This window comes from Haliotis cracherodii, unplaced genomic scaffold (genome assembly GCF_022045235.1).
Source record: "Haliotis cracherodii isolate W230 unplaced genomic scaffold, xgHalCrac1.p SCAF_34, whole genome shotgun sequence".
NCBI lineage: Eukaryota > Metazoa > Mollusca > Gastropoda > Lepetellida > Haliotidae > Haliotis > Haliotis cracherodii.
Window position 1 is genome coordinate 1812793 of NW_027266291.1, and position 576716 is coordinate 2389508.

Below are 576716 nucleotides of genomic sequence, written 5' to 3' on the forward strand. Positions count from 1 at the left end.
ACTGATCATAGCTAAAATCCAAAAGAACTCTACACTTGGCCTCGGATATTTACATCTGTGTCTTCAGTTCAAGTTCCTCTTCCTTCATCTTTAGGTTTAATTTGGCCATGTCAGGTTTCTGCTTCTCTACATCAACCTTCTGCTTCCCTTTAAGTGCATTTACTTTGGCTTGTAACTCAACCTGTGTATCAGTTGTATTTCAACTTTTTGAATACATTACATTGATTATCGAACAACTGAGGTTGATTATGAACCTGAAATGAATCTTATTGTACTTTCCTAAATTTCTCAAAATGAGATCCTGCAACATAAAATAGCTTTGTTAATTCATCTGCAGCTTCATATATTTTCTCATTTACTAATTTTCTAAGAGTATTTTTGAATAATTGATTATGCTTTATCCAAAGAAAAATGGGAATTAAATTGTTGCTTTCCACCTTCTTCCCAAATATGTCTTGGGATACACGTTATATGTACGTTATCTTTGGGATACTGAGTTATTTGATTTGGACAATAACTAAAATGACATGATATGAGTAAGTGATCACTCGCTGACACGACTATGCACAAACATGTTGTTAATATGAGCAAATATAGTACATGTAGTTGATGCAATAAAATGGTCTATCAAGTTCATTCCATTCTAGTCGATAAATGTAAAACATCCCTCACGGTCTCCAGACTTTCTTCCATTAATTGTATGAATAGCCCAAAGTTTGTAGATGTGATAAACCAAACTTATTTACTTTTTCATCTTTAGAAGTTCTAGGCATACAAAATAAATCAGAGCTATACATTTCACCTAGGTTCAGCAAATCTACATCGTCTTCACTGTCAATAATAAAATCATCCTGCAGTGCAACTCGAGCGTTCAAATCTCCAAATACAGGAGTAGGTCAATGACACTTTCATGTTCGGGCTATTTTATCATCATGATCGTCAATACCATTACCTTTAGGATTTCCATACAATAGGGAATTTTCTGGCAGTATATATATTCCTCCTAAGATAACGGGTTCTCTACAGCCCCAAAAGCTTACAGACACAGATTTTTCCAATTCTGGGTGAATTCTCTTGGAGGAGTGATCATATTTCTTTCATTATGTACAGTGCTACGCCACCAGAAAATTTACCAACTGTACTGATACGTTTTGCTGGGACGGGGAAACACATATAAGCATAAAACAGATAACGGATTTTATCATATAATGGGTAGGTTTCTCGGCAGGATAAATCCAACGGATTAAAACGATATCCGTTGGAGTCATATGCGGATAGAGATGCAAATATCAAAGGTCAAGTAGGGACTACTTTCAGTGTTTATAAACAAACATGGCGTCGCCCTTGTCATTCGGCGATCGAGTCGAATATACTGAAAATCAGTGTCCAACTGTGACGTAGCTAATACATTTTATAAGTTTTGGAAACTTTGGAGATATAAATTTCGAAACAGTTTTGCGAGGGCACTAGGCCTAGCCTAGCGGAATCAGTAGCCATATCTGTGCTTGGCGACCTCTGCGGTTTGAAACCTCTTCCACAAATTAAAATAGTTGGATTTGGCCGAAATATGTTTGAATTGTTACCTTGTTTCGTTTTGTCGCCGTGTGTACATCTGGCAGCACTTAATTAACGTTATGACATGACAGCCCGACTGTCAACGTCTGAACGTGGCCGTGACGTCTCATTGACTTGGGTTAGAGTAGCTTCCCTTTGACAAAGGGCAGTTACTTTAGCGGACAGACCGATGGATTGCCGCGAAAGCAAGTAAAAACAATTGTTGTTTTGTGTATATGTTGCTTCGCCACTGTATAAGAAACAGATTTCAGTTGGAGCGATATTGGCTATAGTCACTGTCCGACTGACACATCACTTACCTTATGACGTAATAAATATTAATGCGCGCATTCCAGGAAAACTCGCTATGTTTCGGTAATGCATGTGAGAGAAGGAAAGCGATTTTGAAGCACAGAATTAAAGAATGACATTATATGATAAAGAGGTTAGGAATAAACACTATGTATTCAGCTCGCCAAGGCTCGCTAAATACAATGTTTATTCCAAATGCAGGATATTTACCATCCCCAAACACACTCGCGTGATAACCTCTATTTATCAACGTCGTACACCATTGTTTCAATTAGGCAAAATATGTCGTACTCTTCAAGGAAACTTTAAAACTTATTATCATTTTTTTTAACAGTCCTAGAACATTCCATGAACATATATGTAGGCATGTTGATATATCTATGAAGCAACTATCAAAGCGAAATTCAGTGTCCACTATGAGTTTGTGGCCCAGCTAGACCACTGCCGATCGAGGCCATAAGTATCTTTCTTGCCCATTGGTCATATTCCCTCTGCCATCATTTAGGGCTTGAACTATGAACGGTATCAGCTCTCATCGAACATTTTTTACCCTCTCAGTGAGATCATTTACAACTCTAAACGATTTATCATCTCGGAGTTTGATTTTGGCTGCATACAAAACACAATGTATTTCTTTCAAAGAAGGTCAACTTAACGATGACTGGTTTTACTTTTGATTTAGTATCCAAGCGATGTGCTCGCTCAACTGAATACTTATCTGCGTCTTTCACCCCAAGCTTCTCACTCATGAAGTCACGGGCTAACTTCTATGTGTCGTCCCACGACTCGCCAACCACATCCCAGAGACCATGGATTATGATGTTGTTCCTTCTTCTCTGAGCATCGTATCTGTCAAACTTTACTTCAAGCCTCTCAAGTTTAGTCTTACGTTGTATTTTTCTTCTGTCTAACGAATTTCTTCGTTCATGTACTCGGAATTCCCTGAAACTCTCAAACTTTGAGTTTAAAGACTGTATTTAATGTCTCTAAACATAGAAACAATGTCGCCTTGCTCGTCATTATCGCTGTCACCATTCGTATGATAAAGGTGTCTCGTTTGTTGTTCAGTTGGTCCCTTCTAGCTGCTCTGAACAGTTACCTTTTGAGGACGTTCTGACATGAGGCCGTTTTGACCCGCTCCCAAAACTTGACTCTGTCAATTCCCCAAGCAGAACAAATAATGAAAGAGTTTTAGAATTTGACACGTTTCAGCCTGGTTTGTGCCTCTAGTTGTAAAATCACCCTTCTATTGTCGTGCCCACGTTTTTGACAAGCAATGTTGTGCTGTTTTGAAGTGATGCCGTTTTCGTCTGATACAGTCGGTAACATTCTCGCTCGAAGGAACTCCCAGTGTTACTATAAATAGCTAAACCGGACAACCGTGTGTTTTAGAAACGCTGCTATGAAACTGCATATTCTGTCATCATTTTATTTTATAAATCACGTACACAGTTACAAATTCCACTGAACATGAACATGAGCATTTCTGGTGGTTTGATGACAATGGTCCTATTTGCAATTTACTCATCAGGAAAACACACGAGCACGAAAACTGTTTCCTTATTTGGCCATAGGAACAGTTTGACATTTCACTTGTGTTGTTTTTCACTGTTTTGTAATAATAACAAACGTGGTGATTTCCTTTACGCTTACTTATTCAACTGAAAGGGCAACGTGAATGTACAGTAAAAGTTATTTATATTTCATAAACTTCTTCTCGTCCGGCTCATGCCCATATCCAACCACTTACTGAGCTAATGTACTACTTGCAGTAGTACTTATTATCAATATAAAAGATCCTTTCCATATCCCTAATAAATCTCTGCTATAAGGACTCTTTATAGGTACATATATACACACAGGCACACACACATTCCATCAGCAATAATTTGTAAGTGTATTTTATTTTCTCTTTTAGTTTATTGTGTGAGATATCCGTGTACGTAATATGAATCTTGGTAATTTCCTGATAATGAATATTTACAAAGAATAACTCAAACATTGATTTAAGTGTAACTACAATTGGTGGTTTTGCTATATCTCCGGAAATAAAATATTCCCCTTCGAATCAAATGTTTCAGTTTGTAAGGTAATTTCCAATATCATCTGTGACACGATGATAAGTGGAAATAAGAAACATATATACCAAGATTTTGGAGTTCATTCTTGATGCGGACATAAGTTTGGTGTCGTTTCAAGATAGGGTGATTCATTTGTTCACAGTGCAACATAAACAAGCACGCCGCTTAACAGCCCTGAACCCATGTTTAATCTCTTAGAGGATGCTGTTATTGAAAAGACAAACAGATTTTAAATAGTCGTATGGGGAATCTTATCAGCAGTGGGATATATATATATAACAGTAATAAACACCAAAGTTGAGTCTGTTCGAAGAGTTCGTTAGTTCCAGTGTTTATTTAATTGACCTAATTGATTACAACAAATATGCCTGTCTTCCATACGAAGACAATAGAGAGCATCTTGGAACCGGTTGCACAACAGGTAAGAAAGAGGGGATTTGGGAAGCTCACTAAGAGAAGTTACATTTATTCCATCCTTGTAGTGTAGTAGGACCGGTACCGGCTGATGATGAATACGGGATGGTCCAAATGCATCCTATTTTGTCACTCCTTCGTCATGTTGTACACCACCAACTGTATGTTCTAGTTCTACTCTTTTGATAAATAGATTTTGGAAGAATACACAAAGTACCGTGCATTCATGTTTTTGACATAGATCGATGTAAATTTAGATGGAATCAATTTAGCCTAATGTAGATCTATTTATTACTTCTCTGAACTTTTCAGTTACTGCAGTAGGGTCAGTGGTTGTTTTAAGGATTTGGGGGATTTAACATCTTTATATACACCAGCAAAGTATGGTCCTCCTCCAACTAATGAGGAACATCAAGATATAATCTTTTGATATGAAGTTTACAGAAAGTACCTGCTTTTCCATTGGAACCACCTAGTGGCCGGTCACATGGTCGCAAAACTGTCAAAGGCGTATGAATGACACATTTTTACATTCGTGAATACATTTTCATGAGACATTATTCTTGAAATGACATAAAAGATCTAGACACTGACAGACTACTTCCACATTCATGGTGTAACCCCTGGGAATTCCCTTGCATGAAAAAATCCAGAAGCATTGTTTCTGATTATATGGACGCTATTCGTTGACTCAGTGATTTAACATACATTGGGAAAAAGTGAGAGAATTTGACTGCATGCCCATGCACGAATATCCTCTCTACCACGCATCCTGGCGAACAATATGAAGAAATGCCCACACAAACTATTGGTTGACAGCAATCAATGAATTTACCTCAGCATCTATTTGACATCTTTATGATTCCCCTTTAATGATCGTCCAATTGATCAATGATGACTGACTCTTGTAATTGCCACAGGTTTATTAACAACTTTGGAAATCTTTCTCTTCCGTTAATCATGTCGGCCATATTGATGTAGTGTACTTAATGTGACTGACTGTCACTGTGACCAACTAACTCATGCAGGTAGTTCTTAGCCTTTTCTATCTAATGATGATAATATTTTAATCTCTTTGTCGTAATCAAACTACAAAAGATGTTACCGTAGGGCAGTTTGAGCATACATATGCTTATGTCACCTCTCCTATTATGGGTAGTGTTTTATTCTGCGATACAGCTGGTTGTTGCATGGCTGTCAGTGTAATCATGATGTCACACACACTAAATGAAATTGTGTGTACATCCTTCAAGGTATACAATACTTAATAGGGTTCAAATCCAGAATAGAACCACACATTTTTCAGTGCTTGAAATGTCACATGAGACTGTAAACAATATCATTTATAGTAAAAGGATATTTATTATAACTGTCGTTGTCGCAAGTAAGATGTACTACTAATGTGAGTTATGGTCACAAGATACTTTACGTTTTAGACATGGACTACAAACAAGCATAGAAAATTAGGAATGTACAATATGACTGGGGTTTCGGTATATTACAATGCAATACAACCCTTGAGTATTGATATTTTCCAATATAGTCACAGAAGAATTAAAATAATACATTAAAATTCCATTTTGATGACATAATAGGTAGTCTTGTTAATCCATACTACCCATCTTGCAGTCTAAAATATATATCATCTGGGCCCCAATATGTATTGCAATAGGTATTGCTATGGAGCTCTCCGTATGGGAGACTACACTTAATAGTTTATTATTGACAGTGTTGAAATTCCTTCAGGGTGGGAGACGAAAAGTAGAGGATCGCTGAACAAAAACTGGTAGAGATATTGTTTGAGAGTAACGGTAATCTAATTTAAAGGACAGTGCTGATGACAGGAAAGAAGGTTTGATGACGTCATAGGAAGTAGAATTATGACGTAAGTGGCGGGAGATTGGAAGAGGAAATGATGTAACGGAGGTAAACAAAGCGGTGCATTATGGTTTCAATAAACCCATTAAATGAGAAGCACTAAATGAAATTATGTTCCTGGAGCCAGAAAAGCACAATCGTATCTTTAGTAACAACAATACTCTGTGACAGTGTTTATTATTTGAAACCATATAGTTATAAATGTATTTGCGCACATATTATGTGACAAACATGTAAAAGCTTTTGAACATGTGAACACGCTTAATGCACAGTTTGATTCACAAAAAAACCCATAGGTATTCAGAAATGGTAACGGGTATTATCAATCCCACTGGAAAGGTAGGGGGCACACATTTAGGCTAAAAAAAGTAATAGTATTGGTTCTCGGGCACCGCCTACGTCATTACAAAGTTCGACACACGTTTTGTTTTTATTTCCATTAATTATTTTTTTTAAAACCTTAAATATTCCAAGTCCAACTGTAAAAAATCTGTATTCCAGTATTTTACTCATCAAGAAGTACTTTTATGTATGAAGGCCCATTCCCAGGTTGATTGTACACAATGGTTGATTGTTGATTTGGTTACATACTAGTTTGAACAACCAAAAAAAAGAGAGAGACTGCCCATCCGCACTACATTTAAAAAACATTGCCTGAGAACCAATCCTTTTATTTTCTTAAGCTTTATATTTACATCTGATTCTAATCTTTCCCTGGTGAAATGACATTAATGAGTTTGATGGTGGATCCAAAATATTCTTCTAGTTGGAACGTTTTTCAATTCCAAAGGGCACACCCAAACACCATTAAGAGTGAGTGCTCTGTGGCACACTTAAAAAGAAATCCATTTCTATGCCTCATTGACATGACTCTGTGTAGAGTTGCGTCCCTTGGGCACATCAGATTCCTATGATCATGGATTTATATCCCTGATTTGATTTGTAGACTTGTCAGCACCATGCTCGAGGTTTCATGAAAGTGGTAAATGTCTTGGACCGGCATCACTTCAGGCTTTGTCCCAACATCAAACTGACGTGCTGTGATATATCTTGAATACTGTTCAAAAGCGTCATTAAAATCAACTCACTCACGCTTACAAATACAAAAACTCTAATACACTACAGTGCCAGAGTATACGCAAAGGATCAGTGATTAGTAGATGATGCCATGGATAGTTAACAGTCTACTGAACATGATGAATTTAAAAAGAAAGTAAACCAAACATGCAGTACTACCTTAGGGAACAGCTTTGAAATGCTAGTACTATTGTACTTTATTGTTTACTAAGTGTAAGACAATTCATAAGTTAACGGCATCTGATCAGCTCAGAGATCACAGGAATGATGTCACTGTCACTGGAAGTGGCGCCACCAGACCTTGAAGTGACGTCAGAGGAGTCAGGTCTTGAAGATTATGTGAGCAGAGGTGGCTATGTATATATTTGGGGGAATTGGACACAAACATATTTTGTTCTTGGCATTATTCCAGAATTGGACCCTTTGAGGTGATGTCAATTACATTCACCTATTATCATGATTATTAGTCAAAATATCTGGAATAATGGTTTACTGCAATAAGCATGATAAGTAACCCCAAAATACTGACTATTTGGAAGAGACCCAATTTTGATGGTTTTGTATTCGTAAGAATGATCAAACAATGGATTCATTGTTAATACTTCAAAGAATACAACCTCCATTACGTCTGGAGTAATGTATGTTCTTGTATTGAATGCAGTGTTGCAATGTAATGTTAGAATACCTCTGTAAATAAGAATTTATAACAAAATCCCTATTTTGAACCAAATAACAATTTACTCCCAATTTTCCTGCCAAGGGAACTTACTTAGGTACATGTTAGTATTTCCAAGATATGCGCCACATATACACAAGCTTTTCCTTTGTTAGACCACATTGGAAACTGTCATGCCATCATGTTTCATGGTGCTTTCTGCATACATTGCAGAGTAATGACAACAGACAACAGGTTTTTGCTTCTACTACTTCTAGTTACAAAAGAACTCCAAATGACTTAGAACTAAATGTTATTTTCAAGCAGGAAAGATGTTGGGATGATTGTCCATGCAAAGTTTTGCCTACCAAATATTCTGATCCAGGAGGACACAGTGTCATACCAATAGATGTTGAAAGATGGAACTTGTTACCCTGCCTGGCTTTTGGCATTAAGGAGACAAAGACTTATCGGCTCGGAATCAATATACTGTGCCTAGTGGGGTATCCATGTTCAACTGCGTCATGATATCTTAGTTTACTAGTACTATAAACTGGCATGTACTTAGCTATCTAAGTGAAATAATCTTGAATGCGATGTTACACTCATTTCTCCTGAAGACTGTTAGATGTATTAGTTCATCATGTTGATGTTTTAGTCTTGTCCACCGACTATATTTGCTCATCCATCCAGGTTTCAAGACTGGTCATCCTCCATGAAGAGGCTGAAGATGGAAATGCCATGCCTGACCTGGCCCATCCTGTACGAGCTGTGAAGGTGGCAGTGGACAACTTAGTGCGGGTAAGCTACTGTACATCAAGTAGAAAATTACCGTAGTTATAATTGATTTATCTGGGTTTGTTTATTTTCGAGTCTTTGGAACTTTCATATATTTCTTTGTGATCTCCATGTCCGGACGCAACACCAGATTTCAAGGCATATGCAAATTTCTATGCTGCACCCAGATTACTGGGTGTTTAGAGGTTTGATTGACATGGGCGAAAAGAACAGTAACACTTCCTTAAAGGGACGTAATATTTTATTGGCACCTTTGCCTTGAGGTTTCAGTGATGCCTTCAAATTACAAGGTATGTTATTATCACACTCAAATCACCCTACATCTCTTAATCATAAGGCAAGGGAGGTAACCCGTGGTGTATTTTCAAAATTGTGACAAGCATAGGAGCACCTAAAACTTTCTACACACATTTTCTCTGTTAAATGCAATAAACTTTAAAAGTGCCAAAATGGAAAGTGTTCTACATTCATTTCTAATGTTATTTCTTGTGTTAAAACGTCTTCCATTTAAAATATGGTTTGTACCTCAAAATTTGAATATGGCAGCCGATGAAATCATTAGCTGGCAAGGTTGATGATTTCATTGGTTTATCTGGATCCTCTAATGTCATATCTCATGAATTGTAAACTAAATTTACTGAAAACAAAACTTTGCTGTATTTTGAAGATATACAAGGTGTTGCATGATGTTCCAAGCCTTCATATCATAATGACACAAAGAGGGTATTGTTCGATATGGCAAATGTCCAGTAATTTAGCGGTGGCACTGAAATTTATGTATGTCTGGTGTTGCATGTGGACCTGGTCACAGGCATGAAAATAGGGGTGTAAGGTTAATTACTGCAACCTACTGGACATTGGCAAATCACCGACTGTTATGTCAGATAAATGTGCTGTGGCTCGTGACATATTTCTGGAAAGTTACTATTGTTACTATTTGAATGAAAGTTTGGACACTATGTTTCATTTGCATAGTCATGTTTAAAGTTTGGACACTATGTTTCATTTGCATAGTCTTGTTTAAAGTTTGGACACTATGTTTCATTTGCATAGTCATGTTTAAAGTTTGGACACTATGTTTCATTTGCATAGTCATGTTTAAAGTTTGGACACTATGTTTCATTTGCATAGTCTTGTTTAAAGTTTGGACACTATGTTTCATTTGCATAGTCATGTTTAAAGTTTGGACACTATGTTTCATCTACAATGTCATGTTTAAAGTTTGGACACTGTATTTCATCTACAATGTCATGTTTAAAGATGATAAAATAGCCCCATTTACACAGGTGCTTCGGTGTTTTGTCAGAAATTGATTTTACATACAATACTTTACATATCATGTATATCTACGTCATAGACAGAGGGAATTTTTATGAGACATTGCACAATTATGTCAAAGTCATTGCCAATGTCATAGCCTGAAAACTATTTGTTTACCAGAAAACCTGAGAAGATAAAGGCAGATCAATGAAGCGTGGATAATTGTAAAGGTCACTGTTAAGGTGACTCATAAAATGTTATAACAGTGCCTTTTCCTGCAGACAGTCTTAAGTCTAATGCAAGTAGTGGTAGCATGATTTGAATCTTTAAATATGACAGATGGTTTTATTTGGATTGCGGATAAACTCAAGCTTCCGAAGAGTACTAAGGCCGAAGATACCATATCATCTTTGTTGTCCCCTCTTAAACTTCACCAAATATTACGCCTCCTCCCAGGCCAGTTTTAATGGATATGGCTATTAACATGATTAATCTGGATAAAGCTTTTGGATCCTTTCACCGGCTACGCAATTGTTTACAGTCTCCTCGCTTTGTGTTGACTGATGCTGGTAGTCATCTTGCGACTTTGGCTCCTGAGATGGACATTGACATAGCGACCTTGGCTCTTAAACGTCAGTTCTCTTGCTCTTCTGTGGACAATAGAGAGCTAGTGCACCTGGACACTACTATTCATAGAAAACTACCCCTTGTCTCCACTATTCACTCGGCGACTGAAGATCCTACCTCAATCATGGATCAAGCTTCTTCTCCCAAAGAAGTTGTTGGTCTTATCCAGGACAAGGTGATGGCCATTTTGTATCTTCTTGCCCATCACGTGGGGTCAATTACTATCCTAAGACAGCGTGGTGTCCTTCAACACTGCTCATGTGATGATCACCTTAAAGATCACCTTTATCATCTGCCATGGTCAACTCCTTCCCTTTTGCTGGGCTTACCCAGGAAATCGCGCAGGAAGTTGAGCATGACTCTTCTCTCCAAGTGACAGTGGATTTGTTCCACTTACAACGATACCCGCTTCAAGAGCAACTGAAGGATTGTAAATGACCAGCTGTCATTCCTACTCTGTCAGACTTCTGGAAGGTGCTTAGTAACAGATCCAGCTCCTTCCCCGACAAGTCAACATGGTGGCAGATCTTCTGCTTCCACTCATTCCTATGATCCCATGACCAGTTGGCAGAAGATTGGTTCTATTCGCAAATAATTGGGCCATCCTGGACTATTCGTTTGTACTACATCTTCTACAAATGGATATCATCTTCCCTTCATTGTGACGCTTCATCCAGACAGGCATCTTCCGGTTCTCACAGATGCTATGGGTTCGTTACAGGCAAAGAACGCCATAGAGTGTCTGGACTCAGCTACGATGACACAAGGTTTCTACTGTCCGATATACCTAGACCCAAAGAAAGACAGCCTTCACCTCCGGCTCATTTTTAACATGAAAATTTTGAACATGTTATTCCTAGAGACACCTCTACACTTCTGGATGATGTCAATCACGTTACTATGTATGATTCTTTGTGATCAGTCTAAATGTACAGGACACACTTCTTCTCCTACATCTCAACTTCATGCAATGCTAATGCCAAAAAATTTGAAATGACTTCAGCTGAACATTTATACAGTTTATCGGAGCCATATTTGACACGTACCTAGGCAAAATGTTTGTGCCCAATGATCTTTGGATGAATGATTCAACACCTTGTTCCACTGGCACTCTCTCTGCATCAGTGGCTACAGATTTAGCCTGATGTAGTACAGGCTATCACTAGGAGAGGACAACTTCACCAATTCAGTGCTTTCTCAAGCCCTATCTCCAGAATGATGACTTTCAGGATCTAATCGCCATGAAAAGTGTATTGTGACTCTATGTTGAAGCCTCAACTATGGGTTGGTGAGCTGATTCTCAGGAAAAACAAGTGGCAGGGCTATGGTCTCTCAAAGACAGCCATCTTCACATCAACAACTTGAGTTCAAAGCAATGATATTGGCAGTGTCGCATTGGGCAACACTTCTTCGTGCCTCCACAGTGTTCCCGTTTACCGGTAATTACCGGGTTTTTACCGGTAAAATTATGCTAGGACAGGTAATTCATATGCCTGCCAGTCCCAGTGGACCCTTCAAAAAGTACCTTATAAATCTTTGTTGTTGAACAAAAGATCGGCGATATTGAATAAAGTATATTTTTCGAACAAAGCCAGCTTGTCTGCTATCAGCAGGGTTTCCCCTGTTGTCTATTTTTAGCGCAAGGAAATAATATTACGTTTTGCTTGGAGGTTAAATATCTATTCCTAGCGACTTAGTCTCGAACTAAAGTGAAATGTCATTTCAAACCCTGTGACCCGAGATTATGTAACATGGCGTCATCAAAGCAGACGAAGCTTTTATTTTTTTCGGTGGCAACCCTGAGAATACCCGCAAACGTACAAATGATGAATTAGAAAAGTCATCCAGTGATAGTACTGATTTTGACGGCGGGATTAAAAAGCCCAAAACTGCTACAAAAGGTAAAACGACAAAAATCAGGAAATTTCACGATGACTGGTTGAATGAATTTAAATGGTTACGCCACGAGTCGGAAACAGAGACGATGTTTTGTTGTATATGTGAGGTAGCAGGGAAGCTGAATGGGTTCAGCAAGGGATGCATTAACATGCAAAAGTCGGCTATAAAAGAGCACAGAGACAGTAACAGTCACCATATGACGCTGTTTTTACTATGTCAAATAAAAAAGTCATGGCTAGCCACATAGCTAAAGAAAAAACGGACGACAACCTAACCGTGATGATGAGAACGGTGTTATATATGGCAAAAGAGAATATTGCTGCAGACAAATTTTCAAGTCTTATTGAACTGCAGAAAAGAAATGGCTGTTCGTCATTGTCGGGGGTTGTATACACCCATGGGGACAGCGTGGAAGAAATGGAAAGCGCAATTACCGAATCAACAATAGAACATTTGAAAAAAACACTTTCAGATAGCAAATATATCAGTTTGATTATTGACGAAACTGTCAACATTACTGTTGAAAAAAACCTGATCATTTTCGCTCGTATGGTAAATGGCGGCAAAGCAGAGACAATATTTCTGGGAAACTATACCGTTCATGGGGGAACGGCAGAAATAATAACTGCAAAGATCAGAGAGGTGATGGAGGAGTGGGGTATGCCAATGAACAAAATAATTGGTTTGGGATCAGACGGGGCGAGCGTCATGACCAGCATCAGGAGTGGTGTTGGTGTGAGACTTAAAACAAGTGATTGTCTGTGCTTAGTGCACGTACACTGCATTGCACATCATGTTGCCCTGGCGTCGCAGGATGCAGCTAAACTATCAAAGTGCATATCAGATTACCGTACAACAATCAATGATGTGTATAAACTGTACCAGTATTCTGCGACACGGTATGACAGATTAAAAGAACTTTCTAAAGTTTTGGACGACACAGAATTCTCCAGTGTCAAACCAAGTCACTATGCAACCATAAGTGGAAGGCTTTTGAAGCCAACTGTTAAGCGTGATATTTTTACACCCCCTACTGCTCCTCTCCATCATATTGCTGAATACCTTCATCTCCGGTGATCACATAAGCTATGGGTTCTACCTTAACTATGTATCTTGCTGCGATCAATTTCATCGCCACTACTACAATGGCCGCAAAGGTCTATATGGTTGCTGAACTGCAATCATTAATTCGCTCTTAGTAGTTTGAGCACCAGTCATCTCGGTTCCGACCACTGACCTGGAATCTTAACATCATACTTTTTCATCAACTTTGGCTAATAATTAACCACTTGCCGAGAAGGAGTTTGAACGAATCATGCTTAAAACTGTCTTTCTTCTGGTTCTTACGACGAGTGAGTGAGATGCATGCATTAGATGTCAACTGAGTTCGTTTCGAACATACTTTGCATGGGAAACTTTTTCTGGGCTTCTGATGAGATTTCATCGCCAAATATTAACTTCCTGGACAACCTGATGGCATATTTACTATCCAGCCTTTGATGTTAATCTTGTATCCTTGGCACGATTCTTTGAGTTTATTGTAAATTTTCAGGTTTTTCCCAGACAGTATACGATCGGAGGATGTATTCTCTCTTCTCTAGAGACTTTGATTTTCACCTGGAAATCGCCATCAGACGCAGACGGATCCCGGTGTCTATATCCTCTATTCCACACACCTCTGCTTTGGGGGCATGTGTTGTTGGATATAGGGTCAATGATTCTTTTGTTGATTTTGTCAATCGTTCCACTTCTCGTCTAAAGCTATCAATTCACTCCTGAGGCGTGACTGGGAAGCGTTACGATGCCAAGCTGGTTTGTGCTATCATTCATGTGAGATAGTGATACCCCAATCTTGTAAAGTCAATTGGCCAAATACCATTTCCATACCATGTGTTTTTCCTCTGTTCACGTATCAGGGTCACAACACACTTTGGGAGTGTTTCATTCCTATCCACGAGCTTTGTCTTATGACTCTAGACAGTGTTACATTTTATGGTTTTGTATCACTGATTAGCTCCAGCTTCCTCTTGTATAACCTATGGTTGTAATCTTTATAGACTAGGGAGTTGTGCCCCACCTTCCAACCTTGGGATAAATGCATAGTGTGAGATAGGATAAGTTTAAACATTACTAAATTTTACGTTATATTGTATATTTATCATACTTATCCTAACTCACTCCTCGCATCACAATTCATTTTGCCTATTAGCTCCAGAAAGTTGGCTGGGAAAATCATGTGTACAATGGGTGTAGGTCGATTGGCATGAAAAGCGTGCATGACCCACATTGCAGGGAGGCTAAGTGTGTTCAGGTGAATTGTTTTTTAGACACTGGAAACTTTTGTTTAGGCCCGTTTCCACTTATGAACGAAAAAAGAATGAGAAAAGCATAGTGTGATATAGGATAAGTATTATGAAGGTACGATTTAGGGTAAAATTTACAATTTTCCTATGTACATGATGTATGCTTTGTTACACATTGGTTTTTCCTTTTGTATGATCTCTGTTTACTGTTTTCAAGATAAACTATCCCCAGCCCTCACTGCACAGAGCCTGTAAACTGAATGTAGTTTGGTAAATTGAACACCACAATTTCTGCAAAGATCAAGGCAAATTCTGACAACTGGAGGTTATAATAGATCCATGAAGTCAATTTCTGAGAAACCATAAACATCTACTCCTCAGAAACCATTGAAACGATGAAGCTGAATCTTCACGTACTTGCCCCCACCAATGATGCCAATCCAATGGCTGCCATATAAAAGAAGAAATGGCCTGATATTTTTGTTCCAAAATTAATGAATGATAATTTGGTATATTTGCATGCTTCTCCTTATCATAATAACATATCTTGTCCTAATGATTAGGATTTCAATACATGTTTAGTATATTCATGCAAAGTATTTTGTTCATTGACTACATATTCAGGTGAGGTACAGTGCCATGGCTCTATATTTTTATAACCTGCCTGAAGTGGAAGGGGAATATAGGAATGGGTGTTGTCTGTCCATCTTTCCGTCCGTCCTTCTGTCCGTCCATCACATTTTGTTTCCGGAGCAGATCTTGAAAACCGTACCATATTTCTTCACCAAACTTGGCACATAATGTCATCTCGCAGCATTGAATACATTTCCTTTCTTGTTTGCTAGTTCTGCATTGCTTGTGTGTATGTTCCTCCAAAAGTGTCATGGACACGGTTGATGCATTCACTGACTAACTTCATGCAGAAATGCAACAGTGTAACTTAACTTAAACCTACTCAACTGTATAAACACTGCCATCTATCCTATACATATTCTTGTCTTGTACTCTGTACTTCACTTGCTTGATAACGGTGTTAGAACCTGCGTCGAAACCATCGCTAATAATTGTTATAAAGAACTTGTTTGTCCATATGTAATTAGGCCATTTACAAAAAGGCCTAGTGAACATAGTTCACAGGAGCTGATGCATTTCACATAACCGGACATGTCATATTGGCGGGGATATGAGTATTTCATGCTTGTTTTGGTAGCTATTGACCTTTTTCACATTTTCGCCATCTTGGATCGAAAACGAGGCTTGGAGAGCATAGCTCCATGCAGCGTGAGTCGCATCAGCTCATAGGGAACAGACAGCATGTTGTGCATTTCACTGATGGACATTTTAAACAAACAAAAAATGGTTTCCCCTGTATCTAATACAGAAGATATTTCACATTTAATCATGAGGTCCAACTAAAATATGCCTGTAATACACTGGAATTAGCATTTTGCTGTCAGGATCCCGGAAGTGAATCAAAAGGGACAGTGTGACAGTACATTCAATGACAGAAGTTTTGTATCGTAAATGAAACGCATAACATGAAACACGTCAGTGTACTTTTGCAAATTTGCTCAGTCAATGCGTGACTTGGCGAACTCGAGATCGTGGATCATGTTTATTTCACGTTTCATAGTGGTGATTGCTGCACAACGCACTATCGTTTTGCCATGGGTCCAGTTGACAAAAGACACTTTTTCTGCTATGATTTTCATCTTAACATATTACGATGTAAATGAAATTAGTGTCAAAATAAATAATCAGAAGGGGCGATAACTCTATTCAGTGTGTACAATGACAGATGATACTTTACTGTTCTTCTAACATCACTTACTTAACTGATTATTGCCGATTGAGATTGCACCATGCACGACAAAAGTAATAATGTGTGAACTGTTTAAAATAAGTTAAACGGAAACTAAAAATTGATAAATATAAATAATGCATGAAATTGAAGAAATATAAGAATTGATACAACCACCAATTTCTTGAACACCCTCACCTAATCCTGTATGATGATAGGTAATTGTATATCAAAAGGAAGCTACTAATACATTTATCCTGAATAGTTTGAAAATGTCTTGATCAGATATGAGTACAGATAAAATAACAAAAGATAAAAAGGAATCAACTTCAATTGGTAATCAAGCCAAGATGAAATATATGTATCGGTGCAAATTATGTTGATGGAATTTCTGGAATCTGGATTTCTCATATTTAATAACAAAAAACCCCCCGAAATTTTCATGTCTTCATTTCTCACAATATAAGTTTTCAAAACTTAACATGGACCAGGTGTCTTTGTCAGTCAAAAGCACCTAATTAAATTCCAGGAGAAAATAATTTTCTTTCTTGTAAACAAATGGTACAATGTGCTTTTTTAGTGTCTGATAAATATTGGCCATGTTGTTTTGTGAGTGAATAAGGCTTTTCACTTCCTCGTCCTATTTAAGTGAAATGTGACAGGAAGCACATTTCGTTATCCTATATTCGTGATACAAATCGGTTCGCCTCATAGTGTATTCGTTGCAGCCCTAGGAAGCACATTTGTTGATTGGCTGATTATGGCTTTTCACTTCCTAGTCCTTTGACAGGACGCACATTGTAACCAGTGTGTTACTGTCAGGAGAAAGCTCCTTCAGACATCCATCACCGGATACTAGTACTTCATTGTGTTGACTCGCTGGCCTGAAATGAATAATTCAATAATATTGCAATAATATTTCTACTTCCATATTTTTTTTTATAAACAATGCATATTCACCTTCTCTCAAAATGTTGCTTATTTAGAAAACAACATTCTTCTGAAATAGAGAAATTTAAGGAAAATTAACCACAGTGTGTAAGATTACATGCTACTTTAGAACAATCTTGAAAGCATCAATTCATCTAATATGTCTAAAACTCAAACAGTATATTCTGTGTAAACAGTAAACGCAACAGATGCATCAATTTAATGACAGTGTACTACAGCTCTTTATATGAATGCCACACAGAAACTCTTGTTTTAATGAAACACGTTTTGATATTTGTATTACTGGTATGTATTTAATCATAAAATACTTTGTTTAGTCTGACCATGCTGAAAGCATACTTTGGCTAGAGTGAAATAAATAAGATTTTTCTTAAAATCAGGTGAAATATCACATTTTGTCACACCTACAGTCAGTCTGCCTCATTGACACTATGGTTTTCTGAGTAAGGTCATGAAGATCATAAAGAAAATATAAGACTTGAATTTATTTTGTCAAATGAAATGTTTATCTCTTCTGGTGGTTTACTAAAGTTGATATCTTGACTTGAAAATATTAACTTTATCAGATCACAAGATGAGATAAATTCATGTTATCATCGTTATTTGACAAGGAAAACAAATTTCTACTATGTATTTATATTTTTTTATATTTCTTGTGATTGATTGATTGAATTATAAAAATTATCACACCACTTGACTTGATTGAAATATACTAAAGTTCTAAAGATTGTTAACAATAGTAACATATAACATCATAACAATATACTTATTGCGAAATGACACAGTAAGCACAACTATATTCTTACATATAAATTGATATGATTAATAATCAATAATACATGGCAATTGCTTGCACAAAAGAAATCATTTTGTTTTAAATGTTTCAAAACATGTTTGTGGACATAAAACCAGATGGGTTTCACAATTAAACAAAGGGAATAAATGAGTAATGATTGCAATACACATGGGAATTAAAAATAATTCTGTTTATACTTTAAGTTTATAGTAATGTCAATATCAATTTATGCATTTGAAATATTTGAATACAAACTGTTAAAGAGTTATCTGTTTCTGTAAATTATATAAAAATCACATGTAGATTGAACATTTACTGGCCATTAATTAGTTGGGTTTTTGTTCATTTCATGACATGATTAATTTGTACAGTAAAGTAAATATCATTTTGGTAGAAATATTGTTTACAAAATTGCAGATCAAACTGTACTTTACTTCAAATATTTACACACCCTTTATGTAATAATTCAATTGAAGTATTACACCTCATGCTATCTAATCTGTCAACATTGACAATCAAAATAACAACTGTTCAAAATCACATCAGCACAAGTAGATCTAGAGGTCAAATATTCTATTGGAATGCATTTGAGTCCATTACAATTTACATCAAATACACAACTGATGCAAAATTCTGATTTGTTACGATTGTAAATTCTCAATAGGTTACAATTTGATACATTATATCAACATATCAATTTAGTTTCTGACATATATCTAGATATGGTCAAAAGGTCAATATTTCAACTTCAAATACAACCCACAAAGTTATTTAAACTCACAATAAATAGTTTGGCTTAATGGTGTGTAAACAATGAATTGTTCTTTACACGATCTCAGTAGCATTTATATTAAGTCTGTTCAGCTACCATAAACTGCATTGGGAGTTACCAGGTGGTCATGGATATTTTGAATTGAAATCACAACAGAACGGCCACACTCATCTTTATATCGGTAAGGAGACCAGATAACAGTAGAATAGTTTGTCAATGATAAGAATAAGAATAATGTTCAATACTTACGATAAATGTACCGGGATAGTTAAATTGTCAAAGTTTGTCTGGATGGGTGCCTTGTTGACATCTCCATGTGTTTCATGTGCTATCCAGCCTTCACCTTCTGCTCTCCAAGCCTGAATTTGGATCAGGAATTTAAAAACAATGTGTGTCCAAAAGTCATCTGTTAGAATCCAATTGGTTAAGCATCGTTCTGGAAGCATTTATGGTTGTAGTTGTCAATAATGTTATGGCACTATGTATTTATGCAGGTTGGGTATGATACGATCAACAGCAGTGAGGATCAGATACTGAAACAAGACATGCCACCTGCCTTAAGTCGTGTTGAACAATCTTCGGTTCTTCTCCTCCAAGCTTCGGAACTCCTCAGAGCTGATCCATACTCAGGACCAGCTCGTAAAAAACTGATTGAAGGATCAAGAGGTAAGAGGATCATGACTAAATTGCACAATGTACGTAAACAGGGTGAATCCACTAACTAAAATAGGTTGATGTAATTTAATTATTATCAACCATTGATCTTGGCAAAGTCATCATGTCAGAAGTACAGTCAGTATTTCTGCAGCCTATTTGTAGTAATAAAACAAATGTTATCTCATTGAAAAAAATTTTGTAAACAGATTTTTGTAAGTGTGTTCATATAAATGAAACTGATTTGCAGGTAAAAACTAATAATATCTTTAGGTATGCATATTTCACGAAACTAAAGGTAACAATGTTTAATATGTGGTGGTACACTACTGCTAAGAAGTTAATTCCCTTTACACGCATGTGACAACAGGTGATCCACAAGCTACACTTGTGAACCTGTTGAACAGGGGGGTGCAATGAGTGACCAACGGGTGGATCATGGGTGTAACACAGGACTGGGTTTCAGTTGAATTCAAGAAATACACATTAAAAAGTGAGATAAAACAAAACAATGAATCTTGAGTGAGCAGCCTTGGACTACATTAAATCGATTTGTGGAATGAGGAAATTTGCCTTTCACTTTTTGGTTGTAAATGGCATTCTAGGTGTTTGCAAATATGACGAAGTTCGTTTACCTAATTGACACTTATGATTGTACAAGTATGAGTGCAGTTACCATGGTTACCAACATGACCAATAGCAATGCCCTATTATCTTATGTAGGAGTATGGATTTGCCCTTGAATGACCTTTATGATCTAAATATTATCTCCTTCAACACCGTAGGCCGGTACACCGTCCAAGAAGCCTCGAGTCCCCAGATACCACAGGCCGGTAGACCCGCCAAGCGATAGTGAGTTAGTGAGTGAGTTGGGTTTAACGCCGCTTTTAACAGTATTTCAGTTATATCACGGCGTGTCAGCTTAATGTAGGAGGAAAGCCCGAAGTGATGCAGGTCTCAGACGTTTACCATTTCGGTGAACCCCACGAACACGGGTATGGTGCTGACAAACCTAGAAAGATAATTAGGCCGAACCGGGATTCCAACCCACAACCATAGGTTTCTGGCATGCCCAAGGGACACAACTCTGCACTTGCCCCCGCCAAGCCATAGTCAAGTCATAGTCAATAGTATATAATTTGATGAACCCACCTGTCATATTATTCATGTATTAAATCTATCATATTTCACAATGTCTGAAATACATATTCCATTTCAATTTATCATTTTTTATTGATAGATTTAAAAATAATTCATTATTTCCCACAATGTTATTGAAAATAAACACACACTTTGACAACGGGTCCACATCAAACATGTCAAACAAGAGCAAAATAAAAATGTTTCAAGCAAATCTTAAAATAAAATATATTATACAAAGTAATAAATTAAAGTAACAAAAATATATCTAAAAGGTGTCAAAGTTATTATTTCAATCTTTTCGTGCGATCGCATATAATGTAAGTGAAATGACATCTTGGCTTTTGTTGCCTCCATTTCTCGTCTCAGACACGATGTTTAATGCCAAAATATATGCATGAAAATAAATATGCATTATATAAATAATGTGATTAACACAAGTTTCATGTTCATAAACAATAGGATTAGACCTTTCAAATGGTGTATAACTTGTATAGTAGCTAAGATGTTTTACAATCAGATATTTTCCTTGATAAATGTTGACTAGTGTTGAAAGAGTTATACAAGTAATCTACAGAGTTTGTAGCTTTATAATTATTTCATTAGGGACTTCCCACACTAAATAAACAACCTCCTGTCTGTAACGTTTTCAATAACCACCCATAATAACCAGGAATACTATCATGGACCCAGAATCTTTGGTTTCTTTTCATTTTAGTTTGGCTTCCTCGACTTGAAATTAGAAAAATATACTCACTAATATACTTACAGCATTTAGCAATAATTCCAGAAAAATCATGGTAATGGACACCAGAAATGGGCTTCACACATTTTACCCAAGTGGGGAATTGAACCTTCGGTGTAACGTGCAAAAACCTAAACACCAGGCTCCCCTATGACCCAAGGTCATAATGACAAGGTTAAAATACGTTTCTGGTGCTATAAGGGCACACTTTGGAGTCTCATTTAGCAATATACATACCTTGTGACAATGTTTATGTGATCCTACTTTTGTCAAGTAAATTTCTTACACTGACGACAAGACATGGAATTAGCACATGGCACTGAATCGAAATTATTTCTTGGATATTCTTTATTTTCATGTATGTTCTCCTTTTCATCCATATGACAGGTATTCTTCAAGGGACATCTGCCCTTCTTCTTGCTTTTGATGAGTCTGAGGTACGCAAGATTATTCGAGTCTGCAAGAACGTTCTTGAATATTTGGCCATCACAGAAGTGGTTGATCGTATGGAAGACTTAGTCACATATGTCAAGGCAAGTATGATTTCATCTTCATGATACTGTTTTGTGTTTATGCAATTTTTTCCTTTAAGCTTAGAACCTTGATACTGTAGATCATGAAGTTGATGCCAGTGCTGACCCCTAGCTATAAATGCATCATGAAATTAGTTTCAGTATCCCTGCTAAACATTAATATATTTTCCCTCGCAGCCACCTGAGCCCCTAAATTCTAATATGTAGTAACCAAGGCCAAAATGTAGAAGCCCAGAAACACACCTGAAAGAAAACCAAGTGAGTTTATATCATGGCCTGTTTGTCTGGCATCCGGGATGTGGCTTAATGAACTCCTCAGAAACCACAGGACCAGTGTAACCAGGTCTCATCGGCGCTGTTCACAGCAGACTCTACGATTTTGCAAGAAATAGCTAGACGTCTGACTCCGAGGGGTTGCCCGGTGGTTACTCATCAGCCATATGCAGCTGTGCATTACCTATCTAGGTACGGCTCTGGACTCATTAGCGGTGTTGGGTCCTCTGGGAGCCTGAGTGATAGCGGCTCAGATTGCCTCTGCAATGTCTCTACCTCCGAACTCCTCAGCACTGCCATCATCTCCGGGAGCCTCAACAATAGTGCACATCCTGACTCCTCAGCGATGGCTGTCCCGTCGGAATACATAGTAATGTTGATTACTCTAGGCGTGTCGACAATCTCTACACCACCGGGCGCCTCAGCGATGCTTGCACCTTAGGGCTAAGCAATAAAGCCTGTGCTAACCTAAAGTCTGAAGTATGAGGCTACCTGCTCTTTCTTGTACCCATTGACGACTGTGCCTTATATGGACAATACTTTTTCCTTATATGTCACAATTGTATCCTGCATTGGTGCCTACCTAACAGCCTGCGACACAGACACTGCTGGCTCCTCATGCATTGCCAGCAACTTTGGCAGTCTCAACGCTAATTACTTCTTTATCCGTGAGCCTGCCTCTGTGGGTTTTTGTCATCGCTTGAGTCTGTGTCCCAATTTGTAATCAAGCCAAGATAAAATGAATGTACCGGTACAGATTATGTTCATGGAACAATCTGGACTTCTTAACAAAGAAAATATTTCTTTATTTCTCACAATATAAGCTTGTTTTTTTCATCCACGTCAGTTATTCAGACTTTTCAAAACTTAACATGGACCGGGAGTCTTTGTCAGTAAAAAGCACCTAATTAAATTCTAGGAGAAAATAATTTTCGGACTTGTAAACAAATGGTACAATGTGCTTTTTTAGTGTCTGATAAATATTGGCCATGTTGTTTACGATTCACTTGTGTATTCGGTGAATCAAACTGTATCCATTCATGAATTGAATTTGTTATTCGTGGCCACTAGAATAGAATATTTATGAACATGCAAGCATGTGCATTTACATAGAAATATCCATAAGAACATATTATATGCATAGATTTCTTCAAAAGGCGACTACGCTTGTCATAAAAGGCAACTAACAGGATCGGGTGGTCAGACTCGCTGACTTAGTTGATGCATGTCATTGTATCCCAATTGCGTGGATCAATGCTCATGATGTCAATCACTTGATTGCCTGGTTCGGACTCGATTATTTACAGACTGCAGTCATATAGCTGGAATATTGCTGAGTGCGGTGTTAAACAACAAACAAACCAAATCAAAAGACAACATTCTTATGTTATTTAATTTGACAGTATTGTGGTCACTGTTCATTGTCGCATTTGAGCAGATACAAGTACCTGGATAAGTGCAGTATATAAATGTATAATATATTCATAATTAACAAACCATGTCAAATAATTTATGTTTATTGTGATTGATTGATTGAATTATAAAAATTATCAAAATTATCACACCACTTGACTTGATTGAAATATACTAAAGTTCTAAAGATTATTAGCAATAGTAAAATATTACATCATAGCAATATAATTATTGAAAAATGACACAGTAAGCACAACTATATTCTTACATATAAATTTATATGATTGATAATCATTAATACATGGCAATTGCTTGCACAAAAGAAATCATTTTGTTTTAAAAGTTTCAAAACATGTTTGTGGACATAAAACCAGATGGGTTTCACAATTAAACAAAGGGAATAAATGAGTAATGATTGCAATACGCATGGGAATTAAAAATAGTTCTGTTTATACTTTAAGTTTATAGTAATGTCAATATCAATTTATGCATTTGAAATATTTGAATACAAACTGTTAAAGAGTTATCTGTTTCTGTAAATTATATAAAGATCACATGTAGATTGAACATTTACTGGCCATTAATTAGTTGGGTTTTTGTTCATTTCATGACATGATTAATTTGTACAGTAAAGTAAATATCATTTTGGTAGAAATATTGTTTACAAAATTGCAGATCAAACTGTACTTTACTTCAAATATTTACACACCCTTTATGTAATAATTCAATTGAAGTATTACACCTCATGCTATCTAATCTGTCAACATTGACAATCAAAATAACAACTGTTCAAAATCACATCAGCACAAGTAGATCTAGAGGTCAAATATTCTATTGGAATGCATTTGAGTCCATTACAATTTACATCAAATACACAACTGATGCAAAATTCCGATTTTTTTATGATTGTAAATTCTCAATAGGTTACAATTTGATACATTATATCAACATATCAATTTTGTTAGTTTCTGACATATATCTAGATATGGTCAAAAGGTCAATATTTCGACTTTGAATACAACCCACAAAGTTATTTAAACTCACAATAATTGGTTTGGCATAATGGTGTGTAAACAATGAATTGTTCTTTACACGATCTCAGTAGCATTTGTATTAAGTCTGTTCAGCTACCATAAACTGCATTGGGAGTTACCAGGTGGTCATGGATATTTTAAATTGAAATAACAACAGAACGGCCAGACTCAATTGCTAAATTTATATCGGTAAGGAGACCAGATAACAGTAGAATAGTTTGTCAATGATAAGAATAAGAATAATGTTCAATATACCTCCATTTTCTGCGAACCAAGCAACACCTATAAGACTGAACCATTACTCCATAATTGGTAGTATTCAACTTGGTGGTGGCAGTTGCGGTAGATCGGATGATGACCAAGGCCCTGGAACTGCAGGCTCCTTAATGCTTCATCCTCCTGAAAAATCCTAGGCCAAGTTTCGCACTCCCGCATTGGGATCTGATTATTGGTACTTGGGTTCTTGCATGCTCCCCTGTTGGAGTCTCTCCATGCTACATCATTTTATAACATTGCCAATAAACAACCCTTGTATGGGCCCTTGCCATGCGGCAAGGGTTAGTGAGCTTCACTCTCTCGACTTTACCTGTGTAAACTTTTAAGTGTGGTCCAGAGCTATTACTTTGGGCTGTCCGGAGTTTTCATTACCAAGATACAACAACCAGAACAGCCTGACCAGTCTTTCACCATCCCGCTATTATCATCATTTATGGGAGCCGTATTCATGGAGAAACTCTTATTGTGCCCTGTGCGTGCACTGTCTGTCCCATGCTCCAAGACTGCTTGGAAATGCCTATTTATTCACATCATCCAGACCTCAATGAATGAAGTCAGCCGCAACACCATATCATCATAGTTGAGTACCATCATCTTTCAGGCCTATGAGATCCTTGATCCTTGAGAGCTAACACACCTCATGTGATCCGGGTGGTTGCCTCTATGATGGCTCTGCACAGCATTTGTACTATTGGAACTGTTAATATGAAAGGATGTTTTTGGAGGCCTGACATGTTCTTCTCATGCCTTACATGAGGAATGTGGCCTTAGAAGATATTGAAGACGTTCATAGTTTTGGCCCTCTGGTCGTAGCCCAGCAGGTCACCAATTCCTGTCGCCATTTAGAAACTCCTCCTGTCCAGAGCCAGCCTTAAGGGGCATTCACACGGTACAACTAGTTGTATACAAGTCGGTCCAACTTTTGACATATGCAACTTGTAGGACATGCTCTATTTTCATGCGACAAGTTGTATGAACGCAGCCAATCAAAACGCGTATGAAAATCATGTGACATTTACACGTCAATTTGTAAACAAAAATGGCAAATCCAAATCACGTCGGTAACTTCTGTTTTTCGGTACACTCAATAAAGGGCCTATGAAAAGAAGGTACTAGAATACCACTGTACCAAATTATATATTTTGACATTTGCATTGGTCTAATTCTCCTGGTTAAACTGTTCATGGTGTTATTTGAAACGACAGGCTATGTGACTGTACACTGTAGTGTAGACCAAGATGAGGTTAGGTCCATAATACGTTTCTAAAACTTAAAATACATCATACACACAAATACACGTCACAGTTTTAGATGCTGTGGGAAAGTATCTATAATATGATGCCATTAACAACTAATTTAGCCAAAGCATATGTATCACTAACGACATTTGAAAATAGTGTACAACGAAAACAATGTCATTTTGGCATTAAACCAATTTACTGTTCTAAATGTGATTATTTATTCAAATAAGGTATAGCTACATGAGAATTACAAGTACAAAACCATTGGATGTCTGCTCTTAACATTTGTAACGAGACTATTATCCCATATTTGGTTATCACGTGACCTCACGTGAAAAGTTTTTTTTAAACTAAAAATTATTTAAAAACAAGACAGATAAAAAAATCACAAATACTAAAATATCGTTGATTGCAATAGTTATTTGAATACTTTTTTTCATGTGTACTTAATTATTGACCATAAACATATATGATATCGATCGTCACAGAAAGCAAAATGGCGTTCAATCAAGATTCAATATATGACTAGCTACTGAAAACAATAAAATCTGCAAATCCTGATTGTATGTCAACCAAGTGAAAGTCATTAGTCACGACTTACAAAATGATCGTCCAGACTTTGAGGGTTTGGCAGATCCGCTCGACTGATCTGCATTGGTTGACTGGCTGTCGTCACGCTTTCGCTTCTTGTCTGAGGTTACATATCATAGCATTGTGAGGATAATGAGGTACATCGATGATGCAAGGTATTTGCACAGTTGTAAACACCTTTCACTCAAATTAACAAGATGTAGTAATTAATCCTCGATTAATCAGTGTCAACTCAGTTTATTGCCTATTACAGTGATTGCCTGGTTGGACTATCATGTATTTACAGCAATCAAAACAAACAAAGCTTGTCAGTGTAGATAATCTTTATTGTGTTACAACTGTAGACAGAAACTGCTCAGTCCTAACTGTTGATCATGTCCGGTCAAAATTAAAGAATGTCCGGACGATACTTCTTAAAATGTTCGGACAGAAAAATTTAAATGTCCGGTAAGCAATATTTTAAACTGGACATTTGAGATTCCCAATCGAACATGTCCGGCGCATATGACGGTTTCCGTACCCCTGGTCTGAACATTAACTCGGCAACCAAGATTCCAGCGATAATGTAGTGAATCACAAGTTTTTTGTCAGAGATCTTGAGTAGTATAGATGATGAGGGTTTTGGACCACTTCCACTGGAGCCAGATTTATATAACTATACCACTACTACAGATGGAATTTTTTATGTGTAAATGCTGATGCGATTCAAGAGGGTGTGTTTTTCTTTCGTGTATATGGCAAAAATATAGCAAAATATAGCAGATCCTATATTTTGCTATATTTTGTTACAAGCATTTGCTTGCTTTTCCTAGGGTACAGGATTCTTGGTGTGTGGAATTTCTATGTATAGGATTCCTATTGGAGACAAGATATTGTAGAATATGTATACGATGCCACAAAAGAAAAGTCTATCCGAAGAAGAGTTGGAAGAAGTTCGTGCCCTTCGTGGAAGCATCTCCGTGGAGGATGCAAAAAGAAAATATATTATTGGGGCTGGGAGGTTGTATAGAATACGGAAAAACTCGGAGAACCCTGTAGAAAGCATGACACAGGTGGAACCATACAACCCTGTAGAGCGTGTGTCTCGTGAAGATATATTGGGAGATATATATAGAGTATTGTTGGATATACGAAACAATATTGCGAAGGAGAAAGAAGATGTAGAAGAAGAATTGGAGTCCTTGGGGAAGGATGTGGAGGATAAAGGAGAAGAAGTAGAGTCCTTAGAAAAGAATGTAGAGAAAGCGCAATGGTTTGCCAAATACACAAATATAGCGGGATATATTCTCCTTCAAATTGTTGTTCTATGGAAACTACGGAGGAAAAAGGAAGCCGGATGCTTTTCGAATGCTATAGATTTTCCTTTTGGATATTTGCTATATAGTATAGAAAAGAAACAACGATGGAATATGTCCAAGAAAATGGTATGCTGAGAAGATTTCGACTAGAAGATTGGAAGAAATAAGATTTTGGAAATGCCAAACATGTATATACTGCAAAAGAATACATGGAGAAAAACAGAAAGCATCCTTGTGAAGAAGGGGGATGGGAAATAGATGGATATCTTGGAGAAGGAGAGGAAGAGAAAGTTTGGGGTAGGGAAAAATATGGTCAAAAGTTGTGTATTGCTACAAATAGAAGAGGGCACTCTAGACTTATTTTGCCTTGTATGTTTGCGTACTAGTGTTTTGCAGATAGATACCAATCTATCTTTCTTCCAATGTATTGTTCTCTTTTCTCTTCCTATTTTGCATAGTATTGGTGATGTATATGTATCCAAGGGATCCAATTTTGCAACTTCTTCTTGCAAAAATGTTCCATACACTGGAATTTCCGATCCACCTGTTGTTTGTAGAAACAGAATAGTCCTTTCCATTCCTCGAAATATACTTTTGGCAAATTTTCTACATGTATGTTCTCCTTCCATATCCAATGCTTCTGTGCATTCTTTCCATGCTGGAGCTTTTTCTATATATTGCATGGAAGAATCTTCCACTTCTTCTTCGAATTTGTCTATCTTTGTATTTGCTGCTAGTAGTTCTTGGTTTTGTGTTTTTTCTACAACTAGTGGATTGTATTCTATTTTTTTGTTCTCGTTGTTGTAGAATGTTTTTGTTTCTTCCACGCTCAAAGACAATTCGTCTCCTTCTACTATTGGGATCCAATACATGGACTTTCCATATCCATTCGGTTTTGTGTGTTGTGCAGCTGTTTCTAGCAATTCTAGTATCTTTCGCAGTCTTTTTGTTTGCCAAATAGCGGGAAAACAATATACATCTACATTTTCGATACATCTAGCTACAACACATTCTCCTTTCCATCCGAGTATAGAAATATTTTTTCCAGAAAATTCGGACATCTTTCTACACCAGCTTCCCGAATTTTGTTCTACAATATTTTTGGTATCTGTTGATGCAATTCTATATTCTTCTATGTTTTTGGTATTTCTTCTATTTCTTTTTCTCTCTTTTTCCTTTCCTCCTTTTCTTTTTGTATTCTTTGTTTGTGTATTTTTGCAATATTTTTTTTCCATAGATTGCTATCCAAACAGTCTTGCAATCTTTGTTCTCTATTGGATCTGGAAAGAGTAGATATTTGTCTTTTCCATTTCTATTGCTTGGAATGCTTCTTTGTTTTTCCGGAATATCCATTCTATGTGTTCTGTGCTTGGGAGAAGCATGGAAGGGTTTGTATCTGCCTTGTATATTTTTGTTGGTTGTTTGGACGGCGCAAGAATAGTTTTGGAATCCTTTGCTTTTGTATAGCATCAAAGTGGTCCAAACTCTACACCTTCCTTTTTGAAAGATAGGATGTCTATACGAAATATTGGAAAAGCGCAAAACCCAAAGTCTAATTTTGCAAATTCTACTTCTCTTTCCCATTTCTTCGGATCTTCAACTGTCTCTTTTTTTGGATGTATATGTACATTCTCCTAGTTTTTGTGTGTGCATGCCATGCTGCAAATATTTTCCCGAGAGGTCTAGAGGCGAGTATACAACATCTATCCAATTTTTTTGCCAAGTTTCCCCATTGGTTTTCTGGTGGTGGTTCTAGAAATAGTGGTTCTTCTTTGGGGGATACCAACTCTAGAATTTCGTCTACAACCCAAGGTCCTATGTCTTCGTCTGGTGCATACACAGATACTTCTATTCGAGAACAACCTCTTTTCTGTACATCTGGATGCAAAAATGTTTTTCGTAGGTGTCTATTTGGACAATCTACTTATTTGCAAAGATGTGCTCCAATTGGATTCCGAACGTCCCAAGCTTTGAAATTGGAAACAACTTTGTTATATATCTTCGCGGAAAATGTTCTATTGTTCCTACTGTATACCCAAGTACATACATGTTCTCCTACAGACGCTGTATTGTCTAGAATTGTTCCTTCTTTTTCTCCACAATCCTATTGTATACCTTGTAGAAAGTATCCCTCGCTTTGTAGGTATTCCACTAGTTTTTTTCCTATCTAGTACACCAGAAAAGTCTCTAGTATAGTCTATGGAATATATCAGAAGGACTATAGTTGCGTGTGTAGTGCATCCAATCCCTTTTGTGTTTCCATTTTTTCTTTGCTTTGTATTCTGTTTGTTTTTGTATTCGTTGTATTGTGTCTCATATTTTGCTTCTGGAGCCTCCGATATAGGAAATTGTATTTGTGATAGTAGCATGCACACGACATCCGTATACTTTCTGTGCTGCTATTTGTATTTCTTGTAGTATACGTTTTGCAGATCCATTTTCTCCAGTTGTACAAGACACAGATCCCCGTAGAGATACTATATCGTTTTCTTCTAGATAGCCAAATACATACATATCGCCTACAAATGTTGGCAGGCCCTCCAAAGGTTCAAGATGTGTTCTACCCAGATTTCCTTCCAAATAGTCTACCTTTGATATATATGGTAGCAAGTTGTCTTTGTATGCATTCTCCACTAGTATATGTTGGAACACAGACATTTCTGCACGTATGCCCATGCTCTCCATAGTTGTATATTTCGCTTCTTCCATTTTTGTTCTAAACTGTATTTGGGCGCAAATGTTCAATTGGAAATTCTTTGGACACAGTTGTATGCTTTGGACACATCCTATTGCTCTAGTGGAAAAAATATTGTAGAGGGGTGCCGAAATCGGGGGTGCCAAACAAGAAAAAGACGCCCTCTTGAAAAATTCCCCCTGTAGTGGTGGTATAGGTATATAAATCTGGCTCCAGTGGAAGTGGTCCAGAACCCTCATCATCTATACTACTTCTCACGAGACCCGAGTTGTATGCAACTCGCCGCCATGTGAATGCCGAGTTGTATACAACTTCAGTTTGTGCAACTAATTGCATGCAACAAGTTGTATACAAAGAGTTTGTATCTTAAGGGTATGCCCACGCTGTACCGTCCGATACAGATGCATTAAGGAGTAATGCAGGATAAGTTTAAATTTTGTATTTGTTTCTGTCAAAAGTAAACTGTTAGTGCGGGATAAGTATACAAATGTCAAAACTATTTAGACTTTACTAATTATTGACTGCTTACAATCACACTTCAGTATTTACTGCTGGATGCTGATACGTGCTAATCTAATGACAGCTGGATGCTGATACGTGCTAATCTAATAACAGTTGGATGCTGATACATGCTAATCTAATGACAGCTGGATGCTGATACGTGCTAATCTAATAACAGTTGGATGCTGATACATGCTAATCTAATAACAGTTGGATGCTGATACATGCTAATCTAACAACAGTTGGATGCTGATATGTGCTAATCTAATGACAGTTGGATACTGTTACATGCTAATCTAATGACAGTTGGATGCTGATACGTGCTAATCTAATGACAGTTGAATGCTGATACATGCTAATCTAATGACAGTTGAATGCTGATCCATGCTAATCTAATGACAGCTGGATGCTGATACATGCTAATCTAATGACAGTTGGATGCTGATACATGCTAATCTAATGACAGTTGGATGCTGATACATGCTAATCTAATGACAGCTGGATGCTGATACATGCTAATCTAATGACAGCTGGATGCTGATACATGCTAATCTAATGACAGTTGGATGCTGATACATGCTAATCTAATGACAGCTGGATGCTGATACGTGCTAATCTAATAACAGTTGAATGCTGATACATGCTAATCTAATAACAGTTGAATGCTGATACAGTCGTGCCTCGTTTATACGGACACTTGCGTCATTTCACAATTCGTCCGTATAAACGAATTTCCGTATAACTGAAACCAGCTTCTTACTGGAAGAGTTACTTCTCTTCAATTATGCAACTCATGACAAAATTCCTTATACATATTGTTTTTATTAATTTCGGCGAAATCGTGTGTGAAGCGATCGGAAGATCGCACAACTCACCGTTATTAACAGCAACCACGGTCAGAATACCGCTATTGACGCCTTGAAACGAACTTTAGTTGACAGAGAATGGATACATATATCATAAATGACATACTTTGACTCGTTAAAAGTCATATTTGTTTTTGTTTGACGATTCTATGTCAACATGAAATTCTCGCGATCACGCGATCACGTGCGCGTGAGCCTTGACGGTGACTGGTCAGACTGGTTCCATGTAAAAAAATAATACCCGAGAATAGCGATCAGCTGCTTCGCTTAGGGTTATTATTATTTTAAATATGTTTATAAAACAATGCCTCGTAATACGTAATGAAGTTCAACTTTGACCTCTGACCTCCACAGACGCCATATTTATCGAAGGGGATTACATGGAAAATAAACAAGCTCGTCTCAAACGTAACTCAGTGTCACTGGTTAATTGACTTCTCACGAATCAAAGATATTACCACCAGCGGAAGTGTACTGTCCGGATAAGTGAGACAATTTTGAGTGCATTTCAGTGTTTTGTGTATGAAAATGACCGTCCGGTTCCGGAAACTGAATTTCCGGATATACGGGTAAATTTATATAGTAATTATTTCGTTTTGAATGAAAATCGTCCGGGAACCGAGGTTTCCGGATATCTGAAGTCCGTATAAGCGGGGCACGACTGTACGTGCTAATCTAATGACAGTTGAATGCTGATACATGCTAATCTAATGACAGTTGGATGCTGATACATGCTAATCTAATGACAGTTGAATGCTGATACATGCTAATCTAATGACAGTTGGATGCTGATACATGCTAATCTAATGACAGTTGGATGCTGATACGTGCTAATCTAATAACAGTTGAATGCTGATACATGCTAATCTAATAACAGCTGGATGCTGATACATGCTAATCTAAAGACAGTTGAATGCTGATACATGCTAATCTAATGACAGTTGAATGCTGATACATGCTAATCTAATGACAGTTGGATGCTGATACATGCTAATCTAATGACAGTTGGATGCTGATACATGCTAATCTAATAACAGTTGAATGCTGATACATGCTAATCTAATGACAGTTGGATGCTGATACATGCTAATCTAATAACAGTTGGATGCTGATACATGCTAATCTATTGACAGCTGGATGCTGATACATGCTAATCTAATGACAGTTGGATGCTGATACATGCTAATCTAATGACAGCTGGATGCTGATACATGCTAATCTAATGACAGCTGGATGCTGATACATGCTAATCTAATAACAGTTGGATGCTGATACATGCTAATCTATTGACAGCTGGATGCTGATACATGCTAATCTAATGACAGTTAGATGCTGATACGTGCTAATCTAATAACAGCTGGATGCTGATATGTGCTAATCTAATGACAGTTGGATACTGTTACATGCTAATCTAATGACAGTTGGATGCTGATACGTGCTAATCTAATGACAGTTGAATGCTGATACATGCTAATCTAATGACAGCTGGATACTGATACGTGCTAATCTAATGACAGTTGGATGCTGATACATGCTAATCTAACGACAGTTGGATGCTGATACATGCTAATCTAATGACAGTTGGATGCTGATACATGCTAATCTAATGACAGTTGAATGCTGATACATGCTAATCTAATGACAGTTGGATACTGATACATGCTAATCTAATGACAGTTGAATGCTGATACGTGCTAATCTAATGACAGCTGGATGCTGATACATGCTAATCTAATGACAGCTGGATGCTGATACATGCTAATCTAATGACAGTTGGATGCTGATACATGCTAATCTAATGACAGCTGGATGCTGATACATGCTAATCTAATGACAGTTGGATGCTGATACATGCTAATCTAATGACAGTTGAATGCTGATACATGCTAATCTAATGACAGTTGGATGCTGATACATGCTAATCTAATGACAGTTGAATGCTGATACGTGCTAATCTAATGACAGTTGGATGCTGATACGTGCTAATCTAATGACAGTTGAAGGCTGATACATGCTAATCTAATGACAGCTGGATGCTGATACATGCTAATCTAATGACAGTTGGATGCTGATACGTGCTAATCTAATGACAGCTGGATGCTGATACATGCTAATCTAATGACAGTTGGATGCTGATACATGCTAATCTAATAACAGTTAGATGCCGATACGTGCTAATCTAATGACAGCTGGATGCTGATACATGCTAATCTAATGACAGCTGGATGCTGATACATGCTAATCTAATGACAGCTGGATGCTGATACATGCTAATCTAATAACAGTTAGATGCCGATACGTGCTAATCTAATAACAGCTGGATGCTGATATGTGCTAATCTAATGACAGTTGGATGCTGATACGTGCTAATCTAATGACAGTTGAATGCTGATACATGCTAATCTAATGACAGCTGGATGCTGATACGTGCTAATCTAATGACAGTTGAATGCTGATACATGCTAATCTAATGACAGCTGGATGCTGATACGTGCTAATCTAATGACAGTTGGATGCTGATACATGCTAATCTAATGACAGTTGGATGCTGATACATGCTAATCTAATGACAGCTGGATGCTGATACGTGCTAATCTAATGACAGTTGAATGCTGATACATGCTAATCTAATGACAGCTGGATGCTGATACGTGCTAATCTAATGACAGTTGGATGCTGATACATGTTTTGATATTACTTCACTTTGTTGTCACTGGGGCTTTTTACCTTTTAGCTGCTTTGTCATTTTGGGTCAGCCATATTAGTAGTGTTTACAAAATCACCTTATACGTAAACCCGTAATGAGACACCAATAACATCACATATATTTCAAAATCAGCAGCGATACCTACATCCTTGAATTCCTCATATATTTTAGAATCAAATGACAAATTGTCTTTGTCACTAATACAAATTGTCTAGATGAAAGCAAAATAAATGAGGTGTGAAAACGAATGCTGTGCTGGAAAAACTGCACATGTTGGAAATGTAAACAAAGCCATTCATCTAGGCTTTTTGTGGAATACATTGGCTCAATATTTTCAGAATATATGTGGGAAGAGAATTGTAGGAAGAATTAGGGAATTAAATATAGATACATTGCAATGATTTGATATTTTCAATAGAAATTCCGTCCTATGTGACGCCATGACTGACGCAAAATCATGCACAACCACAATAGTATATATCAGAATTTCTGACTATTCCCGTTGGTTTCAATGAAAAATATAACAACAAATAACAGTACACAGATTGTCAGAGTGTTTCTGATAACTTACATGTCACATTTATGTATCTACGAACCCTGAATCAACGATAGTCCCGTAGTAAAATCTCGCTCACTGTTGACAGTCAATACGCCATTTTGTAAAATTCTGTCACCGGTAGTGATGTCATACTTCAACATTGTTTTACATATTTAGTAATTTCTTTGAGGTGAAGGTCCTTGAATGAAAGTACACACGATCATTGTATCCTGCAATTTACTGTTTCATGACGTAGATCTTGTATATCTTTTGTACATTTCTTCAAACATTTAATTTCACTTTGGATATGAATCAATATTCTATTTGATATCATACTTAGACATAGGCCACAACATATATGAATCTTTGATAATCTCATGTTTGTTTGAACACTATTTACATATGAAATTGATAAGTTTATATAGTGTCAAGTGTTACAAGATGAAATGTAAATGTAACTGCAACATGTATGTATTTCTAGGGCGTGTAATAGTCAATATCATAAGTTCATATAAACAGTGTCCATGAATAGCCGTTTCATTTTATTTTATAACTAAAACTGAAGATATAACTTAAACTACATGGATATTATTTTTCGTTAAAATATATACACACATTTCAAGAAGAATTGTCTTGGTCTTAGAATTATTTTTCATGCTGTTTGATATACAGAACAGTGATATCTAAGTGATTACCTCGATAATTCTATACCAATAGAGCTTTCTTTGCATCTTTTATTCCATAATTTTGAGACAAGATGATGAGAAATAATTACATAATTATGAACAAATACATGTCTAGTATTGAACATGTTGAATATAATTTTGTTTGTTTTGAAATATTCTTTTGAGTACTTGATTACGTAAAATTGATGTCAAACAGGTGCATGTCCTGTCCAATTAAGATTCACTGTAAACTATCAAATTGTATATCTAGTCAAGACATTATTTACATTGTAAATGCTGTCTTTTTATGTTGTGTTGAAAAAGTTTCAAAAACACTTTTTCCATACCATGAAGATATATTTTAATCAAAATAAAAGTGTTGTCTTTCTCCGACTTTGTCAAAGACATAAAAGCAGCCATGACGTCAAATAGAATGGTGTCATATTTTTAGTAATTCATTACATTTGATGATACGGCTAGTGCTCCATTAATAATGGTGCAACATTAGTCAAATTACACTTTCACAATCAGGAGAATGTTGGAATCTAAGGACTAATTTATGGGTTAGATTGGGCCATCCATTTCGCTGTTACTTAGTTTTTTAAGTACAATTTCATCATTTCTTATGGTTTTTTTTATGCCCAAAGGTATACAGTTTCAATATCGATATTTGTGTTGGAATAGTTTTGTTCCACGTGAACAAAACACCATGAAAATATATTGTCCTTACCCACAGCTTATTCTCACCAAGAGACCTTCGTGACAATAAACTAGTGCTAAGCACAGTGGAGTTATGCCCCCTTTTCTTTGAACGTGTGTAACCTCTTCAGTTTTGACGTCATAGTGGTAAATCAGTTTTCGTCATTTACGGCAGGCTATTTTTTGCATTGAATTTTTGTCATAATACATATGCATATAACTCCATTGCTATATATTTATGTCGTTCAAATATTAGGCAGTATTTTGTCTTAGACCGAATCTTAGCTAAGGAAAATCTTAGAAACTTACGACAAAATTTGTGCTTAGCAAAATTTGAGCTAAGACCACTTTCATGATCCCTGGGCCAGGTCTATCTAGTTCCCAGTACACATAGACCCAATCACACTCATGGCATGCTCCACCCGCTCGTGTGCAAGCATCCGTGAACACTGTTTTTTACCTATCTCAGATCCCAAATAAGACGAGTGTTCATGCCTTCAACAAGAAACTTAGTCCACCATTGCAGATTCACGAGTAACTGGTCTATACTGCACTTGTCATGTGCTTGCCAGAGGGAAGACAGGCAGTTGAATTTAGGCTGGACGTGTAACTGCCCCAAGGAATAACAAGTGATGCGCAACACAACTTGCCAGCAAGGCGTTCCAAATGCCGTCTGGAAGCTCTAGGTTTGACATGAACTCCTGCACAAAATCCACCAAAGCTGTAACCTTTTAAGGGGCCAAGCGTTTATCAATCATATATGTGGGTACGGCATCTCCTGTAAATGTACAGTTAAGACCAATACATGCATAGTTCAAAGGGTGTATCGCCACACTCCTATAAGCTGCTTTTAGGTCAACTTTATCCATCTAATGCTCCTTGCAGTAGTTCTTTCAGCGCATCATGAATTGTCTGGTAAGAAAAGGACTCCTTAGTCACAAAATCATTGACTGACCCTGCTTTGGGTAAGCTGAAATCATGAATCAAACGGATGTCCGTGCTATCCTTTGGCATGGTACTAAGAGCACTCACAATGAGGGGCTTGTATAATACTTTCTCATGATGCCCCAATTTCAATTCTTCGCAAATCCTTTTCTCAACCTTCGGGCGGTTATCCGCTGTAAAACATGACATATGATTGTTTACTTCTGTGGGTACAATTGAAAAGATTTCTCCTGTTGACAATATCAAAACCTTTGCATAACCAGTTTAATATCCATTCACGCTCATTGTCTCTTTGTAGCATTAAATCCCATGAATAGAGGTTTGCCGCAAGCTGAGACAAGGGGGAACTCTGGCACGGCCCTACTGAATAAAAGGTGTAGGTCCCATCGGCAGCGGCGGACGCTGTGGCATCCCCATAGTATCATGCTTACTGCCCTGCTGACTAGTGTTGTTCCCAAAATGAGACTGCATCGCTGGTACTGAGGGATGCTCTATTAACTTGCAAAACATATGCTGCCAACTTGTGAGAAACAGCATGGTGTATACGGACAACTGCCCCTTGAGTTCCATTTAATGCATATTGGTATGTTTGAGTACGGGTTGATTTTGGCCCTTTGGCGAGTTTGACTAAGCCGAGTGTACGTCCTGGCTGGGGTACTGCACTGAGCTTTGGCTGTTTTCTTTTCATAAGCAAGAGCTGCATGCCATAGGAATTGTCCGTGCCCCAAGGGAATTGCAGTTCACACTGTTTCTGTCTGTATTCCCTATCGTACTGTAGTACGCTCTGCCATGCAAAGGGGATATTTTATCCAGGGAGTGTCTTTCGCTCTGTCCAATTTGGCACTTTTATCACACGCCGGTGATGGGAAACTGACGTAATCACAGATATCGCGGAATGTCCCGGAACCCCGGATCACGGAAACATGAGAATGCAAAAATGGATCGAAAGTAAAAATATCTGTACCTGGATTAGTGTCACGATCTTCCAGGGGAAATTCTAGCAAGTTAGCAATGTTCTCAGCAGATCAGCAGTCACTGGTGTGGCTTAAGAGGGATTATAAAGAGCTGGTTTCCTGTTCGGTATGGCAAACGGCAGGATATCATGGGAGTCACCATCTTTGTTGATGACATCACTCAGAGAGCAAACCGGTTGGTCAGTTTTCGGTGTGTCAATTTCCCGCATTTCAGGAGTTAAATTCTTGACTCCCCTCTTCAGCAAAAGTGTTTGTGCCAAGTGTAAACAATCAGAGAAGTGCGCACCAACCAAATCCTTAGTAAGTAGTTGAGAAATGAGACACAGTGTAGAATATCCCTTGGCGGACAGTTCCCCTATGGTAGCGAACGACAGCTCGTTTGCTTCAACCCACTTGGAAAATTCATTTTCCTCAAATTTCTTTCTTCAGTTTGGCCTTTCCGATGGTTTCGGCATGGTGTCCTGTGAGACTTATTCATATCGTCACTGATATTGAGTAAAGAAAAAAAATAATGAAACCCAATTTTTTTAGGCAAAGCTGAAGGCTGCGTGGGCGCCGAAAACTCACTAAGTTCCGGCTGCATACGCAGCCCGGCCGCCCGAAAGTGCAACATATGTAACAATTCAGTTTCTGCTTTCACCAAATACATTCAAAATAAAAATAATCATAAGAGTAGCAAAAATAATCATAAGAGTATCACTTTACTATGTTAACGATTATTTTTTAAATATGAAACTGTGTGACAGCCTCTTACTGAGATCAACAATCGGTGATTGCGACATGAATGCTTTCCATGGTCTTGCCATTTGTTCCGTGAAAACAAATTATTAACATAAAAAGGTCAAACAATAAATAGGACTTTTACGAACCAAACTGTGGCGTTTATGATATATGTATACATTTTCTGGTAACTTAGGTTTGGTTCAAGGTGTCAGCGGTAATCTGATCATGGCTGTTGTATTAATTATTCTATTTAAATAATAGTGAATAAATCCAATTATAAACACACAATGAACACTTTTGACAACCAGATAGTCAAATAACAGGACCAAGTTGCGTACTGGTACTTGCTGTTTGGGATTTCCGTTTCACCTAATTCAAGTGAAGCTGACAGTGCAGTGCAGAGCTGTCAATAACTAACATGATGGTGTTTCTATAAAACAAATGAAAGCTTCGATTTTTATGATTTTTGTTTAATTCGTTGAATTAGTTTTTCACTGTGACTTACCTGTAACGTGAGGGTTTTATCAGGTTCTCAATAACTAAAGAAGTCCTTGTACTGAGATGAAATTTGGTACATTTCATCCTTAGGGTAGGCATTGGGGTGTTAAGGCTTTTGAGCAACCTTAATTAAAGTTCAAGGTCACTGGAATGATAACTTTAGTTTTTCTTCCAGGTGTACTGAACTAACACATGTTTCTGTATGTCATGTTTATAAGAAAAAATAATCAGCATGTGATTGGCTGAATTTGAGGGCCAAGGTTGTCAGACCAAGTCAATAAAACTTACTTATTAAATAATAAAATGTAGCTAGAGGAATGGTACTTTCTGGTTTTTATTTATCTTGAATTAGGCACATGTTAGTTGTTCCCAAGCTGGAAGTGATGTCATTGAAGTGAAAGTGCGCATAACTTATTAAAGTAGTTAGAGACCTGGGACTTTTTGTTTTAAAGGTCCACTTCATATGGCATATTTTTTCTGCAACTGGACGTGATATGATTAATAAGTACATAGCTTTCTTATGAAAGTAGCTGAAGGTAATGGATATTCTGTTTCAATGTTGTACTGCATTAGGTGTTTTGTGTTTCCAAAAAGGACATGATGCAATCAAAGTGATTTGTTCAAGTCAGAATTGTTCATGATATATGTTTCTGGTTGGAAGGTTTGGGGGCATTAAGAAAATGACAGGGATGCTTCATTTTTATCATGTAATGCAAACATGTATGTAGTTCACTTGGCAGTTATGATTACAATATCTGATGATCAATGTCTCACTTGAGTTAGTTTTTATTCATTTTAGAATTTGAGTCCTGTGTTGACCAAGATGACAAAAGAGGTGGATAACCGTGAGAAGGAGCTTACTCATCAGGTTCATCAGGATATGCTTGTGCGATCCCTGGAACAGGTTAAGAACTACACCCCAGTTCTTATAAGTGGTGTGAAAATCTTCATTACAGCAAAACAAACAAGTGAGTGCATACAATAGCAAGTTTGTGTGGTGTTAATTTATCAGCAGATGTTGCCAAATTTGGACCTCAATTAGTTTATATTGAAACAAGATCAGAGAATTTACTGAAGGATGCTACTTTATTGTCGTCTGTTGTAAACATCTTCTCCAAAACCAGTGCACTAATGAAGCTAAAACTTAACATGATTGTTCCCTCCAATGATGACACTTCATTTGAATGAAAAATAATCAACATGATCAATAAAATGTGATAATGGGACCCACATCAACAGAGCATAAAGGAAAATGTAAGGGAGAGAAAGTGCTGTATTATTTTTGCTGGTGTCAATATGGGCATATTTCTCATATGAGGTTGATAGATAAATTATAAGAACACATAGAAGGAATTGCATAAAAGTGAAATCTTTGGTTGTGGACATCACATGATGTCATACTAGAGGTATGTCCACAAAAACCTTTGTCATTTGAGCAAATTGTTTTGCCGTGACAAGTCAGTTAAATAAGCAGGGATCTGTGACCTTTAGAAAATGAACAAATTTAAAGAATGTGCAGTGATCAAATATTTGTAGAAAAATGGCGTAACATGAAAAGCCATCTATGAAAATATGAGTACAAGTAGGGAGGTATGCCCCTTCATATGCCCTTCCTATTCCACTGTAAGGAGGTGGGCAGCAGAGTTTACAGGTAGCAGGGAGAGCCTTGAAAACCACACAGGGTAAGAACTTACTAATGAACCTCTCATATCATGGACATAAAATTCACTCAGACACCACCTTCACTTGCTCAGGCAAGAAACAGGTCTCAGAACTATTGAAGTCTGTCATTACACAGCCTGTTAATTGACCAGACTTCACTCAGTCTTGAAGGATGTTTGTCGGGAGACTAAAGAGGTACAGTAGAACTTCAAGGGAACGGAGAAATTGTTATTTACTTTGTTTGTTATTTATGTTTTCCCTCGGAAACGTCCGCCATCTTGGATAAAATAAAACACAATACACATAATTGCAGCATTGACTTGTATTATCAGTTTTCGGCCTACCTTTAGAATACAGTACCACAAACTTTTCAAACACGTGACAATACCCTATGATGTAATTTGTAGTATTTTGTTGCCACACTGGCGAAACAATTCCCTGTGACGTCAGGGGTCATTGCGTGTGCATAAGCTCCTCCCAGTGACCTATCATCTCTACACGAAATGTCATTGAATACATCAGCGATGAAAAGTTGAAATCTTGCGCCTTTGTGAATGACGTCCTGGACTTTGGTTTAACACGGACCTTACTTACAGAGGAAGGCTGCAGTTACGCCTTATGCAGGTTCAATGAATTGCATATTCCAAGCTAGCAGATGATCCTGATAGAATGGTCCCTTTTTTCCTGAAGTGTTCAGTAGTTAACAATAATCTTCACATTCCTCATCTTCATCTCTGTGATCTTTCTAAAACACAAGCTCCCTGTTTACGTTAGTCCAGTTCCAGATGGATTGCATGATCATATATTCATTGCTCTGGCTGGAGCAAAAGGAGCATTGTATCCCAGACTATTTCCTCTTCTCATGGAAGAACCTCTCAAACTCTGGGAGGTCATGATCTTCCTGACAAACCCAGATCTGATATATTGCACATTCACTCTGTGGATCACTGTGACCCAGATTTTAATTTTCTGTTGATTCCTTTTGTGGCATGCCAAGTATCATTTGCATAAGGCCATCCATTTTTTTTACATGTGTTACTCATCTCCGACCTCAACTAACAATTTCAGAGAGTGAGCGGACAAAATAAAATATAAATTTTTTAACAAAAAATTTTCTTTCAATAATTGTGTAAGTTATTTTGTGGCATATTTTATGAAAATTTAAAACAGTTGGTTCTAGTCTATAAATGTAACAATAGTTATCATTGTGTATTATTCTAAGAATACTACCTCTGTTACATCATAGCCATAAATTCCTGTTTATCCTGAGAATCACACTACAAATTTTAATAAATTTTCAACAGACGTCCTCTTCACTGCCAACATATCTAATAGTTGTGAGCGAAACCCTATCCCTCGCAAGAGACGCCAGGCGGGCAACACCTCACTTCTTTCAACCAATAACCTTCATCAACTAGATGCAGATATTTGGGGAGGTGGGAGGGATTAATTCCTGATGTAATAGAGGTAGTATTCTTAGAATTATACACAATGATTACTATTGTCAGATAATTCTTGTAAATACCTTACCTTTATTACATCAGAGCCAAATACACCAGAGGGACCGGTGGGTTCTGGTATCTAGTATCCCTTAGATAGTTGGCTAATGTGAAGTGGGAATACATGAATTGTTTACAAAAGGGACCAAAACCGAATATGTCTAATAACCTAACTTCAAGGCTGGACATTAATGAATACTAATACCGTATTTTCTTGAGTAAAGTGCACACCCATGTATCATGCGCACCCCCCTCTAGTGGATTCAATATTTTGGAAAAAATGAAATTTGAATATTATGTGCAGAAAAAAATTACACCGTATCCCTTCAGTGAAGTCCGGCAATCGAACGGGTGATGAGAAACTTCGTCAATACAAATTAAAAAATTTGAGATAAAAAATCACCAGACATGTTGATTTACCGTTTAAATTGTATTTTTTGTTCAGCTAGGCATTGTTTTATATCCAGGGATTAAGATTACCTTCTGTATTTTCTCGTAAACTAAGCCGAAAACAGTATTATATACATATATTGAGCCATCAATGTGATACTTAAACATATTATGACATCACTTCCGGTGATGACATCACCTGTAACGTCACTTCTGGTTATCATTTCTATGACTTTGTTTGCGTTTATATATGTCTCATATGACATCATATCACTTCTTATGACTTAATATACAGCTGTGCCCTTTAGGATAGTGATATTTAACATATTTTGACATTAGTCCGGACGTGAGGTCTCCCATGATGTCACTTCCGGTGATAGTACATCATACATCCTAGATTATCATGTAGAAACCATATATGACTTTGTATCCCTTCGATCTGTGATTTCAGTGTTGCCGCTTGACTTGCCTACTATCCAATAGCAAACTAAGTACAAAGGTCAACTTACCTGTTGTATTCTGAAATCTTCTAGAGGAGCCCATGGGGGAAATGCGTAAACGAACATTCCCTCCCAGTCCATAGAAAGAGGGTCTACCTGGAGAGCTAGCGTGTCTGGTACAGGGCTGACGAAGACTGGTAGTTTGTTGTTGAGTGAGTGAATGAGTTTGATTTTACGCCGCTTTTAGCAATACTCAAGCAGTATCACGGCGGGGGACACCAGAAATCGGCTTCACACATTGTACCTATGTCGGGAAACAAACCCGGGTCTTCGGTGTGAAGAACGAACGCTTTAACTACTAGGCTACCTGACTGCCCCAGCATTTTGTTGACACATGTGGCGAGTAGGTCTAGGTTTGGAGTATCCTATAGGGAGGTTATCCACTTGAATATCTTGGGATGTAGTGACCATTCCGTGGGTACGATCTTGTTTTTCCGGGAAAGGTAATGTGCTAGGATATTCAACTTGCCCAGTATGTGTCTTGCTTCGATCCTGCAACTCACTGAGCCTACCAAGGCAAATAAACGTGTAGCCTCCTACAATTAAGGCTGAGACTTTGTGCCCCCCTGGTGCTGTATGTAAGCAACCACGGTCGAGTTGTCTGTAGCAATCTTTACTGACGAGTGGTGCAGACGATCTAGCCATGCTTCCAGAGCTAGATATATCGCTCTCATTTCTAGGCAGTTGTTGTGGAACTCCTTTTCTTGGTGGACCATTTTCCCTGTACTGTAATATCGTCCACATGAGCACCCCAACCCTCTCCTGACGAGTCTGTGTAGAGTTGATGTAGAGGGCATGACATTCTGACGAGTTAGACACCAATGCGGTTCTGAGATTTGAACTGGCGGGGATTGAATTAGTGTTTCTAGCTCTAGGATTTTGGTGGTGTTCATCCAGTTTTGCAGTGGTCGTAGCTGCAGTCTGCTTCTGTAGGTCAGATCTTGGATGGAGGTGAGCGTGCTTAGGCAAGACATCCACCAGCATCTTGATTTGTTGGGCTGGTCAAGTGCGCTTGATACCATGTCTTTGATCCTTGAATATCTGTCCTCTGGAGGGCTACTATACCCGTGTTGAGTAGAAATCTTGCGATTGTGTAGGTGATGTCCTATGTGGGTACTAATTCTGATTTTGATGATGAACCAGGAAACCTAAGTGCGTTAGTAGCTGAATAAGGTACATTGTATTTAATCTGACCTGCGACTTGTCCTGACTTGTCGTCTATATATCCGTGTAATCTTATGAGGTTTAGATGGGAGAAGCCGATGACGGGATCCTGGTGAATAACCATGGGGCAATGGATGTGCCGAATGGAAGTACCCTGAACTGGTATCTCTGACTGTTGACTGTGTAGCGCAGATATCGACGATGACTTGAATGGATGGGGACGTGAAGATAAGCGTCCTGGAGAGCTAGGCTTATCAATCTGCTTGTCTTAAGGCATTCTTCAGCTTCTTTTTCGAGCAGCCATGAGTTGTCTGTGATAGCTTCTCAGTTGTCTACATGCGTACTGCATAAGGCGACCTCCGACTGGTCCCTGAGTAGGAGAGTGCTGTCCCTGAGTAGGAGAGTGCTGAACTTGGGCAGTCTTGGATCGATGTCTATGAGACAGGCTAGTTTGACGGGATTCAATGTGGTTGTAGCATTGATATTCTGAAGTTCTAAATGGTTGTCCAATGGGCAGGCAATGTTGGCAGGGTCTGAAGAAATCTGTTGAGCTCTGGTTTGGTCATTTCCTGTTGTATCAGCCTCGGAAACCTCCTCTGCCTCTACCTCTTCGTGAAGTGGGATGATCATCTTTGGAGATCTTTTTCTTGGGGTGAAACGATCTGTCCTTCCATGTAGAGGCTCCCAAAATACAGAGTTCACATGACGAGATTTAGGATTCTGTTGTTGATGCTGGAAATCTGCAGATTCTGGATCTTGGATGCCAATGAGATTGTTGATTCTTGAAACTTCTGACTAGTCGATGATGCAATAGCTTCTTTCACTGACTTCAGTATGCCGTTGAATATCGATGGAGCTGTAATAGGTTGTGATAGGTTGTGATAGCATGGATCTTCTTAGGGGCTCTGGAATCATATGACGAACTTGCTGCAGCAGATGATTGTTTTTCATGAGTAGGAACTGTGCTGACATCCAAACTAGTGCTGATTGAAGATCTTCCTGTATCTTCAGCATCTGGTCAAATGAGCTGTGAATAAACCCAGCCTGCTGTAGTATCATCTCCATGGGGGGGGGTATCTAGTGGCAGGTCTTCGCTCTGATTGGTCGGAGGCATGACGTAACAAATTCTAGCTGCAGCCCAATTATTGTATTAACTGATGTTAATCATTGTTTATTGATGTTGTAGAAGTCCCTGATTTTGGCCATGTCAACGTGCATCCTGATGTTAGGTTTCTTAACAAGGTCATAAAATTCTTCATCAGTTGTAGGCAGTTGTGCGAAGGGAGCATCGTGTGTCTTTTGAGCATTTTTATTAATAGCAGGTATACCAAGTCTGATATTATGCGCCGATGAAACTTTCAAGGATGTTTCGATTTTCTTCATGATGTCATACATGTATGAGGAACAGGGGAGAGTATGAAATTTGTTAGCTTTACTGACAGGTTCTTCATACCCAGCACGTTCTAACAACGGTTTGGTAGCTGGTTATTTTTGCTATCTGGTTTTAAGGCTGGCATCAGATTATAAAGTTCCACAATGATGACTTTAATTGAATAATTATTTGGTTTGTAATTATCCCCTGCAGTAGAGTCCCAATTGCAGGAAGAAACAGTGTAGACGAAAAAAACGCACCCCTCTCTCAGGCTGCGCTGGGGATAGGATCTGTGGCTAGCGGAGCAGGAATCAGTGTTCTATAACTGTGTGATTGTGATGTAACATAAACTTCGCTTTCCCCGCCCAAATAACTGGACTGTGTAACAGTATGGGATGGAGCATGCTTGGTAAATTTATCATGATGTGCACAAGTTTGTAGTCAACTCGTCTATCATAGTGGCTGGATGGGACTGATGTGTATTTCTGTGCTCACTGCGATGCGATGTCCGTGATCACAATCTACCTTATGACGTACGTGGTTGGGAGGGGATCTATGAGATTCTTGATGTCCTTTTTATCTCTCCTACTGACCCTCTAGTATTCTTTTTATAATCACGGTCATTGAGCCATGCCCAAGAAAGTTTTCCAAACTTCTCTTTGAACATAGGTTTGCAATAACTGCACTGTGATTTTTGTGTGCAAGTGCTTTTGCATGATATGCATCTAGGATGAAGGTCACCAGTGATTTGATGTTGCCCACAACCTGAACAGACGTTGTCTGTTTTTGGGATGAAGTCCTTAATCCCACAACATTTTTTCTAACTAATTACTTACTAGAGACTTCTGCCTTCTCATACCCCCTTGTTCTCTGCTTGTAGAACTGCCCACTGCTTGTCTTTAGTGAAGCTTGAGATGATCTAGTGTGGCTTGTAAGTGTGGAACAGCAATCACGAGTACAGATGTATCAAACAAAATGTTTCCTTGTTGTCATCTGGACACACAGGAAAGGAGTGAGGTGTTGCCCACCTTGCGCATGCGCAGTGGCGTCTCTTGCGGGGGATAGGGTATCCCTCACAACTGTTAGATATGTTGGCAGTGAAGAGGACGTCTGTTGAAAAAAATTATTAAAATTTGTAGTGTGGTTCTCAGCATAAACAGGAATTTATGGCTATGATGTAATAGAGGTAAGGTATTCACAAGAATTATCAATTTATGACGCGAGTCGCTTTGCTTTGGAAACAAATTTTTAATAAACAGCTGAAGAAAGATACAGTTGACCTTGTTCTTTTATGACTGTGCAACGGTAATAGTAATTGGTGCCTTTTGATAGTTTGGGATTTTTAAAAAAGTTATTTTTCGAGTTTCCATGGCACCGACTTTGATTTAGACTGAAAATGGCGATAGTCCTCATTTCCGGAGCAGATCTTGAAAACCATACCATATTTCTTCACCAAACTTGGCACATAGATAGATCTAGTTGTGAACTGGTGCCTTTTGATAGTTTGGGATTTTTAAAAAAGTTATTTTTCGAGTTTCCATGGCACCGACTTTGATTTAGACTGAAAATGGCGATAGTCCTCGTTTCCGGAGCAGATCTTGAAAACTGTACTATATTTCTTCATCAAACTTGGCACATAATGTCATCTCACAGTATTGAATACATTTCCTTTCTTGTTGGTAAGTTCTGCATTGCTTGAGTGTATGTTCCTCCAAAAGTGTCATGGACACAGTTGTTGCATTCACTGACTAACTTCATACAGAAACACAACTCATTACAAATACAACAGTGTAACTGATCTTAAACCTACTCAACTGTATAACAAAATTCCTTCGAAACACCCACCCATGTGATCAGGGTTATGACCTCAGGATGAATTAATAAATTAGTTTTTATTAGTAAACAATTGTTTTCATGAATACTCTTATGAAAGCATGCTGTGAAAGGTATTTTTGGATTGCACTGTGGATTTCTACTTTCTAAAACTTTTTGTTCGCCCCTATTCCCACTCTCTCCTAGCAACCACCCCCCGAGCGCGCATCTGAATTGGATAACTACTTTCGACAACAGTTTACTGTCAAGTACTTTACAAGTTCGCTTGTCTTCAATATGAGCAACAAAACATTTTCATGTGACACTTAATTTGACAGAAGAGTTGTTTGAGATGATCATGGGAACCTCCCAGCAAACAATTCTACGTTGTGACAACGTTGTGACAACGTTGAATTTTCGTTGCTACAATGTTGTGATGTAACGTTGTCACAACGTAAATCTGTAGACTCCCAGATTGGTTGCTACAACGTTGTGCATAAACCAAAATACAACCAAATCAAGACGTTGTCACGACATCCATTTTTACGTTGCTACAACGTTTATCCAAAACGTCGCGACAACGTAGGTATCGCATACATATGGCGACACTACAGCCATTGCAGCACGTTGTTGCAATGTCCATGTAGATTAACGCCTGTCTTATTCCTCAATACCTCCCAGGCAGCTTGAAAAGTTTGTACCAATCTAGTTAAGACATCAGGTACCAATCTAGTTAAGACATCAGGTACCAAGCAATACATTCTGCAAACTGAATTCACTTTAACCCTATCCGTGAAACAGCAAGTCAATGTAATGCACTCTCTTTTGGCAGAGTTTGAAATACGGCCAAGATAAAAATCTAAATGTTTTAAATTACATGTACAATTTGGTTATATAATATTTATTTTCCCAAACAGTTTTCAAGGCTATGTGCAAATTGTTCACAAATGTTTCAACACAATTAAAAGATATTTGATTTTCCCACGAATTTGCAAATTAAAAACCATCAAACAATAAGCCCTGCACAAATTGAAACATTTAAATTTTCTTGGCCTTACCCCATACATTCAGCATTGAGAGCAACACTGTGACAAACAGAATAGTCTATGCATCTGATGTCCTAAGATCCATTTCCCAGCAACGAAATGACAATAGAAGTCTGGTTGAGGTGACCTTTATTTATTTATTAAATGACAAGTCAGAACTTGGGCTGAGTGGCTGAGGAGCCTTTTCAGTCCTCAAATGAAAAGTCACAGGGGTGATCTTCAACTGTATCCATAGTCTCTCCTTAAGCCTTGGTAACTGAATAAAAAATGACACAATATTATAAAATGGCCAGGCAAGGTACATATTTCTGACATAACAAAATAATGGTTGCATTCCCCAAAATAATATTTTGATGTCTGATGTCAGTCTTTAAACAGTGAAAAACTGCTGAAAGTGCAAAGAAGGCGCTGACAGTAATACCATGATGCTCTTGGATCATACATAGGCAGAAAAGCTTTAAGCACTGAATCATTGGTGTAACTTTATACCCCCACCCTTTTAGATTGTGGGTATAATTAAATAAGAATCATCTAAAATTTAATTCTTGAAGATGTTTGTATATATTATTGCATCATACATACCTCTCTGTCAGTGATGTACTTTAAACAAATATGCTCCCACAATACTGTTTTCTCCACCTGAAAGAAAAACAGAAACCACAAAGTATCACATTTTTAAATAAACCAGTACTGTATAGATAAATCACATTTACTTAGAGTATGATGTAACTGGTGGTAGTATTAGCAAATAGTTTTATCAGTCAATAGATCAACTGTAGTTATTCAAAAGCAGTAACTTTACCTTTCTGCTGTACATCACAAACTAGTGATTCAAGTGAATATGTTGGCCAAGTTTCTAAAACCTTATTTGAAAAATATATACATAAATGAAAAATATATATTGCCAAAGAAAATAAATAGTTCCCATATTTGAAGTATGAATGTTGAATATGAATTATGAATAGAAGTGTTAACACTTTGGTGTATTTATCCTGATTAAAATTGTGATTATTCTTTTTAATAATAATCTTAATATTTTCCATTTAACATGCCAGGATATTTATATAGAATCTATGTTCTAATATTTACAAAGATAGAAACATGTGTAAATTAACAAAATGCAATAGCTTATACAATACCAGACGAAGTTGAAACAGCTCTGTAAATATTTATTGAAATTTATTTGTTACTACGTTTATTAACATAATACAGTTCAATATCGTTAAATATAATTCTGTAGACCTAGCATGGTAGCCTACATGGCAACATATGGATAGGAAAACCGAACAAATAGGGTTGCTATCAATTCCATTGTATTTTTCATTGGTGCACATTGGCTACACCTATCTCACCTTAATAATCAACAAACGATGACCAACTCACTGACAATATATGGTGATATTTAACTTTTGACTATTGACTAGCTTATCATCACCAATATGACAATACCGCAAACACCCCGTTATGGCGTGCGACGAGAGACTCGTTTTACTTTTGCTCGTTTTCATTAGAAGGGAGTCAGACATAAGATCTAGTTATCGGAAAATGATGAATTGATTATTTTTTGGAAATAATAAAAATACACCATGATAAGAGCCTTACTAAAATAAAATGTATAGACAGCACCAACAACCTGATGGTCTACATTTAGGCTACTTCAGTCAGTGCTAATTAGGCCTTTTCGGAAACAACAAGTATGTTTCTATCTCTTCCCAAAAATACAATTTTTCATAACATCATTGAGCGCATTAAGACTAAGGCTATAACTAGTAGCCTACAGAGAGTCGATCTGAAAATACTTCCATTGTTTTGATTCCCTCTCTTCGCTGTATAACATAAATCTACTAAACCTTTCTCATGGCCTGAATGAGCCACATTGTTTCACAAAAATCAAAGTCCGAAGATTAGTACAAGTAAACTTTGAATAGTAATGATTTCCGAAATAACACGGAAGATATGGCGATAACTGTCAGTGGTCAGTAGGCCATGCATAAGTTAGGCCTATTTACAGACCTACACGTTAACGATCGAAACCCGAACAAAATATGACGGCCACAAAACGCCGCCAGACTGAATTCTGGTCAAACATATACTGCTTGCCCTTGGTAATTACCTTGGTATCCATAAAATAATAATATGGAAAAAAGTCTTGGGCCTCCTTCACCTCTTTATACATTATGTTCTGTGTATCAAATATTAATATCAACACTGACGCTCAGTGAAAGTGACTGGCAAACTGCATTCTAAACTCTGCCACTGCTGAATAATATGATACATTTAAATCATTTGACGATCTGCATGTACAGAAACATATCAACAAGGGGAGGCTGCTTCTGAAAAATTAACTTACCTCATCCGAATTCACAGATCATCTGTCCAGTTCCAGTTGCTGCATAATCTCTTGGTTGTAGACTTCTAATATGTCTAGAGTGAGCTTGAACTAAGATGGCTGGTGACAACAAATCTTCCGCGACAATGTGACGTCATTCTGACGTCACTTCACGAGGCAACAGGCTAAACTTTTCAGCAGTCGCTCTCACGCCGCAAAAAATGGGCGCTATTGTTGTTAACTGTAATATTGCTTGTGACAACATTTAGTAGACAGATAACTTCGTTATAAATATATATGTTTAAAAAAAATAAGAACAAGAGATGGTAGATCTACAAGTGGTTTCCTAAACATCATTTACAAAAAGTGTTTTAATGTCCAAAGCACAACGTTATCACAACGTTAATTTGCAACGTTGTTGTTATGTTGTGGAATAACGTTGTCATAGAGATACGCAATTACGTTCTGGAAATTTTAGTATTAAGAGATGAAAATTTAAATGCCGAATATATTGAAAGGTAATGCATTACTGCCTTGGTATTCTGACAAATTCATGTTGATTTTGATAAAGCAGTTCTATTCCTTTATGACTATCGAGAAGCAAACTCTATAACGTTTCACCGACGTTTCAGAAACGTAGCTACAAAATGTTGTGTGATGTCCAATGCACAACGTTTTCACAACGTGAATGTGCAACGTTGTTATAACGTTGTGAAATAACGTTGCACGTTGACATTATAACAACGTTGTGACAACGTAATATCACGACGTTACCAATCCACAACCTTTCCACAACGTTGTGACAACGTCGTGTGTTAGCTGGGCTTTGGTCATTTCGATGAGGAAAAAGTCCCAATTCTGGCTGTAAACTCGAATCAACAAGATGGCCCTTACAAGTGCAAAGGAAGACGAGTAGTCCTGAGGTCAGTTTATGCACACAAGAGACTCCAGAGAGGGTGGCCCTGAGGTCAGCTTATGCACACAAGAGACTCCAGAGAGGGTGGCCCTGAGGTCAGCTTATGCACACAAGAGACTCCAGAGAGGGTGGCCCTGAGGCCAGTTTATACACACAAGAGACTCCAGAGAGAGTAGCCCTGAGGCCAGTTTATGCACATGAGACCCTAGAAAGAGTGGCCCTGAGGCCAGCTTATGCACACAAGAGACTCCAGAGAGAGTGGCCCTGAGGCCAGTTTATGCACACAAGAGACTCCAGAGAGAGTAGCCCTGAGGCCAGTTTATGCACATGAGACCCTAGAAAGAGTGGCCCTGAGGCCAGCTTATGCACACAAGAGACTCCAGAGAGAGTGGCCCTGAGGCCAGTTTATGCACACAAGAGACTCCAGAGAGAGTAGCCCTGAGGCCAGTTTATGCACACAAGAGACCCTAAAGAGAGTGGCCCTGAGCCCAGCTTATGCACACAAGAGACCCTAGAGAGTGGCCCTGAGGTCAGTTTATGCACACAAGACACCCTAGAGAGAGTGGACTAGATGTCAGTTTATGCACACAAGAGACTCCAGAGATAGTGGCCCTAAGGCCAGTTTATGCACACAAGAGACCCCAGAGAGAGAGAGGCCCTAAGGTCAGTTTATACACATGAAACCCCGGATAGAGTGGCCCTTAGGCCAGCTTATGCACACAAGACACTCTAGAGACTGGCCCTGAGGTCAGCTCATGAACACAAGAGACCTTAGAGAGAGTGGACTAGATGTCAGTTTATGCACACAAGAGACCCTAGAGAGAGTTGCCCTGAGGTCAGTTTATGCACATGAGACCCTAGAGAGAAGCCCTGAGGTCAGCTTATGCACACAAGAGACTCGAGAGAGAGAGAGAGAGAGAGAGAGAGTGGCCCTGAGGTCACTTTTTGCACACAAGACACCCTAGAGAGAGTAGCCCTTAGGTCATTTTGCACACAAGAGACTCAAGAGAGCGTGGCCCTGAGGTCAGTTTATGCACACAAGAGACTCCAGAGAGAGTGGACTAGATGTCAGTTTATGCACACAAGAGACTCAAGAGAGAGTGGCCCTGAGGTCAGTTTATGCACACAAGAGACTCCAGAGAGAGTAGCCCTGAGGTCAGTTTATGCACACAAGACACCCTAGAGAGAGTGGACTAGATGTCAGTTTATGCACACAAGACACCCCAGAGAGAGTTGTCCTGGGGTCAGTTTATGCACACAAGACACCCTAGAGAGAGTGGACTAGATGTCAGTTTATGCACACAAGAGACCCTAGAGAGAGTGGACTAGATGTCAGTTTATGCACGCAAGAGACCCTAGAGAGAGTGGACTAGATGTCAGTTTATGCACGCAAGAGACCCTAGAGAGAGTAGCCCTGAGGTAAGTTTATGCACACAAGACACCCTGGAGAGTAGCCCTGAGGTCAGTTTTGGTAGGGATCCTGTCAAGAGGAGGGAAGGATTCCTTTCAGATGTAAGGATAAATCCAAGTTAAATTTCCAAAAACATCAGGACTTGTATCCTGGCCAGAGTGAAACATGCAACATATGGACAGGACTGGACAAGAGAGCTATTTTGGAACTGAAGAACACTGACCTCACCAAGGGCTTTTATTTCTGTGTCTTTCAGGTACTGAGGAAAAATGTGACAGACATGCATATGAGAATAGCCTTAAAAGTCTCAGCAAGGAATTTCCAGTTCATCTTCCCAAGTTCCAGAATCTGTAAGGAAACAATGAACTTGTCTGAGGAGGGCAGACTGGTTAGCTTCATGTTCCCAGTTTATCCTGGATTCAAGAAGTACAGTGATCCCTCACTGTAGCACCTATCAAGTTACCACTGATTCGTTTTAAAAGTGGGTTAATCAATAACTCCCATCAATTTTATTATTTTACCACACACATCTTCATGTCATCAGCAATAGCACATCAACAAATCCGTACTAAATTCCACTAGTTTATACTTTGGTTACACAATATGGTAATATAAAGGTGTTCATTTTATGTCTGGACTTGTGACTCATGTTTGTAATATTTTTTTATTTTAGTCACAATTTCATTCAGTAATAATTGTTTAGATTAATTTTGACGAAATTGTGTGTGAAACAGATGGTCACCTCATTCCTTCTGATACACTGACATATTCTGTTTACCCTGTTCCATAGGGTCCACTTTACCACAAACCGTGACAACACCAGCTCTCATTATTCACTGCAACCACGATCATATTACTGCTAGTTACACCTTGAAATGAACCTTAGGTGTCACAGAATGGATACATATATTATAACTGCCATACTAAGTCTTTGAAAGTCATATTTGTTGTAGTTTGGCAATTATATGTCAACATATTATTTTCAAAATCAAAATAGCAATACTGTGGAAAGGCTCAGTGGTGACTTTGAAGTTATATTATTGGGTATTTTTTAACTGAATCACCGGTATATTCGGAAAAAACCTATGGAGTGCTGATTGTTTTTTTGGGCTTTGTTTCCAAGACAAATACACACAGTAATCTCAATCTCTGCTTATAAAACAATGCTTAGCATTACAGGAAATACAATTGAAATGGTAAATCATCATGTGATATTTAGTTACATATTTAACATCTTTGACAATGTTTTACAACGTTTGTTATCTGTTTATTCACCTGAGGCTATACAACATTGTTTTAACTGGGAACAATACACAAAATTGCAATTATAATACTCAAGTGCACACTATGCAACGAAAATACGACATTACCCAAATTTCATTTCATGTTAGCAATAATGAGGGTGTCTGACAGTGACAACATGGGGCGTCATCCATGGACTCTTGAGACCTGCGTTATGGTTAGAGATACCATGACACTGTTGAACATGGATACCACACTCAGATTAAAAATACTGTTTCCTAGTCGACCAATGCTTGTTTTGTCCTCTTAATACCGAGCGCAAGGCAGGCTAACAAGCAGTCACACTTTTTAACTTCTTTTGTTATGACACGGCCATGAACCGAATTCCCCACCTTTTGCTCTCCAGTGAGACACACTTTACACTCATTTGATATGTACTTTGACTGGAAGGGCATATCTGTCTGATCAAGCTACTAAGAGACACAAGACTTGGTTTATACATTAGGAATGTGTTTTCCAAAGCAAGAAATGATGTCATGAGAACTGAAGTGCATTTACCATGCTTATTTTGCTGGCTAGAAGCATGGGACTGTTTTTCATTGTACTGCATTTGGAATATGTTTTATCATCCAAAACTGGCTCCCACAGGAGATATCGCTTTGATGAGATCAAGCATTATCTTCACTGTAGATATCGCTGCATTGAAATTACATCACAAAGCTTTGCAGACCATTGTGACATCACAATCAAATGACATCACTAATGGCTCTGCTACTGAAGCTATGAGCAGTACTTTTTACACTGAAGACACTGCTAATTACTGTCTACAAATTGAAAAAGTTGGAAGAATGATGTTGGATTATAAATAATATCTCACCCTTGTGTCTTTTGACATCAAATATATCAACACTCGTTGATAATAGTGGCAAAAATCCTCAGGAAGCCTTGGAATTTTTCCACTTTTATCAACTCGTGTTGACATATTTGATATCAAAAGACACTCAGGTGAGATTCTCTATTTCTCAAAATTGAAATGTCATTTATCTGGAAGGGAACTGTTTTGGGACATTCAAGAAAAGGTGGTGATTGGGCTGCTTACAAGTATTTCTGCATGTGAACCTTATACAAACATTGTTCATATTCTAAATGTTGTTGTTCTCAGAAAACTGATGTTAATTGAAACAGTGAAATATTCAAATACTCTTTAAATCTTGTGTTTTGCTGTTAACTGGTTATTTTTATGAGTATAAAAAAATGAAACATTAATGTTTTGTGCATCAATTAAAGAACAAATTAAATTATGTAATGATTTTTTTTTTTGTAAATTGTCTAATTTGCATGGTATATTTATTGTAACAGATAGAGAAATGTTGAAATTTATTTTCTTCTTCTATGTTATTTTACTTGCCAGCAGCAAGTTACTCTAAGTTTTGTTTTTGGTTGACATTTTAAGCTGCTCGCTAAGTATTTTTTTTAGAGCGACAAGTGATTTGTGAAATAAGTTGTTTCCACATGACATGTTTGACATGTATATCGGACAGGGGAACCATGATACATTGCAGTTTGTTAACAAGTGAAATTAGTTGCCAGGCAAGTAAGGTTTATTATTCCCTGCCCCAACAATGTTGGCAGGGGATATAGAAATGGGTTGCGTGCGTCCCGAAATAGTTTCCTGAGCATAACTCAGAAACCGTTAAATGTTTCTCTACGAAACTTTGCATGTCTATCAAACTCATACAGAACTGGTGCCATTTGCTATTTAGGAATTTTGGAAATTTATATTTTTTATGTTTCCATGGCAACAAGTTGGACTTAGGTTCTATAAGGGTGGTGTTCGTTTCCGGAGCACAACTCAAAAAACGCTAAATACTTTCTTACAAAACATTGCATGTTTACCAGGCACATACTGAACTGGTACCTTTAGATATTTAGCACTTTTAGAATTTTTTGTTTTTTACGTTTCCATTGCAACAAGTTGGACTTAATTTCTATAAGGGTGGTGTTCGATTCCGGATGAAATTTTCCACATCTATCAGACACATGCTTAATTGTTGCCATTTGCTATTTATGAATTTTAGAAATTTGTATTTCAGGGCATTATTTCCAGAAATATTTCATTGCCAAACATTGCATGTCTATATATAAGCACGTACTGAACAGAACTGGTGCCATTTGATATTAAGGAGTTTTAGAAATGTTTATTTTAGAATTTCCATTGCAGCTATTTTGACATGGGCTAAGAGAAATGTTGGATCAGTTACCTGGTTTGGGACCATAACATGTTAAAATTGGCGGGAGATATTGATAAATTTGTCGACTATACACTTGTGGTGTTTATTTGTGTGTGTTTTTTTGGTTGTTCAAACTAGTATGTAACCAAATAAACAGTTGTGTACAATCAACCTGGTAAAGGGCCTCCCAACATTAATGTATTCCTTGATGAGTAAAATAATGGAATACAGTAATTGATTACTGTTGGACTACCAGTGTGTGCATAATACATGCCTAAAATGAGCTTTGATTTTATTTCACAATGAGAAGATATTATTGTGAGCACAGAACATCACAAGAAGCATGTCAACAAATCCGTACTGAAGTACGCAAGTTCGTCCTGTTATAACATTATCTGGCTAGAAAAGTGTTCATTGTGTATCTGGAATTATATATCACATGTATCCAGAGATTTCATCAAATTTTGTGTACATTAATTTCGGCAAAATCGTGTATGAACTGACTGACAAATCACATCAACTAACCATGCCTTGAAACGAACACTAGTCGTTAGAGATACAAAGTCTTCAGTATTCCTATTACTGTATCGAAATTTCTTTGACATTAAGTATTTTTTAAACTAAGTCACCCACGGAAATTTTATGAGACAAATACACATGTAATCTTAATCTCTGTGTATGAAACATTGTTCGGCATACAGTACACAAATGCCATTGAATTTGTAAATGATCATGTATTGTGATGTTTTATTGTAAATATCATGTTTTCATTGACCACATTTGTAAACTGCAAAACAGCACACAAACTCATTTGCCACCATGACCATTACCTGAGATGTGCAGTAAAGCAGTGTGCATGTAAAGTGAAGTAAATGCATGCTATGTTGGATCGCATTGTTTTTAAATATTGTAGCATTTTTCTGCCGGGGTCGTGTGTTCGAGACATGGAATATTTAAGGAAATAAAGATGAAATGTGAGGTGGTCTTTACAAAGATGCAGACGTTGCCTGAGAACCAAGACTATTAAATTGTTTTTTGTGTTACAGTGACAACTTTACTTGTACACTGATTATACTATTTTCTTTGCAGTGTTGATTGAATGTTTTATATTTTGTTAGGTCAAGGCATTCCTGATGCACAGAGTGGGCGTGACTATATAGTGAAGAAGATGTCAGATGAGATTCATGAGATAATCCGTGTCCTGCAGCTGACAACGTATGACGAAGATGAGTGGGATGCTGATGACCTCACCGTCATGAAGAAGTGTCAGGTAATGCCAATAGTCCTAACTTTACCGGTAAGACGAGGTGGATGTCTTAGTTATTTCCACAGACTTAGATGTAATGGCCAATTAATATTCACTACAGGGTCATTGATGTAGGTGAAATTCCTCAGTGTTTTCAGCTCAATTGTTGTTGAAAGCCATACTGCTGCAAATTGCCAAGCACCATCCCAAAAGCTTTTAGCTCGCCTGACTGAAAATTAAGTGAGAATGTCATATTTCGCCATTACTCAGCCATTAAATTGCAGTTACTGCGTGTTTCATTATGAAATTTAATATTAAAAGGTTTTTGGCATTTGGTATAATGTGTGATACTTTTTTTGGGACGTTTTGATTTTAATCCAGGTACATCCTTAGGCTTTCACAATCCCACTTTCTCTGGTGTCACTGCATTTTCTACATCTACTCGGAAACTACAGGGCCTGTGAAGCTGAACTTTGCTTAAAAGATCAAAGATATGATGTCTATAACAATACGACATCACCATGGCAGTTTTGTTCCATTACTTGCATGTATAATTATGAAACTTGATGTGCAGCAAGTATGTGGTTTTTGGAATAGCATATATAATACAATAGTAGTTCAACTGACTTGAAAGTCCATGGGAGCTTACATTATCGCAAGTCGTCCATTGTTGTCATCCATCAACTTTTTTACATTTCCAACCATTTTCTAAAATGACTTGATGGATAAGAAAAATGTACAACTTTAAGGATAGCTAATTTTGGTTTATTGCATGTAGCTACATTTCGATGTAGTTTCTTACACACTTATCAACCAGAAGTTGTGCATGTATTCCATAAAGTTGTACGTTTCTCTTAATTTTTTGCCAACTTCTGGAATGCCAATCAAACAGTTGACTTGATGGAGTCAGCTGAAATTTTATGTGGATGGTTTGTACTATAAGAAGTTCAAGTTTCTTCAAGGCTTCAAAATTGAAATTTCTATACTTTTGTATTCAAAAACTGAAAAGGCCTGAAACTTCATGAGATTGTTACCTTATGTAGTAGTGTTTGTTCAGGGCATCTTGATTGGAAATCAAATATTTCTGCCAGTGGCCATATCAGAAAATACAGAGTTATTTGTCATAAACATCTTCTCAGATATTGCTGAAATGAAGCTTACTTTTCACATGCTTATTTCATGCAATGATGACACCTAAATTGTTTTAACAGGTTCAAATTCGATTTTTTTAACATAGCTCCCACTGCTAGTTATGCCCCCATTTCTTAGTCATTTGTGTTGAAAATTTGATACAGTTTGATACAAATGTAGATAGTAGTCTGGCTCAACGCATGTGTACCATTTTTTGCTATATTTAGAAATTTCACCTTATTTGACCTTTGTATGTTGACCATGCTCCGAAATTCTCTCAAAATGCATTTCCTTTCACTGTAAACATAATCTTAAAAAACCCTGACTGAACCCTATCTGGATGGGCTGGTCAAAAAGTTCTAAGCCTGACTAACTTTCAACTATGGGCCATGACAAAGTGAAATAATCAAAGTAGTACAGTGTTGGAGTAGTTCATTGCAAGTGTATTTGGTATTTGGTCTGTTGAGGATGTTTGTATATTAGTGACAACCAGTTGAACGTGATAGGGGTCCAAATGGACACAGAAATGGAAAAAATGAGTACTGAGCAGTCATCAGGTTTTTTACTTTAAAGAAAAGTACTCCCCTTAAAATTCATGACCATATGTCACAAGTGTTTAGTGATAAGTGCCCCACCTATTACACTGTTAAATGTTGGGTAGCTATGGTTGAGGCTGGGAGAACAAGTCTTGATCATTGAAGATTCAATCAAGGAGATAGAAAAACTTAAACTGTCAGATAGATGTATTACCATTGCTGAACTTGAGGAAGACACAGGGCTAAGCCATGGATCCATTGAAACTATTATTCCTGAATATTTACAGATGAAAAAGATATCTGCTTGTTTGGTGCCGAAGTTTCTAAATTCAGATGTTAAGGAAAAAAGAACTGACATTACCAATTATTAAGTCAAATCTTCAAGATCAGTGAAGAAAGTAATGGCCACTGTATTCTGGGATGCAAAGGGTGTGATCCTTGATGAGTCAAAAGGTGATTACCGGTGCCTACTATGCTGATTTGGTTCATCGCCTGAGAGATTCTATCAATGAAAAACGTTGAGGAATGCTAACTGCTGGAGTTCTACTACTTCATGACAATGCCTCTTGCAAAGGCTGCGGTGTGACAGTGTGGGTTCAAAGAGCTCCCTCACCCTCCATACTCGCCAGACCTGGCACCAAGTGATTTCCACATGTTGCCCAAACTGAAAGAACACCTTCATGGAAAGTGCTATGAATGCCGTGAATGGGTATTTCAGGGTAGCTTCAGAAAACTAACTGGAATGAAAAGCTTTACTATCGATGTGAGAAGTGAATTGAAAAGCAGTGAGATTATGTTGAAAAATAAAATTAAACACACTTTCACAGTTTTTGGTTTTGTTTGTTAGGTTGTTGCTCAATGTATATTAAGTTAGTTTATAATGGTAAGTTAAACTGCTATGTCGTTATTTTCTCATATCTTCCAAGTTCAAAATGTAGCATACAAGTATATTTTTATGTTGGGATTAATTCCAACAGTGTTTGTTATTGGCACGACATTAATTATATTCCATGGTTTCATTATTAGGTAAACATAAGGCAACATTATAAGCAGAATATAATCTTCTTGCAGTTTATTACCAGATAAGTGTAACACTAACCACCCGGTTATGTATTAATATTACTATAAGAATCTACAGTAAGACAAATTTCAGTAATACATACATGTATCATGTGTGATGCTATTTTATGTAACTGAGATAAGGCAACTTCCCAGCATGCCAAAGTACAAGCATGTGCAGCAGCACTTCAAAGTCAGCCAACTTGTAAAGGTTTCATAAGAATGACAAGCAATTTTGCTCCCGTACGTACAATCGAATAGTATGAATCAAGTGTTCCAGTTTCTCACAGGCGTAAGTCAGTATGGCTCCTAAAACATGTAAGAAGTGAACGTCAAGCAGGATATCCATGCAGGATACTGTGCACAGTGAAGCAGCAAGTATGTACGAGGATACGGACAGTTCGGTTACAACAATCATGGCCGCATCTCAGGGTGCCTCGGCGAAGATACGGTCCAGCGATCCCTCTAAGTACAGTCGATAGTCGCCCATATGAGGTGATGCCATCTACAGAGCCATGTTTACAGGATGCAGAATCACTGCTTTGCCAGTCGTGTGATGACATTGGTCATTCAACGCAGTTTTGTTACATGGTAGATGCCAAGTCCATACATCACCAACCAGGAGAGACTCTTAACCATACTCCCACAACTAGGGACAGAGAATTCACCACAGAACGCAGAGGCATGGATCGCCGGGGAAGGGAAGTTCTCATACACAAAGGTATCCCATTGTACAACAACCTTAATACTGAGAAATGTGTTTGCGGAAATTGTAGATTTAGACATTTGTGCTCTATATGTTGGAAGCCGCACCCTGCTTTGGAATGTTGGCATAACACAGGAGAGACTCAATTCCCAGCAGGCAAGTCGACACCTGTCCAGAACTCTTCCTCTGCCAAAAAGCACCGACAGTGACTACAGGCGACCCCATCTCCTGTTGACGTGGATAAACTGACATGGGCATTACATGTCCACCTACTACTGTCTGCAAGAATCTATTATCTTGCCGGTCCACTCCAAAACTGTTTGATGGCCTGTCTGCAGCAGTGTGTTGGATTGCAAATCATGTGTATGACATTTACAATATATTGCATCCTTTGGATGATTTTTTGACTGTGGATAAGGACTTAGAACAAGGCATTAGTACCATGAACAAACTACAATGCTTATTCTCAGAACTGAATATCCCCTTGTCCCCCCATAAAACGGTTGGATCGGTCACATGTTTGGAGTATCTGGGGAATATTTTCAACACTGATAGGATGGAAGCTCTTCTACCCACTGAGAAAGTGCCAGGAAAGTCACAAAGCAACTACTGCTCAGCATTATTGGTCATCTAAATTTTGCTATGCTGATCATTCCAGTGGGTAGGGCATTCATCAGTTACCTCCTACAACTGGCCCACTCTGTGAAACACCTACGTCATCGGGTCCCTTTGAACAAACAATGTCGTCTAGATTTTGATGTGTGGAGAACATTCTTACACGATTGGAATTTCATGGAAGACCTATAATCGCAGCCCCTCAATTTCATGGCTATGTGCGGGTTTGTGTGGCAGCCCTGTGTGTTACCTCCATTGTCGGAAGATTCATTGTTATTGTTTGTAGCCCACTGCCATCATCCATGGTGTTCAAGGAATCTGCTACGAGTAGAAACAATCATGAAGGCTATCAAGAAAGAACATGGTGTTAATCGAAGTGTGCGACTACCAATTACTGTTGACATTTTAGAGCAGATTTGGATCACCCTAGAGAAAGGACTATTTTCACGTTTCACAGACTTGTTGATGAGGACTGTGTGTTCAGTCACTTTTTGGGGTTTTCTCCGTTGTGGAGAATTTACTTGTGACCATTTTGATACAAAATTTCATTTGTCTCTCAGCTCTGTTGTGTTTCAACCAGATTGTACATCGTTTGATTTGAAACTTAAAATGTCTAAGACAGATCCTTTCGCAGGGGTATAACATTGTCCATCCATGCAGTTCCAATAGCTCGTCAGATAGGTCAAATAGATGTTCACTTCTGGAAGAAAGCATGAAAAATTGTACATAGGGATTATGGAGTATGCAGAATCCGATTTTAATGGGATTCATGCTGGCAAACCAATGGTTCCCACTCAAAATTGAGAAATACAAGATGGCCGCCATTTGTAATACCGTATTACAAATATTGATATATGGCCATAACTTGATCTTGGTGGGAAATCATAGGTTTTCGGGGCCTAGGAATGCAATAAAATAGTTTTAAACACGGTCAAAGATGGCTGCCATCCATTTTACGAATTTCGATATCTCTCCATAACTGTTACTTGATTCCCACTCAGAATTGAGATTGAACATAGAATGTATTAAGTTGAACCATAAAACATAGCTTTTATTCATTTATTTTTTTCTGTCATCAGCACATGTGAATAAAGTTGTTGCAACTATAAGATTTTGAAAATATTTTGTGGGCATGACGACGCTAATACGTGATGCTGCTATACGAGCAACCTATAAACTTAAAAGTTGATGGAGAACAGTCGCTTCCTAGCTTCATTCACTTCTTTGAGCTGTGATGTGCGAGAGTAGAGCAGGACCACATATCTCTCGCGTTCTTTCACGTCGTATCTGGCGTATCTGACAACCGATGAAATATGTCGTTGATTTGAGGATGTGACTTCCATACTTCCCAGACTGTCTTCTTACCGATGGAGCAGAATGACGACACCGTGTCACAGCCTGACAATGCATGCATAAATGGCAAGCCTCTGCAGTAATCATTTCCCATCTCTCTGGCAACAATTTGAGTCCAATTTACAGAAATGGGCACAATGTCTGAAAGCTAACCAAAGTTCACAATCTTCCATGTCGATTGCAGTCACAATGGTAAGAACCAGTACGTCCATGCCAGTGGCATATAACATTATCATTTTCATGCCATGTTTGTATGCATGGAGACAATGGAGCATCATTCAGTAGTCTGACTCTTCGTGTGAGCATGGCTGTAGGTCAGAAGCATCTAGTGGTGTGGATGAGGTTACATTCTGACCCTTGATTGTGATCAGTATCTTCCCTGTTGCTGTTGCTTCAGATTCAATAACTGTGGCTAGAAGCCTGAAGAGTTTAGTCTTGTTGCTGTCGACTCGCAAGAAACTTTTCCAGTTGTGTGGAAGTCGTGTTTTCTCAGACACATGAAGAGCTTCTCCTGTTCCTTGGCCTTCTCTGGTGTGCGCTTTCAGACTGTCAGCCATGTAGGTATCCCATACAACATCTAGCAGTGCAGCATGTACAAGCTGCCTCTGCATCTGATCTCGCACGTGAACAGACAACCACCTCGCATATTGGAAGTGTTCCATGGCAAACATCCATGGCACAATTTTTTCAAGTGTGCCAATGTAGAGCTCAAAGTTTCCTTCATGCTGTGATTGCTTAAAATTGAGGAAGAGAACCTCAAGTTTGAAGGTTTTGTTCCAATACCGAAACTGCGGATGATGCGTCTCCATGCGTGTGCACCAGTATTCGAATGGCATCACAGGCTTCACCTCTGCCTCTGCTTTGTATGAACTGTAGGCTTGGCTACGTAAACAAAACAGTGCAGCAGCCCACTGAGAACGTGCCTTGAATGATCCCTTTCTAAGAGCATCAGCCCTACCATCGGTGGTAACGTTCGCAGTCGTCAGTACAACCAACCCTCCACTGCCATCTAGCCAATCTCCTAGAACTTTCAGGAACGCCATCTCTATATGCAATCCACCCATCATCACCACATACTTGTCTTCGCCATAAGGCAGCTGGCCAGGTCCACTGGATCTTCTTGGCGATGGCATACAGCGGCTGATCAACAGTCAATATTGGGACTTGTCCAGGATGCACATGTTCTGTAGCTTTAGCGATTACATCCATGCCATGCTTTACCATTGCCAAAGAATGTGTGTTATCACGGAATAATGGCATGATCCCAGATATCGCCGGTGGTCTGGGGCAGGAATCTTGTGAAGCTACAAAATGTGCAGACCAAGAGATGTTATCTTCTGATTTCAATTCAGGTTTCTTCAACAGCTTCTCAACCGCCTGTGCCATGAGAGCTGCAGCTCATCTTAGTTGACTGGAGACGTTTGTGGGACCGCTTGTCCCTCTTTCTTGCATGGTATAGGGTTATTGGTTTGGAATGCAGCTGGCGGGACAGTACTGTACGACTCCATGATTGGCTTGATCTTCTTTGTCTTTGGTGTGTCCTTGTCGATGAGAGGTTTGTTCTGGAGCTCTGTGCCTGCACATTCATTCGTAACATGCTGTGTCAGAGAGATGGCAGTTCCATGGAACGCAGTTTGTACTGAAGTGGATGAAGGATTGTGATCTATGTTGTCAAGATTGCCTGTTGTGAAGAGATCTTTTCTCAGCGCTGTAGGGCACACAGCCCCACCATCTTCAAAAGAGGTCAATGCACTGTTTGCTACATCTGTGGCCAGCTGTAGTATTTGGTCATACGATACAGACAATCCCTTCTCGAAAAGAGTGTCAATCAAGTCACGCTTTCTGGTCTTGTTGTGGATCAGCAACCCAAGGTACAAAGGAAGTCTGGTTTCTCGTTCCAGGTTGTGTGGAGTCTGTGAAGCAGTGGCTTCTTTCCTGCTACCTTTCAGAGTGTTGAATGTGAGCAACTCAGCTATTGATATAGTTGCTGTTTTCACAACATGATTGTTTTTCATCTGGTTTTGGATGTTTGTACCTCCAAGAATCACCTGAACCAACGCAATTTGGGAAATTTGATTATCCTCATACTGCTCGTCTATCAATGATCCCGTGAATTTGTAGCATTTCTGAAAGATCTCCTTCCTGATTATGTTTGCAGCTCTCATGAGTGCAACAGCATCACTCTCAGGGTCCTGCTTCTTGGCCTCCAACAAGGTATTTCCGACATCATTATGTCTCCCCCAGAATGGAGGGAGACATATTGTTTTTGGCACGGTTCCCGTCGGCGTCGGCGTTCCCACCGTTTCCGGACCATAACTCAGAAACCGTTTAATATTTTTTCGCGAAACTTTGTATACACATTAACCCAGCACTGAAGTGGTGCCTTTTGCTATTAAGAGATTTTTGACATTTTTATTTTTTCTCGTTTCCATGGAGATAAGTTGAACATAGACTCTGAATGGGGGTAAGCTTGGTTTCCGGACCATAACTCGGAAACCGTTTAATATTTTTTCGCGAAACTTTGTATACACATTAACCCAGCACTGAAGTGGTGCCTTTTGCTATTTAGAGATTTTTGACATTTTTATTTTTTCTCGTTTCCATGGAGATAAGTTGAACATAGGCTCTGAATGGGGGTAAGCTTTGTTTCCTGACCATAACTCAGAAACCGTTTAATATTTTTTCGCGAAACTTTGTATACACATTAACCCAGCACTGAAGTGGTGCCTTTTCCTATTTAGAGATTTTTGACATTTTTATTTTTACTCGTTTCCATGGAGATAAGTTGAACATAGGCTCTGAATGGGGGTAAGCTTTGTTTCCTGACCATAACTCAGAAACCGTTTAATATTTTTTCGCGAAACTTTGTATACACATTAACCCAGCACTGAAGTGGTGCCTTTTGCTATTTAGAGATTTTTAACATTTTTATTTTTACTCGTTTCCATGGAGATAAGTTGAACATAGGCTCTGAATGGGGGTAAGCTTTGTTTCCTGACCATAACTCAGAAACCGTTTAATATTTTTTCGCGAAACTTTGTATACACATTAACCCAGCACTGAAGTGGTGCCTTTTGCTATTTAGAGATTTTTAACATTTTTATTTTTACTCGTTTCCATGGAGATAAGTTGAACATAGGCTCTGAATGGGGGTAAACTTTGTTTCCTGACCATAACTCAGAAACCGTTTAATATTTTTTCGCGAAACTTTGTATACACATTAACCCAGCACTCAAGTGGTGCCCATTAGTTGTTTGAAATTTCTAGGAGTTCTGTTTTTGTCTCTGTTATTTAGTAATGGAGGGTGGGAATGAAGAGATGGGGTTTAACGTGAAGTAAACGAATGAATGGGGGTTAGGGGAGTTGGGGGAGACATATGTTTTTACGAGTAAAAACACTTTCTAGTTCTTAAATGTGAGCATGACCTCATACTTGCTTTTATTTGCTTCCAAGTCAGGAATTCGTGTGAGAAGCTTCTCCTTCAGACGAGTTGAGTTTGTGCGCCCTGACATATCGCTGCCAAGTTGTTCAAGTTGTGATCTGTAGAGTCGTACGAGGCTTGACAGCTTGAATATGTGTTCTGTATGCTCATCCACCTGACGAGTCTCTTCAACGTAGGACACCAATTCTGCGAATGCTAGAGCATCAGGGGCTAGATCTGAATTTTCCTTGATTCCACTTTCCTGATGTGTGCGCGATGTCTATTGCTGTAGTCAGTCAAACACTGTTTGTGGTATATGGCATCTATTGCAGTCATGTCTCCAGAGGACAGCTTTGCTAGTAGTCGGGTATCACGAAGCGCAGTTGCCCTCTTCTGAACATTTATGTCCATTCGTGGTGTGGCTGCTGTATGATAATCATCCTCCACTTTTTCATCGCAAAAGAAGCAGAGATTTTCTTTAGCTTGGCAGTAGGTTCCAGGAAACGCACAACGCAGTCTACCTTTGAGTGGAGAAGTCTCTGCTTTAGGATCCTCTAGTTTGGCAACCTTCTTGCGAGCACGCTCAACTTTATCTTGGTGAAACCTCGTGTAGCAATTTTTGTGCCATCTTGCATTATGTTGAAAGAGGGTTGCAGCGATACCTTGACTGTCATCCAAACGTGACAACTGTATGTTCATCGGCAGGGCACCATGCAAGTGTAGCTCCTGGATGTGCTCAGCTAACAATTCATAGCCTTTGGACTGATTTACATTCTTGCATTGGGACGGGTCTCTCAGGGGTTCAGTTGAACCTTTCTGGCACAGGGCACACAGCGTCCAGTCTGTTTGGGTAAATACTGGGTGATGGGCAGAAGTACTGTCAAGTTTTATTTTCTTGGTCGCCATCGCTCCATATAGCTTGGTTGTATTGGACAAGTCTTCAACGCTCATTCTACAGTCTTATGAACCCTGTTAAAATCTCGATTCCTGAAAGGAATCGTAACATTCGTTAAGTTTGTTTCAATATTTATCAGAAATCCATATCAAAAGTTTCAAATTCTGCAAATTAAGCACATCATTAAATTAATGCTTATGCATGCATTCACCAGGTGTACTATGGATATGATTTTCCTGAAAAATAAATGAAAAGAGATTTATAAATTAATGTTTGGATGGAGTTTTAATTAAAATCATTTACCCTTCAAAAAGGCATATTTGTCATTTACACATGTTGTTACATGGATGGCGGCCATCTTTGATCTTGTTCTGGATGCACTTTACAGTATTTTAAACTATTTCATTGCATTCCTTGGCCCCGAAAACCTATAATTTGCAACCAAGATCATGTTTCTATTTCAAATAGATCCAAAGTTATGGCCATATATCAAAATATTTAATACGGATGGCGGCCATCTTGAATTTCTCAATTTTGAGTAGGAACCATTGGTTTGCCAGCGTGGATCCCATTAAAATCGGATTCTGCATACTCTATAACCTCTATGTACAAATTGTCATGCTTTCTTTAGGAAGTGAACATCTTGGCCTTATATTGTTACATATCTGCCGAGCTACAACATCTTATTGTCCGGTCCATTGTCTACAGGAATTTATTCATCGTAGGAGGGCCATGGAAGCTCCTCAGCATGATACTATTTACCCCTGCAATCATTAGGATGGGATGCTTTGGATGCCTGTTGTCAAAACACAGGTCAGGCTTGACCACCATGGTATTTAGCATCTAATGCATTCTATCTGTAGTGTAGAATGATAGATGTGTAGTTAATTGTCGAAACCATTGTATTCTATGTATCACTCTCGACAATTGATCCCAACAGCTTGGGCCTGACCGATGCTCAGTCAGGTACACACAAGTCAGGTACATGTAGTCGATTCTCCTGTGTTTATACCCAATGCTTGGGAAGGTTGTCAGTTGTGCAAGGTGAATCAATCCCTAGCTGGGCCTGACTGATGCTCAGTCATGTACATGTACCAATAGCTTTTCTAGTCACATGTGTATACAGTAAACTATGGTTATAACGAACACTCTTATAACAAACCGACAGATATAACAAACTTACTTTTTTGTCCCTAAAATTTGCTGTAGTTATGCTGTATATATGCTTATAATGAACTACGGTTATAATGAACCAAAATTAATGGTCCCTTTGAGTTCACTATAACCATTGTTTACTGTAATTTGCAGTGAGAATCCCCTTACGCCAAACTTTGTTAGGTTGTATTATATTGAATGTGTCTCCGGTATTAAATCATTGTTATAAGTTTTGTGTTGAATTGTCATTATAAACTTAAAACGTTTTGACCAGCCCTCATATATAGCAGGGGCGGTCGGGTAGCCTAGTGGTTAAAGCGTTCGCTCGTCACCCCGAAGACCCCGGTTCGATTCCCGACATGGGTACAATGTGTGAAGCCCATTTCTGGTGTACCCCGCCGTGATATTGCTGGAATATTGCTAAAAGCGGCGTAAAACCATACTCACTCACTCACTCACTCATATATAGCATGTTCCCACCAATGATGACACCTGAATCTGTTACAGCAGATAATCTAGACTGATTATTCCCTGGCATTGACATTATATTTTCAAGAGGTTTGGAACTGATTTTCAATTTCAAAACAAATATCATAAATGCCATATACTATGACTTGTTTAAAGTCATATTTGAGCAGCAATGCTGACAGACACCTGTTTTGGTGGTTGTCTCTGTTGACATTATAGGTGAGCTACAGTGCATGACAAGGAAACCGAAAATACTGGTTGTTTGTTATTGTTTATTGACAAGTTATTATTTAACTGTTGTGTATTGCAACAAATTTAACTGTTGTGTATTGCAACAGGTTTCTACAACAGTACATTAATTCTTGCAGATCTTGAAACATGTGAAAAATTTGATACTTGTTTCATGTTTGTAACCACTTTTGAAAATATTTGATAAGCAAAGCTGACAGCAGTTTTCATAAGAGGCTGTTTGCGGTCAATTTAAACTGTTAACTACTTATCCAGGTGAGCTATTGTGCATGGCTCTATTTATGTTAACTCTGATCTATTTTCAGAACGCAATTGAGGGAAAATTGCAGCAGGCAACCGACTGGCTTCAAGATCCAACAGCTCTGATTGGAAGTGCAGGTGTGAATGAGTCAGTGGATGTCACCATGAAAAGTTTCAATTTGCTTATGAATTTTACAATGGATTTCATTGATAACTCATATAGATAAAGGTAGGTGGTTCGATCACCTGATCTCCTCAAACCAAAGGACATTAAAGGATGGTACTTGTTGTTAGCAATTAAAGGGACACTATGCTTAAGATATGTATCATAGTATGTGTGTTGTTACAGGCAATATTGGGTTCAGGCGTATAAACACATGATGCTCTTTATTTCAGGAGACAAAGCTTTGAGACAAATACTTGAAGATTCAAAAAGGATTGCTGACAGATGCACTAATCCTGCAGAGAGAGAAGCCATTCAGAGAAAAATTAGTGATATTGAGTCAATGTCCAATGCCTTGTCTGAACTACGCCAGCAGGGCAAGGTAGTTGACATTCTTATTTAGCAGAACCCTGTTATATGTTTTGCTCAAATTTGAGCTCTGTCGCTGTAGTTGTTTTTCACATGTCTATGATAGGTGTTACACTGAATACCCGATGTTTCTTTATATACCCTGGGGAATCTTAACACATGATTGGATAATATTGAAGGTAAAGGTCACTCAGAAAGTATGAGGCATAAAAAAAGCTGACCATTGTTTTAGTATATCAGATTGGAATCTGATGACACTTTGTACACCTGATTCCTGTGATGATGTTATATTTTGATCCATTTCTAACGACCAATGAAGGTCAAGGCCAACAGAAACCTTATTGCCAAACTTTAAACAATTGATGTTAATTCATGATAATACGAAACAATTTTCAATGATAAATTATGCATGAGCGCTTTGTTCCATCCTTGTTGTCTGAAGTGCTGCAATTTGCTGTGTTGAATTTCTTCACTTAGGCCAGAAACTGTGATTGTGGGTTTGAATACACAGTTCACTGTGATTGTTGCTAGGCTCGTCAGCACCATACCTGTTCTTGTGGGTTTCATCAATGTCTAAGACATACATCACGGAAGTCTTTACTGTGGCATCACCATACCACCCCTGACATGCCATAATGTAACTGAAATACTGTTCAAAGTGTTAAACCCAACTCACTCACTTACTTCTATGCTTGTCATATGACATGGCCATTCACACATTGATAGAGTTTAACAGTATAATTAAGCAGCTCCATGTAAATGTGGATGCTTTTAATATCTGAATTTGACTGCCTCTGTCAACACACTTTGGACATCCAGGGACATACCATGTATATCTCCTTTATGACCAGTCTTGTCGAGGGCAAAGGTCATCCTTGGGGTCTTGGCTTGAAGAAATGTGTGTGTAAACAATTAGTCATAAAGTGTATGTAGTCTGACTCTATATCATCACAGGCTCTATATTATCATGGGCTCTATGTATTATCACGGTAGCATAGTTTCTGGATTGTTTTTGAAGTTGAATTATCCCCTTCCTCCATTTGACATGCAAAGTTTTTGTAATACATATGTTTGAAAAGAACGTTTACTTTATATATTTAACACATTTGTTTTTGTTATGTCTTAACAGGGAAACAGTCCTCAGGCCATCAGTTTAGCTAAGGAAATTCAGAGCAAGCTCAAGGAACTTCAGCAGATGACTCACAATGGCATTATGAATACAGAAAGAAGTGGCATCCGCAAACCTGCGCCAACTGTTGAGGGGAAGGTGGAACAAGCACGCCAGTGGTTAGCTAATCCTGGAATCAGTGACAGTGGACTTGGTATGTGTTCCGTTATGTGCAATGAAAAGACCTTTAAGCTGTTGATGTTATTGATTCATAACACAGGCAGAATACAACATCCAGTTGTCCAGGGACACCCTCCTGACCGCTGTTTAATAAGCTTGTCATTTCACAATCCCACACTGACCGCTGTTTGATCAGCTTGTCATCTCACAATCCCACACTGACCGCTCTTTGATCAGCTTGTCATCTCACAATCCCACACTGACCGCTGTTTGATCAGCTTGTCATCTCACAATCCCACACTGACTGCTGTTTGATCAGCATATCACACTGATGACGACTGAGCAACTTCTCAACACACATGGCTTTGAGGCTTTTGCACAGACCCAGACCCATGAAGATCCAGGGTAGAATAGGTCTTCAGCACCCATGCTTGTCGTAATAGGAAACTAACGAGATCGGTTGTCAGGCTCGCTGATTAATGCATGTGATTGTATACCAATTACGTAGATGATGCTTATGGTGTCAATCACTGGATTGTTTGGTGTGGCGTTTTGGTGAGATCGGTTTTTTTCTGTTCTTGGGAGCACAGCACAGGAGTTTCCACTACTTTTTAGATGAGATAAGCAATTAGTATGAATCAGGATAAGGTAAAATTTGTATTTGTATTCTTGCCCACTCCAAGGGATTCGGAGGTGTCGCACCTGGATGTATCGATCTTGTGCTTGGGTTGTCACCCTTGGTCTTCCTGACCTTGGTCTGTCGTCAACTCTGTTGGTGTTGTTGTATAGGGTCAACAGTGCGGAGATTGTCTGTCTGAATATGCCAAAGTGCCTGGCCACTTCTTGCTGAGTTTCTCCAGCTTGTAATCTCCCAATGGCGTTGGTCCGTTGAGCTGCATTCAGTCTTGGCATTCTGTCACCGGCTCTACTGCCGTTATAAGGACTGTATGAACAGCCATTGATGTGGATTTTTATACCCATTCAGCAGGGGGGCCTGCATGCCTAAATGAAGCGTTTGGATGAAGCTGTACCATTGATCCCCAAACGCTACGTTTATGTGCTTTGCATGTGTTTTTTCGCGAATTATAGACACATCATCTTTCTGTTTGACTTATTTGGTTCTCATTTAATGTAATTATTTTAGATATTTGGCAAAAAGTGGTTTTACATCTATGTCAAGTTTCTTTTTTTGAAGAATATATTTTGATTTATCGATCTGTGACCTTTGATCTTTTACTGCTGTGTTACTGCTTTTTGGACATTTCATTTAAATTTCAAGGCCTATGGATCTGAAATTGTTACAAGTAATCATGTATATGTAACATTAACACTGTCCCATAGCAATATGCACTGTTTATTTCTTGTTCACTTCAGATTTGAAATCTGCATTTTTTAGGTGAAGAGGCAACCAGGATGGTAGTGAGTGAAGGTCGTCGGGTAGCCCAGTGCTGTTCGGGACCTCAGCGACAGGAATTACTGCGTCTGTGTGATGAGACAGAGATCCTTACTAATCAACTGTCGGACTTGTGTAGAAAGGGACAGGTGAATTCTCTTTTTCATCTCACCCTTTTGTCTAGTTTAGAATTTATCCGAAACAATTTACTTCACTGTTGTAGTCGTGTGAGATCATAATTCCCTAAGAAACCTCTGGACCAATGCAGCTGAATCTTCAGGTGCATGTTCCCACCAATGACAACACCTCAATTTGTTCAGAGGTACAAGTCCGAGGGTCAATATGGCCCCTGAAGTACACCATATTGATAAACCTCTTTCTTGCCATGATTCAGATATATCTGGCCTGTCGTCCATAAAGGTTTTACATTTTCGACCAATTCGCAATGAATTGATGGTTTCAGCTAAATTTGGTGTGGGTGTTTGTTACTATAATTTTTTTCAATACATCAATATTAGAATTTCTGTAGTGGTGCTATAGTGTACCAGTATTGTGAACTTTAATTGCAAAAGCGGCAATAGTGCTGCAAATGCAGAAATGTTTCACAAAACTAGGGGAACTGTACTGTTCCATTACATAGCAGTAATATGGTAGTTTTAATTTTTTTGAAGCTTTAAGGAAATGTCAGTAAAGGGGCTACAACTGTTTTGCTTGTATAACACCTCTAGTTGATCATGATTAATACTATGCATGTCTCACTTTGCACCTCATTCAACTAAAGATTAAAACATTTTCTTGCATAAAATTGTATATTCCTAAAAATGGAAAGGTATGTCTTTATTTCAGTGCATTTATTGATATTCACCTATTCGAACATTAAGAATTTCAAAGACTAATGACATGCACAACTCCTAACTGCCACAGTCTTGTTGTTTTTTAAGGGAAATACACCACAAGCAAAGGCTGTGGCAAGGAATCTTTCTGAAAAGCTGGCTTCCCTCAAAGTGAAAATACAAGATGTCCTGGTCAGCCAGGTAAGATTTTGTTACACACGTTACAGACCTCAAGAACATTTCATGTGCTATATGGAACCAAAGTGTGAAGACAAGCTGTTTAATTATGATGTCTTGTTGCCCTGTTTTGAATTCCATTTTGGCATGTTACATTAAATTTTTCTCCATGGAATAATGGCAGGACTTTGTTACTTAATCTAATCACCCACAACTACAGAGATTGACAAAATGAAATAATATTTTTCAGGTTGCTGAAGATTTTATTGACATTTCCACTCCTCTCAAGCAGTTGTCAGAGGCTGCTGTGGTACCACTAGGTAAGTTATTATGGTAATTAAACAGCCCCAACGTCATCTACACGAGATCAAGGTCACATTAAAGGGTGTTTGTAAAGTGCTGTCTTCATTGAACTGTCTTTTTCTGCAGATATTTCCATAGCCTTATACATGTAGTTTTTATATTATTTGAATACTTATGTATCACAATTGATGATCTTGAAGGGATTCAACCTCCCCCATCCCTTTTGAAAATCACATATGAATAGCATCAAATTGTACAGAAAAAGTGTTTACATGTGCCCCAACTAAAAGACAAAATTATAAATGTGAACCACCGACACTTTAAAATATCCTGGATCCACTCCTGCTGAACACAGTTATCTACTTTCAATGAGTAGCATATGCCCTCTTTTCATTGTACGAGGGCTGGCTGAAAAGTTCTAAGTGGAATATCTCAATCGGATTGAAACAAACTTTTGCCACCAACAAATACAATCATTTAATGAATCATAGACATAAGAACTGCAACTGTAGTGTTATTATTGTCTTTGTACCAGACGATCCTTAGAACCTACCCATTGAAATCACCAGAAATGGACAAAACTGGCTATAGGGCAGTCATCAAGTACCTGCAACTGAAAGGGCGAACTCCAACACAGATACATGCTGACATGGTCTCCACTTTAGGGGATGATGCCCCTTCCACCCGATTTGGCCCCGTCAGACTTCCACCTGTTTCCCAAAATGAAAAAGGAACTAGCCGGTCGCCATTTTCCTTGTAATGATCCGCTGTGAATGACTTTTTTAGGGTGGCTGACGAAAATTTCTTCTTGACCGGCATCCAGGCCTTGCAGCATCACTGGCAAAAGTGTGTAAACCTGGAAGGGTACTATGTGGAGAAATAAATGAAAACCATCGACTTGGTACGGGTCTTTCACAGTTAGGCTTAGAACTTTTCATCCAGCCCTCGTACATTGAATTCCATGGAGAGACATCATATTTGGTTTGTGTGCTGGGTAGCTCTTGAAATACTTGCATTTGATCTTGAGGGTCGAATTCACTTTCAAGAACCTATGAAGATGCGGGTTAGAATCAGTCTTCAGCAACCCATGCTCATCGTAACAGGATCGGGTGGTCAGGCTTGCTGACTTGGTTGATCCATGTCATCGTATCTCACTTGCATGGATTGATGCTCATGATATCAATCACTGGATTGTCTGGTCCAGACTCGATTATTTACAGACTGCCCCTCCATTAACCCCTTTGACACCCCAACCAGATCCAACCTCGGGTTTCCAGATCAGCGCTCAGGAGAAGTTTTTCGCTTTACAGCAGGCCTCAATGGAAGAGTTATAAACACCCCTCTAGCAGCCATCACTTCAGAAGTCGATAAACTGAAGAAGTTGCAGGTGCAGAAGTCTTCCCCTGCCAAGAGGCCACACAGGGTTAAGCAGTTGACAGTGCCTAAGTCATCAGCAACAAAGTCCAGCACGCCCAGATCACGACTTCATGACGATCACCAGGGTAGTGGCAAACACGCCTTACCCCCTCAGAGCCAACCAGCCAAGCTGCCGAAGATACCGTACAGCTCGCGCACAGACTGCACTGACTGGATGGGCTGATCTGAAACTTCTGCTACCGTTACTAGAGCAAGCCGGTCACCACGTGACTCCCGCACAGGCTCCCCGGGAGTGGCTAGACAAGCCAACGGTTCATGCACGGATGGCATGAGGACCGAGTTCGGAAGGCATGAGGAGCGAGCTCAGACTTCACGTCACCAGGTCAGCCATCCGGATCCCGTTAGACCTGACCAGATCCCGTTAGACCTGACCATCAGCCAGCGCGTCAACCAATTCGTTGACATCTCATGTCCACCGTACTCTACCGTGGTCAAGCTGTACCAGCAGGATCCTTTATTACATGGATGATATGATGCAGAAGCTCCATCAAGATGAAGGGCTTCCCCTCCCGACTATGAGGAAGAAATCATATCAGACTCATGCATCACCGTTCCCAGAGACACAGCCCCTGGATGACGAGTTCAGCAAACTGGCTAAGACTCCTAACACCAAACTCACTCTCCCGGCTCCCGGCGAGCCGAGTCAAGGATTTATCTACGGTCAACAAGTATTCCATGGACATTGGTATTTATCTGAACTGGTTCATCGCAGGAATTCGACACCTCTACCAAAGTCTTTTGATGATGTTCCAGCAGAAACACCCATGGCCATCCGAATGGACCAAGTGTCTGCTAGATGCGATCGTCCGCATGCAGGAGGACATGTTATCTACACAAGTATGGACTGCCTCCCAGCTCCTATGGATTCAGCGACAACAACTCCTGTTCCAAGTCAGATCAAGGGCTGTTTCCAAGCATGCTAAACAGACAGTTGTGTCATAGCCAGTCACATCATCAACACTCTTTAACAACAAGCTGGGAACGATTTTGGATGAAGTCAGACAGGACACAACAGAGAGATTCCAAGTATCTATCATCAACTTTGCAGTCAAGGCACATGGTTTGCATGCACATTACGACCGACCACTGGATTTTAGACGTTATCCATCATGGGTACAAGCTACATTTTCTCAAGCACAACGAAAAAGATCTCCACAGAAATGAAAATGATCATCGATCTCAAAACACTCAACAAGAAGTACTTGGTCCAGCCTCCAAGATTTCAGATGGAATCGGTTTAGGAAACTACTTGGAACAGGAGATTGGGTCATCAGCCTCGACCATGTGCCAATCCATCGCATGTTACGCAGGTACCTCAGTTTCGCAGTAAATGACCATCGTTACGAATTCCGGGTTTTACTGTTCGGCATATCAATAGCCCCTTGGCTATTCAACAGAATAACGGCTCCAGTCATCAACTTCGCCCATTTACACATGGTATGACTTCATGGATATCTAGACGATTTCATGGCTGACAATCAGGAACACACCAAGCTGCTTCAGGAAGTGACATTCCTCACAAAACTCATGTCTTATCTCGGATTCCTCATCCATCCGACCAAGTCAGAGATTTGTCTGGTACAAGACATAGTCTACATAGGGGCCAGATTTCTTCTAATACACAGGATATCTTTGCCAACCGGAAGACCGGTTTAACAAGTACATCACCATGATCAACTTAGCACAAGACCAACCTACCAGATAGATCAGATGGTGGATGTCTCCCATGGGAAGGCTGACCTCTCTACAGCAGAGGCAGATTACAATTACGCCCGCTGCAGAATAGGATTAATTCCCTACGATCTCAGATCCTGGATACACAGGTACTCATACCTCTCCACCTGCATCAAGATCTGATCTTGTGGTCTCAAAGAGAGTCATGTCATGTCGAGGAATCCGCTCACCCTACCAGCTCCCGAACACCACCTGTTCACAAATGCTTTTGCACTCAGGTTGGGGAGCTCACAAATACAGAGTTTATGGACCGAGACAGAAACACATAAATTGCAGAGATGAAAGCAATCTATTATGCTCTCCAGACTTGGAAAGATCGTCTTATCAAGTCATACTTCATGATTGCCACAGACAACACGACAGTGGTGGCCTTCATTCAGAAACAGGGCAGAACAAAGTCCCGTTCATGGAAACTACTCCGCTATTTGCCTTGGCCAACTCATTCAGCTGCCGGAAGGAAGCGAGACCAAGCAAACCGAGCATACTAGCGGACAGCTTATCCTGGAGAGGGAGGATCGTACACATGGAGTGGACTCCTCAACTGATGTCTTTACCTGGATAATCTCCATTTTGGACATCCCACACCTGGACCTGTCTCAACCATCAACTTTCGGTTTACGTCAGCCCGGTTCCAGATCTGAGAGCTCTCCAGATGGATGCACTATCCATGGATTGGACAGGCCTATTCACCTACGCATTGCCTCCATGGTCTCTCCTAGACGAGGTCATACAGAAGTTGGAAGTGACAGATTGCACACACATGGTGTCCCAGACTACTATCGCTCCTGATGGACGAGCCACTCCCTCTTCCACTTCGCGAAGATCTTTTGTGTCAGCCCAGGTCAGGCCTATTTTACTCCAATCTTCCCAGCCTCCATCTCACCGCCTGGAAAGTATCTCGCAGAGAATGCAGGCTTCCAGGTTCTCTCAAGCAGCCTCCACTGCTGTCACAAGATCATGGAGATTGTCATCCACCCAACTTTATGACAACAGATGGGACAAATTTGTCCAGTGGAGACACAGATGTGGTCTAAATATGTCACAGTGGACATACCCATGGTTGCGAATTTCCTTTTACATATACGACAGGATAATAACTTAGGACATGGAACTATTGAAGGATATAGATCTGCCCTCCATTCCGTACTCCAGCTCGATGGATTGATGATTGGAACCAATCTGGTACAGATGATGCGAGCCGGGAGGAAATTCGCATTCCCAGGATCTTCCAAAAATGGAATTTATCTGTTGTCCTGTCTGCTCTCCTAGCCATTCCATAAGAACCTCTTGGAAACGCTACAATACTCCAAAAATCCTGTAAAGCAGCATTTTTACTAGCTATGGCTACCGCAGCTAGAGTACCTGAACTCCACGCTCGACTATTCCAGTTTCACTCACTGGACCTCCATCACCTTGCGGTCCCTACAAGACTTTATAGCCAAGAATCAGTCCACGGCTACTGGTCCATTGGGTCACGGACATAAAACTATTCCCACTTTGGCACCTACACAGACTCATGCGAGAGGATGTTCATATTCCCATGATCTTCACTATATGGAATTTATTAGCCATCCTGTCTGCTCTACTAACCAACTCCACGCTCTGGACTATTCCAGTCTCTCTCACGATCCCAACTGGACCTCCATTCACCTTGTGGTCCGGACTTTATAGCCAAGAATCAGTCCAGGCTTATTTGTCCATTGGGTCTAGGACATAAAACTATTCCCACCTTGGCACCTACAGTGGATCATCCTGATCGCCTCCTTTGTCATATACGAGCTCTCAAGTTCTACCTGATAACCACTGATCCACATCGCTGATGTCAAAGACGTCTTTTCATCTCATGCAAGACCCACTCGGAAAAAGACATCACTAAAGCAACGGTTGCTGGATGGCTAAAGACTACCATAGCAACAAGTTATCGGCAGGCACAAGTTACTCCTCCTACAATGGGTTCAACTCTGCCCACGAAATCCGGGGTTTGGCAATGAGTCTGGCATCCTGGTCATCCGTGTCCATTGAACAAGTTGTACCGGGATGCCAATGGGCGTCATACAATACTTTCACTAGTTTTTATTTACAAGACATCCAGCCACACTTGACAATGATTCATTCGTTGGAACCTATTGTTGCGGCCCAAGCGATTATATGTCCTTATTTTTTCCTCCTTCCATGAGGAAAAAGGTGTGTGTGTGTGTGTGTGTGTGTGTGTGGAGGATCTAACATCAGCAGCTAGAGAAGGTGAGTACACCTTTTACCTTGATTTACTAGTCTGGTACGTAAGGAATTCAATTGCTACCTGTATATGAACAGCTGATAAACAGATCTACTGGAAGTGACGTCACAATCGGAAGGAATATAGAATGGAAGTGACGTCATAAATGACGGCAAAGGTTCTATAAATGACATCAAAACCAGTCAAAAAGAGGAACTGATGTCATTTAGAACCGGAAGTGACATCATAACCGGAAGTTGATAAACCGGAAGTGACGTCACTCTCATAATCTGAGATAAATGATGAGTTAGAATAGAACTAAAGACATCATTTCATGGTTATCAGCAAATAATAGGGCATTTAAGGTGATTGTATCTCATATTGACTGATATAATCATAATACCCAATTTCAAGTCCTCAAAGAGAGATCCGGGAATATACAAGAACTCATATGACAGTATTGGATTGCTGTCATCTACACAGGGAGTTACTAGAGGCAGATGGTGCCTTATCCCTCTGGAATATTCTGGCTATTTCTGTTGACATGTGTTTCCAAACAGAAGTTTTGTCATTAAACCAGAAGTCCTTTTTTGTACTTTATTTGACGGCACTAGGAATCAAAGATAAATACAGATAGATTATGGTGAGGTTTGCGGTCACCTGATTGATAAAGTCAAAATGGTTTGACGTAATCTGCAGCATTCTCTCTGGTGATCTAGAAGAGAGCAACAAACTTTGCAAAACCTCTCCTGTTGTGGCATCCATGAATAAGGTTACTTCCTCCTTTTGCCAGAGGATGGGGACATCTTGATGATTGAGTCTCATCCATTGCAGTTGGCTCAGACAGGTGATTTGATGCCTCAAATCAAGGCTATGCTGTCTGACCTCATGAACAAGCAGATGGGAGGAGTGTAGTCACTAGGCATGCCCGAAGAATTACCGAAGCATTACCTTTGTCAACTCAAGGACTCAGCAAAGGAGACTGCAACAGCAGATTGCTCAGGCTATTGAAGCTCACAGGAAATTGTTGCTGAAATCAGTTGTCAACTGGGATGAGAAGAGATCTGACCAGTTGACTCTGAGAGTCATTATTCAAGGCTACTATCTTCAGTTCTCTCAGCTCCCTCCATTGACAGTGCACCTCAAGGGCCTCACATGCCATCTTCAGATGTTTCAAGTGCTGGATGATATCCAGGAGAAGGAAGACATGACTCAACTCTTGTGTTTCTACTGGTCACTTTTTCTTGTACCGGAGAAAGTAACTACAGAATTTGTAGATTATTTTAGACTTGAATAATGTTCTAATATACTTCTTGTTTTAGCTTTTGCTTTTTGCTGTATATATTTAAAGTATGAATAAGCATAGCACTTTGGTACATAGCCAGATGTATTGAACAGTTCGATGTGTAACCATTTGAGGCCTCCTGTGGTCTTCGTTGCATATGTTGACATATTATAGTCAAACAACAACAAATATGACTTTTTCAGAGTCAAGTTTGACATTTACAATGTATGTATGTATCCATCCTGTGACAATTAAGGTTCTTTTCAAGGTGTCGGTAGTAGTAATATGATAGTATTTGCTGTAAATAATGGTGATCTCTCCAAGCATGGATGAATTCTGCAAGATCACCTAAATTGGATGCCCTAGTCCAGTTTCTGACAAACCTGATGATGGATCTGAATTGATGGAATTTCCTAGAGAATGTAACGGTCTGACGCATGGATGGGTTGACAGTTCAGGGGAGTTAGCAATTCTCATGAGATGGATCTTTTGACCCAATCTTTGAATCTGGTGGCTACAGATAACACCACCAGAGACAAGGGAGAACCAAATCAAAGATCTGATCGGCTGTCATATTCCCAGGAAATTCAAGTCTTCAAGACAGTCTTCCCTGGAGGAACAGAGTTGTGGCAACAGAATGGTCTCTCAAACCAGAGATATTCAAGAGGATAACGTTGATCCTCAAGTGGATATATTTGTCATTTGCGCCCAGTGTATGTCAGTCCAGTTTCCGTTCCACAAGCCCGGCATGTGGACATATTATACATGAACTGGAGGGGGGCGTTTGCCTATGTGTTCCCTCCATGGTCTAGCGGAAGCTGGAGGACACGGATTGTGTAGGTATTCTCATAGCTCCTGTTTGGCCTAGCAGGGACTTTTTTCCCAGAGTGTTTCCACTTCTCACTGAAGAACCACTCACAGCACCTAGAGTGTTCGATATATATGCGCTAGATTTTTCTGGAATCGCTCACACAGAGGATTGGATCTCCATGTCTATCAGAGTTCTCTGAGATTTGCAGCCAAGAACCAGTTGGTACCACTGTAAAACTGTGGGTCAGCCTGATTGGCTTCTATGTCCAATTTGAGTACTCATGTTTTATCTGGCAGCAATAAAGCTGTAGTCTCCCAGCAGTCTCCATCCTTGTGAAAAAAGTCAGAAGTGGGATTGGGATGCAAATATAAAGTTAGTACAGTGGAAGGCCATGATGTGTTGGCTAATGTCTCTGACATCTTATGGATTAGTCCTTTTAAGGTGATTTAGTTACAGTGTTTACCTGATCTTTGTTTCATCGCCTTTTGACAAACGTTTGGATTTATTGGATACTCACAGACGACTGTTAACATTTAGCCTGCTGAGTTGTTTTCACACTTCATACCCCAGCCTGCTGGATTAGTTTATGCATAAGGGGCTATAAGGAGGGGGGTGATTTCACAGTTGAGGCTTCATTAAAGATGGGACGAATGAACCAATATTTCGCACATTTATTCCTGATAATAAAATACACATTATTATAAAAAAATATCATTTTCAAACATATAGAGGTTAAGATCAAAGCGGACATATAATTTGCAAATTTTCTTGAACTTACCTCAATTACTTGATTGAATGTGGAATTCACATGACCCAGCGGTTTGTTTACGTTTGCAACCAACTCAAAGTTCTAAAAATCTCAAAATGATCAGCAGGTTGTCCTCAGAGTTTTTCAAGGAGTTATTAATTAATGAAAACTTTTAAATATTCAAACACAGATTCATTGATCAATTCTGAAGGAACCAATGTACTGTACAATATTCCTATCCAAACAACTTTGATTCTAGCAGTTGGAATGTGTTCTCACTCTTATAAAAAATTTGTAATTGACACGCCTCTACTGAATATGGGCATGCAATTTTCTAGTGACCTGTGTGACAATTGAGTGACATGCCCTGGCGTACTTGGTTGGCCTGCATGGCTATTGTTGCGACACAGGGATAAATGTCAAAAGATTACTAGATTTCAAAAACCACAAGTCCTGCTGGTATATGCTGGATATTCACAGGAATTATCAAATGATAATTATCATTGTTAATAATTGTACAAATACTACCTCTCTAAAATCAGAAGTAATCACGTCGACCTTCCAAATTATCTGCATCTAGATTGTTTAAGGTTTCCTACCTTGCACATGCACAAGACTCATAGGAAGCAGGATACTGTTTCCCCCTGCACAACTGTATATGGATTGTTGACAGGGAAGAGGACCTCTGTTGAAATCTTTTATATTTTTTAGAGTGATTACAGCTAAATTACAGGATTAATGCCAGTAGTAGTAGTACAGTATTGTAGTAAAGAGGTAGTATTCTTAGAATAATAGCAATGATAACTATTCTTTGGTTATTGTGAGTATTAACACTAGGGGAGTGAAGTGTTACCAGATGTATTGGAGAAGGTATGTTACCATATAAGTCAAGTATTACGGTAATTGTAGTAATCTAACCTTGTTTAAATCATAAATGAATGGCTTAATTTGATCAATGGGGTAACCGATTGAGCATACTTTAGGGGAATAAAAATCAAATGGAAGTGGTAAAAACATTTGAATACTTTTCACATCAGCCTGACCTACTTTCAGTGAGGAGGCATATGCTATTTTTCTGTTGTTACATTGAATTCCACCTTGGGACATTATTTTCAACTAGAAGTAATCAAGCATGTGATCAGCTGAAATTGAGACTGAAAGTCATTATAGTGGAAGTGCATGTAATTTTCTTATTAAGGTAGCTTCAGGCATCCTGTTTTAAGGAGGACTTGCATCAGACTTGCATTTTCCCAAACTGGAAGTGCAGTTATTAAACCGGAAGTGCAGTTATTAAACCGGAAGTGCATGCAACTTTCTTATTAATGTAGCTACAGGCATTGCACTTTTTGTTTTAAAGTCGTAAAGTGTTTGGCAATTATTTTCCCAAGTGATCTCATTCAACTGCATATTACTGTTCCTAACACTGGAAGTGATGTCAAGCCAGAAATGCTTCTGACGTGTTTTAGGTAGCAAGAGGCATCAGACTTTCTGTTTCCAAGTTCTAATGCATTAGGCAAGTCAAAAGTGATGCCATTAAACTCAAGCTAGGCTACAAACTATATGCCAGAGACAAAGGACTAAGTTGTACTGCATTTGACAACACAAGGGATCAAACATGAATATGTGTAGATATTAGTGATGTCAGATGTCACTTGATTTGGACAAGTCAAATTGGTTCCTGATATGTATCTGATGCTTCTGCTGGGAAAGTTTTATGGCATTCAGAAACAGGTGAGGTTACAGCTGATCCTGTTTTTGCATGTAATGCAAACACCTTATCGGTTTTTATCAGCTCACCTGGGACCTTATGTCATAGACCTTATGGGTCAATAAACATTTTACATTTCTTCTCTAAAATGGCTTTATGGATTTTGCTGGAATTTTGTGTGGATGTTTTTCACTAGTAACGTACAAGTCTGTTGAAGACATCAACATTGGAATTTCAATATTGGCAAAAAATAATCATGAAATCTGCTTCTCAAAACTTAAAGATTCAACAACACAAGTTCAGGATCAATTATTAAGAAACCAGGAAATCTGAGCCCTAACAGCTAGTAAAATCGCAGTTCACTTACGCCAAGCAACCAGAGTTCAAGCTCCTGACCAGATGATCAGAACCTTTTCTCATGCATGTAATCTGTATGCTCAGCAACCACTTGCTGTAACACCATTAACAAATCGAGACATTCGAGCTAGACACCAAGTGTTTTCGGATGTTTTCCAGATTCAGTCTGGACTTTCTGGATATGTGTAGATGTGGTTGGAGGCCTCCCATCGAACACCATTCCAACATCAGTGAACATAAGGCAACAAGACAGATCTGGGAGAAGGTCCGTAATGATATAGGGTGGGATTACTATGACTACCAGAACGCCACTGCATATTGTCCATAGAAGGGTCACTGAACAGTGCTACCGAGACAACCTACGGGCAACAATAGTTGTGCCGTTCACACTCCATGTTAGTGTATGATTTGTCTTATAAGAGCCTTTGAAGAATTGACACAGCAAGTCAATTTACATTAAGACCCTCCCTTAATAGGATGCATTGCATGGGCATGAATTCATTTTAAGAGCTTTGCAAGTCAGACTAATTGCATGTTGAGGCTTTATATTTATGCCAATGTTTGATAACTCCGGACAATTTAATTATTTGGACATTTTAATGATATGATGAATGCATTTTATTTTTTTTTCAATTATCATTATGCTATATTAATATTTTCCCCTGGAAATGATATCTTATTTCTCTTGTCACCCTGAAGCGTAGACATTCAGAAGAGGCTTGATGTGCACACTCAAGTGTTGATGTTGGATGGGGGTGAACCATGAGAAAATGTTACACAAAAGGGGGGGGGGGGGGTGGTTGGTGGGTTGTCAGCAAAATATGATACAGACCAATCCCATCGGCCCACCACCCATATGATAAATTACCAGTCCCTTACAAAAAATATTTTCCTTGGGTTTATAAAAAGCTCAGGGTAAATTTTACTATTGCAGATTGCAGTAGTGTTTGAATATATAAAAACATTGTGGAAATTTAGTTTGTTCATACTTTTGTCAGTATTAATGCAGACAATATTTGGATGCAATTCTGACAGCTACTTTTGTTTAGTGGCTGTCATGTTGATGTTTTAAACTGTTGACAACATGTCCAGGTGAGCTACATTGCTGTGGCACTATTTCAGCAGCTGGGCCTTTCTATTTAGAAAATGTATGTTAATCCTATGCTCTCACCACATACATCTGTTTTGTTGTTGTAGGAACTCCAGGAAGAGAAGTAAACTTCAATGACAAGACACGGAATTTTTCTTCTCACTCTACAAAATTGGCTGATACAGCTAACATGGTGGCTACAGCAGGAGGCTGCCGAAGCAAGAAGACAGTCCAGTCCATATTTGATTCCTCAGCTCAGGTGATAAACCATTGTTTCCAAACTACTGCCTTTCACAAGGAAACCTGATACCATTAACATAACATGTACTTAATTCATGAACCCCACCACAAGGTAGTTGGGGCAGGAACAGGCTTCACCTCCATACACAATTCTGTCTTGTCCAACTTCAGTGGAGACAAGCTAAGGACACCAGCATGTCATACACCATTAAAGGAGAACACTCAAAAAACATTTCTTTCATTTGCTGACTTATTTCATAATATTAATTTTGATTAATTCTTTATATGATTCTGATATTTGACCTCCCCACTGAATTTGGTACGACCCATATTTCATGACATTGGCGAAAGGTTTCTAATTAATAGTCCTAAAACATCAGCCGACTAATCGAAATTTAGGTACGGGGCTGGTAAAAAAGTTCTAAGCCTGACTAACTTTCAACTACATAACAAAATGAACTAGTCAGTGTAGAACATTGTTTGAGTATTTCATTGCAAGTGTATTTGGTCTGTTGAGGCCGTTTGTAAATTAGTGACAGCCAGTTGAACATGAAAGGGGTCCAAATTGACACAGAAATGGAAGAGAATGAATACAGAGCAGTCGTCAAGTTTTTTACTTTAGAGAAAAGTACAACCCAAGAAATCCATGACCGCATGTCACAAGTGTATGGATATAGGAGCCCTAGCTATTCCACTGTTAAACATGGGGCAGCTATGTTTAAGGCTGGGATAACAAGCCTTGATGATGACCCTATGTCTGGACATCCCTCAAATTCCATCAATGAAGATTCAATCAAGGAGAAAGAAAAACTATATTGTCAGATAGATGTATTACCATTACTGTACTTGAGGAAGACACAGGTCTAAGCTATGAATCCATTGAAACTATTATTCATGAACATTTAAAGATGAATAAGATATCTGCTCATTTGAGTTCCAAAGTTTCTAGATTCTGATTTTAAGGAGAAAAGAACTGACATTGCCAGAGAAAATTTAGAGCTAATTGAGGAAAAAGAGATTACCAGTAGTAACAGGTGTTGAAACATGGGTCTACCATTATGATCCCGAGTCAAAACGTCAATCCATGGAATGGCACTATTCCACTTCTCTGGCACCAAAAAAATACAATTAAGTTTTCAAGATACTATTTTTCAGTATTCCTAGTGCCCAAAAAGAACATGTCATAGATGCGTATGATTATCGACCTGAAGACTTATCAGTATGTCTACCCTAGTTCCAGATGGAATCCATCAAAGAGCTCAGAACCGGTCTCAGGCCGGACTGGTTATTCAGCTTAGACTTACAGGATGCTTATCTTCATCTCCCCATCCATCATGCATCCTCTCTGTTTTGCCATCAATGGAAAGAGATACAAATTTATTTTTCTCCCAATCGGTGTATCAATAGCAACACATCTGATCGGCTTCACTCATCTTCTTGTGAGATTGCACAATTAGATCGACGATTTCCTCTCTGCCGATCTCGACAAGCAGCAGCTCAAACAGAATACGATCTTCTTAACACAGCTGCTGTTCTACCAAGGATTTCGTGTTCATCAAATCAGGTCAAGAATTCCGGTCCATACAGGACATTGTGTACATTGGGGCCAGATTTCAGTTAAGTTGGTGTATTCTTGGACCCCTAGAGGACTGTTAGAAAACTTGACGAGATCTCTATATCTCAGATTGACTTTGGTGGATGGAGTTACAGTGATGGATGGGACTGGATCAATGTCATGGCAGGCATTCCCCAGACTTTTCCTCCACCAGACTACCACCTCTACACAAACACATCCGGAGATGGATGGGATGCTCAGATGGATGGCGCTTAAGTCCACGGCCCATGGATGATGGGGTATCTCTACATCCCTCAGGCTTAAAGTAGATAAGAACGACTTGGGACATTCGATATTTGTATGTGTCTCAACCACAAACTTCCTGTATATGTCGATGCAGTTCCAGACCCAAATGCTCTCTACTTGGATGCAAATCATGCCCCAAAACTTCATTTCTTTCTTGTCTAGTGTGATTATTCTATTGAATACAATACATGACACCTCCCTATTCTTTATTGCTATGACATAATATCGGCTGAAAGCTGTTGACTCCCTAACTTGAAGCCAACTTGGCACAAATGGCGGACACCAGACCCACACGGAATCGGTGTGTGTCATAAAGCAGCTCTTTGATTGGTCAATATTTTGTGTGTGCTGTCAACTTGTCAATGCAGAGAGTGATTGCAGACTGAGTACATTCAGTGGGGTAAAGAGTTAGAGGGTTAGCTTGGCTATAACACAGTACTCCCATAACGCAGTACTCCAACATTGCAGAACTACCAAAATGCAGACCAGAAAATGATTTCTATTACATAATGCATACTGGTTTTATCTTACTAATGAATAGATCATTCAAAAATTCTAGACACCTAATGAAGTTTAAGTTTCTTGTATTTAGGATATATATATGAAGATGAATGGGTCATTATGTTTTTAACAAGAACTAGAGTAGATGAAGTCAGATGGCTAATCCCTCAACTCTTCTATCAGGTTTAGGGGCAGTCGGGTAGCCCAATGGTTAAAGCGTTAACTCATCAGGAGTTGAAGTTCTCCAGTCTGCAGACAAGATCTACATGGATGACACTTTCGCTATTCAGCCTGTGGAAGACCCATGTGCAGCCTATTCCCAACAGAACTTTCGCCCAAGCATCTATCCAGAAAGATTTTAAAATCACAGCCATCCTAGCCACAGAGATAAAATATCCTATGGCTGAAGTGAAGGGCTCTCTCTTCCACTTTTCTCAGGCAATATGGAGGAAGATCCAGGACTTCAGCCTAGCTGTCTCCCCCCAAGAGAATCCTGACGTCCCGTCAATGGATCTGAAGAGTTGCTGGACTTCCCATCCTTGAAGTCCAAGATGCCTGGTTAGATGCCATCAAATCTACTTCAGATGTTCCCTGAGCTGATGAGACAAATGACTACATGAGTGGAAGATAAGCCCCGCTTTCCATAGTGGCCGAGGAATCACCACTCTGCTGTTTGGCCCAGAACAAATCATAACCTTGAAGGATTATGCATGACGAACAAGACAGAAAAAATCCCTGTTGAAATCACTGATTGCCATGGATGTTTTAATAAATCCTATTCTTAAACTGCAAATATTTCCGACCGTACACCAGTATATTGTATGGTCAGTCATATTAACCTGTCAGATCACTTGTATAAGCTCCACCCACTCAGAGTGTAGTAGTTGTTACAGCAAATGCCCATTTAAGGCGCTGATAAATATAGGTAGTATTCTTGGAATTATCAACAATAATAGTTACTGTTTAATGTCTTGATGAAAAATTCTCATCTTTGTCATGTTTTGACATTTTAGAGCATGTGATTCTGTCAATCAAAGCGTGTAATTAGTTGTGACGTCATATCCAATGGCAGTTGACATGCCGTTGCCGAAGCTGAGTAAACAATTTTTCCCATGCACAGGATTGAAGTAGTGTGAGGCAAATGGAATGATGGATTGTATCTATATGATAATTTGGGGTTGCTTCTGTTTTCATGACCGTCTCTTAGCCATTTTGTTAAAAATATAATGAAATTTGGTATGTTTAGTTAGTTGTGTGATTCAATGCTCTTGAATTCTCTCTGGTGTAGTAAATTACTTCTCTGAAATTGCTCGCCTGAGGAAGTATTTATCAAGACAATATTTGAATATCAATACTGACGGCACCTTCTGTGAAGGAGATGTCTATGTTGTCATTATATACTGTTGACTACCCTTCTGTGGCACCTTATTTTCATATATAATATAACTAATATGTCTATCTCATAATTATTTCTATCTCATGGTTACAGGTTAAAGATCTTACACCTCAAGTCATAAATGCTGCCAGGGTAGTTTTCCAAAATCCAAACAATCCTGCAGCACAGGAACATTATGATCTCCTCAAAAAGCACTGGACAGACAACATGGAACGCCTGCGCGCTCTTGTAGATGAAGCAGTAGATACAACAGCTCTCATAAAGGCTGAAGGTAAATTAATTTTGACTTATTTCCATCAATTATATGTGTTTTGCAGTGGAATGAAAATAAAGTTTTGTAATCACCTTTTATTATCCCACAATTAGTATTTACATACCAAGCAATTAAGGCAAAACACTACACAAATATTGTAGTATTTCCTATTCTAAAGCAGTCCTAATGTGACTGAAGGTTAAACTGTATGTAACCAACGATGTCAGTCTAACTATTTGTTCTAACATATAGCCACCACGATGGTTGGTGCTAGGATCCTTTAAAGCTTTATTAACATGCTTTTATATCAAATATTCATGAAAATCACGTGCATTTCAATGTTCTCCGCGAAGCTGAATGCGTTTTAGAGTTCATTTTCCGAAAACATACAACAGCATACCAAATATCTATATATTGCCACTGCATAGAAATTTGTTTTTTCAAAAGTAATAAAATTTGGTTTCTATGATGCTGCTCTAAAGATATCAGAGACACCAATAGAACTTGATCCTTTTTTAATGTTGATGTCATGATTGTGCTCACCTTTCTCCACCATGGTCTAGCATATCCTTCCTAACATTATCCTTTCATTCCTGTCAATCAAACTTGTGCACATCAATTATAAATCAGTGACATAGTTTCTTTTAATGATGAAGCTTGTAAGATAATGGAATAAATGTATTATTTCCTTGGAAGAAATATGTCAAGAAAAATCATTATTGAAAGTTTGAGGACTTGTTGCTGTAAAGGTGTATTCATTTTACAAACTCAACTTTGATGACATCAATGATGATGTGCTATGCAGCATTCTGTTCTGTGAGGCTGACATGGAGACTCCTTCCTTAATACCTGAAACTGATATTAAACCCTGTCGCTTGTCCCGTGCCAGCAAAATTAACTAGTGTTTAGTTTAGTTAAAACATGTAATGAAACCATTCGAAAGTGGGTATAAAGTGGGCAAACAAAATAATTCTAGGGAATACAAATCCTCTATTACATCAGTGCCAAAAATATTGTATTTTGACTTATCATCATTCTTTGAATTCTTTATATTTTCAACAGAAGTCCTCTTGGCTGTTGCCTATATATAACTAGTTAAGGTACTAATAGTATTGCCCCATCTGAACCCTGCACATGCGCTGTCAGTAACCTTGCATCTTTCTTTGATGTGCTTTATTCAACAGCTTGAAAAAGAAGAAAACATTACATTCTTTTTCTGTGGTTGTACATAGAACTAACTCTGTCATACATCCCCTATTAAATTATGTGTTTCTTAAGGACAGGAGATACACCAAAAATATCATCGTACAAAAACGCTTTAGGCAGTTGAGTGATTTGGTTTGCTTTTGGCATTGTTTTGGGTAAGTATCCATTCGATAGATCAGTTACTGGCAATGTTGGTTTCCAATTTTGATATTGGTAAACATGATCTTATAAGTTTCTAATAGATTCACAAGTGTTATCTTCAATTCATAAACTTGAACTTGGACATGTGTTCAGGAAGTGGAGTTGAGGTTCTGATGTCATTGATATCACAGTTCGTGAGGTCTCAATACACCACACATGATGCTTCTCTCTATTGTTTATAGAGGCTAATGTATTCATATTAAGTCATGTTCATGGTACATGTTTTGGGAAAGTTTGGGGGCATTCAGCAAAAGGTTTCCAAGTTGTAATGCATTATAGGCATGTATTTTACCAGTTATGGGCCAGGAATGCCACATTTGAATATCAGATAGTCCCGGCAAAGCCAAACTCATATTTCAAGGGATTCTGCTTTTGGTACTACGAGCACCACGTCAGTGGATTAGGCATGAAAGCGGTGAACCATGAATGCATACTGTTTTATGATATAAACAAGGCATATGGAATTACATTAATAGAAATATGCTTTATGATATACACGAGTTATTCAGAAATAGTACAAATACCTGAAGTGCATAAAACAAGACTAAAAGTAATTTAGCACAATTTGCAGCTAATTGGGAGTGATCCTGTGCCTGACACAGAAGCGCTTAAGAAGTTCAAAAGTCTGTAGCAAGACCATATTACAAACTTTTCAGGGAAACTTTTCAGAGTCAAGGTTGTCATAAATATATGTAAGAGATCTATCCAGTTGCGATCCTGGAAAGCTGCAGGAGATAAGCCTTCTAAAGGATCCATGTATAGAATTGTAAAAAATGAAATTTTGTGAAAACTATTTAATTAATAGAATGAAAACTTTGGAGAATTTTACTTAAGTTCATGACCTCCAATCACAATACAGAGAAGAAGATGAGTGTATAGATAACAAAAGTAATGTACAAAAGAGAGACTAGTATATGTGTATTAAAGTGTTACCCAAATCTCTTTGTATGACTTATAAACATTTGCACTGCTTTAAAGGTATGTTGATTTTCGATAATGGACAAACATTCATTTCCGTTTAACATCAAACTTAAATCTAATTTAACATTTTTGTTCACTGCATTCTGTAAAATGTCCCGAATTATTATTAACATAGTTTTTCTTTGGTGGACATACAATGGATACTTTAATTAATAATGATATGCATTTTCACATGGATTACCACATTGACATATTAGATCACATTTTATCTCTATATCTCTATTCTGTATAAATCATAATTTAACTGGCTTTTCATGTATCTTAATTGAGTATGATAAATATTCATCTTTCTAACACCATAGGAAAAATATAGAGGTGCAATGACTTGCTCTTTTTGTATGTATAACTTAAATTGGGATGTAGATGTACAATTTCTACCTTCTGCAGGAATAGTGTTCCATAACCTTACAGTTGATGGAATAAAAGAACATGTTGCATGTTTTAATCTAGTATATGGAATCTCAATATTGTCTGAATTTCTTAAATTATAAAATACATTTGAACCTACAGTGGTTGGTACAATGTCTTTAAGATAAGTTGGGGCAATACTACTTTTTATTTTGTAGAACAAACTTAGCTTACATTTCCTCCTTTGTTCTATTAACGTTTCCCATCCTGTTTCATAATACAGATGTGTGTGCAAAGTATACTTTGGGAGCCCAGTAACTACTCTGGCAGCTTCTAGTTGGAGATTTTCTAACTGAGTTGATAATTCTATATTACACCCATCCCGCACTTCACACGCATATTCAAAGTGGGGTCTTATGGAAATTGTATATACTTTATTTAATGTATTTCTGTTCAATATGAATTTTAATTTTGTCATTGAATTCATCATTTTTGATGTTTATTTAATTATGTTATCTACATTACAGGACCATTTTCCGTTTGATGCAAACGTTATACCCAAATGTTTATGACTTTGAACATTCTTAACTTTACATTCATCAAAGTTTTAGGTAATAAGGTCTGATTAATCTTTTAAGGAAAATATAACTGCTTCTGTTTTATCTGGGTTGTATATGGTTTGCCCAGTTACACAGCTTGTACAGATTTAAATTTAGAGTTGATTCAACAAGTTGATTATCTGGTGAAGAAAAGCTGAGTGCTGTATCGTCAGCAAAGAGTCTTGTTATGCAATCTAATTCATCAGCAATGACATTAACAAATACAATGAATAAAAGGGACCGAACACCAACCCCTGTGGAACGCCAGCCTTCAAAATCCTTGGCTTGGATAGAGCCCTGCTTATAAACACTGATTGAGTACGATTGCTTATGTAACTAGACAGCCACTGAAGTAAATTCCCTTTTATACCATACATTTCTATTTTGTACATAAGCCCTCTATGCCAGACACGATCAAATGCTTTTGACACATCACAAAAAACCATGCAATATTTTACTCTATTATCTAAAGATATACAAATTTGGTTATACAATTCAATTAATTGATGGACAGTGGAATGGCCTTTTTGAAAGCCTGACTGGTATTTATATAACAATTTATTGTCATGAAAGTAGTTATAAAGATCGATGCTTAAATACAACTCTCTCAAACACTTTACCAATACAACTAATAAGTGATATTGGTCTGTAATTTGTCACAACTGAATGATCTTTCTTATACAATGGCATAACATGCGCTTTTCCATTCTGGTGGATATGCATTTAAAGCCAATGAATGATTGAACAACATACATAAAACAATACTAATGCTGTTTACTGTTTTCTTTAATAGGTTATTACTTATTCTGTCTGGACCAGATGATTGAATTTGTTTTAACACCATTGTAAAATAAAGCACATTTTTCCTTTGATTTATGATTCATGCTCCTTGTGCTCTAGATCTAGGGGCACTTATATAGACTTGAATGAAGGTTTCATTGGTTTCCTGATGCCTTTGATTCAGAGACAAATAAAGCATGAGCATACTTTTTAAACATGTGTTGACACAACCAGCACAATGAGTCCACAAAAAGTCCCGAAAGGCTGCATGAGATCAACTGCGTCCAGGTGTTTTGTTGTACTGGCTTCTATTAACAAGCCAAGACCTTTTAGTTTATGTGAATATGTATACATATACATCTCTTTCCAGAGGAAGGAATTCTGCGTGACACAGAGAGAATAGAAGATGGAATACGGTCTAATGACTCCCCATTAATTGTTGCCAATGCTTCCAACATAGCACGAAGAGCAAACCGAGTTCTGCAAGTTGCCCATAATGAAGTGGACAATAGTGAGGACCCTGCCTTTGTCGATAGAGTGAACAGCGCTTCAGAAAATCTGAAAGCAAGTAAGTTCTAACTGAAGGCAAGAAGTATTCATTATGATGATAGCTCAACTGATGATAGAGCAGTAACTAGCTGGAAAGTGTGAGCTGCAATTCTCCTCTCGTACAAGGTCACTAAAGTGAAGCCAGTGGTCAGGCTCTGTAACATGTCTCTATGAATGTCATCAAACCCCGATGTCAATCAATGGTTTGTCTGGGCTGGTCTCTATTCCTTACATGCCAACATCATATGGTTGGAATATTGTTTGTGCAACACATGCTGAATTCATAATTGTTAGTAATCACAATATCTATTTGTGACATAGAATTGTTTTAAGAAATATAGCTTTATATGTGGTAATAAGCATAGTTTGACTTTTTCATCAAAAAGATTCCCAGAAATAGTCATTCTCATTGGAGACCGTATATATTAAACTATATTCTTACTTTAGTCTCTCATACACACCCAGAAACAACACTTACCTCACTAGGAAGTCTACATTACTTAATATACAAGACCAGATTAATTCACTTGAAAAATTGACAAATGAACCCACAAATAATATGTAATGTTTTTATTTCAGAGACTTTAGTCAAGTGTTACTTTTTTTTTTCCTTACTTCCCTTTGGAAATTCCTGTGACCAACACGCTGCTTGAGAATGTGCGATATGACTCACCCTGTCAGATATTGATATTTCCATGCTAACTCATACCGTGTGGACAGGCTCCAGTATTTGTTTTATGTTGTGGTGCATTTCATTCTTGAATCTCTTACATTCATACTTGTACAGTGGGACATCAGTAAAAGGCCTTTGGCCATGAAACCTACTTTTGTCAGGGCAACAATGGGTAAGGTGCCTATTTCAGTATTGACTGATAACATGCTTCCAAAGAGGTTAATTGGTCACCTTTTGGAATTGCAGCAATTACACCAATGGTACAGAATGCCAAGGTGGTTTCCATGAATCCACGAGATATGAATGCTGGCAGCAACTGGAGAAAAGCAAATCAATCTGTAAGTGATTATGTTACTTCTCTTTCCTTTACAAACAACCCAATATCCAGAGTAAAGCCACTTTATAAAGTTTGACCAACAGTTATCTAACAGTGGGCTTTGGAAAATAAGGTGCTCAAACTGTCAAGGGTTCTGTTGATTGATTGTAATACTTGTAGGTTAGAGTGACCTCCCTTGTTTGTTTATAGTCCAAACTCACTCCCACGCTTGACACCCTTGTTACCCTCCCAGTATGAAGAGCTCCGCTGTGAGGGGCTCACTTAATGCTTGCTAACAGCGATTCACTTTCGGGACGGACTACATTGTTTGAGACACTTCATGGTAGTAGTGTCTTCCTGACCACAGTGCCTCAACATAACCAGAATAACATCTGAATAAAACAGACTTTTATTACGAGAAATACAGATATACCATTATATTACATGCACTTTATATTACTCCTATATATTACATACAGTATATTACACAGAACTAATCACAAAGCATTGAAAACACAGTCTATTCTGTAAAACAACGCTTACACTATTTTCTAATCCATACACAAGAATAAAAAGATAGAAAGGTTATATATTAGTAAACTAATGTTTACAATGTACAAGCCTAGTTTTTCACATTTACTTAAACAGTTTATACCTGAGATTTAGGTAGTATTAAACACTGTTACCTTACTTAATAGCACAGGTTTCATATACTGCAACATTCAAATGCAATAGCATACAATACAAATATATATAAACAAAGTAAACTAACCTGTGCTGTCAACTTTTGAGAGAGTGTTTGCAGACTGAGTACATGCAGTGAGATGAAAGGTTAACTTAGAGAGGGTTAGCTTGGCCAATCAGTTGGTTTTGTCATGGCTTGGGTAACATGACCGACCCATTCAACTACATTTATATTATCCTAGCTACTAAGCATACATTGAAGTTAAACACAAAATAGCACACACTGAAGAATAACAAAATGAATATGTACAAAGGTCACATCTGCCACACATGTAATTTTACATGTGGAATGATGGTTTGGAGCAATTAGTTGCCCCCAAAATACCGAATTTATAGAAAAAGACCCACTGTGGATGGAGTCTGGAAGCTTGGTTTGTTTTTTTTCATTTACAATTCAGCAGTCTGTTAACTAACCAGTGTATTATTAGATGTGAATATCCACTGATTTCTCAGGTATATTCTGGCACTGATGTAAAAGAGATTTTGTATTCGCAAGAATTATCAAGTAATAATTACCACTACTTGTACAACCTATTATGGATAGTAATTATCAGTGAAGAGGACTTATGTCTTATGGTTTTATAGTGTAATGGCAGCCAAACTACAAGATTTATGGTACTGATGTAATAGAGGTAATATTCTTTAAATTATTAACAATGATAACTATTGTTTGATGTTTTACAGTTATACAGTTCATGTTTTCCAAAACGAGTGTAACCTCTTGTCAAGTTTGAAAGCATTACTGCATGATGCCCTATTGTCATTCAGGTATTTACTTACAAATGAATGGTCTTGCCTGTACATATTTCTACCAATTATGGTCATTGGCTGGCTGAAGCTTATAAAATGAAGTACTTATACACTGTTTATTGTCATTGTTTCCTTACAGCTTATTCATGCTGTTGGTGGCGTGAGGGAGGCCGTGACAGTCAACAAGCCACTAGATGGGTACTATGGACATGCTGATCATTTCCCTCCACCACCTGACATGTCACAGTTGCATATCTCAGGTGAGCCAAATCTAAGCTGTAAGCCAGGTACAACAGCCAACTTATTTTGCAATATTTCACTCTTTCTCTTTCTGGAATCAATAAAAGGGCTTGGAGTTCAAAGCTCTATGTAGGCTCAGTTCAAACATGCTGTGATAATGGGCTCCTGTTTCCCAGTGTTTCCCAAATAGAAGTATCAACCTTAAAATTATGTCAGATATGTACCAGATACAGAGGATTTGGCATATTTAGTAAGGTGTAAAATTTGACATTCATTTAGAGACATGTTGTTGGTTTAGTACTGGCTCAAAAACAAGACCAAAGTTGATTTTGTTTGTCACCTTTCTGATCACAGTTTCCAATTATGTGACTGAATGTTTCAAAACAGCATTGTAGATAAACGAAAATCTTTCTTGAATGACATTTAGACACTAATGTACAAATAAATAACACATGTTTCATATAAGTAAGACATGTTTTATATAAATAGAATATGCATCATAAAAATATGACATGTTTAATATGAAGAAGATATATTTCATATAAAGAGCACATGTGACATAGATATGAAACATGTATCATATAAATAAGATGTATTTTATATGTAAGACATGTTTCACATAAATAAAACATGGTCATGTTAATAAGAAGTTTTCATTGTGGCTTGGATATGAAACATATACAATATACTCGATGTGTAAAATTCTTCAGTGTTTGGAAGATTTTGTCTCATATACTGAAGATAAAGCACCATCTAGTGTCTGTAAAGGATGGACACAATGTACAGTGATGTGCGGAAAATTGATCCAAGATCCCCAGTGTTTCCAAGAGAGGCTCGAACCAAAAGGCCCCCAATCTGACTAAAGGCTAAGGTCATCTAGCAACAGAAGTGACAAATCTAAGTTTCTAAGATATGAACAGAGCACACAGAATGTAATTAGGTTTGACAAATTAACACATATGTCACACAGAATTAGGTTCATTTCACTAAAAATTCAAGTGAAATACTAAATAGCAATCTTCGTTATGGTTAAAAGAACTTCTTAGGCTTGAAAAATTAAAGAATTGGTTCTCAGACAAAAGCTTTCGACAATATAGTGCAGGTGGGCGGTTGTTAAGGCTCCATGCCTAAAAGGTATTGTAATCATTCTGTTTGTTGTTATTATTATTATTTTTATCTATTATTATTTATTATTCAACAGGTTTTATTTCCAATCATAACTCAAAAATCACCAAGGTCCCCAAGAGTCTGAAATTATGTCAACAAAAAAAAAGACTCTAGGCCCAAGGGCTCACAGCAGATATTTCAAAATTAATTAACATAATTCAAGTTTACCAGCTCATATTTCAGAAACATCTGAGAGCTTTCTTGTGCAGCTTCGGAATCGGATGCCCAACAATTTTGCTTCCATGTCTAAAGTCACTAAATGGCTTTGTTTGGCCGTGTTTTCACCATTTTTGTCAGTACTTGTTCCTCAAATGTGCAAACTATCTGCTCATACGCTTCCAAACATTCCATACTTTTTGTCCATGCACCATTCAGCAAAGTTATAAGAAAACATGCTGAGATATGTCTTCCATGGCCACCATATTGAGTCCTACTTCTGGCAAATTGTCTTCACACTTTTGGCAGGACCTCTTTAGGAAATTCTTGCATTGGAAATTTTTCAGGCAAAGAACTTGAAGAACCTCTGTCATATATTGCTTTGGTTGCTTAAAGAGTTCTGTTCTTGGTCATATGTGAAATGTCATGTGATGTGGTGGCCATAGTGGATTGAACATGTTCATAGCAGATTTGTCATTTTTGTTGTTGTCTTCCACAATCGTTTTATCTGCTTGTATCAGCTGCAGACTTTCAAAATTTGCAGATATTGTCTTCATAGTTCAAACGTCAATATATTCTAACCGTTTTGAGATACCTTGATAAGTTAATGACATATTGGAGTTTGCTTCTAAATTTTCTTTGAAAAATCAAATCTTCATTACTTTTTCAAAAAAATGATTGGAAATTAGCGCTATGGAGAAAACATATGGTAAACATGTTCATAGATGAATGTGAAAATGTGATTTGTTTGGCGGCCATGATGGATCTTTGTAGTTTCTATTGAAATTTCTGTGCAAACGATGTATCTACACAGGTTCTTCAGAGAAAGTACTACAAATGGGCATCAGCAGCTGAACATTTCATGCTTTTAGCTGCTTGTCAAGAAATGATTTGTTTGGCAGCCTTTTTACTACCCAATACTACCTCTATTACATCTTTGCCACGAATCCTGTATTTTGGCTCTGGTCACACTAACTAAAATTGTCAGATTTTCAACAGAAGTCCTCTTCACTGTCAATCACACAACTAGTTGTTCCCAATTAGCATCGTAACCAATCCAGCTATGACATATGCAATGGCGGGAACTTCACTTTTTCCTTGTGTGGGCTGGAGTCTACACCTATTATGTAGTTGTAACGATCTAGCGCTTGGTAGTTAGTCACATTTATCTAAGATTATTCAAATAGTTTTCTATAAAACTGGGGGGCACAGGTGGCTCAGTCGACTAAGGCGCCGCGATTCGCTGTCCATAGTTGCGTCCCTTTGGCACGCCAGAAACCTATGATTGGGGGTTCAAATCCCGGTTCGCCCAGATTATGTTTCTAGGTTTGTCAGCACCATACCCGTGCTTGTGGGTTTGACAGAAGTGGTAAACGTCTGAGACTTGCATCACTTCGGGCTTTCCTCCCACATTAAGCTGACACGCCGTGATATAACTGGAATAATGTTAAAAGCAGCGTTAAACCCAACTCACTCACTCACTCACTCACTATAAAACTGACACAGTAAGTAGATATTAATAAGGCTGCTAACTGAACTTGACAATCGCTAGTATGTGAAGCGGCTAAGAAGAAAGTAGAGGTCATCACGGCTACTGACACTGCACCTCCCCAGCGCCTCCTCCCTCTACCCCCAGTCAACCGCTCACAGAACCATCTCCTACACTCTCTATGATGTCTTCCAACAGCAACAAGATATGATGAAGACAATGTTTGAGATGAAGTTATGAAATGGAGAAGATAAGACAGGCAGCTCTGGCTAAGAAGATTCCCTAGACCAAGAGACCTCATGGACAGCCATCTGCTTCTGCAACACATACATCCATAGGGCCTATCCCAGCCGACTGAACCGACCAGACAACTATTCAGCTCACCAACCAGCCAGTACAACGAACCGATCAGCCGTACAGCTGACTGACCACCCAGGTATAAGTCTGCAGGCTTTTCCCTACTGTGATACACAGATAGCTAGATCCTCGCTAGGGTCCAAACAAGGTACCACAAGGCCAAACTCCCCAGCCAAGACACTGTACGGTCGCCACACAGCCCACACGGCACCGTCCAACCAGTCTTCCACACAGCCAACCGTTAAGACAACATACGGCTGCCGCACGAACTCCAGGATAACCCAGGCGGCCGGCCATCCTCCTGACCATTAAGACACCACACGGCTACAGCATGTAGTCGACCATACGGGACTCGTTACTCACAGGCAGCCATCTCAAGCCGCACAGACTTTAATCATACCGGAAGCCTGGACACCGGCATAGGATGAACTGCACAGGGATCGAGTGGCCTACCATGATTATCCACCGCCAACGGAAGCTACCCAAGGTCACCCAGAGGTGGAAGCAGAGTACTATGAAGATATCAATCAGGCTGACGACTCAGCCCAGCAGGATTTTACGGGGGAGATATATGTTTGTAGAACTCATCGAGGATATATATCACTTCATGTCTGTACTGACAGAAAATTTACCACCTGAGATGCCAGAATATGGGGGATGTCATGCTCTGACATCCTCTCAACACATCCACCAGACATTACCTTGGTCGAGTTATGCAGGCAAGGTAGTAGACTAGATGTCTTAAAATCTGCTCAAGCTTAGACATGAGGAACAACTACCCTTACTGCCATTGAAAGGGAAGTTATACAAGACATGTGATGCTCCACTTCCGGATTATCCAAGTTTGGATGAAATTTCTTAAAGCTAGTACGCAACCGTAGTACTAATGTCATGTTACCAGCTTCGCGGATTAAGTATCTGTCATTGGTCTCCAGATATTCTGTGTACATTGGCGCTTATATCAACTGGTTTGTCGCTGGAATCAAACACATCATTCCACCATTACAGATATCTGATGAAGACATAACCTGAGACACGCCTATGACTATAAGAACTGATCAAGTCAGAGTCATTCACAGCCACAATCATATACTATTGTAAGAATGCAGGAAGACTTACTCTCCACCCAAGTCTTGATGTCTTAACAACTCCTAGCTCAGATTCGTTTTAAAGTCGTTTCTAACCAAACCAAGAGGTTGATAATGTCACAACCCATATCAGCTCCCACGACATTCCACAGGAAATTGGGACATGTGATAGACGAAGTCAGACAAGATACAACGGAACGATTCCAAGGATCAACTATCAGCCTAGCTGCCAAGGCTCATGGAGTGTTCCTGGGACCAGAAAGACTTGTCATACAAACAGCCTAAAAAGAAGTTTGTCCCCTCCAGGAAGGATTCCTTCCAACCGAGTTGGGGGTACGACAAGCGCAAATCTTCTCAGGAATCTTTTCGTCATCCAGACTACAAGAAACGAGGATCCCATCGCCATGGAAAATCTGGTGGCAGAGGTGAACGCTGATTCTGACTTCCCTGCCACCCATGCTTATTTTATAGACCTTTTCGACCTGGTTATGTCTATGGATTGCGATTTACGCCTGCCATTTTTCAACGTAATGCCATCCTGGGGACCACTGGGAGGGAGCCATTTGTCATACACGGAAAATTTAGTTATGCCCGACCGCTGGATTCTAGACGTCTTGGCTCACGGATACAAGTTGCACTTCAAGAAACATCTTATCTTGAAGACCCATGCTGTCAGACACAGATTTCATCTAGTTGGAACCAAGCTAGCCGCAGCAGATCAAGCCATCAGGAAGCTACTAAAAAAGCGAGCCATTCGAAGCTAGTGGAGACCAACAACACCAAAGGCTTTTATTCTCCGTAATTCCTAGTCCCAAAGAAGTATACAACCGACATGAGGATGATAGTCGACCTAAAGATTATCAACAAAATATTCCTGTTACCTCCGCCTAGTTTCCAGATGGAATCCGTACAGAAGTTACGGTCGACGTTGAAGACAGGAGACTGGCTTATCAGCCTTGATCTACCGATGCCTATGTTCACGTCACGATACACCCATCGTCACGCAAATATCTACACTTCGCAATCAATGGTTGACATTACGAGTTCCAGGTCTTACCATTCGGGATGTCGATAGCCCTTGGCTATTCACCAGAATTACAGCGCCTGTTATCAAGTTAGCCCATCTTCAGCTAGTTCGAGTCTATAGATACCTGGACTATTTCCTGGCTGCAGACCAAGAGGAAGCTCAGCTACACCAAAACATGATATTCTAAGTTCAACTTAAGACATACCATGGTTTCCTAATCAATCCTTCCAAGTCTGAGACCATTCCGGTTCAAGACATCATATACATCGGAGCAAGAATCCAGCTAAACAAGGGATATCTATGTCGACCAGATGATCATTTTTTTTTTCTTTTCGTCAAGACTTTCACAGTGATTCAATCACTATCAAGTCAACCCAGCAAGTCACTCTTCTAGGAAACTTAATGTGTCTACAGGATATGACCTTCAGAGGAAGGCTGATGCTACATCCTCTACAGACTTGGAGCAAATCACTACGATCCCAGACCCTAGAATTCAAAACTCAGTTACCTACCAACTTATGAGACCTGCTTTGGTGGACTCACAGCGAACATGTGATGAACGGCATCCCTCTGACTTCACCTTTCGAACCAAAATCCAGGAAAGCTTCCTTCCTCCTAGCCACAGCGATAGCAGCTAGAGTTTCATAACTCCATGCCTTGGATTATTCTAGTCTTATTCATGATCAACAATGGACCTCAATCACTCTAGGATCGCTCCCAGACTTTGTAGTCAAGAATCAATCTACCACATTGGGACTGTTAGGTAATACACTTATCCTGCATTGGGACCAACAGTGGATTGCCCATACAGACTTTGATGTCCCATCAGCTCTAAAGTTCCATCTGACGGCTACAGACCCTCATAGACGCCATCAAACGAGGCTTTTATATCTTGAAAGATATCCAACAAAGAAAGACATCACCAAGGCTACAATTGTGGGATGGCTTAAAACCACCGTTACAGAGAGTTAGACACAAGCACAGAATTCCACACCACATTTTGGATCCTGTTCAGCACATGAGATAAGAGCCCTAGCCACTTGTCTCGCTTTATGGACATCAGTCTCAGTAGAACAAGTGGTTTATGGCTGTAAGTGGGCCTCACAGAACACGTTCATCAGCTTTTACTTGTGTGGTGTTCAGCGGGACCATCATACTTTCCCTGGGGCCCATCGTTGCAGCGCAAACTATTGTCCACCAATCCGACACCAGCAGCATCTGAGTGTGGGTACACCCTTGTTTATCCTGTCTATTACATGTAGGATGGATTAGGATCACCTTGAGTTATAACTGCCTCCAGTGACCGGAAGTGACATCATTACCAGAAGTGATGTCAAAACTGTAAGTGATGTCAGCACCAGCAATAGCAGTACAAGGTCACCTAATCAGGAAATGCCGTCTTTGGTAAAAATAGAGAGACGCCATTGTCCAATAAAAGATGTGACGAACCGGAAGTGACTTCAACAAGAAATGACGTCACTGGGTGAAAATAAACCCGAAATCACTGTGAAAGTATAACATATCATATATTTGACTGATTCTTGAGTCTTTTCTGATTTTCAAGTCAAATTATCTGAGTTAGGATTGGAATCAGAGAATAGTCGTTTCCAGAAGAGAATACTCTCAATTACACAGGGAGTTACTAGAGGCAGATCCCACTGGGTCCCTCTGATATATTCTGGCAAAGATGTAATAGAGGTAGAAGTTTCATTAGAATTATCGAACAATATTTATCATTATTAATATTTCTTAGAATACTACCTCTATTACATCGGAAGTAATCCCACCCACCTCCCCAATATCATCTGCTTCTAGTGGTTAGATGTGGGAAGAAGTGACATTCCCACCATTGCATACATCACAGCTTGATTGGTTACGATGCTATTTGGGAACAACTAGTTGTGTGATTGACAGACAAGAAGACGTCTGTTGAAAATCTGAAAATTTTAGTTAGTGTGACTGAAGCCAAAATACAGGGTTTATGACAAAGATCTAATAGAGGTAGTATTCTTAGAATTATTAACAATGATAACCATTGTTCACTATCTGACACTATTAGCCCAATAGCTTCAAGATTTCTCCTGTAACGCTGTCATAAGATGCTGATCATTTTCGATCCGCTGTCAAAATTGAAAAATCAAATCGTTTGGATCCAATCTTTGATTGAAGATGTTTTTCGTCACGTTGCTATGGAAACCAAATTTGATGTTAGAATGAGTTGATTTTCACAGAAGATGTAGATACAGACCATGGGAAGAGCTCTGCAGAGTTCATGAGTAAATAACAAACCAATGTTTTGGTGGACAGACGAGCAGATGGACGTGGACATAGTTTTCGCCAAATTTGACTGAATGGTATGATACAATAGATAGGGGCAAAACATAAACGCCAATCTCTTCAACCTCAGAGGCAAGTACAGCTGCATCATAGCTCACCCAAAAACGTATTTTCTTCTTGTGGCGGGCTACCTAAATTAACTTGACCCATGACCTTGAATGTTTTGAAATGTCTTTAGTCCAGCTGCCCAATCCAGAGGTCAAACTGGCTAAGATTGCTAAAATAACAGACTTTTATTGGGACTCCATTTCTAAAAGGCAAGAGCCCTATTATTCATTTTTATTAGTTCTCTGTATAACCAAAGTGAGATGTTGTGAATCAATTTCCATAAATGTAGACCCAGATCTGCTATTATATTTCAGTATTCCATGGAGCCCGATCATCGTGCTTGCAACTATATATTCTTGTAAATATTTTTTGTTGTTGTTCAAACTGGTATGTATCCAAATAAACAAATGTTTACAATTAACCTGCGAAAGGACCTCCCTACATAAATGTATTCCTTGATGAGTAAAATACTGGAATACAGTATTTGAATATGGTTGGAGTATCGTTTTATTGCACAACGTCAAGACGTTATCATCAGCACACAACCCCTGAAGAAACATGTCAACAAATCCATACTGAAGTATGCAAGTTAGTCCTGTTATTACACTATCTGGTTATAAATGTGTTTATTGTGTAACATGAGCTCAACTTCAAATGAACATTAGTCGTCAGAGGTACGTCTTCGGTCTAACTATCCCTGTTGTGAAATTTCTTTCGAGGTAAGATGTATGGAAATAAAAGCAAAATGTGCGGTGTACTTTATGATGAATAGGGCAGTGCCTGAGAACCAAAATTATTTTTTTTAATCATTACCAGTCAATCATGATATGTGACCAAGGAATAAAGAGGCTGCTGCAACTATGAAAGATGTCTTGCATATATGGCAAATGATTTTTCTGTATACGCAACATCTATGCCATGTTTTATATGATACATGTCTTTTTTTATGATACCTGATATCATTCATATGATTCCTGTGTTATTTATATGAATCATGTCGGAGCATGAACAGCAGTGCATGGTAATAACAAACATGGGTACCGGTATATGAAATACTTCAAAAGTCCTGACTGCTGTACTATATATCACCATATAATAATTATATGAGTAACATATTCTGTATAAAGAATTAACAACTATACCAAGCTAATATTTCTACCCAAAGAGACATAAAACTTAATAGATTTATGTTCTTACTGGAGTAACAAAATACTCAATTTGGTTATATTTTTTGTCCAAACTCACTTTTTGAAATCTTCTAAGTGATGGTCCAACAAGGCTCAATGTATCATGAAACACAATTCTCTTAATATTTGAACTAACATGTTTTGTGTTGGAAGTCCTTGGTGTTGGTGTTTCTCATTAGATTTTTTTAATCTAAAACGTTTGCATTGTAAATGTTTCCAAACGCTTTTAAATTATTGAATAATGATGAAACACTTCATACAGTTTAGTTACCTGATTCTAGTGGGGAGGAATTCCCACTGCTAATATAAAGACAGGGATCATAATAGATTATTAATTATTGGCTGAGAAGATGACAGGGCTCAGGTCGTCTATCGATAATCTGAATTCACAGTCTTGTATTACTGACAATACCATGTCAATGTGGAGAGGCTGTTGGTACAATGGTCCATGCAACATTTCACCATCATACATATTTTGACTCTGGAGAAAGTAGCAAAACAAGTTCAAGCAGACCCAAACTATCCAGGGATGGCGGGCCTGCATTTTGACAAATTTGACTAGTGTGTCAGTTACCCCTTGGCTTTTTAAAGCCAAAAAGCCATTGCTTCTGCAATCGAGGCAAGGGCTAGGGACCTGTGACCTTCATTAATCCGGACACTGTTTGCAGTTGAAAGACTTTTGCACTTATATATCTTTTCTTTTAATGCTTGACATATGAAGCCGAAATTTGACATGCAGGTTCTTTCCTATGAAGCTATCTTAAAATTTCTTCATACGTCTGCTGAGCAATAACCTTTTGGCTCTGTATTTTGTTTTAAAAAATAATGAAATTTTGTATATGTATATATACCGGTAGTAGAACAGAACACAAATTTTCGTATTCTTTGTCTTGCCTTGATTTTACCTTTGCACTTACCATGCACTTAAATTTTCTTTAAATGCATTTACTTTCACCAACAACATCTCCAGACCTGGCAACCAAAACTGTTGCCCATATTCATCTTCTTTTGGTTACATCATATTTTGTGCAAATCTCTAGAATTTATTGTTAGTTTATGGTCCTCGGTATTTTTTCAGGAAATATTTGAATCAATACTGACAACAACTTTTGTTAATGGTCCATCTTTGTTGTCTACATATTTGGATTAAACTGCTTCTCTTGTCTTTATCTTGACCTCCTGAGAGTGTGAGCTTTGGTCAAAGACTTGCTTATGTTCCAAATATTAGAAAAACTTCCAAAGAACCTTGAAAATTGTCATTATTGACACATTTTAGCCTTAACTAGTTTCATTTCAAAATTTACAAGTGCTGACATGAACAAGGTCATATTCTCATTCATATGAGCACATCTGATAATTTCACAACATTTTCTAAATGTTTTCCTCACGTCTTTAATTATGCAGATTCTGTGGGCCAAAATGTGCCTTGTCCTTTCTGCAGTTGTAGAGCTGAAACTGGGTGCAGGTTTTATTATTGCTCCAGGGTTGTCCATTGTACTATAATATTCTGCTCCAGATTATGTGTTCTGTGTTATTGTCCTAATTATTTCTAGCTTCATCGTGTGTAAATCAACTTGCTGTTTCATCGAAGAGATGGCCTTCCAAAGTTCCCCATAAGGAATTTAGCAGCACTATGCATATCCAGCAGCAGCCATTAAGTGCATCTCCCTACACCATAGTAGTTGATAGTGATGCTGGTAGAAGTGTGATGGCTCGAGGTAGATAACTGGGTGCTGTATGTGTGTGAAATCCCAATTCCTGCTGTTCAGTTTCAAAATCATAACCCATTACTTTGCATGGTGCCTGTTATTAATGTGTACCAAGCAAACTATTTCATTTATCTTCTATAATCTATCATCCATCTTCTTATAACCTTACTCTGCTCTTTCATCATAAGATGTTAAGAGCTTAATCTATTGTGGAATTTGATAATTTTTGACATCCCCAATGACACCGAAACCTTGTGTTTTGAACACAGGTAATCAAGTGACTTAGTCAGGATTAATCAGCAAAACTGATTATCAATCAATCAACTTTATTCATTCAGTATTATAGGCCATATGCCCCTGATACATGGTAATACAGATAGGGAGTTGGAGACTCAGGGTGCCAGTTTGTTTCTAATAGACAGTGGTTTATATATGTACAGCAATAGGTTTTTTTATGGTGTTTTCATTAGTGAATAACATTAATACATTAAACTTGTCTTGTAGCATAGGTATAATATGTTGGTGCTATTGATTGGGCTGTAGGATCATCATATGTTTTACACCTCTTTGATGTAGTTCTCTTTACAAATAACACAAATTCTATCTTCTCTCTTTTCTTTTGTAAATCTTCCTGATTCGATTCTTAGGCGATGGGAACTGCATCTAAACTGAGGTTAAATATATACATTGTGTAATCATATGATTTTGTGCTATCAGTTAACGTCCCATGCCATTCCTGAGTGTATGCTAATTTCAATCTTTGAAAGAATTCTGACAAAAATATTGATAAGTTTGGAACTGACTGTTCCCATAGATATCCAAAACCTGAACTTAATAATAGCTGTCTAACTTTAGAGGCCCAGCTTGTTTTACCATTGTGCGCAGTTTTAAGTAACAAAATATAGGATTTTCTAACAAACCTTACAGGCCAACATATGTACAGTTTCAATTTCTTCACATAATTCACGATTTACACCCCATATTTCTGCCCCATAAAGTAAAATTGGACTTATCTTTGTGTCAAATATTTTGAAAAATAAATGAAATGGTAATGGTTTAAGTATTGACCAACATTTAAAAACACTATTTATAATCTTTTTAGCCTTCAAGCAAGCTTCTTTTATGTGTTTGGACCATGATAGACATTTAGTAAACATTAATCCTTAGTATTTATATGAAGGTACACACACAAGCAGTTGCTCATCATACTTCCATTTCTCATGCTGAGATAAAATTCCTCCATTCTTAAAAACGACGTTGGTCTTATCCAAATTAACACACAAATGGTAATTATCACAAAAATGTTTTAAAGCATCGATGCATCTTTGTTGCCCACACACTGTCCCAGACATCAAGATAATATCGTCTGCAAATAATAATAAAAATAACTGTACAAGTTGAGGATGGAACTGGATACCTGGTTTGCAGGAGGCTTCTTCTTCAATTGCTAATTCATTTATGAAAAAAGTGAACAATGGCGGACTTAAAACACAGCCTTGTCCTAGCCCCAAAGGACAATCAAAAGCATGGGAAGTAGTTGTAACACAGGCTTTAACACATTTGATGCAGTGAGAGTTGCATCAAGGTTAAGCAAGCTAGAAGAAAGACTAGGTAACAAAACAGTTTTGAAGAAACTTGAGGTAGGACTATAAGAGACTGAGAATGGAATTAAACAACAGGAACCATATAGCAGGAAAATTAATGTGGTTATCTACAGTTTATCTGAGAATGTGAATGAAAGAATAGCAGAATGTAAACAAATTGTTTGTGATATTTTGAACAGAAAGCAGATGATGTACCTTTAACCATGGACAGAAACAGGTAATAAGGAAAACTGACCACCTCGACCTATGATCGTCAGATTTATTTATGGTGAGGACAAAATTTGGGTTTTGGGCCTGAGACACCAACTAAACTGTCACTTAAGTGAGCTCAGTCATGGTCTGTTAGTCCATAGTCAGTTCTCCGTCATCAGTGATCGCTGGACCAATGAAGCAGCAGCTTCACTTACTTTTTTCCACCAATGATGACACCCGAGTTAGTTAAAGAGATTGAAACTGATGTTCAATATGGCCACCACGGCAGCCATATGGAAAAAGCAGTATATGAAATATGGTACATATGCAGTTAGTAGTGAGGATGAAAACATGTTCCTTGTTTAGTTATATTTAACATTTTCATCTTGATCATTTGTTGACTTGTCCTTTGCACTTTAATCATACTGAAAGCTGAAATTACTTAACCATTACTCAGCCATTTTCTTTCAAATTGGAATGAAATTTGGTATATTGGTACATCATCTCCTCATGATCAATGAACCTGAAACTTCATGTTTGTCCTCACCGATGATGACACCCCAATTCGTTCAAGAACTTTATATGGCCATGCAATGACATTTGGCATATGTTTAGTTAGTTGTGGGATTCAAAACATTTTTTGAAAAGCAGATGTTATTTTTGCCAATTTTGACCATATTTTGTTCATGCTTTTTAATTGTCTTTAAATGTGGTTTTGATAATGAACATCATAAACGTTTTCTTGGTAATTGACATACATCGAAAAAGGTTCAGTTTGGGCTATTTTGGAACTGAACACCACTACACAGAGTACTGCAGAAGTTGAGGGAGAACTGCTTTTGGATGAATTTTATTGGCCTAGAGGACAGGCAGTTCTTTAATCAAATATGATTTTCTTCAGCTCAAGAGAGTGTTAAGATTCAAGGACTTCTTTATTAATCTAGGTCTTAGAGATGCCTACCTTCTCTTACCAATTCATCCCTCATGTCACAAATACTTCAGGTTTATCTTCAATGGGAGGAGATTCCAGTTCTCCAAGTTCTACCATTCTGAATATCTGTAGCACCATGGTTATATCACGAGCCTGATCTCATCTTTCACCCACAGTTGTCAGATCAGGATGAAGGAATTGTTGAACGATACTATATCAGCCAATCAGATACAGGTACGACTTGTCAAAGACTATTCTATTATTCGGTGCCTTGGGATTTCTAGTGCATCCAAAGATGTCACAATTCGTCCTTACTCAGAAGACCTAGTAAATCAGAGCAGTGTCTAATTCTCAACACAACAGCAGTGGATCCTACCCGTCACATTCTGCATAAAACTACAGCATCAATTCAACAATTGATGTCCCTTCTCAGAAAGCTCAGTTTGATGCAGAGCTTAACTCCCAGGGTAAGATTTCATCTCAGGTATATATATATTCATTGCCAACAAATCATAGAGATGCCGATAACTCCATCTGAGGAGGTTTGTCAAGACCTCACTTGGTGGCTGCAACCACAGATTGTGCAGCATGTGTTGATAAAAGCACCTTTTGTCAATTCAAACTACATGCAAATGCATCACAGAAACATTGAGAAGCAAGTGTTAGAAGTCAACATAAAGCAGTTTCACGAGCAAGTAAAGCAACAGATTCGACATTGATCCAGACATACATGACTTACTTCAGAATATTCTTCAGTACAACATCATGCTCTATCTGATACCAGCCAAGACTTGGTATCCTCTTCTCAGAGAGCTTCCGGTAGACCTTCCTCTGAAACTCTTCTGTGTCATCCATTTTGAGACAGATTTCACTGGAATCTTCATCCAACATTTTCATGCTTGGAAATTATCTAGCGATCCTTTACTTCAGAAGGATTTTCAGACCAAGTGTCCCAGGCTGTTGTTAAAGTTCACAGGGAATATACAGCAGCTGCCTACAATTCTCAATTGGACAAAGTTTTATAAGTGGAAAAAGAACAACAGATTCGGACAGCAGGCTTTTTTCTGTCCCCTTGATAACTGATTTATTTCATCATTTGAGAGTTTAAGGAATGCTTTGCTATATTACATAAGTGCCTTTGCATCAGTGTGTGAGTGAGTATGGCTTTTGACCACTTTTAGCAATATTCCAGCAATATCACAATAGGGACGTCAGAAATGTGAGAATTGAAACCGTGGAGACTTTAACCACAAGGCTACCCCACTGTTCAAGCATCAGTATGTGATGTCATGAACCTTGACATTGGCAAGTCAAATTCTCAATGGCAACCATGTTGAAAAAGTCAATGTAACCAAATTTGGTATTTGTTTAGTTTTCTTGTTTCATTACAATGCAAACAATGAAAATAATATAGCACAAGTATTTCTCTGGAACCATCACATTTAGTACTTCAAGTACTGACTATGAGTGTTGAAGGAAACAATTTCTATCACAAGAGTTGCATCTACCACATATCTGTTTTGACAAATGTTGATCAGGAAATCCAGTCAGATAAAAGGATACCCAGTATTGTGTTGTTTATTTGCATTTGATTTGTCGGGAATCTCATTATTTAATTACATAAACAGAGAAATTATTTAGCAGTGTTATTCCTTCTTCAAAACACATTACAATGACATATATTTAGTAAGCTCTACCTCTAACTCTGTGTTACATTATATTGAATAGTACAGAGCAATGAAATTAAAAAAACTTACAGAAACATGAATATGACTTGCTGGATAGAATTTCAGCATTTATCAATCATCAATTAACATCACCATCCTCATTATTTGTAATTATAAAAAAGAAACCTTTCAATATTGTATCTCAATATCTAAAATCTTTGAAGATGAATATAAAGTTTCCAAAAATATGAGAAATATATTTGAAATATGGTTTTCCTGAAGAAGTCCTGTTGCGGAGAGACTTAGCCTCGTAAAACTAATGTTTCTGTGCTATGGGGAACTTTTTACTTGAACTTTCTATTAACTGTCATACAATCAAGACATTTAAAAGTTTTTTTTCGTTGCAGGAATTCTGATATCCTTTTATCAAACATTGGAAGTGCAGTTTTGCTATTTACTTCATCAATTAATGACTGGTTGCTCAGTATCTAGCATGATGCATCAGCTTTCCATGGTTGATCAGTCCCACATTGCTGATGTTTTCATTTTTGCTCTTTCATTGGTCCCACTTGCTCACTCAGTTCCAGATTGCTACAGCTCCACTGGCCCTCAAGGAGCACTTGAAGGTACTGCTTTCCTGGATCCTTCCATCTAACACATGATGATGTATTCTTTATTCTTGTTATTAACATCAGCATTATTTTTCAGTTCTCTGCATCGTGTTTTGTAGATTATATTAGTATAAGTGTTGTTTAGTATTAGATTGGTTTTGACATTGAATGAATGAAACAAAAATTCTGGGTGGTATATCTGATGTAAACTCAAATAATTCCTGCGAATATAAAACCTCTGTTACATTTTGCCATAATTGTGTATTTTGGCTGTCAGCACACTGTAAATAAACATTCAGATTTTCAACAGAAGTCCCCTTTATACTGGCAGATGTTCATTATGCCAGGGAAGTAATCGATTTAAGTTTCTCTTGGCCGTTGGACTTTATATAGATATAAACATGTGTTATATACAACATTATAGTTTTCTGATGAAATATTTTCAGTAAAAGATGTTACAGTTTGAAACTTGATATACTGTTTAAGATACATATTTCTTAGAGCTGAATAACGCTCACATAAAAGCAAAACATGAAATTCATCTTCAATGAAAGATTTTCTATACAATATTTACATAATCGTTCAGTGTATGGGACATTTGTGTATGTCCCCAAGTCAACTGCAAGTTTAAACTTGCTACATCTGAAATGAGTCATAGATATTCTCAGATGTACTGGTATGGGGAGTGTAAGATATTTTTCTACATTCAACAGGGATTTAAAATGTTTATAACAAAAGGTATCAGATATACTATTGATAGAACTACACCATGATTGTTGAAGTTTATCAAATAATCTTTGTTTAAAAAGATGAATAAATATCTTCACATCTTGTGTTAACCACACATATCCAAAACCTAATTTAGACAAAAATATTCTTAATATGAATAGCCCATGTGGTGTGACCAGAATGGTCTAGTGATTTGAGCATTAAATAGCATTGGCGAGGCAGTCGATGCTCGTCCAAACGCAGTAGCCTGCACCAATAGTTGATGGCCCTTTTGGGATTACACAAGTTGGAGAGGGGTTCTACCGCGCTCTCCTAAAACCATTGCATTGTTTGTTGTTTTACCTGTATTTAGAAGCCATTTACTCATTTTATTCTGTACATCTTCAATATGAGATGTCCCATACATCTGCACAGTAACAGACAATAGGAACGATCATAGCATCAAATATCTTAAATAAATCTTGACAGGGTATATTACCAACTTTTTTTTATATATCTATATAATGTCATAATGGCCTTGTTACTCTGTGCAGTAAGAGTATTTAGTGCCTTAGTCCAAACAAGTTTAAGCGTGAACACAATACCCAAATATCTATAAAATGAAACAGTTTCAATATATACACTATTAAATTCCCATTTTTCATAATGTCTAAGGGGTTCGTCATTTCTGATTACCATAACTTTAGTTTTCTTCAAGTTTACCTTACTTGTGAGTGAGTGAGTGATTGAGTGAGTGAGTAAGTTTATTTCAGTAAAGAGGCCACCGTTCCGTTGTACAATTTGGATACAATGGATTACAACAACAGCAGGCGCAAGATAATATAAGTGATATACATAGTGAAACAATTGAATCTTTGCATACATTTGAAAAACTTGTCGTTTCTTGAAAGCAAGAAAAATATATTTAGCTAATTTATGAATAACATGTTCATTTTGGCAAGACAAGAGTGCAAAATTTATGAAATGAAGGTTGTGAATGGCAATACTTAGGTATAAGACTATTTCTCAGATCTGAATAAAATTGACGTTCAATGCAGAAATGATATTCAGTTTCAATTACACGGACTACACAAAATGGACACAAGCGTTCATCTCTAGAAAGACCAATTGTTCTACCTTCTTCAAGCAATAGGTTATGGCTAGAGCAACGGAAAGAATTAAGAGCAAATTGATATACTCTAACAGGTATTGATGTTAAATATCTTTCTAATACAATGAATGGTTTAATTTGTGAGTACATTGTAAGTTTGGCAAATGTTTTTCATTTACTTAACCAAGTTTTCTGATCTATATCTTTACATCTTTGCTTAAATCAAACAAGGGCTTAAGTGGTGCCCTTTGTTATTTAGGAATTTAAATTTTTTTAAACATGAACACAAGCTCCAACATTCATATAGTTTGGCCCTCACTCTATGAAGGTTCATAATCCAATGAATGCTGACTAAGTGAAAGTCAGTTGTTAAATAACTTTCATATTATCAATACCGGTATCATCTATGCATTTCTCTATTTTGAGGAGTATATTTGTGAAGTCTGTATTTGATTGTATTTGCCTGTTTGAATTAATAATGAATTATTATTGCTCCAGGTATAAGTATCTTATCTGAATTTGGAAATATTAAGGCAGAAGGTAATTGAGTGTCTGACACGATAAGACACACTGAAAGCATATGACTTGTTTATTATCATTAGAACAGTTAGTTCAGTCATTGATGTTTTTCTCCCATTGCTTTTAATTTTACCTGTACCTTATTTTGTAATTTTGCTTGTTAACGAGAAGTGTTTCCTGTTGATATTATTTCATGGGTTGAAAATGGATTGCTTATTGAAGATGCCCGCAGATAATGTAACAGAACAGTTTAATTATGGTTACAAATTGAAGCAAGCACTAGTTGAATGAATGCATGCTAAGTGTCAGGTTATGTTTTTTAGCATCTCTACGAGGCAGCCAGCATCAGCCAGCATCAGGATGTCCAGTGACAACCCCACCAGTGCCACCGCCACCACAGGATATGTTCCTGTATTATGACTATGGATCCAGAGGTTATGGATACCAGTTGTAGTTTGTTTCTATTTTCAGGCATGCTATACCCAGCATGAGTGGCTGTTTGTTTCTATTTTCAGGCATGCTATACCCAGCATGAGTGGCTGTTTGTTTCTAACAGTTTTTAGCTCACCTGGATGGAAGGTCCGAGTGAGCTAGTGGCAAAGCATGTCGTCTGTCTATCTGTCTTTTACCTGACTGTATGTTGACTTTGACTTTTTCACTGAAACAGCTGTAGGGATTAGCCGGGAGCTTGGAATATGAACCCTTGATATGTGTAGCAAACCAATGGGATTCAGATTGTTTGTGCTAGGAAAAAAACAGAATACATTTCTATAATGGTAATATTTCGACATTGAAACCCCTTAAGAATCTTTTTTTTATGATGCCCAATACTTAGAGATCTGAAATATTATGAATATGTGTAGGATAAGGCTAGGACACGTGGTTACGGAGTAGGACCTGGGTACCCACAGGTCCACCCAGACCAGTGGTTAGTCATGAGATTTATTATTTTATGACAAAATTATCTAGATCCCCATGGTTACACTACAAGTCACTAATGTTCCCCATGGTTACACTACAAGTCACTAATGTTCCCCATGGTTACACTACAAGTCGCTAATGTTCACCATGGTTACACTACAAGTCACTAATGTTCCCCATGGTTACATTACAAGTCACTAATGTTCCCCATGGTTACACTTGAAGTCACTAATGTTCCCCATGGTTACACTACAAGTCACTAATGTTCCCCATGGTTACACTACAAGTCACTAATGTTCCCCATGGTTAGCCTACAAGTCACTAATGTTCCCCATGGTTACACTACAAGTCACCTAATGTTCCCCATGGTTACACTACAAGTCACTAATGTTCCCCATGGTTACACTCAAGTCACTAATGTTCCCCATGGTTACACTACAAGTCACTAATGTTCCCCATGGTTACACTACAAGTCACTAATGTTCCCCATGGTTAGCCTACAAGTCACTAATGTTCCCCATGGTTACACTACAAGTCACTAATGTTCCCCATGGTTACACTCATGTCACTAATGTTCCCCATGGTTACACTCAAGTCACTAATGTTCCCCATGGTTACACTACAAGTCACTAATGTTCACATTTCTTTTGACTTTTATGTGTTTAAATAAAGATAAAGCTTCAATCAAATTCAGTGTATTTGTGACCAGATTGTTTTATAGTGCACCTTAATACTTTTTGCCAGTGCTCTGCTCAAACAATTTCCAATTGGATAATGACTTGAGACCTACAGCTGGTACCTGGTTAGGGTCAGGAATAGAGGTTGGGTACCTGGGTAGTAAATTTGGACTCGTCCCTAGGGTAGGACCATAATATGATTTTGATTTGTTCATGTGGCATAAGGCTCAGAGAAAGTTTGTGTGGTAGGTATGACTACAATTTAGCACTTAAAGAACTAAGAAACTGCTTTAAATATGATTTGAAACATGAATGTTTGTTTTCATACTGATGTTTTAAAGAATGTTAGATTGGCATTAAATTGTCTTTTCAAGCAGACCAGAAATTACATCCCGGTAATCAATTAACAGCTGCCCTGTCCTTCCTTGATAGCAAAACGATTATGCTGTGTGTAACATTTTGCTCAATATGAATGTACCTGGTGAGCAACAGTTCCTTTCCTTTGGCTATTTGTAACTTAATTGCTCAGCCTGATGTGTCTTCATGGCCGCACTGTTACTTAATTATTATTTGAGTTTAAATTTTAAAAAAAAAAATTTTTCAGCATGTGAATAGGAATAATACTGTAAAGGTCTTCATGATGTCTGAGCTTTTGCATATCTCTCTGCAGAGATGCATCTCTTATCTTTGCCAGACTCCGTTGCTGGCTGGTCATGCTTTCAAATAACAGATTAGCCCCAGTTGTGATCATTTGTGTCAGCACCATACCCATACCCTTTAGTTTTACCAAGGTTGAAATGTCTTCTGCCTGTATACCATTTGGCTTTCCTCACATATTAAGCTAAATTGTAAACCCAAATTGTTCACTTAACATCTTTAGCAAAAATTGTTGCAGAGACCAACACTGTGCTTTGTTGTGTAAGGCAACATTGTATGACAATTTTGTAGAAAACTATGAAATATGGCTGCATATTTCATGTTTGTAATATTTTTTAAGCAATTACGGGTATAACTGTCAAGATATTTGAAAGGCATACACGCTGAGCACAATTAAGTTACTAATATTTTTGTTTCAGGTTTTAGTTGTCCAGCTGAGAACATTGTTACTGACAATTAACACATCCCTTACCATGCAACCCATTATCAATTGTGTTTTTTTTTTCTCATTAAAAATACTCACAATTTAACAGATGATTGTTTTACATGAAGTGAAGGAGTTGTGTTTTCATATCTGTGATGGTGGACTGCTGGTTGAGTTGGACAGCTGCAGCTGGTGACAGATGTTCTCCTTCCATTGGAGACCATCCTTCTTAAAATTTTCGAAATTTTATACTATTTAACATTACTATTAAATGAAAAGATCCACCTTAAGAAAGATGCTCTCAATAATTCACTTGATCGGAAGGTATAAAGCATTTAGAGAAGGACTGTAGTGAAGGTTTTGAATCTACCAAGGTTTGGGGCATTTGTACTCACAAAGTTGAGGATTAACATACTTTTGATTGGTATAATCACATACATGACAGTATTTTTTGTGCGATTTAGATATTTGAAAGCAATATTGATGGCTTTGTCTTCTGGTTACTGCTGACTTTGACCTTGTCCAGATATCCTATGTCTCTGAAATTGATGAAGCTGAAATTTAAGGAGACTGGTTTGGGTGTCCCTTTGGTTTAAATGTGCCTCAACTGGTCATAGTGCCGACTAGTGTTCCCTGCTTGTGCCACAATCTGCTATTCATGGCTTCAAATCTGTGATCCAAGATTTGTAAGCAGCACACCCATGGTCGTGGGTTTTCCCCATGAAATTGATTTATATCTTCGACTGCATCACTCCAGGTCTTCCTCCCAGATTTACTGGTCACGCTATGATATAACTGAAATGCTGTTCAAAGCAACATTTTATACTTTACTCTCTCACATTTCTTCATTTTGAGCTGTTAACCATGTAAGCTACAAGACAGTTGAGCTAAGTGGGGCTATTTTTATCCATCTTTTAACATGTCAAAATAGCATTTCAAAAGAGAGTCTTAATGCTGAACTTTCCTTGCATAGCAAGGTAGCTTTTGAGAATATTTTATATAAAAACCAAAAATATATTAGGCATTATTCTGGACTTGCAAAATTGTGTAATCACTTACTTACATTGACCAGTGTTGTAGAGAAAGGGAGCATCTTGCACTGTTAATTGATGCAATAGGAACTTTGGTAGAATACAAATTGATCAATTAAATGACCTATTAGCTGAAATTATCCTCCATCCACATTGTTACGTTGTGAGATAGATGAGTAACCCATCAGTACCTAAAGTGATAACTTTCATGGAATGGTAAATATTGTTAGGGTCAAAAATAGTAATCATTGCAAAGTAATTCAGTTATCAGTTGTCATTTGATGATATATTGCAAATTCATCTTTTCATGTCTGTTTGTCTTGCATGTTTACTATAGGTTCTGTGTTATCACTACATCACTACATTTCACAAGGGACAGTTTTGTAATACATCATTTCATTCAGATTTAAGTGAATTCTAATAAATGTTGTGCATGTAAGTGTTAGTTTCTAAGTATAATAAGCAGCTTGGTTGATTGAGATTGAAGCACTTGATGTAGGGAAAACCTCTGGGTCTAGGTCAATAGATTACCCAAGCTATTATGATGGCATTTTCATTCAAGTCCTCAGAGGTGTGCTTTATGCCACACCATGTTCATTAATCCTGACACCTTATCAACTTTGTTCCAGAAACGGCTCCACCTCGTCCACCCCTGCCTTACGAGACTGCTCCTCCCCGGCCACCTCCACCAGAGACAGATGATGAGGATGAAACAGCTTTCCCCATTCCTCAGCCTAATCAACCAATTATGGTGATTAACATGTGTAAACTTAATTGGAATGTCTATTTCTAACCTTTACCATCCACAAAAATTACATAGATGTATTCCCTTATGTGTAAAATCCTGATAGATTTGTCCCCTTTAATCCTATTTGAAGCAGCCTTTTGAAGCTTTTGTACTGTTGTTAATCACAGAAGTCAACTTCATTGACTCTTTATGTTATGCAATGTATGCAATCAAGAGCACACAGAAGTTTTCTGTGTTGACCAACCAGTTAGGCGATGCATGTTTTCATGATTACCTTTGCCTTATGTTGTGAAAAGCCAGTGAATTAGTAATAGTTTTCTTAACACTGTTTTACAATCTCACTATAAGACTTGTGATCATGAGAACATCGCTTTTGATATCAAACAGGTATATTGAAGTACAATTACAAAAATAACAGGGTACTCAGGAATATTTGACTCCTGTATTTCCTGCATATAGTGCACCATTTTTTCCCCCAAAAGAACAGATCTGTACAGGGGGATGCGCATAATAAACACATACAATGAGTTTCAATTTTGTTTCCAAATTCAAAGACATTACAGTGATTAAGAAACACTGGAAATGGCATTTCGCAAAATCTGTACTGAAGTATGCAAGTTACTACTCTTGTTACAATGTCTGGCTAAGAAAGTGTTCATTGTGTATCTTGCCTTTTGTTTGTAATCTATTATGTTAATTTTAGTCAGGATTTCATTCAATATTGTTAACATAATTATGTTGCAAAAATGTGTGAAGTGATCAGCAGAATGGACTCACCATTAGAGTAAGCAATCATGATCAGATTGACACTACTGATGTTTTGAAACATAGACTGTCGTCCAGTGGAGAGTTTGTGCAAGACGGGTCACCATTGGACACCACTGAACCATGTACCACACAGGGACCAGCCAGATAACGCCCCCTCGGGATATCGCACAGGGAACAGGGATGACTCAGACCTTGGAAACAATGAAAATATAGATTTTGAGTGGCCCCCTATGGACAACTATGAGCCCGGCTATTTCTTTGTCGAACTACTTGAGGCCAGTTACATGTCTTATTTCGGACCTGTATCCTAAATGTAGAGAAAGAGTCTGCACCTCAAATGCTTAAGTATGCAGCCCATCTACTTCTTCCTACCTTCCCGTGGCCAAGTCATGCAAAGCAATTGATAAATCATACCAATGAAACTTGCCTCTACCTCAGATGAAAAGGCGCATCTACCAAACGTACGATAACACTTTTCCAGACAGTCCAAATTAGTGTGAAATCAGCCAGCTCCCAAGATGTAATTGCCTATGGCCAGGGTCAAGGGGCTTCATCAATAGAGGTTATCACGCGAGTGTGTTTGGGGATGGTAAATATCCTGCATTAGGAATAAACATTGTATTTAGCGAGCCTTGGCGAGCTAAATACATTGTGTTTATTCCTAATACAGGATATTTACCATCCCTAAACACACAAGCGTGATAACCTCTTTATCATATAATGTCATTCTTCAATTCTGTGCTTGAAAATCGCTTACCCTCACTCACAAACATTACCTAAACATTGCGAGTTTTCCTGGAATGCGCGCATTAATATTTATTACGTCACAGGGTAGGTGATGTGTCAGTCGGACAGTGACAGTAGCCAATATAGTTCAAACTGAAATCTGTTTCTTATACAGTGGCGAAGCAACATATACGCAATACAACAATTGTTTTTACTTGCCTTTCGCGACAATCCATCGGTCTGTCCGCTAGAGTAACTGCCCTTTGTCAAAGGGAAGCTACTCTAACCCTAGTCTATGAGACATCACGGCCAGTGAATGTTCACAGTCGGCCTGTTCTGTCATAACGTTAAGAAGTGTAGTCAGATGTATACACAGCGCCAAAACGAAACAAGGTAACAATTCATACATATTTCGCCTAAACCCAACTATTTTTATTTGTGGAAAAGGTTTCAAGCAGCAGAGGTCTACAAGCACAGATATGGCTTCTGATCCCGCTTGGCTAGGCCTAGTGCCCTCGCAAAATTGTTTCGAAATTTATATCTTTAAAGTTGCCCAAATTATAAAATGCCTTAGTTACGTCGCAGTTCGACACTGACTTTCAGTATATAAGACTGTTTTTTTTTTAATAATTGTATCAATTATCCCTGTAGTTTATCCAGATTCACGATGGTTAATTCTGACTCGATCGCCAAATGACAAGTGCGACGCCATGTTTGTTTATAAACACTGAAAGTAGTCCCTACTTGACCTTTGATATTTGCATCTCTATCCGCATATGACCCCAACGGATATCGTTTTTATCCGTTGACTTTATCCTGCCGAGAAACCTACCCATTATATGATAAATAGACATACTATGGAGATTTGGGCGTACATTGAATGGGTCTTGGCAGGAGTATACTATGTCATACCTCCTCTTCATGATTCTTATGAGGGCATTTCAGGCGATGTGCCAGTCACTGTGTGTAGATCATCTGTAGCCTTCATCCATAGCCTCTTGGAGTGAAGATCTCTTGTCTTCCCAAGTTTGGATGTCGAGCCAGCTGTTACGGTCTCAGAGGCAACATCTTATCTCACAAGTCCGGCATAAAGCGGTGACTGAACAAGACAAGAGATCTGTCCTGGCTCAACCTAACAAGAAGCTACATAGGGTCCTTGAAGAAGTGCACCAAGACACCACAAATAGGTTCCAGTATTCAACCATCAATTTGTCAGTTTACGCCCACAGTTCAGATTTTCAATCCAAGAGATCTTGAGAGTCGGCCTTTCGGGATTTTGTTAAGAGAGAGTTTATCCATCAGGGAAGGAATCTTTCCACATAAGCAGATGAAAGGATAGATCTACATGGCCTCTGAACGCCAAAACAAGGGATAGCTTGTGTCATTTTGAGCAGAAACATAGAGCAGTAGGCAGGACCGGTGTAAGGGGAAGAGGTGAATGCCATCTCTGACTGTAACGAAGCGTATAGACCTGGATTTGTTAATTAACTTCAGTTTGTGAACACCAATTCCGAGACCAGTGATGGGATGTTTTGAGTCATTTGACGAAAGTTGGATGCATATCACGACTGACCATTGGATTCTCAAAGTTGTGAAAAGGGATACAAGTTGCATTTCCATCAGGGACCAGTTCTTGGATCTCTGCTTGTCTCCATGTAATTATTTATCCTGGATCCCTGAAGTTTCTCCTCTAAACGACCACTGTTATGAATTTCCATTGCGCATATCGATAGCTCCCTGGCTGTTCATATGGATCACAGCCTGATCATCAGGTTTGCACAAATGTATCTAGTTCAGCTCCAAACAGGAATCAGCTCCAGCAGAACGCGATGTTTCTCATCCAACTGCTGTCGCATCCAGGTTTCCTAGTTTATCCCACCAAGTATGATGTACAGCCAGTTCAGGATATACTAAGCATCTGCGTCAGAGTCCAGCTTCATAAGTCCTTTGGAGGATCAATATCCAAAGACCCTGCGAATGATCATGGTTGTATATGATCGTCCCAATAAGTCACTTTGTTGGTGGATGTCCCAAATTGGACGTCCTGGTCAAGTTCCTTCTAAGAATGATGATAGATCTGAATTAGTGGACTTGTCAAGAGAATGCATTGACAGGAATTCTTTCACTTTTCCCGGCACCTAAAGAACCCCCCCTCTTTCAGACACCTCCATCTAAGGATGGGGAGCACACATGAACAGACTTTTACAGCCATTACTCAGGCTCTGCTATGGACTATACTTCTGTTTCTACATGTTTTTCTGTTATGAGACGTGATGTATTGTTCACATCATTACGTTGAAATTTTTTTCTGTGCATAATATTCAAATTTTTTTCTCCATAATACTGAATCCGTGTCAGAGCAGGTTGCGCATTATTCTTGGGTTCGCACTATACTCAAGACAATTATGGTAGTTGTATGACAAGTAGATGTTAGTTTACATGCTGTGTACTAATATCTTAAACAGCAAATCTTTTGGTTTTAACTTTCTCATAGCATCAAGTATTTTGATACATTCTGTTTTCAGATGGCTGCACATGCTTTACACATGGAGACTAAACAATGGTCCAGCAAAGACAATGAGATTATTTCTGCTGCAAAGAAGATGGCTTTGTTAATGGCAAAACTTAGTCAACTTGTACGGTAAGATAATTTTGAGTATTTTCATTAATGACGACTTCTTCTTCAGCTCAGCTTATGGAATTTAACTATAAGTTTTGTTTGGTAGCTGTTGCAGGGGGCTGCTTTATGTTTTTGCTCAAAATTGGAGACAGATGGTAAAGATATCTCGTACCTGAAATACTTTTAAAGGGAAACAAAGCTTCCAGTCGTCTTGTTGGCGCATCTTAAATTAACCCGCGTAACCACCAGATGCCAATTAGTGTCAACGACCTGACAAACTGGGCTTCGGATCAGCAAGGGGGCAATTGTTGGACCAGGGCCCACTTGCACAAAATGATCTTAGCGCTAATTAAGATGATCGTAACTCACATACTTTAACATTGGCTTACAATAGTCGTAGAACTAAGATCGCTTTGTGCAAGAGGGCCCTGTTATTTTAGATGACACAATGTTTGGTCTGTTGTAACCTGGGATCTGGAAGTTTTTATTTGCTAATCAGACTTTTGTGTTTTGGTCACATACACATGATACTTGACAGTTACTGACACTCACTCTGACTCTGATAAACCTAATTTCACAAGTTCTTGCTACCACTGAGGACGTTCCATTAAAGGTCACATCAGAATCTTTCGCAAACTTTGACCGACCAAAGAAATTACTAACAGGAAGTCGACATTAGCCACTAAGAAAGCTGCTTTCTTAAGCATTGCGGCACGAGTTTCAAATTCACGACTTCCATTCCAGACTATCCTTTAAAAGGTATTTTGAATCAGTCATACAGTTCGTGACAATAGTTTCGCGTTAAACTTTAGAGGTTGCATGATTAGAAAACATATTCCGCTAACAATGTAACACAACAATATGAATATTTCCCTTTTCCTTTTTTTATTACAACATGTTTGAATCGTTATCTATCGTGTAGTCCTCTCATTTTCGATCACGAATATTGATATTACCTAAATTCTTATATCCGACATACTCGTTAATCCGACATAATCATATGCAACCTACAATGTCCAATTAACGGGACTTGACTGTATGCCACTATCCAGTTATAAAAAGTGTACCAAAGTGCTACTCTTATGGTTATTATTATTATTTTAAATATATCACTAAAAACTGGCAATTAAATGATTGTCAATGAAATTGACTGGGTTTATAATAACACAAACTGCTTGAGCGCATTCGTATTACTGTAGTTTGGTAGTCTTGTCACAGGTACATGCATACAAACGTCGTGGGTCCCAGGTAATCACAACTTCAGCACTAGTACTGCGTCACATGAGCAACACAGCTTGTATATACGAAACCCGAATAACATTGTATACAAAGCTTATTTTATATTAACTCAGTTGTGTTCTGTACGTGATATTTATACACAATAACGTCTGTTTATATTTGATATTTCCACTCATGCTCAATAGCAATGTTGTCGGTCGCCATGCCATATGCTTGTTCAGCCGGAAAAAAATATTCTATTTGCGATCAATCCAACACCATCGCCATTATCAAGTGTCGCCACAACCTAAATTTTTATCCATACTAATCATGCCTCCCGACTCGCTGGCAGAAACGTAGCAGGAGACCATCAAGCACCATCACCCGCCATTGCTCCAGTATCAATACTCGCATCCGACCCAATTCTGTATTTCCCAGGAATTGGTCGACAGACGGGATGACTACTTACATCAGCAACACCCTAGGCATTGGACCACCTCAAGGTCTGATGAGGAGACAATATCAGGAATTATATTCCAACAACCTGAACAAAGCGGCAGACAACAGTGGTGACGGTGCCCCGTTGCAGAATTCCCAACCATAGGAATCCGTGTCGAATTTAGGGTCCAATACGGAATAGGGACTATTATCAACATTGGTGTCCAACTCCACACTCACAAGCATACCGGATGTGGAGATCGTCTCACCTACTCTCCGCAAATAGATCTGGGAGGGTAAGCATATAAATCTGGCATTACTTATGATCCCAGACGAAATGTCTACTTCGGCAAGGGCATTCGTGGTCGACAATACACAGATGCTCCTGAAACCACAGGTCAACACCAGGATGACCATGCAATTGACAATTGATATGATCGTCGTGGCATTTGCCAGATATAAAAGTATTATGTGCAACAAGTTGCCATAGCAAGACAAGGAGTAAGACAAGTATGAGCATTGCATCCTGGAGATGCATGCCCAGTATGGCAACCAACTGTTCTACCAGTATCATAGCAAGTTTTCGGCTAAAGCAGCAGCAGTACTCGAGCAACAGGGTTGGAAAGTGGATTGGAGTAAGGTCGACACAGACCTTTACAGGGTGATATTCACAGGCCAGCATGTCAAGGCTTGTCAGCTGTGCCAGGATATAGGTCACATGACAGAATTTTGCTTCATTGTGGTTACCAACCATGCCAACAGGTACACCACCAACCAACAACTGCCGGCACGTGACACGCAAGAGCAGATGACAGGGCCAGTGGAACGCCGATCGATGTGTGCATGCCAGCTGCAAATTCAGGCACATTTGTCTTGTGTGTCACAAGTCACACCCCCAGTTTAAGTGTTACCAGCACAGTGGTTCAGAACACAATGGAACTCGGGACCATCAGCAAGGAAGACCATTCACTGACCTGTGTGAAGGTAGATGATGCTATTGAGATCATCAAGACTACTGGACCCAGGGCGCACGTGTTCAAGTTTGATAATGCAGATGCTTTTAAACTCATTCCCATACACCCTTCTATGTGGCATCTTCATGGAAATCAATGGGACGCACACTTCTATTATTACACAAGGTTTGTCTTTGGATCTCGATCCAGCCCCGAACTCTTTGATCAACTGTCTGAATCAATTTGCTGGATTGCTGAGCATGTGTACAGTGTAACCCATATACTCCACCTGTTGGACGACTTTCTCACAGTTGATGAAACTGTGTGAGTGGGCACAATGCAGAAAATGGTGAACTTATTTGCAGACCTAAATATTCCATTGTCCTTATATAAGACAATCGGCCCCACTCAGTGCTTAGAGTATTTGGGCATTGTGCTAGACTCGGAGATCATGGAAGCCCATCTCCCAGAAGCTATAGTTGTCAGAATTCTGCAGATAATGGAATCGAGTGATGGAAAAAAGAAAATCACAAAGAAAGCTCCTCAGCAACGTACAACTTTGTGTTTAGCGCCGTACATATGCCAGGTTGTGTCAATGTAATAGCAGATGCATCTTCCCGTCTCCAGATGCAGAAGTTCTGTCAGTTAGCTCCCAGGGCTCAACCACACACCACTCCCTGCCTGCAACTCAAAGACCTAACAATGCCTTGACTTAGATCGCCTCTGGTCACAAGCCATCTCGAAGCATGCAAGAACTGTGTACGACTCTGGGTTAAGAGCCTTCCTGTTATTTATGAGTATGTCCGGTGTGGGGTGGTTTCCCCGTGTTCTACCTCAGCTCACAGAACAAATATTGTTAAATTTTGTGTCTCACTGCCATTACAAACTTGGCCTGACATACTCTACAATCAGGGAATATCTGAGCGGGGTTAGGTTTGCCTATCTATGTCATGGGGTACACAATGCCTTGGTGTCATGGTACTGTGTTGCATTTAGAGACCATCATGCGGTCTGTAAAGAAGACATCCGGTGCCAAAAAACAAATACGCTTTCAAGTTACAATTATGGTGCTACAACAATTAGTACTGACCTTGAACCATGGCCTTTTTTTCGCCATACATGGACATCATGCTCAAGGCAGCCTTTTGTCCAGCTTTCTTTGCCTCTTTACGTTTGGGAGGAGTTGACATACAATCAGTTTGATCCTAGAGTGAATCTGTCTGTCGCTTCTGTTAAATTTGCGGTTCACTATTCTAAGTTCGAACTAACACTTAAAACCGCAAAAATAGGCAACTTCTGCAGGGGTGTGACCCTCAGTGTGCATGCAGTAAAACATGTGTTGCCATGTGTGTGCTATGTGCAGTCATGTATCTCAACGGTTAGCGAGCGGTGCTCATCCTCAGGACCCATTATTTGTCATGCTAGATGGTACAGCTTTTACTCGACTTGTTTTTGTTAATTGCCAGCGAGGGGGCAAATGCATGCCTGGTATGTCAAGGATATATATCAATCAGTGGTTTTGTATTTGGCATTTCTCTTTTCGGGGGAAATTATTTAATCTAAGTTTGGGTTATAAATCCAGGTGACATGTGACATTGAACAAATTTCTTTGTACAGCTTCAGATGTGTGGGATATTGTTCGTTAATGTGCATATTGAAGGATACATTCCTCAAACAAGTAAACTGTCTTATACATATACCTTTTGTCTGTTTAATTACAATATTTGGATTTTGTTTTCATTCATTTGCTGCAGCAAGGAAGCAGGATTATTCAAGGATGACTGATTAAATTGTTCCATCCATAACAAATATCCATCAATAGCAATCAGTTGTTCCAAAATGCTATGCTTTTGGTTATTATTATTCTAAATATATACAGTAAAAGCTGCAACAAAAAAGATGGGCTATTGGAATATATTATTTCTGATCAAAATTCTTTAAAGTTTATTAATTGGGTAATTTTTAACCAAATCACCGGTATATTGCTATTTCCAACTTAGTTTACGAGAAAATACACATGGCAATCTTTTTTCGGAATATAAAACAATGCCTAGCAGAATAGAAAATACACTTTGAAAGTTAAATCATCATGTTTAGTGATTAAGTATCTCATGTTTCACATTTTCATTGACCAAGTTTGTTGTCACTTGTTCGTTTACTGAATTCTCTGAAGGGCTACTATGTAGTTTTCTACCATGCATAAAATGATGTTGACCGATAGCGTTCAAGTCTTGTATGCTTTAATAAACAACAAAGACGCATGTCAGCTTGCCTGCAGCTCTTTATTGTATATCCTTTGTCATGCTATGTATGGCTTCCCATTCCTCAGTCCTCCAAGAGAACTCGTTTCGCTTTTTGCAGCGAGAATATCGCCAAAATTAGGTCAAACTTTAATGGAGGTACCTTGTTGAGATTAGCTAGATGGCATGCAGTTTGAAAACGTATAGTCCATGATTATATATTCCATTACAAAAGATAAAAAGAAAACAATTCAAGTATATTCCTCAGTAATATTATTATTCAATATTCTACCATGAATTTGGAATTTATTCGATTCTGATTGGTCAATCAGATGCTATTAAATCACAATAAACCCCCTCTGATTGAAACAGCTGGTTTGACGGCCGCATCACCGCGGAAGCTAATATTCATAGAATAGTACTATTTTCAGTCATTGTAGGTAGGCATATTTAAATAATTACCGTATATCTACAATTACAGGTTACAAAATGCACAGATGTGGTTACTACAATATTCAATGGATGTGTGGCAATACATTTCGTGCAGATAAACACAACAGAAATCAACAAAGGGAATGTATTTACGTTTTGGAGACAACAGAGCTCGGAATTTTGGCGCTTTTCTATATACGACTGTGACGTCATATCTTTTGCGTCACAATGCGCGATATGACATCATAATGGTGACGTGCAATGTTTCTTTGTTTTTTTTAGGGATGCCCACCTCATGTTAGCTTACCAAGTTGCCGTGCTTATATGCTTTCAATGCCTGTCATATGTTCGAGTGAAGTTTTACGGTGTAAACAAACTGCTTGAGTATATACAGCACCATATTTTGTTCGGTGATTACGTAATTCAGATCGATAACCCTCTCAAAACGCTGAACTCAACCAATGCAGCTTCACTCAGTATATTTGCTAACACCAAAGAGTTCGCATTTTATTTAGTCATGGTAGAATGGAGATAAACATACTGTGTTTTCAATGTAGAGCTAAGTTACCTATAGATTTAACCCCGCTAACTGCGCGTTCGGTTCCAAATTCAATTTAGCATGGTTAAATCTACAAGTAACTTAGCTCTACATTGAAAACACAGTATGTTTATCTCCTAATTCTTAAGTGCTTAAATTTGAGGACAAATAATATGGTATTTATTGTAGATTACATGACCGACCTTATATCTCTGTTCAGGTTGTAGTAAGATGTTTACATGTCACTTTTAGTAGTAGTAGTAGTAGTAGGAGTAGTTTCCGTCTTTATCCTAAGGAGATCCCCAGATCTTGACATACAGGCATCATAAAAATCTCATTTTTATGAGATTGAAATGATATTACTTTTCATTCACAATCATAAAATCTTCTGGGATATTTGTTCAAAGAGTGTGATGCAATCATTTTGGCACACCGATAAAATGCACTCGTTTCTTGTCCTGGTAGATATGTTTCCATTTTGCTAGATGTTAGATCCCACATACTGACATACTGTAAATTTGGAAAGTTTGCAAGCAGCAGTGTACTGCAAAAATTGCAAGTGACACACACTCACAATAGTTTCATGACACAGTTATTTTTGCAGACTAAAAGCAAACAAAAAAACAAAAGGAGGCAAATTCACTTCCTCACATTATCAAACCAGCCAGTACGTGATTAAATACATAATCCCGCACATGCTGTTTCCTTAATTTCATATCATCACTCCATGTCCATAGTCTAATCAAGAACGTTTTCTAACCTGCCAAATCTCATCAAAAGTTGCTTTCACTGAGATCTATCAGCTAATCCTGTAATGTTCCCAGATCACATGGGATAGCTAAGAGCATGCACCAGTCGGTGATTAGAAGCCAGGAGGGATTTGTCTAGCTGAATATTTTCCAGCCAGACAAACACAATCTACAGCAAGAAGTCAAGTGTATAATTACTCGTAGACCATAGTTTACATATTAAAGGCTGATGGTAGCGTGTCCTACCCTTTGTGATTTGTACTGAGCAGACCTCGTGAAAAGTCCAAAATCAGATGACTGCAGTATCACTACAGCTGGTACTTCTATTTCCAAAACTTCTAAAGGGACACATAAGGCAACAAAGTCTCCATAATCGAATCCTAAACCCCGCACCATCCCTTACTCTAATGAAATGCCTGACATGTCTTCTGCATTACTCGCTGAAATTTGGAAGATGAATGCTAAACAAGTTGGTGAAAAAACTGATGAACATAATGACTCATGTGGCCATTATGACGACTGTGATTTCTTTTTTATGATGATGTTTTTATTCAAGCTTGTTTAATGGAATTGCATCAGAATGTGTATATTGCCATCGAATTGCTCAACATGATTCCAGTTTCACTTCAACAACCGACGCGTCTGCGCATTCACATGATGGATTTCAAGATGGCAGCACTTCTGATTTTGTTTGTTGTTTAAGGACCGCACTCAGCAATATTCCAGCTATATCACAGCGGTTTGTAAATAATCGAGTCTGGACCAGACAATCTAGTGATTGACATCATGAACATCGATCCACACAATTGGGATGTGATGACATGCGTCAACCAAGTCAGTAAGCCTTCCCACCCGATCCCGTTAGTCACCCCTTGTGACAAACATAATCGCCTTTTACGGCAAGCTGAAGACCTATTCTACCCTGGATCTTCACAGGTGGCAGCACTTCTGAAGTTATGAATGTTATGTGTGATATTCTACTGCTTCTGCCTGTGGATGGCAAGCTTCTTGAAAACAAACTTACCAAACTTGTGCAACTGTTGTTAAGGATGAAACTTTAAGATGCCATTATGGCACAGAAACTGAAAAGCATAAAGAATCCGGCATTTTGTCAGCTTCTTAATACCCCAGATGTAAGCAAACTTCTGTGCGATGGCTCACCAGCAGAAACAAAATAGACATGAAAATGCCAAAGATGCTGTTCAGTGTCATCAAGACGGCCACTATGATTCTGAAATCATGGCTTAATGAAGTAAGCGGACATAATGATGAGTGGTGTTTTCTTGGAGATCGTCTCCAATCTGAGTGAAGCTGGAAAAAATAATTGCAGTACGGAAATTATCTTTTGGAAGAAAGAACTGATTGAACTTCAACTGAAAAAAAACATTTTAGAGCTCTGTGCCCCTGTTTTGCATGACCTACTTTTTGGCGAGGATGTGGCTTTGAGCATGAAAGATGTTTCAATTGCAAGATAACTGGGACGCTATGTTGGCAGAAAATGTACTCACTCATTCTGATACCATTCCTATTCTTATGGAACTGGTCATCATGGCTTTTAAGTTAAACATTTCTGCCCCAGGGGATGTGTAAGATCCTTCCACAGCAGCAAGTTTTTAAGACAAGGTGGCTGAACATCCGGAAAATAGAGGAAGGGAAGGCTGTAGTATTAGACTGCTAGCATCATGGCAACTGCAGCGAGTGTCGGGGGATACATGTCATCCACTTTTTCTCCCTCACTCATGCACTGGATTGGAGTTGAATCATTCTGAGTGTTGGATTCTGATTAATTGTTTGGATTAATTTTATATTTAAGAGATCTTCATTTAAGTTGTAAAGGGAAGTAACTTTTTTGTTGATTAGTTGGTATCGCTATGTGCAAGAGACTTTGCTGTGAGCGGGGGACCGTAGAGGTTATAAAACAGTAAATATGCAATTAAACACAAAACTTCAGTAACCGAGAAGTAAGACATTATTAAAGTGACCGTTTATTTTCATATTTGCGTCTAAATATTAGTATATTCATAGACGTTTCTGCATTATTTTGCAGTCAATCAAGCCGAGAGCGCTACCTTAGTATTTTGTGGCAACAGTACCCTTCAACTAGAACAAGATTCTGTTAGAATATGAAACTGATAATTAGAATAAAAGATGAAGTTGAAGAATGATTTGACGTCCTGAATTCTCAAAACCCACACTGAGATATTTACTAGTGTCCATTGCCAAGAATCAGTGTGCGGCGAGAGGTCGACAATACACGATCCCTACCATAAGAGGAACTATGTACCCCCCTGACACACTACTGTTTCCAGTGTAAGCACTGTAACACTATCTCACAGCTTCACAAGAACATAGTCGCCACAGGAAACAACTTTTCATCTCCTGCAAGCCTACTGTTGATCAGGATATCACCAAGGCTTTGAAAACCACTATCTCAGAAAGCTACAGTCATGCTGAACACTCCCAGCAAATCTTAAAGGGGCACCGATCTAAAGCAATTCCCTGGGACTGGTTGTTGCCTTTGTTATTGTTTTTTTCCCATGAGTACCTGGATGATATAGCAAAAACCTAGTTAGCAACCTCTGCTGCGCAATATGTAAACGCATTTGTCACTTTTATTGATAGTATAAGGGCGTACGGTCACATTGATCAACAAAATGAAATACAGTTTTGGAAATAATAAGCAAATGTAGGTATCTTTGTGGGTAGCATCGGTAATGATGACAAAGTTTTGATAAGACACTTGCTTGGTAATTGTGAGATTTTCGTTTACACTATTTTGACTTGCAACACAAAGTAAATATTTTTTTTGCGTTGCTTATTTTATCGTGTTTATATTTTTACAATCAAAATGTGCAAAATTTTCACTTAGGAAATGTATTAAATGCCTGAATATTAAGTTATTTTACAAATTGACTGAAAAATATGTCCATCTGTATTATTATGAGTAGTATAGGTAATGGGGCTTCTGGCTCACTTACACTGGAGCTGGATTCATATACCTATACTGCTACTACAGGTAGCATTTTTTATGTGTAAATGACTATGCGATTCAACGATAGTCATGAGATTAAGTTAAATTGACTCCAGCTCACCACCACCTGGAGTCTATGATATAAATTTTTATAGGTAATGATGGTTCTGGCTCACTTCCACTAGAGCCGGATTTGTATTAAACGAAACATCAATATTAATTAATAATGGATAAAATTTACTATAGCCCACGAGGATATTGGAAAGGTATAGGAGCAATAAAAAAATTAGCCACCGCGGCTAAGGTATCTAAAGATGTGGCCAAGGATTGGTTAAAGCGTTGTGGCAAATATATTTACCGGCACCACGTTATATACCGAGGAAGAAATTTGATATTTTTACGACGAATGAAGTTCATCAGGCAGACCTGTTGTTTCTTCCTCACGATAAGGTAAAACGCAAAACGTATAAATACGCTTTAACAGTAGTGGATGTGGCTAGTCGATACAAAGAGGCAGAGCCATTAACCTCGAAAGATTCAACAGAAGTAGCTAATGCGCTGAGTCGCATATATAAACGCGGACCACTAAAATGGCCTAAGCTATTTCAAGTAGATCCTGGTCGCGAGTTTATGGGATCGATAACTAAACTGTTAACAAAGCACGACGTCAAAATCGTCCGTGGTGAAAGAGAGGCCCACCGCAGTCAAGCTATCGTTGAAAGATTTAACAGGACATTAGCGGAACGTTTGTTTGGCTATCAGTATGGGATCGAAATGAAATCCGAACGATTGAGATCAACCGATTATCACGATTATCAGCTGTTGTATCAGCGCTGAATAATGAAGTAACGAGATTAATAGGGAAGAAACCATCCGATGCTATTAAAATGAAATCCGTGACTTCCGAATCTTCAGCACCGAGGAGAGGCAAAGAACGAAAACTTCCGGATAGAGTAAGGGTAAGATATTTATACCAGCCCGGTGAACTCGAGGGAGGCCTACATTGCGCAACCGATCCCATATGGTCCCTTAAGACGTATAACATTAGTAGATTGGTTACGAAAGAAGGAGAGCCTATTCTTTATTATCTTCAAGATGGACCGGGTAGGGCATTTGTACGAGAAGAGTTGTTCATAGTTCCCATAGGTAGTTACACCATCATTATCAATCCATCTCTTTGTATCTAAGGGGGATAATGATGTCTTGTTCATTCTTAATCCATATATCCTATGATCGTAACTTCTTAAAGATTTCATCTCGTGTTTGAACGTTCTACCGTTGAATAATGATTCTTTATACTGTTCGTGTTTGATATGCTTTTTTACCACATACTTCTTAACACCCTTAGCTTTTCTTATCTCTCCATTATCAGACTTTTTTATAGAATACATCTTAGGTCTTAATCCGACATACTCCCAGTCCCAGCACATCCATCCTCCATCTTACCTGACACCTTTTTATTTACAACACTGTGCAGTGGATTATCTTTTGGGTAATCGCTCGTGTCGTACATATCTATTTTTTCTGCCATATCTTTATACACATCCTCGGTTTGTATTTCCATCAACAAAGAATCTGTGTCGGTATATAACACCTCGCATCTATCGCCGTATTGCTTCTTAAGTTTGTTGTAATAAAAGTCATACATTAAGTGTTTTGACAAGTCGAGAATACTCATACCGACGTACACCGGTCTGTTGAATTTTATATTACTTTTCTGCATATGCAACGCAGCTAAGTCGTTATCGAATATCTTGCTTCTGTTAAAAGCCGGACTGGCTATAAGTTTCCAGAGTCTTTCTTCCTCATTAGATCTGACTAATTTAACATCAACACGCTTCCGAATACCGAGTTATTCATGAGCTTATATAGATTCTTTTCGAAATCGCTGGTAGCTATCTTTCTTAAATCTGTGTTCAGCCTTATATAGGGCTCCATCCAAGGGCTTTGATCAAACTTTAGAACTCTGTGTATTTTCTTTAGTTTCATACCTAACGATAGATACAACTGGAGATTTCTGTAGTGAACTATATATTTGGTCTTATCCACCAAATTTGGTACGAGTTTTTCTATGTTAGCTAACCTACTTTTACCCATCAAGGAGTGTTGATATTCCGATATCCAGTCTTTATGAACCATTAATCTTTCGGGAGCTAGCGGATAACTGTTATGGTCTTTATGTAAGGAATTTGGATATTCCAAGTCAACTTCTAGTATGTACCCTTTATTCTCATCATTATTATGGATATTATCGACCCACTCAAAACCACCCGTGGGTAAAGGTTGACTCATAGCCCATCCGTACAAATTGTTAGCGTCGAGATATAATATATGCGTGTCGGGTTTACTCGGATCGTATCCTTCCACTGATTTATTATTAGCCTTAGAATACCTTTTCGCTGCCATCGATATACCCCATCTTAATCCTTTCTCAATAAACAAGTGCATATCGTAATCTCTGAGTAGTTTTAGTTCTACGCCGGTCTTCTTCAGCAATGCATCCCACGATAGTCCGGGACTGGAATAGTACCATGCCGGGTCCAAGCCGTATTGTTTTAAACATGTCTTTCTAAATATCTCGAATATATCGGCGAGTAACAGTACATCGGTTTTTAAGTACAGATCGTGATAATCACCTAAATTCTTACAACATAATTTATCCCAGACCGTCAGAGCGTGTTCATAATTGGCATCTGTTATTCTAGATTCTGTTAAGTTACTATAGAATGATTCAAGGGGTGGTAATTCAGTTTCTTCGAATCTAGACCAATCATCCATATATTCGTAAGGATATACACCTTTTCTCAGCAACAAATGACGAGTTATCTTATTGGTATATTGATTTGTTATCGCGAAGTCATCGGGATTGTTCGCATTAGCTAAATTGTCCAGGGAAGTACGGAGTCTATGAATCTAAGCCCATTACTTTGCTTTATTCTAGATTTCCCATCCTTGTCCCTATAATGTATAGGTTTAGTCAACGAGAACGATATGTATTTTTCCATATTGTTAGGAATGCACGTTAAACCGCCGTCGGTCTTTGAGATAGCTTGCATAATGAGATGTGAATCGTATCCCCTAAGGTTCTGAAACACAACGGGGATGGGTATTGTTTGAGCATTCATTTTTAGTTTCAAGTTACACTCGTTATGAGCGACTCCCCGATAATTACCCGTGACGTGACAATGATCTCTTACGGAATCCCATCCAGGGGTTTATTACAAACGTGAAACTCGTTGACTTCTTGTGGGCCCTCCAATCATCTATCATCATACGCATGGGTTTCTCACACGATAATTTTTCCCTGATTATTCTCTCTTCGTTTTGTAAATATTCTAGGAACTTTCCCGCTGCATCGGGACCTCTGTAAATCACGGGAGTGTTTGTTTTCCCATCATACCTTACAACTATATATCCAAACCCACAAGGAATATGTTCTTGAGTTTTGTACGTAAAACTACTACCTTGATTATTATCTTGGTTGGTATTTTCTATGGGTTTGATAAGCGCTTCGAAGTCGGCGTAAATTACGTACGATACTGGCATTTGATTACAACAATGTTCAAATTTTAATATATTTTTTCCCTCTTTAGGCATATCGATACTGATAGCATTCTGTCCAACACCTCTACAGTCTTCTTTATGCGAATCCAATAGATCTTGTCTGCTGTACCCATGCAGGCATCTTTCGCAGAAATATTTCTTTTCCTTATGTTTTGTTTGATCGTATAGCACCCTGTTTAAACTCTTTATCCACGTATAATGATATTTTCCATCTTTTTCGATCAAAAATGAATTGATTCTGGGGATATGTTCCGGAGCGGAGCTTATCCTGTGTACAACAATTCCTTTAGAATGTCTGAAAACATTTATAGCTAAATTATTTTGCTTTTCCACCTTATCAATTTGTGATATTGGTGTAGGTTCGTCTATACCATCGAAGTTGAGTCCATCGTTTTGGGGATAGCTAGAAGGTCTATCCGGATTCTTGTCTAGGGGGAACAATGCGGATCTTATCATCATTCTTAAACAATCATCAGATTTATTTTTTACGTTTATTATGGCTTTTTTCGTCTTATAATACGGGGGTAAATCTATATAAGATCCACCTTTGAAAGGCATATAATTCGCTATATCTAAATATGAACTATCGATTTTATCCACACCCCAACCCGAACCTCTATTAGTCCAGCGTTCTAAAGTTTCCTGTATCCTCTGAATTGATGTATCTAATGATGCGTTTATAGTATCGGATTCAGTTATAACTTCTTGATTGCTACGGAAATATGGTTCGGTATATTCGACGCTATCGTCTGTGTTACTTTTACTCAATGACATTTTAATCGTCAGCTGGTATTTTATACTATGTAAATCATCTAACTCCTCGTTAATTTTACTCGATATGATGGGCTTAATATCATTAACATCCATGTTGGAATTAATATCCATCTTCCAACCTCTTAGATATTTACCAACGTCGGCGGATGTGGGTAAATATTAATTCTTGTTGTCGTTGATTATTATCAATATCAACATCATCATTATCATCATTATTATCTAGTAAAGCGATCAATTCAGCTCTTCTCATTCGTGAATAACCTCTCAGCCCACTGTTTCTCGCTCGAGCTTCGAGTTCTCTAACAGTCTGGGGTTTGTTGTATTCCAAACTGAGTAAGGTAATCAATTCAGCTTTTCTCATACGAGAATATCCACGTAGACCACGTTGCTTTGCCATAGCCTTCAACTCTCTGACAAAAACCATTGTGGCTGAATGGTATATGCAAAATGAGACAAATGTCTAATTGGTTGTTTTTCATATATCTAAATACGTATTCTCCCCAACCTATTCCTCTCATTGATGTAATCTCTCTTCCTAGCATAAATAATCTGATTCCTGACCCTATCAGCACCGTGTTTCTTACATAAACAATAACGACCATTGACCCCTATCCCGCATTCAGAACACGTATAGTTTATGTGTCCACGCTTGATGTAATAATTGTGTATACCGCAGTAAATATCAACACAGCGTCGATTACATAGAGTCGTCTTCCCCATGAGTGTAAACTTGCAGTTATTCATGGTTATACATCTATCATATCATTTGTCTAAATGCAAATCACAGCTACACTGGTGAGATATTGATTATGCATAGCCATAGCTGTCACTGCGTAGCTATTGTATAGCTGAAAATCAATACTGCATTCAACCCAATAATCACAAATGTGACCTCGTGGTTCTTTTGTTCCTCTGACGGTGTATAAAACTGACTCATTGTTGGTCTAGGTATTGGGTCGAGTTTTTTCCCATAAATGAGGTAGTATTCGTGCATGGCAGATTCGACATCCTTAAACGTTTGAATTGAACGTCCTTCCTTAATCATTTTTAATCATGACTTTAATCATGAATAAAGTCTAATCTCTTCATTCTCTGCTGTGTATATTGTAACCGAGCAGCTTGGTATTGTTCTAAATCTTCGTTATGTCGTTTACGCTCCTCTTCAACTTCTTTAGCGTTTGATTCCCTCATACTAGAAAATAAATAATTACTCCCCGAAAAAGCTAGAGCATTAACAACAGCTCCACCGACCATCATCGCAATTGATGCCATATATTTAATAATATAAAATATTCAAATGTTTAATTACTTCATTATGTCTTCCGGGATAAGTCCTTGTTTGATGAGCATATCCTTCGTTGCCATTGCTAATCCAATATCCAGAACCATCATACCTATATCAGATCCATTAAAATCTAGCTTGGGAGGTGTGGCTTTAGTAATCATTTTAGCCATACGGGCATAGCCAATGGCCAAGCCGGTGACCACCGCTGAATGATACGTCGCGTTTACCAACATTTTACCATCTGTAACTGGAGTAGTCATGCTTCTTATAGCATTATATGAGGACTAACCTCTAATTGAACTTGTTGTTGCATAGGGGGTGACGTTTTCTCTTCTCTGGTCTTATAAAAGAACCATACAGTTGCTATACCTGCAACTCCTACTAGTGCCCATGTTTTAATCGGATTAATATTTGAATTATTTATTAATTTCGCTTTCCTGGCCAGTCCTCCCTTCCTTCCTGCAGCTATTTTTGGGGGGTTCTTAGTAACTCTGGGTTGTTTTTGTGTATTCACATGTGGTGCATCCTCATTCACATGTGGTGGTTCCTCATTCACTTGTTGTTCCGTTTCCGCAATCTGTTGCGTTTCCGCAATCTGTTGTGGTTGCGTGTTCACAATCTGTTGTGGTGTCACCTGTTGAGTCTCCATTATTATTAAGTGGGCACGTATGTTTAAATTGACAATACCTAGCCGTTATCAAAGCTGTGGTGAACGGAGCTAAGAACATTCCGAATCTATGATAAAACTCACAGCTCACTGAGCTTATAGCGTGTTCAATGAATGGGTCTTTCTCGAGAGATTCGCATAAATACATGCGATGTTCTGCCGGGTTGGGGAGAAACGTACTAGCTACGACTGTGTATAGTTGTAATATAGACAACCCTATCGTTTTAGTCATGGTAGCTCCCAGTCTAGACTGGTAACGCGCGTACAGTTTTTTAATCTCTTCGTCGGTCATGTTATCAATTTTTTCGATGGTATAATTTTCTCCCAAATATTGGGAACATTTTCCACCGGCTACCAAAGCCATGAGTCTTTCTCTATGTTTATCTAAAGATTTATCTACATTTTGATCAGATTCTTTGAGCATTTGTTCGATGAGTTCGTCGCATTCCATAATGTAATACCTAAGGAGATATTTAAGTCTAACATAATGGAATATGACATATCCAATACATCCTGTAATAATGAACTGTTGCGAAAGAATGATGATTTCGAACCACATTTTATGTCATATTAACCGCTAATGTTTAATTTGCTACATTTTTGCTACATTTTTGCTACATTTTGCTATAATTTTCCTATAATTTTGCCACATTTTGCTATAATTTTGCTACAATTTGCTACATTTTTGCTAAGCGATTGCATAAGCAGCTGGTTGATCGGTTTTTAATACGAGTTTACAGTGCTTCGTTGCTGCTAACACTTTTCTGACTTTATCTCGTTCACCCTTGGTATAAATGACGTCATTTTCCCGTAAACATTCCTCGAATGAATCTCGGTCTTTGCAATGAAACAGCGCTACCCATTTGGTCTGCTCTCTGAGATCTTTCAGGACAGAGTTGTATTTTTGAGTAAGTACCCAAACGCTATGTTGAGTATGCCGACCGGAGAATGCTAAATACGAAAGCATATCTTTCTTTTTTGTTAATTCTTTACTCGCGCTGCAATCGTCTATTACGAAAAGAGTTGATTCTCCTTTGTATTTTTCGTGACATACTTGGAGACAGTCTTGTAAACGATCGCCCGGATCGACTCTGTGTACCCCGTCGTCATTCATTACCCAATCTCTCGATAAGTATGTTTTATTAACGCTTATAGTCGGGCACAGAATAATAATATGATCGAAAACGTCCCGATAATGACTTTGTAAACTATGTAGAATAAAAGCTGTTTTTCCGCAGCCCGTTTGCTCGCATATGATAGCGCAGTGCGGATCTTTAGGTAAAAGATTATCAATAGATTGCTTGCACGAATCTCCCATTCTGTATATTAAGTTGCGCATCCATAATCACGTACAAATATATGTTTAATTTACCAGCTGATTCCTGGAGCTTCGTTATCTGTATGGTGACACCCTCGCTAGTTGGTCATCGTCCGTTGTTCGCATGTCGAGCCATAGCGCGTACTTCGTGGTGGGGTATTCACCCATCGATACACTCCCACTGGTGATACGCTAGCATTCCTTGACTATATAGTTGATTAGGAAGGCCCTCGATAGTCAATTCTACTTTTGTAATCTTGGGATTGTAGAACTTCTCGGTATTTCTTTTAAACGCATCGGAGGGATCCTCGAACAACATTAAAATACCCTTCAACGACCTCATGGGGACGTTTAGATTGATATTCCACATCATATCTTTTTTGTCCCTCGTGATCTTTCGGTGTCGCAGCACGCGATCGTACAAAATGGCTAAACTTCCCGAATAATGGTTACGAATTTGTCTGGCTAATTCGGGATCCGTTATCATATCGTACTCGAGCGAGATATTGTCAGTGGAATAGCTAGCATCTTCAGCAGCTCTGATTACTCTACCGTAGTCATTAAAAGTGAGTTCGTATTCTAACTTATTGCCTAGGGATGCTTGATAAAAGGGCATATGGAAATCTAGTAATTCAAAGTCTAGGGGAACATCGAATCGGTTACCTAATGCGTCGGCAACGGCCTGATCTTTTACGACAGTACCATCACCACTAGAAGCATCTACGCGCAGTCTCAATGTGTTCTTATTACAAATACCTTGGTACTGTAAGTTTTCCCGCTCTTTATCCGTTCTCCAGAGATCCATGTAACAATAGTATACATCGCTATCGTCGATACTCAAAACCTCATTACCGCTAATTTTAATGGCGATTTTCTTAACGATAGCACGACCTATGTTCTGAACAGGCTCCCTGTTAACATCTGTAGAAGTCAAAACAATCGTAAATGCTAGTCGGACAGTTCCCGGAACTAACACATCGTGTGGGCCAAGATTAGGAAAGCGAACCAGAAGCGTTTGATTCTGATCGATGGTACTAGGGTTATTTGTTATAGTAACAGACTGACGAATTGCCTTGACCCCTAATGGATCTCGATGTCTACGTTGTGGGTTTAACTTGCGTCCGTATTGCGAAGACATTGTTATATTGAAAACGTACCCTATGTTTAATATAAAAATGACTAATTTTGAACATAATGACTTAGATCTAAGTACCTTTGATGACTTTGATAACCAGAATCCAATCGAAGATACTGATGAAACCAACTTTGGTGGCACGAATCTTAACGATGAAATTTTACAATCAACCTTCAATGATTATTACGATGCCTTAAAAGAAGATAAAAATTATGTTAACCCAATAGTTCATAACTATTCAAAGTTTACGATAGATAGTAAAGGAATATTGCGACTGCGTGACTCTGCGCATATTGATCTTATGCATTCTCGTACTCGTAAGCCCCTAGCCTTGTCTACGATAGCTGCTAAACACGGCATCGGCACTGTTCGTGATGAATTAGGTTTTGTGGACTACTACCGACGACCAAAACTTTCCGCGAAGACTACTAAGGCTCTTCTGACTATGAGGAAAGAACTCTTTAATACAGATGATTTGGAAGCAGCCTCGATGGTGGCCTCGGACGGACTCAGAGAAATCTTAGATACCTTTTACGATAATTCCACGTTACAGGTACCACATTCAGAGTTCAGTATTAGGGAATTACGAGGTCTTGACAAGGCAATGCGAACAATGCGGGGAGAACTCATCAGTAATACAGCCAAGCTATCCGAAATCGACAAGCATATAGCTTACGAGAAAACAAAACTCGAACAGGCGGGCGATGAGTTCAGTAGACGCTGCGTAGCGGAAAGATTGCGTAACCTAGAAGAGGAAAGATCGGCCCGCCTCGAAGCAGCTTCCAGTAATAGAAAGGCACTTCGTTCGCAAATCAGTCGTATTCGAGAAACTATCGATCAAGTCCTCAACGATGATACTACACTAGCCGATAAAATTAAAACATTGTTCAGAGAACAGGGAATAACAATTGCCAGTATTTAAACCGCGTTGGGATTTATTATATCGACTTTGACTCTCGCGTTAACAGGTGGCACAGGTGGTACAGGTGGTAGCAGCGGATCACCACCTAACGATAAAAATGGTATAAAAGAGTGGATAAAAAGGCATTTAAAAGCATTAGGTTCAGCACTGGGAAAGCTCGCTGAGAAAGCCGCGGCTGCACTTCCCGGTATAATAGGGAGTGTTGTTTCCTGGCTATTGAATTTATTAGCTAAGACCACCACTTGGCTTAGTCAAAACTTGTGGGGGTTGATCGTAGCAATTGCAGGGCTGTTGTACGTATTCGCTAAAGACTATTTAACCAAATCAGTTCGCTAACCAAATCATTAGTAAACCAACCGAGACTCCACCCACTACAAGCGCTGTTTTTTCATCGATATGTTGTTGATTTTTAGCCGCAATATGCGGTGACACTTGTGCATCAGTAGATGTTTGTGAAACATGTGGTGTTTGTGGCTTGTCTATTCCCTTTTCACCCGTGATCGTTTGCGTTATTAATTCGACGTTCATATCTGAATTTATACCTGGTTTTTGTTGATCGATAGTGATAACAATTTTATTATTATAACCTATCACTTGACCGATCTTAAGTTCCATATTACTCGGAGACATGTATAGTTCCGGCGCATAAACGTAGTCCACTTTAGATTGAGCGTACTGTAATGCATCTTGAAAACGCTTTATAGACGATGGTATGTCAACTGGTGAATTAATGGCGTCCTCCACGTTTGAGACAAACTGTTTTTGTGCATCGAGCGCCGTCCCAGAACCGACAATGGACGTTCGTGTTTGTGATTGCGCTCCAAGAATTGCCCATACATAAGTTCTTATTGATTCATTAACTCTTACAAATCCTAGTAAAATTATTTTCCATTTTATCATTAAGAAATTCATTCCAAGCGTTTAAGGTATCATTCATTTGTACAAATTTTGTAACAATATAAATTAAACCACTCTTAAAACTCATAATATCCCCTCTCCAATTGTTACTATAAAGTTCCCAGCCTTTATACCAATCACCGGTTTTATGCCAATGATCATATATTCTTGCGTAATGTTTGCTGGTACTATACAACTTACCAAAATTAACTGGAAGTTTATTAAGTTCTTTATATACATAATCGCTTTCTGCTTTGACGGATATTTTTTCCTCTGTGTAAGGAACACCTAGACCATGGTTTGCTCCTTTAATACGCCAATCTTTACTCGTAGAAACATTAAATTCCTGACAAATACGCTCATACGCGGACCTATCATAATTATTATTTGTGGAATTCCACACTCGATCCTGCGGTAATGGAGCACTAAGTATACGTCTAATCTGATAGTACACGTGAAATGTTATAACAGACTTATTCAGTTCAAATCCTGGAGCGTAAAGAGATACGCCACATCCCGTTGTGGCACACCATATGGCAAAGTTTAACTGATTCTGCCAAAATTGCATCGGATTGTGAAACCAATCGTGCACCATTCAAGTTATGATATAGTATCATTGTATATTTAATATGTATGTTACACTCCCGGGAATAACAAATGGCCAGTCTATTGAACTGCTTCATACAATCAATAACTCTGATGGACAACTCGAAGTAGCTCTATGCGATGCAACGTATTACCCACGGTGGACCAATATAAATGCTGCAAAAAATAATAATAGGATAATACTAATGACCACACGTAGTATTATCAAACGCATTACTATACCTGATGGGTATTACAGCGTAAGCTCACTCAATGATGAAATTTTAAAGCCTAATGGAGTTAGTCTCTCACAAAATGAGGCGACTGGGACAGTGAAATGGGACCCTGGAAATTCAAATATATTTTTATTGGAACAATCAGCTACATGGGAATTTAGTCACTTAATTGGCATACATCGGGATGTTAAATTACCCGATTTAGTTCCCTAAAAAGAGTTGTGCATCCATCTTGACCAAATAAGCACGACTGATAATATTCAACTAGAAAGTCCTTCAACTCTGCTCAGAAGTGTTCCAGTTAAAAATGAAAAATACAATAGCGGTAGAACGGAATCTTTCTCGTCATTACAATATAAAAAATTGAAGCGTGGTATTATTTCAGACCTCAAAATTTCTGTATTAGATGTAAAACATCAACTTGTACATATGGATACTTAAGTGTAACACTCCATATTATAAATAATGGTTGATGCATCAGGCCCTGGAACGATAAGACAATGTAATACAATTGCGCTTTCCGATCTCGGAGACACGGAAGGATTCAGTAAACCTGGTAACAATGGTAAGTTATATGGTTTACACTTACACTAATAATGTATACAAGCGGAAAGAAGTTATATTCTAGAAGATTTAAGCGATGTCGACGTTAGTAGAATCCTTAAAACCACTCCGTACAATATTATTTACAACAGTGAGAATAAATGGACTATGGTCGAAGCAAACATCAAGTGGCTACTGAATATCGCCATTACCCCACCTTATGTGATGACGGGTAAGGGACATAATTTAACTAAGATAATAAATAGTGGTATTGTACTCGCGGCCTATATCCCGTCAAAACGAAAAAGTGTGTTAGTCACTCCTCTGCCAGAAAAACCAGGTCATATGTTATATAGTCGTCCGGCAATCCAAAATGTTAGTTTAAATTTGATTGCTGAATTCGATGATATTAAAGTTAACTTGAGTGCAATACCTAATATTTCTACGCTTATTATTGAAGTCTTGTTTGGAGATGCACTGGTAGATGCCTTCGAAATATTACCAGGTCTATCGATTAAATGGCTTAAGAAACACGAGCGTCAACGTTGCAGTATTATTCATGTCGGTGCATCACCCGTTACAACCCTCGAGGGGGTTCAAATTATTAAAAGTGACAGAATTTCTCTTTCTAAGATATTCTTGCCGTATAATATACATTTGATAAGGTTGATGTATACTCTCAAAACATTTAAGCAAGACCAATTAAGGACTATTATATATTCGTAATATACACTATGAGTTTATATCCAGCGCTCGATGAAGCAATTGAAAAGATGGAAACTGTTGATGGATTTCGATTACATCAAATAAGCGACATAAAACATCGAATAGAGAAGGATAGGGAGTTGAGACTTGGATTGTATAAAAAGTATCGCAGAGCCATGAATGCTCTGGACGGAGTTCACACCGCTCTTATAGCAGCTGGCATGGGACTCGGTGTAGCCGGTGTCGGTTTACTGTCAACTATAATCGCCGCGCCTATCGTGCTCGGAATGGAAATAACCGCTGGAGTCTCGGGACTGGCAGGAATAGCGATAAAATTCATTTCTCGTAGGTTACAAAAGAAAGCATTAAAACACGATAGTATTCGGATACTCGCCGAAGCCAAGTTGAACAGCATTGAGGATCATATTTCGACAGGAATGGCCAATTGTAAGATATCCGAGGATGAGTTTCGTTTAGTGCTGTCGGAACTCACCAAATACAATGAAATGAAGCAGGAGATTCGATCAAGATCTCATAAGACCAGTGGTATTAGCGAGGATGAGAAAAAAAAGTTCATAGAACAGGGGAGGCAACAAGCGCGTCAATTACCAAAGAACTGGTTGGAGATTAAAAATAGATTGCTTACTATCGTTTGTTCACATTTAGACAAATCCTTACATAAATATATAATAATGGAAAAAACTATTAAATGGAGAGAATTACCACAAGGTTTTTATTATATCAGTGATGTCAAACCAACCAAATATGGTAATCAATTGTTTCTTATTAATTTACAAGAAGAGTGTAGTAATATAGTCTGGTCTCCTAGTAAAATGAACGAAGAACTTAATAAAAATGTTGAATATCGCTTTATCGATAAAAATGATGAAGAATATTTTTATTACCATTTAGGCTCATCTAAAGTAATGATTGGCCCCAGGTATTGGTGAGCTAGAGCCAATCTCATGACTATCCTTGAATCGCATAGTCATTTACACATAAAAAATGCTACCTGTAGGAGCAGTATAGGTATATAAATCCAGCTCCAGTGGAAGTGAGCCAGAACCCCCATTACCTATACTACTTTATGACAACAAATTCCAAAATTTGTTATGTTTAATATCAGCAACAAGAGACTGAAAATGTTAAGATGAAAAGTACATTTCTATATTGGTTGGCTTCTAATCCTACATAATAATCTATTGTGATGTTTTTAGGCCCTTTTGATCGTCTTAATCTATTTTGGTCAATCTGTTAAAGAAATGGACAGATTTTTCAGTCAAAGTGACCAAAATATTTACACATTTTATAAATTGCCTGAGAGAATCACATTTCACAAATTGGCTGTAACATACATAGGAAAAGACTTGTGAAAACAACGTCTATTGCGCATCGAAGAATTTCCCAACCAAGACATAGAGGAACAAGAATGAATCTGTCCAGTGCTACTGCAAATGAATATATCGTTGTGGGATATTATAACCTGTGTTCGTTTCTCAACTAATCACTTGGATTGTTTCAGGTGTTTCACATAGGTGTCAAGTCTGAAAGGTCGGCTGAGAAAGCCCACATGACAACTATTTTCATAATGTCCATGGTTCCTAAAAAATCCATTGAGTTAGATAACAATGAGCAGTGAATCAACGTATTATCGGTTAACCCTTTGAACAAAGTATGTTGTTTTTACATCGGCACTTCACACAAGGATATGAGTGTATTCCCTTTGTTTTAGTAAACCTAGACATGTAAACACTCACTTTTGAGATATCCACCGTGCAAGATAACAGTGATTACTCAATCAATCAATGTATTTTCTGTTAATCCTTTGATGACTACGAAGGATCTGCTGATTTACAAAAAAAGTAAATCAACTGATCATTCATCTCTTGCTGGGCTGCCACGTGCATATTACACAACATGCATTTCACCTCACTTCAAACCTGGATTTAGATTGAATAGTTACCCCAGACACAATCCGAAATCCGAAAATGCTTTCATTGCATGGATACTTTTTTTTAAACTATAACAATCAGGGAATTTCCAAATGACGACATCCGATGATCTCCACCGTTCATCTTCATTGAGCAAGTTGTGTCCAGCTATGAGTGAATGTCCCAGAAAGCCTTTCTGAATTTCTATCTGCGTGATATCTACCAGGATCTAGAGGGTCTATACACCCTGGGCCCAGGCTATAGTTTCTCAGTAGCCTTTCACCCATTTTCTTCCCTGAATGATTCGGGCAGTGTTAGGATTCCAGTACTACAACCTGTGAAGTGAATTGACATTTTGATCATAATTTCATCCAAATGTGCCCCTCTTATTTCTATGTTTTCATATTTCATAAACTGTCAGCTATTCCACCATGCCCTCTAGTGAATTCTTGCTGTGTAATAGGTAGGGTATTCGAAGGAATTACCAAACAATAGTCATTGTGTATAATTCTAAGAATACTACCTCTATCAGGGACATCAATAAGAAGTAGTCCATCGCACCTCCTCCATAGATCTGCAACTAGGAGAAAGAAGGAATGTTTTTCCCAGTGTGTGCATGCACTTAGATGTTTGGAACGAGATGTGGTATTACTAAAGACTGATTGGGATGGCTAACAGTGAAGAGGACATCTGTTGAAAATCTTAATATTTCTTTTAGTGTGATGTAAACAACTTGCAAGAACATTGGCTATGATGTTACAGAGGTACTATTCATAGATTTATACACAATCATAACTACTGATTGACATTCAGTTGTTTTTGATATTTGGAAGTGGCCACAAGAATCAAATTAAATCTATTGAAAATTCAGTTTTTATTATGTTAATTAGTCAAAGTATATATTTACACCCCCATAAAAGTCCTATGGGAGTTCATTGTTATCTAAACAGCAACAAACAACTGCCATTATCCCACAACCAGCATGTATTTTTATAGAAAACCCAGCTGGAAGCCTATCTGTAACTTTGACATCATAGTGGAGAGAATTCCGCTGTTTCCTTTAGTTTACACTGCATTTACCTACATGACAATGAAGTGATTTTTATTATTCTCTGTATATTGGAGGCACGGAATAGGGTATTGTGTTGCATGGGGGTTTACTTGTTCATCAAACAAAAGCACCAAGTGTCATTTCTTCAAATTTCCAAGCTATAAAGTACAAATTTGCAAGGAGTAAAATTTGGGTACAGCAACGACAGCAAGGAGAAAACTAGAAACTGACTGGACATGCCGTGTTGTTTTCCCGGCATCTGTCTATGAGAAAGATCCACACTAACTCAAGCCCTCCTATCTTTGGAATAAAAATAAGCTTTATAAGAATTAATGTAAGCAATATCATGTGTTTAGCAACAAAGTGCGAAAGAATAGTTCCAAATGCGATATAAATGCAGTAACTATTGTCGTAATAGGGGTTTGCATTGGAATCACCACACAGACACAATTGTAACCAAAGGAATCGGCAACTGAAAACATTCGGTTGTATCCTTTACATTCCGCATTCCCTCAAACCACAACATTTCCTGTTGTCACAACTCCTGAAATATGTCTGACAGTAGCGGAGAAGAAAAAGGGGAAGTGTTTTGATCAATGCTTGTTTCCAAAGTATGTAATTCTAATTAGGAAGTTGGTAAGTATTGAAAGTAAATTATGATTACGCTTCGATAAAGATAATTCATTTCAGCAAAAATGTGTTTTGTATGCATTATCAATTTATTTAGAATGGAGTGGAATGGACAGCTTACTAGTCATAGAACTAGATAAATAACTTCACCTATAATTCATTCACTGTTTACGTTTTAGAGCTGGATCTAGTATTTGCCCAGTAATTTTTTATATAAACAGGGATAACATAAAATTCTGTCAGTCAATGTTAACAGTAGGCAATTCATTTGTGGCTGATTGGCACTTTAACAATAATATGAATTTATATGTATTTTATTAAAATATACTTTTACCGGATCACAATGATCTGAGTTTTGGCTACCACACATACAGTTGTATCTGGTGGGCAGGCGGGCTGAGGGGCCAGATGTCAGACGTCTTCTGTGTTGTGTTCAGAGACCACTGCCCATTTATTTGCAATAACTCATACAAGAAAACATGTCTTTCACTTTAGATAGCAAATTCTGATGAATATGAAGACTGGTTGCTCAATACCATGGATTATATTCTTTATAGTCAAGACTTCGATTCAGACTTGATAAAAGAAATTACTTCTCTTGTCACTTATTTGTTTATTGCCACCATTTCTTGCACGCCAACAACACCAACATAAGCGAGGCATATAAAACTACTATATTTATTACAACATCATTTTTAAATATTGTCATAAAATATTAGGGCTGACCCAATTCAAAATTAACCTGTAGATTTACTGGGAATGAGCCTGCTGGTACAGCGTGATTACCAATAGAACTGGAGTGTGACTGAACAGCCACTTTTTAGGCTGCAGACAAACTGGCTATTTTGACACAAGAAATCTGATTTTACCTGTCAATTTCAAGATTTCATGGATTCAAAGCCAGTGTGTGAAAGCAGTCAGACAGTTGTGCGTGTACTGAAATAAATTTCATTAAGTTTGATAAGTGCCTGTGCCTGTGCTGTGAATTCAGGTGTTTTGTCAAAATATGTTATTCCTTGTTTGTCCACAGAGGGGAAGGGGGAACCAAAAAGGACCTGATTGCCACAGCAAAAGGTATTGCTGAAGCATCCGAAGAAGTAACAAGGCTGGCAAAGAAGTTGGCTGCCGACTGCACAGACAAAAAAATGAGAATGGTATGTACTGTATATATATACATCTGCTAATGAATTCTTTCATCATTTCAGCACATAAATGGTATTAAACACTCTACTTGCAGTTCACTTGCCAGGTTTATGTGAAGAACACAGAATAAAATGAATGTTACATATATAGTAACTTTTATGTCTTAAAGCCAATGTGAACTCTGCAACATTGAAGTGTACAGTGTGAGCTGTTTTGCAGGACATATGTACAGTGTGAGCTATACAGAAATGGCTGTGTGAGCAGTAGGGTTATAATTACCAGTAAATGAGTGTATATATGTACCAGCAAGTACAGTGTCAGCTGTACAAATTGTATAGGGATATGGAAACATGAGTGCAGCATCTTTACAAGAGAACAACAGTTTACTACCGTTTTCATCACCAGTCTTGTTGGTCAATCTTGCAAGATTTAACATGTACCATGACGTCAGTGACAGGGATTTTATGAAAACATGGAAACCATCAGCTCTCAGACTTGAAGGATGATTTTTACAATTCCAAAAGGTAAGAGTTAATAAATTTTAAACTACTCCTGCAAATTAACATCATTTGACCTATACACTTGTGAATGCATTTTCCAAATTTAGAAATCAAATGACAAATCATGGTATTTATGAATGGAATTTGATGAAACTTAGTGTAAATAATCTTCAAGGCTAGGCCTCTTTTGTATCAACTTCTGGGTTATGTCAAGTTCACTTGAGTTCAAATTCTGAAACATGGTTAAATTTCACAAACATCCAGATTGATTCAAGAGAAGTTTAAACTGTTTAAAATCACTTATGATTGACACTCAATAATTAACTCAATACTTGTCATTTGTCATGGCTGAGTCAAATGTCAAGGTAAGTTAAAGGTTCTTCACTCCTGAAATGACTTCAAAAAGTAGTTCTCACATGTAATCATGATTGGATGACTTTGAAGTTGATAAAAAATGCTTATGTACAAGATAAATTGAGCCTAAATGATTTTTGTTGGATGAAACTTAATCTCTATTGTGGGGTCTCGGTCATATCAACTTTTGGATGACGTCAATGAAAAGACAAAGTAGCTGGAGGTGAAATTATGAAATCCTGATTTCATGAAATTTCAAATTTATTCATTATATATCATAGGTTTTTACAATCAGTTAAGATTGACTCTAACCAACTACCTACCTCAACACCTATGATATATGATAATAGATGGTTATGCAATGACTTGTAAATAGTTTCATTCAGGAAATATTGTTGGTATGGAGACTTGTCATTTGAAACAAGACCCTAGTTTGCAAGAAGTAATGTTCTCTCGTATGCTTGTATGACATTGAAGGTCAAGGTCATGCAAATGTCATATACTAAAAAGCTTGTGTGAAGATCTTGCTTTAAGAAGTTGTTTCAACTAGCTGAGAGGCCAACCCTATCACACAGCTATGGCGTGACCAGGGGAAGTGACATCACGGATCACCACGTTACTCTTGTCACTTGCTAAGTGAAGATCTGGGTTTTTTTTTATTTGCTCATAAAAGTTGTTGAAACCCTCTCATGTCCTGAGTTAATGTTTCTTGTGCTTGTGTTGTGCATACAGTTTGTATTTTGTACATTCTATATGTTTATGACTTGTGCATAACATTTTTACACCTGCTGGTGTTCTTTGTACATTCTATATGTTTATGACTTGTGCATAACATTTTTACACCTGCTGGTGTTCTTTTTCAAGAACACAATGGTAATCTCAGGTGTCTTGTTTCAAGTAGTCATCTTGAATATTTTACGTGGCCATGCAATGGGAACATGGTTCATGTACTATATTCTTCTTGCCTGTCTTACCCGTGCAAGTATATTGTTCGTCATTGTATGTTGTCTTATGTTTTTCATAATCTTGTTTTTCATAATCCCAAATTGTTGGGAAAACAAATTATGGCATACATAATCGGGCAGGGATGCATTGTGATTTTACACGGCTTCATTGCAGATAACATGCCAACCTCTTTCAAGTGCCTGCATAATATGTTGGCATGGAATCCTCACCCCTGGTGCTTAAATCATACATCTCCATGCCTCTAGTCCTTTCGATGTAAAGACTGTCTCCCACTTTCCCCCCCACAAATTTCAGGCAATACATCCATGTGTCCCAAAACCAGAGGTCACAGCAGGCGCAGAAACTCACTTAGTAAGAGGGCTGCTTCATCATCTACCTCGAACAGGGACTCCCCGGCCTCCACTTCAACCATGATGTCATCTCCGTCTCTGCCCAGAGCACCCTGATGACCACCACTACGTCTGTCTGCACGTCGGCAGCCACCACCATTACGCCTGGCTTGGCGCTCACCTACCAGATGGCACCTATCCAGTCCACCAGACAGACACCCTTGGGTTCCAACAGGCCTCTGAATGTTGCCTATACAGATGCAGGCACGCGATGCGAGGATCCCAATCAAACCCAAGGACCAGAAATTCCTCCACTTCATCTTTATGGGAGTCCATTATCAATGGCCGGTCCTCCCATTTGGAATTTCTTCAGCCCGTGTCTATTCACTAACCTTAGCACCTCTAACTCCGGGTCATTCAGTTCAAGGCCTATATCGACGACTGCCCCCTGGAATCATTGGGACACTTCGTTACAGGGACTTCACCGTCTGTCTCCTCTCCAGCTGGGTTGGAAGATCAATCCCAGGAAGCCAGAGTTGACGCCCTTATTCTGCCTCCTCTCTGTACCCGTGGACCAGTGGGGGCATACAACTACACTTGGTCCCAGCCGAGCACGCTGTGTCAATAGCAAGTCATCTAGGGCCTCCTAACCACTGGACAGGACTTGATGACAGAGGAAGGCTCCAACTGCGCCCAGTCCAGATGTTCTTGGCTCCCAACATCAGGTATCAGGATCCCTTAGTTTCCATCGTCCTCCCAGATCCCCTTAAACCTCATCTCCGGTGGTGGACAGTGGAATCGAATGTCTTAGGCGGCGTTTCCTTGACAGGACTCACAACCTCATTACACATATTCTTACACCTATTCGTAGACGCCTCCCTTCAACGATGGGGTGCACGCCTAGAGGGAAAGGTTGCCTCACGGCTGTAGACCGCCAATCAGGACCAGTGGCACATCAACAACCTAGAACTGGAGGCGCTTATTCTGGCACTTTCTTATTTGATGTTTTGATGGACAACATAACCGTTGATTTGTGTTTCCGGAACCAAGGAACGACTCATTCACCCTTGCTCCTTCAACAGATGTTTCTTTCACCTACTGGGGATCCATTTCCAGGTTCAATCCATTCCAGGCTGCCACAGCATGATGCTTTATTGCAGTGTCCCAAACATAGACTTGTTCGCCACCAGCCAACACCATCAGATACCGACATTCATATCGCCGGTACCGGATCCCCTGGCCTGGGCGGTCGATGACTTCAGTGTACCCTTGTTCTACCATCTGACTAAAAAGACGGTCTTCCTCCTTGCACTCGCTAAAGCCGCCCGTGTCAGTGAACTACACGCCCAGGACGACGTGACGTAGTCCACTTTTAGCATGGATCGCACGGAGCCATTCATCTCGGACTATGCTGGGACTTTATTGCCAAGAATCAGCTCCCAATGGATTGTTGGTGTAGAAGATGAAACAAACAAGAGCTCCTGTGCCCGTTGAGGGAGTTGCGTTGTTACATCCATTGGTCCTTTGTACGATGCCCTCCGATGTTCCGGTCTTCAGAATAATGTGGTGATCTGTTACGTCAGCTGTGTGATAGGGTTGGCTTCTCAGCTACAGTGGTAGTTGAAACAACTTCTTCAAGCAAGATCTTCACACAGCTCTTTTCTCTGTCAAGAACAAGCAGTAATATGCATTAGCAGTAATGCAGGATAAGTATACAAATGTATAAAATATCTAGAATTTTACTAGAATTGTTCAATGTAAACAGAAGAGTAAAAATCGTATTTATTGAAGCTGAATTATTTTACAAATATTAAGTTAATTTTGTGAACATTATGACAATCAATTCATTTATTCAATTTATCTGATGATTTTATTTGTTCAAAATACAAAACTTATCAAGTGATTTTAAAGATAAATCATAGATATATGAGAATTTGGTTTTGAAGACAAGATTTTCTAAAGGTTTTTAATTGGATTTTTGTATCAACAACATTTGTGAAAAATAAATCAATTCATTTACAGGTAATTCATGAAGACTGAAGCGTTTTGTACATGTCCTACCATCAGGAGAATCTTACAAGAGCTTACATGGCTGAGCTTGAGGATGAAATGTCAGTTAGTATTACCGCTTAAGGGTTTGGTATGCTGCATATGAATTTGCAAGATCGCATCAAGAGAGATACTAACCCCAAATGTGTCAGCTCCCACCCAGGCCCCTTGTTAAATCAAGAGGAAGATGTTTGGCTTATTAATGATACACACTTATGAAAGTGCCATGTGGAAGTTGGTATGATGAACATTGGCGATAACTCTATGGATAAACAACTGCAGTCATTGTGATAAGTAGTCCCTTGCTAATCATAGTTCATGGCCAGTGTTTGACCAGTATGTTTTTTGGCTGTGGGAATGCCCAAACTTCTCCCTGCCTTGTGTTTAAGGGACAATATATTCATCAGGAACTTTTGAAAGCCTGAAGCGTGGGTTGTGAGTAAGACAAAATGGTCAAACAGTAATGTCTTCATAATCTGTCTTCAGGACGATTGTCTGAAGCCCACGCCAAAAAGGAACTCAAAAGACGTGAGTCCCACATATCTGTGATAGCCTGGGCCAAGGACAATATCATACTCTTTGTTTTACCTGCCCACACATCTTGTGTTCTTCAACCCTGGACATCAGACTTCTAACAAAGGCAGAGAAGAGTGCATGAGGGTGTAGTCTGTAAACAGGTACACCGTAGCTGCTGGTGTATCTGTCTAGTGTTTGCCTGTATTACATTGCAAATGATTCCATGGCATTTGATTGGCTAAAGCAATTTATGTTCCCATAATTCCCCCCAGATTATGCCACACCCACCGTCAGACTACTGTCTGTTTCCTGATTGGCTGATACTGAGGTTGTTGGTGCTTTGGATACATTATTGCATTGAATGATTTCACTGAGTGGTTATTGTTGTCTACAGTCTTGTGTGTTACTGATTAAAGTAATAGTCTGTTGTTGTTGTTGTTGACTTCTTTATTTAAAAGATTTGACTTCCAAGATGTATTTGCATTTATGATCATATAAGTTGAAAAATCAATGTTGACAACAAATAAAATTAGAGTAAATTCTTCATTAATCTAAGAATTCTGAATTTATTTATGAATACATAATACTTCGGATCTCCATGGCTTGTCCATCGGACATTGACCCATACAGATCCCCGTACAACAAACATGTGGGGATTTAAAGTTACATATATTTGACCCAGTGAGGGTCAAGGTTAGCAAAACAATCAGTGCAGCTTTATGACCCTTTATGTCATATGATTAGAAACTAAAGTCTGTTCTTCAGTTATGTATTTTCACTTTAAAGACACATAAAAATATGAAATTAGTGAAAAAAACTATGGTTACAAAAACAGATACATGAAACAAGAGGTGTTTTCAAAACGACGAGAGCTTGCAAAATCATAAACTTCTAACATTATGAAGTAGCGAGGTATGTGCTCGCTTCACTTGCAAGAGGGCGTCATTGTCTGTTGTGTTGTGTTCTTACTCAAAGTGCACTCAGTAAGGTTATGTATTTTTTCCAAATTGTATAAGCATTTGTCTTGATTAAACGATTCACTTCATATGCATTCATTGTGAGCTCGCGTGTGAGGCACCACTTTACTATTTATTCCCTATTTTATGATTTCAATACTTCATGTACAAATATCAAAAACTTGATTTTTAGATGTCATGCATTATTTTTGGATATCAATAAATAGTAATTATTCAGGTTTTTTTATATTTCAAATTCAAATCACAATTTTATTTTATTTAATTCACCCGCTGTTTCACCCAGATTGGTCTAGTAATCAACTGGTAATTAAGTCCCTATTTAACAATGTAAACTGAAAAAAATACTCGGATAGTTGTGACAGCTAGGTGCCTAAAAGGCACTTGAAATTAATAATCAGCCAAATATATATATCTCTTCCTGTTTTGTTGCATGTTTTTTCCTGCATAATTTAGGACAAACTCAGATACATATAGCCGGCCCAGTGATACATGACTTGTTTGCTTATCAGATTTATCAGAAACTATGCTAAAATGTCAATATACCTCAAGGTTGCGCTATTTGACTCTCGGTAATGAAAACAAAATATGATCAGCAAGTGCTGTCTCCAGTGACATCACAATACGTGATTGGTTGATTCGGTAGTAACAAGTTACACAATCAGAGTTCCTCATTGGGTTTCAAATTCAAAGATTAAGTAAACTTCATGTTGATTTGCCTTTTAGCTGACATTGTGACTTGTCTGCACAGAAATATCAAAACATCGAACTATGTAAAAGTTTTGCGGGAATGTGTCATGAATATTTTTACACAAATTGATTAGCTAATACCGGGTAGTTATGTAGTGTCTCAGATCTGCAGACTGCCTCCGTTGTCGAGTGGTAGAGCAGAAGGTCTGGGGTTTGATCACCAGCTGTGTCACACCAAAAACGTTAAAAGATGGTACTTCTTGTGACCTTGCCTGGCACTCAGCATTAAGGGGTTCAAACATGGACTGGTCAGCTCGGAGTCAGCATACTGTGTCTGAGTGGGGTATTCATGTTAAACTGCAGCATGGTATCAGAGTAGTCTGACACTATTAAATCGGCATAAGTCTGGACTAGTACAAGCAGCCACACACACACACATGTGCATGCACATCGCTACATAAGTGCAATCATCTTGGACTCGACGATAAATCCTAATTCACCTCATCTCAGATATGCAATATGATTTGCACACAATGGTATTGGTCAACCAATGAGATTAAGATTATTTATGAAGCGAAGTAGTCAAACTATTAACCAAATTCAATACCACAAGACTGACAACCCGGAAGATTGTTGGATTGAACACATAGGCTGAGCCTAACTACAAAGAATGTATGATACACCCCTAACTGTTTGTATGCTTAATATACAGTAATTTCCATACTTTAAGGCTGCATTTACACCAAATCTACAACCATGCAGCATATAATTCTTGCAAATCCTCTACCTTCATTACTTCATTGACATAAATCTTGTATTTTGTCTTAATCACACTTAACTAAACTTTCAGATTTTCAACAGGAGCCCTTTTCACTGTCAACTATACAATAATTAGTTATTCTTGTATTAGCACCATTAGCCTATCCTGTGCATAAAGGTGGGAAAATGGGCATAAACATGGTCCTACATTCTGCTCTCTTCTAGTTGTAGTCACACTATTCTCGTCTGTTTAAGTAAATAGTTACTTACTTCTACTAAAAGAACTAGTAGTCTTATTGGATGTTTATAATACATGAGTGTTAAGTGAGTGTTGGTATTTCTTGCCACTCTTCAAAACTTACGTCATTGTGGCATAAGTGTGGCCGCTTCATAGTCACTAGCGACCCTCGTGTATCCTGTTGGAAATTCGGAGATGTTACCTGCACGGAGGAAATTGTTGCGCACTCTACCATCCCCTCTGTAGTGGATTTTTATAAGCTTACCGTGTCTCTCACCAAGGCCAAGAAGAAAGTGGATGATAAAGTGTCTCAACCCATCATGTTTCTTACACAACCATGAACCCTTCAGACATCTGTACCATCTGATTCTGCCCCGTACAATGATGGCTATTATGGGGTTGAGAATCGCCCTGCTGGAAGTTGGTTCTACACTTTCCTTCATGGATCTGCTCGACGCTCTCAACTATTTCTAGTCTCACCGACGTCCTCGTACGGGCCAGTCTATTCCCTTTGATCCTGGAAGATGCGGATTGCCATGTCCCTGTTGCGTCTCAGATTCATCAGACTCTACCGTGGGTAAGCTATGCACAAGGGATTATCGATCAAGCCTTGGATAATCTAAACAAACTTGGGCATGATGAAAGACTCCCCTCCCTCATTTGAAGAGAAAGTTATACATGACTTGCCGTTTTCGGATTCAATGGTTTTGGATGATGACTTTCTAAAGCTGGACAAAAATCCCAACATGACATTACCTTTACCTGCTTGTCATGTCAATGATCTGTCAACTGCCAACAGGTATTGGCACTTATATCAATTGGTTTGTCCACTACGTCCCTCCTTTGCATCTATCTTAGGAAGATGTCCTGGCAGATACTGCATTGTCTATCCATATATATCAAGTGGGTCTTATCCACAGTCTCTTGGAAGCAATTGTTAAGATGCAACAGGAATTTCTTGCAATGACCAACAGCTCCTATCACAGATCAGGTCTAAGGCTGTTTCTAATCAGGCCAAGAAGATGGTTATGTACGAGGGCATCATGGCCCCCATGATATTTAATAATATGATATAATAACTACAGATTTATAAAGCGCTGGTATCCAAATTCGAAGAACTGCTCAAAAGCGCTTCATTTGAGTCTACACAAAAAAAGACATATATACACAGTTAGTAAAACACAAAGCCTCTATACTCTAAGAAAGATTTGGTGAAAAGATAGGTTTTGAGTCTGATCGGAACAAAGTAGGACTGTCAATGTTCCTAATATCCAATGGCAGCCTATTCCATAGCTCAGGGGCAACTTTGGCGAAACTCCGACCTCCAAAAGTCACTGTTCTAACACTTGGCACAGTGAGTAGGGACTCACAGCTTGATCTGAGAGATCTCCCAGGCACGTACTCTTCAAGAAGCTGGCTGATATAAGTTTTGTTTTTGATTGTGTCTCGCATTGAACACAATCAGCATCACTTTATACTGGATTCTCTCATTGATTTTGAGCCAGTGGAGGTTCCTTAGAATCGGTGTGATATGGTCAAACTTTTTGGATTTAGTAACAAACCTGGCAGCACAGTTTTGAACTCTTTGAAGTTTAGTCAAAAGGTTATAGGAAGGCCGATGAGTAGTCCATTACAGAAATCTAGATGTGATAGAACACATGTGTGAACTGGGGCGGTCGGGTAGCCTAGTGGTTGAAGCATTCGCTCGTCACGCCGAAGACCCGGGTTCGATTCCCGACATGGGTACAATGTGTGAAGCCCATTTCTGGTGTCCCCCGCCGTGATATTGCTGGAATAATTGCTAAAAGCGGCGTAAAACCATATTCACTCACTCACTCACTCACATGTGTGAACTAGAGAAGCAGCTGTTTTTGCATTTATACACTGACGAATCTGTCCAATATTCCTGATGTTCAGATATACTCGCTTGCAGATGTTATCCACGTGAGAAGCCATAGATAGTGATGAGTTGAAAATCACACCCAGGTTACGAACTTCTTTGCCTGGAACGATCATATTGCCTCTGATGTCGAGACAAGGATAGCTCACTCGGTTTCTGATGGCGTTGTTGTAATCAACTTGGGAAGATCGTTGATGAGGTCAGACAAAAGATTCCAAGTATCTACCATCATCTAAACAACCACGGGAGCAATCCAGAGATATTCCTTCTGTGAACCACCTCTGAAAAAGCTTATTTCCTCTGGCAAGGAATTCTTTCAAACTTTTTCGATGAACAGATTGTTCACAGCACCACTCTGATTCCTTTCATCAGCCTGGGGATCCAACTGGAGAGGTTTCAAGTCTAGAGGTTGTGGGGACAGTGAATGAATCTCTCCCCACTCCTCTTACAGTCATAAAACTTTCTGATCCTGCCTCTAAAATTCATGAAACTACACTCAACACTCAGACGGAGGATTGGCTCTTCAGCATCAACCTGCAGGATGCCTATGTCCACATGCTGATTCATCACAGAAATATCTCCACTTCGCAGTGAATGGTTGTCACTACGAATTCTGGGTTCTTCCGTTCAGGATCGTGATTGCGCTATGATTGTTCACCAGAATAACTGTACAAGTTATCAGTTTTGCCCATCACGATTTAGTTCGCCCAAACAGATACTTGGATGATCTTTGCGTCTGATCAGGACAAGTCTCAACTGTATCAAAATTGAACCTCCTGACTCAACTCATGACTTGTCTCCGATTTATCATTCATCCTTTCAATTCTGAACTCACACCTGTCCAGCTAGGACATAGTTTACATACATTGGGGCCTGTTTCCTTCCTTGCAAGGGGATTCTTTGTCATCTGGGGGATCGCTTTCTTTCCTTGATCATGACCAATGACGCACTGACTCAGCTGATTTGCACGATCAGATGGTGGATGTCCTTCTTCGGAAAGTTAACCTCAACATCATGTCATGATGCATATCCCTCTCACCTACTTACCTCTAGAACATCATCTGTTCTTCAAATTTGGGTTGGGGTGACCACATGGATGATCTCCAGATACAGGGCTCATGGACCGGGACAGAGAAGGATCTCTGCAAGGAAATGAGGGTGATCTTTTACATGATCCAGAGTTGGAAGAATCTTCTCAATTCCTCAGTCTTTATCACCACCAACAACATCACGGTGGTGGCTTTTATACAGAAACAGGGAGGAATCAAGTCCTGTCCTCTGATGATGGAGACTTCTTGTTTTTATAGACTTGGCCGACTCATACACTTGCCAGTTGGAAACGAGACATATTCCAGGGAAGTTGAACATCCTTGTGGACAGTCTGAATGGCCACTCCATTTGGACATCTTCACCTGGATCATGTCGATATGGGAAACTCTGATAGATCTGTTTGATACTTGCCTGAATCCTCGGCTCCCAGTTTACATCAAGCCGGTACAGGATCCGAGGGCATTACAGTTCAACACTCTGTTGATGGACTGGACCAGTTTCTTCGCTTAGGTTTTTCCTCATGGTCTCTCCTAGACAGTGATTCAGAAAGTAGAACTCACAGACAGTAAAATTATTCTGATTGTCCCAACTAATGGAAGATCCTCTCCCACTGCCTCTCAGCCGAGATCTTCTGCGTCAGCCCAGGTTGGACCTCTTCTACGTATATCTTCCCAGTCTAAATCTGGAAGATAATCGCATTCCACATATCTATCTGAAATGGAACCTTTCAGTGGTCTTATCAGCTCTACTAGCAGACCCCTTTAAACCCATTGCTTCTGCTACATTGCTTCAAAACTCGAAGAAACAAGCTTTCTTTTTCTACAGCAGCTAAGGTCTCTGAGTTCCATGTGTAGCAGGGTACCTTATATTCTTCCTATAGTTATATCATTATTCATACATCATCATCATAATCATCTATATGTTCAATGTTTGTCTTGTCTACAGTTGAATATCAGTATCTAACTCTTTAAACAACTCAACACCCTTATTTTCAGTCTCTGGGAATCTCTCACCAGATCTTCCCCTTCAACCTTCTGTCTATCTTTAGACATTTTTTACACCTGTAGGGTTTCCCTCAGTCTATTTATATCTTGCATTAAGCACTTCCTTTGATGCTTAATGCAATCTGTCATCTAATTGGCCACCCTGGTCCTCTACAGGTAGCTTCCTTCCATACCTGACTTCCTCCTCACTTCATGTGCTGCTGTTGAGGAGGAAGGACATTTTCTTTTCTTCAGGTATGGAATGGCCATATTTCAATCTGTTTTCATCTGCTTCTGTCAGAAATTAATATCTATATTAGGGTGCTGAATTAAATTGAATGATATATATAATATCATTTAAAGTAATATTAAATTAAGTAAATGGAATATTGATATTATAAAACTTGCTTGTAAAATATGCTTTTCAAGTATCCTATCATGAACATATAACAGTAATTTAACATTAAAGTTAGTTTTAGTATAGTTTATCAATGGCTTTTGTACTTTTATATTTAAGATAAATAATACCTGTAAACTTGCAAATAAATGACTTCATGTGCTGCTGTTGAGGAGGAAGGACATTTTCTTTTCTTCAGGTAGTTCTTCAACAGCAGCCACCCCCTTGCAATAAATCCATTATCACCATCTGCCTGTGTCTGTGTTTCCCAACGGCCCGAGCCGGATAAATACCACTACCCCGGCTACTCGAGTCTTACTGATCCTCCTACTGTACATGACTGTAGATAAGCAGAATTTTGAGGACCAGGAAAAAGATTCTGTAGAAAGGGGATGGCTTATGTAAAAGTTACACTTTCATCAAACTCTTTTTCTGTTGGTAAAATACTACATCTTATCGCTTCAGGTGAATGCTATAACAAACTTTTGTCAATGAAAATGGGAAATTAGTGATTAAACATCACCAGACATGATAATTTACGATTTCGATGGTATTTCTTGTTATACTAGGCATTGTTTTATATGCAGGGATATAGATTACCATGTGTATTTTCTCGTAAACTAAACTGGAAATAGCAGTGAGCTGTTCACACCCAATCTCCCAATCTACCAGTGATTATGTTAAAACATACTTAATAATATAAAGGAAAGACTTTTGATGCCATGATACAATGATCGAAGTTATGATATATGTATCAATTCTCTGTCAACTAATGTCCATTTCAAGACGTCAATAGCAGTAATATGATCGTGGTTGCTGTGCCAGTTGGTGCTGTCACTGTATGTGGTAAAGCGGACCTTATGGAGCCAGCCAACTGGAAGTTGAAGGTATCAGATGGACACATGATTTTGCCCAAATTAATATAAATATTATTGAATGAAAATTTGGGTAAAATTTATAAAATAGATTATAAACATGAGTCCAGGTATACAGTGAACACTTTTTATTACTGATAGTGTAAGGACAGGATTAACTTTGATATTCAATTCAGATGTGTTGATATTCTATTTATGATGATGGATCATGACAAGACATAGTTATAGGTGTGAAGTCCCGCCTTTGTAACATTTTGATACAGATTTCATGGACAATGTTAATACCCCAGCTAAATTATGATCGGCTTATCTACAGTCATATACAGTATTTGGAATTTCATCACTTAATGTTCTCTTCTGGAATTTGTGGCAAAGAACCAATTGAACAAATTGATTAACAGGAGTTTTATAGGATTGCTGTCAACTATACAAGGAGTGTACTAGAGGCAGAACCCACCTGGTATATTCTGGCAATGGTGTAATAGAGGTAGAGGATTCGCAAGAATTATCAATACAATAGTTGTCATTCTTAATAATTCTAAGAATACTACCTCTATTACATCAGAAGTACTCCCTCCCACCTCCCCAATCATCTTCCTTTAGTGGTTAGATGTTTTGGAATGAAGTGAGGATTGTCCCAGCTTTGTGCATGGAAGAGGCCTGTTAGGGTACTGGGACTATTGTGTGAATAACTAGTTGTGTGTAGGGGGACTTCTGTTGAAAATCTGAAGATTTCTTATCGTGTGGTTGCAGCCAAAGTACAGGATTATGGCAATGATGTAAAAGAGGTAGAATTCTTAGAAATATTAACAATGATAACAACTGCTAATCATACAAATACCATGTGCTATCCGACTTTAAATTCTTGAAAAGGGTTCCTTTCTTGTGCCTGCATAATCCACAGAATATTGGTGTAAGTACTTTCACCCAATATCTGCAGAAATGAATATCTTGTTATCCATTTACAGGGTGGTATCACATATTGATGTGGTGTGTGCCTACACTGGCTCTGCTCATTATGCAAGTGTTTATGGGAACAGCCCTGTTATCATTTTGGGACATGAAAGAGAGCGATATGGAGAGGGAGATTTTCTGTTTCAAAGTGAACAGGAAGTATCAAACTCTACAAGAAGCATTCTTGCATTAGACATGTGGCTCCCAAACTTGGGTTGGTGTCATTTGACCTGTAGTTATGTCATGTCAGTGGAAATGCCTTTAGGTTCCTCATTGTTAGCTAGAGGCAATGTACTGCAAGGAGATTGTATTATAAGGTTATGGTATCACACTGGAATCGCATGATGCCATGCAATGATTTATAGGGACAGAGCTGCTACTATTTTGGCAAGTGCTTGCAAACAATTTGTCAGCTGTAGCTTACCATATATTCTGTTCAAAATAAACAAAAAACAAAAAAACATTTGGCTTTGATTTGTTCTTTATTTGCAGTGGGACTTTTGATTTGATTTTTCTTTTCCAAAATTTAGCTGCAAACTAAGCAGTACATTTTGTTTGTTTTTTCTTTCAGAATCTACTGCAAGTTTGTGAAAGAATACCTACTATTGGCACGCAGTTGAAAATCCTATCTACTGTCAAAGCGACAATGCTTGGTGCACAAGGTTTGTTTTGTTTTAGGATAATATCCCTTAATTTCCTGTCCGACAATTTTAACCATAAGCATTTGGGTCATCAAAAAGTCTTGTACCTTTGTACACCACATTAACAAGTAGATAGTATAAGTATACTGGGGGATTGTTTCAAATAATTGAGATTTAAATATAAGTACATTCACTGGTTCACCTGCGATTCTTGACTTTTTCAGTGGTCAAAGTGTCAAGTGAATCACTTGCATTTGTGAGTCAAATTTGAGAAAGATTTAGTATCGCTTAGTATTTGGGTAATGTTAATGTTCCATTTATTAAAATGATTAGCACTTACTTTTGTCATTAAAATCATCTTAACTGTGGTTCTGCTCCATCAAATAGATGGCAACAAATGATAAATATTTTGAGAAGATTTTGACTAGTTGATGTACGATAAATCTAGAAATCTAGGAAATAATTAAGTAGTTATCATTGTTAGTAATTCAAAGAATACTACCTCTGTTTCATCAGGAGTAATCCCATCCACCTCCTAAATATTCTACATCTTGTTGGATTATGTTGGAAGTAAGTGACATTTTGCCAATCTGTCACAAGCGCTAAAGGCTTAGGAAGGGAGATATTATAGTGTTGCAAGTCTGAAGATTTTTACTGTGTGATGACATGAAATACAGGATTTCTGGCTATGATGTAATAGAGGTAGTATTCTTTAAATTATTAATAATGATAACTATTCTATGATTTATTGTCCTTAGTGTTTATTCAGTTATATATGAATATCAAGACTGACAGCATCTTTTATTAAGTAGCTTAAGTCTTTGTTGACATTTTTAAGTGTTTACTGGCACTATTTTTCCAAATGTTTTGTTTTTTGGAACATGTAAAATTAGTAGTGGGGCTAAACACATACATTGTTTTTCTTCACAGTATGTAAATTTTGACCTTTAGTTGACCTTTCCAGTTTGACCATGCTTTTCAATTCTATCAAACGCATTCCTGGCACTGTAAACAAACTCTCTAAGAAACCACGGTACTAATCACACTGAAACATCTCATGCTTATTCCAACCAATGATGACCCCCAAATTTGTTCAAAATGTTCGATTAACATTAAGGCCTTGTACACTCATATTGAAATATCTATTTATGGCCCTCACTCTTCCATTTTTGTACAAAATGTAATGAGATTTGATGTTTGATTAGTTAGCAATGGGATTCATGACATGTTCGATATTTGTAAAATTGAAAATTTGACCATGCTCTTAAGTGTTCTCAAAATGCCTGTCTGGCTCTGAACACTGCTTCTCCCTCCATGAACATCCTGAAATAGCCAGTCTGAGGGAGCTGAACTTTGTGTGTGTGTGTGTGTGTGTGTGTGTGTGTGTGTGTGTGTGCGTGCGTGCGTGCGTGCGTGCGTGCGTGCGTGCGTGCGTGCGTGCGTGCGTGCGTGCGTGCGTGCGTGCGTGCGTGCGTGCGTGCGTGCGTGCGTGCGTGCTTGCTAACAACTAATGCTGTGCAATTCATATATATATATATATATATATATATATATATGCATTGCACATCATTAGTTGTTAGCATATATATATATGCATTACACAGCATTAGTTGTTAGGCCTCAGTATTTATGCAGAAAATATTTGATTGTCAATGCTGACGGCAACTTAAATTCTTGTCATTTCAAACTGTTGATTACAGATTCAGCCGAGGTAAATACTGAGGCACTTTGTTTTTTTATATTGGAAAGAAAGTGTCATTTTTAAGAATATCTCAGTGATGGATCTGATGTTAAGTACACAAGCATTCAACTTCTGTGCATGTCATTTCATGCGCCCAATTTTGAAATCCAGAGCACAGCCAGCTGGGGGTGCCCTTGCCCATTGCTGTGCCTCACCCAATACCTCCACCACCTGTGATAACCACCGCAGACATGTTGCCTTGGCTTGAAGGCTGCAGGTAGTAGAGCTGTGGAGATTATCTGTTCATGTGTCAGACCCCAGATCCATATTGTCTCTTGACCCAGAACATTACTTGGCAGGACTTGGACATCTCACCTTGTCTGCTTTGTCCACTGGTACCATGCACTTCAAGCCCAATGGTGGGCTTGCCTCCATGAACCCCCATCATATATTGGAGTCAGCGTTCTCCCCACACATGGCCAATGTTTTGATTATTACCTAGACCATCACGTTAGGTGTACACGTCTATTGCAGCCATTGGAAACTGAACTAGGTCCAGACTCCTTCTTAGAGGAAAGGATAGCTTCATTAGTTTACACAGAAACACCAAGTTGATTATTTCAAGGGGAGGAAATACACATTCCTTTGCAGTGTGCTCAGGTATATCTTAAGTAGGAATTCTGAAAACTGTCACAGCAAGGTAAAAGACATGTGTTGTTTTATATCAGTCAAAATGTGCTGACATATTACATGCTGAGCAGGGATGTGCACAATTACTTTGAATATATTTAAGGAATGGGAAAATATGGTTAGTTTTTATAGGATTGCTATATATTGGAATATGCAGGGTGACTTGAGCCATCCATCTCTGCACAGGTGCTCTACAGTCTACTTTGGCCGTGTTTACCTTGTGTTTACATCGTTAAATTGAAAAGTGACGAGAGGCTACCATACTTTCTTGAGTACAGTGCACATTTTTCCCCCCAAAGCATACAGCTGTGTGGAGGGGTGTGTGCATTATCCATGCCGTAATGAGTTTTGATAGTTTTTTTCCTAATTCAAAGACTTTGCTGTGAGCACATAACACTGGAAATACCATGACAACAAATCAGTACTGAAGTACACGATTAATCATTTAATTACACTGTCTGGTTAAAAAAAGTGTTCATTGTATACCTGGACTTTTGTTTTGAACGTATTTCATTAAAAGTCATATTTGTTGCGGTTTGCCTATTATATGTCAACATTATGTTTTCGTCATCGCGACCATGGGAGCCTTGACAGTGACTGGTCAAATTGTTCCATATCAAAAAAATATCTGGCAATAGCGATCAGCTGTACTGAAGTGTGACGCTGATGGTTATTATTAGTTTAGATATATTTAGTAAAGCTGCAACCAAAATAACACGATTGTGGTTCATATTGTTCCTCATAAAATAATAGTTTCAAATACAATTCTTCCAATCGTTATATTATTTGGAAAATATTAACCAGATTGATTGGGAAAAGAACATGTGTACAGCTGATTGCTTTTTCCAGCATCTTTAATGAGAAAATACACATCATAATTTGTAATCTCTGCATATGAAACAGGCAGCACAGGAAATACAATTGAAACAGTAAATCATCATGTCTAGTGATTTTTTTATCTCAATTTCAATTTGTATTGATCAAGATTGTTATCACCTGTTCGTTTACCCAATGGCTGAAGGGATACAATGTAATTTTTTTCTGCGCATAATACTCGAAGAGGGGGATGTACATTATACTTGGTTGCGCACTATACTCAAGAAAATATGGTACCACTTCCCCAATTGAAATGCTGAACGTACCACTCTCATGATTGCCTTCTCCCAGACCCTCCCTGTGTCGATGAGGACTTCTTCAGACTTCTCAAGTCACAGATATGGGTTCAATCAACCGACATGCTATGAGTACCCTGGAATACAAACATAAATTTTTGCTGGGATTCAAGGAGTGACTCTGTCTACCACCAATACAGACAATCAGCCATTATAAAATGCAGAAAGAGTTATACAGCACCCAAATGTGGATGTCTAGCCAATTCATATGGATGCAGAGACAACATCTTTTCTCGGAAGTTTGTACATGGGCAGTATAAGAGCAAACCTGTCACAGCATCTCCATCAATCCCATTACAAGCGACGGGGAGGCCACAGAGGGAACAAACCTGAAGGAAGAGGGAATAGCCACTACTGACCTACCAGAAGTCCATCTAAGGCAAGGACCAGTGGGATATGGGACGTTTTGTGACATGCATGGGAAATTGAAAACATGTTATATCCGACAACTGGATTCTTCATCCATCAATGCATATCTATGAATACATCAATAACTTTGTGTCGGTCAATGACAAGACTATGTTGGCACCTGATTCCAGCTTCACAGGGGAATAATGTGTCCACCAGCGTATCATTCCTTCAGGTTGCTGTGGACTCTTCACTGGTGGATGTCTTTTCTGGGAAGTGTAACGTCCCTACATGACATGATGTACCAGGGTAGACTTCACCTTCTTTCCATTCAATGTGGCTTGAACTCAGTATGGACGTCAACATTCAACTGTTTTTTCCAACACCTGAACACCACCTGTTCGCGATGCTTCCAACTCGGGTTAGGGAACTCATATGGACATTCTAATGATACAAGGTCTATGGCAAGCTCACATAAAAAGACCTTCACATCAATTGCCTCGAGATGAGATGCACTTAACGCATGGAAGAACTTATCCTGATCCTTGATCATTGTAGTCACAGACAACACCACACTGGTTGCATACATCGAGAAACGAGAAAGAGCCAAGTCGAGTTGTTTCTTGAGCAACATGTTTATTTGCCTTGGTAGACTTGATCAATTGCAGGATGAAAGCCTGCCACATCCCCGAAAGCTCAACATCTTGGCGGACAGGTTATCATCTCCATCAATATGTACTTCATTGGATAACATTGGTGTGGGACACATCTTATCTGGACTTGTTCACCACATGCCATCAGCAAGTTTCCAGTGCCTCATCCCCAAACTGTACAATTAAACACGTTGTCCACGGTTTGGACGAACCCTTCAGACTACTCCAACCCAGATCTGACATCATTTTTGGCAGCCTACACACCCTGCACCTTCTCACTTGGAAGTTATCACCCACAGAGGTCATCAGCGTCAGTTGCTCGATCTTGTTTCTCATCAACCATCAAAACAGCAAATGGAACAGATTCTCTCAGTGGCCTAAAGGACAAGGAGTGAAGGTAGGACCTATAGGTGTACCTACTTGGGCAGTTTCCCTTCTTCACCTTCGCCAGGATGGTAAGTGCAGCTACAGCACCATTTAAGGATAACACTTTGCCCTAACATCCATTTCCAGCACAATGGGCTATCCTGAAGGTATTTAAAATCTATGCACGTTCTGAAGTCGAACCGATCGCTTGTTTTGTCTGTGCTTTTGGAAAAGCTGTTTGACCCTTTAGTTTCTGGTACTTTGTTACCAAAGACCAAGATGACAGCATTCCCATTAACAATGACCACCACAGCCACAGTCACTGAATTTGATGGCCTCGACTTCTCCAGATTCACTCATGCAGAAGATTGGTGTTTTATTACCATCAGAACCCTACCAGAGTTTGTGGCAAAGAACGAGCCTACAGTCCTGGGACAGTTAGCACATATACAATACACGATTCCTGCCCTTGACAAAGACTTGAATCCCCAGTGTCAGCATCTCTGCCCTGTGTGGACTGTCCAATTCTACTTAGCAGCAACACAACTGCTTCAAAAATACAGAAAACATCTGTTTATTTCCTTCAAACAGCTTTGGAGGAATGCAAAATTATCAGGGTCTCCCAAATTGCTCATTTTAGAGAAAAAGACAAAAACTGGTTGGAAATAACAGAGTTTGGGGTCAGATTTCTTGCTCTAAGGTATGTAAGGCTGTTAACTATCGAGGGTATTACTAGATGTCATTACCCCTTGAGATTAATCTGGAAATGATGTAATAAAGGTTTTTGTACTTGTAGAAATTAGCAAAAAATAGCCATCATTGTAAATAATTCAAAGAATATTATCACTATTATATCAGGAGTATCTGTTGAAAGTCTGTTGATTTTTATTGTGTGATAATAGCCAAAATATGAGATTTAGGCACTGATGCAATGGAGGTAGTAGTATTTGAATTATTAACAATGATAACTATTTTCTGCTGTTAGTTACTTTGAATGACCATGAATATCATGCAAATGTTACTTTTGACTATTCAGAGCCTATTCCTGCTCCTGATGGAAGTGAAATAGCCTGTGGTAAATTTCTTCACATTTGCATGTACATCTACTAACTGAGTAACACCTGATTTGCTGTGAGGACTTACATGTAATTTATGATGTTAGGAATACCATTTAGATGGCCATGTCTAAATTAATCATTAATATGTCATCTGCATGTCATTAATAGTGTTATATGTCTGCGTTGTTTCAAATAGATGAAAAATGCAATTTGTAAACAGGTATTGTGGTACACATTCCTCATAAATCATACAGTTACAATGAAAGTCATTACATCTGATCCAGAGTGTGTCATGTAGTACAGGTTAGTGGCATCATGGTATGTATTTCAGCATTTCATGAAAATCAGATGAAGTTTTAGTACATGATTTCAGGTATTAAGTGACAAAGGGGGGCACTTACTTAAAACATCCACAAGTTAAATTTGTTTTCAGTGTTCATGTGGTAGTGAACAACCTAAGTTGTCGATAAAACCAAAACTTTCTACGCTGCTGTTTTCTGTTTCCTCTAAAGATATTCTGTTCTATTCTAAAATAACTGTGGACTCTCATGTATATTTTCTGTCTTAAGAGAGGGTCGTATAAAGATTACTCACAGAGTGATCTAGAAGTTGGTCATGGGGTACTTATTAATTGAGGGTGCTTAATACAGCAAATGCAGTACATCAATTTAACACCTGAAGGTGCACTGCTTTGGCCTATAATTGCAGTATTTGTGTATTAATATGTGAACAGTGCATCTGTTTTAATATTTATGAACCATAACATTACAGTGGTCATATTATTCAACATTTATTTAAATATATTTAAATTTCATTTTCAGTAAAATTGTATAGGAATGATTGGTAGATCCCACCCAATCATGGTTACCGACATTTACTCTGACCAGATTAAGGTGTGGGAATATCCCACCCAATCATGGTTACTGACAGTTACACTGACCAGATTAAGGTGTGGGAATATCCCACCCAATCATAGTTACTGACAGTTACACTGACCAGATTAAGGTGTGGGAACTGATTGGTAGATCCCACCAATCATTGTTACTGACAGTTACACTGACCAGATTAAGGTGTGGGAACTGATTGGTAGATCCCACCAATCATTGTTACTGACAGTTACACTGACCAGATTAAGGTGTGGGAACTGATTGGTAGATCCCACCCAATCATTGGTGTTCCAACGTTTCCTGGATCTGCTTCGTGGCCAAGTGATTTGTCTAGAGATGGACAACCAAACGGTGATGACTTACATCTGGAAGCTGGGGGGAACGGTGCCTCCGTCACTTCTCCAAGAGACGTTGCAGTTCCTACTATGGTGCGACTCTCACGATATCAGGGTGCTACCTGTTTATCTCCCGGGGGTGGACAACGTCCGTGCGGACGCTCTATCTCGACCCGGGGATATTTGGGATTATCTCCCTGTTATATTGGTCGTTCCAGGTGGATCTGTTTGCGTCTTGGGTGAATCACCAGACACCAACGTTCTGCTCCCGAGTACCCGACCCGAGGTCGGTGGCACCGGATGCCTTCCAGCTAGATTGGACGGACAGAGTTCTGTGGGCATCCCCCCAGTACCTCTGATTTCCAAGGTCCTATCTCAGCTCAGCTCAGCTCAGCTCAGCTCAGCCTGCACGACTCCTTGTGATCCTTGCACCTCTTTGGACGGCGCAGATTTGTTTTATTACCTTTACAACCGGACCTCCTATCCCGGAATGGGGCACTCCACCCGAATCCCAGGATTCAGTGGGTGGAATCGCCTCCAGAAGAGCGGTATTCCTGCACGAGTTGCAGACACAATACTGGCTTCACGGAGGGATTTGACAAATGTTCAGTACGAGGATAGATGGGCCAGCTATGCATGCTGGTGTGTCGATAGAGGGATTGCAGATCCCTTTTCTGCAGATCTCGTAGCCGTGCTTGAGTTCCTGCAGTCGCGACTAGATGACGGCCTGGCCGCATCGACAGTCCGGGGGTACTTTACAGCTATCGCAGCTTTTCATGTCCCTGTCGACGGGGCACTTCTGGGTGCACACCCATTAGTGCAGCACTTTTTAGCAGTTGTGGACAGAATCCGACCACCTGTCCGGCAGATCAACCCCCCTTGGGACAATCGTTCTTAATTGGCTGTCTGGTCTTTCCTTTCGGGATCTGTTGTCTCTCTCTCTTCTGCTGTTGAGCATTCCTTGTGGCGGTAACGTCCGGCAGACGGGTAGGCGACATTCATGCAATGTCAGCCGATCCCGAACTAATTGTCTTCCACCGGGACAGGGTCAGTATTTGGCTGCCGGACTCTTACTGTCCTAAGGTCGCACATGCCTTCCACGTGACGGCTCCTATTGAGCTACCTGCTCTTTCACAGCCTTCCTCGTCGTGGACCACTGCAAGACATGCTCATGTCTTGGATGTCCACAGGACCCTCAAGGCCTATATCAGCAGAACTATGGGTATCCGTAAGGATAACCAACTATTTTGCTGTTATGGTGGTAGGAAAGCTGGCTCACCTGCGAGCAAACAAACGATCTCGAGGTGGACAGTGTCAACTATTTGTACTGCATACACACTTCAAGGCAGGGACCCCCCTACCAGGTTGAAGGCTCATTCGGTTAGAACAGTGGCTAAGTCACAAGCGTACGCCGCAGCTCTGCCCATGGAGGAGATCTGCTCCGCGGCTATTTGGAGCCAGCCGAGCACAGTCATCAAACATTACCAACTCGACAAACACTCAAGCGTGCTCGGTTTGGTCAGTCAGTTCTCCGAACTGGGCAAAGTTCTACATCTCTAGCCGATTGAGCCTTCGAGATTTTAGACCTTCCTCCGATTAGACTGCTCAGTAATAGTCCGGATTTTATCTTCTGCGGTCGATAAATATCAGTCCTTACTACTCGATAATACACGTATTTGCACACGCACTCCTTCGATCCTCGGGGACCCTCTGGCCTAGCTCAGCACGGGTTATAGTCTCTCGTGATCTACACCCCTAAATCACTTGTTCAAAAAAGTGGGAAGGGGTGGGGAGGTTTCGAGTTCTCAACTTATGACAAGCCGCAAAAACAGGCTTTTATCATAATATATGGTGGACCACGCCCTGTCTCTAGCCCCCGCCTTTCGACGGTGGTGCCTCACAATAAGGTTGGTTCCATTTATTGAACTCTATATTTTATTCTGTTGAATAATTAGATACGATGTATTTATTTACGCCTGTTGCTGACGGATGCCACTTCCTATATTATCTTTAGGAGTCTATCTTGATGCAATAGGTGCCTCAAGGAGGATTTAGTCTGCAAGAGAATTTTACAAACCTGTAGAGGTTATGAATTCTCTGATGAAATCCTCCTTGGGGCACGGCCACCCACCTCCCCACATCCCATCAGCATTAGACATATGGAAAGTGATTCGGGTGAGAGTTGCTCCCCCTGGCGTGACGCGCAGTGGAGGGTGAGGCCCCATAAGGGTGGTCATATATCATACAAAAAGGAAGTTGTTTGTGAGGTAAAATTTTTTATTAAGGAAAATGGTTACAACTATGTCATGTAGATTTTCTTGAGCAAGGAAAATGCAATAGGTGCCCCAAGGAGGATTTCATCAGAGAATTCATAACCTCTACAGGTTTGTAAAAATTTAATTAAACATCTTGAGGATTTCTTTTACAAACTGTGCTTGTTTTCTTTGTTCTAATAAACTTTCAGTATTTAGTAGCATATCAAGTGTTATCGTACTAGGTCTTGTAAAGTACTTCTTTTGAATATATTGCTTATGCAAGTTATGCAGAAAAGGACATATTAGTAGATAGTGATATTCGTCAGCTAAGTCATTTTTATTACAGTGACTACAAATTCTGTCTTCTCATAGTATATTTTCCCATCACCCCTTTTCTATTGGTAATCTATGGTTTGTGGCTCTTATCGGGATACTGAATGTTAAGGGTAGCGACAGCAGATGATTTTATAACTGGATTTTATGTTTAAATATTCGGTAAAATACTGCCTTGGGAGAGTTGTTTATCCAACTTGTCCAAGTCTGGCTAAACTGATCAAAGATACATTGTTTAATAACACATTTTAATACGTTTATATTTGGCATGAAATGTTGGGTCCATAAAAAACTAAGGCCTAATCCATCAAATAGTCCTTTGACATATTCGGGCCAGCTGTATTTATGGTTACCAGATTCTGCAAATAATATATTATACATAACAGTACACAATTTCGTTGGTTTATTATAAATTATCTTAGACCAGTATGTCAACATTCTTTGTTTAATTAAATCCGTAATAGGGGTTCTTCCAAGCTCTCCATATAAAGAATAGTGGGGTATGCTTTTTTCACCCTTAGTATAATATTTTAAGAAGTCTGTGTGAACCTTTTCTATCATATCTAGTTTACCAAATCCCCAAATTTCGGAACCATATGTTAATGTAGGCATGAGTGTTTGATCAAATAATAATAGCTGGCAGTCAAGGTTACGTATTCTAATATATAGTAAATGCACAGCTGTTCTAGCTTGAGCCACTAACGACATTTTGGCTGCTAGGAAGTTGCCAGTTCATTTAAGAACCAGACCTAAGTACTTATAGTGATCTACTACTTCAACAACATTATCGCCTATCCTAAATACATTATTGTCCTTTCTTGATCCAAATACAACCACCTTAGTTTTATCAATATTAATATTCAACTTCCACTGTTTACAATATTCATAAAAAAACATTCATGTTATTTTGAAGGTCATAGGCATTATCTGCAAGAATAATAGTATCATCTGCATATAGCAAAACAATAATATCTTTACAGATTCTATCTACTTCATCTTCCGATATAACATCAATACCTTTACATATTTTCTGTTGTAGATATTCTTCAAGGACATTTAAATACAGGGCAAAAAGAATTTGCGATAGATTTTCTCCCTGTCTAACTCCTATATCACTAGAGAAAAATGATGAATTTTCACCATTAGCAACAATACATGACTTTATGCCTTGATACATGTTAAATATAAACTGGAAGCATTTACCTTGTACATTTGTTTTTATTAATTTTTGCCAGAGTCCAAAGCGCCAAACGTTACCGAAGGCCTTATAGAAATCTCTAAATAGACAATATACTTTCTTTTTGTGTGCCCTAAGCTATTCAATGAGGGAGTGCGATACAAACATGTTATCAACAGTAGAGTATCCGTATCGAAATCCTCCTTGTGATTCTGATAAAAAATTATTATTTTCTAGATAATTATTAATTCTTTCACTTAAAATAGAGGTAAACAATTTACCGATGCAGCTTAAAAGAGTAATGGGTCGGTAAGAGTCTGGATCTTTACGATCACCTTTTTTATAAATAGGTTTGATCAATTCGAGGAGCCATTATTCTGGTACTAGGCCTGTATCAAATATAATATTAAATAATTTATGATACACTTGGATAAACAAATCAATAGTATATTTCAAATATTCATTTAGGATTTCATCTCTTTCCGGCGATTTATTTGTCTTAAGATTCGAAACTGCCTTTGGAATTTCTGCTATTGTTATTTCCCGGTTAAGGATATGGTCATCGTTTCCGTCAACTTGCAGTTCTATATCAGAGTCCATTTCTGGAGATGTATTAATGTTTTTAAAAAACGTAAAGAAGAGTCAAGATCAATTTCCTCTGGTTTCGTTTTTTTCTTAAATTTATTCAGTAACTTCCAATAATCTTTAGTGGACTTTGTACGCATATTTTGCATCGTTTTCTGCATATTAAAACAGTACTGTTTGATATACTTATTCATAAACTTCTTATATTCTTTGCTGGCCATCAGTAAAGATTTCCTATTTTGCTCCAACTTCTGTCTACCATGCATTCATCTTGCCAAATGATAATTCTTTCGAGCCGTTTTACAAATTCTTCCAAACCCCAGTTTTAGGTTTATGATTAGGCCCGTTAACATTATCTGATATTTGTAATGATGATAAACGGAACACTTCTGCTAGTCTTACCACAATATTGATGATGAACGTTTTATCATAATCTTATCTCTGGTTCATCTCGTATAAAATAGTGTCAACTTGGGTTACATCAATATTATTTATAAAATCTATTTTCTTCTCAGGATTCCATTTTCTTTTACTAGGCTTCCTACAGGGCATATCTTCAGTGACAGCAATGTTAAAATATATAGAGAGACCACAGTGTACATCTGAATATGAATTACAAAAGTCCATCACTTCAAAGTCAATAGCAACATTAAACACATCCTTTGAACACATGAAATAATCCACTGTGCTAGCGTTTTTACAGGTAATGTTTCCAGTATGCTTATCTTGTCCAAATCTTCCATTGCATATTAACATATTAAAACTTTTACATAATTCAATTAATTTGTAACCCAAATTATTTCTGTGTTTATCTTTATGAACCTGTTTAGGGCTTATGCTTCCAGTTGTGAAAACATCTAGTACACTAAGATCTCTCTCATATACACCATCAAGACCAAAATATTCGCCGAGGAAGTCATCAACTTCAACATAGTCAACAAGTTCGGCTGTTCGAGCATTAAAGTCACCTGTTAAAGTTATCAGTTCCAAACATGATCGTTGCTAGACAACTTCTCTTGTCAATTCAGCCCACATATCCTCTTGTGCGAATGGGGAGTTCTCGAGTGGTAGGTAGACACAGCCAAGAATTAAGTCACTGTTTGTTTTCATAAGTTCTTTTGATACACTACACCAAAATACATATTCGCAGGTGGCAGGTTACTGACAGTTACACTGACCATATTAACAAAAGCTACAATGATCATACAGTTTGACCCTCGGATTTATACTACAATGAACTCACACAAAGTGACTGTCAATTCTTAAATATACTTCTTTTCTTAGAGCCATTGAGTACCCTCTTGAGATATCATGTTCAGCTGGTCTTTGTTCAGCCCCTTTGGTTTTCCCCAAAAGTACTTTGCTGTTGTTTGGATTTAGCTTCTATTTGCTGTATCTGATGTTTGGGTTTGCTATCCAGATCCTACTCTTGAATATAATCATTACTAATATAAACATTAGTAATTTAATAAGTGGTTACTGTAGCTGGTTGAAACTATATGTATCAAGTCACCTATAGGTCATTTTCAAAGTCAATGGAATTTGCTCATTTCATTTTACTTTGATATTGTTGGATATTTTCCCACTTCGTGAAATTATTGTACCATTTCATAAGAAGGAAAGGGAAAACTGTTCCTGATAATTAAAGGGGTATCATACTTCTCTCTTGTCTTGGTAAATTGTTTACCAGTGTTCTTGAAAACAAGAGTTAAATTATGGTCGACAAAGATGGTGTTATCATTGTGGAACAGGCAGGGTATAGAGATAGTTACAGCACTGTTTATTGTATTCTCATGTTATATAGTGTTATAAACATTATATCACATAGATGTGCCAAGTTGTATACAGCATTTTTTTATTTTCATCAAGCATTTGATTACATTGATAGACCGAAGAGACTCTGTGGTATTAACTGTACACACTGGAGTCGGGGTCATTTCTACTAATGGAACAAATTTGTCACCATTTTTTTTTCTTTTTTCATTATTGATATTGTTGAAGATCTCTCATCCTTCACAGGACTTGAGTGTTGTTGGTTTGCATTTTTGATTACTATTGTTATTATTGTTACATTGTTCTGCTCAGTGAGAGTGTTGAAGGCTTACAAGAGTGTCTCGATTTTATTCTCAGATTATTGCTGAAAATAGGGCTTAACAGTAAGTGTAGACAAAACTAAATTGATTATTTTTAGGAAAGTTCATAGATTAGCACAGACAACTGGTTTTACAACGGCAATGCAATTGATGTTAATTTTAGGTATCTGGGAGTTATATTTTCAACATGAGGTAGTTTTTCTGAATACCAAAAGACCCAAGGATAACAAGGAAAAAAGGCTTTATTCTCATAATGCAAAGTGAAACAGTTAAGCCCTGGAATGGTGTTGATACCCAGTGCCAGGTATTTCAGTATTCCAGTGTATAATACCATAGTTGACGTAATAAGCGCCCAGTGCGCTCTCAAAATTAGAAATAGGGGCTCTTATTAGAATTTTTATTTTGGTGAAAAAAAGCAGAGTTGAAAGATAAATTTTATGGTTTATGCTGACAGCCAGAAATGTTTATGTACGACAGATATATTTTTCCAGAATTTAATTGCCCATACCTAAGGGTGCATATAACACAGAAGTGGGTGTTATATGTGAAGAAATAAGTCCTTATGTACATTGATCAGTCGAGAGGGGTACTAATTGGGATTTTTCACTAGCCAATATATTAGCAAATAAATCCATGGGCGCTTATTAGAGCGTGGCGCTAATGACTTTGAATGCGGTAGTTGTGATTCCATTTGGCTGGAGGATGTCTGTCGTCCGTGTAAATGGGTCTGGCAGTCAGACAGTGTTTATCAAAATGTTGTAAAACGATTGGATCAAGGATGTGACACCTGTACCTGTCACCTGTCAGATTCCCCTGCACTGTGACCAAGTCCAGTCATTGGACAGGCAACCCCATGTCATGTCACCACCAACGTATCGTTGGATGAATGTTACTGGGCGTGTATGCCATGTTTCTTTGCTGCCAGACCGGAATATGCCCATCTGTGACTCGCAACAGGAAACTGCTCATCCTACTCTGTCCTCAGGCTCCAGAATACCTGTGCTCTTGGGTTAAAAGCGTCGTTAAACCTCACTCACTCACTCACTCACTCAAGTTCCAGACCCGTGAAGATCCGGGGTAGAATAGGTCTTCAGCAACCCATGCTTACCATAAAACTATGCTTGTCGTAAGAGGCAGCTAAAAGAATCAGGTGATCAGGCTCTCTGACTTTGTCATCAATACCAATTGTGTGTATCTATGATCATGATATTATTCACTTGATTGTCTGGTCCAGACACGATTATTTACAGACCGATGTAATAAAGCTTGAATACTGCTGAGTGCAGCGTTAAACAACAAACCAACCAACCAACCAACTATGTCCCACCATGCACCATGCCAAATGATCCCTGCGATGATAATCTGCCAGCATTGTACACTGGATCACCCTCCTTAACCTCACCTGCTGATTTCAGTCATGATCAGGAGACAAATGTTTGACATATCATTGATCAAGTGAGCTCAGACGTTCATTTTTTTGCTACACACCCCTGTCGTCTTTCTCGGTTGTTGCAACCCTTACAATACTCAGCCAACATGTTCTGTTGATTGTCATGTTACACCTAGTCCTTCCTTTCTCTTAGTAAGAAATGAGATTTATTTTCTGCAGAGTTCAAATCACAAAAATTCACAAATTCTGTGTTCTCTTAAGATTGCCATATAAGTTTGTGTAAGTTCCGCGGGGCGTTCAATAAAATTTGCAACTTCAATATAAGACCAAGTTGCAGAAGAAATTTTTCACTTTTATATTTCAATATAATCTCCATTCACCTCAATACACTTATTCCATTTGTCCTTCAAGCTTTTAATACCACTTTTATAGAAAACCGCAGATTGGCCCTCTAGCCACACCTCTGTGGCGGTTTCTGGGTCCCAGTGGTGGATCCATGTTTCATCACCTGTCACTAGGCGAGAAAGAAATACGGCTTCATCCGCAGTATAGAGATCCAGGAGGTTGCGACAACTTTCAGTTCTCTGATGGCGATCTTGAGCTCTGAGGTTTCAAGGTACCCATCTTGCAGATACCTTTGACATACCAAGATGCTCATGAATAATTGTTCAGCAGTTCCAACTGATATTTGGAATTCCCTTGAAAGTTCAGATACTTTCACTCGTCAGTCAGACAAAATTCTTCTTTCTATAGCAGCAATGGTCTCCGGTTGGGTGGCATCTGAAGGTCTGCCTGACCTTGGGTCATCGTCTATGGACTCCTAACTGTGGAATAGTCAGGAGCATCCTTACCCGTGCATCACTGTACACATGCCATCATGGATTTCTTTTGCTTTGCATCCCTCCTTGGTAAGGAACTTTATTACAACTTTAATCCATGATTGTGACCACCCTTAGGTGAATGAAGCCATCACATCTAACTTATTGTTGTGTCTGGAACTTGTTTTGACATGTGTCAACCTGATGTTATGACTAGTGTCACACCTGCCACAAGTTAACATTGTTTGTGTAAACACAAATGCCCAAGTTGCAAAATTTATTGAATGCCCCTCGTACATGTGAATCTTCAAGTGCTGTACGAAGTGCTATAGTATTCCATTGAATAAAAATTGCATTCTATATGAACTGTTTTTAATGAGGGAAAAACTTGATAATTTATTGTGTGATGATAGTGAACAATGCCGTTTTAAATGTACATATCTTCCAAGTCTGAGTATAAGCATCAGTGAAATTATCCAGTATACCTGTATTCTGTTCTGTCCATATATTACCATTACCACTTAAATAAAGCTGATGTTTAAAAGATGATGCCAACTTACTCTACTCTTGTTGATTATTCAGTAACAGCATATTACAACATGTCTCTGGATCTTGGTACAGGCATTTTTACTAATTTGATCTAGTATTTTATTGTCTTTTCTTTGCAAATATAGTTAATGGGTTTCGTCCCCTTTCTCCGTAAACCATTACATTGGATGTACTAGGTACATGTCCTCTCTTTTACATTTCTAAACCTCCAGTACATATGACAAGATTGGACATAATTTTGTATAAAAAATCTTGAAGAATGTACTATCGGGTTTATTACCAAGAAGTTTCATATTTTGAAGAATAACAGTTCAGATCTTTGTAGCTTTGTTTGAATGCATCTCCCATGATAATCTGTTTGTAAAATAAACACCAAGGTACTTTTAGACTGATACAACATCTAATGAATGCCCTTGATAAACCATTTCCCTCTTTTAGCTAATGTACCACCATATTTAGCGACAATAACTTTTGTCTTATTCATGTTTATAGACAAATTCCATTGTTTACAATAACATTCCAACTGATTAATTAGCTTTTGTAGTCCAGTTATTTTTTTTTAAAACATTACTAGTCAAGTCCCATTTATCCGACATGGTTGGTTGCATATGATTATGTCGGATTAACGTGTATGTCAGATAAACGAAATTAAGCAGTATCAACGTTCGTGAACAAATCGGACAACTACACGATAGATAACGATACAAACACGTAATGAAAAAATAAATATGAAATATTCAAATGTATATCTATGACCAGGGTACTTTGGAGAAAGGCTTTGGTTTAAACTTAAAATGGTGTTTCTGAAATTCTACCAAGATCTAGGTAAATATGTAAAGAGGTAAATGGAGACGAGCAGGTTGATTGTTCTTGGAAAAGCCATCGACCTGTGAGACATACCATTGATTGCTTCTGTGTCTCTCTATGGTAGAAATATTTATTCATGTGTTAAAAGAAAAGTAGCAAGATTGGGTCTAACTGCAAGAGATAGCAAATGAAAGATGTCAGTTTGACGTGACCAAGTACTGTAGAAACACACAGGTCTGTTGGGAGTTTTCTGGGACTTACTAAACTAGTGTGGTATTCCTTTTTCATCATGGGTCCATGTGACCGATGAACTTGGGTAGTACACAGATTTGTTTTAGACAAGAAGAGTTTTATAGCACAAACTCAGTCCACCGTTTGAGGGAATGGAAATTAGCTATAATTGAGATAAGTGTTATGACTCACTTCGCATGACGTTAAACATAATTTCTGTGGTAGGAGCTGAAATTACCATCGATAGTATTTAATGAGTTGTCCGAGAGTATTGTGGGGATTCAGAGACTCATGTCTAACCAGAGAGGTTCTTGGTATATTAGATGTCTGGATCAGAAATGTGTTAGGGTTAAGAGATGTTAAGAAGGTATATCAGACTCTTCTACATTATCCCTAGATATACATGGTTCATAAATAGGTAAGGCAACCGAAACACCCCTGAGGACCTCTTGTGTGATATTCAAGAATTCCATCTCCAATAAACGGACTTTGAGAAACCAAACTGACTTGTACTTTGAGAGAGCTATGTCATCCCCAGGTCCAAGGAATTGTTGATAAGAACAGTTGCCGAGGGGAAAAGGGTATCACATAAACCCCACACTTACGGTAACATATCATCTGCAAACAAAAGAAGAAATAACTTTGTAGTTTCCAGGTGAAGTTAGATGCCATTAGAACACGCTGTTGCTAAATTTGTTGAGCTATTCATTGATGAAAAGGAGAACAAAATTAGGCTTTAAACACATCAATGTCACCTTTTGAGATAATTGTGAAATATAAAAACTGGTGACTTCCATTCCAGACTATGCTTTTTAAAGTATTTAGAATCAGTCATACGGCATGTAACATTAGTTTTATGTTAAGCTTTGGAGGTTGCATGATTAGAAAACATATTCCTCTAACAATGTAACTAGTGGTGTAACGATACATCAAACTATCAATTGCGATTGCTTGTCTCACGATAGTACACTATCGATTGCAACTTGAAACAATCGATACTATTGGCGATAGTTTGTCTAACTATCGATAGTTTCGATAGTTAATTTGTTTGGTACATTTACTTTCTTAAAAAACATAGAAACAACTCCTATGATCATCTAACCTCTGTCATGCTTTCCTTTGGATTGCACTACTTTGTCTGCTTGATTTAGAATTACGTCCCTTAGCTACTTGTCGCTAGGTAACATTGACAAGATGGCAGATGCCACATGTCAGTTTTTGTCAACTTTGTTTCCTAACTGATATGTTGAATCGCATTTAGTCATTCAGTGAATGCCAATGTGACAATTAGTTTGACAGTTTGTATAGTCAAATACTAGTCATTCAATCACATTCATTCACATTGGTCCTAAAACACTGCAGTAACCTAAGACTTTACAAGTTACATGAAGTGAAATTTCGTATTAAAATGTTTTTGAGAGGTCAATTTGAACTTGTTTTCTTCTCATTTCTTGTTTTTCTTTACAAATAGTATCAGAAAGTTATAATTATTTTGATGGTTTCAGTCAAAATGGTGAAATATATGCTGCTAAAACCTGCTATAATTGCAAGTGAAAACTATCGCAATAGTAGGGCCACAATCGCAATAGTATCGCAATAGTTGTTTTAACTATTGCAATAGTATCGCAATAGTCAAAAGTGCCTCAATAGTCACCCCTAAATGTAACATAACAATATGAATATTTCATTTTTTTTGGTATCGTTATCTATCGTGTAATTGTCCGATGTTGATGCTACTTTATTTTGTTTATCTGACATTCTCATTAATCCCACATAATCATATGCAACCATCCATGTAGGATTAATGGGACTAGATTGTACCTGTATCATACATCCTCTTTATTAAGGCCTTCCTTCCACATTAAGCTGACACACCTTGATATGACTGGAATACTGTTAAAAGTAGCAATACACTCACTAACTCACTTATTTTAATATGGTGCAAAGGTTATTGACGAAGGATATCTACAATGGATTTATTTCACAAGATTGTTGTAAATTCTATTGGCATGTGCAATGACACAGTCAATGTCATGATATAGAGAAATGTTGCTAAAATGTTTGTGGATACACTTTCTCAAAAGGATATTAATGCATTTATCATAAGGCTCAGTGTATACATGCTATAAAATGTGGAATTGCCTAGGAAAGGTTTGGTCCAAATATGTCCAAAGGTCCAGGTCACCATTCAGGTTTGTGTAAAACATGTCAATACCGGTAGTTTCTCAGGCCTGGTTACTTCTAGAGGCATGGAACTTTAGGTTAACTATATATACATAGTTAGGATATGTATCTTTACAAAGTCTGCCATATGAAATATTGGTAGCATGTCTTTAATTTCTGGTCCATGTCATTAACAATGAGCACCAGAGTTCCCAGTCAGAAGTGACACATGCACATACCCACAGTTGAGCACAAGTACAAAAGGATTTCTAATTTGAGGGTCTTTGATCCATCTGCGTTTTGTTGTGTATATAATTTGTGCGACTTAATCTGTCTGTAACAGCCCCTACCACTCTGGCTGGCCTTGACATGCAGGTCCAACAAGGTAGTTGTGGACGATTGGTTTTGCTGTGTGTTTGAGATTAGTTAAGCATGCACACAGCTTGATCATGTGGCCTAGTTTGCATGGTTATGGAGTATAAAGTTCAAGTGAACGTAAGTCATGGCCTGTCATCCGTTCGTTCTTCCATCGATCTGCTGTATGCTATTAATTGTGTTAAATTTCCTATCAAATAGGTGACTATGAAGCTGAAGTTGGCATGAATAACCCCAGACATTCCCACAAAATTCTGATCTAATTAAAAAATGGTCACCTTTTTGAAATGGATATATGTGCTCACTTTTTTAAGCATGTATCTTTGTGAAAGTATATATACACAAGGTTAAGACCAACACCTTAAATTTGATTTTTAGCTCACCTTACTGACTGTAGAGTGAGCTTATGTCATGGCGCTTTGTCGTCTTTAAAATTTTCCAATGGTTTTACATTACATACTCCTCTGAAACCACAGAGCTAAAAGTCAAGTCATTCTCTGGTCAGTCATTAACTTTGTGGAAACTACAAGGTCGATGAAGCTTTAAACTTTTGTATGAATGGTCCCAGCTATGTTGTCTTTGAACATTGCTCACAGTATTCCGATCCTGTTTTCAGCATGGTACCTTCACTTGTGTGATGGTTAAAGTTGTATTTACTGAGAACGGTTACCAAGTTTTTGAGGTGAAAAATACAACACAGACCAAGACTGACCTTAAATTCTAAAAACACCACTACGCAAAGGCAGAGAAGAGAAAGAAAGAATCCACAAAAATAAAAGCATGAAAAAAATGGTAACACAAAATATTGGTATCAAACCAGCTATGTACGTTTAGCAGCATTTTCTATATATGTGAAACAAATGAATGTAAAAAATAGGTATGTGATACCTGAACAAATACAAATATGGTAGAACTGAATTAGAATAGGAAAAACAATGGGTGAAAAACATGTGAAAGACTTGGCTCAACAGCTAGACTGCAGCTGCATCCCAACCCAGCATTATAGGAAACAGCATTATACAGATATTCATTGCAGGTGATCAAAACATAATGTAATTAACTCATGTGTTTGTATTAATTAATTATGAGGGTCTGTGAAGTGTCACTCCATTTGTATGGTTGGTTATCAATCTTTCTCGTGGTCTGATTGCGCTAGGTATTTCTGTTACATGGTGTATTACCTTGCTTGCCATCCTTAGCTGCATGGTTTCTTGAGACACAATGACGTGTGAGGACCTGGATACAGATATGATCTGTTCCATGTCCCCAAGGGTGTTCTTATGTTCCTTGTTTTTGTTGGTGCATGTTCTTGTCTCAAAGGGGCCACAATAAAGGGTCCAAAAGTCTCCTTGCCCTGATGTGTTCAAATTAATAATTTTGGAACATGATTCCACAATTTTAAACAGAAGTGCAAGGGGCACAGATTTGTTCTGCATAAGTCAACAGTATAGGGATCGTGCAATAGTTGTCTGCAGGATGGAATATCCATCTGAGAAGTTCCAACAAGCCTTCGGAAATGCCCACCTGTAATTCAGTACCGTTGAGATAAGCCTGCCACTGTGCTTGCCCTCATCAAGGACAGTTGTTCATGTGACAACGTACAGCACCATATGTTGTCTATTGTAATATAACTGCTTTTTGCTTTTGTTGGAACTTGATTGTAATTGCCACCACTGATCTTTCTAATGACAACAACAAAGAGTTTATTGAAAATAGAGACTTTTTCCACAGACTTCTTTCAAATGTCTTTCGAAAATTCTTTTGGCACATGATGAAAAGATCAAAGGTTAAGGTCACAAGATATAGTGTTATAATTCCTACAAATACCATACTCCTATTATTACACCGTAGCCATAAATTCTGTATTTTGTCTAACATACCATGAAATCTTCATATTTTCAACTGACGTCATAGTCACTATCAACTATCCATAATCAGTTCTGTAGAAAATAGTGTCTTGCTTTCAGAAGCAGTCATGCATTTGCAAAGCAAGAAAAGTTCACTTCTTTCCTGTGTGTGCAACACACATATACGTAGGTGTCTCAGGACAGTTATTTTGGGCTTCTTCACACTTTAAAATCTAAATTGCTTTTGCTATATGTCAGTAGTGATGAGGCCCATGGCTTACCAGGCCCAATCCAGGATGAAGGAACAATGATCAATCTTCTTTACATGCCTCAGCTCCAGATATCGGACAGATTGTGACTATAGTACTGAATTGATGATGGTGGATTCACAATCATCACCTCCAGTGGTGGATTACGAGCCAGGCCTAAGACCTGATACAGGAACTCAATGATCTTGTGCCTCATTTGAAGCCTACTGGACAAGAAGAGGTTGCATCTCTACTGATGGAATACTCTTGTTGCCATAGACGGCATCTTCCGTTAGTAAGCATACAACTCTTCCTTGCTCTGGTTCGGCACTGATTACACAGGCCAACAAGGTATTGGCCAAGCTGCGTAGTGACAAGGCAATACCTCCACATTCGATGAAGAGGGAAACTTATTGAACATATGATATGACTCTACCGCACCCACCTTCCATCGATGAGTTTTACAAGTTGTTTTGAGCTCCAAATCTCAACATTTCTATTCCATTGATGAAGATCAGGGAGATGTATGGCACTAACCAGCCAGCAATGAACATCGTGAATTACATAAATTGGTTCGTGACATGCGTCACATAATTCCGCCTTTGAAGGATTCATATGATGTTCAACTACGTACTGACCAGATTGGCTTGATACACAGTCATTAGACAGAATAGTCAAGATGCAAGAAGAGTTACTGTTATGAGTCTTAGTTATTGTTATCATGACAACGCACAGCTTGCAACATAGCTATCTCTCCTTGCAAGTTCACATGAGAGCTGTTTCAGAACAGACCAGACGGACCGTAGTGAGCCTTATTTAATGGCAAGCTTCCCAAGAGTCATCTCCAAGATGTGATTCCACCATTCAACCATTCCTTTAGCTGCCAGTGCCCGTACCTTAAATCAGTCATCCGAATTCAACTAGAAGGGCCCTGTGTCAGGATTCTTGAAAGGAAACATTTGTGGCATGTAGCAAGGACAAGCACAAATTAAGTGGGAGCAAAATGGACAAGTTGTCACCATCTTGAAACCACTTGGAAGCTGGTGTGGCCTGTCCCACAGAGGGGTGAAACTGGCAGGAAGTGGACAACACGATTACTGGCAACCAGGCTTCTCCCAAATGTTGGAGAAAACCCTATCGACTAACTGTTTAATTGGCCATGAAAGAAATATAGAAAGTGGTCAAATGTAACAAATGTTATATTTAGTTTAAAACTTTCTCAGTTGAGTCTATAAGTACTATAATCTGTACTTTACTAAGAAAGTGTTATCCCAAATATAACATTTGTTACATGTTTAATTGGCATTCTAGAAATGTGTAAGTTAATAAGAAAACACACAACTTTATTGATAACAACTTCTAATTTCGTGCATTTAGCCACCATTCGATGTAGAGTCTTAAACCGTTAAGAAGCTGGAGTGACTACAGCCAAATAATGACAGGTTTATATGTATACTTATGTTGTAATAAGCAGCAGATTAACATTAACAACATCATCTGCAGCATGTCTTCACCAACCCCAATCAATATCCTACAACGCTAGTCAAGAGGGCCATCTCCAATATACTTCAGCCCCAACCCAAACCGACTAGAATTCTCCACCATCAGAATCACCCTACCCTACATTGGCAAGACTCACATCTAATCAGCACATTACTTGAAATCAAGCAGGCATCAATACTATCTTCACTGGCTTCCCGTCACTATGTATCATCCAGCAATCAGCCCTGACAGGCCAGCAGCAAAAATTCTCCAGTTATCAAATTCAGTTTTATGAAGTCTAAATCTTCTCCACCACTTCACAAAAAGAAAACTCTCAGAAGCCATAGAAATCCACCATCACAACCTTTAATCAACAGAGATGAAGAGTATTACATCCTGTCTGCCTACATCTTCCCGAGGCAAGTGAGTTATCTGACTATAAAAGTCCAGGTTCCACCCTTGCCGAACTAGCCTGGTATTATGGAGTTACATTTTGGCTGGGCTAACGAGTCTATGCATAGTCAAATCAAAATCGCGCATCGAAATCGAAATCGAAATCCAGTTCGTAAAGTGTCATGCAGATTTCGGTCGACTGCAGGATTTGCAAAGCATGTGCACCGCTAACTCATTGTCAACAGATATTTTCTATATCTTTTCATGTTTTTAATCAAAGTGCTCACGTGATTTGATGCACTTCGCGATGTAAGACTTGTTTGATCACAATATAGATCTTGATTATCGATCAGATCGTCTTGACTGGGCGCCACCGTTTTGTTTGAAGCAAATGCAAGTGATACGAGAGGTTGAATCTGATAGGTAAGTAGGAGAGGCATAGAAAGGACATTACTCGTAATAGCCACTGGTGGCGCTACGATCGAGCCCAGGAATCTACTCTGCTCTCAATGAGTGGAAAACTCATTTATCTTCAAAACTGATGGCCACTGACAATGCCACAGTAGTGGCATACATTTAGAGGCAATAATACAGACTGGATTGATGCAAGAGACTACACGTTTGTATGCCTTGGTCGACTTGATGAACTTGCAGGAGGATAGCATGTCATTCAAGAGAGGTTCAACATTTTGGCGGACAGTTTCTCTTGGCAGGGATGAATTGTGAACAGGGAATGGTACATTCACTTGATAACCATTATATGGGATACACCTCACCTAGACTTGTTCTCCAAATGCCAACATCACAAGCTCCCAGTGTGTGTCAGCTTTGTACCATATCCCCAAGCACTTCATTTGAATGCATTGTCCATGGATAGGGCACCTATGCCTTTACAACTTGGCACCTCCTGGACAGAGTATTGAGGAATGATCAAAGTGATGGATTCCATGGTCTTCCGAATAGCAGTCCCAGATGTATTCTGTGGTAAAATTATCAAAATTCTGATGCTAAGATTAAAAAATTCTTGTGTAAAAACATAAACATTTCCACTCAAACATTAATACAACTCTATTTTTTTCTTTAAAATTTGTAATTTCATCCATGTAGACATTTGAAGACATTAAGTTATGCATAGTGACTGATGCTTATTTATGGTTCGATGTAGATATAGTTTATGTCCTAGTAATACCACAAGAATATTTAAAAGTGAGAATGATACATTTCATATTTTGTATGTTTAAATTGCATGTTTTAATTGGAAAAGCTAAATGAAAAAAAATGGAAATTAGTGTACCGTATTGATTGTTAAAAGGGCAAATTCCACCATATTACTGAAATTCTGTCTCCTAGTATTGATGTTGCTGGTAGAAGATCCCCTCAGGCTCCTGGAGCATCAAATCGATTGGACATTGTATATGGATGTCTAAACTTCCTCAACCTATCTGCCTGGAAATTATCACGCAGAAGAGCGGGCACTCCGGATACTCCGAATTTGTCGATGCCAAGGTTACATGTCATAGAGAACTACTTCATCCACCATGACATCAGATTGAACAAGTTCTTACAGTTACGCAAAAGACCAGGATCAGGGAGCAATTCCCAAGGTGGCTGATGTTCTTCTCTATCTTCACCAAGATAACAACTTGCATCACGGCACAACCCAAACGTCAGTTCTCTAACTTGACATGCTTAAAATTAGAGATTATCATACTCTCAACAGATTGAAGAGATCTTTCCTATTGGAAGATGTTTAGGTCTCATGCAATTTCTCTAAATGGAACCTCTCAATTGTAGCATCGGCTTTGTTGGGGGCTCCCTTTGAAACTTTGTCAACAGTTACCCTACTTCAAAAGACCCAAGACAGTCTTCCTCACAGCTTTTGCCACAGCATCTTGAGTGTTGGAACTGCATGCTATTTACTTTTCCAGTCTCATGCACTCACTGGAAGGGAGCTCTATTACCATAAAAACTCTCCCTGAGTTTGTAGCAAAGAAAACAGACTACAACTCTAGGAAGACTTGGTCATCAACAGTAAACGATTCTAGCTCTCAGCAAGGATTTAGATGAACGTCATCTTTGTCCTATGTGTCCTATGCTACTCCTGTGTTCGGTACACTCATGTCACATGAAATCCAGGCCTTATCCATTGGTCTCGCATGATGTCTGTGGGACAGCTTGTTCAGAATTATCCATGGCGGTCCCTGAACACTTTCACTGGGGGAGGCGAAGACTTCCTGCAGCAACAGCCTGAGAAAGTAAGTTACCTTTCATAACACATTGTCTATGGCTGTAGGGTAGGACTTAGGTTAATGGCAATTTATTGCTATTGAAGTCACAACATGGTGCCAAGGTGACCAGAAGTGATGTAAGTGACGTCAGCAGAAGTGGTTATTACATCAATAGTACTGGTATGACGCCGAGAGCAAAACAAAATTGGAAGATCACATAGCTCAAGATCTTAAGATAGATGGATGACATCACAAGTAGGGAATAGGATACAAATTAACAGTAGTTCTATAAATATTTTGGGGGATTGAGAATTTTGTAAGGAAGTAGGAAGATTTATATGAGACAATCAGGTACCTCAAAAACCCTGGAATGAAGGAATTACCTAAGTTGGTGATCAAAGTTGGTGGTTATTCTTAATTTATTCCAGTCAGCTGTTAATTGTCCAGGTATTACTGGATATCTGAACCCACCAATCCCTCTGGTAAACTCTCACTTTGATGTAATAGAGTTATGGTATTTGTTGGAATTATCAAACAATAGTTATCATTGTTAATAATTCAAAGAATACTTCCTCTATTAAATCAGGAGTATTCCCACCCTCTGCCTCCATATTTTGCATCTGGGGATGGCTGACATTGGAAAGAAGATAGGTTTTCCCGATTTGAACAAGTGTGAATACTATTATCTGTACAAATGATTATAGATAGTTAAAAGTGAAGATGATTTCTGTTGAAAATCTGAAGATTTCGTAGTGTGATATTAGCCAAAATACATGATTTATGGCTATGAAGTATGGTAATAGAGGTAGTATTCTTTGAATTATTAATAACAATAAATATTGTTTGATGCAACTCAAGAGATGTGAATGTTCTTTTTCAGAAAAATGCAGTATTTTTTCACTAACACATCATAACAGAATATGTGTATAATTATATTTGATATCGTAGAAATGTTAGTATATTTGCCCTAACTGTATATGGATGTATAAGGTTGTTTAATGAATTTGCAGGATCTGAAGAAGATCAGGAAGCGACGGAGATGCTGGTTGGAAATGCACAGAACTTAATGCAGGCAGTCAAAGAAACTGTGCGTGCAGCAGAGGCTGCATCTATCAAAATTCGCATTGACTCAGGATACACAATCCGTTGGCTGCGTAAGAGACCATGGTATACCTAAGTATCATCATGTGAGTCAGAGAAAAGATGGACTGGTGGATCTTTGTCATTATAAACACTCTTATATCATCGACAACTTTCTGTACAAATATACACAGCATACTGGTAACTGTATTTAACATTATAACTTATTATTCTGTTGGACAGTGACACAGTGTAAACATATTACCCATTTATGTTCTGTATATCTGGGAATCCAACTTTGTATTGATGTGTAAGATCCATGAATGGAAATTGGTAATTGAAGAAGAGATAGAATTATCTATAGCATTATTGCATCCCTAACTCTTAGGCCACAATGCATTAACCAAATTTGTGAACTAAGTGCAGCAGGAGGCAGATAAACATGCTGTTCAAGCCATTTGTGTACATATCTGTTGACAGGTGTGACTCACATGGAATGTTTTGTAGGACTACTATATGGAATATTGAAATATGTAGTAATTTTCTTTGTCTGCAAGGTCGCTCCGATGATGTTTCTAAGTTTGTCAGCACCATACCCGTGCTCGTGGGTTTCACCAAAGTGGTAAAAGTCTGAGACCTGCATCACTTCGGGCTTTCCTCCCACATTAAGCTGACACCAGTGATATAACTGGAATAATGTTAAAAGCGGTGTTAAACCCAACTCACTCACTTTGTCTGCAAGTACTTGGGGATCATAGAATGATATGAAGCGGTGTGGTATTGAGGCATTGATTCATTCATTATGGCCTTGGTCCTGGGTAGTACTCTTCAGATCAATGCAATATAGTCCATAATTTCATCTGTTTTCTTCCTAATCTGCTAAGAAGCTCACCTAGGCTATAAGCTTCAGTAAGGTGACCATGTAATTGTCTGTCTTCGTCTTAAATTTTCTTGTCACAAATTATTGGACTGATCATGACATGACAAGGATTGACATTTATCTTGGGATACCTTTTATCAAGTTTTAATGGATTTCCACCAATTTTGGATTCGAAGACCCAGTAATATAGTAATGAATGCATGTCAAATTCAATAATGAAATCACATCATCACTCAATATGAACAAGGTTACTGGTTACTGGCACAGATTGTGCTTGAGATAGCATGAAAAATGGATGATTTCTTCAACTGAAATATTCAGTATTAATGAGGTCAAAGGTCAAATGATTTTGATAAATGCAACCTGATAGAATAAGACTAACTGTACATGATTTTAAGAGTAGCCTCGATGCAATGAAATATTTAGTGACCTTTTAGTTCTTTAGCTCAAATTTCAAATAAATTCATAAAAATCAAAGCATTTTCAAAATGACAAGGCTACTTTGGTGGGTCTGTCGATTAAGGTAAAGAATTCTAGAATCCTTATTGTCTTGGGAGATTAACTGGAGGGATATCTTCCTGGCCCTTTTTTTACCACTTGTCAAAACTCTTGAGCAATGATGCCCTTGAGTATTATGCTTTGCAATTTCCAGGTGTTAGTGTTGTATCTGGAACAGTAGAGAGCTGTCTATGTATACGATAGAGCATGGGGTAAGGTGCATATATGATGTCTTGTAGAGGAAGTGTCCTGGGGGTATGCAGGCATGGATCATGTGAGAACATCATAATGACTGCATCAGTAAATGTATATTTTAGTAGAGCTGTGAAGGTATTGTAGAAATTTAACTAGCACCTATTCTGGTGATTTTTTACTTCCATTAGATGTTATTATTCTGCTGTGGCCCTTCTAAATTCTTTTGGAACAGTCAAATTTCAAGCTCACGAGATAGAAAAATGTCACAAAAATGTTTGTGGTTACATTCACTCAAAACATATCTCCTGCATTAATAATTAATCTCAGTAGGTATATACTTTCTGTAGGATTAGGGGAGATGCGACTTGTGTTGGTTAATGTGCTGTGTCTGCCACAGGTCAAGGTCACTTCCGAGGTAGCCTGGAATCATGTCTTCCATCTCCAAGTGTAAAAGCTCATTCATTTTTTAAAAATCGTTTACACCCTGTTACTGACATAATAGTAATCATGTATTATGAATAGGGTATGAAGTTTGGAAAATAATAACTAGGTGAGCTACACTGCCATGGTACAATGTTTTTGAACTATTTTTAAATAAACAAATCTGTTCTCAAATGTAGGCATTATTCTACAGGTGAGGCTGAATCTTGTTGCTTACCAGTACAATTATTTATACTCCATACTGTGCAGGTTGAAATCCATTGCTTCTGTTTATCTAAGTATGATTTTTGCATAATAATTAATGATCTGTGAACCAAAGAAAAAAAATTCAGTTAATGTGTTGGTTTCCTAACTGCAGAATATGTTTTGTCATTGCAGAAATTGAATAAGTCTATGGTGCTTGTCAAGATTTGTACAAATGACACCCAATATTAATATATATTTGTTTTCAAATTGGAACTTCTATAACACACTTCCTTAAATATACTACCAGTATACTTTATTTTAAAGTAGCTTTATCTCCTTATCATTAATTAGTAGAAATATCATCTATTACCATATTTTTGTCATACTTGTAGATGCATGTTCAATAAACAATAAAATGTGAAAAAACTGTGCAAGTTTTGTTTATTAATTTTACACATGTATTATTGCAAACTGAGAAATACAGTTCATATTTTGTATACCTCGGAACAAGTAAAATTAGTTTTTTTTAGAGTTCTCCTCATGTAGTCAAAGATAAGATAAAAAAGATAATATTTTATTTGCTGTCACACAGTATAAAAAACATACATTCAAAGTACATAACAACATATAAAATATACCACCCGGCCAGTTGGCCTATGAGACACCAGAGACAAAAAATAACTCAGTTTTATGTAAAGAGATTATACTAGCATCCTTTAGTGAGATACAAATGCGAAATATATACAAACGTGTGGCAACAGAACTATTTTATAAGTACTTATTTGAAGATGTCCCATTGTTAATATCTTTTGTAACTGTTGAGGAATCCTTAAAGGAAGAATACCATCAAAACTAAATATATTTAGACTTGTATAAACATGTGGTTAAATCCTATAAGGAAGAATAACAATTACTTATGGAGCAGAAGTGCACTATTTACATTGCAAGTTGAAATTTTCTTCCTTTATACATAGCAGTAACAACTGCGGCTAGGGGAATAGGTAGACTATCATTCTGCATAACATATATAAATTGGTCTTCTGGGGTTAAACTTCTTATACAAGTATGTATTGGATGAAACAAATGAGAATAGTCATATCGTAGATCAGAGTAGATCTGTGAGGAAATGTACTTCGTGTTCGACACACTGGCGGTTACATAACCTACATAAACGGAGGTGTAGTGGTGTCTTTGGACGGGAGTACCGACCAACTTCAACCTCCAAAGGGAGAGAACTGCAGCGTAGTTTTGCCAAGGTACTGCGTTGCTGCCTGTCTAAAACAGAGCGGACATAGGTCGACGCATTTAGAGTATTCTTAAAGAGTCTGAAAGTCCTCAACTTATTCCCATGTTCATGACCAGTGTCATTCCATAAATCACGTGACCAACAATCGGCGTCATTACATGTCAAAGTGCGTGTGATAAGATGGAATTCACTAATAGAGAAATGAAACAAATCCATAGATGGAAGTTGTAGTGATATAAACATTGCATTAACTGTCTTATCCCATGATTTGCGGAAGGTAAGAGGCCAATTTCGAATCTGTGAAACAAGTCTAGATGGCGGAACAGAGTTTATCTTTCTCCAAAATCGGAAAACTTCTATTTTCTGTTTAGTGAGCTGAGCAAGCCAACCCACCTCGCCCCGGACAGCTAAATTTGGAGTATATTTACCCACCCCGAGAAAGAAACGACAAGCTTTATTTTGAACTGCGTTTATACAACTGAATTCTCGATTGCCAAAAATAACTGAGCCATATGATAAAATTGGTTGAACAAGATTATTAAACAGCGTATCATTCCTCCAAATAGTTTAAATTTACTTATGATTACACCAAGAGCTCTACTCGTGGATTTGGCAATTTCTTTGGCTGTAGAATTCAAATTTAAGCGTTCTTCTAGCCATAAACCAATATATTTGTATGATGAGCATAATTATGTCAATGTTGTCATTGCCACACTGAAGCTCAAATGATGTTCGTTTCACAAATGGTGGCCGATAATGGACTACTTTAGTTTTGCTGGTATTAACTTGAATTCGCCAACTCTTACACCAATCAGCAACACAGTGAAGCATTGATTGTAATGAATGTTCTTTTGGCGCAATTAATGCTATGTCATCAGCATACATCAAAAGACTGAGGAGACTACACCGCATTTTAGATTGTTTATCTCATGGGCCAGGTCATTAATGAATACTGAAAATAGTGATGGAGACAAGACACATCCCTGCCTGACACAGCTCTGTATGTCAAACATTTCAGTAAGCCGATCATTTACCGATACACGGGATACACTGTTGTCATATAAAGACTTTACAGCGGAATAAACGTTACCATTGATTCTTAACTTCATCAGTTTGTACCATAAGCAGTCTCGATTAACACGATCAAAGGCCTTCATGTCATCGATATAGCAGACAAATGTAGAGGACTTTGAAGAGTTCCTGTTATTAATTACTGAAAACAAAGTGTATATGTGCTCAATAGTATTACGCTTACTTCGAAATCCATTTTGCTCCTCAGCCAGTATGTCATTATCCTCTAGCCAACTTGTGAAACGAGAGTTTAGTATATCTGAATATATCTTACAGGGAATGGAAAGTAGTGATATACCACGATAGCCAAGAGGATCTCTGGGGTCACTACCCGGTTTCTTAAAAGGTGTTATTATACTTTCATGCCAAATATCTGGACAAACATTATTCTCGAAGCAGTAAGTAAAAATCCGGTGCAGAATGTCAACACACGTATCATTCTGCAGGTATAAGGTCACAGCCTACGGCCTTACCACACTTAGAGCGTCCAACAGAGCGTAGTACCTCATCGCGTGATATAGAGGCCTGCAGACTGTTTACGTCTACATCTACCTGAGGGGGGTCAACAATCATGTTACTTAACTCGTCCTTGATCTGATCATAGAAAGATTCATCAAATTCACCCTCTGGATCAGCGTTAAACGAGCTATACTCACATTTCCATGCATCTAAAACCCGCGACTTATCGGTGACAACCGTGTCTCCCTGGACTCGTATCGTCAAAAATATTGTCATCAATCCTACTTTGTTTATATTTCTTACGGCTATAGCAATCAGGTAAAGGTTCATCACACCGAGGACTACTGACCTCACTAGGAATCCTCACATCACAAGTAATAACAGAGTGATCAGGGACAGACGAGGCGTCAACAAAGCTTGTCATTCTCGTGACATTAAAATCAGTAAACAAAGGTAAGTTCTCATGTGGGGTCACAATATAGTCTACAACCGAACATCCATTTTTAACATATGTATAGTCATGATTTCCAATACGGCAATTTAACACACACAGATTGCAGTTAATGAGAAAATCTAAAAATAGAGAACCATGAGAATTATCAGTATGGTCTATGACATCTCTGTCGGGCACATCGTTCATCCCGGCTAAATAGTCTATTTCTGACCCCACCCGTACATTAAAGTCCCCGCAAATAATTGTGAAACCTTCATTTTGATACAATTAATACTTTTCAAGCAATGTCTCGAAAAAAAGTTCAGCATCACTTAGCCTGGATGAACCACACACACAACACCAAAATAAAATCTTTCACAGACTTATGCGATAGTCTAAACCAAATAATATCGTCCGTATCATGTTTCTAAAATGTGCACATTAAAACATTGTAAAAGTGAGGTTTTAAAAGAAGCACCGACTCCTCCTGAGCCCCGTTTCGCCCTAGGGTCGCACTGACCTCTGTTTTTACCAAACCAGGAATATCCTTTCACAGAGATACTATTCTGATTCTTTAAGAAAGTTTCACAGACCCCGAAAACATCGCCAGCAGAACTATCTTTTGCGCTCTCTATGAACATGATACACGATATCTCCAAGCAACAACAACATATGATGAAGACGATGTTTGAGACGAAGTTCTCAGAAATCAACGAAGAAATGGTGAAGATAAGACGGACAGCTCTGGCTAAGAAGATTCCTGTAGTCCAAATACCTGTGACAGAAAATTCGCCACCTCAGATGCCGGAATATGGGGGATGTCATGCTCCTATATCCTTTTAACACATCCACCAGACATAACCTTGGCCGAGTTATATGCAGGCAAGGTAATTGGCCAGATATCTGAAAATCTGCTCAAGCTTAGACATGAAGAACCAGTACCCTTATCGCCATTGAAACGGAAGTTATACAAGACGCACTGTGCTCCACTTCCGGACAATCCCAGTTTGGATGAAGATTTTTTTAAAGCTTGTACGCAACCCTAGTACTAATGTCACGTTACCTGCTACGCGAATTAAGGATCTGTCATCGGTTTCATCGGTTTCCAGATATTCAATTGATATATATATCAACTGGTTTGTCACCGGAATCAGACACATCATTCCACCATTACAGACATCTTATGAAGGCATAACCGGAGACACGCCTCATACTATTAGGACTGATCAAGTCGGACTCATCCACAGCCAAATATATACTATTGTAAGAATGCAGGAAGACTTACTCTCCACCCAAGTATGGATGTCTTAACAACTCCTCGCTGAGATTCGTTCTAAAGCTGTTTCTAACCAAACCAAGAGGTCGATAATGTCACAACTAATATCTGTTCCCACGTCATTCGACGGGGAACTGGGACATGTAATAGACGAAGTCAGACAAGATACAACAGAACAATTTCAAGCATCAACTATCAGCCTAAATGCCAAGACTCATGGATCTTCCCACCCCTAGAAGCGTTCCTTGGACCAGAAAGACTCGTCATACAAACAGCCTCCTAAGAAGAAGTTTAGTTTGTTTGTAGTTTAGCGCTGCACCCGGCAATATTTTAGCTATATGACAGCAGTCTGTAAATAATCGAATATGGACCAGACAATCCAGTGATTGACATCATCAGCATCGATCTACGCAATTGGGACACGACCAACGATGCATCAACCAAGTCAGCGATCATGACCACCCGATCCCCTTAGTCGCCTCTTACGACAAGCATAGTCGCTTTACAGCAAGCATGGGTTGCTGAAGACCTATTCTACCCCGGATCTTCACGGATCAAGAAGTTTGTTCCCTCCGGGAAGGATTCCTTTCAACCGAGTCAGGGGTACGACAAGCGCTAATCTTTTCGTCAGACAGACTACAAGAAAAGAGGTACCTATCGACTTGGAAGATCTGGAGGCAGAAGTGAACGTCTACGATTCTGACTTCCCTGCCACCCACGCCGACGTTATAGACCCTTTTGACCTGGTTACGTCTATGGATTGCGATTTACGACTTTCGTCTTTCAACATAATACCGACTCCGGGACCAGTGGGAGGGCGCCTTTTGTCATACGCAAAATTGGAAGCAAGTTACGCCCGACCGTTGGATTCTAGACGTCGTGGCTCACGGTTACAAACTGCACTTCAAGAAACATCCTATCTTGAAGTTCCAAGCTGTCGGACGCAGATTTCATCTTGTCGGAGCCAAGCTAGCGGCAGCAGATCTAGCCGTCAGGAAGCTACTAAAGAAGCAAGCTATTCGGAGCCTAGCAGAGACCAACAACACCAAAGGTTTTTATACTCCGGTATTCATAGTCCCGAGAAAGAATACGACCGACATGTGGATGATAATCGACCTAAAGATCCTCAACAAAAGATACCTGGTCCCCCGCCAAAATTACAGATGGACTCCGTACGAAAGTTGGGGTCGACGTTAAAGACAGGAGACTGGCTTATCCACCTCAATCTACAGATGTCTATTTTCACGTCACGATACACCCATGGACATATGCGGTGAAATATTAATGTGTGTTTTAAATAATAGACTTAAACTTTTGTAGATTTGTTTAACAAAAACTCTAAGTGTCAAGCTGAATTTCGTACTGGCTACTCTACTACTGATAATATTTTTACACAACAATCACTAATTCAGAAATATACTGAACCGCAAAAGAAACGTCACCATGGATAGATATATGATAGATATGGTCTGTCGAGCAGTTTCCGCAGCAGTAACAAAGCGATCTTGAAGATGATGTCGCACAATCTGACGATCCTGACGTCGGGAGGTGACCCTTGGTCTTCCACTACGCGGTCGGTCATCTGTGCTAGTGGTCTGATACAATTGCTGGAGCCTGTATATGGCCCTCACGTGGACTTGAAATGCATTGGCTACTTGTCGGGTGGTTTGTCCAGCTTACAATCGTCCAAGGATTTGGTGTCGCTGATTTCTTGTCAGTCTTGGCATGTGGTAGCAATTCAATAACAAATGAATGTTATCAGATCTGGGTGGATTTTTATAGGGCAAGAAATTGGGGAACGCATTTCAATTTGCACGGAACTCATGTGCATCGGGTTACCATGACTGTTACAGTGATGCGTTTGAGTGATCGGTTTTATTGTCATCTGCTTTGTTTTTTTATCATCAAATTTCATTTTTCCGGACAATGTAATGTTAAGTTTTAGAAAAATTACCGAGATATTTAAATGACAACTTTTCATACAATGTTACTTGGGGTGACGTTTCTTTTGCGGTTCAGCATATTTATCCAAATCCAGAGGTAGATTTTATTGTTTATTCGTAGACTTCCAAAAAAGCTTTTGATTCTACCAATAGAGATCTTTTATGGTATGTGTTAGCTCAACAAAATATTAAAGGCAAAATGCTGAATATAATTCGTGATATGTATTCTAAGCAGCTGTTAAAACATCAAAGGTTAGCATTTCCGGATATTTTGATTGTTTAAGCGGTGCCCGTCAAAGTTGTATTCTAAGTCCACTTCTATTTAGTATGTTTATAAACCAACTTGAAGATGAATTACAGCAGCATGGCGGGAGAGGTATTTTTTGTTGGTGCAGGCTTTTTAGATTTGCTTTTATTACTATATGCAGATGATCTGTGTCTGTCTTCTGACAGTGCTATTGGTTTGCAAAAGAAAATAATATACTGACGGCATTGAAAACGCACCACGAGAGAGAGAGAGAGAGAGAGAGAGAGAGATTGTTGAATGAACAGTTCTTTACACAAATCTTTTAGTTGTGCATAATGTTGTACTGCCTTAAATATAGATTCATTTTCTGTAACAACGTGATCTGCATTGCTGTATAACAGTAACAGGTACATCAACAGGTATGTTATGAACAATATTTTTAAGGCTGTTTAACATAATTTCACGCTGTTGACTAAACAATGTACATTCCATGAGATAATGATATGCATTTTCACATGTATTCGAACATGTACAGTTCGAGTGATCTTTTATACCAATTCTATATAAATCATAATGCAACTGACTGCACATGTATCTCAGTTTTGTGTGTAAGATATTATATTTTCTTTTTCCATAAGCGAAGTACGCAGGTGAGGTGGGGTGGTGCTTTTGTAACGAATTTTTAAAACAAGAAATCGTTGAATTTCGATCCGATAACGGAATAGAGTTCCACAATCGGATAGACGATGGGTAAAAGGATTCACACGAATGTCTCAGTCTTGTGAGAGGAACAATGATGTTTTCAGAGTTTCTGAGACTGTACGCGTTTTTTGCAGCAACGGTTTTGGGTAGAATATCTGTTAGATAGGAAGGGGCCATGTTATGATTAATTTTGAAGAAAAGACAAAGTTTACGTTTCTTTCTACGCTCAATTAAGGGTTCCCAACAGGTTTCGTAATATAATGAATGCCTGGGGGCATATTTAGGTAGACCATTTACAATGCGTGCAGCTTCTAATTGTAATTGTTTTAATTTCTCACTTTGTCCTTCCGTGCAACCATCCCAAACCTCACATGCGTATTCAAAGTGTGGTCTTATGAACATTTTATATAGATTGTTAATAGTATTTCTGTGAAGTAAATGTTTGAGTTTTCCCATTGAGTAAATCATCTTGGAAGTTGTTTTAATTATGGTATCTATATGACATGACCATTTGCCACTGGCTTCAAGTATAACACCCATGTGCTTATGACTGTTTACAGAGCTGATTTCTTTTCCGTTGAAATACAGTTTTAGACCTCCGTTGTTGTCTTTACCGTGAGAATAGAACCGATTTAGTCTTTTCGGGATTGTAAGTTATGAGCCAAAGTTTCGCCCATTCACTTACGATTGCTAAATGTGTGCTTCAGGAACGTTCCAGTACACCGTTATCATTGGATGACATGCCAATCGATGTATCGTCGGCAAACAGTCTTGTCTAATTTATCAGCAATGTCATTTACATAAACAATAAAGAGTAAAGGACCAAGAACGGACCCCCGTGGCACGCCAGCCTTCATGTATCTCGGTTTGGATAACTTATGTAACTGGTAATCCATTTTAACAATTGTCCTTTTATACCATACCTCTCTAATTTATACACAAGCCCACTGTGCCAATCACGATCAAATGCTTTTGATACATCACAGAATACAATACAATAGTTTTCTTCCAGCGTGTTTTGTTTCACGGGAAGCATGCAGAATAGGGCTATAAAAGACAGACTTTTAAAAGCCACATCACTTGTTGTTGCAGACTTAAAGGGTACTGACACAAGAAATGCCAAGATTAACAGCAGAGGAACGGGAACGTGCCTTGGACATGCTTCGAGTTGGTACGTCAAGTAGAGTCGTTGCACAACGGTTTCAATGCCACCATTCAACAGTCCTCAGGCTACTGAGCAGGTACCAGCAGACAGGAACCACCAGAGATCGACCGCGTCCGGGTCAACGTCGTGTAAATACACCACGTCAGGATTGCCATATTGTTCGTGATCGTACATGGTGTGGGGCGGCATCAGTCATAACCATCGAACAGAGCTCCATTTTTGAGGTGGAAGAGTTAATGCCCTTTACTACAGGAATAACATATTGGCAAATCACGTCATCCCATTCTTTCGTCAGCACCAGGATATGCACACCTCCCAGCAAGATAATGCAAGAGCGCACACGGCACTTGTTTCAACACAGTACCTAGCGAAAAATAATGTACCTCTGCTTCCATGGCTAGCCCTGTCACCCATCTATCGCCAATTGAACATCCATGGGATTACCTGGATCAACGCCTCTCACGTCGTCCGCAAGTACGGAACCTGAGAAAACTTGAAGATACTCTACAGTCCGTTTGAATCCAAATGAATTGCAAAATAACTCGAAATCCAGAAAAGTGTATGAAACATCTATACGGTACTTGACCATACCATGTACCCAACAAAATCTGAATTTTGTTTATTTTAAGATCCATGAGGGATGAAGTTCTTTAAGAAACTATCATGTAATTTTGTATAGAGATGTTTACATGACACGTAGTGGGGACAAACCTTGGAAGGCACAGCGCAAGCATGCATGCACTGCACGGTCTGTGGTAGGGGAAATGACAGAGCGTTAGAAGGGCCGTCTCATGATAATTTCAGTCGCAATCTGACTCGCTCATGCCATAGATCTCGTCGTCGGAACTGCTGGTGCCTGAACCGACTGCCACTATTATAGGTTAGACTGTTGCTGGCCGTAGTCCATCTCGTGACCAATAACGTGGCTCTATCTCGTCAACGACTGTGGCCACACAACGCCTCCATGTTTCTACTGTTACCCGACCAAGGGATTCCTTTACGAGTTGTTCAACGTCTCGTAATTTGAACGTTGTGTTCGATCGTCCAACGTCACCCTTGACGATGCCCCATACCAACTCGATTGGATTCAGGTCGCAGTGATAAGGTGGCAGTCGTAAGACAGCATGACCCTGACCCTTGATGTAACTGTCAACTTTATACACGGGGTCAGGTTTCATATTCTTGATGATTTCATAGAGCTGTGGTTTCGTCGCTCGAGGAGGAAAGGTAATGTTCCTCCGTTGCAGCCAAGTAACCATGTCTCCTTTACGGTTATTAAAGGTTGGAGTCTTGCTTTCAGGATCCTGCACACAATGATACGGTGCATTGTCCATGACAATGAGAGACTTGGTAGGCAAAGCAGGGACTAATTTATCTTTCACCCACTCCAGAAATACATTGACGTTCATTTCTGTGTGGTAGTCCCTGTTGTCTTTGGCCATGGCTCTAAAGACGAGGTCACAGTCTGGGAGAAAACCCTGACTAGCAGAACCAGAACTATGAGTCTTTCACCCTTTCCCATTGGTAACTTTCTACCAGACTCCTTACAGTCACCACTGGGTACCCACTGACTGCTGGCTGTGTGTGACGCATTTACCCATGTCTCATCTAAGAAGACGGGCTCATATCCTTCTTCACGTTTCTGCTTGATGGTAAGAAGGTAATGATTTCGGAAACAAACAATGTCAGACCGTTCACACAACACAGCCGTATTTTCTCCAGTTATCTTTTTGTATTTGTAACCAAATGTATGCAACAGCTGCCATAGTTTGTACTTTGTAACACGTAAATCATGGTCAGTTTCAAGGTGTTTCTTCAAAATTCTTAGGGACAGGTACTTATTTTCTGAGTGCAGTTTAAAAATTGCACGTCTGACTTGAAAACTGTCTAATTTATCAACCTTGCGTGGTGTTGACATGATCCCTACCTCCTTGGCATGACTATTTGTATCTCGTCGACTAACAACATTTTTCAGGTTCAGAGGGGACATACCAAGAGCGTTTGAAGCTCGTTTCAAGAATTTATTAATTGCATGAAAACGCTTTGCTCTTTCTGCTTCACTTCTAAGGAAATCATACACATTCAACATCAACTGTTTAACATCTGCTGAGTAGCGCATCTTGTCATTGAATGAACACGGTCACTGTGTAGCACGTGCAGACCGTGCTTGCGCTGTTCCTTCCACGGTTTGTCCCCTACGTGTCATGTACACAATTCTATATAAAATCACATGATAGCTTCTTAAAGTATTTCATCCGTCATGGGTCTTAAAATAAACAAAATTCAGATTTTGTTGGGTACAGGAGTAGTATAGATAATGGGGGTTCTGCGCAACTCCACTGGAGTCGGATTTATATACCTATACTGCTACTGCAGTTGTCATTTTTTATGCCAAAATGATTATGCGATTCAACAATAGTCATAAGATTCAGCTAAATTGACTCTAGTTCTTCACCACCTGGAGCCAATCAATGCTTCTATGATATAATTTTTTATAGGTAATGGGGGTTCTACCGCAAATCCACTAGAGCCGGATTTATATACCTACTACAGGTGGCATTTTTTATGCCAAAATGATTATGCAATTCAACAATGGTCGTATTAAAAGAAATATCAATATTAATTAATAATGAATAAAATTTACTATAGCCCACGAGGATATTGGAAAGGTATAGGAACAATAAAAAAATAAGCCACTGCAGCTAAGGTATCAAAAGATGTGGCCAAGGATTGGCCTAAGAAACAAGCGATGTGGCAAATATATTTACGGGCACCGGGTTATGTTTCGAGGAAGAAGTTTGATATTTTTACAACGAATGAAGTTCATCAGGCTGACCTCTTGTTTCTTCCCTACGATAAGGTAAGACGCAAAACGTATAAATACGCTTTAACAGTAGTGGATGTGGCTAGTCGATACAAAGAGGCTGAACCATTAACCTCGAAAGATTCAACCGCGCAACCGATCCGATTTGGTCTCTTAAGACATATAACATTAGCCGATTTGTTATGAAAGAAGGAGAGCCTATTCTTTATTATCTTAAAGATGGACCGGGCAGGGCATTTGTACGAGAAGAGTTGTTCATAGTTCCCAATGATACAGTTTTACCGCCCTATATAACCATAAGCATAGGCAGTTACACCACCCTTATCAATCCATCTCTTTGTATCTAAGGGGGATTCTGACGTCTTGTTCATTCTTAATCCATTTATATCCCATGATTGTAACTTCTTAAAGAGTTCATCTCGTGTTTGAACGTTCTACCGTTGAATAATGCTTCTTTATACTGTTCGTGTTTGATAGGCTTTTTTACAATATACTTCTTAACACCCTTATCTCTCCATTATCGGACTTCCTTATAGAAAACATCTTAGGTCTTAATCCGACATACTCCGCTATAGAAGTCCCAGCACATTCATCCTTCATCTTACCTAAGACTTTTTTATTGAATACACTGTGCAGTGGATTATCTTTTGGGTAATCGCTCGTGTCGTACATATCTATTTTTTCTGTCATATCTTTATACATATCCTCAGTTTGTATTTCCATCAACAAAGAATCTGTGTCAGTATATAACACCTCGCATCTATCACCCATATTGCTTCTTAAGTTCGTTGTAATAAAAGTCATACATTAAGTGTTTTGACAAGTCGAGAATACTCATACCAACGTACACCGGTCTGTTGAATTTTATATTACTTTTCTGCATATGCAACGCGGCTAAGTCGTTATCGAATATCTTGCTTCTGTTAAAAGTCGGACTTGCTATAAGTTTCCTGAGTCTTTCTTCCTCATTAGATCTGACTAATTTAACATCAACACGCTTCCTTAGATTCTCCATAGTTTTACCAAATACTGAGTTATTCATGAGCTTATATAGATTCTTTTCGAAATCGCTGGTAGCAATCTTTCTTTAATCTGTGTTCAACCTTATATAGGGCTCCATCCAAGGGCTTTGATCAAACTTTAGAACTCTGTGTATTTTCTTAACTTTCATACCTAACGATAAATATAACTGGAGATTTCTGTAGTGAACTATATATTTGGTCTTATCCATCAAATTTTGTACGAGTTTTTCAACGTTAGCTAACCTAGTATTACCCATCAAGGAGTGTTGATATTCCGACATCCAATCTTTATTAACCATTAATCTTTCGGGAGCTAGCGGATAACTGTTATGGTCTTTATGTAACGAATTTGGATATTCCCAGTCAACTTCTAGTATGTACACTTTATTCTCACTGATATCAATATCATCGACCCACTCAAAACCACCCGTGGGTAAAGGTTGACTCAGCCCATCCGTACAAATTGTTGGCGTCGAGATATAATATGTGCGTGTCGGGTTTACTCGGATCATATCCTTCCACTAATATATAGGCGAGTAACAGTACATCGGTTTTTAAGTACAGGTCTTGATAATCACCTAAATTCTTACAACCTAATTAATCCCACACCGTCAGAGCGTGTTCATAATCGGCATCGGTAATTTTAGTTTCTGTTAAGTTACTATAGAATGATTCAAGGGGTGGTAATTTAGTTTCGTCGAATCTAGACCAATCATCCATATATTCGTAAGGATATACACCTTTTCTCAGCAACAAATGACGAGTTATCTTATCGGTATATTGATTTGTTATCCCAAAGTCATTGGAATTGTTAGCATTAGCTAAATTGTCCAGGGAAGATAACAGAAACTGTACAGAGTCTATGAATCTACTTTGCTTTATTCTGGCTTTCCCATCCTTGTCCCTATAATGTATAGTTTTAGTCAACGAGAACGATATGTATTTTTCCATATTATTAGGAATGCATGTTAAACCGCTGTCGGTCTTTGAGATAGCTTGCATGATGAGACGTGAATCGTATCCCCTAAGGTTATGAAACACAACGGGGATGGGTATTGTTTGAGAATTCATTTTTAGTTTCAAGTTATACTCGTTATGCGCGGCCCCCTGATAATTACCCGTGACGTGGCAATGATCTCTTACGGAATCCCCATTCAGGGGTTTGTTACAAACATGACAACTCGTTGACTTCTTATAGGCCCTCCAATTATCCCTTGTCATACACATGGGTTTCTTACACGATAATTTTTCCCTGATTATTCTCTCTTCATTTTTTAGATATTCTATGAACTTTCCCGCTGCATCGGGACCTCTGTAAATAACGGGCTGGTTTGTTTTCCCATCACACCTTACAACTATATATCCAAACCCACAAGGAATATGTTCTTGAGTTTTGTACGTATTATTATCTTGATTATTTTCTATGGGTTTGATAAGCGCTTCCAAGTCGGCGTAAATTATGTACGGTAGTGGCATTTGATTACAATAATTATATATAATGTTCAAATTTTAATATATTTTTTCCCTCTTTAGGCATATCGATCCTGATAGCGGTCTGTCCAACACCTCTACAGTCTTCTTTATGCGCTTCTAATAGATCTTGTCTGCTGTACCCATGTAGGCATCTTTCGCAGAAATATTTCTTTTCCTTATGTTTTGTTTGATCGTATAATAGCCTGTTTAAACTCTTTATCCACGTATAATGATATTTTCCATCTTTTTCGATCAGAAATGAATTGATTCTGGGAATATGTTCCGGAGCGGAGCTTATCCTGTGTACAACAATTCCTTTAGAATGTCTGAAAACATTTATAGCTAAATTATTTTGCTTTTCCACCTTATCAATTTGTGATATTGGTGTAGGTTCGTCTATACCATCGAAGTTGAGTCCATCGTTTTGGGGATAGCTCGAAGGTCTATTTGCAATTTTAGAATCTACGGGGAACAATGCAGATCTTATCATCATTCTTAAACATTCATCGGATTTATTTTTTACGTTAATTATTGGCTTTTTTCTTCTTATAATAGGGGGGTACATCTATATAAGATCCACCTTTGAAGGACATATAATTTGCTTTATCTAAATATAAACTATCGATTTTATCCACACCCCAACCCGAACCTCTATTAGTCCAGCGTTCTAAAGTTTCCTGTATCCTCTGAATTGATGTATCTAATGATGCGTTTATAGTATCGAATTCGGTTATAACTTCTTGATTGCTACGGAAATATTGTTCGGTATATTCGGTGCTATCATCTGCTCTACTTTTACTCAATAACATTTTAATCGTCAGCTGGCATTTTATACTATGTAAATCATCTAACTCCTCGTTAATTTTACTCAATATGATGGGCTTAACATCATTAACATCCATGTTGGAATTAATATCCATCTTCCAACCTCTTAGATATTTACCAATGCCGGCGGATGTGGGTACAAATATTAATTCTTGTTGTTTTTTATCAACATCATTATCAACATCATCAACATCATTATTATCTAGTAAAGCGATCAATTCAGCTCTTCTCATTTGAGAATAACCTCTCAGCCCACTGTTTTTTGCTTGAGCTTTGAGTTCTCTAACAGTCTGGGGGTTTGTTGTATTCCAAACCGAGTAAATCGATCAATTCAGCTTTTCTCATTCGAGAATATCCACGTAGATCACGTTGCTTTGCCATAGCCTTCAACTCTCTGACAAAAACCATTGTGGTTAAATGGTATATGCAAAATGATTCATTTGTCTAATTGGTTGTTTTTCATATATCTAAATACGTATTCTCCCCAACCTATTCCTCTCATTGATGTAATCTCTCTTCCTAGCATAAATAATCTGGTTCCTGACCCTATCAGCACCGTGTTTCTTACATAAACAATAATGACCTTTGACCCCTATGCCCTATCCCAATTATCACAAATGCTACCTACCGGTTCTTTTGTTCCTCTGACGGTGTATAAAACTGACTCATTGTTGGTCTCGGTACTGGGTCAAGTTTTTTTCCATAAACGAGGAAGTATTCGTGCATGGCAGATTCGACATCCTTAAACGTTTGAATTGAATGTCCTTCCTTACGCAGTTCTTCATGAATAAAGTCTAATCTCTTCATTCTCCGTCTGGTCCATTGTGACTGAGCTTTTTCGAGTTGTTCTAATGCTTTATTATGTCTTTTACGCTCCTCTTCAACTTCTTTAGCATTGATTCCCTCATACTAGAAAATAAAAAATTACTCCCCGAAAAAGCTAGAGCATTAATAATAGCTCCACCGCCCATCATCGCAATTGTTGCCATGTTCAATAATATAAAATATTCAAATGTTTAATTACTTCATTATGTCTTCCAGGATAAGCCCTTGTTTGATGAGCATATCTTTCGTTGCCATTGCTAATCCAATATCAAGAATCATCATACAGATATAATAACCATTAAAATCTAGCTTGGGAGGTGTGGCTTTAGTAATCATTTTAGCCATACGGGCATAGCCAATGGCCAAGCCGGTGACCACCGCTGAATGATACCTTGCGTTTACCAACATTTTACCTGTAACTGGAGTAGTCATGCTTCTTATAGCATTATATGGGGGCAAACCTCTAATTGAACTTGTTGTTGTGGCATCGGCAGTGACGTTTTCTCTTCTCCGGTCATATAAAACAACCATACAGCCGCTATAGCAGCAACTCCTACTAGTGCCCATGTTTTAATCGGATCAATATTTGAATTATTTATTAGTTTCACTTTGCGTGCGAGTCTTTCCATCCTGCCTGCGGAGATTTTTTTGATTTTTTTTCTCGTAACTCTGGGTTTCTAATTCACATGTGGTGCAATCTGTGTTTGTGGTGGTTCCTCATTCACTATCTGTTGTGCAGTGGGTTCCTCGTTCACTTGTTGTTGCGTTTCCGCAATCTGTTGTGGTGTCACCTGTTGAGTCTCCATTATTATTAAGTGGGCACGTATGTTCAAATTGACAATACCTAGCCGTTATTAAAGCTGTGGTGAGTGGAGCTAAGAACATTCCGTATCTATGATAAAACTCACAGCTCACTGAGCTTATAGCGTGTTCGATGAATGGGTCTTTCTCGAGAGATTCCCATAAATACATGCGATGTTCTGCCGGGATAGGGAGAAACGTACTAGCTACGACTGTGTATAGTTGTAATATAGCCGACCCTATCGTTTTAGTCATGGTAGCTCCCAGTCTAGACTCGTAACTCGCGTACAGTTTTTTAATTTCTTCGTCGGTCATGTTATCAATTTTTTCGATGGTATAATTTTCCCCCAAATATTGGGAACATGTCTATGTTTATCTAAAGATTTATCTGTAACTTGTTGATCAGGCTCATCTTTGAGCATTTGTTCGATGAGTTCGTCGCATTCCATAATGTAATACCTAAGGAGATATTTAAGTCTAACATAATATAATATGACATATCCAATACAACCCGTAATAATGAACTGTTGCGAAAGAATGAGGATTTCAAACCACATTATGTCATATTAACCGCTAATGTTCAATTTATCATATGTTTTCGCTACATTTGCTACATTTTGCTACATTTTGCTATAGTTTTGCCACATTTTTGCTACATTTTTGCTACATTTTGCTAAGCAATTGCATAAGCAGCTGGTTGGTCGGTTTGTAATACGAGTTTACAGTGCTTCGTTGCCGCTAACAGTTTTCTGACTTTATCTCGTTCGAGCTTGGTATAAATAACATCATTTTCTCATAAACATTCCTCGAATGAATCTCGATCTTTGCAATGAAACAGTGCTACCGATTTGGTCTGCTCTCTGAGATCTTTCAGGACAGAGTTGTATATTTGAGTAAGTACCCAAACGCTATGTTGAGTATGCCGCCCGGAGAATGCTAAATACGAAAGCATATCTTTCTTTTTTGTGAGTTCTTTACTCGCACTAAAATCGTCTATTACGAAAAGAGTTGATTCTCCTTTGTATTTTTCATGACATACTCGTAAACTCGTAAACGACTCTGTGTACCCCGTCGTCATTCATTACCCAATCTCTCGATAAGTATGTTTTATTAACGCTTATAGTCGGGCACAGAATAATAATATGATCGAAAACCTCCCGATAATGACTTTGTAAAATATCTAGAATAAAAGCTGTTTTTCCACAACCCGTTTGCCGACATTTGATAGCGCAGTGTGGTTCTTCAGGTAAAAGATTATTAATAGAATCGTCCATTCTGTATATTAAGTTGCGCATCCATAATCAAGTACAAATATATGTTTAATTTACCAGCTGATTCCTGGAGCTTCGTTATCTGTATAATGACAAGCTTGCTAGCATTTTCTATTCTCCTCCCACTGCCGTGTAGTTGGTCATCGTCCGTTGTTCGCATGTCAAGCCATAGCGGGTATTTCGTGGTGAGGTATTCACCCATCGACACCCCCCCGAGAGACAGATCTTTCACGATCGCGTTAACTTCTGGGCTTCGTTTTATAGAAGGGAGTTTTTTAATCTCATCCCACTGGTGATACGCTAGCATTCCTTGGCTATATAGTTGATTAGGAACGCCCTCGATAGTCAGTTCTACTTTTGTAATCTTGGGATTGTAGAACTTCTCGGTTTTTCTTTTAAATGCATCGCAGGGGTCCTCGAACAACATTAAAATACCCTTCAACGACCTCGTGGGGACATTTAGATTGATATTCCACATCGTATCTTTTTTGTCCCTCGTGATCTTTCGTTGTCGCAGCACGCGATCGTACAAAATGGCTAAACTTCCTGTATAGTGGTTACGAATTTGTCTGATCTGTTATCATATCATACTCATGCAAGATACTCCAGCGATGGAATAGCTAGCATCTTCAGCAGCTCTGTTTACTCTGCTGTAGTCATTAAAAGTGAGTTCGTATTCTAACCTATCGCCTAGGGATGCTTGATAAAAGGGCATGTGGGAATCAAGTATTTCAAAGTCCAGGGGAATATAGAATCGGTTACCTAATGCGTCGGAAACGGCCTGATACCCGGTACCATCACCACTAGAAGCATCTACGCGCAGTCTCAATGTGTTCCGATTACAAATACCTTGGTACTGTAAGTTTTCCCGCTCTTTATCCGTTCTCCAGAGATCCATGTAACAATAGTATACATCGCTATCGTCGATACTCAAAATCTCATTACCGCTAATTTTAATGGCGATTTTCTTAACGATAGCACGACCTATGTTCTGAACGGGCTCCCTGTTAACATCTGTAGAAGTCAAAATAATCGTAAATGCTTGTCGGACAGTTCCCGGAACTAACACATTGTCTGCGCAGAGATTAGGAAAGCAAACCAGAAGAGTTTGATTCTGATCGATGGTACTCGGGTTATTAGTTATAGTTACAGTCTGACGAATTGCTTTGACCCCTAATGGATCTCGAAGTCTACGTTGTGGGTTTAACTTGCGTCCGTATTGCAAAGACATTGTTATATTGAAAATATGTACCCTGTGTTTAATATAAAAATGGATGATATTAATCTAGATGATTTTGATAACTCGAGTACAATTGAAGAGGGTACTGATGAAACCAGCTTTGGTGGCATGAAACTTAACGATGAACTTTTACAATCAACCGTCAATGATTATTACGATACCTTTAAAGATGATAGTCCTATTGTTCGTGACTATTCAAAGTTTGAGATAGATAGAAAAGGAATATTGCGACTGCGTGGCGAACCCAATCTTGATCTTATGAATTCTCGTACTCGTAAGCCCCTAGCCTTGTCTACGATAGTCGGTAAACACGGTATCAGCACTGTTCATGATAAATTAGGTTTTGTAGACTACTCACGACTTACCGCGAGGACTACTAAGGTTCTTCGAACTGTGCGTACTGAACTCGGTAACATAGATAATTTGGAAGCTTCCTCGAAGGTGGCCTCGGAGAAATCTTGGATACCTACTACGATAATTCCACGTTACAGGTACCAGAGTCCAGTATTAGGGAATTACGAGGTATTGACAAGGCAATGGGAACAATGCGGGGAGAACTCATCAATAATATAGCCAAGCTATCCGAAATCGACAAGCATATAGCTTATGAAGAGTGGATAAAAAAGCGTTTAAAAGCATTAGGTTCAGCACTGGGAAAGCTCGCTGAGAAACTTGAACAGGCGGGCGATGAGTTCAGTAGACGCTGCGTAGCGGAAAGATTACGTAGCTTAGAAGACGAAAGATTGGCCCGCCTCGAGGCTGCTTCCAGTGATAGAAAGGCACTTCGTTCACAAATCAGTCGAATTCGAGAAACTATCGATCCAGTTCTCAACGATGACACTACACTGGCCGATAAAATTAAAACATTGTTCAGAGAACAGGGACTAACAATTGCCAGTATTTAATATGCATGTTACACTCCCGGGAATAACAAATGGTCAGTCTATTCAACTGCTTCATACTATCGATAACTCGGATGGACAACTCGAAGTCGCTCTATGCAATGTAACGTATTACCCGAGATGGACCAATATAAATGCTGCAAGATATAATAATGAGACCGTAATAAATAGTAAAAAACACATTATACCTGATGGGTATTACAGTGTATGCTCACTCAATGATGAAATTTTTAAGCCTAATGGAATTAGTCTCACACAAAATGAGTCGAATGGGATGCTGATTTTAAAAGCTGGAGAAAAGGATGTCAAGCTTTACAGGCATTTAGCAATTACACTTGGATTTGCAGATGGAGATATAACAGTACTCAAGACATCAGCACAGGGGGTTAAATTACCCGATTTAGTTCCCTATAAAGAGTTGTGCATCCATCTTGATCAGATCAGTACGACAGAAAATATTCAACTAGAAAGTCCTTCAACTATGCTCAGATCTATTCCAGTGAAAGATGAAAAATATAATAGTGGTAGAACGGATTCTTTCTCAACATTACAATATAAAAAATTAAAGCGGGGTATTATTTCAGACCTCAAAATTTCTGTATTAGATGTAAAACACCAACCTGTACATATAGGATAGTTAAGTGTGACACTCCATATTATAAATAATGGTTGATTCCATATTTAAGTTGTTATATAGTATCATTGTATATTTACATTGTATGTATGTTACAGTCCTGGGAATAACAAATGGTCAGTCTATTCAACTGCTTCATACTATCGATAACTCAGATGGACAATCCGAAGTCGCCCTATGCGATGTAACGTATTACCCGCGGTGGACCAATATAAATACTGTGAGAGGTAATAATGAGATGTCTATATTATATTAAAAAAATGGTATTATTATACCTGATGGGTATTAGAGCGTATGCTCACTCAATGATGAAATTTTTAAGCCTCATGGAAGTAGTCTCACACAAAATGAGTCGAATGGGATACTAAAATTAGACTCTGGAGAAAAGGTGTAACTCTTTACAAGAACTTAGCAATTACACTTGGATATGCACGGGCAGGAGTAATACCACCCAATGAAACAGTGCTGCATGGAGTTAAATTGCCCGATTTAGTTCCCTATATAGAGTTGTGCATCCATCTTGATGAAATAAGTACAACGGATAATATTCAACTAGAAAGTCCTTCAACTCTGCTCTGATCTATTCCAGTGAAAGATGAAAAATACAATAGCGGTACAACGGATTCTTTCTCAACATTACAATATAAAAAATTAAAGCGGGGTATTATTTCAGACCTCAAAATTTCTGTATTAGATGTAAAACACCAACCTGTACATATAGGATACTTAAGTGTAACACTCCATATTATAAATAATAGTTGATTCATTAGGCCCTGGAACGCTCAGACAATGTAATACAATTGTGCTTTCCGATCTCGGAGACACAGAAGGATTCGGTAAACCTGGTACCGATGGTAAGTTATACGCTTTACACTTACACGATAATGTATACAAGCTGAAAGAAGTTACATTCACGGGTAATCTAGAAGATTCAAACGATGTCGACGTTAGTAGACTCCATAAAAACACTTCATACAATATTATTCTCAACGGTGATGATAAATGGACTATGGTCGAAGCAAACATGGAGTGGCTACTGAATATCGTCATTACCCCACCCTATGTGATGACGGGTAAGGCACATAATTTAACTAAGATAATAAATAGCGGCATCTTATATCCCGTTAAAACGAAAAAGTGTTAGTCTCTCCCCTACCAGAAGACCCAGGTAATATGTTATATAGTCGTCCGGCCTTAAAAAATGTTAGTTTAAATTTGGTTACTGAATTCGATGATATTAAAGTTAACTTGAGTGCAATACCTAATATTTCTACGCTTATTATTGAAGTCTTGTTTGGAGATGCACCGGAAGATGCCTTCGAAATATTACCAGGTCTATCGATTAAATGGCTTAAGAAACACGAGCGTCGACGTTGCAGTATTATTCATATCGGAGCATCACCCGTTGCAACCCTCGAGGGGGTCCAAATTATTAAAAGTGGTAGTATTTCTCTTACTAAGATATTCTTGCCGTATAATATTAATTTGATAAGGTTGATGTATAGTCTCAAAACATTTAAGCAAGAACAATTAAAGACTATTGAATGACCGTAATATATACTATGAGTTTATATCTGGCGCTCGATGAAGCATTTGAAAAGATGGATACTGTTGATGCATTTCGAAAACATCGAATAGAGAAGGAGAGGGAGTTGAGACTTGGATTGTATAAAAAGTATCACAGAGCTGTGAATGCTCTGGACGGAGTTGACACAGTGCTTGTAGAAGCTGGCATGGGACTCGGTGTAGCAGGTGTTAGTTTATTATCAACTATAATCACCGCACCTATCGTGCTCGGCATAGAAATAGCGGCTGGAGTCTCGGGACTGGCAGGAATAGGTTGCAAAAGAAAGCATTAAAACACGATAGTATTCGGATACTCACCGAAGCAAAGTTGAACAGCATTGAGGATCATATTTCAACAGCAATGGCTGATTGTAAGATATCCAAGGAGGAGTTTTGTTTAGTTTTGTCAGAACTCACCAAATACAACGTAATGAAGCAGGAGATTCGATCAAAATCTCGTAAGACCAGTGGTATTAGCGAAGACGAGAAAAAAAAGTTCATAGAACAGGGGAGGCAACAAGCACGTCAATTATTCCATGCCAAAACAAAAGAACTGGTTGGAGATTAAAAATAGATTGCTTACTATCATTAGATCACATTTAGACAAATGCTTACAAAAATATATAAAAATGGAGAATTACAACATTTATGTTCATGGACAAAATTATTATATCAGTAATGTCAAACCAACAAATGAAGAACACAAAACATTTATGTTCATAGACAAAATTATCAAATTGAGAGAATTACCACAAGGTATATATTATATCAGTAAACCAAACAAATACGATCATCAATTACCAAAAGAGTATATAATCTGGCCTACTTGTAAAATAATAGAGAAATTTATATCCAGGTGGTGGTCAATTTAACTTAGACTTATGACTATCGTTGAATCGCATAATCATTTTGGCATAAAAAATGACACCTGTAGTAGCAGTATAGGTATATAAATCCGGCTCCAGTGGAGTTGCGGCAGAACCCCCATTACCTATACTACTATAGGGTATTCATGGTCAAGTACCGTATTGATGTTTCATACACTTTTCTGGATTTCGAGTTATCATTTGGAGTCAAACGGACTGTACGTCAAGAGTTGTCCCACAGAACACTATTCGCAGACTTATTCCATCAAAGAAAAAGACGTTGCATGGCCTGTGTTGCTGCCAATGGCGGACAGCGGGCATACCAGATATTGATATAAGTGAGTGTGGTTTGTGAAATATACTACTCAAAAGAAGTTAAAGAAAAAATAAGCAAAACACAGGAATATTGTCACCCAAACACAACGCTGCACCTGTCCTTAGCAACAACCAACACAACTTTCATGCTCAGCATATGAAAGTGGTGATGTTCATGGTTCACGTGCATGCTTTCCCTTTAAATTACACTTTCCAAAACCATGCCACTGAGACGACATCTAACTGATGTTGATAGAGGACGAGCTATTGGTTGGCTCCAGGTGGCCTTTGTTTGCGTGAGCTGGGCAGAAGATTGCAGGTGTCCCCCTCTGTCATTCACACCCTTTGGCTTCGTTTTGCTACCACTGGCAGAGTGCAAGAGCGACACCGTTCTGGACGGCCAAGGTGTACCTCAAAACGTGATGACCGATACCTGGTTCTCCAAGCACTCAGGCAGCGTACATCAACAGCAAACAACCCCAGGTTACAGTTAAGGGCTGTCAATAACACTGTCGTTAGTGATCAGACGGTGCGAAACCGTTTACGAGCTGCGAACTTGAGAAGTCGATGACAAGCAGTGAGACCACCTTTACGTCCATTTCACGTGAACGTGTCGCTTTTGTTCGACGTCATGTATTGACCCCACGTCATCTGGCGGACCGCACACGTGTCTACAGACGTCGGGGTGCAGCAGGTTGTCCCATTTGGCGGCGGGAGTGTCATGGTATGGGCCGGAATTCATCACGGTGGTAGGACGCCTCTCGTGCATGTGGCAGGTGCATTGACAGGTGTGCGTTACAGAGACATGATCCTACAGCCTTACGTTCTTCCTCACGTCAACGTTCATGGCGGACAGTTCCAGCAGGACAACGCTCGACCGCATATTGCACGTGTTTGTCAGGGCTTCTTACAGCACAACATCCAGACATTACCTTGGCCAGCCCGGTCACCAGATTTGTCCCCGATTGAGCATCTGTGGGACGAGTTGGATCGACGCGTTCGCAGAAGGAATCCACCGCCCCAAACACTTCCGGCGCTTCTTGTTGCACTTCAGCATAAATGGCAGCACATCCAACAGCGTGTTATTGACAACTTGATTGCATCTGTGGGTCGTCGATCAATTGGTGATTGATGCACATGGTGGGCACAACCGATACTGACATTTTCTGTACCCATGTGACATTAACTGTATCGTGTACGTGTGTCTGTCTAGGTGACACGATTAATGTTTTGAACATTGTGTACATTGATCTTCAAACAGTGTTTCAATTATGGTTTCTGTGTCCTATTTTGAAACAATTGCATCATATTACATTTTGAAAGTCAGTGTCAAGTTTCTTTTTTTTGAAGAGAATATATAGCGATTCATTCCTTAGATGAGATGCATTAAATATTGGTGCAAACTTGTATGTATACAATTCGGATACTAGATATCCAAAGCAATGTTACGACATGCTGAGAAGATTGGACGAGCAAGGCAGAATTACATGGGCCTCAAATGCTAAGAAATTCCTTTATTCATAGGGTTTAAATTATGTATGGAATAATCAAAGTGTCGGTAATATTGATCTATTTCTTTTAGTATTTCAACAAAGAGTTAACATTGTTGTGTTCAATCTAAACTACCGGGCAAAAGAAAGTTTTCACAGACTTCACTAGACCAAACAGGTCTCAACACTTCATCCCTGTATCGCTGAGCATTCAGGTTTCCTCGGATGATAACCAGCTTGTAATCTGGCCACAAATGCCACCCCATACCATGACGCCTCCACCACCAAACGGGTGAGCTTCTCTAATGCAATTTGGCGCAAGTTGCTCTCCTCTTCGTCGTAAAACTCGAACTCTGCCATCGTTCCTGAACAGACAGAACCGACTTTCATCTGTAAAGAGCACTCTCGCCCAGTCACGTCGCCGCTACCGACGTACAATTCATGCCCATTGCAGTCTGCGTTGACGGTGTAGACGGGTGAAGGCCATTCCACGGAAGGGTCGGTAGGCTCCTATACCAGCCGTACGAAGTCGTCGAAGGACTGTTCGTCTGCTGATGGCATGCTATATTGCTGTTGCCACATCTGTTTCGTGGGTGAATCTGCCGGATGTAGCGGTCTTCGGCCGGTGTTGACATTGTCGGTCTTCCCGATCTTGGCCGGTCTTAAGTCTTTCCTGTCTGTTGGTAGCGGATTATCAGCTTGATGATGTGGTCTGGGAGCAGTTGAAGGTTCTGGCTATCTGACGTTGAGTATCCTATATATTGGCCATACCGATCGCTCGGTCTCGTTGCTGTTGTGCAAGCCTGGACATATTCTTCATGGTTTTCTGTTTACTGAATGCCTGCTCTGTCCAACGTCGGTATTTATGCCCCAATCACGCACGTGCTTTTGGACCAATGTCTCAAAATCACGTTTTGCATGTTTTCAACAATGCATGATTTGGAAAGCTGCGTTCGAAAATCTGCGTTGTGGTTGTGGTCATGTTGCATTTGGGCGAATGTTTTCTGCGGGGGTTCAAACCTGTACCAGCTTTTTTGCTTTTTATACAACTATTTTTAAAGTGAAAACTTTCTTTTGCCCGGTAGTTTATTTTTTTCAAAGTTAAATGAGCATTCAAATTTAGATTTTTACCCCATTATAAAGTCAACTCTCGCCCTCTCGCAATTGAACCATATTTGTATATGCATGTAGCTATATTGTACTTAGGTCTGTGGCCTTTATTTTGAAATAACTGTCAACTTAGTACGAGACCTGCTTTGGTGGACTCACAGAGAACATGTGATGAGCGGCATTCCTCTGACTTCTCCGACACCCGAAAATCCATCTATTCACAGACATGTCAGATTCAGGATAGGGAGCCCATATGGACGATCTCACGGTACAGGGACCATGGAGCACAGGAGAGAAGATCCATATATGATATACAACGGACAAATGTATCAGAGAAGGTAAGTTTTAATCATTAATGTCCAAAGAAGGATTTTAATTCACCATAATTAACCATAATTTGTTCCAAGCACCTACGGTATTCGGTAATAACATCAACAGTTTAAATCCCAGGCACGAGAATCTGATGGCACACAAGTTCAGTAGCGTGTACGGCCACCATGTACGCTGACAACTGCCACACAACGCCTCCGCATGGACCTTGTGATGTTTGTGAACACATGATTGGGAAGACGACGCCATTGTTGCTGCAAAATGGTGCCAAGATCTTGCAAATTCTGTGGTTGGTTCAGGTTGCACGTGAAAAAACACTTTTGCCACTATAGTGCTGTGCACATGATTTTGATCGATTCACCTGCACAAAAATGGGTGTTATCTGAAGACAATACGTGGCCATTACTGTATCGAAGATTAAATCGGGATTCATCACTGAAGACGACTTGATTCCAATTCCCGAGTCCATCGTAAGTGTCGCTGTGCCCACAATTGACGTTGACGTCTGTGTAATTTAGTCAGAATCGGCCCGCAGTATGGCCGTCGTGCTTGAAGGTGATCAGTTCTCAGACGGTTTCGAACAATTTGCGCACTCAGTCTACCCCTAAACAGTTTATTTCTGGTTTATGTAGCCGTCAAAAATCGGTTACGGAGGTGACGTAAGACAATCTGACGATCCTCTGCATGTGACGTCACACGTGGTCCACCTGGCCAAGGGCGATCAGCGGTGGTACCCGTTTGCTGTAGACGCGTCTGTAAATCATAAACAGTCCGTCGACTACAACCCATCGTCCTTGCGACTTCAGCTACGGACGTTCCTGTCTGCAACATGCCGATGGCACGTTCACATTGCACATTTGAAAGGAGTTGCATGACAAATGGCCGTAAAGACTTTTGTTTTCTTGTGTTTATCTTTTTTTGTTAATGACAAGTATGGCTGAAAACACGTGCGGTATTGTGGCCACGTGACCGGTTGCATGTGAAAAAACACTTTTGCCACTATAGTGCTATGCACATGATTTTGATCGATTCACCTGCACAAAAACGGGTGTTATCTGAAGACAATACGTGGCCATTACTGTTTAAATACACAATAAAGGCCCACAACAATAACCGGTCAAAATGTTAAAATTTTGGGATTGTGAAGTTTTTAATTTGGTTCAGTATAGTTCTCAATACGTTCGTAAAATAATGTCGAACGGGCTCCAACTGTGTTTGAATGTTGTGGACGTTTTTGCAACTATTGACAGTCTTTTTATGAACTTCATGGACGGGCTCGGACGGGGATGGTGATCTAGAACTTTGAGTCTGCTCAAAATTTTATCCAGGGTTTGGTGTGTGTGTGAATTTTTTGGCAAAGCAATGATGAAAGCGTTCTTTCAGGAGAGTTGGGTGGTCCTGAAAAGGGCCGTTTGGAGAAGAAAAAAACCCACCAACACTGGAACCGGAACTGGAACGGGAACAGGAATGGGAACTGGAACAGAAAAACTTCATCCTAGGAAGGCGGGGGAATCTTTCTCATTCGCATTCTCCTTGCACAGATAGTGCCAGAAAGTAGTAGCTGCCACATTCTTCTACTTGTATCTCACCAGCCCGGTCAGCTTGAGTGAGAGGACCACTTGAGGTGTACCAGTCAAGGATCATCATGGGGCGCCCATCTTCTCACCCGCACGCCGCAATGAAAGCAGCACATGAGCCATCCCTTCAGCGGTCTGGTTCATCTGCATCGGCCACCGCTCAAACGAGGCTTGTCTTTTTTCAAAGAGTAGATTGGGCGATGGTGGTGGCTTACTGGGCGGCGGCCTACCATCACAAGCATCCGTAGTACAGTCAGATCTGGATCTACAAGCATCCGTACCATCAGTCCTGGGTCCACAAGAATTCACACCCTCAGTCCCCAGAAGAATCCTGGTCCCCTCACACAAGCCTCTGTACAGCTCTTCGTCTCTGCCATTCTCGGTGTGAAGATTATGATTTTTTTCACAAGTGAATCTGAACCCAATCGATTTTTCGCTCTCTTTTTATAAGAGAGGGAGCGGATCGAAATGTTCCGCTGTTTTGGTTGGTCAGACATGCAGCCCGCTGATTGGTCCGACATGCAGCACACTGGTCAAGTAACAAAAATGGCGCTTTGCGAACGAACGGTCTCCATTGGCGAGTAAAGTGAGAAATTTACAGTTTAAAACGGAACATATCAAGAGAATATCAAGCTATATTAACTCCATAAATGCCCATTTGTCAATATTTTGCCTTGTAAATGTAGAACTAAGGTCAACATTTTGTGAACGCCTTAGTGTAATCCAGGGTAGAATAGGTCTTCTTCTTGCTGTAAAAGGTGACTATATGCTTGTCGTAACAGGCAGGGTTAGAAACTAACAGTTTTTGTCCACTAGTCCTTATAATGATAACACATCGCAAAACCCTTAAAATGGGCCAATTTCTACTAGTCCTTAGGATACCTTTACTATTGGGCAGTTTGGTAAGGACTACAGGACTAGTGCCAATTTCTAACGCTGAGAGGCAACCAACAGGATCAGGTGGTCAGGCTCGCTGACTTGGTTGTTGCATGTCATCATATCCCAATTGCATGGATTGATGCTCATGTTATTAATCACTGGATTGTCTGGTCCAGGCTCAATTATTTACAGACCACCGTCATATATAGCTGGAATATTGCTGAGTGCGGCGTTAAACAACAAACACACCGTGGGTCCTAGTGGTATACTGACCTTCCGGAGAGTGGAAGGTTAGGGGATTGGTCCGGCCACATCATAATAAGACGTTAAAAGATGTTACTTGTTACGCTGCCTAGTGCTCGGCATTGAGGGGCTAAAACAAGGACTGGTTGGCTTGTAGTCACTATACTGTGTCTGAGTGGGGTATTCATGTTAAACTGTCGCATGGTATCTCAGTTGGCTAGCACCATAAAAATCGACCTTAGTCTGGACTAGTAGAAGCACACCATTTCACCTCTCTCGAAAATAGTTGTCACTCATGCTATCTCAGCTGACCAATGAGACAAGACACCTGTATGTAACACCTAAACAAACTTTTGTGATGAGTTGAGAAACAAAAGAATGTTATAATATCCCAAAAACAATATATTTCAAAATATTAGATAGTCATAGACACATATGACAACGAAGAAGTTTCTTTGTACAGCTGCAGATGTTTGGGATATTGTTCCTTTATGTGGATATTGACAATCCTCCAACAATGTAACAGCCTAAATGTATGCCGAGCTTTTTTCAGTTGTAATTACAATATTTGCATTTTGTTTTCATTCATTTGCAATAGCATTGAACAGAATCACTATATATGTTATCATTTATCACTTCTCCTATGCGAGTCCTTTTCACAAGCCTTTCTGTTTGTAGGCGCATATATGTCATAGTCAGTATGTAAAATGTGATTCACTTAGGCATTTGATGAATTTTCAGTTTACAAAATAACCTGTCCATTTATATAACAGATTTGAAAAAAAATTAGAAGGAAGTTCAAAATGGCTTAAAACATCACAATAGACTAATATTTCCTAGGATTAGAAGCCAAAGAATAAAAAAAACAACAACTTACTTTCGTTTTTTTTAATCCAATCATTTTTAGTCACTGGGTGATGAAATCAAAATGTTTGGAATTCATAATAAAATGGACAGATTCTCAAGTCATTTTGTAAATAAACTAATATACTTAGGCGCTTTTTTTAAATGTGCATTTTGATAAGCAATGTTAGAGTTAAAATCATTTGTGTCACAAAATAGTGTTAACAAATCAAGCAACATATCAAAACCATTACTGATGCAACACCCAAAAATACTAATATTTATGTTTCTAAGACTGAACTGTAACTTATTTTTGTTGATCAATGTGACAGATGCGACAAATACGCTGATGATTGGTGCAGCATTAGTCGGTTTCCAGATATCATCCCTGTGTCCAAGGGGGGGGGGGGGGGGGGGAAGAAACATTATTAAAGGCAACATCCCATTCCCAGAGAATCATCAGAGCCCCCTTAACTCGACGTATTGTGATGTAACATTGACTGGTAAGTAAGTGATGCATCTTTTCCAGACTTTTTAACAATCATGTTCAACAAACAAATATCTCCGTTCTTCATTTTTTTACTCCTGTGAATGGCTGTACAATGACCTTTTGGTACAGGGATTCTGTCTTGATTTTCAGTATTAGGTACATGGATTTCTACTAAAGCAACAAAATGTATGTGATCAACATTTTATACCATAACTTATAGAGATAGTTTATTCATGTTAAATTGTATAAAATTGCTGCAAGCATTCTTTGAAATAAACTTACGAGCAAAAGAAACGTTACCAAACTGCAATTATGACACACTGGGTCAGGAATAGTGTTACATAGTGGATCAAAATTGCCCATTCACAATCAAAAGAATCAGCTGAGTAGTGCCCTTGCTACATGCGACTATGTTTGTCGTAAGAGGCGACTAACAGGATCGGGATCGTCATGCTTGCTGACTTGGTTGATGCATTGCATCGTATCCTATCTGTGTGGATTGATGCTCATGATGTCAATCACTGGATTGTCGGGTCCAGACTCGATTATTTACAGACTGCTGCCATATAGCTGAGTGAGGCATTAAACAACCAACCAACAAACTGACAAATAACAAGCTATTGGTATGACATTTCAAGGTGCAATGCATGACCAAGTCTTAAGGAGTTTTGGCTGTAGCATAATGAGTCTTTAGACAATACAAATATCTTCCTCGATATTGGTCCTGTTCTGTCTACAGGAAAGAAACTATGCTGGTTGGTAACATTTCTTTTCCTTGTCAGTTTTATACAAATGATTTTAAGTGACATCAACATGGTCAACCTGACATCAGCAAAACTAGAGTGTCTACATAATACACATGTTGGAGGACACAACATCTGGCAGCAAACAACAGAGACCACCCAGACCACATGTTTGCTCATGTCTTCTGTTTCACCTTCCTGTGTTTCTTATGTTTCATCACGGTCTCTTGCTCCGTAGGAGATACTGCTATCTTCCTCTTCTGCTCCAACTTCCTGCAATGTATATACACTAAACATTTCCTATATGAACTGGAAGTTTGCATAACATACAAACCCAGAGGCATCCCCTTGCCAGCATTTCCTGAAAGCTCCAAAACTTCCCAATAAACTTTTTTGCCTTGACCAAATCAAGTGACAGCTGACCTCAGAAAAATTCATCTTTCATCCCTAATGTTGTCTACTGCAGTAAAATGTAGACCTTACACCTAAAGCAACCATAATAAGAGAGTCATCAGCACTTCTGGTTTGGGAATGCATGTTCCATGCAGTAGAATGTTAACACACATGCCTGTCCTATGCCTGTAGCTACTTTAATGTTCAAGTAATAAGCATTTCCATTTAAAACTACATATAATTCTGACATGGGTACTTAAACAAATGCCAAATGCAGTCCCATATATCTAGCTACAACAATACCAAAACTACAAGCATTCTGGTTTAATAACATCACTTTTGGTTTGGCCCAAATGACCAAAGCTGTACAATTTTGAAACAGAACCCTATAAGCACTTTTGATAAAATAACCTTTGCCCTTAATCTTTGCAAAGAGCTGTCAGAACATTACAAATTGAATGCATATGGAGTGTTAAAGAAGTTACTTTTACATACTGTAAAAAAAAAAGTCTGAACAAGAAAAAGGTGTTTCATGCGGAGTAACCTTGATCTTCAATGTTGTCCCTTAGCAGTTTCGTTTCCTCTTTGTCCACCGATGTTCTTAAGTACACATTGTCCTTTCTTTACATTTGACGTATTTTGTTTGCGAGTTGTTCATTGGTATCATTTTGTATTTTTAATATTCATTCTTCGTATGTTAATAATGACCTTTATTTGTAAACATTTGATTACTATTGCATACGTTTGTCCTTTATTTCAACTTAGTAATTTTGGACAGGATGGCCACCCATAGATCTAGATTGACTGTGAAAAACTAACCCTTTAACACTGATGATGCCAGCCTTTGTTTGATTGGTCAGAGCCACCTTCCAGTCATCTTCCGACCCCTTGACAGCATACTGGGCAAGGTCAAGGTTAGTCAAGATAGCTTTCTCTTGATTCTGCTTCTCCTTCACCTTGTCTGATGCCTCTTTCTGAGAACAGAGTCAATACAATGTTAGTTTAAATATACAACTATCTTTAGGTTCATCCAACAGCATCACTAGGTCCTTGAATATCGCTACCAATTAAGTACTCATGTGCCCACAAGAGGGCGGTGACAACTGCGGCCCAAGTATCTCAAATACTTTTCAAGACAAAATTTGTTTCAAGTGATCCCAAATTGCAATAATCGACACATTTTATAAATGTATTTTACTGAATTGTTCACAATGAAATCTATTTTATCGTTTAGATAATGGTAAAGTTATTTGTCATATACTTGTGAAATTGATAAAGGCACCATCTTATCAAATATTACATTCTCTTTCAGTTTGTATTTTCAAGTACCAACAAAATAGTCCTTCAATGTTTGCCCCTACAATCACTCTGTACCAACGAGAAAGTCCTTTAAAGCTGCCCCTACAATCACTCTGTACCAACGAGATAGTCCTTTAAAGCTGCCCCTACAATCACTCTGTACCAACGAGATAGTCCTTTTATGTCTGGCCCTACAATCCCCATGTACCCACAAGATAGTCCTTCAATGTCTGCCTCTACACATTCTTCCTGTACCCACGAGATGGTCCTTCAATGTCTGCCTCCACAAAGCTCCTGTACCCACTAGAGAGTCCTTCAATGTCTGCCTCCACAAAGCTCCTGTACCCACTAGAGAGTCCTTCAATGTCTGCCTCTACAATCCCCATGTACCCACTAGGTAGTACTTTAATGTCTGGCCCTACAATCCCCATGTACCCACAAGATAGTCCTTCAATATCTCCGCCTACACATTCTTCCTGTACCCACTAGAGAGTCCTTCAATGTCTGCCCGTACAATCACTCTGTACCAACAAGATAGTCCTTCAATGTCTGCCTCCACAAAGCTCCTGTACCCACTAGAGAGTCCTTCAATGTCTGCCTCCACAAAGCTCCTGTACCCACTAGAGAGTCCTTCAATGTCTGCCTCCACAAAGCTCCTGTACCCACTAGAGAGTCCTTCAATGTCTGCCTCTACAATCCCCATGTACCCACTAGGTAGTACTTTAATGTCTGGCCCTACAATCCCCATGTACCCACAAGATAGTCCTTCAATATCTCCGCCTACACATTCTTCCTGTACCCACTAGAGAGTCCTTGAATGTCTGCCCGTACAATCACTCTGTACCAACGAGATAGTCCTTGAATGTCTGCCCGTACAATCACTCTGTACCAACAAAATAGTCCTTCAATGTCTGCCCGTACAATCACTCTGTACCAACGAGATAGTCCTTGAATGTCTGCCCGTACAATCACTCTGTACCAACAAAATAGTCCTTCAATGTTTGCCCCTACAATCACTCTGTACCAACGAGAAAGTCCTTTAAAGCTGCCCCTACAATCACTCTGTACCCACAAGAGAGTCCTTTAAAGCTGCCCCTACAATCACTCTGTACCAACGAGATAGTCCTTTTATGTCTGGCCCTACAATCCCCATGTACCCACAAGATAGTCCTTCAATGTCTGCCTCTACACATTCTTCCTGTACCCATTAGTGAGTCCTTCATTGTCTGCCCCTACAATCCCTCTGTACCCACAAGACAGTCCTTCAATGTCTGCCTCCACAAAGCTCCTGTACCCACTAGAAAGTCCTTCAATGTCTGCCTCTACAATCCCCATGTACCCACTAGATAGTCCTTCAATGTCTGCCCCTACAATCCACATGTACCAACGAGATAGTCCTTTAATGTTTGCCCGTACAATCACTCTGTACCAACAAGATAGTCCTTTAATGTCTGCCCCTACACATTCTTCCTGTACCCACGAGATGGTCCTTCAATGTCTGCCTCCACAAAGCTCCTGTACCCACTAGAGAGTCCTTCAATGTCTGCCTCCACAAAGCTCCTGTACCCACTAGAGAGTCCTTCAATGTCTGCCTCCACAAAGCTCCTGTACCCACTAGAGAGTCCTTCAATGTCTGCCTCCACAAAGCTCCTGTACCCACTAGAGAGTCCTTCAATGTCTGCCTCTACAATCCCCATGTACCCACTAGATAGTCCTTCAATGTCTGCCTCTACACATTCTTCCTGTACCCATTAGTGAGTCCTTCATTGTCTGCCCCTACAATCCCTCTGTACCCACAAGACAGTCCTTCAATGTCTGCCTCCACAAAGCTCCTGTACCCACTAGAGAGTCCTTCAATGTCTGCCTCTACAATCCCCATGTACCCACTAGATAGTCCTTCAATGTCTGCCCCTACAATCCACATGTACCAACGAGATAGTCCTTTAATGTTTGCCCGTACAATCACTCTGTACCAACAAGATAGTCCTTTAATGTCTGCCCCTACACATTCTTCCTGTACCCACGAGATGGTCCTTCAATGTCTGCCTCCACAAAGCTCCTGTACCCACTAGAGAGTCCTTCAATGTCTGCCTCCACAAAGCTCCTGTACCCACTAGAGAGTCCTTCAATGTCTGCCTCCACAAAGCTCCTGTACCCACTAGAGAGTCCTTCAATGTCTGCCTCTACAATCCCCATCTACCCACTAGATAGTACTTTAATGTCTGGTCCTACAATCCCCATGTACCCACAAGATAGTCCTTCAATATCTCCGCCTACACATTCTTCCTGTACCCACTAGAGAGTCCTTGAATGTCTGCCCGTACAATCACTCTGTACCAACAAGATAGTCCTTCAATGTCTGCCCGTACAATCACTCTGTACCAACGAGATAGTCCTTGAATGTCTGCCCGTACAATCACTCTGTACCAACAAAATAGTCCTTCAATGTTTGCCCCTACAATCACTCTGTACCAACGAGAAAGTCCTTTAAAGCTGCCCCTACAATCACTCTGTACCAACGAGATAGTCCTTTAAAGCTGCCCCTACAATCACTCTGTACCAACGAGATAGTCCTTTTATGTCTGGCCCTACAATCCCCATGTACCCACAAGATAGTCCTTCAATGTCTGCCTCTACACATTCTTCCTGTACCCATTAGAGAGTCCTTCATTGTCTGCCCCTACAATCCCTCTGTACCCACAAGACAGTCCTTCAATGTCTGCTTCTACAAAGTTCCTGTACCCAACCAATACATTGTCCTTCAATGTTTGCCCCTACACATTCTTCCTGTACTCACCAGGTCATCTTCCAATGTTTGGCTTACTGGGGTCATCTTGACATCCTTCTCTTCTGCCATGAGACTTTCTATGTCAGCTTCCACAATCTCAGTAAAACACTGAAAATATACAATATTATCATTTTTGCAACAAAATAAGGTATGCACAAACAGGAATATGTGCATTTCTTACTTCACATACTACCAGTCAGTTCCATGCCCCTGTCCCATGAATAACTTCCATATGTCTTCTTCACACACAGTCAGTCAAAACTATTTCTTATACCTGATACAGGTCTTACACCATCTGTAGGTCCATGTCCTGCTTAACACTTCCTCCTGATACACACTAAGCCAGGTCCATGCCCTGCCTAACACTTCCTCCTGATACACACTAAGCCAGGTCCATGTCCTGCCTACAACTTCCTCCTGATAACACACTAAGCCAGGTCCATGTCCTGCCTTACACTCCCTCCTGACACACACTAAGCTAGGTCCATGTCCTGCCGAACACTTCCTCATGATACACACTAAGCCAGGTCCATGCCCTGCCGAACACTTCCTCCTGATACACATTAAGCTAGGTCCACGTCCTGCCTTACACTCCCTCCTGATACACACTAAGCCAGGTCCATGCCCTGCCGAACACTTCCTCCTGATACACACTAAGCTAGGTCCATGTCCTGCCTAACACTTCCTCATGATACACACTAAGCTAGGTCCATGTCCTGCCGAACACTTCCTCCTGATACACATTAAGCCAGGTCCATGCCCTGCCGAACACTTCCTCATGATACACATTAAGCCAGGTCCATGTCCTGCCTTACACTCCCTCCTGATACACACTAAGCCAGGTCCATGTCCTGTCTAACACTTCCTCCTGATACACATTAAGCCAGGTCCATGTCCTGCCTTACACTCCCTCCTGATACACACTAAGCCAGGTCCATGTCCTGCCTTACACTCCCCCCTGATACACATTAAGCCAGGTCCATGTCCTGCCTAACACTCCCTCCTGATACACATTAAGCCAGGTCCATGTCCTGCCTTACACTCCCCCCTGATACACATTAAGCCAGGTCCATGTTCTGCCTAACACTTCCTCATGATACACACTAAGCCATGTCCATGTTCTGTCGAACACTTCCTCCTGATACACACTAAAGCCAGGTCCATGTCCTGCCTAACACTTCCTCATGATACACACTAAGCCAGGTCCATGTCCTGCCAAACACTTCCTCCTGATACACACTAAGCCAGGTCCATGTCCTGCCTTACACTTCCTCATGATACACATTAAGCCAGGTCCATGTCCTGCTTACACTTCCCCCTGATACACACTAAGCCAGGTCCATGTCCTGCCTAACACTTCCTCATGATACACACTAAGCAAGGTCCATGTCCTGCCTAACACCTACTCCTGATACACACTAAGCCAGGTCCATGTCCTGCCTTACACTCCCTCCTGATAACAAATTAAGCCAGGTCCATGTTCTGCCTAACACTTCCTCCTGATACACACTAAGCCAGGTCCATGTCCTGCCTAACACTTCCTAATGATACACATTAAGCCAGGTCCATGTCCTGCTTACACTCCCCCCTGTAAACACTAAGCCAGGTCCATGTCCTGCCTAACACGTCCTCCTGATACACATTAAGCCAGGTCCATGTCCTGCCTTACACTCCCTCCTGATACACACTAAGCCAGGTCCATGTTCTGCCTTATGCTCCCTCCTGATAACACACTAACCAAGGTCCATGTCCTGCCTAACACTTCCTCCTGATACACATTAAGCCAGGTCCATGTCCTGCCTTACACTCCCTCCTGATACACACTAAGCCAGGTCCATGTCCTGCCTAACTTTTCCTCCTAATACACATTAAGCCAGGTCCATGTCCTGCTTAACACTTCCTCCTGATACACACTAAGCTAGGTCCATGTCCTGCCTTACACTTCCTCCCGATACACACTAAGCCAGGTCCATGTTCTGCCTTACATTCCTTCCTGATACACACTAAGCCAGGTCCATGTTCTGCCTCACACTCCCCCGATACACACGAAGCCAGGTCCATGTCCTGCCTCAGACTCCCTCCTGATAACACACGAAGCCAGGTCCATGTCCTGCCTTACACTCCCCCCTGATACACATTAAGCCAGGTCCATGTCCTGCCTCACCCTCCCTCCTGATAACACACGAAGCCAGGCCCATGTCCTGCCTTACACTCCCTCCTGATACACACCAAGCCAGGTCCATGTCCTGCCTTATGCTCCCTCCTGATAACACACTAAGCCAGGTCCATGTCCTGCCTTATGCTCCCTCCTGATAACACACTAAGCCAGGTCCATGTCCTGCCTTACACTCCCTCCTGATAACACACTAAGCCAGGTCCATGTCCTGCCTTATGCTCCCTCCTGATAACACACTAAGCCAGGTCCATGTCCTGTCTTATGCTCCCTCCTGATACAAATTAAGCCAGGTCCATGTCCTGCCTCACACTCCCTCCTGATAACACACTAAGCCAGGTCCATGTCCTGCCTTGTGCTCCCTCCTGATAACACACTAAGCCAGGTCCATGTCCTGCCTTACACTCCGTCCTGAAACACACTAAGCCAGGTCCATGTCCTGCCTTATGCTCCCTCCTGATACAAATTAAGCCAGGTCCATGTCCTGCCTTACACTCCGTCCTGAAACACACTAAGCCAGGTCCATGTCCTGCCTTGTGCTCCCTCCTGATAACACACGAAGCCAGGTCCATGTCCTGCCTTATGCTCCCTCCTGATACACACTAAGCCAGGTCCATGTCCTGCCTCACACTCCCTCCTGATACACACTAAGCCAGGTCCATGTTCTGCCCTACACTCCCTCCTCATAACATACTAACCCAGATCCATGTCCTGCCATATGCTCCCTCCTGATAACACCCTAAGCCAGGTCCATGTTCTGCCTTACACTCCCTCCTGATACAAATTAAGCCAGGTCCATGTCCTGCCTTACACTCCGTCCTGAAACACACTAAGCTAGGTCCATGTCCTGCCTCACACTCCCTCCTGATACACACTAAGCCAGGTCCATGTCCTGCCTCACACTCCCTCCTGATAACACACTAAGCCAGGTCCATGTCCTGCCTTATGCTCCCTCCTGAAACACACTAAGCCAGGTCCATGTTCTGCCTTACACTCCCTCCTGATACAAATTAAGCCAGGTCCATGTCCTGCCTTACACTCCGTCCTGAAACACACTAAGCCAGGTCCATGTCCTGCCTTACACTCCATGCTGAAACACACTAAGCCAGCAAATAATTGAACTTAATGTCTACTGTCCGGTACTACTGGTGTAAAATAGTGCCACAGCAGTGTTGCTCACCTGGATATTCAGACGACAGCTTAAAATGTCAACGAGGACAGTTATTTAAAACATGTTTCTGTCAGCAATTCTATTCAAATATTTTCTGGATAAATGCTGACAACAAAAGCACCATAGAACAAGAGCTGTAATACACAACAGAAACCTCTTAAATGGAGTCTTTTTTCTGATTCCATACACTTTGCTTGTATGAAAATGTTGACCAACGTAATGTCATCAACTCATAATGAAAACGATACTTGCTTTGTACAGCAAACTTTCCGTCTGAACCAACAACATATAGAAATGACATTGGAATACCTGGAACTGTCCAGAGATCCAAAACCTTTCTTACATCTTTGGTTCTGACGAGTTTGATTGACCTTAGATCTACTGTGGTGGCGGCTTACCTAAAATTGATCTATTGTGACGGGGTCAGAACTCAAATTAGAGTAATCACATCAAGCAGCCCCATGACAATAACCCTAGAATGGACATACCTCAACATTCTGAACCCCAAGTTTTCCTAGCCTGAAGTAAGCCACCAAATCTACCTCCTCAGATTGGATATTGCTTATAAAGAAGGAATGATTTTTCTGAATCTGCAATGAACATAAGTTAACAGAAATGTTTTCATGGTATGGAAATCACAGATATACCTTGGACACTTTTCGGATGACTTTATTAAATAGTGCTAGGAGTTGACTTGTAGGTAACTCGAACTCCTTCTCTAGATCAGCCACAGTCTTATGCTGCAGACCCAGACCCAGCAACAGACCCTGAAACACAAAAGTATCAAGTTGTCACATCACTTATTCCTTCTGTTGCCACTATGATATGTGGCTATGTCATTACCTTACATCTGACATGTCACGGATTGCGAACAACTTAGGTCTCCCTCCACTTTTTTGGTCCTTCTGACAATGTGAATTAAGTCTAATATGAAGTCTTAGATATAATGTAAAGAGTTACTTACTGACTGTACTACACTCAGATGGATCTTGGCTTTACCCAATAACACCAGTTTTGCAATGACTGGCACAAGATCCATGATGAGGTGATAGTCCACCATGTTCTGGGCATATAGCTCCAGTCTCTTCATGTCATACTTGCTCAGGTTCATGTCAAGCTCAGCACGGCTCATATCACCTGCACACACAGATCACTACACAGTATAAGGAACAACACATTCTCCTTCAATGTGATCAGCTGGCATTTCTTTGAATGAGACAAGGAAAAGAATCTTTACGCAGCAACAAGAACAGGTTGAAATACATGCAAAACAGAAGCAGTCCCTTCCCAGTCATTTGAAGATCCAAGAATCCAATACATGACACGATAAAATTCCAGTCTGATTTCTAAAAAATATATACAAAAAACAAATAATTGTATTTTTATATACATCCTAACATCATAACAATTGGCATGACATTTACCAATAATTGAGCAGAAATTGTTAAAAGGAATTACAAGACAAAATTTGTAGTATTCCTATTCTTCCCGAAGAAAGAAGTCTAACTCTTCTTGGAAACAAGCGTTTAGTCGACGAAGTAACATGGTATGGTCCCAAACTAAGTAATTGACCCAACATTTCTCTAAGCCCATGTCAAAATAGCTGCAATGGAAATTCTAAAATACACATTTCAAAAACTGCGTAATATCAAATGGCACCAGTTCAGTATGTGCCTTATATATAGACATGCAATGTTTGGCAAGGAAATATTTCTGGAAATAATGCCTAGTAATACAAATTTCTAAAATTCATAAATAGCAAAAGGCAACAATTCAGCATGTGTCTGATTGATGTGGAAAATTTCATCCGGAATCGAACCCTACACTTGTTTTCTAAGTCCAACTTGTTGCCAAGTAAACGTAAAAAATAAAAAAATGTGCTACATATCAAAAGGCACCAGACATGCAAAGTTTTGTAAGAAAGAATTGAATTGGTTTTGAGTTATGCTACAGAAACTCTAAAGTCTACCCTACAGAACCTAAGTTCAACTTATTGCCCTGGAAACTTAAAAAATACAAATTACTAAATAGCAAAAGGCACCAGTTCATCATGAGTCTGATAGTCATGTTTTGTAGAGAAATATTTCACGGTTTCTGAGTTACACACACACACGTACGGACTGAACCCATTTCGATATTCCCTGCAACATCGTAGGGGCGGGGGATAAAAATACTGTTAATAGAACTCAATCACCTCTTTTCATCACTTCTCAGTCAAAATGAGATCATCATATTAAATCTAGAAAGCCAATGCTTTAAGTTAATACAATTACCAGTGATCATGTATGCTAAGTTTCATGTGTAGGACTAAGCACATCCGAGGGTTTTTATTATATCTGACATACTGAACAGCAAAAGATCCTGTGACATTGAATATGATTTAATGCAAAGTTATGTTTTTTACCAAATCTGAAATAATGTCGGTTTGCAACAGGTAAAAGACTTCTGTAAGTGTTCCAATGGTTTAATTTGACGTACTGACTTCAGAAAATGTGTGATTTCATAAAAAACATGAACATGACAAAATGTCAATTTACAAATCAATAGCGTGTGTCAAACTCTGGTTGTGATGCAAGCAACACATCTTCGTCTCATGGAATGGACCAGGCGTCGCAAAAAGTCCTGTGGGATATCTGTCCATATCAGCTGGAGCATGTTTTGAAGTTCCTGGAGTTTCTGTGGAACACATGGTTGATGTCGAAGACGCAGATCCATCTCATCCCACATGTGCTCGATTGGTGAGAGATCAGGGGAGCGAGCCGGCCAGGGGATGACATTCACATTGTTTTGTTGAAGAGAATCCTAAACAAGTCAAGCAATATGAGGCCGGGCGTTGTCATGTTGAAAGGTAATGCCTGGGCCATGACGATGCAAAAACGGTAGAACAACAGGGCGGATGATCTCGTCGTGGTAGCGCTGTCCATTGAGATTTCCCTCTACCATTTTCAAACGGGTCCTCTGTCTTGCTGTAATCTCACCCCATACCATAACGCTGCCTCCCCCGAACCGATCTTCTTCCATGACACAATGATTGACATAACGTTCACCTCGACGTCGGTACACACAAATCCGTCCATCCCTGTGGCTGAGGTGAAAACGAGACTCGTCAGTGAATAGAACTTGTCCCCACTGCATGGCCATCCAGCAAAGACGCTATCTGCACCACTGTAGACGTGCTTGACGGTGGTTTCCTATCAAAATTGGACGTCGGGCGGGCCCTCTGGCAACAATCCCAGAGGCGACGTTTGACGCGAGAGTTTGTGAAGATATTCGTCTAAGGCCAGGGATGCTTCTTGCAATCACTGTTGCTGGCTGGAATCGACTTCGTAGGTGTGTTGTTCGAATCCAGTTGTCTTGTCGGTTATTGGTTACGCGTGGCCTGCCACTCCGAGGATGGTCTCTGACTGCATTCGTCTGTTGCAAACGTTGCCATTAACACCAAATGGTGTTTCTGTGGACGTTAAATTGTCTTGCAACATCACGTTGACTCGATCCTGCTTCAAACATACCAATGGCTCACAGATGCTCATTTATGGACAATCGTGGCATTTCGTAATGCTGAATAATTGCGTAATTTTGTTGTTTTTCTGAGTGCTTGTTGTCAGCACGATGCTAAACAACGCATATAGAATCCTGTTAACGCACATGTTTTTATACTCATTCATGGGTAGTGAAATGCATGGGGCTTGCATAAAAGTAAACTTTTGCATGGAATGCATGCTTTTCTGTAGCAGTTGCGTTTTTGTGACTTGATTCCATGCATGTACGACAATATTGAAAACCAAACTTTACTTGTTTGAAAAATACACAAAAATATTGGTGTCACAGGAACTTTTGTTGTTGAGTATAGATGCATGCACGGGATAAAACTGAGGGGTGTCAGGTTTTATCCCAAGGATAAAGGTTTTAAATATATAAACACATGGGGAAGTGTTTTATCTAACCGGAAAAGAAACTTAAAACAACAGTTATCAACATTTTTATGTTTCAAACATACTTTCTATGAAACTTTGGAAATAGGTGTAAAATATCTGTTGTTGGTTTACAGTAGTTGAAAAAGACATTATTAAAAGCATTGCGTTTTATCAAACTGAAGCCTAGTAGGCTACAGACACTGGGCTACAGACACAAAGGTTGCATGGTCGTTCCTTGGGAATATAAAGAAAACATTTGTCATTTGATTTTACATGTCATTACATTGTGTTAAAATACAAAATATATTTCTAGCGTGAAACATTCATATGTCTCAATATGAACGGAAGTTGTATTAAAAAGAAAAAAGTGAGCAAAGCTCACATACCCCCGTTATCTCCGCTGGTCAACAACAAATAGTAAATAGTTTGTTAATTAATGAAATATTACATATTTCTAACTGATTGTAACTTCAATGTTTTAAAAACTAAGATTGAGTTCCAGTGACAACTGACACCCACCCAAATCTCCCATGTTACCAGTGTTCACTACGAGGAAGTAGATCACCATGAACACCTTTGAATAAAAATTTGATTGAGGAGTTACATAAGAAGAATTATCAAAAGGATTAAAAATTGTTCATATAAAAACACATAAAAAGTGGAAGAATATCATATAAGAAATTCCATCATGTTTCCATGAAAACAGCAAAAGAGAAAACTTTCAGAATTTTATAAAAGATAGAAAAACAATCATAGTTGTTAATGTAGCAAGTCTGCTGAAGCTAGGAAACATAATATTGTAAACATGGATAGTACAAAAACTCGACCCAAAATTTATGTTTCACCATGATTCCATGGAAACAGCAAAAATTAAAAAATTCAGAATCTTCAAACTAGCAAAAGGCACAAGTAATCCTTGTGGTTAATGTGTCTAGAGAGTTTGGTGAAGCTAGGGTGCATAGTTAAAAAGATATAGGCCGTACAAAACACCCACCCTAAAAGTTTAAGTTTCTTAATGTTTCCATGGAAACGGAAAAAATTAAAAAGTTCAGAATCTTCAAACTAGCAAAAGTCACAAGTACTCATGTGGTAAATGTGTGTAGCAAGTTTGGTGAAGTTAGGGTGCATGGTTAAAAAGTTATTGGCCGTACAAAAGCTTGGACGGAAGGACGGACGGATGAACGGAATGCTATATACACCTGATTTACTTTGTAAACAGGGGTATAATAAAATCCTGGGGTTATTATGATTAACTTAGGTGGTGTAACAAACATGAAGTCTCCATATCACACTGACAATACTTTATGAATGAAACTATTTATAGATCATTTATAGATTCACAAATGCATAGATATTTGATGAATGAATGTTTTATAATGTGACTTCTGGTGGCCTCTTTTGATGTCTGGTTCAGACCTTGTCACCTTGACCTTCAATTTCATCAAATACTATGTCAGACAAATTCCCCAGGGGAATAGGTACAAGATGGGGCAGAATGGGCAAGCAGTTTAAAGTGTCAGGTGCTGGATTGTAGCCTGCTAGTGACCAGATGGTTATTCAGCCCCATCATGTACCTATTCCCCTGGGGAATTTGTCTGACATAGTATATGTTTCAACAATGTTTACAGGTCTTTTACGGTGTTGTCACTACATCTAGTGTTCAGTACATTCACCCTAGGCACTCAAACTAGCCCATTCATCCACTGGCATATGACCAGATGGTGGAAACACGAATATGTACATACACCAAAAACACAAGTGTCAAATCGTGTGGCATCGCCCTGGACAAGTAACTCAGTTCCAATCTGCTTCTCTTCACCCAGCAGTGAATGGGTATGTGACATACAAGGTGGATGTAAAAACATTTTAGTGCCTGTAGACAGCTTTGGTTGTATATTCCCCAGGGAGTTGAGAATAACTGGAATGCATGTAGATCCACTGATCAGGGAACAAATATGAACCAAATTTCAGCAGAGACATCTGGATAAGTGCGGTATATAAATATATGATGTCTCTAACATCTGTATTACACAAGTGGTTGAGAAAAACACTTTGGCAATGGAGCTCAACTTTGACACTGACACATATCTGTTCAATAACATCATGCTATTGTCCAATGAACTAACTGTAATGTCATCATCTATCAGTTGAAAAGTGTCATTTGTATTTGACAACATTGCTAATTCACTTAAAAACATTGATATTTTGTTGCCAAGTTCGGGGTAACAATCAATAACAAGAACAACATGGCTGACCTGATTCCATTTTGGCTCCCTTTTCACTGAGGATGTTGAGGGCAAGGGATGGGTGAAACGTGCGGAACTGATATGACAAAAGTGACACAAATCGACGTTGGAAATCTGAAAAACAATTACAAACAAGTCATGGAACCTCACAACAAAATGCAGTACACAAACATTGTAAGGCTTTAATTTCATATCATTCTAATAACTTTCAGGCTTGTGATCATAGTAGTCTGGAATTTCAGAATACAGTCAAACACTGTTGTGTTGACATTGAAGGAATCTATATGAATGCTTCGAGTTATCCGAGCTTCGACACAACTGAAAATGATGACTAAAGAAGGAATACCCAGCGACCAAGCGTTTACTTCGAGACAATCGTAAGTTTGACACTACGGTGTTTGCCTGTATATATACATCAATGACTGAGAAAACTAGAGGTATTTGCAAGTAGATGCAAAAACAAGAGCAGACCCTTCGCTGCCATTTCCTGAAACTTTCTCAAAGCTTCTGTCCATATGATGTTCTTCAAACTGGAAAACATTACTTCTATACCTCTTAAGACCAAACAATTAAAATCAATTGTGCAACAGTAACTGGCAATGAACTAGAAAGGTGTTTGTATTACATAGAACTACAAAAGCAGTACCATACCAAACTTTCCATTAATGCACTCAAATAATCTGCCTCTAGCGACCTTAATAACACAGTTATAGGCAGTAGCCGTTGAACGACATCACTTTCGATTTTGAATCAGGCTCTACCCCTTTGTCACTGATCTTGGTCCGAAACATGTGAGAGACGAGATTTCTTCCTGATTTCACACTTTGACTAGTTCAACTTGAGTCCTGATGTCCTCATTAGCTTGAACACTTGCTTCAGTCTTAAGTTGAACTCTTCGTCTGATGGACCCAATATCAAAATGTCATCAACAATATCCTCACCCTTCATAACCTCTGTCATCCTGCGCTGAAATATTTCCGCAGCAGATGTTATTCCAAATGGAATGCGGTTTGAAACAGAAACATCCTAGTGACGTTTTGAATGTAGGGAACAAATAACTGTTTGAGGTAAAGCGGAATATGATGAAACCCATGACAGGCATCAAGCTTTGAGAACACTTCAACTCTTGATAATTGAGGAATGATGTCATCAAAGGAAGGCAAATTTAGGAAAATCTAAATATTTTTTACATTTGTATACTTATCCTGCATTACTCTGTATTGCATTTACTGCTGTCTTTGACAGAGAGACGAACTGTGTGAGATGCAGCTGCTGAAGAAAGTTGTCCCAACCACTCCAGGAGGCAGCGCCCTCTCAGTCGGCACGTGACCCGGAAGTCCTGACGTCACATCAAAACACATAACTGCTTTAAACATAACATCGGAAACTTCACGGGGAGGCAGCGGAGCGAAGTGGGGGGGCACTTATACTTCGTAATGCAGGATAAGTATATAAATGTAAAATTTTTATTAACTTATCCTGCATTACTCCGTATTGCAGACGGCACAGACGGTGGGCATACCTTCAGCTGTGAGCCATAAGAAACCCTCGTCCAGGTCTGATGAAACCGTACCGCAGTCAAGAGATGACCAGAACATCAGTGACCATTCCTGTCAAAGGAAACGAGAGTCGATGCAAAAGAGGGAACCCTAAATGGGTGACAGAAATAGAATGAGGCGGGGAAACTAGAACTGACCTAAGAGCGAATGCGGAACGCAGTAGAGCCCTCTAATCTGGGGTGATAAACACCAGAGAGGTCGACTGGCCCCGCTCAGGGTAACGGAGCATCAGTGGCGTCAGGGGTTGGTGACCTGTTGGGCTACCACCACGGGACCAAAGCTATGAACGCCGGCAATATCTTCCAAGGCTACATCACGAAGGTAAGTGACTGGTTAAGACGGTGTCGAATCGCCAAAAACAGCCTTCCATGATCAATTTGAGGGAACAGTTACTGTGAAGAGCCATGGTAGATGGCACCCACAATCGACGAAAGGAGAGGGATGGTGAATGATCTATCAGGCTGTCCAGGGAGTTGATTCTTTGTGATAAAGTCCCAGCACAGCCTAAGATGAACAGTGCCCTGAGTCCTGCGTTCGGAGAAATCGAGGGCCTGGAGCTCACTAACCCTGGCATCAGTAGCCAGGGCCAGTAGAAACACCGTTTTCTTCATTAGGTCATAACAGGAAGACGAGTGGAGTGGTGCGAAGGGAGCCTCCCGAAAAGCCTTTAAGACCACATTCAGATCTGACGCGGGCGGTCTGAACTTGGCTTCTGGTCTTGAAGTTTGGGAATTTTCGGCATTCTCCGTTCGTCCGGGATGGCAAGAACAGAATTGATGGCGACCAAGTACGTGGAGAGGATAGAACCTTTGAATCAACGTGTGCTGCGCAAGTACAGAAGAACCTCAGCCAGGAACTGGGGTGACACTGTCGTCGGGTCCTGTCAGAGCAGAATGCCTGGAATGAGGACCATTTATCATCATACAGTCATATGTGATGGACGATGGGCAAAAGCAATAGCCTTGGCCGTTCTGGCCGAATAGCCCTTGGCTCCTAGGGCTTTCTTTTGCAAGGCATGCAGACGAAACCGAATAGAACTTGGGTGTGGCAAACGACTGTGTGGGTGGTTCATGTAGTGTTGATACTGTATACGTAGCTCCTGCTTTGAGCTTGATTTCCACAGGTTCACACTGTAGCAATCCATCATTGCTGAATACATCCTTTTCTATTTCTTCAATAGAGTTCACATCTAGTCGCTTGATTAGTCCCATCTCCAACCAAGGAGACTTTGTTTGTGCTGGAGATTGCTCATCACACAAAAATAAAACTGAAAGTAGTTCCATGCAAAGTGGTTTCAGTTGTGGACTATCCCAAGTTAACCAAAGTCATACCTGGCCCATTCAGGATCCATCATGGTGGCCTAAACTGTGGTTGGCACTCCAGTTGGTTGAATACCCTTTCTGGCAAAACTGTAGTTTCAGTGCCTGAACGAAATTCAAATGTCATCTGGTTGCCACAAACCCCTTCATCAATCTCCCAAGGTAAGTGATGGTTCCTACAAAGAATTCTTCTTCTTCCTCTTGCTCATGGTGATTATGCTCAGTGACTTCATTCTTCTTGTTTTTTTTAACGCCGCACTCAGCAATATTCAAGCTATATGATGGCGATATCTAAATAATTGAGTCTGGACCAGACAATTCACTGACTGACATCATGAGAATTGATCCACGTAATATACAAAATACGCATTTATACTCAGTTAAAATAAAAATATCTGAGATGTGATTATTAAAATCAATATGCACAAGTCTAACAATTAAAACAGGTTCCTAATATGAAAGCATCTCACCTTTCAGGTAATTTCAAGAACATACTTGACACTTTTGTCTTACCTACTGTATGTTTGAAAATGTCAGGATATTTTTATATGGCAATGTGTAATTTTCTATCAGGTATATAATGTGCAAAATATTGGTTCAAATGCCCAATGTTTAATGAAGCACCGACTGTTTGAAATCACCACCCTCTTTACAACACCTTACGATAAATTAATCCAGTTGGAAGGGCTAAGAAGTGTGAAAACAATTCAGCAGGCTAAAGGTTAAGGTAAAACTTTAAACTATAGCAAAAGACGGAACATACATGTTCAGACTGTGATATATCAGCATGCCATGGCAATCACAAGATTCTGACAAAATCCATAATTTTTATTAAAGCTGTCCTGTTTCATGGCATGGGCCACATGACTACTAACAATACCACAGTGATGACTGCTATGTCATGCATCATATTCACAAAATAATACCTTTCCTGAATGCAGAAAGCCAGGTTATATCCCTCCTTCCTGTGCCATCTATATCCTCTTCTAGCACCTTCAGCATGATGCATGAGTGTTCCCCAGTCAGGTCGTTCTGAAACCATCAACACCTTCCTTATTGTGAACAAGTGTTCCCCTGTCAGTTCACTCAGAAACCATCAACACCTTCATTACTGTGAACAAGTGTTCCCCTGTCAGTTCACTCAGAAACCATCAACACCTTCATTACTGTGAACAAGTGTTCCCCTGTCAGTTCACTCAGAAACCATCAACACCTTCATTACTGTGAACAAGTGTTCCCCTGTCAGAGGAAATACATTTTGAAAGAATTTAGGAGTATAGTCAAAACGCAAAGGTCAAATGAAGGTCAAAATAGAACAAGTATTGAACCCCACAACTAACTACACATATACCAAATTACCTTGTATTTTATTTGGATGTCAACATTGGTGGAAACAAGCATGTGAAGTTCCTGTTTCCAGTAATTTTAAAGAGATTGTTTTTACAGAGGCTGATCCTGTTACAGGACATTCAGGCTTTGACATATGAAACTCAAGTGACTTTCAGTCAGGTGAACAAGAAAATCAGACAAGGAGCTGTGAATTTGGAGGAGTAATTTGGACAGTTTCATTGGATAGTGGAGGTTTTCCATAAACTTTGAGATTCTTTGTTTTTTAATGCTAGGCTCAGCAAAGTTCCAGCCATATGAAGGCAGCCTGTAAATAATATAATTGATTCTTGTCCATATTGTGAACAATGATCCATGTCAGGCTGGATGACATGTTATGAACCAAGTCACCAATCCTGACCACCCAATCCAACTGGTCTCCTTTTAACCCCCTGGATGCCACAGGGACATATATATGTCCCTCTTTTACAACCCACAGTTTGAAGTCGAATAAAGTTCAAAATACATCAAAATATCCATATTGGATAGTGTTTACATAATCACGTTTCACGTAGACCGGTTATGAGACGTATATTCAGCTGAGATATGTACATCCATGAATTCCTCATACATTTTAGAATCAAATGACCAATGGTCTTTGTCACATATATAAAGTGGCTCGATGAAATCAAGCAAAATAAGTTAAGTGTGAAAAGGAAAGCTGTGGTTGCAAAACTGCACTTATATGAAATGTAAACAAAGCAAAATTCAGATTTGACAAAGTGTTGCATTTTCTCCAATTCTGAGCTATCCATTCATCTTTTCGTTCAAGATATTGGCAAAACCTTTTCAGAATATGCATGGGAAGAGAATTGTTGAAGAAATTGGGAATTTAAAATAGATACGTTGCAATGATTTGATATTTTCAACAGAAATCATGCAAACCACAAGGGTATTTATCGGGATTTCTGACTATTTACGTTGGTTCCAATGAAAATTATAACAACAAATAACAGTACATGGATTGTCAGAATGTTTCTGATTACTTACATGTCACATTTATGTATATACGATCCCTGAATCAACGAAAGTCCCCTAGTATAATCCCGTGTACTGTTGACAGTGAACCCAGCATTTTGTAACAGTTGGTCACCGGTAGTGATGTCATACGTCAACGTTGTACGTTTTTGGTAATTTCTTTGAGGTGAAGGTCCTTGAATGAGAGTGCACATGATCATTGTATCAGGCTGTTTACAGTTTCAGTTATGATGTAGATTTTGCTTTTCTTTTATATATTTTTTCACACAATTCATTTCACTTTGGATATTTGTCAATGTTCAATATGATATCAAACATAAATATAGGCGAAAAGGTGTATGAACAAACCTTTGATAATCTCCTGTTTGTTTGAACATTGTTTACATAACAATTGATAGGTTTATAGTGTCGATTACGATATTCCTACTGAATATATTACTTTAACAAAATGGATAATATTTTTCATTAAAATATTTGCACACATTTTTGAAAGAATTGTCTTGGTCTTGGAATTGTTTTTTATGTCGTTTGATACACAGAAGAGTGATATCCGACGATTCGCCAGGTGCACGTTACAAATTATTCCTCCCGTTTTTCATTATATCATTGGGTTCATTCTTTTTTCAATATTGTGATCACAGGATATTAAACTGTTTACTTTATTTCTCCAGGAATTGTAAAAAGTATAAAAACAAAACTCATGCCGCGTACCCCATTGGTTCAACCTTATACAATTATCCTAATAATTCTATACCAATAGAGCTTTTTTTCGCATCTTTTATTGTGTAATTCTGAGACGAGATGAAGAGAAATAATAACATCATAATAACAAATATGTGCCCAATATTGAATATAATTTTGGTTGTTTTGAAATATTCTTTTGGGTATTTCATAACTTACATTGATGCCAAACGTGTCTTGTCCAATTAAGATACACGATAAACTATCTAATTGTTTACATATTCAAAACATTATTTACTTGGTGAAAGCAGTCATTTTATGTTGTGTCGAAAAGTTTTAAATTCCGTTTTACACATCAAGATTTTCTATGCCATGAACGAAAATTAGGGGAGATATATATATATTAATCAAAATACCAGTGTTCTCTTTCGCCGACGTTATCAAAGACATAAAACCAGCCATGACGTCAAAAGGAATGGTGTTATTTTTTTGGCATTTCCTTACATTTGATGATAAGGCTAGTGCTCCATTAATAATGGTGCAACATCAGTCATATTACACTTGCACAATCAGGAGAATGTTGGAATCTAAGGAATATGTTATAGGTTAGATAGGGCCATACATTTCTCTATTACCTTTTTTTTATGGAATACGATTCCATCATTTCTTATGGGCTTTTTTTTATATCTCAATGTGTACAGTTTCAATATCGATATTTGTGTTGGAATAGTTTGGTTCCAAAACACCACAAAAATATATTGATCTTACCCACAGCTAATTCTCACCAAGTGGCCTGAGTTAAAATAAACTAGTGCTATGCATAGCGGAGTTATGCCCCATTTTCTTTGTACATGTGTAACCTCTCTGTCGCCTTTTCACGTCATGGAGAAAAATCAGTTTTCGTCATTTACGGCATGCTAATTTTGGCATTGAATGCATGTAGTTATGCCATTCAGATCATAGGCAGTATTTTGTTCTCTCACAGTTTCCGTAGGGCTTCTAAATAAAACTAATTGTCGCACAGTATTTTTATCGGTGCACAATAAAAAGCAGAGAAATTTACTGTTTTTCAACACAGAATAAATTCTCAGACAACACTTAGAAGTGTCATTTTTTAAAACCAGTTTAATATTTGCAGTTATTTACACCATCAAATTGGAAATTTAATATGTTCTCCGACTCTGTGTCATTTTATAGCCACAGATAGATCCAAGTGCCGCGTGAGCACAATTCTCGCACAACTTTTTCCACTCTTAGGAAAATGTGAGTCAGAAAAAAAAATGGGCATCCAGAGGGTTAAGACCAGCACAGGTTGCTGGGGACCTGTTTTTACCTACAATCCCCACTGGGCACAACCCTTGAGACAGAGGCAAATACAAGTACAGGTAGTCTACATCTGTTGTTTGACATATGTTGGTATACAATGTATCTCTACTTATGATTACTTATACAACAGTTTCATACTAATCAATTATATAGTTTTCAACAGTCAACAAGCTATGACTATCACAGTGACTATTACTTACCGCTGTTTGTCTTAGGTAAACCATTGAAAACCCAGCTTTCTTCCAAAATCTGCAATGATTAAACATCAAACAATAGTTATCATTGTTAATGATTAAAAGAATACTACCTCTATTACATCACTGTTATAAATCCCGTATTTTGGCTGTCACCAGTAGTATAGGTAATGGTGATTCTGGCTCACTTCCACTGGAGCCAGATTTATATACCTATACTGCTACTACAGAGGGAATTTTTTTATACAAAAATGACCATGCGATGCGACACAATAGCATTTTAGGTTTTTCAACAGAAATCCTCTTTACTATTAACTGTCCATGATGAGTAGTGTCACAAGTACTAAATGTTATGTTTACCTCAAACTTTCATGATTTCAATTTTGGTCCTCTTTCCTTTCATGTTCAGAACTTTTGGGGTACCTAATAGTTCCAAATGACATTGTTCTAGTTACTTGGATCAAAATGCATTGGCCCAAATAACCTCAAAAGGTCTGGCTGTATGTCCCAAAGATAGAAGTTATGTGAATGTGTTTTGTGACTTCAACTGATAAGTCATAGAAGTCACTTGCTCAACGGACACTGTTTTCCACACTGCAAGACTGGCTCACAGTACGTGCCATGCTATCATATGCATTAGAGGTTCTTGGCACTGGAGTTCTGCATGTGATCACTGTTTTTAACCCGCCTGTCATTGTTGCTTTCTTATTAACCTTATCCAGCATTTTCTCATACACTGGGAGTATCTTGTTGAGACATGTGGTGAAAAAGTCCAGATGAGGTGTGTCCCATATCATTGTTATCCACTGAAATATCTCTGGGTGAAGAGACTATTCTGTATTCACTATCTTCCACCAACAAGTTAAACTGTCTGCCACAATGATGAGTTTCACAGATACATGTCAGACGTCCATCCTGCAATGGATTAAATCTACCAAGTGGAATAAACATATCATTTTGTGCATCATCTGTATGTATGCCACACTACCAAGGTGTTGTCTGCTGCTTCAAGGATTGACAACAAGAATCAGACAGTCTTCCACTTGTTGGTGTCCCACACTAGGTGACCAGGCTGGTGCAGTCCATTGTCCAGTGGTCTAGAAACAACTGCATATGGTGGCCTCTCCAGTTCCCTGGATTGATTGAAGCCAACGGTAGCCGAGACAAGTGGCTTCTTAGCAATCACAGGTGTGTGATTTCCAAACCGTATCTGTTGCTCGTGTGGAGTCTGAAAGGTAACCATGTGGGAACCAATGGTGACAGGTGGATGCTGCATTCGGCTTCTTGATGAGCGTGGATGGCTATGATTCAGGGCTTCTGCTGATTAGTTTGCTGCATGGAGACCATGCTGGTTGGTCATCAAGCCTGAATCAGTGATGTCCAAACCGTCAAAGGGATCCATAGCCATCAATTGATTGAGCCGTGCAGTACCCCAATGGAGCCCTGAGATGTGTCTCTTCCATGTTATTGTGTGTAGAGTGAGTGAGTGAGTGAGTTGGGTTTAACGCCGCTTTTAACAGTATTCCAGTTATATCGCGGCGTGTCAGCTTAATGTGGGAGGAAAGCCCGAAGTGATGCAGGTCTCAGACGTTTACCACTTCGGTGAAACCCACGAGCACGGGTATGGTGCTGACAAACCTAGAAACATAATTGGGGCGAACCGGGATTCGAACCCACAATCATAGGTTTCTGGCGTGCCCAAGGGACGCAACTCTGCACAGAGAATCGCGGCGCCTTAGACGACTGGGACACCCGTGCCCCCTATTGTGTGTAGATACAAAGGACCCTAACTTTAACTGACCCCCTCTGGCCTCTTGGCCGTGGGATACTTCTGCTGGCTGCCATTGCTTATGAAATGGTGATCCAGACATCTCTCAACCAAGGCCTGCTTCCTCATATTATAAGCTGCTCAAATACGCTGAGAGATATTGTCAGAGTGGATTTAGAGAGGCTACCTCAGGATTTGCAAAATGGTGTACAAATACCTTGTGCTGACATGAAATGTACAATAACAAGGACACAAATGACCACTGCATTTATGGCATTGAAAAAGACATTATTAAAGAAAATGAAACGAGAAAAGCAGCCAGAAGTTTTTTTGGTTGAAAATATGGCCCAAAACCACACTTAATTGTTCCACAGAAAGATGAGGCACTGAGTAAGAAAACCTAAATGCCAAGGAATTCTATTCTCAATTGTAATTCAAGAGCGTAGCTAATACACGTCCTGTCACTTTGGGCAAGTTAGGAAAATATGACGAAGTAACAGGAGCATGGTGGGAACAATGTGGTCGGAAGGTGTGATCATGTAATAGACCACCCTTATCTCTAGACCGTTGATACGAAGGTCTTCCTCATGAGTTTTCCACAGACCTTCTATTGTTAGATTGTCCATATGGGCTCACCAGCCTGAGTTGGAAGCATCCGTATACAGGTGATGGTTTGTGTGCTGGAAATACCTGGCATGTCCACAAAGTGAGCTGATCCAATAACATTCAAGCAAAAGAGACTATATGTAGTATGTCCAAGCTTGTTGACAGTACTGAAGTCATCCAAGTCTGAACGGGATGAGGTCCCCTTGTAGCAACATCCACCATTGAATAGTGTGGTTGGGCAGATGTGCCATATCAGTGACCATCTGCAACAACTTGAGGTAATGATCTGGTGACCAAATGATTCATCTCCTTAGCTGGAATCTGACTTAGATATTAATAGCTTGTGTTCGGGTAAATGTTCTACATTTGTTCTACACTGTATTATGATTGTTCTGGTGAATGTTCTACATTTGTTCTACACTGTTTTATGATTGAAGCAAGAAGGAATATTGCATATTAACTACTGAAATAAAATGATAATAATTTTCAGTAAATTTCACATTCCTTTTGGATTCCTTCAGGCTTGGTTTGAACCTCTTTCTACTGACAGACAGACACAAAGGAAAATGTTTTGCATCACATTACCATGCAATAAAATATGAGCTGTCAAAATTAATAATCAGCAACACACATAGCCATCTACATAATGATTTGAGTACTTACGACAGCTGCATAGCATATTAATGTAGACTGTCTATTTATAGATATTGGGTGACCAAAGATCTAATTATATCTTTTATAAGAAGGTAGACATAACTGAAAAGCTTCAAATTATTTCAAAAAGGAAATATATGCAACTTACTGTCCATATAGATTGTTATGTATCATACAAACTATATGATCAATAACCAGTCTTTGTTTTAAAAGAAGTATTTTGTCATTATTGTCAGTTAAATATGCAGGAACCCATCCATTATCAAACAAGACAAAAAGTGAGCTTGGCTCACTAATAGCCCAGACTTTGACTCCAACATATTTCAAAGTTCAATACATGACAAAAACAATTTTTTCTCAGAATATCCTCTTATCAATATCAAACTTTGCACGGCACCTCTCCTATTGGTATAGAAACTGTACCCCAATTGGAAAAGAATCCTTTGAAGTAGTTTTCCAATCATAGGTTGCACATTTGACGAAGTAAAAATTATACTCTTCAAAAAAAGAAACTTGACACTGACTTTCAAAATGTAATATAATGCAATTGTTTCAAAATAGGACACAGAAACCAGTATTGAAACACTGTTTGAAGATCAATGTACACAATGTTCAAAACATTAATCGTGTCACCTAGACAGACACACGTACACAATACAGTTAATGTCACAGGGGTACAGAAAATGTCCCACCATGTGTATCAATCACCGCTTCACCGACGACCCATAGATGCAATCAAGTTGTCAATAACACGCTGTTGGATGTGCTGCCATTCATTCTGAAGTGCATCAAGAAGCGCCGGAAGTGTTTGGGGCGGTGGATTCCTTCTGCGAACGTGTCGATCCAACTCATCCCACAGATGCTCAATCGGGTACAAATCTGGTGACCGGGCTGGCAAAGGTAATGTCTAGATGTTGTTGTGCTGTAAGAACTCCTGACAAACATGTGCAATATGCGGTCGAACGTTGTCCTGCTGGAACTGTCCGCCATGAACGTTGACGTGAGGAAGAACGTAAGGCTGGAGGATCAAGTCTCTGTAACGCACACCTGTCAATGCACCTGTCACATGCACGAGAGGCGTCCTACCACCATGATGAATTCCGGCCCATATCATGACACTCCCGCCGCAAAATGGGAAAACCTGCTGCACACAGTTGGGGGCGTAACGTTCACATCGACGTCTGTAGACATGTGCGCACCCATCAGCACATGTGAGACGGAAACAGTACATTTCTCCACCTTGCACGTTCCCATCTAACTCTCTGTTGGCACCAAAGCAGAAGGTCCGCCAGATGACCCAGGGTCAATACATGATGACAAACATGTCTTCGTGCAAAAAGTCCAGCCTCTCTCAGTCTGTTGCGTACCGTTTGATCTGATATTCTGCATACCCCAGGGATCTGTGTGGTTGTAGACGTGGCTGTGGTAGTGCGGTCTCGGAGGTGTCGCAGCCGGATGTATTGATCTTGTGCTTGGGTTGTCATCCTTGGTCTTCCTGACCTTGGTCTGTCGTCAACTCAGTTGGTGTTGTTGTATCGGGTCCACAGTGTGGAGATTGTCTGTCTGGATACGCCAAAGTGCCTGGCCACTTCTTGCTGAGTTGCTCCAGCTTGTAATCTCCCAAAGGCGTTGTTCCGTTGAGCTGCATTCAGTCTTGGCAATCTCTACTGCCGTTATAAGGACTGTATGTACAGCCATTGATGTGGATTTTTATAACCATTCAGCAGGGGGCCTGCATGCCTAAATGCAGGATCCTGTGCTGCACATTTTTTACAGGTGGTTGCCTTAGCCTATGAGCCGGTAGGCGATGTCGTTATTGCATAAACTCATAATAAAATTACGTACAATCAGACAATAGAAATCGTGCGAGATATGTGTGATTGCCTTAGATCAGAGTATGCTAATATGAACTCTACTATCACCAAACGTACGGATAGTTTAGAGGATAGACTAAAACGTTCACTCTCTAATCATATTGCCGCTCTAATTAACAGCAAGATTAAAAAAGAAGTTGACAATGTGAAAAAGGAATTTCAAGCAAAAATTAGCCAGTTTGAAAGCAAATTAGCTAAGTTTGAAAAGTCCTATGCAGACTGCATCAAACCAAAAGCTGGTAACAATGACATTTCCAATTGCTGTATTGTGCTGAAAAAATTGAAATTACATGAAAATGAGGCCACAGAAAAATCAATCACTAACAACAAAGTGGTGTAAGTGATTTGAGACGGTCTCAAAATGTCTGACATTAAAGTTGTCTCTGCTGAAAGGAAGAAGGTGAGATGGCAGTACCCTTGTGTTGTGATCGCCACATTGGACACTGTGTAACAAAAAGATAATGTTTTGAAAGCCAAAGCTAAGCTAAAAAATGTAAACAAGTTCACGAATGTTTATATTGAACCATGTAAATCCCAAACAGAAGTGAAAGAAAATGCAAATCTCAGAAAACTGTTGAAAGAAATTGATGAAGATGACATACTCTTTGTCAATTCCGGTGTTTATATAACCAAAAAGCAGGGTTAGAACTAGGACATAAGGGTTGGTTCCTGGAACGTAGGCGGTGGTCCCTTACTGATGTTGAAAATAGGCTTTTTCGTTCAAACACTGCTAGTTATTTTGATTTTGACATTTTATGTAAATGTGAAACATTTTTAATAAATAATTATGTTTTATCTTTACCTGATTACAAATGGTTTGGTAAAAACAGAAATAATTTAGATAAGAGATAAAAGAGCAAAAAGAGATTCTGGTGGTGTTGGGGCATTTGTTCATAAGCGATCGTTGTCAAACTATGATGTTATTGTTTCAGATGAAGTGTACCATGACACGCTGTGGTTGAAATTAACACCACATGCACGCATGGGTAACACGCTGTGTTTCTGTATCTCAAACCTCCTGTTGGAGAAACCAACAAGGTGACATGACCTGAAATGTATTTCAATAGATTTTTATCGTAGGTGCATGATTTCCAAAACATTGGTAAGTTTGTCATTGTTGGCGATTTTAAAACACAATGTAGTTTAGAGTCTGATTATATTGAAGGCGTGGATAAAGTTCCACGTAGAGAAATAATTGACGGGACTGTTAATCACCATGGAAATCTACTAATTGATTTTCTTTTTGATTGCAATTTATGTATGATTAGGCAGGGCTGTTGTTGATGATGTTTTTTGTACCCCATGAACAGTTGTGTCCTGTTGTTGATTTCAAAGTTCATAAAATATCAGATGTTGTAAATATGACCCAACAACATGGAAGTCAAAAGATCTTAGATCATTCTTTATTAGAAACAAATGTATGTTTTTATACTGATACTACTGATAATTTTATAGAAAATAAGGAGTATACAAATGCCAAAAAAATATGGTTTTAAGACAATACCCAAATCATTCCTGAATGACAAACAGGCACTTTCAACTTGTCTTAGAAGCTATTGATAAGTTAGAAAATGATCTTTATGAGGAAAATGATGCCAATGCTGCATATAGTGAATTCCATGGTGTTATTATTGATGAACTAGAAACTAAACTAAAAAAGGTAAAAACAAAAAGTAATACAAATAACAAAAAGAGCAGGACAGATCTAAACCTTATTGGAACAATGAACTTCAAGATAGGTGTCAATTAGTTTGTAGAGCGTGAAAAGGAGTGGTTGAAAAGTAAAACTGTTTTAACTAAACAACCTTTATGCACTGTTTATAGAGAGAGCAGGAAAGACTTTGACAAAATGAACCAAAGGACAAAATGTGCACATTCTCCTGGAGAGCAAAATAGACTTGATATGTTATATAAAGAGCATAAAGGGAAAGACTTTTGGAAATCTATTGGCAAGTTAGGTCTGGCAAATGACAGAAAGCAAAGAATTCCCTGTGAAGTTATAGATGATAATGACACTGCCTTTTGTGATAACAATGTTGTTCTTGATAAGTGGAAAGATGCTTTTCATCGCTTATATATCTCCCACAAGATTCATAAAGTGAAGTTTTACTTTTAGGAAAGATCGTTACCCTATGACCAACAGAAATATAGGGATATCTGCCTAAATAAACAGGTCAACAGGTTGGAAGTCGAAAAAGCCGTTTCTAATGTTAAACATGGTAAGGTGCGTGGCCTTGATGGTATAGCTTCTGAGGTTCTTAGAAATTCTGCCTGTATTGATTTACCGTATAGAATCATCAAACAATAACGGAGTAGTGTCCTCCAAGTGGAATGAAGGTATTATTAATCCCATACCTAAATCTGGTATAACACACTTGAATATCAGGGTATAACCCTTATGTCATAGCGACTGATTTACGACATCCATTGTCTGAAGAACATTTGATTGCAAAGGCTCATTACCCTGGAGCCATGACATCTATATGCCTTGAAACACTTAATTGCTGTTATTTATTAGATGCTAATCCTATTTGTTAATCTCCATTTTTGTGTACATCGACATACTTGCACATCCTGTTCAGGATGGCAGACGGTCGATGTACACAAAAATGGAGATTAACATGGTTGGGTCTCTGTGGGATAGGCGTGTATACTTCTTTTCTTAGGTCATGTGCAGGAACGACATCTTGAAGGGGAAGTCTTAGCAGTGTTGCTAAGATATTCGAGCAGGGAAATTTTGGGATCGGAGAACTTGTTCTTGATTGGAGAGGTTCTTGTTCTTTCTTCAATCTTGTTAAAGGCCATTTCTTCGTTCTTGGTGATTGGCCTCCAGGAAGGTAGTATATCCTTTTAATAAGAGACTGTCACTTCCTACAGTTTTGTGAACCATATGCCATGCTGCAAAGAGGTACACGAAAGGACAGACTAAGAAGTCTGTCATACCCGATAGCTCCACCAAATTAACAACACGTGTCGGTCCGGCGTTGATTAATGAACAATTTGCATACTCGTTTATGCAAGGGGCCGACATATGGTTCTCAGTAGGAAGTGACAACTTGGAGACGATGGCTTGCGGTATATACAGTTCTGCTTTATACATGTTGATATATACATACAAAAGACACTATGTGCCTGGTCAGCACATAGTGGTAGTGGTTGTTGTCTAGGTGCCCCGGAGCACCCAGCCTAACCCTAGCTAGGCTAAGGGTAAGACCTTTTTTTCTCCCTCTCAATCTCTCTGGACCAAGGCTTATATAGCCAAGGTCACCTGACATTTCGTAAGTAATAAATATAAATGTAAACAGTAAATCATCAGTGACATACTTGCACATCCTGTTCAGGATGGCAGACGGTCGATGTACACAAAAATGGAGATTAACAAATAGGATTAGCATCTAATAAATAACAGCAATTAAGTGTTTCAAGGCATATAGATGTCATGGCTCCAGGGTAATGAGCCTTTGCAATCAAATGTTCTTCAGACAATGGATGTCGTAAATCAGTCGCTATGACACTTATATCAATTCCAGTCAAGATTTATGCAAATACATTTCACACTTGTTTTGAGCAACTGGTTGGAAAAAAATGACATTTCAGTTGATGAACAGAATGGTTTCATCTTTAATTAAGACAAGAAAAGCCAAAATTGATTCCATTTTGTTTGCTTTGTTGATTTTAAAAAAGCAATTGACACTGTTCGAGAATGCATGTGCTTATAGCACCTGACAAAACATCTTTGCAGACAATGTAGAATATCTTTTATGTTTTGTGCAAAGATTGGAAATTAACTGTAAATGCAAGTACAGTAGAACACGGATATAACGAACACGGATATAGCGAACAAACGGATGCAACGAACTGTCAAAAAATCCCCGATTTATCTCCCATATAATATCATATATAATTTACGTATTTAACGAACTCTTTACAGCGAACTAACAGATACAGCAAACTGATATCGGATCACCGACAAGCCCATCTTCACTAATTAGTGACGTGTATAGCGAACTGAGAAATCTCTCAGTGTCAAGTGTCACTGACAATTGGCTGTACGCAATCAGCGGCAAATCAACACAATGGCAGCAATTCAATACAATCAGCGGTGACGGATCAACCTTGTTAAATTTGCATTGTGTTAATCTTACCTGTACATGTAATCTTGTCTATAAAACAAATATTAATCATATACATTTTACGATATTGTCTCCAAGTGTCAGTTCACTTGCATATGCTATCACGGCGGGCAATAGTATGAGGAAAGCTATCAGTTTAGACACGAAATTGAGAATTATTATTACTATTGATGCTGGCATAAAAACCAAGAAAGACATTGCAATTATAAAGAGAGAAACCATTCTTGAATCCTGCGACTTGACTGACTTTGGACCTGTCCGGGTGAGGTTATGAGCTGCCAATCACCAAGACGTAGAGGACGCCCTCTTCAAGTGGTTTCAAGCCATGAGAAGCGAAAACATTACGCTTAGTGGTCCGTTACTGCAGACCAAAGCTGGCGAACTTGCAGTGAAATTAGGCCATGAAGAATTCATGTGTAACACTGCAATTACGTGTATTGTGTTTTGTCTTATCCAAGATGGCGGACTTTTTCTGAGCGAAAACGTGTATAACGAACAACGGATATAATGAACTGATTTCTCTGGTCCCTTGTAGTTCGTTATATCCATTTTCTACTGTAAAACAAACATTGTACATTTTAGATGTTTTCTTTGATAGGCATTTAGAAGTTGGAGTACTAAGAAAGGATAAGAATTTATGGATGAACAACTTCTTTATTAAAATTAAGATCGACGTTTCAGTGTTGGTTCTAACACCGTTATCAAGCAAGTGATAGAACCTACACCGAAATGCCACTCTTAATTGTAATAAAGCAGTTGTTCATCCATTAATTCTTATCCTTACTTATTTTAGATGTCCTTCAGTAACGAAATCTAATCTTGTTTTCACATGTAATGTTAATACCACTCAGTATGTTTGGTATCTGCTTGAACGAACACCTTGATATGAAGAAATCTGTCAGAGAACTGTATGGTAAATCTGCCAGCAGAGCACTGTACTGAGTTTGAGGCTGCTGGCAGCATGTCATATATGTGTTTAAAAAGCTGTATGGTACTTTGGTTGAACCAGTTATGTTGTATGGCTCCGGTTTATGTGGCATCAACACATACAGAGAAATCAATAAATTGCAGAAACAAAACATGTCTCTTCTTTCTTGGAGTTGTTCAGAGAGCACCTAACCTGGCTGTTGATATGGGTTTAAATTTGCCAACTGTTAAAACTGTCACGAATGTTAAGACTGTAGATTAAGTATTCAAGTGCAAATAATGAAATTTTCGTTGTGTTCATTGTAATTCCTGAATTCTGGTTACCTGAATTGGTCACGTGTTATTGCATTCATTTCCCAATAAATGTAAAAAATAAGGCCATGCCCACCGAAGCGGACTGCTTTTATTACTACGGAATGTCAAGGGAATTCCCTTTCTGCCCATATGTATGGTCATGCACATGGCATTTAGCGAAATTCACACATATTTATAGCCCAAACTACTCTATGAGACTGAAGGCCGAGATCAAATGAAACAGCAAATGTGCAGGCTCGCTCGCTAAATACAGTTTTTATTCCAAATAATGGATATTTACCATTCCCAAACACACAAGCATGATAACCTCTCTGTCATATACCATTCTTTATTTCTGTGCTCAAAAGTTGCTTTACATCTCTCACAAACATTATCTAAACATTGCAATGTTTCCTTGAATGTGCCCATTAATATATATAATGTCAGAGGGTAAGTGATGTGTCAGTCAGACAGTGACAGTAGCCAATATAGTTACAACAGAAACCTGTTTCTTATACACTGATAAACTTGTAAACTGCCTTAGCTACGTCACAGTTAGACATTGGGTTTCAGCATATTAGACTATTCTTTTCATAATGATAGCAATTATCCCTGTAGTTTCTCCAGAATCCGGATGGTTAATTGTGACTTGATCGCGGAATGACAAGGGCTACACCATGTTTGTTCATAGACCTTTGACATTTGCATCTCTATCCTCAAATGACCCCAACGAATATCGTTTTTATCTGTTAGCAATATCTTGCCGAGAAACCCACCCATTATATGATAAATATTGATATTGGCAAATAAATTTGTGTCTTCTTGAACCAGCCGATAACCTGCAACAACCTGCAGTAGCAGACAGGAAATAAGTGAAGACTCCACATACTCAGAGGTTTAGTGAGATCATCAGAATCTCAACTGGAGAAGGAAAGCTGACAATGAAGGGGACTTCTGTTGAAAACTTAAATACCTTATAGTCTCATGACAGGCACAATACAGGACTCCTGGTTCTGATGTACTGGAAGTCTTGTATTAGTAAGAATTATACCACTGCTGAATACCACTTGCATATCTCAGCTCACTTAGAAAACTTCTCATTTCTCTAGTTGTTCCAACCAAAAAAAGTAACCTTAGAACTTCTAACGAGAACATCTTCATACATATTTACCTTAGCAGGTTAGTTGTCAGTCCATATGACACCCCAAGATAGTCAAGTTTCTCTGCTTTCCGTTCACTCAACTTTAGCAGCAAAGGGGGCAGGTGTTTTCGTGGCATCAGATGCTCCTCCAGCAGATTCACATCCTAGATGAACAGGCATGTGTAACGTAAGCATATATACATGTTGCACAGACACTTACTTATATAAATACTGTAAATCATGCATGCAAAAATTGATGGATGGTCTTTGCTCGCATTGATTAAACATGAAATTTATATTTCAAAATGACTATCAACTATAAGATGTGAATACACAATGCCATTTAGAAAGTGGTAAAATGTAACAAATGTTATATTTGGGATAACACTTCCTTAGTAAAGTACAGATTCTCGTACTATTTTGGGTTGAGTTCCGTCCGGGATTCGAATCCCGGACGGGACTCAACCCAAAAAAGTACGAGAATCTGTACCTTACTGAGGAAGTGTTATCCCAAATATAACAATTGTTAAACTATAAGATGGACTCACTTCACAATTTGGATAACAGAAATACCATAAAAGATAAACCTTGGACATAAAAACAAACAACTATATATATTCCACATCACTGTTTATTGAGCAGGGCTTGTAACAAGTATATGACAATGTCATTCAAACACCAGCAATTACATAATGGACATCCTGTGAATTGTCACTATTCAGGTCCATGACACTCGTGTCAAACTATGCATCACTGAATACTCCAGCGTGCCAAGACAGACGCCAACCACGCAACAGTGTGTACCTTTGTTCTTTGTGACTGCGTCAACTTGAGTTGGTTCAATGATCTTATTTCCTTTGCACTTCCTCATTGCCAGTAAACAGAATAAAAACATAAATTATCTGTTGTTTTTAGGAAAACACGACATATTGTTTGTATGGAAGTACTTAACACTAGAAAGCTGTGCTAGTTGCCACTTTCGCTTCTTTTGGAAACACATTAAATGGCCTGTCTGGGCCTGTGTGAAATACGCATCAGTCGGAAAGCGCACGTTACATCTCCAAAGTAAGTAAGTAAGTAAGTAAATAAGCTAGTTGCTGTTTAATTGGACTAAGGTACAGTTGGGTTAAAGTCAGATTAAGGTTAGGATTCTTCTGTAAACCTCACACAAGCCATTTTCTCAATATACAATGTATACAGTAATTCCACTGGGGAGGGGCCAAAAAGCAGGACTTAAAATAAACGTACTACATACAAGACTTCTTAAATCGTAAAATAAGAGTGGGAATTGACAACACCCTATCAGACCAGTTTCCCTGAGAGAAAGGTACGACCCAAGGTAGCATTCTGAGCCCATCAATTTTCAACATTATGATCAATGATTTATTCCAGAGAGTATCTAATAAATTTCAATCTTCTAAATACTCGGATGAAGGAGCTAAGCTCTCTGGATCCGCAAAATTCAAACATGGGCAAATAAAATCGACCTTCTCACTAAATGCCGAAAAAACTACCGGGAGAATATTCAAACACAGATAGGGAGAATATTCAACCACAGATAGGGAGAATATTCAAACACAGATATATCCACACAAACAGCCCCAAACTAAAACTAAACAATAACCCCATAACTTCAAAAAAAAACCACATAACAATTTCTAGGACTAATCTTTGATGAACATCTCACCTGGGGTGCTCATATTAAAAACCTAACAAACAGATGCCTAAAGACCTAAACTCATCATTAAACGATAAACTGAAGTCAATCCAATACCAAACACTAAGGTTAATCACACACTCACAACAGGGCACACCGTGCACATCACTGCAGGCACTAACAGGCAAAATCCCCCTGGTTCTGCACCGAGAACACCCGACAATAAGTTACTGGGCCTCCACCCAAGATAACCCACAAATCCAACAAATGCTTAAAAACAAACCAAGCACAAACTAACTCTAAAAACTACTTAAATACTCACAACCTGAATGGATTTTAACTAAACACAGCCCCAAACAACTCTTTCATACCCAAACTCCCAAACCCCCCAAATCCACATATCTCATATCAAAACTAAATAAAGAAACTGACCCAAGTACCGCTAAATCCAGCACACTAGCATACATACATGAAAAATGACCAAATTGGTGTCACATATACACAGACTGGTCCTCTAACCCAGAATCAAAATGCACAGGATTCGGTATTCACATCAACACACCTACAAAAGAAACAAAATCCTATAGGCTCTTCAATAACCAATCAATCTTCACAGCTGAAATAATGGGTACAGTAACAACCCTACACAGCGCCCTTATAAAGACACTAAAAAACACTAATCCTAACAGACTCATTAAGTGTGCTCCAGGTTATAAGAAACAAAAACACACAAAAAATGTTCAAAACTAATACTTCAGAAACTAAAAAGCTCCAACAATCTCCATAAACTAGGCAAAGACATAGAGCTAATATGGATCCCTACCCACATCGGAGTGCAAATAACTTACAAACCACAAGGCATTTATCTAATCAAAACAGGCCTACATGGCCGTATTTAAAAAAAACCAAAACAACAAAAAACAAAAAAACACAACAAGCAAGCTGCCAATACATCATAAAACTATTATTAAACATGGGCAAAAGTGAGTGTGGCTCACTTTTACCCCTGACCCGCCTAGTGTGTCAGACTTTCAAATTAAATAATGGATAAGGTTAGGGTTTGAAAAATTCATTAAAAAAAATGGAAAATTAATAAAAACAATTTTTTTCTTTTGACTGCACCCCTCCATATGTCACAGATTATATGTACTAAGTTTGAGATGAATCCACTGAATAGTTTAAGAGAAATCGTGCGGACAAAGTTTTCGGACGGACGGACGGCACCCATTCCTATATCCCCCTTTCACTTTGTGGCGGGGGATAATTAGTGCCCCATTACCGCAGGATCGGGCATGGAATTCCACAAATAATCCGTACAATAGGTTTGCATATGAGCTACCGTATTCGACCCATTAAGCGTGATCTCGAGAATTACGTGTTGACATAGACTCGTCCAGCAAAAACAAATATGACTTTTAACGATTCAAAGTATGGCATTTATGATATATGTATCCATTCTCTGGCAACTAAAGTTTGTTTCAAGGCGTCAATAGCGGTAATCTGACCGTGGTTGCTGTTAATAACGGTGAGTTGTGCGATCTTCCGATCGCTTCACACACGATTTCGCCGAAATTAATTAAAACAATATTAAAAGGAATTTTGAATAACATTAATGAAATAAGTTACAAACAAAAGTCCAGATATACAAAAAAACACTTTTTAAAGCCAGACAGTGTAATTACATGAATAATTTGCGAACTTCTGTATAGATTTGTTGACATGGTATTTCCGGTGTTACGTGCTCACAGTAATGTCTTTCCATGGGGGAGAAAACATCAAAACTCAGTAATTCGTGTATAATGCGCACCCCCTTCTACACAGCTGTGTTTTTTGGAAAAAAAAGTGCGCACTATTCTCAAGAAAATACGGTAAGGCTTACTGATGAATTTACGCCAATTTGACCTGAATTATCCCCAATAAGCGCCCACCCTTTCTGTCTTTTTTTAAGCATTCACCAGTTGACATACCATCTTCTATAAAGCGTTATCAAGATGTATTACAGTAAGCTCAATCCAAAGTAGACTATACATGTTTCTGAGTAATATGGAACTTAAGATTGGTCAAGTGATCGGTTATAATATTGTTATTGCTACCGATCAACAAAACCCAAGTATAAATTCAGATATTTACACTGAATTAATAATGCAAACAAACACAGGCGAAACGGGAATAGTCAAGCCACAGATATCTACTGACGCTCCCATTAACACATCTGCTGACACACAACCACAAGTGTCACCACACATTGCCGCTAAAAATCAACAACATATCGATGAAACAACAGCGCTTATAGTAGGTGGAGTCGCGGCTGGTTTACTCATGATTTGGATAAATAGTTCTTAATGATCTGATTTGGATAAATAGTCTTTAGCGGATACATACAACAGACCGGCAATTGCTACGATCAGTGCCCACAATTTTTGGCTAAGCCAAGTGGTGGTCTTAGCTTATAATTTCAAGAGCCAGGAAACAATACTCCCTATTATACTGGAAGTGCAGACCCGGCTTTCCCAGTGCTTCTCCTAATGCCTTCAAATGCTTTTTTATCCACCCTTTTACACCATTTTTATCACTAGGGGGTGTGGATGGTCCGCTGCCACCGGTTAACCCGAGAGTCAAAGTCAATATAATAAATCCCAATGTGGTTAAAACACTGACAATGGTTATCCCCTGTTCTCTGAACAATGTTTTAATTTTATCAGCCAGTGTAGTATCATCGTTGAGGACTTTATCGATAGTTTCTCGAATTCGACTGATTTGTGAACGAAGTGCCTTTCTTTTACTGGAAGCTGCTTCGAGGTGGGCCGAACTTTCGTCTTCTAAGTTACGCAATCTTTCAGCAACGCGGCGTCTACTGAATTGTTTTCTCATAAGCTATATGCTTGTCGAGTTCAGATAGCTTGGCTATATTATTGATGAGTTCTCCCCGCATTGTTTGCATTGCCTTGTCAAGACCTTGTAATTCCCTAATACTGAATTCTGAGGATGGTACCTGTAACGTGGAATTATCGTAGTAAGTATCCAAGATTTCTCCGAGTTCATCTGAGGCCAGCTTCGAGCTTTCTTCCATATTATCTTTATTTATGGTACCGAGTTCAGCACGCACAGTCTTAAGAACCTTAGTAGTCTTTGCAGAAAGTTTTTCTTGTGAGTAGTCTACAAAATCCTAATTCATTACGAACAGTGTTGATGCCGTGTTGACACGGCTAGGGGCTTACGAGTACGAGAATTCATAAGATCAATATCCAGAGAGCCACGCAGTCGCATTATTCCTTAGCTATCTATCGTTAACTTTGAACCTATTGCGCTTTCTTTTAAGGCATAATAATAATCATTAACGGTTGATTGCAAAAGTTCATCGTTAAGATTCATAAAGCTGGTTTCATCAGTACCTTCGTCGATTGTACTCGAATTAACAAAGTTATCTAGATTAAAATCATCCATTTTAATATCAAACATAAGGTTACATAGTTACAATATAACAATGTCTTCACAATACGGATGCAAGTTAAACCAACAACGTAGAATTCGGGATCCATTAGAGGTCAAAGCAAAGCCAGTCTGTAACTATAACTAATAAACCGTGTACCATTGATCAGAATCAAGCACTTCTGGTTCGCTTTCCTAATCTCGGCGCACACGATGTGTTAGTACCGGGAACTGCATGACTATCATTTACAATTAGTTTGAATTCTACCGACGCTAGCAGAGACCTCGTTCAGAACATAGGTCATGCAATTGTTAAGAAAATCGCGATTAAAATTAGCGGTAATGAAGTTTTGAGTATTGACGACAGCGATGTATATTTCTGTTACATGGATCTCTGGAGAACGGCTAAAAAACGGGAAAACTTACAGTACCAAGGTATTTGTAATCAGAACACATTGAGACTGCTGATAGTGGTGATAATACCGTTGTAGGAGATAAGGCTGTTGCTGATGCATTAGTTAACCGATTCTATAGTCCGCTAGACTTTGAATTACTAAATAGTCACATGCCTTTCTATCAAGTATCCCAAGGCGATAGGTTAGAATACGAACTCACTTTTAATGACTACGGCAGAGTAATCAAAGCTGCTGAAGATGGTACTAGCTATTCTATTGACAATATCTCACTGGAGTATGATAACAGATCCTGAATTAGCCAGACAAATTCGTAACCGGAAGTTTAGCCATTTTGTACGATCGCGTGCTTCGACATCGAAAGATCACCAGGAACAAAAGAGATACGGAATATCAATCTAAACATTCCCGCTAGATTGTTGAAGGGTATCTTAATGTTGTTTGAGGAGCCCTCTGATGCATTTGCAAGTGATACCGAGAAGTTCTACAACCCCAAGATTACAAAAGTAGAATTGACTATTGAGGGCGTGCCTTATCAACTATATAGTCAAGGCATGCAAGCATATCAACAGTGGGACGAGATTAAAAAAATCCCTTCTATAAAATGAAGCACAGATGTTAACGCGGTCGTGAAAGATCTGTCTCTCGGGGATGTAACAATGGCTGAATTCCTTACCACGAAGTATGCGCTATGGCTCGACATGAGAACCACAGACGATGACCAGCTACACGGTAGTTGGCAGAGAATAGAAAATGCTAGCGAGGGTATTACTGTGCAGACAACGAAGCTCCAGGAAGCGGCTAATAAATTAAACATATATTTGTACGTGATTATGGACGCACAACTTCATATACATAATGGAAGATTCATGCAAGCGATCTATTAATAATCTTTTACCTAAAGAACCGCACTGCCCTATCATCTGCGGGCAAACGGGTTGTGAAAAAACAGCTTTTATTCGAGATATTTTACAAAGTCATTATTGGGACGTTTTCGACCATATTATTATTTTGTGACCGACTATAATCGTTAATAACACATACCTATTGAGAGATTGGGTTATGAATGATCCCGGGATGCACATAGTTGATACGGGCGATCGTTTACAAGACTGTTTACGAGTATGTCACTAAAAATACAAAGGCGAATCAACCCTTTTCATAATAGACGACTGCAGTGCGAGTAAAGAACTTACCAAAAGAAAGATATGCTTTTATATTTAGCATTCTCCGGACGGCATACTCAGCAAAGCGTTTGGGTACTTACTCAAAAATACAACTCAGTCCTGAAAGATCTGAGAGAGCAGACCAAATGGGTAGCACTCTTTCATTGCAAAGACCGAGATTCATTCAAGGAATGTCTACGCGAAAATGATGTTATTTATACCAAGCTCGAACGAGATAAAGTCAGAAAACTGTTAGCAGCAACGAAGCATTGTAAATTCATATCAAAAACCGATCAACCAGCTGCTTATGCAATTGCTTAGCAAAAATATAGCAAAAATAGCAAATGCTAAACAAAGTTGTCGCAACTGCTGAGCAAAAATATGGCAAAAATATAGCAAATTTTAGCAAATATAGCTAAAATTAGAGCAAAAATAGCAAATATAGCAAAGATATAGCAAAATTACAATAAATTGAACATTAGCAGTTATTATGTAATAATGCAGTTTGAAATCCTCATTCTTTTGCAACAGTTTATCATTTCGAGCTGTTTTGGATATGCCATATTTTATTATGTTAGACTTAAATATCTCCATAGTTATTACATTATGGAATGCGATGAACTCATCGAACAAATGCTCAAAGAACCTGATCAATGTGTAGATCAACATACAGATAAACATAGATAAAGGCTCGCGGCTTTGGTTGCCAGTGGAAAATGATCCCAATATTTGGGTGAAAATTATACCACTGAAAGAATTGATAACATGAACGACGAAGAAATTTAAAAACTGTACGCGCGTAGCAAGTCTAGAATGGGAGCTACCATAACATAAACAATAGGGTCGGCTATGTGACAACTATTCACAGTCGTAGCTCGTATGTTTCTCCTTATCCCCGCAGAAAATCGCCCGAATTTATGCGAATCTCTTGAGAAAGACCCATTCATCGAACACGCTATACGCTCAGTGAGCTGTGAGTTTTATCATAGATACGGGATGTTCTTAGCTCCGGTGACCACTGCTTTAATAACGGCTAGGTATTGTCAATTTAAACATAAGTGCCCACTTACTAATAATGGAGACTCAAGTGACACCACAGATTGTGGAAACACAATCAAAACAAGTGAACAAGGAAATAACCCTGATTGCGCAACAGATTGTGGAAACACAATCACCACAAGTGAACGAGGAAATACCAGCGATTGCACAACAAGCCAGAGTGACTTAGAATCCTCGAAAAGTCGCAGCTGGTAGGAAGGGTGCGCTAGCAAGGAAGTCAAAACTAATTCACAATTCAAATCTTGAACATAGTTGTCCAATAAGAACTTGGGCTCCCTATGTACTTGGGGTTGTTGCTATAGCGGCGGTATGGTTGTTTTATAAGACCGGAGAAGAGAAAAGGTCACCCCCGACTACACAACAAGTTCAATTAGAGGTTAGTCCTCATATAATGCTATAAGAAGCATGACTACTCCAGTTACAGACAGTAAAATGATGGTAAACGCAACGTATTATTCAGCGGTGGTCAGCAGTTTGGCCATTGGCTATGCCCATATGGCTAAAATGATTACTAAAGCCACACCACCCGAGCTAGTTTTTAATGGTTATTATATCGGTATGATGATTCTTGATATAGGATTGGCAATGGCTACAAAAGATATGCTAATCAAACAAGGGTTTATCCCAGAAGACATAATGAAGTAATTAAACATTTGAATATTTTATATTATTGAACATGGCATCAATTGCGATGATGGTTGGTGGGGCTATTGTTAATGCTCTAGTTTTTTCGGGGAGTAATTTTTTATTTTCTAGTATGAGAGGAGTCGAGCAGGAAAGACATAATAAAGCATTAGAACAACTCAGACCAGCCCAGTCACAATGGGCCAGGAATAGGATGTTAAGATTAGATTTTATTAATGATGAACTGCGTAAAGAGGGGTATTCAATTCAAACGTTTAAGAATGTTGAATCTGCCATGCTCAAATATTTCCTTGTTTATGGAAAGAAACTTGACCCAATACCGAGACCAACAATAAGTCAGTTTCATACGCTGTCAGAGGCTCAGAAAAAACGCGAGATAGCGTTTATAGTTTTTTTGATTGCCTGGTGTGTTCATATTTAGCTACATACTATTGCATATCAACCATTAGTAATAACCCTGACTGCTAATCTATAAATAGCGCTGACTGGCTGTTCAGCTATGTCGCGATGGCTGTTGTCTATTTTTAGCTACACATAAGCTATGAGCTATAAATAGCGATGACAACTATGACTCCCCTGTGGAGATGTGATTTACCTTTTAGACAAATGATATGATATGTGTATAACCATGAATCTGTGCAGATATACACTCATGGGGAAATCGATTCAATGTCAGAAGCCATGTGTGGGTGTTTACTGTGGGACCCACTCTTGTTACATCAGATAAGGATATAAATATTACGTTTGTTCTGTATGTGGGATTGGGGTCAAAGGAAGTTCCTGTTTATGTAAGAGTCATGGTGCTGATAGGGTCAGGAAGCAGATTATTTACGCTAGGAAGAGAGATTACATCAACGAGAGGAATAGGTTGGGGAGAATACGTCTGTATATATGAAAAACAACCATTTAGACATTTGAATCATTTTGTATATACCATAAAGTCAAAATGGTTTTTGTCAGAGAGTTGAAGGCTTTGGCAAAGTGGTCAACATAGATATTCTCGAATGAGAAAAGCTGAATTGATCGCTTTACTAGATAATAATAAATCAGTTGGCGATGTTGATAAACCCACTGTTGTTGATAATAATGAGTTAAAATTTGGACCCACAGCCGGCGTTGGTAAATATCTAAGAGGTTGGAAGATGGATATTTATTCCAACATGGATGTTAATAATGTTAAGCCTATCATATCGAGCAAAATTAACAAGAAGTTAGATGATTTAAATAGTATAAAATACCAGTTGACGGTTAAAATGTCATTGAGTAAAAGTAACGCAGACGATAGCACAGAATATACAGAACCTTATTCCTGAAGCAATCAAGAGGTTATAACCGAATCTGGTGCTTATAGTATCATTAGATACATCACTTCAGAGGATACAAGAAAGTTTAGAATGTTTGACTAATAGAGGTTCGGGTTGGGGTGTGGATAAAATCGATAGTTTATATTTAGATATAGCAAATTATATGCCTTTCAAAGGTGGATCTTATATAGATTTCCCCCCATATTAGAAAAAGCCATATTAATGTAAAAAATATAGGCGGTGACTGTTTCAGAATGATAAGATCTGCATTGTTCCCCGTAGATTCTAAAATTGCAAATAGTCCTTCTAGCTATCCTCAAAACGTTGGACTAATCCTTGATGGTATAGACGAATCTACACCAATCACACAAACTGATAAGGCGGAAAAGCAAAATAATTTAGCTATAAATGTTTTCGGACATTCTTCTAATGGAATTGTTGTACACAGGATAAGCTTCACTCCAAAACATATTCCCAGAATCAATTCATTTCTGATCGAAAAAGATGGTAAATATCATTATACATGGATAAAGAGTTTAAGCAGGCTATTATACGATCAAACAAAACATGATGGAAAGAAATATTTCTGTGAAAGATGCCTGCATGGGTACAGCAGACAAGATCTATTAGAAGCGCATAAAGAAGACTGCAGAGGTGTTGGACAGACTGCTATCAGGATTGATATGCCTAAAGAGGGAAAAAATATATTAAAATTTGAACTTCATTCGTTGTAAAAATATCATACTTCTTCCTCGGTATATAACGCAGTGCCGTAAGTATATTTGCCATATGGCTTGTTTCTTTAACCTATCCTTGGCCACATCTTTATATATACTTTAGCCGCAGTGGCTAATTTTTGTATTGCTCCTATACCTTTCCAATATCCTCATGGGCTATAGTAAAATTTATTCATTATTAATTAATACTGACATTTCTTTTAATACGACTCATGACGATCGTTGAATCGCATCATCATCTTGACATAAAAAAATCCATTTGTAGTGGTGGTATAGGTATATAAATCTGGGTTGCAGCAGAACCATCATTACCTATACTACTTGTAATGTGATTCTACTCAATTATCATGGAACTGTTCTAGGTGAACAATACCTTCCAAATGACGTGCTGGTTTTCTTGGGGAATTAGTCAGCAAAGAGCCAGAGTCACAGGAGACTAATCACAATTTTATTTACAAGAACAATTAACAATTTACAATATACTTAGAAATAACTGAGGGTGCCACAGAGAGTCGGTACACACTCTGGGCTGTGGGAGAGAGGTCTGCTTGGTAAGAGAGTCAAACCCCTTCTCTCCTAGAACTTGGCTACAGTATGTATTTAATGAAAGTTTGAACAATAGAAAGGAATTTGATTGGTTGATACACGATTGGTTGTGTCCTATGCTAAATGGATGGCTAGACAGAGGGGAATACTAAATCCTGTTTATCCTGTTGGACTGGCACTAATCTTGTTGACATATTTACTGGATGCTTTGAAAGAGATTAGGGTGTCACTATAGATGAGCTTGTGTGGGGCTAATCCTTAATGCCCTATAGACGAGCTTGTATGGGGGCTAATCCTTAAGGCACTATAGACGAGCTTGTATGGGGCTAATCCTTAATGAGTCTTAATTGAAGTAATGTTATTCTAATATACCCCGGTAGGTGATGACAGATATACTTAAATAAATATCCTTTGTCTGGGAGATGGGATCTTGATACCTTAGTCTAGCAACCATCTAAAAAGCTATAACTGAAACTACTGATATTTTATATATGCATTTTACCTGATGATAATTATTACTTGCTAAACTATAATTATATGAAATGGTGTATAAATATTACACCATGATAACTCATAAAAGCACTTGATGTAGATCTAATTATTATAAGATAACTTAGTATAAATGTTAACCATGATAACTTCCCCTCCGTCTGAAAAAGTTTGGACCCCAAACGTGTAAAAATAAAAATAATGAAGGCTTAGATGGACAATGTATAAAGTTAAACTGGTAGTAGTGAATAATAATTATTATAGAGTCTCTTTGATATAAGGAAAACATAATATAAAAATGCTGTCATCAGGGAATCTGGATGTGGAGCTGGCTTGTCTTGGCACTCTGTACTGGTGGTTTTATGGGTGATGTAGGAGGCCTTGAGTTCCACATCCTGGATTGGGGTTGTAATATAGTAAGCTGTGTCCATGGAGGTTTTACATGGAAACAAAGAAAAGAGAGTTAGCATGTTCAAATAATATGTCATATATAAATACTTCCTCAGTTTGTCTGTAATAACTAGAAAATAAAACAAATATGATAATTATGATGTAAAAGATCAGTACATAATTATTACTGAACGGTGTCATGGCCAGGAAGAATATATTGGCGGCAAATTACAAAAGTATATCATGAGAAAAATAGTAATATCCTTCTATTTTTGGATACAATCATTAGACGAACTATACATACATATATGTGCATGTGTATATAACAAGTGCATCGATTTATCACACTAATACGGTATACAAAAGGTGTTAGAAAGGTGTATATCCTTTTTAGAATTCTTTGTTAGTTTTCGCAACTATTTGGTTTGTTTCGCTTTGATTTTCGTTCGGTTCAATGTGATAGGGTTTGGTTTATTTTGCTTCGGTACGGTTTGCTTCGCTTCGGTATGGTTTGGGTTCGATTCGCAGTATGGTTTGCTTCGCTTCGGTACGGTTTGGGTTTGATTCGCAGTATGGTTTGCTTCGCTTCGGTGCGGTTTGGGTTTTGATTCGCAGTACGGTTTGCTTCGCTTCGGTGCGGTTTGGGTTTTGATTCGCAGTACGGTTTGCTTCGCTTCGGTGCGGTTTGGGTTTCGATTCGCAGTATGGTTTGCTTCGCTTCGGTGCGGTTTGGGTTTCGATTCGCAGTATGGTTTGCTTCGCTTCGGTGCGGTTTGGGTTTCGATTCGCAGTATGGTTTGCTTCGCTTCGGTGCGGTTTGGGTTTCGATTCGCAGTATGGTTTGCTTCGCTTCGGTGCGGTTTGGGTTTCAATTCGCAGTATGGTTTGCTTTGTGTCATTTCACTTCGCTTTTGAGATTGGTTGATCAGGTCAATGCTCAAAATTTGCTGTGATACAAATAACTCAGATGATCAGGCTGATGCCATTTGTTCTCAACTGGCGACCCATAGTGAAAGGACTGGACACAAGAAAACATAACAAGATACAGCTATAAGCTGTATCGTGATTTGCACCGTTTATTCAGGAGATTTTGTATTTTGATCAAGAATATGTTCAATTGGCAGCAATCGGTATATATGGGGAGTAGATCCTGGTATGGTCCATGGGGACTACTGTCTAAAATACGGTAGTTAAAGGTGTTGATGTTTCCAAAGTCTTTATGTGGAAAAATAACCCTTTTGGATTTATAAATTGGTGCTTCCTCTGGATCATATGGAGGATTATCTTCTAGACGGGACCAATTACGGAGATCGTTCCAGCTATCATCAAGGTAGCGCTGTATGAGATGGGGAGGAACATTTTCAAAATGGCATGTGTGGACAGTATCAGGATGTTCTTTATATGAGACCTTGACATAGCAGTCTCCTTGAATAATTTCAATGCCCAGAACTCTTTCTATTATATGTTCTACTCTTCGTAGGTGTTTGGGAAAAAACGGATGTGGTTTGACATCTAATTCTATGCATGGTTTGGTGTTGTCTTGCTTGACATTTCCTGACATTGTATTCCCTGACAGAACATTGACTGATTTATTGTCTTGTGCTGATTCCTTTTGGTCGAAAAACTTATGATTCTTCAGTGGACGTTTTCGTCGTTTTCCTGACATACTTCTTTTGAGGTGAAATTCTCTCTGAATGGAGTCTGGAATGCTGCTGCCATACTCCCATGTGTTTCCTCTTTCTGGATCCTTCCATTTTACTCTGTAGTACATTTTGCCATTTGCTCTCTTGGAACTAACAATTGAGTGGATGTCCTCTGGATTGAAGACTTGAGGGATATCCTTGGTTTGATTACCTGATGTTGGACTTGGAGGTTGTACCTGGCTGTCGTCGGGTTGTTTTCTGGATTTGGGCTGGTGATGCTTACTATTCACTCCTCTTTTCCCTTTGTTTACCTTTTCATTTACCTTGGTTGGAGCACTAGGACCTGGTGTGGCATGATTTTCCTTCATTGTTGCCGTGGGACTGGTAGGTTTTTCTGTTGTACTTGAAGTTGAAGCAGGGTTTTTCTTCTTTGTTGGGGTCTTTTGCTTCGGACTCTTGTTGCTGGAAGTACCTGCCTTTGTTTTGGAATTGACCTTCTTACCTTTCTGTTGTGGAGGTGATTGATCAGTAGCCTGGTAAGTTGAACTTGTTGATGGGGAATTGTTGCTGTCAAACTGAGTATCATTGACTGGTTCCTCGTTGTCATCCATGACTCCTGAATCTATGTCACTGGGGTTATTGAGGTATGGTTCTGGAGGATACTGTGGACGATCAGCAGGATCAAAATATGGCTTCAGACGGTTGGCATGGACCAGTGGTTTGTGTATTTTGTCGTCAGAACTTCGGCGTAGTTTGTAGGTATAATTTGGACCTGTATGGACGATATAATAGCTACCATACCACTTTTGGGTTAATTTGTTGGAAAGGCCTTTTTCAACTTTTTGACAGTAAAGCCAAACTCTTTGACCTGGGGCGAATTCTGGTTCTTTAGCCTTTCTATTATATTGTTCTGAATACACCTTCTTAGCCCGAGCAGTGTTTTCAGCTGCGATTGTTCTAGTGATTTCAAGCTCCTCAAGCAAATTGGAAAGATAACTTTTGTTATTGTGGCCTAAATTTTCTTTTGGAATTAATGCTACATCTTGTGGAGCTCTCATTTCTCAGCCGAAAAGCATAACATATGGGGATTTTTGAGTTGATGAATTTGGGGCCATCCGATAGGCCATCATGATGCCAGGAATGAAACGGGGCCAATCATTTTGAGACTTGTTACAATAGGCTCTTAGTGACTGATTGATATAGGAATTGAGCCTTTCTACACAGCTGTTTGTTTGAGGATGGTATGGGCTGGTATGGGTAAATTTAATTGCCAAAAGTTCACAAATTGCTTTGATAAGTTTGGACATGAAGTTCTGACCTCTGTCTGAAATTAAGGTCCGTGGTGCGCCATACCGACAAAATATTTCTCTGACGAGAACATCTGCTACTTCTTTGGCTTCTTGGGTCCGAAGTGGAAAAGCTTCACACCATCTAGATGATGCATCTGTGATAACCAAAATGTACTTGTACTTATCTGGTGTTGTTGGCAGGGGACCGAGAATGTCAACGTGCCATCGGGTGAAGACCTCTTCTACAGGTAGTGGACGAAGTGGTGCCTTCTTGCCATGGTAGTGCCTCTTGGTCTGTTGACATACCTCACATGTCTGGACATAAGTGGCAATATCGCTGTACATTTTGGGCCAGTAGTACTTAGGTCTCATGGTGTTGTGCATCCTTTCTTTCCCATGGTGGCAACCGCCAAACTCTGAGTCATGATAGGATTGCAGGACTTGATTTCTGAGGGTTCTTGGGACTGCCAGCTGTTTAATGAACTTGTCTGCATGGCCTTTCTGTCTTTGTGGAACGAATCTGTATAGGATGCCTTCATCAATTTCAAAAGTATTGGCTTCGATAAGAATCTTTTGACGATCCTTTTCATTTTGTGGAAGGACATCATCCTCTTTGTAGTCAAAGATTTGGATGAAATCTGGACAAATCCTTTGTAGGTGACGTAAATTTGGATGTTCTTTTATACTTACTTCAACCAATGCGTCTTGGGTAACATCAGCATTTGTAGCATGTAATGCTGCGACAACATTAACTGGTACTGACTGATAATCCTCTTCATATTCAAAGGTGACTGACCAATGTGTTGTCTGTGTGTCTGATTCTAAGTGATTGACAATAGGTGTGCAAATATCCTCAGTCTGAGTTGTCTGTGTGACTTGTGTGGATGAATGGGTGTTTGGCAAGATTGTGGTACTGCTAGTTGATTTGCTTTGCTGAGTTGAAGTTACTGAGAAGACTGTTTTCTCAGCATCTTCTTCTGTCTGATCATTACAGTTAATATTTTCCTCCTATTCCCTACGTGAGAGAGCATCGGCATTCCCATTGGCTTTGCCGCTGCGGTGAACAATGTCAAAAGTGTAGGTAGAAAGTTCCAAGGACCATCGCCCTAACCTACCTGTGGCATCCTTGATGGATTTCAGCCATTTCAATGCTATATGATCAGTGTAGACTGTGAATTTGGAATTTGCAAGGTATGGACGAAAGGATCTAATGGCTTCAACTAGAGCTAAGCCTTCCTTTTCTGTAATGCTCCAGTTCTTTTCGCTGCCATGTAGAGCTCTACCACCAAAAGCTATTGGATGTTCATTATTTTTCTCATCTTTTTGACTCAAAACAAAACCTATGCTCATATCACTGGCATCAGTTGCGAGAAGAAATTCTTTGTCAAAATTTGGATAAGCCAGAACAGGTGTATTACTCATAGCATGTTTGAGGGTGTTGAATGCCTGATCACACTCAAGTGACCATTGGAACTTTGGTTTCTTTCCTACTTCTGCCTCTGAATGCTTCTTTAGCAAGGCATTCAGTGGAAGCGCTATGTGAGCGTAATTTTTCACATACTTCCTGTAGAAGTTCGTGAGACCTAAGAAGGAGCGGATCTGCTTTTGTGATTTGGGCACTGGAAAGGTTCTAATTGCTTCAATCTTTTTGTCATCAACTTGAACACCTCCACATGATAAAACATGACCCAGAAAAGAAACTTTGTCCGTTGCAAAATTGCATTTGGATGGCTTTAGTGTCAATTTTGCCTGTTTCAGATAGTAAAATACTTGCTCCAAATGTTGGAGATGCTCTTCAAAGTTTTTGCTGTAAATTATCAAATCATCAATGTAGATCAGCGCAACCTTAAAAAGCAATTTTCTTAGCACCTTGCTCATGAGCTGTTGAAAACAAAGTGGAGAATTTGTCAAACCTTGGGGTAAACGTTTGAACTGATAAAGGCCTTGATGGGTGACGAAAGCAGTTTTATGCTTTGAATCTTCATGTAATGGCACTTGGAAGAAGCCATTAGCAAGGTCTAAAGTTGAGAAGATCTTAGCTTGTGCATTGGCTATGTTATCAACAACATCATCAAAAACTGGAAGAGGCCATGACATTGGTAAAGTGACAGAATTCAACTTTCTGTAGTCACAAACAAATCTAAATGAGCTATCACGTTTCTTGACTAGGATAATGGGAGCTGAATACATAGAAGTAGACTCCTCGATCAAATCATACTTCAGGAAATCATCTATAAGCTCTTCAGTGACTTTTTGGAGATGAGGAGATTGTCGATATGGTCTACACTTAACGGGTGGGTGGTCGCCAGTGTCAATGATATGCTGGTGCATGTCAGTCTTTCCTAAATCTGCAAGACTTGTTGAAAACATGTCTCTATTTTGTCCCAAAAATCTAAGTAGTCGGTGTCGTTGGTCTGGAGTCAATTGTGTATTGGTCAAATCAAATCCTAACTCTTGTGCAATTTTAACATAATCCCTGGTGTCATTGTCTCTGTTCTCATTGTCGGTGTTAACGGTACTGATGAATGGTTGGTCAGAGCCGATTTCAAAAACAGAGTCTTTATCAATGTAACTAAATTTGCCTACAACTGTACCCTTGTCAAGAACCTTTTCTTCTTGGGAGGGATTCATAAGCCTAAAGGTAGCAGTTTTGCTTTTCACTTTGGAAAGAGTTCTACCACCTGCTACTTCAGAATGAGCAGTGAGGGAAGCAATGGGTTCAATCAGGATGAGGGAATCCTCTTTGACCTCTGATAGTCTAACCTTGAAATGAATTTCACTCTGAGGGGGGATGTAAATCTGATCTATTGTTTTTGCTAATCCACTAATCTCTTGCACTGAATTGGCTATGAAATTGATATATTGCCTATCTGAGGTGCTGTTGTTAAGTATCAAGGAATGACAGCTATAATCTAAGACTGCATCATTGTCATCAAGGAAGTTCTCGCCTAGTATCACTGCTTCTGGTAGTGTAGGCAGAACATAGAATCTTTGAGAAAATTCCTGATCCTCAATGACAAAGTCTAACACAACTGAACCTAACACTTTATGCAATTCGCCGCCAACACCTTTAACCTGTGGAAAGGGTGAGTTTCCAAGAGTAAGGTTTTCAAAAGCTGTGCTCAGAAAAGCAGACGAAATACAAGAAATGGATGCCCCTGTATCTACTAAACAATTTGTTGTTTTTGTGCCAAATTTTGCCTGAATTACACTTTTGGCAAGGGGCGTAACTAAAGACACTGTTGGAATTTCACTTTCAAAGTTACTTTCCATACCAGACTCCATATTTGCCATGACACCTATTAGTATGTACCGTACTAAATTAAAGAAAGACAAGTAATCAACAATGTAGTACTTACAATATTTGAAGACTTTTTCTTTCGTTGTTGGTGTCTTTGCAGGAGTTGGTTGTCTTTAATCCAGTGTTGAGGTCAGAGGTAGATGCAGCTTGCTTGTTATTCCATCAGATGATCACGGTTGGACATGTCCTCCAGGAACTAACTACAACCAGCTACAAGAACCCATTGGAGGACATGTCCAACCGTGATCATCTCCGTGGTTCCGAAAACGATGATTCTCCGCCAAATTATCATGGAACTGTTCTAGGTGAACAATACCTTCCAAATGACGTGCTGGTTTTCTTGGGGAATTAGTCAGCAAAGAGCCAGAGTCACAGGAGACTAATCACAATTTTATTTACAAGAACAATTAACAATTTACAATATACTTAGAAATAACTGAGGGTGCCACAGAGAGTCGGTACACACTCTGGGCTGTGGGAGAGAGGTCTGCTTGGTAAGAGAGTCAAACCCCTTCTCTCCTAGAACTTGGCTACAGTATGTATTTAATGAAAGTTTGAACAATAGAAAGGAATTTGATTGGTTGATACACGATTGGTTGTGTCCTATGCTAAATGGATGGCTAGACAGAGGGGAATACTAAATCCTGTTTATCCTGTTGGACTGGCACTAATCTTGTTGACATATTTACTGGATGCTTTGAAAGAGATTAGGGTGTCACTATAGATGAGCTTGTGTGGGGCTAATCCTTAATGCCCTATAGACGAGCTTGTATGGGGGCTAATCCTTAAGGCACTATAGACGAGCTTGTATGGGGCTAATCCTTAATGAGTCTTAATTGAAGTAATGTTATTCTAATATACCCCGGTAGGTGATGACAGATATACTTAAATAAATATCCTTTGTCTGGGAGATGGGATCTTGATACCTTAGTCTAGCAACCATCTAAAAAGCTATAACTGAAACTACTGATATTTTATATATGCATTTTACCTGATGATAATTATTACTTGCTAAACTATAATTATATGAAATGGTGTATAAATATTACACCATGATAACTCATAAAAGCACTTGATGTAGATCTAATTATTATAAGATAACTTAGTATAAATGTTAACCATGATACATTTACCAATGATCTGCCCTACCCACAGTGGAGAAAAATGATGAAATGGCTAACCAACCTTCCAAGCTGATACTGTGTGAAAATCCTCACCCACCTCCACCCAACACTTTTCTTGAGACCACAGCGAGCTTCAGACTGGGCTGGCACTATAGGCCTAAGGGTGTATAGTCTATTTCAATTAGGTTGGCTGTCAGGCAAATGGAAACCAGTGAATGTGTTATGAGACCACTTGTTCTATTGAAACCAAGTTCATCACACTAAGCTGGTTGATAATGCTTTGATCTCATGAGCTGTAAAGGCAGCAAATGTTGGAGAAGCAACTTCTGCATGGCAATCATACAAGAACCCTTGAAATTAGTAATTGGGGGTACGCTGGTCCCCTAGCTTTGTAGGTCAAGGTAAATCCCAGTGACAGAACAAGCTGGAATTGCTGTTGAAGTCTGGTAGTCGAGAATCTCAATACACAAACAAAGCCAGGTAGATGGGGTTTGAGTTGAGATGCATGGTTTCTGTAGAGTCCGAGACGGCATTCACCTCTTCCCTGTAGTGCCGGTCCTGCCTCTTGCTCTATGTTTCTGCTCAAAATGTCTACAGTTATCCCTTGTTTCTGCGTGTTGATCTAGCCTTCAATCTGATTCTTCTGGTGTATCTCCTGGGAAGGCCTCATGTGATTCATGAAGAGGGGGTAAGACATGGTGTTCTCCTGCCATGAACCAATCTCCATATCATGTCTATTGAGGGTATCAAGCTCTTTGATCCTGACCACAGGCAAAGACATCTTGGTGCTGGGTGATGTAACCAACTTATAGTAATATTGCTCAATAGATGGAGGGGAGGGTCAATCGCATCTAGTAGGTGTGCCTATTCATCTGAGGTAGAGGCAATTTACTGTCGCTCATCAACTATGCAAGTTTTCATTGGCTTGAATTATCACTTGATTCGCATATCTTTGCCATGGGAGAGTAAGCAGAAGATGATGGACAATGACAACAAGCATACTTACACATCAGAGGAGCTGTCTGTTCCTCTACTTTAGGTTGCAGGTCCAGCAAAGGAAAAACAAAGCTCATGCATATGATGCATGGTCCATTGGAGTCTAGTGGCGACCTACCTCGCATGAGCAATCCACTGGATTATGGTATACGGTGGCCTCTACTGACACTGTTCGTAGGTTCTCTTCATTGACATGTAATAAGCGCTCTGCAGAGTGTGCTAAATCGAATCCAACTGCTGACTCATGCATGGCCTTTGTGTGTGTTTTATATCATGGTAAATGTGTGGTTTAACTGTGAGTCAGCTAGCTGGGGACACTGCTGTGAAACTCTGTAGTAGGGTTCATGCATCCAGCGGGTGAAAAAGGACAAAAAGGCTTGTTGAAAATATAATGAATTTTTAATATAACAAAAGTAAACTGATTAACAGAATATGAAATTAAGAAATCCAACAATTATACGGAAGATAACTGTCTATTATTTGCTCTTTATTTATGTCTACCTACCCTAAGCCTACTTATTCCTAACTCTACTCCCCAAAGGAAACCCTTACACAAACTATATAAATAAATCTACATACATCCTAGTTTCTCCCCCACCCAGCTACATCAAAACCTATTCTACAACTTAACTACTGAGGCGTCTTGTTAAACAAAATATCACCACATCTGAGGGGACTTACGTGTCAGGAAATCCCGAGCTGATAAGACACTGAATGCTGCAGTACCAGGTCCTTAGATACCACTAGGCTGATCCGAGTAAACTCCGGTCATACAGCCATTGGCCAGCAACACTGTTCTCGACAAATCAGGGCGTTCCTACCATATTGTGCTCGGCGCATCATAGCTCGTGGCGGAACATACAACATGCATCTCGAGCACTCAAGTAGGAAAACACCCAGTAATAAGAGATAATTGACAACAAGATACATACAACTTCCAGACACTTATATCAAATTTATAAGATGTTTCTTATCGGTTCTAAAAAGAGCCACCCAATGTCCCTTACCCTATGCTAAATTACGTGGTCTCCTACATGCTTAAGTAGGACGAGAGTCTGGTATAACTGTGGCCTCTCTGGTGATGGTAGGTAAGACAGGCCGATTCTCAGAAACCATGGCCATCCTGTTTCTATCTGTATATGTGGCTTGTGTAGAGTCCTTAATATAGCCACATGGTTACCAAATTAAGTCAGTGACATCCAAATCTTCATGGTGACCCTGCCATTCAGTACAGGTCCTATATCAGTCATGTCAAAGTTGATTGATCACATGTACACCGTGCTTTATCCCTATATGGCATCCATGGATGCAAGATCTTCTGTGTCATCATGTGTAGAGAGACTGGATCCAAAATCCAACTGTACCTCCTGTTGCCTTACCAGGCCGGGGAATACATCTCGGTCATTTTGTGCTGCTGCTTGACATGGTGGTCAGACATGCATCTCTCAAACAAGACCTGCATATGTTCCTGCTGCCTCATAGAAGCTGCTCAAATACACTGAGTAAGGCTGTCAGGATGGATTCAGACTGTCTACTTTCTCAGTGTCATGTTGTGTAGTTGGAGATTTCACCTAAGGGTGCGTCTGTTTCTCTGCAGCTACTGTAGATACAGATGAAACAACAACTTTTATTTGCTGCCTACTTATTTATAGCCTTCTTACAGGCATCAGCCAGTTTAGCAAACAAAGACCTGGACAAGAGTTGAACACTTTTCAATATTAACACCTTGAGCAAATTACACCCCCTTATATTAGTTGTAGTGAATAAAGACAGACGACTTCAGCTCAAAAAGCCCATTATATTCACAATCAGAAAACTTCCCTGATTGTAGACTGCTTCTTTTGAGCACCTGAAAGTTCACATACAAAATCTGCAAATCCAGTGACAAGTTTGAAATGCTTGCTTCTGGACTGTCTGGAAGTTTTATTTACCGAAGCAAATTATTTCATAGTTAAAATACTTTTCCTCAGTTTTAGTTGAAAAGGTAAAAACTTGAGCTTGAGGTTTTACTTTTTCAACATAAACCGAGGAGGAGTGTTTATGAACTGTCTACATGCAAAAATACACACAAAAAATGCCAAAAAACATAAGGATACCTTATAGTGAAACAATATAGTAGTCGGGGTACAAACCAAATTTGATGGCAGTGGTTCAGAAAAAGACTAAGTGAAGCATGTTGATGTCAGTGATTGAACACCCTTTCGTCACCTGCCCCCATGGGTTCAGGGGGAAAATAGTGAGTTACAATACTAAACATGATATGTGAGGTTGCATCATGAAAGTTTCGAGTAAAAAACATTGTGATATTTAACTAGTAATTAATAAACATTAGATCCATATTAAGAAAGCTGATTATTTCATAAAAAATCTCACTTGAAAGTAGTTTTGTTTGTATGTTTGTTGTTTAAATGCCTCACTCAGCAATATTCCATCTATATGACAGCGATCTGTAAATAATCGAGTCTGGGCCAAACAACCCAGTGAACCATATCAAGAGCATCAATCCACACAATTGGGATGTATCAACCAAGTCAGCGAGCCAGACCACCCAATCCTGTTAGTTGCCTCTTACGACAAGCATGGGTTGCTGAAGACCTATTCTAAACCGAGGGCCACATGAATGTAGTACCTCTCACAAGGTTATCTGAGATAGCAAAACATCTACACCACAATAGGCAAAAGTGACAGTAAGCTAGAAAAACAACTGTTCGTGACAGCTTGATCACATGTCTTTTCCATGTCTATTCTTTGAATGTGATTTTTTGTTACACATATGCCCGGCAATAAGTGATTGTGAAAACTTCATGGTTATATCGAAATGCAGGATTATGTTATGCAGCTAAAACTGGTCATTACTGCGCATGCTTGATCACAGTTTACAGAACAATTAAAGACATATAAAATGTGTAAGTTTATCAATGACTGAGAAAGAATTAAGTATTGATGTAATCATTGTTAGTCGGTGAGCTGAAAAATGTGTGTGCATAAGAATCATTTGCAACATTTCAAATGAGGTTCGAGATAAAATATTCCACAGGGGTAGACATGTTAAAACATGGTAAGACATGGGTAGACCATTGGTCTGTAAACATATGTTTGAGTCACCAAATATAGCATAAAAACAGGGGGCTGCTTAACTTCTCCAGTTCTGGAAATTGCAACCTATTTAGTTAGGCCCTACATACTATTTCAAATATAGGTTCAAGTAATAGGAGACTACTTCTTCATCTGGAGAATAGGACATCAGTGCATATACTCACATCTTCTGGTACAGTGTCCAGCGGTGCTTGTGTTGGTCCTACCTCCTTGAGGCTGGGGATGTTACCTTCGTAGTACTGTTGGAGGAGAAACACAGCTCGACTCCCATATCCCATCTGGCACAAAACATAAGTATATAGTGGTCAAAGACCTTCAAAGTTAAAGGTCAAAGGGACATTAGAGAAAGTGTGCTTTAGCAGAAAATTACATAATCGGTGTATTATGTAAATTTATATACTTTTCTTGCATTACATATGGCACATTGCTCATACCTGGAAACAAGAGATGATCTTACAGTGTCTTCAGTAACTCTTTTGCCCAATATGACCTCTGGTGTCAATAGAGAAGACCCATTTATGTCATTATTGTTTTCTACTGCTTATCTCAGCTGGTGCTGCGGGGAGGGCCCTTGGGTAATGCAGGACAAAAATATAAATAGACATAATACTCTGAATATGTAATATCTTTTACCTATCCTGCATTACATATTGCACTTTATCTAACGGTAGGTAGTGGTGTGTAACTTCAGTCCAGTGCTAAGACAGCTGTCATGTGTCATTGCATCTCAAACGTCTCGTAGGTCCTGTCTAAGCACATGAGTTGGTTAGACTCTGCTACTCCCTCTGCAGTGGATACTTGCAAACAGTAGCACATGATTACAACTGAACATAATTTTTGGTTCACTCAAGATGCTAATAGTTGGGTAACCGAGTCCCGAATTCAGCGAAAGAGACAACACAGTTTAACAAGCCAAAACCAAAAGTTCAGACAAACTGGTAATACTTACTATAACTCCTCCCCTCGCCAAACTGTGGGGCATGGGGGGAGGTTGCATAGAATGATTCTTCTTGTATTCTTGAACTACCATCAACGGTCCAAAACTATGCATGCCATCCTGGAGGTAATGGCTTGAGAAGACAGTGGTAGAGCTCCAAAAGCACCCCTGCATAAAGGACTGGATGGAACAGTTTCCCTTAATTTCCATTGATCAGTCTGGATCTCATAAGAGTTGTTGTGGTGTTCTGATCCTGCTGCATTATAGGCCTGCAGGATTGTAGACCTCAGCCAAAAATTCATGGATGCCTCTCCTTTGAAACTCAACAAGGTGGGAATAAACAGGAGGTACCAGTTTGTCCTCCTAGGCATTGCTGCTACTATGCAGGATCCAAGGATATACAGATGGGACATAGCAGAAGCTCATTCTTGTCCTCCATCCCTATGATGGAATGGAAGGGTGGTATGGTAAAGTGTCTATCCGGCTGGCCAGGCTGTTGAGTTCTTGTGATAAAGTCCCAGCATAGGCTTAGATGGACAAAACCTCTGGAGTGAACCTGGATAGTAGAGCGTGACGAGCAAACACTTTAACCACTAGGCTACCCACCCGCCCACCAAAGCTAGAGCTAGTAGGAAGCTATTTATTGAGTCAGGTGCACACTACAGCAACAGAAGGCTCTTTCAACCAAAACGCAGGAGGCATGTTTTATCATTTACTGGAACTGCATAGGTGCTGAAAACCTCCAAGTCTATAGATAGGGCATCGATGGTAGGGCATCGATGGTCCGGCATTGGTTATACAAACGTCGATAGCTGCTTCTTGTGTATTTTGGCAAACAGATTGACTCTCGGCTGCTCCAACTTTTAATCACATTAAATACATTTCAGGTACAGCTTTCACTGTGGGTAATGGGCATTTCGGACTCTAGGACATTTCTCTTTGGCCTCAAATGGAATTTCATCTATCAACTGGTTAAAAAAAACAATGTATGGTTCCAAGGGATTTCAGGTGGGTTGACATCTGTTTGTTGATGAACCAGCGACTATTGAGTTGTCCACCCTTCGAGCGGTATCTGTGAACAGATGATGGGACTCCTTGAACTTTCTAAGGCATTTGACGGGACCAGCCACAGTCAAGATACTGTCGTAGCTGGTCTGGCAATATGATTATGCATTGCCCAGTTTGGCTCTTGTGCCACTGTGAGCAGACCGAGCAGCACTTGCCAATAACTGACGGATAATTGGGGCCTGCTAGTGCCAGCTGGACATTTGAGACAATCTTTTCCCACAAGCTTGGTGTGATTTTGACTTCTTGGGAGTTGTTTTTGTTTGTTTCTTGTTGTTGTTGTGGTTGGCCCCTGGTTAGTCACTTCTTACAACTTCTCTTCCTGGAGGATCCAGATCAACCTCCTCAGTTGGATTCGGTTTAGGGATAGGAGCCTCGTCCCTTTCTACTAATCCAAGGAATCCTTGTCACATGTTGGAGTAATCAACTGAAGCTGACCTCCCTCTGCCTTCTGCAGGTCTACACCCTGCTTAGGGGAGGCTGCTGCTGCTGGTAAAAAGTTGGCAAGCTCAAGAGCGACATCAGAGTAACAGTCTTTTCATCAGGCTCCGATGAAGGCACACACTCTAGGAGGGATGACCCTGAAGACCTCCTGATGCTCGAAAAAACACTGAATACCCAAATCTGATGAGACAAAAATGATGAATACCATGCCAAATGAACTCAGTCAGAAATTTATGAAAATTGATCACGACAAGATAGATCCATCAGAAGACCGAGGTAAGATTCATATCCACAACCTGCTTTTGCAGAGAAGAAGAGAATAATGACATATAGAGGGTGTGTCTTCCGACACAAGATGTCATGAAGGTCATTTCGGCCATTCATTTCCAGTGAGGAGCAAGTGCAACATGTAATGCATGATAAGCAAAAAATTATATGATTTGAAGACCTGGATGAAGTTTATCAAAAGAAAGCTCATTGAACTAACTATAATATGACATAATAATAACAATAACAAAAATAATAATAATAACAATTTTATTGTGTGATGACAGCCAAATTACAGGATTGATGGCAATGACGTAATAGAGGTTTTGTATTCATATGAATGATGTTGATATGTTCCATTAACTAAAATACATACAGTTAGTGAATCAGTTGCAATTGATCATTTGTATTCCCGTCATGTGTATGTGTGGTTTCAAGAGATATGTGGTTAAGGCTTTCAAGAGGGGAGGGTCATCTTATACACAGGGTTGAAGAATGTTTTTTTCATGTTTTTTCCCCAACACAAACACATTACTGTGAGCATGTAACACTGGAAATACCATGTCAGGAAGTTTGTGCTGAAGTACGCAAATTAATCATGTAATTACACTGTCTGTTTGTTAAAAAGAGTTCATAATATTTCTGGATTTATATTTGTAATCTATCTTATTAATTTTAATCAACATTTCATTCAATATTGTTTCAATTCATTTTGGTAAAATTGTATGTGAAGTGATTGGAAGATCACACAACTCACCGTTGTTTACAGCAACCACAGTCATATTACCCCTATTGACGCTTTGAAACAAACTTTAGTGGATAGAGAATGGATATATATACTGAACAACAAAAGTTCCTGTGACATGGAATAAGATTTAATGCAAAGTTATGTTTTTTACCAAATCTGAAACAATTTCGGTTTGCAACAAATAAAAAGACTCCTGTAAGTGTTCAAATGGTTTAATTTGACATACTGACTTCAGAAAACGCGTATTTCATAAAAAACATGAACATGACAAAATGTCAATTTACAAATCAATAGAGTGTGTCCACCTCTTCGTCTCATGGAATGGACCAGGCGTCGCACAAAGTCCTTTGGGATATATGTCCATATCTGCTGGAGCATGTTTTGAAGTTCATGGAGTGTCTGTGGAGCATGTGGTTGACGTCGAAGGCGCAAATCCATCTCATCCCACATGTGCTCGATTGGTGAGAGATCAGGGGAGCGAGCCGGCCAGGGGATGACATTCACATTGTTCTGTTGAAGAGAATCCTGAACAAGTCGAGCAATATGAGGCTGGGCGTTGTCATGTTGAAAGGTAATGCCTGGGCCATGACGACGCAAAAACGGCATAACAACAGGGCCGATGATCTTGTCGCGGTAGCGATGTCCATTGAGATTTCCCTGTACCACTATCAAACAGGTCCTCCGTCTTGCTGTAATCCCACCCCATACCATAACGCTGCTGCACCTGAACCGATCTTCTTCCATGACACAATGATTGACGTAATGTTCACCTCGACGTCGGTACACTCAAATTCTTAAAAGTCATATTATTGGGTAATTTTGGACTGAATAACCGGTAGATTCCAAGAAACGTGTGTACAGCTGATTACTACTTCCGGCTTAGTTTACGAGACAAAACACACAGTAATCTTAATCTCTGCATATAAAACAATGCCAATCAGAACAGGAAAAACAATTTAATCTGTAAATCATCATGTCTAGTGATGTTTTATCTCAAATTTCAAATTTGTATTCGCCAAGTTTAATTGTTATGAGCTGTTCGTTTTCCTGAATTTGTTGAAGGGATACGATGTAATTTTTTTCTGTGGAAGACAAAAACATATCTATTGCAATTGTAAGGACTTTGTATGCACTGGTGATGTGCTTCATTCCGATAGACAGGGTATATAAATTAGCATTTCCCGCTTATTTTACGAGAAAATGGAAATAAGAATGAAACATGCGTCAGACTTTGTGATGATGCGGCGGTGCCTGAGAACCTAAGAATATATTTTTTTAGCCTAATATAAAGGCTACCAATTCTGGAACCTTGGTGAGCTTGATTCCATTAGCCATGGTTAAAACAGAACTGCTAGCTCTTAGGTAGATGCTTAAAGTTGAACCCTTGAGATTACTTGCACATCTAAGGTAACACAGGAATTCTGAAACTTGTTAAAGTGGTCTAAAACTCTTCCATTTATCATCACATAGACTTCTAGTAGATCTGTGAAGCTTAGGGATACTACCTTAGATACCTTGTATGGTGTGAGCATGTAGTAGAAGGTTTGGCCATTTTGTGATCTGTTGGGTTGGTTTCCCTGCAGTGTGACAATTATGGAACCAGGTTTTTGCCGGCCAATAAGGTGTGACGAAGAGCAGTCGTAGGTACTTCGTGCTCATGATCTACTGTACTATCAGATGCATCAGAGCTGTGGGGAGAGCGCATGCTGTCTGTTAAATCCCCAGTTTGCAAACATATTCCCCAAGTTGTTGATTGCCTTCATCTGCAGACCAATGTCGAGTCCAAAATAGGTCTCATAAGTGTGCTCCCCAGTCAAAACATTGACGTAACGGTCGTTGAAAGTAAAGCTGAAGCTGCATCTGGAAGATCAAGGCTGAATTTTTAATTCTTGTGTCTGAATGATCGTATGACGATAGTTATCATGCTGTACTGCGGCCGTGTTACCAGAAAACTGTGGCTTGAAGGGGCATAGAGATGATTAGGAAGGTATGTCGAATCAATGTGTCTATTTTCACCAATTCCTGATCAGTGAGGGATGACTTGTACTTCCGGGTTTATGGTCGCTTTGCCGACTTGTAGTTCTTGGGGAAAGACAATGGATTCCATTTCAATGGTGTCCAAGTGCTCCCGTTCTTATATGAAGGTAACGATGTAGGGTGGTGCATCGGTGTGAAATACTATATGTGTCATCTTAGGTCTACTAAGTTAGTCACCTGCTCATATTGATGTATATCACTAGGCGTCTGATAGTCCGGTAGGAGCATTACGTCCAAGTAACAATGCACATTAACCTGTAAAGGTGCTCCGCATGGCTCGGATTTGGTCTGCTGGACCTAATTCCAGCATAGTTACATTGTTTACAGTCAGTGAAATTTTGACACGTGACATGTAAATTATCCCTGCAAGAAACTGGAATGCTGCATACTTAGTGTGAACTGTAGGATAGATAGATGAGTGGTGTCCTGAGTTCTGATGCATATCGGTGAATACGCAGTCAGTTCTCTGTAGAATGTTCAACATGTCCGGTGCAGAAGCAAGGTGATCTTCATGATATTTGATACATGTAGATGATAGGAAATAGTCAAAATTTGATTAAGCTCTGCCCATCATACTGATGAAAAATTGATGAACGGCCCAGTTGATGTCTATCCTGGCTTGATCATCAACAAATGACCGCTTCTCTTGGTACGGATACACTGAAGCCATGATAGCAGGGTTTGGATCTGTAGGTTGTGATCGGTGATCGTGGAACCTTTGTACCCGGTAGTACATGACGACTCAGTCAAATGTCTAATCGATCGTTGATGTTGAGATGAGCTTCCCTGTTTAAACGAGGCTATTGAACTTGAGGACCCATTAATAAATGTTGCCTCTAGTGTGGGTTTGGTGAACGTTCCCATCAATTTCTATTTAGTGTATTCAATGTTGGCTGAACGATTCCACAGTGAGGGCATAGTACACTTGAAGGAACTTCATGTTGTTTCTGGTAGACATGATCTGTTCCAAGGCTTGAATATCATGTTGCATATCTCTAGCAACCCAGTCAGTGTTTGTGACGACGCAGGTACAGCACTCTTGGAAAAATGGACAGGTTTCACATACGTTAAAAGTTTGCGTGAAGGTAGACTGCTGCGGCAAAGTTGGAGGCTGCTTGAAGGTCTGAGTCTGTGTGAAGGACTGTGTCTGTGCAAAGGCCCACCTCTGTGTGAAGGACTGTGTCTGTGCAAAGGCCCACCTCTGTGTGAAGGACTGTGTCTGTGCAAAGGCCCACCTCTGTGAGAAGGACTGTGTCTGTGCAAAGGCCCACCTCTGTGTGAAGGACAGTCTGTGCAAAGGCCCACCTCTGTGTGAAGGACTGTGTCTGTGCAAAGGCCCACCTCTGTGTGAAGGACTGTCTGTGCAAGGGCCCACCTCTGTGTGAAGGACTGTGTCTGTGCAAAGGCCCACCTCTGTGTGAAGGACTGTGTCTGTGCAAAGGCCCACCTCTGTGTGAAGGACTGTGTCTGTGCAAAGGCCCACCTCTGTGTGAAGGACTGTGTCTGTGCAAAGGCCCACCTCTGTGTGAAGGACTGTCTGTGCAAAGGCCCACCTCTGTGTGAAGGACTGTGTCTGTGCAAAGGCCCACCTCTGTGTGAAGGACTGTGTCTGTGCAAAGGCCCACCTCTGTGTGAAGGACTGTCTGTGCAAAGGCCCACCTCTGTGTGAAGGACTGTGTCTATGCAAAGGCCCAACTGTGCGAAAGTAATTTGCTGATGCTTCGTGTACTCCTTCCTTGATGATAACTTTGTCTTTGTTGAAATGTTAGTCTTTGGGAAGTGAGACAGCTTCCAGGGGATGCAAAATTCTTATTCTCCGTTACTGCTTGAAGATTTTAGCCAGGGTCTGACGGTCTGATATGCTGAAAAGAAATGTTGTCAGAATGCATGCTGCATGAATGTTGGATGCGCATGAACCCTTGAAGTTGCATTATCGCTGGAGACTGCATGCAAATAGGTAGCTGCATGAAGGCCGGACCTGCGTGTAGTTCTGGGTTTGCATGAAGGTCTGGTCCTAAGTGAAGGTCTATGGCTGCATGAAGGTCTGGGTTTGCATGAAGGTCTGGTCCTATGTGAAGGTCTATGGCTGCGTGTAGGTCTGGGTTTACATGAAGGACTGTTCCCATGTGAAGGTCTGTTGCTGTGTGAAGATGGGAAATAGCATGAAGGTCAATGATCAGGTGCTGCTGCATGGGAAGTGAACCATGCTGGGTAATAGTGGCTACTAGGTTAGTAGTTGTAGAGTTGAGTTAGTAGACGCTGTGGGCTGTGTGAACCTTTGAGGTTACATGCAGGTAGGTTGCTGAATAAAGTTCTGTGAATGGATTGTCATAGCGACTGATTTACGACATCCATTGTCTGAAGAACATTTGATTGCAAAGGCTCATTACTCTGGAGCCATGACATCTATATGCCTTGAAACACTTAATTGCTGTTATTTATTAGATGCTAATCCTATTTGTAAATCCCCATTTTTGTGTACATCGACCGTCTGCCATCCTGAACAGGATGTGCAAGTATGTCACTGATGATTTATTGTTTACATTTATATTTATTACTGACTAAATGTCAGGTGACCTTGGCTATATAAGCCTTGGTCCAGAGAGGAGAAAGGAAAAAAAAGAAAGGTCTTACCCTTAGCCTAGCTAGGGTTAGGCTGGGTGCTCCGGGGCACCTAGCCAACAACCCTAGCTAGGCTAAGGGTAAGACCTTTCTTTTTTTTCCTTTCTCCTCTCTGGACCAAGGCTTATATAGCCAAGGTCACCTGACATTTAGTCAGTAATAAATATAAATGTAAACAATAAATCATCAGTGACATACTTGCACATCCTGTTCAGGATGGCAGACGGTCGATGTACACAAAAATGGGGATTTACAAATAGGATTAGCATCTAATAAATAACAGCAATTAAGTGTTTCAAGGCATATAGATGTCATGGCTCCAGGGTAATGAGCCTTTGCAATCAAATGTTCTTCAGACAATGGATGTCGTAAATCAGTCGCTATGACAGGATGAAGGAGCTGTCCAACATGTGTGGTTATGTTGGCATTGATAGTGGTGGACCTACTGTCTGGGACTGCGTGTAAGTGGAAGGGTGTGCAAAGCTATCTTTCTTCGTGAACCCATTTTTGAATAATGCAGCAATTGGCTTTGTGGTTGTGATCATCTTTGCAGAGATGTGATCAATCTTAGTTAGAGATGGCTTTGATGAAGAAGAGGATGAATTCTTAAGGGTCAGCAATGTCACCTTTGGGTCAGAAGACACCGCAGGAGATTTCTTTGACTTTGTAGTGCCCTTCAAAAGGGAGTTAAAACTTCTGCTACCTGCAGTAGAGGTAGGGATGACTTTTTCTCTGAAGTGAGACTCATCTGATGAAGGCACAGGTGTTGAGTCAACCCTCTTCTTCACTGATGTCGTCTCTGATGAGGATGATGAAGATCATGATGATTCCCTCCTCTTGCGGTCCATCTTCCTCCTCTGCACCACATAGAGATCTTGTTTCTTCTTCTCCCAAAGGAGCAGTAATTACATCTCTTGTACACAATGCAGTGTTGTGGAACGCAGATTGAGCAGATGAGGTGAGGGTCTCGATCAGAAACTAGACTAAATCTATGAAAAAAGTTATGTCAAAATTAAAAAAATAATCTTTACATATGACAAATAAAGGTTGGAAGAATGTAATCGGAGCAAGACAATTAATTTTGATAGGATAGAATTTTGATAGAGCTTAGGTAAACAGCTATTGGCTGGCTTGTGGTTCCGGTGTGAATGTGCAGCTCAAGGGATGTGTTCAGGTGAGCTGTTTTTTCTGCTCTCAGGGAACAAAGTTCAGGAAGTTTCCACTATCTTTCGGAAGAGAGAGAGAGAGAGAGAAAGCAATCAGAAGTCAGGATAAGGTAAATCTGTGTTTTTCTGTGCTTTAACCTTTTACAAAGGGAAGCTTAAGACAGAGTTTTGGATGGTTAGAACAGTGGTAGAACAATCGTCATTCGTCATTAAAGTAGTTTGGTGGTGGAAAAGAGATGATCTGATTTCAAAATTGTCTTTTGATGGCTAGATCTGTATCTAACAGTGCCATGAGACTTTGTGTGCTTGTGATTAGGTGCCTTACTCTGAGAGTGTGGGATTTGCTTATTTATACCAGTGTAGCTGAGTAGGTGAGTTGCATGTCAAGAGGTTAGTCCATGCATATGTTCGATATACCTTGAATCAGTGACCAAATAGAGAACAACCACATTTTGTATCAGGGACATATACCTACCCCTTGGTAGTCTGGATGTGTAGCAATTCTCACAATTCTAGCACCGGACAGGCCAGGAAAGTCATGGTCTTGGAACTAAGGAGAAAAAAATGATAGTAGAAACCATATAAGAAGAAGTCCTTTAATATCAGCTCTAGTCTGACTCATTGAGACCAATTCATCTAGCCCATTTTTCTGTCAGAATATGATGAATGAATAAATAAATATTGCTTTATGCCACATCATCAATATAACAGCTATTTGCAGTAACAGAATATGATGTAATACAGGCCTAAACTTGTGACATTATTTTGGTTTTGGATAATTCTGGTAAATTTACAACATAACGCTGAATACATTCTTAAACATGTTTCATTCGTATCAGCAGGGAAAATATCAACACATCTTACACAGTCCATTCAACAAATTACGTACATTTTGCATCCGTTACAGTTTTGAAGAGTACACAGTTAGATAAACATACGTCAGGAAACTATTAACTTTCATTGAGAAAATGTTCTAAAATATGAAAAATTTATTCCATTTGCGTACCGTATATGACCGCGGATAAGCCGACCCCGTAGATAAGCCGAGGTGTTAACTTGACCATTGAAATAGGAAAGAAAATGATATGACCCGCAGGTAAGCCGAACCAGGAATTGAAAGTAAAAAAACACTGCGAAGTCAGACTGCAAGACACGTGCCGGTACTCGCAGATATTCAAAAATATAAGATGAAAAACATTGTAATTATATTGAAAAAGTCATTATTATTTCTAATAAAGATTTAACAAACCAGTCATCCACTTTCATAATATGGGAGGCTGTTTCTCTTGTTTTTTTTTAATCTAGCTCAAATTAATAGCTATTGGCGATTGCATCTGGGGATTATATATTATAGATGTGAATTACATATATTGTTACATTTAAAGATTGTGGAGTTTATGAACTTTGAACATTCAATTGAAAACTTAATATCGGAAGTAGTAACATGCATAACATTTTTTTAATAATGACAACATTGGTGTATAATAATAACTTTATTGATAATTTATAACAATAATGGCTCTAGTCGTGGCAACTTCCAAACTTTCGGGAAGTTGTAATCTATCGGACCGTCATTCAGGCGATGTTTCTGACAGATCACGATCTGAAAAATACTGTCATGAAAGTGTATCCCGTGGATAAGCCGACCCCTTTCTACAGAATCTTTTTTCTGGTTCTCAAAATTTGGCTTATACGCGGTCATATACGGTATATACAACACTGGTTTTACGTCACCATGTGCAGTCATCAAAGCCCAATGGAGATCAATGGAGATTTATGGAGAGCCAGCGATAGGTCACATTGATGGGTAAAGATATATTGTCATGCTCCTCACTCAGCATTTTATCACTGATCTATCTCACCTGTTGTGACACGGTCCAAGGAATGAGGTCTCCAGCTGCTCTCTTCCCTCGGGATAAACTATGCATGATGGTGCTCTTGGAGATCTCTCCTTCCAGACATACCTGTTGCCACATCAAATACATGTATATTGAACTTGCAATCCCTTTAAAATACACTTATGATAATAACAGTGAGGTATCTCAGCTCACCTTATGTTAGTAAAAATCTTTAACATTCATACTTTTCAGTGGGAAACGGCAACGCAAGAGCAGTACTCGTGACCTTAGAGCAGCCATCTGAGTATCTTAACTGCCTAAGGGCTGGTAACCATGGGACAGCTAAATAAACTTGGAGGCTGGAGGCAATATTTGTTTTACGCATTTTTGCACAAACACTGATTGGTTAACTGTAACTATAAAGATTTCGACAAAGGGCGCATGTCAATTAATTTCTTCAGCCTAAACAAACAGACAAAACGAACGGTGGAGCTCATCGGATGTCGTAATTTGGAAATACCCCAGATAGTTATAGTTTAATACTAAAAAAAGTATCCATGCAGTGAAATCATTTTCGGATTTCGGATTGCGTCGATAATACGATTACTACTCCCTTGTTGTCACCCATGTTTTCTCGTCTAACCCTACACTTGTGTATTTAGTGGTAGCACCACTTAGATTACCTGACAAAGGTTCCCATTTGGCATTTATTGTGTATGGGGTAATTATTCAATCTAAATCCAATTTGAAGTGAGGTGAAATGTGTGTTATGTAATATGCACGTGGCAGCCCAGCAAGAGATGAATGATCAGTTTATTTATTTTTGTGTGTAAATCAACGGATCGTTCCTAGACATCAAAGGATTAACAGAAAATATGTTGATTGATTAATCACTGTTATCTTGCACAGTGGATATGTCAAAAGTGAGTGTTTACATGTCTAGGTTTACTAAAACAAAAGGAATACACTCATATCATGGCGTGAAGTGCCGATGTAAAAACAACATACAATACTTTGTTCAAAGGGTTAACTGATATTACGTTGATTGATTGATCATTGTTATCTATCACTCAATAAATTTTTTAGGAACCGTGGACGTTATGAAATTGCCAAATTAGAAACTCTGGCAGGAGGTCTGGTTGTCTGCCACATACCCGAAAAACACACATGATTTCAGACAGGTGTGCTCTGGTTGTCTGTCACATATCTCAACAACACAAAGGACTTCAGGCAGGGAGCTCTGGTCATGAATCATGTACCTGAACAACACACAGGACTTCAGGCAGGGAGCTCCGTTAGTGAATCACGTACCTGAACAACACAAAGGACTTCAGGCAGGGAGCTCTGGTCATGAATCATGTACCTGAACAACACACAGGACTTCAGGCAGGGAGCTCTGGTCATGAATCACGTACCTGAACAACACACAGGACTTCAGGCAGGGAGCTCCGTTAGTGAATCACGTACCTGAACAACACAAAGGACTTCAGGCAGGGAGCTCTGGTCATGAATCATGTACCTGAACAACACACAGGACTTCAGGCAGGGAGCTCTGGTCATGAATCACGTACCTGAACAACACACAGGAGTTCAGGCAGGGAGCTCTGGTCATGAATCACGTACCTGAACAACACACAGGACTTCAGGCAGGGAGCTCCGTTAGTGCATCACGTACCTGAACAACACACAGGACTTCAGGCAGGGAGCTCTGGTCATGAATCACGTACCTGAACAACACACAGGACTTCAGGCAGGGAGCTCCGTTAGTGGATCACGTACCTGAACAACACAAAGGACTTCAGGCAGGGAGCTCCGTTAGTGGATCACGTACCTGAACAACACAAAGGACTTCAGGCAGGGAGCTCTGGTCGTGAATCACGTACCTGAACAACACACAGGACTTCAGGCAGGGAGCTCCGTTAGTGAATCACGTACCTGAACAACACACAGGACTTCAGGCAGGGAGCTCCGTTAGTGCATCACGTACCTGAACAACACACAGGACTCCAGGCAGGGAGCTCCGTTAGTGGATCACGTACCTGAACAACACACAGGAGTTCAGGCAGGGAGCTCTGGTCATGAATCACGTACCTGAACAACACACAGGACTTCAGGCAGGGAGCTCCGTTAGTGCATCACATACCTGAACAACACACAGGACTTCAGGCAGGGAGCTCCGTTAGTGGATCACATACCTGAACAACACAATGGACTTCAGGCAGGGAGCTCTGGTCATGAATCATGTACCTGAACAACACACAGGACTTCAGGCAGGGAGCTCCGTTAGTGCATCACGTACCTGAACAACACACAGGACTCCAGGCAGGGAGCTCCGTTAGTGGATCACGTACCTGAACAACACACAGGAGTTCAGGCAGGGAGCTCTGGTCATGAATCACGTACCTGAACAACACACAGGACTTCAGGCAGGGAGCTCCGTTAGTGCATCACATACCTGAACAACACACAGGACTTCAGGCAGGGAGCTCCGTTAGTGGATCACGTACCTGAACAACACACAGGACTTCAGGCAGGGAGCTCCGTTAGTGCATCACGTACCTGAACAACACACAGGACTTCAGGCAGGGAGCTCCGTTAGTGGATCACGTACCTGAACAACACACAGGACTTCAGGCAGGGAGCTCTGGTCATGAATCACATACCTGAACAACACACAGGACTTCAGGCAGGGAGCTCCGTTAGTGCATCACGTACCTGAACAACACACAGGACTTCAGGCAGGGAGCTCCGTTAGTGGATCACGTACCTGAACAACACACAGGACTTCAGGCAGGGAGCTCTGGTCGTCTGTCACAGGTCCCAACAATACAAAGATGTTGAATGCAGGAGCATCAGACAACATCTGCAGGTCATTGGGAGTGTTCTAAAAGAAACGAGAAATGTCAATATTATGCCCCTGCCTTCTTAAACATATTCTGAAATATGTTTGCTTATTTCTTTTTAATCAACACTGCACTATGAGCACCATTCCATGAAATCTGGGTATGGCGTCACACAATCAACTAAGCCTGACCACTGATACCTTTCAAAATAAGCATTGGTTGCTGTGGAAGTAATCTAACCCAGAATCCCCACGAGGATGTATAATGTTTGGTATTCAATGATTATACAAAGTTTGATCACGAAAGTTTTTGAATGGTTGAAAAGTCCAAACTTTTATCCATGAAAGAGACAAAAACACACAAACACATTCTGTGCTGGTTTTCGAAACACACTGTCAGCTCTCACTCATTTCGCTCGTCACAACCACTGGCAGAATTTGAATGTGCATGTCAGTAAAATTAAATGCTCATATTTTATTGATTCAATATTCAAAATATCCAAAGAATTTAGAATGAAATGACAAATATCCATTAAATTGATCATGAGCTTTTTCCAATATATTTTAACGTAGACTCTAAGGAAGTTCAAAGAATTATTTTTGTGTCCATGTGAGATGAGACAAAATATTGTAATGATTTATGTGCATTTTGGTAATGAAATGTTTGTGAATTTTTGTCTCTCTGAATAATCACATTGTTCAAATACTGGACACTTGCTGGAATAGGAAATACTGTATTCTTCGTAATAAGTGCCCTGCTCTAATAACCCCCCTTGGCGATTTTTGCTAATATTTTTTAACAATCCCAATAAGTGCACGTTCCGATTGATAAATGTACACAAAACCTATTTATCTGTGTATAATACGCACTCGTGTGTTATACACACCCTTAATTATGGGCAATTTAATCCTGGAAAAATATATCTCTTGTGTATAATACGCACAAACTTTTCTTTACTATCATTTCAAACTGTCGTATATATACTGAACAACAAAAGTTCCTGTGACATAGAATAAGATTTAATGCAAAGTTATGTTTTTTACCAAATCTGAAACAATTTCGGTTTGCAACAAATAAAAGACTCCTGTAAGTGTTCAAACGGTTTAATTTGACATACTGACTTCAGAAAATGTGTATTTCATAAAAAAGACATGAACATGCCAAAATGTCAATTTACAAATCAATAGCGTGTGTGTCCACCTCTTCGTCTCATGGAATGGACCAGGTGTCGCACAAAGTCCTTTGGGATATCTGTCCATATCTGCTGGAGCATGTTTCGAAGTTCCTGGAGTGTCTGTGGAACATGTGGTATATGTCGAAGGCGCCAATCCATCTCATCCCACATGTGCTCGATTGGTGAGAGTTCAGGGGAGAGTGCTGGCCAGGGGATGACATTCACGTTGTTCTGTTGAAGAGAATCCTGAGGCTGGGCTTTGTCATGTTGAAAGGTAATGCCTGGGCCATGCAGACTCAAAACGGTATAACAACAGGGCCGATGATCTTGTTGCAGAAGCGCTGTCCATTGAGATTTCCCTCTACCACAATCAAACGGGTCATCTGTCTTGCTGTAATCCCACCCCATACCATAATGTTGCCGCCCCCGAACCGATCTTCTTCCAGGACACATTGATTGACGTCCAAATCCGTCTATCGCTGTGGCTTAGGTGAAAACGAGACTCGTCAGTGAATAGAACTTGTCCCCACTGCATAGCCGTCCAGAGTAGATGTTGTCTGCACCACTGTAGATGTGCTTGACGGTGGTTTCCTGTCAAAATGGGACGTCTGGCGGGCCTCCTGGCGACAGTCCCTGAACATCTGAGGCGACGACGTACGGTTTGTAAAGACATTCGTTGAAGGCCAGGGATGCTTCTTGCAGTCACTGTTGCTGGTTGGAATTGATTTCGCAGGTGTGTTGTTCGAATCCAGTTGTCTTGTCGATTATTGGTTACGCGTGGCCTGCCACTCAAAGGATGGTCTCTGACTGCATTCGTCTGTTGCCAACGTTGCCATGAACACCAAATGGTGTTTCTGTGGACGTTAAATTGTCTTGCAACATCACGTTGACTCAATCCTGCTTCAAGCATACCAATGGCTCACAGATGCTCATTTTCAGACATTATCTGGCATTTCATAATGTTGAATAATTGCGTAATTTTGTTGTTTTTCTGAGTGGTTGTTGTCAGCACGATGCTAAACAACGCATATAGAATCCTGTTAACGCACATGTTTTTATACTCATTCATGGGTAGTGAAATGCATGGGGCTTGCATTAAAGTAAACTTTTGCATGGAATGCATGCTTTTCTGTAGCAGTTGCGTTTTTGTGACTTGATTCCATACATGTACTACAATATTGAAAACCAGACTTTACTTGTTTGAAAAGTACACTAAAATATTGGTGTCACAGGAACTTTTGTTGTTGAGTATATATGACTCATGATCCGTCATTGGAAGTAGAAAACCAACAAATCTGTATTGAATTACGTAAGTTAACCCTTTTGTTACACTATTTATGTTTTCACTGTATTTCAGGACCTATGTTTGTAATCTATATTATCAATTTCATTCAAAATATCAATCAATAATGTTTACATCATAATTTTGGCAATAATTTTGTCCCTAGGCTACTTACAACTTCCGTTCAAAAAGGTTTCAAAAACGAGAATAAACTCTGGTCAGGTGATATACAGTTTGGCCAGTTGCAGTGCCGTTATGCGAAGTTATGTTACCTCAGAAAGCGATGATTAATTAAAAACTAAATATATCATGCAAATATTTTCCTCAGAAAATGTTTATAAATTAATCTCAGGTAGGTAATTTTACTATTATTTACGGTACAAGCCGGATATATATCGGTTGTTGAACTGGTGACCTGTCATGACCAGCACTATAGCCAACACAATGCGCTTTGACAAGTAATATTCAAGTTAATTTTACAAATGAGTGGCTGAAACAAAGACGAGGTAATAAACTTTAAACCCATCATGATTATCACTGAAAAATAAAGGTAAGTAATATTAGGTAATATTTGAAAACAACAAACACAAGGCGATGTTTATGTTTTATTTTTCAACTTTACCTGCTGTCTACTGGTACTTCCTGTTTAGAACAATGGGCGCTGACCATTATTTTTACCCATCGTTAATGTGGAGCTGCATTATCACAAATACGTAGATAAGTTAGTTAGTATGTTCAAACATGCACGTAGTATTATTGAAGAGACATATATGTTTAAAGGTGTAAAATTCATACAATACATTTTACATTCTAATAAACACCCCCTATTTCTAATAAACGCCCCCTGAGAGGGGGCGGTTGGGTAGCCTAGTCACTAAAGCATTTGCTTGTCACGCCGCCCCGGGTTCGATTCCTGACATGGGTACAATGTGTGAAGCCCATTTCTGGTTTCCCCTGCTGTGATATTGCTGGAATATTGCTAAAAACAGCGTAAAACCATACTCACTCACTCACTCAAATAAATGAGCTGAGCATTTTTTAAATTTTGCCTGTACCGGCTCCCAGCTTGGCGCAAGTTGACGACGTAAGGGTTGGGAACCAGCTTACTTCTCATGGATATGAAAGAAGCACCAATGGCCCTAGACTCCACCTCAAATGATGAGTCATAAAGGAGAGAGGAAGATGATCTCCATAATTCAGCCACTGCTGTAGAGGCAGATTCAGATAATCCGGGGGCCTGTATTCTTAGTGTGATAGCTTCCTGGTGGTGTGATTTAGGTTGGGAAGGTTCTTGTAGACAAGGTCTGATCTGGGTCTATGCAGAAGAGCCAGGAGTCTGGGAAACCAAGGTCTTTTGGGCCAGATCGGGGCGATTAGAATGGTGGTACGGTCTGTTAGTTCTATCTTCTGTACCACCTCGTCTAGAACAGAACATGGAGGAAATGCATACACACATAAGTTGGTCCAGTCCATGGACAGAGCCTCAATCCTCAGAGCTGTCGGATATGGTACCTGTCAGAGAGTGGGATTTTCCCCCTAGCCTAAATTCCCCCCGGAAAAGGGGCTATATAGCCTTATTTCCCCCCGTGGAAAAATGACTACCCGGTACATAGCCATATTTCCGCTTTAGTCAGATTTCCCCCCTTAACACAAGGGGGAAGTATGGCTATATAGCAGATTTTCTCCTATATCCCCCAGATTTTTCAATGCAGTATTAAAAAACATAACCTACTTGACCATTTAACAAACATTGATCAAACAGCAATGGCAAAAGCAAACTTCTTGCATGCCATATTTGACAGAGAAATTGGAGTTAAACGTGTCTTAATTGAAAACAAGCTTTTAGGAATCCTGTAGAAAAGTTTAGTGTTGAAAACATTATGATTCCGACTTGCCACTTGTTATTCATGCCAGAGAACTTATATATGAACTGTTGCTGGATACTAGTAAATACTTCACGTCAGTGATTTTCTACAATGCAGTGATTAAGGGTGTGTTGGAATCATATATCTTCCACTGAAACACAAGTTGAAAAACTTGCGGCGATCAGAAGTGATCTTGTTCATGCATGCCTCTGTCCACAAACAGTAAATGGGTACCAAGGAGTTAATGTGGTAATGGTAATGTGAATGGGTAATCTTCTAGCGCCTGACAGGCAGCTTTGGTTGCATATTTCACATGTAGCTGTGAAGTTCTGGAATGCAAAATATACAGACCTCTGATCGGGGCAAGAAACGCCATGAGCACGCAGATATATGCGCTATATACGCTGTAAATATTCTTCATAATATACTTGGCAGTGAGAGACCGAGGATTCTCGATGACAGAAAAGTGATATGTCACTGCAACCATGATAAGGAGAACGAGTGCCGTTCAAGTTTACAGAGCAGACCTGATAGAAATCAACTAGCAAAGTGTGTTTCAACCAGCACTGTGACGTATTGTTACTGAATAGTTGGAAGATTTTAGATTTGCTGATTTACCGCAAATACACAACAAAATAAAAAAACAAAAACAACACTTACCCTTCTAAATAAATATATAATAAATAAAACATTTCATTTTGTCAGTGACAAAAGGCTGATCTGACCTGTCGAGTAACAGATCCGCCATATCTCACTGTCGAAATGAACTATCCTCTATTTATTAAAATTAAGAATGTATGGCACAAAAAAACCACAAGATTTTAATCATGGTTTCTCTTGTAAATTACTCCATCAGCCAACTGTACATCTAGGTACTTTTGATAACAGACATATATTTAATTATGGGGGAAATCTGACACGGAAAATTGGCTAAATAGTGTATTTTCCGGGTGGGAAGTATGGCTATATAGCCCTTTTTCGGGGGGGAAATTAGGCTAGGGGTAAAAAAGACACCGGACTGACAGAGACTGGGAGCAAACAGATCCAGGTGCGGAGTGTCCCAGGTGAAGATGTCTGGATGGAGAGTCCATCCCTTGTCTAGACAGGCTGTCCATGAGGATGTTTAACTTACCTGGAATATATCTTGCTTCCATTCGGCAGTTGTATGAGACGGCCAAGTCGAATAACAGCAAGGTTTCCATCATCATAGAACTAACCTTGGTTCCTCCTTGGTATATATGCCACTGAGGGCCCTGTGGTCCACTGTGGTGATAAGAACAAAAAGGTGAGAGGTGGTCCGTGAAAGTGATTGGTAATGTAACCAGGGTGTCAGGTCCTGGAGAGATGTTAACCTTCCAATGAGGGACATCCACCATCTGATCTTTTGAGTTGGTAAGGTTAGAGCGTTGTTGATCATAAGATTTAGAGATTTAGAGATGCCCCAATGTAATTCAGATCCTGGACTGGCATGAGCTCCGATTTGGAAGAATACATGAGAAATCACAGACAAGTCATAAATTGGATCAGAAATGTCCAGTTTTGAGATAGATGAGACTTGCCTTGATCGGTCACCAGAAAATCATCAAGGTATCCATGTAGGCAGAATAAATGGAGATGGGCATAGTTGATCACTGGTACCCTTATTCTGGTGAACAGCCATGGAGCAATCAAGATTCCAAAAGGGAAAGGCCTTTGCACTCGTAGCGATGCCCATTCACTGCAAACAGGACATACTTCTGAGATCAGGGATGAAATGGCATGTGGAGATTGGACCTTCAGTATAGATCTTCAAGACGCCTATCTCCATGATGCAGTGTAGATCTGAGCTCACACACATCTGGAATTTTGAAGAGGGTAAGAGTGAGTTGGGTTTAACACCGCTTTTAACAGTATTCCAGTTATATCACAGTGTGTCAGCTTTATATGGGAGGAAAGGCCGAAGTTATGCAGGTCTCAGACGTTTACCACTTCGGAGAAACCCACGAGCACATTGGGTAAGAGAAGATCCTTGTTCAGGATATTGAGGTCGATGATCATTCTCATTTCTGTTGTATTCTTCTTCTGACATCCTTGTCCTGGAGTATGCGTATGGCTTTTTTTTCCAATAAAGGACTGATGGCAAGATTGGCTGCTCCTAATATCTTGCCTTCAAATGAAATCTGAGGGAGAAGAGACGAGAGATGAGGTAGGGTCTGTAAGAGTAATTTGTCACCATGAGAGACTACATCTAGGATCGAGTGATCGGAGGTGATAAATTTCCAGTTGGTGGCATAGGATGACAGACTCCGCCCACTGGACCCGGGTTTGGCGAAATGTTGAAGGGGGGTAATAGTAGATCATAGTCCATACACATAGCCAGATTGATAGGGTTTGTGACTAAGGGAGGAGCTGGAATGGAGTCATCTGCAGTCCCTGTGACTGCCCCTTCTGTTGGATCCCCGATGTTAATAGTCTGATTGATGAAAGGACTTGGGATGATACTGTAAACGATCTGTTTGTCTGAATGGTTGAGAAGACTCATTGCCAGTAGGCATATACTTTTTCCGGTTGGATTCATGGAAGGGAGCTTCCCTTGAATCTCTTGGTCTTTTAGATGATTCATGAGTTCTGGCTGGGAGCAAGATACTTGAAATCTCTCTGCTGTATCTTGTCCAACCTCATCTATGATCTTCCCAAGTTGATTGTTAAACATCATCGGGGCCATGATAGGTTGCCTCATCAAAGCTTCTTGGCCCATGAATATACAGCCTTGTTTCTAATCTGAGATAAGAGCTGTTGGCGTTGTAGCCAAATAAATTGAGAACATGTCCATACTTGCATAGTAAGAAGTTCCTGCTGCATTTTGATGATTGTGTCTAAAAAGCTGTGGATAAGTCCTACTTGGTCTACACGATGGTATGGTGGTATCTGCTGGAACCTCATCATAATCTGGTCGTAGCGGGGTGATGGCGTGACAAACTTCTGCTAAAAGAAATTAATATAGGAGCTGATGTCCATGGCGGTGGATAGGTAATTGACGGGATTAGCAGGTAGAGGCCATCTCATGCTTGGATTCTTGACTGGCCTGAGAAAATCATGGTCCAATTCTAAAGTCTCTGGTAATGGTGACTCATGTCTGAAACAATCTTCTCTTCAAGTCACTCCATAATCCTCACAAAGCTTCTCAAGATTGTTGGAAGCACAGTCAATAATCCCTTGATCATAACTCGGCTATGGGAGAGTGTGGTGGACATTGGATGTCACTGTCTCTTGGCCAGGGGATTCTTCTGCGCCTGGGTGGAATCGAGTCTTTTCAGCTGTCTTATCTCCAGCGATACAGCCAAAAGACGGGATTCAAAAAGTGATTTCGGATTTCTGCTCAGCAAATAATTGCTCCAGCTGGGAGACAGGAAAACTCTAACTGTACCGGCAGCACTGGCGACTGCTGAGTATCAGATAGTTGATCAAGCCGAGATGTAGGTTTTTTTTATCAGTCTTGGAGATAATATCATCAACCTTTCTCTTGGCCACATCCTTCCTCTTAGCCTTAGTGATATCTTCACTTTGCTTGGTAAAGGCTTTCTTGGAGAGAGGGAGACAGGGAACATCAATCATGCTCTATACAGGTGGATCCTCTGCAAATTTCTACTAGTCCTTATCAAACCTTAACTACTGAGCAGTTTGGCATGGACTACAGATTTTGTAATTAAGGAGATTGTGTGTAATAACATTGGAAAATATCAGTAGCATAACATTTCTTGTCATTAGAGTGACGGTTTTGGTCAACTGATATCATTGGTATAAACTCATGCTACTTTACAAATTCTAATTTTGCAGTGTTGTCGTTTTTAAACGTAACTATACCTAGCATGACCTACTGAAGCATAATAATATTCTGAAAAATGGACTTAAAAAATATCGACATGATCTTTGTTATCTGAAATAATGTATCAAGCAGAAATCGAACAAAAGTTATCATTGTTAATAATTCTAAGAATACTATCTCTCTATTTAATCTTTGCAATAAATCCTGTATTTTGGCTTCAGTCACACTAACTAAAATTTTCAGATTTTCAACAGACGTCCTCTTCACTGACAATCACACACAATTAGTTGTTCCCAAATAGCATCGTAACCACACAAGCTATGACATATGCAATGAAGGGAATCTCACTCCTTCCTAAATCTCACCACTAGAGGTAGATGAATTGGGGACCAGTATTCGCGTTAATGCAGAAACCTGCATTTTTAACGCATTAAAATAACATAAACACGCAAAAATATTTTGCATGCGTGTTTTGCACGCACAGATTTTGATATACTTAATTTTGTATTAATACCATAAACTAAAAAAACTATTCAAAGCTGATATGTTCAGACGAAAATAAATCAAAACCTGGAAATTCCCATTGCTAAAAATAGAGCGTGGCCAGATGGCGCTTTGAATCGTGTCCTTTATATTTCCATATATGGTCTTTGGGCAAGTTGGTTGGTTGGTTGGTTGGTTGGTTTGTTGTTTAACGCCGCACTCAGCAATATTACAGCTATAGGACGGCGGTCTGTAAATAATCGAGTCTGAACCAGACAATCGAGTGATTAATATCATGAGCATCGATCCACGCAATTGGGATCGATGACATGCATCAACCAAGTCAGCGAGCCTGACCACCCGATCCCGTTAGTCGCCTTTTACGACAAGCATAGTAACCTTTTACGGCAAGCATGGGTTGCTGAAGACCTATTCTACCCCGGAATCTTCACGGGTCCTTTGGGCAACGGAATAACTAATCTCAGACACAGGACGTCATTCATTACCATCGATGGAATTCCCCGGAAGTCGTTATAGTCGGTAATACAAATGATCATAAACAGAGCGACGGAAGAAAAATTCCACACATGGGCATGTGTTAACAATAGTCCTATTTATCTTATTAATGATTGAACGTTCATTATATCAAAACTCGACAGTAAGTTAAAGCTTGGTCATAATTATTAGCCTTACTAGTACTGATTTTATTGAAATCATAACTTCACATGCGAAATATTTGAATTGAAAATTTATTATATCATTTCTGCACGCACTGTACAAAAACCTACCGCGAACACTGGGGAGGGTGGCTGGAGTACTTCTGCTGTAATAGAGGTAGTATTCTTAGAATTATTAACAATGATAACTTTTGTTCGATAATTCTTACAAAACTTCTACCTCTGTTACATCTTATATAGCCTAAACATACCAGAAGGAACCGGTGGGATTTGCCTGCAGTAACTCCCTGTGTAATTGACAGTAATCTCATCTGGAAACCATTATTATCTGATTCTTATCCTAACTTGAGATAAATTTCCTCCGAAATTCCCCCTTAGGACTTAAATATCAGAATGCCTCAAGAATCAGTCAAATATGTGATACTTTGACTAGAATTACCATTATATTTGCTGATCTTGTTGGTAATAATGAAGTCATTTCTGGTCTATTTCTACCCAATGACGTCATTTCTTGTTAAATTTGGATTTGTGACACCCTTACCGGTGCTGACGTCACTTCCGGTTTGACACTTCCCTTTTATTGGATAATGATGTCTCTTATGGTCTATTTCTACCAAAGACATTATTTCCTGATTAGATGGACCTTGTACTACTATTTCCAGTGTTGACGTTACTTCCAGTTATGATCTCACTTCGGGTGATGATCTCACTTCCTGTATTATCGCTTTCTTTCAGGTCTGACGTCATTTCAAGTTACTGAAACCAAGAGACAGGATAATCAAGGGATTACTCCCCTCTGATGATGCTGGTGTCAGATACTCCCTACCTTTTTTTTCGATAGAAGGGGGAGACTATTGTTGGATGATAGTTTGCTGCAACAAAGGGTCTAAGGGAATATAAGCCCTCTAGGTCCGGTTGCATGTCACTCAAGTAAAACTGGTGAAGGTGTTTTGTTCTACTGATACTGATGTCCATGAAGTGAGACTCGTGGCTAAAGAACTGTTGGAAATGCTAGAAAACTGTTTTTCTGGCTTCATCTAATAAATACGGGTCATAGGACTATAAAAAGAGCATATATCATTATAGCGCGAATTGCCCTAATCTAGCCTGTCCTAACTGACACTGTGATTACCCTTAAAATGTACTTTTACAGGTAAAATGATGGTATACTTAGAGAATATTCGTGTGTTGTCATGCATGTATGAAATGGCCTATAATCTGAGGTAATTACCTAACACCTGTCCCGAGGTAATTACCTAACACCTGTCCCGAGGTGATGACCTCACACAGTCCCGTGCATTCTCGCAGGTGCAAATGTTACCGAGTTGGGGGTGGTCTCAAAATATTGCTGTTATTGTACTTACTTGACATGCGTTGAAGAGGTAGCAATTTAGGATATGTACTGCAGTATATTTGCTTGGAAACATGATGGACTAGTTAGGAGCTATGAAACGGGATGAGTATTGGAAGGTTGTGGTTTTGGAATCCAGAAGTATTTGTTGTTCTACAGATGGTTTCTTGAGGTAGCATTTATCTCTGCTTATGATGCATATGAATCTGTACTTTTGAATGTTGTGTTATGTCTTGCCACGAACCCTGTACATTTAGCCAAGACAGACACAACAGGGTTGAGCTAACAATGTCTGACTGCCGTACGCAAGACAACGTAACTGTGTTGTGCCGTCAGCACATATGTCTTGTACTTTACTGGTTTCTTATTCAGTCGAATTTTCTCCATGAGTTGAACTTTCATTTCATATGGTCTGAAGTGGACCAACGTCATATATTCCTGTATGGTCGCCTTCAGACTACTCATGGTTTGGGCGACAGTATCTGATTCCTGGACGTTATATTAACTGGCGTTATCCATGACAATCACACTGAAGCTGTTTAAAATTGGGCAATAGCTGAAGTTCCAACCAGTCTATGAACACATCACTTCCTGTAATTTCCTATGAAAATCACCAGTTTTCTTTTTCGCCTCGAAAACATCCATCAATAAGCCCCATATCATGGGTTGCAGCGTGCAAAACAATGACATGATTACCTTTACCTGATGGTACCATGGGTGCTTTTTGTCCATCTGCCAATACCCACATGTAGTCAGTGGAATGATTCACCAAGGTAAATTATCTGGATGCCCTGACTGTGATAGTTACCGGTATGAATGGTTCGGAGATAATGTTACTTCATAGACAGGATGGAATATTTTCCCCTAAAAAGTGCTGAGTCATCGCCACGCGCAGTGTATCGAAATCCCATCTCTCGGAGAGCAATAGTGCAGTCTGCAATCGATGATTGTACCTTTAATTCCTCCCAAATTCTACTACAAGTCAGAATTACCTTTTGCTCATAAAGCTTGTAGACTATACGCCTAATCACTCTGTATCAAAGCTGTCTAAATCCTTTTATGCCCCAGTTTTGTTTTTGAGACCACACCTATTGCCTATTTTGTTTTCTTATTGATGGTATGAATTGAAAACACCATAGCTTGGGCAGTTCGGTAATTCACCCTATCTAAATTAATAAATGTTTTCCCTCTATCTCTCTAAAGCGTAAAGAACTTGTATACATTTCCCAACACAGACTCCATATCGTATACCTTGGTTATGGCTATGCAAGTGTAATGAATGTAACATGCATCATTGGAGCTATGTTAACAAAAAAACGCAGGGTCATTTTGTCATTTTAGAAGAGGCACATCTAGACTTTTCTCAAAATGATTTTTGTGTGTGGAGTAGATGTTTTATGAAGACTGCAGTCATTGGACTAAATGTGAACTTCATGTTTTCCTTCGAATTTGTCTCCTGTAAACTTAGTAATGGGACTCCTTGTGACTGAAGTACTTCAAACCACAGGTAGGGCGATCGGTAGTTATTCCATATTTCAATCACAATAGTCTGTGAAAAATTATATCCCTTTTTAACAGGCAAAAAGCAGTTTTCTAGCATTTCTGAAAGTACTTTAGGGCTCTAATCTCATGAGCCAAGCAGTATCCAAGACGTGGGGTGGAATTTGTGCCTGCATATAAATTGCCCGATGGTAGCTTTAAGCCAGCCTATTATTGTAGCTTTGGTGATATCCTTGTTGGAATGAGGCTTGCAAGATACAAAAGTCTCCTTCGATGGCTTCTATGTGGGTCTGTAGATGAAAATTGAACTTGAGAGCTTTGATGGAACGCAAAAGTCTGTCCGGGTGATCCACTGTTGATCCCAATGGCGTGGATCGATGCTCATGATGTCAATCACTGGATTGTCTGGTCCAGACTCGATTGTTTTACAGACCGCCGTCATATAGCTGGAATATTGCTGGGTGCAGCGTTAAACAACAGACCAACCAACCAACCCAATTGGCAGGAATGGTAGAGTGTCTATGGCCCAACGGCCCCATTGTGGTAGATTGAACTTTGGCTACAAAGCATGGAGTTCTGAAACTCTAGCTGTCGTCGCCATGGAAGGACGCTTTCCTGGATTTTTGGAGTAAGGTAGCCTCCGCCATGGGTTCATAAGGTTCCGTTAAAAGTGCTGACAACCCAACGGATAGATTCCACTGGGAAATATACGAGGTGTGCGGACATCTCATTACTCTGTTTAGAATTGGATGGTTTCCAGCTGATAGTCCATCATGTTGAAGTGAAGAGCCGATCTGTAACCTTCCATTGTCCCATGTTGGAACTTATTTCCCTGACGGAGATGTAGTAGAAAAATTTGCTATCATAGGGATGGATATTGTATTAGTTATAATTCCTTGTCGTCTTCTCCACTGGATGAACTTATCCCATCTGTTGCCAGGATGAAGGTTTCCATGATCTTACCACAGCATCCGAGGCAAGCTCAGAGTACCCGGATATTTGCATTAATTTGCGTGATGACTTCCAGGCATTCAGGTGTAGGCTGGACAGGATGTCATTGAAGATGTTGGACTTGGGCTGTCGTAACAGTTCTCGACGGAGAGGTAACTGGCGACGTTCTTCCATTAGTTGACTTAATAATCTGGGGAACAACATTATGCTGGTCTAGATTGGTGCTTTCAGGATTATCATGCAATCCGTCTCCTCCACCTTGTGGATGACCTTGTCTAGGCTAGACCATGGTAGAAATGTGTATGCAAATATACACAAAGAAAAGAGTTAAGCACATCCTAATATATTCCATTATTGTTTGGACCCAGTATTTGTAACAGTCATGAAAGATATAATTACGGGAATAATTAGGTTTCCTCAGGATGATGTAATTAGTCATGCGTGATGAAAGCTCATGTGCCATGCATGGTATGCCCCTGCAGCATACTACCTATCTCTAAAAGCAGTATATCCAAACGTTAAAATTGCTTTCTTAAGCTTGGTTTTGAACAGTTATTCCATGACATTGTGTGACCATGGCACGAAGGCAATTATCAACCTCTTGGTTTGTTTAGAAACAGTTGTTGACGCTGAAGCAATAGTAGCTGTGAAGACATCCAGACTTGGGTGGAGAGTAAGTCTTCCTGCATTCTTACTATAGTGTCTAGTAGGCTGTGAATAAGTCCGACTTGATCAGTCCAAATAGTCATATCCTAATCTCCAGTTATGCCTTAATAAGACGTCTGTAATGGTGGAATGATGTGTCTGATTCCGGCGACAAGCCAGTTGATATAAACGCCAATGTCCTATGAATGTTTGGATACCAAGGACAGCTCCTTAATCCATGAAGCAGGTAACATGACATTAGTACTAGGGTTGCATGCTAGCTTTAAAAAAATATTCGTCCAAACTTGGATAATCCAGAAGTGGAGCATCTCAATGGAGTGAGTGAGTGAGTTGGGTTTAACGCCGCTTTTAACACTATTCCAGTTATATCGCGGCGTGTCAGCTTTATGTGGGAGGAAAGCCCGAAGTGATGCAGGTCTCAGACGTTTACCACTTCGGTGAAACCCACGAGCACGGGTATGGTGCTGACAAACCTAGAAACATAAGTTTGAGTAGACTTTCTGACATCTGGACTACTACCTTGCCTGCAAAACTTGTCTGGTGGATGTGTTGAGATGATGTAGGAGCATGACATCCCCCATATTCCGACACCTCAGGTGGCAAATTTTCAGTCAGTACAGGCATGAGGTGATATAATTCCTCGAAGAGTTCCACAAACGTATATCCCTCTGTATAATCCCACTGGGGTGAGCCGTCAGCCTGATTAATGTCTTCATAATACTCCGCTTCAACCTCCGAGTGACCGTGGGTAGCTCCCCTGGGGGTGGATGTTCGTGATGGTCCGCCATGTGTTCCCCATGCAGTTTGTCATCCACCGGTGTCCAGGATTCTGGTATGTTTCAAGTCCATGCGGCTTGTGATGGCTGCCCGTGTGTAACGGGTCCCCTACGGTAATCCTCATCTTTGTCGGCATAACAGTCATTTGGACGGTCGAGTGTGGTGCGTGGGGCGTGCTCGGGTACCATCTGTTCATAGAGATCATACGGTAGGTCGATCGTCTGGACGATCCGCGAATTTCCTGTAACTGTACGGGGTCTTAACCATCGGCTGGGTGGATGTCTGGCCGGTCGTCTGGGTTGCCGTTGAATCTGTGTGGCTGGGGAGTATGGCCTTGCCAAATAAGATCTAGCTAGGATAAAGATCATGGTAGGGAAAAGCCTGCAAGCTTATTCCTGGCTGGTCGGTTGGCTGGGGCTTGGGTAGGCCCTACGGCTGTGTGCAAGGGCAGATGGCCTGGGTCTGCCTGTCTCATCATCTCAATTTCTCGTCTAAGGCTGAGAACCTCGTCTCAAACATGGCCTTCATCATGTCTTCTTGTTGCTTGAATAGATCTTGAAGCATATTCAGAGAGAGCGCAGGAGATTTTTGTTCTGCTGGCGGTCGGCATGGAGTAGTGGGAGCAAGCACTGGGGAAGAGGCAGGGGCCTTAACAGTGTCTTGTCGGCTGCTGTGATGACTTCTACTTTCTTCTCAGTCGCTTCACGCCTCTCAGCCTTAGCTAACCTTTGGAAGGCTTTCTTGCTTTCTTTGAAGTATTGGCGCACTGCTCACACCTCTCCTCCTCTGTACAAGTAGTGCCTCTGCACCTAGTGCAGTTTACGTGAGGATCTCCCGTGATCATTAACCGACAACACTTCTTGCAACCGGGAGTAGAGGGAGAGTCCATAACGACCTCAGAACAACACACCTAACACAAGCTTATACTCACGTGCGTGTGATCGTCACTCGAGTTAGCAGCTATTAATATCTACTTACTGTGTCTGTTTAATAGAAAACTATTAGAATAATCTCAGATTAATCTGACTAACTACCAAGTGCTAGATCATTAAAAGTATATACAGTCCATTTGACTCCAAATGAGAACGATGAATTGCAAAATAACTCGAAATCCAGAAAAGTGTATGAAACATCAATACGGTACTTGACCATGAATACCCTGTACCCAACAAAATCTGAATTTTGTTTATTTTAAGACCCATGACGGATGAAGTTCTTTAAGAAACTATCATGTAATTTTGTATAGAAATGTGTACATGACACGTAGGGGGGACAATCCGTGGAAGGCACAGCGCAAGCACTGCACGGTCTGTGGTAGGGGAAATGACAGCGTTAGAAGGGCCGTCTCATGATAATTTCAGTCGCAATCTGACTCGCTCATGCCATAGATCTCGTCGTCGGAACTGCTGGTGCCTGAACCTACTGCCACTATTATAGGTTAGACTGTTGCTGGCCGTAGTCCACCTTGTGACCAATAACTCGGCTCTATCTCGTCAACGACGGTGGCCACACAACGCCTCCATGTTTCTACTGTTACTCGACCAAGGGATTCCTTTACGAGTTGTTCAACGTTTCGTAATTTGAACGTTGTGTTCGATCGTCCAACGTCACCCTTGACGATGCCCCATACCAACTCGATTGGATTCAGGTCGCAGTGATAAGGTGGCAGTCGTGACCCTGACCTTTGATGTAACTGTCAACTTTATAAATGGGGTCAGGCTTCATATTTTTGATGATTTCATAGAGCTGTGGTTTCGTTTAGTTTACGGTTATTAGAGCTTGGAGTCTTGCTTTCTGGATCCTGCACACTATGATACGGTGCATTGTCCATGACAATGAGAGACTTGGTAGGCAAAGCAGGGACTAATTTATCTTTCACCCACTCCAGAAATACATTGACGTTCATTTCTGTGTGGTAGTCCCTGTTGTCTTTGGCCTTGGCTCTAAAGACGAGGTCACAGTCTGGGAGAAAACCCTGACCAGCAGAACCAGCAGAACCAGCATGGAGAACTATAAGTCTTTCACCCTTTCCCATTGGTAACCAGACTCTTTACAGTCACCACTGGGTATCCACTGACTGCTGTGATGCATTTACCCATGTCTCATCTAAGAAGACGGGCTCATATCCTTCTTCACGTTTCTGCTTGATGGTACGAAGGTAATGATTTCGGAGACAAACAATGTCAGACCGTTCACACAACACAGCCCTATTTTCTCCAGTTATCTTTTTGTATTTAAAACCAAATGTATGCAACAGCTGCCATAGTTTGTACTTTGTAACACGTAAATCATGGTCAGTTTCAAGGTGTTTCTTCAAAATTCTTAGGGACAGGAACTTATTTTCTGAGTGCAGTTTAACAATTACACGTCTGACTTGATCCCTCTGAAAACTGTCTAATTTATCAACCTTTCGTGGTTTTGACATGTTCCCTACCTCCTTGGCCTGACTATTTGTATCTTGTCGACTAACAACATTTTTAAGTTTCTAAGGGGACATACCAAGAGCTTTTGAAGCTCGTTTCAAGAATTTATTAATTGCATAAAAAGGCTTTGCTCTTTCTGCTTCACTTCTAAAGAAATCATACACATTCAACATCAACTGTTTAACATCTGCTGAGTAGCGCATCTTGTCATTGAATGAACACGGTCACTGTGTAGCACGTGCAGATCGTGCTTGCGCTGTGCCTTCCACAGTGTGTCCCCTTACAAATTCATGTGGAACGGAGAAATAGCACTCCTCTCTGTGTCCACAAATGTCCACAAAGTTTAGCAGCAACCATGATCGGATACAGCTCCATGAATGCCATAAAAGATTCGTGCTCCAGGAATTTGTAACATCTGATGGCCATTTCTCTGCAAACCAGGCCCCATTGAAGTATCCACCATGGCCAACCGTTGCAGCTATGTCAGTATATAGGTTCAAGTCTGAGGCGGATGTCACTTCTACGTCATGAAATACTTATATGCCATTCCACTGTGAGAGGAAAAAGTTCCACATGCGCAAGTCGATTCGAAACCGGACATTTGAGATTCCCAATCGGACATGTCCGGCGCATATGACGGTTTCCAGACCCCTGGTCTTGAGACAGCTGAATATGATGATGCAGTTTGGCTACTCTGGTTGATAAGTCTGTAAGGTAGGACACAAAAGATCTTTCGGGGAGATCACATGACAAGCAAAATTTAAGGATAAAGGTGTACCCTGGAAACTGGTGGCTGCGCCAGACCAGGTAAGTAAGGAAGGGACTGACTCACTGTCATGAGGTTCTGATAGGTCCAGAATAAGTTTCTTCTTTTATTAATATTTCCCTTCAGCGACACCTGAGGACTGACTCTATACACGCTGTATGGTGGTGTCCCGAAGGGTCCAATCACATAACTGTGACGTCTGTCTCCACTGCTTTAGTGACCGTGGGATTTGGATTGTCCATGTTAAGTGCCTTGACACTTCGTACGAACATGTAAGAATGGGCAGATGTGTCAAATTCGAAATTGTTACATACTTCTCGTCCCTGATTCATAACACGTGGACGGCCCCTTGAGCATGTTGAGTCAGTCTGATGATTGTTGATTGATCTGTTGTTATGAGTCCTAGGTCTTATAGGTGGTCGTCTGTTGGGGTCTGCCACATTGGGACACGGTTCTGTGTTGTGAGTAATACTATAGCAAACATTACAAGCACATGATGGAGGCCACATGAAACTCTTGTCCATAGTCTCTGATCAGGTATATCCCACCTAATGCCGGTGCCTTCCTCAGCAAAGGCTGCCACACTGGCCGCGAACAACCTGTGGTAATCATAGTGGACTGTCCCACCATACTGAGTGGCCAAATCAATCACTGTCTGTTCATGGCCTTTCAGTTGATGCCGTTTCTCTGCATTGCCAGCACAGCATCTCCTTGTATATTCCAAATGCCTTGATAAATTCTCCAAGTGTTAATGAGCGATCAATCCTTGCTTCATCGCGTAAGTTGAAAGTCTGTCCATCAAAATCCGACTCTAAATTTTCCTGATTTGGCAGAAGAAGCAAGGCTAAATTGACATATTACCTTGTTGTATCCTCCCTTTCAGAGTCGATGAAATCTGTGTATGTGTGGCAGTGAATCCAAGGGTACATCCCTGTGTAGCTGTCTGAGAACTTCACAACTTGCTCCTGTGGCTTGTCTTGACTCCTCTCTGGGGTTGTCGTTGTCACTGGTGGTGGTAAATGTACATGTAGGAGGTTGTAATTGTTGTCCCGAGTTTGTGACGATAGACTTCAATTCAGTGATCTCCCTTTGTAATGAAAACACTGTCACTGTATTTTCTGTGGCACTAGCAGAATTTATCAAAGCAAAATCCTGTGAATTGTGTCTCTGTAGCGGCACATCACCGCCTTGATCTTGACTGACTAGAGCTGTTTGAGAGATCATAGCGGTGGTGACCGTGCTGTTGGTTCCTGTCATCCCCCTCAGATTTTCATTGTAGAGCTGCATTAATGTGCATCTGGATCAGGAAGTGGGCACATTGACACCCATATCTGTCAGACTTGTCGAAAATCAGCTGCTGTCAAATATGGAGAGCTTCTGTTACATTCCTGTGAGAGGAAACTGGGCTAGACACTTTGCCTTGATCGTCTGCTCCGAAAACAAACGCTTCTGCTATTTACAGTCTAAGTCTAAGTCAAAGTCGTTGCCAGGGGAACTCGAAAAATAATTTTTTTTAAAATGCAAAACTATCAAAAGGCACCAGTTCACCACTAGACCTATCTATGTGCCAAGTTTGGTTAAGATGTCTCTCATTGTTTTTGTGTTCTACATCGGAAACTAAATGTGATGGACGGACAGAAAGACAGATGGATGGAAGGACTGTAGGAGGGACAGACGGCACCGTTTCCTATATCCCCCTTCCACTTCGTGGCGGGGGATAATAAATGAATTATATGACAGGTAGGTTCATAAACTTATATATTATTTTGACGTGACTACGGCTTGGACGGTCTACCAGCCTACTTTGTCTGGGGACGTGAGGCTTTCTGGCCAGTCTATCGGCCTACGGTGGTGAAAGAGTTAAATAGATTTGTAGTCTATTCTGGAACACTCCGAAATGAGTCCAAGTTAAACTTGTTTCCATCACATGCCCCCAAATTAAATAAATAAAAATTTCCTTTAACAGCAAAAAGCACTTGCTCAACAGGTAATGGACATATATATGCTTCATTATGAAAACAATGAACAGTTTTTGAGTTTTGCTCTTGAAATTAAAACGGACATGCTGATAACTTTATTCTCTGACATTGTGTTGCGAGCGAATAAACATAAAATAAAATAATATTTGGCGATCAGATATTGAGGACCTTTTCAGCCAACAAATCCCCATGTATATATTGATGAGTGTGCTTACCTTGTAGTGTGAGGCAACACAAAGGGCCATAACTCTGTGAAGAAAGGCCTCCGAAGCCTTGTGGTAAGAGAAGAGTGTATCTCTGTTGACATAGTACAGCTCACATAGAGCTGGGACTGGGCAGCCTGACAGGATACGTGGAATGCTGCCTGATTCGAGACACAGTATACTGTTTAGCCAGGACTCCACAGGGTCACCATCAGCATACCGTATAGACTCAGTCAGGGATATCTCATGGAGAACACGGCCTATAATCAGATGACAACATACACTCATTCAAAAGCTTTCCAACATTCAATCATAGGCATAATAGACATCATTGTTAATAATTCTAAGGTTACTACCTCTATTACATGATCGCCATTCATCATGCATTTTGCCTGCAATGACACTAAAACTAATGTTCACAATTTTGAAGTTCTCTTCACTGTCAACTACAGACAACTAGTAGTCAAGATAATAACACTAACAATCAGCATCCAGTTCTATACCGTGCTAAGGCAGGAAAACCTCACATCTTTCCAAATGTCTATCATGAAGAGACAGAATGGGGAGGATATTGGGAGTACTTCTGATGTTAATAGAGGTAACTAACTCTAAAACCTATGAACTACCGGTAAGATGTTTATTTGTTCCCATAATTAGTACGAATCCTCTACCTCTATGACATTATTGTCAGAATATACCAGAGGGTTAGGCGGGTTCTGGCTTTGGTGTATTCCCAGAGTAGTTGACATTGGAATATCATTCCATCCAAAAATAGTATTTTTCTATTCCTGAAGGTGAAAAAACAAACTTTCAAATCACCTCAAGAGGACTTGAACACTTCATGTGCAAAAACACAAATATACTACTCAAAAGAAGTTAAGGATCACCCGATTCTTTCATAATGGTAAAGTTAATCTGTCATGACATGAGAGATTCGCTATAGTAATATGAAAGAATCAGGTGATCCTTAACTTCTTTTGAGTAGCATATTTGGAACCTTCACTGGAATTATCATCATATTTATTATTTTGCATATAAATGACTACATAGATGTTCTAAAACTAGATCATTTCCGCCCTATCATGTCCTTACAGTCACAGACTTTAAGTATCATTTCCGATTTATGACGTCACTTCCAGTTCTGACGTCAATTGCGGTCACTTACAGACCATGACGTAACATCCGATTCTGACACCACATTCAGTCTTAATCTTCCACGATGTCATTTCCGTTAATCTGCCTCTAAGCAGTCTGTCCTCAGAAGCTGGAGTGATCAAAAGGTGTACCTACCTTTCTAGACTGCAGATTTGGACCCTGACCACCCCACCCACCCCTTTTCTTTCCTTAGAAGTAGGGAAGGCTATTGGATTATGATAGTTTGCACTGCCACTATGGAACCTAGGGAGTGTATCCCTCCCAGGTCCTGCTGAACACCACCTTAGTTAAAGTTGCTAAAAGTGAGTCCCATTGACAGAGTGAGTGAGTATGGTTTTACGCCGCTTTAAGCAATATTCCAGCAATATCACGGCGGGGGGACACCAGAAATGGGCTTCACACATTGTGCCCATGTCAGGAATCGAACCCGGGTCTTCGGCGTTATGAACTAACGCTTTAACACTAGGCTACCCGACCACCCCCCCCATTGATGCAAGTATAGTTGATGCATCTATTTATTAGCCATTCCATCACCGTAGCTTTAGCAACATCTTTGTCTGAGAATGTCCTGCAGGAGATGAAGAGTCTCTTTTACGTCTCCTGAGGTTCTGAAGCTTTCAGGTAAAACTTGGGAGCATGGATTGGACACAGTAGTCAGGTCTGGGTGGTCCCCTGACGGTGCTAAGGCTGGAATTGTAATCCAATCTTTGGCGTGCATCAGCGTTGAAAAATCTATGGGGGTGGATTTCAGACACTCTGGTGCTATTGTGACCATGGCAAGTAAAAAGACCTTGGTATTCGGATCAAAATTGTTTTGGAAAGAGGTTGATATGGTTCTATTAACAGTCCTGAAAACACACACTGAAAAAATCCCTTTTGGGAAGATTCTCATCTTCCATAAAAATTACCTCATTAGTCTATTGATTGATGTTATCCAGTAGAACACTTCTTGATGTTACGACCATTCTGTTGTCACTGTCTTTCCTCAGTGAGAAAAGATGTCTGCTTGGATATTCAGTATCCATTGAATATGTCTCACATCCTTCTGGCAAATGATGGAGTCTCCCAAGGTAAACAATCTTGTAGTCTACATCAAAAGGGAGCTGGATTTGGATCCTCCTTGTTACGGAATGTAAACTAGGACTGTGGTGTTGTCCGTGGCAAATTAGGAATGAGGAGTGAGATAGTCAAGCTTTCCACTACCAGAGAGCATGGAATATTACCTTCTGTAATTGGATGTGTCTGTGAACAGGTAATGCTAGGTGATTGACGTTCATAACATGACCTCTGATGTTCCACCAATGGATATTCTGAATCAATTCATGAGGTCAGGCCCAGCTAGGGATCGATTCACCTTGCACAACTGACAACCTTCCCAAGCATTGGGTATAAACAAAGGAGAATCGACTACATGTACCTGACTTGTGTGTACCTGACTGAGCATCGGTCAAGCCCAAGCTGATGGGATCAATTGTCGAGAGTGTTACATCTATCATTCTACACTACAGATAGAGCGCATTGGATGCTAAATACCATGGAGGTCAAGCCAGACCTGTGTTTTGACAGCAGGCATCTAATGCATCCCATCCTAATGACTGCAGGGGTAAATACACCCAAAATCGAAGTAAAGAATTGACTGAGAATCCCCAAAGGCATAAAGATATACAACTAGGACAAGTAGTTACCCCTAGTGAGCCTGTGCTATGGATGATTTGGGCATCCTAATATATCGAACATAACAGCCTGATGACCACCGGCCTAGAGTCTTGATCAGATGGTCTGGAATATTAGCTGTAGAAGCGGAGGTAGCCGCACCAATACGAAATGAGTGACCGTTGTATTTCTCTTGGTCATATCCTGCCATAGACAAGGTTTGTTTTAATTTTTGAATAAAGAAAGGCCTGATAAGGGGAATATTCTGCTCATCAACAAACAAAGGATTATGCTGAGCAGCTCCCATGGCCCCCCCTACAATGAATAAATTCCTGTAGACAACGGACCGGACAATAAGATGTTGGAACTGCATGGATGGACAATGTTATACCCCTGCGAAAAGGATCAGTCTTAGACAATTTAAGTGTCAAATCAAACAATGTACAATCTGGTCGAAACAACAGAGCTGAGAGACAAATGAATTTTGTATCAAAATGGTCACAAGTAAATTCTCCCCCACGGAGAAAGCCCCCAAAAGCGACTGAACACACAGTCCTCATCAAAGGTGAAAATAGACCTTTCTCTAGGGTGATCCAAATCTGCTCTAAAATGTCAACAGTAAATGGTAGTCGTACACTTCGGTTAACACCATGTTCTTTCTTGATTGCCTTCATGATTGTTTCTACTCGTAGCAGATTCCTAGAACACCATGGATTCGGCACATTATGCCTCAGATAAGTGAATCTCACTCCACATAGATAACACTTGATAGTCGTATAACGTAAATGTAGTCTGTGATGGCAGTGGGCTACAAACAATAACAATGAATCTTCCCACAATGGAGGTAACACACAGGGCTGCCACACAAACCCGCACATAGCCATGAAGGTTAAAAAGGCTTGAACCCCTGCTCTGTATACAGCCCTCGTGGCTTTTGACACAGCTTGCGACCACAAATCATCTAAGTCTGGACTGGCGGTAAGGTGAGCTGACACAGATGTAGACATGTATCTAGTGCAGTTTTGGCATTTGGAGCTAGTTGTCGGAACTTGGTCATCTGGAAGCGAGATCATGAGGCATCACCAATATGGTTAACTCTGCCAGGTATATGTCGGGGCCCGAATACAAAATAATATTTGGCACCAGTTAATACAAATTTCCTTAACAGACACATGATGAATGGAGATTTAGAACAACATTTGCAAAGTATGTCAACAGTAGCCATATTGTCACAATGAAATCTGATACTCTTGTTAGTCCATAGCTTCCCCCAGATTGCAGCCGCCATAACGATAGGGTAAAGTTCGAGTAAGGCAATGGACATGTCATCTGTGGTAGCTGGCAGTAAGTCAACCGGCCATGGAGCAGCAAACCATTTACCCTGGAAGAAAGCTCCAAAACCAACAGATGCAGCAGCATCTGTGTACAGGTCCAATTGAGGGGCTGCGATTAGGTCTTCCATGAAAAACGACCAGCAGTTCCAATCGCGTAAGGATGTTCTCCACATATCAAAATCTAGACAACATTGTTTGTTCAAAGTGACCCAATGACGTAGATGTTTCACAGAGTGGGCCAGTTGTAGAAGGTAACTGATGAATGCCCTACCCACAAGAATGATCTGCATAGCAAAATTTAGAAGACCAATAATGCTGAGCAGCAGTTGCTTAGTGACTTTTTTTGCATCTTGAATAGTTGCCATGATGGAGACGATTCTTGCCACTTTCTCAGTGGGTAGACGAGCTTCCATTCTATCAGTGTCCAAAATAATCCCAAGATACTCCAAACATGTGACCAATCCGACCGTTTTATGAGGGACGGGGGGGATATTCAGTTCCGAGAACAGACATTCTAGTTTGTTCATGGTACTATCATGGTATAACATTTATACTAAGTTATCCTATAATAATTAGATCTACATCAAGTACTTTTATGAGCTATAATGGTGTAATATTTATACATCATTTCATATTAATATAGTTTAGCAAGTAATACTTATCAGGTAAAATGCATATATAAAATATCAGTAGTTTCAGTTATAGCTTTTTAGATAGATGCTAGCCTAAGGTAATGGGAGCGCATCTTCTAGACATACTATTCAATAAGACAAGGGTTACTTCTACATAGTTTAATAGATTTGAAGCTTTTAGATAAATGCTAGCCTAAGGTGTCAAGATCCCATCCTGCAGATAAAAGATATGTCTACATAGTCTTATAGATTACCTTGAACTATTTTATTTAAGTAAATCTGTCATCACCCAAATTAGAATAACATTCAGCAATAACTTAAAATTTGACTCATTAAGGATTAGCCCCCATACAAGCTCGTCTATAGTGTCACCATAATCTCTTTCAAAGCATCCAGTAAATATGTCTACAAGATTAGTGCCAGTCCAACAGGATTAACAGGATTAAGTATTCCCCTCTGTCTAGCCATTCATTTAGCATAGGGCACAACCCATCGTGTATCAACCGATCATATTCCATTTTATTGTTCTAAATTTTGTGAAATACATACAGTAACCTCTTGTTAGGACAGAGAAGGGGTTTGACTCTCTTACAAAGCAGACCGCTCTCCCACAGCCCAGAGGGTTGTACCGACTCTCTGTGGCACCCTCACCTATTCTCTAAGATGATGTAAATTGCTAATTGTTAATTGTTCTTGTAAATAAAATTGTGATTAGTCTCCTGTGACTCTGGCTCTTTGCTGACTTATTCCCCCAAGAAATCCAGCACGCCATTTGGAAGGTAGCACGCCCAGGAACTAACTACAACCAGCTACAAGAACCCATTGGAGGACATGTCCAACCGTGATATCTGATGGAATAATAAGCAAGCTGCATCTACCTCTGACCTCAACGCTGGATTAAAGACAACCAACTCCTCCAAAGACACCAACAAAGGAAGAAAAAGTCTTCAAATATTGTAAGTAGAGCATTACATTGTTGAATTCTTGTCTTTCTTTAATTTAGTACGGTACATACTAATAGGTGTCATGGCAAATATGGAGTCTGGTATGGAAAGTAACTTTGAAAGTGAAATTCCAACAGTGTCTTTAGTTATGCCCCTTGCCAAAAGTGTAATTCAGGCAAAATTTGGCACAAAAACAACAAATTGTTTAGTAGATACAGGGGCATCCATTTGTTGTATTTCGTCTGCTCTTCTTAGCACAGCTTTTGAAAACCTTACTCTTGGAAACTCACCCTTTCCACAGGTTAAAGGTGTTGGTGGCGAATTGCATAAAGCGTTAGGTTCAGCTGTGTTAGATTTTGTCATTGAGGATCAGGAAATTTCTCAAACATTCCATGTTCTGCCTACACTACCAGAGGCAGTGCTTCTAGGTGAGAGTTTCCTTGATGACAATGATGCAGTCTTAGATTATAGCTGTCATTCCTTGATACTTAACAACAGCACCTCAGATAGGCAATATATCAATTTCATAGCCAATTCAGTGCATGAGATTAGTGGATTAGCAAAAACAATAGATCAGATTTACATCCCCCCTCAGAGTGAAATTCATTTCAAAGTTAGACTATCAGAGGTCAAAGAGGATTCCCTAATCCTCATTGAACCCATTGCTTCCCTCACTGCTCATTCTGAAGTAGCAGGTGGTAGAACTCTTTCCAAAGTGAAAGGCAAAACTGCTACATTTAGGCTTATGAATCCCTCCCAAGAAGAAAAGGGACAAGGGTACAGTTGTAGGCAAATTTAGTTACATTGACAAAGACTCTGTTTATGCAATCGACTCTGACCAACCAATCATAAGTACCGTTAACACTGACAATGAGAAGAGAGACAGTGACACCAGGGATTATGTTAAAATTGTACAAGAATTAGGATTTGATTTGACCAATACACAACTGACTCCAGACCAACGACACAGACTACTTAGATTTTTGGGACAAAATAGAGACATGTTTTCAACGAGTCTTGCAGATTTAGGAAAGACTTACATGCACCAACATATCATTAACACTGGCGACCAACCACCCGTTAAGTGTAGACCATATCGCCAATCTCCTCATCTCCAAAAAGTCACTGAAGAACTTATAGATGATTTTCTGAAGTATGATTTGATCGAGGAGTCTACTTCTATGTATTCAGCTCCTATTATCCTCGTCAAGAAACGTGATGGCTCATATAGATTTGATTGTGACTACAGAAAGTTGAATTCTGTCACTTTACCAATGTCATCTACATCTACATTGATGATTTGATAATTTACAGCAAAAACTTTGAAGAGCATCTCCAACATTTGGAGCAAGTATTTTACTATCTGAAACAGGCAAAATTAACACTAAAGCCATCCATATGAAATTTTGCAACGGACAAAGTTTCTTTTCTGGGTCATGTTTTATCATGTGGAGGTGTTCAAGTTGATGACAAAAAGATTGAAGCAATTAGAACCTTTCCAGTGCCCAAATCACAAAAGCAGATTCGCTCCTTCTTAGGTCTCACAAATTTTTACAGGAAGTATGTGAAAAATTATGCTCACATAACGCTTCCACTGAATGCTTTGCTAAAGAAGCATTCAGAGTCAGAAGTAGGAAAGAAACCAAAGTTCCAATGGTCACTTGAGTGTAATCAGGCATTCAACACACTCAAACATGCTATGAGTAATACACCTGTTCTGGCTTATCCAAATTTTGATAAAAGAATTTCTTCTCGCAACTGATGCCAGTGATATGAGCATAGGTTTTGTTTTGAGTCAAAGATATGAGAAAAATAATGAAGATCCAATAGCTTTTGGTGGTAGAGCTCTTAATGGCAGCGAAAAGAACTGGAGCATTACAGAAAAGGAAGGCTTAGCTCTAGTTGAAGCCATTAGATCCTTTCGTCCATACCTTGCAAATTCCAAATTCACAGTCTACACTGATCATATAGCATTGAAATGGCTGAAATCCATCAAGGATGCCCCAGGTAGGTTAGGGCGATGGTCTTTGGAACTTTCTACCTCCACTTTTGACATTGTTTACCGCAGCGGCAAAGCCAAAGAGGAATGCCGATGCTCTCTCACGTACGGAATATGAGGAAAATATTAACTGTAATGATCAGTAACTTCAACTCAGCAAATCAAATCAACTAACAGTACCACAATATTGCCAAACACTCATTCACCCACACAGGTCACACAGACAAGTCAGACTGAGGATATTTGCACACCTATTGTCAATCACTTAGAATCAGACACACAGACAACACATTGGTCAGTCACCTTTGAATATGAAGAGGATTATCAGTCAGTACCAGTTAATATTGTCGCAGCATTACATGCTACAAATGCTGATGTTGCTCAAGACACACTGGTTGAAGTAAGTATAAAAGAACATCCAAATTTACGTCACCTACAAAGGATTTGTCCAGATTTCATCCAAATCTTTGACTACAAAGAGGATGATGTCCTACCACAAAATGAAAAGGATCGTCAAAAGATTCTTATTGAAGCCAATACTTTTGAAATTGATGAAGGCATCCTATACATATTCGTTCCACAAAGACAGAAAGGCCATGCAGACAAGTTCATTAAACAGCTGGCAGTCCCAAGAACCCTCAGGAATCAAGTCCTCCAATCCTATCATGACTCAGAGTTTGGTGGTTGCCACCACGGGAAAGAAAGGATGCACAACACCATGAGACCTAAGTACTACTGGCCCAAAATGTACAGCGATATTGCTACTTATGTCCAGACATGTGAGGTTTGTCAACAGACCAAGAGGCACTACCATGGCAAGAAGGCGCCACTTCGTCCACTACCTGTAGAAGAGGTCTTCCCCCGATGGCACGTTGACATTCTCGGTCCCCTGCCAACAACACCAGACAAGTACAAGTACATCTAGGTCATCACAGATGCATCATCCAGATGGTGTGAAGCCTTTCCACTTGGGACCCAAGAAGCCAAAGAAGTAGCAGATGTTCTCATCAGAGAAATATTTTGTCTGTATGGCGCTCCAAGGACCTTAATTTCAGACAGAGGTCAGAACTTCATGTCCAAACTCATCAAAGCAATTTGTGAACTTTTGGCAATTAAATTTACCCATACCAGCCCATACCATCCTCAAACAAACAGCTGTGTAGAAAGGCTCAATTCCTATATCAATCAGTCACTAAGAGCCTATTGTAACAAGTCTCAAAATGATTGGCCCCGTTTTATTCCTGGCATCATGATGGCCTATCGGATGGCCCAAAATTCGTCAACACAAAAATCCCCATACGTTATGCTTTTTGGCCGAGAAATGAGAGCTCCACAAGATGTAGCATTAATTCCAAAAGAAAATTTAGGCCACAATAACAAAAGTTATCTTTCAAATTTGCTAGAGGAGCTTGAAATCACTAGAACAATTGCAGTTGAAAACACTGCTCGGGCTAGGGAGGTGTATTCAGAACAATATAATCGAAAGGCTAAAGAACCTGAATTCACCCCAGGTCAAAGAGTTTGGCTTTACTGTCAAAAAGTTGAAAAAGGCCTTTCCAACAAATTAACCAAAAAGTACCAAATTATACCTACAAACTACGCTGAAGTTCTGACGACAAAATACACAAACCACTGGTCTATGCCAACCGTCTGAAGCCATATTTTGATCCTGCTGATCGTCTACAGTATCCTCCAGAACCATACCTCAATGACACAAGTAACACAGATTCAGGAGTCATGGATGACAACGAGGAACCAGTCAATGATACTCAGCTTGACAGCAACAATTCCCCATCAACAAGTTCAACTTACCAGGCTACTGATCAATCACCTCCACAACAGAAAGGTAAGACGGTCAATTCCAAAACAAAGACAGGTACTTCCAGCAACAAGAGTCCGAAGCAAAAGACCCCAACAAAGAAGAAAAACCCTGCTCCAAGTACAGCAGAAAAACCTGCCAGTCCCAGTACAACAATGACGAAGGAAAATCATGCTCCAATCAAGCTAGATGAAAAAGCAAACAAAGGGAAAAGAGGAGTGAATAGTAAGTATCACCAGCCAAAATCCAGAAAACAACTTGACGAAGGCCAGGTACAACCTCCAAGTCAGAGTCCAACATCAGGTAATCAAACCCAGGATATCCCTCACAGGTTTTCAATCCAGAGGACATCCACTCAATTGTAAGTTCCAAGAGAGCAAATGGCAAAATCTACTACAGTGTGAAATGGAAGGATCCAGAAAGAGGAAACACATGGGAGTATGGCAGCAGCATTCCGGACTCCATTCGGAGAGAATTTCACCTCAAAAGAAGTATGTCAGGAAAACGACGAAAATTGTCCACTGAAGAATCATAAGTTTTTCGACCAAAAGGAATCGGCACCAGACAATAAATCAGTAAATGTTCTGTCAGGGAATGTGGAGCAAGGGAACACCAAGCCATGCATAGAATTAGATGTCAAACTATATCCGTTTATTCCAAAATACCTACGAAAAGTAAAGGGTCATTTAATAAAGAGAGTTATGGGCATTGAAATCATTCAAGGAGACTGCTTTGTCAAGACCTCACATACCAACAACAAAGATAATCACGATTACCAAACACACTATTTTGAAAGTGTTCCTCCCCACCTCATACAGCGCTACCTTGATGACAGCTGGAAGGATATCTCTAAGTGGTCTTGTGGAGAAGATAATCCTCCATATGATCCAGATGAACTTCCAATTTATAAATCCAAAAGGGTTATTTTTCTAGATAAAGACTTCGGAAACATCAACACCTTTTACTACCGTGCTACAACCACATACCATAGGCCCCATCTACCATACCAGGATCAACTCACCATATATACCTGTAGATACCAAATGAACATATTCTTGACAAAAATACAAAATCTCCTGAATAAACGGTGCAAAACACAAAACAGCTATTAGCGGTATCTTGTTATGTTTATTTGTGTCAAGTCTTTTCACTTTGGGTCACCAGTTTCTCCAGTTGGGAACAAATGGCATCAGCCTGATCATCTGAGTTATTTGTATCACAACAAATTTTGAGCACTGACCTGATCAGCCAATCTCAAAAGCAAAGTGAAACGAACCAAACCAAAGAAAACCTTATCGCGAATCAAAATGAGTTAAACCAAAAGCGAATCAAACCGTATTGAACCGAACAGTATCGCGAATCGAAATGAAATAAACCAAACAATACCGCGAATCGAAATGAAACCGAACCGTATCGCGAATTGAAATGAAATGAACCAAACCAAAGCAAACCATACTGCGAATCATACCGAAGCAAATCAAACTATATAGCAAACCGGATGAAACCGAACCGTATCGCATTGAACCGAATTGAAACGAACGAAAATCGAAGCGAAATGAAGCGAAACAAAACAAACCAAATTGAAATATAACAAACCTAACAACTGAGATGAACCAAAACAAAGAAAAGGCAAACCAAAAAGTTATGAAAACTAACAAATAATTCTAAAAAGGATATACATAAGTTCTAACACTCTACTTATTGTATACCTTATTAGTGTAATTAGTCACTGCACTTGTTAAGTGCACATGCACATATATGTATAAAGCATCTAATGATAGTATCCAAAAATAGGATATTTTTTCCATGATACACTTTTGTACTTTGCCACCAATACCTTCCTGGTCATGACACCATTTCGTAATGCATGTGTACTTAATAATGTAACGATATTTTTTTTTACATCATAATTATCATATTTGTTTTATTTTCTAGTTATTACAGACAAACTGAGGAAGCATGAATAATTTTTATATATGACATATTATTTGAACATGCTAACTCTCTTTTCTTTGTTTTCCATGTAAAACCCCTAAAATGGAGAATGGACACAGCCAACTATCCTAAAACCTCAAACCAGGATGTGGAACTCAAGGCCTCCTACATCACCCACAAACCACCAGTACAGTGTGCCAAGACAAGCCAGCTCCACATCCAGATTCCCTGATGACAGCAGAAAGAACTTTTACATTATGATTCCTTATATCAAAGAGACTCTATAATAATTGTTATTTACCATACTACCAGTTTAACTTAATACATTGTCCATCTAGGCCATAATTATTTTAATTTTTAGACGTTTGGGGTCCAAACTTTTTCAGACGGAGGGGAAGTTATCATGGTATAACATTTATACTAAGATATCCTATAATAATTAGATCTACATCATGTCCTTTTATGAGTTATAATGGTGTAATATTTATACATCATTTCATATAATTATAGTTTAGCAAGTAATACTTATCATCAGGTAAAATGCATATATAAAATATCAGTAGTTTCAGTTATAGCTTTTTAGATAGATGCTAGCCTAAGGTAATGGGAGCGCATCTTCTAGACATTCTATTCAATAAGACAAGGGTTACTTCTACATAGTTTAATAGATTTGAAGCTTTTAGATAAATGCTAGCCTAAGGTGTCAAGATCCCATCCTGCAGATAAAAGATATGTCTACATAGTCTTATAGATTACCTTGAACTATTTTATTTAAGTAAATCTCACCTATATTAGAATAACATTCAGCAATAACTTAAAATTTGACTCATTAAGGATTAGCCCCCATACAAGTTTGTCTATTGGGCATTAAGGATTAGCCCCAACACAAGCTCATCTATAGTGTCACCATAATCTCTTTCAAAGCATCCAGTAAATATGTCAACAAGATTAGTGCCAGTCCAACAGGATTAACAAGATTAGGTATTCCCCTCTGTCTAGCCATTCATTTAGCACAGGGCACAACCCATCGTGTATCAACCAATCATATTCCATTTTATTGTTCTAAATTTTTGTGAAATACATACAGTAACCTCTTGTTAGGACAGAGAAGGGGTTTGACTCTCTTACCAAGCAGACCTCTCTCCCACAGCCCAGAGGGTTGTACCGGTTGCTAATTGTTAATTGTTCTTGTAAATAAAATTGTGATTAGTCTCCTGTGACTCTGGCTCTTTGCTGACTAATTCCTCCAAGAAATCCAGCACGCCATTTGGAAGGTATTGTTCACCCAGAACAGTCCATGATAGTACTAATGCCTTGTTCCAAATCCTTATCCACAGTCAAAAAATCATCCAAAAGATGCAATATATTGTCAATGTCATACACATGATTGGCAATCTAACACACTGCTGCAGACAGGCCATCAAACATTTTTCCACTGGACCGGCATCCAAAGACCAAGCGAGTGTAATAATAAAGCTGATGATCCCATGATATGCCATGTAAGTTCCATAAAGAAGGGTGAATTGGAAGCATTTTGAATGCATCTGTTATGTCCACCTTACACAGGTAAGCATGTTGTCCCATGACTTTGATAAGTTGGATAGAGTCGTCCACTTTCACATAGTTGAGGGAGAATTGTTCTTTGTCAGTTAATGAGTTCAAACTTTGGTTTTCCACATCATCATTTGGTGCCGAGAGGTCAACAATCAATCACTTCTTTCTGGAATAATTCCCTTCCACGATGCTGATTGGATTTACCGTGTGGTGAGGGAAAGGAGAGTGCATAAATGGACCTATCAAATAGCCTTTGTATAGTTTATCTTGACTGACTGACTGAGTATGGTTTTACGCCGCTTTTAGCAATATTCCAGCAATATCACGGCGGGGGACACCAGAAATGGGCTTCACTATAGTTTATCTTGAATAATGGTGGCTACTGTTTCAGGATTGTTTCGAGCAGATAATAGATTCTTGCAGACAGTAGTGTCAGTCGGTGGACATGTAATGCCCGTGTCAAAACCAAATTTACAACCGTGCAGCAACGACTGAATAAAGGCACGGTCTGGGTGATGAGACAGCCGTTGAGTCAGTTTTTCCACGTCAACAGCAGAAGGGGTCCTGTAAACACGGCTTGAGAGAGCTCGAGAGAGATTTTCTTTACATGTGTTCAAATTGATCCATCCATCCATACTCTCTAACAGCAACACGAGAGAGCAACACTGGTGGACACGCATGGAGTAGCTGATCCTGTGTTGTTCGATTCCCCTATGCCACTAAATAAGCTGAACGGCTGTGACATCGTATGGATAGGGAGCAGATTGTCATGTATTTGACCAGGCAAAGCAAAATTCTTCTGCAAATGTGAATTGTGTGGCACCGTAGCTGGCTGTCTCCTGTCATCCATTTGTGTCCCAGCGTGGCCACAGTATGCAGTAACTTGTTCACGGTACCCACAATCTGGGCAAGTGTTGTGTCACTGTGTGCCTCGTTCACTGTCGTGTTAGGGGGCACCGTATCCTCATGAACTACTGACGTGCTAGCTCTGGCTGACGACCCGTCCTACGATGCTGACCTTCGTCTGTCCATCCTATTGTTACGGTGTTGGAGGTTTTCTGAGTAAAAGGTTTGGTATTGAGCAAGTGTCAACCCCACGGGAGGCTTAATATCCAACACTTCTTCGATGTAGGCACAGATACATCCCGTAGTCCATCTTCATGGAAACACATCATACAGGCAACTATCGACTGTACTTATAGGGATCGCTGGACTGTATCCTCTTCGACATCGGGTGCAGCCATGTTTGTTGTGACTGAAACGTCTGGATCCTTGCACATACTTGCTGCTTCACAGTGCACAGTATCATGCCTGGATATCCTGCTTGACGTTTGCGTTTGCTTCTGAAGGGTTTTAGGAGCCATACTGACTTACGCCGGAGAGAAACTGGAACACTTGATTCTTACTATTTGCTCGTACGTACGGGAGCAAAATTGCTTGTCATTGTTTACGAAACATGTACAAGATGGCTGACATTGAAGCACTGTTGTGCATGCTCGGAAAGAGGCATGCTGGGAAGTTGCCTTATCTAAGTTATTATAAATAGCATCACGCATGATACATGTCTGTATTACTGACGTTGTCTTACTGTAGATTATTATAGTAATATTAATACATAACCGATGGTTAGTGTTACACTTATCTGGTAATAAACTGCAAGAAGATTGTATTCTGGCTAATAATGCTGACTTTATGTTTATCTAATAATGAAACCATAAAATATAATTAATGACGTGCTAATACCAAACGCTGTTGGAATCCCAACATAAAAATATACTTGTATGCTACATTTTGAACTCGGAAGATATGCGAAAATAACGACATAGCAGTTTAACTTATCATTATGAACTAACTCAATATACATTCAGCAACAATGAACATACCAAACAACTGATGCATTGTCCGACTGAACCACTGATGTATTATTGCTAACACCATCACTTGAACCAATAGTTGTTGACCCATGAGATTCTGTTCTGCGGATAAATGCCCTGCCACATGCTGATCTAACAAGTGTGCTTTCCATTCTTGTTCAGAGGTGATGATGAAAGGCAGTGCCTTGGTGTGAACGGCTCCACATACAGCCATTCAAGCCCTTCTCACACCAAGGCACTGCCTTTCACTGATCCAGTCACTCTGATGTATCAATTGATATCGTCAGGTGTCTAACTGTCACAGCTATAGCAGTATGTAAAATAATCAAAGTGCACGAAACAGCTCGCGTTGAGTCAGTCTGTTCTGATTCCAGCATAACCAGGTTTGTTACAAACCAGAGAAATTACCGACACATGAAATGCAAATCCCCACGGTGCTGGAGAATACTGTAAACTACAGTTATAACGAACTCAAAGGGACTACTAATTTTAGTTTGTTATAACCACAGTTCGTTATTAGCATATATACAGCATAACTACAGCAAATAGTCAGGACAAAAAAAGTAAGTCTGTTATATCCATCAGTTTGTTATATCTGTCAGTTCATTATAAACGTAGCTTTCTCTACTTCATTCTTGCTGTTCACATGGTCAGAGCTCCATACAGTGAGAACTGTCTAGCAGCTACAAAGTTGTATCCCGAGTTCCATGAAATAACAGTGTACATGCAACAAGTGTTTTTTCCTTCCTTTTTTTAGTTATTTAGATTATTTATTTCCAATTTCTGTATACATCGTGTTATCTTCAATATAAGTTTGGTTGGTTGGTTTGTTGTTAAACGCCGCACTCAGCAATATTCCAGCTATATGACGGCGGTCTGTAAATAATCGAGTCTGGACCAGACAATCCAGTGATTAATATCATGAGCATCGATCCATGCAGTTGGGATCGATGACATGTATCAACCAAGTCAACGAGCCTGACCACCCGATCCTGTTAGTCGCCTTTTACGACAAGCATGGATTGCTGAAGACCTATTCTACCCCGGAATCTTCACGGGTCTTCAATATAAGTAGTGTTACAACATGTTATATGTTACAATACAATACATGGTTCATATAAAATCAGTATACAAGGTTTTGTGCAGTGACAACAAAATTAATTGAGTACAATCAAAGTTAATGTTTATTATATACAAGACATGGCATAAGATGACTGACTCTGTGTTAGAAAGGTAACTTAACCTGTAGGTAAGCAGTATAAAAAGGCAGCCCTGCGGGCTGCATAAGTAAATTTGAAATATATATGAAAATGATTTAGAAGCCTGCAGGTAGATGTAAAAAGGTTGCCCTGTGGGCAATGTAATTTAGAGACCCTGTGGGTCAGTATAAAGGGTGATACCCTGCGGGTATGAGTAAAATGAAAACCAGTAGAATGGATGAAACCCTGCCGGTATGAGTGAAAATAAAAATACTTTGGGGCCTGCAATCCATATAATGATAGTTTACAGAATGATTGACTTGCAAAGCCCAAAGCGAGGTAAAAACCGAGAGCCCCCAAAGTGATATTTACTTTGTTGTATCCTCCTTTTTAGAGCGGAGGAAATGGTGTGTATGTGTGGCAGTGAATCCAAGGGTACATCCCTGTGTAGCTGTCTGAGAACATCACAACTTGCTCCTGTGGCTTGTCTTGACTCCTCTCTGGGGTTGTCGTTGTCACTGGTGGTGGTAAATGTACATGTAGGAGGTTGTAATTGTTGTCCCAAGTTTGTGACGATAGACTTCAATTCAGTGATCTCCCTTTGTAATGAAAACACTGTCACTGTATTTTCTGTGGCACTAGCAGAATTTATCAAAGCAAAATCCTGTGAATTGTGTCTCTGTAGCAGCACATCACCGCCTTGATCTTGACTGACTAGAGCTGTTTGAGAGATCATAGCGGTGCTGTTGGTTCCTGTCATCCCCCTCAGATTTTCATTGTAGAGCTGCATTTATGTCCGTCTGGACCAGGAAGTGGGCACATTGACACCCATATCTGTCAGACTTGTCGAAAATCAGCTGCTGTCAAATATGGAGAGCTGTTTACATTACTGTGAGAGGAAGCTGGGCTAGATGCTTTGCCACCATCGTCGCCATTGTTGTTTTCATTCAGGTCAGAGGTCGTATCCTGGTTAAATCTTTGTGTTCAATTAGATCTGGCTACAGAGCGCGTCTGTCAGCCATAAAAACGATACGATAAAAACAAACAGCTGTACCGCATACATACCACGACAGGATGGCAAAGGATTGTTGTAGATGACTGTGATTTGTAATGACAGCTGAGGGAACAAGGGAAACAAGCTAAACGACATTGAGGCTCTTGTTGTTAATATAGATAAACAAAATGACATTACATCTGTAATACTGAGCATGCTCTGTAGAAAAAATATTGCATTCTGGGATAGAAAATAGTAACTTGATACAGAGAAGAAATGTGATCATTCACGGACGATTCTAAATGATAAATGACAACTGGAAATAAAGGAAAAAAACCTTCCATAGGTGACAAATATATACATCTGTTGTGTAGACATCCATGTTAATAACAGGTAAAGGTGTTGATCACTGCACAATTTTTTTTACAATAAAAATAGACATATGTATACATGCAGCAAGTTCCCTGTAGAATGCATAAGCAAGATGATCATACTGCTGAAGGTTCCAACAAACAATCCTGCCAATCCTCATTCTCTATCTAGCAATGTCTATCTTCAGAAGGGTAACATTCCTAATCCTGATAATCAATCATTCATCGATCTTCTGGTACTGATACATTGAACATTAATATAACTACAATAACAATAACTTATGATGACAGTATCGATATCAAGGGTATCCCGGACATGATCGTCCCACATCACCCAAACATAATGGTGAAGGTTTGGCCAACACTGGTGCCAATCCTCTCTGTTTGATCGGTGTAGGTTCAAGATCGGCTGAATGATTCCTTGGTGAGGGTTGATAGTACTGTAGTGATCTTATGTTTCTGGAGGTCTTCGGAAAAGTTTGAGTTGGTCGTTCCGTGGATGACTGCGGGAGGCCCTCTAATTGAAAAGTGTTGTCAGCCATCGTTGTAAGTAAACCAGGTCGAGTTTCTAGCTCAATGCAGTATAGACCCATATACTGACTTGACAAACTTACAACCCTTGTACGTGAGTATATAACAAGGTTTGTGAACTCGAGATATAACAAGGTTTGTGAACTCGAGATATCGTTTTCACAACAGTGGCACTACAAACATACCAAATGTTCTTGGGAAAAGGTTTTTCCGAAATCGTCGACTGCTCGACATTGCTGCCACGCCGTCGCCGTCGCTTGTTTTCGCTCCAGGACAAGAGGGATTTCTGCTAAAGTTGAATGAAACTTTCGCACTTTGAAATGGGTGGAAGTCTTCTTCGCCCGGTCAGTACTGTACCGTGTGACTTTGTTAGTAGTTATTTCTTTTCACGGCCGGTTCCGTATCAGCTGGTAAATTGATAGTTCACCGCACGTAGGAAACTGTGTGCGTTGATGAAGTGCTGACATTTTCTTGGCAGTGCACAGTATTTATCATTAGGAAACAGTAGCTTGTCAGAAATTCATGTTCTTATTTAATTTTTGACCTTTTCACATGCATAGCTGTGTGTGACAGTTGGTGATAGCTTGCAACGGATGTTTGTTTACATTGCCTCACGAGTGTCACCTATTTTCATCAAGTTCGTGAGTTTGTATATGTCATTACAAATATTATAGGGGTCTATTGTAAGGGGAGATAGGAACAGTATTGTTTTATTTATTAGAATAAAGGGTATTTTGTTAGTCTAGACAAAATATTGTAATTTTGCTATTTGCTCTTTGTGATTTTATAAAGCATTCTATGCATTCACTGTCGGAAGATGGAGAATAAGGAGTTGAGAGTCAATTATGTCACTAGGTCTGAACCATGTGAAATCCAGGGGATTGATAAACCACTGGTGCAGAAGATCATAAACATTATAAATTCGGAGGGAAATCTGATCCTGATGATATCAGCAGTTTAGAGGAATTTGATGACAGTGACGAGGTCGTGAGCCAGTTAGATTATGCCATAAACCCCGCCCATGGCAACAGGCAAAGGAACCATACACAGAGGACAGAGGACAGAGGACAGAAGCTTCACATGTGCAACAGACGGAGACCAATCCAAATGACTGGGCGCAGGAGGGTGGAGATGACCAGACCCAACGGGGAATGGCACAGAACCAGACACATCTAGGGGGCGGGAAGTTATGGAGAGACTATTGGACCACCAGAAAAGCTTTGCTGAGGCCAGGACAGTAAATCATCAGAGGTGCTGGCAGCCCAGGCTGAATCTCGCTTGCAGATGAGTTGGGAACAGATGAACGAGATAGTTAAGGCCCAGAGTGAAGCTGGCTCGGGGATAGTTGAGGATTGGCTAAATTGGCTCCAACACTACAAGGCCTGGGCAAGAGTAACTCGATATCGTTATCGATCTGTAGATCCTAGTTTAATGTTGATCCCTTGGAGAGGGGTATCCATGACCATCGGTCGATTCCATATGGAAGTTATGATCCCTTGACTGAACATGTCGATCCTCTGAAGAGGGGTTCCTATTTCAACCAGTAGATCCTTGTCGATGTTGATTGGTCAAGCCTTGTCGATTTTGATCCTGAAGAGAGGGTGGTGAGGTGAAATGGGGTTTAACGTCGCGTCCAAGATTATTGCACTTATATAGCGACGTGCATGTACGTGTATGTGTTTGTGTGGCTGCTTGTACTAGTCCGGACTGATGCCGATTTATAGTGCTAGCTCACTGAGATACCATGCCGCAGTTTAACATGAATACCCCACTCAGACACAGTATACTGACTCCGAGCCGACCAGTCCTTGTTTTAGCCCCTTATTGCCGAGCGCCAGACAGGGTAACAACAAGTACCATCTTTTAATGTCTTTTGGTATGACGCGGTCGGGGATCGAACCCCGGACCTTCCGCTCTCCGGGCGGACGCTCTACCACTAGACCACGGAGGCGGTCCCTGAAGAGAGGGGTATTGATGTCAGTCAGTTGATCCTTGTCTATGTTGGTCACCCATGAATCAGGTGGAGAAAGAACCATTGTTTGTGGTGACTGCCATGGTGATGACTGTGATGTTTGGGTGAGGTGTTTTTTCAAGCTGGACACTTGTTTTAGGTTGTTTCCACACCAGGATTGAAGAAGGATGAACTGCATAGTGTGAGGTAGGAAAAGTTTAAAAATACAGGTCCTTCAATACAACTGCAGAGGTGGTCAAATTGAAAATCAGATTAAACCTCTTCAACAAATTCATTATTGTAAGAAACAAGCATGTAAAGCTTCAGCTTCATTAGTTAGCATGGTCAAAGTGGAAAGGTCATCTTTGGTGGCAACAAGCATGTGACAATACTCCATTTTTGTACAAAGTGTAATCAAAATCGATCAACAGTTGGAACTTGATAATTTTCAGTATACAGTCAAGTCACGTTAATTCGTCATCGATGGTTGCATATGATTATGTCGGATTAATGAGTATGTCTGATAAACAAAATTTAGTAGTATCAACGTTTGTGATCGAAAAATTGTACAACTACCTGATAGATAAGGATTCAAACACGTAATAAAAAATATAAAATAAATATTCATATTGTTATGTTACATTGTGGGTGGAATATGTTTTCTAATCTTGCAACCTCTAAAGATTAACACAAAACAACTGTTACGGACTGTATGACCGATTCAAAATACTTTAAAAAGCATAGTCTTGAATGGAAGTCGCAACTTTGAAACTGGTACCCAAAGCTTAAGAAAGCTGCTTTCTAAGTGGCTAACGTCGACTTCCTGTTGGTCATTTCATTGGTAGGTCATAGTTCTCGAAAGGTTGTTCTGACGTGACCTGTAATGGGATGTCCTCGTCGATAGCGAGAACTTGTATCTGATTTTAATAAGATTGTGGTAATCTAAGCATGTGAATTATCCTGTTTTCTTTATTCAAAGCATTAATTGTTTACTGTTAAGCACGTTTATCTCTGCAGCCGTTGTAATATGCAGCTAGCAGCCGATTCGTCTTGCATCAAAACACGGGCTGTGTACTCGCGGGCAGATGACCACAGAGTACGCTGATCACTGTGTCGGATTAATGAGACTGATTAATGAGTGATTTCAGTAATTCGTTGCAAATTAGCTGTGTCGGAGTCAGAGTGCGAGACTGTCGGATTAACAGGTCTAAATAGCACTGATTTAATCAGTTCCCATTATTAGTGTCGGATAAAGCCGATTGTCTGTTATGTTATTTCCCCAATGATTTGCCCAGGCATGAATGCCTTCTGATCTTCGATAATAACTATATCTTCAACAGATTTTATCTACATGATATAGCTATTGAAGCAGTCTTAAAGCAAACCGATAATAATGATATTAGATGCCATTCTTTTAGGAATTGTTTTGGTTTATTATCTTTAGGCACATAAGTAACTAGTCCTTGTTTTTGTGAGATGGATAATTCACCAGTTCTGTATGCAAAATTTAGATTTTACCTTTATCATTCCAAAAGAATCTTAAGAATTCCGCAGTAAACCCATCTGGTCCTGGACTTTTCCCATTTTTCTGATATTTAACTGCTCCAAAGTTCGCCTTCAATTTGTTAAACAACTCACAAGATAGTTTTGGAGTTTACTTCCTTTAAAATATTCTCATGTTGGTCTATAATGTTCCACCCATATTGCCTTAGATCGAACCATTATTCCCAAAGATCTAATTATTGTTATTTCTTCTAAACTAAGAAAAACTATTTCACTAAGAATTGTCAGTTTGATATTGTTGACATTGGTTTCATCCAATTCCTCAGTTTTTTGGTGTAATTTATGTTGTATGTCCATTTGCAACGTTTCACATTTTCTTTTCTGATACGATGAATATTGTGTAGTTTACCTCGGATCATTAGCATGATCATTTCCCATAGGAGCTGATTGTTTATTGAGCATTTGCCTTCTGTACATATATCCTGACTTATCTTAATCCAACTCAGTGAGTGAGTGAGTTAAAATTTAACGTCGCATTGGCATTATTTCAGCCATATAGCGACGAGACCAAGCTAATATATATACAATTTAGTTATTTATGCAATGACATATTTAAAAACAATTTATGAAACATATTGGAGCATACTATATTTAAAAACAATTGTGTAAATTGAACCTATCCAGTGCTGCACTTTTGATAGTCTAAATGTTAATGATATTGGTGAATGATCTGACTTAAACCTAGTTTCTGTTTCTGTCTTTACAATAGATGGGATCATATTGTGAGATACTAAAGGGGTGGGTTGTCTCCATGTGTATCACTTAGCAAATGATTCACAAGCGTCTCCTAAGTCTATTTCAGCTTTAAAGGGGCACTGATCTAACGCAATTCCCTGGGACTGGTTGTTGCCTTTGTTATTGTTTTTTCCCAGTGAGAACCCGGATGTATAGCAGAAATCTAGACTAGTTCGCGACCTCTGCTGCGCAATTCGTAAGCGCATCAGTCACTTTTATGGGGAGTAATAAGGGCGTATGGTCACACTGATCAACAAAATGAAATACAGTTTTCAAGATAATAAGGAAATGTAGGTATATTTGTGGGTAGCATCGGTAATGGTGACGAAGTTTTGATAAGTCACTTGCTTGGTAATTTTGCGATTTTCGTTTACACTATTTTGACGTGCAACACAAAGTAAATATTTCACCTGAGCATTGCTTTTTTATAGTGTGTATAATTTTTTAAATGTCAAAATTTGTAACATTTTCAAATTTATTAAAAGTGACTAAAAAACATATCCATTTGTATTATTATGTTAACAAATTCCAAACATTTTGATGTTTAATGTCACCACCAAGAGACTGAAAATGTTACGTTGAAAAGTACATTTCTATGTTGTTTGGCTTCTAATCCTACATAATAGTCTGTTGTGATGTTTGTAGGCCCTTTTGATCATCTTAATCAATCTGCACAGATTTTTTAGTCAAAATGACATTTTATAAATTGCCTGAGAGAATCACATTTTACAAATTGACGGTAATATATACACGCTTACAAAGGAAAAGACCTGTGAAAACAACGTCTATCTTGCATTGAAGAATTTCCCAACCAAGACGTTGAGAAACAAGAATGAATCGGTTCAAATAAAGGAAAACAAAATGCAAATACCATAATTGCAACCTACCAAATTTATGTGTATAAATTTTAGGAGCTTCCTTGTTCGAGGAATGTATCCGTGAATATCCACACAAAGGAACAATATCCCACTCGTCTGCAGCTGTACAAAGAAACTTATTCGATGTCACGTGTCTCTGTAACAATCAAATATTTTAAAAGATATATGTCGTTTCGGGATATTATAACCCATGTTTGTTTCTCAACTGATCAATCAAAAAATTGTTTCAGGCGTTCACATAGGTGTCATGTCTCAAGGGTCGGCTGAGAAAGCCCATGTGACAACTATTTTCATAACGTCCACGGTTCCTAAAAAATCCATTGAGTGATAGATAACAATGATCAATCAATCAACGTATTATCAGTTAACCCTTTGAATAAAGTATGTTGTTTTTACATCGGCACTTCACGCCATGATATGAGTGTATTCCCTTTGTTTCAATAAACCTAGACATGTAAACACTCACTTTTGACATATCCACTGTGCAAGATAACAGTAATTAATCAATCAACGTATTTTCTTAATCCTTTGATGACTTGGAACGATCCGTTGATTTACAAAAAAAAAGTAAATCAATTGATCATTCACCTCTTGCTGGTCTGCCACGTGCATATTACATAACACACATTTCACCTCACTTCAAACTTGGATTTAGATTGAATAATTACCCCAGACACAATAAATGTCAAATGGGAACCTTTGTAAGGTAATCTAAGTGGTGCTACCACTAATTGTACCCGTAATAAATTCATTAACTGAGCATCAAGTGAATGACAACAAATACACAAGTGTAGGGTTATACCAGAAAACGTGGATGACAACAAGGGAGTAGTAGTCGTATTATCGACGCAATCCGAAATCCGAAAATGCTTTCACTGCATAGATACTTTTTTTTAGTATTAAACTATAACCATTTGGGGTATTTCCAAATCCGATGAGCTCTGCCTTTCTTTTTGTCTGTTTGTTTAGGCTGAAGAAATTAATTTGCATGCTCCCTTTGTCGAAATCTTTATAGATCACAGTTAACTTATCAGTGTTTATGCAAAAATTTGTAAAACAAATATTGCCTCCGGCCTCCAAGTGTATTTAGCTGTCCTTGCAGACGGTAGCCCAGTCTCTGGTCACGCTCAGTTGCGTTGCGTATCATCCGGGTACTCACGGGGGAAAAAACAATAACAAAAGCAACAACCAGTCCGGGGAATTGCGTTAGATCAGTGCCCCTTTAAGTTTCAATACCCTTCCTCGAGCTTTCGGTTACATTTTTGCCATGTGTGTGACATTTCCAGACTCAGGAAGCTGAAATTCAATGCTGAGAACACCTTGGTTGTTTTTGTTGACATTATAAAATTGACTACAAATATAGGTTAGCTACAATGATGTGGTGCTATTTTTAGAGATATATTGCTGGGAACACGTTATCGCTATGAGGAGCTTCGTCATCGAGCTGAACAAAACATACAAGTGAGGTGCATTCAATAAGCCATTTGATGCTGATGCACCAACGCCAAATATTTCCTAAGGAATGAAACACATGCTGTGCATCCTTTCTAGCACATCCCCACATCCTGAGGAGGAGGCATGCCGAGGGACAAAGATGGCAGACAAATGCAAAGAACATTACATTTTGAACATTACATTTTTGACATGGAAGAACTTGCACTCAATGGGGAAGTTTAATAACACCACTTTAGTCATTACATTAATTAAAAGACTTGTCACTTGTTAAAACCAGTAAAATCCAATTATTTTAGCTGCATTTGGAAACCCCTCAAAACATGGGGTATTTTTCTTTCATGTGTCTCTGTGAACAAAGATACATGCATATTAAAAATTTGTATGAAGTTGCAGTTTTGTCCCGATAACGTTTGTATGATTTCTTTTTGTAAACATTTGGCATATATTATTACGCGATATAAACTTTCATTTGTTGAAACTCAAAGAAAATGTAAATTCATAGATTTTCATAGGTGTTTGTCCTTTCTTAAATAAATCTAAAACATTCTCAATTTGTTTTTGTTTTTTACTGCAGTCTACAATATTCAAGCAATATCAAAACAATCGATTTTGGCCTGACAACTTAACCAGTGGTTGATATTGACACCATCCCATGCCGTCAGGGCATTCGTGACTAACTCGTGTTATTCCGGGACAAGCAGGTTACGGAAAGGAGCCAGTGGTGTGTCATATGGTTTCCTTATGTTCTCATAACGCTGAAGCTGATATTTGAGTATGATTCAACCCACCTGAGGCTGACTGTCCCAATCCTGGTTTTGCAGCTGCCACCATCTTCTGTACATCTGTTGAATTGCCACTGTTGCCAAATGTTGCTACTTGTTGGCGCAGCTGTTGTACCAGTTTCAAGGACAGAGACCGACCAGTGCCCTCATAACTGAAAAACATATTCATCTTCTTATACTAAGATGATGGATGGCAGGCAGGCCATCAAGACAAGTAACAGCCACTGGAGGCTACTCACCTACTCACTGGAGGCCATCAAGACAAGTAACAGCCACTGGAGGCTACTCACCTACTCACTGGAGGACATCAAGACAAGTAACAGCCACTGGAGGCTACTCACCTACTCACTGGAGGCCATCAAGACAAGTAACAGCCACTGGAGGCTACTCACCTACTCACTGGAGGCCATCAAGACAAGTAACAGCCACTGGAGGCTACTCACCTACTCACTGGAGGCCATCAAGACAAGTTACAGCCACTGGAGGCTACTCACCTACTCACTGGAGGCCATCAAGACAAGTAACAGCCACTGGAGGCTACTCACCTACTCACTGGAGGCCATCAAGAGAAGTAACAGCCACTGGAGGCTACTCACCTACTCACTGGAGGCCATCAAGACAAGTAACAGCCACTGGAGGCTACTCACCTACTCACTGGAGGCTATCAAGAGAAGTAACAGCCACTGGAGGCTACTCACCTACTCACTGGAGGCCATCAAGACAAGTTACAGCCACTGGAGGCTACTCACCTACTCACTGGAGGACATCAAGACAAGTTACAGCCACTGGAGGCTACTCACCTACTCACTGGAGGACATCAAGACAAGTTACAGCCACTGGAGGCTACTCACCTACTCACTGGAGGCCATCAAGACAAGTAACAGCCACTGGAGGCTACTCACCTACTCACTGGAGGCCATCAAGACAAGTAACAGCCACTGGAGGCTACTCACCTACTCACTGGAGGCCATCAAGACAAGTAACAGCCACTGGAGGCTACTCACCTACTCACTGGAGGCCATCAAGAGAAGTAACAGCCACTGGAGGCTACTCACCTACTCACTGGAGGCCATCAAGACAAGTTACAGCCACTGGAGGCTACTCACCTACTCACTGGAGGCCATCAAGACAAGTAACAGCCACTGGAGGCTACTCATACACTCACTGGAGGCCATCAAGACAAGTAACAGCCACCTGAGGATATTCACACTTGGTCGTATGAAGTACGATAACTGAACCCCTTCCCTAATTTGACATATTCCTGCAAAAGTATAATTCAGTATGGTACATGAATTACGCTTCGGAAACGAAACAAGATGGATGGATGGAGACAAGTTCTATATCCACCGTAAAAGTTCATTTGGGCAGGTGACAAATACTGGGGGCACTTACCCATTGACCGTGGAGGCCATAAAGACAAGATAAGGTCCCAGAAGAGCTTTGACTAGAGGTAATGGTATGGCTGCTGCCTCGTCAATGCACACCAGCTCTGCCTGTCCCAACTTCAAACTGTCTGATGGGTGGATGTACTGCAAACACAAGGCAAGGTATGACAAATAAAGTGCAGGGTCCATCAATACAATAAAATTCATGGATCCTGGTAACAGGTCTCAACTTTCTTACACACTTGTGGGTGAGAAACCCATTAGAGGCAACTGGTATCAAATTTCAGGTCTGTGACTCCATGATGATGACTTAGGGTCAATATTATTATGGACTACGGGTACTTTCCTGATTTGTAATATATTGATAAGTTACTCATGCTTCAGTCGAATTTACCTATGTTTGTGTTGAAACTTTGTGTCTTTAGAGTCTTAATAAATGTTTTGGTCTTGTCTTGTATGCATATTATAATCACTATCGCCTTAATAATCCACAGATACAGCTGAAACTTTTATTGTGGAGGGTAACACCAGAGGCCCTTGTGTCATTGCTGAAATATTTCAAGATCAATTAATGTCACGGGTGTCAGAAATGCGCTATCCTCCTATATCTTTACACAAGGCCTTGTATAACTATTTCTAAAGTAAAATTTCAATCATGCATAAAAACTTCATATCAACCTTGTCTAGGGTGATTATTCTATCAATTCAAATACATGACACATCCCAATTCTTTATTGCTATGAAATAATAGTGACCAAAGACTGTCAACTCACCACTTTGGAGCCAACTAGGACACAAAAGGCTATTATCAGACCAGCACTAAATTGACCAATCGCAAAGCTACTTTCTGACATAAATTGATCTAGGAATATTGATGCAATGACACAAGGGCCTGTCGGTCAGAGTAAGTATGGGTACTTAGCAGTAGGGCGGATGACGTCCCAAATGCGCCACTGTGATCATGAGAAAAGACAAAAGATGTATCAATATGATGCTAAATGGTGCGAGTTTAGGGTGTGTAAGAAACAGAACACAGCACTCGAGCCTGTCAGATACCATTTATCTTTCGCTTTCACTCATTTGATACCTTTTCAAAGAACTTATTGTAAGACAAATGGAATCTCACCGAAACTCGTGTAGTAATCTCTAGTGTGTGTTGCTTGTGACTGGGTTACCTGAACGGTTTGTCGGTGTTCCCTGAAGATGTTGACTCTCACTACGGCCTTGTTAAAATCTGGGTTAGTTGACTGGATGATCTCATAGTCCAAGTGTTCCTATTGCAATAAATAGATCTTGATGTATAAATCTTGGATAATTAATTGGATGCAAGATACTTATGAAAGCATCCATCTCCATATTGCATGCCATGGCAATTTATCTATTTAATCCAATCACAATACCCTAAAAGACAATCTCAGGTTTGACTATTTCCGTGAAGCCTGGAAAAAAAAGACTGGTTATTAAGACTGGGTATTCAACTGATGAAATGTTGTAACGTGGCAGTAGCTGCAGTATAAGTTTTATTTTTATTGAGTATTAACCCTCTTGGTTCATATATGGTCCCGTGTAAATGTACCTTTTCAACTGTAAATATAGATGTCAAACACTGAGTGCGCACAATCAAACTAATAACCATCATCACCCTTATTATCTCAGCTTTAATATCATATAACTCATATTTTATACCGTGCTACGGATTGCAAAATATGGTGTGATTAGTAAAGTAGTTGTTGAACTTCATGACAATGATGACGATAATTTATTTTGCACACTTGTCACATACACATAACTACTATAATATCAGACAGCCAATTTGAAAAAGAAATCCATCAGACTGTCCAGGAAGATTTACTTCCCCCCAGTGTATTGCTATTGACTTTAGACTACCAATGTTTAGTCTGCAATGGACAGCTGAAGTTTATGTTCAAGTATTGCATATTTTTTAGCGACCGTGCGTCATGGTGATTTAGCACGGCGCTAGAGAAGAAACAACAGTGCAGATTGACTTTCTGTTTATGATACCGATTTACAGAAAATTTTCAAATCTAAGATATCAAAAGATAGCTATGGTCGTTAATATTAAGGTCATATAGTGTATATTTATTGGCAGGAAGTTCATGATCAAAATGTAAAGATCGACAGGGCACATTCACATCATAGGCTTTTAATGCTGCAATTTTTTTACTATCAGTTGTCCTACATGCTTGACCACTTCTACAAATAACTGCTGCTTTTTGCATACGAAATGACTAAAAGACATGTGTTATTGCTCAAACTAAGTGACCGTGTGAATGAATTGCCCTGTTTCACACTGTGTAGCAAAAGGAGATTTCAAAAGTGTGGCCACGACATCTAATGTTAGTCAACGCAATATTGTAAACAAATTGTGTCAAGGTCGGTTTCACATGTGGTATCTTGGCTCCCATTTCTGTTGACAGTGCATGCGATACAAACATAAGACAACTATTGAAAACATCAACATAACTTGTAAAATGATGACAGCAATACCTTTTTCGCATTTGGGTTAAGTGCTTATGGATATTATGTGCCGTAAAGTTCGATTTGGATTTGTTTTTTCTTTCATTGAAATTGTAGGTAATGACACTCCAAATATTAAGTAAATAACTATATTCTAGTAGACTATTTGTTTTGATTTAGGTAATCTAAACTGTGAAAAATGAAAGAAAATATGCATTTCCTCCCTATTTGGCAAATTCTTTCAGACATACATCATTAAAACCAACTAACTATACCAATATTGTATACTCATATGGTAAAGAACAGACTATTTAAAGAACAAAATTTGTATTTATTGAAATATGTTTGTACATTGTTAATGTTTTGATTGGCAAGTGACAATTAAATGTAATCACTTATGCAAAGTGATGTACTAATCAAATGTAGCACAACACAGTCATACTTTGCTCTGCAACTAACTCTCAGACTTACGACTACATCTCAGAAGCTCATGGCTTCACTTAAAGGCTTGTGGTAGTGTAGTCCACAATGGCTCATGTCCATGTGCTACTGATGTTACCCATCCCCACTCAGTTGGTGTGGGAAGGTCTCTTTTGGCTTCCAGCTTAAAATGCAGTTCTTGTGACATGTTAATAGAAAGCAGCTGATTTAAAAAGGAATGGAATCAACTGATCTACCTTTCTTACTGAATAAGTCTTTGCGAGCCTCATCTACACTTGTACAGAGACTGGCCTGATCATAAAATAACACCACTGGCACCATATTCTTCACATCCTGTTCAGTTGGTACAGTTGCATATTTGCAAATGTGATGGCAACTGTGATCACATTTAAACTTCTGACGCCCTCATCTCCAACCACCTTATTTTAACCTGTTTAACTGGCTATAATTAATTTGCCTTGCCTTTTCATGTCTCTAGTAAGACTGTATTTTCCTCTTCATCTATTACTATTGTGCAAACGTTTTTTTCAAATTTGGTGATCATGTGACAAGGCACACGTTAAAGGACCACTGGCAATGCTTATTTGAGTGACCTAAAAACATATATGGGCTCACTATTCATTGGTGTACGGTTCCCTCAATCCCTGATGAGAGATAAGTGGTCTGCTGGAGGTGTTTGCATGAGAGATTCCTGTCTGTGTCATGCCTGTCATCTTTGAATGGAGTTATTTGTATGGTTTCCAAAATGCAACACTATCCCAGAAAATAGAACATGGGGGATGATAATTTTGGTCATCATGGTATAACTCATGATACCTAAATCACCATAGTAAGTGCCATGGGTGCTTAGAACATTTATATTGGGGAGCTGAATAAACTCATACACAACTCCCAAAGATACCAAAAATCAACATTTGCTTACATGAGCAATGAACTAGTCAAACTCAATCAGTGTCTATTACCATCAGAAGTAAAACAACCATTCTACCATCAATTTGGAATTTACTCGATTCTGATTGGTAAATCAGAGGCTATTAAATCACCGCGAAAGCTGATATTCATAGAATACTACTAGCATGTTTAAATAATTATATCTACAAATACAGGTAACAAAATGCACAGATGCGGTAACTACAATATTCAAAGGATGTGTGGCAATACATTTAGTGGAGAAAACACGATAGAAATCTACAAAGAGAATATATTTATGTTTAGGAGACAACAGAGAGCTTGGAATTTTGGCGCTTTTCTAAATACAACTGTGACGTCATATCTTTTGCATCACAATGAGCGATATGACGTCATAATGGTGACATGTGATGTAGAATGAAAGCCTTACAAAGCTTGCTTATAGTTTTCTTCAGGGATGCCCACCCTATGTTAGCTTACCATGTTGCCGTGCTTATATGATTTCAATGCCTGTCATATGTTCAAGTGAAATATTAGGGTGTAAACAAACTGCTTGAGTATATACAGCACCATATTTTGTTAACAAGCTGTGTTCGGTGATTTCGTAATTCAGATCAATAACCCACTCAAAACGCTGGACTCAACCCATGCCGCTTCACTCAATATATTTACTAACACCAAAGAGTTTGCGTTTTATTTAGTCATGGTAGAATGGAGATAAACATACTGTGTTTTCATACTGGGCTAATTTAACATCTGTAACCTTGCGCTGCGCGTTCGGTTCCAAATTCAATTTAGCGCGGTTAAATCTACAGGTAACCTAGCTCTACATTGAAAACACAGTATGTTTATCTCCTAAACATACATGTAATCCTATTATCACTGCAGAACACATGCAGATTATTGTCCCTGTGTCCATCACAATCAACAGTGAATCAATACTCACAACCATCAGAGTAACTTTTGCGTAATCAGTTTCAGTGGTGTTAAGATATATGTTGCTGAAACAAATCGTTGATTCAATCCTTAATAAAAGCATTCCAACAGTCAACCGTCATCTATCCTTTCACCAGACTCACTTTCACCATGACAGGTATTAACCAGACCCCCTTTCACTATGACACGTATAAGTGAGTGAGTATGGTTTTACGCCACTTTTAGCAATATTCCAGCAATATCACGGCCGGGGACACCAGAAATGGGCTTCACACATTGTACCCATGTCGGGGAATCAAACCTGGGTCTTCAGCGTGACGAGCAAACGCTTTAACCCCTAGGCTATCTGAACACCCCCTAGCAGGTATTAACCAGACTCACTTTCAATATGACAAGATGCCTGGCCAGCTCCAGATAATGTTTGTAAATGGGTTTGTGACAGCATAAAAATACCATTTACTAAAGAACCACAAACTTTTTTATCTGTCTAACCACAAATTCAGTAATAAACAATATCAATTTGTGATAAGTAGAAATTTGTGTATTGTGGTGTTCAGGAGCTAATGAAATATGCAGTCGAAAACCAAAATGTGTATCGCCTATTGGAACTGTACCTAAAAAGGGGGGGAAATTACAATTGAAACATGATTTACGGGCGCTGAACAGTTCATGTTTAAAACAGGGATACCAATGTGAGGACATTAAAACAGTTAGACAGTGTGTTAAAGCAGGTGATAGTTCGGTTACACTTGACATTAAAAACGGATTTCATCATATACCCATACACCAAGATGACAGAGAATATCATGGCTTTCAGTGGCAAAATACATTTTATCGATGGAAGGTTCTCCCATTTGGCTTATCAATAGCTCCATACTATTTTTGTAAAATACTCAAACCAGTTGTTACGTATCTGCGATCTCTTGGACTGCGAGTTGTGTGTTATGTAGATGACATTCTACTTATGAGTACTCCTGCACATATCGTATCACAAAACGAACAATAAGTGAACACTCTTTCAAAGCTTGGGTATTTTATCAATTGGGATAAGTCTGACGTTGAGCTTTACCTAGGATTGAGGCCAGAGTGTTGGCTTGCATCTCTGGTCAGTGTGTATCAATGTTCCGGGCTGTTGCCCCAGGACAACAAACGCTCAGAAATACATACAGACTTCTTAGTAGAAGAAATAGTTAGGACGATAAATTGACACTAGATTCGCCAGCTAAGGAGGAAAAGTTGTGAAGATTCTGTCCGACAACATATCTGCAGTATGCTACATAAATCAACTGGGAGGTCCAAATTTGCCCCTGACAAATATCATGAAATCAATATGGATGGTGGCTCACAAGTACAACCTTCATATTCAAGCAGGCTTCCTGGCTGGATGCAAGAATGTAGAAGCAGATGCTCTCAGTTGTCTCCCAGACCAATATGAGTGGCAACTGAATCCAGCCCTATTTCAATGCATAGACAGACTGTGGGGACCCCAATCAGTAGACCGGTTTGCGACCATGTCAAATGCTCAGCTGGGAACATACAACAATAGATTTTGGGACCCGGGCAGTTCAGGGGTGGACGGTTTGTCTCAAGCAAACTGGGGGATTCATAACAACTTTGTTAATCCGCCCTTCCGTCTATAACCAGAGGTCAAAGACAAGGTCATCCAGGAAAAAGCAATCGCGACTAGCACATACCACAAGATATGTTTACGTGATAACTTTGTGTTGAACATATTATATATCATCTTACGAATCATTCATGCTTGGTGTTCCATATTGCGACAGCAGAATGAGTGTGAGACAGGAGAGTAGGGTCAGTGTGCATCGCGACTATCATAGCACCTGAGTAGAGAAACAGACCATGGTTTCACAAACTGAGAACGATATTGACCTATTCCCTAATTCGAATTCCAAAGACCTCCTGTACAATTCTAAGTTCAACGAGCATGGTGGAACCTTTGAGAAATCACAAATGGCGCCTATACGACTGGAGAGTGTGTTGAGACGGAATCTAGAACAAAAAGGTTGGTCAATAACTGCTGCAACAGTCGGTTCTATCCTAAACGAAGCAATCAGATTAGCAGGTTTAGGTGGATGTTATACAGCTAAATCTGTTAGGCCGAGGGGGGCAACCAAGGCTATAGACATGGGGTTAGAACCAGATACAATTATGCGCATGGGGCGTTGGAAGACAAGATCAGTGTTCTCTGACCACTATGTACACAGTAAAACCCCTGCCTTTTACACAACCAATGTTTTGACAAAATGAAGTTTATTGTTTGCATTTATGATGTTTCGATAACTATAATTTTAGTTTTGTGGTGTGTTGATAACGTAGGTTTCAGTAAAAAATAGTTTATGCTACAAAAGGTGAGGTGAGGTGAGGTGAGGTGAAATTGGGTTTAACGTCGCGTCCAAGATTATTGCACTTATAAAGCAACGTGCATGCACGTGTATGTGTGTGTGTAGCTGCTTGTACTTGTCCAGACTGATGCAGATTTATAGTTCTAGCACACTGAGATACCATGCCGCAGATTTACATGAATACCCCACTCAGACACAGTATACTGACTCCGAGCTGACCAGTCCTTGTTTTAGCCCCTTAATGCCGAGCGCCAGACAGTGTAACAACAAGTACAATCTTTTAACGTCTTTTGGTATGACGCAGACGGGGATCGAACCCCGGACCTTCCGCTCTCCGGGGGAACACTCTACCACAAGACCACGGAGGCGGTCCCACAAAAGGTGAGAGAGTGAGTTGGGTTTAACACCGCTTTTAACAGTATTACAGTTATATCGCGGTGTGTCAGCTTAATGTGGGAGGAAAGCCCGAAGTGATGCAGGTCTCAGACGTTTGCCACTTCGGTGAAACCCACGAGCAAGGGTATAGTGCTGACAAACCTAGGCCAAAGTCAGTTCTAAATTGTACACTCTTCAATGCACTTATACTTTAACGATTCTAAACAGTCTTATCAACATAAAGCATAACTAAGTTAATGAAATTCTCTCAATGATTAAACATACGTTCATTACCTAGGGTCATACACAGCATTGCTTTAGTTTCTAATTTTGTGTTAAAATAGACAGATCACTTGGTCATAGGCATAGAAAACTAAACATTTCGAAGATATGTTTACGTCTTAACTTTGTGTTGAACACATTATATATAATCTTACGAATCATTCATGCTTAGTGTTCCATATTGCGACAGCAGAATGAGTGTGCATGTAGCATATGATCCATCACAACTTTCATGTGTTCAGACAAGAAACCTGGACTGCATAGCTAACTAAACCTGAAGAACTGCATTAATAAGTATCAAAGTGACAAGTAAATAGTGAAAACATCATATGTTCAAAGACTCAGGCATTAATGGGTATGGTTCATGTTTGTTTATTGATTGGATGGAATAAATTTACTTCCGATATTTTCATTTACTTGACACACACATAATGTTCCCATGACTGATTGCTCACGGTCCTAGTTTTAGCATATTGAGAGTAATTGTGTCAGGGTGAGTGTTTGGGGTTGGGAGGTAGGGGTGTCGGGGGTGTCGGGGGCAGGCAGGGGCAGGGGCAGGGCAGTAACCTGTGTATAAACTTATTTGCTCTAACTGAAGATAGGGGGTGTTGGCCATGATTCCTGCACTGCAGAAAATATACATTTATATATGATGGGTGGCTAAAAAGTTCTGAGCTTAACTACGAAGGATGCATAGCACACCCATAACAGTTTGCAGAACTGAAAATGTATTTTAAGCAAAGAAATATGTACAGTCTAACCCTGTTACCTCAAACTTAGCGGGACAGTGTTGTAACTTCAATATAACGAGGTGTGAACATCCAGACAGTTTAAGTAAGAGTATAATATATAGATACATGACAATAGGACTGATATATAGATACATGACAATACGACTGATATAAAGTTACATCGCAATATGACTGATATATAGACACATGGCAATACAACTGACATATAGATACATTGCAATATGACTGATATAAAGATACATTGCAATACAACTGATATATAGATACATTGCAATACGACCGATATATAGATACATTTCAATATGACTGATATATAGATACATCACAATACGACTGACATAAGGATACATTGCAATACGACTGATATATAGAAACATGGCAATACGACTGACATATAGATACATTGCAATATGACTGACATAAAGATACATAGAGGTTATCATGCGAGTGTGTTTGGGGATGGTAAATATCCTGCATTAGGAATAAACATTGTATTTAGCGAGCCTTGGCGAGCTAAATACATAGTGTTTATTCCTAATACAGGATATTTACCATCCCCAAACACACAAGCGTGATAACCTCTTTAATCATATAATGTCATTCTTTAATTCTCTGCTTCAAAATCTCTTTCCCTCTCTCACAAAACCGAAACATTGCTAGTTTTCCTGGAATGCGCTCATTTATATTTATTACATCACAGGGTAATTGATGTGCCAGTCGGACAGTGACAGGAGCCAATATAGTTCCAACTGAAATCTGTTTCTTATACAGTGGCGAAGCAACATATATGCAAAACAACTGTTTTTAATTGCCTTTCGCGGCAATCCATCGGTCTGCCCACTAGAGTAACTGCCCTTTGTCAAAGACAAGCTACTCTAACCCTAGTCTATGAGACATCACGGCCATGGTCAGACGTTGTTGACAGTCGGTCTGTCCTGTCATAACGTTCAGAAGTGTAGTCAGATGTACACACAGCGACAAAACGAAACAAGGTAACAATTCAAACATATTTCGGCCAAATCCAACTATTTTAATTTGTGCAGAGGTCTACAAGCACAGATATGGCTACTGATCCCGCTTGGCTCTCGTGCCCTCGCAAAATTGTTTCGAAATTTATATCTCCAAAGCTGCCAAAACTTATAAAATGCCTTAGCTACGTCACAGGTAGACACTGATTTTCAGTATATTAGACTGTTCTTTTGATAATGATAGCAATTATCCCTGTAGTTCATCCAGATTCCGGATTCGATCGCCGAATGACGAGGGCGATGCCATGTTTGTTAATAAACAGTGAAAGTAGTCCCTACTTGACCTTTGATATTTGCATCTCTATCAGCATATGACCTCAACGGATATCGTTTTTATCCATTGGCTTTATCCTGCCGAGAAACCTACCCATTATATGATAAATTGCAATACGACTGATATATAGATACATAACAATACGAGTGATATATAGATACATCACAATACGACGGATGTAAAAATACATTGCAATACGACTAATATATAGATACATTGCAATACGACTGATATATAGATACATATATACATCGCTACACGACTGATATATAGATACAATGAAATACGACTAATATCTAGATACATCGCTATACGACTGATATGTAGATACAATGCAATACGACTGATATATAGATACATTGCAATATGACTGATACAGTTGTCCCTCGCTACAACGCTACCATAGGGTCCAAATAATTAGTGGGCGTTATAGACGATGAGCCGTTTAACAGAGGCAGAGGCTGGGGAGCGAGCTCGGCCAATCTCACGATCTTCGCCTTGTCTCGCACATTGCAATGATACAAGTTGTTTACCGTTCATAGTGTAAAAATATATATCCATTATGTTTTCGCCGTTTTTTGTTATTTACAAGCCTTAACTGTCACATTCAATGTGAATGTAGTCTACTTACATGAAAATATCGATCGATAATGGTAGTAACAGATGCTATGAGTGAAGAGCCAATCACAATTCATTACACAAGTACAGAGTGATTCAGTGGCATTGATTGGTCATGTTGATTAAAATACGGAAAACGAGAGTTTTGACCAGCACTACGCGCATTCATACACATTCATGCAAACATAGATACACATTCAAGCCAGATTAATTGGTTTGATACAGTTACTTGATCCGAATCAAAAGGAATGACCGCCGTGTTATGACAGCAACTACATGTGAGTTGACAGTGTCGCCTCAAATTGGATTGCCCACTAATTAAGAATATAAACTTAGCTTGTGGTTCTCTTTTATTGCATGCATGCGCTTCTAAGATCAAAGGATGTATAGTGTGAAAAGTTAACTAGTAGAACAATCATATTTCTGGGACTTGCCGCAGATGTTTTCAAACAGATTTTTAGAACTCCATTCAGCGATAAACTGTTGATTAGGCAATGAGAAGCGTCATGTGCAAATGAACAACAAACAACAATACAATCACGGCTGTGTAAAACTCTCAGTATTAAAAGTGTACATAAATTTTGGGAGCCATGCGATACCGCGCTTAGTAACCGAGGTAGCGCTTTATCGAAGAGCCCAATAGCGAGGGATCACTGTATAAAGATACTTTGCAATACGACTGATATATAGATACATCGCCATATGATGGATATAAAGATACATCGCTATACGACTGATATATAGATACATTGAAATACGACTGATATCTAGATACATCGCTATACGACTGATATGTAGATACATCGCAATACAACTGATACATAGATACATTGCAATATGATGGATATAAAGATACATTGCAATACGACTGATATCTAGATACATCGCTATACGACTGATATCTAGATACATCGCTATATGACTGATATGTAGATACGTCCGAATATGACCGGCATATAGATGCATCGCTATACAACTGATATATATAGATACCTCGCTTTATGACTGATATGCAGATACATCGCAATACAACTGATATATAGAATACATCACAATATGACTGGAATCTAGATACATCGCAATACGACTATTCACAAGGAATTCAGAACACAATGACAAATTGAAATGTATTTCAACGGTTAATAAAATATTTCAATGTTGATAACAATTGTGACAAATAGTCACAGTACTACAGTGTACATGTACCTTATTAGTATTGGCAATCACTATTTAGTCCGTCCACTTGTTGAAAACACCTGTTTCTGTGCCAAATGCTAACTTCGAGATAAAGGAACACCATTCCATTTGTAGACGATTGCATAATTTAGCGTAATAACATAGGCTAAGGGACATCGGGTGGCTATTTTTAGAACCGATAAACAATATTTTATAAATTTGATATAAGTATGTCTGGAAGTTGTATGTATACTGAGAGGCATTAGAAACGCATACTTAATTTTAAGATATAATTTTTTAAGAACATATGAGGTCCGTTTACATTTTACCTTGTTGACACTGTCCATTGTTGATTATTACTGTAAACCTGTCATATGGGTTGCAAACAAAAACTGTTTCTGGAAACGAAGCCAACCACCAAAATGCAACACACCACTGGGAATGCAGCTATCGATGCACATTTTGTGAAAGGCATGATGCACGTGCAAACCTCAAAGGTAGGCCCTTTAAATGCACACCATGACATTTTGCCATCCTTTGCCTACACAATGCCACAGTTAACGCAAGATCAGCATAATAAAGCAATGGGGGATGTTAAAATGCTGGCCTACTCAAGAACAAGTTGCTGCTCATTTCCATTGCCATCAAACGACAATATCGAGATTACATGAGCGGTTGAGAACCACAGGCAGCGTAAGGGACCGTCCTCAACCAGGTGCACCACCTGTGACGTCACAGAGACAAGATCGTCAAATTGTTAACAGCCACCTCAGAAATCGCTTCACGTCTGCCAGGTCAACGGCAAATGCAAACATTGGTCTCCGTGGAAGATTCATCAGTGACTGTACAGTGCGTCGTCGTCTTGCTGCCAGCTGGTGGAGATTGGAGACAAGTTGTTTTTTCACGTTTCATGTTTGAATCACATTTCACAGTCAGCTACCCTGATGGACGTTTACGTGTATACCGACGCCAACATGAACGATTTACACAACCATGTGTTATTGAACGTGATCGGTTTGGAGGTGGAGGTGTTATGGTTTGCGCAGCAATCAATGCAAATTTCCGCTCAGATCTGGTTGTTATTCAGGGGAGCCTTTATGCCAGACGTTACATCGTCAATGTTCTACAGCCTGTTCTGCTGCCATTACTGACTCAACGTGGTTTATGTCGCCATGTCTTTCAACATGACAATGCAAGGCCTCACACTGCCAGGATAACAAATGCCTTCTTGCAACAGAACAACGTTAATGTGTTGGACTGGCCTTCAAGGTCCCCAGATTTGAACCCTATAGAACATTTGTGGGATGAACTTGGCCGCCGTGTCCGACGTAAAAAAATCCTCTACAGACAGTTCCACAACTGACTCAAGCTCTTCTGCATCATTGGAAATGTATTCCTCAGGCTGCAATTCGTCGACTGTGTCTCTAAATGCCTCGCTGGCTTCAAGCGTGCATTGCTGCACAAGGAGGACACACTCGTTATTGACACCACTCGCCTTTGACGTCATTTTCATAGACATTAATTCTTTGTCACACAGTAAGTGTTCATGAAAGTCATCAGTGTAATCTTTAATTAGTCATTTGTATTGATTGTCATTTGTATATTTCATTTCAGTAAAAAATTATTGACACTTAAATATGAGTATGTGTTCTTTGTACCTCTCAGTATATCTGTAGTCAATTATCTCTCTCATTACACACGTTTTGGCTGTTTGGGGGTCGGTGTTTTCCTACTTGAGTGCTCGAGCCATGTGTTGTATGTTCCGCCACGAGCTATGATGCGCCAAACACAATATGGTAGGAACTCCATGATTGGGAATGAACAGCATTGCTGGCCAATGGCTGTACAACAGGAGTTTCCTCTGATCGGGTCAAGGGTCAGCCGTGTGGTATATAAGGACCTGGTACTGCAGCATTCAGTGTTATTACTGTAGTTTGTGTAGGGTTTCCTTGGGGGAGAGTAAGTGAGTGAGTGAGTGAGTGAGTTGTGTTTACCGCAGCTTTTAACAATATTCCAGTTATATCGCGGCGTGTCAGCTTAATGTGGGAGGAAAGCCCGAAGTGATGCAGGTCTCAGACGTTTACCACTTCGGTGAAACCCACGAGCATGGGTATTGTGCTGACAAACCTAGAAACATAATCGGGGCGAACCAGGATTCAAACCAACAATCATAGGTTTCTGGCTTGCCCAAGGGACACAACTCTGCACAGCGAATTTTTCCACCACTAGCCTCCTCATCTTCAACCTTCACCTTATCACCATCACTAGCCAAGTTTGGGATCGATTATGTACAGCGGTCTGTTCAAAACATTGGCCAAAGTGTGAACTTGCCAGATTCCCATAAAAGACTAGCCCCTCTTCACTTTGAAGGTTTTGTGTCGAAATATGCTTTGAACTATGTTGACTGTGAGACGGGTTCCTAGAACATGTATGTCAGAATGCTGTGCATAATGACGTGGCAAGTCATGTCGCTTTACACCGACATCCTTCCTTAATGAAGTTGTACAGTTCCACTCTGAAATTCCACTTTGGAGTTGCTTTGTATTCCAGTCAAGCACACAATTATATTCAGTAAATTCTTCATGAAATCAGCATTCGTGAAATTCAAATTATTTTGGTGATGTAATGAAATCTATACATTATCATACTTTAGTGTTTGTCTTTGCCAGAACATCAACCGATCAAGAATATTATTAGACCGTTTCAGAAAATAAACAAGTGTGGAGAGTGCAGTGCAGTGCAGTGCAGTGCAGTGCAGTGAAGAAATGTTTTTTTTCTAAACTCATTTTCTACAACTTGTTTGACCTTTTAAAATAAATAATGCCCATAAGATATTAGGTACTTCATGATCACTGCCATGATTCTATATTAAATATAGAATTTGTTTTTCCTGTAACCACAGTACCATATTAACTTAGAAATCATGAAAACTTATTTTTGCAAGCATAGAAACAAGTACTGTATTCGACGTAATAAGCGCCCCGCTCTAATAAGCGCCCACGGTGACATTTGCTGATATATTGGCTGGTGAAGAATCCCAATTAGCACCCCTTCCGATTGATCAATGTTCACAAGACTTATTTATTCGCGTTTAATACACACTTGTGTGCTATATATGCACCCTTAATTATGGGCAATAAAGTTCTGGAAAAAATATATCTGTCGTACATTAACATTTCAGACTGTCAGCATAACCATGAAATTTATCTTTCAACTCTGTCTTTTTTAACAAAATAATATTCTAATAAGAGCCCCCTATTTTTAATTTTGAGAGCGCCCTGGGCGCTTATCACGTTGAATACAGTAACTAAAATCTCATTTATCCCTTTAGTACAATATATCATCAATCATAACAGAGTAGTTACTTTGTTGCTAATTGACTTATGGAATTGTAGAATGCCATTACCGCAGCAAAACTGTCTCTGCCGTTATTTATTATAACAATTATGTGTTTCAATAATTGTGCATAAAATGATGAAGTACAAGTTTATCCTATATGATAAATGAAATAATTAATTAGAATATTAAAAAAGAACAGAGAATAGGTTACTTTGTTTCTTTATGACTTTTCAATGCAAAATGTCATTACGATAAAAAAAATATGTCTTTACTGTAACACATTTCCTAAAAATCAAATGTTCCAACAATGTTGCACAAAATAACAAGAGTTTGCCACTAACGTGGCTATATCCCCGCCCCTGTTGAAGAATTTATGACATAATTAAACCTTAACAAACCCTAGCCACTTTTAACCAAGGCGGAACTTGTCATGGCAATTGTAAACAAGAGTCATCAGAAAGATGACATATAAAATCATATATATATCATATACATTTACTTGTGGTTACTTTACAGACAGGTGCAATTCTGTATGTAATGGGTCAAGAGTTGAATGTTCTTGAAGAAGCATACATTGTTTACACACAAAAGATCCACCATGGTCGCATCCATATGAAATGGAAAGTAATACAAGTGTATTTCTGTGGGTTTTCTTATGCAAACCAATGACAAATTACAAGAAAAAATAACTAAAAAAGCGTATAGTCAACGAAGTCATCTATATCCCCCACCCATTTTAACATGTTATGGTCCCAAAGCATGTAACTGACCCAACATTTCTCTTAGCCCATGTCAAAATAGCTGCAATGGAAATTCTAAAATAAACATTTCTAAAACTCCTGAATATCAAATGGCACCAGTTCAGTATGTGCTTGATATATAGACATGCAATGTTTGGCAAGGAAATATTTAACAGCTTATTTGTTTTACTCCATAAGTGAACCCACCCTATATTAAAACTTAAATCCAACTTGTTGCCATGGAAACGTAAAAAATAAAATTTCTAAAATTCCTAATTAGCAAAAGGCACCAGTTCAGTATGTGCCTGGTAGACATGCAAAGTTTCGTAAAAAAGTATTTAACAGTTTTTGAGTTACGCTCCAGAAACGAACTCTACCCTATAGAACCTAAGTCCAACTTGTTGCCATGGAAACGTAAAAAATAACAATTGATTAAATTCCTAAATAGCAAAATACACCAGTTTAGCATGAGTCTGATAGACATGCAAAGTTTTGTAAGATAGTTTTGAATGGGTTTTGAGTTATGCTCCGGAAACGAAGTCTACCCTATAGAACCTAAGTCCAACTTGTTGCCATGGAAACTTAAAAAAAAAAAAAATCAAAAAAAAATCCTAAATAACAAAAGGCACCAGTTTAGTATGTGCCTGGTAGACATGCAAAGTTTTGTAAGAAAGTATTTAATGGTTTTTGAGTTACGCTCCGGAAATGACCACCACCCTTATAGAACCTAAGTCCAACTTGTTGCCATGGAAACTGAAAAATAAAAATTTCTAAAATTCCTAAATAGCCAAAGGCACAACTTCAGTATGTGACTGATAGATTTGCCAAGTTTCGATCAAATACACTGAATTGTTTACGAGTTCTGCCCCGGAAAAGGAAATGATAACGGATGGACGGACAGACTGGCTGATCGCTATATCCCCCCTGCCTTATATGCTGGGGGGATATAAAAAAGAAGAGTTTAGTGTTACAGGAAAGACAGTTGCAGGAAAGACAAATCATTAGCTTAAAAAAATATTGACTAATTAATGGTCCCTTCATGAAGCTGAATGATCACACAATTTTCTGTTCATGAATTGGCACATAAACTTGGAACTTGAAATAACTATTTGGCATCTGTTCCATTGAGGCATAGCATTATGGAAAAGACATGAAATGAAAATACCCCGGTACTCATTTATTATTTACCGTTTTGGTTAACCTTTGATGCTAATTTGTCTTCTGGTGAACATGGCACATGGCACTCCTATTGCGTAGGAAAAGGTACTAGGTATGACAGAAAGTACTGATATCCTTGCATTGGGGACCATTGACCATTCCAAAGTTTTATCACCCTGGGTTAGTGTTATAGGAAAGACACAAAATCTAATGACGGTGTTATATATAATTATTATGCAGGAATTATATCAATTACATTGAAATTACACACTGAAAATCCTAAATGAATCTAGTCTAGTAAAATAAAAACAGTAATATTACATACATACATATATATATATATATATATATATATATATATATATGCCAATATTTATAAAATGACGGTTTCTCAAATTTGAAGCTGAATGCACTGGGACAGCCAAACAATGCATTTTCTACCCATTTAAAACGTATCAAAAGCACATAATACGACACAATGATTGAAAATAACCGTTTTATTATATCAAATGCTTTGCAGGTGATAATATTTTTTATTTTGTACTGGATTTGGACTAATATAATGACATCTATTGATAATGACTCATATAGCTGATTAGGCACACCCTACTTTAGTAATCTTGGGGTTGTAGAATGTCTGGGATTCTCTGCCTTGGTTCACAAGGGTCTTCAACATTAAAATACCCTTGAAGGATCTATCAGGCACCTTCAGACTGATGTTCCACAGCATATCACTTTTGTACTTGGTGATCTTGCGATGGCAACGTTCACAATCATACAAAATGGCTAAACTTCCAGTATACTGATTATGAATTTGTCTTGCTAATTTGGGATCAGTTACCATATCATACTCCAGTGAGATAGTGTCAATGGAATAGCTATCTTTTGTGTCACCAGTGGCTTTGATTACTCTTTTGTAGTCATTAAAAGTGAGTTCATATTCTAACTTATCGCCCAGGGAAGCTTGGTATAATGGCATATGAGTCTCTACTTATTCATGTCAAGTGGAATACAGAATCGGTTACCTAATGCATCAGCTATAGCCTTATCTTCTGCAATGGTATTATCACCACCAGCAGAACCTCACTGTCATCATGCTCAAGACCTCATTGCCACTATTGTTAGTTGTTATTTTCTTTATAATTACACAACCTATGTTCTGAACAAGCTTCAGATTATTAGTTATAGTTACAGACTGACGAATTGCTTGGAGTCTTAAAGGATTTAACATGTGCCCATGTTGGGTAGTCATGATTATACTGAAATTATATTTTCTTGTATTTAATATAAAAATGGAAGATATTTATCTAGATAATCTAACATATACAGGTGAAACAGCGGGCGGAGAGTCTGATGAAACCAGCTTGATGTGGCTACGATGGGGAATAAATCTCAATGAGGAACTTTTACACTAGTCTGTTTATGATTATTACGATGCCTGAACCTCTTAGAAATCATGATATACAGTTCGTCAAATTCCAATCATAAATGCTCAAGATATTGTGTAAACACGAGCTGTTTACGACATCTACTTCACACCAAGTTACCCGGACCTTCACCATCATCCATTAACATGCAAGAACAGTACCTGTTGCAAACTATGGTTGTGTTAGAAATAAGACACACTTCTGACACTATCTACAGGTCATTTCATGAGTGACCTTGACATATGACACAATCATGAAATATGGTGCTATTTCTACAAAAGTCAAGACCACAAGATGAAAAAAAAAAAAAAAATCACACCAAAGTTTATAGAAACATATTTATACTTATTGAGAATGTGTATCATTAAACTTGGGATGTACCTCTTGGATGGTGTCCCTCTTTGATATGATTTTAGTCAAATATGCCAAAGGTCAAAGTTAGTTTTTTGTAAAATATGGTTACATCATTGATAGTAACGGAGTTATGGTCACCTTTACATGTACAAACATTTATCTGCAAGTATCTTTACGAATTCTACTACAGTGTTTCCTCATTATTGCGCCCTTCAACATACCGCTAACTCGGTTATAGCGCGCGCTAAAGCATGGCTCCCAAAATTTTCTAACATTTTCGATAAACTCAAGTTTTCAAATGACACGATGTTTTCCCACAACTCAAAAAACATTATCAGCTGATCACCGCGATCACGTAACACCAGAAATACCAGTCAACAAATCGGAACTGAAGTACGCAATTTAATCCTATTATTATAATATCTGGTAATAAAAATAATAGGTCCTTGTTTATCTGGACTAATGTTTGCAATACATTTTTTAAAATATATTCAAAATTTCTTCCGATAATCATAATAATGTTTACAATAATTTCAGTGAAATCGTATGGGATGTGATCGGTAGATTGCACAAATCATCGTTATCAACAGCAACCAGCAACCTGATAAAATAATAATTTCATATACAATTTCTTCCGACCAATGCATCAAATTTCTTTAAAGTGGTATCACTGGGTACGTTTTAACTGAATCACCGGTAGATTGGGAGGAAACGTGTGCACAGCTGATTGCTATTTCTGGCTTAGTTTACGAGAAAATACACACGGTAATCTTAATCTCTGCATATAAAAAAATGCCTTTGAGAGCAGGAAATACATTTTAAATGGTATATCATTATGTCTGGTGATGTTTGATACAGATCTACCTGCTTATTCACCTGAAGAGATACGATGTGTTGAGGTTTTTTTAAAGCGCATATTATACTAGCTAAATGTTTTTTTACACAATGAATCATAAATGACTGCTATTCTAATGTTTTTTGAAACTCAGAATCGTGCAACGTAGATCGTGTTAGGTAGGCAGAGCATGTATACTGGTTTGTTGGTCATCTACCACCTAACAACTTGACCTTCGTTAAACCGCTAATCATCTATAATGCTCATCAATTATTTGGACCCCCAAAGGTAGCGTTGTAGCGAGGGATCACTGTACATCTAATCTGACAAAGTAATGACTATAGGGATCATGTACACTAATTTTGGTCAAATTCTAATTGTAAATACTGAAGTAACTGTGTACACAATTCCTTTGTGACGACTTGCTCATACACAGTGACTTTGACTTCAAGTGTCATCTGATTCCAAAGATAGATATTGGAGGTAGATCAGGTATCAAACATCTGACCTATTTGAGAAAAACAATTGTAGAATCAGTGGTTCCTATCTGAGAAAATGGGCTGCTTAATAAAATCAGTAAAACCTAGATAATCTAAAAGTGTACAACAATAAAACTACCAACGTTAATTATCTCCATGAAGTAAAGAGGAACTCTACCTGATAGTCTAGTGCATCCAACCCCTTGAAGATAAACTCAAACAATGTTTTCAAGTTTTCTGGGCTTGGAGCTGTCACAAAAATGTTTGAATATCCAAATGCCACTGCTGATGCCATGGCCAAACCAAGGGCTGCCGACTTGCCCCGTCCCCTAGCAGCTGTCAACACAACAGTACTACGCAACGTCTTTTCCGAAATGGCATCCACAAACTTCAACACAGCCTTGGCCTGAAACAATTTAATCAAAGATTATTTTCTCCCAGAAATCTGTGCAAGGAAAAATTGTTCGTAGGTGACATATTTCAAAACCAATCCAATGACATGACCCAACAAATAACCTGGCTTAGTATCTTGTCCCTACACAGAACCTGGTTTAGTGTCTTGTCCCCCCCACATTACCTGGCTTAGTATCTTGTCCCTACACAGAACCTGGTTCAGTGTCTTGTCCACCCACATTAACTGGCTTAGTGTCTTGTCCCTACACGTAACCTGGTTTAGTGTCGGGTCCCCACACATTACCTGGCTTAGTGTCTTGTCCCTACACAGAACCTGGTTTAGTGTTGGGTCCCCACACATTACCTGGCTTAGTGTCTTGTCCCTACACAGAAACTGATTCAGTGTCGTGTCCCCACAAAGTGCCTGGTTCAGTGTCTTATCCTCACAGTGCCTGGTTCAGTGTCTTCTCCTCACAGTGCCTGGTTCAGTGTCTTGTCCTCACAGTGCCTGGTTCAGTGTCTTGTTCCCACAGTGCCTGGTTCAGTTTCTCGTCCCCACATATTGCCTGGTTTTAGTGTCTTGTCCCCACAGTTCCTCGTTTAGTGTTGTCCCCACACAGTACCCTGTTTTAGTGTCTTGTCCCCACATATTGCCTGGTTCACTGTCTTGTCCCAACATATTGCCTGGTTTTAGTGTCTTGTCCCCTCACAGTACATGGTTCACTGTATTGTCCCCACACAGTGCCTGATTTTAGTGTCTTGTCCCCACACAGTATCTGGTTCACTTGCTTGTCCCCACATATTCTGGTTTTACTGTCTTGTCCCCACACAGTATCTGGTTCACTGTCTTGTCCCGACAAAGTGCCTGGTTCACTGTCTTGTCCTCACACAGTATCTGGTTCAGTGTCTTGTCCCCACAGTATCTGGTTCACTGTCTTGTCCCCACACAGTATCTGGTTTTAGTGTCTTGTCCCCACAGTACCTGGTTCACTGTCTTGTCCCCACAGTACCTGGTTCACTGTCTTGTCCCCACACAGTATCTGGTTCACTGTCTTGTCCTCACACAGTATCTGGTTCAGTGTCTTGTCCCCACACAGTATCTGATTCACTGTCTTGTCCCCACACAGTATCTGGTTTTAGTGTCTTGTCCCCACACAGTATCTGGTTCACTGTCTTGTCCCCATACAGTATCTGGTTCACTGTCTTGTCCCCACACAGTATCTGGTTCACTGTCTTGTCCCCACACAGTATCTGGTTCACTGTCTTGTCCCCACACAGTGCCTGGTTCAGTGTCTTGTCCCCACATATTGCCTGGTTCACTGTCTTCTCCCTACACAGTGCCTGGTTTTAGTGTCTTGTCCCCATACAGTATCTGGTTCAGTGTCTTGTCCCAACACATTACCTGGTTTAGTGTCTTGTCCCCACACAGTATCTGGTTCAGTGTCTTGTCCCCACAAAGTGCCTGGTTCAGTGTCTTGTCCCCACACAGTACCTGTTTTTAGTGTCTTGTCCCCACACAGTACCTGGTTCACTGTCTTGTCCCCACAGTACCTGGTTCAGTGTCTTCTCCCAACATATTGCCTGGTTCACTGTCTTGTCCCCACACAGTGCCTGGTTCAGCGTCTTGTCCCCACAGTACCTGGTTCAATGTCGTGTCCCCACAGTACCTGGTTCAGTGTCTTGTCCCCACACAGTACCTGGTTCACTGTCTTGTCCTCACACAGTATCTGGTTCAGTGTCTTGTCCCCACAGTACCTGGTTCACTGTCTTGTCCCCACACAGTACCTGGTTCAGTGTCTTGTCCCCACAGTACCTGGTTCAATGTCGTGTCCCCACAGTACCTGGTTCAGTGTCTTGTCCCCACAGTGCCTGGTTCAATGTCGTGTCCCCACAGTACCTGGTTCAGTGTCTTGTCCCCACACAGTACCTGGTTCACTGTCTTGTCCCCACACAGTACCTGGTTCAGTGTCTTGTCCCCACACAGTGCCTGGTTTTAGTGTCTTTTCCCCACAGTACCTGGTTCAGTGTCGTGTCCCCACAGTACCTGGTTTTAGTGTCTCGTCCCCACAGTACCTGGTTCAGTGTCGTGTCCCCACACAGTACCTGGTTTTAGTGTCTTGTCCCCACAGTACCTGGTTCAGTGTCGTGTCCCCACACAGTACCTGGTTTTAGTGTCTTGTCCCCAAATAGTGCCTGGTTTTAGTGTTTTGCCCCCACACAGTGCCTGGTTTTAGTGTCTTGTCCACACAGTACCTGGTTCAGTGTCTTGTCCCCATACAGTGTCTGGTTCAGTGTCTTGTCTCAACATATTGCCTGGTTCACTGTCTTGTCCCCACACAGTGCCTGGTTCAGCGTCTTGTCACCACATATTGCCTGGTTCAGTGTCTTGTTCCCACAGTGCCTGGTTCAGTGTCTTGCCCCCACATATTGCCTGGTTCACTGTCTTGTCCCCACACAGTGCCTGGTTCAGTGTCTTGCCCCCACATATTGCCTGGTTCACTGTCTTGTCCCCACACAGTGCCTGGTTCAGTGTCTTGCCCCCACATATTGCCTGGTTCACTGTCTTGTCCCCACACAGTGCCTGGTTCACTGTCTTGTCCCCACACAGTGCCTGGTTCAGCGTCTTGTCCCCACAGTACCTGGTTCATTGTCGTGTCCCCACAGTACCTGGTTCATTGTCGTGTCCCCACAGTGCCTGGTTCAGGGTCTTGTCCCCACACAGTGCCTGGTTTTAGTGTCTTGTCCCCAGCACAGTACATGGTTCACTGTCTTGTCCCCACACAGTACCTGGTTTAGTGTCTTGTCCCCACAGTGCCTGGTTTTAGTGTCTCGTCCCCACAGTACCTGGTTCAGTGTCGTGTCCCCACACAGTACCTGGTTTTAGTGTCTTGTCGCCACATATTGCCTGGTTTTAGTGTCTTGTCCCCACACAGTACCTGGTTCAGTGTCTTGTCCCCACAGTACCTGGTCTAGTGTTTGACAGCAATCTGCAACACATCCAACTGGCTGAGTATCCTGCAGTGAGCCTTTCAGTTCTCGAAGCTCCAATTCTTTGGGTGTCATGGAATCTTCCTAGAATGTGATCAAATGAATATAGGAGGCATAATACACAATCTATTAAATTAGCTTCAAATTACATTATTGAATACACTGAATATTATCAAATTCAAAGACTATTATTGATTATGGAGTTTGAGAAAACCTTCAACACTGTCGATTGTTCCTCTTTTCAAGTAGTATACCATTTTTTTGGTTTTGGCAATTCAACTAAAAGTTGGATCAGCACTCTCTACACTTGTACACAGTCATGCGTACTGGGAAATGGACTTGGTACATCATTTTTTATAAATATCTAGGGGATGTCGCCTTGGAGATTGCTTGTCTCCATACATATTTATTCTTTGGGCAGAAATACTGGCAATATTGATACTAAATGAACCAGACATTAAGGTAATAAATATAGGAAATATGGAGTATTATCAATACAGTGATCCCTCGCTACAACGCTAATAATTGATGACCAGTATAGAAAACAGTGTACATGCTCTGCCTACCTAACACAATTGCACAATTCAGAGTTTCATGAAACATAAGAATAGAAGTTATTTATGATTCATAGCGTAAAAAAAGGTTTATCGAGCATAATATGCGCTTTAAAAAAAACAAAACATTGTATTCCTCCAGGTGAATACGCCTGTAGATGTATAACAAAGTTGCTCAACAAAAGTATGAAAGTTGATATAAAACATCACTAGACATGATGATTTACCATTTAAAATGTATTTCCTGTTCTCAATGACATTGTTTTATATGCAGAGATTAAGATTACCGTGTGTATTTTCTCGTAAACTTAGCCAGAAATAGCAATCAGCTGTGCACACGTTTCCTCCAAATCTACCAGTGATTCAGTTAAAACGTACCCAGTGATACCACTTTAACGAAATTTGATGCATTGGTCGGAAGAAATTGTATATGAAATTATTATTTTATCAGGAATACTATATTCCAATATTGTGTTTAGTTGCAGGTTCCACCATATATACTTAATAATATATACTTAAAATTATAAAAAACACAAGTGTAGCACTTTGGTACAGATTGTATGCAGGATATTTTTTGACGTATGGAACAATTTTGACCAGTCACCATAGGGACTTCCCGCGCAGCATGTATTTCGAAAAACATTATGTTGACATTTAATTGTCAAACTGCCTGAAATGTGACTTTTGGCGGGTCATGGTACGGCATTTATGATATGTGTATCGATTCTCTTGCAACTAAAGTTTGTTTGAGGTGCTAATAATGCTAATCTGACCGTGGTTGCCGTTAATAACGGTGAGTTGTGCGATCTACCGATCACTTCGCATACGATTTCGCCGAAATTATATTGTAAAGATTATCGAATGAAATTTTGAATATAATTTTAAAAAAATATATTGCAAACATTAGTCCAGATAAACAATGAATTTTCTTTTTTATATTGCCAGATATTATAATAATAGGATTAACTTGCGTACTTCAGTTCCGATTTGTTAACTGGTATTTCTGGTGTTACGTGATCGTAGTGATCAGCTGATTATGTTTTCTGAGATGTCGGAAAACATCGTGTCATTGGAAAACTTGAGTTTATTGAAAATGCTAGTACATTTTCGGAGCCATGCTTTACCGCGTGCTATGACCGGACACTACATAAAACTAAGTTTAAAGAGTGAAAGGTTAATGATAAAATGGTCAATCAGAAATATAACATTCCTGGGAAGAAATAGTGTGAAAATCTTTGATTCTACCAAAACTCAATCACTTGTTTTCAGCAATACCTGACTCACCTTACCGCTTTATAGATCAGTTTCTCAGAATAGTCGCAACTGTTTTGTGCAACAAACAACATACAAGAGACATCAGAAGATGATCAAATTCCCCCGGCCCCAACAAATTCCAAAGGACAAATTATCTGACTGTTACTTTAAGTCCAACCTGATGAGAGAATTTCTATCTAATCTGTCTGTCCGTATACAAGTGTAGTTATTGAGCTATCAAAATTATACCATATGAGTGGGATTTGGAACTTTGTATTTTTATGTCAGGTACACATGTACACCACTATGAACAGATTCAAAGTCAAACTTGTTGCCTTGGAAACAGGAAAAACTTCATTGTTTTTAAATTCCTAAAACGCAAAAAGCACCACTTCAGCCCATGATTAATACATGTACTCAATCTGGTTGAAAATTATTGAATAGTGTATACATTCTGCTCCAGAAAAGATACCTGCCACTGTTTCAGCTAAGTCTAACAACTTGTTAATAAAATCTTAAAAAATTCCATAATAGTAAAAGGCATCACTTCAAAAATCCAAACATAACTGATATGTCTATTAGGGATTACTAAAACTAAGCCATTAAATCTCTACATTCTTTCTGATAATGATAGCCCTGCCTTTAGGAAAAAATCATAAACTTGTAAGGTTTGGTTTGGGGTTTGGTAGTGTTCAGGAAAACTACTTACATGGATATTTTTTTTTACAGCTGTCTCTGTCTGTACATATCTGTGAATCAGTGTCTTATAATTAATGGCAATTAAGTTATGTAGACATATACATGTAAAGGCTACAGGGTAATTAAACTTTGGAATTAAATGTTCATTCAGACAGTGGTTATCCCAAATCAGTCGCTAAGACAGTATACTGAACTGCTGCAAATGGAGTAATCTATTCTACCTTTAACTTGTTTCGCCTACTTAAAACATCCAAGGAAAGTCAACATTACTACTCAACCTATACACAAAACAATTGTGCCCAAAATCAACACCTTGATAAATTGGAAAGTCTACTAAAAATTATCATGATGGATAAAGATAAGCCTAAACACAACCTAAAACCTTTTAGAAGTGTAACCAACATGAAACTCATAAGGTTTCAATACCAAATAATGCACCTTATTTTACCAACAAAGAATAAATTCCACAAGATTGGATACGTAGACAACTTATGTAGCTCGGATTTCAAAGACACTATTGAACACATATTTGGTCGTGTAGAAAAGTGAACTTTCTTTGGATCGATTTAGAAAATTGGATATTAATTAAAATATAGGACAAAATTATAATTACTAAAGACATTGTCTTAATGCTTACAATGCTACCCATTTGACACAGTATGTCACTATCCGTGTTGCTACTGTTGAACCCATTCGACAGGCAAATAGCATAACAACACACCAAAATAAAACTTGCAATAACTATTTTCCGAGAAGGTTTTACATACCATTTAAATTATGTATGGTATGCATCAATGCTCAGCTTTTGAAATATCAAAACTTTAAATAGCTGAAGTACCTGAAAAAATCCCAAAATAAGCAACTTTTGTTTTAATTAATCATAAAGAAATACAATTGTACTTAGTCTCATGAGGGGTGGATTTCGTTTCTGGGGCACAGCTAAAGCAACATTCAATATCTTTCGATACAACTTGGCAGATATATCAAGCCGATCCTGAAGAGGTGCCTTTTGCTATTTGCGGATTTGTGGCAATTAAAACACTACTATAATAAATAAGCAGTTACTTTTTAATTGCATTCAGCATATGTTTTCAAATGCCTTTATGAACTATAACCAATATGTCAACAGGGATGTGAGCAGGTTTCCCCCCCCAAAAGAGGAAAACTCTCGGGGATCTGGGGGCATGCCCCCCCCCCCCCCCGAAATTGTTTAGACATTTGATTCCATTTTAAGCAATTTCGTGCATTTTGGACAACATTCACAACAAGAAATGAAATGAGTAAATGGCAAAATTTTCAAAAACAATCGGACACAGCTTCTGCGCACCTGTGCGCACCCGCCAGGTCTGGGAGCAATACTACCATAAACCTCATCCCCTATCCCCAAGACACAGGGACAACTGTCACAAGCGAGCAATGTCTGACCCTTTCCCCATGTTGAAGTATATTGAAAAACATTTACTTTGTTCTTACTCACCTTTTGTTAAAAAAACCCAACAACATTGCAATCATAAGACATTAATACAACATATATCCCCATGTTGTGGGTTTTTGGACGGTGAAGAAAGATTCATAGTTTTCTTGCTAATCACATGAACAACTGTAAAACATCTCATTCACTTATAGGCTAAAAGACAACTTTATCTTAAAACAAGCCATTTACAATTTCTGTGTGATGCCACACCCCATGTTATAGTGCAAGTATTCCTGATAGGAAACGTATGATGTTCAAAAACCTATGATCTGACAATAGTAGTATTGTGTCAAGAATAATAGTAAAGGCATTTATGATGCTGAAAACTCTCATCGAAAACAGCACAATCCGCGATGGTTGTCCGGAAACAATGATAATATTTTTTTATCTTCAATTATTATCAATTATTATTATCTTCAATTATATTTTTACTTGGAAGATGATCTTTTTTCGAGGACTGCTCGAAACACAATATTCTGCATTTCCACAGAGATTTCAAATCCCTGTGTCAAAGAGACGTTCAGTCTTGCCAAAATATTGTATCTGTCAATGGTTGTGGACAACCAGAGACCTGCTGACACTTTTTCCACCAACGACATTTGCTGAGTATCAGAGACTGTATCGTTCTCCATTAATAAGAACATGAGGGTAGATCTGACTGTTGAAATAGTCAATCATACTGCGGTTTAAGTAATTCAATAGCTTTCTTAGTAGTTGACCTGGTCCAAATTTTGAGGATAGAAGAAACATAGCAGACTGAGGATGCAACGTAATGGCGGATGAAGTGAAATTGGGGATGATGAAGCCCTGGAGGTGGTCTCTGGTAGAACGAGTTCACTGTTAATTTAAGAGCAATTTGAGGCTGCATATTGACCAGATCAATGTTGTCGAAGATGCCAGTGAATAAAGGGGGGAAGCTTGACTTTCAGTAGTGATGTCTGGCTATGCTGACGTAGTGTCAAGTTGAATGGATCCATAGTACTAAGGGGAGAATTCGTGTTCCGGGGGGGTAATATCAATTGTCCAGTGCATTGTATAAAAGTCATGGCATGTAGCAGCGCTTCAAAATCTGTAGAAGAGAGGTAGTTTGATCATGATTATTCCAAGAAGTGGGTAATGTGAGTGTAGTTGGCGGGTCCCTCGTAGTAGTCTATTCCACAGGAACATGTAATGGAGTATGCTGTGGGATAGTAGATCTGGACCTCTGTTGAGGGTCGAGGTCGATCTGCGTAACTATATCCTGTGTGGTGTATAGCAATAGTAGTCAGAAGTAGATCTGTAGTTCAAATATGGTGGGTTTCTCAATCCATGTAACGGCCAGGTGATGCATAAGGGTAGAAGCTCATGTGATGATATCGATCTCGACTCTTTCTTTTCTCTGCAGGTGGAAGAACGAGGTTGAACATGAGGTATCGATCCCTGCCAGGGTCGACAGTAATGGAGGCGTCTGGGGAGAGACTAGTCTGTAATAGGGATGACTTCTACAAGCTCAACTTCTTCATCCCATGGGGGAGCGGGGGATGATAGGCGACTAGCAGCTGACGGACGTAGCAGCCAGGGTAGCGATGTCTAAGGCCCCTACTGGCCCCTACAAGACATGAGTTATAGAGACGTCAGCGGTGATACAGGTGCCCTGGTACTTAACAAAGACTAGGTTTGGGCAGGAATATTTCCATTGAGAAAGCTGTCTGAAACCATGTCATCTTCTACCAAAAGTGATGTGATAGCAGATATGGGAGGCTGTTAGACGATCGCCTTGATTGACGAAAGTGACAACTGGTTTCACAGTGACACACTCAGGACGGTCCGTGTTCTGCATCCAGTTCACCGTTAAACGATGGATCTGTCTGACATTTACACAAATAGTGGCTGAAGGCTTCCTCTGAGACATGTGCACATCGGGAACGGCGGTGACCAGGCTTGCAGATTCCACAGCAGTTGCAACCAAAGTTCATGTGGACAGCAAGGTGTAAAAAGTGCCAACACTTTTACAGGCAGGGCTCTTAATACAGTCAAGTCTCGTTAATCCGACAATCGGCTTTATCAGACACTAATGATGGGAACCGATTTAATCAGTGCTATTTCGACCCGTTAATCCGACAGTCTCGCACTCCGACTCCGACACACCTAATTTGCAACGAATTACTGAAATCACTCATCAATCAGTCTCGTTAATCCGACACAGTGATCAGCGTACTCTGTGGTCATCTGCCCGCAAGTACACAGCCCGTGTTTTGATGCAAGACGAATCGGCTGCTAGCTGCATACTACAAAGTGCTAAACAATTAATGCTTTGAATAAAGAAAACAGGATAATTCACATGCTTAGGTTACTTCAATCTTATTTAAATCAGATACAAGTTCTCGCTATCGATGAGGACATCCCATTACAGGTCACGTCAGAACAACCTTTCGCGAACTATGACCTACCAATGAAATGACCAACAGGAAGCTGACGTAAGCCACTTAGAAAGCAGCTTTCTTAAGCTTTGGGTACCAGTTTCAAAGTTGCGACTTCCATTCAAGACTATGCTTTTTAAAGTATTTTGAATCGGTCATACAGTCCGTAACAGTTGTTTTGTGTTAATCTTTAGAGGTTGCATGATTAGAAAACATGTTCCGCCTACAATGTAACATAACTTTATGAATATTTATTTCAAATTTTTTATTACTTGTTTGAATCCTTATCTATCGTGTAGTTGTTCAATTTTCGATCACAAACGTTGATACTACTAAATTTTGTTTATCCGACATACTTGTTAATCTGACATAATCATATGCAATCATCGATGTCGGTTTAACAGGACTTGACTGTATTCTGATCAGTCGCCATGTGGCAGATGTTGATAATATACAAGAGGAAACTTATCAGAAGCAATGAAAAAAACAAAATCGTATTCTCTACTTGATAATAACTCGTTCATTTATCATGTCTCAAGAAGTCCCATCACCTAACAAACGGCTGTACCAGTACGATTCCAAGAAATCACTACAGTAAATATGTTTGGAAGAAAAAGAGTCACTTTTAAAGTATGCATTTTAATTATGGTAGAATGCAGAAAAACCTCTTTTGTTTCAAATTTTGAGGTGGTTCATCATTGATCAAACATCTCTAAATATAACATTTAGCAGTGTTTAATCAACGAAGAACCATCTCCAAATTTACTTGTAACGCTGGGGTCATACAAGGCCCTGTTTAGACCTTGAACCAACAGTCTAGAACAGACCACAGAAAGACATTACAAAGGTCACAGAGACATGTACCCTTTAAGTAGTCAGTCAGAAGAAAGAGTTGGACAATGGATACCAAAACTTTGTTCTACTTTAGGGAGGGGTATGTCTGCAGTGGTGTACAATGGCGACTTACCATGGCCTTGGTGGGCACTGGTGTAATGTTGAGGATGTTAGAGGTGACCGGAAGGATGTTGAGTTGGTCGTCAATAACCATACAGCTTTTACACGTGGACAGGGACAACAGGAATCTATAAAGACAAACAGTTAAAACTACTTTGCACTGCACTAAATATTTGTCAATTAGTAACAATGAAAAAGTCTCACAATCTACAAACCTTTCATTGAATCGAGCTACAACATCTTGATGAGCCTCAGTGCGGAACCGGGAGTGAACATCCTAGAAATGAAAAGAAATATAAGTAAGTAGATTTGGAATTCATTTGCAACTTTAAATTTGAGGGAGAATCCATCTCCTACAATACACTCCACTAACTAATTACTTCAACATCTGATCTTCAATACTCTGGGCTGATACTGCTTGTGTCTGATGTCTGTATTTTGTCATGGTAGACGATCTTGAAATTGCAGTGAGATTAGATATCTAAAAATGTGAAGAATGTAATCCCAAATGTTTTTGATGTTCAGTGCTGTACACACAGGAAAGAAGTGATGTCTTCCCATCTCACACTTGCAACTGCATGAGCCTGAGAATAGCGTTTGTCTCAAAACTAATCATAGATAAGTTGGCAGTGAAGAGGTCATCTGTTGAAAATCAAAAATATTTTATAGTGTGATAGCACCCTCATTCCACTAGCCCGCGATCCTGTGGCGCTCCAATGGCACTCCATAGTCTCACCCCAAAAGCCTTCCTTCTCCTTCTTCGAGGCTGTTGGGCCAGAATAGCAATCTGCTGGTTCACGATGGCATGGTTCACGAGATTGTAAATCACTTGTAATATGGCAGCATCTCTATGGTTCATGGTGATACCCGTCTGCTGCCAAGCACAGAACTGAAGAGCGCAGCTGATCGCCACAGGTTTTTATAGAATCGAGCCCCTTTGCTGCGATCAGGTCGCAATCGGATCGCCTAGAGTACTACTTGAGCTCTAACGGATCTTCATAGATTGCACTCAATCGCTATCGGATCAGAGAAGAGTGCCATAGATCACTATGATCGCCATCGGTTCGCTAATAGAGCGCCATTGGAGTGCATCCTGATCACATCGGAAACTGATCGTGCAAGATCGCCACATTTTGGGGTGGTTGGGTGGCGATCAAGCACCACCAAGTTGCTATCGGATCACATAGATCACTATTGGATCGCTATTGGATCGCTATCTGATCACAAGTACCCCTATATCGCCTCATTATATGGCGATCTATGGCGCTCCTTCAGATCGCGTAGATCACCGTGGATCGCCGCCTATTGGAATGGGTACCTAACAGCCAAATGGGGAATTAAAGTCTATGAACAAATAGAGGTAGCGTAATCAAGGGAATAATTAAACTATGTCTTCTAATTTTATTATGATAAATGGACAGACATATAATAATGTGAAAAGTGAGCTACAAGAATAACAAAAATGAAATAAAATGAATAGTTTCTCAAATGAATGTTCAGATTTTAACAAATCTGCAAAGGATGTGCTTGCTTACCATAGTGATCGTGAACAGTTGTTTGAGAGATGAAACAGAGCGTAGCAGGATGATCACCAGTCCTCCCCCTTCCACTGTCTCAATGGTGCGTGCCAGCAGGTTGGGGGTTAATGCTTCGAAGTCCTGTCATAGAAAATAAGCTGTTTTAAATGTTTCCACATACAGCAACCATAAGGCTGATATTGTACTAGACTTCACACCAAAGATTGGCAACATTACAGCGTAGTCAAGTTGCATTTTAAGCTACCTGGAGAGAGAATTTCCAAAATATGAACATACCAATGTTATACCATTGACTCATCTCCACCTGGGTGTATTTTCTACAGGTATAAGCTTCTACCGTAATCATGATTCATGCACTAGTTGTTATGCCATTGACTCATCTCCACCACCTCAATTATATTTTAACATATCTCAATAGCACTCCTGGCACTCAGAAGCAATTAAGTTATTCAGGCAATCTATCATCTGGTAATTGAGGCGGTTACTATTTACCCTGCAAGTTACTGAACCTTCAGTCATTCTTCAGTCTTCGTCTACTCTGCCAAGTACTCCTGGCACTCGGGTGCAACTAATGGGGTGTGCAACTCCTCCTTGGATTACTTGGCAGAGGTAGAGCCTGGTGATTTGGTATATTTCTTAACCGCCCACATTCATTACGCTAAGTGACTTGGCTGAGGTAAAGTTTTTTATAATATCCATGTACTATTTTCATAAATTTATCCATGTTGTCCTTTATCTGTTGTTGTGATGTTATTGTCATTATAAATTGTACGTTAAGGAATATGAACTTATATTGTGTATTATTAGTTAACTAATGGTTGCAAGTGATCAGTAAAACAGAAGGATCGCCTTCATTATCATTTCAGGAAAAAAGTATGAATAAGAAAGACTTTCCTTGGGAAAACATGTCTGATACAAGACAACTAACAAAAAAAAGTTTCATCCCTCTAGCTATCTTAATTAGAAAGTCATGTTCACTTCCGCTTTAATAACCTTACCTCTATTAAAAAAACACACTTCTTGTTAAGTTTGTCAAAAGATTAAGATTTTTTAATTCTTGTCAACAGTTTCTTAATACTTGTCAAAGTCTTGTTTTGACGTTGCCATGTTGGTTTGAATAATTTGAAGATGCTACTTAATTTCGGAAATTTAAGATTTGTATGTAAAACACAACTTTAATAACTATTAAACAATGATATTTGGACAACAATTTTCATTGTCAATAATTCAAAGAGAAATATATATCACTACCAAAAAATCTGGTATTTCAAGTGTCATCACTTGACACATATAAACTCTTCACATGTTGAAGTCCTCTTCACTGTCAATTATCCATAACTAGTAAAGATACTAAAGTACTAATATCAAGTAACTACCGACCATCCTGTGGTTTGAAGTATTTCAGTCACAAGAGTCATATTGAGTCTACAGGAGAAAAACGAACATAGCAAGTTCAGATTTATTCAAAGTCCAAACAGGGAAGTCTGAAACGGACTTTAGAAATATGCATATGTGACTCTGTCGAATCCTTAATCCTTAAAGTAAACTGATTAGAAAAGAAAGATCAAAATAAAAATCCAGTATGAAAGATATCCAAAAGCGGCTATCAACGTTAGATGTGTTATTTATGGAGGCAATTGTCAGAAAGTTTGGAAGCATTTCATGCAGTGGATTCAGAGTTGTTTGCTTTTGAAGACATGAATCCAATATGGCTGCGAAACCAAGGCACCAATGGCCAAAGAACACAAAATGCCAAGCACCTAACACATGCAAAGTTTGAAGGTAATTGGACAAGCCGTTGCCAAGCAATAGGGCAAAATACATCTGAAAAAGTTACTTATTTTTTGGTTTTCTGCCCTTTGTGACTAGCCTTAACAGATATGGTAAAGAATTCATAAATTCAAACTAGCACAAAGCACAGATACTTATGATGATCTACGTGTGGAAACAATTTTGGAAAATATATTAGCTATACAAAACCAGTCATCAAAATTTCTAAATTCCATCATGTTTCCATGAAAACAGCAAAAGAGAAAACTTTCAAAATCTTATAAAAGATATAAAAAAAACATACCGGTTAACGTAGCAAGTTTGCTGAAGTTAGGATACATAATATTGTAAATATGGATCGTACAAAAACCCTACCCAAATTTACGTTTCACCATGATTCCACGGAAACAGCAAAAATGAAAAAATTCAGAATCTTCAAACTAGCCAAAGGCACAAGTACTCATTGTGGTAAATGCGTGTTTGGTGAAGCTAGGGTGCATGGTTAAAAAATTATGGGCCGTACAAAAGCTCGGACGGAAGGACGGACAGACGGACGTAAAGCTATATACCCCCCAAATTTAGTTCGTAAACGGGGGTATAAAAATGAGGTACAATATATGACCATAGATAAGCCGAATTTTGAGGGCCAGAAAAAGATTCTGTAGAAAGGGGTTAGCATATGTATGGGTTACACTTTTATTAAACTCTATTTTTGTTGCTAAAAACACTACATCGTATCGCTTCAGGTGAATGAACAATGCTATAACAAACTTTGTCAATGAAAATGTGAAATTTGTGAAAAAACATCACTAGACATGATGATTTACCATTTTGATTTTATTTCTTGTCATGCATTGTTTTATATTGTTTTATATGGAGGGATAAAGATTACTGTACACACATGATCTCCCAATCTACCAGTGATTATGTTTAAGCATACCCAATAATATAATGGAAAATTTTGATCAAATGATCAGAAAAAATAATACCTTAAATTACTATTTTACTACTAATATCATATTCTGATATCGTGTTATTTTAATTGAAGGTTTTACTATATATCTTCAAAATAATGATAGCCATAACCTAGGTTATCTCTCCAAATGATTCTTTTTTTTATTTCACTAACCAGGTTGACATTTGTGGTACCATGTGAATGGAAATGCATGAATGTCAACCTGGTTAGTGTAATAAACAAAGAGACAAGCAGGCCACAACAAAAACAAAATTCAGTCAGGTGAGCTAAAAATGCAGTGAGCGTGAAAATGGCATAAAAAGCAAAATGAATGGAACCTGCTACATCCAGTTGCACATGACTGTAGTGCAGGATAAAATAAATTCCAGAACAGACTGTATCGGGTAAACACTGAAGCTGAGGAAAGTAGTATAGGTAATGGTGATTCTGGACCACTTCCACTGGAGCCAGATTTCAATACCTATACCGCTACTACGGGGGGAATTTTTTAAGTGTAAACAATTGCGATTCAATGATCGTCATGAGACTAAACTAAATTGTAATGAGAAAATCCTCTATTATTTTTACTCATACATATACCATTAATTGGAAAGAAACAACTGATGACCGTATTTGGTTGGTTTGACATCACTGATATAATAAATACCTTGTGGTAATTCTCTCCATTTGATAATTTTGTCCCTGAGCATAAATGCTTCGATAGCTTTTTTGAGTTTTTCCTTTGTTGGTTTCTAATTCTTTCATTATTATATACACATGTAAGCATTCGTATAAATGTGATCTAATGATAGGAACCAATCTATTTTTAATCTCCAACAAGTTCTTTGGTTTTGGCATGGAATAATTGACGCGCTGGTTGTCTCCCTGTTCTATGAACTTTTATTTTCTCGTCTTCGCTAATACCACGTCTTACGAGAATTGGATCGAATCTCCTGCTTCTTTGCGTTGTATTTGGTGAGTTCTGACAGCACTAAATGAAACTCCTCCTCGGATATCTTACAATCAGCCATTGCTGTTGAAATATGATCCTCAATGCTGTTCAACTTTGCTTTGGCGAGTATCCGAATATTATCATGTTTTAATGCTTTCTTTTGCAACCTAAGAGAAATTAATTTTATCGCTATTCTTGCCAGTCCTGAGACTCCGGCGGCCATTTGCATGCCAAGTATGATAGGCGCGGCAATTATAGTTGATAATAAACCAACATCGGCTACACTGAGTCCCATGCTAGCTGTTACAAGCACGGTGTCAACTGTGTCAAGAGCATTCACGGCTCTGCGGTACTTTTTATACAATCCAAGTCTCATCTCCCTCTCCTCTATTCAATGTTTTTATGTCGCTTATTTGATGTAATCGAAATCCATCAACAGTATCCATCTTTTCAGATGCCTCATCAAGAGCCGGATATAAACCCATAGTGTATATTATTCTATCATATAATAGTCTTTAATTGGTCTTGCTTCAATGTTTTGAGAGCATACATCAACCTTATTAAATGTATATTATACGGCATGAATATCTTATTAAGAGAAATGCTGTCACTTTTAATAATTTGGACTCCCTCAAGGGTTGCAACGGGTGACACTCCCATATAAATAATACTGCAAAGTTGACATTGGTGTTTCTTACGCCAATCAATCGATAGACCTGGTAATATTTCGAAGGCATCTACCGGTGCATCTCCAAACAAGACTTCAATAATAAGCGTAGAAAGATTAGGTATTGCATTTAAGTAATCTGTAACTCTTTCGCCCCGACTGCCCGATTTATCAGGCAGCATAAACCGTGTCCCAGTACCCGGCTGCCCGAAAAATCAGGCGGCTACTATCCAAGCCCCACACACGGCTGCCCGATAAATCGGGTGGCACGACCGTTTTACTAAATTGCTCTTTCTACTTCCTTTCTCGTGTGTAATCTCGTTCTAAATATGGAAACGAGATCTACATGTGATCAACACGTCATTCGATGGAATTTCCCAGTCTTTTTGGCGCGTAAATCGTGGATGTCACCTGTTTTCGCGACAGGTATTTTTCTCGCTTGAATCGTAAATCTAGCGTAATGGCGGCCAACTACGATTTGGATAGCGATCAGGTGACTAACAACGACTATGGGGAATAATAATGTGTTTGATTTGAATAATTTACGCGAAGGGGAGAGGGAACTTCGTGAAGATTTTGACGGTTTCGACGAGGTGTCGAATTGATGTAATAAAGTACTGATTTAATTTATTATGCAACTGTAAATAGCAGTGTATTGTAAATATGTTATCACAACTTGTATATTTGCAGAAATTGAATTTACGATCTTTCCGTCCTTTTACAATCTTTCCCTCCTTTTAGATCAATCTGTGATATCTTCTCTGTGATGTCATTCTTATAGTAGCTGTGGTTCAATGTTCAGGTAATGTGATGAATTACTATTTAAAAACTTAAAAACTTAATTTTTGTTTCAAATCCTGAAAAAGAACAAAATAAATCAAATATTTGTGTTTTTACCTGTGTTATCGAGTTTACCTGCCTTAACAAGTTTACCTGTGTTAACGAGTTTACCTAAGAGGCTGTAAGTGTATCATAAGTAATATGTGACATCAGTATAGAAAACAAAGTCAGTACCAAGAGTTGTAAACTTGTTTATTTGTTTACAGATGTGCATGAAGAGAATTTACCTGTAACACCTGGGATTACCTGTGCCGTCCAAGATGACAAGACCACTGTGTTATGTTTACCTTGTATCTGTGATTTATTTTTGTGATTTTTAATACAATTTGAGCCAAAATTCATTGTCTGTTTTCATTTTTTCAGTGTTTTCAAGTTTTATTTCACTTGTAAACACCCGTAATTAGAAAATAACAAAGATTAGAGACAATAACAACAAAGAATATTACAGTATACTTAATCCTCTTTACAATGGTATATGAAAAATGTATATTAAAAGCAAGTTTCTGGTAGAAAAAGTGCATCAAAAATGATAGTGTGATTTTCCAATAATACTGCCAGGGAGGCCAGTGTGCAGGCCTTGTCAGTGTCAGGGACTGCTGGGTTTCAAGGGACATAACTCTGGGGCAGCCAGGGATGAAAGAGTTAATATCATTGAATTCGGTAACTAAATTTAAACTAACATTTTTTTATGCCGGACGACTCAATAACATATGACATGGGTTTTCTGGCAAAGGGAGAGACTAACACACTTTTTCGTTTTGATGGGATATAAGCCCCGAGTACGATCCGACTATTTATTATCTTAGTTAAATTATGTGCTTTCCCCGTCATCACATGATGGTATTCAATAGCCACTCGATTTTTGCTTCGACCATAGTCCATTTATTATCATCGTTGCGAGTAAGATTGTGCGAAGTGTTTTTATTGAGTCTACTAACGTCAACATCCCTTAAATCTCCTAGATTACCTGTGAATGTAACTTCTTTCCGCTTGTATACATTATCTTGTAAGTGTAAAGCGTATAAATTACCATAGGATCCAGGTTTACCGAATCCTTCTGTGTCTCCGCGTTGGGAAAGCGCAATTGTATGACATTGTCTGAGTGTTCCAGGGCTTGATACATACATATCAAATATACAAAGATACTGTATCATAACTTAAATATGAAATCAAACATTATTTATAATATGGAGTGTTACACTCAAGTATCCTATATGTACTGGTTGATGTTTTAAATCTAATACAGAAATTTTGAGATCTGAAATAATCCCCCGCTTTAATTAGGGCTCCAAGCCGAAAGGCTGGAAGCCCTATTGTAATCGGACGATTTGTTTATTATCATTATTATTCCGCCGATTTTTGTACCAGAGCTAGCAAAATAACCACTGGCTCGATTAAGTTGAAATATTGTATGTGTATGAAGACAGTTGAGTTCTAGATACGTAAAAATTCCCCAAAGACCAAGGGCAGATAACTGAAAAACAAGTAATTTTTGAAGCTATGTTGCCCCAAAACCACTTATCCGATTACTTTCAAACTTTGCATGTGTCTGCTGCTTTAGGTGCTTGACATTATTATTGTTATGTGACTTTGGTCATTGGTTACTTGGTTTGGCAGCCATATTGGATTCAAGGTTTTCACAGGTGTTTTGGAGTACCTGTCTTCAAATCCCTACTCCTCTGAATCCCTTGCATGAAACGCATTCAAACTTTCTGAGAATTGTCTCCACACACAACACTACAAATTGTCTTAAGCGATTTTGGATATCTCTTTAAGTTGCGGCCATATTGTATTCAAGGTTTTTACAGTTTTGTTGGGGTACCTGTCTTCAAATCCCTACACCTCTGAATCCCTTGCATGAAATGCATTCAAACTTTCTGAGAAGTGTCTCCACACACAACACAACAAATTGTCTTAACCGATTTTGGATATCTTTTTTCGTTGTGCCTATATTTGATTTTGATTTTGATGATTTTTTCACCGAAATACTCCCTTTCACTGTCAAGTGTCTTCTGCATTTTGTATACTACTCTTGAAGATGAGGGTTAGAATTGGTCATCAGCAACTCATGCTTGTCCTAAGAGGCGATTATCGGGATTCAAACATTGTCTGGATGGTAAAAGGGTTTTGAACACTCTGGTTAACTCTGGTTAACTCTAGCACATGCCAATTTCGTAGCGGTGATTTCTTGAAAACGGTGACTATCTTGTGATGGAGTTGGTACAAGCAAACCCTTTGAGGATTCGAACACGGTCGAAGTCAAAGATGGGTTCAGAACACCCTGGGACACATGTGGTGATGTCTCGCAGGCGTTTTAAGACGTTTGCCAGCGTTGGTACAAACAAACCATATGCGTCTTTAATGGGTTTAGAACATTCCGGGACGTTCTGGAACACGTCAGTCTCATAGCAGCGATGTCTCGTAAGCGTTTCCTTACCTTTGACGGCGTCGGTACAACCAAACCATTTGGGGATTCGAACATGGACGCGGTTGGAAACAGGTTCAGCACTCAATCTAAGCTATGCGACAGAAACCCGGGGTCCTGATGAACTCAGAACGCTATCGGATTGACTGACACTCAAATGACAAAGAAGTGACAGCCTGTTAAAGAGTCACCAAGCCGAGTGGCCGAAGAGCCCTAGTGTTATCGTTCGATTTAATATTATTATTATTCCGCAGATTTTTGTACCAGAGCTAGCAGCACAACCACTGGCTCGATTATGTTCAAATTTTGTATGTGTATGAAGACCGTTGAATACTGTATACTGCCAAAATCCCAAGGCCATAGCCCCAATGGTCAAGGGCAGGTAACTTAAAAAACAAGTATTTTTTAAAGATATTTTTTGCACTATTGCTCCGCAGCCACTTCTCCGATTACTTTCAAACCTTGCATGTATCTGCTGCTTCAGTTCGTTGACATTTTTTGTTCTTTGGCTTTGGTCATTGGTCACGTGGTTTGGCAGCCATATTGGATTCAAGGTTTTCACAAGGTTTTTTGGTACCACTCTTCAAATCCTATCTCCTCTGAACCCTCTGCATGAAATGATTTCAAACTTTCTGAGAATTGTCTCCATACAGAATACATCGAACTCTGTTAGCCATTTTTTGATATCTTTCTTAGTGACGGCCCTATTGGATTTTGATTTTGATGATTTTTTTCGCCGAAATTTTACTTTAAAGATCATATTTTGTAAGGTTCTCCACAGAAATTATTGAAAAGTTTACATGAAGTTAGACCGACATATGTACCTCATGTTTTGTTCTTGGTTGCATGCTAAAAGTAACACCGCTTGGTGGTAATATTTGATTAATATTTGGGACACCCCTGGAACACGCCAATTCGTAGTGGCCATGTCAGGTGACTATTTTTTGACGGAGTTGGTACAAGCAAACTCTTTGCGGATTCGAACATGTTTTAGGTCGGCAATGGGTTTAGAACAGACTTGGACACCCCTGCACATGACAATTTCGTAGCGGTGATACCCTGCAAATGGTGCTTACATTTGACAGATTTGGTACAAGAAACCCTTTGAGGATTCGAACATTGACGTTTGTGCGCAGTGTTACTTGGAGCCCGCCATTGCTGCTAGCAGCTTTGATTTTTTACATTGTAATGATGAGAAAGATTCCGTTCTACCGCTATTGTATTTTTCATCTTTGACTGGAATAGCTGTCAGCAGGGTAGAAGGATTTTCGAGTTGAATATTATCTCTTGTACTGATCTGATCAAGATGGATGCACAACTATTTATAGGGAACTAAATCGGGCAATTTAATTCCATGCACTGTTTCGTTGGGTTGTGTTTCTGTCATTATTCCTCCTTCAGAGTTTTTAAGTCCAAGTGTAATTGATAAGCCCCATTCAATATCTAAACCCTTTTCTCCAGCGATCAACATCCCATTCGACTCCTTTTGTGTGAGACTAGCTCCAAAAGGCTTAAAGATTTCATCATTGAGTGAGCATATGCTGGAATACCCATCAGGTATAATGGTGGGTTTGAATAAATCATCAATTACAAACAACCTATCATTTCTTGCAGCACTTATATTGGTCTACCGCGGGTAATACGTTTCATCACAGAGAGCGACTTCAAGTTGACCATCCGAGTTATCGATAGTATGAAGCAGTTGAATTGACTGGCCATTTGTTATTCTCGGGAGTATTACATACATATTAAATATACAAAGATACTATATCATAACTTAAATATGAAATCAAACATTATCTATTATATGGAGTGTTACACTCAAGTATCCTATATGTACAGGTTGATGTTTCAAATCTAATACAGAAATTTTGAGGTCTGAAATAATACCCCACTTTAATTTTTTATATTGTAATGTTGAGAAAGATTACGTTCTACCACTATTATATTTTTCTTCTTTGACTGGAATAGCTCTCAACAGACTAGAAGGACTTTCGCGTTGAATATTATCCGTTGTACTGATCTGATCAAGATGGATGCACAACTCTATATAGGGAACTAAATCGGTTAATTCTACTCCATGCACTATATAATTGGATAGTCTTATTCCTGTTCTGCCATCAAATCCAAGTGTTTCTGCTAAATTTTTGGTAAGAAATACTTTCTCTTCTCCAGTGCTTCATTTCAGTATCCCATTCGACTCATTTTGTGTGAGACTAGTTCCCAAAGGTTTAAAAATTTCATCATTGAGTGAGCATACACTGTAATACCCATCAGGTATAGCAAGGTTAGTGTGATCAATACCTAATTCACCTATTAAAAACCAATTATTATTTCTCGCATAATTTATATTGGTTTACCGCGGGTAATATGTTACATCGCTTAGGGCGACTTCAAGTTGACCATCCGAGTTATCGATAGTATGAAGCAGTTGAATAGAATGACCATTTGTTATTCCCGGGATCGTAACATATATATTAAATATACAAAGATACTATATCATAACTTAATAGGAAATCAACTTACATTACTAATTAGTCGATCTGGTGCTAATTTTTTGGTTGAATTCCCTGATATCTTTGAAAAATACAGGGTCACGGCAACTAGCGATAAAATGGTGCACGATTGGTTTCACGATCCAATGCAATTTTGGCAGAACCAGTTAAACTTTGCCATATGGTGTGCCACAACAGGATGTGGTATATCTCTTTATGCCCCAGGATTTAAACTAAAAAAGTCTGTTTTATCATTTCACGTGCACTATCAGATTAGATGTATACTTAAAAAAATTAGTACTCCATTAACGCAGGATCGAGCATGGAATGCATCAAATAATCCATACAATAGATAGGCATTCGAACGTATTTGTCAGGAATTTAATGTTTTTTCGAGTAAAGATTGGTCTAGGTATTACGTACACTGGTGCACACTCTGTTAAAGAAGTCAGCGATGATTTACTGAAAAGAGGTCGGCTTCTTCAGAGCTTTGCTCTCTCATGTAGAGATTGGAGAGATGATCGTATGAACTTTAAGGGTGGTAATGCTTTCACCGTCCAAAAGGTTGAGCAACCACCTGGAAACGCTTGGAATGAATTTCTATATGATAAAACAGAAAATAATTTTACTAACCCAGGAGTTGTAAGAGTTAATGACTCAATAAGAACTTATGTATGGGCAATTCTCGGTGCACAATCGCAAACATGAACAGGAATAATTGGTTCTGGGACGGCGCTCGATGCGCAAAAACAGTTTGTCGCAAATGTTGAGGATGCTATTAATTCACCAGTTGACATACCATCTTCTATAAAGCGTTATCAAGATGTATTACAGTATGCTCAATCCAAAGTAGACTATGTTTTTGCGCAGGGACTATACATGTCTCCAAGTAATATGGAACTTAAGATCGGTCAAGTGATCGGTTATAATAATAAAATTGTTATTGCTTCCGATCAACAGAAACCAGGTATAAATTCAGATAATAATACCAAATTAATAACGCAAACAAACACAGGCGAAACAGGAATAGTCCAGCCACAGATATCTACTAAGTCTCCTACTGACGCACAACCACAAGTGCCACCACATATTGCAACTAAAAATCAACAACATATCGATGAATAAAACAGCACTTATAGGAGGTGGAGTAGCTCTGATTTGGATAAATAGTTCTTAATGGGTTAAATAGTCTTTAGTGGATACGTACAACAGCCCTGCAATTGCTACGATCAGTGCCCACAAGTTTTGACTAAGCCAAGTGGTGGTTTTAGCTAATAGATTCAAGAGCCAGGAAACTATACTCCTATTATACCTAGAAGTGCTTTCCGAGCGAGCTTTCCCAGTGCTGAACCTAATGCTTTTAAATGCCTTTTTATCCACACTTTTACTCAGTTTGTATCAGTAGGCACTGGCACCGGTTAATGTGAGAGTCAAAGTCAATATAATCAATCCCAATGCGGTTAAAATACTAGCAATGGTTATCCCCTGTTCTCTGAACAATGCTTTAATTTTATCGGCCAGTGTAGTATCATCGTTGAGGACTTGATTAATAGTTTCCCGAATTCGACTGATTTGTGAACGAAGTGCCTTTCCATTACTCAAAGCAGCTTCGAGGCGGTCCGATCTTTCGTCTTCTAAGTTACACAATGTTTCAACAACGCGGCGTCTACTGAATTCATCACCTGCCTGTTCAAGTTTTGTTTTCTCATAAGCTATATGCTTGTCGATTTCGGATATCTTGGCTATATTATTGATGAGTTCTCCCCTCATTGTTTGCAGTGCTTTGTCAAGACCTCGTTCCGGTAATTCCCTAATACTGAACTCCGAGGATGGTACCTGTAACGTGGAATTATCATAGTAAGTATCCAAGATTTCTCCGAGTTCATCTGAGGCCAGCTTCGAACTTTCTTCCAAATTATCTTTATCTATGTTACTGAGTTCAGCACGTAGGCCGAAGAGCCTTAGTAGTCTTCGCAGAAAGTTTTTCTCGTGAGTAGTCTACAAAACCTAATTCATTACGAACAATGTTGATGCCATGTTTACTGGCTATCGTAGACAAGGCTAGGGGCTTACGAGAATGAGAATTCATAAGATCAATATCCGGAGAGGCACTCAGTCGCAATATTCCTTTACTATCTATCGTAAACTTTGAATAGTCACAACCTATTGGGCTTTCTTTTAAGGCAATTACGGTTGATTGTAAAAGTTCATTGTTAAGATTCATAAAGCTGGTTTCATAAGAACCTTCTTCGATTGTACTAGTATCAGTTAAGTTATCTAGATTAAAATCATCCATTTTTATATTAAACATAAGGTTACACAATGTCTTCGCAATACGGATGCAAGTTAAACCCACAACGTAGACTTCGAGATCCATTAGGGGTCAAAGCAATTCGTCAGTCTGTAACTGTAACCATTAACCCAAGTACCATTGATCAGAATCAAACGCTTCTGGTTCGCTTTCCTAATCTCGGTGCACACGATGTGTTATTCCCGGGAACTGCATGACTATCATTTACAATTAGTTTAAATTCCCCCGAAGCTAGCAGAGAGCTTGTTCAGAACATGGTCAAACGATTGTTAAGAAAATCGCGATTAAAATTAGCGGTAATGAAGTTTTGAGTATTGACGACAGCGATGTATATTTCTGTTACATGGATCTCTGGAGAACGGCTAAAGAACGGGAAAACTTACAATACCAAGGTATTTGTAATCAGAAAATATTGAGACTGCGTGTAGGTGCTGATAGTGGCGATAATACCGTCGTAGGAGATAAGGCTGTTGCTGATGTATTAGGTAACCGATTCTATATTCCGCTAGACTTTGAATTACTAGATAGTCACATACCCTTTCTATCAAGCATCCCTAGACTTTTAATGACTACAGCAGAGTAATCAAAGCTACTGAAGATCCTAGTAGCTATTCAATTGAAAATATCTCACTGGAGTATATGATAACAGATCCTGAATTAGCCAGACAAATTCGTAACCAGTATACTGGAAGTTTAGCCATTTAGTACAATCGCGTGCTTCGACACTGAAGGATCACCAGGAACAAAAGAGATATGACGTGGAATATCAATATAGACGTCCCAGCGAGATCATTGAAGGGTATTTTAATGTTGTTCGAGGAACCCTCTGATGCATTTGCAAGAGATACCTAGAAGTTCTACAACCCCAAGATTACAAAAGTAGAATTGACTATTGAGGGCATGCCTAATCAACTATATAGTCAAGGCTTGCGAGCATATCAACAGTGGGATGAGATTAAAAATCTCCCTTCTATAAAACAAAGCCCAGAAGTAAACGAGGTCGTGAAAGATCTGTCTCTTGTGGATGTGTCGATGGCTGAATTCCTAACCACAAAGTATGAGCTATGGCTCGACATGTGAACCACGGACAATGACCAACTACTACTGGGCGGAGAATAGAAAATGCCAGCGAGGGTATTACTATGCAGATAACGAAGCTGATAAATTAAACATATATTTGTATGTGATTATGGATGTGCAACTTAATATACAGAATGGACGATTCAGGCGATCAATCAATAATCTGTTTCCTAAAGAACTGCACTGAGCTATCATCTGCGGGCAAACGGGCTGCGGAAAAACAGTTTATATTCTAGATTTTTTACAAAGTCATTATTGGGATGTTTTCATCCATATTATTATTCTGTGCCCGACTATAAGCGTTAATAAAACATACCTACTGAGAGATTGGGTAATGAATGATCCCGAGGTGCACAAAGTTGATCCGGGCGATCATTTACAAGACTGTTTACGAGTATGTCACGAAAAATACAAAGGAGAATAAACCCTTTTCATAATAGACGACTGCAGTGTGAGTAAAGAACTCACCAAAAAGAAAGATATGCTTTCATATTTAGCATTCTCCTTTCAGCATATGGAGCATAGCGTTTGGGTACTTACTCAAAAATACAACTCTGTCCTGAAAGATCTCAGAAAGCAGACCAAATGGGTAGCCCCCTTTCATCGCAAAGACCAAGATTCATTTGAGGAATGTCTACGCGAAAATGATGTTATTTATACCAAGCTCATACGAGATAAAGTCAGAAAACTGTTAGCTTCAATGAAGCATTGTAAACTCGTATTAAAAACCGATCAACCAGCTGCTTATGCAATTGCTTAGGCGTCATTTTTGTTTTATTTGTTGGTTTACGCTCTTTCAAAGTCCAAATGTTAAAAAAAAATAATAAATGAAAATTACCCTTTTTTTTTATCACCGCCGATCTTTTCGACAAAAAGTTCAAACAAAAAAAGATTTCTTTTCCTCGTCGAGCGTAAAGCAAAGGGAAGTCACTCTGATATTTCTTGCTGGGATCCTTCTCTAATACCATCAAAGCTTGTCAACGCAAAGCGCAGTGGTGACCAGTTTAACTATTTCAACACTGTTGGCCGTTCAAAGCCACAAGTCACACCGCACGGAAAACCGTCCAAGCCACATCAAAATAGTTTATAATTATCTTAACCTACTTGTCATATCATTCATTTAGTAAATCTATCACATTTCACAATGTCTGAAATACGTATTCCATTTGATTTTATCATTTTTTTATCTATAGATTAAAAATATATTCACTTGACACTATTTCCCGCAATGTTATTGAAAATAAAAAATTCTGGGACACACTTCGACAACGGGTCATCACGGGCTGAAACGTCTTTATTTACAAAGTAATAAAATCATCAAAAATGTATCTACAAAAGTTGCCAAACTGACATCTTAGTTATTATTTCAAACTTTTCTTGCGATCGCATATCGTAAGTCAAATGACATCTCGGCTTTCGTTGCCTGGATTTCTCGGCTCGGACACGATGTCTTAATGCCAAAATATATGCATGAGAAATCTTTGTCACAGCTCGTAACCTAGCTCTATGCATCCATAAAGTTCCATATTTTTAATATAGATCGCGATTTCATGCTAAAACGTTCAGAATAACATAATTTAACCCAAACCTTTCGCCAAAGTCTGAAAATTATCATTGCTGTAATTTGATTAGCTGCCTTAGGTCACGTGCTTAAATTTGACCAATCATGAACCTTGTAGCAGATTTTGTCGGTGAAACGATATATGTTTTTTTTAATGTATACTGACATGGCAGGACATATGTGTTATTCATACCAAGCTTTGAAAACCGACCACTATCATCGGGAAATGGGTGATGACAGATATTATTTGTAATTCTTTTTAAAATAATGTTCCAACAACGTAAACAAATGAAAATTAAAAAGAAATAGGTAAGTGGATTTTATGAATTCTTATATTTGCCGAAAAAATTGTTAGATTTGCGCTAAATTTGGACGTTATGAATGTTTTAGCTTACATTATTATTTATTTAAAACGATATTCATGAATTATTTAAATAATGAAATACACATAACTTTCATATTTATAAACAATAGGATTAATTAGACCTTTCAAATAGTGTATGGCCAAACATGTAGTAGCAAAGATGTTAATTCCAGCAGATAATTCCTTGATAAATGTTGGTTTCATCTATCACACAACAGTCTCTGGGAACTTGGTGTCACAGCAGTAATCTTCTGGTTGGCTGGTGTTGAAAGAGTTAAACGTTGCCCAAGCTGCCAAAATAGCAGTGTCTTTCATGCAATTCCACCCATGACATGAATATTATTATGTTGCCATCCTTGCACAAGCTGAGTGCCTGGGATATAATAAAATGTTCTTGAAAAATTGAGTTATTTTACTTTTATTACGCTAGGATATTTTTTTTCATACCTACCTAACTTTTTAGCACAAAATTCAGGTAAAAAAAAATGTGAGAGGCTTTTTTTTGCTTTTTTTTTTAATTGGCCTGCCTCACTTTTGAAATGAGTTTGAAATCCGTAAACCGTAAAAAAAAGTGTCGCCTTAGCAAAAATATAGCAGAAATAGCAACTGTTAAGCAAAAATATAGCAAATATAGCAACTGTTAAGCAAAAATATAGCAAATATAGCAACTGTTAAGCAAAAATATAGCAAATATAGTAACTACTAAGCAAAAATATAGCAAAATTTAGCAAATATAGCAAAAATATGATAAATTGAACATTAGCTGTTATTATGTAATAATGTGGTTTGAAATCCTCATTCTTTCACAACAGTTTATTATTTCAGGCTGCATTGGATATGCCATATTTTATTATGTTAAACTTAAATATTTCCTCAGGTATTACATTATGGAATGTGACGAACTTTTTGAACAAATGCTCAAAGAACCTGATCAACATGCAGAAGTAGTTACAGATAAATCTTTAGATAAACATAGAGAAAGAGTCGCTGCTTTGGTAGCCAGTGGAAAATGTTCCCAATATTTGGGGGAAAATTATACCACTTAAAAAATTGATAACATGACCGACGAAGAAATTAACTGTATGTACGCGTTACGAGTCGGAGCTACCATGACTAAAACAATAGGGTCAGCTATGTTACAACTATACACAGTCGTAGCTAGTACGTTTCTCCCTATCCCGGCAGAACATTGCATGTGTTTATGTGAATCTCTCGAGAAATAGCGTGTTCGATGAATGGGTCTAAGCGCATTAAGCTGTGAGTTTTATCATAGACACGGAATGTTCTTAGCGCTTTAATAACGGCTAGGTATTGTCAGTTTAAACATAAGTGCCCACTTACTAATAATGGAGACTCAAATGACACCACAGATTGTGGAAACACAATCACAACAAGTGAATGAGGAAATAACTCCGATTGCACAATCACAAGAAGTGAATGAGAAAATATCAGCAATTGTGAAATCACAAGCCAGAGTGACAAAGAATCCTTTGAAAATCGCAGCTGCCAGGAAGGGTGGGCTAGCGAGCAAGGCTAGAAAACTAATGCATAATTCAAATACTGAACATAGTCGTCCGATTAAAACTTGGGCTCCCTATGCACTAGGAACTGATGTTGCTATAGTGGTGGTATGGTTGTTTTGTAAGACCGGAGAAAAGAAAACGTCACCCCCGATTACACAACAAGTTCAAGTAGAGGTAAGCCCCCATATAATGTTATAAAAGCATGACTACTCCAGTTACAGACGGTAAAATGTTAGTAAATGCAACATATCATTCAGCGGTGGTCAGCGGCTTGGCCATTGGCTATGCCCGGATGGCTAAAATGATTACTAAAGCCACACCACCCGAGCTAGATTTTAATGATTATGATATTTGTATGATGTTTCTTGATATTGGATTGGCAATGGCTACAAAAGATATGCTAATCAAACAAGGGCTTATCCCTGAAGACATAATGGAGTAATTAAACATTAGAATATGGCAACAATTGCGATGATGGTTGGTGGAGCTATTGTTAATGCTCTAGCTTTTTCGGGCAGTAATTATTTATTTTCTACTATCAGGGAATCAAAGCTAAAGAAGTTGAAGAGGAGTGTAAACGACATAATAAAACATTAGAATAACTCGAAGCAGCCCAGTCACAATGGACCAGAAATAGAATATTAAGATTAGATTTTATTAATGAAGAATTGCGTAAGCAAGGAAATTCAATTCAAACATTTAAGGATGTTGAATCTGCCATGCAAGAATACTTCCTTGTTTATGGAAAGAAACTTGACCAACAATAAGTCAGTTTTATACACCGTCAGAGGCTCATAAAGACCGCGAGATAGTATTTATAATGTTTGGGTTATCAGTCATTGCTATTTTTAGCTACACAATGACTATGCATAAACCATGATCTATGTCAGGCCGAGTCTTATCAGCTATGTCACCCTGACTGCTAATCTATAAATAGCGCTGACTGGCTGTTCCGCTGTTAGTAACCCTGACGGCTTATCTATAACAGAGCTCCAGATAAGCTGAATATCTGCGAAAAATACGCAACAAACATTACAGATAAGCAACAAAAAAAACTGGTGCATATCATCAAAATATTGCGAAGTAACCCTGCATATTCGATTAGCAAATCAGCAACTTTTTTTGAAATTATAACCGGGCATTCCGTCAACCTTGCCAAACTCCATGATGACAGTTACATCATGAGCATTTGCCATCACGCTTTCTTGTGGAAGTAATGCGGGATTTTTGAGTCCTATAAAGCTCTCGAAACCACATGACACCAGTTTGCCAGGACTTGATGAATAGTGTTTTTAAATATTTAACTTAAATACCCACATGTGTAAAAACTAGTGGGTAACAGAAATTTGAATACCCAGATAGAATTACTGATACACAAGGATATTAAAATGCATGGGTACACAACACCAAAAGCTTATCTGGAGCTCTGTATAAATAGCGATGACTACTCAGCTATAAATTGCGATGACTGGCTGACTGCTTATGTTAGGCTGGGCTTGACTCGGCTGATGACATGCATTAAACAAATGATACTAGAAGTGTATATTTATCACAATGGCGAGAGGCACATCAAGATGTAAATTCATACGCATGGGCCAATTACAAATTTGTGGAAAGAGCTTTATGGCTGTAGTTTTGTGAAATCCATTCCATTGCAATTAGAAAAGGGCATATTGATTATTCGTGTTCTGTATGTGGGATTGGGGTCAAAGGTAGTTACGGTTTATGTAAGAGTCACGGTGCTGACAAGAAACGGTTTCAAATTATTTATGAGAGGAAAAAGGCTTACCGAAATGAGATAAATAGATTGGGTAGAATTCAAACCAATTAGACATTAGTTCACATGTATTTATATATCACAATGACTTATGTTGTCAGAGAGCTGAAAGCTTTGGCAGCAACGTGGTCTACGTGGATATTCTAGAATGAGAAAAGCTGAATTGATTGATTTACTCAGTTTGGAATACAACAAACCCCAGACTGTTAGAGAACTCAAAGCTCAAGCAAAAAACAGTGGGCTGAGAGGTTATTCTCGAATGAGAAAAGCTGAATTGATCGCTTTACTAGATAATAATCAATCCGATGATGTTGATAAAAATAATCAACCAGTTGACGAGTTAAAACTTCTACCCACAGCCGGCGTTGGTAAATATCTAAGAGGTTGGAAGATGGATATTAATTCCAACATGGATGTTAATGATGTTAAGCCCATCGTATCGAGCAAAATTAACGAGGAGTTAGATGATTTAAATAGTATAAAATACCAGCTGACGGTTAAAATGTCATTGAGTAAAAGTAACGCAGACGATAGCGCTGAATATACCGAACCATATTTCCGAAGCAATCAAGAAGTTATAACCGAATCTGAGTCTATAAGCTCATCATTTGATACATCAATTCAGAGGATACAAGAAACTTTAGAACGCTGGACTAATAGAGGTTTGGGTTGGGGTGTGGATATATTCAATAGTTTATATTTAGATATAGCAAATTATATGCCTTTCAAAGTTGGTTCTTATATAGATTTACCCCCCTATTATAAGAAAAAAAAGAGACATAATTAATGTAAAAAATAAAGGCGATGACTGTTTCAGAATGATGATAAGATCTGCATTGTTCTGCATAGACAAACATCCAGCTAGGCCTTCTAGCTATCCCCAAAACGATGGACTAAACCTTGATGGTATAGACGAACCTACACCAATCTCACAAATTGATCAGGCGGAAAAGCAAAATAATTTAGCTATAAATGTTTTCGGACATTCTTGTTGTACACAGGATAAGCTCCACTCCGGAACATATTCCCAGAATCAATTCATTTCTGATCGAAAAAGAGGGTAAATATCATTATACATGGATAAAGAGTTTAAGCAGACTATTATGCGATCAAACAAAACATGCAGGAAAGAAATATTTCTGTGAAAGATACCTGCATGGAAACAGCAAACAAGATCTATTAGAAGCGCATAAAGAAGACTGCAGAGGTGTTGGACAGAATGCTATCAGGATTGATATGCCTAAAGAGGGGAAAAATATATTAAAATTTGAACATTATTGTAATCAAATGCCAGTACTGTACGTAATTTACGCCTACTTCGAAGATACAGTCCGAAGCAATCAAGTTAGTTTTACGTACAAAACTCAAGAACATATTCCTTGTGGGTTTGGATATATAGTTGTAAGGTATGATGGGAAAACAAACCCGCCCCTGATTTACAGAGGTCCCGATGCAGCGGGAAAGTTCCTACAAAACCTACAAAATGAAGAGAGAATAATCAGGGAACATTTATTGTGTAAGAAACTCATGTGTATGACCAGGGATGATTGGAGGGCCTATAGGAGGTCAACGAGTTGTCATGTTTGTAATAAACCCCTGAATGGGAATTCCGTAAGAGATCATTGCCACGTCACGGGTAATTATCGGGAAGCCACCCATAACGAGTGTAACTTGAAACTAAAAATGTATTCTCAAGCAATACCCATCCCCGTTGTGTTTCACAACCTTAGAGGATATGATTCACATCTCATCATGCAAGCTATCTCAAAGACAGACGGCGGGTTAACGTGTATTCCTAATAATATGGAAAAATACATATCATTCTCGTTGACTAAAACTATACATTATAGGGACAAGGATGGGAAAGCCAGAATAAAGCAAAGTAATGGGCTTAGATTCATAGATTCCGTACAGTTTCTGTTATCTTCCCTGGACAATTTAGCTAATGCAAACAATCCCGATGACTTTGAAATAACAAATCAATATACTGATCGATGTCATCATTTGTTGTTGAGAAAAGGTGTATATGCTTATGAATATATAGATGATTGGTCTAGATTCGATGAAACTAAATTACCACCCCTTGAATCATTCTATAGTAACTTAACAGAATCTAAAATAACCGATGTCGATTATGAACACGTTCTGACGGTCTGGGATAAATTAGGTTGTAAGAATTTAGATGATCATCACGATCTGTACTTAAAAACCGATGTACTGTTACTTGCCGATATATTCGAGATATTTAGAAAGATATGTTTAAAACAATACGGTTTGGACCCGGCATGGTACTATTCCAGTCCACGACTCTCGTGGGATGCATTGTTGAAGAAGACCGGTGTAGGACTAAAACTACTCACCAATTACGATATGCACTTGTTTATTGAGAAAGGATTAAGATGTGGTATATCGATGGCGGCTAAAAGGTATTCTAAGGCTAATAATAAATTATCGGAAGGATATGATCCGAGTAAACCCAACACGCACATATTATATCTCGTCGCCAACAATTTGTATGGATGGGCTATGTCTCAACCTTTACCCACTGGTGGTTTTGAGTGGGTTGATGTGAATGATATGGAAGTGAATGATATCCCATCAGATTCCGATAAAGGGTACATACTAGAAGTTGACTTGGAATATCCAAATTCGTTACATAAAGATCATAACAGTTATCAGCTAGCTCCGGAGAGATTAATGGTTAATAAAGATTGGATGTCGGAATATCAACACTCCTTGATGGGTAACAGTAGCTTAGCTAACGTAGAAAAACTCGTACCAAATTTGATGGATAAGACAAAATATATAGTTCACTACAGAAATCTCCAGTTATATCTATCGTTAGGTATGAAACTAAAGAAAATACACAGCATTCCAAAGTTTGATCAAAGCCCTTGGATGGAGTCCTACATAAGGCTGAACACAGATTTAAGAAATATAGCTACCAACAATTTAAAAAAGAACCTATATAAGCTCATGAATAACTCAGTATTTGGTAAAACTATGGAGAATCTAAGGAAGCGTGTTGATGTTAAATTAGTCAGGTCTAATGAGGAAGAAAGACTCAGGAAACTTATAGCCAGTCCGGCTTTTAACAGAAGCAAGATATTTGATAACGACTTAGCCGCGTTGCATATGCAGAAGAGTAATATAAAATTCAACAGACCGGTGTACTTTGGTATGAGTATTCTTGACTTGTCAAAACACTTAATGTATGACTTTTATTGCAACGAACTTAAGAAGCAGTACGGCGATAGATGCGAGGTGTTATATACCGACACAGATTCTTTGTTGATGGAAATACAAACCGAGGATGTATATAATGATATGGGAGAAAAAATAGATTTTACGACACGAGTGATTACCCTTAAGATAATCCACTGCACAGCGTATTCAATAAAAAGGTGTTAGGTGAGATGAAGGATGAATTTGCTGGGACTCTTTTTGTGGAGTATGTCGGATTAAGACCTAAGATGTATTCTATAAAAAAGTCTGATAATGGGGAGATAAGAAAAGCTAAGGGTGTTAAGAAGCATGTTGTAAAAAAGCATATCAAACACGAACAGTATAAAGAAGCATTATTCAACGGTAGAACGTTCAAACACGAGATGAACTTTTTAAGAAGTTACAATCACAGGATATATGGATTAAGAATGAACAAGACATCATCATCATTATTAGATACAAAGAGATGGATTGATAAGGATGGTGTAACTACCTTCGCTTATGGTTATGGTGGTTATACTTTAATACTATGAGCAACTCTTCTCGTACAAATGCCCTGCACTGTCCATCTTTAAGATAATAAAGAATAGGCTCTCCTTCTTTCATAACAAATCGACTTATATTATATATCTTAAGGGACCAAATTGAAATATGCTTACTCTATCCTGAAGTTTTTGTTTTTTGCCTCTCCTCGGTGCTGAAGATTCGTAAGTCACAGATTTCATTTTAATCGCATCGGATGGTTTCTTCCCGATTAATCTTGTTACTTCATTATTCAGCGCTGATACAACAGCTGATAATCGTGTGATCCATTGGGTTGATCCTAATCGTTCCAATTTTATTTCAATCCCATACTGATAGCCAAACAAACGTTCCGTTAATGTCCTGTTAAATCTTTCAACGATAGCTTGACTACGGTGGGCCTCTTTTTCACCACGCCTGATTTCGACATCGCGCTTTGTTAACAGTTTAGTTACTGATCCCATAAACTCGCGACCGGGATCTACTTGAAATAACTTGGGCCATTTTATTGTTCCGTGTTTATATATGCGACACAGTGCATTAGCTACTTCTGTTGAATCTTTCAAGGTTAATGGCTCAGCCTCCTTGTAGCAACTAGCCACATCCACTACGGTTAAAGCATATTTATACGCTTTGCGTCTAACCTTATCGTGGGGAAGAAACAAGAGGTCAGCCTGATGAACTTCATTCGTTGTAAAAATATCAAACTTCTTCCTCGGTATATAACGTGGTGCAGTGAGTATATTTGCCACATCGCTTGTTTCGCTAACCAATCCTTGGCCACATCTTTAGAAACCTTAGACGCAGTGGCTAATTTTTGTATTGCTCCTATACCTTTCCAATATCCTCGTGGGCTATGGTAAATTTTATTCATTATTGATTATTATTGTTTCTTTTAATACAACTCATGACGATCGTTGAACCGCATCAGCGTTTTTGCATAAAAAATTCCATCTGTAGTAGCAGTATAGGTATATAAATCTGGCTCCAGTGGAAGTGGTCCAGAATCACCACTACCTATACTACTACTGAGGAAGGAAAAGGAACCAAAATATTACCTGCAGTATGCACATGCCATATGTGTTGCCTAGGATTTTATGTGTCTCATTATAGTAACAATAACGGATGTTGGTTGCTGCAATGAACAACTCAAATGGATCATCTTCTTTCACATCTAACTTGCCAGACTTTATTTTCTTCTGCAGTTGACGCATTCTCTTCTTGCGATGACTGAAACAAACATACTATATATGGGCAAAATATGCATGTCAATTAGAATCAACAAGATCAACCATTATAACATTATCTCTCCAAATGACTCTTTGCTTATTACACTAACCAGGTTGACATTCATGGAGGTTCATTCACATGGTACCCCTTTGGATCAAGAGAATAATTAACAAGCTCAGCTTATCTTTCACGAGGGAACTAAAGTCACATGATGTCTGCTGTCTAACAATCTCTTCAAATCATTGCATCGAGTCACCTCAAGAGGACATAAATTTGGATAAATTTCATGATTCAAGCAAAAATATGATAACTTCACTGGAAATAACTATTTGCCGACATTATCACTTGTGATATCATCATCAAATGTTTTAAAACCATACATGAGACATTCACTTCTCGATTTTATGACGTCACTACTGGTTTTTAAGTTGTCATTTCCATTTCTGATGACGTCACTTCCAGTATTAGTGTCATCGTCATTTCCGGATATGTCGTCCTTTCACATTTTGTCGACGTCACTTCCAGTCATGAAATCACATCCGATGACGTACAAAATGGTACATCAACACCACATCTTATAATGTACTGTATATAACTGTGTACAAGGCGAGTTATTTGCACCTTGAATTAGGCTTTCAAAGGGGGGTCATCTTATACACAGAGTTGAAGAGTTTTGGTGTTTTTTTCCCCCAACACAAAGACATTACTGTGAGCACGTAACACCAGAAATACCATGTCAACAAATCTGTACTGAAGTAAAACTAAACATGTAATTACACTGTCTGGGTATAAAAAGAGTTCATTTTATTTCTGGACTTGTGTTTATAATCTATTTTATTAATTTTATTCAAAATTTCATTCAATATTGTAAATATTCATTTCGGCGAAATCGTATGTGAAGTGATTGGAAGATCACACAACTCACCGTTATTTACAGCAACCAGAGTCATACTACCGCTATTGACGCCTTGAAACAAACTTTAGTGGATAGAGAATGGATATATTTAGAGGATTCATCACGAGTGTTTTTTAATATGGGAAATATCAACCGAGTCTTAGTAAAATACCGATTAACGGGACGAGGTTGACATTTCCCATATTGAAAAACACTCGTGATGAATTCTATTTATCATTTTCACATTTTTGCTTCCCTTTTAAGGAATAATTGCATTAACATTAACATCAGCAACTGTCAAAATCTTACGTATAGATCGTGCGTAGTGATACATGTTTTCCATAGCCATGTAAACCAAAATAAACCTCTTAACTCCTTTATGGCATATTCCTTCGCTGAGAAAAAAAGTTCAGACTTTTGAAGAATAATTAAAATTTTAATAACGATAACAACGATAACAACGATTCTGTGTAATCTGATAATATCTCTGGTGTAATTTCACTTATAATATATAGTTTCAAATCAAACCGCTCTCTCACTTGGAGAATGTCTCGCGGATGAGAGGTCAGAGTAGATGCATTAGTCGGTGTCACTTTCGATGACAATCCAGCGTCTTTTGACTGGGACCGGGCTTGGGGGTTTAATGAGATTAATCGTTTTGTTTCCACCAGTAATGTTGCCAGCAAACACTTATTATTTGAGACCGCTGACTGTGTTGTCTAATGTCGATTTGGACATTACGCGAGGGGCCGCTCTGCATGATGGGAGTTTCATCAGCAAGCTGGGATGTCACAGTGTGGGATGGAGTGTTTCGTGAAATGATGTTGGATATTTGCTTGTGCTGGTCAGGATTAATGTGGCAGTAATTGTTCACAGAATGGATGTTTTTGTGGCCAGTTATCTGAATTATTTGATTTGGCGGAACATTATTGTCATTCAACTTTTGCACAAGGATGTTTGGAGACTGGCGGCATCGCACATGTTTTTCATGAGAGAGGAAAGTTTGTTTTTCCCCAATACGATAGCGGATAAACCACTGATCGCCAGGTTTAGGCATACCTAAAGTGTGCGTGCCGATGTAAAAGGGATCGTCATCTCGACGCTTGGAGGCATACAACTTATACACCTGCACAGGGCACCGAGAGGGATCAGCAACATAAGCCCACATGTTGGGCCTAATGTCGCGACAATCACGAGGATTCTCACCGGACCTATTCTTTTCTTGTCTCATTGACAGTTCAAGATATTCGTGATCGTCTCCATCAACATGCAATGTGATGTCCCCCCAACATATGTTGTTGTGATCATTGACACCTCTTAACCCGAAATGGATTGTGTTGTAGAGCCATAGACAGTATATCATGCTCATTCTGATTCCAATGGATCCGGACTGCCACAGGGACTCGATCTCTTCATCACCAATCGGGTCGGCTCTCCTTTGTAAGTTGCCATGCCCTTCTTTCTTTAGTTCAATTTTTCTCCCATTTAATACTTCCCGTGATCGTGAAAATTCTAAAGATGACGTGAGTGAATAGCCATACCCCCTTCGTTTTAGTAATCTCTCGATGCTGCTCTGAAAACCCGTGAGGCTGTTTGGTTCATAATTTTCCCCATTTGTTTTTTTAACACTAATGAAAAACTTGCAGAGAAGTGTGTCTAGTTCGTTTGGGGAGATTTCGTGCATTTGGCAAAATTCTTTTTGGACATTTAGAAAGTTATCGAACAGTTTCAAATCGTACAAAGTTTTCTTGGCTGTACTTTAAGTTTTGATTGTCTAGGATCACACCATCGATCATGCAGTCCTCAACAGCCACAAATCTTCCTTGGGCATCTTTCGGCTTTGTGTTTGTCGTCTGCTTCGCCGTGCTCGACGATGGTGTTTTCGATGATGAAACTTTGGCCACAGGGAAGTTTTGATAATCTGCCTTCATCACAGTCAAATTCAAATTTGATACCATCAACCTGTAACCTGTAATATCCATTTGTCAACATGGATATCACTGTAGCACTTCCCCTTTGATCTATTAAAACATTGTCTCCAACATCAAAGGTATCCATGTTGTTTATAAACACCTACCTACGTGCACCGGTGAAAAAAGTCCCACTTCCAGTTATCTAATTTGCATACTTATGTCATTGGGGTATGACATACATGTTTTTATGTCATAAGCTTGTGTCATGGATAAATGCTTTAGTTAAATGATAAATATATATATCCATCTGAAAGTCATATTTGTTCGTTATCATGAGCCAAGCGACTTGACGGTGATTGGTCAAACTGTTCCATACAAAAAAATATCTGGCAATAGCAATCAACTGTACCAAAGTGTTACACTTATGGTTATTAATATATTCTAAATATATATATAGTAAAATACTACTCAAATAACATGATATTGGAATAAATTATTCCTGATAAAATAAAAGGTGTCAGATACAATTCTGATCTTTGTATCAAAATTCTTTACAGTTATATTATTGGGTAATTTTTAACCGAATCACCAGTAGTTTCCAAGAAACGTGCACAGCTGATTGTTGCTTCCCGCTTGGTATTATAAAAATGCACTGGGTTATCTTAATCTCTGCATATAAAACAATGCCTGTCAGAAAGGGGAAATACAATTTAATGGCAAACGACGGTATACTAATCCGCCAGGTGGCGCGTCAGAATTTCCACCCGGAAGTGTTGCTAATGTAGACACGTCGCACTACAGCGGTTTAACAGTTGAGAAGCTGAAGACAGAGTTGCAATGCCGTGGAGCAACTACACGCAGTAAGAAGATCGATTTGATTGAAAGGTATGTAATTGTACAAGAGACTTGCCAATTATGTGTCAGTTTGCTTTGAATCTATGAACAGTCTTTGTTTCGTTCCACTACGACTCGAGAATACCGCGGGAAATCCGAACTGAATAAAAATTGTTGTTATCAATAAACAAAACGTCAGGGGTGTGCAAATTTCATTTTATTGAATGAAAACCTATGCATGTTGGTGAAACCTTAAATAAAGCATGCGTAAATATCTTTTACCCATTATGCTATGTCAGTCGTCTACAGAGGATGAACTGGGGCTATAATCACTACATGTATGCAAAAGAAGAGACCATATACCGGCATATGGTCTCTGGTAAAGCCAGTGGTGAATGCATTGACTCAATGCATCAGACTTAAATATATCAAAATAAATAGTACCATATATATATTAACCTTTTGATATTTTAATTAATATCTCGAGTAAAAAAAATGAGAAGAAATCTTTAGTTAGGATTTCCTAGCACAGCTAAGGTATCACAAGTACCATATGAGACTCCATGGGTAAAGTTTTTTTTACAATCTACAGTCCTGGCAAAATAACCCTCATTCAAGTTATTTTGGGCATTGTCTAATGTTCTTGTTTCTGGGGTTTGACATGACCTGTGACATTTTCATTCTAAATCTAAGATATAATTGCAGTTCTTTTGAAAATAGAAATTCCTTCTTACATGACTTCTGTTCCAAGGGTCTGGTTGCACAAACCAATTTTTATGAATAGTAATCTTATGCATAGGTCAGCTTCATAGGTTTCCCCCACCCCACCCCGACTGAATTTAAAGTATTTTCAAATAATTTCATCTTTTTTTTCCAAATATATACAGGTGTATTGCAAAATTTGTTTCAGATTGGAGTCCTATGACAGAAATAATAACTTCTGCCACTCAGAAGATGACATTAAGTTACCTAAGTCTATCCGATTTGAATCATGGCCAGTCACAGGTTTCAAGCAACTGATGCCACTACACAAAGACAGGTTACCGCCCATGGCCTCTTCGGGATGTCGAGGCATATTTTAGGTACCGGTTAGCTGTAGATAATGAAGAGGTAAGTGTGCAATATATTTCTATGCGTTACTCAAATTTATTGAAATTATTACCAATAGTAACACTAACATTAACAGATGTGTTTAATAACACATATCCTGTGAAACATACATGAGAAATCTTTTCAATAAATGAGATACTGAAATTAGCAAAATGAAATTATTTGCTTTCAGACTGGAGATTTGAAGGCTATTGAGAAGGGACATCAACTTTTGAATTCCAATCATGTCCTGGCTTGCAGTGTTGTCATTGATCACCATGCCTACTTCAGTGGTCTAGTCAGTGCTGCTTTGAAGAAAAAGGTTTGTTACCTTAGAAACAGATTGGTCATAAGTTCCATTCTCAACCCACATATTGCATCATCAGTGATTAATGATTTTAAAATAGTGAGTAATCATTTACAGTTTTGCCATTCATGATTGTACATTTAGGTCTGTAATAAGAAATATCTCACCTTTGTGTAAATAATGTGTCAGTTATACCAAACATAAAGAGATGGTCACTTGCAGGAATAATTCATTATATGTTATCATGATGATGTACCCCTTGGTTATATTTTCATATTCATTAGAATTAAATATACAGAGTGATTAATTATTTCATGACATATGAAACTGATCTTACTGCTTATGTATTCAGTAGGCATTGATCGTATAGCTTAGACATAACTACTTAAAAGCCTCACAAGCTATTTCTGCAGAGTGTGATCACCCTTTCAGTTCTTTCCCCCGTAACAGGTTTGGCGTATACCCCAAATTATACATTGTCTGAAATTATTACAATTTCACTTCCTGTATCAATCAAAGAGAAAATACTGCTTATTGGCTGTTTCTACATTCAAATATTATATACTGAAATATCCCAGTATTAGTAATATATTTTCAGCCAAAAACTTATTCCTCTTTTTTTCCCGCCTCTTTATAAGAGATTCACCAAAGAAAGCAGACTCATTCAAGTGTGGGGCGAAGCGACCAACCATGTTTGATGACCCAAGACCGGCAAAATACAGAAATAATGCAGCTTACAGGGACCATGTGCAAAACATCACCATCAACTACTGCTCTTCAGCGTCTAAGGATATCACGATCAGATACCTGTTTGAAAGAGCCAGTCTGTCATCTGCAGTAAGAGATCATGACTATTTGGACAAGCCCTTCACAGAATACTGGGTGGAGAGAGCCTTGAAGGTATTTTACACTCATGTTTTCCGTAATTGTAGCTGAAGAAATCTTTAATCCTGAGATCTATGTATTCTCACAAATCACTAAATTAAGTAATTATATTTTAGGATTTCAATAGCTACGGCTTATTGCATTCAAATAAATAATTTACTTTTTTTTATATAAAAAAATGCCTACTATTATTCATTACATGGTTAGTTCATTTTTTACTGCAGAAGACACAATATCTTCAGACATTGCAGTGTAGTAGTTGATGGTTAGGTTGAATCACATGCAAATGGATTTTTTCTGGTCCCTTGGAGCTAGAAACGACATGGTTAAACTGCTTTAGCCATGTTATCTGATTGAATTGTTTTGTTCTGATTTGTAAAGGAGTTTCAAAAATTTTATTGATCAGTTTTTGTGTGATATAAAGAAATTTTATTCTGTCTATCTTTGACAGATTACAGATGACCAGGCTGCAGACTTAGAGTCAAAGACAAGAAAGCAGGCCAAGTGTAGCTTGTGGCATGAAGAGAGGAGATGGAGGTTGACAGCATCTCAGTTTGGGACAATTTGCAAATGTACAACAAGGAGAAACAAAACTAAATTATGTTAACAAATTGTCTCTGGAAGGAAACTAGTTTGTAACTCTGCGAGGCATGGGTTACAGCAGGAACCCAAAGCTATTGCCAAACTTGTAATGTTCATGTTCACAGTTGTGGAATGTTTGTTGACTCTGAACTCCCTTTCCTAGCAGCAACCCCAGACGGTGTCATTGATTCCAACACCATTGTTGAGGTTAATGTCCTTACAGTGCTAGAAATGAGGTCATTGCTCCTGGGAAACGCTTCCGTTGTCTTTGTGAGAGAAATGGCCTCATGCAACGGAAAGAAAACAGTAATTACTATACTAGCCACATAAAGAAACTGTGCACGGAGAAAATATATTCTGGATTGAAATACAACACAGCAAGAACAAAATGATGCAGACGCTGTAGCAGCTGAATGATTGGACCATAAAAAAATGTCAACGGGACCTGAACAACATCTCTTACGATGACGTCAGAAGATCAAAATGGAGTAGGGGGTCATACGACAAAGTCACAAAGTCAATAACGGGTATGACCACCCTGTGCGTGAATCACAGCAGTGCATCGGCGTCGCATGAGTCCACCAAATGGACATGGAAGGCCTGGGGAATGGCCTGCCATATCCTCCTCAAATCCTGTGCCAAGTCACGGACGTTATCTGGAGGATCTGGAGACGGCACTCCATTTCATCCCACACATGCTCTATTGGGGAGAGTTCTTGAGAAATTGCAGGCCATGGCAGTAACATGACATTGTCGGAGATGTGTCACTCGAATCCATCTGTCCTGTCTTGGCGTCGTTACTCGGGGACGTCCTGAACGTGGGTGGTCGGAAACGTCGTTTGTGTTCTGATAACGCCTCACCAATGCCGATATCGTGTGACGATGGCATTGGAAATGTGTTGCCACCTGTTGTTGCCTCATTCCCGTTCAGATCATTCCAATGGCTTCATGACGCTGTGCAGCTGTAAATCTTGGCATGATTTGCCTGTGATATGCTTTTGTCTGCACCTGAGAAGTTTTGAATTTTTGAATCACCACAGATCATTCTTTCCAAAGTGACAGCGAATTTTGAGTTGCACATGCTGTGTACAGGTCTGCACGTGCTACACAGTGACCGTGTTCATTCAATGACAAGATGCGCTACTCAGCAGATGTTAAACAGTTGATGTTGAATGTGTATGATTTCTTTAGAAGTGAAGCAGAAAGAGCAAAGCCTTTTAATGCAATTAATAAATTCGTGAAACGAGCTTCAAAAGCTCTTGGTATGTCCCTTCAGAAACTTTAAAATGTTGTTAGTCGACAAGATACAAATAGTCAGGCCAAGGAGGTAGGGAACATGTCAAAACCACGCAAGGTTGATAAATTAGACAGTTTTCAGAATGATCAAGTCAGACGTGCAATGGTTAAACTGCACACAGAAAATAAGTACCTGTCCCTAAGAATTTTGAAGAAACACCTTGAAACTGACCATGATTTACGTGTTACAAAGTACAAACTATGGCAGCTGTTGCATACATTTGGTTACAATTACAAAAAGATAACTGGAGAAAATAGGGCTGTGTTGTGTGAATGGTCTCCGAAATCATTACCTTTGTACCATCAAGCAGAAAGGTGAAGAAGGATATGAGCCCGTCTTCTTAGATGAGACATGGGTAAATGCGTCACACACAGCCAGCAGTCAGTGGGTACCCAGTGGTGACTGTAAGGAGTCTGGTAGAAAGTTACCAATGGGAAAGGGTGAAAGACTCATAGTTCTGGTTCTGCTAGTCAGGGTTTTCTCCCAGACTGTGACCTCGTCTTTAGAGCCAAGGCCAAAGACAACAGGGACTACCACACAGAAATGAACGTCAATGTATTTCTGGAGTGGGTGAAAGATAAATTAGTCCCTGCTTTGCCTACCAAGTCTCTCATTGTCATGGACAATGCACCGTATCATAGTGTGCAGGATCCAGAAAGCAAGACTCCAACCTCTAATAACCGTAAAGGAGACATGGTTACTTGGCTGCAACGGAGGAACATTACCTTTCCTTCTCGAGCGACGAAACCACAGCTCTATGAAATCATCGGAAAAATGAAACCTGACCCCGTGTATAAAGTTGACTGTTACATCAAGGGTCAGGGTCACGCTGTCTTACGACTGCCACCTTATCACTGCGACCTGAATCCAATCGAGTTGGTATGGGGCATCGTCAAGGGTGACGTTGGACGATCGAACACAACGTTCAAATTACGAAAGGAATCCCTTGGTCGGGTAACATGGAGGTGTTGTGTGGCCACAGTCGTTGACGAGATAGAGCCATGTTATTGGTCACGAGATGGACTACGGCCAGCAACAGTCTAACCTATAATAGTGGCAGTCGGTTCAGGCACCAACAGTTCCGATGACGAGATCTATGGCATGAGCGAGTCAGATTGAGATGGCCCTTCTAACGCTCTGTCATTTCCCCTACCACAGACCGTGCAGTGCATGCATGCTTGCGCTGTGCCTTCCACGGTTTGTTCCCCCTACGTGTCATGTACACATTTCTATACAAAATTTAATGATAGTTTCTTAAAGAACTTCATCCATCATGGGTCTTAAAATAAACAAAATTCTGATTTTGTTGGGTACAGGGTATTCATGGTCAAGTACCGTATTGATGTTTCATACACTTTTCTGGATTTCGAGTTATTTTGCAATTCATTGTTCTCATTTGGAGTGAAACAGACTGTAAGTGTATTATCAAACTTACTTTTGCCTCGCTTTTCAAAAATTATTTGAAATCAGTGACTTTTCACAGTTAAGAAATAAAAGTTGTTTTTTCAACTATTGAAATCTGGAGATGAGAATGATAAAAATAAGTACCAGTAGGCATATCCCTGATTGACACCATGTGTAAAGTACTTACTTCTACGTCTTTTTGTGTACTTTTCTGAAGCTTTTGACACTGTTTGATTCTTTTATATCACTTGTATCACTTGTATCACTTGTAAGTACATTGGAATAAGGGGTATAGGCCTAATGGAAAAACTGTAGGCTCAATGGAAAAACTGTAGGCCCAAACATTTTAGCTGAAGCAGTGAGATATACTCTTGCAATATAAAATTACAAAATACAACCAGTCATCCAGAAGCTATTACAGCCTTCACACTGAGTTCCCAGAGACTCAGTGGTGACAGATGGTGATACCTTTATCAAGGAAATTATCAGCTTGTAAAACATCTTTGAACAAGTCTGTCATCCAATAGACCGATGTCTATTTCGAACACTGACCTTGGGAATGTGGTAGAGCTCCTTTGCAATAAAATAGAATGTCTGTCTGACAACCATGTGATGGTGTTGTACTATTGCATTCATTGTTAAAGTGGTAAGAGAGAGAGATCCTAAGCACAGATCAACAAACAAATGTGAGACATTCAATGGTATTTTTTCATTATATAATATCATGTGTACAGTCTTATGTACATATATTCATCATTTCAATTGTTAAAACACAATAAAGTTGTTATATTTGAACATTTCTCACACATTCCAGTTGTACTTTCAAGTTCAAGTTTGTATTCAGAATTCAGCCCAAAGTATGGTTACATGTTTGTCGCTAAATATTGATCCACAATCTATAAACATTTCTACATAAATATGCTTACTTTGTGTGCATAATCAACAAACATCCTTGTACTATAAAAGTACATAGTATATATGTTAAACAATGGAACTTGCTGAAGTATCCCTCTTTCGCCAGACTCAGACACACTGCATAAATAGTCCTTTTGCTTAGATGCTTGTCAGATTATCCATGGTAACAGATTGCAGCTCATGTCTTCATGTCATATGTACAACTGACTGTTTACACAAATTGCCTGTGTTATTTTGTTTTTGATTTAATGACTGGTACAACATGCTTTGGAACATCTACAACTTGGCATATACATGGACAACAGTTTTAACCAGTATTTTATCACATGATGTTACATGAATGGGATGTCAACCCAGTTCACCACAAACAACTGCTTTATTTGTACTTGTGTTAACAGACAATGTTCTCATGTTTACACTTTAAACTGTCTGAACTTGTGAATAACCCCACATACGTGGTCCATAACCAATGACTGGCACAATCATTCTGTCAACAATAAACACCACTAACTCCTAAAGATATGTTTGCAGTATATATAAATGTGAGCAAAATATGTCAAATATCCACACTTGTATGCTGATACAATTTAAAGTATTTCACCTTTGAACCACCATTTTTCAATTTGTTTGAAAAGTCCTCTGCAAAATACAATCATAATTGTTTAATCTAAATTTACATTCATAACATATTTGCCACAAAAGCTTGCTACATCTGATTTCTGCAGTTTGACAATAGCGTCACTTGCATTCACAATGCCATCAGTAAACATCAATGTGCTAATTTTGTCAACTAACTCATTCACAAACATACCTTTGCAGTTTCCTGATTGTATTAGTTGAACAAGATCATAAAGGAACAGAGTAAACAGTAATCATACAGCAGTGAGCCGTGTCTAATACCCACCATAGTCATGGTAGACAATCACACCTGTCTACTAGCAGTAAACTGTTGTACTTTCAATGCTATGAACAGACAACACTAGGTCATACAAACATACATGAATGTGTGAAGTATGTTTAGAGTGGACATTTATTTATGCAAGTCGGTTGACAATGCTTGGGCGAAAGTTTGACAACATATAGCAAATTCGAACAATTCTAGAGCCTAGTGGAACTTTTGATGGATGAAGCTCCCTCTTAAGAATTTTGTAAGTTTTGCCAAGTCCAATGACATGCTCAATAGGAATTCACTTGGATGATACTCTGCGGTTGTGGACTACCTCTTTGGGGTTTCAAGCTGACTTTGACCCTTGAGCATTGTCGGAGTGTTGACTTTTACATCTGAAGATGAAAATATGTCCTGCACCATCATGCCTCTGTCCGCCATAATACTGTCTCCTGCACAAAACACACCTGGCATGCACAAATCTGACCTCTCACTTGTTGATCCACCATAACTGTCACTGACATAGGTAACAACACCTGGAGGAGAACAACCAATCATAGTTTTCAGAGTGTTCCTGTCCTTGAACCTTGAGAAAGTGGCCCTCTGGTAATCTACATTGCCTGGCTTACAAATCAGGGTCTCAGTTGCATCTAGAATGACCCATGTTGATGGGAAGCGCTCCTTGAAATTTTCTGGCATTGTATCTTGAATGGTGTCATGTGATGCCCATATGTTTAGCTCAGTCAGTTGGAAGTACAAAAAGTTTGTCCATGTGAGAATTAATGTTGATACAGTACTTTCACTGATATGAAACAACATGGAAAGGTCAAAATCATCTCTTGCCTGTCTGAACTTTTACAAAGTCATAAAAAGCTGATCTTCTGGTGGTATAAAAGAACACTGATACGTAAGATGATTGACAGAGGGGCCAAGTACATATAAGAAATACATAAAATCATCATAACTGTCAAAACCAGTGTAATACAAAACTGCTTTGTCATTAACAGTTATGTGATGAATCGAGAATCTGGAGCTCGATTCCGACAACAAGTTGCACTGTATGGCCACATCTTCTGTATGATCAACAGCATCTGACTGACAAATAATTTCATCGCATCCTGGTGAACAAATTTCAACCTCATTTCCCAGATAGGGAACATCTTCCACATCTATAATATAGTGTCTAGGTTTCCTTGGTTCATTCACTTTCTTAAAGGAGAACACTGTTGGTATTGCACCCCTCTTCAGTCGTCTTTTCTTTCCTGAAAATAAAATATATAGAATTATTTCAAAATATCATCCATTAAGGTTTTATCGTAATAAGGAATTTAGTTATTGTTCACATAATAACAATAAACATGGTAAATTCATGAACAAATATTATCGATGAGGACATAAGCAAATTATTCCAAAACATTGAGCAAAATTTGAAAAAAGGTGTTTATTTAAGTCGGGACAAATTTATGGGAAAGAAATCTAAGCTAGAAAATATATTATTATTAAGATAACTTCATTTAATGGTATAGAACTATATAATAGTAATAGAACTATATTTGGTCTACTCCTAAATAGATCGAACATCAACTTCAACAGTTTTTTGCATATAAGCCTACTCAAGACTGGCATAACTTCAGGGTGGGAATAATTCAAATAATTATGTAAAATTTAATTAAACATGTAAAAAAGAATTGACTGAAAGTCATTCATTGCAATACATATAATTAATATTAGGACAAAAAATATTATTTATTTCAGTAAAATGCGGCACACAGGACGACTGGCATCTTTCTTTCTGCCAATATTTGGGTGAGCCCAATATTGTGCACCCAGATAAAAAAAAATATACCGTGACTAATACACTATATTCATGATTGATTTACATATCAAAATTACTGAATATTGTATTACATTTGGTGGATCACCAATACCAGTCTTGTGAGGTACAGGACAATAATAACATCAGTCCGTTCATTCGGTTACTAACTTCGTTGCTAATGAGGCTTACCAGTGTCCGATGGCTTGTAGTCGCTGTCCAGGAAGTGATTACGACAAACCACTGAGTATGGACTTGGTTTCCATAATTTCTTGGATGCCGGATCCTCTCTTCTAATCGCCACACGCCATTTCATGCAAATATCCGGATCTTGAGGAAAAACGTGGCCGCCAGAACGACTGTCACATTGCGGTACGCAACAGTGCGAAGGCATTTTGTATGTAAACAGTAGCATACGGAGCCAGCAACAAGGACGGAAATTCCGCAGCGTCCCCTGGGCCGCTGTTTCGTACTGTTGTTTGCCATTGATAAATCATTATGTCTTGTGTCTTTTTATCTCAAATTACAGCATTCAACATATGATCTCCCCAACTGAGAGTGAGTGAGTGAGTGAGTTGGGTTTAACTCCTCTTTTAAAAGTATTCCAGTTATATCACGGCGTGTCAGCTTAATGTGGGCCGGAGGAAAGCCCGAAGTGATGCAGGTCTCAGACGTTTACCACATCGGTGAAACCCACGAGCACGGGTATGGTGCTGACAAACCTAGAAACATAATCTGCACTGCGAGTTGCGGTGCCTTAGACAACTGGGCCACCTGTGCCCCCTCCCCAACTGAGAGTAGACCACAATGATGAAATGGTTTACCTGCCATCCAAAGCTGGGGCTGCCGGCGTGAATTGCATACAATCCCAGGAGGCAGTCTACAACTCGTTGAATGTCACACAAGGACAACACTAGAGAACATGTTGCGGGACTTGCACTGGCAGCTGGACACCAAGTGACAGCGCACTGATTGTCTTACTGTGCATAGGAGTCATTCAGGATGATCCACTATCTCACTAACAGGTATGGAGTAACGTATATGTCGCTTATACACTTGTTGGATCTTGGCCACAAACTTCAGGAGACATTTGATAATTTTTCAGCTCCAATCCTCTTCATGAATGAGGACCAAACAGTCCAGTTTATGTATGCATACTCTAGCTGCTGTAGCCATTGCTAGCAGAAAGGTCATCTTTCTAGATAACTGAAGAAAGAATGCCTGTGCTAATGGTTATCAATCAATGCAGACAATACCATGGATAAGATCCACCTCAATCAGCTGCAGGTTGGAAGTTTGTCATATATCTTGCAAACTCATCATTTTAGCAGAAAGCTTATCCCATCAGGGGATTACTAATACAGTACAGTCTTTCCATGGATTTAGGAAACACTTCACATGATTGCGGTCGTCACTTTACGACAAGTTTCCATTGTACATTACGCCGGGTATCGGACCTCAAATCTCTCTGAGTGAACGCATAATCCAGGAACACAAGGTTCATTCACCTGATGAAGGAGTAAGCATATACTGCAAAACGTTGTGTTCCTATATAATAAAGAAGTTTACATCCATACAGTTTATTCCTTCTGTGTATAACCTCTAAATGCCATTCAAAAACAGCTAGAACCTGGTTTGATAAAAAAAAAATTATAATAATTGTTGAGCATTTTCTCACTATTGCCACATTTAATGAATTACGTTTGTGATGTTCTCCTTCATTTGTATGTGTGGTTATCATTGAACTGAGACCTTATGGAATAATAACACATTATCTTATCTTATGTTTTCATCTGGTAGCACTGGAACTGCATACACACAGGAAATGACATTTCTTGTCTTGAAAGAGAGCTTTGGACAAGGGCATAATGAAAACCACCGTCATGCAGAACATTTCTACTCCAGTATTGGGTGCATCTACAGCTCACAAGAACAGATCTCTGTCAGCCCACTTAGCGCCATGGATCTCAGTCTTAGTGGAACAAGTAGTTTCCAGCTGCCAGTGGAAGTCGCCCAAGATTTTCACTAGATTCTACCTGCTCAACATTCAACCAGTTGTAGACTGACTATACTTTCTGGGATATATAATAGCTGAAGTCAGTACTCTCTCAGTTGTCCAAGTTGGGTTGCAAATAATTCCATAAGCCCCAACTTTGGTAGGCAGTCGATTCATTTCATCAGTTTGGTCGACTGTCAGTAGGGCAGATTACTGTCAGTAGAATCACATTATAACATCTAGAGTTATATCGTTCGACAGGTGCAACGTCATGAGTGGAAGTGATATCAGAACAGGAACTGACTTCAAGACCAGAAGACATGTTGACAGAACAAGAAGGGCTGGAAATGACATCTTCCAGACTGTAAGTTATGACACTGATAATTGAAATAGGTCTTCAGCAACCAATGCATGCTTTAAAAGGCGACTAACGGGATCGGGTGGTCAGGCTCGCTGACTTGATTGATGCATGTCATCGATCTCAATTGTGTGGATCGATGCTCATGATATCAATCACTGGATTGTCTGGTCCAGACTCGATTATTTTACAGACCGCCGTCATATAGCTGCAATATTGCTGAGTGTGGCGTTAAACAACGAACAAACAAACAACATCTTCAAGACTGTAAGTGATGTGACTGATACTGGAAATGACAACTTAAAAAATGGTAGTGACGTCAATTGATTACCAAACTGAAATGCAAAGGCTTGACTTTTGACAAGCGACTGAGAACAGAAGTACTGGACAGGCAAAGTTTATGCATCATGCCAACTTTCAACTTTTTCTCTTCAGAATCTTCTATGATCATTTAAAGCAAGTCTTATGGCCACAAGCAGCACTCTTTTATATGTAACTTCTAATTTTTATGTATGATATAAGGAGGCAATTTTTGAAAGTATGAAAGTGTTTCAATGGGACACAAAAGATAATATCATAAGATTATTATTACATTTTAAGCAACACTGGAAGCCATTATTATTCATTCAGACAAAATGTTTGGAGAGAATCTGACAAATAGTCTCTGAGTTAACACTGGCACAAAAATCATCTAACAACAGCAAGCTTGAAAATCAGAGCCCTAATTAACAAGATTCAGATTATTCCATTTCTGCTAATTCATCTGGGAAGGCCATGAATGTACCATCAGACTTTCTTCTGTCGCTCACCTGCTAAAGCCAAGTTCTTTTTTGTAACACCAGAGTACAGATGGCCTTGCCTTCACCACTGCCTTAGATAACATATGATGCAGTATCACCACCTGTGCAAAAATGAAAAAAAGCTCATCACATCCCAACTTGACATTTCGACAAGTAAAATCAAAACATACTGCCACTGGTCCAGAATTCAGTTCACTAGCCCAAAATGGTACATCATTTACGAACCTGAAGTCATATGTCATGTTAAATACAAGGTGCAAATAATTAATAGCGATATGGTTGGTTGGTTGGTTGGTTCGTTGTTTAACGCCGCACTCAGCAAATATTCTAGCTATTTGACGGCGGTCTGTAAATAATCGAGTCTGGACCAGACAATCCAGTGATTGATATCATGAACATCGATCGACGCAATTGGGATCGATGACATGCATGTATCAACCAAGTCAGTGAGTCTGACCACCCGATCCCGTTAGTCGCCTTATACGACAAGCATAGTAGCCTTTTATGGCAAGCATGGGTTGCTGAAGACCTATTCTACCCTGGAATCTTCACGGGTTTAATAGCGATATGGTTCAAGAAACACTGCATTGTTCTGTGGCATGTCTCCACACAAAGTTTGCATTAATTTGAAATTTTACATTAAATTGTATATTTATATATTTATCCGATCTCACACTACGCATTTCTTCCTTCTTCTTTCAATACTAAAAGTTTTTCTCCCTAACATCCCTTGCATCACCATAATCACACCCAAAGAAATAGGTCATGCACTACTATCCCGTGCATTGTGACCAAAGCGGTTTGATCACCTGACACCCTATGCCATATCATTCCCTTTCTAGAGCTGATAGGCTGGTGTACTGTGATGCGGGAATGGTCGGGTGGGCATATAACATGTGATATAGGATAAATAATGTACTTATCCCATCTCACACAATGCATTTATTCCATTGTTGGACAGTAGACACTCCAGCCTGTAGTGGCAATTTTACTATTACATGCAACATTACATTTTCGCAATCGAAATACATGTACGTATACGTAGCATGGGAAGTCCCTACTAGTGACTAGTCAAATGGTCCAGTGCAATAGCAATCACCTGAACCAAAGTGTTACGCTTATGGGTCTTATCATTTTGAATATATATAGTAAAAGCTGCAACTAAAATAACCTGATTTTGGAATATATTAATCCTGATAAAATAATAATTTCAGATACAGTTCCTTCCAACCATTGCATAAAAATTCTTTGAAGTTGGGTACTTTTTAAATGTATCACCAGTAGATTGGGAGTGAACGTGTGTATGCTATTTCTTGCATGGTTTTACGAGAAAACACACACAGTAATCTAAATCTCTGCAGGAAATACAATTAAAATCGTAAATTGCCATGTCTAGTGATATTTTATAACAAATTTCATATATTAAGTGACGAAGTTTGTTATACCTGTTCGTTCACCTCAATTCGCTCAAGGGATAGATCTATTATGTGTTTTAAAGCGCACAACACTCAATAGATGTATAGATCAAGTATAATAAATTTCAACCTCTAGGGATGTAGGTCAGTGTGCCTGTGGTGGTTGATGATAAGCTAATTTTAAAATGTCTGGTTTGGACTATTTCAAATCGGACATTTTGTAGTCACAATTGGACAAGTCAGGTGCACAGACCGATTTCCGGATCCCTGGTTTAAATGCTTTACCAAGTGTGAAGACCCCTTTACACTACTGGGACACATTGCATGAAATCTGGTATAACATGTATTGTTTGTTTTTAGGACATTCAGGACATGTAGGTCATTTCAAAAACGGCCGCATTGCTTTGAAGTAGGTAAACAATTCAGCCATGACTTATAACCAATTCAGAAGGGGTTTCCAAGCAATCAGTTCTACAAGACAAACCACCCCATACACTCTAGGATCATCTGATCAGCTTGGCATCTCTTATCACACTATGCTGAAACTATCAATCACACCCCCTGGGTTGAAGCATGCTGAGAAAAGAAAAGGAAACAATCAACAACATCCATAAGAAGATCTTGAAACCAATATTGAGACATCACATAAGCAAGGCAGAAGTGAACAGGTAAGGGTTAGGGACACCACCGAAACGTCACAACAGACGAATGTCGACACAAAGCAATGAGTACACTGTCTGGGAAACCCGTAGCGTTGATGATTTGTTGTTAGTTGTTGTGCCAGGACATGGTTTACACAGATATGGAACACAAAATTCAAGGCCTTTTCAATGCTTTCAAGTGTCATTTTCAAAGCTTTAGTTGGGCTCAGTCTGCCTCAGTCTCAGTTTGCCTCAGTCTGTCAATATCAGACATCACAAATTTTCAAACCACATTGATTTTCACAACCCCCCCCAAAAAATAATTAAGTCTGTCATGAACTCTTCAAATTGTCAAAGTGTCAAATCTATGATCATGATAAATTACACTCAAGGAGAAACAACACTCAACCTCTCAGTCGTGTAATCACCAGAGGCCAGTTACATCAGCAACCCATCAAAGTGGGCTTTGGACCACCTCAGTGACAGCGAGGGGAAATCCCCTTGAATCATCATATTTGATTGGATGATGCTTACATTAACCCTGCAAGATTTGTCCGCCTGTGTAAATGTGTATGTACAATGGGCAATCTTTTTGTTCCAAAGGGCAATAACTACTCTTTTCAAATGTTATAAGCGATGGTCCAACCTGTTGCTTCTGGTCTGATTCCGAGATCAACATGCGCTGCAACAATTAACTGGTGACTTGTAGAGATGGAGCCAACCTAAAGCATTACCCTGTTGCACCTTCACTCAAAAATGCTCTTTTACAACTGAATATTTTTAACTGGCACATAGTTTGTTGTGATTATTAGTTTAGAATATTAACATTTGTTGAGATTTCAAAGAAAAGACAAGTTGTCCTGATGGAAGATAGCGGAGAAAATTGCCATGAAAAACAGTATATTGCCACAGTATTTTCTATGTCAGAAAACAGCAAGGCATCGATACATACTGCATCGATGAAATAATGCAAACTCATTTTATTCATCGGCCTTTGTGTTATTTCCCAAGACAATTTCAATTAATATGTTAACAAATAGTTCTCATATTAACATTGAGAATCGCCTACATTTGCAGCATACAGACATCTTTGACATGCCTTTACCACTGATTTATAGTTAGGATACATCCATGCCTTTGCAAATAATTAAAGAAAAAATAACCTACAGAATAAAACAACTGATCTTAAATGTTACTTATATATAAATATTAAAGTTACATCTAATTTACAAACATTTATTCTGACATTATTTTTTAGAAATATGCCAAATCTACCTTTCAAGCAATCAGTTACTCAGTTGCAGTACACATACCAGTCATTACCATCCTCTTGGTTTGGTTAGAAACGGCTTTAGAGCGAATCTGAGCTAGGAGTTGTTGACGCTGCAGCCATAATAGCTGTGAAGACATCCAGAATTTGGTTAGAGAGTAAGTGTTCCTGCATTCTTACAATAGTATCTAGTAGGTTGTGAATGAGTCCTACTCAATAGTCATAGGCGTGTCTCAAGTTATGCCTTCATAAGATGTCTGGCATGGTGAAATGATGTGTTTGATTCTGGTGACAAACCAGTTGAATTTAAGCGCCTATGTCCATAGAATATCTGTAGCCTTAATCCATGTACGTTTCTCATTGGCTAAAATACAAAAAAGTGGATCTAAATATTAGCACACAGTGAAGGGAGGGAATTTAAAAACCGTCAATGGCAAGCCTGCTTGCAAAATGTTGCGGTTGACAAAGAAATCTTACAGCATAATTAAATATTTCGAAGCAGATTATCATTGACGTCTTGAATTTCCCTCCCCTCACCATGTGCTAATATTATGATACACATTTTAGCCAATCAGAAACGTCTGCCGTGTTCAAGCCCGTGTAACGCCATAACTTCCGTCCACCTTTTTCTTGTTTACCTCAGCGGCGCAGCATAGAGCTGATATTTGATGGTTGTTTTAAAAAAAATACGAGGTAAGGTGACCACAGATGAACACGATTGTGTAGCTTATGGTTTGTTTAGCAAGTTCCAATAGGTTGAAATAAGTGACATTCATATTTCATGCGATAGCGAGTTGTGAATCGAACCGAGTGCGAAATCTTGAATAAGAACCACGATGGCGGGTGTCACTCCTTGTCTCTATTTATATAGAGGGGTGTGATTTTTTTCTATACGAATACATTATGTTATACATGCTATCATCGAGTTCCTGTGGGTAGTCGTTCCTCATGTCTAAGTTTGAGCAGATTTTGAGACTACTGGTCTACTACCTTGCCTGCATACCTCAGCCAAGGTAATGTCTGGTGGATGTGTTGAGATGATGTAGGAGCATATTCCGGAATCTGAGGTGGCAACCTTTCTGTCACAGGCATGAGGTGATATAATTCCTCGATGAGTTCTACAAATCTATATCCCGCTGGGGTGAGTTGTCAGTCTGATAGATATCTTCATAGTACTCTGCTCCCACCAACGCGTGACCTTGGGGGATGGATAATAATGATAGACTGGCACGTAATTCCTGTACGGTTCATCCTCTTCTGGTGTCCAGGATTAAAGTCTGTGTGGCTTGTGATGGCTGCCCGTGATTAACAGGTCCTGTATGGTGATCCTCCTCTCAGGTCTGTATAACGGTCGGCTGGACAGTCCCCTGTGGTCTGTGAGGCTAGCTTGGGTGCCGTCTGCTGATGAAGATCATACGGTAGGCAGATCAACTGGACGGTCGTTGGAGTAGCCTTGAAGTCCCTGCTGTAGCCGTATGGTGTCCTAACGGTTGACTGTGTGGACAGCTGCTCGACGATGCCGTGTCGTCCGTGCAGCGACTGTATGGTGTCTTGACTGGGGAGTTGGACCTTTCAGTACTCTGCTGTAAAGCTGACCAGCTGGCTGGCTAGTTGTCGTGAAGGTACGGTTGGCTGGGGTAGGCCCTACAGCCGTAGCCAAAGTAGATGGCTGTCCCCCATGCAGTCTCTTGACCTGGGGACTCTTCTTGGCCAGAGCTGCTTGTTTTATCTTCTCCATTTCTTCGTTGATTTGTGAGAACTTCGTCTCAAACATTGTCTTCATCATATCTTGTTGCTCTTAGAAGAGATCATGGATCATGCTCATAGAGAGTGTAGGAGATGGTTCTGCTGGCGGTCGTTTGGGGTTGGAGGTGCTGGGGAAGCAGCGAGGGCCTGAACAGTGTCAGTAGCTGTGATGACCTCTACTTTTCTTAGCTTTCATCTAGCTTCTGGAAGGCCTTCTTTGAAGTATGGGCGCACAGCTCACACCTAACCTCCTCAGTACATATAGTACCTCTGCAACTCGTGCAGTTGAAATGAGGATCTACCATGATCATGAATCGACCACACTTCTTGAAGCTGGGAGTAGAGGGAGACTCCATTACGACCTCACAGCAACACATAACACCAGCTATACTCATGTGCGTGCGATCGTCACTCCAGCTAGCAGCCTTATTAACGTCTACTTACAGTTGTCTGTTTTATAGATAACTGTTAGAGTAATCTTAGATTAATGTGACTAACTAACAAGTGCTATATCGTTACAACTCTATAATAGGTGTTGACTCTGGCACACACAAGGAAGAAGTGAAGTTCCCACCATTGCATATGTCATAGTTGATTGGTTAATGTGCTATTTGGGAAAAACTAGTTGTGTGATTGACAGTGAGGAGGGCCTTTGTTGAAAATCTGAAAATTATGGTTGGTGTGACCAAAGTTGTAAAAGAGGAAACTGCACTTGTTTGAAATAAAAAAACAAAGCAAAATTCAGATTTTACAATGAGCTATTAGTCTATTCATTGCATACATTGGCTCAACATTTTCACAATACACATGTCATTGTACTTTATTGAGATATGTGTATATGCGAGTTGGAAGGTTGTGTTTTTGAGTGAGTGAGTTGTGTTTAACGCCGCTTTTAACACTATTCTAGTTATATCACGGCGTGTCAGCTTAATGTGGGAGGAAAGCCCAAGGTGATGCAGGTCTCAGACGTTTACCACTTCGGTGAAACCCACGAGCACGGGTATGGTGCTGACAAACCTAGAAACATAATTGGGGAGAACGGGATTCAAACCCACAATCATAGGATTCTGGCGTGCCCAAGGGACGCAACTCTGCACAGCGAATCACGGCGCCTTAGACGACTGGGCCACCCGTGCCCCCTTGCGTTTTTGAATCAGACAGACAGATTTCTAATATGTGGCCACTAGGCCAATAGTACAATGACATTTTGTTGCAGGAAATTATGTCGTGGAGAACTACTTGTATATTGCAGCTGAATAGATGTACACATTTGAGTTATTAATATTCAATGTAGCATCCTTCTTTCAAATACCTAATGAACAAAACTGAAAGTCTGAGAGGAATGCAGCTATTTTTGCTGTACAAATTTCCTTTGTGATGGATACATACAATAATAGATACCGTATTCGACCCATTAAGCGCCTAGGGCGCTTAAAAAAAGACAGAAAGGGTGGGCGCTTGTTGGGGACAATTCAGGTCAAATTGGCGTAAATTCATCAGTAAGCCTTACCGTATTTTCTTGAGAATAGTGCACACTTTTTTCCAAAAAACACAGCTGTGTAGAAGGGGGTGCGCATTATACACGGATTAATGAGTTTTGATGTTTTTTCCCCCATGGAAAGACATTACTGTGAGCACGTAGCACTGGAAATACCATGTCTACAAATCCATACTGAAGTTCTCAAATCATTCATGTTATTACACTGTCTGGCTATAAAAAGTGTTCTTTGTATATCTGGACTTTTGTTTGTAACTTATTTCATTAATTTTATTCAAAATTCCTTTTAATATTGTTTTAATTAATTTCAGCGAAATCGTGTGTGAAGCGATCGGAAGATCGCACAACTCACCGTTATTAACAGCATCCACGGTCAGATTACCGCTATTGACGCCTTGAAACGAACTTAAGTTGACAGAGAATGGATACATAAATCATAAAAGCCATACTTTGAATCGTTAAAAGTCATATTTGTTTTTGTTGGACAATTATATGACAACACGTAATTCTCACGATCACGTGCATGGGAGTCAGACTGGTTCCATGTAAAAAATAATACCCGGTAATAGCGATCAGCTGCTTTGCTTAGGGTTATTATTATTTTAAATATGTTTAGTAAAAGCTGCATCTAAATTAACCAGATATTGGAATATATCATTCCTGATAAAAAAATAGTTTCAGATACAACTTTTGGCGATCCTTGCATTAAAATACTGTAAAGTTATATCATTGGGTGTGTAGATTCCAAGAAAACGTTTGTATAGCTGATTGCTGTGTCCGGCTTAGTTTACGAGAAAATACACAAGGTAATCTTAATCCCTGGATATAAAACGATTCCTAGCTGAACAAAAAATACAATTTAAACGGTAAATCAACATGTCTGGTATATTCAAAGTCACAAATATTTAAAATAAACAGAAAACAGTCATGCCCCGCTTATACTGACTTCAAATATCCGGAAACCTCGGTTCCCGGACGATTTTCATTTAAAACGAAATAATTACTGTATAAATTTTCGGAACGGTAATCACATGTAGTCCGTGGAATGATTCTTATTCACCCTGGTTTGGTCAATGTAAATGACCTGGAAGCCCTGACTGCGATAGTCATGAATGGTGCGGATATAATGTGACCACTTAAACAGGATGGAATTTTTTCCCCTGAAAACAGCTTTGTCATCACCACGCGTAGTATAGGTAATGGGGGTTCTGTCGCAATCCCAGTAGAGCCGGATTTATATACCAAAACTGCTACTACAGATGGAATTTTTTATGCAAAAATGATGTGATTTAATGATCCTCATGATACCTATTAAAAGAATCATCAATATTAATCAATAATGGATAAAATTTACTATAGCCCACGAGGATATTGGAAAGGTATAGGAGCAATACAAAAATTAGCCACTGCGTCTAAGGTTTCTAAAGATGTGGCCAAGGATTGGTCAGTGAAACAAGCGATGTGGCAAATATACTTACGGCAACGCGTTATATAACGAGGCAGAATTTTGGTATTTTTACAACGAATGAAGTTCATTAGGCTGACCTCTTGTTTCCTCCCCATGATAAGGTAAGACGCAAAGCATATAAATACGCTTTACCCGTAGTGGATCACAGGAACTCGATGATAGCGTGTATAACAATGTATTCGTATAGAAAAAAAATCACGCCCGCCATCTTGGTTCTTATTCAAGATTTCGCACTTGGTTCGATTCACAACTCGCTATCGCATGAAATATGAATGTCACTTATTTCAACCTATTGGAACTTGCTAATTGGTTTGTATTTCCATCAACAAAGAATCTGTGTCTGTATATAACACCTCACATCAATTGCCGTATTGCTTCTTAAGTTCGTTGTAATAAAAGTCATACATTAAGTGTTTTGACAAGTCAAGAATACTCATACCAAAGTACACCAGTCTGTTGAATTTTATATTACTCTTCTGCATATGTAGTGCGGCCAAGTCGTTATCAAAAATCTTGCTTGCCGGACTGGCTATAAGTTTCCTGAGTCTTTTGTCCTCATTAGATCTGACCAATTTAACATCAACACGCTTCCTTAGATTTTCCATAGTTTTATCAAATACTGAGTTATTCATGAGCTTATATAAGTTCTTTTCCAAATTGCTGGTAGCCATCTTTCTTAAATCTGTGTTCAGCCTTATATATAGGGCTCCATCCAAGGGCTTTGATCAAACTTTGGAATGCTGTGTATTTTCTTTAGTTTCATACCTAACGATAGATATAACTGGAGATTTCTGTAGTGAACTATATATTTTGTCTTATCCATCAAATTTGGTACGAGTTTTTCTACGTTAGCTAACCTTGTATTACCCATCAAGGAGTGTTGATATTCCGACATCCATTAATCTTTCGGGAGCTAGCGGATAACTGTTATGGTCTTTGTGTAACTCTGTTGAATATTCCAAGTCAACTTCTAGTATGTACCCTTTATCGGATTCATTCACATTGATATTATGGATATATAATTCACTTCTATATCATTCACATCGACCCACTCAAAACCACCTGTGGATAAAGGTTGACACATAGCCCATCCGTACAAATTATTGGCGTTGAGATATAATATGTGCGCATCGGGTTCATTCGGATCATATCCTTCAACTAATTCAATATTAGCCTTAGAATATCTTTTCGCCGCCATCAATATACCACATCTTAATCCTTTCTCAATAAACAAGTGCATATCATAATCGGTGAGAGTTTTAGTTCTACACTGGTCTTCTTCAACAATGCATCCCACGATAGTAAGGGACTGAAATAGTACCATCCCGGGTCCAATCCATGCCGGGTCCAACAAATGCCATGCTAACCGATCAGTATATTGATTTGTTATTGCTAAGTCATCGGGATTGTTCGCATTAGCTAAATTGTCCAGGGAAGATAACAGAAACTGTACGGAATCTATGAATCTAAGCCCATTACTTTGCTTTATTCTGGCTTTCCCATCCTTGTCCATATAATGTATAGTTTTAGTCCGTGAGAATGATATGTATTTTTCCACATCATTTGGAATACACGTTAAGCCGCCATCGGTCTTTGAGATAGCTTGCATGATGAAATGAGAATCATATCCTCTAAGGTTGTGAAACACAACGGGGATGGGTATTGCTTGAGAATACATTTTTAGTTTCAAGTTACACTCGTTATGGGTGGCTTCCCAATAATTACCCGTGACGTGGCAATGATCTCTTACGGAATCCCCATTCAGGGGTTTATTACAAACATGACAACTCGTTGACCTCCTATAGGCCTCCAATCATCCCTTGTCACACACATGGATTACTTACACAATAAATGTTCCCTGATTATTCTCTCTTAATTTTGTAGGTTTTGTAGGAACTTTCCCGCTGCATCGGGACCTCTGTAAATCAGGGGCGGGTTTGTTTTCCCATCATACCTTACAACTATATATCCAAACCCACAAGGAATATGTTCTTGAGTTTTGTATGTAAAACTATCTTCAGTATTGTGTTCTTTAGGTTTGATAAGCGCTTCGAAGTAGGAGTAAATTACGTACGGTACTGGCATTTGATTACAATAATGTTCAAATTTGAGTATATTTTTTCCCTCTTTAGGCATATCAATCCTGATAGCATTATCATGGTACAACATTTATACTAAGTTATCTTATAATAATTAGATCTACATCAAGTGCTTTTATGAGTTATCATGGTGTAATATTTATACACCATTTCATTTAATTATAGTTTAGCAAGTAATAATTATCATCAGGTAAAATGCATATATAAAATATCAGTAGTTTCAGTTATAGCTTTTTAGATGGTTGCTAGCCTAAGGTATCAAGATCCCATCTCCCAGACAAAGGATATTTATTTAAGCCGTCACCTACCGGGGTATATTAGAATAACATTAAGGATTAGCCCCCATACAAGCTCGTCTATAGTGCATTAAGGATTAGCCCCCATACAAGCTCGTCTATAGGGCATTAAGGAATAGCTCCCACACAAGCTCATCTATAGTGACACCCTAATCTCTTTCAAAGCATCCAGTAAATATGTCAACAAGATTAGTGCCAGTCCAACAGGATTAACAGGATTTAGTATTCCCCTCTGTCTAGCCATCCATTTAGCTTAGGACACACCCAATCGTGTATCAACCAATCACATTCCTTTCTATTGTTCAAACTTTCATTAAATACATACTGTAGCCAAGTTCTAGCAGAGAAGGGGTTTGACTCTCTTACCAAGCAGACCTCTCTCCCACTGCCCAGAGTGTGTACCGACTCTCTGTGGCACCCTCAGTTATTATCTAAGTATAAATTGTAAATTGTTAATTGTTCTTGTAAATAAAATTGTGATTAGTCTCCTGTGACTCTGGCTCTTTGCTGACTAATTCCCCAAGAAAACCAGCACGTCATTTGGAAGGTATTGTTCACCTAGAACAGTTCCATGATAATTTGGCGGAGAATCATCGTTTTCGGAACCACGGAGTCCAGGAACTAACTACAACCAGCTACAAGAACCCATTGGAGGACATGTCCAACCGTGATCATCTGATGGAATAACAAGCAAGCTGCATCTACCTCTGACCTCAACACTGGATTAAAGACAACCAACTCCTGCAAAGACACCAACAACGAAAGAAAAAGTCTTCAAATATTGTAAGTACTACATTGTTGATTACTTGTCTTTCTTTAATTTAGTACGGTACATACTAATAGGTGTCATGGCAAATATGGAGTCTGGTATGGAAAGTAACTTTGAAAGTGAAATTCCAACAGTGTCTTTAGTTACGCCCCTTGCCAAAAGTGTAACTCAGGCAAAATTTGGCACAAAAACAACAAATTGTTTAGTAGATACAGGGGCATCCATTTGTTGTATTTCGTCTGCTTTTCTGAGCACAGCTTTTGAAAACCTTACTCTTGGAAACTCACCCTTTCCACAGGTTAAAGGTGTTGGCGGCGAATTGCATAAAGTGTTAGGTTCAGTTGTGTTAGATTTTGTCATTGAGGATCAGGAATTTTCTCAAAGATTCTATGTTCTGCCTACACTACCAGAAGCAGTGATACTAGGTGAGAACTTCCTTGATGACAATGATGCAGTCTTAGATTATAGCTGTCATTCCTTGATACTTAACAACAGCACCTCAGATAGGCAATATATCAATTTCATAGCCAATTCAGTGCAAGAGATTAGTGGATTAGCAAAAACAATAGATCAGATTTACATCCCCCCTCAGAGTGAAATTCATTTCAAGGTTAGACTATCAGAGGTCAAAGCGGATTCCCTCATCCTCATTGAACCCATTGCTTCCCTCACTGCTCATTCTGAAGTAGCAGGTGGTAGAACTCTTTCCAAAGTGAAATGCAAAACTGCTACATTTAGGCTTATGAATCCCTCCCAAGAAGAAAAAGTTCTTGACAAGGGTACAGTTGTAGGCAAATTTAGTTACATTGACCAAGACTCTGTTTTTGAAATCGGCTCTGACCAACCATTCATCAGTACCGTTAACACCGACAATGAGAACAGAGACAATGACACCAGGGATTATGTTAAAATTGCACAAAAATTAGGATTTGATTTGACCAATACACAACTGACTCCTGACCAACGACACAGACTACTTAGATTCTTGGGACAAAATAGAGACATGTTTTCAACGAGTCTTGCAGATTTAGGAAAGACTGACATGCACCAGCATATCATTGACACTGGCGACCACCCACCCGTTAAGTGTAGACCATATCGCCAATCCCCTCATCTCCAAAAAGTCACTGAAGAGCTTATAGATGATTTCCTGAAGTATGATTTGATCGAGGAGTCTACTTCTATGTATTCAGCTCCCATTATCCTAGTCAAGAAACGTGATAGCTCATATAGATTTGTTTGTGACTACAGAAAGTTGAATTCTGTCACTTTACCAATGTCATGGCCTCTTCCAGTTTTTGATGATGTTGTTGATAACATAGCCAATGCACAAGCTAAGATCTTCTCAACTTTAGACCTTGCTAATGGCTTCTTCCAAGTGCCATTACATGAAGATTCAAAGCATAAAACTGCTTTCATCACCCATCAAGGCCTTTATCAGTTCAAACGTTTGCCCCAAGGTTTGACAAATTCTCCACTTTGTTTTCAACAGCTCATGAGCAAAGTGCTAAGAAAATTGCTTTTTAAGGTTGCGCTGATTTACATTGATGATTTGATAATTTACAGCAAAAACTTTGAAGAGCATCTCCAACATTTGGAGCAAGTATTTTACTATCTGAAACAGGCAAAATTAACACTAAAGCCATCCAAATGCAATTTTGCAACAGACAAAGTTTCTTTTCTGGGTCATGTTTTATCATGTGGAGGTGTTCAAGTTGATGACAAAAAGATTGAAGCAATTAGAACCTTTCCAGTGCCCAAATCACAAAAGCAGATCCGCTCCTTCTTAGGTCTCACGAACTTCTACAGGAAGTATGTGAAAAATTACGCTCACATAGCGCTTCCACTGAATGTCTTGCTAAAAAAGCATTCAGAGTCAGAAGTAGGAAAGAAACCAAAGTTCCAATGGTCACTTGAGTGTGATCAGGCATTCAACACCCTCAAACATGCTATGAGTAATACACCTGTTCTGGCTTATCCAAATTTTGACAAAGAATTTCTTCTCGCAACTGATGCCAGTGATATGAGCATAGGTTTTGTTTTGAGTCAAAAAGACGAGAAAAATAATGAACATCCAATAGCTTTTGGTGGTAGAGCTCTTCATGGCAGCGAAAAGAACTGGAGCATTACAGAAAAGGAAGGCTTAGCTCTAGTTGAAGCCATTAGATCCTTTCGTCCATACCTTGCAAATTCCAAATTCACAGTCTACACTGATCATATAGCATTGAAATGGCTGAAATCCATCAAGGATGCCACAGGTAGGTTAGGGCGATGGTCTTTGGAACTTTCTACCTACACTTTTGACATTGTTCATCGCAGCGGCAAAGCCAATGGGAATGCCGATGCTCTCTCACGTAGGGAATATGAGGAAAATATTAACTGTAATGATCAGACAGAAGAAGATGCTGAGAAAACAGTCTTCTCAGTAACTTCAACTCAGCAAAGCAAATCAACTAGCAATACCACAATCTTGCCAAACACCCATTCATCCACACGGGTCACACAGACAACTCAGACTGAGGATATTTGCACACCTATTGTCAATCACTTAGAATCAGACACACAGACAACACATTGGTCAGTCACCTTTGAATATGAAGAGGATTATCAGTCAGTACCAGTTAATGTTGTCGCAGCATTACATGCTACAAATGCTGATGTTACCCAAGACACATTGGTTGAAGTAAGTATAAAAGAACATCCAAATTTACGTCACCTACAAAGGATTTGTCCAGATTTCATCCAAATCTTTGACTACAAAGAGGATGATGTCCTTCCACAAAATGAAAAGGATCGTCAAAAGATTCTTATTGAAGCCAATACTTTTGAAATTGATGAAGGCATCCTATACAGATTTGTTCCACAAAGACAGAAAGGCCATGCAGACAAGTTCATTAAACAGCTGGCAGTCCCAAGAACCCTCAGAAATCAAGTCCTGCAATCCTATCATGACTCAGAGTTTGGCGGTTGCCACCATGGGAAAGAAAGGATGCACAACACCATGAGACCTAAGTACTACTGGCCCAAAATGTACAGCGATATTGCCACTTATGTCCAGACATGTGAGGTATGTCAACAGACCAAGAGGCACTACCATGGCAAGAAGGCACCACTTCGTCCACTACCTGTAGAAGAGGTCTTCACCCGATGGCACGTTGACATTCTTGGTCCCCTGCCAACAACACCAGATAAGTACAAGTACATTTTGGTCATCACAGATGCATCATCTAGATGGTGTGAAGCTTTTCCACTTCGGACCCAAGAAGCCAAAGAAGTAGCAGATGTTCTCGTCAGAGAAATATTTTGTCGGTATGGCGCACCACGGACCTTAATTTCAGACAGAGGTCAGAACTTCATGTCCAAACTTATCAAAGCAATTTGTGAACTTTTGGCAATTAAATTTACCCATACCAGCCCATACCATCCTCAAACAAACAGCTGTGTAGAAAGGCTCAATTCCTATATCAATCAGTCACTAAGAGCCTATTGTAACAAGTCTCAAAATGATTGGCCCCGTTTCATTCCTGGCATCATGATGGCCTATCGGATGGCTCCAAATTCATCAACTCAAAAATCCCCATATGTTATGCTTTTCGGCCGAGAAATGAGAGCTCCACAAGATGTAGCATTAATTCCAAAAGAAAATTTAGGCCACAATAACAAAAGTTATCTTTCCAATTTGCTTGAGGAGCTTGAAATCACTAGAACAATCGCAGCTGAAAACACTGCTCGGGCTAAGGAGGTGTATTCAGAACAATATAATAGAAAGGCTAAAGAACCAGAATTCGCCCCAGGTCAAAGAGTTTGGCTTTACTGTCAAAAAGTTGAAAAAGGCCTTTCCAACAAATTAACCAAAAAGTGGTATGGTAGCTATTATATCGTCCATACAGGTCCAAATTATACCTACAAACTACGCCGAAGTTCTGACGACAAAATACACAAACCACTGGTCCATGCCAACCGTCTGAAGCCATATTTTGATCCTGCTGATCGTCCACAGTATCCTCCAGAACCATACCTCAATGACACCAGTAACATAGATTCAGGAGTCATGGATGACAATGAGGAACCAGTCAGTGATTCACAGCCTGACAGCAACAATTCCCCATCAACAAGTTCAACTAACCAGGCTACTGATCAATCACCTCCACAACAGAAAGGTAAGAAGGTCAATTCCAAAACAAAGGCAGGTACTTCCAGCAACAAGAGTCCGAAGCAAAAGACCCCAACAAAGAAGAAAAACCTTGTTCCAAGTACAACAGAAAAACCTACCAGTCCCACGGCAACAATGAAGGAAAATCATGCCACACCAGGTCCTAGTGCTCCAACCAAGGTAAATGAAAAGGTAAACAAAGGGAAAAGAGGAGTGAATAGTAAGCATCACCAGCCCGAATCCAGAAAACAACCCGACGACAGCCAGGTACAACCTCCAAGTCCAACATCAGGTAATCAAACCAAGGATATCCCTCAGGTTTTCAATCCAGAGGACATCCACTCAATTGTTAGTTCTAAGAGAGCAAATAGCAAAATCTACTACAGAGTGAAATGGAAGGATCCAGAAAGAGGAAACACATGGGAGTATGGCAGCAGCATTCCAGACTCCATTAGGAGAGAATTTCACCTCAAAAGAAGTATGTCAGGAAAACGACGAAAACGTCCACTGAAGAATCATAAGTTTTTCGACAAAAAGGATTCAGCACAAGACAATAAATCAGTCAATGTTCTGTCAGGTAATTCAATGTCAGGGAATGTCCAGCAAACCATGTCCACCAAACCATGCATAGAATTAGATGTCAAACCATATCCGTTTTTTCCAAAACACCTACGAAAAGTCGATCATAAAATAGAAAGAGTTCTGGGCATTGAAATTATTCAAGGAGACTGCTATGTCAAGGTCTCATATAAAGAAAATCCTGATCAATTCACATGCTATTTTGAAAGTGTTCCTCCCCACCTCATACAGCGCTACCTTGATGATAGCTGGAAGGATCTCCGTAAGTGGTCCTGTCTAGAAGATAATCCTCCATATGATCCAGAGGAAGCACCAATTTATAAATCCAAAAGGGGTATTTTTCCACATAAAGACTTTGGAAATATCAACACCTTTTTCTACCGTGAATCATATCTGAATTACACAGAATGTGGTACCACTCAACCATACGGTGATCTACTCCCTATATATGCCGATATCTGCCAATTGAACATATTCTTGATCAAAATACAAAATCTCCTGAATAAACGGTGCAAATCACGAAACAGCTGTTAGCTGTATCTTGTTATGTTTTCTTGTGTCCAGTCCTTTCACTATGGGTCGCCAGTTGAGAACAAATGGCATCAGCCTGATCATCTGAGTTATTTGTATCACAACAAATTTTGAGCATTGACCTGATCAACCAATCTCAAAAGCGAAGTGAAATGACACAAACCAAACCATACTGCGAATCGAAACCCAAACCGCACCGAAGCGAAGCAAACCATACTGAGAATCGAAACCCAAACCGCACCGAAGCGAAGCAAACCATACTGCGAATCGAAACCTAAACCGCACCGAAGCGAAGCAAACCGTACTGCGAATCGAAACCCAAACCGCACCGAAGCGAAGCAAACCGTACTGCGAATCAAAACCCAAACCGCACCGAAGCGAAGCAAACCATACTGCGAATCGAACCCAAACCGTACCGAAGCGAAGCAAACCATACTGCGAATCGAACCCAAACCATACCGAAGCGAAGCAAACCGTACCGAAGCAAAATAAACCAAACCCTATCACATTGAACCGAACGAAAATCAAAGCGAAACAAACCAAATAGTTACGAAAACTAACAAAGAATTCTAAAAAGGATATACACCTTTCTAACACCTTTTGTATACTGTATTAGTGTAATAAATCGATGCACTTGTTATATGCACATGCACATATATGTATATATAATTCGTCTAATGATTGTATCCAAAAATAGAAGGATATTACTATTTTTCTCATGATATACTTTTGTAATTTGCCGCCAATACATTCTTCCTGGCCATGACACCGTTTAGTAATAATTATGTACTGATCTTTTACATCATAATTATCATATTTGTTTTATTTTCTAGTTATTACAGACAAACTGAGGAAGTATTTATATATGACATATTATTTGAACATGCTAACTCTCTTTTCTTTGTTTCCATGTAAAACCTCCATGGACACAGCTTACTATCTTACAACCCCAATCCAGGATGTGGAACTCAAGGCCTCCTACATCACCCATAAAACCACCAGTACAGAGTGCCAAGACAAGCCAGCTCCACATCCAGATTCCCTGATGACAGCATTTTTATATTATGTTTTCCTTATATCAAAGAGACTCTATAATAATTATTATTCACTACTACCAGTTTAACTTTATACATTGTCCATCTAAGCCTTCATTATTTTTATTTTTACACGTTTGGGGTCCAAACTTTTTCAGACGGAGGGGAAGTTATCATGGTACAACATTTATACTAAGTTATCTTATAATAATTAGATCTACATCAAGTGCTTTTATGAGTTATCATGGTGTAATATTTATACACCATTTCATTTAATTATAGTTTAGCAAGTAATAATTATCATCAGGTAAAATGCATATATAAAATATCAGTAGTTTCAGTTATAGCTTTTTAGATGGTTGCTAGCCTAAGGTATCAAGATCCCATCTCCCAGACAAAGGATATTTATTTAAGCCGTCACCTACCGGGGTATATTAGAATAACATTAAGGATTAGCCCCCATACAAGCTCGTCTATAGTGCATTAAGGATTAGCCCCCATACAAGCTCGTCTATAGGGCATTAAGGAATAGCTCCCACACAAGCTCATCTATAGTGACACCCTAATCTCTTTCAAAGCATCCAGTAAATATGTCAACAAGATTAGTGCCAGTCCAACAGGATTAACAGGATTTAGTATTCCCCTCTGTCTAGCCATCCATTTAGCTTAGGACACACCCAATCGTGTATCAACCAATCACATTCCTTTCTATTGTTCAAACTTTCATTAAATACATACTGTAGCCAAGTTCTAGCAGAGAAGGGGTTTGACTCTCTTACCAAGCAGACCTCTCTCCCACTGCCCAGAGTGTGTACCGACTCTCTGTGGCACCCTCAGTTATTATCTAAGTATAAATTGTAAATTGTTAATTGTTCTTGTAAATAAAATTGTGATTAGTCTCCTGTGACTCTGGCTCTTTGCTGACTAATTCCCCAAGAAAACCAGCACGTCATTTGGAAGGTATTGTTCACCTAGAACAGTTCCATGATAGCATTCTGTCCAACACCTCTGCAGTCTTCTATAAGCGCTTCCTTTATGGGAATCTCTGAAAACATTTATAGCTAAATTATTTTGCTTTTCTGCCTGATCAGTTTGTGAGATTGGTGTAGGTTCGTCTATACCATCAAGGCTGAGTCTGTTGTTTTGGGGATAGCTCGAAGGTCTATTTGCAATTTTAGAATCTGCGGGGAACAATGCAGATCTTATCATCATTCTGAAACAGTCATCGGAATTTTTTTTACATTAATTATACCATTTTTCTTTTTATAATACAGGAGTAAATCTATATAAGATCAACCTTTGAAAGGCATAAAATTTGCTATATCTAAATATAAACTATCGATTTTATCCACACCCCAACCCGAACCTCTATTAGTCCAGCGTTCTAAAAGTTTTTTGTATCCTCTGAATTGATGTATCTAATGATGTGCTTATAGTATCAGATTCAGTTATAACTTCTTGATTGCTTTGGATATAAGGTTCAGTATATTCAGTGCTATCGTCTGCGTTACTTTTACTCAATGACATTTTAACCGTCAACTGGTATTTTATACTATTTAAATCATCTAACTCCTTGTTAATTTTGCTCGATACGATGGGCCTAACATCATTAACTTTTTCAACACCAGTCAACCAGAAGTGTTTACTACTGGGACTGAGAGACTCTTGTGTGATAGATGAAGCCAACATTTATCAAAGAAAATGTCTGCTTGTAAAATATACTTGCTACTACATGTTATACACCATTTGAAAGGTCTGATCATCTGGTTAATAAATATGAAACTTATGTTTTTCACATTAATTAAAATAATGCATTTACAACTTAATTAAGTTTGTTGTAAATAAAAAATGTAAATTAACACGTTAACATCCAGATTAAGGACCAAGGAAGTGAAAACTTGACAATTTTCGGTAAATATAAGATTTCATAAAATCCACTTACCTATTTCTGTTTTAATTTCATTGTTTACGTAATTGGAAAATCATTTTAAAAAGAATTATAAATAGTATCTTCCATCACCAATTTCCCGACTGTCCGCTCAGTAACATGAAGAAATACCCCCGTTTTCGAGACTTCGCCGAAGAATGGCATATGACACATCGCTTGAAAGCTTATTCCTTGATCTACACGCTATCGCCTGTTCTTTTTCTGTATTTATAACATGCGATTTCACTTGGTTAAGATTGGTTTCTAATGATGCTGTCTTGCCAAAATCTGCTACAAGGTTCGTGATTGGTCAATTTGGAGCAAGTGACCTAAGGCAGCCAATAAAATTACAGCTGTGATACCAAGCTCGTGTTTGATAAATTTCAGAAGTTGACGAATTTTTTTGGTTAAAATTGTGTTATTCTGAACGTTTTAAGCAGGAAATCTTGCATATATTTTTGCATTAAACATCATGTCCGAGCCGAGAATTCAAGGCAACGAAAGCCGAGATGTCATTTGACCATAAAAATATATACTATTTTGAAGTGACTACGGCTTGGCCGGTTTACAGGCCTACGGTGTCTGGGGACTTGATGCTTCTTGGGCGGAAAAGCGGCCTACGGTGCTGAAAGAGTTAAGTTGGGCATCCATAATCACGTACAAATGTAAGTTCAATTTACCAGCCGCTTCCTGGAGCTTCGTTATCTGCATAATAATACCCTTGCTAGCATTTTCTATTCTCCGCCCACTGCCGTGTAGTTGGTCGTAGCGCATACTTTGTGGCAAGGAATTCAGCCATCGATACATCCCCGAGAGACAGATCTTTCACGACCGCGTTAACTTCTGGACTTCGTTTTATAGAAGGGAGTTTTTTAATCTCATTCCAGTGTTGATATGCTTGCATGCCTTGACTATATAGTTGATTAGGCACGCCCTCAATAGTCAATTCTACTTTTGTAATCTTGGGGTTGTAGAACTTCTCGGTATCACTTGCAAATACATCAGAGTGAGTAAGTGAGTATGGTTTTACGCCGCTTTTAGCAATATTCCAGCAATATCACGGCGGGGGACACCACAAATGGGCTTCACACATTGTACCCATGTCGGGAATCGAACCCGGGTCTTCGACGGGAATCGAACCCGGGTCTTCGGCGTGACGAGCGAACGCTTTAACCACTAGGCTACCCGACCACCCCGCATCGAGAAACTATCGATCATGTCCTCAACGATGATACTACACTGGTCGATAAAATTAAAACATTGTTCAGAAAACGGGATATCCATTGCCAGTATTTTAACAGCATTGGGATTTATTATATCGACTTTGACTCTCGCATTAACTAATGGTACATGCGGTACAGGAGGGGGCACACCACCTAGTGATAAAAATGGTGTAAAAGATTGAATAAAAAAGCATTAAAAAGCATTGGGAGAAGCACTGGGAAAGCTCGCTGGGAAAGCTGCATCTGCACTTCCTGGTTTAATAGGGAGTATTGTTTCCAGGCTCTTGAAGCTATTAGCAAAGACCAACACTTGGCTTAGTTAAAACTTGCGGGCACTGATCGTAGCAATTGCAGGGCTGTTGTACGTATCCGCTAAAGACTATCTATCCAAATCAGTTCATTCAGAACTATTTATCTAAATCATGAGTAAACCAGCCGCAACTCCACCTACTTTAAGCGCTGTTTTTTCATCGATATGTTGTTGATTATAGCTACAATATGTGGTGACACTTGTGGTTGTTGCGGTTGTGAAACGTGGTGTCTGTGGCTTGACTATTCCCGTTTCGCCTGTGTTTGTTTGCATTATAAATTCGGTGTTAATATCTGAATTTATACCTGGTTTTTGTTGATCTGAAGCAATAATATTTTATTATTATTACCGATCACTTGACCGATCTTAAGTTCCATATTACTTGGAGACATGTATAGTCCCTGCGCAAAAACATAGTCTACTTTGGATTGAGCATACTGTAATACATCTTGATAACGCTTTATAGAAGATGGTATGTCAACTGGTGAATTAATAGCATCCTCAACATTTGCGACAAACTGTTTTTGCGCATCGAGCGCCGTCCCAGAACCAATTATTCTTGTTCGTGTTTGTGATTGTGCACCAAGAATTTCCCATACATAAGTTCTTATTGATTCATTAACTCTTACAACTCCTGGGTTAGTAAAGTTATTTTCTGTTTTATCATTAAGAAATTCATTCAAAGCGTTTGCGTTATCGTTTAGTTGTACAAATTTTGTAACAGTATAAATGAAACCACTCTTAAAACTCATAATATCTCCTCTCCCATCATTACTCAAAAGTTCCCAGCCTCTATACCAATGATGAGTTTTTTTAGAAAAATATCCTACATTCTTAAGTAGTGAGTGAGTTGGGTTTAACGCCGCTTTTAACAGTATTGCAGTTATATCACAGCGTGTCAGCTTAATGTGGGAGGAAAGCCCGAAGTCTCAGAGGAAAGCCCGAAGTCTCAGGTCTCAGACCTCTACCACTTCGGTGAAACCCACGAGCACGGGTATGGTGCCGACAAACCTAGAAACATAATCGGGGCAAACCGGGATTCGAACACACAATCATAGGTTTCTGGCGTGTCCAAGGGGCGCAACTCTGCACAGCGAATCGCGGCACCTTAGACGACTGGGCCACCCGTGCCCCCACATTCTTATGTAAAGTTTGCTTGTATGCAACAACTTAAACGCATTAAATGGACCTTTGTTAACTACTTTAAATAAATCATCGCTTTCTTCTTTGACGGTTATTTTTCCTGTGTAAGCAACGCCTAATCCATGGTTAGTTCCTTTAATACGCCAATCTTTACTCGTAGAAACATTAAATTCATTACAAATACGTTCGAAGGCCCTCTTATCGTATGGATTATTTGTGGAATTCCATGCTCTATCCTGCGTTAATGGAGCACTAATTTCTTTAAGAATATGTCTAATCTGATAGTTCACTTGAAATTATAAAACAGACTTATTTAGTTCAAATCCTGGGGCATAAAGAGATACACCACATCCGTTTGTGGCACACCGTATGGCAAAGTTTAACTGGGCCTGCCAAAATTGCATCGGATTGTGAAACCAATCATGCACCATTTTATCGCTAGTTGCCATGACCCTGTATTTTTCAAAGATATCAGAAAATTGGACAAAATAATTAGCACCAGAGGCACTTACTAAAATTGACTGATTAGTAATGTAAGTTGATTTCATATTTAAGATATGATATAGTATCATTGTATATTTAATATGTATGTTACACTCTCGCGAATAACAAATGGCCAGTCTATTCAACTGCTTCATACTATCCATAACTCGGCTGGTCAACTTGAAGTCACTATCTGCGATGTAACGTATTACCCGCGGTGGACCAATATAAATGCTGCCAGAGAAAATAATTGGTTTTTAATAGGTGAATTAAGTATTGTTATACCTGATGGGTATCACAGCATAAGCTCACTCAATGATGAAATTTTTAAGCCTTATGGAATTAGTCTCACATAAAATGAGTCTAATGGAATGCTGAAATTAAGCGCTGGAGAAAAGCGTGTAATTCTTGCCCCAGGCTTAGCAATTACACTTGGATTTAGAATGGAAGAAGGAGTATTTTTTATGCAACCCAACACAGCATGGAGTTACACTTGGATGGAGAGGAGAAATAACAGTAATCAAGTCAACATTTGATGGATATACATTACCCGATTTAGTTCCTTATAAAGAGTTGTGAATCCATCTTGATCAGATCAGTACAACGGATAATATTCAACTCGAAAGTACTTCAACTCTACAAACATCTATTCCAGTCAAAGATGAAAAATACAATAGTGGTAGAACGGAATCTTTCTCATCATTACAACATAAACAAGCATGAAATACTCACATCCCCCGCCAATATGACATGTCCGGTTGTGTGAAGTGCATTAGCTCCTGTGAACAACGTTCACTGGGCCTTTCTGTAAATGGCCTAATTGCAGCACTAAAAAAAGTTGTTACTGGCGTTTGTTTTGCCATCTGTAGTTTATGATAGAATATGTAATATGTTCCAAGTTTGGTGAAGAAATATGGTACAGTTTTCAAGATCTGCTCCGGAAACAAAATGTTATGGACAGACAGAAGGACGGCACCCATTCCTATATCCCCCTTCCACTTCATGGCGGGGGATATTATTAAAGCGGGGTATTATTTCAGATCTCAAAATTAGATGTATTAGATGTAAAACATCAACCTGTACATATAGGATACTTGAGTGTAACACTCCATATTATAAATAATGGTTGATTCATTAGGTCCTGGAACACTCTGACAATGTAATACAATTGCGCTTTCCGATCTCTGAGACACAGAAGGATTCGGTAAACCCGGTATCGATGGCAAGTTATACGCTTTACACTTACAAGATTATGTATACTAGCGGAAAGAAGTTACATTCACAGGTGATCTAGGAGATTTAAGTGATGTTGACGTTAGTAGACTCCATAAAAACACTTTATACAATCTTACTCGCAACGATGATAATAAATGGACTATGGTCGAAGCAAAAATCGAGTGGCTACTAAATATCGTCATTACCCCACCGTATGTGATGATGGGTAAGGCACATAATTTAACTAAGATAATAAATAGTGGCATTGTACTCGGGCTTATATCCCATCAAAAGGAAAAAGTGTGTTAGTCTCTCCCCTGCCAGAAAACCCAGGAGTTATGGAGTCGTCCGGCATAAAAAAATGCTAGTTTAAATTTGGTTACTGAATTCAATGATATAAAACAGATCTTGAGTGCAATACATAATCATTCTACACTTATTATTGAAGTTTTGTTTGGGGATGTATCGGTAGATGCCTTCGAAATATTACCAGGACTATCAATTAAATGGCTCAAGAAACACGAGCGTCGACGTTGCAGTATTATATATTTATGTAGGAGCATCACCCGTTGCAACCCTTGAGGGTGTCCAAATTATTAAAGGTGAAAGCATTTCTCTTACTAAGATATTTATGCCGTATGATATACATTTAATAAGGTTGATGTATACTCTCAACTATACTTATCAACTATAATCGCAATAATAGAGGCGCCTACCCAGCTAACAATTTCACGTTGTGACAACGTCGTGACAACGTTGTGTTTACGTTGTGGCAACGTTGCGGATGTTACGTCCATATAACGTTATTCTGTGGACTCCCATTTATGTTGTCACAACGTCATGGCCTACCGTTGTGTTACGTCATATTCACGTCGTCACAACGTTGTGATGACGTATTTTACGTTGTGGGAACGTTGTATTTTTACGTTGAGGGAACGTTGTATTAGACGTTGTGGTTATGTTGTATTTTACGTTGTGGCAATGTTATAATAATGCGTCCCTACAACGTTATTCTGTACTACCATGGACGTTGTCACAACGACGTGAAATAACAATGTGTTACAAGGACGAAATACGGTTGTGACCATTCCACACTAAAATGTTGTAAAAACAACCCCAAAACTTGTTCCGGAAATGTTTTAGAATATGCTTTAGTCACGTGAATGTGTATGATTCGAGATACCTTTAATCAATATCTTAAAACCAGGGCGTCGAATAGCCCGGTTAACAGTGAGTTAGATCGTGTTTTGCTAACAATGTTCAAAATGTAAAAACACCACTGAGCTGTTAACTAGATACATGATTTGACTATTACAACTTCAGACACCATTACCCTTTAGGCTTGTACTGAAAGAAACAAAAAAAAAAGGATGGCTGACATTGTAAGGGGTTGACCATGTGATATTTTCTGGGGAGGGTCAGGTCCTGGAATATTATCGAAAAAATATATTGTCACCGAAAATTCTTTACAAAAATAATTACGGTTCAGACTGGTGAAAAAAATGCCTGCCACAAAAAATGACATAGATCTAGATGCAAGGTGCTTATCTTCAGGCTCATAGAGTTAAAGAAAATCATATATCTGCTTTTGTTGCTGTGACCGAAAACATATGTAATCTCCATAGAAAAGTTCCAGGTGCCCACCTCCTTGAATATTAAATGGTCTGTCTCTAATCAAGTCCATATAGTATACTTCAACTTTCAGTCATGCGAAGTCACCATTCAACAAAAAACTTCAAGACACATTTGCATTGACATTTTATTATTTTTAGATTACAGAAAATTTATACAGTTTTCGAAATTATTGAATGCCAGAATCTTCTTTCTTTGGTGTTCACTTCCACTTCCCTGAAATACAAACAGCTTAATAAATCGCGAGCAGGTATATGAAAGATTTTATCAATATTCAAACTATAATGTATTATTCAAGTGACTGATGGAATCAAATTTTAACATTCATTCAGAGACATCAAGAATCAGGTTGAATACAAAACGTGGTACGAGCATATAGATCTACATTCTGAGCATTCATTTCAAGAAAATAAACCCCATCAATTAACATGGATATAGACAATGGAATGTAACCGTAAACAATTGTACTTACGTTAACATAATTCACAGCCCAGGGTTTATTTGGTGTGTTCCTCAATGATTCAACATTCTTGATTTTATCTCCTTGAATGGTCGTGTAACATTTTCCCCCTTGCTGCAACGAAAACATATTAAAAAAGTCAAAACTAAAACTATATTCAATAAGCATACATTTAGATCTGTAGTCTAAACAAAAAGATAACATACATTGTATAATTGCCTAAAATTTAGGAAAACTGTAAATCTAAAGTCTTCATGTATAAGGTCCGATCGGAAATAAACTCAGGCTACAGATATAAGTAACAAAATTATGAGTACCATCATAAAAAAAACACCTAATGCAATTTGGTTTTACATATACACCGGTCTGACAAACCAGTGATTGTTATAGTGAGCCACATCTCACAACCTCTGTCAGAGTACAATGACACACAATCATGTTAGTACAAACATGGTTTGTTGGGGACCTTTTCTAAACCGGAATCCAAACGGGAACAGATATATTTGACAGGCATTGTAGCTAATTACGACTCACATCTTCATCGCAGCGCTGTTTATATAGCCTAGATCTAGCTACAGTACGATTTCGTAGCTAGCACTGGAACTTACTCGTTCAGTTTTCGATCACTATTTTATTCTCTCTCATAGCCAAAACGTTTCAGAGAACCAAGTATCATATACTTACTACGTTTATTAACATAATACATTTCAATATCGTTAAATATAATTCTGTAGTATGGTAGCCTACCTGGCAACATACGGAGATCGAAAACCAAACGAATATGGTTGCTATCAATTCCATTGTATTTTTCATTGGTGCACATTGACTAGATCTACACCTATCTCACCTTAATAATCAACAAACGATGACCAACTCACTCACAATATATGGTGATATTTAACTTTTGACTATCGACTAGCTTATCATCACCAGCGAGAACAATACCGCAAACTCCCCGTTATAGCGCACGACGAGACTCGTTTTACTTTTGCTCGTTTTCATTAGAAGGGAGTCGGACATAGATCTAGTTATCGGAAAATGATGAATTGATTCTTTTTTTTTGGAAATATTAAAAATACACATGATAAGCGCCTTGCTCAAATAAAATGTATAGACAGCACCAACAACCATATGATCCACATTTAGGCTACTTCAGTCAGTGTTAATTAGGCCTTTTCGGGAACAACAAGTATGTTTCTGTCTCTTCCCGAAAATACAATTTTTCATAACATCATTGAGCCCTTTAGACTAGGGCTATAACTAGCAGCCTACAGAGAGTCGATCTGAAAATACTTCCATTGTTTTGATTCCCTCTCTTCGCTGTATAAGAGAAATCTACTCAACCTTTCCCATGGCCTGAATGAGCCACATTGTTTCACAAAAATCAAAGTCAGAATATTAGTACATGTAAACTTTCAGATTTCAGAAATAACACGGAAGAATTGGCGATAACTGTCAGTGGTCAGTAGGCGATGCATACATTAGGCCTATTTATGCCTACAGACCTTATACGCTTACGATCGAAACCCGAACATAATATGACGACCACAAAACGCCGCCAGACTGAATTCTGGTCAAACATATACCTATTGCTTGCCCTTGGTAATTACCCTTGGTATCCATAAAATAATAATATGGTAAAAAGTCATGGGCTTCCTTCACCTCTATACATCACGTTCTGTGTATCAAATATTACTATCAACACTGACGCTCAGCTCAGTGAAAGTGACCGCCAAACTGCATTCTAAACCCCGCCACTTCTGAATAATACGATACATTTAAATCATTTGACTATCTGCATGTACAGAAACATATCAACAAGCGGAGACTGCTTTTGAAAAATAACTTACCTTATCCGAATTCACAGATCATCTGTCCAGTTTCCGTTGCTGCACAATCACTTGGTTGTAATATATCCAGAGTGAGCTTGAACTAAGATGGCTGGTGACAACAAATCTTCCGCGACAATGTGACGTCATTTTGACGTCACTTCACGAGGCAACATGCTAAACTTTTCAGCAGTCGCTCTCACGCCGCAAAAAATGCGCGCCAATGTGTTTTTAACTGTTATTTTGCTATAGACAACATTTAGTAGACAGATAACTTCGTTCATAGATATATATGTTTAAAAAAAATAAAACTATGAGATGGTAGATCTTCAAGTGGTTTCCTAAACATTTACAAAAAGTGTTGTAATGTCCAAAGCATAACGTTATCACAACGTTAATTTGCAACGTTGTTGTTACGTTGTGGAATAACGTCACAATGTAATGTAATACTAACGTTGTAATAGAGATACGCAATTACGTTCTGGAAATTTTAGTATAAAGAGATGAAAATTCAAATGCCGAATATACAGAAAGGTAATGCATTACTGCCTTGGTATTCTGACAAATTCAGGTTGATTTTGATAAAGCAGTTCTATTCCTTTATGACTATCAAGAAGCAAACTTTATAACGTTTCACCGACGTTTCAGAAACGTAGTTACAAAACGTTGTGCGATGTCCGATGCACAATGTTTTCACAATGTGAATGTGAAACGTTGTTATAACGTTGTGAAATACAGTTGCACGTTGACATTATAATAACGTTGTGACAACGTTATTTCATGACATTACCAATCCACAACCTTTCCACGACGTTGTGACAACGTCGTGTGTTAGCTGGGTATCGTACTTGGCATGGAAATAGCTGCCGGAGTCTCAGGACTGGCAGGAATATAGATAAAATTTATTTCTCGTAGGTTGCAAAAGAAAGCATTAAAACATGATAATATTCGGATACTCGCCGAAGCATTGAGGATCATATTTCGACAGCAATGGCCGATTGTAAGATATCTGAGGATGAGTTTCATTTAGTGCTGTCAGAACTCACCAAATACAAAGCAAAGAAGCAGGAGATTCGACCAAAGGTATTAGCGAAGATGAGAAAAAAAACTTCATAGAACAGTGGAGACAACAAGCACATCAATTATTCCTTGCCAAAACCAAAGAACTGGTTGGAGATTAAAAATAGACTGCTTCCTATCGTTGGATCGCACCGCATAAAAAATCATAAATTCATTTAAACGAATGCTTACATACATATATAATAATGGAGAATTACAAACCAACAAAGGAAGAACTTGAAAAAGCTATCGAAGCATTTATGCTGAGGGACAAAATTATCAAATGGAGTGAATTACCACAAGGTATATATTATATCAATGATGACAAACCAACCAAATACGGTCATCAATTGTTTCGCTCCAATTACCACAAAGAGTATATAGTCTGGTCTCCAAGTAAAATGAACAAAGAACCTCGTAAAAATGTTGAATATCACTTTGTTAAAAATAATAGTATACGTATTAGTAAAAATAATAGAGAATATTTTCATTACAATTTAGTTTAGTCTCATGACGATCGTTAAATCGCATCATCATTTTTGCATAAAAAATTCCATCTGTGGTAGCAGGAAAGGTATATAAATCTGGTTCCAGTGGGGGTGCGGCAGAACCCCCATTACCTATACTACCCCATTGGCAGTATAACGAAATCCCGTCTCAAGAAGAGTAATAATTAATGTAGTCCAGGAAACATTAATTGTGTCTTTAATTTCCTCTCAAATTCTACTTCAAGTCAGGGGTACCTTCTAAACCTTATAAACATGATAAAGCTTTGCACTGTATGCCTATTCACCCTGTATCAAAGCTGTCTAATATCGTTCATTTTCGGTCTTGTTTTTGAGACGACCCCTATACCTGCTTCGTTTTATAATTGTTGGAATGAATTGAAAGCCCCATGGCTAGGCCTGTTCGGAAATACCTCTTATCCAAACTAATGAATGGTATCCATTTATCTCTCTCAAGTGGAAAGAATTTGTCTACAATTCCTAGCAGAGACTCCATGTTGTGTACCATGGCTATGGCTATGCAAGTGTAAGACCCATTTTAGAACAAAATACTATTTTGATTATCGATCAGATTGTTTTGACTGGGAAGCACCAATTTGTTTGAAGTAAATGCAAGTGATATGAGAGGTGGAATCTGATTGGTCATTAGAAGGGGCAAAGAAGAGACATAACTCGTAACAGCCACTTTGGGTACTATGATTGAACCCAGAATTTCCAGCCTAGTTCGGCAAGGGTGAAAATTGGACTTTTACACTCAACTAATTCCTTTGCCTCGGGAAGATGCATAAAGCCAAACTAAACTTCCCTGAGATATTCTCTGATTGTAAAGTATGTTGTTCCAAGATTGTAATGGCAGTGCAACACAAAAGATGTAACAGACAAACAGACTCTTTAGCTAGTCTCAATCTTGCCTTCAATGCTGAAAGTAATATATAATGCCAAGAAAAGGTGAAATGTTTCGCATTATCAAGTGCAGCTTTGCAAGTATTAATTGTGTTGAAAAAAATAGATAATATAAAACCTTATTGTGATAAGACATTTGGCTTTTTTATTTTATTCATGGGTTTACTATCAGGAAGTAACTTGCCAAGAGAGGGAGTCTTTACTTACCTGCTGTTTCATGGATAGAGATCAAAGAGAATGCAGCTAACAGCACATATTTTGAGCTTATTTATTTCAATTGTTGTGTTTCACTCTCACTATTGTCAAGAATATCATTCTGTTTTCATGATTTATAAACTTCTGATATTAGCAAAATTTACTTGGGGAAAATACATGTTAGAGAAATGTATTTTTCAGATAAAAACGATGTTTTATTGGTCTGTTTTCAGTGGTACAAATGGGTATCTCTCATACCCTCACGTCTAGTCGCACGTTTAAAAGGAAGCCAGAAGCTGGAATGTAAACATTAAACTTGTTTCCGTCTGGTTGCGCAAGACATGTCACAAATCTCGAAGAATAAGCCATCAAGCAGGACTGGACTGAATTACTTCCCTGTGGGGATGGCTGGGTAGGAACATACGAGTGAAAACATATCAATAAAACATCGTTTTTAATCTGAAAAACCCATGTTTTAGTCTGTTTTTAGTCGTACAAATAGTAGAATTCAACAGAACACTGGAAGGAGGGTCGGGAAAGTAATCAGGAAGTGACCTCTTTCACATCGAATGTACCAAGTTCCTCACCCCTGTAGTGACAATAGAACATTCGAACAGATGCACGGACGAACGCACAGCATGGTTAATGCTCTTCGACACACAACTAATTATCGATGCAACAGGACAACTGCACTCGTCAGTTGAACTGCGATCGAAGTGTGGTCAACGTATAGTTTAGTTACAGAGCAACTCGCAGTATACAAGGTAACTAAAACAGCATGGTTAATGCTCTTCGACACACAACTAATTATCGATGTGACAAGACACTGCACACCTCAGTTGAATTGCGATCGAAGTGTGGTCGGCGTATAATATAGTTACAGAGCAACTTGCAGTAGACAAGGTAACTAAAACAGCATGTTTATAATGAAAATTCAACACAAAAGTTGCAACAATGATTTAATACCTGAGACACATTCAATATAACACATACCTAACAAAGTTTGGCGTAAGGGGATTCTCACGGCAAACATGTGACTAGAAAAGCTATTGGTACATGTACATGACTGAGCATCAGTCAGGCCCAGCTAAGGATTGATTCACCTTGCACAACTGACAACCTTCCCAAGCATTGGGTATAAACACAGGAGAATCGACTAGATGTACCTGACTTATGTGTACCTGACTGAGTATCAGTCAGGCCCAAGCTGTTGGGATCAATTGTCGAGAGTGATACATAGAATACAATGGTTTCGACAATTAACTACACATCTATCATTCTACTCTATAGCTAGAACGCATTAGATGCTAAATACCATGGTGGTCAAGCCTGACCTGTGTTTTGACAGCAGGCATCCAATGCATCCCATCCTTATGACTGCAGGGGTAAATATACCCAAAATCGAAGTAAAGAATTGACTGAGAATCCCCAAAGGCATTAATTATAAATCTAGGACAAGTAGTTACCCCTACTTTGTGTCATCGCACGCTGAGCCTGCGCTATGGATGATTTGGGCATCCTAATATATCGAACATAACAGCCTGATGACCACCAGCCTAGAGTCGTGATCAGATGGTCTGGAATATTAGCTGTAGAAGCAGAGGTAGCCGCACCAATACGAAATGAGTGACCGTTGTATTTCTCTTGGTCATATCCTGCCATAGACAAGATTTGTTTTAATTTTTGAATAAAGAAAGGCCTGGTAAGGGCCAATTCTGCTCATTAACAAAGAAAGGATCATGCTGAGCAGCTCCCATGGCCCTCCTATGATGAATAAGTTCCTGTAGACAACGTACCGGACAATAAGATGTTGGAACTGCATGGATGGGCAATGTTGTACCCCTGCGAAAAGGGTTTGTCTTAGATAATTTAAGTGTCAAATCAAACGATGTACAATCTGGTCTAAACACGACAGAGCTGAGAGACAAATGAAATTTCGCATCAAAATGGTCACATGTAAATTCTCCACAACGTAGAAAGCCAAAAAAGGCGACTGAACACACAGTCCTCATCAATAAGTCTGTGAACGGTGAAAATAGTCTTTTCTCTAGGGTTATCGAAATCTGCTCTAAAATGTCAACAGTAATTGGTAGTCGCACACTTCGGTTAACACCATGTTCTTTCTTGATTGCCTTCATGATTGTTTCTACTCGTAGCAGATTCCTAGAACACCATGGATTCGGCACATTATGCCTCAGATAAGTGAATCTCACTCCACATAGATAACACTTGATAGTCGTATAACGTAAATGTAGTCGGTGATGGCAGTGGGCTACAAACAATAACAATGAATCTTCCCACAATGGAGGTAACACACAGGGCTGCCACACAAACCCGCACATAGCCATGAAGGTTAAAAAGGCTTGAACCCCTGCTCTGTATACAGCCCTCGTGGCTTTTGACACAGCTTGCGACCACAAATCATCTAAGTCTGGACTGGCGGTAAGGTGAGCTGACACAGATGTAGACATGTTTCTAGTGCAGGTTCGGCAGTGGGAGCAAGTTGACGGAACTTGGTCATCTGGAAGCGAGATAATGCATCACCAATATGGTTAACTATTCCAGGTATATGTCGTGGACTGAATACAAAATTATATTTGGCAGCTGTTAATACAAATTTCCTTATCAGACGCATGATGAATGGAGATTTAGAACAACATTTGCAAAGTATGTCGACAGTAGCCATATTGTCACAATGAAATCTGATACTCTTGTTAGTCCATAGCTTCCCCCAGATTGCAGCCGCCATAACGATAGGGTAAAGTTCCAGTAAGGCAATGGACATGTCATCTGTGGTAGCTGGCAGTAAGTCAACCGGCCATGGAGCAGCAAACCATTTACCCTGGAAGTAAGCTCCAAAACCAACAGATGCAGCAGCATCTGTGTACAGGTCCAATTGAGGGGCTGCGATTAGGTCTTCCATGAAAACCGACCGGCAATTCCAATCGCGTAAGAATGTTCTCCACATATCAAAATCTAGACGACATTGTTTGTTCAAAGTGACCCAATGGCGTAGATGTTTCACAGAGTGGGCCAGTTGTAGGAGGTAACTGATGAATGCCCTTCCCACTGGAATGATCCGCATAGCAAAATTTAGATGACCAATAATGCTGAGCAGTAGTTTCTTTGTGACTTTCTTGGCACCTTGAATAGTTGCCATGATGGAGACGATTCTTGCAACATTCTCAGTGGGTAGACGAGCTTCCATTCTATCAGTGTCCAAAATAATCCCCTGATATTCCAAACATGTGACCGGTCCAACCGTTTTATGGGGGGGACGGGGATATTCAGTTCCGAGAATAAGTATTGTAGTTTGTTCATGGTGCTGATCCCTTGTTCCAAATCCTTATCCACAGTCAAAAAATCATCCAAAAGATGCAATATATTGTCAATGTCATGCACATGATTGGCAATCCAACACACTGCTGCAGACAGGCCATCAAACAGTTTTGGACTGGACCGGCATCCGAAGACCAAGCGAGTGTAATAATAATGCTGATGATCCCATGATATGCCATGTAAGTTCCATAAAGAAGGGTGAATTGGAAGCATTTTGAATGCACCTGTTATGTCCACCTTACACAGGTAAGCATGTTGTCCCCTGACTTTGATAAGTTGGATAGCGTTGTCCACTTTCACATAGTTGAGGGAGAATTGTTCTTTGTCAGTTAATGAGTTCAAACTTGGGTTTTCCACATCATCATGTGGGGCCGAGAGGTCAACAATCAATCGCTTCTTTTTGGAATATTTCCACAATGCCAATTGGATTAACCTTGGGGTGAGGGAATGGAGATTGCATAAATGGACCTATCAAATAGCCTTTGTATAGTTTATCTTGAATAATGGTGGCTACTGTTTCAGGATTGTTTCTTGCAGACAGTAGTGTCAGTCGGTGGACATGTAATGCCCGTGTCAAAACCAAATTTAAAATCGTGCAGCAACAACTGAACAAAGGCACGGTCTGGTTGATCAGACAACCGTTGAGACAGTTTATCCACTTCAACAGGAGATGGGGTTGCCTGTAGTCACTGTCGGTGCTTTTTGGCCAAGGAAGAGTTCTGGACAGGTGTCGACTTGCCTGCTGGGAATTGAGTCTCTCCTGTGTTATGCCAACATTCGTAAGCAGGGTGTGGCTTTTGACATACAGAACACAAATGTCTAAATCTACAATTTCCGTGAACACATTTCTCAGCATTAAAGTTGTTGCATAATGGCATACCTTTGTGTATGAGAACTTCCCTTCCCCGGCGATCCATGCCTCTGCGTTCTGTGTTGAATTCTCTGTCCCTAGTTGTGGGAGTATGGTTAAGAGTCTCTCCTGGTTGGTGATGCATGGACTTGGCATCAACCATGGAACAAAACTGCGTCAAATAACCAATGTCATCGCACAACTGGCAAGCAGTGATTCTGCGTCCTGTAAACACGGCTCTATAGATGGCATCATCAATCTCTCCCCATGGTAGTTTCCAGTTATGTTGCTCAAGATAAGCTGCCGCTTTAGCCGAGAAATGTTTGTGGTACTGGTAACAGAGTTGATTCTGATATTGGTTTGGCATATCAACTATAAGGCGCCGATACTCGTCAAGTTCGGCTCGTCTCTGTGGCCAACGTAAACACATGATGGCTTTATACTTGCCAAAAGCTGTGATGACCATGTCAAATGTGAAGGGCAACTGCAATCTGGAGTCATGGGGTCTTTTGAGCTGCATATTCACGTTATCTACCTGAACGGTTCTAGCAAAACTTCCTAAGTGAATAAAGCACGAATTCACTGTCTTTTCTTGGAGATCTGTTGTGCCACCGTGAGTTGACCAAACTGTTTCAGTCCTTCAACATCTTATGTTGAGATATCTCTGAGATAATGCGAAGCAAACACTGAAGTAGTATAACCAGGGTATTTTAGAAAAAGGGTTTTTGGTATTTACTTAAAATGTAGTTTACTAAACTAAGCTTTTGGGTAACATATAGACGCATATGAGAGAAGTGATTGAACAGGGTGAGGGCATAACCCCCAGGGCAAGTGATTATGGATTTTGCTTTTATTAGTCACTAGTGTGAGATTAGTAGAATTCGGTCTTGCAATGAAAATGTCAGAAGGGAGATAGATGGATGGAACAAAATCGTTAGATTGGTGGTGATCAAATATTTCTGAATACTACTGCTTGATTGGAATGTCAAAATAACATGATTAAGTATCTTTTCGGCACCTTCCAGTCTAGCAGAGTACTTGAGGGTATTTGATTATATGAGTATGTCCGAGTTGACCAATGACCCTAGAAGAGGTAATCAGATTGGTTAGACCGAAGGGCTTGATGATAAAACTAATTACTATGGAAATTGGGGAATGACCATTATGACTCATTTCTCATGATGTCAAAGGTGATTTTGGAGGGAGGAGCTAAAATTATCATCGATAGTATTTTGTTAGTTGTCCGAGAGTGGTGCGGGGAGTCGGGAGCATACAGCTGAACAGAACGGTTCTCTGTAGGTTTTGGGATCCCCAGTCAGAAAAGAAGTAGAGTTAACGTTCATCAGAAAAACCATCAGGCTCTTCAACCATCATCTAGGTATGTGTTGTATCTATATCAGGCAACAACAAGAATATATCTGAGGACCATGTGTGTGTATTTATGATTAACTCTATCATAAATAAAAAGGACTGGAGCAAACCATCTGACTTATGATTTTGAAAGAGAGCTACATCATCCCTAGAACCGAGGAGTAGTTGATAAGGACAAGTGACCATAGGTAGAAGGGTAAAGTACCCGGAACCTAAGGTTACAGTAGATCTCCAAAAGCAGCCCTCCATAATAGCTTGCAGCGAACAATTACTGTGGAGAGTACTAATGTTGAAGCTATGGCTCGAACTTCGTACGGATGAGAGGAGTGGGAGGTGCGAGTCCTTGCACCTCGCAAGCTCTGAGAATGACCGCTCTCAACCAAAAGGAGAGAGTATTATGTGTAATCTCTTTCTTTGCATTGGTTGAGAGCGGTATGAACAGCCGTCAAAAATGTTGTCGTCGCTGTTCAGATCGCTTCAGGCAAATAGGAAGTGCACGAACTGGGCACAGGGTGAGATCAGCGTGGTCATGAGGGCCCATAATGGCAGACAAGGGAGGAATGTGGAACATTCTCGAATCTTGGCCAGAAAGTTGATTTTTCGCTAAAAAAATCCCATCTGAGACCAAGATGGACGTTGCCATGGTTAAGCTGATCAAACGTAATTCGACCGACGTCAATGGCATGTATTTCCGATACTCTCTCTGCCGTAGCCATAGACAACAAGTCGAAAGCGACCTGATCTAGAGACTCGTACATCTGACCAGACAGGTTTAGCAGAACGACATCGAGGTCCCAGGCCGGCGGTCAGAATTTACGTGACTGATCTTCAACCATGAGGGCATGTAGAATCTTCTGCAACACCCGTACTTTAGTGAGCTTGTCGCCCGTAGGAGACGGCACAACTGAAGCCAAAGCTGCTAGCTACGTCGAGATCGTCGACCCTTTCAGACGCCGAGATGACCGGACTGAGGGAGTGAGGGAGTGAGTGAGTATGTTTTTACGCCGCTTTTAGCAATATTCCAGCAATATCACGGCGGGGGACACCAGAAATGGGCTTCACACATAGTACCTATGTCGGGAATCGAACCCGGGTCTTCGGCGTGAGATGACCAGAGATAGACTAGGAACTCCGCCACCTGTGGTGGGGTTGCTATTGCCGGGTTGAAGCCATGAGACCTGGCGAAAATGGAGAAAGTGGTCCACTTGTCATCGTACAGCTTACGAGTCGTAACTCGATGTGCCGATGAGACAAGCACTGCGGATTTAGCCGAATACCCTTTCTTCATTAATGAGGTCTTAAGCAAACCCAGGCGTGAAGCTGAAAGTTCTTTATCCCCAGATGCAAGTAGTCGTTGTGAGCATGAAGAAGGAGAGCGTTCCCGTTGCCAGATTGATGATCTGAAGAAGTTCCGGGAACCACGTTCTGGCCGGCCAATAAGGCGCAACAAAAGGCAGATGTAGGTTGGCCGTTTGACGAACTTTCTCAAGTATCGATGGTAACAGCACCAAGTCGTTCCCTGTTTGTTGATGCAGTGGACGACTGTGGAGTTATCATCAGCCGTTTCCGACGGAGTCGAATTTTTCCAGAACTCGACCGCCTGAATCACTGCTTCCATCTCGAGGCAGTCGATGTGGAGGACCTTTTCTTCTGGCGACCACAGCCCGGCTGCTTGGTCGTCCCCCGAAGTGCGCTCCCCTGCCATCCAATGATGCATCTACAAATAGGTGTAGCATGAACGGAGGCTTGCTCATAAAGACGCCTTCACAAACGTTCGACGGCTGGAGCCTACACTCCAGTTGACAACCTATCTGCGCCGCAGGTTAAGAAACTTTCAGGTGGGTTACAGCAATCTCTGCAGCAGACAAAGTTGAAGACGACCTCGGCGAGTCAGGTCTTGGGCCAATGTCAACGGACTGAGGACTTCCTGCCACGTGTGCAACGACGCCGGGGCATGTAGAAGTGTCGGAACGCTGCTGACAATCTTGTCCCAATGGTCTTGAGGTACCTTGTCCAGATTGACTCCCATCTGGAAGCATATCCCGATGTACTGTAGATCCCATATTGGTACCAAGTCCGACTTTTGAAGGTTAACAATCCACCCGAGGTACCGTAGTAGACTCAGGGTTGTCGCTAACTCTCCTTAAAGGGCTTCTGTGAACTGGTGAGCTTGGAGCCCGTCTAGGTAGAAGGCGACCCTGCGTTCGAAACCGGTGGCCGTCTGGACAGGTTCTGTGAAGCCGAAATGATGATGTAACGCTCGGCTTCCTTGGAGTACTTATCCAGAACTTCGTTAGTACGACAGTCAAACAACTGTTGCGATGAGTATCCTGCCATGACGATCAGGTAGTTCAGTGCAGTCAATGTAACCATGACGACGTGCCGTAGTAATCTGGCTCGATACATATCGGGACTGGGCGAGGATGTCCGAGATCCACAGTTGCATATCGGTGAGGAACGATGGCCCCCGTCCTTTCGTCCTCGTCCTGGGGGTCTTTCTCCTCAAAGTACACTGAGAGGGCCTCGATCGCTGTCGACAGCATAGCAAGCGGTTGAAGCTGGTGACGAACAGCAGTGTCTCCGACCTTAATGCCAGCACATCCATCGTCGACGCCGATTGTGTAGGCGTAGATGAAGGAACTGGTGTACTGGTCGATGGTCCATGGACCCCAGACATAGTCAAATCCTTCTTGGTCGACGCCATCGAGGCGAGTACCGCCGCCGGATCTGGGCTATCAAAGCCGGGTCGACATGAAATTAGATGAGGGTGTTGATTGGTCATCATCTCTACGCCCCTGATCTCCCAAAACCTCCCTTCGAGAGCGGCACACGTCCCCGTGGGGACGAGGGCTATGATCTCTAACTGTAGAAGTACTACGATCCCCATCGTAGTTATGGTCCGAATTGAACTCCTGACGACCACAAAGGCGATGAACGTCTTCGTGTCGTTTACCGTCTCGCGACAAGGCACTCGACCTGTCGTCCCGGGGACGGGAACGACATCTAGAGAGGGATCTGTGTTCACTGTAGACCCCCACCACCTCCCTATCGTCGTTGGTAGGACGAGAGACGGACCGACTGGGGACATGGTCCTCGTCACGACCCGGTCTAGTATCAGTAGGCGAACAGTCACGTGTCTTGTTGAAAGCAGAAGTTTACTGAGGCGGTCTTTATCAACTGATTTCTTGGGTGTGGCCGACTCGCCACTGGCCGTATGTGGAGGGTGCAGAGTCCAAGGATCCACCCGATGACCTTCTCTGCTTGTAGTGCTGGTCAGCAGCCCGCTTCGCCAACGCATGAAGATACAAGTTAAAGTTTATAGAAGACAAGTGCTCACATTCTTTACAACGTTTATCCCACAAACTAGTTGAAAACCTGTCCTTAATGATGCAGGAAGGACAATACTTGTATTGAGGACAATACTTTAGACAGTTTTCTTGACACGAGGCACAAATTCCCGACATATTGCCACGTGTATAATCAAGACAAACAGTGAAACATGTGTTGAACACAAATAATGGATTACCAAGGATTACATTCCAGGAGTCTACAAGTAAGACATACTGTAAAACAGGAAATTAATGCGAGCAGAATATTAATGCGAAAAATGCGAGTGACGGAAGGTCGAATTAATTTTATGCGCATTATTTTTTCAAATAACAAAGTCACCTACACAAAGTAAGGTTGAGTAGTGGTCAGTTCACATCCTGTCAAGGAGCCAAGATTGGCGCCAGCCACGAATTATCCCATCAGTGTCCTTTACAAGCTTGTCAAGAGCAGACACGAGCCAACGCGCATGAATGGGTTTCATTACACTAATCCGCAGGTCAACAGGAGTGTGAGGATTGTCACCTGATTGAAGATTTGATACACTGATCAGTGTTCTACTTCTTTTCATCAAAGGGCCGAACGTATATACTTGTACCAACAGACTGTCAACTAAAACAACACTAACACAATGATAGCTGCAAGGAAACCATTCTCATGCTTGGCCATCCAACGTACGGGCAATTAGCTAAAATTATATTATAATAAGGAAGGAATCTCACACTGAAAAAACATGGACAGGGGATTTAATGTGCACAGTTATTTTTTTTATCTTTGTCTACTCACAATTCCTTCTCAAAACGTCATTTGAAACAAACGAAGCGTTTTCAGGTACGGCTTTTATTTACGTAGGTTACATTAATTAAAATAACACAGAACATAAATCCAGCGCATAAATTTTTAGGAAAGGGTATGGGCACTCGCATTTTTAAAATGGGCATTTATGTCTAAACTCAAGAGCTCGCATTATTTTCATGTCGCATTAAATTCCTGTTTTACAGTATTTATTAGAACAACAACTGTAGACAAGCAATAAGTACTAGTAAAATACAAACTAGTAGTCTATCGCAAAAGACTTTCTCGAGCGACAAGCTCAGAGGCGCGCTGAGAGATTTGTGGCATGTCATAGGGAGGTGCGTGCGCAACCAGACGGAAACAAGTTTAATGTTTATATTCCAGCTTCTGGCTTCCTTTTAAATGTGCAACTAGACGTGAGGGTATGTGAGATACCCATTTGTACGACTGAAAACAGACTAAAACATGTTTTTTTAGCATGGTCATAGCGGGAACTTTGGAGCTGCTTATCTATCTTCCATTACAACACAGATTATGCATGAGAGTTTCAGCAAACATATCTTAAGATTCCTTGATGAGGAAGACTTGATGAGGAAGAGACTATCTGTTGGATGTCATGATTACTGATGTCCAATGTGGAAAAAACATTGATGTGAACATAAGATTGAAACATCTGACTTTAAATGTTGAATCAACGTCATTTCACATTCATTTTCAACCAAATTACAACATAGTAATGATCATACAATGTTGTTGTGCCTGGTAATGTTCGTTCCAAGGTGTCAACAGTGGTAATCTGATCATGGTTGCTGTAAAACATAATGAGTTAATGCAATCTGCTGATTAGTTCACAGACAACTTTGCTTAAATTAATGTAAACAATATTGTTTGTGCAATGACAACAAAAACAATTGAGTACAATCAAATGTTTATTATATACAATACTTGGCGTAAGATTTGGTGGTACTTGGTGTTGGAAAGGTAACTTAAACTGCGGGTAAGTAGTATAGAAAGGCAGCCCCGCGGGTTGCATAAGTAAATTTGAAATATACAGTATATGAAAATGACTTAGAACCCTGCGGGTAGATCTAAAAAGATAAAATGAAAATATGTAGAAAGGGTGATACCCTGCGGGTATGAGTGAAAATGAAAATACTTTGGGGGCTGCAAGCCATATAATGTAGTTTACAGAATGATTGGCTTGCAAAGCCTAAAACGAGGTAAAAAACCGAGAGCCCCCAAAGTGATAAGAAAGTATAAAATGAGTGATATAAGATGATAATGTTAAACATATACATATGAGAATTAAAAACTGAATCCAATGAGTTATTTTATCCAGGTAATGTCACAGAACAAGATTGAACAGTGTCAGGAAGATGAGTGGTAGTTGCACCGATAGGAATAACAGTTCAGTCATGTGGGTTGAGGCATTAGAAGCAGAATAATGTAAGTCACAACACACACGTTGGTCAAGCCTCTAGTGAAAGAAAGAGTCACTCATAGCATAATGCTTGTTGGGCTTCCTTAGTGTCTCTTCTGGTGTTCTGATGTATCTGGTGAAACAGTCTGAATTCCACCTGCCCAATGTTTCCATCAAATGATCTCCCACACTGGCACTAACAGCTGTAGTTGCTGCACCAATGTGGAATGAATGTCCAGAATAAGCACTGGATTCTAAGCCTGCCCTGGTGAGAGCAATGTTCAGCCGGGACAAGAAGACAGTTCTAGTAACAGCTCTAGAGTTGATTCCACGAAAGAGGATCACTGGGTCTTGCTCCCGTCGACCTCCTAACTTGAAGCCATGTCATAAGGGTCATGTAAGGACACACAGTCTTAGATGTAGCTAACAACGCTAGTTGCACACCCTTTCTGAAGGGATCTGTTCCGAAGCTTTTAAGGTTAGGATGCACTTATGTTGTGTGTTAAAATTGCACATCGCTCACTGTTAGATGTACATCTGGATCAAACGACGAGGCACAAGTAAATACTCCACGACGGAGAAATCCAAAATAGGCAATTATGCACATACATTGCATAGCCAAATTGTTGAAATATCCAAACATGCCTACTCGTAACTGAGCCACATGTTTACATAAAACACTAAGTAATAGGCAAGCGCTGCTTTGTAGATGTTGATTGCATTTTCTTGTAACCTCTTAAAAAGTCTGTGTACAGCTCCTGAAGATACATTGACAAAAAGGGTCTTGATACCAGCTTGGAGGTACGGGTACATGAACTTGATGCCGGCCAGATAAATTCCACTGTGTCATGTTTCAGTTTTAGCACTCCAAAAACAATGGGCCACGAAATATTGCATATAAGTCTCACTTATTGGTGAGAGGGTGGACTGGATTAACAGGTTGCTGACCATGCTGAATTTCAACAGAAAAATTACATAGCACATGGAGCCTGTAGTGTATGCAGGTTTAGTACCCTGACTGATAGCTGCTGCCACATGATGTCTGAGCTGGGTGGGCACTGTTGCAGAAGTACATCTGCCTGCGGCACCACTCTGCGGAATTTCACCATCAGGCGGAAGAACTGGAATGTCAATGTCAACAGAGACGCTGATCTGGTAGAGCCCATCTTGTTGATGAACCACACTACCGAAGCGTTGGTCGAGGGTGTATGTCCTCTCTGTCCATAACCTCTGCCACAAAAATAGCCTCTTTGGAGTTCATCACTTGCTGTAAGTCAAGGGTGGGAAAGGAGCGTATTCATTTCATCAGTAAGAAAGCTGTTCGATCCTAGATATAGAGGATTAACCAATGTGTTCGTTTGTTACCGAAAAATCTACACACGAGTGATTAATCTGTCACGATTAGAACGAGGCTTTGCAGATTAATCGCCATAAAAAGTCGAACTCGTAGTTGAAGATTTCTCGTGTTTAGTAACCACTTGGGCCTCGTTTTCGAATATGCTCAGTGAGACAACTGCACCATAAAAAAAGGATCTAGCGAAGACAACTCACATGAGTTTTCTTTTACAGGCAAGCCACTTGCTAGCATTCATGTCATGGTTTTTGTTAACTATTAAAAGCTGATGGGAGTAACGTTTTGAGAATTAGTAATGTGATTTGATATTTGTTAATGGTTTTGGAATACTCGGCCCATAACTTTATTTGCATTCATCTCGCCGTGACTATCACTCTCAATGCGCAACACTAAATAGGCCAACCTTTTTAGTGTATGTAAATATGTTATTCGTTTATTTGTTCGCTAGAAACAAATCTTATTAACCCATTAAGAGGAAATTAAATATTGTCTTGAATATTGTGAAATATTGTTAACGAAAAACAAGGGCCCAATGAACTTTCAGCAGGACTGATCAGGCAAGATTTTATAAACACCAACTCAGGCAACGGATCAGCTAATCAATGGATTGTAATATTTTTGGACGAATTTTCCCCTTTAAAACTAATTTTACAGTGAATAATTTAATATGTAAAATGATGATTATTTCATGTTATCTTTTTTCCATATTTGTGAATGACAAAAAACAATGTGAATTTGACAAGCACAATATTTATTGTGTGTGAAACATGAATACATAGGATATATGTAAACAATAAATTATCCTTTCAGTAGTTGTACAAATATTGGCATTTTCATACCCTTGTAATTTTACATTGTTATTTTACTGCAACAGTTACCTCCAAACTTTATTCTTTTGTTATCTTATCAGATTAGAAGTTAAGACTTACTGGTAATGGGTAATTTAAAATTAACATTTTCTTCTATTTATCTTCATGAAAACAAGACATAATATAAATATGTATTTAAGTGACCTGTTCATATGTGATTAATTTTGTAAAAAGTATTAAAATTAAAATCAGACATTGCTAATGTAAAGAAATGAGGTCTATGGTAAAATGTTAAAAGAGGACCTCGTTTATTCATCACCCATAAATTTTATTTTTTCTTTACTTACCATGTTCTGAAAATTTACACATTAGAATAATTTAAGGTCTCTGATTAAAATAGCAACACAGCATACTCCCTGGCAGCCAATTAGATTATGTCAAAAAAATAAATCACTGTAAACCTTGTAATGGGAGAATAATAATTAAAAATACATTTCTTATTTTGTCATTTGTCCAGTCTATCATCCCAAGAAATGCTAAATAATTATCATTAAAATTAAGCTAGCTATGCATATTGGGGCAGTTTATCTGCTATGATAATATAACAATTGCATTATTAAAGAAGTGTTTTTTCAGTAAACATGGTAAATAATAAATCTTTAGTTTAAAGAATATACTTGAGACAAACATAATTCTACATGTCTTAATACTCTGTATTGTGAATATCTGGGGTAGAATGGGGCAACCCATGCATGCCGTAAAAGGCGACTATGCTTGTCGTAAAACGCGACTAACGGGATCGGGTGGACAGGCTCGCTGACTTGCTTGATGCACGCCATTGATCCCAATTGCGTGGATCGATGCTCATGATGTCAACCACTGGATTGTCTGGTCCAGACTCGATTATTTACAGACCGCCGTCACATAGCTGGAATATTGCTGGGTGCGTCGTAAAACAACAAACCAACCAAACCAACTGTTAATTCTGAAAATAATTAACTGTGATATTGAGTTTCTACCTAAAACTAATATGAAATTAATTTTGATATTATTTCATCCTATCTAAAATACAAAATATATTTTAAGATGCATAAATGTACATCATTGTTGACAAAAAGAATATTGTTTTTGAAAAAAATACCTAATAAGTTTGATTGGTGCCCACCATCTTTATCTTCATCATTTTGTCTGCTCCCTATAAGAAATAAAAATAGTTTAGAAAAAATACAAATACCTTATTCGACGTAATAAGTGCCCCGCTCTAATAAGCGCCCACGGCGATATTTGCTAATATATTGGCAAGCTAACAATCCCAATTAGCACCCCTTCCGATGGATCAATGTAGACAAGACTTATTTATTTGTGTATAATACGATTAATTAAACACGCACTCGTGTGTTATATGCACCCTTAATTAGGGGCAATTAAATTCTGGAAAAATATATCTGTCTTATATAAACAGTCAGGCCATCAGCATAAACCACGAAATTTATCTTTTCCACCAAAATAATATTCTAATAAGAGCCCCCTATTTCTAATTTTGAGAGTGCCATGGGCGCTTATTACGTCGAATACGGTACATATATTACTTTCTTAAGTTAATATAGATTTAGGTATGACTTAATGCATTCAAGTTTGAACGGGTTTATGTTGTTTTTTCATAATGAGTTTCTTAATTGTCCAGAGATGGTATGTTTATATAATTGAAGTCTTCATGTTTAAAAAACACCAAATAATTATAGGCCAAAATACATTAATTATATTGATCTGGATAAACTCCACCAGTTGAAAGGAGAAACAACTGCTGTGGTTGCAAAACATCTTGGTCGTGAGATGTACGGTCCGTCAACGAAATGATTGTTTCCTGCATTAAAATTGCATGAGTATTGCTTTAGATCCAAATCATCTGAGTGTTTATTTTCTTAAAATATGAAATTTAAGTCTTGATTACTCAAATATAACTTTGAAATATGTTTTTGATTGATTGGCTCCAGATCAACACTTCGTTATAATGTGACATTTCTTATGTGGTTGATAGATATTTTAAAAAAAAAATGCCAAACAATATGGTTTGTTTCACTATTTCATCGGTATTTTTACATGAATTAATTAAGTGTTTCATTAGCTTTCTTATTAGCCTTGAAAACGCACAGTAATAAATGTACCGGAGTTGCTCACCTGGTCCCGTAATATCGATGCAGTATCTCGCTTCGGTTACCGTCTTCTCATTCTGCAACTGAATCTGGTACATTGGGAAGCCAAAATTCTCTGATATATCTCCACATATCACACCCCTTCTTCTCCCACAAATTTTCTCTCGGTCACCAACTTTTGGTAATATTTTGCCAGCTGGGGATTTCCTGTACTAGACAACCTCGGGTATCCCCGATCCAAAAATAGTGCCGTCAATTATTTTTAGCCAGCCAATCCAAACGTGATGACACAACTCTCCACTCTCAGCCAGCGAATCAGATTGGGTGAACAAAAATAAACCACTGCTGGCGATTGAAGATCAAGACCTGTTATGGGAGAATTTCCAACAATGATCCAGCAATAGATGAAACAGACACTGTAGCAGTAACCACGGCTGATTTCACTGCTTTTAACCTGACATGTTTCTTTACACTCGATGATTCGTCGCCCCTGTCTTTGGACGCAGATTTACACTCGTTACACCTGCCTAAATAAACACGAAAATTCCTCCCCAGACATCAATCATTGTCCTGATATTGGCAACGGCGATCACAACACACATTGTGTGGATCAAACGAAGGAAAAGTACATTTGCACAAGTTGGCGTTTCTCTATAATGACTGACAATACGATGGCCAATGCTTGTAGGTAGATCAAAGGAAAACACACCCAAAGAATCTTCAATTCTTAAAGGCCAATCTCGACCACTTGGGGATGAGAAAGAGACTGGTTTGGGAAGGTATACAAAGTGGTCAAGTAAGCTGCTGCACAGGATTGATTGGTGCGTGACCCAGATGGACAAGTGATGACCATGGTGATGAATAGGGATGTGCTGTGTTTTTTTCGAGGTTCAAAACTTTGTCCTGAGGCATTTCCACACCAGGATCAAGGAAGGAAGAGAGATGCATTAGGTAAGATTGAATCAGTTTAGATATTATTATTTTGTGGAAATGAATCATTAATTATGACATGTCCATAAATTCTGTCTTTCCTACTCACCTGATCTCGGCCATGATCACCAACAATGACAAACAATGATCTGTGCTTGTTGGCAACACCATTTTCTAACATCACTCGAATTCGATTGTCGATCTTTTTCCTGACCATCTTGAACTGTTGTAAAAGAGAAAAGGGCATATTCAGAGAAATCTTGATGATTATTTATATAAGATCCAGTTTGACAACTGTATGTCAACATATTGTTTTCACTACGGTGACTATCAAACTGTTCCCTTATCAAAAATTGTCTATCAAAACCAGGCTGCATCAAAAATATTTTTTGTACATCTACAATAAACAATTATTGGCAACAAAAAACAATGACAGAACCAAAACTTAATAAACAGCATCAATACTTTGAGAGAAAGCTCTCCAAAACATGGAAAGAGCAGCACTAAAAATCACATAGAACGCAACATTCCTAACAATATATGTGCTGAACAAGAAGGAAGTTGAATGTGGCGTCACTATGATCAACACATCTTCCCGAGGCAAGCGAGTTAACTGACTATAAAAGTCCAGTTTCCACCCTTGCCGAACTTGGCTGGTATTATGGAGTTACATTTTGGCTGGACTAACAAGTCTATGCATAGTCCAATCAAAATCGTGCACCGAAATCAAAATCCGGTTCGTAAAGTGTCATGCAGATTTCGGTCGACTGCAGGATTTGCAAAGCATGTGTACCGCTAACTCGTTGTCAACAGATATTTTCTAAATCTTTTCATGTTTTTAATCAAGGTGCTCACGTGATGTAAGACTCGTTTTATCACAATATAGATCTTGATTATCAATCAGATTGTCTTGACTGGGCGCCACCGTTTTGTTTGAAGCAAATGCAAGTGAAAAGAGAGGTTGAATCTGATTGGTCAATAGGCGAGGCATAGAAAGGACATAATTCGTAATAGCCACTGGTGGCGCTACGATCAAGCCCAGGAATTCCAGCCTAGTTTGGCAAGGGTGGAAACTGGACTTTTAAAGTCAGTTAACTCTCTTGCCTCGGGAAGATGGGATCAACAAGGAGCAAGTAAATCTATATCTTACAGAGCTAATATAGAATATTCTAGATGTTTACTATTATATATTATATCATAGGCGGATTTAGGAACATACTTATCTGCCCTTGATGCGCTAAGCGGTAGAGTTTTAGACAAATATAACTTCAGTGCATACACACTCCAGTCGCATGTAACAAAGGCCTGTTGTAACTGTTACAACAGATATAGTGCAGATAAGGTTGTTATCACCAAACCTTTTACATGCCATCTTCAAATCTTGAATGTTTTACAAATACTGTCTTATAAGAAATGTTAGAAACATGGCTTTCTAATGTGAAATGAAACATTTTTCAGCCCATCCCAAAACCATGCCTTATATGCCCTATTGTAGTTGCACATTAATGTATTATAGGTGAAAATGTACATCTAGCGGTGGTGAATTAAATACATTTATATTCTAAAAGGATATTTTTACTTTCATGTGAAGAAAGGTATTGTTTCATACTGTATTTACTAATCCCTGGTTGTGTACAATTGTATATAGTTTCACCTGATTATTTCCTTGCCTTACCTAAGGTTATCTATTTGCCAAAATTACATCTTAAAACAACTAATCCTCAGTCACTTCTACTCAATGTATTTCAATTCCTTAATCTCTAAATCTTGACAATGTCTTGTTTTTGTTCTCGATAGTAGGTACACAGAAACAGGTTACTGTTCCAACTTGTAAATGCCTCTCAAAGAAGAAACAGAAAATGATTTGATCACATATGAAATTCCTCCTCTTGGGCTGTTAGTGTAAAAGTTAACGGATGTAAACTTCTGTATGTCATGGTAAACAGTACTTGATGTGAACAATTGACAAAGCAGTTACAGATTGTGATTTGCAACCACATCTCATCAAAAAGTGAAAGAATAACGATTGAATTTACAGTCACAAAGTTTTCAACGTGGACATAAACCTTCTGTATTTTGATTTAATGTAGTTCCTCTGTTTCATTTGGAACCAAGCGCTTTCCTTTCTACCAAGACGGCAAGTGAGCTTTGAAAAGGATGACTCTCTTAGAATTCGTAATTCCACAAGGTGCAAAGGTCCCCTATCTTAGAACCTTTCCTTAAGGGGTATCAGGTAGTCAAATATATGACAAATATTACTAAGCCGTTGTCCCCTCGGATAAGCTTCATGTAAATCTGATGGTTACTTGGCAACGGCCTATTCTGGCCACCATGTTTTGCTTCAGTATGTTATGCTTGCTGAAGTAAAACCACTGCCTGTTGTGTCTTCCCAAACTGGTGAGTTGGCAGCGTCGAACAACCCCCATCACTGAGAGATACTTTTCACACATATGTGAGCAACCAATCCATCTCATAATTGTACAGGAAACAGACTGATTATATCATTGTTGTGCAACAATCAGCATGGCTAACCATAGCAACACCAAGCAGTATATACTTGAAGACTGAGATGGTCAATGCCTTGGGAAATTAAAGACAAAACATTGTATTTACCTCTCACTGGATCCTAACTTCGCATCCTTTCTTCTTGCCGGAGCCACATGTGGGAAGAAAACTCGTGAGGCTTCATCGATGACAGCGAGGAAGTTGCTGTACCGCCACTCCTCTCAGCAGAAGGTTACCATGTTAGAATTGTAAATTTTGTTTTGTTGTTTAACGCCGCAGTGGGCAATATTCTAGCTATATGACAGCGGTCTGTAAATAATCGAGTCTGGACCAGACAAAAAAGTGATTGACATCTTGAGCATCGATTCACGCACTTGGGATACGATGACATGCATCAAATCAAGTCCGACCACCCGATCCCGTTATTCGCCAAGCGTAGTCGCCTTTTGTGGCAAGCATAGGTTGCTGAAGACCTATTCTATCCCTAATCTTCACGAGGGTCGATGATGCTTGCAAGCATATGCGTACAGCTCAAACTGGACATAGCGATACATATGTCCTTGCAATCATCCTGATGTAGAATCGAAGCCAAAGCTGGGAAGGTGAATAGCCTGTCGTGTTGACCAGTAAGTTGCTTCTTAGCAGTGAAATCCCGTCACAGACAAAAATGCCCTTTCCCTGGTTGTGCCTCTTGAATTGAATCCTGTTTACATCCAAGGCGTGAATCTCGCTGACCCTTGCAGCAGTATCCAGGGCTAGAAGAAAGACTTGAGTGAGTCTTGTCTTGAGGGTGATCTGTTCAAAGTCTTTTTCGCCAAGGGTTCATATTCTGCTGTAGTCAGGTGTGGTTATATTATGTTGAAGTTCCATTTGGGTGGACGAAATCTGGACTACATCAATCTTCAGGCTTATTGATCAATCTACAGCGGCAATATCCCTCGAAGGCTTTCCATTTATTATAGCTTTTGTGGAGGCCCAATGGGCCTCTGTGATGGTCTTTGCTGCTCACCATAAATAAACCTTTAGCAACTAAGGACTTCTCTAATGAGCCAGACACATAGATGAAGGGTGTCCAGCGATGGATGTAGTAGGCTGGAGTGAGGTTGAAGAAGATCCCTTTGCAAGGGTGAGGTGAGGTGAAATTGGGTTTAATGTTGCGGCCAAGATTATTGTACTTACATAGCGCCGTGCATGCACTTGTATGTGTGTGGCTGCTTGTACTAGTCTGGACTGATGCCCATTTATAGTGCTAGCTCACTGAGATACCATGCCACAGTTTAACATGAATACTGTTTACTGACTCTGTGCCAAACAGTCCTTCTTTTAAACCGTAAATGCCGAGCGCCTGACAGGGTAACAACAAGTACCATCTTTTAACGTTTTTGTGTATAACGCGGCCGGGAATCGAACCCTGGACTTTCCGCTCTCTGGAAACACGGTGATCCAGCTGCGCACGGGCCAGTAAGGTGCGATCAAAATCAGCTGTAACTGTTTTGTTGATGTGATCTTTTTGATTACCTGTGGTAGAAGCGCTGTTGGTGAAACATGTAGGCGTTGTGATTCTCCCATAATATGGCCATAGATTCGGAATTGGAGAGACACAACAAGTCGACCTCTGGGTGGTGGTAGAGGTGGCAAATCCCCTCGAAGGTCTTTGGGTGTAGACGCCATTCTGTCGAGGATGGTCCGGACAGGTAGTCTGCTGTGACATTGGTTATTCCTGGAATGCCTGAAGAGGTTGACGCCCAATTGATCAGTCGATACAAGTCCATCATCAGAAGCCAAGCTGACAAGGTCGATCCCATCTTGTTAATATACCAGACGACTGAGGTGTTCTCAGACTGTATCATCAAGAGAGATGATCAAAGTACTTCTGCGAAATGAGAGATCACTAGATTGACCGCCTTGAATTCGAGATTGTTGATATGAAGGGTCGATTCTATTGCTGACTAATGTCCAGAACTTTGTTGATATTGCAGCTGTGCTCCCAATCTTACTGTCAACGCATCAACGAACAAGTGGTGTGTTGGTAGAAAGGTTCCTGTGGAACTCCAGAGCAGACGTTTGTTTTGGATAACCACCATTGTAGATGGCCATAGAGGTGCAATGGGAGCTGAATCAGCACCTGACAATTGTCGAACTGAAGATACAATTTGAGAAAGCGCTGAACGGGCTGTAATTGGAGTCGACCTCTCTGGGTGATTGCTTGTGCTGAGCAACTGCTGCCATTCTCATAGATGTAGCGACTGTCTGAATGCTAAGGTACAAGTCATATCTTTGTCCATATGTTCGGAGGGACGAACATCTTCTCATGATCGGTGTCGTAAAGTGCTCTGATGAACTGTAGTTGCTAGTTGGGGTGGTTTCCGACGTTTCAGTGTTGACTAGCCAGCAGAGCTGATAGACTAGGACTTTCCTGTCAGTGTGACCCTGAATGTAATCGCAGATGAATGACTTAAAGATGATCCCTCTGACGTGTAGTAACTTTGTAATGTCTACCTTGGAAAATAAACTGGAGGTAATGCCGGCGCTTGCGCTGTGGTGGATAGGCATGTGGAGGAAGACGTCTTGTAGATCCAGACTGACTAATCGAATGATAGTGAGAGACGGACTTCTTACGCAAATGAGCCTGTTTCTCTAGGTACATATGCAGCATTATGAACAGATCATGCTGAATTATTGGCAAGTAGAATCCTTGGGGTTCTGGGACTTGGGCCTAAAAACACCAGAGCATGCTTGGATATCAATGTACCTTTTGTACAGCTTGATCGATCAGAGTAGAGGTAAGGCTGGTCAATGTAGAATCGACTGGAAGTTGATAGGGTCTGATAAACATTTCGGTGGACTGGACAAACTTTCCTGCCAGCACCATACAATCTTCCTGATGCAAGCGAGTTAACTGACTATAAAAGTCCAGTTTCCTCCCTTGCCGAACTGGGCTGGTATTATGGAGTTACATTTTGGCTGGACTAACGAGTCTATGCATAGTCCAATCAAAATCGTGCACCGAATCGAAATCCGGTTCGTAAAGTGTCATGCAGATTTGTTGACTGCAGGATTTGCAAAGCATGTGCACCGCTAACTCGTTGTCAACAGATATTTTCTAAATCTTTTCATGTTTTTAATCAAGGTGCTCACGTGATGTAAGACTCGTTTTATCACAATATAGATCTTGATTATCAATCAGATCGTCTTGACTGAGCGCCACCGTTTTGTTTGAAGCAAATGCAAGTGATACGAGAGGTTGAATCTGATTGGTCAATAGGCGAGGCATAGAAAGGACATAACTCGTAATAGCCACTGGTGGCGCTACGATCGAGCCCAGGAATTCCAGCCTAGTTCGGCAAGGGTGGAAACTGGACTTTTAAAGTCAGTTAACTCTCTTGCCTCGGGAAGATGGCACCATACATCTGTCTGATGTATTTTATGACTGGAAGTTTATTTTAGTTGGTGGATTGCTCTTCGACCAGCGGGAACTTCATTGTGTAGAAAACTGTAGACAATTGCAGCATAATGAGGAACCACAGTCGAACATATGTTGCGGCACTTCATGCAGGCTGGACGTTTGGCTTGGTCTTTACTCGTATTAATGTGCAATTAGTTCCCCAAAACTCCCGTAATTTTGAGAAAAAAATAAAAGGCCTAAATATTCTCTTAAAAAAAAGTATGTCTCCACAGGGAGGCAAAAATAAAGAGAACAAGTATTTGTCACAAAGTGACGAAATGTCCCCCGTCTGTATATACACCATAGTACCAAAGATGAAGACAATCCAGCGATTAGTTCTTGAGATATCGTGGCAACACCGTTTTCCAACTCCAAAAGCAGATTTGCCTGCTGTGACCTTGAAAATGAGGTCAAAGTCACCAAAACTGACTGGTGTCTGCAGAGTCTGTATATACACCATAGTTCCAAATATGAAGACAATCCAGTGTTTAGTTCTTGAGATATCGCGGCAACAAACAGGTTTGGACATACGGACAGTCGTGAATACTATATCCCCCGCTTCGCACTTTCGCGCGGCGGGGGACAATAATGAGGCAGTCAATGCATCAGAGTGAGGACAGTGTGCTGCACAAGATCTGAGTGCATGACCTAGATACTGGGGTGGTTATCATAGTGATGCTTGGGTGGCTGGACAAATATAGCTTAGAAGCTGGAAACTTTGATCAAGGACGTTTCCACGCAAGGGATCGTGAGGAGGAATGCATAGAGTGAGATAGGATAAGTTTAAAAATATGTATAATATAAAGCTGAATTGTGATTAAAAACATTTTGATATTTTGTTTTATTTGTCTTTTTGGTGTAGGCTTTGTTTGTCGTCTAACACTTCACCCAGCAATATTCCAATATCTGTCAGCAAATAATCAAGTCTGGACCAGACAAATCCAGTGATTGACACCATGAGCATCAATATACGAATAGACCAATTCGGTCACCTGTGATGACCAGCAATATGGGGTTCTGGGTCCCAACAAGACTACATAGTAGTGGCTTGCATCGATTTGGTCACTGGATTACCAGAGTTTGCATTTGCCACTGTTGAGCCATCAAATATTAGTTGGACACGCCATGGGTGGACAATCCATGCAGCTTATGGTGGCAAACCTATGGCCCAGTTAACATGGTTAACACACTACATTTTCACAACGCTGTGGTGAGGTTGTGGATTGTTAACGTTTTTGAGATAATATTTTCACAACGTTATTGATACATTTAGGGGATAAACATACTGTGTTTTCAATGTAGAGCTAGGTTACCTGTAGATTAAACTGCGCTAAATTGAATTTGGAACCGATTCTACCATGACTAAATAAAACGTGAACTCTTTGGTGTTAGCAAATATATGTACTGAGTGAAGCGGGATGGGTTGAGTCAAGTGTTTTGCGTGAGTTATCGATCTGAACAAAATATGGTGCTGTATGTACTCAAGCAGTTTGTTTACACCGTAATACCTCACTCGAACAAATGACAGTCATTGAAAGCATATAAGCACGGCAATTTGGTAAGCTAGCATGAGGTGGGCATCCCTAAATTAAACAAAGCAAGCTTTGCAAGGCTTTCGCTCTACATAGCATGTCACCATTATAATGTCATATCACTCATTGTGACGCAAAAGATATGACGTCACAGTTGTATATAAAAATTCCAAGCTCTCTGTGTGCCCTTTGTAAATTTCTATCGTGTTTTCTGCATGAAATGTATTGCCACACATCCTTTGAATACTGTAGTAACCGCATCTGTGCATTTTGTAACCTGTAGGTATAATTATTCAAACATGCCTACCTACACCGACTGAAGATAGTACTATTCTATGAATATTAGCTTCCGCAGTGATGCGGCCGTCAAAACCAACTGGGGGTTGATTGTGATTTCACAATGTAATAACATCGTTGCACATTTATGCTATAAAACCATTGTGCATCGGACATCAAACAACATTCTTGAAATGTTGCAAATTCATACAGTTTGCTTCATGATAGTCATAGGAATAGAATAGTTTCATCAAATCAACTTGATTTCATCAGAAAGCCATGGCAGTAATGTATTAATTTCTAAAATATTCAGTATTTTAAGTTTTTCAGCATTTAAGTATGTACTTTAAGTACAAATCATGGCAATATACAACTTTGCAGATTTGGATAGATCATAACATCATTAATGCAAATATTGTATTCAAACATTCGAAAGCGGTGCATAGGTAAGGCTTATTTTCACTTTTGTCCTGTCTATCAAATTCAAAGGCTGGAACGAACATACAGAGGCACCTTATATGGTCTTGTTGGAGGAAATTACCTCCAAAATTACACGCTTGATTACAAGCATGCCCCTCTGTTCGCACTCAAGCAGGCGAGCCTCCCTTCTTGGCAAAGCAAACCTTTTCTTCATCCTCTTAAACATTCTCCTATCTACAATTAAGCAATGAAAGGTTGTCCGCATTCTTCATAGCGAATGACGCAATGATGCTGAGAGGCAATTGAACATTCTGCTAAGTTTAGTTGGAGCTAAGACATGGACTCATGAGAAATCTCATTTCTCCCACTAAACCCACATCCAAGTCATTCGCTGAACTAGTGAACCTAATAGAAACTCACTACAATCCGAAACCACGTCCTTTCGTCAATCGGGTCAGTCAATCTCCCCATTCGTCGCAGAGTTAAGACGTATTGCAGAACATTGTGAATATGGACTTAGTTTGGAGACCATGTTGAGGGATAGTGAGTGAGTGAGTGAGTGAGTGAGTGAGTAGGGTTTAACGCCGCTTTTAACAGTATTCGGGTTATATCGCGGCGTGTCAGCTTAATGTGGGAGGAAAGCCCGAAGTGATGCAGGTCTCAGACGTTTACCACTTCGGTGAAACCCACGAGCATGGGTATGGTGCTGACAAACCTAGAAACATAATCGGGGAGAACCAGGATTTGAACCCACAATCATAGGTTTCTGGCATGCCCAAGGGATGCAACTCTGCACAGCGAATCTGTTGTGTTCTAAATATAATGTAAAATCACTTCCCATTTATGTGCATGCTCCGTTTCATAAACCTATACGGGTTTTGTAAAAATTCAGTTGGCTCTGGAGTAAATCTAGAATTCAGTCACTGTGTTGTGCGATTCCTTTCATTTCGCCCACGTACACAACATAATTTGGCGACGAGGATGGTGGATTACAGACTTTGTTCACCACCCCCCTTTCTTGCTACGCCAGGTGAGCCGCCAATTCCGTGGAATAGATCGATTGAGCAGTTCAATACGTACATAGTAACTAGCGGTCTCGCAGACGACAAGACGGTCAGTGAAGATCGCCGGCGTGCTATTTTGATTCACTGTCTGGGAACTGAAGGGCAGCGAATATTTCGTTCTTTGGAAGAAGTTGACAGTTACAACGGTGCGAGAGATGCATTGAAGAAACAGTTCAGTCCTAAAACAGGCGTTATTCTCAAAGGATGGAATTTTCGTCATCGCAACCAGTTGCCAGACGAGACAACTCACGACTTCATGAGTGTCTTACGTGAACTCGCCTCCACATGCAACTTTGGGGCTTTGACAAATGAACTTGTTCGTGACCAGCTAATCGAGAAAACTTGCCACCAACGTATTCGTGAAAGATTACTGATGGAACCTGATACATTGACATTAGAAAAAGCTACAACACTTGCATGTCAGATTGAGGAAGCTATCTCAGAAGCTAAAACTATGCAAAACAAAACAGGTGAAAACAAGCCTGCAGCAACCAGTGTTTAACACGTTAATAGGAGAAAAGTAAAGAAAAGAAGTGAAACTGGACATTCATCACAGCCCTATTGCTTTTGTTGTGGATCGCCTTCGCATCTGGCTAACAGTGAAACCTGTCCAGCTAAAGGCAAGAAATGTGTATCTTGTGGGAAAATGAACCATCTTAAGAAAATGTGCCGTTCAAGTAACTGGGGCGGTACCATGTCATGTGTGAAAATGGTTGATGCTACAGAGTTTGAACATTCCTATGAAGATTGTGACAATTCCTATTATGAAGAAGATACTGTTGTATTCACTGTAAATTCAAATCAAGGAAATTTCAAGAAATCTGACCTGTTCATTGCTAACGAACCTGTCACTCTGCTGGTGGATGTCAGTGCAAAGGTCTCAATTTTGAATGAAACTGTTTACAGGCATAAGTTTGCGAAATACCAATTGCATGCTCCAAAGCAGTCACTCCTCAGCTACAATAATGAAACCCTGGAAATAGTGGGTATATCATATCTCGATGTGGAGCTAGATGGACAGATTATCCATAAACACCCATTCTACATTTCAAGACAAGGTGCATGTCTAATGGGCGTTGATCTGTTCAATGCTTTGGACTTTCAAATCTATAGACATGGTTCTCTCATACAGACCATGGGAACAACTACAGCAGATGTGATATGCCAGTTCCCCAGCGTCTTCTCAGGATTTGGAGAGATTTCATCATTCTCTCATTCACCCCGGATCAACCCACAGGTACCACCAGTTTCACAACGGTTACGAAGGATACCTCTCAGCGTTCGAGCCGAAGTAGAGACAGAACTTGAGGGTGGAACAACAAGGTATCATCGAGAGAATTGATTCTTCACCATGGGTATCCAATCTAGTCATTGCACGTCGCAAGTCTGGAGAAATTTGTCTATGTGTAGACCTGAAAGAGGTCAACAAAGCCATCATTCCGGAAAAGTATCCACTCCCAACCATGGAAGAGCTTGCAGCAGAGTTTCATGGCTCCACAATATTCCCCAAGCTGGACTTACGTTGTAGCTACCTACAAGTGAAGCTGAAAGAGGAAAGTAGATTTCTGATAGCTTTCGACAGTCATGTGGGAGTCTTCCAGTATCGCCGCATGCCTTACGGCCTGTCCTCAAGCCCAAATGCATTCCAGAAAATACTCTCAAGCATCCTACAAGGATTGAAAGGAGCTACAAACATGATGGATGACATCGTCGTTCATGGAAAAGACCAGATTGAGCATGACCAAAGGCTTGAACGTTTATTGACTAAACTTTCACATTACAACGTCACTATGAATGCAGACATGTGCAAATTCTCAGCAGATGAGGTGGATTTCCTTGGCTTCAGGGTCTCCGCACAAGGGATTCAGCCCACCACTTCAAACGTCCAAGCTATTCTGGATCTGAAGGAGCCTACAAACAGAACTGAGCTCCCCTCCTTCCTAGGAACAACAAATTTCTACCTGAAGTTTGTTCCAAACTACGCAGACAAAGCTGAACCTTTGCGTAAACTTCTACCTAAGGACATAAAGTGGCAGTGGGAAAGACTACAGCAGAGTTTCCTTCAATCAGCTGAAAGCTGACATCGCTTCCCCACCAGTACTTGCACACTTTGATCCTGATGCTGAGACTATCGTCTCTACTGATGCGTCTGGAATCACACTCGGGGCAGTGCTATCACAAGTCATCAGTGGAGAGGAGCGTCCAATTGCTTTCTGGTCTTGTACATTGACCAAGACACAACGAAAATACTCGACTGGAGAACGTGAAGCACTAGGGTGTGTGTGTGCATGTGAGCGCTGGCATGTGTACCTCTTCGTCAGAAAATTCACCCTACGCACTGATAACCAGTCTCTTACAACACTGTTATCTACAACAGGTTCAGGCCACAAACCTCTTCGCATCTACAGATGGTCAGATAGACTCCATCAGTACAACTTTGATGTACAGTACACATCTGGGAAGAATAATACTGTCCCTGATATGCGCAGCAGATTGGTATTCAACAACGTACATCAATGTGAGGAAATGCTCTCAGCTGAGGCTGAATTACATGTCATATCTGTGATGTGTGAATAACTGGGAAAGTTCATGACCCCAGAAGAATTGAAACACACTTCCACAGAGGATACAGTCTTGACACAGGTTAGAGACTTTGTCCCCAACGGCTGGCCAAATAGGACACCAAATGGTCTTGAAGTGTATGCGAAGATAAAAGATGAATTGTTCATCTTCAATTCTGCCTGTGTGGGAAGAGGAGAAAGGGCCATTATTCCTGAGAGTTTACAGCAGAGGGTACTTTAGTAGTATAGTTCTGCCGAAACTCCACTGGAGCCGGATTTACATACCTATACTGCTACTACAGGGGGGAATTTTTTATGCAAAAATGACGATGCGATTTAACGATAGTCATGAGATTAATCTAAAATGACTCTAGCTCACCACCACTTGGAGCCATTCAATGCTTCTATGATATAAATTTTTATAGGTAATGGTGATTCTGGCTCACTTCCACTGGAGCCGGATTTATATACCTATACTGCTACTACAGGTGGCATTTTTTATGCCAAAATGATTATGCGATTCAACGATAGTCATAATTCATATTAAAAGAAACATCAATATTAATTAATAATGAATAAAATTTACTATAGCCCACGAGGATAAAAAAATTAGCCACCACGCCTAAGGTATCTAAAGATGTGGCCAAGAATTGGTTAAAGAAACAAGCGATGTGGCAAATATACTTACCAGCACCGCGTTATATACCGAGGAAGATGGTTGATATTTTTACAACGAATGAAGTTCATCAGGCTGACCTCTTGTTTCTTCCCTACGATAAGGTAAGACGCAAAACGTATATATACGCTTTAACCGTAGTGGATGTGGCTAGTCGATACAAAGAGGCTGAGCCATTAACCTTGAAAGATTCAACAGAAGTAGCTAATGCACTGAGTCGCATATATAAACGCGGACCACTAAAATGGCCTAAGCTATTTCAAGTAGATCCCGGTCGCGAGTTTATGGGATCAATAACTAAACTGTTAACAAAGCACGATGTCGAAATCAGGCGTGGTGAAAGAGAGGCCTACCGTTGTCAAGCTATCGTTGAAAGATTTAACATGACATTAGCAGAACGTTTGTTTGGCTATCAGTATGGGATTGAAATGAAATCCGAGCTATTGAGATCAACCGAATGGGTGACACGATTATCAGCTGTTGTATCAGCGCTGAATAATGAAGTAACGAGATTAACAGGGAAGAAACCACCTGATGCGATTAAAATGAAATCTGTGACTTCCGAATCTTCAGCACCGAGGAGAGGCAAAGAACAAAAACTTCCTGATAGAGCAAGGGTAAGATATTTATACCAGCCCGGTGAACTCGAAGGCCTACGTCATGCAACCGATCCGATTTGGTCCCTTAAGGTATATAACATTAGTAGATTGGTTATGAAAGAAGGAGAGCCTATTCTTTATTATCTTAAAGATGGACCGGGCAGGGCATTTGTACGAGAAGAGTTGTTCATAGTTCCCAACGATACAGTATTACCGCCCTAAATAACCATAAGCATGGGTAGTTACACCATCATTATCAATCCATCTCTTTGTATCTAAGGGGGATAATGATGTCTTGTTCATTCTTAATCCATATATCCTATGATTGTAACTTCTTAAAGAGTTCATCTCGTGTTTGAACGTTCTACCGTTGAATAATGATTCTTTATACTGTTCGCGTTCGATATGCTTTTTTACCACATACTTTTTAACATCCTTAGCTTTACTTATCTCTCCATTATCGGACTTCCTTATAGAATACATCTTAGGTCTTAATCTGACATACTCCGCTATAGGAATCCCAGCACATTCATCCTTCATCTTACCTAACACCTTTTTATTTACTACGCTGTGCAGTGGATTATCTTTTGGGTAATCGCTCGTGTCGTACATATCTATTTTTTCTGCCATATCTTTATACACATGCTCGGTTTGTATTTCCATCAACAAAGAATCACACCTCGCATCTATCGCCGTATTGCTTCTTAAGTTCGTTGTAATAAAAGTCATACATTAAGTGTTTTGACTAGTCGAGAATACTCATACCGATGTACACCGGTCTGTTGAATTTTATATTACTCTTCTGCATATGCAACGCGGCTAAGTCGTTATCGAATATCTTGCTTCTGTTAAAAGCCGGACTGGCTATAAGTTTCCTGAGTCTTTCTTCCTCATAAGATCTGACTAATTTAACATCAACACGCTTCCTTAGATTCTCCATAGTTTTACCAAATACCGAGTTATTCATGAGCTTATATAGATTCTTTTCGAAATCGCTGGTAGCTATCTTTCTTAAATCTGTGTTCAGCCTTATATAGGGCTCCATCCAAGGGCTTTGATCAAACTTTGGAACTCTGTGTATTTTCTTTAGTTTCATACCTAACGATAGATATAACTGGAGATTTCTGTAGTGAACTATATATTATGTTCTATCCATCAAATTTGGTACGAGTTTTTCTATGTTAGCTAACCTTGTATTACCCATCAAGGAGTGTTGATATTCCGACATCCAATCTTTATTAACCATTAATCTTTCGGGAGCTAGCTGATAACTGTTATGATCGTTATGTAACGAACTTGGATATTCCAAGTCAACTTCTAGTATGTACCCTTTATCGGAATCTGATGGGATATTATTCACATCGATATCATCGACCCACTCAAAACCACCCGTGGGTAAAGGTTGACTCAGAGCCCATCCGTACAAATTGTTGGCGTCGAGATATAATATGTGCGTGTCGGGTTTACTCGGATCATATCCTTCCACTAATTTATTATTAGCCTTAGAATATCTACCATCGATATACCACCACTTAATCCTTTCTCAATAAAGAAGTGCATATCGTAATCTGTGAGTTGTTTTAGTTCTACGCCGGTCTTCTTCAACAATGCATCCCACGATAGTCCGGGACTGGAATAGTACCATGCCGGGTCCAAGCCGTATTGTTTTAAACATATTTTTCTAAATATCTCGAATATCAGATCGTGATAATCGCCTAAATTCCTTTAGAAGAATGTCCGAAAAATTTAATACAGATTAATTAATTGTATTAAGAATTCTTAATGAAACAACACCCAGAAGATCTGTTTTCAGAATTTGAGTTCCCATGTCCCATATTTGTAGGACAAATAGATGTGTAGTCTAGGACATGAAGTTTTTTTCACATTTATAAATGAACTCATTGATACACATCAATGTCATAACACAATATTATTTCAATTTACAGGATCTGCTTCACTTGGTTGAAACCATGCTGATACTTCCTGTAACCTCAGCAAGCTGTGAGCGGATTTTTTCAGGCCAGAAGAGAATAAAGACAGATTCTAGGTCAGCTCTCCATGTTGATACCATGGAAGATCTAATCAGAATTTCTATTGCAAACATCTCGATCGAAATTTTTGCACCACAGCCAGCCGTCCTGAAATGGATGATGTCAGGACAATGTCCTCGTAGACCTACCTATAAAGAATTGGCAGTTCCATTTCCCAATGTTGGATGCTTTGGACAAGTCCCTACATCTCTGAGTGATTTGAACCAGTCAAGTGATTGTAATGACCAGTGTAGTGCTGGACAGTGATTGAGCTAGATGTACAGTTGCATTGAGAAAGATGTACACTCCTGATGGACAGTCAGTGTTTGAGAAAGTTAACCAGTTTCAGTTGTCATTCGTGGCATTATTATTGGAAATTTAAGACTTTGACATTGACAACATAAATAGAGTTGATGTTCCCGAAAGCCCATGCGCTAGAAACGCACTCAAGTATTTGAGGAAGGTCTCGGCAAAATTACCGGAGTCAAGGGAAGCATGTATGTAGACCCTGAAGCACAACCAAAATTCAAGCCTAGGCCAGTACCATATGCCATGAAACACAAAGTAGACGAGGAACTTGATCGCCTACTTGCAGACGGCATAATAGAACCTGTGCAGTTCTCCGAGTGGGCAACGCCCATAGTGCCAGTACTTAAGGCTAATGGTAAGGTTCGAATCTGTGGGGACCATAAAGTAACCATTAACCAAGTAGCCAAACTGGATCCATACCCGATCCCAAAGATCGAAGATCTATATGCTACACTCTCAGGTGAAAAAACCTTCACAAAAATTGACCTATAGTGCTTACCTGCAACTACCCCTCGATGAGAAGTCTAAAAATTATACAACTATTAACACTCATCAAGGTCTGTTTCACTCCATTCGGAATATCCTCTGCTTCAGCAATATTCCAAAGGTGGCACAGAACAACAGAGTGCCCCAGAAACTTCACAACTACGGGAACAGCTCCGAAGATCAACGAGAATATTGTCATAGCGACTGATTTACGACATACATTGTCTGAAGAACATTTGATTGCAAAGGCTCATTACCCTGGAGCCATGACATCTATATGCCTTGAAACACTTAATTGCTGTTATTTATTAGATGCTAATCCTATTTGTTAATCTCCATTTTTGTGTACATCGACCGTCTGCCATCCTGAACAGGATGTGCAAGTATGTCACTGATGATTTACTATTTACATTTATATTTATCACTTACTAAATGTCAGGTGACCTTGGCTATATAAGCCTTGGTCCAGAGAGATTGAGGAGGAGAAAAGAAAGGTCTTACCCTTAGCCTAGCTAGGGCTAGGCTGGGTGCTCCGGGGTACCTAGACAACAACCACTACCACTATGTGCTGACCAGGCACATAGTGTCTTTTGTATGTATATATCAACATGTATAAAGTAGAACTGTATATACCACAAGCCATCGTCTCCAAGTTGTCACTTCCTACTGAGAACCATACGTCGGCCTCTTGCATATACGAGTAAGCAAATTGTTCATTAATCAACGTCAGACCGACACGCGTTGTTAGTAACAGACTCCTAACAGACTTGTTCAATAGACATTTCTTTGTGTCCACCTAATGGACATTCCACTGCGCAAAAAAGTTGACAGTTCAGTTCTATGATATTTTCAAGTTCAGTGTTAAATTACCAGTTCACATGTTTCATGAACTCCATTTAATTGGCTTAATTTAAGTCGTGACTATTGCCAAGCAGTATGGTGCACCTTGCAGTGACTCAAGTCATATGGACATTTAAGTTTTGCGATAATGCATGATAAGTGTTTCTAATCGCTCACTCTTAAAGGGGGAGTAGTGTACCATCGTGTAATGTAGTCACCTCATCTGTCACTCACATGTACTCAGTAAAGTCTTTAGAATCAATTCCCAAGTCTGTCATCCTCAGAACATCACATGTACCCAGCCGGTGATAATACCCAATCAGTTTGCAGGGTTAGCCAGTTGTACCACGTTCCTTAAATTGTTAGCGCTATTAAGATTTGTTTGGGTTGTTACAAATACAGACCTCAAAATATGTAGTTTTAATTAAGTTCAACAGTGCTAAGTTTACGTTTTCAAACTTTTTTCTCAGTCATCGTATTGTACATCATACTGGCTACAACATGATGGAAGGTTTATGTCATATCTGTGGATTATCAAGGCGATGATGAAAATGCAAACTAGACAAAAACAAAGAACACGCTGGGTGCTAAGTTGAAAGTTTACACCTCAAAGAAATTACCAAATATGTACAACAATGTTTACTTCCGTATGACATCACTACCGGTGACCGACTTTTACAAAATGGCGTGTTCGCTGACAACAGAACGCAGGATTTCCAGTGGAGGATTTTCGATGATTGAGGGATTGTATACACATAAATGTGTCACGTATGTAATCGTCATCGTTATGCGTGATTTAGCGTCAGTCATGGCGTCACACAGGACGGAAACTTTTACAGTTTCTGTTGAATTTACCACATCATTGTAATGTATATATGTGTAATTCCATAATTAGTGCAACGATACTCTTCCAATGAATATTCTCGAACACATGATCGAGCCAATGTATGCAACAATTAGACGAAAGTAACTCTAAAATGCCTCACAGTGTAAAACCTGAATTTTGCTTTGTTTACATTTCAGCAAGTACAGTTTACTGAGCACAGTTTCGTTTCCATACCTAATTTATTTCGCATGATTTCATCTAGATAATTTGCATTGGGCACAAAGACCATTTATCCATTGTTTCAAAAATGTATGAGGACTTCAGAGATGCATGTATAGCAGCCGAGTTTGAAATATACCTGATCAAATAGGCGTCTCATAAACGGCATTTTGTAAACACAATCCAAAATGGCGGAACGTACATTTTGGTATTCGTGTATGCATATTTTCCAAAACATTCTAAGCGATTCTGGGCTTTTCAGCAACATTTTAGAATTATCAGTAGTGATTTGATACCTGTGATCGCTAATATGCTATTTTTCTACTTGAATTATTCGAGAAAATATCCACTATTTAGATTTCTAAAAAACACAGTAAATATTTATAGAACGCCGTGAATTGTGATTTGGTGAGATTTACAATGGACCTAATTTTCAGAAGTCACTTTCAGTAATTGCCTGAATTGCCTAAAATGACAGTAAATGATGAACAGAATTCAAAACTGTGGAGTGTATTAGTCTGCGTGATGTAGATCTAATTCGAATTTTATTTGATTTCGAAGTGAGGTTTGAAGAGGAGGGACATATGTGTCGCTGTGGCAACAATGGGGTGCATTACACTCTGAAAAGACGACAATGTTGCCATAACAACAGATAATGTAACTGATAATAATAACAAACAAACTCGCAGACGAGGACGAGTTTGTTTCTTTTTATTATTAATCACACGGTCCTGTAGTTCAATACAGACGTAGGTGAACATTCGACTGAAGCACGAGAAACTTATGAATGACTTACACTCAGGAAAGTTGTCCATCATCTGACCCCAGGTCATCACCATGGAGTAGCCAATCACGGGCCTGGAATTCGATCTCACACATATGTTTGATACCAGTTATCTCAAATGGGTTTTTCAACCAAAGGTGTGTAAGAAAAGTCCATCACTATTTTTTCATGATACTTACTTTTTAAGCCACCAGAATGAAATTGCCTCTCTCGAAGATGTTAATATTACATTATTGTGACGTTATTTCACAACATCGCTGGAGAGTAACATAACGATGATATCTGATAATACTGACAGTACAGGGTGACCTCACCTAGGTGAATACTACCAAGCTGACTGTTATTCATTTCCCGATGAAAGTCAGTATGTCATGTGATTACGTTGTAAATCATGCGGAGACATACAGAACTACTTTAGGGGAATTCCCCAATGTCTAAAATTAACACTAAAAATAATTAGGGAAAACTGAGACGACATCGATTTAGGCCATGAATGATGCAGGCTTTGAATTCAGACAGATCTTGTATATGTCAGGCCACCGAAATGCAGCTTTCATTCAAGATATAACAGAGAATGGTCGACTTGAGCCGGGTCTGCATTTCTTTCCAATTCCAACGCTAACTTTACTGGGTGCAACTTATATTTCAAGCGAATGACATTGCGGTAGCCGTCATTTTCTGCCATTTGTTAAACCAAGGGATGTCACTCCAAATGGAATGTTTGGGACGGATGAAGTCACAACTCTCCACATTGACATAGTTCGCTTTCAATAATTAAAGTTTGATGTTAAATGGATTTTTTTGTTATGATTTATGTATCTATCAATATAAGGATTGAAGTTGTATTTGTTGATGTTCATCAGCTATGAAGACAGTGCCTCACGTGAGCAAACTTACCATGAAGTGCTTCCATGAAAATTCAAACAACCGAAATGTAGCAAGCATCCTCATAAGATCTGTATCAAAATCTGATGTTGTATATAATTCAGGCTTGAGTAATGTATTATACAATCCTTAGTGTAAAAGAAATACAGAAGAATGCATCTTTTGATACCAAGTTTGAATTTGAATATCAATGCATCTGCTAGGAAACATACTCACAAAATAAGATTCACCCCCCAATTCCTGGGATACTCCAGACATATGAGATTCCAGTTTGAATAATAACATCTTAACACGTGTCGCCCGGTTTACTCCTCCATTATCCATATATACTTAAAATTACTTTAAGGGTTATTGCTAAAACGGCACCTCAGCAAAATGACATTGATTCGCCTATATTTTTTACCTTGGTACTAAAATATATATGATATTAAACTCACATGGTCACTTGCATAAACAAACAATAATGTGAAATGTTAAAACAAGTTTACATTAGAAATTAGTCCCTAGTCCAAATTACTCCCTGACTTTGATTGGGAGGCGCAATCATTGTATGCTTTGAAGTTTTAAGTACCAAGATGACAATTAGGAGATAAACCTACTGTGTTTTGAAATTTGATGCAGTCACACTGTAGAATAGATACCTCTTAATTATAATTTAGAAAACCTAGCACTTTAGCATCTCTTGGATGTGGCAGAACTTGACCTAAATCACGGTTACTCACACCTCACAGCTGTTAATGGCCGACAATCATGTATTTACATTAACTTGATCTAGTTAAAAGAAGCAAGATGACAACCCCGATCTATGATGTGGTTCAACATTTACCTGTAGATTTACTGGGATTGATCGAGCCTGCGGGCACATCCATATGATTACCAATGGAACCAAGTATGACTGACCAGCCGCTGTTAAGGCTGCGACAAGCCGGATATTTTGAAACGAGGAATCTGCATGGTGTGACCTTTCAATTTCAAGATTCCACGGATCCAAAGCCAAATAGTGACAGAACTTAGACATTTCTGGTCAAGAAATAGGTCGTGTATAATTTTCATAATTGTGCGTGTTCTGAAATGAATTTCATCAAGTTTGATAAGCTGTCACTTCAGTTGGGACATTGTTTTCATGGACTTTCCAAAGGGAGTGTTCTCTGATGCACTTTCAAATCCCCTCCTGCAAAATTCAAATGGTGGTGGTTGAAGGAGATGGTAATGGATATCGATCAGAAAAAGGTTTGTCAACACCATGTTGTCATGAATAAAATGTCTTCAAACACATTTGATTATGTTATATTTCACTTTCATTGTCGGTTGTTTCAATATGAAATTACCTGCTCGTGGGTTTCAGAAAAGGTTACCAAAAAAATGAACAATTATTATTTTCTCAACAAAATTTATTAGATATCACTCTTTCACTTATTTTGAATGTGTGAATCTTTGAATTATACCTCCCCACCCTGAAATGAGAACCGACCTAACGTGTCCCGGTTGTCACTGTATCTGCACTGCACTCTCAGTTATGGCTGCCAAAGAAATTGTTAACAGTAACAGTGCTGTTAAAGAATTACAGGAAACCAGAAGAAAACCCAGTACTGATGCACAGTGTGATGCTGTTCAACACTAACACGTTGACTAACTGTGTCTGCTGATGAGATGTTGTTTTTTCAAACAATTTTTATAATGTTATATTTTATTTTCGTCGGTTGTTTCAATGAGGAAATAGCTTAAATTTTTCCGATTCTGGTCACCATAGAACATTTCTCTAACAGTTTCCTAAACATTTCATTTGTATGCAAAAGATATGCCTTCGTTAAATCTTTTAATGTCATCATCGAAGCAGTCAGAGTTGCGGCCTAGAACGCCCCACTCTATTTGACACTCTACGCCGTCTATTAATTTCGCGAGAGCCCTTGACTCTGCATATAGTAGAGACCTGTCTGGTATTAGAGACCCAGCGTGTATTAGAGGAAATATAGATATGTTCTACAGCTCATATGGGGGTATCGGAGGCCATTTTCTGTGAATCGATATGTAGGCTATCTATGTATTCATACGCAGTTTTTTTTGTGAAAAGGCATAATATATTTGAAAAGTGTTTCCGTAGCAAAAAGGAAAGCTCTTTTTAACCAATCATAATCAAGCATTCATCAATGTCATGGTAGAATTAAGCATATACAACATAACATAAAAAAGCATGTCAATAAAGTATATTTATACTACTACATAAAATAATAAAGCACATATCCAACTACACAAATAGTTCTTATCGTTATTAAAAATAGAGGTGCCGTTTCCCAACAATTAGTAGCCGTTTTCGACAAATGGGGTGCCTCTTTCGCCCGAGAAATCTGACATTTTGCCCTGCACACACACTTGCTTATGCTTTATTTACCATGCTTTCTTAGCCTGTAAAACGAGCTTTTAACTAAACTGAACATGAAGCAAACTTGAATATTTCCGCATGAAATAATGATAAGTGGCGACTATTATTTAATGGTCTTGTTCGCAACAAGCAGAATACTCACTGGTAAATCACAACCTGTACGAACTGCGGCCTGGTCGGGAAGAGAAATCTTGAGAGTCGATTGTATTCTTACCAGTCCAACCTTATTGCTGATGAAAAACTTATTTTAGGGTGTCCCTTGACATATGAAAACAGTTAACAAAACAAAATGTCTAGTCTGCTGGCAGTTTACATTGCTCAGGTTGCATTACACATGATGAACGACACGGAATGATTCACCACGTGTGTGTGTATTTCAATAAATGCAACGCAGCTCCTCACAGCGATAGACCGTTCGTGGAGCTCTAATATCACTATGTTACCCTTGTTACGCAGTGGGAAGGAGCTCGAAACGCAACGCGAGAGTTATCCCCCAAGTTCCTCGCTGCGACCGTCGTGACAGTCATTCGTCACCACTTGCATGTGTCCGTAACCTACAACAAAGCTTGTCCCGCTTTCGAAGGCCAGATTGTCAGTTCCACACTGAAGTGTATACATAATAAGAGAAATGTTTTTGACATATGTATTGACGTTTTTCCTTGTAGGGTTATGTTGAATGATGAATTCAAACCTTCACGTGCGTTTGTAGACCTTCCCGAAACGACATTCTGTTTAACATCCCATGGTATAATTAATATATATATATATATATATATATATATATATATATATATATATATATATATATATATATATATATACTAAGGGTTGAAAATGTATTATAGTTGTCTAATAATCACCGATTTGAAAAAAAGAATTATTACATACCTTTCAAGTTCTCATTATGTAATATTGTGTTGCAGATAGTTTTGGTCATTTGGGATATTGACTAATTTGATTGCAAAAAGACTAAGATAGCCAATGCTCCAGTAAAGACATATGAAACAAAAGTAGTTTCATAGTGATTAATGAAATATATGGTGTACTGAAATATTAGAATGAGTTATTTATTAGATGGCTGAATTAGCTTAGGCCATGCATATTTTCATGTACCATGTCAAAAGTAGGTTACAGAGGTATTACGTTGAGGGTGAAAGAATGACGAATACTTGCTGGGGGTTCATGGGATATATTATATCCCGCTACAAAGTGGAAGGGGGACATAAGAATGGGTGCCGTCCTCCCTCCCGTCACATTTTGTTTCCGGAACAGATCTTGAAAACCATACCATATTTCTTCACCAAACTTGGTACATATATATAGTTCTAGTGGCGAACTGGTGCCTTTTGGTAGTTTGGGATTTTTAAAAAAAATATTTTTCGAGTTTCCATGGCAACGACTTTGATTTAGACTGAAAATAGCGGTAGTCCTCGTTTCCGGAGCAGATGATGAAAACCGTACCATATTTCTTCACCAAACTTGGCACATAATGTTATCTTGCAGTATTGATTACATTCCTTTTCTTGTTGGTAAGTTCTGCATTGCTTGTGTGTATGTTCCTCCAAAAGTGTCATGAACACAGTTGTTGCATGCACTGACTAACTTCATGCAGAAACCCAACTCTTTACAAATACAACAGTGTTACTGATCTTAAACCTACTCAACTGTATAAACACTGCCTCCTATCCTGTATATATACTTGTCAACCATACTCTTTACTTCACTTGCTTGATAATGGTGTTAAGACCTACACCAAAAACATCGCTCCTGATTGTAATAAAGATGTTGTTCGTCCATATGTCTCATCCTTACTCATTACAAATACAGTTACATATTCTATCATAAACTGCAGATGGCAAAACAATACCTATAATAATAACATTTTTTAGTGCTGCAATTATGCAATTTACAAAAAGCCCAGTGAACATAGTTCACATGAGCTAAGGCGCCACGATTCGCTGTGCAGAGTTGCGTCCCTTGGGCTTGCCAGAAACCTATGATTGTGGGTTCAATCTCGGTTCGCCCCGATTATGTTTCTAGGTTTGTCAGCACCATACCCGTGCTCGTGGGTTTCACCGAAGTGGTAAACATCTGAGACCTGCATCACTTCGGGCTTTCCTCCCACATTAAGCTGACACGCAGCGATATAACTGGAATAGTGTTGAAAGCGGTGTTAAACCAAACTCACTCACTCACTCTACTAAACGTTTTCAACTAATGACAGATTTTTATAAATTCAAGATGGACGCCAATTTCAAGATGGCCAACAAGTTATCTATAAATCAGTCCCGACAGTGGAATCCTTTAACGCTTAGATAGTGTGCGAGGACTTATATGCATATAACTTGGCATACTAACTCACCAAAGTATAGTTAGCTCTTTCAGATATGAACCCCCTTCACCGGAGCCCCCTGTTGGCCCAAAATCCAAGATGGCCACCAAGAGATTGCTGGATAGTCATGGAATATAAATACACTCTTAGTCTCTGATGACATATTTGAATGATTCTAACTTCTACACTGGGGTAAAGAGTGCCAAAAGATACATGTCGAATATTTAATCATTTGCACATCCAATATAACCACCCAGTACAAATATTTATACCTAAAATGACATGTTTTGGTGAGTTAAAAGTTTGATTGTTATTGTTTGCATCTACTTATTACCATGACAATAAACACTATTGTAAGTTTTCTTTTCATTCCGTGTTGGAAAAATATATGATCACATGAGGTCCTCACAGAATGAACTAAGGCCAGTTGTTTCACAAGTAGTCTGCGAGTTATCTCCCTTGTATGACATCCAGTGAAGCAGATGACACAACTACAGTCTAAACAAGACATGGACCTGCTTTTCATGTGAGTAATATGCAAAATGAAAACAGTAAAAACATACTTTAAGATCATATAGAGCTGTCCAGAAAGAGAAATTGTTATATTCTTCATAACTTGTTCCAGACAAACAATATTGTTAAAATCTCATAGATTGTCAATGTGTCAGTGTCAGTTCAATATAGAAGCACATCAACATTAATGGTAATCCTCACAAGTATAAAGTGAAGTAACAATATCATAATGATCTTATAACATCATACATGATGAACTTATAATAGAAAATCAGTGCATTGATGCATATTATTTGAACTACCCACCAGCACCAACTTTCCAAGAAGATACTATTTTCTGGAAAACATTTTACTGGAAGTGATCATCAGAAGAATTTGTTATAAATTGAAAAAAAATTAAACAGGAATTATTTAACATTAGATGACCCCCGACTGAAGGTCAGTTATAACGGCAGTGGAGAAAATATAACTATTGCAACTATATTTTCTGTATTTTCAGGCTCATGGCATTGAATCAATATCACAAATAATGGAAAAGTGTTGTATTTGTTCCAAGACAACCAGTGATGGAACTCCAACCGTTATTCTTCAATCAAAAGGTAGCAATAGTGTGAATCGTGCGAGCGAAAAACATGGCCTTCTCATGAGTACTGTTTCAGGAGACCGAGTACATGTAGAATGTTGTCGAAGATTTTGCAAACCCACAAATATTGCACGTGACATTGCGACTAGTGTGCTACCAGATTAGAATAAATGTCATCTGCGTTCAGTCCGAAAACCTTTCAGTTTTCAAGAGCATTGCCTGTTCTGTGGACAACCCGCCAAATGTGATAATAAACAGAGAAGTTGATGTATTTCCAGTGAGAACAAAGGATTTCCAAGAGTCTGTGCTGGAAATTTGTCATTCTAGGAGCGATAAGTGGTCTGAAAGTGTATCAGGAAGGCTATCATCTGTCCGTGATTTACATGCAGCTGATGCACTTTATCACCAACAGTGAAGTTAATTTTAGAACTTTGAAGGATATTCCCAGAAAAGATTTGCTGGAGAGTGGGGAAACCCCAAAAAGGTTCAAAGCTGGACGACCTGAAGAAAATGAAAGAACAGCAGCATTCATTAAAGTGGCACAGTTTATGGAAGAAACTGAAGAGGAACAAACAACCATTAATGAACTCATTCTGAAAATGACTAAATATCTTGAAAACACGGACCATGAGCCATACAGTGCCAAATACATGAAAACCAAAATACAGCAACATTTTGGTGAGAGAGTCGTTATGACAGTGCTCAATACAAAAGAATGTGTTGTAACACTACGAGACACAGCTAGTTCCATCCTTTATGCGTTTCATAAACAAACAAAACCAGACAATGATGAAGATGACAAACTGAGCATTATCAAAGCTGCAGCTGAACTCATTGTGAGTGATGTTAAATCGATTGAGGTCCAAAACGATACTTACCCAGGAAATAAAAATATAGCCAGTGCAAATTTTGCAGTGAATTACATTCCAAAGACAATGCAAGTGCTTTAGAGGACAATGTTTTCTGGGAAAAGTCTTGATGTGAAAGTTGCATCTATTGGGCAGTGTATCATGCAGGCAATTTGACCAAGATCCATACTAGCGCCACTTCAGCTGGGCCTTGGGGTACAGGTGCACCATCATTTTGCATCATGGTTCTTGATAGACACACTTGTACCTATGCTGAGGTGAAGAAATTTGAAAGAAGTGCGGCAGTTGTACAAGGCACAGATATACCTGGCTTTACACAAGAACACTACATTCAATATATTGCGAACAATGTTGATCATAATGTAGCAACAATCGATGGCACAGATACGTTCCATGGTATGGGCATTGTAGCTGCTATTACACCACAAATACAAACACAAAGACCAGTTCCCAAAGTGTCTGTCACAGCTATGGACATTGCTGCAGTTGGTCGGATAAACTTTGAGTATTTCAATATCCCTCCAATAATTCAACAACTCACCTATCTGCCACTTGTACACACAATAGCAGATGATCCAACATCACAACTTGATGTGCTATGGAAAGCCTCCTTACTTCTTCGTTCTTCCAGACCAGCATGGTCTGGTATGATGCAGATGTTACATCATGGACAATATCATGGACAGTCGTCTATGGTATACCTCCCAATGATTGACCTTGATCCTAGTGATCCAACCTGCATCTACTCGACACTGAAGTTTGTGTCATCTCAGGCCATGCGATATGGTGTTACTCCAGTCCTCACATTTGATCAGCCCTTGTACTGGAAAGCATTATCAATAATCCGATCTGAGCCGGTTTACAGTCATCTCAGGCGCATGATCCTCAGGCTGGGAGGATTTCACATGTCAATGAGTTTCTTGGGAAGCATTGGACATCTGATGGCAGGTTCTGGACTGCAAGAGCTCCTTGAGGTTGTGTATGCTAGCAAGACTGTGAACCACATGTTGACTGGCAAGGCTGTGTCCAGAGCAGTTCGAGGTCACATGCTAGTAGATGCTGCACTCAACACCATTCTCTTGGCCAGTGCTTACAATGTACCAGTACCAACCAAAGTGAAATCAGAGGATCCTAATGGGGAGATAGCAAGCGATGGCATCAACACGAATTCTGACACAACAGACTTAAAAACTGCAACAGAACTGTATGACAAAGCAACCTGTTCTACATTATCTGTTGAAGAAGTATGTTTGGCAGATGTATTGACAAGAATCCGAAGTAAACTGAATGGGAAGAAGGATGGTTTGATTATGCAGCGGACTGCAAAACTCTGGATGCAATATATGGACATGGTAGACATTCTAAGAAGATTTCTCAAAGCTGAACGGACAGGCAATTGGAAAATGCACCTTCAGTCAGTACATGAAATGTTGCCATTCTTTGCAACATCTGGACACACATTATATGCAATGTCTGCTTATGTCTATCTTCAAATGATGTTTAATCTGCCAGAAACGCACCCACATGTCAGCCAGAAATTTGAACAGGAATACCATGTGGTGAGACGCAGCGACAGGTATTGGGCAGGATTGTCAACAGACCTCATTATAAAGCAGGTGCTTATGAGAAGTATTAAGACAAGTGGTGGCCTTACCAGTGGAAAAGGAATGACGGAAACACAACGCCTAATGTGGGTCCTGTCCATGCCTGCATGTGCAAACATCAATGATGCCATGCAGAAGCTCAGTGGTGTCTCATATGAAACCAGTGGCCAACACAAAGATATATCACCAACAAGACAATCTCGAGATGTCAGCGACACCCTTGACCTTATCATTTATCTTGGACAGAGAGACCCATTCGTCAATAACAGTGCACTGTTTAACCTCGCAAATGGCATGACAGCTCAGGAAGGAGTCAATGTTGAAGGGTCAAAAGAGATTGGAGAAAAGATTCCGTCGCCCATGGTTGGGAAATCTGTGGAAGAGTTTGTCTTCCGGAAAGCTGATCAAGCAATCACACTCAGTACAAGATCAACTGTCAAGATCAAAGGGGAATGCGTGAAGGTGGATCCACAGCTAATATTGCAGAGGCTGATGGCTGTTGGGAAATGTTGGGAAGATCTTCAAGGATTGTTCAAGTATGAACTCTGTGGTCACCCTCCTGCATTGTTTGAATCATCCTCCCTTCCACTGCAGGCCAACAAGGCAACCCTTGGGGATGCTATCTGGAAAACTATCCAAGTGAAATAACGAGAACCTAGTGGAAATGTCCAGTACATACTTGATGGTGGTGCTCTACTTCCCTGTCTACCCTGGCCAAGAGGTTCTACATTTGATTATGTGTGTGAACTCTATACCAACTATGTTGTACAGAAATATTCTTCTGCTACCATTGTCTTTGATGGCTACAATGATCACCCATCAAAGAAAGATGCCACACACATGAGAAGAACAGGGGCTTGTTCTGGTGTGACAGTTTATTTCACCGGGAAATGGTCATTCAATCGAGGAAGGAAGAATTCTTGAACAACGTGAAAAACAAACAGCGCTTTATTGCCTATCTTGGTGACAAACTGGAGAGAGCTGGGTGCAGCACAGTCCATGCAAAACAAGACGCTGATGTACTAATTGTTCAAACAGCTATCACATCTGCAAGGAAAACAGACACTGTTCTGGTGGGAGATGACACAGATTTGCTCATCCTCCTTCTTCATTATGTGAAAATGGAAGCACATGACTTGTTCCTGGCACCAGAACCCAAACAATCTTCAAGAAAGAAAAGGATTTGGTGCATGAAGCAATCAAAGCAGCTATTTGGCAGTGATGTATGTGAACATGCACTCTTCTTACATGCAATTCTAGGCTGTGACACCACTTCTCACCTGTTTGGATTTGGGAAGGGCCTAGCTTTGAAGAAAATCATAAGCGATGCCTTGTTCTGCCATCAGGCTAAAATTTTCAGCCAGGCAGAAGAAACAGAATAGAAAAAATTAATCACTGAAGCAGGTGAACATGCACTTGTTTCTTTATATGGCTGATCTGAGGGGGAAGGACTGGATAGTCTACGGTTTTGTGAGAAGGTGACGAAGACCCTATCACATGTAGAGCCACAAACTCTTCCACCAACCTCTGCAGCTGCAAGATACCACAGCCTCTGTGTCTTCCACCAGATTATGGAATGGAAAGGGATGATCAATATGGACCCATTAGAATGGGAATGGCACATGGTAGATGGACTGTGCTTACCAATACAAACAGATCAGCCTGCAGCACCTTCAGCACTCCTTGACATCATATGCTGTAATTGCAAAAAAGACTTAACACGCGTAGATGCACTTGCCGGAAATATGGCCTCACTTGCAGTGCTGTGTGTGGGGAATGCCATGGTACAAGCTGTACCAATGCAGAGCTACCAGATTTCTCAGAGGAGGATGAACCCTGTTAAGACTTCAGCTACAGCAATCACCGAGACAACTTTGCCACTTTTCTTCATGTATGAATCAGACAATCATCTAATTAGATGAGCATTGGAATAATCTTTTTTTCAAATTTATATTCAAATATTTGTACTGGGTGGTTATATTGGATTTGTGCAAATGATTAAATATTCTACATGTTTCTTTTGGCCCTGTTTACCCCAGTGTAGAAGTTATCAGAGACTAACAGTGTATTGATATTCCATGACTATCCAGCAATCTCTTGGTGGCCATCTTGGATTTTTGGCCAACAGGGGGCTCTGGTGAAGGGGGTTCATATCTGAAAGAGCTAACTATACTTTGGTGAGTTAGTATGCCAAGTTATATGCATATCAGTCCTCGCACACTATTTTAGAGTTAAAGGATTCCACTGTCAGGACTGATTTATAGATAACTTGTCGGCCATCTTGAAATTGGCGTCCATCTTGAATTTATAAAAATCTGTCATTAGTTGAAAACATTTAGTAGAAGTGTTAATAGCTGAATATCTCTTTAGAAACATAGTATGACTATTTTGCAATGAAACACAGTCTTTTTTCATCAATAGATTGAAGCTCTTTTGAGAAATGGAAGATTGTTCGGTAATTGTGGGTCATTATTGATTATGCAAATTAGACTTATTTCCCACACTTGGATTGCTTGGGACTTTTAGTATGTTGTTCTTGGGACCTTATAGAAATGCATTGTGGTAAAATAAATTCTGTTGTTCCAAGTGAAACCTTATTTTGCCTTGACTATAATGCATTGTACACAACCAGACGTCATATTGGCGGGGGATATGAGTATTTCAGTGTTCTGTCTGTAGTTAAGGGGGCCTGGATGGCCCTGTTGTCTAAGGTGCCGTGATTCGCTGTGCAGAGTTGCTTCCCTTGGACAGGTCACAAACCTATGATTGTGGGTTCGAATCACGGTTTGCCTCGATTATGTTTCTAGGTTTGTCAGCACCATACCCATGCTCGTGGATTTCACTGAAATGGTAAACATCTGAGACCTGCATCACTTCGGGCTTACCTGCCACACTAAGCTGACACGCTGTGATATGACTGGAATATTGTTAAAAGCGGCGGCAAACACGCCGTAGTCTGTAGTTCAATCGGGAATATGAGGATACCAACACAAGTAGTATAGGTAATGGGGGTTCTGGACCACTTCCACTGGAGCCGGATTTATTACCTATACTGCTACTACAGGGGGGATTTTTTATGCCAAAATGATAACACAATTCAACGATAGTCATGAGTTGTATTAAACGAAACATCAATATTAATTAATAATGAATAAAATTTACTATAGCCCACGACGATATTGAAAAGGTATAGGAGCAATAAAAAAATTAGCCACCGCGGCTAAGTTATCTAAAGATGTGGCCAAGGATTGGTTAAAGAAACAAGCGTTGTGGCAAATATATTTACCGGCACCGCGTTATATACCAAGGAAGAAGTTTGATATTTTTACGACGAATGAAGTTCATCAGGCTGACCTCTTGTTTCTTCCCCACGATAAGGTAAAACGCAAAACGTATAAATACGCTTTAACCGTAGTGGATGTGGCAAGTCGATACAAAGAGGCAGAGCCATTAACCTCGAAAGATTCAACAGAAGTAGCTAATGCACAGAGACGCATATATAAACGCAGACCGCTAAAATGGCCTAAGCTATTTCAAGTAGATCCCGGTCGCAAGTTAATGGGATGGGTAACTAAACTGTTAACAAAGCACAATGTCGAAATCGTCAGTGGTGAAAGAGAGGCCCACCGCAGTCAAGCTATCGTCGAAAGATTTAACCGGACATTAGCGGAACGTTTGTTTGGCTATCAGTAAGGGATCGAAATGAAATCCGAGCGATTGAGATCAACCAAATGGGTGACACGATTATCAGCCGATGTATCAGCGCTGAATGATGAAGTAACGAGATTAATAGGGAAGAAACCATCCGATGCGATTAAAATGAAATCCGTGACTTCCGAATCTTTAGCACCGAGGAGAGGCAAAGAACGAAAACTTCCGGATAGAGTGAGGGTAAGATATTTATACCAGCCCGGTGAAATCGAGGGAGGCCTACGTCATGCAACCGATCCCATATGTTAAGACGTATAACATTAGTCAATTGGTTACGAAAGAAGGAGAGCCAATTCTTTATTATCTTCAAGATGGACCGGGCAGGGCATTTGTACGAGAAGAGTTGTTCATAGTTCCCGACGGTACGGTATTACCACCATAATCATAAGCATAGGTAGTTACACCATCATTATCAATCCATCTCTTTGTATCTAAGGGGGATAATGATGTCTTGTTCATTCTTAATCCATATATCCTATGATTGTAACTTCTTAAAGAGTTCATCTCGTGTTTGAACGTTCTACCGTTGAATAATGATTCTTTATACTGTTCGTGTTTGATATGCTTTTTTACCACATACTTTTTAACACCCTTAGCTTTTCTTATCTCCCCATTATCGGACTTTATAGAATACATCTTAGGTCTTAATCCTACATACTCCGCCAGAGGGGTCCCAGCACATTCATCCTTCATCTTACCTAACACCTTTTTATTTACTACGCTGTGCAGTGGATTATCTTTTGGGTAATCGCTCGTGTCGTACATATCTATTTTTTCTGCCATATCTTTATACACATGCTCGGTTTGTATTTCCATCAACAAAGAATCACACCTCGCATCTATCGCCGTATTGCTTCTTAAGTTCGTTGTAATAAAAGTCATACATTAAGTGTTTTGACTAGTCGAGAATACTCATACCGATGTACACCAGTCTGTTGAATTTTATATTACTCTTCTGCATATGCAACGCGGCTAAGTCTTTATCGAATATCTTGCTTCTGTTAAAAGCCGGACTGGCTATAAGTTTCCTGAGTCTTTCTTCCTCATTAGATCTGACCAATTTAACATCAACACGCTTCCTTAGATTCTCCATAGTTTTACCAAATACCGAGTTATTCATGAGCTTATATAGATTCTTTTCGAAATCGCTGGTAGCTATCTTCCTTAAATCTGTGTTCAACCTTATATAGGGCTCCATCCAAGGGCTTTGATCAAACTTTAGAACTGTGTGTATTTTCTTTAGTTTCATACCTAACGATAGATACAACTGGAGATTTCTGTAGTGAACTATATATTTTGTCTTATCAATCAAATTTGGTACGAGTTTTTCTACGTTAGCTAACCTTGTATTACCCATCAAGGAGTGTTGATATTCCGACATCCAATCTATATTAACCATTAATCTTTCGGGAGCTAGCGGATAACTGTTATGATCTTTATGTAACGAACTTGGATATTCCAAGTCAACTTCTAGTATGTACCCTTTATTCTCATTGATATTATTCACATCGATATCATTGACCCACTCAAAACCGAGGGTGGGTAAAGGTTGACTCATAGCCCATCCGTACAAATTGTTAGCGTCGAGATATAATATGTGCGTGTCGGGTTTACTCAGATCGTATCCTTCCACTAATTTATTATTAGCCATAGAATACCTTTTCGCCGCCATTGATATACCCCCTCTTAATCCTTTCTCAATAAACAAGTGCATATCAGTAGTTTCAGTTCTACGCCGGTCTTCTTCAACAATGCATCCCACGATAGTCCGGGACTGGAATAGTACCATGCCGGGTCCAAGCCGTATTGTTTTAAACATGTCTTTCTAAATATCTTGAATATATCGGCGAGTAACAGTACATCGTTTTTTAAGTACAGATCGTGATAATCACCTAAATTCTTACAACCTAATTTATCCCACACCGTCAGAGCGTGTTCATAATCGGTATCTGTTATTTTAGATTCTGTTAAATTACTATATAATGATTCGAGGGGTGGTAATTCATTTTCGTCGAATCTAGACCAATCATCCATATATTCGTAAGGATATACACCTTTTCTCAGCAACAAATGACGAGTTAACCGATCGGTATATTGATTTGTTATCGCAAAGTCATCGGGATTGTTCGCATTAGCTAATTTGTCCAGGGAAGATAACAGAAACTGTACGGAGTCTATGAATCTGCTTTATTCTAGATTTCTCATCCTTGTCCCTATAATGTATAGGTTTAGTCAACGAGAACGATATGTATTTTTCCATATTATTAGGAATGCACGTTAAACCGCCGTTGGTCTTTGAGATAGCTTGCATAATGAGATGTGAATCGTATCCCCTAAGGTTGTGAATCACAACGGGGATGGGTATTGTTTGAGAATTCATTTTTAGTTTCAAGTTACACTCGTTATGCGCGGCTCCCCTATAATTACCCGTGACGTGGCAATGATCTCTTACGGAATCCCCATCCAGATGTTTATTACAAACATGACAACTCGTTGACTTCTTGTGGGCCCTCCAATCATCCCTCGTCATACGCATGGGTTTCTTACACGATAATTTTTCCCTGATTATTCTCTCTTCATTTTGTAGATATTCTAGGAACTTTCCCGCTGCATTGGGACCTCTGTAAATCACGGGAGTGTTTGTTTTCCCATCATACCTTACAACTATATATCCAAACCCACAAGGAATATGTTCTTGAGTTTTGAACGTAAAACTACTACCTTGATTATTATCTTGGTTGGTATTTTCTATGGGCTTGATAAGCGCCTCGAAGTCGGCGTAAATTATGTACGGTACTGGCATTTGATTACAATAATGTTCAAATTTTAATATATTTTTTCCCTCTTTAGGCATATCAATCCTGATAGCGGTTTGTCCAACACCTCTACAGTCTTCTTTATGCACATCTCATAGATCTTGTCTGCTGTACCCATGTAGGCATCTTTCGCAGAAATATTTCTTTTCCTTATGTTTTGTTTGATCGTATAGCACCCTGTTTAAACTCTTTATCCACGTAAAATGATATTTACCATCTTTTTTTATCAAAAATGAATTGATTCTGGGGATATGTTCCAGAGCGGAGCTTATCCTGTGTACAACAATTCCTTTAGAATGTCCGAAAACATTTATAGCTAAATTATTTTGCTTTTCCACCTTATCAATTTGTGATATTGGTGTAGGTTCGTCTATACCATCGAAGTTGAGTCCATCGTTTTGGGGATAGCTAGAAGGTCTATCCGGATGCTTGTCTACGGGGAACAATGCAGATCTTATCATCATTCTTAAACAGTCATCTGATTTATTTTTTACATTAATTATGGCTTTTTCTTCTTATAATACGGGGGTAAATCTATATAAGATCCACCTTTGAAGGGCATATAATTTGCTATATCTAAATATAAACTATCGATTCTATCCATACCCCAACCAGAACCTCTATTAGTCCAGCGTTCTAAAGTTTCCTGTATCCTCTGAATTGATGTATCTAATGATTTGTTTATAGTATCGGATTCGGTTATAACTTCTTGATTGCTACGGAAATATGGTTCGGTATTTTCGGTGCTCTCGTTTTTACTCAATAACATTTTAATCGTCAGCTGGTATTTTATACCATGTAAATCATCTAACTCCTCGTTAATTTTGCTGGATATGATGGGCTTAATATCGTTAACATCCATGTTGGAATTAATATCCATCTTCCAACCTCTTAGATATTTACCAACGCCGGCGGATATGGGTACAAATATAAATTCTTGTTGTTTATTCTCATCATCATCAATATCAACATTATCAACATCATCATTATTATCTAGTAAAGCGATCAATTCAGCTCTTCTCATTCGAGAATAACCTCTCAGCCCACTGTTTCTCGCTCAAGCTTTGAGTTCTCTAACAGTCTGGGGTTTGTTGTATTCCAAACCGAGTAAGGTAATCAATTCAGCTTTTCTCATTTGAAAATATCCACGTAGACCACGTTGCTTTTCCATAGCTTTTAACTCTCTGACAAAAACCATTGTGGTTGAATGGTATATGCAAAATGAGACAAATGTCTAATTGGTTGTTTTCATATATCTAAATACGTATTCTCCCCAACCTATTCCTCTCATTGATGTAATCTCTCTTCCTAGCATAAATAATCTTGTTCCTGACCCTATCAGCACCGTGTTTCTTACATAAACAATAACAACCTTTGACCCCTATCCCGCATTCAGAACACGTATAGTTAATGTTTCCGCGCCTGATGTAATAATTGTGTATGCCGGAGTAAACATCAACACAGCGTGGGTTACATAGAGTCGCTTACCCATGAGTGTAAACTTGCAATTATTCATGGTTTATACATCTATCATATCATTTGTCTAAATGCAAATCACATCTACACTGGTGATGCATAGCCACAGCTGTGGTTATTTATGCGTAATTGTATAGCTGAAAATCAATACAGCAGTCAATCCCATAATCACGAATGTGACCTTGCGGTTCTTTTGTTCCTCTGACGGTGTATAAAACTGACTCATTGTTGGTAGTTTTCGTGCATGGCAGATTTGACATCCTTAAACGTTTGAATTGAATGTCCTTCCTTAAGCAGTTTTTCATGAATAAAGTCTAATCTCTTCATTCTCTGCCACGTCTTTTGTGACTGGGCTGCTTGGAGTTGTTCCATTGCTTCGTTATGTCGTTTACGCTCCTCTTCAACTTCTTTAGCGTTTGATTCCCTCATACTAGAAAATAAATAATTACTCCCCGAAAAAGCTAGAGCATTAACAATAGCTCCACCGACCATCATCGCAATTGTTGCCATCTTATAAGAATATAAAATTTTGCAAATGTTCAATAATATAAAATATTCAAATGTTTAATTACTTCATTATGTCTTCCGGGATAAGCCCTTGTTTGATGAGCATATCCTTCGTTGCCATAGCTAATCCAATATCCAGAACCATCATACCGATAACAAAACTATTAAAATCTAGCTTGGGAGGTGTGGCTTTAGTAATCATTTTAGCCATACGAGCATATCCAATGGCCAAGCCGGTGACCACCGCTGAATGATAAGTTGCGTTTACCAACATTTTACCATCTGTAACTGGAGTAGTCATGCTTCTTATAGCATTATATGGGGGCTAACCTCTAATTGAACTTCTTGTTGTATTGGGGGTGACATTTTCTCTTCTCCAGTCTTATAAAAGAACCATACAGCCGCTATACCAGCAACTCCTACTAGTGCCCATGTTTTAATCGGATTAATATTTGAATTATTTATTAATTTCGCTTTCCTCGCCAGTCCTCCCTTTCTTCCTGCGGCTATTTTTTTGGGGTTCTTTGTTACTCTGGCTTTTAGTATTTTCTCATTCACATCCTCATTCACTAGTTGTTCCGCGTTCACATGTTGTTGCGTTTCCGCAATCTGTTTTGCAGTTTCGTTCACAATCTGTGGTGTCACCTGTTGTGATTGTGTTTCCGCAGTCTGTTGAGTCTCCATTTATATTATTAAGTGGGCACGTATGTTTAAATTGACATTACCTAGCCGTTATTAAAGCAGTGGTGAGTGGAGCTAAAAACATTCCGTATCTATGATAAAACTCACAGCTCACTGAGCTTATAGCGTCTTCGATGAATGGGTCTTTCTCTAGAGATTCGCATAAATACATACGATGTTCTGCCAGGATAGGGAGAAACGTACTAGCTACAACTGTGTATAGTTGTAATATAGCCGACCCTATCGTTTTAGTCATGGTAGCTCCCAGTCTAGACTCATAACGCGCGTACAGTTTTTTAATCTCTTCGTCGGTCATGTGCTCAAATTTTTCGATGGTATAATTTTCTCCCAAATATTGGGAACATTTTCCACCAGCTACCAATGCCGCGAGTCTTTATCTATGTTTATTTAAAGATTTATCTACATTTTGATCAGGCTCAGATTCTTTGAGCATTTGTTCGATGAGTTCGTCGCATTCCATAATGTAATACCTAAGGAGATATTTAAGTCTAACATAATATAGTATGGCATATCCAATAAATCCCGTAATAATGAACTGTTGCGAAAGAATGAGGATTTCGAACCACATTTTATGTCATATTATCCACTAATGTTCAATTTGCTACATTTTTGCCATATTTTGGCTATATTTGCTATAATTTTGCTACATTTTGCTAAGCAATTGCATAAGCAGCTTGTTGATCGGTTTTTAATAAGAGTTTACAGTGCTTCGTTGCCGCTAACAGTTTTCTGACTTTGTCACGTTCGAGCTTGGTATAAATGACGTCATTTTCGCGTAAACTTTCCTCGAATGAATCTCGATCTTTGCAATGAAACAGTGCTACCCATTTGGTCTGCTCTCTGAGATCTTTCAGGACAGAGTTGTATTTTTGAGTAAGTACCCAAACGCCATGTTGAGTATGCCGACCGGAGAATGCTAAATACGAAAGCATATCTTTCTTTTTGTTAATTCTTTACTTGCGCTGCAATCGTCTATTACGAAAAGGGTTGATTCTCCTTTGTATTTTTCGTGACATACTCAGAGACAGTCTTGTAAACGATCGCCCGGATCGACTCTGTGTACCCCGTCGTCATTCATTACCCAATCTCTCGATAAGTATGTTTTATTAACGCTTATAATAATAATATGATCGAAAACGTCCCGATAATGACTTTGTAAAATATCTAGAATAAAAGCTGTTTTTCCACAGCCCGTTTGCCCGTATATGATAGCACAGTGCGGATCTTTAGGTAAAAGATTATTAATAGATTGCTTGCACGAATCTCCCATTCTGTATATTAAGTTGCGCATCCATAATCACGTACAAATATAAGTTTAATTTACCAGCTGATTCCTGAAGCTTCGTTATCTGTATGGTGGCACCCTTGCTAGCATTTTCTATTCTCCTCCCACTGCCGTGTAGTTGGTCATTGTCCGTTGTTCGCATGTCAAGCCATAGCGCGTTTTTCGTGGTGAGGTATTCACCCATCGATACACTCCCAAGCGACAGATCTTTCACGACCGCGTTAACTTCCGGGGAACGTTTTATAGAAGGAAGTTTTTTAATCTCATCCCACTGGTGATACGCTAGCATTCCTTGGCTATATAGTTGATTAGGAATGCCCTCGATAGTCAATTCTACTTTTGTAATCTTGGGATTGTAGAACTTCTCGGTATTTCTTTTAAACGCATCGGAGGGGTCCTCGAACAACATTAAAATACCCTTCAACGACCTCCTGGGAACGTTTAGATTGATATTCCACATCGTATCTTTTTTGTCCCTCGTGATCTTTCGATGTCGCAGCACGTGATCGTACAAAATGGCTAAACTTCCTGAATAATGGTTACGAATTTGTCTGGCTAATTCGGGATCCGTTATCATATCGTACTGGAGCGAGATATTGTCAATGGAATAGCTAGCATCTTCACCACCGGTTCTGATTACTCTACCGTAGTCATTAAAAGTGAGTTCGTATTCTAACCTATCGCCTAGGGATGCTTGATAAAAGGGCATGTGGGAATCTAGTAATTCAAAGTCTAGTGGAACATAGAATCGGTTACCTAATGCGTCGGCAACGGCCTTATTTTTTTCGTTGGTATCAACACCATTTTCAGCGCCCACGCGCAGTCTCAATGTGTTCTTATTACAAATACCTTGGTACTGTAAGTTTTCCCGCTCTTTATCCGTTCTCCAGAGATCCATGTAACAATAGTATACATCGCTATCGTCGATACTCAAATCTTCATTACCGCTAATTGTAATCGCGATTTTCTTAACGATAGCACGACCTATGTTTTGAACGGGCTCCCTGTTAACGTTGGTAGAAGTCAAACCAATCGTAAATGCTAGTCGGACAGTTCCCGGAACTAACACATCGTGTGCGCCGAGATTAGGAAAGCAACCAGAAGCGTTTGATTCTGATCGATGGTACTCGGGTTATTAGTTATAGTTACAGACTGACGAATTGCGTTGACCCCTAATGGATCCCGAAGTCTACGTTGTGGGTTTAACTTGCGTCTGTATTGCGAAGACATTGTTATATTGAAAACATGTACCCTATGTTTAATATAAAAATGACTAATTTTGATATTAATGACTTTGATCTAGATACCATAACTGATACTAGTACCATCGAAGAGGGTACTGATGAAACCAGCTTTGTCGGCCCGAATCTTATGGATGAACTTTTAAAATCAACCGTTGATCATTATTACGATTGGTTTAAACATGATAGTCCTATTGGTCGTGACTATTCAAAGTTTACGAAAGACAGGGATCGGGTATTGTGACTGCGTGACTCTCCGCATATTAATCTTATTAATTCTCATACTCGTAATCCCCTAGCCTTGACTACGATATACACTAAACACGACATCAACACTGTTCGTGATAAATTAGGTTTTGTGAACTACCAAGGAAAACTTCCCGCGAAGACTACTAAGGTTCTTAAGGCTGTGCGGACTGAACTCGATAATACAGATAATTTGGAAGCAGCCTCGATGGTGGCCTCGAACGGACTCGGAGAAATCTTGACCACCATTGATGATCCTCAGTTACAGGTACCACCATCCTTGGGGTTTAGTAATAGGGAATTACTAGGTCCTGACAAGGCAATGCGAACAATGCGGGGAGAACTCATAAATAATATAGCTAAGATATCCGAAATCGACAAGCATATAGATTATGAGAAAACAAAACTTGAACAGGCGGGCGATGAGTTCAGTAGACGCCGCGTAGTGGAAAGATTACGTAACTTATAAGAGGAAAGATCGGCCCGCATCGAGGCTGCTTCCACTAATAGAAAGGCACTTCGTTCGCAAATCAGTCGAATTCGAGAAACTATCGATCAAGTCCTCAACAATGACACTACACTGGCCGATAAAATTAAAACATTGTTCAGAGAACAGGGGATAACAATTGCCAGTATTTTAACCGCGTTGGGATTTATTATATCGACTTTGACTCTCGCGTTAACCGGTGGCAGCACAGGTGGTAGTACACCGCCCACACCGCCCAGTGATGGTATAAAAGAGTGGATAAAAAAGTATTTAAAAGCATTAGGTTCAGCACTGGGAAAGCTCGCTGAGAAAGCCGCAGCCGCACTTCCCGGTATAATAGGGAGTGTTGTTTCCTGGCTATTGAATTTATTAGCTAAGACCACCACTTGGCTTAGTCAAAACTTGTGGGGGCTTATCGTAGCAATCGCAGGGCTGTTGTACGTATCCGCTAAGAACTATTTAACCAAATCAGTTCGCTAAGAACTATTTAACCAAATCAGTTCGCTAACCAAATCATGAGTAAACCAGCCGCGACTCCACCAACTACAAGGGCTGTTTTTTCATCGATATGTTGATTTTTAGCCGCAATATATGGTGACACTTGTGCGTTAGTAGATGGTTATCGATGGATAAACGAAGTCCACTTTAGATTGAGCGTACTGTAATACATCTTGAAAACGCTTTATAGACGATGGTATGTCAACTGGTGAAATAATGGCGTCCTCCACGTTTGAGACAAACTGTTTTTGCGCATCAAGCGCCGTCCCAGAACCGATAATGGACGTTTGTGTTTGCGATTGTGCTCCCGAGAGTTGCCCATACATAAGTTCTTATCGATTCATTAACTCTTACAAATCCTGGGTTAGTAAAATTATTTTCCATTTTATCATTAAGAAATTCATTCCAAGCGTTTGCGGAATCGTTCATTTGTATAAATTTGTAACAATATAAATTAAACCACTCTTAAAACTCATAATATCCCCTCTCCAATCGTTACTATAAAGTTCCCAGCCTTTATACCAATCACCGGTTTTATGCCAATGATCATATATTCTTGTGTAAAGTTTGCTGGTACTATACAACTTACCAAAATTAACATTTAGTTTATTAAGTTCTTTATATACATAATCGCTTTCTTCTTTGACGGATATTTTTTCCTCTGTGTAAGGAACACCTAGACCATGGTTTGCTCCTTTAATACGCCAATCTTTAATCGTAGAAACATTAAATTCCTGACAAATACGCTCATACGCGGACCTATCATAATTGTTATTTGTGGAATTCCACGCTCGATCCTGCGGTAATGGAGCACTAATTTCTTTAAGTATACGTCTAATCTGATAGTACACGTGAAATGTTAAATCAGACTTATTTAGTTCAAATCCTGGAGCATAAAGAGATACGCCACATCCCATTGTGGCACACCATATGGCAAAGTTTTAACTTATTCTGCCAAAATTGCATCGGATTGTGAAACCAATCGTGCACCATTTTATCGCTAGTTGCCGTGACCCTGTACTTTTCAAAGATATCGGGGAATTTAACGAAAAATTCAGCACCAGAGGCAGTTACTATAATCAATTGATTAGTAATGTATCTCGATTTCATATTTAAGTTATGATATAGTATCATTGTATATTTAATATGTATGTTAACAAATGGTCAGTCTATTGAACTGCTTCATACTATCGATAACTTGGATGGACAACTCGAAGTCGCCCTATGTGATGTAACGTATTACCCACGGTGGACCAATATAAATGCTGCGAAAGATAATAATAAGATAATGATAGCTGATGGAGTTGGTCCTGGCAAAATAATTACTATACCTGATGGGTATTACAGCGTATGCTCACTCAATGATGAAATTTTTAAGCATAATGGACTTAGTCTAACACAAAATGAGTCGAATGGGTCACTGAAATTAGACACTGGAGAAAAGTCGGCAATGATTTTATTGGACTTATCAATTACACTTGGATTTGCACGCTTAATTGGTACTATATACAAGACATCAGATCAGGGTTAAATTACCCGATTTAGTTCCCTATAAAAAGTTGTGCATCCATCTTGATCAGATCAGTACGACGGATAATATTCAACTAGAAAGTCCTTCAACTCTGCTTAGATCTATTACAGTCAAAGATGAAAAATATAATAGCGGTAGAACGGAATCTTTCTCAACATAACAATATAAAAAATTAAAGCGTGGTTTTATTTCAGACCTCAAAATTTCTGTATTAGATGTAAAACACCAACCTGTACATATAGGATACTTAAGTGTAACACTCCATATTATAAATAATGGTTGATTCCATATTTAAGTTATGATATAGTATCATTGTATATTTGATATGTATGTTACACTCCTGGGAATAACAAATAGTCAGTCTATTCAACTGCTTCGTACTATCGATAACTCGGATGGACAACTCGAAGTCGCTCTATGCGATGTAACGTATTACCCGAGGTGGACCAATATAAATGCTGCAAAAGATAAATATAGGATAGTACTATTATCCCCATATGGTAATAGCAAATTCATTACTATACCTGATGGGTATTACAGCGTAAGCTCACTCAATGATGAAATTTTTAAGCCTAATGGAATTAGTCTCACACAAAATGAGGTGACTGGGACAGTGAAATTCGACAAGGAGGACCCAAATATAATTTTATTGGACCGATCAGCTACACTTGAATTTACACGCAATACACAAGTTACCAGATCAGGAGGTTAAATTACCTGATTTAGTTCCCTATAAAGAGTCACATGTTCATCCATCTTGATCAAATAAGCACGACGTATAATATTCAACTAGAAAGTCCTTCAACTCTGCTCAGAAGTGTTCCAGTGAAAAATGAAAAATATAATAGTGGTAGAACGGTATCTTTCTCGTTATTACAATATAAAAAATTGAAGCGGGGTATTATTCCAGACCTGGAACGCTCAGACAATGTAATACAATTGTGCTTTCCGATCTCGGATTCGGTAAAACCGGTAACAATGGTAAGTTATACGCTTTACACTTACACGATAATGTATACAAGCGGAAAGAAGTTATATTCCCGGAAAATCTAGAAGATTTAAGCGATGTCGACGTTAGTAGACTCCATAAAAACACTCCGTACAATATTATTCGCAACGGTGAGAATAAATGGACTATGGTCGAAGCAAACATCAAGTGGCTACTGAATATCGTCATTACCCCACCTTATGTGATGATGGGTAAGGGACATAATTTAACTAAGATAATAAATAGTTGTATCGTACTCGCGGCCTATATCCCGTCAAAACGGAAAAGTGTGTTAGTCACTCCCCTGCCAGAAAAAACAGGTCATATGTTATATAGTCGTCCGGCAGTCCACAATGTTAGTTTACATTTGGTTGCTGAATTCGATGATATTAAAGTTAACTTGAGTGCAATACCTAATATTTGTACGCTTATTATTGAAGTCCATTTCGGAGATGTACCGGTAGATGCCTTCGAAATATTACCAGGTCTATTGATTAAATGGCTCAAGAAACACGAGCTTCAACGTTGCAGTATTATTCATATCGGAGCATCGCCCGTTGCAACCCTCGAGGGGGTTCAAATTATTAAAAGTGGTAGTATTTCTCTTACTAAGATATTCTTGCTGTATAATATACATTTGATAAGGTTGATGTATACTCTCAAAACATTTAAGCAAGACCAATTAAAGACTATTATATATTCGTAATATACACTATGAGTTTATATCCAGCGCTCGATGAAGCAATTGAAAAGATGGAAACTGTTGATGGATTTCGATTACATCAAATAAGCGACATAAAACATCGAATATAGAAGGAGAGGGAGTTGAGACTTGGATTGTAAAAAAAGTATTGCAGAGCCGTGAATGCTCTGGGCGGAGTTGACACCGCTCTTGTAGCAGCTGGCATGGGACTCGGTGAAGCCGGTGTCGGTTTACTATCAACTATAATCACCGCGCCTATCGTACTCAGCATGGAAATAGCCGCGGGAGTCTCGGGACTGGCAGGAAAAGCAATAAAATTCATTTCTCGTAGGTTACAAAACAAAGCATTAAAACACAATAGTATTCGGATACTCGCCGAAGCAAAGTTGAACAGCATTGAGGATCATATTTCGACAGCAATGGTCGATTGTAAGATATCCGAGGATGAGTTTCATTTAGTGCTGTCGGAACTCACCAAATACAACGAAATGAAGCAGGAGATTCGATCAAAATCTCATAAGACCAGTGGTATTAGCGAGGATGAGAAAAAAAAGTTCATAGAACAGGGGAGGCAACAAGCCCGTCAATTATTCCGTGCCAAAACCGAAGAACTGGATGGAGATTAAAAATAGATTGCTTACTATTGTTTGATCACATTTAGACAAATGCTTACATAAATATATATAATAATGGAAAAAACTATTAAATGGAGAGAATTACCACAAGGTTTTTATTATATCAGTGATGTCAAACAAACCAAATACGGTTATCAATTGTTTCTTATCAATTTACAAGAAGAGTGTAGTTATATAGTCTGGTCTCCTAGTAAAATGAACGAAGAACTTGAATATCGCTTTATCGATAAATATAATGAAGAATATTTTTATTACCATTTAAGCTCTTCTAAAGCAATGATTGGCCCCAGGTATTGGTGAGCTAGAGACAATTTAACTTGATCTCATGACGATCGTTGAATCGCATAATCATTTTGGCATAAAAAATGCCACCTGTAGTAGCAGTATGGTAATAAATCCAGCTCCAGTGGAAGTGGTCCAGAACCCCCATTACCTATACTACTACACAAGAAAATGTGGAGAAATAATGGTATGCCCTAAAACATGATTTAGTAAGGTTAAACTGATGTTATTCTTTTACAAGATTCTATAATTATATGAATATAACATTATTGCATTTTGTATTACTGTATACCATGAGAGTGACTTTATCTGAGCATATATCATGTACACAGTGAAATCATACATTATATTTGTTGGAGCAGAACACAATTAAAGTTTATGTCAGCTTAAATTAGCTTAGTTTAGACATGTGCACCTAATGATCGGTTCTATGAATATGACATTGTCAGACATTGCTCTAGGGTATAAATTTGATGTTTACCAGCTAGCACTAACATATAAAGAGACAATCCAAATGAGTGCTATAACAATGATGTTTTAACTTCACTTTATTGGCATATGAACAGGAGGATTTGTGTAGATGGATTATCAATATCAAAATTAAGGCAGTAATATGTATTTCAAACGAATTTAATTGCTATAAATATTTATTTGGGTGATTACCTGGTTATCTAAAATACCCCTACACACATACCTCTGTGTTAGTCCGATCCGTGTCACATACCTTTATTACATTTACAAGAGGTAATTGAAGAAATAAATATAATTAGCTAGAAAAAAAATTGAAACCTCAATAAATATTTACAATTATATTGTCAAGATCACAGATAATCTTGTATACATTAATTATATGTTAGTACTTTAGATAGATGTATTATGGTATGGTTACATTAGTATATTAAGCTTAGCGGGTGGGTTTTAGATTTTTTTTATGGAGTCTACTAACGTCGACATCTCCTAGATTACCTGTGAATGTAACTTCTTTCGGCTTGTATACATTATCTTGTAAGTGTAAAGCGTATAACTTACCATCGGTACCGGGATTACCGAATCCTTCTGTGTCTCCGAGATCGGAAAGCGCAATTGTATTACATTGTCTGAGCGTTCCAGGGCCTGATGAATCAACCATTATTTATAATATGGTGTGTTTTACATCTAATACAGAAATTTTTAGGTCTGAAATAATACCACGCTTTAATTTTTTACATTGTAATGTTGAGAAAGATTCCGTTCTACCGCTATTGTATTTTTCATGGAACAGCTCTGAGTAGAGTTGAAGGACTTTCGAGTTGAATATTATCCGTCGTACTGATTTGATCAAGATGGATGCACAACTCTTTATAGGGAACTAAATCGGGTAATGTATATCCTTTATCTGATGTCTCGATTAATGTTAGTTCTCCGCGTGCAAGTCCAAGTGTAATTGCTAAGTTCATGAAAATCTTTACACCCTTTTCTCCAGCGTTTCAAAATCAGCATCCCCCTGACATTTTGTGTGAGACTAATTCCATTAGTTGAGTGAGCATACGCTGTAATTCCCATCAGGTATAACAAGGTATTTTTCAACAACATCTTTTTCAACTAATATAAACATCTCATTATTTCTTTTCACAGCATTTATATTGGTCCACCGCAGGTAATACGTTACATCGCATAGAGCAAATTCAAGTTGACCATCCGAGTTATTGATAATATGAAGCAGTTCAATAGACTGACCATTTGTTATTCCCGGGAGTGTGACATACATATTAAATATACAGTGATACTATATCATAACTTAAATATGAAATCAACTTACATTACTAATCAGTCGATTTTAGTAAGTGCCTCTGGTGCTAAGTTTTTTGTTGAATTCCCTGATATCTTTGAAAAATACAGGGTCACGGCAACTAGCGATAAAATGGTGCACGATTGGTTCCACAATCCGATGCAATTTTGGCAGAATCAGTTAAACTTTGCCATATGGTGTGCCACAACGGGATGTGGCGTATCTCTTTATGCCCCAGGATTTGAACTAAATAAGTCTGTTTTATCATTTCACATGTACTATAAGATTAGACGTATACTTAAAGAAATTAGTGCCCCATTATCGCAGGATCGAGCATGGAATGCATCAGATAATCAGTACAATAGGTTTGGGTATGAACAAATTTGTCAGGAATTTAATATTGCTATGAGTAAAGATTGGCGTATTAAAGGAATTAACCATGGTCTTGGTGTTCCGTACAGCGCGGACAAAAAACTGTTAAAGAAGAAAGCGATGATTTAGTTAAAAAAACTCATTAACCATTCGATCCATTTAAGTTGTTACAGAAAAACAATCTTTTTGTAAGATTGCATAATCTTAATCATGGTTGGGAACTTTCGAGTAACGATTGGAGAGGTTCTCTTATGAGTTTTAAGGGTGGTTTGGCTTATATTGTTTCAAAATTTGTACAACTGAATGATACCGCAAATGCTTGGAATGAATTTCTTAATTATAAAACAGAAAATAATTTTACTAACCTAGGAGATGGAAGAGTTAATGAATCAATAAGAACTTATGTATGGGCAATTCTCGGTGCACAATGGCAAACACGACGTCCATTATCGGTTCTGGGACGGCGCTAGATGCGCAAAAACAGTTTGTCGCAAATGTTGAGGATGCTATTAATTCACCAGTTGACATACCATCTTCTATAAAACGTTATCAAGATGTATTACAGTATGCTCAATCCAAAGTAGACTTTGTTTATGCGCAGGGACTATACATGTCTCCAAGTAATATGGAACTTAAGATCGGTCAAGTGATAGGCTATAATAATAAAATTGTTATTGCTACTGATCAACAAAAAACAGGTATAAATTCAGATATTAACACCGAATTAATAACGCAAACAAACACAGGCGAAACGGGAATAGTGAAGGCACAGATATCTACAAACAAATCTACTGACGCACAACCACAAGTGCCACCACATATTGCGGCTAAAAGTCAACAACATATCGATGAAAAAACAGCGCTTATAGTAGGTGGAGTCGCGGCTGGTTTACTCATGATTTGGATAAACAGTTCTTAGCGGATACGTACAACAGCCCTACAATTGCTACGATCAGTGCCCACAAGTTTTGACTAAGCCAAGTGGTGGTCTTAGCTAATAAATTCAAGAGCCAAGAAACTATACTCCCTGTTATACCGGGAAGTGCAGACGCGGCTTTCCCAGCGAGCTTTCCCAGTGCTGAACCTAATGCTTTTAAATACTTTTTTATCCACTCTTTTATGCTACCCCTATCACTAGGGGTTGTGGAAGGTGTGGGTGGTCCGCTGCCACCGGTTAACGCGAGAGTCAAAGTCGATATAATAAATCCCAATGCGGTTAAAATACTGGCAATGGTTATCCCCTGTTCTCTGAACAATGTTTTAATTTTATCAGCCAGTATAGTATCATCGTTGAGGACTTGATCGATAGTTCGATAATTCGACTGATTTGTGAACGAAGTGCCTTTCTATTAGTGGAAGCAGCCTCAAGGCGGGCCGATCTATCTTCTTCTAAGTTACATAATCTTTCTGAAACGCGGCGTCTACTGAATTCATCGCCCGCCTGTTCAAGTCTTGTTTTCTTATAAGCTATATGCTTGTCGAGTTCGGATTGGCTACATTATTGATGAGTTCTCCCCGCATTGTTTGCATTGCCTTGTCAAGACCTCGTAATTCCCTAATACTGAACTCTGAGACTGTGGAATTATCATAGTAGGTATCCAAGATTTCTCCAAGTCCGTCCGAGGCCACCTTCAAGCTTTCTTCCAAATTATCTGTGTTACCGAGTTCATCATGCACAGTCCAAAGAACCTAAGTAGTCTTCCTGGAAAGTTTTTCTCATCTTGAGTAGTCCACAAAACCTAATTCATCACGAACAGTGCTGATACCGTGTTTAGCGGCTATCTTAGGCAAGGCTAGGGCTCTTACGAGTACGAGAATTCATAAGATCAATATCCGGAGCGCCACGCGGTCGCAATATTCCTTTACTATCTAATTCAAACTTTGAATAGTCACGACCAATTGGGGTTTCTTTAAAGGTATCGTAATAATCATTAAAGGTTGATTGTAATAGTTCATCGTTAAGATTCATGCCACCAAAGCTGGTTTCATCAGTACCCTCTTCGATTGTACTAGGGTTATCAAAATCATCTAGATTAAAATCATCCATTTTTATATTAAACATAAGGTTACATAATTTCAATATAACAATGTCTTTGCAATACGAATGCAAGTTAAACCTACAACGTAGACTTCGAGATCCATTAGGGGTCAAAGCAATTTGTCAGTCTGTAACTATAACTAATAACCTGAGTACCATCGATCAGAATCAAATGCTTCTGGTTTGCTTTCCTAATCTCGGCGCACACGATGTGTTAGATCCGGGAACTGTCCGACTAGCATTTACAATTAGTTTGATTTCTAACGACGTTAACAGGGAGCCTGTTCAGAACTTAGGTCGTGGGATCGTTAAGAAAATCGTGATTAAAATTAGCGGTAACGAGGTTTTGAGTATCGACGATAGCGATGTTTACTATTGTTACATGGATCTCTGGAGAACGGATAAAGAGCGGGAAAACTTACAGTACCAAGGTATTTGTAATCGGAACACAATGAGACTGCGTGTGGGTGCTGAAAATGGTGATATTACCGTCGTAAAAGATCTCGCTGTTGCCGGCGCATTAGGTAACCGATTCTATATTCCGCTAGACTTTGAATTACTAGATTCCCACATGCCTTTTTTATCAAGCATCCCTGGGCGATAGGTTAGAATACGCACTCACTTTTAATGACTATGGTAGAGTAATCAGAGCTGCTGAAGATGCTAGCTATTCCATTGACAATATCTCGCTGGAGTATGATATGATAACAGATCCTGAATTAGCCAGACAAATTCGTAACCAGTATACAGGAAGTTTAGCCATTTTGTACGATCGCGTGCTTCGACATCGAAAGATCACGAGGAACAAAAAAGATAGGATTTGGAATACCAATCTAAATGTCCCCATGAGATCGTTGAAGGGTATTTTAATGTTGTTCGAGGACCCCTCCGATGCATTTAAAAGAAATACCGATTAGTTCTACAATCCCAATATTACAAAAGTAGAATTGACTATCGAGGGTGTTCCTAATCAACTATATAGTCAAGGAATGCTAGCGTATCAACAATGGGATGAGATTAAAAAACTCCCTTCTATAAAACGAAGCCCAGAAGTTAACGCAGTCGCGAAAGATCTGTCTCTCAGGGGTGTATCGATGGGTGAATACCTCACCACGAAGTACGCACTATGGCTTGACATGCGAACCACGGATGATGACCAACTACACGGCAGTGGGTGGAGAATAGAAAATGCCAGTGAGGGTGTTACTATACACATAACGAAGCTCCAGGAATCAGCTGGTAAATTAAACATATATTTGTACGTGATTATGGATGCACAACTTAAAATACAGATGATTCATGCAAGCAATCTATTGATAATCTTTTACTTAAAGAACCGCACTGCGCTATCATCTGCGGGCAAACAGGTTGTGGAAAAACAGCTTTTATTCTAGATATTTTACAAAGTCATTATCGGGACTTTTTCGATCATATTATTATTCTGTGCCCGACTATAAGCGTTAATAAAACATACCTATCGAGAGATTAGGTAATAAATGACGATGGGATACACAGAGTTGATCCGGGCGATCGTTTACAACACTGAGTATGTCACGAAAAATACAAAGGAGAATCAACCCTTTTCGTAATAGACGATTGCAGTGCGAGTAAAGAACTCACCAAAAAGAAAGATATGCTTTCATATTTAGCATTCTCCGAATGGCATACTCAGTATAGCGTTTGGGTACTTACTCAAAAATAAGACTCTGTCCTGAAAGATCTCAGAGAGCAGACCAAATGGGTAGCCCTGTTTCATTGCAAAGACCGAGATTCATTCGAGGAATGTCTACGTGCAAATGATGTTATTTATACCAAGCTCGAACGAGATAAAGTTAGAAAACTGTTAGCTTCAACAAAGCATTTTACACTCGTATTAAAAACCTATCAACCAGCTGCTTATGCAATTGCTTAGCAAATTTTAGCAAAATTATAGCAAATATGGCAAAATTTTAGCAAATATAGCAAAATTATAGCAAATATAGCAAAATTATAGCAAATATAGCAAAAAATACGATAAATTGAACATTAGCGGTTATTATGACATAATGTGGTTTGAAATCCTCATTCTTTCGCAACAGTTTATTATTACGGGCTGTATTGGATATGCCATATTTTATTATGTTAGACTTAAATATCTCCTAAGGTATTACATTATGGAATGCGACGAACTCATCGAACAAATGCTCAAAGATGAGCCAGATCATGATGTAGATAAATCTTTAGATAAACATAGAGAAAAAGTCGCTGCTTTGGTAGCCGGTGGAAAATGTTCCCAATATTTGGTGGAAAATGACCGACGAAGAAATTAAAAAACTGTACGCGCGTTACGGGTCTAGACTGGGAGCTAGCATGATTAAAACGATAGGGTTGGCTATATTACAACTATACACAGTCGTAGCTAGTACGTTTCTCCCTATCCCGGCAGAACATCGCATGTATTTATGCGAATCTCTTGAGAAAGACCCATTCATCGAACACGCTGTAAGCTCAGTGAGCTGTGAGTTTTATCATAGATACGGAATGTTCTTAGCTCCACTCACCACAGCTTTAATAACAGCTAGGTATTGTCAATTTAAACATACATCCCCACTTAATAATAATGATGACTCAACAAGTGACACCACCACAGATTGCGGAAACACAATCACAACAAGTGACACCACAGAATGTACAACAATTGAACGAGGAAATAACCCAGATAGCACAACGGATTGTGAATGAGGGAGCCAGAGTGACGAGGAAGAACCCCCCCAAAATCGCAGCTGGTAGGAAGGGTGGGCTGGCGCGGAACGCGAAACTAATGCATAATTCAAATAATCGTGGGATTAAAACTTGGGCACTAGTAGGAGTTGTTACTCTAGCGGCTGTATGGTTGTTTTATAAGACCAGAGAAGAGAAAACATCACCCCCAATGTCACAACAAGAAGTTCAATTAGAGGTTAGCCCCCATATAATGCTATAAGAAGCATGACTACTCCAGTTACAGAAGGTAAAATGTTGGTAAACGCAACGTATCATTCAGCGGCGGTCAGCGGCTTGGCCATTGGCTATGCCCGTATAGCTAAAATGATTACTAAAGTCACACCTCCCAAGCTAGATTTTAATGGTTATGATATCGGTATGGTCATTCTCAATATTGGATTGGCTATGGCAACAAAAGATATGCTCATCAAACAAGGGCTTATCCCGGAAGACATAGTGAAGTAATTAAACATTTGAATATATTACATCATTGAACATTTGAATATGGCAACAATTGCGATGATGGTCGGTGGAGCTATTGTTAATGCCCTAGCTTTTTTGGGGAGCATTTTTTTATTTTCTAGTATGAGAGGTTCGGAGAGTAAAAGACATAATAAAGCATTAGAACAACTCGAAGCAGCCCAGTCACAATGGACCAGGAGGAGAATGGAGAGATTAGTTTTTATTCATGATGAACTGCGATTTGCATTTAGACAAATGATATGATAGAGGTATAACCATGAATTTGTGCAGATTTACACTCATGGGGAAGCCGACTCAATGTAACCGACGTTCTGTTGGTATTTACTGTGGTATCCACTCTTATTACATCAGACGGGGAAATATAAATTATACATGTTCTGTATGTTGGATAGGGGTCAAAGATCATTATTGTTTATGTAAGAAACACGGTGCTGATAGGGCCAGGAACCAGATTATTTACGCTAGGAAGAGAGATTACATCAATGAGAGGAATAGGTTGGCGGAAAATACGTATTTAGATATATGAAATACAACCAATTAGACATTTGAATCATTTTGCATATACCATTAAACCACAATGGTTTTTGTTAGAGAGTTGAAGGCTTTAGCAAAACAACGTGGTCTACATGGATATTCTCGAATGAGAAAAGATGAATTGATCGATTTACTCGGTTTGGAATACAACAAACCCCAGACTGTTAGAGAACACGAAGCTCAAGCAAAAAACAGTGGGCTGAGAGGTTATTCTCGAATGAGAAAAGCTGAATTGATCACTTTACTAGATAATAATCAATCCGATGATGTTGATAATAAATCAGTTGATGATGTTGATAAAAAACAACAAGAATTAAAATTTGTACCCACATCCGCCGGCATTGGTAAATATCTAAGAGGTTGGAAGATGGATATTAATTCCAACATGGATGTTAATGATGTTAAGCCCATCATATCAAGTTAAATTAACGAGGAGTTAGATGAATTACATAGTATAAAATACCAGCTGAAGATTAAAATGTCATTGAGTAAAAGTAGCACAGACAATAGCACCGAATATACCGAACCATATTTCCCGAGCAATCAAGAAGTTATAACCGAATCCAGGGGCGGTTGGGTAGCCTAGTGGTTAAAACGTTCGCTCATCACGCCGAAGACCCGGGTTCGATTCCCGACATGGGTTTAATGTGTGAAGACCATTTCTGGTGTCCCCCGCGGTGATATTGCTAAAAGCGGCGTAAAACCATACTCACTCACTCATTCACTATAACCGAATCCAATACTATAGACGCATCATTAGATACATCAATTCAGAGGATACAGGAAACTTAAGAACGCTGAACTAATAGAGGATCAGGTTGGGGTGTGGATAAAAGCGATAGTTTATATTTAGATATAGCAAATTATATGCCCTTCAAAGGTGGATCTTGTATAGATTTACCCCCGTATTATAAAAAGAAAAAAGCCATAATTAATGTAAAAAATAAATCCGATGACTGTTTCAGAATGATGATAAGATCTGCATTGTTCCCCGTAGACAAACATCCAGATAGACCTTCTAGCTATCCTCAAAACGATGGACTAAACCTTGGTGGTATAGACGAACCTACACCAATATCACAAATTGATAAGGTGGAAAAGCAAAATAATTTAGCTATAAATGTTTTCGGACATTCTTCTAAAGGAATTGTTGTACACAGGATAAGCTCCGCTCCGGAATATATTCCCAGAATCAATTCATTTCTGATCGAAAAAGATGGTAAATATCATTATACGTGGATAAAGAGTTTAAGCAGACTATTATGCGATCAAACAAAACATGCAGGAAAGAAATATTTCTGCGAAAGATGCCTACATGGGTTCAGCAGACAAGATCTATTAGAAGCGCATAAAGAAGACTGCAGGGGTGTAGGACAGAATGCTATCAGGATCGATATGCCTAAAAATATATTAAAATTTGAACATTATTGTAATCAAATGCCAGTACTGTACGTAATTTACGCCGACTTTGAAGCGCTTATCAAACCTATAGAAAATAATCAAGATAATACTGACAGTAGTTTTACGTACAAAACTCAAGAACATATTCCTTGTGGATTTGGATATATAGTTGTAAGGTATGATGGGAAAACAAACCAGCCCGTGATTTACAGAGGTCCTGATGCAGCGGGAATGTTCATAGAATATCTACAAAATAAAGAGAGAATAATCAGGGAAAATTTATTGTGTAAGAAACCCATGTGTATGACGACGGATAATTGGAGGGCCTATAGGAGGTCAACGAGTTGTCATGTTTGTGATAAACCCCTGAATGGGGATTCCGTAAGAGATCATTGCCACGTCACGGGTAATTATCGGGGAGCCACGCATAACGAGTGTAACTTGAAACTAAAAATGAATTCTCAAACAATACCCATCCCTGTTGTGTTTCATAACCTTAGAGGATACGATTCACATCTCATTATGCAAGCTATCTCAAAGACCGACGGCGGTTTAACGTGTATTCCTAATAATATGGAAAATTACATATCATTCTCGTTGACTAAAACTATACATTATAGGGACAAGGATGGGAAAGACAGAATAAAGCAAAGTAATGGGCTTAGATTCATAGACTCCATTCAGTTTCTGTTATCTTTCCTGGACAATTTAGCTAATGCGAACAATCCCGATGACTTTGCGATAACAAATCAATATACCGATCGGTTAACTCGTCATTTGTTGCTGAGAAAAGGTGTATATATGGATGATTGGTCTAGATTCGACGAAACTAAATTACCACCCCTTGAATCATTCTATAGTAACTTAACAGAAACTAAAATTACCGATGCCGATTATGAACACGCTCTGACGGTGTGGGATAAATTAGGTTGTAAGAATTTAGGCGATTATTACGATCTGTACTTAAAAAACGATGTACTGTTACTCGCCGATATATTCGAGATATTTAGAAAGATATGTTTAAAACAATACAGCTTGTATCCTGCATGGTACTATTCCAGTCCCGGACTATCATGGGATGCATTGTTGAAGAAGACCGGCGAAGAACTAAAACTACTCACAGATTACGATATGCACTTGTTTATTGAGAAAGGATTAAGAGGTGGTATATCGATGGCGGCTAAAAGGTATTCTAAGGCTAATAATAAATTAGTGGAAGGATATGATCCAAGTAAACCCGACATGCATATATTATATCTCGACGCCAACAATTTGTACGGATGGACTATGAGTCAACCTTTACCCACGGGTGGTTTTGAGTGGGCTGATGATATCAAAGTGGATGATATCCCCTCAGATTCCGATAAAGGGTACATACTAGAAGTTGACTTGGAATATCCAAATTCGTTACTTAAAGACCATAACAGTTATCCGCTAGCTCCCGAGAGATTAATGGTTAATAAAGATTGGATGTCGGAATATCAACACTCCTTCATGGGTAATACAAGGTTAGCTAACATAGAAAAACTCGTACCAAATTTGATGGATAAGACAAAATATATAGTTCACTACAGAAATCTCCAGTTATATCTATCGTTAGGTATAAAACTAAAGAAAATACACAGAGTTCTAAAGTTTGATCAAAGCCCTTGGATGGAGCCCTATATAAGGCTGAACACAGATTTAAGAAAGATAGCTACCAGCGATTTCGAAAAGAATCTATATAAGCTCATGAATAACTCGGTATTTGGTAAAACTATGGAGAATCTAAGGAAGCGTGTTGATGTATGACTTTTATTACAACAAACTTAAGAAGCAATACGGTGATAGATGCGAGGTGTTATATACTGACACAGATTCTTTGTTGATGGAAATACAAACCGAGGATGTGTATTAAGTTATGGCAGGAGAAATAGATATGTACGACACGAGCTATTACCAAAAAAATAATCAACTTCACAGCGTAGTAAATAAAAAGGTGTTAGGTAAGATGAAGGATGAATGTGCTGGGACCCCTCTGGCGGAGTATGTCGGAATAAGACCTAAGATGTATTCTATAAAGAAGTCAGATAATGGAGAGATAAGAAAAGCTAAGGGTGTTAAGAAGTATGTAGTAAAAGAGCATATCAAACACGAACGGTATAAAGAAGCATTATTCAACGGTAGAACGTTCAAACACGAGATGAACTCTTTAAGAAGTTACAATCACAGGATATATGGATTAAGAATGAACAAGACATCATTATCCCCCTTGGATACAAAGAGATGGATTGATAATGATGGTGTAACTACCTATGCTTATGGTTACTTAGGGCGGTAATACTGTATTGTTGGGAACTATGAACAACTCTTCTCGTACAAATGCCCTACCCGGTCCATCTTTAAGATAATAAAGAATAGGCTCTCCTTTCGTAACCAATTGACTAATGTTATATGTCTTAAGAGACCAAATCAGGTCGGTTGCGCGACATAGGCCTCCTTCGAGTTCACCGGGCTGGTATAAATATCTTACGCTTACTCTATCAGGAAGTTTTTGTTCTTTGCCTCTCCTCGGTGCTGAAGATTCGGAAGTCACGGATTTCATTTTAATCGCATCAGATGGTCTCTTCCCTGTTAATCTCGTTACTTCATTATTCAGGGCTGATACAACAGCTGATAATCGTGTCACCCATTCGGTTGATCTTAATCGCTCGGATTTCATTTCGATCCCTTACTGATAGCCAAACAAACGTTCTGCTAATGTCCTGTTAAATCTTTCGACGATAGCTTGACTGCGGTGGGCTTCTTTTTCACCACGCCTGATTTCGACATCGTGCTTTGTTAACAGTTTAGTTACCGATCCCATAAGCTCACGACCAGGATCTACTTGAAATAGCTTAGGCCATTTTAGTGGTCCGCGTTTATATATGCGGCTTAGTGCATTAGCTACTTCTGTTGAATCTTTCGAGGTTAATGGCTCAGCCTCTTTGTAACGACTAGCCACATGCACTACGGTTAAAGCATATTTATACGTTTTGCGTCTTACTTTATCATGGGGAAGAAACAAGAGGTCTTCCTGATGAACTTCATTTGTTGTAAAAATATCAAACTTCTTCCTCGGTATATAACGCGGTGCTGGTAAGTATATTTGCCACATCGCTTGTTTCTTTATCCAATCCTTGGCCACATCTTTAGATACCTTAGCCGCAGTGGCTAATTTTTTTATTGCTCCTATACCTTTCCAATATCGTCGTGGGCTATAGTAAATTTTATCCATTATTAATTAATATTGATGTTTCTTTTAATACGAATCGCATTATCATTTTTGCATAAAAAAATCCCTCTGTAGTGGTGGTATAGGTATATAAATCTGGCTCCACTGAAAGTGGTCCAGAATCACCATTACCTATACTACTTCATTTAAGGCATGGTCAAACATTGTCGGAGATTTCTACTCTGGTTGGTGTAAATTCGTACATTTATTTGTTTCATGTAGAATTGTATTTTAGAGGATAGAATTTTGAGTTATGCATTGTTTTCAAATGTAATTATATACACATATTGATTGTAATAACGTAAAGTATAAAAATTTCCCCTCAGGTAAATCTCAGTATTGATGCATTGTTGTTTGTATTGTAAGGTAGTGACACATACACTTCAGTAACTATATTGTAGTATCTCGAAACTGGCCGGTTATCCTTAAAATCAAGTACGTAGGAAGAAAGAAGTACCTCTGATTTTGTAATTGTCTCCATACATAACACATCAAACGTCAATAGCCGATTTGGGATATCTTTTTTAGTTGTGGGGATATTGGATTCAAAATTTTCACAGTGTCTTAAGGCAACTCTCTTCAAACACAAACAACTCCGATGAGCACCCTAAAATGAAAATAAACCCATTTCTATCTCGTGTTAATTGTTAATAATTATTCCACAAAGTGAAGGCTCTCAGTCTAGTGTCATACACAGTCAACTATTTTCATGTTTCAACTAAAGTGGAATTTATATGTATGAATTCAAGTTTACAAGACACCTGCTTGTGTTGAAGTGCCAGCTGATATTAGTACTTAAAAATATTAGTGGTTGTAAACTTACCTGATCATGCATCGTGTGGAGTGGTGTGCACTTCATGTATGTCTGGGTCTGCGTTCTACCTCTCCAGAACTAAATCAAACCAAAAATAGAATATATTTTCTCAACTTCACATTTAGTGAGTGTTTTCTTGAATCTTGTCTCCCTTGTCCTCGATGAGCTGACTATTGATTACAATGAGCACACTAAAATGCAAATAAACCTATTTCTATCTCTTGTTAATTGTTAATAATTATTCCACAAAGTGAAGGCTCTCAGTCTAGTGTCATACACAGTCAACTATTTTCATGTTTATCCTAAAATGGAATTTATACGTATGAATTCAAGTTTACAAGACACCTGCTTGTGTTGAAGTGCCAGCTGATATTAGTACTTAAAAATATTAGTGGTTGTAAACTTACCTGATCATGCATCGTGTGGAGTGGTGTGCACTTCATGTATGTCTGGGTCTGCGTTCCACCTCTCCAGAACTAAATCAAACCAAAAATAGAATATATTTTCTCAACTTCGCATTTTGTGAGTGTTTTCTTGAATCTTGTCTCCCTTGTCCTCGATGAGCTGACTATTGTTTACGATGAGCACACTAAAATGCAAATAAACCCATTTCTATCTCGTGTTATTTGTTAATAATAATTCCACAAAGTGAAGGCTCTTAGTCTAGTGTCATACACAGTCAACTATTTTCATGTTTCAACTTAAGTGGAATTTATACGTATGAATTCAAGTTTACAAGACACCTGCTTGTGTTGAAGTGCCAGCTGATATTAGTACTTAAAATATTAGTGGTCGTAAACTTACCTGATCATGCATCGTGTGGACTGGTGTGCACTTCATGTATGTCTGTGTATGTGTTCCACCTCTCCCCAACAAAATCAAACCAAAAATAGAATATATTTTCTCAACTTCACATTTTGTGAGTGTTTTTTTTAATCTTGTCTCCCTTGTCCTCGATGAGCTGACTATTGATTACAATGAGCACACTAAAATGCAAATAAACCTATTTCTATCTCTTGTTAATTGTTAATAATTATTCCACAAAGTGAAGGCTCTCAGTCTAGTGTCATACACAGTCAACTATTTTCATGTTTATCCTAAAATGGAATTTATACGTATGAATTCAAGTTTACAAGACACCTGCTTGTGTTGAAGTGCCAGCTGATATTAGTACTTAAAAATATTAGTGGTTGTAAACTTACCTGATCATGCATCGTGTGGAGTGGTGTGCACTTCATGTATGTCTGGGTCTGCGTTCCACCTCTCCCCAACAAAATCAAACCAAAAATAGAATATATTTTCTCAACTTAACATTTTGTGAGTGTTTTCTTGAAACTTGTCCCCCTTGTCCTCGATGAGCTGACTATTGATTACGATGAGCACACTCAAATGCAAATAAACCCATTTCTATCTCGTGTTAATTGTTAATGATTAATCCACAAAGTGAAGGCTCTTAGTCTAGTGTCATACACAGTCAACTATTTTCATGTTTCAACTAAAGTGGAATTTATACGTATGAATTCAAGTTTACAAGACACCTACTTGTGTTGAAGTGCCAGCTGATATTAGTACCTAAAAATATTAGTGGTTGTAAACTTATCTGATCATGCATCGTGTGGAGTGGTGGGCACTTCATTTATGTCTGGGTCTGCGCTCTACCTCTCCAGAACTAAATCAAACCAAAAATAGAATATATTTTCTCAACTTCACATTTTGTGAGTGTTTTCTTGAATCTTGTCTCCCTTGTCCTCGATGAGCTGACTATTGTTTACGATGAGCACACTAAAATGCAAATAAACCCATTTCTATCTCGTGTTAATTGTTAATAATTATTCCACAAAGTGAAGGCTCTCAGTCTAGTGTCATACACAGTCAACTATTTTCATGTTTATCCTAAAATGGAATTTATACGTATGAATTCAAGTTTACAAGACACCTGCTTGTGTTGAAGTGCCAGCTGATATTAGTACTTAAAAATATTAGTGGTTGTAAACTTACCTGATCATGCATCGTGTGGAGTGGTGTGCACTTCATGTATGTCTGGGTCTGCGTTCCACCTCTCCAGAACTAAATCAAACCAAAAATAGAATATATTTTCTCAACTTCACATTTTGTGAGTGTTTTCTTGAATCTTGTCTCCCTTGTCCTCGATGAGCTGACTATTGTTTACGATGAGCACACTAAAATGCAAATAAACCCTTTTCTATCTCGTGTTATTTCTTAATAATAATTCCACAAAGTGAAGGCTCTTAGTCTAGTGTCATACACAGTCAACTATTTTCATGTTTCAACTTAAGTGGAATTTATACGTATGAATTCAAGTTTACAAGACACCTGCTTGTGTTGAAGTGCCAGCTGATATTAGTACTTAAAATATTAGTGGTCGTAAACTTACCTGATCATGCATCGTGTGGACTGGTGTGCACTTCATTTATGTCTGTGTCTGTGTTCCACCTCTCCCCAACAAAATCAAACCAAAAATAGAATATATTTTCTCAACTTAACATTTTGTGAGTGTTTTTTTTAATCTTGTCTCCCTTGTCCTGGATGAGCTGACTATTGTTTACGATGAGCACACTAAAATGCAAATAAACCCTTTTCTATCTCGTGTTATTTGTTAATAATAATTCCACAAAGTGAAGGTCGTTAGTCTAGTGTCATACACAGTCAACTATTTTCATGTTTCAACTAAAGTGGAATTTATACGTATGAATTAAAGTTTACAAGACACCTGCTTGTGTTAAAGCGCAAGCTGATATTAGTACTTAAAAATATTAGTGGTTGTAAACTTACCTGATCATGCATCGGGTGGAGTGGTGTGCACTTCATGTATGTCTGGGTCTGCGTTCCACCTCTCCCCAACAAAATCAAACCAAAAATAGAATATATTTTCTCAACTTAACATTTTGTGAGTGTTTTTTTTAATCTTGTCTCCCTTGTCCTCGATGAGCTGACTATTGATTACAATGAGCACACTAAAATGCAAATAAACCTATTTCTATCTCTTGTTAATTGTTAATAATAATTCCACAAAGTGAAGGCTCTCAGTCTAGTGTCATACACAGTCAACTATTTTCATGTTTATCCTAAAATGGAATTTATACGTATGAATTCAAGTTTACAAGACACCTGCTTGTGTTGAAGTGCCAGCTGATATTAGTACTTAAAATATTAGTGGTCGTAAACTTACCTGATCATGCATCGTGTGGACTGGTGTGCACTTCATGTATGTCTGTGTCTGTGTTCCACCTCTCCCCAACAAAATCAAACCAAAAATAGAATATATTTTCTCAACTTAACATTTTGTGAGTGTTTTTTTTAATCTTGTCTCCCTTGTCCTCGATGAGCTGACTATTGATTACAATGAGCACACTAAAATGCAAATAAACCCTTTTCTATCTCTTGTTAATTGTTAATAATTATTCCACAAAGTGAAGGCTCTCAGTCTAGTGTCATACACAGTCAACTATTTTCATGTTTATCCTAAAATGGAATTTATACGTATGAATTCAAGTTTACAAGACACCTGCTTGTGTTGAAGTGCCAGCTGATATTAGTACTTAAAAATATTAGTGGTCGTAAACTTACCTGATCATGCATCGTGTGGAGTGGTGTGCACTTCATGTATGTCTGGGTCTGCGTTCCACCTCTCCAGAACTAAATCAAACCAAAAATAGAATATATTTTCTCAACTTCACATTTAGTGATTGTTTTCTTGAATCTTGTCTCCCTTGTCCTCGATGAGCTGACTATTGTTTACGATGAGCACACTAAAATGCAAATAAACCCTTTTCTATCTCGTGTTATTTCTTAATAATAATTCCACAAAGTGAAGGCTCTTAGTCTAGTGTCATACACAGTCAACTTTTTTCATGTTTCAACTAAAGTGGAATTTATACGTATGAATTCAAGTTTACAAGACACCTGCTTGTGTTGAAGTGCCAGCTGATATTAGTACTTAAAATATTAGTGGTCGTAAACTTACCTGATCATGCATCGTGTGGAGTGGTGTGCACTTCATGTATGTCTGGGTCTGCGTTCCACCTCTCCCCAACAAAATCAAACCAAAAATAGAATATATTTTCTCAACTTAACATTTTGTGAGTGTTTTCTTGAAACTTGTCCCCCTTGTCCTCGATGAGCTGACTATTGATTACGATGAGCACACTCAAATGCAAATAAACCCATTTCTATCTCGTGTTAATTGTTAATGATTAATCCACAAAGTGAAGGCTCTTAGTCTAGTGTCATACACAGTCAACTATTTTCATGTTTCAACTAAAGTGGAATTTATACGTATGAATTCAAGTTTACAAGACACCTACTTGTGTTGAAGTGCCAGCTGATATTAGTACCTAAAAATATTAGTGGTTGTAAACTTATCTGATCATGCATCGTGTGGAGTGGTGGGCACTTCATTTATGTCTGGGTCTGCGCTCTACCTCTCCAGAACTAAATCAAACCAAAAATAGAATATATTTTCTCAACTTCACATTTTGTGAGTGTTTTCTTGAATCTTGTCTCCCTTGTCCTCGATGAGCTGACTATTGTTTACGATGAGCACACTAAAATGCAAATAAACCCATTTCTATCTCGTGTTAATTGTTAATAATTATTCCACAAAGTGAAGGCTCTCAGTCTAGTGTCATACACAGTCAACTATTTTCATGTTTATCCTAAAATGGAATTTATACGTATGAATTCAAGTTTACAAGACACCTGCTTGTGTTGAAGTGCCAGCTGATATTAGTACTTAAAAATATTAGTGGTTGTAAACTTACCTGATCATGCATCGTGTGGAGTGGTGTGCACTTCATGTATGTCTGGGTCTGCGTTCCACCTCTCCAGAACTAAATCAAACCAAAAATAGAATATATTTTCTCAACTTCACATTTTGTGAGTGTTTTCTTGAATCTTGTCTCCCTTGTCCTCGATGAGCTGACTATTGTTTACGATGAGCACACTAAAATGCAAATAAACCCTTTTCTATCTCGTGTTATTTCTTAATAATAATTCCACAAAGTGAAGGCTCTTAGTCTAGTGTCATACACAGTCAACTATTTTCATGTTTCAACTTAAGTGGAATTTATACGTATGAATTCAAGTTTACAAGACACCTGCTTGTGTTGAAGTGCCAGCTGATATTAGTACTTAAAATATTAGTGGTCGTAAACTTACCTGATCATGCATCGTGTGGACTGGTGTGCACTTCATTTATGTCTGTGTCTGTGTTCCACCTCTCCCCAACAAAATCAAACCAAAAATAGAATATATTTTCTCAACTTAACATTTTGTGAGTGTTTTTTTTAATCTTGTCTCCCTTGTCCTGGATGAGCTGACTATTGTTTACGATGAGCACACTAAAATGCAAATAAACCCTTTTCTATCTCGTGTTATTTGTTAATAATAATTCCACAAAGTGAAGGTCGTTAGTCTAGTGTCATACACAGTCAACTATTTTCATGTTTCAACTAAAGTGGAATTTATACGTATGAATTAAAGTTTACAAGACACCTGCTTGTGTTAAAGCGCAAGCTGATATTAGTACTTAAAAATATTAGTGGTTGTAAACTTACCTGATCATGCATCGTGTGGAGTGGTGTGCACTTCATGTATGTCTGGGTCTGCGTTCCACCTCTCCCCAACAAAATCAAACCAAAAATAGAATATATTTTCTCAACTTAACATTTTGTGAGTGTTTTTTTTAATCTTGTCTCCCTTGTCCTCGATGAGCTGACTATTGATTACAATGAGCACACTAAAATGCAAATAAACCTATTTCTATCTCTTGTTAATTGTTAATAATAATTCCACAAAGTGAAGGCTCTCAGTCTAGTGTCATACACAGTCAACTATTTTCATGTTTATCCTAAAATGGAATTTATACGTATGAATTCAAGTTTACAAGACACCTGCTTGTGTTGAAGTGCCAGCTGATATTAGTACTTAAAATATTAGTGGTCGTAAACTTACCTGATCATGCATCGTGTGGACTGGTGTGCACTTCATGTATGTCTGTGTCTGTGTTCCACCTCTCCCCAACAAAATCAAACCAAAAATAGAATATATTTTCTCAACTTAACATTTTGTGAGTGTTTTTTTTAATCTTGTCTCCCTTGTCCTCGATGAGCTGACTATTGATTACAATGAGCACACTAAAATGCAAATAAACCCTTTTCTATCTCTTGTTAATTGTTAATAATTATTCCACAAAGTGAAGGCTCTCAGTCTAGTGTCATACACAGTCAACTATTTTCATGTTTATCCTAAAATGGAATTTATACGTATGAATTCAAGTTTACAAGACACCTGCTTGTGTTGAAGTGCCAGCTGATATTAGTACTTAAAAATATTAGTGGTCGTAAACTTACCTGATCATGCATCGTGTGGAGTGGTGTGCACTTCATGTATGTCTGGGTCTGCGTTCCACCTCTCCAGAACTAAATCAAACCAAAAATAGAATATATTTTCTCAACTTCACATTTAGTGATTGTTTTCTTGAATCTTGTCTCCCTTGTCCTCGATGAGCTGACTATTGTTTACGATGAGCACACTAAAATGCAAATAAACCCTTTTCTATCTCGTGTTATTTCTTAATAATAATTCCACAAAGTGAAGGCTCTTAGTCTAGTGTCATACACAGTCAACTTTTTTCATGTTTCAACTAAAGTGGAATTTATACGTATGAATTCAAGTTTACAAGACACCTGCTTGTGTTGAAGTGCCAGCTGATATTAGTACTTAAAATATTAGTGGTCGTAAACTTACCTGATCATGCATCGTGTGGAGTGGTGTGCACTTCATGTATGTCTGGGTCTGCGTTCCACCTCTCCCCAACAAAATCAAACCAAAAATAGAATATATTTTCTCAACTTAACATTTTGTGAGTGTTTTCTTGAAACTTGTCCCCCTTGTCCTCGATGAGCTGACTATTGATTACGATGAGCACACTCAAATGCAAATAAACCCATTTCTATCTCGTGTTAATTGTTAATAATTAATCCACAAAGTGAAGGCTCTTAGTCTAGTGTCATACACAGTCAACTATTTTCATGTTTCAACTAAAGTGGAATTTATACGTATGAATTCAAGTTTACAAGACACCTGCTTGTGTTGAAGTGCCAGCTGATATTAGTACCTAAAAATATTAGTGGTTGTAAACTTACCTGATCATGCATCGTGTGGAGTGGTGTGCACTTCATTTATGTCTGGGTCTGCGTTCTACCTCTCCAGAACTAAATCAAACCAAAAATAGAATATATTTTCTCAACTTCACATTTTGTGAGTGTTTTCTTGAATCTTGTCTCCCTTGTCCTCGATGAGCTGACTATTGTTTACGATGAGCACACTAAAATGCAAATAAACCCATTTCTATCTCGTGTTAATTGTTAATAATTATTCCACAAAGTGAAGGCTCTCAGTCTAGTGTCATACACAGTCAACTATTTTCATGTTTATCCTAAAATGGAATTTATACGTATGAATTCAAGTTTACAAGACACCTGCTTGTGTTGAAGTGCCAGCTGATATTAGTACTTAAAAATATTAGTGGTTGTAAACTTACCTGATCATGCATCGTGTGGAGTGGTGTGCACTTCATGTATGTCTGGGTCTGCGTTCCACCTCTCCCCAACAAAATCAAACCAAAAATAGAATATATTTTCTCAACTTCGCATTTTGTGAGTGTTTTCTTGAATCTTGTCTCCCTTGTCCTCGATGAGCTGACTATTGTTTACGATGAGCACACTAAAATGCAAATAAACCCATTTCTATCTCGTGTTATTTGTTAATAATAATTCCACAAAGTGAAGGCTCTTAGTCTAGTGTCATACACAGTCAACTATTTTCATGTTTCAACTTAAGTGGAATTTATACGTATGAATTCAAGTTTACAAGACACCTGCTTGTGTTGAAGTGCCAGCTGATATTAGTACTTAGAATATTAGTGGTCGTAAACTTACCTGATCATGCATCGTGTGGACTGGTGTGCACTTCATGTATGTCTGTGTCTGTGTTCCACCTCTCCCCAACAAAATCAAACCAAAAATAGAATATATTTTCTCAACTTAACATTTTGTGAGTGTTTTTTTTAATCTTGTCTCCCTTGTCCTGGATGAGCTGACTATTGTTTACGATGAGCACACTAAAATGCAAATAAACCCATTTCTATCTCGTGTTATTTGTTAATAATAATTCCACAAAGTGAAGGTCGTTAGTCTAGTGTCATACACAGTCAACTATTTTCATGTTTCAACTAAAGTGGAATTTATACGTATGAATTAAAGTTTACAAGACACCTGCTTGTGTTAAAGCGCAAGCTGATATTAGTACTTAAAAATATTAGTGGTTGATCATGCATCGTGTGGAGTGGTGTGCACTTCATGTATGTCTGGGTCTGCGTTCCACCTCTCCCCAACAAAATCAAACCAAAAATAGAATATATTTTCTCAACTTAACATTTTGTGAGTGTTTTTTTTAATCTTGTCTCCCTTGTCCTCGATGAGCTGACTATTGATTACAATGAGCACACTAAAATGCAAATAAACCTATTTCTATCTCTTGTTAATTGTTAATAATTATTCCACAAAGTGAAGGCTCTCAGTCTAGTGTCATACACAGTCAACTATTTTCATGTTTATCCTAAAATGGAATTTATACGTATGAATTCAAGTTTACAAGACACCTGCTTGTGTTGAAGTGCCAGCTGATATTAGTACTTAAAATATTAGTGATCGTAAACTTACCTGATCATGCATCGTGTGGAGTGGTGTGCACTTCATGTATGTCTGTGTCTGTGTTCCACCTCTCCCCAACAAAATCAAACCAAAAATAGAATATATTTTCTCAACTTCACATTTTGTGATTGTTTTCTTGAATCTTGTCTCCCTTGTCCTCGATGAGCTGACTATTGTTTACGATGAGCACACTAAAATGCAAATAAACCCTTTTCTATCTCGTGTTATTTGTTAATAATAATTCCACAAAGTGAAGGTCGTTAGTCTAGTGTCATACACAGTCAACTATTTTCATGTTTCAACTAAAGTGGAATTTATACGTATGAATTAAAGTTTACAAGACACCTGCTTGTGTTGAAGTGCCAGCTGATATTAGTACTTAAAATATTAGTGGTCGTAAACTTACCTGATCATGCATCGTGTGGAGTGGTGTGCACTTCATGTATGTCTGGGTCTGCGTTCCACCTCTCCCCACCAAAATCAAAGCAAAAATAGAATATATTTTCTCAACTTCACATTTTGTGAGTGTTTTCTTGAATCTTGTCTCCCTTGTCCTCGATGAGCTGACTATTGATTACAATGAGCACACTAAAATGCAAATAAACCTATTTCTATCTCTTGTTAATTGTTAATAATTATTCCACAAAGTGAAGGCTCTCAGTCTAGTGTCATACACAGTCAACTATTTTCATGTTTATCCTAAAATAAAATTTATACGTATGAATTCAAGTTTACAAGACACCTGCTTGTGTTGAAGTGCCAGCTGATATTAGTACTTAAAAATATTAGTGGTCGTAAACTTACCTGATCATGCATCGTGTGGAGTGGTGTGCACTTCATGTATGTCTGGGTCTGCGTTCCACCTCTCCAGAACTAAATCAAACCAAAAATAGAATATATTTTCTCAACTTCACATTTAGTGATTGTTTTCTTGAATCTTGTCTCCCTTGTCCTCGATGAGCTGACTATTGTTTACGATGTGCACACTAAAATGCAAATAAACCCTTTTCTATCTCGTGTTATTTCTTAATAATAATTCCACAAAGTGAAGGCTCTTAGTCTAGTGTCATACACAGTCAACTTTTTTCATGTTTCAACTAAAGTGGAATTTATACGTATGAATTCAAGTTTACAAGACACCTGCTTGTGTTGAAGTGCCAGCTGATATTAGTACTTAAAATATTAGTGGTCGTAAACTTACCTGATCATGCATCGTGTGGAGTGGTGTGCACTTCATGTATGTCTGGGTCTGCGTTCCACCTCTCCCCAACAAAATCAAACCAAAAATAGAATATATTTTCTCAACTTCACATTTTGTGAGTGTTTTCTTGAAACTTGTCTCCCTTGTCCTCGATGAGCTGACTATTGATTACGATGAGCACACTCAAATGCAAATAAACCCATTTCTATCTCGTGTTAATTGTTAATAATTAATCCACAAAGTGAAGGCTCTTAGTCTAGTGTCATACACAGTCAACTATTTTCATGTTTCAACTAAAGTGGAATTTATACGTATGTATTCAAGTTTACAAGACACCTGCTTGTGTTGAAGTGCCAGCTGATATTAGTACCTAAAAATTTTAGTGGTTTTAAACTTACCTGATCATGCATCGTGTGGAGTGGTGTGCACTTCATGTATGTCTGGGTCAGCGTTCCACCTCTCCCCAACAAAATCAAACCAAAAATAGAATATATTTTCTCAACTTCACATTTTGTGAGTGTTTTCTTGAAACTTGTCCCCCTTGTCCTCGATGAGCTGACTATTGATTACGATGAGCACACTCAAATGCAAATAAACCCATTTCTATCTCGTGTTAATTGTTAATGATTAATCCACAAGTGAAGGCTCTTAGTCTAGTGTCATACACAGTCAACTATTTTCATGTTTCAACTAAAGTGGAATTTATACGTATGAATTCAAGTTTACAAGACACCTGCTTGTGTTGAAGTGCCAGCTGATATTAGTACTTAAAAATATTAGTGGTTGTAAACTTACCTGATCATGCATCGTGTGGAGTGGTGGGCACTTCATTTATGTCTGGGTCTGCGTTCTACCTCTCCAGAACTAAATCAAACCAAAAATAGAATATATTTTCTCAACTTCACATTTTGTGATTGTTTTCTTGAATCTTGTCTCCCTTGTCCTCGATGAGCTGACTATTGTTTACGATGAGCACACTAAAATGCAAATAAACCCATTTCTATCTCGTGTTAATTGTTAATAATTAATCTACAAAGTGAAGGCCCTTAGTCTAGTGTCATACACAGTCAACTATTTTCATGTTTCAACTAAAGTGGAATTTATACGTATGAATTCAAGTTTACAAGACACCTGCTTGTGTTGAAGTGCCAGCTGATATTAGTACCTAAAAATTTTAGTGGTTTTAAACTTACCTGATCATGCATCGTGTGGAGTGATGTGCACTTCATGTATGTCAGGGTCAGCGTTCCACCTCTCCCTAACAAAATCAAACCAAAAATAGAATACATTTTCTCAACTTCACATTTAGTGATTGTTTTCTTGAATCTTGTCTCCCTTGTCCTCGATGAGCTGACTATTGTTTACGATGTGCACACTAAAATGGAAATAAACCCTTTTCTATCTCGTGTTATTTGTTAATAATAATTCCACAAAGTGAAGGCTCTTAGTCTAGTGTCATACACAGTCAACTATTTTCATGTTTCAACTAAAGTGGAATTTATACGTAAGAATTCAAGTTTACAAGACACCTGCTTGTGTTGAAGTGCCAGCTGATATTAGTACTTAAAACTATTAGTGGTTTTAAACTTACCTGATCATGCATCGTGTGGACTGGTGTGCATTTCATGTATGACTGGGTCTGCATTCCACCTCTCCCCAACAAAATCAAACCAAAAACAGAATATATTTTTTCAACTTCACATTTTGTGATTGTTTTCTTGAATCTTATCTCCCTTATCCTCGATGAGCTGACTATTGTTTACGATGAGCACACTCAAATGCAAATAAACCCATTTCTATCTCTTGTTAATTGTTAATAATTATTCCACAAAGTGAAGGCCCTTAGTCTAGTGTCATACACAGTCAACTATTTTCATGTTTCAACTAAAGTGGAATTTATACGTATGAATTCAAGTTTACAAGACACCTGCTTGTGTTGAAGTGCCAGCTGATATTAGTACCTAAAAATTTTAGTGGTTTTAAACTTACCTGATCATGCATCGTGTGGAGTGGTGTGCACTTCATGTATGTCTGGGTCTGCGTTCCACCTCTCCCCAACAAAATCAAACCAAAAATAGAATATATTTTCTCAACTTCACATTTTGTGAGTGTTTTCTTGAAACTTGTCCCCCTTGTCCTCGATGAGCTGACTATTGATTACGATGAGCACACTCAAATGCAAATAAACCCATTTCTATCTCTTGTTAATTGTTAATAATTAATCCACAAAGTGAAGGCTCTTAGTCTAGTGTCATACACAGTCAACTATTTTCATGTTTCAACTAAAGTGGAATTTATACGTATGAATTCAAGTTTACAAGACACCTGCTTGTGTTGAAGTGCCAGCTGATATTAGTACTTCAAAAATTTAGTGGTTGTAAACTTACCTGATCATGCATCGTGTGGAGTGGTGTGCATTTCATGTATGTCTGGGTCTGCGTTCTACCTCTCCGTAACAAAATCAAACCAAAAATAGAATATATTTTCTCAACTTCACATTTTGTGAGTGTTTTCTTGAATCTTGTCTCCCTTGTCCTCGATAAGCTGACTATTGATTACGATGAGCTCACTAAAATGCAAATAAACCCATTTCTATCTCGTGTTAATTGTTAATAATTAATCCACAAAGTGATGGCTCTTAGTCTAGTGTCATACACAGTCAACTATTTTCATGTTTCAACTAAAGTGGAATTTATACGTAGTCAAGTTTACAAGACACCTGCTTGTGTTGAAGTGCCAGCTGATATTAGTACTTAAAACTATTAGTGGTTTTAAACTTACCTGATCATGCATCGTGTGGACTGGTGTGCACTTCATGTATGACTGGGTCTGCATTCCACTTCTCCCCAACAAAATCAAACCAAAAACAGAATATATTTTTTCAACTTCACATTTAGTGATTGTTTTCTTGAATCTTGTCTCAATTGTCCTCGATGAGCTGACTATTGTTTACGATGAGCACACTAAAATGCAAATAAACCCATTTCTATTTCGTGTTAATTGTTAATAATTAATCCACAAAGTGAAGGCACTTAGTCTAGTGTCATACACAGTCAACTATTTTCATGTTTATCCTAAAATGGAATTTATACGTATGAATTCAAGTTTACAAGACACCTGCTTGTGTTGAAGTGCCAGCTGATATTAGTACCTAAAAATTTTAGTGGTTTTAAACTTACCTGATCATGCATCGTGTGGAGTGGTGTGCACTTCATGTATGTCTGGGTCTGCATTCCACCTCTCCCCAACAAAATCAAACCAAAAATAGAATATATTTTCTCAACTTCACATTTTGTGAGTGTTTTCTTGAAACTTGTCCCCCTTGTCCTCGATGAGCTAACTATTGATTACGATGAGCACAAGCTCTATTGGTGTAAAAGTCATACATATGAAAATACATGTGATAATGTTCAAATCGCTGATGTATTTATAGTTCGGCTTCAAGTCATGATTTTTGATGCAGTTGCGCTACTTTTTTTCATGAGGGTCGACCATGTAAGAATGCATCCACACACCAAAGATTTTTATTCTTAAACTAATACTTTTGAGAATAGCTCTCATGGCATAAAAGTCATGCATGTGAAAATGTTCGAATCGCTGATGTATTTATAGTTCGGCCTCAAGTCATGATTTTTGATGCAGTTGCGCCAATTTTTTTCATGAGGGTCGACCATGTAAGAATGCATCCACACACTGAATGTTTTTATTCTGAAACTAATACTTTTGAGAATAGCTCTCATGGTGTAAACGTCGTGCATGTGATAATGTTCAAATCGCTGATGTATTTATTTCGGCCTCAAATCATGATTTTTGATGCAGTTGCGCCAATTTGTCTTTTCATGAGGGTCGACCATGTCAAAATGCATCCACACACCAAATATTTTCTCCTGAGATTAACTCTTTTGAAAATAGCTCTCATGGTATAAAAGTCATACATGTGAAAATGTTCGAATCTCTGATGTATTTATAGTTCGGCCTCAAGTCCTGATTTTTGATGCAGTTGCGCCAATTTTTTTCATGAGGGTCGACCATGTAAGAATGCATGCACACACCAAAGATTTTTATTCTGAAACTAATACTTTTGAGAATAGCTCTCATGGCGTATAAGTTATTTATGTGATAATGTTCGAATCGCTGATGTATTTATAGTTCGGCCTCAAGTCATGATTTTTGATGCAGTTGCGCCATTTTTTTTCATGAGGGTCGACCATGTAAGAATGCATGCACACACCAAATATTTTTATTCTGAAACTAATACTTTTGACAATAGCTCTCATGGCGTAAAAGTCATGCATGTGAAAATGTTCGAATCGCTGATGTATTTATAGTTCGGCCTCAAGTCATGATTTTTGATGCAGTTGCGCCAATGATTCTTTTCATGAGGGTCGACCATGTAAGAATGCATCCACACACCAAATATTTTTATTCTGAAACTAATACTTTTGAGAATAGCTCTCATGGTATAAAAGTCATTCATATGATAATGTTCGAATCGCTGATGTATTTATAGTTCGGCCTCAAGTCATGATTTTTGATGCAGTTGCGCCAATTTGTCTTTTCATGAGGGTCGACCATGTAAAAATGCATGCACACACCAAATATTTTTCTCCTGAGATTAACTATTTGAAAATAGCTCTCATGGCGTAAAAGTCATACATGTGAAAATGTTCGAAACTCTGATGTATTTATAGTTCGGCCTCAAATCATGATTTTTGATGCAGTTGCGCCAATTATTCTTTTCATGAGGGTCGACCATGTAAGAATGCATGCACACACCAAATATTTTCGTTCTGAAACTAATACTTTTGACAATTGCTCTCATGGTATAAAAGTCATGCATGTGATAATGTTCGAATCGCTGATGTATTTATAGTTCGGCCTCAAGTCATGATGTTTGATGCAGTTGCGCCAATTTTTTTCATGAGGGTCGACCATGTAAGAATGCATCCACACACCAAAGATTTTTATTTTGAAACTAATACTTTTGAGAATAACTCTCATGGCGTAAAAGTCATTCATATGAAAATGTTCGAATCGCTGATGTATTTATAGTTCGGCCTCAAGCCATGATTTTTGATGAAGGTGCGCCAATTTTTTTCATGAGGGTCGACCATGTAAGAATGCATCCACACACCAAATATTTTTATTCTGAAACTAATACTTTTGAGAATAGCTCTCATGGCGTAGAAGTTATTTATGTGATAATGTTCAAATCGCTGATGTATTTATAGTTCGGCCTCAAGTCATGATTTTTGATGCAGTTGCGCCAATTTCTTTTCATGAGGGTCGACCATGTAAGAATGCATCCACACACCAAAGATTTTTATTCTGAATTTAATATTTTTGAGAATAACTCTCATGGAGTAAAAGTCATGCATGTAATAATGTTCGAACCGCTGATGTATTTATAGTTCGGCCTCAAGTCATGATTTTTGATGCAGTTGCGCCAATTACTCTTTTCATGAGGGTCGACCATGTAAGAATGCATGCACACACCAAATATTTTTATTCTGAAACTAATACTTTTGAGAATAGCTCTAATGGTTTGAAAGTCATGCATGTGATGATGTTCGAATCGCTGATGTATTTATAGTTCGGCCTCAAGTCATGATTTTTGATGCAGTTGCGCCAATTTTTCTTTTCATGAGGGTCGACCATGTAAGAATGCATCCACACACCAAATATTTTTATCCTGAGATTAACTCTTTTGAGAATAGCTCTCATGGCCTAAAAGTCATGCATGTGAAAATGTTCGAATCGCTGATGTATTTATAGTTCGGCCTCAAGCCATTTTTTTTTGATGCAGTTGCGCCAATTTTTTTTCATGAGGGTCGACCATGTAAGAATGCATCAACACACCAAAGATTTTTATTCTGAAACTAATACTTTTGAGAATAGCTCTCATGGCGTATAAGTTATTTATGTGATAATGTTCGAATCGCTGATGTATTTATAGTTCGGCCTCAAGTCATGATTTTTGATGCAGTTGCGCCATTTTTTTTCATGAGGGTCGACCATGTAAGAATGCATGCACACACCAAATATTTTTATTCTGAAACTAATACTTTTGACAATAGCTCTCATGGCGTAAAAGTCATGCATGTGAAAATGTTCGAATCGCTGATGTATTTATAGTTCGGCCTCAAGTCATGATTTTTGATGCAGTTGCGCCAATGATTCTTTTCATGAGGGTCGACCATGTAAGAATGCATCCACACACCAAATATTTTTATTCTGAAACTAATACTTTTGAGAATAGCTCTCATGGTATAAAAGTCATTCATATGATAATGTTCGAATCGCTGATGTATTTATAGTTCGGCCTCAAGTCATGATTTTTGATGCAGTTGCGCCAATTAGTCTTTTCATGAGGGTCGACCATGTAAAAATGCATGCACACACCAAATATTTTTCTCCTGAGATTAACTATTTGAAAATAGCTCTCATGGCGTAAAAGTCATACATGTGAAAATGTTCGAAACTCTGATGTATTTATAGTTCGGCCTCAAGTCATGATTTTTGATGCAGTTGCGCCAATTATTCTTTTCATGAGGGTCGACCATGTAAGAATGCATGCACACACCAAATATTTTCATTCTGAAACTAATACTTTTGACAATTGCTCTCATGGTATAAAAGTCATGCATGTGATAATGTTCGAATCGCTGATGTATTTATAGTTCGGCCTCAAGTCATGATGTTTGATGCAGTTGCGCCAATTTTTTTCATGAGGTTCGACCATGTAAGAACGCATCCACACACCAAAGATTTTTATTTTGAAACTAATACTTTTGAGAATAGCTCTCATGGCGTAGAAGTTATTTATGTGATAATGTTCAAATCGCTGATGTATTTATAGTTCGGCCTCAAGTCATGATTTTTGATGCAGTTGCGCCAATTTTTTTTCATGAGTGTCGACCATGTAAGAATGCATCCACACACCAAAGATTTTTATTTTGAAACTAATACTTTTGAGAATAGCTCTCATGGCGTAAAAGTCATTCGTATGAAAATGTTCGAATCGCTGATGTATTTATAGTTCGGCCTCAAGTCATGATTTTTGATGCAGTTGCGCCAATTTTTTTCATGAGGGTCGACCATGTAAGAATGCATGCACACACCAAATACTTTTATTCTGAAACTAATACTTTTGAGAATAGCTCTCATGGTATAAAAGTCATTCATATGATAATGTTCGAATCGCTGATGTATTTATAGTTCGGCCTCAAGTCATGATTTTTAATGAAGTTTCGCCAATTTGTCTTTTCATGAGGGTCGACCATGTAAAAATGCATCCACACACCAAATATTTTCTCCTGAGATTAACTCTTTTGAAAATAGCTCTCATGGTATAAAAGTCATACATGTGAAAATGTTCGAATCTCTGATGTATTTATAGTTCGGCCTCAAGTCCTGATTTTTGATGCAGTTGCGCCAATTTTTTTCATGAGGGTCGACCATGTAAGAATGCATCCACACACCAAAGATTTTTATTCTGAAACTAATACTTTTGAGAATAGCTCTCATGGCGTATAAGTTATTTATGTGATAATGTTCGAATCGCTGATGTATTTATAGTTCGGCCTCAAGTCATGATTTTTGATGCAGTTGCGCCATTTTTTTTCATGAGGGTCGACCATGTAAGAATGCATGCACACACCAAATATTTTTATTCTGAAACTAATACTTTTGACAATAGCTCTCATGGCGTAAAAGTCATGCATGTGAAAATGTTCGAATCGCTGATGTATTTATAGTTCGGCCTCAAGTCATGATTTTTGATGCAGTTGCGCCAATGATTCTTTTCATGAGGGTCGACCATGTAAGAATGCATCCACACACCAAATATTTTTATTCTGAAACTAATACTTTTGAGAATAGCTCTCATAGTATAAAAGTCATTCATATGATAATGTTCGAATCGCTGATGTATTTATAGTTCGGCCTCAAGTCATGATTTTTAATGCAGTTGCGCCAATTTGTCTTTTCATGAGGGTCGACCATGTAAAAATGCATGCACACACCAAATATTTTTCTTCTCAGCTTAACTATTTGAAAATAGCTCTCATGGTGTAAAAGTCATAAATGTGAAAATGTTCGAATCTCTGATGTATTTATAGTTCGGCCTCAAGTCATGATTTTTGATGCAGTTGCGCCAATTATTCTTTTCACGAGGGTCGATGATGTAAGAATGCATGCACACACGAAATATTTTTATTCTGAAACTAATACTTTTGAGAATAGCTCTCATGGTGTAAAAGTTATTTATATGATAATGTTCAAATCGCTGATGTATTTATAGTTCGGCCTCAAGTCATGATTTTTGATGCAGTTGCGCCAATTTTTTTCATGAGGGTCGACCATGTAAGAATGCATCCACACACCAAATATTTTTATTCTGAATTTAATATTTTTGAGAATAGCTCTCATGGCGTAAAAGTTATTTATGTGATAATGTTCAAATCGCTGATGTATTTATAGTTCGGCCACAAGCCATGATTTTTGATGCAGTTGCGCCAATTTTTTCCATGAGTGTCGACCATGTAAGAATGCATGCACACACCAAATATTTTTATTTTGAAACTAATACTTTTGAGAATAGCTCTCATGGCGTAAAAGTTATTTATGTGATAATGTTCAAATCGCTGATGTATTTATAGTTCGGCCACAAGCCATGAATTTTGATGCAGTTGCGCCAATTTCTTTTCATGAGGGTCGACCATGTAAGAATGCATCCACACACCAAAGATTTTTATTCTGAATTTAATATTTTTGAGAATAACTCTCATGGAGTAAAAGTCATGCATGTAATAATGTTCGAACCGCTGATGTATTTATAGTTCGGCCTCAAGTCATGAATTTTGATGCAGTTGCGCCAATTACTCTTTTCATGAGGGTCGACCATGTAAGAATGCATGCACACACCAAATATTTTTATTCTGAAACTAATACTTTTGAGAATAGCTCTCATGGTGTGAAAGTCATGCATGTGATGATGTTCGAATCGCTGATGTATTTATAGTTCGGCCTCAAGTCATGATTTTTGATGCAGTTGCGCCAATTTTTCTTTTCATGAGGGTCGATCATGTAAGAATGCATCCACACACCAAATATTTTTATCCTGAGATTAACTCTTTTGAGAATAGCTCTCATGGTGTGAAAGTATGCATGTGATGATGTTCGAATCGCTGATGTATTTATAGTTCGGCCTCAAGCCATTTTTTTTTGATGCAGTTGCGCCAATTTTTTTTCATGAGGGTCGACCATGTAAGAATGCATCAACACACCAAAGATTTTTATTTTGAAACTAATACTTTCGAGAATAGCTCTCATGGCCTAAAAGTCATTCATATGAAAATGTTCGAATCGCTGATGTATTTATAGTTCGGCCTCAAGCCATGATTTTTGATGCAGTTGCTCCAATTTTTTTCATGAGGGTCGACCATGTAAGAATGCATCCACACACCAAATATTTTTATTCTGAATTTAATATTTTTGAGAATAGCTCTCATGGAGTAAAAGTCATGCATGTAATAATGTTCGAACCGCTGATGTATTTATAGTTCGGCCTCAAGTCATGATTTTTGATGCAGTTGCGCCAATTTTTTTTCATGAGGGTCAACCATGTAAGAATGCATCCACACACCAAAGTTTTTTATTCTGAAACTAATACTTTTGAGAATAGCTCTCATGGCGTATAAGTTATTTATGTGATAATGTTCGAATCGCTGATGTATTTATAGTTCGGCCACAAGCCATGAATTTTGATGCAGTTGCGCCAATTTCTTTTCATGAGGGTCGACTATGTAAGAATGCATCCACACACCAAAGATTTTTATTCTGAATTTAATATTTTTGAGAATAACTCTCATGGAGTAAAAGTCATGCATGTAATAATGTTCGAACCGCTGATGTATTTATAGTTCGGCCTCAAGTCATGAATTTTGATGCAGTTGCACCAATTACTCTTTTCATGAGGGTCGACCATGTAAGAATGCATGCACACACCAAATATTTTTATTCTGAAACTAATACTTTTGAGAATAGCTCTCATGGTGTGAAAGTCATGCATGTGATGATGTTCGAATCGCTGATGTATTTATAGTTCGGCCTCAAGCCATTTTTTTTTGATGCAGTTGCGCCAATTTTTTTTCATGAGGGTCGACCATGTAAGAATGCATCAACACACCAAAGATTTTTATTTTGAAACTAATACTTTCGAGAATAGCTCTCATGGCCTAAAAGTCATTCATATGAAAATGTTCGAATCGCTGATGTATTTATAGTTCGGCCTCAAGCCATGATTTTTGATGCAGTTGCTCCAATTTTTTTCATGAGGGTCGACCATGTAAGAATGCATCCACACACCAAATATTTTTATTCTGAATTTAATACTTTTGAGAATAGCTCTCATGGAGTAAAAGTCATGCATGTAATAATGTTCGAACCGCTGATGTATTTATAGTTCGGCCTCAAGTCATGATTTTTGATGCAGTTGCGCCAATTTTTTTTCATGAGGGTCAACCATGTAAGAATGCATCCACACACCAAATATTTTTATTCTGAAACTAATACTTTTGAGAATAGCTCTCATGGCGTATAAGTTATTTATGTGATAATGTTCGAATCGCTGATGTATTTATAGTTCGGCCTCAAGTCATGATTTTTGATGCAGTTGCGCCAATTATTCTTTTCATGAGGGTCGACCATGTAAGAATGCATGCACACACCAAATATTTTCATTCTGAAACTAATACTTTTGACAACTGCTTTCATGGCATAAAAGTCATGCATGTGATAATGTTCGAATCGCTGATGTATTTATAGTTCGGCCTCAAGTCATGATTTTTGATGCAGTTGCGCCAATTTTTTTTCATGAGGGTCAACCATGTAAGAATGCATCCACACACCAAAGATTTTTATTTTGAAACAAATACTTTTGAGAATAGCTCTCATGGCGTAAAAGTAATTCATATGAAAATGTTCGAATCGCTGATGTATTTATAGTTCAGCTTCAAGCCATGATTTTGTATGCAGTTGCGCCAATTTTTTTCATGAGGGTCAACCATGTAAGAATGCATGCACACACCAAATATTTTTATTCTGAAACTAATACTTTTGAGAATAGCTCTCATGTCGTATAAGTTATTTATGTGATAATGTTCGAATCGCTGATGTATTTATAGTTCGGCCTCAAGTCTTGATTTTTGATGCAGTTGCGCCATTTTTTTTCATGAGGGTCGACCATGTAAGAATGCATCCACACACCAAATATTTTTATTCTGAATTTAATATTTTTGAGAATAGCTCTCATGGAGTAAAAGTCATGCATGTGATAATGTTCGAACCGCTGATGTATTTATAGTTCCGCCTCAAGTCATGATTTTTGATGCAGTTGCACCAATTTTTTTTCATGAGGGTCGACCATGTAAGAATGCATCCACACACCAAATATTTTTATTCTGAAACTAATACTTTTGAGAATAGCTCTCATGGTATAAAAGTCATGCATATGATAATGTTCGAATCGCTGATGTACTTATAGTTCGGCCTCAAGTCATGATTTTTAATGCAGTTGCGCCAATTTGTCTTTTCATGAGTGTCGACCATGTAAAAATGCATCCCCACACCAAATGTTTTTCTCCTGAGCTTAACTATTTGAAAATAGCTCTCATGGCGTAAAAGTCATACATGTGAAAATGTTCGAATCTCTGATGTATTTATAGTTCGGCCTCAAGTCATGATTTTTGATGCAGTTGCGCCAATTACTCTTTTCATGAGGGTCGACCATGTAAGAATGCATCCACACACCAAATATTTTCATTCTGAAACTAATACTTTTGACAATTGCTCTCATGGCATAAACATCATGCATGTGATAATGTTCGAATCTCTGATGTATTTATAGTTCGGCCTCAAGTCATGATTTTTGATGCAGTTGCGCTACTTTCTTTCATGAGGGTCGACCATGTAAGAATGCATGCACAAATCAAATATTTTTATTCTGAAATCAATACTTTTGAGAATAGCTCTCATGGCGTAAAAGTTATTTATGTGATAATGTTCAAATCCCTGATGTATTTATTTCGGCCTCAAATCATGATTTTTGATGCAGTTGCGCCAATTTTTTTCATGAGGGTCGACCATGAAAGAATGCATCCACACACCAAAGGTTTTTATTCTGAATTTAATATTTTTGAGAAAAGCTCTCATAGAGTAAAAGTCCTGCATGTAATAATGTTCGAACCGCTGATGTATTTATAGTTCGGCCTCAAGTCATGATTTTTGATGCAGTTGCGCCAATTTTTTTTCATGAGGGTCGACCATGTAAGAATGCATGCACACACCAAAGATTTTTATTTTCAAACTAATACTTTTGAGAATAGCTCTCATGGCGTAAAAGTAATTCATATGAAAATGTTCGAATCGCTGATGTATTTATAGTTCAGCCTCAAGCCATGATTTTTAATGCAGTTGCGCCAATTTTTTTCATGAGGGTCGACCATGTAAGAATGCATCCACACACCAAAGATTTTTATTTTGAAACTAATACTTTTGAGAATAGCTCTCATGGCGTAAAAGTAATTCATATGAAAATGTTCGAATCGCTGATGTATTTATAGTTCGGCCACAAGCCATGATTTTTGATGCAGTTGCGGCAATTTTTTTCATGAGGGTCGACCATGTAAGAACGCATGCACACACCAAATATTTTTATTCTGAAACTAATACTTTTGAGAATAGCTCTCATGGCGTATAAGTTATTTATGTGATAATGTTCGAATCGCTGATGTATTTATAGTTCGGCCTCAAGTCATGATTTTTAATGCAGGTGCGGCAATTACTCTTTTCATGAGGGTCGACCATGTAAGAATGCATTCACACACCAAATATTTTTATTCTGAATTTAATATTGTTGAGAATAGCTCTCATGGAGTAAAAGTCATGCCTGTAATAATGTTCGAACCGCTGATGTATTTATAGTTCGGCCTCAAGTGATGATTTTTGATGCAGTTGCGCCAATTTCTTTTCATGAGGGTCGACCATGTAAGAATGCATCCACACACCAAAGATTTTTATTCTGAATTTAATATTTTTGAGAATAACTCTCATGGAGTAAAAGTCATGCATGTAATAATGTTCGAACCGCTGATGTATTTATAGTTCGGCCTCAAGTCATGATTTTTGATGCAGTTGCGCCAATTACTCTTTTCATGAGGGTCGACCATGTAAGAATGCATGCACACACCAAATATTTTTATTCTGAAACTAATACTTTTGAGAATAGCTCTAATGGTTTGAAAGTCATGCATGTGATGATGTTCGAATCGCTGATGTATTTATAGTTCGGCCTCAAGTCATGATTTTTGATGCAGTTGCGCCAATTTTTCTTTTCATGAGGGTCGACCATGTAAGAATGCATCCAAACACCAAATATTTTTATCCTGAGATAAACTCTTTTGAGAATAGCTCTCATGGCCTAAAAGTCACGCATGTGAAAATGTTCGAATCGCTGATGTATTTATAGTTCGGCCTCAAGCCATTTTTTTTTGATGCAGTTGCGCCAATTTTTTTTCATGAGGGTCGACAATGTAAGAATGCATCAACACACCAAAGATTTTTATTTTGAAACTAATACTTTCGAGAAAAGCTCTCATGGCCTAAAAGTCATTCATATGAAAATGTTCGAACCGCTGATGTATTTATAGTTCAGCCTCAAGCCATGATTTTTGATGCAGTTGCGCCAATTTTTTTCATGAGGGTCCACCATGTAAGAATGCATCCACACACCAAATATTTTCATTCTGAATTTAATATTTTTTGAGAATAGCTCTCATGGAGTAAAAGTCATGCATGTAATAATGTTCGAACCGCTGATGTATTTATAGTTCGGCCTCAAGTCATGATTTTTGATGCAGTTGCGCCAATTTTTCTTTTCATGAGGGTCGATCATGTAAGAATGCATCCACACACCAAATATTTTTATCCTGAGATTAACTCTTTTGAGAATAGCTCTCATGACCTAAAAGTCATGCATGTGAAAATGTTCGAATCGCTGATGTATTTATAGTTCGGCCTCAAGCCATTTTTTTTGATGCAGTTGCGCCAATTTTTTTTCATGAGGGTCGACCATGTAAGAATGCATCAACACACCAAAGATTTTTATTTTGAAACTAATACTTTCGAGAATAGCTCTCATGGCCTAAAAGTCATTCATATGAAAATGTTCGAATCGCTGATGTATTTATAGTTCCGCCTCAAGCCATGATTTTTGATGCAGTTGCGCCAATTTTTTTTATGAGGGTCGACCATGTAAGAATGCATCCACACACCAAATATTTTCATTCTGAAACTAATACTTTTGAGAATAGCTCTCATGGCGTATAAGTTATTTATGTGATAATGTTCGAATCGCTGATGTATTTATAGTTCGGCCTCAAGACATGATTTTTGATGCAGTTGCGCCAATTTGTCTTTTCATGAGGGTCGACCATGTAAAAATGCATCCACACACCAAATATTTTCTCCTGAGACTAACTCTTTTGAAAATAGCTCTCATGGTGTAAAAGTCATACATGTGAAAATGTTCGAATCTCTGATGTATTTACAGTTCGCCCCAAGTCATGATTTTTGATGCAGTTGCGCCAATTACTCTTTTCATGAGGGTCGACCATGTAAGAATGCATGCACACACGAAATATTTTTATTCTGAAACTAATACTTTTGAGAATAGTTCTCATGGAGTAAAAGTCATGCATGTAATAATGTTCGAACCGCTGATGTATTTATAGTTCGGCCTCAAGTCATGATTTTTGATGCAGTTGCGCCAATTTTTTTTCATGAGGGTCGACCATGTAAGAATGCATCCACACACCAAAGATTTTTATTTTGAAACTAATACTTTTGAGAATAGCTCTCATGGCGTAAAAGTAATTCATATGAAAATGTTCGAATCGCTCATGTAATTATAGTTCAGCCTCAAGCCATGATTTTTGATGCAGTTGCGCCAATTTTTTTCATGAGGGTCAACCATGTAAGAATGCATGCACACACCAAATATTTTTATTCTGAAACTAATACTTTTGAGAATAGCTCTCATGGCGTATAAGTTATTTATGTGATAATGTTCGAATCGCTGATGTATTTATAGTTCGGCCTCAAGTCATGATTTTTGATGCAGTTGCGCCATTTTTTTTCATGAGGGTCGACCATGTAAGAATGCATCCACACACCAAATATTTTTATTCTGAATTTAATATTTTTGAGAATAGCTCTCATGGAGTAAAAGTCATGCATGTAATAATGTTCGAACCGCTGATGTATTTATAGTTCGGCCTCAAGTCATGATTTTTGATGTAGTTGCGCCAATTACTCTTTTCATGAGGGTCGACCATGTAAGAATGCATGCACACACCAAATATTTTTATTCTGAAACAAATACTTTTGAGAATAGCTCTCATGGTATAAAAGTCATGCATATGATAATGTTCGAATCGCTGATGTATTTATAGTTCGGCCTCAAGTCATGATTTTTAATGCAGTTGCGCCAATTTGTCTTTTCATGAGTGTGGACCATGTAAAAATGCATCCACACACCAAATGTTTTTCTCCTGAGCTTAACTATTTGAAAATAGCTCTCATGGCGTAAAAGTCATACATGTGAAAATGTTCGAATCTCTGATGTATTTATAGTTCGGCCTCAAGTCATGATTTTTGATGCAGTTGCGCCAATTACTCTTTTCATGAGGGTCGACCATGTAAGAATGCATGCATCCACACACCAAATATTTTCATTCTGAAACTAATACTTTTGAGAATTGCTCTCATGGCATACACGTCATGCATGTGATAATGTTCCAATCGCTGATGTATTTATAGTTCGGCCTCAAGTCATGATTTTTGATGCAGTTGCGCCAATTTTTTTTCATGAGGGTCGACCATGTAAGAATGCATCCACACACCAAAGATTTTTATTTTGAAACTAATACTTTTGAGAATAGCTCTCATGGTATAAAAGTCATGCATATGATAATGTTCGAATCGCTGATGTATTTATAGTTCGGCCTCAAGTAATGATTTTTAATGCAGTTGCGCCAATGTGTCTTTTCATGAGTGTCGACCATGTAAGAATGCATGCACACACCAAATATTTTTATTCTGAAACTAATACTTTTGACAATTGCTCTCATGGCATAAACGTCATGCATGTGATAATGTTCGAATCGCTGATGTATTTATAGTTCGGCCTCAAGTCATGATTTTTGATGCAGTTGCGCCAATTTTTTTTCATGAGGGTCGACAATGTAAGAATGCATCAACACACCAAAGATTTTTATTTTGAAACTAATACTTTCGAGAAAAGCTCTCATGACCTAAAAGTCATTCATATGAAAATGTTCGAACCGCTGATGTATTTATAGTTCAGCCTCAAGCCATGATTTTTGATGCAGTTGCGCCAATTTTTTTCATGAGGGTCCACCATGTAAGAATGCATCCACACACCAAATGTTTTCATTCTGAATTTAATATTTTTTGAGAATAGCTCTCATGGAGTAAAAGTCAGGCATGTAATAATGTTCGAACCGCTGATGTATTTATAGTTCGGCCTCAAGTCATGATTTTTGATGCAGTTGCGCCAATTTTTCTTTTCATGAGGGTCGATCATGTAAGAATGCATCCACACACCAAATATTTTTATCCTGAGATTAACTCTTTTGAGAATAGCTCTCATGACCTAAAAGTCACGCATGTGAAAATGTTCGAATCGCTGATGTATTTATAGTTCGGCCTCAAGCCATTTTTTTTGATGCAGTTGCGCCAATTTTTTTTCATGAGGGTCGACCATGTAAGAATGCATCAACACACCAAAGATTTTTATTTTGAAACTAATACTTTCGAGAATAGCTCTCATGGCCTAAAAGTCATTCATATGAAAATGTTCGAATCGCTGATGTATTTATAGTTCGGCCTCAAGCCATGATTTTTGATGCAGTTGCGCCAATTTTTTTTATGAGGGTCGACCATGTAAGAATGCATCCACACACCAAATATTTTCATTCTGAAACTAATACTTTTGAGAATAGCTCTCATGGCGTATAAGTTATTTATGTGATAATGTTCGAATCGCTGATGTATTTATAGTTCGGCCTCAAGTCATGATTTTTGATGCAGTTGCGCCAATTTGTCTTTTCATGAGGGTCGACCATGTAAAAATGCATCCACACACCAAATATTTTCTCCTGAGACTAACTCTTTTGAAAATAGCTCTCATGGTGTAAAAGTCATACATGTGAAAATGTTCGAATCTCTGATGTATTTACAGTTTCGCCTCAAGTCATGATTTTTGATGCAGTTGCGCCAATTACTCTTTCCATGAGGGTCGACCATGTAAGAATGCATGCACACACGAAATATTTTTATTCTGAAACTAATACTTTTGAGAATAGTTCTCATGGAGTAAAAGTCATGCAAGTAATAATGTTCGAACCGCTGATGTATTTATAGTTCGGCCTCAAGTCATGATTTTTGATGCAGTTGCGCCAATTTTTTTTCATGAGGGGCGACCATGTAAGAATGCATGCACACACCAAAGATTTTTATTTTGAAACTAATACTTTTGAGAATAGCTCTCATGGCGTAAAAGTAATTCATATGAAAATGTTCGAATCGCTGATGTATTTATAGTTCAGCCTCAAGCCATGATTTTTGATGCAGTTGCGCCAATTTTTTTCATGAGGGTCAACCATGTAAGAATGCATGCACACACCAAATATTTTTATTCTGAAACTAATACTTTTGAGAATAGCTCTCATGGCGTATAAGTTATTTATTCGATAATGTTCAAATCGCTGATGTATTTATAGTTCGGCCTCAAGTCATGATTTTTGATGCAGTTGCGCCATTTTTTTTCATGAGGGTCGACCATGTAAGAATGCATCCACACACGAAATATTTTTATTCTGAATTTAATATTTTTGAGAATAGCTCTCATGGAGTAAAAGTCATGCATGTAATAATGTTCGAATCGCTGATGTATTTATAGTTCGGCCTCAAGTCATGATTTTTGATGTAGTTGCACCAATTTGTTTCATGAGGGTCGACCATGTAAGAATGCATGCACACACCAAATATTTTTATTCTGAAACAAATACTTTTGAGAATAGCTCTCATGGTATAAAAGTCATGCATATGATAATGTTCGAATCGCTGATGTATTTATAGTTCGGCCTCAAGTCATGATTTTTAATTCAGTTGCGCCAATTTGTCTTTTCATGAGTGTGGACCATGTAAAAATGCATCCACACACCAAATGTTTTTCTCCTGAGCTTAACTATTTGAAAATAGCTCTCATGGCGTAAAAGTCATACATGTGAAAATGTTCGAATCTCTGATGTATTTATAGTTCGGCCTCAAGTCATGATTTTTGATGCAGTTGCACCAATTACTCTTTTCATGAGGGTCGACCATGTAAGAATGCATGCATCCACACACCAAATATTTTCATTCTGAAACTAATACTTTTGACAATTGCTCTCATGGCATACACGTCATGCATGTGATAATGTTCCAATCGCTGATGTTTTTATAGTTCGGCCTCAAGTCATGATTTTTGATGCAGTTGCGCCAATTTTTTTTCATGAGGGTCGACCATGTAAGAATGCATCCACACACCAAAGATTTTTATTTTGAAACTAATACTTTTGAGAATAGCTCTCATGGTATAAAAGTCATGCATATGATAATGTTCGAATCGCTGATGTATTTATAGTTCGGCCTCAAGTAATGATTTTTAATGCAGTTGCGCCAATGTGTCTTTTCATGAGTGTCGACCATGTAAGAATGCATGCACACACCAAATATTTTTATTCTGAAACTAATACTTTTGACAATTGCTCTCATGGCATAAACGTCATGCATGTGATAATGTTCGAATCGCTGATGTATTTATAGTTCGGCCTCAAGTCATGATTTTTGATGCAGTTGCGCTATTTTTTTTCATGAGGGTCGACCATGTAAGAATGCATCCACAAATCAAATATTTTTATTCTGAAATCAATACTTTTGAGAATAGCTCTCATGGCGTAAAAGTTATTTATGTGATAATGTTCAAATCGCTGATGTATTTATAGTTCGGCCTCAAATCATGATTTTTGATGCAGTTGCGCCAATTTTTTTCATGAGAGTCAACCATGAAAGAATGCATCCACACACCAAATATTTTTATTCTGAAACTAATACTTTTGAGAATAGCTCTCATGGCGTAAAAGTAATTCATATGAAAATGTTCGAATCGCTGATGTATTTATAGTTCGGCCTCAAGTCATGATTTTTGATGCAGGTGCGCCAATTACTCTTTTCATGAGGGTCAACCATGTAAGAATGCATTCACACACCAAATATTTTTATTCTGAATTTAATATTGTTGAGAATAGCTCTCATGGAGTAAAAGTCATGCAAGTAATAATGTTCGAACCGCTGATGTATTTATAGTTCGGCCTCAAGTCATGATTTTTGATGCAGTTGCGCCAATTACTCTTTTCATGAGAGTCGACCATGTAAGAATGCATGCACACACCAAAGATTTTTATTCTGAAACTAATACTTTTGAGAATAGCTCTCATGGCGTAAAAGTAATTCATATGAAAATGTTCGAATCGCTGATGTATTTATAGTTCAGCCTCAAGCCATGATTTTTGATGCAGTTGCGCCAATTTTTTTCATGAGGGTCAACCATGTAAGAATGCATGCACACACCAAATATTTTTATTCTGAAACTAATACTTTTGAGAATAGCTCTCATGGCGTATAAGTTATTTATGTGATAATGTTCGAATCGCTGATGTATTTATAGTTCGGCCTCAAGTCATGATTTTTGATGCAGTTGCGCCATTTTTTTTCATGAGGGTCGACCATGTAAGAATGCATCCACACACGAAATATTTTTATTCTGAATTTAATACTTTTGAGAATAGCTCTCATGGAGTAAAAGTCATGTATGTAATAATGTTCGAACCGCTGATGTATTTATAGTTCGGCCTCAAGTCATGATTTTTGATGCAGTTGCACCAATTTGTATCATGAGGGTCGACCATGTAAGAATGCATGCACACACCAAATATTTTTATTCTGAAACAAATACTTTTGAGAATAGCTCTCATGGTATAAAAGTCATGCATATGATAATGTTCGAATCGCTGATGTATTTATAGTTCGGCCTCAAGTCATGATTTTTAATGCAGTTGCGCCAATTTGTCTTTTCATGAGTGTGGACCATGTAAAAATGCATCCACACACCAAATGTTTTTCTCCTGAGCTTAACTATTTGAAAATAGCTCTCATGGTATAAAAGTCATACATGTGAAAATGTTCGAATCTCTGATGTATTTATAGTTCGGCCTCAAGTCATGATTTTTGATGCAGTTGCGCCAATGTGTCTTTTCATGAGGGTCGACCATGTAAGAATGCATGCACACACCAAATATTTTCATTCTGAAACTAATACTTTTGAGAATTGCTCTCATGGCATAAACGTCATGCATGTGATAATGTTCCAATCGCTGATGTATTTATAGTTCGGCCTCAAGTCATGATTTTTGATGCAGTTGCGCTACTTTTTTTCATGAGGGTCGACCATGTAAGAATGCATCCACAAATCAAATATTTTTATTCTGAAATCAATACTTTTGAGAATAGCTCTCATGGCGTAAAAGTTATTTATGTGATAATGTTCAAATCGCTGATGTATTTATAGTTCGGCCTCAAATCATGATTTTTGATGCAGTTGCGCCAATTTTTTTCATGAGGGTCGACCATGAAAGAATGCATCCACACACCAAAGATTTTTATTTTGAAACTAATACTTTTGAGAATAGCTCTCATGGCGTAAAAGTCATTCATATGAAAATGTTCGAATCGCTGATGTATTTATAGTTCGGCCTCAAGCCATGATTTTTGATGCAGTTGCGCCAATTTTTTTCATGAGGGTCGACCATGTAAGAATGCATCCACACACCAAATATTTTTATTCTGAATTTAATGTTTTTGAGAATAGCTCTCATGGAGTAAAAGTCATGTATGTAATAATGTTCGAACCGCTGATGTATTTATAGTTCGGCCTCAAGTCATGATTTTTGATGCAGTTGCGCCAATTTTTTTTTATGAGGGTCGACCATGTAAGAATGCATCCACACACCAAAGATTTTTATTTTTAAACTAATACTTTTGAGAATAGCTCTCATGGCGTAAAAGTCATTCATATGAAAATGTTCGAATCGCTGATGTATTTATAGTTCGGCCACAAGCCATGATTTTTGATGCAGTTGCGCCAATTTTTTTCATGAGGGTCAACCATGTAAGAATGCATGCACACACCAAATATTTTTATTCTGAAACTAATACTTTTGAGAATAGCTCTCATGGCGTATAAGTTATTTATGTGATAATGTTCGAATCGCTGATGTATTTATAGTTCGGCCTCAAGTCATGATTTTTGATGCAGTTGCGCCATTTTTTTTCATGAGGGTCGACCATGTAAGAATGCATCCACACACCAAAGATTTTTATTCTGAATTTAATATTTTTGAGAATAGCTCTCATGGAGTAAAAGTCATGCATGTAATAATGTTCGAACCGCTGATGTATTTATAGTTCGGCCTCAAGTCATGATTTTTAATGCAGTTGCGCCAATTTGTCTTTTCATGAGTGTGGACCATGTAAAAATGCATCCACACACCAAATGTTTTTCTCCTGAGCTTAACTATTTGAAAATAGCTCTCATGGCGTAAAAGTCATACATGTGAAAATGTTCGAATCTCTGATGTATTTATAGTTCGGCCTCAAGTCATGATTTTTGATGCAGTTGCGCCAATTACTCTTTTCATGAGGGTCGACCATGTAAGAATGCATGCACACACCAAATATTTTCATTCTGAAACTAATACTTTTGAGAATTGCTCTCATGGCATAAACGTCATGCATGTGATAATGTTCCAATCGCTGATGTATTTATAGTTCGGCCTCAAGTCATGATTTTTGATGCAGTTGCGCTACTTTTTTTCATGAGGGTCGACCATGTAAGAATGCATCCACAAATCAAATATTTTTATTCTGAAATCAATACTTTTGAGAATAGCTCTCATGGCGTAAAAGTTATTTATGTGATAATGTTCAAATCGCTGATGTATTTATAGTTCGGCCTCAAATCATGATTTTTGATGCAGTTGCGCCAATTCTTTTCATGAGGGTCGACCATGAAAGAATGCATCCACACACCAAAGATTTTTATTTTGAAACTAATACTTTTGAGAATAGCTCTCATGGCGTAAAAGTAATTCATATGAAAATGTTCGAATCGCTGATGTATTTATAGTTCGGCCTCAAGCCATGATTTTTGATGCAGTTGCGCCAATTTTTTTCATGAGGGTCGACCATGTAAGAATGCATCCACACACCAAATATTTTTATTCTGAATTTAATGTTTTTGAGAATAGCTCTCATGGCGTAAAAGTCATGCATGTTATAATGTTCGAACCGCTGATGTATTTATAGTTCGGCCTCAAGTCATGATTTTTGATGCAGTTGCGCCAATTTTTTTTTATGAGGGTCGACCATGTAAGAATGCATCCACACACCAAAGATTTTTATTTTTAAACTAATACTTTTGAGAATAGCTCTCATGGCGTAAAAGTAATTCATATGAAAATGTTCGAATCGCTGATGTATTTATAGTTCGGCCACAAGCCATGATTTTTGATGCAGTTGCACCAATTTTTTTCATGAGGGTCAACCATGTAAGAATGCATGCACACACCAAATATTTTTATTCTGAAACTAATACTTTTGAGAATAGCTCTCATGGCGTATAAGTTATTTATGTGATAATGTTCGAATCGCTGATGTATTTATAGTTCGGCCTCAAGTCATGATTTTTAATGCAGTTGCGCCAATTTGTCTTTTCATGAGGGTCGACCATGTAAAAATGCATCCACACACCAAATATTTTTATCCTGAGATTAACTCTTTTGAAAATAGCTCTCATGGCGCAAAAGTCATACATGTGAAAATGTTCGAATCTCTGATGTATTTACAGTTCGGCCTCAAGTCATGATTTTTGATGCAGGTGCGCCAATTACTCTTTTCATGAGGGTCGACCATGTAAGAATGCATTCACACACCAAATATTTTTATTCTGAATTTAATATTGTTGAGAATAGCTCTCATGGAGTAAAAGTCATGCATGTGATAATGTTCGAACCGCTGATGTATTTATAGTTCGGCCTCAAGTCATGATTTTTGATGCAGTTGCGCCAATTACTCTTTTCATGAGGGTCGACCATGTAAGAATGCATGCACACACCAAATATTTTCATTTTGAAACTAATACTTTTGAGAATTGCTCTCATGGCATAAACGTCATGCATGTGATAATGTTCCAATCGCTGATGTATTTATAGTTCGGCCTCAAGTCATGATTTTTGATGCAGTTGCGCTACTTTTTCTCATGAGGGTCGACCATGTAAGAATGCATCCACAAATCAAATATTTTTATTCTGAAATCAATACTTTTGAGAATAGCTCTCATGGCGTAAAAGTTATTTATGTGATAATGTTCAAATCGCTGATGTATTTATAGTTCGGCCTCAAATCATGATTTTTGATGCAGTTGCGCCAATTTTTTTCATGAGGGTCGACCATGAAAGAATGCATCCACACACCAAAGATTTTTATTTTGAAACTAATACTTTTGAGAATAGCTCTCATGGCGTAAAAGTAATTCATATGAAAATGTTCGAATCGCTGATGTATTTATAGTTCGGCCTCAAGCCATGATTTTTGATGCAGTTGCGCCAATTTTTTTCATGAGGGTCGACCATGTAAGAATGCATCCACACACCAAATATTTTTATTCTGAATTTAATGTTTTTGAGAATAGCTCTCATGGCGTAAAAGTCATGCATGTTATAATGTTCGAACCGCTGATGTATTTATAGTTCGGCCTCAAGTCATGATTTTTGATGCAGTTGCGCCAATTTTTTTTTATGAGGGTCGACCATGTAAGAATGCATCCACACACCAAAGATTTTTATTTTTAAACTAATACTTTTGAGAATAGCTCTCATGGCGTAAAAGTAATTCATATGAAAATGTTCGAATCGCTGATGTATTTATAGTTCGGCCACAAGCCATGATTTTTGATGCAGTTGCGCCAATTTTTTTCATGAGGGTCAACCATGTAAGAATGCATGCACACACCAAATATTTTTATTCTGAAACTAATACTTTTGAGAATAGCTCTCATGGCGTATAAGTTATTTATGTGATAATGTTCGAATCGCTGATGTATTTATAGTTCGGCCTCAAGTCATGATTTTTAATGCAGTTGCGCCAATTTGTCTTTTCATGAGGGTCGACCATGTAAAAATGCATCCACACACCAAATATTTTTATCCTGAGATTAACTCTTTTGAAAATAGCTCTCATGGCGCAAAAGTCATACATGTGAAAATGTTCGAATCGCTGATGTATTTACAGTTCGGCCTCAAGTCATGATTTTTGATGCAGGTGCGCCAATTACTCTTTTCATGAGGGTCGACCATGTAAGAATGCATCAACACACCAAAGATTTTTATTTTGAAACTAATACTTTTGAGAATAGCTCTCATGGCCTAAAAGTCATTCATATGAAAATGTTTGAATCGCTGATGTATTTATAGTTCAGCCCCAAGCCGTGATTTTTGATGCAGTTGCGCCAATTTTTTTCATGAGGGTCGACCATGTAAGAATGCATCCACACACCAAATATTTTTATTCTGAATTTAATATTTTTGAGAATAGCTCTCATGGAGTAAAAGTCATGCATGTAATAATGTTCGAACCGCTGATGTATTTATAGTTCGGCCTCAAGTCATGATTTTTGATGCAGTTGCGCCAATTTTTTTTCATGAGGGTCGACCATGTCAGAATGCATCCACACACCAAATAATTTTATTCTGAAACTAATACTTTTGAGAATAGCTCTCATGGCGTATAAGTTATTTATGTGATAATGTTCAAATCGCTGATGTATTTATAGTTCGGCCTCAAGTCATGATTTTTGATGCAGTTGCGCCAATTATTCTTTTCATGAGGGTCGACCATGTAAGAATGCATGGACACACCAAATATTTTCATTCTGAAACTAATACTTTTGACAACTGCTCTCATGGCATAAAAGTCATGCATGTGATAATGTTCGAATCGCTGATGTATTTATAGTTCGGCCTCAAGTCATGATTTTTGATGCAGTTGCGCCAATTTTTTTCATGAGGGTCGACCATGTAAGAATGCATCCACACACCAAATATTTTTATTCTGAAACTAATACTTTTGAGAATAGCTCTCATGGCGTAAAAGTTATTTATGTGATAATGTTCAAATCGCTGATGTATTTATAGTTCGGCCTCAAGTCATGATTTTTGATGCAGTTGCGCCGATTTTTTTCATGAGGGTTGACCATGTAAGAATGCATCCACACACCAAATATTTTTATTCTGAATTTAATATTTTTGAGAATAGCTCTCATGGAGTAAAAGTCATGCATGTAATAATGTTTGAACCACTGATGTATTTATAGTTCGGCCTCAAGTCATGATTTTTGATGCAGTTGCGCCAATTATTCTTTTCATGAGGGTCGACCATGTAAGAATGCATGGACACACCAAATATTTTCATTCTGAAACTAATACTTTTGACAACTGCTCTCATGGCATAAAAGTCATGCATGTGATAATGTTCGAATCGCTGATGTATTTATAGTTCGGCCTCAAGTCATGATTTTTGATGCAGTTGCGCCAATTTTTTTCATGAGGGTCGACCATGTAAGAATGCATCCACACACCAAATATTTTTATTCTGAAACTAATACTTTTGAGAATAGCTCTCATGGCGTAAAAGTTATTTATGTGATAATGTTCAAATCGCTGATGTATTTATAGTTCGGCCTCAAGTCATGATTTTTGATGCAGTTGCGCCGATTTTTTTCATGAGGGTTGACCATGTAAGAATGCATCCACACACCAAATATTTTTATTCTGAATTTAATATTTTTGAGAATAGCTCTCATGGAGTAAAAGCCATGCATGTAATAATGTTCGAACCGCTGATGTATTTATAGTTCGGCCTCAAGTCATGATTTTTGATGCAGTTGCGCCAATTTTTTTTCATGAGGGTCAACCATGTAAGAATGCATCCACACACCAAAGATTTTTATTTTGAAACTAATACTTTTGAGAATAGCTCTCATGGCGTAAAAGTCATACATATGATAATGTTCAAATCGCTGATGTATTTATAGTTCAGCCTCAAGTCATGATTTTTAATGCAGTTGCGCCAATTTGTCTTTTCATGAGGGTCGACCATGTAAAAATGCATCCACACACCAAATATTTTCTCCTGAGATTAACTCTTTTGAAAATAGCTCTCATGGTGTAAAAGTCATAAATGTGAAAATGTTCGAATCTCTGATGTATTTACAGTTCGGCCTCAAGTCATGATTTTTGATGCAGTTGCGCCAATTACTCTTTTCATGAGGGTCGACCATGTAAGAATGCATGCACACACCAAATATTTTTATTCTGAAACTAATACTTTTGAGAATTGCTCTCATGGCATAAACGTCATGCATGTGATAATGTTCAAATCGCTGATGTATTTATAGTTCGGCCTCAAGTCATTATTTTTGATGCAGTTGTGCTACTTTTTTTCATGAGGGTCGACCATGTAAGAATGCATCCACACACCAAAGATTTTTATTCTGAATTTAATATTTTTGAGAATAGCTCTCATGGAGTAAAAGTCATGCAAGTAATAATGTTCGAACCGCTGATGTATTTATAGTTCGGCCTCAAGTCATGATTTTTGATGCAGTTGCGCCAATTTTTTTTCATGAGGGTCGACCATGTCAGAATGCATCCACACACCAAATATTTATATTCTGAAACTAATACTTTTGAGAATAGCTCTCATGGCGTAAAAGTAATTCATATGAAAATGTTCGAATCGGTGATCTATTTATAGTTCAGCCTCAAGTCATGATTTTTGATGCAGTTGCGCCAATTTTTTTCATGAGGGTTGACCATGTAAGAATGCATACACACACCAAATATTTTTATTCTGAAACTAATACTTTTGAGAATAGCTCTCATGGCGTATAAGTTATTTATGTGATAATGTTCGAATCGCTGATGTATTTATAGTTCGGCCTCAAGTCATGATTTTTGATGCAGTTGCGCCATTTTTTTTCATGAGGGTCGACCATGTAAGAATGCATCCACACACCAAATATTTTTATTCTGAATTTAATATTTTTGAGAGTAGCTCTCATGGAGTAAAAGTCATGCATGTAATAATGTTCGAACCGCTGATGTATTTATAGTTCGGCCTCAAGTCATGATTTTTGATGCAGTTGCACCAATTTGTTTCATGAGGGTCGACCATGTAAGAATGCATCCACACACCAAAGATTTTTATTTTGAAACAAATACTTTTGAGAATAGCTCTCATGGCGTAAAAGTCATTCATATGATAATGTTCGAATCGCTGATGTATTTATAGTTCGGCCTCAAGTCATGATATTTAATGCAGTTGCGCCAATTTATCTTTTCATGAGGGTCGACCATGTAAAAATGCATCCACACACCAAATATTTTCTCCTGAGATTAACTCTTTTGAAAATAGCTCTCATGGCGTAAAAGTCATACATGTGAAAATGTTCGAATCTCTGATGTATTTACAGTTCGTCCTCAAGTCATGATTTTTGATGCAGTTGCGCCAATTACTCTTTTCATGAGGGTCGACCATGTAAGAATGCATGCACACACCAAATATTTTTATTCTGAAACTAATACTTTTGAGAATTGCTCTCATGGCATAAACGTCATGCATGTGATAATGTTCAAATCGCTGATGTATTTATAGTTCGGCCTCAAGTCATTATTTTTGATGCAGTTGTGCTACTTTTTTTCATGAGGGTCGACCATGTAAGAATGCATCCACACACCAAAGATTTTTATTCTGAATTTAATATTTTTGAGAATAGCTCTCATGGAGTAAAAGTCATGCATGTAATAATGTTCGAACCGCTGATGTATTTATAGTTCGGCCTCAAGTCATGATTTTTGATGCAGTTGCGCCAATTTTTCTTCATGAGGGTCGACCATGTAAGAATGCATCCACACACCAAATATTTTTATTCTGAAACAAATACTTTTGAGAATAGCTCTCATGGTATAGAAGTCATGCATATGATAATGTTCGAATCGCTGATGTATTTATAGTTCGGCCTCAAGTCATGATTTTTAATGCAGTTGCGCCAATTTGTCTTTTCATGAGGGTCGACCATGTAAAAATGCATCCACACACCAAATATTTTCTCCTGAGATTAACACTTTTGAAAATAGCTCTCATGGCGTAAAAGTCATACATGTGAAAATGTTCGAATCTCTGATGTATTTACAGTTCGGCCTCAAGTCATGATTTTTGATGCAGTTGTGCCAATTACTCTTTTCATGAGGGTCGACCATGTAAGAATGCATCCACACACCAAATATTTTTATTTTGAAACTAATACTTTTGAGAAATGCTCTCATGGCATAAACGTCATGCATGTGATAATGTTCCAATCGCTGATGTATTTATAGTTCGGCCTCAAATCATGATTTTTGATGCAGTTGCGCTACTTTTTTTCATGAGGGTCGACCATGTAAGAATGCATCCACACACCAAATATTTTTATTCTGAATTTAATATTTTTGAGAATAGCTCTCATGGAGTAAAAGTCATGCATGTAATAATGTTCGAACCGCTGATGTATTTATAGTTCGGCCTCAAGTCATGATTTTTGATGCAGTTGCGCCAATTTTTATTCATGAGGGTCGACCATGTAAGAATGCATCCACACACCAAAGATTTTTATTTTGAAACAAATACTTTTGAGAATAGCTCTCATGGCGTAAAAGTAATTCATATGAAAATGTTCGAATCGCTGATGTATTTATAGTTCAGCTTCAAGCCATGATTTTGTATGCAGTTGCGCCAATTTTTTTCATGAGGGTCAACCATGTAAGAATGCATGCACACACCAAATATTTTTATTCTGAAACTAATACTTTTGAGAATAGCTCTCATGGAGTAAAAGTCATGCATGTAATAATGTTCGAACCGCTGATGTATTTATAGTTCGGCCTCAAGTCATGATTTTTGATGCAGTTGTGCTACTTTTTTTCATGAGGGTCGACCATGTAAGAATGCATCCACACACGAAATATTTTTATTCTGAATTTAATATTTTTGAGAATAGCTCTCATGGAGTAAAAGTCATGCATGTAATAATGTTCGAACCGCTGACGTATTTATAGTTCGGCCTCAAGTCATGATTTTTAATGCAGTTGCGCCAATGTGTCTTTTCATGAGGGTCGACCATGTAAGAATGCATGCACACACCAAATATTTTCATTCTGAAACTAATACTTTTGACAATTGCTCTCATGGCATAAACGTCATGCATGTGATAATGTTCAAATCACTGATGTATTTATAGTTCGGCCTCAAGTCATGATTTTTGATGCAGTTGCGCCAATTTTTTTCATGAGGGTCGACCATGTAAGAATGCATCCACACACCAAAGATTTTTATTTTGAAACTAATACTTTTGAGAATAGCTCTCATGGCGTAAAAGTCATTCATATGATAATGTTCGAATCGCTGATGTATTTATAGTTCGGCCTCAAGCCATGATTTTTGATGAAGGTGCGCCAATTTTTTTCATGAGGGTCGACCATGTAAGAATGCATCCACACACCAAATATTTTTATTCTGAAACTAATACTTTTGAGAATAGCTCTCATGGCGTAGAAGTTATTTATGTGATAATGTTCAAATCGCTGATGTATTTATAGTTCGGCCTCAAGTCATGATTTTTGATGCAGTTGCGCCAATTTTTTTTCATGAGTGTCGACCATGTAAGAATGCATCCACACACCAAAGATTTTTATTTTGAAACTAATACTTTTGAGAATAGCTCTCATGGCGTAAAAGTCATTCATATGATAATGTTCAAATCGCTGATGTATTTATAGTTCGGCCTCAAGTCATGATTTTTGATGCAGTTGCGCCAATTTTTTTTCATGAGGGTCGACCATGTAAGAATGCATCCACACACCAAAGATTTTTATTTTGAAACTACTACTTTTGAGAATAGCTCTCATGGTATAAAAGTCATTCATATGATAATGTTCGAATCGCTGATGTATTTATAGTTCAGCCTCAAGTCATGATTTTTAATGAAGTTTCGCCAATTTGTCTTTTCATGAGGGTCGACCATGTAAAAATGCATCCACACACCAAATATTTTCTCCTGAGATTAACTCTTTTGAAAATAGCTCTCATGGTATAAAAGTCATATATGTGAAAATGTTCGAATCTCTGATGTATTTATAGTTCTGCCTCAAGTCCTGATTTTTGATGCAGTTGCGCCAATTTTTTTCATGAGGGTCGACCATGTAAGAATGCATCCACACACCAAAGATTTTTATTCTGAAACTAATACTTTTGAGAATAGCTCTCATGGCGTATAAGTTATTTATGTGATAATGTTCGAATCGCTGATGTATTTAGAGTTCGGCCTCAAGTCATGATTTTTGATGCAGTTGCGCCATTTTTTTTCATGAGGGTCGACCATGTAAGAATGCATGCACACACCAAATATTTTTATTCTGAAACTAATACTTTTGACAATAGCTCTCATGGCGTAAAAGTCATACATGTGAAAATGTTCGAATCGCTGATGTATTTATAGTTCGGCCTCAAGTCATGATTTTTGATGCAGTTGCGCCAATGATTCTTTTCATGAGGGTCGACCATGTAAGAATGCATCCACACACCAAATATTTTTATTCTGAAACTAATACTTTTGAGAATAGCTCTCATGGCGTAGAAGTTATTTATGTGATAATGTTCAAATCGCTGATGAATTTATAGTTCGGCCTCAAGTCATGATTTTTGATGCAGTTGCGCCAATTTTTTTTCATGAGTGTCGACCATGTAAGAATGCATCCACACACCAAAGATTTTTATTTTGAAACTAATACTTTTGAGAATAGCTCTCATGGCGTAAAAGTCATTCATATGAAAATGTTCGAATCGCTGATGTATTTATAGTTCGGCCTCAAGTCATGATTTTTGATGCAGTTGCGCCAATTTTTTTCATGAGGGTCGACCATGTAAGAATGCATGCACACACCAAATACTTTTATTCTGAAACTAATACTTTTGAGAATAGCTCTCATGGTATAAAAGTCATTCATATGATAATGTTCGAATCGCTGATGTATTTATAGTTCGGCCTCAAGTCATGATTTTTAATGAAGTTTCGCCAATTTGTCTTTTCATGAGGGTCGACCATGTAAAAATGCATCCACACACCAAATATTTTCTCCTGAGATTAACTCTTTTGAAAATAGCTCTCATGGTATAAAAGTCATACATGTGAAAATGTTCGAATCTCTGATGTATTTATAGTTCGGCCTCAAGTCCTGATTTTTGATGCAGTTGCGCCAATTTTTTTCATGAGGGTCGACCATGTAAGAATGCATCCACACACCAAAGATTTTTATTCTGAAACTAATACTTTTGAGAATAGCTCTCATGGCGTATAAGTTATTTATGTGATAATGTTCGAATCGCTGATGTATTTATAGTTCGGCCTCAAGTCATGATTTTTGATGCAGTTGCGCCATTTTTTTTCATGAGGGTCGACCATGTAAGAATGCATGCACACACCAAATATTTTTATTCTGAAACTAATACTTTTGACAATAGCTCTCATGGCGTAAAAGTCATGCATGTGAAAATGTTCGAATCGCTGATGTATTTATAGTTCGGCCTCAAGTCATGATTTTTGATGCAGTTGCGCCAATGATTCTTTTCATGAGGGTCGACCATGTAAGAATGCATCCACACACCAAATATTTTTATTCTGAAACTAATACTTTTGAGAATAGCTCTCATAGTATAAAAGTCATTCATATGATAATGTTCGAATCGCTGATGTATTTATAGTTCGGCCTCAAGTCATGATTTTTAATGCAGTTGCGCCAATTTGTCTTTTCATGAGGGTCGACCATGTAAAAATGCATGCACACACCAAATATTTTTCTTCTCAGCTTAACTATTTGAAAATAGCTCTCATGGTGTAAAAGTCATAAATGTGAAAATGTTCGAATCTCTGATGTATTTATAGTTCGGCCTCAAGTCATGATTTTTGATGCAGTTGCGCCAATTATTCTTTTCACGAGGGTCGATCATGTAAGAATGCATGCACACACGAAATATTTTTATTCTGAAACTAATACTTTTGAGAATAGCTCTCATGGTGTAAAAGTTATTTATATGATAATGTTCAAATCGCTGATGTATTTATAGTTCGGCCTCAAGTCATGATTTTTGATGCAGTTGCGCCAATTTTTTTCATGAGGGTCGACCATGTAAGAATGCATCCACACACCAAATATTTTTATTCTGAATTTAATATTTTTGAGAATAGCTCTCATGGCGTAAAAGTTATTTATGTGATAATGTTCAAATCGCTGATGTATTTATAGTTCGGCCACAAGCCATGATTTTTGATGCAGTTGCGCCAATTTTTTCCATGAGTGTCGACCATGTAAGAATGCATGCACACACCAAATATTTTTATTCTGAAACTAATACTTTTGAGAATAGCTCTCATGGCGTAAAAGTTATTTATGTGATAATGTTCAAATCGCTGATGTATTTATAGTTCGGCCACAAGCCATGAATTTTGATGCAGTTGCGCCAATTTCTTTTCATGAGGGTCGACCATGTAAGAATGCATCCACACACCAAAGATTTTTATTCTGAATTTAATATTTTTGAGAATAACTCTCATGGAGTAAAAGTCATGCATGTAATAATGTTCGAACCGCTGATGTATTTATAGTTCGGCCTCAAGTCATGAATTTTGATGCAGTTGCGCCAATTACTCTTTTCATGAGGGTCGACCATGTAAGAATGCATGCACACACCAAATATTTTTATTCTGAAACTAATACTTTTGAGAATAGCTCTCATGGTGTGAAAGTCATGCATGTGATGATGTTCGAATCGCTGATGTATTTATAGTTCGGCCTCAAGTCATGATTTTTGATGCAGTTGCGCCAATTTCTCTTTTCATGAGGGTCGATCATGTAAGAATGCATCCACACACCAAATATTTTTATCCTGAGATTAACTCTTTTGAGAATAGCTCTCATGGTGTGAAAGTATGCATGTGATGATGTTCGAATCGCTGATGTATTTATAGTTCGGCCTCAAGCCATTTTTTTTTGATGCAGTTGCGCCAATTTTTTTTCATTAGGGTCGACCATGTAAGAATGCATCAACACACCAAAGATTTTTATTTTGAAACTAATACTTTCGAGAATAGCTCTCATGGCCTAAAAGTCATTCATATGAAAATGTTCGAATCGCTGATGTATTTATAGTTCAGCCTCAAGCCATGATTTTTGATGCAGTTGCTCCAATTTTTTTCATGAGGGTCGACCATGTAAGAATGCATCCACACACCAAATATTTTTATTCTGAATTTAATATTTTTGAGAATAGCTCTCATGGAGTAAAAGTCATGCATGTAATAATGTTCGAACCGCTGATGTATTTATAGTTCGGCCTCAAGTCATGATTTTTGATGCAGTTGCGCCAATTTTTTTTCATGAGGGTCAACCATGTAAGAATGCATCCACACACCAAAGTTTTTTATTCTGAAACTAATACTTTTGAGAATAGCTCTCATGGCGTATAAGTTATTTATGTGATAATGTTCGAATCGCTGATGTATTTATAGTTCGGCCTCAAGTCATGATTTTTGATGCAGTTGCGCCATTTTTTTTCATGAGGGTCGACCATGTAAGAATGCATGCACACACCAAATATTTTTATTCTGAAACTAATACTTTTGACAATAGCTCTCATGGCGTAAAAGTCATGCATGTGAAAATGTTCGAATCGCTGATGTATTTATAGTTCGGCCTCAAGTCATGATTTTTGATGCAGTTGCGCCAATGATTCTTTTCATGAGGGTCGATCATGTAAGAATGCATCCACACACCAAATATTTTTATTCTGAAACTAATACTTTTGAGAATAGCTCTCATAGTATAAAAGTCATTCATATGATAATGTTCGAATCGCTGATGTATTTATAGTTCGGCCTCAAGTCATGATTTTTAATGCAGTTGCGCCAATTTGTCTTTTCATGAGGGTCGACCATGTAAAAATGCATGCACACACCAAATATTTTTCTTCTCAGCTTAACTATTTGAAAATAGCTCTCATGGTGTAAAAGTCATACATGTGAAAATGTTCGAATCTCTGATGTATTTATAGTTCGGCCTCAAGTCATGATTTTTGATGCAGTTGCGCCAATTATTCTTTTCACGAGGGTCGATCATGTAAGAATGCATGCACACACGAAATATTTTTATTCTGAAACTAATACTTTTGAGAATAGCTCTCATGGTGTAAAAGTTATTTATATGATAATGTTCAAATCGCTGATGTATTTATAGTTCGGCCTCAAGTCATGATTTTTGATGCAGTTGCGCCAATTTTTTTCATGAGGGTCGACCATGTAAGAATGCATCCACACACCAAATATTTTTATTCTGAATTTAATATTTTTGAGAATAGCTCTCATGGCGTAAAAGTTATTTATGTGATAATGTTCAAATCGCTGATGTATTTATAGTTCGGCCACAAGCCATGATTTTTGATGCAGTTGCGCCAATTTTTTCCATGAGTGTCGACCATGTAAGAATGCATGCACACACCAAATATTTTTATTCTGAAACTAATACTTTTGAGAATAGCTCTCATGGCGTAAAAGTTATTTATGTGATAATGTTAAAATCGCTGATGTATTTATAGTTCGGCCACAAGCCATGAATTTTGATGCAGTTGCGCCAATTTCTTTTCATGAGGGTCGACCATGTAAGAATGCATCCACACACCAAAGATTTTTATTCTGAATTTAATATTTTTGAGAATAACTCTCATGGAGTAAAAGTCATGCATGTAATAATGTTCGAACCGCTGATGTATTTATAGTTCGGCCTCAAGTCATGAATTTTGATGCAGTTGCGCCAATTACTCTTTTCATGAGGGTCGACCATGTAAGAATGCATGCACACACCAAATATTTTTATTCTGAAACTAATACTTTTGAGAATAGCTCTCATGGTGTGAAAGTCATGCATGTGATGATGTTCGAATCGCTGATGTATTTATAGTTCGGCCTCAAGTCATGATTTTTGATGCAGTTGCGCCAATTTCTCTTTTCATGAGGGTCGATCATGTAAGAATGCATCCACACACCAAATATTTTTATCCTGAGATTAACTCTTTTGAGAATAGCTCTCATGGTGTGAAAGTATGCATGTGATGATGTTCGAATCGCTGATGTATTTATAGTTCGGCCTCAAGCCATTTTTTTTTGATGCAGTTGCGCCAATTTTTTTTCATGAGGGTCGACCATGTAAGAATGCATCAACACACCAAATATTTTTATTTTGAAACTAATACTTTTGAGAATAGCTCTCATGGCCTAAAAGTCATTCATATGAAAATGTTCGAATCGCTGATGTATTTATAGTTCGGCCTCAAGCCATGATTTTTGATGCAGTTGCTCCAATTTTTTTCATGAGGGTCGACCATGTAAGAATGCATCCACACACCAAATATTTTTATTCTGAATTTAATATTTTTGAGAATAGCTCTCATGGAGTAAAAGTCATGCATGTAATAATGTTCGAACCGCTGATGTATTTATAGTTCGGCCTCAAGTCATGATTTTTGATGCAGTTGCGCCAATTTTTTTTCATGAGGGTCAACCATGTAAGAATGCATCCACACACCAAAGTTTTTTATTCTGAAACTAATACTTTTGAGAATAGCTCTCATGGCGTATAAGTTATTTATGTGATAATGTTCGAATCGCTGATGTATTTATAGTTCGGCCACAAGCCATGAATTTTGATGCAGTTGCGCCAATTTCTTTTCATGAGGGTCGACTATGTAAGAATGCATCCACACACCAAAGATTTTTATTCTGAATTTAATATTTTTGAGAATAACTCTCATGGAGTAAAAGTCATGCATGTAATAATGTTCGAACCGCTGATGTATTTATAGTTCGGCCTCAAGTCATGAATTTTGATGCAGTTGCGCCAATTACTCTTTTCATGAGGGTCGACCATGTAAGAATGCATGCACACACCAAATATTTTTATTCTGAAACTAATACTTTTGAGAATAGCTCTCATGGTGTGAAAGTCATGCATGTGATGATGTTCGAATCGCTGATGTATTTATAGTTCGGCCTCAAGCCATTTTTTTTTGATGCAGTTGCGCCAATTTTTTTTCATGAGGGTCGACCATGTAAGAATGCATCAACACACCAAAGATTTTTATTTTGAAACTAATACTTTCGAGAATAGCTCTCATGGCCTAAAAGTCATTCATATGAAAATGTTCGAATCGCTGATGTATTTATAGTTCGGCCTCAAGCCATGATTTTTGATGCAGTTGCTCCAATTTTTTTCATGAGGGTCGACCATGTAAGAATGCATCCACACACCAAATATTTTTATTCTGAATTTAATATTTTTGAGAATAGCTCTCATGGAGTAAAAGTCATGCATGTAATAATGTTCGAACCGCTGATGTATTTATAGTTCGGCCTCAAGTCATGATTTTTGATGCAGTTGCGCCAATTTTTTTTCATGAGGGTCAACCATGTAAGAATGCATCCACACACCAAATATTTTTATTCTGAAACTAATACTTTTGAGAATAGCTCTCATGGCGTATAAGTTATTTATGTGATAATGTTCGAATCGCTGATGTATTTATAGTTCGGCCTCAAGTCATGATTTTTGATGCAGTTGCGCCAATTATTCTTTTCATGAGGGTCGACCATGTAAGAATGCATGCACACACCAAATATTTTCATTCTGAAACTAATACTTTTGACAACTGCTCTCATGGCATAAAAGTCATGCATGTGATAATGTTCGAATCGCTGATGTATTTATAGTTCGGCCTCAAGTCATGATTTTTGATGCAGTTGCGCCAATTTTTTTTCATGAGGGTCAACCATGTAAGAATGCATCCACACACCAAAGATTTTTATTTTGAAACAAATACTTTTGAGAATAGCTCTCATGGCGTAAAAGTAATTCATATGAAAATGTTCGAATCGCTGATGTATTTATAGTTCAGCTTCAAGCCATGATTTTGTATGCAGTTGCGCCAATTTTTTTCATGAGGGTCAACCATGTAAGAATGCATGCACACACCAAATATTTTTATTCTGAAACTAATACTTTTGAGAATAGCTCTCATGTCGTATAAGTTATTTATGTGATAATGTTCGAATCGCTGATGTATTTATAGTTCGGCCTCAAGTCTTGATTTTTGATGCAGTTGCGCCATTTTTTTTCATGAGGGTCGACCATGTAAGAATGCATCCACACACCAAATATTTTTATTCTGAATTTAATATTTTTGAGAATAGCTCTCATGGAGTAAAAGTCATGCATGTGATAATGTTCGAACCGCTGATGTATTTATAGTTCCGCCTCAAGTCATGATTTTTGATGCAGTTGCACCAATTTTTTTTCATGAGGGTCGACCCTGTAAGAATGCATCCACACACCAAATATTTTTATTCTGAAACAAATACTTTTGAGAATAGCTCTCATGGTATAAAAGTCATGCATATGATAATGTTCGAATCGCTGATGTACTTATAGTTCGGCCTCAAGTCATGATTTTTAATGCAGTTGCGCCAATTTGTCTTTTCATGAGTGTCGACCATGTAAAAATGCATCCCCACACCAAATGTTTTTCTCCTGAGCTTAACTATTTGAAAATAGCTCTCATGGCGTAAAAGTCATACATGTGAAAATGTTCGAATCTCTGATGTATTTATAGTTCGGCCTCAAGTCATGATTTTTGATGCAGTTGCGCCAATTACTCTTTTCATGAGGGTCGACCATGTAAGAATGCATCCACACACCAAATATTTTCATTCTGAAACTAATACTTTTGACAATTGCTCTCATGGCATAAACGTCATGCATGTGATAATGTTCGAATCTCTGATGTATTTATAGTTCGGCCTCAAGTCATGATTTTTGATGCAGTTGCGCTACTTTCTTTCATGAGGGTCGACCATGTAAGAATGCATGCACAAATCAAATATTTTTATTCTGAAATCAATACTTTTGAGAATAGCTCTCATGGCGTAAAAGTTATTTATGTGATAATGTTCAAATCCCTGATGTATTTATTTCGGCCTCAAATCATGATTTTTGATGCAGTTGCGCCAATTTTTTTCATGAGGGTCGACCATGAAAGAATGCATCCACACACCAAAGGTTTTTATTCTGAATTTAATATTTTTGAGAAAAGCTCTCATAGAGTAAAAGTCCTGCATGTAATAATGTTCGAACCGCTGATGTATTTATAGTTCGGCCTCAAGTCATGATTTTTGATGCAGTTGCGCCAATTTTTTTTCATGAGGGTCGATCATGTAAGAATGCATCCACACACCAAATATTTTTATCCTGAGATTAACTCTTTTGAGAATAGCTCTCATGGTGTGAAAGTATGCATGTGATGATGTTCGAATCGCTGATGTATTTATAGTTCGGCCTCAAGCCATTTTTTTTTGATGCAGTTGCGCCAATTTTTTTTCATGAGGGTCGACCATGTAAGAATGCATCAACACACCAAAGATTTTTATTTTGAAACTAATACTTTCGAGAATAGCTCTCATGGCCTAAAAGTCATTCATATGAAAATGTTCGAATCGCTGATGTATTTATAGTTCGGCCTCAAGCCATGATTTTTGATGCAGTTGCTCCAATTTTTTTCATGAGGGTCGACCATGTAAGAATGCATCCACACACCAAATATTTTTATTCTGAATTTAATATTTTTGAGAATAGCTCTCATGGAGTAAAAGTCATGCATGTAATAATGTTCGAACCGCTGATGTATTTATAGTTCGGCCTCAAGTCATGATTTTTGATGCAGTTGCGCCAATTTTTTTTCATGAGGGTCGACTATGTAAGAATGCATCCACACACCAAAGTTTTTTATTCTGAAACTAATACTTTTGAGAATAGCTCTCATGGCGTATAAGTTATTTATGTGATAATGTTCGAATCGCTGATGTATTTATAGTTCGGCCACAAGCCATGAATTTTGATGCAGTTGCGCCAATTTCTTTTCATGAGGGTCGACTATGTAAGAATGCATCCACACACCAAAGATTTTTATTCTGAATTTAATATTTTTGAGAATAACTCTCATGGAGTAAAAGTCATGCATGTAATAATGTTCGAACCGCTGATGTATTTATAGTTCGGCCTCAAGTCATGAATTTTGATGCAGTTGCGCCAATTACTCTTTTCATGAGGGTCGACCATGTAAGAATGCATGCACACACCAAATATTTTTATTCTGAAACTAATACTTTTGAGAATAGCTCTCATGGTGTGAAAGTCATGCATGTGATGATGTTCGAATCGCTGATGTATTTATAGTTCGGCCTCAAGCCATTTTTTTTTGATGCAGTTGCGCCAATTTTTTTTCATGAGGGTCGACCATGTAAGAATGCATCAACACACCAAAGATTTTTATTTTGAAACTAATACTTTCGAGAATAGCTCTCATGGCCTAAAAGTCATTCATATGAAAATGTTCGAATCGCTGATGTATTTATAGTTCGGCCTCAAGCCATGATTTTTGATGCAGTTGCTCCAATTTTTTTCATGAGGGTCGACCATGTAAGAATGCATCCACACACCAAATATTTTTATTCTGAATTTAATATTTTTGAGAATAGCTCTCATGGAGTAAAAGTCATGCATGTAATAATGTTCGAACCGCTGATGTATTTATAGTTCGGCCTCAAGTCATGATTTTTGATGCAGTTGCGCCAATTTTTTTTCATGAGGGTCAACCATGTAAGAATGCATCCACACACCAAATATTTTTATTCTGAAACTAATACTTTTGAGAATAGCTCTCATGGCGTATAAGTTATTTATGTGATAATGTTCGAATCGCTGATGTATTTATAGTTCGGCCTCAAGTCATGATTTTTGATGCAGTTGCGCCAATTATTCTTTTCATGAGGGTCGACCATGTAAGAATGCATGCACACACCAAATATTTTCATTCTGAAACTAATACTTTTGACAACTGCTCTCATGGCATAAAAGTCCTGCATGTAATAATGTTCGAACCGCTGATGTATTTATAGTTCGGCCTCAAGTCATGATTTTTGATGCAGTTGCGCCAATTTTTTTTCATGAGGGTCGATCATGTAAGAATGCATCCACACACCAAATATTTTTATCCTGAGATTAACTCTTTTGAGAATAGCTCTCATGGTGTGAAAGTATGCATGTGATGATGTTCGAATCGCTGATGTATTTATAGTTCGGCCTCAAGCCATTTTTTTTTGATGCAGTTGCGCCAATTTTTTTTCATGAGGGTCGACCATGTAAGAATGCATCAACACACCAAAGATTTTTATTTTGAAACTAATACTTTCGAGAATAGCTCTCATGGCCTAAAAGTCATTCATATGAAAATGTTCGAATCGCTGATGTATTTATAGTTCGGCCTCAAGCCATGATTTTTGATGCAGTTGCTCCAATTTTTTTCATGAGGGTCGACCATGTAAGAATGCATCCACACACCAAATATTTTTATTCTGAATTTAATATTTTTGAGAATAGCTCTCATGGAGTAAAAGTCATGCATGTAATAATGTTCGAACCGCTGATGTATTTATAGTTCGGCCTCAAGTCATGATTTTTGATGCAGTTGCGCCAATTTTTTTTCATGAGGGTCGACTATGTAAGAATGCATCCACACACCAAAGTTTTTTATTCTGAAACTAATACTTTTGAGAATAGCTCTCATGGCGTATAAGTTATTTATGTGATAATGTTCGAATCGCTGATGTATTTATAGTTCGGCCACAAGCCATGAATTTTGATGCAGTTGCGCCAATTTCTTTTCATGAGGGTCGACTATGTAAGAATGCATCCACACACCAAAGATTTTTATTCTGAATTTAATATTTTTGAGAATAACTCTCATGGAGTAAAAGTCATGCATGTAATAATGTTCGAACCGCTGATGTATTTATAGTTCGGCCTCAAGTCATGAATTTTGATGCAGTTGCGCCAATTACTCTTTTCATGAGGGTCGACCATGTAAGAATGCATGCACACACCAAATATTTTTATTCTGAAACTAATACTTTTGAGAATAGCTCTCATGGTGTGAAAGTCATGCATGTGATGATGTTCGAATCGCTGATGTATTTATAGTTCGGCCTCAAGCCATTTTTTTTTGATGCAGTTGCGCCAATTTTTTTTCATGAGGGTCGACCATGTAAGAATGCATCAACACACCAAAGATTTTTATTTTGAAACTAATACTTTCGAGAATAGCTCTCATGGCCTAAAAGTCATTCATATGAAAATGTTCGAATCGCTGATGTATTTATAGTTCGGCCTCAAGCCATGATTTTTGATGCAGTTGCTCCAATTTTTTTCATGAGGGTCGACCATGTAAGAATGCATCCACACACCAAATATTTTTATTCTGAATTTAATATTTTTGAGAATAGCTCTCATGGAGTAAAAGTCATGCATGTAATAATGTTCGAACCGCTGATGTATTTATAGTTCGGCCTCAAGTCATGATTTTTGATGCAGTTGCGCCAATTTTTTTTCATGAGGGTCAACCATGTAAGAATGCATCCAGACACCAAATATTTTTATTCTGAAACTAATACTTTTGAGAATAGCTCTCATGGCGTATAAGTTATTTATGTGATAATGTTCGAATCGCTGATGTATTTATAGTTCGGCCTCAAGTCATGATTTTTGATGCAGTTGCGCCAATTATTCTTTTCATGAGGGTCGACCATGTAAGAATGCATGCACACACCAAATATTTTCATTCTGAAACTAATACTTTTGACAACTGCTCTCATGGCATAAAAGTCATGCATGTGATAATGTTCGAATCGCTGATGTATTTATAGTTCGGCCTCAAGTCATGATTTTTGATGCAGTTGCGCCAATTTTTTTTCATGAGGGTCAACCATGTAAGAATGCATCCACACACCAAAGATTTTTATTTTGAAACAAATACTTTTGAGAATAGCTCTCATGGCGTAAAAGTAATTCATATGAAAATGTTCGAATCGCTGATGTATTTATAGTTCAGCTTCAAGCCATGATTTTGTATGCAGTTGCGCCAATTTTTTTCATGAGGGTCAACCATGTAAGAATGCATGCACACACCAAATATTTTTATTCTGAAACTAATACTTTTGAGAATAGCTCTCATGTCGTATAAGTTATTTATGTGATAATGTTCGAATCGCTGATGTATTTATAGTTCGGCCTCAAGTCTTGATTTTTGATGCAGTTGCGCCATTTTTTTTCATGAGGGTCGACCATGTAAGAATGCATCCACACACCAAATATTTTTATTCTGAATTTAATATTTTTGAGAATAGCTCTCATGGAGTAAAAGTCATGCATGTGATAATGTTCGAACCGCTGATGTATTTATAGTTCCGCCTCAAGTCATGATTTTTGATGCAGTTGCACCAATTTTTTTTCATGAGGGTCGACCCTGTAAGAATGCATCCACACACCAAATATTTTTATTCTGAAACAAATACTTTTGAGAATAGCTCTCATGGTATAAAAGTCATGCATATGATAATGTTCGAATCGCTGATGTACTTATAGTTCGGCCTCAAGTCATGATTTTTAATGCAGTTGCGCCAATTTGTCTTTTCATGAGTGTCGACCATGTAAAAATGCATCCCCACACCAAATGTTTTTCTCCTGAGCTTAACTATTTGAAAATAGCTCTCATGGCGTAAAAGTCATACATGTGAAAATGTTCGAATCTCTGATGTATTTATAGTTCGGCCTCAAGTCATGATTTTTGATGCAGTTGCGCCAATTACTCTTTTCATGAGGGTCGACCATGTAAGAATGCATCCACACACCAAATATTTTCATTCTGAAACTAATACTTTTGACAATTGCTCTCATGGCATAAACGTCATGCATGTGATAATGTTCGAATCTCTGATGTATTTATAGTTCGGCCTCAAGTCATGATTTTTGATGCAGTTGCGCTACTTTCTTTCATGAGGGTCGACCATGTAAGAATGCATGCACAAATCAAATATTTTTATTCTGAAATCAATACTTTTGAGAATAGCTCTCATGGCGTAAAAGTTATTTATGTGATAATGTTCAAATCCCTGATGTATTTATTTCGGCCTCAAATCATGATTTTTGATGCAGTTGCGCCAATTTTTTTCATGAGGGTCGACCATGAAAGAATGCATCCACACACCAAAGGTTTTTATTCTGAATTTAATATTTTTGAGAAAAGCTCTCATAGAGTAAAAGTCCTGCATGTAATAATGTTCGAACCGCTGATGTATTTATAGTTCGGCCTCAAGTCATGATTTTTGATGCAGTTGCGCCAATTTTTTTTCATGAGGGTCGACCATGTAAGAATGCATGCACACACCAAAGATTTTTATTTTCAAACTAATACTTTTGAGAATAGCTCTCATGGCGTAAAAGTAATTCATATGAAAATGTTCGAATCGCTGATGTATTTATAGTTCAGCCTCAAGCCATGATTTTTAATGCAGTTGCGCCAATTTTTTTCATGAGGGTCGACCATGTAAGAATGCATCCACACACCAAAGATTTTTATTTTGAAACTAATACTTTTGAGAATAGCTCTCATGGCGTAAAAGTAATTCATATGAAAATGTTCGAATCGCTGATGTATTTATAGTTCGGCCACAAGCCATGATTTTTGATGCAGTTGCGGCAAATTTTTTCATGAGGGTCGACCATGTAAGAACGCATGCACACACCAAATATTTTTATTCTGAAACTAATACTTTTGAGAATAGCTCTCATGGCGTATAAGTTATTTATGTGATAATGTTCGAATCGCTGATGTATTTATAGTTCGGCCTCAAGTCATGATTTTTAATGCAGGTGCGGCAATTACTCTTTTCATGAGGGTCGACCATGTAAGAATGCATTCACACACCAAATATTTTTATTCTGAATTTAATATTGTTGAGAATAGCTCTCATGGAGTAAAAGTCATGCCTGTAATAATGTTCGAACCGCTGATGTATTTATAGTTCGGCCTCAAGTGATGATTTTTGATGCAGTTGCGCCAATTTCTTTTCATGAGGGTCGACCATGTAAGAATGCATCCACACACCAAAGATTTTTATTCTGAATTTAATATTTTTGAGAATAACTCTCATGGAGTAAAAGTCATGCATGTAATAATGTTCGAACCGCTGATGTATTTATAGTTCGGCCTCAAGTCATGATTTTTGATGCAGTTGCGCCAATTACTCTTTTCATGAGGGTCGACCATGTAAGAATGCATGCACACACCAAATATTTTTATTCTGAAACTAATACTTTTGAGAATAGCTCTAATGGTTTGAAAGTCATGCATGTGATGATGTTCGAATCGCTGATGTATTTATAGTTCGGCCTCAAGTCATGATTTTTGATGCAGTTGCGCCAATTTTTTTTCATGAGGGTCGACAATGTAAGAATGCATCAACACACCAAAGATTTTTATTTTGAAACTAATACTTTCGAGAAAAGCTCTCATGACCTAAAAGTCATTCATATGAAAATGTTCGAACCGCTGATGTATTTATAGTTCAGCCTCAAGCCATGATTTTTGATGCAGTTGCGCCAATTTTTTTCATGAGGGTCCACCATGTAAGAATGCATCCACACACCAAATGTTTTCATTCTGAATTTAATATTTTTTGAGAATAGCTCTCATGGAGTAAAAGTCAGGCATGTAATAATGTTCGAACCGCTGATGTATTTATAGTTCGGCCTCAAGTCATGATTTTTGATGCAGTTGCGCCAATTTTTCTTTTCATGAGGGTCGACCATGTAAGAATGCATCCACACACCAAATATTTTTATCCTGAGATTAACTCTTTTGAGAATAGCTCTCATGGCCTAAAAGTCACGCATGTGAAAATGTTCGAATCGCTGATGTATTTATAGTTCGGCCTCAAGCCATTTTTTTTTGATGCAGTTGCGCCAATTCTTTTTCATGAGGGTCGACAATGTAAGAATGCATCAACACACCAAAGATTTTTATTTTGAAACTAATACTTTCGAGAAAAGCTCTCATGGCCTAAAAGTCATTCATATGAAAATGTTCGAACCGCTGATGTATTTATAGTTCAGCCTCAAGCCATGATTTTTGATGCAGTTGCGCCAATTTTTTTCATGAGGGTCCACCATGTAAGAATGCATCCACACACCAAATATTTTCATTCTGAATTTAATATTTTTTGAGAATAGCTCTCATGGAGTAAAAGTCATGCATGTAATAATGTTCGAACCGCTGATGTATTTATAGTTCGGCCTCAAGTCATGATTTTTGATGCAGTTGCGCCAATTTTTCGTTTCATGAGGGTCGATCATGTAAGAATGCATCCACACACCAAATATTTTTATCCTGAGATTAACTCTTTTGAGAATAGCTCTCATGACCTAAAAGTCATGCATGTGAAAATGTTCGAATCGCTGATGTATTTATAGTTCGGCCTCAAGCCATTTTTTTTGATGCAGTTGCGCCAATTTTTTTTCATGAGGGTCGACCATGTAAGAATGCATCAACACACCAAAGATTTTTATTTTGAAACTAATACTTTCGAGAATAGCTCTCATGGCCTAAAAGTCATTCATATGAAAATGTTCGAATCGCTGATGTATTTATAGTTCCGCCTCAAGCCATGATTTTTGATGCAGTTGCGCCAATTTTTTTTATGAGGGTCGACCATGTAAGAATGCATCCACACACCAAATATTTTCATTCTGAAACTAATACTTTTGAGAATAGCTCTCATGGCGTATAAGTTATTTATGTGATAATGTTCGAATCGCTGATGTATTTATAGTTCGGCCTCAAGACATGATTTTTGATGCAGTTGCGCCAATTTGTCTTTTCATGAGGGTCGACCATGTAAAAATGCATCCACACACCAAATATTTTCTCCTGAGACTAACTCTTTTGAAAATAGCTCTCATGGTGTAAAAGTCATACATGTGAAAATGTTCGAATCTCTGATGTATTTACAGTTCGCCCCAAGTCATGATTTTTGATGCAGTTGCGCCAATTACTCTTTTCATGAGGGTCGACCATGTAAGAATGCATGCACACACGAAATGTTTTTATTCTGAAACTAATACTTTTGAGAATAGCTCTCATGGCGTATAAGTTATTTATGTGATAATGTTCGAATCGCTGATGTATTTATAGTTCGGCCTCAAGTCATGATTTTTGATGCAGTTGCGCCAATTTTTTTTCATGAGGGTCGACCATGTAAGAATGCATCCACACACCAAATATTTTTATTCTGAATTTAATATTTTTGAGAATAGCTCTCATGGAGTAAAAGTCATGCATGTAATAATGTTCGAACCGCTGATGTATTTATAGTTCGGCCTCAAGTCATGATTTTTGATGTAGTTGCGCCAATTACTCTTTTCATGAGGGTCGACCATGTAAGAATGCATGCACACACCAAATATTTTTATTCTGAAACAAATACTTTTGAGAATAGCTCTCATGGTATAAAAGTCATGCATATGATAATGTTCGAATCGCTGATGTATTTATAGTTCGGCCTCAAGTCATGATTTTTAATGCAGTTGCGCCAATTTGTCTTTTCATGAGTGTGGACCATGTAAAAATGCATCCACACACCAAATGTT

The 576716-nt window shown here is 38.8% G+C and overlaps 3 protein-coding genes and 5 pseudogenes across 9 annotated transcripts; 4 read left to right on the forward strand and 4 right to left on the reverse strand.

Moving 5' to 3' along the window:
* Positions 1–4210: 4210 nt before the first annotated feature.
* LOC139477662 (vinculin-like) lies at positions 4211–195818 on the forward strand. Of its 5 annotated transcripts, XM_071260038.1 has the most exons (25): positions 4211–4368; positions 8665–8772; positions 19673–19844; positions 22105–22250; positions 40987–41155; positions 58880–59031; positions 70901–70973; positions 71232–71380; positions 72497–72689; positions 74052–74197; positions 74990–75082; positions 75309–75378; positions 86854–87005; positions 90838–91015; positions 95483–95680; positions 96581–96672; positions 98284–98404; positions 113925–113969; positions 116616–116726; positions 120632–120753; positions 124770–124885; positions 151677–151800; positions 165895–165985; positions 171911–171949; positions 193139–195818. In XM_071260038.1, exons 1-25 carry the CDS (start codon positions 4312–4314, stop codon positions 193303–193305), a joined length of 3084 nt encoding a protein of 1027 aa, XP_071116139.1. In that variant the 5' UTR covers positions 4211–4311; the 3' UTR covers positions 193306–195818. The 5 variants fall into 5 exon arrangements, with proteins under 5 accessions (XP_071116139.1, XP_071116140.1, XP_071116142.1 ...); XM_071260039.1 differs by lacking the exon at positions 171911–171949; XM_071260041.1 differs by lacking the exon at positions 116616–116726.
* Positions 63265–69500, forward strand: LOC139477705 (uncharacterized; annotated as a pseudogene).
* Positions 195819–225426: 29608 nt separating the features above from the next.
* LOC139477706 (RNA cytidine acetyltransferase-like) lies at positions 225427–483786 on the reverse strand. 3 transcript variants are annotated; one of them, XM_071260088.1, is made up of 26 exons: positions 483539–483786; positions 461669–461782; positions 414837–414928; positions 398682–398853; positions 375154–375276; positions 373834–373895; positions 373632–373746; positions 366261–366368; positions 363082–363309; positions 344115–344213; positions 342947–343083; positions 341561–341706; positions 316209–316456; positions 296219–296335; positions 293476–293577; positions 292089–292163; positions 282492–282605; positions 259074–259207; positions 247653–247701; positions 244008–244113; positions 240213–240317; positions 235008–235180; positions 234691–234810; positions 230709–230807; positions 227432–227586; positions 225427–226492 (listed from the first exon to the last, which is right to left on the reverse strand). In XM_071260088.1, the coding sequence occupies exons 2-26, from the start codon at positions 461774–461776 to the stop codon at positions 226396–226398; spliced, it is 3084 nt and encodes a 1027-aa protein (XP_071116189.1). In that variant the 5' UTR covers positions 461777–461782; positions 483539–483786; the 3' UTR covers positions 225427–226395. The 3 variants fall into 3 exon arrangements, with proteins under 3 accessions (XP_071116189.1, XP_071116190.1, XP_071116191.1); XM_071260089.1 differs by lacking the exons at positions 461669–461782; positions 483539–483786 and adding exons at positions 459618–459671; positions 460655–461155; XM_071260090.1 differs by lacking the exons at positions 398682–398853; positions 414837–414928.
* Positions 319039–320011, reverse strand: LOC139477664 (uncharacterized; annotated as a pseudogene).
* Positions 403598–406310, forward strand: LOC139477666 (uncharacterized; annotated as a pseudogene).
* Positions 410009–412088, reverse strand: LOC139477656 (uncharacterized; annotated as a pseudogene).
* LOC139477683 (uncharacterized) lies at positions 446661–447682 on the reverse strand (annotated as a pseudogene).
* Positions 471511–472143, forward strand: LOC139477675 (uncharacterized). Its single transcript, XM_071260050.1, has one exon. The coding sequence runs from the start codon at positions 471511–471513 to the stop codon at positions 472141–472143; it is 633 nt and encodes a 210-aa protein (XP_071116151.1).
* Positions 483787–576716: the final 92930 nt, after the last annotated feature.

Excerpts from the sequence above, each read along its gene's own strand:
- LOC139477662 (XM_071260038.1), top strand. The coding sequence starts at position 4,312 with ATGCCTGTCTTCCATACGAAGACAATAGAGAGCATCTTGGAACCGGTT. Across the intron at positions 71,381-72,496 it reads AACTACGCCAGCAGGGCAAG|GGAAACAGTCCTCAGGCCAT; the intron begins GTAGTTGACATT and ends ATGTCTTAACAG. Across the intron at positions 165,986-171,910 it reads GACAATGCTTGGTGCACAAG|AGCCTATTCCTGCTCCTGAT; the intron begins GTTTGTTTTGTT and ends TTGACTATTCAG.
- LOC139477706 (XM_071260088.1), bottom strand. The coding sequence starts at position 461,776 with ATGGTCAGGAAAAAGATCGACAATCGAATTCGAGTGATGTTAGAAAAT. Across the intron at positions 296,336-316,208 it reads GTGTTGCCTCACACTACAAG|AACACTCCCAATGACCTGCA; the intron begins GTAAGCACACTC and ends CGTTTCTTTTAG. Across the intron at positions 234,811-235,007 it reads ATCTGAGTGTAGTACAGTCA|GGTCTGTTGCTGGGTCTGGG; the intron begins GTAAGTAACTCT and ends TTTGTGTTTCAG.
- LOC139477675 (XM_071260050.1), top strand. The coding sequence starts at position 471,511 with ATGGTTGATGCTACAGAGTTTGAACATTCCTATGAAGATTGTGACAAT.